General features: G+C 36.8%; 20 protein-coding genes and 3 long non-coding RNA genes across 66 annotated transcripts; 9 read left to right on the forward strand and 14 right to left on the reverse strand.

The window, feature by feature from the left end:
• Nucleotides 1-4,181: 4,181 nt before the first annotated feature.
• On the reverse strand, nucleotides 4,182-5,001 carry LOC124294088 (translation initiation factor IF-2-like). Its single transcript, XM_046737947.1, has 2 exons — nucleotides 4,576-5,001; nucleotides 4,182-4,279 (listed from the first exon to the last, which is right to left on the reverse strand). Exons 1-2 carry the CDS (start codon nucleotides 4,943-4,945, stop codon nucleotides 4,182-4,184), a joined length of 468 nt encoding a protein of 155 aa, XP_046593903.1. The 5' UTR covers nucleotides 4,946-5,001.
• Nucleotides 5,002-21,129: 16,128 nt separating this feature from the next.
• Nucleotides 21,130-127,183, reverse strand: LOC107224546 (glutamate-gated chloride channel). 11 transcript variants are annotated; one of them, XM_046738377.1, is made up of 15 exons: nucleotides 126,916-127,183; nucleotides 96,430-96,762; nucleotides 75,338-75,514; nucleotides 72,487-72,575; nucleotides 60,809-60,955; nucleotides 53,208-53,272; nucleotides 49,748-49,968; nucleotides 49,329-49,411; nucleotides 44,129-44,269; nucleotides 40,970-41,068; nucleotides 39,808-39,960; nucleotides 38,340-38,554; nucleotides 35,265-35,315; nucleotides 31,508-31,642; nucleotides 21,130-30,765 (listed from the first exon to the last, which is right to left on the reverse strand). In XM_046738377.1, the coding sequence occupies exons 3-15, from the start codon at nucleotides 75,502-75,504 to the stop codon at nucleotides 30,634-30,636; spliced, it is 1,698 nt and encodes a 565-aa protein (XP_046594333.1). In that variant the 5' UTR covers nucleotides 75,505-75,514; nucleotides 96,430-96,762; nucleotides 126,916-127,183; the 3' UTR covers nucleotides 21,130-30,633. The 11 variants fall into 11 exon arrangements, with proteins under 11 accessions (XP_046594333.1, XP_046594323.1, XP_046594334.1 ...); XM_046738367.1 differs by lacking the exons at nucleotides 60,809-60,955; nucleotides 126,916-127,183 and adding exons at nucleotides 99,194-99,339; nucleotides 99,440-99,567 and having other exon boundaries at nucleotides 21,130-30,780; nucleotides 72,316-72,575; XM_046738378.1 differs by lacking the exon at nucleotides 40,970-41,068 and having other exon boundaries at nucleotides 21,130-30,780.
• Nucleotides 127,184-138,455: 11,272 nt separating this feature from the next.
• On the reverse strand, nucleotides 138,456-259,809 carry LOC107224541 (poly(rC)-binding protein 3). 14 transcript variants are annotated; one of them, XR_006904061.1, is made up of 10 exons: nucleotides 220,628-220,917; nucleotides 190,100-190,150; nucleotides 161,631-161,877; nucleotides 160,145-160,201; nucleotides 159,624-160,022; nucleotides 157,635-157,757; nucleotides 151,271-151,367; nucleotides 150,520-150,799; nucleotides 142,336-146,407; nucleotides 138,456-140,694 (listed from the first exon to the last, which is right to left on the reverse strand). XR_006904061.1 is itself a non-coding variant. In XM_046738366.1 (9 exons), the coding sequence occupies exons 2-9, from the start codon at nucleotides 190,123-190,125 to the stop codon at nucleotides 140,610-140,612; spliced, it is 1,314 nt and encodes a 437-aa protein (XP_046594322.1). In that variant the 5' UTR covers nucleotides 190,126-190,150; nucleotides 220,628-220,917; the 3' UTR covers nucleotides 138,456-140,609. The 14 variants fall into 14 exon arrangements, 13 of the variants coding, with proteins under 13 accessions (XP_046594322.1, XP_046594311.1, XP_046594319.1 ...); XM_046738366.1 differs by lacking the exon at nucleotides 142,336-146,407; XM_046738355.1 differs by lacking the exons at nucleotides 138,456-140,694; nucleotides 142,336-146,407 and adding an exon at nucleotides 146,414-146,865 and having other exon boundaries at nucleotides 157,365-157,757; nucleotides 220,658-220,917.
• Nucleotides 163,246-169,864, forward strand: LOC124294166. Of its 2 annotated transcripts, none has more exons than XR_006904063.1 (3): nucleotides 163,246-163,469; nucleotides 168,882-168,967; nucleotides 169,321-169,864. It is a non-coding gene; the product is annotated as an uncharacterized LOC124294166 (long non-coding RNA). The 2 variants fall into 2 exon arrangements; XR_006904064.1 differs by having other exon boundaries at nucleotides 163,255-163,469; nucleotides 168,882-168,942.
• A 1,720-nt stretch (nucleotides 259,810-261,529) lies between the features above and the next one.
• LOC124293901 lies at nucleotides 261,530-278,457 on the forward strand. The gene is made up of 4 exons (XR_006903777.1): nucleotides 261,530-261,708; nucleotides 270,115-270,123; nucleotides 273,612-273,617; nucleotides 278,444-278,457. It is a non-coding gene; the product is annotated as an uncharacterized LOC124293901 (long non-coding RNA).
• An 8,023-nt stretch (nucleotides 278,458-286,480) lies between these two features.
• LOC107224545 (molybdenum cofactor sulfurase 2) lies at nucleotides 286,481-295,700 on the forward strand. 3 transcript variants are annotated; one of them, XM_046736804.1, is made up of 8 exons: nucleotides 286,481-286,499; nucleotides 288,248-288,922; nucleotides 289,816-290,071; nucleotides 291,707-292,375; nucleotides 293,256-294,250; nucleotides 294,842-295,033; nucleotides 295,110-295,327; nucleotides 295,403-295,700. In XM_046736804.1, exons 2-8 carry the CDS (start codon nucleotides 288,832-288,834, stop codon nucleotides 295,586-295,588), a joined length of 2,607 nt encoding a protein of 868 aa, XP_046592760.1. In that variant the 5' UTR covers nucleotides 286,481-286,499; nucleotides 288,248-288,831; the 3' UTR covers nucleotides 295,589-295,700. The 3 variants fall into 3 exon arrangements, with proteins under 3 accessions (XP_046592760.1, XP_046592759.1, XP_015520130.2); XM_046736803.1 differs by lacking the exon at nucleotides 286,481-286,499 and having other exon boundaries at nucleotides 287,859-288,922; XM_015664644.2 differs by lacking the exon at nucleotides 286,481-286,499 and having other exon boundaries at nucleotides 288,101-288,922; nucleotides 289,816-289,972.
• On the reverse strand, nucleotides 295,631-296,888 carry LOC107224544 (migration and invasion enhancer 1). 2 transcript variants are annotated; one of them, XM_046736807.1, is made up of 3 exons: nucleotides 296,800-296,888; nucleotides 296,026-296,123; nucleotides 295,631-295,936 (listed from the first exon to the last, which is right to left on the reverse strand). In XM_046736807.1, exons 1-3 carry the CDS (start codon nucleotides 296,823-296,825, stop codon nucleotides 295,773-295,775), a joined length of 288 nt encoding a protein of 95 aa, XP_046592763.1. In that variant the 5' UTR covers nucleotides 296,826-296,888; the 3' UTR covers nucleotides 295,631-295,772. The 2 variants fall into 2 exon arrangements, with proteins under 2 accessions (XP_046592763.1, XP_015520129.1); XM_015664643.2 differs by having other exon boundaries at nucleotides 296,725-296,886.
• Nucleotides 295,888-301,954, forward strand: LOC107224540 (golgin subfamily A member 6-like protein 22). Of its 2 annotated transcripts, XM_046736805.1 has the most exons (4): nucleotides 296,882-297,454; nucleotides 297,518-297,690; nucleotides 298,636-298,833; nucleotides 299,258-301,954. In XM_046736805.1, exons 1-4 carry the CDS (start codon nucleotides 297,281-297,283, stop codon nucleotides 301,005-301,007), a joined length of 2,295 nt encoding a protein of 764 aa, XP_046592761.1. In that variant the 5' UTR covers nucleotides 296,882-297,280; the 3' UTR covers nucleotides 301,008-301,954. The 2 variants fall into 2 exon arrangements, with proteins under 2 accessions (XP_046592762.1, XP_046592761.1); XM_046736806.1 differs by lacking the exons at nucleotides 296,882-297,454; nucleotides 297,518-297,690 and adding an exon at nucleotides 295,888-295,970.
• A 5,333-nt stretch (nucleotides 301,955-307,287) lies between these two features.
• LOC107224542 (very-long-chain 3-oxoacyl-CoA reductase) lies at nucleotides 307,288-314,918 on the forward strand. 7 transcript variants are annotated; one of them, XM_046736871.1, is made up of 5 exons: nucleotides 307,305-307,448; nucleotides 307,544-307,755; nucleotides 310,590-311,132; nucleotides 313,231-313,574; nucleotides 314,499-314,918. In XM_046736871.1, exons 3-5 carry the CDS (start codon nucleotides 310,758-310,760, stop codon nucleotides 314,770-314,772), a joined length of 993 nt encoding a protein of 330 aa, XP_046592827.1. In that variant the 5' UTR covers nucleotides 307,305-307,448; nucleotides 307,544-307,755; nucleotides 310,590-310,757; the 3' UTR covers nucleotides 314,773-314,918. The 7 variants fall into 7 exon arrangements, with proteins under 7 accessions (XP_015520124.1, XP_046592827.1, XP_046592828.1 ...); XM_046736872.1 differs by having other exon boundaries at nucleotides 307,544-307,728; XM_015664638.2 differs by lacking the exon at nucleotides 307,544-307,755 and having other exon boundaries at nucleotides 307,288-307,448.
• A 6,421-nt stretch (nucleotides 314,919-321,339) lies between these two features.
• LOC124294089 (adipokinetic hormone/corazonin-related peptide receptor variant I-like) lies at nucleotides 321,340-325,175 on the reverse strand. The gene is made up of 4 exons (XM_046737948.1): nucleotides 325,032-325,175; nucleotides 324,429-324,550; nucleotides 324,179-324,315; nucleotides 321,340-321,512 (listed from the first exon to the last, which is right to left on the reverse strand). Exons 1-4 carry the CDS (start codon nucleotides 325,173-325,175, stop codon nucleotides 321,340-321,342), a joined length of 576 nt encoding a protein of 191 aa, XP_046593904.1.
• A 16,295-nt stretch (nucleotides 325,176-341,470) lies between these two features.
• Nucleotides 341,471-345,018, reverse strand: LOC124294090 (adipokinetic hormone/corazonin-related peptide receptor variant I-like). The gene is made up of 5 exons (XM_046737949.1): nucleotides 345,014-345,018; nucleotides 344,338-344,614; nucleotides 342,515-342,636; nucleotides 341,583-341,688; nucleotides 341,471-341,539 (listed from the first exon to the last, which is right to left on the reverse strand). The coding sequence occupies exons 1-5, from the start codon at nucleotides 345,016-345,018 to the stop codon at nucleotides 341,471-341,473; spliced, it is 579 nt and encodes a 192-aa protein (XP_046593905.1).
• Nucleotides 345,019-361,517: 16,499 nt separating this feature from the next.
• On the reverse strand, nucleotides 361,518-378,538 carry LOC107224538 (adipokinetic hormone/corazonin-related peptide receptor variant I-like). The gene is made up of 6 exons (XM_046736678.1): nucleotides 378,272-378,538; nucleotides 369,053-369,174; nucleotides 368,238-368,343; nucleotides 365,057-365,264; nucleotides 364,049-364,241; nucleotides 361,518-363,499 (listed from the first exon to the last, which is right to left on the reverse strand). Exons 1-6 carry the CDS (start codon nucleotides 378,329-378,331, stop codon nucleotides 363,283-363,285), a joined length of 906 nt encoding a protein of 301 aa, XP_046592634.1. The 5' UTR covers nucleotides 378,332-378,538; the 3' UTR covers nucleotides 361,518-363,282.
• Nucleotides 378,539-386,701: 8,163 nt separating this feature from the next.
• LOC107224547 (lysosomal alpha-glucosidase) lies at nucleotides 386,702-401,375 on the reverse strand. Its single transcript, XM_015664647.2, has 11 exons — nucleotides 401,114-401,375; nucleotides 398,263-398,332; nucleotides 395,692-396,003; nucleotides 394,164-394,448; nucleotides 393,263-393,585; nucleotides 392,103-392,504; nucleotides 391,725-392,009; nucleotides 391,364-391,665; nucleotides 390,301-390,569; nucleotides 389,847-390,028; nucleotides 386,702-387,328 (listed from the first exon to the last, which is right to left on the reverse strand). Exons 2-11 carry the CDS (start codon nucleotides 398,327-398,329, stop codon nucleotides 386,999-387,001), a joined length of 2,757 nt encoding a protein of 918 aa, XP_015520133.1. The 5' UTR covers nucleotides 398,330-398,332; nucleotides 401,114-401,375; the 3' UTR covers nucleotides 386,702-386,998.
• A 617-nt stretch (nucleotides 401,376-401,992) lies between these two features.
• On the reverse strand, nucleotides 401,993-408,912 carry LOC107224548. The gene is made up of 4 exons (XM_015664648.2): nucleotides 408,771-408,912; nucleotides 406,403-406,459; nucleotides 404,343-404,537; nucleotides 401,993-402,302 (listed from the first exon to the last, which is right to left on the reverse strand). The coding sequence occupies exons 1-3, from the start codon at nucleotides 408,810-408,812 to the stop codon at nucleotides 404,343-404,345; spliced, it is 294 nt and encodes a 97-aa protein (XP_015520134.2). The 5' UTR covers nucleotides 408,813-408,912; the 3' UTR covers nucleotides 401,993-402,302.
• Nucleotides 408,913-412,464: 3,552 nt separating this feature from the next.
• Nucleotides 412,465-517,708, forward strand: LOC107224537 (elongation factor-like GTPase 1). The gene is made up of 5 exons (XM_046737656.1): nucleotides 412,465-415,615; nucleotides 416,355-416,477; nucleotides 416,854-417,002; nucleotides 508,025-508,212; nucleotides 516,453-517,708. Exons 1-5 carry the CDS (start codon nucleotides 413,127-413,129, stop codon nucleotides 516,639-516,641), a joined length of 3,138 nt encoding a protein of 1,045 aa, XP_046593612.1. The 5' UTR covers nucleotides 412,465-413,126; the 3' UTR covers nucleotides 516,642-517,708.
• On the reverse strand, nucleotides 420,695-462,124 carry LOC107224536. The gene is made up of 6 exons (XM_046737665.1): nucleotides 461,759-462,124; nucleotides 453,068-453,804; nucleotides 434,245-434,502; nucleotides 423,919-424,069; nucleotides 423,604-423,726; nucleotides 420,695-422,507 (listed from the first exon to the last, which is right to left on the reverse strand). Exons 2-6 carry the CDS (start codon nucleotides 453,518-453,520, stop codon nucleotides 422,419-422,421), a joined length of 1,074 nt encoding a protein of 357 aa, XP_046593621.1. The 5' UTR covers nucleotides 453,521-453,804; nucleotides 461,759-462,124; the 3' UTR covers nucleotides 420,695-422,418.
• Nucleotides 482,507-499,497, reverse strand: LOC107226552 (protein giant-lens). The gene is made up of 4 exons (XM_015667402.2): nucleotides 498,224-499,497; nucleotides 484,839-485,059; nucleotides 484,322-484,493; nucleotides 482,507-483,914 (listed from the first exon to the last, which is right to left on the reverse strand). Exons 1-4 carry the CDS (start codon nucleotides 498,500-498,502, stop codon nucleotides 483,672-483,674), a joined length of 915 nt encoding a protein of 304 aa, XP_015522888.1. The 5' UTR covers nucleotides 498,503-499,497; the 3' UTR covers nucleotides 482,507-483,671.
• Nucleotides 517,709-518,446: 738 nt separating the features above from the next.
• LOC107226553 (serum response factor-binding protein 1) lies at nucleotides 518,447-520,230 on the reverse strand. Its single transcript, XM_015667403.2, has 2 exons — nucleotides 520,076-520,230; nucleotides 518,447-519,806 (listed from the first exon to the last, which is right to left on the reverse strand). The coding sequence occupies exons 1-2, from the start codon at nucleotides 520,100-520,102 to the stop codon at nucleotides 518,547-518,549; spliced, it is 1,287 nt and encodes a 428-aa protein (XP_015522889.2). The 5' UTR covers nucleotides 520,103-520,230; the 3' UTR covers nucleotides 518,447-518,546.
• A 1,133-nt stretch (nucleotides 520,231-521,363) lies between these two features.
• LOC107226551 (ATP-dependent Clp protease ATP-binding subunit clpX-like, mitochondrial) lies at nucleotides 521,364-527,079 on the forward strand. Of its 8 annotated transcripts, none has more exons than XM_015667397.2 (7): nucleotides 521,364-521,484; nucleotides 522,060-522,199; nucleotides 522,414-522,641; nucleotides 522,769-522,917; nucleotides 523,229-523,418; nucleotides 523,920-524,824; nucleotides 524,968-527,079. In XM_015667397.2, the coding sequence occupies exons 2-7, from the start codon at nucleotides 522,130-522,132 to the stop codon at nucleotides 525,220-525,222; spliced, it is 1,797 nt and encodes a 598-aa protein (XP_015522883.2). In that variant the 5' UTR covers nucleotides 521,364-521,484; nucleotides 522,060-522,129; the 3' UTR covers nucleotides 525,223-527,079. The 8 variants fall into 8 exon arrangements, with proteins under 8 accessions (XP_015522883.2, XP_015522885.2, XP_015522882.2 ...); XM_015667399.2 differs by having other exon boundaries at nucleotides 521,372-521,484; nucleotides 522,063-522,199; XM_015667396.2 differs by having other exon boundaries at nucleotides 521,385-521,538.
• Nucleotides 527,080-527,693: 614 nt separating this feature from the next.
• On the reverse strand, nucleotides 527,694-536,728 carry LOC107226547 (solute carrier family 25 member 46). Its single transcript, XM_046737664.1, has 6 exons — nucleotides 536,724-536,728; nucleotides 529,452-529,629; nucleotides 529,038-529,320; nucleotides 528,903-528,959; nucleotides 528,525-528,801; nucleotides 527,694-528,439 (listed from the first exon to the last, which is right to left on the reverse strand). The coding sequence occupies exons 2-6, from the start codon at nucleotides 529,615-529,617 to the stop codon at nucleotides 528,029-528,031; spliced, it is 1,194 nt and encodes a 397-aa protein (XP_046593620.1). The 5' UTR covers nucleotides 529,618-529,629; nucleotides 536,724-536,728; the 3' UTR covers nucleotides 527,694-528,028.
• On the forward strand, nucleotides 530,251-531,670 carry LOC107226548 (39S ribosomal protein L39, mitochondrial). The gene has a single exon (XM_015667395.2). The coding sequence runs from the start codon at nucleotides 530,625-530,627 to the stop codon at nucleotides 531,609-531,611; it is 987 nt and encodes a 328-aa protein (XP_015522881.1). The 5' UTR covers nucleotides 530,251-530,624; the 3' UTR covers nucleotides 531,612-531,670.
• On the forward strand, nucleotides 534,527-542,842 carry LOC124294047 (T-complex protein 1 subunit epsilon-like). 3 transcript variants are annotated; one of them, XM_046737660.1, is made up of 10 exons: nucleotides 535,318-535,386; nucleotides 536,497-536,610; nucleotides 537,829-538,054; nucleotides 538,965-539,163; nucleotides 539,273-539,465; nucleotides 540,000-540,269; nucleotides 540,801-540,986; nucleotides 541,344-541,662; nucleotides 541,788-541,907; nucleotides 542,028-542,842. In XM_046737660.1, exons 1-10 carry the CDS (start codon nucleotides 535,321-535,323, stop codon nucleotides 542,078-542,080), a joined length of 1,746 nt encoding a protein of 581 aa, XP_046593616.1. In that variant the 5' UTR covers nucleotides 535,318-535,320; the 3' UTR covers nucleotides 542,081-542,842. The 3 variants fall into 3 exon arrangements, with proteins under 3 accessions (XP_046593619.1, XP_046593616.1, XP_046593617.1); XM_046737661.1 differs by lacking the exon at nucleotides 535,318-535,386 and adding an exon at nucleotides 535,720-535,751; XM_046737663.1 differs by lacking the exons at nucleotides 535,318-535,386; nucleotides 536,497-536,610 and adding an exon at nucleotides 534,527-534,758.
• LOC124294048 lies at nucleotides 542,477-545,233 on the reverse strand. The gene is made up of 2 exons (XR_006903939.1): nucleotides 544,666-545,233; nucleotides 542,477-544,025 (listed from the first exon to the last, which is right to left on the reverse strand). It is a non-coding gene; the product is annotated as an uncharacterized LOC124294048 (long non-coding RNA).
• Between the last annotated feature and the right edge of the window lie 12,573 nt (nucleotides 545,234-557,806).

A 557,806-nucleotide genomic window follows, 5' to 3' on the forward strand; every position in this document is an offset into this window, starting at 1 on the left:
GTTGTTCATCCAATAACAACACCAAACTAAAAGACGCGACGAAACGGGGAAGAGATAGGGTGTTGCGGTAACCACATGAGTTTCATATTTCTCTAAGCCCTACTGTCTTCGTCATCGTTTCTTGTGAGATGATGTGATGCTCGTAAGGAAAAAAGCCTCCTACTAAACAAGCAAGTGACCCTATAATTTTGAATTAAGATCTAAAATCGTTTGCTACGCAATGCCATATTCTTTGTGGACGATATTTTCGAACACCTGTACTTTATGTGAAAGATCCACTCCAAAGTATCAAAATTTCGTATGAGTGATGTTAAACTAACAACCCTTAACTTCTTCATAGAGTAACGCTTATATCACACGGACTGTTAATAACCTGTACAGGACCTACATAATGTCTGCCACAGGCTACTATAACCTGTGTGTCACACACGGAGATTTAAGTTACAGAGTAGAGATGTAACAGATATAACACACATGCGTATACCGAGAGAAGGATGTGGTAAAAATTATCCTCATCCCTTAATTTAGGGTCGAGATGAGCCGTTAAAAATTCTATCGTCACTGTGGTCACAACAATGTCAGATATGTATCACTGATTAAAATAACAGCATGTCTCAGTTATAGCCAAGAATGAGTAAGAGTTAATAAGAACGTAATTTCCACATATTTCTGCTTTTTTGGAGTAGTGTATCATTGATTACGAACAATGCAATTCGATTCATCATATCCTTTGATTTGTAAGGTACGTAAGGGGGACTTAAACACATGACCGTTACACGACCTAGCCATACACCACAGACACGTTCCAGTAATTCTCCTAAAACGTTACCAACGACCTGCAGACATAGCACTTGATTATCATTTAGTCTCACATCCTTGTTTCTCAATGCCCCTGAATAATAGATGAATTTTACTTTCTCTACTTATAGGTACATACGGATTGATATTGAGTAAACCACTTTTATATACGGTTTTAAATATTCTTAGTATAATTTGTGTGACGTTTGAAACCCTTCCCATTTGGTTACTAATCTCTGTAGACATTCAAATTATATATTTGAAACAATTATTGCTTCTTAGCCGCTTTTGTAAAATCCAATGTTTATGTCAATGTCATTTTACAGTTATATTTAATGTGCTATTGATACGGCCAGGAGTCGATGTAACTATTCTACTACCTACTATGGGTCCGAGGGCAAGAGTGTGAGGCTGAATAAGAAGACCCAAGATGATAGTCACACACATGAATTTTTGATAAATTGGTTTGGAAGCTCAATACCTAGAAGGTGCAGCAAAAGATCTGACTTTATATAAATCAGCCAATCAGTTAATCGGTCAATTACTCAATTAGTCAATCAGTTTAAATTAAAACTCATGAAATCTTATAAAGACCGCTAATTGAAGTTCGTCTTCTATTTGACTCAGAGAATTGATCTCTGATAACTAAAATTCATAGTAAGACATTCAAAGTGATAAGTGTGTGACAAAAAAAAAAAAAAAAAAAAAAACAAGCTCTGATTATGTACTCTGAGAGAACTCCAAGCTTTGACTTTTATTGAGAAATACCATTTTTATAATCACACATTAGTTGACACATAGGGCGGTCTCTGATTGTGAGTCAAAGATCTGCCTTACCCTCCAAGTGAGTTCCGAACGTTCCCGAATTTTCGTTTCATGATTGATTTTTGGTAACCTCTAAAAACTGTTCTTGGAAGTGTCAAATAAGTCATATGCTTGAGCACAGTTACGCAGTGATAAGAATTCGTTATGAAGTAAAGTGTGGATGATCGCGAGCTTATTCCAGCAATCACTTTGCTCTCTTCGTTTCATCGTCGCGAATTATTATGACTCCTGCGAGAAAAACGTGTAATACTAAACTTCCATCGAAGGTAATAGACCTCAACTAAGTGAACCTCGTCGGCAGCCTGAAAAGTCTACCTACCAAAAGAATGTCTAAATTGGTCATTGAAGACGTGTCTAACATGACGTGGCTAATACTCGTAAAAACTGAAAAATCCAGAGAGATTAGCCTTACAGACCGAAGTGGCTCGGTACTAGCGGAGTGGAATGACTTGGACTCAAATCCCCGGCTTATCAATTGGGTCCTAAACTGCAACTTGCAAAAATATCAGACGGGTAACGCAATCGAGGCGCCGGGTTTCTGGTCGGTGGTTTGGATTCAGGTCAGGCTACACCTAGACAAGGTTTTCGACAGTTTCTTCCGTAACTTCTAAACCGGTGATTCGGAAGTTAACCTGGCTATTTCTGCAATTTAATAAGACATGTTGCACACTCAGAAATGAAAAAAAGACATGTTGAAGAGCCGAGGGGCAGCTGCTGAGAAAATTTGAGACATAACCTTGATTTTCGGCTGTAACTGTCATTCTTTTGCTCGCAGCGTATTCAAATGAGGCGCAATTAATTTCTGGAGCGAAATTCTGTAGATGAAATGCATTAAGAAATTGAAAACAGCAAGGTTTAAAGTCAACAAGATTTCCGAAACATCGGAACAATTAGTCTCACGTTTTTTTTTTAACGGAAAATATTTGGTTTCAGAATAGATTTCTACGAACCATTTCTAACCAATAGAAACCCCAAAAACTCAGAAAACCCATCAAAACGAGCTTGGGATCAACAGCAGAGAAATGACGAATAAAATTCTTTGTTTTCCGGCTGAAATTCTCTACATGTTGCTCGCAGCATATTGGGACTGCGCTTAAGGTGGTTCTTCCGCTCAGAGACTTATTACGTGGGTGCTATCCATGGGCCCAATGTTAAATTAGAAATTTGCACACAATTCTCACTAAATCGATACGAATATGAACTGTGAATGTGTTATGAATAATATTGTACTCGGTATTTATGAATTAGACGAACAAAAGTTATGATAAAAAATTGGTATTGTTTTATGCGTTGATACGTTCCTCGGAAGTGAGCAATGCGGCAGCATTGTCATCTTCCTTCTCCGTTTGAACACCTGATCAAACTCTGTTCAGTTTGTATGCGTTGTTTGCGTCGTAACAATTGTAAAAGTAAAATTATATTTAACGTGGAAAAAAACATGTTATTTTATAATAGACGCCATTCAATGAGTATGTTTGCGACCCCCCCCCCCCCCCCACCCTCGGGGCGCGAAATCTCATGACACTGTCATCCTTCCCTATGCACGTCTCATGAAGCTAATACGTTGACTGTGGAATGCAAAGACAGCTGTCGAACTGGGCTTTGGTGTGACAACCGAAAATCGTCGTGCGCTTGCGCTCCCTGAGGTGTTCCGAAGGTAGAGTTGAGAACTTATTGCAGAACATCAGAGAGTTACCGATTTCGACATGATACTGGCTGCATTCACCTTCCAAGTAACACAGTCTTCGCAATGGTATGTCCAAGCCCTTAGTCTGTGTGTACTTACCGTCTTGTCAAAGATACAAGAAATTGAGAAGGGGAATAAATTTCTTCCGAAATTAGTAGCAAAACAGTGGTTTAATTAAAGTATAGGTACCCAAGAAAAGAATGTATACATAGATCATAATATAATAATGAATCAGAGGCCAAAAAGTATATATGCGGTTCATGTACGATATTGATATACATATATGATCCATTTACGATTAATACGTGATGCATACTATAAATTTTATAATTTTCCAGGAGATAAACTAGATTATCTACAATAATACGGCTACAATATGAAAATAGAAGAATTATTCATTTTGAAATAGGATTCTATTCGACACGCGCTCCATGTATTCCATAACATTAATATTCATACTTATTCCAACAACTTTTCATTTGCTCTCTCGATCTTGAATTTTCGTAGGCATAGAATCGAAACGCTGTTTTAGGTAGTCGCAAGTGAAATATCTACGTTGGGTGGAGAAGCAGAATTGTTTTCGAAAAGTGTTCGTATGGAAGAAGATTCGGAGTAACTGTAATACATCACGGATGCGCTAATTTTGATCGAGATGAAATGGATGCTCCGTGTATGAGATAGTATTTCACGCAGTGTCCTGATTTGAAGGACTAAAGAGGTAACTGTTGGCGATTTTTTAGTTGATAGGGAGAGAAATAACGAAGCTTCTTAAGACTTCGAGTTTATTTTAACATACATAATTGAAAGGTGCAAATAAAAATTTTTATCATCCAACTGTCGCACAACGGCATCGTTATTATTAGCTGACCCGTTAACTGAAGAATATATTTTGAGTCAGTGGCTGACCATCGAAGCGCCGAGCCGCTTTAGTCTGGAATCGGCAGGAAAGATAAAGTGCGTATGTCTTGTCTGAAATGTAAAAACTAAAATCATCATACATCATACATCATACATTAGACCTGTCCTTAAGAAGGCCAAAATCGAACTTTAATGGTCTTACCCCTCAAATTGGTTCGAAATAATTAAAAAAAAATGTCCAAATTTTTAAAAATTTTTCCCTCAATATTTACCCCCGCCCAGGAAGCCTTACTTTTTCCCATAAGAAAAGCATTGGTTTTTCGGGATTTTTAATCGTTTTTTTACCGCTGCCGTAATTATCAGCTAAAAAATTGCAAATGCTCAAAAAATGTTGACAGTTATGTTACCTTTGAAAATGAAAATGAGTGAATGTATGAGAATCGTGCTCGGCAGATTTCGAGTACCGGGTTCTCTACCTCCTGGATCCTGCGCTCCGGGTCCGCTTCCTGGTGCAACTCGAGTTCCAAGACAAGCGCCCCGTAGTTCTTGCTGTCCAGGTCCTTGACCTGGTGACTTTTGACCTTCAGGACTAACTTTCCGTAGTCCTGGCTGTCCAGGTCGTCTGCCTGGTGGATTTTGACATCCGGGACAAGCGCTCCGTGGTTTTGGCTGTCCAGGTTCTGGACGTGTTGACTTTGGACTTTGAGGACTAATTTTCAAGTACACAAGTTTGATTATTGAGAACGTCATGATTTGTACTATCAAATCAGTATGCATGCTTCAGATAACATTTTGAATCCGAAAAACAACGTAGGACTAGGATCAACAAATTGCAATTGGTGAGTAGTTGTCCTGGTATAAATAGAAATATATGACAATAACGTCGTTCAATTAGAGCTAAAATTGCTGTGCGTAGTGTTTCAAATCTGTATTTTTTGACGGAATTTATTGTCATAAAATTGTAATACGTTATCCTTACATGCACGTGTAAACGTAATTTGTAACATTATATAAAAAAAATCTTACGGGCAGATTGGCGGTGGTCGGAGGTGGTAAAAGGTGCTGGGAGGTGGTAGGAGGTGGTGGGGGATAGTAGGAAGTGGTCGGGGTCGTTGGAGGTGGTCGGAGGTAGACGAGGAAGAGTACGAGGACTTGTGCTCGGTGAGTTTAACATTTTTATAATATTTGATGGCAATTGTAATTATGTTTCATCTAAAATATTTCAAACTTGTCATGTTTACAATAAATTATTTCAATTCATTTTTTGTGCAAGCACATATTTAGTAGCTCATGAAATTTATTACGTATTAATAGATTATTTAATTATATTAATCCTTACATAATACTTTTGATGTGTTCTTGTACTGAAAATATTTATTACTATTCCAGTTATAACCCGAGGTGGTTAGCAGTGGTCGTCGGGGGTGGTTGGCGGTGGTTGGAGGTGGTCGAGCTGGACGAGGTGGAGGACAAGGATTCGTGCTCGGTGAGTTTAACATTTTTACAATATTTGATGAAGTAGAATCAGCATCAGGAGTAGGATCAAGGGAAGATGTAGAAATGGGAGTAGAAGTAGGAGTAGTGGTAGGAATAGGACTCGGAGTAGGAATATGAGTGGAAGTAGGAATAGTAGGAATAGTAGGAGTTGGAGTGGGATTAGGAGTAGGAGTAGGAGTAGGAGTAGGAGCAGAAGTAGGTAGGGCGGGTTGGGTCGTGTGAGGGGAGGGGAGGGGTGGGAAGGGGATATTATCATATCAAGTTATCAGTAATAAGCAATTGCGGGTAAAATATTAGCTTACTTTTGTGAGTACTTATGAATATAGCCTCTATGAATATTCATTGTTGATATATAAGGTCTGGCAACGTACCTACTTTCTGTAAGAGATGTTGAAGATTTTTAACATAATCATGTTTCAGTTCTGTGCCCCACCTAGTGATCCACTAGTACATATCCTCCGACGTGACATCGCTGTGCTACGTATAAAGAAGAAAAGATTGATTAAGATGCAAATTGCTCCTCTCTTCTTGCCATTGTGCTTTCAGCCATTGTTGTGCCGTGTGTTTAAAATTTAGGACATTATATAATATAGAATAACAGGTACGGCTACGAATATAACACTACAATAAATCTTATAGAAATGAGCTCTCATTGAGATTTCTCTGTATTTATAACTCGACGCGAGAAGGCAAAAATCAATGTAATGCCATCTGTAAGGTAATTTGACTCGTGTTTGCACAACGAGAACTCGTTGGGCATTTTGCGGTGAAATTTGAAAAATTTTTGTACAAGAAATTAAATAATTATAAAAATGGAGAAATAATATTATCTCTAATAGTGAATGTAGCTAATACAGCTTTAACCGTATATTGATTATGTTAATGATCTATTGTGACAAGATCGGAATTAGATAAGCTCTCTAAATACTCTTTCCTAGACTATTAATTTATATCATGTATATGTAAATGTATATTTCTTCAGTTTATACAATCACTGCACTAGGATTACCCTTGCCACGTTTTATGATGCGCTTGTGTAATTTGTATATTATAAACCTTACGTTTTACTCTATTTGCGACAAGTTGTGAGTGTTTCGAATTTCTTGGCAATAATTTATGTACATGTATGTGTATATATGTATATGTATACTTATGCATGTGTATATACATATGTACACATATTTAAAACTAGATTTTTACAATAAACACAGAGGTTTTAGTATATTCACATACGGATTTCTGTGTATAGGTATACTTAAATTAAAATATCCTTATCTCTAATACGGAGTTCTTTGTAATTCGCATTTGTTCTTGTAACCCAATGTCCTACATACGATGGCAAAAACCGAGATCCAACTTAACTGAGTCTCAAAGCTCTGTTGACATGAAAGCAGCTATTCGATAGAAATTATAGTTTATAGTTTACACAGCCCATTACATGATATTTCATTATAAATAAATATGTTTCAATGTATTTAGGAATAATTTATCAAATATACAGAAGTCATGTGCAAATAATAAATGAATTGATTCGACCGCAGTTTGATGTATTCATTAGAGCTTTAATAATAAATTCAAGCTTTGTTACTTCTTTTATTTTATTATGGATAATCGAAAACATTTCCGACTAATCGTGCTGTGGAAGCATGGGGATTAAACCAAATGTAGCAAAAGATTAGAAACAGTGTATGTAGAGTACGGGTATTTTTCTAATAATGCAAATAGAATAGAATACCACGCCTTGCGAATTAGCTTTCCAGTCAGAGATGAATCATGAATTTTAAGGACTGCATTATCGTTGTTGAATACTCTATGCCTCATGGGAAAAGAAAATCTGTAACGACAAACTTGATGCACCGGATCATCGTCGACTTTAACTTTTGAAATGTCCTACCGTTTCCGAACACCTCCAACCATCCTATTTACCTATATTACCAGATTAGCTATGATATGGAAAGAGAAGAATTATTCATTTCGAAATGGGATTCTATTCGACGCGCGCTCGACGTATTCCATGACATTAGTATTCATAATTATTCCAACAACTTTTCATTTGCTCTCTCGATCTTGAATTTTCATAGGCATAGAATCGAAACGTTGTTTTAGCTGGTCACAAGTGAAGTATCTGCGTTGGGTGGAGGAGCAGAATTGTTTTTCGAAAAGTATTCGGATGGAAAAAAATTCAGAGTAACTGTAATACATCACGGATGCGTTAATTTTGAACGAGATGAAACGGATGCTTCGTATATGAGACAGTATTTAACGCTGCGTAGTGATTTAAAGACCTAGAAAGGTGATAGGGAGAGAAAGAACGACGCTTCTTAACATTTCGAGTGTATTTTAACACACATTTGAAAGATACGAGCGAAATTTTTCATCATCCAACTGTCGCAGAACGGCAGCGTTATTAGCCGAGCCGTTCACTGAGGAATATATCCTCAGTCAACGGCTGACCATCGAAGGGCCTGGCCGCTTGAGTCTGGAATCGGCAGGAGAGATGAAGTGTGTATTTCTTGTATGGAACGTGAAAACTAAAAGCATTATACATCATATCATATCATCATACATCGTACACCATACATCATACACCATACATCGTACATCATACATCGTACATCATACATCGTACATCATACATCATCATACATAGTATCAAAGTTCGAAACCATAGTTTGGATGTCGGACGTTCAGAAACTGACGTCACCAATTCAAAATCAGCTAGCCGAATTCCTCAGTCTGGAATCAACCGCGCAGTAGAGCGGACGGATGAGAGTCGCGCTCCGCAAATTTCGAGTATCGGGTTCTCAACCTCCCGGATCACGCGCTTCGGCTCCGCTACGTATTTCGAGTACCGGGTTCTCAACTTCCCGGATCCCGCGCTTCGGGTCCGCTACGCGGTGAAACTCGACTTCCAGGATAAGCGCTCCGTGGTTCCTGGTTCATGTTTACAATAAATTATTTCAATTAGTTTTTCGCGCAACCCCAAATTCGGTAGCTGTCAGTCCGCTAATAAAATTTCTCGACTTCCAGGATAAGCGCTCCGTGGTTCCTGGTTCATGTTTACAATAAATTATTTCAATTCGTTTTTCGCGCAAGCCCAAATTCGGTAGCTGTCAGTCCGCTAATAAAATTTCTCGACTTCCAGGATAAGCGCTCCGTGGTTCCTCGTTCATGTTTACAATAAATTATTTCAATTCGTTTTTCGCGCAAGCCCAAATTCGGTAGCTGTCAGTCCGCTAATAAAATTTCTCGACTTCCAGGATAAGCGCTCCGTGGTTCCTCGTTCATGTTTACAATAAATTATTTCAATTCGTTTTTCGCGCAAGCCCAAATTCGGTAGCTGTCAGTCCGCTAATAAAATTTCTATAACTTTATAATCTTCTCATAATCTTTCTGGTAGATTATATCGATAAAAAAATTATATCAAATCTTACACATTATTTTTGATTTGTTCTCATGCCGAAAATATTTATTAGTATTCGAGGTATAACTCGAGGTGGTTGGCGGTGGTCGTTGGGGGTGGTTAGGGGTGGTTGCGGGTAATCTCGGTGATTCAGGAGGAGGTGGACGAGGATTTGTGCTCGGTGAGTAAAACACTTTTATAATATTTGATGCCAATTATAATTATATTTTATCTAAAATATTTCAAACTAGTCATGTTACATTAAATTATTTCAATTCATTTTTCGCGCAAGCACATATTAAGTAGCTATGAATAAGCTTATGCAATTTATTATATTATTAATTAATTAATTAATCAATTCCTCAATTATAATAATCCTTACACAATATTTTCGATGTGTTCTTATACTGAAAATATTTATTACTATTCAAGGTATAACCTGAGGTGGTTGAAGGTGGTCGGAGGTGGACGAGGAGGAGGACGAGGAGGACGAGGATTTGTGCTGGGTGAGTAAAACACTTTTATAATATTTGATGGCAATTGTAATTATATTTCATCTGAAATATTACAAACTTGTCACGTTTGCAATAAATTATTTCAATTCATTTTTCGTGCAAGCATATATTCAGTAGCTATGAATGATCTTGTACAATTTATTATATTATTAATTAATTAATTAATATTCCTATAATATTTGATGGCAATTGTAATTATATTTCATCTGAAATATTACAAACTTGTCACGTTTACAATAAATTATTTCAATTCATTTTTCGTGCAAACACATATTCAGTAGCTATGAATAATCTTGTACAATTTATTATATTATTAATTAATTAATTAATATTCTTATAATATTTGATGGCAATTGTAATTATATTTCATCTGAAATATTACAAACTTGTCACGTTTACAATAAATTATTTCAATTCATTTTTCGTGCAAACACATATTCAGTAGCTATGAATAATCTTGTACAACTCATTATATTATTAATTAATTGATTAATTACATTAATCCTTACACAATATTTTTGATGTGTTCCTATACTAAAAATATTCATTACTATTCCAGGTATTACCCGAGGTGGTCGGAGGTGGACCAGGAGGAGGACGAGCTGGACGAGGAGGAGGACCAGGTGGACGAGGAGGAGGCGGGGTGGGTCGTGGGAGAGGACCTCTCCTCTCCTCAGAGGAGGGGAGGAGGCGGGGTGGGTCGTGGGAGAGGACCTCTCCTCTCCTCAGAGGAGGGGCGGGGGAGGGGGAGGGGCAGGGAAGGGGGAGAGGTGGGCGGGGAGGGGGAAGGGAAGGGAAGGGGTGGGGAAGGGAAGGGAAGGGAAGGGGCGGGTCGGGGAAGGGCGGAAAGGGGGGGGGGGGGGGGGGGGGGAAGGCGGGGGGGGCGGGGAGGGCGGGAGGGTGGGAGGGTGGGAGGGAGGGAGGGAGGGCGGGCGGGGGGGGGCGGGGGCGGGGGCGGGGGGCGATCTGCTCTATTAACTCTAACGGGCTCGAATTGACATCCGTCCTCCACTTCCCCCCCCCCCCCCCCCCCCCCCGCCCCGCCCGCCCTCCCTCCCTCCCTCCCACCCTCCCGCCCTCCCGCCCTCCCGCCCTCCCCCCCCCCCTTTCCGCCCTTCCCCGACCCGCCCCTTCCCTTCCCTTCCCTTCCCCTTCCCCTCCCCTTCCCTTCCCCCTCCCCGCCCACCTCTCCCCCTTCCCTGCCCCTCCCCCTCCCCCACCCCTCCTCTGAGGAGAGGAGAGGTCCTCTCCCACGACCCACCCCGCCTCCTCCCCTCCTCTGAGGAGAGGAGAGGTCCTCTCCCACGACCCACCCCGCCTCCTCCTCGTCCACCTGGTCCTCCTCCTCGTCCAGCTCGTCCTCCTCCTGGTCCACCTCCGACCACCTCGGGTAATACCTGGAATAGTAATGAATATTTTTAGTATAGGAACACATCAAAAATATTGTGTAAGGATTAATGTAATTAATCAATTAATTAATAATATAATGAGTTGTACAAGATTATTCATAGCTACTGAATATGTGTTTGCACGAAAAATGAATTGAAATAATTTATTGTAAACGTGACAAGTTTGTAATATTTCAGATGAAATATAATTACAATTGCCATCAAATATTATAAGAATATTAATTAATTAATTAATAATATAATAAATTGTACAAGATTATTCATAGCTACTGAATATGTGTTTGCACGAAAAATGAATTGAAATAATTTATTGTAAACGTGACAAGTTTGTAATATTTCAGATGAAATATAATTACAATTGCCATCAAATATTATAAGAATATTAATTAATTAATTAATAATATAATAAATTGTACAAGATCATTCATAGCTACTGAATATATGCTTGCACGAAAAATGAATTGAAATAATTTATTGCAAACGTGACAAGTTTGTAATATTTCAGATGAAATATAATTACAATTGCCATCAAATATTATAAAAGTGTTTTACTCACCCAGCACAAATCCTCGTCCTCCTCGTCCTCCTCCTCGTCCACCTCCGACCACCTTCAACCACCTCAGGTTATACCTTGAATAGTAATAAATATTTTCAGTATAAGAACACATCGAAAATATTGTGTAAGGATTATTATAATTGAGGAATTGATTAATTAATTAATTAATAATATAATAAATTGCATAAGCTTATTCATAGCTACTTAATATGTGCTTGCGCGAAAAATGAATTGAAATAATTTAATGTAACATGACTAGTTTGAAATATTTTAGATAAAATATAATTATAATTGGCATCAAATATTATAAAAGTGTTTTACTCACCGAGCACAAATCCTCGTCCACCTCCTCCTGAATCACCGAGATTACCCGCAACCACCCCTAACCACCCCCAACGACCACCGCCAACCACCTCGAGTTATACCTCGAATACTAATAAATATTTTCGGCATGAGAACAAATCAAAAATAATGTGTAAGATTTGATATAATTTTTTTATCGATATAATCTACCAGAAAGATTATGAGAAGATTATAAAGTTATAGAAATTTTATTAGCGGACTGACAGCTACCGAATTTGGGCTTGCGCGAAAAACGAATTGAAATAATTTATTGTAAACATGAACGAGGAACCACGGAGCGCTTATCCTGGAAGTCGAGAAATTTTATTAGCGGACTGACAGCTACCGAATTTGGGCTTGCGCGAAAAACGAATTGAAATAATTTATTGTAAACATGAACCAGGAACCACGAAGCGCTTATCCTGGAAGTCGAGAAATTTTATTAGCGGACTGACAGCTACCGAATTTGGGCTTGCGCGAAAAACGAATTGAAATAATTTATTGTAAACATGAACCAGGAACCACGGAGCGCTTATCCTGGAAGTCGAGAAATTTTATTAGCGGACTGACAGCTACCGAATTTGGGCTTGCGCGAAAAACGAATTGAAATAATTTATTGTAAACATGAACGAGGAACCACGGAGCGCTTATCCTGGAAGTCGAGAAATTTTATTAGCGGACTGACAGCTACCGAATTTGGGCTTGCGCGAAAAACGAATTGAAATAATTTATTGTAAACATGAACGAGGAACCACGGAGCGCTTATCCTGGAAGTCGAGAAATTTTATTAGCGGACTGACAGCTACCGAATTTGGGCTTGCGCGAAAAACGAATTGAAATAATTTATTGTAAACATGAACCAGGAACCACGGAGCGCTTATCCTGGAAGTCGAGAAATTTTATTAGCGGACTGACAGCTACCGAATTTGGGGTTGCGCGAAAAACTAATTGAAATAATTTATTGTAAACATGAACCAGGAACCACGGAGCGCTTATCCTGGAAGTCGAGTTTCACCGCGTAGCGGACCCGAAGCGCGGGATCCGGGAAGTTGAGAACCCGGTACTCGAAATACGTAGCGGAGCCGAAGCGCGTGATCCGGGAGGTTGAGAACCCGATACTCGAAATTTGCGGAGCGCGACTCTCATCCGTCCGCTCTACTGCGCGGTTGATTCCAGACTGAGGAATTCGGCTAGCTGATTTTGAATTGGTGACGTCAGTTTCTGAACGTCCGACATCCAAACTATGGTTTCGAACTTTGATACTATGTATGATGATGTATGATGTACGATGTATGATGTACGATGTATGATGTACGATGTATGGTGTATGATGTATGGTGTACGATGTATGATGATATGATATGATGTATAATGCTTTTAGTTTTCACGTTTCATACAAGAAATACACACTTCATCTCTTCTGCCGATTCCAGACTCAAGCGGCCAGGCCCTTCGATGGTCAGCCGTTGACTGAGGATATATTCTTCAGTGAACGGCTCGGCTAATAACGCTGCCGTTCTGCGACAGTTGGATGATGAAAAATTTCGCTCGTATCTTTCAAATGTGTGTTAAAATACACTCGAAATGTTAAGAAGCGTCGTTCTTTCTCTCCCTATCACCTTTCTAGGTCTTTAAATCACTACGCAGCGTTAAATACTGTCTCATATACGAAGCATCCGTTTCATCTCGTTCAAAATTAACGCATCCGTGATGTATTACAGTTACTCTGAATTTTTTTCCATCCGAATACTTTTCGAAAAACAATTCTGCTCCTCCACCCAACGCAGATACTTCACTTGTGACCAGCTAAAACAACGTTTCGATTCTATGCCTATGAAAATTCAAGATCGAGAGAGCAAATGAAAAGTTGTTGGAATAATTATGAATACTAATGTCATGGAATACGTCGAGCGCGCGTCGAATAGAATCCCATTTCGAAATGAATAATTCTTCTCTTTCCATATCATAGCTAATCTGGTAATATAGGTAAATAGGATGGTTGGAGGTGTTCGGAAACGGTAGGACATTTCAAAAGTTAAAGTCGACGATGATCCGGTGCATCAAGTTTGTCGTTACAGATTTTCTTTTCCCATGAGGCATAGAGTATTCAACAACGATAATGCAGTCCTTAAAATTCATGATTCATCTCTGACTGGAAAGCTAATTCGCAAGGCGTGGTATTCTATTCTATTTGCATTATTAGAAAAATACCCGTACTCTACATACACTGTTTCTAATCTTTTGCTACATTTGGTTTAATCCCCATGCTTCCACAGCACGATTAGTCGGAAATGTTTTCGATTATCCATAATAAAATAAAAGAAGTAACAAAGCTTAAATTTATTATTAAAGCTCTAATGAATACATCAAACTGCGGTCGAATCAATTCATTTATTATTTGCACATGACTTCTGTATATTTGATAAATTATTCCTAAATACATTGAAACATATTTATTTATAATGAAATATCATGTAATGGGCTGTGTAAACTATAAACTATAATTTCTATCGAATAGCTGCTTTCATGTCAACAGGGCTTTGAGACTCAGTTCAGTTCGTCCTCCTCCTCATCCACCTCCGACCACCTCCAACAATCGCCAACCACCTCGAATAACCACCGATAACCACCTCGGGTTGTACCTGGAATAGCAATAAATATTTTCAGTATCAGAACACATCAAAAATATTACGTGAGGATTAATATTTGAAAAGTGCTGGAATAAATTTTTTCTGGCACTATTCGGACGCAATTTTGCGAGACAAATCGATTGAGCGTAGTCCTGATACGCTGCGAGCAGCGGATAAAAAGTTACAGCCAAAAAACCAGAACCTCAGATTTCGACATTTTTCAGTAGGCGCATTTTCCTTCGTAACTTTTTTCCTGTTGATCCCACGCTCTTTTCGCTGCGTTCTCTGAGTTCCTGGGGATACAATTAGTCAGGAAAGGGTCGTACAAATCGAATCTGAGACCAGAAATTTTCGGCTCCAAAAATGAAAAAAAAGTAAGGCTAACCCCTCTGCATTTTTTGCGAAAATTTTCGAGATTTTGAAAAGTGCAGAAACAAATTCTTTCATGCGCTATCCCGACGTAATTATGCGAAAGAAATCGATCGGGCGGCGAGGGGCGGGAAGGGTAGGGTTGGGTAGGGGGTAGGGTAGGGTAGGGTAGGATAGGGTAGGGTAGAGTAGGGTGTAGGTTCGGGTATGGTAGGGTAGAGTAGGGTAGGGTCGGGTAGGGTAGGGTAGGGTAGGGTAGGGTAGGGTAGGGTCCCCTACGTCGGCTGTCACCTTGTCGTGGCGTAGGGCCTTGATCGTCGCGATGAATCCAGAGGATTCAACGCCACAGGACTTCAAAATTCCAGGTCGAAAGTGATTCCAGACGAGTATCCACTAAGACCAGCTGACCCAGCCTCTTGGGGCTGGGTGTATGAATGATGGTATGAATGGTTGATGAGAGCATGTGGTCGGGGTCCCTGGGGATATCCCCCTGAGACTAACTAAGGTAAGAATAGTGTGCCGACCGACCAGGGCTGCCGAAAATGTCAGTACCTTCACCGGGCCGCTGTGGCATAAACCATATGCCCAAAGTGGGAAATCCGCTCTTCGCAGCTGGCTGGAGCCAATCAGGGGGTTGAATCATGGGGTCTCGGGTGCATGCGTGGAAGATGACCTGGTCAGTATTTCTATATACCCGAAGTCCGGTAGGGTAACTACGGACAGGTCTTACCCGAATGGCAGCCTACATTGACTCGGATTGACAGGGAAATCCCCGGACGGAAGACTCGAAAGAGGTAGCGGGGTAGAGGGGATCGCATGGATAGGGTCGAACACCCGACAAGCTGACAGCAGCTTCTATGTGAAAGGGGGGAGGGCTTTTTCCGGCAGGGATAGATGCTGCACCGAGGTGCAGCTGCCATGATGGCCGAACCGTCGTTAAAATCAAAATTATGCAATATGGATTCCATAAAACAAAAATAAAACCTGAAACATGATGAAGAGAGTAGGTGGAAGGAGCTCGAGATAACAGCGGCTGATTCCTTCGCGAGGAGGGACAGCATATCGAGATCTCCGCCAATGACCCTGATCGGGCAACTGGTCGCACTGGGCAAGGACCTTGGTCAGTAGTCACTGAGGCTAACAGCGTCAAGGGAAATAATTGGAGCCATGGAAACCATGGACCCTGATACGTGCCAGTCGACGCCGAAGGAGACACTGGCCGGGGCGGAGACACGATCGTCAGCGACCAGGGGGGCGATACCCAAGGCCAGGCCACCAGGCCGAGCAGCAGGGAAAGGATCTCTGGGCGGGGTTGCGATGACCATCAACCTCGCTTCGGTATTCAGAAATACTGGCAGCCAGCCGCTGGCCGGCGAGAGGGGGAAAGTTGACACGGCGGTCAATAAACTGGACTGCGTGATAACTGAGATGCACAGATTCACGCAAGAGCACAAGAACGCCCACGTCGAGCTCAAGGGGATGACAGCCAAGGCCGCTCTGACAATGAGGCAGGTCGGGAGAGGCTGGAAATGGGCCTCGGACAAGTTGGCCACAAAGGACGGGGAACACCCCGTTAGCATAATCAAGGCCACGAAGACGGAGGTTCCAGAGGTTCCAGCGGTTGGCGGCACTGAAGCAGGAGTACAGGGCACGGCCAAGAGGAAACAAACCTTCCCGTGCGCGGGGACAGTTGAAAAGAGGCCGTGCCAAGAGACGAGACCGAAGGATGACAGAAACCCGGAAGGGGGCCAATCCAACGCTGCCGAGAGCTGGAAGACGGCCACAAAGAGGGTTCGCTCCAGGCAGAAGAAGGGCGCCGCTGGAGCAAATGAAGAGAGACAGGAGATGCGGCGGGGCGAGGGCCAGCTGGCTACGCTCAAGACCGGTAGAAAGAAGCCGGTGAGGCCAGACGCGGTCCTCATTAAGACCGCAGGAGGAGGGGCTTTCTATACCGAGGTGCTAAGAAAGGTGAAAGGGTAGGTGGATCCCGAGAAGGCGGGGCCCAAATAGCTACCGTGAAAAGGACCAGGGGCGGTGACATCCTGGTGGAATTGAAGAGGAGTAGCACGGGGGCTCAAGCCCTCAGAGATGCCGTGGCCGGTGTGCTAGGCCAAGGAGCCAAAGTCACGGCCCTTGAGCCCGCACTTACGGTGGAAGTCCGGGACCTCGACGAGGTCGCCGAGGCACAAGAGGTGGGCAAGGCCCTAGCGGACATCCTAAATACGGAGCTGGGAAGCGAGATCAGGATGCGGAAGGGGTACAGTGGCACCCAGATAGCCCTAGTGCGTTTCCCGGATCGGTCGGCGAGAAAGATCCTCGCGGTGGGTGAGGTGAAGGTTGGCTGGATGAGCTGCAGGATCAAGGAGCGAATCAGCCTAGAACGCTGCTTCAGGTGCCAAGGTTTTGGCCACATGAGCGCGGACTGCGTTGGCATTGACAGCTTGAACAACTGCAGGAAGTGTGGTGAGGCGGGCCACAAAGAAGCCGCCTTTCAAGGAAGCCCAAAGTGTGCGCCGTGCCATCAGAGAGACTGGAGGGCCGATCACTTCGCGGGCAGCGGGAGGTGCTCAGTCATCAAAGAGAAGCTGGCCAAGGTAAAAGACAGGCACAACAGGGGAGCGGTCCTAGATGCGCCAAGGCCAGGGAAAGTGCGGTCACGAGACAGGACAGGGTACCGGTGTAGGTGTTCCTGTCGCCGACCAACCGCGAGGTCGGCTTCAGAAGGCGACTCGGGAAGGTACATTCACCGTCACCATGCCATACGTAAGAGGGAAGACCAGGCCTGGGGCTCAGCCGGCGGTGGGCATACACCAGGTAAATCTGAACAGGAGCCGGGTCGCCCAGGACCTGGTTACCCAAACTGCTGCGACCATGGAGGCCAGTATACTGCTGGTATCCGAGCCTAGCAGGGAAGTAAGGTAACTGGCTGGTGGACACGAGGGGGGACGCGGCTATCCTAGGAACGCGAAACCTGACCAGCAGCCTGATGCTGGGTGGGAGAGGCGAAGGCTTCGTGTGGGTGAGAGTAAGCAGCACGAGTGTCTTCAGCTGCTACTTCTCGCCCAACACGACAACGCAAGCCCTGGAGATGCAGCTGGACGGCCTCGAGGAGGCAGTCAGGGCGGCGGGGGGGTAGAATCCTCATAGAAGGCGACTTTATCGCGAAGTCACCGCTATGGGGATCCGATAGATGGGATGAGAGGGGCGAGACCGTGGCTGAGTTCTTGGCCAGACTCGACCTCTGGCCCATAAACACGGGAGACGCCCCAACCTGGAGCATGGAAGCCACCGGTTCGAAGTCGATCATCGACATCACAGTTAGCAGCCCCGGAGCGCTTGCCCCTGAAGTTGAGTTTTTCCAGGTAGAGGACCTGGAGCTCAGGAACGACGGAGTACTTGTCTCTGAAGTTGAGTTTCTCCAGACAAAGGACCTGGAGCACAGAAACTGCGGAGCGCTTGTCCTTGAAGTCGAGTATCTCCAGGTAGAGGACCTGGAGCGCAGGAACCACGGAGCGCTTATCCTGGAAGTCGAGTTTCTCCAGGTAAAGGACCTTGAGTGCAGAAACTACAGAGCACTTGTCTTGGAAGTCGAGTTTCACCAGGAAGCGGACCTGGAGCGTAGAAACTACGGGGCGCTTGTCCTGGAACTCGAGTTGCACCAGGAAGCGAACCCGGAGCGCAGGGTTCAGAAGATAGAGAACCCGGTACTCGAACTCTGCGGAGCGCGATTCTCATACGTCCGCTCTACTGCGCGGTTGTTTCCAGACTGAGAAATTTGACTACCTATTTTCCGTCACCGACGATTAATATAGATCGATGAGGTCAGAGAAAAAAAATTTTTGGTGACGTTACTTTCTTAACATCCGAACATCCGAACATCCAAACTTTAGTTTCGAACTTCAATACTACGAATGTATGATGTATGATGATGCTATATATGTATATGATGTATGATGTATGATGATTTTAGTTTTTACATTTCAGACAAGAAATACGCACTTTATCTTTCCTGCCGATTCCAGACTCATGAGACTAGGTCTTTCGATGTTCAGCCGTTGTCTAAAGATATATTCTTCAGTTGACGGGTCAGCTAATAACAATGCCATTCTACGACAGTTCGATGATAAAAATTTTTGCTCGTACCTTTCAAATATGAGTTAAAAGAAACTCGAAGTTTTAAGAAGGTTCATTCTGTATCTACCTATAAAAAAAAATCGCCAACAGTCACCTTTTTAGGCCTTCAATTCAGGACACTGCGTTAAATAACGTCTCGTACACGGAGCATCCATTTCATCTTGATCAAAATTATGGAGCGGAAAATTTTTGGTCTCAGATTCGATTTGTATGACCATTTCCTGACTTATTGGACCCCCAGGAACTCAGGAACTCGAAGAACGCAGCGAAAAGAGCGTAGAGCGAACAGCAGAAAAATAACGATGAAAATATTCTGTATTCTGGCTAAAACTCTTGTTTCGCTGGTCGATGTGGATTTGATTTGTGTGCTATCGATTATTTCCGGAATATTATTTCGATAACGTGCATCAACCACCTGATTTCATTACTATCTAGAATCGTCAAAATTTGCAGACCAAGTCTGATGAAGTTTCGCATTCTCTGTGAATTCGAATAACAAAGGTGCTGTACCAGCGAATATATTGACACGACATAATATTGTATAGACCCGTCGGAAGCTTCAGAAACATCTACAACAACGTCGAATCAATAGCTGATGGACGTCGAAGAAAATACGTAAATAATTTTCGTTATTCGACTGCATCCCGTTATCTGACACTGACAGCGACTTCAAACCGCGCGTAATCGATTTTCTTTCCCAAAATTCGTACGTCGATACAGTGATCCGACGAAGTCATTTTAGTATCGGTCAAAGTTAGCCAAAGTTCCACCGACAAAATTCAAAGAATTCAGCTTGTTTCATTGCGAATTTCAACGCCGAAAATATTCTTTTTTTCGTAATCGACCCAACTAGATACCTAGAACCCTATGAGAATAATTGGACCATCAGGAAATAAAAAAGGGCATCTGAAAGATTGTAGAATCAACAGCTCAGGATATACGAAATCTAGTTTTGCGTACCTCTTGTTTGCGGCTGTAACTTTTGATTCGACCCTTATAGCGACCTCAGATTGCGGCTACTTGAATCCTCCTGCAAAACACGTCGATGGAGGGTGTTTTCCAACACACCATGTGTGCAAATACCCTGCACCAAGTACATCAAAGTGGAATACATCTAGAAGAATATACTTTGCAATTCGGAAATTACCAAAATGATAATTCGCATCCAAATAAGTACCAGCAACAATACCCTCATATCCAAAAAACATTGAATTGAAAATCCTCACTGACAGGCTTATAACTTTCTTGCAAAGCCAAAAAACCTTTACAAAAGATATAGAATCAGGGACGAAATGAAAATTTCAAATTGTTCATGCGTGGCGGGCCGTTCAAGAAAATTAATAATAAACCACTGTGCACGTTGATCAGTATTATCTTATCTATGTTCCGTAGTTTAATATTTAATCATGTACATACAAACACAGCCGATAAATTAATAATGATTATTACTTACAATCAATAAATTCGCGCTCACCATTAAGAAATCCCGTGTTACCGCAAGGTTATTAAATATGTATTATAACGTATGTATGTAATATAGTGCGGATCAATCGGCTGTACATAGAGTGTTTGTGAATTTATAATAGAGCACGCGTTTCCACGCATTTCACAATAGCAATATTTTTTACATCGTATTGTAATTCATATTTCTATATAGGTCTGTATAATGTAAAGGGATTATTCAGCATCTTGACGTTATTTGCAAAAGCCGTTTATATTTCTGTGCTTCACACGCTTCCTGATTACACCGGATATTCCAACAAACCGTTGAGAGTTTGATCATAATGCTTGTTATAAAATACTCGGTGATTATAATTTTTATCAATCGTTATATGTGTCTGCGGTTTCAAGTTTCGGAACAATATTGTTTTTGTTCACACCATATTTTATATTTCGTTTTAAATCACAGGCTGCAATATATCCACACTTTAGTTTAGATCCAAACTTATTGGGTACTTAGAAGTGCAGAATAATACAATTTAATATAGTATCGTAATAGTAAAATTTGATTCAATGTATAATTTATATATACTATTAAATATTTATAATTATGCATATATCATATAATTATTAATTACGTAATAATATCCACTTGCTGACTATATCTATAAGGCTTGTCTTGACAATTGATTATTTCTATTTTCTTTTCGTATTTTTCCATATTGTTTATCTTTTCTTTTTTTTTTTTGCTCCAAATTTATCTTTCCTACACCTGCTTGGAAAGTTTGATTTTCGAAGTGTATGGGTGTGCGTAAAGTGCGCCATTTCTGAAAAGTACGGTAAAACGACGTTGGCGCATGCGCACAAGTAAAGTGTTGTATTTTACACACTAGGGCTTTCGTTGATGCATGAGCACTTTCGAATAACTCAATTTTATACACTGTGGCAATCAGCTTGAGTTACCTAACCTCAATTCTACATGCTATCAGCGGTACCTTCGCTTCTTCTCGAATCAAAATTTCCTTCACAATTTTTGGAAAAAACAACGTATGCCACACGTACGGATGGGCGATATCTCATTTGTGTAATTACAGCGCTTGCCTTTGCAGCTCACGTTGCAAATTTCACACTCATTGAAAATCATCCACTTTCCACACTTGTAACACAATATACTATTATATACATATTTATAAATGTATGGAATTTCAAAGAACTACATAATTTCACATTATATAAGAAACTTTTATTTCATTCTAGTGTTTTGTCGTTAAGCATTCCAATGTCCTTGCTTTTCGAATGTTCACTCAAAGAAATAGGAAAGCTAATATTGTTTTCCCTAAAAAGCTATCAAAGTCCGTAAGATTTCTCCGTTTTTACTTCTGAGTTTGCGAGTTCATTGTTTGACCGAAAGTATGTAGTTCGGTGCCAACGTATAAGAAATAGAAAGAGAGAAAGAGAGATAAACAGACAGAGCGAGTAGAGTATGAGAGAAAGATTAGACACATATTCGCCAGTGCAGTGAAAAAAGTACAAAAATAACAAGAATAGTATTGGAAATTGGATAAATGTAGATTATTATTACTGTTATGTATGAGGTTTTCTCCTTCCTTTAGAACTACAATATTTTTTGTTCTTGTTTTTCAATTTCTCAACGACGTCGATACATCTTTATAATAGTATAGTTACACACTCAATTATTTGACAAATTGCAATTACAATCGAGCTGTGTTTTCGTGCGATGCGTGCAAGATATGAGAAAAAATGGAAGAAAAAAAAGTTGACTATTGAACGTAGCAATATTACTAGATGACGATTTATCAAAACAAGCTTTGGTGATTTTGTCTTTTTCTTATATATTTCTTCGTTCATTAATTTTATTTCTCTCTTTTAAGCTTGTCTTTTTAATTCTTTAATTATCGTCCCTTGATTCTTGCCTTAATACGTACATATTATGTATCAACATATCAGATAATTATTACTATACATACGGAATTGTCCTTGCCATTATCATTGGCAGCATATTGCGCAGAACACAATATTAATTATCATTTATATATTAGATTATACTAAATATATAATGTATCGTAATCAAGACAAAACAAAACGAATCACATACTAATAGAATAAAAATTATATTATTTTCCTTACAATACTCTTCAAATAAATCTATGGTCGATACAAACAGAATGATGTTAACAGTGTATATAATTTACCTAAGATGTCATGTAACAATCGACTGCCCAGCAACGAATATAACAACGATGAAAATTTACAAACGATACAGAGAAAGAAAAAAACCTGATTTGATTCAACTTTCGTATTATTATTGGTATAATTTGTATGACAATACGTTACTGTCAATCATTTGCTGCAGTATACATAAAAACAATTTCACATAATAACATCAATTCATTCGCAAGATATATAATTCCACACAATAATTAGTTGTAACATGTAATAAACGAATATATGTATATATATATATGTATATATATATATATATATATATATATATATATATATATATATATATAATCAAACAACAGTATTGATAATGATAATGGTCATAATAATAATAATTCATAACGTACAATATAATATAAGTATATGTATAATATACGGCATAACAACAATATAATAATGTTAGTATAGCTTTTATTCCTATGCTTAACTTACGAGATATACAAGCATACAATTGGTTGATTTGAACCACAGCCTAGTTAATTGGTGCAGCTAATGCAAGGAGAAAAATATTATTTTCCACACCTGCTTGGAAAGTTCGATTGTAAAGTGCCCCATTTTCAGACAGTGCGGTAAAAGATGTTGGCGCATGCGCACAGCTGAAATGCTCGGTTTTAAACACTACGACATTCTTTAACGCAAGCGCACTTTCAAATAACTTGACTTTACGCATTGTATTATCAATTAATCACCCAACCCAAATTTTACACACTGTCTGTGGCACCTTTATTGCTCCTCAAATGAAACTTTCCTTCAAAGGTGTTGGAAAAAATCACATATGTCACACGTGTGAATGGGCAATATCTGAATCATGTGAACGCAGCATTTGCCTATTGCGAGTCACGTCGCAAACTTCACACTCATCGGAAATCACTCACTTTCCGCACTTGTAACACAACATACTAATTTCCTTTTTTCGTTGGATTAGTTAAATACAACATTTTGGTCCGAAGAGCATTAATTATGGATGATGTCTAATCAACTAACGCATAATTTAGCGTGTGATTTTAGAGCGTTTGGGGGTAACGTGTATAAAATTGTTTTGACAAATTTGGGTTTAAAGATTACACACAGAGTCAAATTGTAGTTTGGCTGCTACCCAGAATGATGTAATAGATGTTTGGAAATAAAAATAATATAAAAGACATTTGGAACTGAGATTTTCTTCTTGTATTCTGTCCAATAGAAAAATACTCTAGTCTAAGTATGATGCACCTTTTCAGAAAAAAAGTTTACCCATTCTCCGAAGGCGATAAATTTTTCCTTGACAAAATGTCTACTGCAAATAATTCGAATTGTATTTTCGGTAACCTCGGAAGTAATGACGAAATATCTGGCTTGAACTTTGCGAAGGCAGGATGAAAAAAAGACTTCTGATAAGCATGAAAAGGAATTATAGCCGCTGCTTTTTATATCTCAAGCATAACAATTTCAGAGGAACTTTACTACGCTTATTACTGTATGAAAAGTTGTCAAGTTTTAGTGAAATCTTTAATCGATATTTAGCTCGATTGTGGAGAAAAAATTTGTAGGAGAAAACAAGTTATAAGGGCAATTGGAAAGAAAAAAATCAATCAAACTCAGGAAACGGAAAATTTTCATCCTGGGTAAGACCTTTTTATAAATATTCACGTATTCAGAAAGTAGCTCCAACAATTTCATCACTTCCGTCAAGCGTTGTGTTAAAAAAGCCATACGATTAATCACTCAAGCTTGTTTGCTTCTATTTTATTTTCTTTACTTTTTGCTATCCGTTAATTACTCTTTTTTATATTATATATATAGCTCATGCTTCCTACGTTATAATTACAAATATACGTTTGAATATCTATATAACGTTCGTTCCTCTTACCCAACATTCATACAACTTTGAATTGGTTTTGTGTAAATTCTAAGTAATTGCTGATTAAGCCATTTCCTTTTTACGTCTTCAAGCTAACAATGTTGTGTATTTTTCTTGACAGATCGCTTCCCTTACATTCTTTCAAGCTACTACGCAATATTCGTTGTGTGATTTTCTTATCGCGACACCAGTGTTATCGTTTGTATATCTTAATTGATCGACAAGAATTAATTTACGTCTTTACACAAGTACATTACCCTACGCGTGTCTGTGTAAATATGTATAATAGGAAACGATATTTATGCATGTACCATTTTTCATAGGCTCTAGAAAAATTTTATGGATATAGAATTAAAAAAAAAAAAAAAAAAATTAACAATTTCAAACGTGCGCTTATACCGACAGCGTATAGCTGAAATTTCATTATACTTACAACGTTTAATGTGTGTACACATGTGATGCGGATACACGATAATTTTGGATTCGAATTCTTTATACACAAGTTTATGTTGTTACACTATGTAATTAAGGTATTTGTGAAAAGATTTACCGTATTGTATAATAATGTCTAAATCAATGCGGATTGCGGAATTCCTTCACCTCATCTAAATTGGGGAGGGGGATAAAAATCAAAGTGAATATGTGGAAAAGTAAAGAAAAGGACAATTTTGATGCACCGAATGTGAATCCTTTGAAATTTTATACACGATCGATTTTCAGAAATTCAATCGCTTATCGAATAAATACAAAAATATAAATAACGGACAAATAATTTCGCTATTTGATTTTTTCTGTCAACTAACAGACGGTTAGGAAACTTTTGTTTCGATGAAATTAGAAAAGAATATCTTACGTATGGGGTATTCCACGAGATATCGATCAAGATCGGAAGTTAAGATGTCTGATCTACTTACTGTACAATTTTTTACATGAATGTACGAGTCGAAAAACGGAACGCCATTTAATGTTATACAACCCCTATCTGATATACGATTTAATCCGCTATTTTCGAAGCGGCCATTGTCTGTAATCTGTAAAAAAATCTGAAAGCTCCAGTAAAATACGTTACAGTAAGAGGTACTTCATTTTTAATATTGATAATATATCTTTATGATTGGCAAATATTTGATATCACAATATACGTATACCTTCTTTTTTGATTTCCCAAAACCTTTGTTTTATCCGCATTATTTGAAAAAAATGTTCTTCATTTTAGTTTTTTAAATTTATTCCACGAATCGCTTTTCCTGACATTTATCATTTCGCAAACTAGTATATATTTGAAAGCTCCATTTTTCGAATCTACTAACAAACATTGTTGCATTTTAATAGATTTTTCTAAATTTTTTCACATTTTAGAAAACGGGTCCTCCGGAAATAATATCTTAGACAGGGAATATTGAAATTTTATTCTCTCAATTGAGCTCTATTTTTTACCAATACTTTCATATCAAACATTATAGAGCAAATCCAAAATCTCGATCTCCGATTTTGATTTATACCTCGTAGAATGCGCCGTTACGTGTAAATGATGCTAGTTATGGATATTCCTTGAAATTCTAGCGCAAAGGTATTTCTCTGGATGGATGCATTAATGTAAGAAAAGTATATGCATATTCTATTAGGCCTGTCCTTAAGAAGAGTGAAATCGAATTCCGATGGTTGCATCCCTCGAATTGGTTCAAAACAATTTTAAAAAATTGTCGCATATTATTCCCCCTTCCATGTTTACCCAACCCTAGAAAGCTTTAATTTTTCTCACAAGAAAAACATTTATTTTTCGAGGTTTTTATTCAAAAATGTCTACCGGGTTCAAGAAAAACCGTACAAAATTTTGTAAAAAAGTAAAATGAAGGTGTATTTGTTCCCTTTAAGATGCCACTGGGAAATTTGGCTATCTCTATTTTTGACTCCGCTGTCTAAATTTTAGTGCGGCAAGGAATTTCGACTAGTGAATCCAAACTTCTGAGCAATCAAGGATCTCAATTGGATTGGTCTTAAGCAAAAAAGGAATTTATCGTAAGAAATAATGAGGAGATGTTAAAAATGACGACGACTTCATCTTCCTTTTTATAAGAATAAGAATTTCGTTTTCCTCCTAAGAAGGACTTTACCTTCATTTCCTTTCTCAGAAAATTTTGTACGGTTTTTTTTTTTTTTGAACCCAGTACGCGCTTTCGATTAAAAACCTCGAAAACTTAATGCTTTTCTTTCGAGAATAAGTAAGGCTTTCTAGGGTTGGGTAAATATGAAGGGAAAAAATGCACAATTTTTCATTAATTATTTCGAACCAATTTGAGGAGTGCAGCATTGAAATTCGATATCAGATCCTTAGGGACACGTCTAATATTCAATACATGTATATATTTATCATACGTACTTTCTAATATGCACTGTACATACCTATATCGTATTATATTAATATAATTTAATATATATAGAAAGAGATCTTTTTTTGTTAAACGATGAGTATTTAAAGATATACCTATAATTATCGCAATTTATGCATAGATCGCGACATTTTGTTATGTATTTAATTATACCTGCATAATATACATTCGTATTTTCTATAGATCAAGAAGTTTCTAAATTTTTTCAGCATTTATTTAAGGTGCGGTATATTGAAAGCTAAGTGCACAGGTATTATGATATAATTCTGATTGATTTTTATATTTCGAAAACGTAAGTAATGAGTTTATCAAATAATAATGAAACAAATAAGTGATATATCATATGCTAGAAAAACGTATTTCACACAGACATTTATACGGAGTGTGCAATGTAAATTTTCAGCTTGCGATTGCTAATAAATTGCTAGAAAATTTGAAACGAACTTGAGTTTTCGAGATAAATTCACCGAAATTTACATGAAATCAATATACACCGTTTTTTGGCTATTGGGCATACCAATTGCACGTAAATGAGGACGTGATCACAAATAGTACAAAACTGTTGAATCAGCACTGATCACTGTTAATATTGATTTGTTAACAGAATTGATTATCAAAGAGTTCTGTTTGATATTACATGCAGGGGATTTTTTCGTAATGAATTAATACCCGATAATTGAATGGATTTATAATAAAAGAAAAAAGTAAAACATTCAATGGTGGCCACAAACGGTTCTTATACCCTATCGCCTGATTCGGGAAAACATTGGTTCATTTTTACAATCAACGTCAGTGACAAAAATCTGAAAAACTCGCGAACTTGGACGTTATCAAGCAACATGACATGAAAAATTGCCAAAACATCAAAACACGTGAAAAATAATGCCCCATATATAAGTATATGTGCGATTGTAATTCGACATTTCTTAAGTTCGACATTGTTTCTCTACGTAAATATCTAGCAGTTTTGATACCGTGAATATCTACTATCTTACACATTAGCGTCAGATTTCAAACGCGGTAATTACGTACATATTGAAAAATTTCTAAAAGGAATACGTACTTTCTACGCGATTATAATCAAGTGAAAAATGGATCTGTGCTCGAACCGAATATTTTCTGTTTCTTGTTTCCCGTTTGTGTCGTATTGTATGTTTCTATTGTTTTCGAACGTGGTTTTTGGCAGTCAATTTCGTGCAAGGTATTCATATGTATATACGGATATTATACAATATAATCTTGAAATGTAAAATTGTAACTTACAATTAGAGACTTATACGTGTTTTTTTTTTTCTTTCTTTCTTTCTTACTTTTCTACCATCCTTCTTCGTTCACCCTACATACTAAAATCTCTAATACTATATCAATTATCATTAAGCTATTCAATGCAAACATTGTTTTCATATGCGGATTGATTGGTCTGTGTATTAATATATATTGCTGTAACATATTGGGTACAAACAGTACGTATGGCTTTCAGTAATGACGTTCGTGATAAGTTCGAAAGTGATAATGATAGTGACAATAACCATAATCGGTAATAACTCGAGCTACAGAAATAAAATTTCATAATTTTCCTTTTATATTATAATATTTCGTTAGTAATTTTTTTTACCATATTATATAATACTCAAGCTTATTTATCATTCATTTACTATTTATATATTTTGGATGTAAAGCGTAGCGTTTAAAAAGCACCACATAATAATTGTTTCTTTGGTATTTTCTTTCTTTACTTTCATTGTATCCTTATTTATATGCACGTATTTTGTGATTAATTGATTTATGATATTTATATAGTAAATTGTTATCATCATTATTAATATTATTATTAAAATTAATTTTAGCAAATGTGATGACGAATTTTAATTTAATTTTTGAAATCTCTCCTTTCAGTTTCTGGTTCTTTTCGTCGAGTATTTGCTATGGTTTTTTTTTTTTTTTTTTTTTTTCTCACCCTTATTAACATTTATTTATAAGGCTGCAAGTAGTGCGCAAAATCAATCGTGTTGCGTCGTGTCGTGCCAATATTACTTGATCGACAGCTTGACCATCACCCGTCCCTCAATATCCCCGTACATTACAAGACTCAGAGTACAGGTTTAACCTTCATTATTTATTTTATCGATAATTATGAATTATCAAAAACTTTATTCTTTTCGATAAAATATTATAAATATTAGTATGTACAAGTTTAGAATCTGGTGAAAGTTTTCAAATTTCGCCCGCATTTGTTGTGAACCGTATCGCGATGCATTATATTGTACCAATTATTATGACGTTTTGTCGCTGCGATTGTAAATGAAAATATTCGAACCGTATAAACGCGTACGGGAAGTTTTAGGTTACGTTTCACTATTTTCACATTATACACGTACAGTGTTTGCGAAAAATGCATACATTATACAAATTTGACTATTTCCGTTATTTTTCTACTCCCCAATTTTTACTTTTCGTAGTTCCGACAGTCGACAAATTGTTATAGACTACTAAAATCGAATAATTGATCAAGCACTTTTTGCCGCAACAGTTAAGGCTATTATAACGTGTAATTAATTTTCACCGATATTTATATGGGTAATATTACAACAATTATATAATATTAATTGCGGTTCCGTATCATTTATCATATTAAATAGTACAATTTGTATTGCCGATCATCGAGTGTAATCCACGTGTAAAATATGATGCAATTATCAACAATCCGTTGAAATCTAAGTCGCGTAATATTTTTCAAAGCTCGCTACCATAAAATCATGCGATTATGCTTCCTTTATTACAAGTTATCATACATTATCCGTCAAATGAAATTCTTCTTCAGAAAAGAAGAATTTGTCACCGAATTGTTCAGAAATATAGGATTTTGAAAGTATTCAGATCAAAGTATTTTGAAAATAATTTCAGCAAAATTCTCGTTACATTTTCATAATTCTTAACGCTGCGTGGGATTATTCGTCATATATTTATGCGTGTGACGTAGTATGTCACCTATAACAATCGAATAATTCGACGTAAGATTATCAAACTTCTTCCTCTTAAGTTTATTTTTATATTATCGATAACTACCGCAACTTACGCATTATATCTGTGCATATGTAATTGTATAATATACACATGACATTATATTATACTGTGAGTGTAAAGTGTAATTGTAAAGTGGCGCTCTTATTACGATACCGTAAATTATAATGGTCCATGAAATACATTTTGCCCGATGTTCCTTTTGTTTTTGGTGTTTTCTCTTTAAATCAAGCATTTATTGCACAATGATTTCGATTCGTTCACATTTAATTTCGGTCTTTCCTTCTTCTAGTTACGTCGGTATATTTTTTCGCATTTCAATCATATACGAACTGTTCATTATCATTATTATTATATATATATATGTATAGGTATAATTTATACTAGGTATGCGTACGCACTGTATAATTCTTATTGCTATTATAATAATGTCACGTGTGTATGTGTAAGTAACGCATCAGGAACGAGTTGATTTTAATTCGCGCGGTATACTGTTTTAATCTTCTTCGCATTTCTTCGGTAAAACGTGATATTGCCAGCAATTATCGACTCGTCGATAATTAATCTTCGCAAAGCGTGCCGGCCACAAATCGGTACGTTCCGTGCATAATCCGCGTAACTCGTTCAGGGTTTGAAATTTCGTCGTTGTATTTTCAACCGTAGATTAACCAGAGTCTAGGAGAATCCCTTGTAGTGGATGAAGAAGAATATTAGGAACACGGCGTAGGCTGTCGGAAACGTGATCCTCGCTATGACGTCGATCGTTTTTGCCACTCTTATCGGATGCGGCGGCTCCTTTTTTCTCACCTGCACAAAGCAGCACTACTCAGGGTCATTACAGTGTCGTTTCACGCAACATCTACACATTGAATCACAACTCTACAGCTAAACATGTACATTGACCATTGGGTAATTATAGAGAAATTTCACGCTTATTTTTACGTTGGCAGCACTCGTCCTTAGTTCGGAACTAGATGAGCGGCCAACTTTACTCATCTAAAATCAATGCAAAGGATTTTCCGATTTCTCTATAATCTCCCGGTAAAAATTCCAGACAGTCGAATCGATCGTATATGAAATGGTTCAAATTTAGAATGTAATTCCAGTACCTGAAAATTCATTGCTAAAAATTCTTATCAAGCACGGCAAAGCAACATGGCTAGGGATTTCGCTAACTATCTAGGCCGATGTTTCGTAAAAGCAAAATTAACACAGAGTAAAGAATATGTCAAAACACTACCTTTCTTTATCAATAAATACGATATACGAACTGACCTAACCTAACCTAGAATACATTCTGTTTTTAAACTATTTTTCCAACATTTTTTATTCTGTAACTCTGACGCGAAATAAAATTTCTTCAATAAATCAGCAGAGAATTTCATTCGCAATTTCGAAGTTGACGTATGTACGATAAATAAATTAAAAATCTTCAACGCGTATAATTCGAAGATTTAACCATGCGGCTAAATGGTTGAACCGGATGTCGTAAAGACTGCGTTCAGGCAGGGGTGAGATGATTGTATGTGTGGTAAGGGTTGATGCATACCTCGGCTGCACATCCGTTCGTAGCTGTGTGCGTGCATGGATTTGGTCCGCAATTTGTGCAGGTGACGATTTCATTCGGCGCCCCTCCTCCACCACCTGGTACCGTTGCACCGCCACCCTCCCGTTTCTTGTCGCCCTGTGACAGGGTCTCCGTGGCAGAAAATTATATTTCACTCGAACTTGAGCGATCCGTGATTTTTCGCTCGAAAAAATTTTTACTATTTTTTTTGTTTTTTTGTTTTTTTTTTTTTTTCTTTTTTCTTTTCCCCTGTGTACGTTTTCTTATAATCAGTATCGTTATCGCTAGCCGAGTTTTGCTTCTTGTTATTTTTATTTTTACTTATTTATTTTTTTTTTTTTGAAAAATCGGATCGCCCATTTGATATTCTGTAATTATGTATCGTAAACGTGTTCTACTTTTTCTTCTGGTTCTGAATTTTTTCGAAAAAATTCACGCATGCGTTATATTTTACAGATCCAATTACAATTTACATGCTGCCGCAGCATAGTATCTACATTTTTTTTTTAGCACTGCTATATCGTACAGATGGAGGTTTCGGTTTTCAATTGAATCCTCGAATACATGTTTTCGAAAACTTTTTCTTCCATCCCCTAATTCAAGATAGTATGGATTTTTCAACTCAAGGCCTCATAATTCACGAACAACTACGAATAAGAATTCTTTACGGCAAACTGGTGTGAAAATTTTTCAAAATTATCATCATTGTCGTATGTATAAAAAAAAAAAAAATAAACGAATCGACAAAACGAGAGTAAGAAATGCATTATATTTGTCCCTATCTGTAGTTATTTATTTTCTGTTTAACGAATTAACTGGCTGAAGGGTAGCCAAATTTTTGTTATCATCAAACAGTATTTCATAGCTAATAGAAGAACTGAAGAAAATAATGAATTTCAAGTTTGGCCGGTGTTAAAGTTGAATATTTTAGTTCTTTCTGAGAATTGTCTATAATTTTATACCGAAGAATCCAAATAACTGGCGCGTTATTCGATCGTTAAAATGATAGTTTCAAATGTATTTGAATGTTCAATTGAACAAGCTTTTGTAATATTTCTGCACAATTCGCAATAACTGCTTCACCTAAATATCCTGGAAAATATCTGACTGCAAAATTGTTTCATGAATAGTAGATACACGTATATTTGTATGTAGACATAACAAATTTTATCGTGTATTTTATTTTATCGAAACCTACCACCTGATACATCGTTAGAGTAATTTTATAAGACATTGAGAATTCTACCTACTCTGGAGTAAGTAATTCGTTTGGAAACAATGAATCGGTTGCAAAAAAAGAAGTTATTAAGACGACGTGGCTTTATGCTTCAATTTTTTCTTGTTAATAGATTTCTTCTAGGTCCCTTCGAAAAAATTTAACTTGGTACAATTTTAATTCGAAATTTGCACTGATAACAAAAACCTGGATCGTCCGTTTTTGAAGTTTTTACGCTATATAGATAAAATTGATTCACGATGGTTGAACCGTTAATTTTATGAAAACAATTTTTAGTATCATTGAAAAGTGTTTTAGAGTATTCTATAATGTCTTATTACGATGTACTGATTCACTTAAATTTGAATCTTAAATGTGAAAGTTCGTCACTTTAAAGTTAATTTATATTAATTCTACTGTAATTTACCATTCTTTGATAAATCATTCGATATATCGGTTCGTGCATAGATAAATTAATAAATTGTGTTCTGAGTCTGTGACTTGTTGGAACGCCAAGCCGCTACGTCGCATTCAATTATACGAGAATCAACCTTCCACAATTTGATCGATTATATTTCAGTGCATTGTGACGGGTACCAGATTAACTTTGCATCGATCAGTTTTTTTTTGAACCTGAATAAAAGAACCTACTCGTCAATTTGCATATCATGCAATAGGTTGAAAAGAAAATAACCACGAACCTATGTTTTATATATGTTTTGTTTTTTGTTGTTTTTTGCTTGAAAAAATGCATATCTGATATTTTTTGTTACATCTTGATGTTCAATTATTATATTATAATTATTTTCTTAATGATTTATTTTGAATATAAATTTGATGATATTTCGTACGAAAAGTGCGGACGATGTGTCAAAGTAGTAAATAGATACAATACACGGCAAAGCGGAAGTGCAGCAATAACGAATTACGTGCGTGCTTGTCACAACTATTGGTAAAACAGATTGAAAAAAAGCAGAAATAATAGGTACAAACTAAGCTCATTGCATGGAAGAATGTTAAGAAATAACGAAATTCCGACATGCCATAGTAAATGAATAATGGTCAACACAAAATCGAGAAAGCAATAATTGACGCCCTTATTTTTCGATCAAAAATCGCAAACTTAAGTACAATGAAATGCGAGAAGCGAAAATTAATAGACAAGTCAGGAGATTTTTACGTCTTTTATAATTTGTCGTCATGATTACTGCAAAGAAAAGATGTGGTCGCGTTTTGCAATTATTTTTCAAATGATCCGACGTGTTTATGAATTTTCTACAACTCATGCGTTATATACAAATAAAAGCTGACAAATGAAATAATGATTGAAATTAGTATATAAAATATGTCATATTGTAACAACTATGATCTGCAATAGACAAGTCATTGAAAATTAATCAGAAAACTTCATGGAAAATTCAGTAGGTTTCCATTCATGCAATAAAATAATGAGCATCTGTGGCCTGCCCTAAGCCAGTCAAAACAATAACTGACTATGCGGTTAGTGTTTTTTTGGTTTCTCTAAGTCATAATTTGACACCATAACGTTGCTGCTGGGTTTATATTTCATGGCTAACATAAATATATATTATATTATATACATAAATTGAGATATTCAATACTTTTGATTAGTCTCAGATCTTCACAAACTTTGATTAAATTTCAAATATTTTATACTGTTTTCCCAGCACCAGCAATAAAAAAACTCTCGAAATTTATCCAACAAGAATATTTTCTGATATAAAACTCAATCGAATACTATTTTTTTTCATATTCTTCACTAATTCCTTCCCAAAATACATCAGTAAGATTGCGTCAACTTGTTGTCCTTTTATCAATTAATGAGAGGATCTCAAATTAAATTCAAAAATCGCGGACAAAATCAAAGATCGTGAGATTTTGAGACTGGTAAGTCTTGTACCGAATTCCCCATTTAAAATATATGATATATTATCTTCATGCGAGACGTGCGGGGTGTTCGGAATTCAAAAGGCACAATAGATAAATTACGATTTATACGTCGTAATGGTTGAAATGCCCAGCTCTAGAGATCAGCAGTCAGGTAAATGCTTTCGTGATACATGTTATGCATTAAGAAACACATACGGCAATATATAAAGTATACATATGCATGTATGTATGTATGTATGTATGTATGTATGTATGTATTGTATTGTATAAAGCACGGTTGCGCCATTTCGTATTACACCGCGATGTGAAAAAGACTGACGAGAGTAGAGAGAAGAAGAAAAAGAAAAAAAAAAAAAAAAAGGAAGAAAGAACTTAAAAAACAAGAGAAGAAAAATAATTCGATAGGTACTTTCCAACGTTCTTGCTACCGGATTTTTCTATATTCGTTACAGAAAATAATCAACTCCGCGTATTCGAGTAGAGTTTTTGTTCAAAGCTCGTTTGCTCGTTTTTGGTTTGAATTTTTTGAAAATTCTTTGAGAGTCGCGGCGTTCCGGTCAAGGATGTAATACGGAATGTCGCGACTGTGACGAGGGTGAAAGGGGATCTTACCAGGGGGCTGGCCAATATTATGCCTATCCTGCTGAGCACCGCCGGGAGCCGCTGCAACATCACAGACACCAAACAAAGAGACTTACATCTCACCAACCTTCCATCAGCCAAATCACACTTAATTATCTATCAACCTGTCTTCCCGAGATCTTTTTATCGTAGCCCTGACATTTCATTCGTATTTTAAACTCGGATCGTTTATCACGATCCATTCGTGCAGTAACGACTTTTAATACATTTTTGCACGCTCGAGATTTCATTGCGGAATTTTGAAAATCACTTTCTTTACAAGATCATCTGTATTCGAATATTATTCAAAGAATATATAGAAAACAAATGAAAACATGGAAAAATAGTGTAAATCAAATCGTATATACTCGCCGGAGAAGAAGAAATAAATTTAAAAAAAAACAAACAAACAAACAAACAAACGAAGGACATTTATTGAAAAAATCAGATTTGGTTAACAAGCAGGAAAATGAATTTCGCCTCGCATCACATTTTAGTTTCTAATACCAGAAGGTTGAATTCTATATGAATTTATACCGACTCAAAAATGGTTTTCATTTTTTTTTGTTTTTTTTTTGTTAATTCGACTTTCTTTGCAATACGAATAATATTTTTAATCTACCTGTTTAAAATTCTAAACCTTTACAGAAATTCTTCTCTTTGTTACCTTCTGTGATCAATGCTTTTTGGAGTTATTTTGAAAATTAAACTATGGCTAACTCCGTCGGAATTCTACGTCAGATGAAATCGATTCAAGATTTGAGATAAGGATAAAAACTACGCTCGTCACATTTGTGGTTTCAAGTTTTACTGGGTGACAACATTTTTCAAGAAAACAGATGAATATCTGAGAGTAATTTAAGACGTTACGTCAGTTAGTTTACTTTGAGAAACTACAAGTCTGACAATTTTTTCGTCAGTGACGGTGAAATTAGCTGAAGAAAGTATTTCATTCCCCAAAAGTGTATGAAAATATCGGAGGATTTCTAGCATTACACTCTGATAAAAAAAAAAAAAAAAAACGATGATGCTTTAGCAGTCATAGATTAAAATGTCATTACAGAATATTTCTCATTCGTGCAACATAAAAAAAAATTAGGAAACGGTATAATAATCTAAGTACCTGCACTAAACTTTATGCTTACGCACGTCGTTATATATTGCATAATGGCAGTGTTGTAGAAGATTGTAACAAATGACGAAGAAAATGATTAGGAATTATTATACTGGTTGAAAAAAAATTCTTATACATGGTATACGATAGCGTTGTGAACGCAAATTTCTGGAAGAAGTATTCAGTATTTGTATAGAAAAAAAAGAATCGAATAAATTGAATAGTTAGAAAGAAAAGTAACAGAGCATGCAAGGTCCGCAGCGCTTTGCAATCGAGATTGTGTAGTGTATTTGAACCGTGGAATTGAATGCTCAATTTTTGAATATTTCTCCTAATATCCGTGTTAATTAATGATGAAAATAGAAGTCAATTTTTCTCAATGAATTCTACGGCATGAGTGTAACGCAGCTTTCGTATACGCAAGAATAATGATTGAAAAAAAATGAAACAACACGACAGATATAATACGTAAATATGATGCTGAAACTTTGCAACAAACAGCTTCAATTACAAACACTCTATTGTAAGGTATTATATTATACATAATGTATGTTAATTATATAATATAATACGTACATTGTGCGTCACACCAATATATAATTGCAGGTGCACGAATGTGTTTGACATAACCGAAGGAAGTGTGAGGGAGTAAAGAAATTATTTAACAAACTAAGAAAACGTGATAACAAAAACAATGATCAAGACCCGACAAAAGTAATAAAACGAAACTACTGATTTCAAGTTACAGAAGTACATGAACCGGTGTGTACAAATACATAATATATATCGTGTATGATCAGAAGCGCTGACAACAATTAACGAGACAGAACAATTAAACAATGTATGAAACTTGAATGGATGTAAATAATTTTTAGAAAAAATTAATGAAAATAAGGAAGGAACCGTGAATTTCGAAAAAAATATTGAACAGCATTCAAGTAACGATCATGATCACACGAGATAAATCAGTTTTGACAAATCAACGAAATGGAATATTGACTGGTGAGAGAAATACATAATTAGTTTTTAAATCATTTTTTTTTTTAGACATTCAGTTTAACTGCGCGAATTCTTTATAAATATGTTTGTTTTTTTCTTTTGTAGGTGTTATGTTTCTCTTAGAAACGCGTTTATATTACATACAACCGATAATTTGACTAGAAGGACTACATGTAGGATAGTCAACTACAATTTTGTCTTCTCGCATGCTTTTTTGTTTCAGCGAAACGTATTGCATTTGCCCTTGTAACTACAAGATATACGAAAAAAAAATTGTTACGAGTACATAGGAACCGAAATAATTTCATAACGGTCTACCGTACGGTATATTTTTTTTTCTTCGATAAATAGTCGTAGTCTACACTTGCCTAATTTTACTCTAATGAATCGTTAATGTTTCGTACAACTCAACAGCTTATTACAGGTAATTTATTCTTTTAAGGTCGCGTTCGTAATATGGCAGTGATTTTACGCGATACAAACAATAAAGTAGGGAGAAATTATTGAGCAATAATAATTGTTGTGTGAAAAATTTTCTTTCAAAATTGTAAGAAACATATTCAACGAAATTTTGAATATTATAAATAACTTTCGCACCTCATATAATTTACACTTAGCAGGTTTATTGTTGTGCAGGTAACTCGCAAATTTACGATAAGATTCGTTGTAAAACTGTAAAATTCCTTATCAACTGGTTGGGGATCGGAATTATTGAAATATTACAATTTGACACAACATGAACCGAATGAACTACGTTTTTTTTTTTTTTATAACAGTTCAACGAGTAGCGTTTTCTACTCAGTTAAATTACTTTACGCGTAATAAATTCTGATGAGAATTTCAAACTGATTGAAAAGTGAAGTTCGAGTTTCTAATCGAGAGAGATAAGAAAAACAGTCCGAATGAATAAGTAAACTAAACACGTATCATGTATAAAAATATTCGAAAAGTACCTGGGTGACGGGATTCTCGCCTGGGCGATAGACGACATTGTGAAGAGGCCGTTTCCTGCCCACGTAATTCACGCATACGAATTCGAGGAGGCTGGCGTAAATGAAGCACATGCAGACACCATCCCATACGTTCATCGCAGTCAAATTTGACACGACCGGAAGCGTCGAGCGGAAGCCATTTGAGGTTGTGAAAAAATTGAGCATCGTAGTCACCCCTGTAATATTGAAACAAAAACGAAGGGTAATGAAAAAAACAAAAAACGAACGGTAACAACTCAAATAGAACCGAAGAATCAGATTGAATTTAATTGAATTAAATACAAATTCATCATATACTTCGATTATTGTTGTTTCAATCAACCATTTTATCGAAATTCGAGTAATCGATTCATTAAACTGTTTCTTCGACTGATCGCACAGCCTTAATGAAAACGAAAAACGGCGAGTCTGAAGAATTTTCAACAATTGTTCTTCAGCCTTTATTCGTTTTTCTTCAAAGTAAGGCTTGCTCATGTATCAGCAAAATTTTGTTTCGTGAATCAGAGATTTCATTTTTGTGGTAACGTAAGAATGTAAAAGAAAAAAAAAAAAAAAGAGAAAAATCTAGGTACGCCGTTTCGTACTAGCATGCACAATTGGCCCTGATGGTCAATTAACGGGTTACGCGTTAAGTATAACTCCGAACAATTTTCTGCCTCTGGGTTGTTAGTCCCTTTGAATCGTCGAGGTTTGTAGAACTCGGATATCGAATCAAGGTCACGACAAGGATCTTTCCCGGTAAAAACCACGGAATTCGTAATCGCGATAGGCGCTTTCGGGTCAGGGTCCTGCGTGCGTTTCGTTCCATCATCGTTGAGAACTTAGGGTCTCATGCAAGAAAGTCGCGGACAAGGTTCTCGAAGCGACGGAGTGTGTGAGTACGACGTTTCGTGTTCCATTTATATCGTTGGGCGGAATCTGGCTCCTCAAGAAAAGCGTGCCCCTTGGCACTCACTGCATGCGGATTGTTATTATTATTATTCATCCAGGTACGAGAGGGTCGATCAAGATAAGGAGCAGCTACTGGTACACGATTGAACCCCGAGGCTTGAGTCAGATCGACAATATGCGTGACGTTATCGACCGCGGTACAAAGTCGTTCTGCTTACCCCACGCCCAACGCAGTTGCGGAATTCCGGGTTGTTAGCCATTTAGAGAAAGCAAAATTTTGTACCGAAGTATTCGTGCCATCGTCTTTGTTCCAACGAATTATCAATCGATGAGCGCTGAGTGCTTGCAAAGTTTTGACAATCGAAACAAAATCTCAGGTGGAGCTCAACGGCGGCCATATTGACTTTTCGATCGCTGTCCGAATTATTATTCGCGTGTTACGCATATTCGTGATACGTTTTCAGTTGCGGGAATTAGCCTCTCACTCCTACCTGTCTCTCCTTTCTCTCTACTTTCACACAAAGACGAAAGAACTTACCAATCATGACCCGCGCTGGCACCGCGTTCCACTCGAGCCAGAACGTGATGAAAGAGCTCGTGACCAGGATGATTCCGGGTATAAAGACGGTGGTGAAGTAGAATGCTCGATCTCTCGTGAAAATGAGATCAACTTTCAAGCAACTGTAATTACCTGGATTACGAATAGACCAATCTCAATATTTTTTTCTCAAATTTATAATGATTAAGTAACAAGTTTGTGACGCAAAATACTTTCATTTTCAAGCTGCTACAACTATCTTTTCTCCCATTCTTTGAATTTTAATTCTAAGTTATTTCTAGCTAATATGAATATGTGAAGACTGAAATTAACCCAGGATTAATCATTTTGATGATTTTTGCAAATTTTTTCGGGTCACAGTCGACAATGTATACTGCACGCCAATATGTTTTGAAAGTATTTGATGGAATAGCTACGGCTGCAAGCATACAAAGCATCAACCTAAACATATAAAAACAGTTTGCAGGAAAATCGAAATAAAGTTAATAATAATAACAATAATAATAACAGTAGCAACATTAGCGACAGGAAATAAATATAACGGTCTCAATATTTTTTCTTTCTCTTTCATCTCGTATCATTTGATCGTTACAACACAACAAATGTTTGTATAATTCAGTGTGAATGAAATATTTTTGAATGCACAAAAATGACGTTTCATGTAGTGTAAGTTTTACGTATAACACAGATTTACTTTTAAAAAACTTAACGAATATGTGCTAAAGTTTATCACAGATAGTTACAGAAACGGATTAAATGAAAAAATGAATACTTGAATGAAAAAAAACGAGGAGAAATCAGAGATAAAAATCAATGGCCGATATCACATCAGAATCAAAGAGGTAAGTGTCAGAGTAATGAAATTTGGTGGAGGATTTAGTCGTTAGGCGTTGGTAAGCTTGGTCCGGTTTTTTCTGTTCAACTCTTGTTTACAAAGTAAAATTCTCCTTCTGCAAAACTGTAAAACGGTCTCTCTCTTCCTAGCTTCTACTGCATCGTTTATGCGCTGTGAAATAATTCTCATTGCGCGCAATTTACAAATTGTACAACACACGTACATCACATCTTTTAACGTGTACATGACGTGTACATATGTGCACATTGTATATACGTAGGGATCGGGGATAAGGCGGCTTTTTACCTTGTTCCTCAAACCTGCGCTGGCACAGCGAACACTTTGAGTCCCCAAATTCATCGAATTCATCATCATCCTCGTAGTCAGGTATCAGCTGTCCGTCAGCTGCAACATAACAGCTCCTATGTGCCTCCGATTCCCTAACGATCTTCACTCACCTCCATTTTTTCTTATCTTCTTCTATTTGTCTGTTTTTCTTGTTTCCCTTTTTCAATTTACTTCCAACAATTTTTTTTTTTTTCTACACTATTCTAATGTATATATTAAAATCGTTATTCCATCGTTTATAAGATATACAGATAGGTATATACAATGTGAATAGAAAGTTTCAGAGTTTGCCAAATTATTCTTCCACTATTATATTTATTGTTATTATTATCATTATTATTATTTTGTTACTTTGAATTTCGTTTTTCTACGCATTTAAATTCTTCTCTCTCACTATTTCACCACACCATCGCACTAATTTCTATCTAGACCAAGCATACCAGCGCTTCACCGTGGTTGGATCCTCGCGAATAATATCGAATCACGTACAATAAGAATGTGGCGGAATAAATAATTCCAACAACTGATCATCGATACAAAGTGAAACGAAAGAATTTTTTCTGTTTCATTCGGTAAAATGAAACATTTGCTTTCGGTATTGGTTACGTATTACAATATACATACTATGTAATACGGTTGTAATGATTGCCTATGTTTATTTTAAATTTATACAAGTTTTACATATGTTAATATGCTGTATGTGTGTATAATTGTATAGGAGTTCATTGTACGTAGTACATCAATGACGAATCGAACCACGGCGAAACAAATTAATTTGTGATGAGAAAAGAAATAAAACGATAAAACAATCGTATGATCTACAGCGAAAATCAACGTTCATATACCAACAAGCACAGCCAAAGCTCTATCTACCTATGCGCATGATGTGAAAGTATGATTGTATAATTTGTACGTGTTTACTATAATGAATGTATGTGCGTGATTACAAGGCGCTGAAATAACGCTGGAAAACGAATCAGTATCAATCAATGTAATGATTATGTGGAATATAACATTTTTTGCAGCGTGTAGTCTCTTTTCTGTTATTGAATCTTGGTGATCGGTCAATTATGTAAACGTATTTTTAGTTAACGTTTCGGCCCGGATATGGGCCCTCCTCAGAACGATTTATTTATTTAACTGTCAAGAACAACAAACATTTTTTATAATAGAAGTACAATCAGACATTAAATGTTGTAGATGTAATACTCTTAGGGCTATTATATATTATTGGTTAGTGAGTACATTTTGATTAATCGAAAAAAGATAGGCTTAAGAGTGTTATTTACCTTTTTTTTTTTTTTACTGCTAAAAAGACCTTCTTTAAAACCTTTTAAAACAATGACATATAGACTGTGAAGAAACATAGTTTTTTAATCTTTTTAATTAATGACTTCCAACTCGTAACTCCTACATGTAAAACAACCAGAAGAGTGACAATGACTACCGTTACTCAAAGAACATTGTCTCCACAAATTGTAAATTATGAATTCGACTGCATCTTAGTCCGCTTACTATATTTAAAAAAAAGGTAAATAACACTCTTAAGCCTATCTTTTTTCAATTAATCAAAATGTACTCGCTAAACAATTATATATCATAGCCCTAAGAGTATTACATCTACAACATTTAATGTCTGATTGTACTTCTATTATAAAAAAATGTTTGTTGTTCTCGACAGTTAAATAAATAAATCGTTCTGAGGAGGGCCCATATCCGGGCCGAAACGTTAACTAAAAATACGTTTACATAATTGGCCGATCACCAAGATTCAATAACAGATTATATACGAGGTCGAGAATTCCTACTCATCATAGTCTCTTTTCTCTTGTGTAGGATCTGAGAGTGTCATTTTACTTAACGTATCTCACTCAGGTGAAATTGACGATAAGTTCTGTTAACTTCCGGAAATACGAGGTTTTCACTATCGGTAAGTATACGCCCGTCACTCGAATCGCAATATTTAATTTAAATCGATGATTCAATTATTGTATTTTTCGCCGATAATCACGAGCAGCAAATTAATGTTACGACAGTTTTTAGTTCTCGGAGAGTGAGAAATGAAGACAGCATTAAAAACTTGCAAGGAATCTACAATTTGGATGAATGAGAGCATAAGAAAATGAAAACTTCAAACCAACTTAAAAAACGAACGTCTCAATCCTTTCCTTTAAAATGATTGGAAAAAATTACAGATAGACGAATTTTTATATAAGAATTACGAAAATATAATTTATTTTTCAATTTATTCGCAAGCCCAGTTCACCAAATTTTTCATACTCCGAAATAAAATTATCGTTTGTAACGATTCGATATCGAAGTTGAAAAAAGCCCTTTCCACTTCAGCCTTAATTACAGATGGAGTTTGAGATAAAAAGCTAAGAGAAGGTAGCGGCAAATGATTAGAAAAAAAAAAAACAATTCTGCAACGACGCTGGATACGCGAATTAAGTCTGGTTTCCGGAGCGGCTAGTTTAGCTTATTGATCCGCCCTCGGCATATATATATATATACATATATATATACTCAAATGTATACATATATATACAACATGCTACATAGGTACGAACGTAGCCCAGTTTTTCGTAAAAATAGCCACCTTTGCCACCGCTCAGCGCGGAATTATTCAGCATCTACGAGCGACTGACAAGCTGTGAAATTTGGCGACAACGTATCAGATTCTACAAGGTATCCAAAAAATTTCTACTTTTAAAATTTTCTAACTTTCTTAACAGTGTAATATTGAAATTTGGTAATTTTTTGAGTCGGTAACTCAGCAACAGTGAGGTTTCATTATATCGATGAAAAATTCCTGATTCTTCAAATATTTTTTATCTGCGAGCATAAAAATAAGTTGGGGAAGCAAAGAATGTTTGTTTAATTCGTGTCATGCGCGTTTGCATCTGCAAGTGTGAGTAATGAAAAAATAACATCGAAATGTTTGGAATAATTTTAGAGATAAAAAGCAGAGAGAGAGAGAGAGAGAAAGAGAAAGAGGGAGAAAGGGGAGGTTTTGGAGGAGATGGAGGGGGATTTGGAGAAACACGGACAGAGAGAAAGAGTGAGAGAGATGGAGAAGGGGAGCGTGGGGGTGAGAGAGGGCTTTTCATCACTTACCCCTCCAGCTGGCTTTGATGGGGCAGGGTATGGTTCGGTTCTGAATGAGATATGCGTTCAGGGTGGTCAGACTCGGGCTGGTGCGAAGAGTTCCTTCGTCGTTCTTCCAAACGTAGGTTATCGCCGTTTGCTCGTACGAAACTGGAATGTTAATAGCTCACTTTGAAAATCTGTCGAGGTGATCGGTTCTTTGCAGGATCAAATTTGATGTAGGTACAGATACAAGCGAGAAAAACTAAAAACAATTGAACTATTCTTTTCCCATTTGCAACTCACTAGAGATTGAAGGAAATTGAGCTCATCGTAAACTATAACAAATATGTTATGCTACCTGCATTTAATTGCTTGTAGTTTTCGTAATTACTATTATGATTCATATGCTTTTTGTGAAAAACATCTACAGGGTTATTTTGGATTTCTCTGCCTCGTAATCGTACGACAATTATTATAATTATTATTATTATTATTATTATTATATTACTTGATTTATGCGAGGAATGAATTGAATATTAGGAATAATTATAATTATAACGATTACACAAAAACTTGACGCATTGATGTGCGTTATTGATTGCGGATGTTTTTTTTTTTTTTTTTTTTTACAATATATTATTGCTCCAACTTTGAAACAGCCGCACAGAGGTTTTTTTTCATACAAGTCTTGATTTAAGTAGTGAAAGTTCGGTGCAAAATTGAGACGGTGATTGTCTTCTCGTTAAGAAAAGCCGAAATAGCATTTTTGCCTTCTCATATTTACTTGACTGATTACGATCAATTTCTGTTCGTCCATCAGAAAGAATTTTTGATGAGTTATAAAATTTTCAGCAGGAACAAACAGCGTAATTTGAATATTTGAATGTGAAAAGAATACATTCACTTATTCTTCAAGAGTATTTCAAGAATTTTTCCACAACGAAGTGAATAATATGAATTCCTCAGGTGAATCAAAGTTGAAAAAAAATATCATCGTTCTATTGGTTTTTATTCTTTCATTATTGTTATTAGTCTTTATTTCTTTCTTGGCTAAATATTCTTATTTCGAAAATATCTTAATCAACTTGATCGTGTCTTTTCAGGATATTTGTAATTCAAGACAATTGTTATCCCGCATTGTTTGAACATCTTTTATTGCTCCTACTGTTTACGGATATACCGACACCAGCTAGTCGAACTCAAAGTCGAAAAATAATCGAGCGGTTGTTCAATGTTGGGGTTCCAGCTGAAATGACCGACAAGCACGGTTGAGTCGGCAGCTATGAAAGAGAAAAAAAAAGACGAGTAATAAAAAAAATAAAAATAATCCCTCTGAAACCTAACGCCAGCGTTCAATTGGTTAGGATATTCCCGGTAGGATCCAAGCTTGTTGGCTGAAGCGTTAATCTCAGTATCGAGTTACAGAATTTCAGCCTATTTCTTTTCCGTTTCCCCCCTTTTGAAAATGTTTAATTAAAATGAACCGATCGGCGATCCCTTCATTCGCCCCGTTTTTAAACTCATTCCTACATTGTTTGCTGTACGTTGAGAAAAATTTCATTTGTTATAGCACTAGAAAAATTCGGTGAAACAAAGAACGTTAAAAAAACTATGAATATTGTTGGAATTACGAAAAACGAGGTACAGGTAACCATTTTTCGCTATCGTTGATCCTTTTTTGGTATTTGGCAACGCAAAATCGGTTTTTTCGGTTTACTGAACTTTTTTAGCTAAGCACGGCTTTAACGTCAATTTATTGTTGCACAAGCATTAAATTTTTATAACAGTTACAGGAAAATATAGTTACAGTAGGGTGGTCCTTATTTAGGGTATTTTCGAAAATTCCTGCCGACAAGACGGAAAAAGTTTGTAAAAAAATCAAAAAAAATGTACGCCAAACTTGAAGCCTGTAGGTCAACTCTAAGAACTGCCTCCAACACTGAGAGAAAAATTTGCGCATCTATTTAGAAATCTGTGTAGTTAAAATATTATAGTCGGGAAGATAATTTTTATAGTAGAATTCACTCAAATTATCGTTTGGCGCACTATAAACACAATATCAATTTTACCATACACTTATAGTTGATGCAAGGACGTCAAAGGTACTATAATAATACTACAATTAACTATATTTTTGTTTTTAATGTTCACCACACACAGATCTTCATCAGGATTATATTCGTATAGTGCGGTGAACTCTGTTCTGTAGTCTTCGATAATATAGAGTATGGTTCAGTTAACTAATTCATAATCAACTATTTACGGATAAGTATTTAGACCACCCGAGATGATTCCTGCAACTTTTGTCAGAGTTGAATGCACCGTACATAGTTTGACTCGACTTAAATATGGTTAACGCTAATACAGTAATTATTCAGACAAGATCATACGAACATAGTTTCAACAACTAAACATACACGGTTGAAGATATTTGAAAATCTACGACACATTTACAACACAAAAGTGAAGTTGAATTACAAATTTCGTGTCATAAAGTGAATTACTAAGCATTCTCAATAAATGTGTATTATAATTTTGTCATTTTGCTTAACTTAGTTGGAAATACGCAAAAGGGTATTTTGAATTTACTTCATTGTGCAGTAAATGTATCAGGTATATTTGGAAATTTCATTTACGGTACTTGGAATTTACTAAAAATTGTGCTGAATTCACTTCATAAATGGAATAATCTTATTGATCAATTTTCAGTAACTGTACCCGTCATGTCTGTATGCACCGTACATTGTATGATCAATCAAATAAAGTCACAGGTTCCCATAAGGTAGTTTGGCGTAGTAGGTAGGGTGCCCGACTTATAATCCGAAGATTGCGAGCGAAAGGGGTTGGAGCCCCGGTTAGGAAAAGATCACGCGCTAGGTTTTGATCGATCCCAAATGCGTTTTCAACGGTTGTAGCTACTGATAAGTTGTCAAAATGGTGTCTGCGCTCACGAAAAATCATTGAGATGATTTATCTACGAGTTCCTCATCAATTTTTTTTCATTCCAGTATTACTATACATTTACGATGAAGCTACTCAACTGGTATAGTAAAAGTTAACAAATTGCAATCTAAAATTTCCAAATTATAAATCGCGTAACGATAAGTTAATCACGTTTATCGCACTAATGTTTGAATATGGTCAGGTCTTCATTATTGTACCGTTAACCATACAACTTTTGTCAGATGCAACCATAAATTCATAGTTCGGAACAACATAATGCAATAAGTTCTATTAACTATAAATTCGTATTGTCCCCTGAGTACACTATTTTTTATGGTAAAGACAACCACAATTTTCTCTGAGCAAAGGCAGTGAAATTTCCCATTTAAATAACATGGGAATTCGAGCTTACTACATTATTTTTTTTTCCCGCCTTAATAGTGCTTCGAAAAATCGGAGGCAGTTCTTAGAGTTGACCTACAGGCTTCAAGTTTTGCGTACATTTTTTTTGATTATTTTGCAAACTTTTTCCGCCTTGTCCGCCGGAATTTTCGAAAACACCCTAAATAAGGACCACCCTAAGTTACAGTGATCGTAACAAGAAAGAATAGTAACGGATACTAGAATTTCTGGTAACGGCTAGAAAACTAATTTTCGTTTTGTACCTAGAACTATATTTTTCAGTTGTGGTAAAAAATGAAAATAGTTAAGGACTGAGATGTAACCGAAACTAAAAATTCCTCTCAGTGTATACATATATTAGACTGGTTCAAAAAATCGACTATTTTTTTTTTTTCAAAATACTTTTCGGAGGGGTGAAAAAAGTATTTCAGAGGTTATTTAAAAAAAAAATATTTGTTCTAATATATATATATATATATATATATATATATATATGGGTACGTCCAATACTTTTCGACCGCAGCTTGCGGGCTTAGGTCAGCGATTCGGCTGCTGATTTTTTTCAAGAAAGTAGGTTATAAAAAAAGACGATTTTCCAAATTTGAGTCTAATATAAGAAAATCTAGTGGCTATAGAAATTTTTGAAGTTTTTAATAATTCAATTTTTTAGTTACATTCACGATTTTTTCATGGGAGCTCTATGGGACTTAAAGACTCGAATCAAACGGCATTCCCTGTCTCTGACATTGTATTTTTAAGAAAAAAATAGTTCTTTACTCCAAAGCAAAATCCAGTCTAATTAGGACCCTTTTCATGAACTACTATTTTAGCAAAATTTCGCATAACTTTGAAACGCTGCCAAGTCAAGAATTTTCCAAGTAGACGGCCAACCGACGGCTCAAATATTTCGTCTAGGTATATTTTATCACTACCTACACGAATTATTATTAATTACCACGTTCCTTTTTATATACGGCCTCGCAAAACCAACCGATTTCTGAAAAATCGCTGTTTTCAGATAGCTGTAACATTTTTCTATCAACTCGAAATCGCTTGAAATTTTCAGGGATTATACTTCATTCTATCCCCAAACAACGCTGAAAATTTCCAGCTAGAAGTCGAAGTTGTTAACGAGCTGTGAATTTTCAAAATATTCAAGTTTCCCCACATAATATTTCGTATGTATATATGTGTGATTTTAATAAATAAAAGGACCACCGCTGGGATGAAGAAAAAAAGATTTAGGTGCTGCCTAGTCGAAAAACCCTGTGCTGTTTGTTCTAATTGAGTTTTCGTGGACTCGGGTAGTTTTTAATAACCGCCTTCATATTGGCAAGACTCGGGTAAACAATTTACCGTCGCTGCTTATTGCCTTCTTACGGACTCGGGTATAAATGCCGTTACCCGGTCCCTCCTGCAGAGCTTGGATAAAACACCGAGCCTTGCCGTGCCTGTTATTTTTTTGATTTTAAAATCGTTCCAGGTCAGATAAGGAAACAATCCTATGCCACACAAATTAATGCATACGATGCATTCGCTATTATATTTCAACGATGAAACAAGATTGCTGTATGAATTTACAAAGGAAAATAAGAAAAAATGGTTTTACAAAGTAAAATAAAATTTATGAATACGAAGCTACTCTTATTTTCTGAGCTATTCGTTTTCCCCAATTGCTTTTCTGCTAGTTTTTGCGTTCTGAATAATAATTGTCTGTTTATTCTCGCTATGAAAACTACGTTCTTTCGAATTCTTGTATGACTTGGAACAAACCGGTTGCGTTAACTCTAATTTTTCTCTATCTCCTGATTTTCCTGTTTACCTGCTTCTGCTTTGTTAATTTAAATTTATTAAAGTATAATATATATATATATATACTCACTGCTTTCGATGGCGAATGAACACATTGGATCGTCGAAGGGAAATATGTTGAGCCTACCCTGGCACGAAAGTATGAGGTGACGCCTGTAACAGGTTGGAATTTTTCAATCTCAATTCAAAATAAAAATCAAATAATCAGTCTTCTTAACCAAAATTGATTGCATAAATATTGTAATGCATCGGCAAAGTTAAGGTTAAACGGTAATAAAAATTTTACAAATATACATTTTTCTTTCTACAGCTTCGACTTCGAGCAAAAAAATGATGACAGTCTATTCCTTAACTTTACGAGGAGTTTGAAAAATGATCGACAACCGATTAGGGTTAACACAGACACGCACAGACTTTTTTCTAATGTCTGGGGTGTAGCAAGGATTGAAGGGATGAAGTGGAGCAAGGTAGCTTAATAAAATTGCACACCTCATCAGGTAGTTCACAGTCCCGTTCCTGTATATCCTCAGGGCGAAGTGCACCGGTATTAGGGGATCCTTAAAGTCTCCATGCATAATGAAGTAGGTATCCGGTAGCCAGATATCGTTGTGGTGGTGAATTGCATTCAGGAATTCGTAGCTCGAACGATTGCTGTAACGCAGACGCGGGTCGTACCACTGCTGCTGCAGGAGGAACTCTACCTCATATTTCTGCACCGGCGGAACAACGACGAAATAAGATTAAAACAGAAATTGCTCATTCTCATTACACTACAGATTGCAAATTTCTGCAATCATAGGTTTGTGGAATTGCGTGGAATTCGACTCTACAGCATGTTTTTATCGCCATGTTCGTCAAGGTTATTAAAATTTTTCACGAATATATTTTGTTGATATCACTTCAACGGTTTCTCTAATAGTAGTTATTTCAAAACTTACTATCACGAATAACGGAAGTGTTCAGAAATTCATGTACATGGGATTTTTTATCAATTTATATAGAATTCGGAGTTCAGTTAAATTAGACATAAAATCGACCACGTTCTATTTTTCCAACTCACAGGTTGCTCGGTATTTTTCTTCTTTTCTGCATGTATATGAGACCACAACGAAAATATATCCCCTTAATTTATCTATTGAAGAGAAGTTACGGTCTTGGGGTTTGAATTTTTTTTTTAAATAATGTACTCGGAAAATAATTTGCAAGAGTCCCTCAATCTGGCCTTAAAGTATAATTGTTTACAAGGAAAAATTCTATTCCGCTAGAATTTTAATTCTCTTCACACATTACATTAGATAGAGTCAAAAAACAAAGAGGTGATTCTCGTCAGTATTTCGAATTCCACAAGTGAACCGACTATATTTTTTTAAATAGGACAGTGAGACGAATAAGTTTTGTTTGATACTTCTTCTCAAAAGAGTCATGAAAAAAAAAGGTATGACATAAGAATCTAATTTTTCATCTTTTGTTCCGTCAAGACACCAAATTCATTACTTTCTTCAATAAACAAAATGAGAGTATTTGTCTTGGTCACATCTATCCGTATAAAATCGCTCTATCTGTGAATGGAAGAAATAGAGCTTATATTTAATTTCAGTACTTGAGAATAGGAATATCAGTACACAACCTGTTCTTGTCAATTAATATCATTTTCATATTTTCACGGCCCTAATTGACGATATTCACATGAAATTTCAATTGAAGAATATATATTTAGATTGAAAACTAGTGTTGATATTCAACATCGCGGTATTCATTTTATAAACTTTATTTTTCAAATGAACGGCATAACTTGATCGTTTATAATTGCACTAAGATAGAAAAGTAGATATCAACTTTTGATCTCCATACTACAAGGAATGGCTGTAGAATTACCTCGGATTCCTATAAAAAGCATTTCTACGCAAGGGTGCGTTTCGAAGAACCGCAATTTTTGGCAATTTTTTATTTTATTTGAACAGACAGGTAAGAAAATACGCGAAAAAACGAATCAAAACAGACAATAAAGTTACTTGTTTCGCAAAAATTCATACGTAGTAGTTAAAATTTCATAAAAATCTGTAAATCTTGAAACTTCAGTGACGTGGTTATCGCAAGTTCAATTACCCTCCCCCCCCCCCCCCCCCCAAGAACCGAAAAAACGCCAAAGCTTCCGCGAACATGAAACAAGAAAAAAAAAAAAAAACCAAACGAACACCCTTAATAACCCTTGACGCGATCATTCGACTAGCAAAAAGCAAAATGCCGCCATTCCGTTAGACTCTTACTGCGACGAGAAAAAAAAACATTAATCTTGTTCCTCCAGCCGAGGGTAAAAACCGGATCTTGATAACGTCCGAACAACGATTCATCCAATTTCGGAGAGCAGCCTTGTCCCTGGCCAACCCCACGTTCTGACACCATTTTGGCGTCGACTTTGATCGGGATTAAGTGCTCCTTCATTCCCATCGGACAAAGAGAATTTTCGGCAGGCTGCTACTGGGCTACTACTTCTACTACTACCACTTGGTGTCCCGACCTTCCCACTTCTTGTTCGGCTCAAAGGAACTCGCGAGTGGGATTTCAACCTCGAATCTTGACCCCCTCTTGATTCGCTTTTCGAAGAGTCGGTACTTTCATCCCTGTATTTTTTCCTTGTTCTCTCTTTTTATTGTACTTTTCTAAGCGAGTTGGTTGGCCAAAACGTCAATGTTCTTTATTAATCTTATTAAGAGATAGTCGTACGTTGAGTATTTATCGAATTTGTATATTTGTAAGATATGAATGCCTCTAAGTTAAAAATAAGAAAATAATGGAATTATATTATCGCCAGAAGCAACCAAAAGCGATGCTAGACTTCAAACCGCTTGGATATCGTTAAAATTTCGACAATTTCACTCTGTCTGTTTGGAATATAAAATAACTTTAGTTCTGGTGTTGGTACACTGCATTGAAGGGTGAATATAATACTTATTACGATAATAGCAAGATAAGCTTTAGTGTAAGTAATAACACGCATCGAGAGCACCGGGCTCTCAACTCCAAGGAGAGAACTGGGCTCTAAAACCAAACGAAAGTAGACAGAAATAATGTAACTAAATGAAAACAACGTAAATTATCTGGGTTGAACTCACAGTCGAAAGGGAACGACAAGCTTGTAATTGAAAACAAGGGTAACCAAAAGATAGCCGGGATTGAATAGAATGGTAAACGCGGATATCAAATCTAGTGTAGCTCCAGATCGTACAACCGCACTCGCCGACCACCGAATACAGAATGATATCTGAGCTGTGTTTCGTTGTTCAAAAGCCGGATTACCGATTGTTGTCGTGCGATAGATGTTGGTGGTCGTTAGAGCGTTGTTATGGTCGGGCGGTCAGCTCGTCTCTGATACATGGATTCGGAAGCAAAGGCCTTGACGTGGACTGAGTTTACTTCCAAATTCAAACACACTCTTCAATGGCTGATTTTTATTAGAAGACTATTTTTTACAAAGCAACTGAAACACATTTACTTTCCATGAGGTGAAATGCAAGATTGCTATTCGTCGATCAAAATCAACGCCTATGCAATGCTGCAAGATTGAATGCTTTAAGATGCCAAGAGATAACAGAAAGTTCTGATGAATATGTAGAAAATAGTTTTTTGAAAAATATTAGCCATCATAGGGTGAAATTGAACAAATCTACAACATTTTTTTTTTTAACAATTTTAAGTCAATTTGAAATGAAGCATCGATTTCTAAGTTTTTGTTTTGTGATCACAGTATCTTATATCATTGTATTTGGAAACAAAAATCGTACTACTTTACGAATATAATAACTCCATAAATACTCGGTGAAGTACAACTATCTCGTGATAAAACTAATAAAAAGTATCGATTTTGGCCAATCAACCTTCTCAATTCTGTCTTGCTCTAATTTACCATTAACTTGATAACGTTTATGTGTATACAATATTAAAAAATTACCAAGCTTGATTCGTCCGGCGAAGCCAGACTCAATAGCAGCACGCTTACATTCACGGTCAGAGTGCCTGAAACACATCAACAAATTCACTATCAACAATTTTTGCAGAATACTTTGCACGATGCTTAAATAAAAATTGCTGCACCTGTAAGTCTGCATACGTCGAAGTAAACAAATTTTTCATATCGCTCATCGTTATCGAGTATTGCATGGAATTTGAAGAGCTAAAAACGTAAAGAAAGAAAAAAAAAACAAACAAATTATTCCGTTTCCACATTTTTTTTCATATAAAAGGGGAAGAACATTTTTAGTCCCGAGTTGAGTGAAAAATTTTAAAATTTTTATGGCACTTGTAAAATTCCATCTTGCACTGGATAACAATGAACCCTCGTCTGAGGTCTCAGGTCTTGAGCACCAACGTGAAACAAAAGCATAGAAGACAGTGGCACAGAGATAGAGGGAGAAACACTGAATGGGGGAGTGAATTTTATCTTTAAAAATTGTCGTGGAAGTGGAAGATCCAGCGACTTGACTGTAAATAAAGCTTTCAGATCCGTGTCTCGATTCAAGTGGTACGTACAATATATCAACGACACTCTCGATCACTCCAGCAATGAATTATAAAAGGACTCGACGTATAACCACTCGTGAATTCTAGGCGGTTTTTTTTTTTTTTTTCTCTCATATTCTTCTTCATTACTCGCCGTTTCGTACTTACGAACGTCTCTAAAATAAGAACCATAGCCTTGAAGTTTCGGTGATCTTTCGTTGGGAGTTCGAGAAAAAGAATAGGAAATAATATCATTGCTGAAATGACGATATCGAAATCCAATTTTTCTATATCACTTGAATTCATTGCATGATTATATACATAGAACACATCAATTATTCACGTTTGTGTAACGAGACAGTTATTGGAGATTAATATTTTCCGACGAAACTATTCATTTAAAATAATTTCTGCGACAACGTTATTACCGTTACATAATATTGTGCTTTTGCGTCATTATCTTTGGTTTGAATACTGAATTTTAACTATTTTAGTTTCTTGTTTTATCACCGATTATTTATAATTCTGTCGAAAATCCGAAAAGATATAAATAGTAAATATTGGAAGAATTTTCTGATCATAATTGTAACGGAGTTTACATTATTTTAATGACTGAGAAAACGTATTAGATAATCCAAGAACGAACAAGCAAACACTTCAAAGTTCGCACAATGATTTAATACGATGGTTTAATAATTTAGTGGAATTGAACTTTTTTGCAAATGAATTTTAATCAAAGAAATTGCGAACTTTCAAAGTTGTACGAACTGCCAAATCCCGTATATGTTTAATCGGGCAGTTGATTAACAATCTCCCGATCAATGGATCGATTTGATCACGTATTCACGTGTCGCCGCTCATCCGAAGAGTAACGGCGAGGCTTGTTATTAAATTTTGATGTACCAAAGACCATTATGTATCATAAATACCTCCACCTCATGAATAATATTAAAAATAGACAATTTCTAGGTGTATAGCTGAAGCTAGAAAGCTGTAACAACGTAAAGCAATTTTTTTCATGCCACAGTGCGCATGCGCATCTCGTTGACAAAGCTTCGAAGTTCGGACTAGGTAAACTCATTATTGGAACGAAATTCAAACACTATTCATTCGGCACTAAATCATGCCTCGAATTAGCCACCTGAAATAATTCTTTCCCTCGAACCCTTGTCAACGTTTTAATAAAAACAATCATTATACAAGCCATATGTTTGCAGAACATCAATCAATGCAATCTACTATGATATAATGTAATACTTGTTCATTACAATATTCAATATATATATATTTATGTAGTTACATATGATGTAATAGGTATAAACAACGTATACGTAAGGCGCATGTGAACCAGCCAGAAATTAAAAGATTTCAACAGTCGTCAATAATAAATGACATAATTTGATTCTGATATATTTTGTTAGAAAATCGGTTTTTTCGTGGTTGATTTACAGAGCGAGAGGAAAAAAAAACACTCGATTCGATTGCTCTTCCGATAATCTTCTTTTATTAAACACCATATCGAGGAAGTTTTAGTTACGAATATAATGACGATACCACATGTGAGCTAGATTGAATCATTCTGCGGACGAAAAGTGAAGAAACAAAAAATCGATAGGTATGTAATTCCGCCGCAATTGTCATACAACAAGATGAAACAGTTTTTTGTTTTTAAATACTTTTCTGCTGGTGGATGATGATGAGAAGAAAAGAGACGAAAATATGATGAATACATGAGGAAAGTAATGTTCGATTTATATATGTTGTTTCTCTTTTTTTTTAAAAAAAAAAAGGATTGATTCACTGTATTAATTAATCGTTGTTATGTCAATCTCTAACTTGAATCGTACATAGACAGCCGATGGCTAATTGGAAACGACGGTGATTATTGGTGACTTTAATGGAATTACACTTTTTCCCATATCTAACGGTTCTTATACGTATCCACAAAGTGGATATTGGTATTTCCGTTCACTTGAGTGGCTTTGTCGACTCTTAATCGTGTCACGCCTGGCGAGAAATTAGGATAACATGTAATACGACGTAAAGTGGAACAAAGAAAATCCAAGGGAGGTGGGGAAAAGAGGAAGGGTGAACAAAGGAAATAAGCAGAAAATAGAAAAAATAGAAAAAAGAGAGAGAAAGAAGTAAAGAAACAAGGGGTCAATATGCAATTATCTCAGTTTACAAAAGTCGACGTGATGAATCGAGTTACGTGCAGCTTGTGCGTGATTATATCAGCCTAGTTGCTAAATAGAAACGTGCAAAATATCCCGATCGCGAGCCTCACGATTTTATGTGTAAGAAAGTGTCAGTAGCGTGACAAAAAAATCGATGATGTTATAATTTCATAACGGTGTTGAAAGACCGTATGTACAGTGGCTCGCGATGTTCAATGCGGAATTGAAAGAGAATTTCAACGAGCATTGTCCAGTAAAAAATTGTTTAAAATAGAAGACCGATAGGAAAAAAACTAAGTTCAAAAATTTTGACCAAAAGTCGGACAAGTGAAATTTTATTGAAAGTGAAAGAAAAGAACTAGCTTCGGACTACGTGAATGTTCCCACTTTTTTTAAACCACAAAATTGCATTACGTTCTCAATTTTACCAGAACATAGTTTCTATTTTGTTTCTAAATGGATTTTCCGGCAATTGTGCGAAAGAAATTTTGCGACTGAAATCGCTCACGAACAGAAGAAAAACTTCATATCAGGCAATACTGAATTCACGAAAAATTCATTTGCGAACAAACGAAGCTGTGATTCGTATACAAATTTGGCCGACTGTCTGTTCTTCATATTGAAATACAAAAAAATACTACGGGGTGAGATAAATGTGCCAAAATCAATGCGATTTTTCGAGGAGTTATTTCAACAATAAATCGAGATTGATTCATTTTAATCGGAGCTTTTGAAGCTTTCATCCATATTAAAGAACTTTTTTCAATTACTCACAAATTTTATGAAATTTTCTGATAAATCTGGGCGCGATTAATATGATGATCGGACATTCTTCGAAGTGTTGGAAATTCTATTTCAAAGTTACATAAAAAATTCGCTCAAAACTGCTAAGAAATATCTTGCGACATGTTTTAGATATCATTCGGGTGGTTCGAAATAGTTACGAAATCGATAAAATGGGTTTTTAAGTTACTGAGATTGATCGATCAGTTAAAATATGAGTCGGATAGTTTCATTGTCACAATATCGTTTAGTCAAAATTGGAATGCAAGAAACAATTCTGCATATGACGATTCCAAGCATTTTAGACACTGTGAAATCAACGTAAATTCTCCGTGAGGTTAACCATTCCTAAAAGCATGCACCTACGCTCAGTGAAGATGTTTTCAACACGTTTTATTAGATCTCAATTGATTTTAATTCACTTGGAGTCAGTTAAAATCGTAAGTCACGTTTCGTTGATTGGGGCCACTTAAAGTCAGACGATATCTTGTAAGTGATATTCATTTTAATTGATCTCAAGTGAACAATTCAAATTTCAAAACTCACTCGAAGTCATTCGTCAACGTCTTCAGAACTTACTTCAAGTTTTCTCTCAATACGTCACTTTGAGACTCACTGTATTACAGTCGTAGAGTTCCAAGAACCGTGCTCACCGAGGTGCAAGCTTTTATGGCAGAATAATCAGCCTTTTTGAATTCCATTAACTCACCGACACAAAGTTTCTTGATCATAAAACTAATATGAAATGAACAACAAAGTCACATTTGTCCAGATTAGAAACTTGTCTTTAGTGTACACAAATCTTTGTATGAAGCGAGTGATGATGCTGATTTGTTTGAAGGTACGGAGAAAATTGGAGAAAGACAGAGATACAGTGATAAAAAAAAAGTGCAGGGACCAAGGTAAAGAAGGTGTATTTAAATATAAAGCTAAAACACGGATGTAGGTCAGGGATTCTGAACCGATTAGAGCATAGTTTTATCGATCTAACGACTTCAAGTGGTGTAATCAAAACATTGACGGCAATGAAATGGCTAACGATTCATAAAATGGCTCTGCCGTTCCCCTCGTTATCCACTGAGACGAATTAGTCACGGTGAGAGATGATCGAATGCTGCGATAAAACTGCCAAATGCAGATGATTGATTGGTGCACATAGATAGTTCAATATTAAATAAAAAAAAAAAAAATTCACGAAAAACAATAAGAAACACCGTAAAACATTCCTTTAATATCTTCTTTTTTTTCAATAAAATCTAATCATCGTTGAGAGTATGGCTGGAGAACGAGAGAATGATGAGGTGCGGTTGGGGATCGACTGCAGGGTGAACATCTAAGACTAACACATATCGCAATAATTCGAAGGATGTCCCGCAGTCAAGATTAGAGGGTGAATTTTGTAAGCGCATGGTTCAGTGAGACCCTGGGTTTACACATCGTGACCACACACAGCAAACACCGAATTCATCACACACGGCGTGTATGTATTTGAAAGTGTAAAACACATCTGGGTATGTAGGTATAAAAATGTACAATATAGAATAGTACGACAAACGATCAACGAAAATTCTGGGGTTAAGATCAAGTGCGCAACCATTAACGCGGCACTATTTTGATAGTGCTACTCTGAACGTCTCATGCCAGAAAAGGTGGAAAGCTGTGTACCAGTGATTCAGAGTTATTGGATTGCGATTTCACACCCGACTTCGACACTTCGCTTCAACTGAATTTGACCAATTTTACGTAAATCTTCGTGAAGTGCGCACACCGGACTTCACAAATGGTAGATTCTTCTGAGCTATGAGCTGTGCTACTGAAAATCGTTTCTCTTCAGTTAAATTAGAAAAATTCTAGTAATGTAATCGTACCGATTGTGGGCAGTTATTTCATGGAAACGACTAAAGACGTTGTTACTTTGACGTTATGGAACCTCCGATTGAATTTTGACTCGTAGTATAAAACATGCCAAAGACAGTTGAGAGAAAGAGTAACGTAGGTGTCTTATTTATCCAGAACCAGAAGTGATTCTGCATGAGTTGATGATGATTGACGTACCGCTATTGACTGAAAGCTGGTAGAGAACGAACCAATTCCTTTTCTGCGATAAGACATCAGGTCTAAAATCCAAACCACCACAGCTACAGCCATTCAAAGTTAATCCATCATGCTGTAATTACCCTCAGATATCGCTATAACACCGTTTGCATGCCGTTCTTTCTTAATCATAGCACGCTTTTTAAATTCCATTCTGTCACTCTACTTTTTTTCTTTCATTTCTCATTTCATCTCGCATCTAAATTCCTAATAAACACTAAAAGGGAACCACGAAGCACTTGTCTTAACCCCAGCAATGTAAGACACGTGGCTGCGGGATTCCATTTGGAACTTGTGCGCTCTGAAACTGTACCACAATTTGTACAGAATCTAAGTAATCTTCTAATGGCGTGAAAATTGGCTCAAACAAGAAAACGAGCGCCGGTCTGCTTAGCCCTTGACCATGCTTTCCCCGCAACTCGTCTTCGCAATCTTATCGTTAATTGGATCAAGGAAAGCTGGGATAATTCGGAAAACCGAAACTCGTAGAGAACGTTTCCGGGTTCAATTTGATCAGCGAATCATCGATTCAACCGGATGTAACAATCGGCTACCGCCACCGTTCGTATTGAATTGGGTAGTGGTGTGCGATTTAGAAACCATGTTTCACATGCCTCTCTCGGATCACGATGAAATTTTTTTTTTGCCACTTCCTTCCGTCGAAGAGAAGGTCCTTGTAAAGTATTACGGTCCAATTTCGAATAAAAAGAATTACGAATTGAAGAAATTTTTATGCTAACCGATAATTTTGCATGCGGAATTCGCACCTTGTACCAGAAATTCAAGTGTCCGAATATTTTGAAGATGCTTTTCTCAATTTGAAATATCCCCTTCTCTTGTGCCGTGGACGAATAATTCAAGAAAGAATTCTGTTTACTGTTTAGCCAATATACATTTTATCTAATGACTGGGAAATGTTGTATCTCAGTTTAGCGCTTTGTTCCACAATGGACTCCACAGTCGAACATCTGTATAATCTACACGTAATTGCTAAACAGAGAGAAACCACATCTCCATAAAGTATAGGTATATAATATGTATACTGGAGTGTGAATTTGCACGACCATCACCGACATTATCGTCAAGACGAACCTATACATAAATAATATACCTGCATATCCTACATTATGATAATTATTATTCGTTTGCCCGCTTTTTTTCTCTTCTTTTCTTTTTATATACCGGGACAATCTCTTGAAACTTGAAAATCAACCGCGCATTCGCGAGTTTTGTCGGCTGTTCATGCAGGCTCGCCATCCAGAGTTTTCAGCTGTCAAACTGTTTCTGGTGGCGATGTATTTGATACGAATTTTCGAGGTGAGAATCTCAAATAATTGAGGTAGCGACTCGGAAGGGTTTGAGAAGCATTTGTTATTGGGTCGGAAAGTTGATTCTTCAACGAACGGTCGGAATTTAATGCTTATGCTCTTTGAAAACTCAAACGTACACATTTTGCGTACGTTGGCTGGCCTGCATCGCAGACAAGAATATGGCTGCGGGAAGATTTCGCCGACCAATGAGATTGAATTATTTGGCGCATGCGCGGTTGATTTTCAAGTTTCAAGAGATTGTCCCGGTATGTATACATATATATGTAATATACCGTCAGCTTTTCTGACAGCGGAACGATCTACGAGCCTGCGGCAGGCAACCGTAGTTACAACTTATGCCCAGGTCGATCACCGTGTCCCGCCACCTCATTACCGCGCTTCATAACTGAATTGGATGACAGTTCTATTCTTAACTGCCTCATTATTACCTGAGGTGATTGTCTGTGTTAAGATTTTCATCATATTCCACATTCCCTAATATTCAGGTTATTTTGACAAATAATGTTTGCTCAACCTAAATATTAGCTGTAACTCCGGCTGCCTGCCGCAGGCTCATGGCTCGTTCCGCGGTTAGAAAAACTCACGGTACGTAGTTCAACAAGCAAATCAAATGAATAATCAATCCTCGTAATCATTATTTTTATATTATATTCAACAGTGGGACGGACCGCGGAGATGAGTGCGGAGATTTTCGTGCGGCATGAAGTTGTTATTGATGTTCTTGTTCTGGTTCGGATTGCGGGGTGTTGGCGTTGATTGATTCGTCAACGATGCCACGTCGCTTGGCTGTCGCATCCCACAGCAAAAGTCCGCATCTGTAACACCAACGAACCCGTAGGGCAACCCGTAGCGCTGAGATGATCCTGATCTCAACATTTCATCATCATCATCATCATCATCATCATCATCATCATCATCATCATCATCATCATCATCATCATCATCATCATCATCATCATCATCACCATCATGATCATCATCACCATCGTCATCATCATCATCAACGTCATCATTATCATCATCATCATCATCATCACCATCAGCTCTTGGTGATCCAGGATTGAAACTTCGGCGCTCCAATTATAATCCCATACCATACATTTAATCATCATCGTTTATCGTTACTCTATGCATATAGCATATGTATATACGTATATATACATATCATTTCGAATTATGAAATGTATATATATCCACGTATCTTTCGTGGTCTGGATAACAGTATAATAATAATAATAATAATAATAACAATAATAATACTAACAGTTTACGTAATAACAGATACAAAGGTATATGTGTGCATTTGTGTGTATGTGTGTGTAAGTTTTTGATACTTTTACATACATTTTTGACGTATGACAAATTTTCTTTCGGATTTGAAAACAATGTAATCAAACAGAATCAATCAAGAGAGCAATGAAAAAAGCAGTAAAAAACTTACCTGGATTCATTTAGCTCCAATTTTAAGCGATTGCTACTTTATCATTTTAATTCCGCTGTCAGGCCATCACTTACTACGCGTTGCATAAGCAATACTCATTATGAGGGTGAATTTTCTCTTATTTTCATCATTTGAAAAGTAGTCACAGATTAAAACCGTTCTTCTAGTTTGGGTCTTTACGGAAATTTTTTCTGTGAAATATGCAAACTATCTTTACAGCGCCAGTTTGGTATGAATTTTTTCACTATTCAATGGAAATTAAACACAATTCTGTACTACGAATGAATCAAATTCGTCGAACATTTTGTTTTTCAAACAATTTTCAGCAAGTACGGTACAAACATCACCGATGAAATCGAAATAAAAATTGCCAATTGACAAAGTTATTGAAAACTAGAATTCCATTGTATTGAAAAGAGTTCGGCAATCTTTCATAAAACCTATGCTGACTAAAAAAGTGAATCAATTGTCATTCGGTTACTGTAATGAAAATTTCAAGTACTGTAAATTATTCTCATTTCGCTGTATCGACGCCTAAATCTCGCTGCTCAATGTTAGAGACGGAAATATTTGTTTTGTGTATAATCCACGAGAAATTTTACAACGAGAATCCAATAGGTCAACATAAAAATGGATTTTTCGGATACAATTTGAGCACCGTGCGAGTGTCGTACACTGATTATTTATACTTCAGATTAGTCTGAAAAATCGTACACGTATTATCTTGTACATAATTCACAGAGTAGGTACGTATCTACAATATCTAATCCGAGGAGCAGGTGACGGCTTTAAAGTGGAAATTCAATTTGCATAACAATCGCCCCAATGATACGTACAAGGTGTCCGTGAAGCGTGTTATTTCTACCTCTTTGATTTACCGCGTTCGGCGATTTACATCTCCAAGAGATAATTGCACACGTGTATCTTCGTCCATGATTGGGTTATAGAAATGGGGTATCGGACTGATTGTGATTTCGGGTTTTAATGAATGGCTGCGGTTGTGTGATCGTGGAGCAGTGTTACTGATTGAATATATTATTGTATACAAACACAATTTTCGAATTGTTCTGTTAGATTAATCAGACGAACTCATAACAAACGATAACATACTTCAGTTAACTGATTTCATTGGGGAAAGAAGTCGATTAATCATGGATAAACAGTGCAAATATAACTCATTTTCATATCAGTTTCTAATGTTTGCGTTAATAATGATTTTCTTGTTTCCAAAAACCCCTTCAATTATTTTTCTTCAATTTCATCTGTACCTGAACAATACGTACGTGAATTAAGACATTGGAGAAGAAGTGAAATGTTGGGCCAACATTTTTGATTTGCATACCGATGTGAGAAATAAACGATAATTATATTTTAATATAAAATCAACAATTCAAGTATATCGATACGATGTTTAAATTTTTGCTACAATTACTTGTGAAAAATTCCTTAACGTGAGATACGTTTGTTTCTACAAGCGCATATCTATCCTATCACAGTCATCGATTAAGTCTCGTTGTATGCAAAAACGGTGAAAGAAGAAGGAATGACAATGAAAACAACCAAAAACGTCAGGCATTATTACGCCCTTTAAATTTTCCGCTAGATCTATCCGCATCGCATGAATTCGTTCCGCGTATTTACATGAATATGTATGTATGATCCTAAGCCCTAAAGTTTCGACTCGATATCGGAGATGAATGCTGAATAATGCATCTTTGACGGTGCTCGGCTCGTCTTAACGCCCGACGAGAGGATTGAATCCGTGCCGGTTACACGAAATTATGAATTAGATCCTGACAAGTTTCCATACCGCTGTATAATCTCAAAACCTAATTGTGAGCAGAGAATCTTCCTTATTCTCTGAGGCGAATGGATCGGTATCTACCTGTTAAATAATTGCAAGGCGTTAATGACAAATTGCGCCGAAGAGGGTGAAGTAAATTGGATTTATATTGTACAGAGACGAGTGGATTTTTTTTTCTCCAATAACGTAGAGGCACAAAATGCGACGGAGATTAATGCTTAGGATCTTAAAATATTTTCGATAATTTCCATCAAAAAATGGAACAATCAGCGGAACGTCGTCAATCATTTTTTCTCTGATCCATAATACGATAATTTTATTGTATTGTTCTTACCTCCTATGATACTTTAGACTTAGTACAGAAACTTCTGATAGAATTTTATAAAAATCGATCCAGCAGTTTTTGAGGAGTGGGAGTCAAATTTCCGAAAGACCAAAAAGTCGACTGGCCGAAAACTCGACATTATTAAGATACGAATTCTAAAATAACGAAAGATCAGTGAAACTAACATTTTACCTTCGATAAATCACTCAGTCGAATAACTGTTTTCCGAAAGGTTAATGGTCCGACCGGTTTTTTATTTGAAAAAAAGTTTTTCAGAACAGTTTCAACGCCGCCAATTAATTGAAACTGGTAGCAGATACGCTTTCGTTGCTTCGGTCCCTTTGTATAAATAAGATTCAGCATTTTGAATTTCTGACTTTTTGATCTTTCGCGTTGATAAAATTTGCATTTGTGAATTTTTGTACAAATTACGACTCTGAGACTTGAACACTCGACTTTTCCAGTATTCAATATTTTTCCCAAATCGATATTTTGCTCTTCGTAATCTTGCTCATTCTTAAGAGTTCTTATCGGTACGAATTTACTTCCACATATTCGCGTTCTAAATTTTAATTTTTTTATAGTACACCTTGTCTTATTTATTGCCTTTCTACGTTTTGGACTTTCGTTAATTTGACTTTTGGCATTTCGATCCATCAACTTTTTCCATTTGGTTACCATCAGTCGCAAAATTCTCAGTGTCAGATTTGCAGGAATATTTGGAAATCTTATTGTTCAACCCTCCGTGGTCACACTGAATCGAATTGAAAAGTTTAAAGTTCCCTCTGTAAGTAGATACGAACAGGCTTTGAATAGCAGCATCGATTTACAACAGGTTTCCATGAAAAACCCGTGAAAAAACATTGATAAACACATTCATATTTTTACAATTACATGTTTGTTTTGATGAGTCATTGGTTCTGCACGAATCGTTTCTACAAGTAAAAAGCTCTATGAATTCCATCCGACATGCGGTGGTCTCACAATTTCATTTGCACGGGATCGCTTCCGCATTCGGCTATTCTACAAGATCGTTTGCACAGGTTCGTTTCTACACGCTGCAATTCTACATGAGCAGGTTCGATTCGTTCATACAATTCGTTTCTACGCTGTCGTTTCTCTAGATTTGTTTCAAAATGAGCAAGTTCAGTTCGTTTCAACGGGTTTCCTTTTGTACAATGTAGATTATAGGACAACCTTAGAGATCATAACCAAAGTATATACTTTCGTAGACTTCGTCCTGTAGGTAAATCTGGTTCTATAAAAATAAACTCGTAGAATAACAAACCTAACTGGCACACGCTAATTTGCTCAAATGTAGAAACAAACTTGTGGAACCACCGCGTGTGAAATAAATGTATCATAGAACCACCGAATGTGAGGTCGAACTTACAGAACTTTTCCCATAAAGAAGCGATTCCTGTTAAACTCGTTCTCACTCTTTTTTTCACTCGAAAATATACCCGTTTCAGATCTGAGAATAATGAGCGATTTTCATGTGCTCACTAAAGGACTAATTTTTGCTTCGACGTACGTCTCTTCAAGTGTGAAAATTTTTTACCTGTGAAAATGATCTAAAAAAAAAAAGAATTCCAATGATCACGATATTTCGATGAAAGATTGTTTTTTTTTTCGGAACTTATTTCTTCATCTCTGTTCACCATTTAGTTATTTGATTCCGTACGTAAATGCGGTTGTTCAATATACTTCTATACCCAATATGCGAATCAATTTTTTTTTTTTCAATCCGATCGGACCTAGATTGTTGCAATGACAACGATTGAAAAACGGCTCGAGTCATTTCGACCCAGTGTAACAACGAAAGCTTGGAATAGTACATCATCCTACAAATGCAGAAAATATGTGATTTTCAATGATTGTGAAGTTAGCAACGTGAGCCGCGATCGGCGAGTGCAGCATTCGCTTGGGTCAGATATTACCTATAATCTACACGTGTGACACACGTGATTTTTTCCAACACCTGTAAAGGGAAGTTTGATTTAAGAAGCCATGAAGGTGCCGCTGGCAGTGTGTAAAATATCGGTTGGATAATTACTTGATGACACAGTGCGTGAAATCAAGTTATTACTAAGTGCGCATGCGCCAAAGAAAGCCACAGTGCGGAACATCGAGCGTTTCAGATGTGCGCATGCGCCAATATCTTTCAACCGCACTTTAGGCATTCTTTTCATGCTTCTAAAATCAAACTTTCCAAGCAGGTGCTGGAAGAAATTCTTGCCTTCTTCTCGAAAAATGTCAGGGATATTTTGAAATTCTAAGACAGTTTCAAACTTACGGCTGATTTGGAAAAATCGGCTTCTATTCGTTCGCAAAAATCGGTCTATTTATAACATAATAATACGATTATATAATATAAATAACGTAATCATTTCTTTTTTCATATTTTTTCTCAATAGTTTTTTTTCTCTGTAGGTTTATTACACGTCTGGCAGTTTTGCGCACATAACATGTTTAATTATTCAGAATCTTTTCAATACGTCGCATGAAATCTTTCGATTTCTTCGAAGTTCTATCTTTTTTTTTTTTTGTTAGTTCATTTTTGTACCTTACAATTCTTGAATTTCCACGTCATAAAGTCCCATGAAATATGGAGAGGTCTTTGAAATCCCGTGATGTCCGGCGAAATTTTACTGTCTAATTCCAAGAATTTCGCCGAAATTGAAAATATGCTGATGTCTCACAGAGTCCAATTTCCATTAGATAATATATTCTAACGTCACGCGAGGGCTCGCGAGACTAATGAAATAAATTGATGAAATTTTGCGCATCCTTCGGTTGTCGTTTTGTCTACGAAATCTTGTGAAAGCCGATGAAATCAGCTTATCAAAGATATCGTGAACTGACAAATATTTTGATGTCTCATAAAGACTTTATACACACTCTATTCTCACGGAGTGTAGGATAACGCCCCGTACATACACATGATTGTATAAAGTCTTGCGAAGTCATTACGTAAAATCTTTTGAAAGCCTGCGAAGTTCCGAAAGTCTGTTCGGAACGTTTAGAAATGTATGAAAAAAAAAAAATCCACGAAATAGTTGTTAGTCTTGAAATGTGGCGTTAAAAAATATTTTGAAACCACTATAGTTCTTCACTGTTTTCTTGTTGAAAATTTGTTTTGAATAATAATGAATAAAAAGTAAGAATCGAATGCCTTGAGTTATCAGTAAATTTCGCAATTTCTCTGAAAGTCATCTCTCTGGTTTCGAACCTCGTTTAACGAACACTTTCTGTGATTTTGATCAGCCAGGGGATTTGAGGATGAGAGCGGTGCCCGGTTCGTATCACGTTTTAGTTTCTGATTGGATTTTGATGCAGATGAGCCGCCGAAATGCTGGCTTCTTGCAACCGCAGGACGTGTAATAAGAGCAGAGAGGTACGTGGAGTTGCCCCTCGGCAATATTACGCCCACATATCCATAGCGAGTACCTTGTACTCTCACACACAATCAACGCGGATTGCATGCTCGTGAATAACTTTGACTTTCCTCGCTTGATGCGCCCTTATTCAATAATTCATGGATGTATATGTACAAGGTGTGACGTTTTTGCGACACCACGTAGCATTTATTCATAACAATGTCGCGGCATATTCCACGTCGTTGTTACCTAATGTAGGGTGGTTGGTTCGAAAGCAACCTTTCTCTACATCTCTTTCACTCGACAGACTTGTTCTCCATAGCGAGAGAAAAAAATCGAGGAAAGATATTGCTTAAATGCAATCTTCCAACGATAAGCTTTACTCTCGGAAACCCAAATCTTTCCATTCAAATCAATCGTTGAAAAAGGTCATTACTTTCGATGTATCTTTTTTTTTTTTTTAATTCCATTTGTAACCATTCAACAGCATTTAATGATACGGATCCTCGATCCTCGAAGTATTTTGTAACGATTTTAACTTTCTGCTAAAAGTGTAGCACGAACTTTTGTTGTAAGATCAATAGTTCATCCGCTAAGAATATTTGAAAATACATTTTCATACAAAAAAAAAAAAAAAAAGATTCACTTTTCTCTGAAGATATTTCTATAGATAATCGATAATTGCTTCAAAACTAGTTATGTGTACTTTTTCTGTAATGTCAGTACTTCAGCCTGTTCAAAGACGGATTTCCACAAAAAATTGACTTTCTATCAGAGACTTTTAACTTTTAAACCATTTGAGCTGCAAACTTCAGTCACTGCAAACTTATAAAAAAAAAAAAAAAAAATTGATGCTGCATAAAAAATCCTTTCACGATCAAGTCCGTATCAATAACCATGTCTAGTGAGTGGGAACAATTGAAAGAGGAATACATGACATCTTATTGTTATTCAAATGGCGAGTCTTCGAGTTTCCAGAGCAAGCTTTTCAAATTGGGTAGCTACATCCTTTCATCACGATTCTTTTATTACGATCTACAACAAGTATTTTAAGCGGAAGAGTAGAAAAAAAATACCGATATATGTGATGTATTTTCATACACCTTACTGTTGTTATGATTATTATTATTATCTGTTAAGGATAGGAACGCACGCACGCCTCTACGCATTGTAATTAGTTAATTATATGAAAGTTAATATACACTCACTGATACAAATTGCGTTTGCAGACCTGAACTGCTGAGACTTGCTAAAATTGCTTCACACTGATACGAAGTGTATTTTTAGCCACTCAAGTCCATTTCACGATTCGTTTTAATTCAATTTCGTTCGTAATACGTTTTCCAGGATATTATTTTTTCATGACAATTTTCGCGAAAGTTGACGATATATTTTTTTTCCTCGTTTATGCTTTCAACTTTTTTACCGGAATGTTTCAGACCTTGTACTCGAATTAAGAAAACAAAACAATTGTAATCGTACTCGAATCGTGCCAAATATTGCAATTTTTGTACAGAGATGATCATTATTATTATTATTACTACTATTAATATTATTGTTCGTTTTCCATACGCTCTATTTCTTATTTATGCAGTCGTTGATCCGCAGTTGCAACTATGAACAAATTTCAAAAAAAAACTTGCTCGACTGATAATTAATGCCAATTGTTTTTGTTGAAATTCAGTGAATATTCTTTTTTCCGTCCCTTTCATGAACGGGCAAATTAGGTTATTTCGCACTGTTTATTTTAAAATACAAACGCTTGTTTATACACGTTTCAAAATTTCTCTAGAGAAAATTGAAGCCGCGCTGTCGTCAGTTAATCCCGCAGAGTTCTGCATTGTAACAGTTACGAGTAAACATGTATATAAGCCTGTTCTCTCGGTTCAGCGAACCACGATAAGCACATCCGGGAATATTGTAACTCCGGACCTTTTTCCACGGTATACCGAAACATCAGCCGGCTATGCTATATGCTGTACCGTTGGGAAATTGAGAAATAATTAAAATCAAACAGAAAACGAAAGGCAAGAAAAGAACGGAAAAGGATAAAAATAGAGAGAGAGAGAGAGAGAACGAAAGTACGAATAACAGGAAATTAAACGAGTAACTAGATAGCCGTCTAACTCCGTACGTAAGCCTGGATATCACCCGTGAATATTTATTATAATTTATCGTGTATTATACGCAGTAATATATTAATAAATATTCTATCATATGCGCATACAGATTATAATTATAAGCCAATTTCATCGACAAAAAGGCGATTCCGATCACTGCAAAGTAATAAAACAACGACAACAATAATAGTAATGATAACAACGCCGCGTATAACATTTATATTATTATTACTATTGTTGTTGTTATTGTTGTCGTTTTGTATTTCGCATAATATATCTACATACGTGTATATTTTCTACGTGATATTTACGTGATTAATTATGCTGCGGCAGCTGAAAAGCTTCTTGTCGTACGACATTTTAGTACGTACCTCAGGGTGTTTAAAACTGTCAGAATAAATCAAAACCCGGGGCGCCGGAGAGATCTGGAAAAGAATTTTTCTGGTTCTAGCTTCGATCGATTCGTTCGATTTCCCAACTAAACGATCTGCACAGATATTCTTTTCAAGCGTTTCACCGTGCGTGTAAACTTTCGATAAGACGAGAAAAAACCCGGGGTGAATATTATATCCCGAGGGGAATCGGTTTCGTCGCGAGACTACTGGGAGATTTTCGTTGATTCGAAAAATTTGGAAACATGCTGAGAAAAAATGATATTCGATGCAATTTTTTCTTCGCTGAAATCATATTTTTCAACCGGATTCGTGTTTCCGAGACATGAAATTTTGCGGTATTATTTCTCCAGCCCGTGAATATTATTTTCATTCTTTTATCGAAATATACGTTCCTTGTCGGAGTAAAATAAATTCTCGGTATTTTAATTTTTTTCCATTTTTTCGCAAATAGTTTCCGCAACGCAAATTTTTTGTCAACTCGACTATTTCCGAGAGTCGTTTTTTCAAACACCCCGGTACGTACGGATTGCGCAGCTCTGCTATGGGCTAGCTTTGTTTCAATCTTTTGAAAAAGCTCGGTTGTTCATTTCAAGCGTATAAAATTAACCCGACTAAATACTCGGTCCTGCATGTAAAGCGCATGAAATTCTATGTAGTGTTGAAATGGGAATTCAGCGAGTCACGCGAGCGTGTCAAGCATATTCGTCCACCATGACAATTGTCTTATCAGTTTCATTTTTTTTTTTTATCCTTATTTATAGAATGTTATGAAAATTATATAAGATTATAATAATGAAGAGAAGCGAAACGAAAAATAAAAAAAAAAAAAAAACGATAGTAAGGGAAGAAAAAGATCTGGACACATTATTTACACAATCAAACGAAAATGTTTTTTGGTATATAAATTAAAGTGTAAAACCGTACTCGAATATATTTTATTTGAAACCCGAAGATTCAATCCGTACTACAGCTTGTCAAAATGCTTAATTTCTTTGCTGAGGAATGAAAAACACTCGTCATAAAAAAATACACTATTCACGATACAAAAAAAAAAAAAAATATCAAGTACCAACTGCCGTTAATTTTTTGTCATCAATTTGGCTCATTTCGACGGCGAAAAAATAACGATATTTTCTAACGCCTGAATCTTGCCAAGAGTTTTTCGAACAAACATTGAATCAATAATATAACTCACTAGCATATTAAAAACACTTGAGAGAAAAAAAAGAACCGAAAGCTTGACACGTCGCACTCGCTGTGAATTTGAACTCATACAATAAGGAGAAAAAAAAAACAAGGACTTCATTTGATCCAAGTAGGTTAGTAATTACTTGTATGTGTTATAATTATATCAAATAAGTGATCAACTGCAATCAATTAATTCGAAGTAATTTGTAAGCTTTTCTTGCATTGATTAATTCGAGAAATACTTGACTCGGCTAGATATTTACTCGGATCAAATAACAATTTTTTTCAGTGCAGGGGTTGGAATAAATGGAAGAAAGAAATTACAGATTCAGTGAGTAAGGCCAACATTTGGCACAATAGAATAATAGTGCATACCTGTAAAATAAAATTCGACCGCAGTACACCTGGAAAAATGAAATACTAGAAAGCGACCAAATTCTAGTTGTGTATAATCAACGTACTAAAATTTTATCTACCAAAGATGAATGTTTAGTTGAACAAAAGAAGCTCTTTACAGCCACAAATTTATGTTTAGTTGAAGAAATTTTGTCACATTCGTCTGAAATGAAAACTGTTTTAAAATTGAATTGAACTGTCTAGCCAACGGAAAATAGATACATCTTGTCATACATCAAGTTATGAAGATCTCTATGAATACAAAAATATGAAATTCTGGAATTATGAACAATGATAGATACTGAGATATCGATTTTACATTTCAAAACACTTCAAAATAATCCAAAATCCAGTTGATTTCTCGCACTTCACTCCGAGATGGCTCATTTTATGCAAAAGACTATTTTTCACGGAGCCACTGGCACAGATTGTTTTTTTTCAATCGTGAAATCAATGTTGATCCTTCTCAACCATAATCAATATCGGTGCGATGTTAAGAAAATTTAATATTTATCGATGCCAACGTGACATAAAAAAAAGTTTTTGAGTGAATTTCAAAGGCGATAATCATTCAAATAAAATGAGCTTTCGTAGAGTGAAATGGAATAAATTTACTGGATCTTTAACCAACATTTTAAAGAGATTTTAAACAAATCGTCTATATCTATAAGCCTGTATTCAGAATACTAGTTTTTTCCAACTTTAATGTTTTCAAAGGGATCTTCAAATTCGACAGAAAAATCTAACGAACACTCGATGCGCGATCATATCTGAGAATAAAATTGATGAAACGTATCGATTTTTGGCCAATCATCTTCTTCAAATCTATTCACTGCGATATTAAATTTTTAGCACCATCGTACACAACTAAGCCATTGTTTGCTTCTGGGATTCCATTTCTCCACGTGTGACGGTAAAACGGATGAAACCGTTACAAACAATATGTAATAAGAAAGAATACCGGACAGGAGGTAAAAACAAAGGGTGGTTAAAAACGTGAATTTCGCAACGCGAAACGAACTATGCTTTACCTATTTCAGGTGTGATTGCGCGGCGAAGCCGATCAGCCCGGATCAGGCATGCTTGAATAAATGGCGATAAAGAGATAGGAGAACGGTATTGATACCCTTTCGTCGGGGAGTTTGTTGTGTGCTGTGATTGTGTGGTGATGTTTGATGATGGTGATGATGATGGTTGTGCCTGTGGTGGTGGAGGTGCTCGGGGTGGTCTGGGTCATGGGGTTCGAGGTCGGGGGTGTAGTCATCTTGGCGGGTGTGGGGCGGGGGCCGCAGAGTACCTTGAACCGGAGGCAGAAGCCGCTTGTCGTATCTGGTCGACAGCAGCAGGTTGTCCAGGATTTCCTTGTCCGATTTCCCCTCCTCGAAGCTGCAACACAATCAACTATAGACGTGTCGAGGATCCAGCGATTTTCCAGGCTCCTTGGAGGCCCCGAAAATCGTCGATCCTTTTCCTCTTTCCTCTATCTCTCAACTTCCGATCACTTTTTAAATTTAACCAACTCTCAATTAAACGCTTTCGCAATTATTTTGTTTTCTTTCTTTTTTACACACGCACCCAGAGCCAAGTTTATTTTAATTCAAAGACAAATTTCTTCAGATCCAACTAACATTTAGACTTATGATACACGAGTGAACAAATTCTCATTCAATTGGAAATGATATTTTGATCGATCTTTATTCTTCGACTTGAAGGATTTGTTTTTTTCTTTCAGCAATACGTGATACGTGCTCATTGACTAATATTCACATGCCTTTCGCAAAATTATTTGTTTCAGAGACGAAATCCGGTCACTTAAATACAACGAACAATATTTATTCATCACATCAACTAAATCCCTTGAAAAGAATTTTTTTTTAGAAATCAGGGCTTTTTTTTTTTTTGCAGTGTAAAATTGTATTACTTCATTTGAAAAAATATTTTTATACAATATATAACTTGTCTCTGAGTGCCGTTCAAGTTCAATCTAGCTCTAAAAATACCTCCTCCGAAGAAAGAAATATTGAACCTACTGAACACTTTAAATTCGGAAACACAGATTGATGAACTTTTTTCTCTTCTTTAGAATACTGCATACAAAACCGTTATCTACTTTGCAATTGATACACTTATGCTTACAAATGAAAACCTTTGCGGTTATCGACAACTTATTTCAGATAATTTTAGGAAAATCCTTTCAGAAATTAAATGAGAGCTAAACACATTGAAAATTGGATCAGAAGTAGAATTTTGGCTGTATCGAAAAAAAAAGAAACAAAAATTTACTCTTTGTAAAATTGGGTGACGAACAACCGATTTTTTTTTATTTAGTGAACAATTTTCATTTTCGTTTTTCTTCTGTATGAAACTGAACTTAATTGACTTTGATTGCACTTTTTAAACTCAGATTTTCCATTTTTTCTTTTCTGTGATTCATCAATTTTTTTAACTTTACTGTACGCCAGATTTATCCCATTGGATGTGTTGAAAATTATTTGAAAAATTTTGAATCACGATGCTTATATACATTTCAACGGACGATTTATTTCAACGGATATGATCGAACTATCCAATTATGATTCCCACAAATCTGAAAAATCGACTAAGAAACAAAATTCATAATTTTACGTGCCGTTTGATAAGACATAAGTAAAAACTCAAATTAGAATCGATTTAGGTTGCTAAAAGAAACAGGGTAAAATATTATATCTTCTATTAGCCTTTCAATGCTCTGCAAACAAGTTTTATTGAAATATACCTATACTATAAACTGATTCTATACCTGCTATGCACAAGTTAACTCTCTAAGCTGCGTCTAATTTCAAAGAAAGGTGATGAAAGAAAGTGAAAAAATCACGAAAACAATACCAATTGTCTGCAACAAACTATTATAACGTCTAAAAGAACTGCAGCTCATCACTTTTGGAATGATTATTGACTATACGTATAAGTATAAAAAAGTTAGAGAATATTTATGAAATTTGCATGTCGAGTATTCCATGCCAAATCAACCATTGTCTCAACTTTGCCATTTTGAATTCAATTTTCGTTTCTTTTCACCCTTGTCTTAATTTAAAAAAAAGCAATCGTATTACCTCACATTTTCTCGTGAGTCGGAAATGATTTGTAATTTTTTTTAGGCTTTAAAGACCGTTACTTCGTTTTCTTATCGATTTTCACGAATTTTATGTAATAAACTTTTTCGTAATGGATCCCAAACGATTATTGATAAACAATGATCTTTTATAAAACTGGTGAAGATGACAAAATTATACCTTAATGCGAGAAAAATAGAGTAGATGGAATATTAATGAAAAAAACTAAAAAATTAAACCTCGCAGCAAGAGAAGGGAATTGTTAACCCGTTGCCTTCGAAAGTGGGATTCGTTAGCAACATTAATTTGAAACAAACTTATCAACAATTCTTTTCCTGCAGTATTGACATTTGGCGTCTGCTCTGAGTACAGAAAAATCGAAGATAAACACCGGTCAACAAATAATATCTGAAGAGAAACAAAATAAAATCGAAAGCGCGCTTCTGTATTAGGATGACGATGTAAAGAAATGGTGGACAAAATCCGAGATTATGAGAGTCGAACTTCTACAGTAAAGTTAGCAAGGAACGCCCGACATTTTGTATCGCGTACAACGAACCCAACCGATAATTTATCGATCACAAAGATGCTGCATTAGGAGAAATAAAAGAATAAAATCACAATTATTTACCATCGATTGTCATCGAAATGAAATTGCATTGAAAAAGAATATAAATGAATCCTAAATAATAATTCGATTCAAATAACTTATCCTCTCCCAATCATTCCAATTTTCGTTACATGTCACATTTCAATACACTGAAGTGAACGGAAAAACGTAGTATGAAAAAAGGTAAAAAATTTTCCGAACCGCTGCGAAATATAACGAAAACAATTTAAACGTATAATCTAATCACTGTGAACGAAATTTTTATAACACATGTTACATCGCGTTGCATTATAATATATGTACAAATAAATGTCTGTATTATATCTATTCGTATTAGGGGGGTGTTATTTATTTATTTATTTATTTTTCTTTTTCAACAGGGGTGTCAACGTCGCAACAAACTGTATGTATCGGCGTGGTTAATAACAATTGTATAAAATACGTACATGTCATCGGCGTGAGCCAGGGTCGCCAAGGTGAGGGTGAGGGTGAGGATGCAGATAATGGCTAGGGTGAAGGAGCCAACGAGGGAGGCGATAGACAGCGACAGGAGGGGGGAGACAGGGGGGCGGCTGCCACCACCTGCACGCCGCCCGAGCGCCGCCCAACCCATCCTATGTCATCTGCAATCCGACAAAAACAACAAGTACACCATGTATTATTTTTTCATTTTAGGTTTTTCACTGTAATTTGTTTGATTTTTTTTTTTTTTTTTTTTAGCATTTTCTTAAAAATCCTACTTCGTTCAACTCCTTCGAGAATCTTATCGACAATTACCAATCGTCACTTTTGAGATGAAGTCTTTGACGTCAAAATATTATACACACGAAATCATTGCTTTGCTTCAATAACAAGAGGATTATGGCGAATAACAAAATACAAATTAAAAAGTAATGATAATTTATACTCACAAAAATTTTGTGCTTAATTTTATTACATTCTGTTTCGATTTTTTTTTTTTTTATTTTGTTCTTTGCCAGCGACGAAAGATTTTGGACGTTATCATTTTAGCTCAAAAGGATGAACGAAATCATTCGACAACAATTTTTGAGTGGATATTTATGGGTAAGAAGACTGGCCTGAACCAAAAGTTGGAAAGATTGTATTTGGAAAATATTAATATCTAGCAATGTCATTTGCACCAATTGTGGCGAAAACGAATGAACTAATGTTTCTGTTATACCTATGTGATGGAAATTAGTTTGGGCAAATTCTAAAAACACTAGCTTGGATATCAATAAGTTAAGAAGATGTTTTATAATTAGAATGTTAAAAGTAATTAATTAATTTAGTTTTTTTGATGCTTGTTCTAATATCTTCAGGCTCGTTTTGCTTGATGACCAGATCCGCGCAAATTGTCGGAAAAACATTCAATAAAGTTTACGTTACAGTATAGCTATAACGCGCAAATGTTATGACTGACAATGAAATGTGTTGTCCGGTACTTACACGAGTCTATTTTTGATGAAGATCTAAATGATATTAAGGTAAACGGAATACGCCCAAAGAAATTAGAATCGAATGAAAAATAGGAAAAAAATACCAAACGAGACGCTTTGAATGTTCTGATTATAAAATCCTGCTTCAAACTGTTGATATCTTATCTTGCGTTGTGCAAATTTGTTGTAATTTATATCAATTCCGAAATACGTTAGGAATGTTGTTCCATTCGATGATCTTTGGCAGAGAAAAAAAAAAAAAAATTTGAAATAATTTCCTCGGAATACGGTATACTGGATATGGAATCGAGTATATAATATGATCGTTCGGAGTACGAATTGTCGATAGTACAAAACGCCACACTCAGGTCGCACAATTTCAAATTCGTAATCATTTCCTCACACTCCGCACCGCGTTATATTAAACCAGCAGCCAAGCCTGAACCAAGTTTGTATCAGTTTACTGAAAATTGGTTTGACACTTTGCCACCGTCGCCGGATTTCGTCCGTGGCCCATAAATACTCTCGACAGCGATAAGGCGCGTCGGCCTGCCGAGAGCTTCGCTGTAAGCTCAAAGCTGGGGGCTTGATGCGCCTCTTTTTTATCCATTCACAACTTTCGAACGAGCGGTTTAAACTCGGGACTAAATTCATGCGTCGCGCGTATTCGGTTCGCACTTTTCCAGTTATCGGGGCACGGGGTTGAAATTCCGAATTGAAAAAGTTCCGAAAACGTAAAATTCTCAATTATTTGGCGGCGAAACTTAAAGTGAAAAAATCAAACTTTGAGGAAATATCGATACTTCGAATGGTCCGAAACCCGACGCTCAAAGTTTCGGATGGGCACAATTCCGAAAAGGCGTAACTCCAACAAGTCAAGGTTTCGAAATTGCGAAAATAAGAAAAATTTAAAACCTGAAACATCGAAATTCCCGTTGATCAAAAATTTTTAGTTCTACGAATTTCTAACTTGGTGAAATTTCACCACTTTGAACATTCTTTGTTTTGAATTTTCGGTACTTTTTACGTTCAGACTCCTGGTAATTCTGATTTTCGGTTTTGCTGATTTTTTCAGTATATTTGAATTTTCCGAATTTCACACTATCGAAACTTTATTCTTCGGAACTTTGCTCTATCGTAACTTGAATTTTCGGAATCTTGCATTTCTTGGAACATTGAGCCGTCGGGTTTCCGACCATTCGAAACTTTGTTGTTTCGTCAAAGTTCGAATTCCTTACTTCAAGTTTCGCCACCAAATAATCCGGAATTAAACCCTTTCGCAACTTTTCAAATTCGGAACTTCAATCCCGCCCCGTTATAAAACATCGCGGCGAAGTAGTTCGACAGCACGCTGCGTCCGACCCTCCAGTAGTAATTCCAGCGTTGGTCAGACACGGTTTTATCAAACCTGTGGCGCCGAATCGTGACGGTTGTTTTACTGCCGACTCGCCGGACGCAGCGGACCGTTGGACGCACTACTGCGGACAGTTCTAGAGGAGAAGATGAGAAAAATCGAGGTGTTTCGGGCTCGCGGTAGATTTTAGGATGCGGTGAGTCGGGGATAAACATTTTACGTTGATTGTAAAGCGAGATTGTCGCAGATTGAATTATTATTATTACATTAAGATACGCATAAAATATACTTCAAATCGCAATAGAAAATTGTTAAAAATCTGATAGATTTGTTCGATTTCACTTTACCAATTTATCGAAGCAGTCTTCTTATAACAGTTGGAGATCCTACACTGCTATTCTTTGATTGGAATGAATAATTTCAGTGCAACATTGAAAAGTGAATATTCAAAGACACCAACTTGATGAAAGAAAAGTTTTTGAGTGAAATTCTAAAGAATAGTCTTTTGAACAATATCAATCATCACAGAGCGAAATTCAACGACTTTAATACATATTTTAAGAGGATTACGAAGCGAAAAAAGGCCGAAAATGAGATAAAATTCGAATAGCGTTTCTGAAAAACTGAAAACTTATTGCAGCGTTTTTATTGAAATTTGAGCTATAAAACTGAGTAGTTGATGTTTGAAAAATATAAATATTTACGGTAGATATTGGCTGATAAACAAGACCACGCGTCTCATGCGCCGTTCCCTTATTACCATAATTCCGAGTAACGGTTGGAGTTTTCGGTAATTTTGAGTGCCATTCTTTTGAAGAAATGTTTCTCTACAGACCGAACCTGAAGTTTTTGAAATAACATGTAAGTTAAAAAAAAAGTGACTGTTAAAATTTGAAAAAACCGAAAAATAAATGACATTTGTTGCGAAATACCAACAATAATTTTGAAAAAACTTTACGTATAAATAGATTCACTTTGTAGAGAAAATTGATATCTTCGTTGGAAAAAAAAAAAAAAAAATTAAGGCGATATGTCAAAGCGTTTTTGACTGTAATTAACTAACAAACTAATGACAAATGTTGTTTAGAGGAAAACGCGTGAAATATTTCCCACGCCCGATTTGTATCGACGAAAATGTGACAAACGACCTAGGAATAACACAAATTTCGTATGTTTTTTCAGTAGTTTATAAAGGCGAATTGAATTTTGAACACATTTTCAACCGTCGAAGCCTTCCTAGTTCATCCTGAGCTGAATTTTGAAGAATTTTCAGTTTTTTTTTTACGCCAAAATGTTTGGAAGAGATTGTACTCATAAGATAAAAATAAAAAAATAAATAAAAGTTCCGATATTTTTGCTTCCTAATCCCCTTAATATTAAAACGCGATTTAAAATTAAGAATCGGTATCCAAGCTCTTGGCTACGATTTAAGTGTTTTGTTTTTTGTTTCCTTGGAAAATCATCACACACACACACAAAATTTAACGAATGAAATTGAAAGTATTGATAAACAAGCCAATATCATCCATCAATTAATGAAACCAAACTAAAAATTGCAATTGAGATTCGAAATGTAAAACTGGACAGATAATGGATCGAGTTCTTTTGCACGGGTAATGAAATAAGAACCTATAAATTAAAGTAACATGCTGTTTACAAACTTTTAAAAATGGAAAACACATATATCTTTGAGCAATTTTTGTTTTTGAAGATAAAATTTGCTTCGAATTTTTAGTAAACTACTGGATTAATTTCTTCCTCTGTGATTAAGATATTTAATGTTTCTATTTCGACGGAGAATTGTTTTGGTACGTCAATTTCAATCAGATCAACTTCAGTTCCATTTTGAACATCTATTCTGCATAATTTTCTTGTTACGACAATTCTTAGGTCAATAATAATGAGGTTGAATGTTGTAACGTCAATCTAACGATGCATTTTTGAGAAAAATCAAAATTCTGCAGCTTCGGGAACCTTCGAAATTCAATAAACCATACTGACTGCAAACAGATTAATATTTTGCAAATTCAACCAGTTCAGAGTAATTCTAAATTTGTGAAATAATGATTTAGTGCCCACGTTTTGTTACGACGAAGTTATCTAGAAAAAAGAAATCCAATATTTTTACCTTCTCTTTAGTAGCTCTGACTCTTTATCCGGACAAATTTTTTTGCGATAACGTTACTGTCTTTTTCCGACGCTGATATATTATATTTTTATACGAAAAATACATTCCAGGGTTTTACATTAAAACTGTTGCTAAGTTTTTTCCGTGCGAGTCAGACAAGCTGAATACCTAATATAACAAATATAAGCAAAAAAAAAAGTGAATGCCGGAGACTGTCGCAACGACTCTCGTCATATTATTATGCTACTCGATGTTTCGCAAAGCAGAATCCAGAGACGCGGGCAAAACGTCGAGAGGAATTTATCCAAGGATCTTTTTCTTCACTGACATATGAGATGCGGAAAAGCCTCATATAGAAAAGAGCTTCTACTCTTAACCCGACGTATTTACCCAAAGCCTGTATATATAATAATTTCAGAGCATAAATCGATCTCAACATCTCGCAGATGAAATTTTACCTCGCGAGAAAAAATCTCCGTATAATTCCTGAAGACCTCAAATTGACGATTTTCCGAAAATGCTAAAAGGAAAAATCGAAGAATTACACTTTTAGCAAGGAACAAGAGAAAAAAAAAATACAGATCGTAGCGTGTGAATTTTAAAAATTGTGAAAATTTTTCTAACGTAGATTACAATAAACGTAATCTGAAGAATATTTGAAAAAATTCAATTGTGCGGAGTGATCCGATATAAAGCACGGATTGGTTGGACAATCCGGATCAAAAGTTTCGAAAAAAGTTGAAAATCATTTAAAAAATATCAAGCAATGTTTTCCGACTGTTTTTTCTCCTTTTCTTTGTTCGTTGTGAAAATATCTTTTTGCTAAATAAATTTTCCGTACCGATTCTCAGCATGCCGATTCAAGGCGTTAAAATTCCCGATGCTGAACAAGGCCGAGTCGGCGTGAAGCGTTGATTATAAAATTTCGCAGATACTCATCTAGAAATTCCTAGCCCCGTCGTTTCTCGCGTACCCGCCCGGAATCTTCGCCCTCCGTATGCCACCTCTCAACTTCTCTGCTGTAATCTATTGATCCCTCGGAATTCCCGTGTCGTCGACACAAAGGGCTCTGAGTATATAAGCTCGACGTAAATTTGTCGAATTTAACGGGTTCAACAGGATAGAGGAGCGAGCAAATAAAACGCTGGGAAATAACGACAAAACCCCTGAAAACAAGAGGTTAATTTCCAGAATTTCCCGCTGAAGTGAGCCCATGAAATATTAACGCGTAGAGTGGTTTTCTTTTCATTTTACTATTCAAATACCTGAAAAACTGAACGACCAATAAAAGCCAAAAACAAGGTGGTTGCTAAGCTGAGAAAAGCTGCGTTGATTCTGAACAGAATCGTGAAAATTCGTAAATACATCTCTGAAAATATTGCGGAGTGATTTTATAGACCTTAAAACGTCGAGATCTGGTGAGAACTTAACTTTCCATTCTCGGGGTGATTATAATAACTTCACCTTGGCTATTTTTTCTTCGATCGCAGAAAAGTGGTATGTTTAAAATCCTAAAACATAAATAATATTTGTGGTAATTGTACTCGATTTTCTTACACGAAATTCTGTGTTGGAACCAAGGTTCTTATTTTTTTTTTTTTAACTTTGGGCCAATCTGTAGTATAAAGTGAAAAAAACGATGGTTAAAAATATGTTTGTACAATGAATTATGCAAAACACGTACCATGGGGAGAAAATAAAACGAGATAGAAATAAATGTCTCTGTAAACTTGAAGGATGGTTTGCATAAATTAACCTTTTTAACTTTGTTCTTGAAAAAAAAGGTTGAACAAACTTTTTCGAAGCGTTGAACGTCGTTATTATAACGAAATTTAAGAAAATGTCTATCATTTCAATAAGGAGCTGAGTTAAAGAGTAATTTAAAACTTTAGAGATTATGTCAACTTTTACGACAATTATGGGATTTCGTCAGACGTAATGATAAAAATTTCAAGTTTCAACTAAAACAAAAATCATCCTGAATAATCAACTCGTCTAAATACAGAATAAATTTTGACAGCTACTGTTTCGGTCGCAGAAAGACAAACGTGGTCTCTAAAAATTATGTTTTTAATTGCTCTTGATTAAAAAACAATGCCACTTTAATTTTTTCTGGGAATCTGTAGATCTTAGATTAGAGCATGAAACAGTGAAGGATAAAATTATCGCAATAACATGACGATAAGCATTGTGTAAAACGAATTTATTTTAAAAGTTTAGCCAAGAAATAGTAACTTTAACTCCTATATTTGATATTTTCAATGCAATAGATCGTAATAAAGAAATACGACCAGCTTAATTTTTTTTTCTAATATGTAAATGCAAAACATTTTCTTCTAGATTTTTACTAATGAAAAATCGAAACCGTTCAGATTCAAATCGATGTTTAATTTTACATAGACAATGAGTGTAAAATTATTTCAGTAGAAAAATACATTTTGATGTGGCAATCCAATTAATCTCAGGGGTAATCAAAACGCGATCGATCCGCTTTACGCCAAGTATTCCGAACACAAAGAATTAATCTGAGTTAAAAAGTCCATTTGGCACATTTATTATTCTATTTCAAGCCTCGTCGGTCAAACCCCATTATGTAAATTCCCCGTCAGGCTTACCATCTATAATTTGATCTAACAGTTTGATTTGTCGAGAAAACCAATGTATAGTAAACATTCCATTGTAACAGGATGAAGACAATTGATTTTTAAAAGGAACAAATCATTTGATACAAAATCGATCTTGAAGGGGGAACAACTAACTGATTAAGTAGATTAATTTCGATGCGAAAAAAAATTATTTGACAAAACTGACACCTGATGTAAAAAAATATTATTTTTATGTGCAGTCGATCTTAATTTGCGAAGACTTTACTCATTTACCGTTTTTAATTACAACTTCAGTCGGAAAAAAAACTATTTTTTGTAAAAAAAATACACAAGTAACTAGAATTACGCAAAGAAAACTGTTTGATAGGTGGAATCGAATTGGGAAGTGACAAAATTGAATATTGAATTGAAAATAATATTCAATTTAAGACTTTAAATTTTTAATGAAAAAGAAATTTTTGTCCTAAACCGATTTAATAAAACAAAAATAACACTATTTATCAACAGTTCTTTAGTACAAAATATCGTTGTTGTTATACGTTTGCCGGAACTAAAGCTCAGAACTGCTTGAAAATTACTTATACTTTTGAAAATGGGTAAAAATAATCATTATCCAATAAGACCGCAAAATTTCTGGGATTACTTGTTCACTGATTTTTCTTTCAAATCAAATGAACGTATAAGCTGAAGACATTCATAAAAAATAACGGTTCCGGAAACAAATAAAATAGAAAAAAGAACAATCAAAGCTGATATTCGAATTGGAAAAGTAACATGAATAACACGGATAAAATTTATCATTGTTCACGGGCTTGAATTTGAATTTATCGAATTGGAGAGTAGAGTGCACCATAAAAAACCACACAACCAACTGAGCCGAATCGATCGTTGTCTACACCAGAAAAAAATTATTGTCATCCAAATGTAAGCTTGCGAATAAATTTCACTAGATTTGAAAACCAATGGAGCTCTTTCTCGCGAATAAAAAACAACCTCGCGACAATGAAGAAATTTTACTATATAAAGAGTGCAAAAAAAAACTGCACAAAAATTTGTTCCGTAAATGCTAAAACAAAAACATGATGCCTTTATTCTAAGCGGATTTCGGTGAGAGGCGTGAGCAGCTTAATACGTGACATGGGTGAATCCGAAGTAAGCAGACGCCGCAAGCTCTGCAACGGCTTGGAAATACGACACGAAGCAAGACTCGTGTCTCGTTACTCGTAAAATATCCCCAAGCGTTTTCCTTGAGCCGGCCGGGAAACCTTAAATGGCTCTAAATAGGCTCGAGTGCTTGCAAAGGTGCAGATGCACTTTTGCATAAGAGGATTGCGATACGCGAGATGCAGCAATAAGTGGCAGCGCGGCTTATCGTCTTAAATCGGTGCAGAGACTTAACCGGAATTCATCACGAAATCGAACGAAATAAAACAAATGATAACGGCAATAATCGTTATTAATGTTTCTCGGAAACTGAAAAAGATACAAACTTACCGGAAAAATTTGATGGCCTAATTTAACGATAAGTCATCGTAAATCACGGAAACTATTGAGCGATCATCCTAATGTAACGGGTCGAAATATAGCTGATTTTTGCTACTGTTTTTTTATTTATAGATTGTTAAAATACGCTGATCAGTGTGCGTGTGTGTTTTTTTTTTTTATGTTCTTCGTGAGTGCTTCGATCTGACATTAAAAAAATCAGACAGATTAGCGTATTTTAATTCGCAGAAAAAAATTTACCAAATTAACTATTTTTTTGTTCGTTACACTAGGATTATCCATTATTTATTTGAATGTTTGAAGCAGTTTTATAATTAGTTCAAATTTATTACGATCTGTGGTTTTTTATCTTCAATATTCGAGGTAGGTTCGATTGTTATCCCCAAACCGTTGATCTTTTTTGCAAACCTAACCTGAATTAAAAAATATTAAACTAAATGGAACAAACGTAAAATCACAATGATGTAAAAGAAAGAAACTGGTCAAGTCGAAACACGTTAATTTGGCGAACTCTTCTGTGTCAGTCCATTGAAATTTACAGTAATTCTAGATTTTACCTGTTACATTTCCACGACGAAGCAGCCAAATACAGTGGCTCTGTTACGTTCAGGAAGAACGCTGGTAAGTTTACAAGCCTTTACAGAAAAAAAAGTTGATAGAGAGAATATGAAAGAAAAAATCGTACCGCAAATATGGAAAAAAGAATAGTGCATAAAATTACGTTAGAAAAATCTCACAGAAATGTGAATTAGTTACCTATTGTATTCAAACTTGTTTTAGAAAACGGTTCGTAGAAAAAAACGCAAACCACAGAAACGTTTGAGCTTTAAAATCCGCGGTAAAAAACGCCGATTGTTATCTCGACTGTTGTTCAAGAGATGCAATCTGGGCAATTTAGTTCAAAAACATTAAAAGCTTCCAGGAAAGAAGTAACTTCGGTTAATAAGTGAAGCGTCATACCTGTGTGTGTGCAATAATAATGATAATAATCATAGATATACTGCGATTGCGCAAGAATTTCTGTATCTCCAGGCTCGCACGTTCTTGTATGATTTACACTTGTGTACATATAAACCGGGTCGTTTAAAGAAAATGCTTTCCACGGATAATTCTATCCAGGGTAAATCCACGTACATTTATGAAATACAACAGTACATTTGATCGAAATCCACCTGCATTTTGGTAACTGAGAGTAAATTTCACCGAACGGCTTTTGTCCGATTGCTTACGATCATCTGTCGACTCGTCACTCTCACCGATCGTCAACTTTCACGGACAAATGTCGATCGGTAATATGTACGCTGAATTGCATAAATGCAGGCGGAGTTGTAAATTTTACAGCGAATTGCATACATGCAGGCGGATTTTTGTAAGATGCACACTGAATTGCGTATTTGCAGGCGGGTTTCTGTAAAACGTGCACTGAATTGCATACATGCAGGCGTATTTTCTTCATGTTAAATTGTAGATAAGATATATCGACAAAATAGCCATGTAAGCATGTTATATACATGCAAAATAACGCACATATGTATGCAAATTCATATGAAGTACCAAACGAAGAGTCAGAGCGACGACTACAGCTGATGGTAGCTCGATCAATACAAGGCGTTGCGGCATGGAACGCTAATATCACGTGGCTGGCTGGCCCATTCTCACTTGCTCACTGCCTCATTACGGTAGATTCGTTAAGTCTACTCAATGCGTTGCCCATCATTATTTCGCCCTTGATTGATAATCAAGTACTAAATAATCGAAGAGGTTCAATGATACACCGAACTCTGAATTACTAATATTCAATGCTAAATTACCTCTCCACTACGACATCAAGTTTTTGGTCAGGAGTTTTCTTCAAGCTAATGTCAACACTTGCAACTTCAATATGGCGGCCATTGATCGCACGCTTGCGATTTTGCTCAGGCCGTAATATTGTTTCCAAGTGCTGTTGCTCACTGAGAGCCATTCTGCGCCATTTAAATTCATGGCGAAAAACCTTCAATTATGTTCTGAAATTTTTGAGTTCAGCAGCGTTAATTTGCTCATGATTAACTCTGGAAAGAAATAATCATCAAATGAATAAAAATAAACCCTGCACTTTGTACTCAATATAACGTCATTCAAGTATGTGGCTTTAGTATGATCTTGCCTAACAATTTATTTTTCTACTTCGTACACCAAAATGGTATCGATTGGCTTGATTTTTTTCTTTCTTTTATTGCATAAAAATCAGTCGCTACTAATAATGATAGGTTAAAATAAATATTCGCGTATCGAGATGAGTGTTAAAAATAATTAAGCCTCACATTTACTTACAGTACGATTAATTGATTACTGCAACGAAAGCCGGATGATAACAATTTTCACAGCAATCACGTCATCCTCGATTTTTTTTTCAACAAGAAAAGCTCAACATTTTCTTGTTTTCTTTGCTATCGCAGCAAAGTCATTCTCTACAAATTCCATGATATGATCTTTTTCGTTACTACTTCGGTTGCCATCAACAACGTTGCATATAATCACACATTACTAAAGAAATTTATTCATAACATCGAAAGTTAATTTTTAACGACTAGTATGAGGTCATTTCAGAAATGGATCGAGCCGCTCTAATTCATCAATACCGAACAAAAAACATGATTCTGACGTCAAACAAATTGTAGAGAAAAATGTTTGACAATTGGACCCTCCTGGATTCGAATTTACACAATGACTTTCATTTCTTTTCCTTTCAATGCGGTGTTGTTAGATTCAAGAAACTGACTCTCCGAAGTGAGGAAAAATGTGTATAAGGTATACAGTCTACGGTTAGGCAAAGTCCTAGTTCAGTCGGACATGTCTTACCACAAAGTTACTAAGGAAGCTCGCGTTTAAGCACACCAAGACAATAGAGCTTGGTCGCTAATCGAGTGGCTTACAGAGTAACGCGGTAAAATTTGGCTGGAATTAGTTACCTCAGCTTTCGCGTACATACAGTCGGAATAGAGGTAGGTAAATATTGCGCAAATCGCGTTGCAAGCTGGGTAAACAGTAGCGTACCAAATTGCGCCGTATTAGATTTCCAGGTTACGGCTACCTAATTTAATAATGCTTACAAAGTTATCGAAAATATACACCGTACATAATGAGCTTAAATATGTATACGTATATCGTCGAAAAAGTAGAAAACAGCTTGAAAGAAGGAAGAGGTTCGAAAGAGAAAAATTTCCGTACGAGTCAAACGGCGTTCCCATGCAAGCCTACAACGCCCAGCAGAGAGACACGTGAAGACCGGAATCAAGACGCCAGACGTCTCGACGCCACCTAACGCGGCAACTCTTCGATCCTTGTACATTTTGCTTCCCCTTTCATCCCCTTTCTAACCCATTCAATCATGAATAAAATTCAAGTGTCCAATTTCGATTGTTTACACTAAAGAGAAAAACTTATTCATGGAGACGTGATTTCATTAAGCAATATTTAATTATAACACCGTTCACCCTAGTCAGACCGATTTGTTGAAAGAAATGCATCTATGTAATTCCATTTGGTAAGATATTATTCTCGAGTTAAACTGAATGATTACGAACAAAAGACCTTTTTAATGATTCTTGTTTTTGTTTTGCTTTGTATTTTTTTTTTTTTTTTGGAATTTACTGAAATATTTAATCACACCGTAGTTGGTATTATGGACATAACAACTAATGAAAGTATTAGCGAGTAAAATTCCCAGACTGACACGTCAATAAACGGGGTAGACTGTGATGGAAAAGTCGAGAACCTTTTCTCGGTTTTCGTTACTATTCTATGTGATATTTTGGATATCATTTTTTTGTGGCTGTTACAAGAAGTAAACTGCTTATAAAATGTGAAACTGGACTGTTGAATTTTGAAAATAAATATGCTGTAGCCTACAATCAGTTCTGCGAATCGAATAAAATTCTTTTCAGGCATGGTTTTCTGTTTTTTTTTTTTTTTTTTCTTCTTTAATTTTATTGAATTTATACTCAACAACTACTATTGCTTTATGGATTGTAAAACGAATTTTATTACAGCACTACTGAATATTACCACAATTTGCAATGAATATTCATAAATGCACACGTTTTTCGTGATTTTATCTGAATTATAAACAGTTTGAACTTACTTTTGCACAATTACTGCTAATCAACTCCATGCTAAGGTTGCAACGGTGGTCAGAATTCTTTTATCCAAAAAATTTTTCCTCCTACCTTACGTCAAATTCAATTTCCATGTGGATTTATTTTTATTTATAAAAACGAAAAAAAATAAGGATCCGTTCCATGCAGAAGTAATTGGCGCGTTTTCACCATTCCCCGACTAAAACTCGTGCTGCTCGTATTTTCCCTTAAAATATCGATGTGGTGTACGAAACCCGTGACGAGGGTCAAAAGTTGTCACGTTGTGGCCTACTTTCTGTCCTCCTAACAAAGGGCCAGGTCGGTGCTTGGTAAATAAATCTATTTATACACGTACAGCTATATACAATATGTGATGTGAAGGTATAGACTGTTTTCTTCGTAACCCAATCTTAATACTATAAGGTGCTTCGATCGTTCCTTTTATTTACGTCACCGAATCACCAACGTCCTTTCAAGTCAATACACGTGTACAATACATGCATACATACGTTGCAGTATGTATATTATATGTATTTCGTTGTTTTTCCTTCTCCTCATTTTTTCCTCGTTAAACGCAGACAGGGGTAACAATAACACGTAACTTTATCCTTGAGGCAAAAATAAAAACGAGGACACTGTAATTGTGTGTGGGAAAAAGATTTTTACTACCGTCACCTTTTCAATCAATTGCACGTGTGTACATAGTTTTTTTTTTTTTAATATTTCCTAGTCATTTCTTTAACATATTTAGAGAAATTTTATACAATACCTAAACTAAACACTGAAACGTGGGTAGTTTTTTTTCTCATGCACACATAAATTTTGCTATTGTAAGGGATTGGTATTTCACTTCAACATTCAATTACTCTGAAGAGAATTTTTGTTAATTTCGAAAATTGTTTTTCCCTTTACTTCTATCAGCAACATATTTCCTTCTTAAATAATTCATTTTGATTTGCAAAAATCGTAAAAATCCATCGGTACAGCAAAAGATACATTGAATAAAATTTGTTGAAACCGGATAGTAAATTAAAAGACCTAGAATTAAAGTGCCGTTTAAGGATTATACGTACTCAAAAAAATTCACGTGTTATTTATCAAGTTTCAATAAACCATAGAATGATGACAGGTAAAGACAAAATCCTACGAATATCTCTTGAAGCTGGAATGAAATACCGTTACTGCAGAATCTTTCGCAATGCAGAATTTCTTGATTTCCTTTATTTTTTTTTTCTCTTTCTTGCAGAGTGGCAAGCAAAATTGATTTTATCTTGTTACAAACTTGTTACAGAGAGACTGAAAAGGTTTGTTCCATGTTGCCGCTTCATATCCCCAAATCCTCGGAATCGTTTTAGGGGGAAAGAATGGATAAGGGAAATTGTTTCTTCAAGAAGTTATTTCCTCATGTCAATACAAGACGTGTCCCCGTATAAATTGCGTTACGCAAATAGCTTATACACGAATTGTCAAAAGTATACTAGTCCTGAATCTTGATTTTTATGACCACGATGACTTTTTTGATGTCTTGACCTAAAAAATGCTTGTGACCCAGGATCAGCAGATCATGAAAAATTTTTGTAAACAAAAAACAAACTTCCGAGACAAAAAATTCGAAAACTTCAAGCGATGCTCATCAAATAAAATCGGTAATTAGAAAAATACTCGCAGTCCAGAGAAAAATGACAAAACTGTGAATTTTAACTGTAAAGTTGATGAAAGATATCCAATTTGTGCGATCGTTGTAATTTAAAGATTACAAGGTTCTGATGTAGATAAAAATAGATTATCGCTATCGAATATTATACTCAGACGATTTATAAAGAATTCATTCACTATTCTGGTCGATTAAGGTCACTCGTCCTGTATTGTCTTGTAACTGTGAAAATAATTTGATTCTACTGATCGATAAATTGATGACAAGACTTTATTTAACTGAGAAAAATGTATCAAACTAAAAACAAAAAAACAGATTCAATCTTGCTATAACCAAAAAACGCAGTATGTACAACCATAATCACACGAAACAGTTACCAGTGTCACATTTTATTGGAATTTCGAAAATACTTGAATCGTTGTAAATAAAATTTCTCTTAATGCAGGATTCATATAAAATTTATTCCTGTATCACCCAAGCTTTTTTACGGTCAGATGCACCTAGATTATTTCTATGACACTATTTGATCCTTTGTTTCAACAGTTTTTCGACCGAACGTCCCATACATCCTTAAACAAACACGGGAGAAAATATAGCTGAATTTCCTACTTTGGCGACTGGTGCACTTTTGTTGCTCACTTTACTATGATTTTTCTAACCATGCAGAATCTCGCCGAGATAAATTGAACCGTTGATCTGGTAACTCAGAGCACTTCGCCCGTAACTTCAATAAAAAACTACGCCAGTTCCTCATTTTGCCGGAGAAGTATCAAATCCAGCACAATTTATTTTCTTTTTTTCACAGCATATAATTGCAACAGGGAGTAATATTTGGGAGGAGACATATCTTCCCGATTACAAAAGTGGACCAGAATTCAGACAAAAGTTTTTAGTTCCAATGGTGCTGTTCGCAGCGCTGGTATCGTTTGTTTCACTGCGCCTGGTGGCTGGCAACACCGGCAACGCTAATAGAACGTCAAGCTTCTGCGCGCGCAGATGCGCACGCATATTTCCGATTCAACAAACGAAACCAGCGCTGCGAGTGGCGTTATCGGTACTACAAACTTTGTACGCAAATCTGTACCACTTTTGCCATCCGACATAGTAGGGAGATATATCTCCTCCTAATATTAATTCATGGATTACAATTACCCTCTAGTATGGGACTCGTTCTGTGAGCGCAAGAAAAAGAAGGTGGAGACCGCGTTTTTGATATGCGAGACGCCAAATAGAGGGGTATGTATGTCTAACCGACGACGAGCCACTGCCCTTTCAGCCTCTTCCTCTTACACCTATATTAGATTTTCAAGGCACGTCTCAGCCCTCTTCAGAGGGTATAGGAATCTTCGGTCGAGCCTCGCGAGCTTGAGTCCTAGAAACTAGGCCGAGGGTAAAGAGTAAAGCCAGATGAAGGGATGGGGAGAACGAAATGAGGAATAAAAAGAATCATTGGCATATAATATGAACCGAAAGATGAAATAAATGTCCTTCAAATGGAAGAAGAGGAAGTAAAAAGAATTCTTAATATTCACAGATATACGAACAATGCTCAACCCCCTAGTTGAAAAATATGTGTACCATATTTGTTCAATTTTAAAATGTTGCTTCAAAGTTCCCGAAGTAAAAAAATCACTTGTCAGTCTGCAGGTTTTTGTCCAACATAGACCACAAACAATGAGAAAGACTTCATTTATATTAGTAACTAGGAAATTGTATCCTACTTCAAATGAGTGTCGTTATACTCAAGGATTCAAATATGGTTTCATAATTACAGAAATGATGGGATTACAGTTATCAATAATACATTTCCTGGTTACCCCCAGAGAAACATGTACTGGACGTACATGTGGAAATTATAAGTCCCAATACTACTCATGACCAAGATTAAAATGGGTTTACATGAATCTAATAAATTTACGTTTCCCAGCACATGAATTATTCATGCAACATCGTATTATTCGTAACATAGAATTGAGTGTAAAATTTACGATTAGATACTACTGCACACTGCATAGTAAATATTGTGGCTGTACAGGTAGACTATTTATCCGTGAATCAAATGGTGCCGCAGAGTATGACAGCCTTGTATGCGCGCTAACAGACGACTTAAAGGAAGGTTGAGAACGTCAGAAGCTTGCAGCTTACACCCTCGCCAATCACGTTCCGAGTCCATCTATTATAAAAGCCCATGGTATGTTCGCAGAAGTATTAATATATTTCATGCAAGTAAAGTGTTACTTCATCAACTCAATACCACGAAAACATTCTTCAAATGAAATCGTTTATTCATTATAAGTAGGATGGAATATTTAGTTTTCTTTGTGGCAAAAAGAAAAAAATATTCACTCAATTTAACAGAACAAATTTCAACCGCATCAATTTTTTCTCAGAATAGTAGAGCATTTTTGATGGGTGTATTGCAATTTTAAATCAATTCGTTCAGTTCTGTACATATTCCAGTGAAATAAGACTTATGGATTAATTCATTGTCGCATCGACGACAAATTATCACAATCGTTGAAAAAAAATGTAGTACGAGTGTTCGTAATAAGAAAAAAAAAACACTGGATTTTCTGGCTCCAGTAATAAAACTTGACCGGAATTATTTTTTAACCAGAGCTATATTTTTTGGTTAATGTAAAAAATGGAAACAGTTGAAGACTGTACAACAATCGTGACTATAAACTTACTCCGAAGGTTAGAATAATCTCTGGCAATGGTTCGGAAGGCAGGCAAACACCATAGATATGTACGGGAAAAGCTCTTAAAACTTGAAAATCAACCGCGCATGCGCGTGTTTTTTCGGCTGTCCGTGCAGGCTGGCCATCCCGAGTTTTCAGCTGTCAAACTGTTTCTGGCGGCGATGTAGTTGATACGAATTTTCGAGGTTGGAATCTCAAATAATTGAGGTAGTGACTTGGAAAAGTTTGGGAAGCATTTGTCATTGGCTCGGAAAGTTGATTGTTCAAATAACGGTCTGAATTTAATGCTTATGCTCTTTGAAAATTCAAACGTACACATCTTGCGTACGTTGGCCGGCCTGCATCACGGACAAGAATAATATCGCTGCGAGAAGATTTCACCGACCAATGAGATTCAATTATTTGGCGCATGCGCAGTTAATTTTCCAGTTTCAAGAGATTGTTCGGGTATAATACAGAGTAAGCATTCCTGTATAAGCGTAATGATTCTCTCGTCAGCTCTGTCATTTTTCCCATGGAGCAAGGGCCACGATCCCTATGGTGTACACTTACGCAACGGCTGATATTCCAGGTTTACTACGGCCAACGTAGAAATACCGGGTTTAAAAATGCGTGTAAATCCGTTATATCCGGTGTAATGCGCCATTTACACGCATTTTTAAATCTGATATTACTACGTCGGCAATAATAAAACCGGAATAACAGCGCCGTGTAAACGTACTCTATGGAATAGGTTGGCAGGCGTGGCACCCACTTGATGGGAAGGGCGACAGAGATCACGGGAGAATTATTATTTTCTGTCCTTCAGAGAACTGCTTCAAAGCCGTTCGCGGGACGCTCACTCTATTTTGTATATCTCTACGGCAAACACTCGTATGAAACTCGGGGCTGACTCAAGATCGACCGACTTTTATGTGCCATCTAAACTCGAGCGCACACCACTCAATATCCAGCTGAGTGAAAGAGCGATCTATTCTTGTGCCTGTTATATATCCACCGAATAAATTATATTATACTCCGGGATGAGCTGACTAAAAATTGAAAGTTTTACTACCGCGACTTATGACGTTACGTTGATTCAGGAGAATGCAGAAATTCCGAATATTCCTGACTCGCAGTTTAAACAAAGGATTCTTCGATTTTACGATTCGAAGATTTCATATTATGATTTTGACACCTTTGACTGCTGGGTGAAAAAGTAATTGAACTTGGGTTTCTGAAGGTTTTCAAACTGGGTGAATCCGGTTTTGAAATTCATATTTTCAAAATGCAATGCATCGAATATAATAAAGCGAACCAAAATCCAAAATTTTTTAAACATGATTTCTGCTTTTGAATCAGTAACCTCGAAAACCACGAGATGTTAATTTTTATAGAAATCTTTCCATTTTTTGAATTTCGACCCGTCATATTAATTATATGATTTTAGATTTTGAATATCTGGTATCAAATTCAAATTCAGCGTCTTTCAAAATACGAAAATTCCAGACTAATATCTTTCAAACTCTTCTTCTGACGCAAGAGTGACGCGAAAATGTCATTATCACAAATCTAAGTCAATCACCATTTTTGTCACACATTCTTTCTTAATTTTCAATTCTTTCATTTTTTTCCCTCTTCAATATAAAGATACATTTATTCAGAAGCGATTTAACGATAGAAAAAGATGTTATACTATTTTGAAATTTATCAAAAATCCTAACAACGACTTGTTACAATTTTACTGAGCATTACGGGCTTTCGCAAGAGATTCAAACCATCATCCAAGTGACCGTAAAACGAACCGCACAAGTTATACATATATCTCATTACCTATATTTCATTTGTTTATTTTACTTCGTCAAAATGTGTGGGCAAAATTGCAATTCGAACAAAATGGAATGAAGAATGTGTTTTATAATCTATGCACACCGCACATGTGCAGAATGAAATGAAATTTCAGGAAAATTACGAGTCGACGGAGGCAGATTTCCACGGTGTGCGACATTTAACGTTCCACCATGTAATATACCTATATATATATATGTATACGAAGGCACAACTTTTAATACGACTGGTAAAATACAAATTTATGATTAAAGTTTCACGCGTTCATCCGCCCTGATTTAACTGTTAACTGACTCGCGCACCAGTATATTATGGTACATATGTACGCTGTGCTCATGTACTATATACCGTATGTAAAAGTATATCCAGCGGTAGCTCGAGGGGAGCGGTGAAGAGCGAAGAAGGGAGAGGGTCTTGTACATATTTGATAAACGCGAGCACAGAGTCTCAATTATAGGCCCGAATCCACTTTCGTCTAATATTTTCCAGTTAATTCTCCACAGCGGCGAAATGCGCACGCATGCGAGGAGAACGGGAGGAAATGGCAGGATATGACAGAAGAGAAAGGTGAAAGACAAAATCGCGGTTGCGAAAACTCCTTCGCTTAACGATCGACTCTGAAATGTGGGAAAAAGTGGGTGAAAATATCCCTTGGCTGTTTACTTGCTGTGTTAAGATATAAGTAGATGATGATATTATTAAATGAGCAATTTCATTCGAACAAAAATCACAAAATTATTCAACTCGTGAATTGAAATTTGATTTTGGATAATGCTAGGCCTCCGAATATAATTTTCCCGTATTTTTAACGAGATACTTTTAATATTGGAGTATTTCCTGGTCTTGTTATACAAAATTTTAAATTTCACTGAAATTTGAACAATCAAAGATGACTTTGTGTGTAGAGAACTTCAGAGTTTTTGAAACATTAGCCAACAAACTTTGAATACCGTAAATTTTGAATCTGTAGTCAAGTTTGAGATAAATTTTGGAAAGCAATCAGAACATTTGGAATTATTGGGTCAAGATCCGCAATATTTGATGAAAATTCATAACACATTACCTTGGCAATTTTCATGACTTGGAAAACTTTTGCAAATTTAAAAAGTAGTTGGAAAACTCTGAGAAGATTTCAGCTCGCAATCTGTTTGTTTCAGAAAATGTAGGAGGTTCAAGAAAACCTCATAATGGACAGAATTGAATATTATAAAGAATTAAGAAATTTGCAACGTAAAGGAACTCGCAGGAACCCTTATGGAAACTGGCTTTCAGTGAAACTCTTTGAAACCACCTGATTCTAGTAGCCTATTGCCAGTAGATCAAAGGTGCCTGAAGGCACTATGCCCCAAAAACTCAGGTTTTCAATGTATACATCAGTGTACTCTTTTTAGTGCGCGCTCGAATGTTAATATGTACAACAGAGCCACCATGTATGATACAATACGCCACTGTAGCCACCTATCGTCGACCGAAGGAGTCATGATCCCGCGGCACATTTAAAACTACCAGCAAGCTATGTACGATTTTTGGAAAACTTTTACTGGTAAAGGAACATGTGCTTGGATCAAGGGCCTTTCGGAGGACAATGGTGTGAATTGAAAATAGTTCCAGCTGGAAAAGATATGGGGCAGTCGTGGGCACGATTATGGGAACTGGTTTAGGGAATCTGTTGAATTGCTTCTTTGCTATTCACGATCTTTGTATGGGATAAAACATTCATTACTCTGCACACCAAGGACGTGATCCTAGAAAATGGTAGGAACCTGAGTTTTTGGGGCATAGTGCCTTCAGGCACTTTTGATCTACTGGCAATAGGCTACTAGAATCAGGTGGTTTCAAAGAGTTTCACTGAAAGCCAGTTTCCATAAGGGTTCCTGCGGGGTCCTTTAGTGACGTAACCTTTAGAAAATATACAAAATTTGGGATATATCTCCACATACAGCAAAATTTGCCTTTTTAAACATTTTGGGAACAGAATTCGCTACTTTTAAAAACTACCACGTTTGAGAACGACATTTAAAACTCATAAAAAAAAAAGTAGGAATCTCTTCGGATATTATTATTTCATTCAGCGACAATTAGATAACCAATTTGTTCAGGCTTAGCTGTGATAAAACTTCGAACCAGGATTAGACATGGTTGCTGCGTTTAAGTACACGATGACGATGATAATGATAATAATAAATGTAGTACATAGGGTGGATTACCTTAGCGTTAGGGGTGTGACTGGCTGCAGCGTAGGAGGCAGGATGCCGATAATAATATCTGTAAAATTCTCTAACTTCTGGAGCAGTAGTTTGACTGCATCATCACCTCTCGGACGTTTTGCAACAGCAGCTCTTCACTGTTGCTGATTACGCAACTTGGTTTATTGTTATTATTATTAGTGTTGTTGTTGTATTGTACTTAGTTTATTATGACACTGTTGCTGTGAAAACTCTATTAATAATTTATCCCCTTGTTATAATAATCACACTTCACGATTTCACCATTCACGATCTTCACTGCGGGGAAATGTATGCATCTTACTATTCTTTAACCTGAAACAGACAATATATAGAAAGATCGTTAGACAATTGAAGTACACTGATTAATTTATTGAAGAATTGACGCAGATTTGTAGCTACATTTCAATCTTTCGATATCAAACCGTCATTTATTCATGAAGCTATGCGTTTTTGACATTTGTCATTATTTTGCAACCTTCAATACGGAAGTGAGGAAAATAGAACTATAATAGTAACTATACATATATATATATGTATTCTGTAATACTTATTTTTATGTGAAATTATTAAACATCACTTAATTTAATAATAAGTAAAATTATCCAAAACCGAAGCAATTGATACGGAAAAAAATGTTGGATTGTTTTTTAAGCCTTGCACATACTTATCACGGCCCGTTGTATTAAGTTTCCGAAATGTGACGCATTTGCTCTTTTTATTTAAAAAGAAAAAAGGGAACGTGATAATATTCATGAAAAAACATAACAGAGCAGTACAAGGATATTTAAGCATCTCCTAATCGTGGTGAACACGGTTTTAAGCTGCAGTGAGTACTGAAAATATAATGTGCGATATATAGTCAGGTGAAAAAATTGTTGAAAAGAAAATGTAACAAGACGAATGCAATGGTTGAAAAGTTTTACTGAATCTAATCAGTTACCTTTGACTATAAAAACATCTTCGTGATACATGAAAATATCTAAAAAGAAAAAACGATTTTCAACTATTCAGGGGATCAGTACAGCGACTTGTTGTAGGTGAAAAACCGGTAAAATAATGTGACATTCCTTCGTTTCTTGGTAACAAGATATCAACAGTTAAGAATCAACGTTTCAAAATATTTCTCTAAATCACGGATACATATTTTTATTTCATTTCTGAATTAGATCCAACTCGAATGCCTTTGGTTACACTTGTTAAGACCGGCTGTTGTCCTACATTTATCTTGACAAGCATTCGGCCTTGACTGTATATCCTGTAAGTCCATTAGCCGCATCAACATGATGGCGGCGCGTTGATCGAAGAATAATTCCAGCGTCCCCGAAGCGATTCAAAGCGATTCCGACCGCAGGGCAATTTGTTTTCAGTACAGGGTGTGAGAAGGAGGGGGAAGGGCGGAAGGGTGAGTTGGGGCGGAATCTCCGGTCGCTATAATTTCTGTCCCGCTACAAGAGAGGGGGTGAGGGGTCGTAGCTACGTGTGTTCAAAGAACAACATTATGCCGCGCACATGGTGGGGTTGGGTTCGATTAGGTTCCGCTGGGTTGATTCAAGTAAGGTTGGGTTGGGTCCGATTAAGGGTGGTTGCGCGTCAGGTTGAGCTCGGATAGGTTAGGTTGACTTGAGTTGGGTTAGGTTAGATTAGGCCGCACTGAGGGCGCAGGGCGAGTTGCGTAGTCGCCGGCGAGACCTTGACCCGCTGCCCTCCTTCGTATTCACCATCTACATAACCTCGCCACCCTGCGCGCGTCGGTGATAGACCTTCGTGTCCATGAGATGAGCGGCCGTTTCACGTCGGCGTACTTCGTTAATGCTTCGAATGTACCGTGCGTGCATGTTTGCCTCTGTGTAAGGTGGTACCACCTTCCCCGCAACTGACGCATCTCTCAACTCCGCAGAAAATATCACGGCTATGTATAGTTTACAGGTTAGGAAACTCTGGCGGCGGATCTCTTACAGTCTCCAGCTACGCTTCCTCAATCAACCGCTAGTCGCGCGGTGCTACGATCTTATTGGTAGTTGAGTAGTCTACTTGCAATGAAATATGTTCTAAGAATGTTACCGAAACACGTGTATTAATAGGGAAATCCTGCCTCGTAGAGAGAGGGCTTAAAGTTGGTATCGGAAAAAACTGGGGAATTTTTTTTTTCAAAATTTCTTGGAAGCGATTTGAGACGTCATATATATATACATATACATATATACATATTAGACCTGTCCTTAAGAAGGGCAAAATCGAACTTTAATGGTCTTACCCCCCAAATTGGTTCGAAATAATTCAAAAAAAAATATCCGAGTTTTTTAAAATTTTTACCGCCATATTTACCCACGCCTAGGAAGCCTTACTTTTTCCCATAAGAAAAGCATTAGTTTTTCGGGATGTTTAATCGTTTTTTTACCGCTGCCGTAATTATCAGCTACAAAATCGCAAATTCTCAGAAAATGTTTACAGTTATGTTACTTTTTTGTCCAATTTTTTGGAATTCCATACAAGCATTTTTGGGCTAGATCGATCGACTTTTTCCACGTTTTTCGCAACATACAGAGAATAAAGATGAATTTCTGAGGACTGCATGATCTGTTATCATATATATATAATAATATATATATATATATATATATGGGATTTGACAGAAAATGGCGCAACCAATTAGGAATAAGTATTAGTCTGGGCGCCACTAGTGTGACGTATACGAGGGCTGGCTTTACTTTTATCTCGCAGCAACGAAACTCGTCCGACTCACCGCTTCATTCGGGCTTCGCTTTCAGACTGACTGCGCCACGGAGACTAGAGTACAGGAGTTCAATCTCTGTATTGAAGATGTGTCCGCGAAATCATGAGAAATAAGGGTTCCGCTACAGCGGCGCTGTCGTCACTCTGGACCGATAGCTATATGTATATTAAATATAATAGTCTCCATGATGCCGCACATATTTACGTTTATTATAATTATTATAATTTTGGTCACTATATCACTGTATTACTATACTTATAGGATCAGAACGTCCGGAGCGACGCTGTTGATAAAACCATGCACTATTAAATCTCGGAGTTTCGCGGACGCCTTTTCTGCCTCTCCGCCTTAGAGATTGGACTCCTGTACTCTAGTCTCCATGGTCTGCGCGCTACTGCGCCGCCCGAGCAGCCTCGCTCGGCGCGCGAATTCGCCGCCGCGCATGCGCAGTACGGACGCTCGCGATCCGCAACTTCCAGGCGCGAGTACGGTGCAGCAGCGCCTCGCTCGTGAGGGCGCTTTTGCAGGAAGATACCGAAACTGCCTTTCCACCTCGCAGCTTATCCCTCGTAGGCTCCTACGGACGCTTGGTCCGCTTGGTGTTTCTAAGTCATTTGTCCGCATTACAGAGCCCGTGGGTCGGTGCGAGTCGAGGAAAACGCCTCGTTATACTCTCTCATCCTAGTTTCTCGACTTCCTTACGCCTGAGACTTACTTGCCAAGGCTCGAACGATCTTGCCGGGGTTCATTTGATGGTTGAGTCCCTTACCATAAGTCGACGACTCCTACGAACTCAATTCTCTCTTCTGAGACGCAATGAAAGGGAGGGTTATACTGACTTTGATAGCTTAATGATCAATGAGAGCAAGTGTATTCCATAGTAAATGAAAAATCAATTTTGTTTTGGAATAAAAATCAAATTGCTGGATCGTCGATTGGCGACAACTAGTGAGAGCAGGTTGAGAAACAATGTAACATGGCGGAGTAAAGTGTTTTACTCGATTGACTCACGCGCATGTTCACTGTCTACCAAATCCAACCGACACACGTCTAGCGGACAATTTGTAAAGCGTGACCGACAGGACATAAGGGATTCACCTATACTACCAGAGTTTCGCAGCCTGGTCGTCGAAAATATTCACCTCTTCCAAGTACCCTTTCCAAGTCTCATCTGAAAGGCTTATCGCAATGTCGTAGCATTTTCAGACCCCTCTCACCAGCCCTTTATAGCCTTTTCTCTGGTGTCGCGCGCTGTGTGTGTTTGTATGAGTGTATTCTGTACATTTCGAACTTTTTACCCGAATGAAACCCTCGAAAATAACTACCGATTGGTTCGAGTCTGCGAACGCTTCAGGATTTCATTTTGCACATACAGGTTTCTTTTACACGCCAAAACATTTTTCAACTTCTAAATGCTGTGTTTGCGAAAGTAGAAGTCAGCTGCGGAAGTGATTATACCCGGAAATCGAAAAGACAAAAGCGCGCTGCGTCGCTTGGAACGTCCCGTTTCAAAAAAGATTCACGGTTTATCTGTATCGCGTGTCTAACGACATAAGATCGTTTGCACTATTATACGACCATGTACCATTCGTATAGGTACAGCGGCTTTTTTTCGTTTATATGTACGCGAAGAACATGAAAACACGTTTAAAAACGCTGAAATTGATACATGGATCAATTAACGGTAAAAGGTCGCAAGTACTGTTGGTTATGCCCTTTCATCACGAACTTTGTAAAAAATAATCGCGTTCACTAATGGTGCAAGGTTGCATGTGCCCACATAGGACCTTATACAGTTACGTTCGATATCATGTTTTGAGAAAATATATATAATTCAGAAAGTCAGCGGTTTAAAAGAATTTTACCGAAATCGATAAATTTTGATGCTTTGAAGGATTTTGCACCAAAAAAACAAAAACGGCGAATGTGACCTTCAACCATTTATAAATATGATGAATAAAAATATATTTTGATGCTGGTAGGTCGTTTCGACCAAATATAAGGCCTTTTACCTTTGTTTAGTTTTTCGGATAATTTTAGTGTAGATATATGCGTTTTGGGTGCTTTCGTAGCGAATGTTGCGAAAAAAAAAATTACCAGCCCTTTCACCACGAAATTTGCCTTTTTGGCGGATACTTCCTAATACCATTAGATACGCAATATCACCCGTACACTAATTTTTATGAATTTGTGTCAAATAAATAGATTTTACTTCAATGTATTAATCCATCAAACGATTCACTTGACAAAAACGAATAAGCTTTATTCAATTCGATTCAAATTTATTCTAACCTGATCTATTGATGTTCCAAATAATTTAACTATCTTACATAGGTCCATATACAATTGGAATTTATTTCTGCCAAGCAAATTCGGAAAAATTCTTATTTGAGTGTATAGTTCCAAATTTCAGCACGCGATACCTTCTCGTAAAAAAAAAACTATACAATCTGCGTTGAAATTTTCCTCATGAACCACTTTACAAACATGTTTGTCCATATAGTTATGGAACAAATATTTGCATAAGAACACATTTTTCGTTTTAGGAATTTGACCTGTAAGTTATACATGTTCTCTGTCATGACGTAGCGTCAAATGGCGAATGTTCGTGATTACGTAGATGCAATACAATTAAAACTGCCTGCTTTTTTTGTTTCTGCTGTTATTTTTCGTTCACAATCTCATCGGATAATCAAATGTAGGTACGTGATAATCGAATCATTACGCTCCTACACGGGGGTGCACGAGTAATTTACGACGTAAGAGGAACTTCATGGTTTGGATATCTCCACTACAATCACCGACAAGCATCAAATACACAGACCGATTAGAAGCCTAGAATATTACGGATTACAGCGTTGAGACATTTTTCCGTTAATGACGTCGCAAGTACGTGCCGCGACACTTAAGTTTGTGATGAATGTACCTTGGCCCCTGATTCTCTCCGTGTCATAATTAGCAGGTAATTTTCCACTTCATGGTTGATATGCGATCCGAGAATTGGATTGACAAAAAAAAAATAATAAGTCGTAACGTGACAAGTATTCAAATATACGCGCGGACAGTTAATTGGGGAAGTAGATTCAAAATTATGCGATTAACGCGGTAATTGGCAAGTAAGTGAAGGATACGTGAAGAAGAATCGGAAACACCAATTCCTCGTTAACGGCGTAATAGTTTATCTTTCGAACTCTTTTTAATCTGACACGAAAGAAACTTCGAGTCTTAATTAGGAGGTAAGCATTTTACTGCAGTAAAATTTACTCTTCAACCGTATGATGAAGTCACGCCGTCGACTTTACAAAAGAAAATAAACTCTTGAAATTTGTCGAGTGATCAGTGTCGCACACGGTCAAAATCAAGAGAAAAAAATAAATACATATATACGTGTATATGAAACGATTTTTGAAATCGGGCGTGGGAAATGAATAAAGTTTCACCATTTTAGAAATGAAAGCTCAAGCAAAGCACCGTTTCACGTTTCGCAAACGTAACTATAGCCAAAAAGTGATACCGACTAGGTAGTCTAGTCCCAATCCCAGTAAACTTATTGCAGAGAACCCGTCTGCGGTTTACTCATTTTGTACCAACAGGGGGTGAAGAGGCCGGTAGTTAGCTAGTGTAAACTCTGCAGAAGCCCCATTTCATCGTTCTCATGTTTACTCATCTGTAGGCCATTTCTCAGGCCTCGGGGACAGTCCTCGGAAAATGAGTCCAGGTGCAGAGACTCCGCAAAACTTTTAAGTATATATGGCAACATTGACGAGATCATTCTGAACCGAGAGCTGTAGTTCTGATTTTAATGTGGGTATGCTCATTCGAATTTTTGAAAACTTGGCGGTGCCACGCAGTTAGTGTCTCGTTTGAATACGAAATTTCTTCATGGAACTGATTTTAGAAAACATCTCAAAAGAAAATTGATCAGAGGAAATATGAAACGAGTAAAATACTGTAGACTTCATTTAATCGTTTTTGACTAGTTTGTATCGATAAACGAGAAAATTATGTAGACAGTGAACATTATACTTGAATATCGGTGATGAATCTGAAGGTTATCGTAGCAAGGAACAGAGAGAGTTTAATTACGGTAACATGAATCGTACAAACAATGAAACGTGTCTCAAGATTAGCTTTAAAGTTTTGTTAAGATAACTCGGCAAAAAAAGAAACTAAACTCGATATTTTGAATTCAAATTGGCGATATTTCAGCCATGATAACAGCGCCATCTAAACCTGGATAAAGTTACCTATTGGTCAAGACTTGGAATGATTTCATAATTTTCAAAACGCGACGTTGCTTCGACGAAACCAGAAAAACTAACTCATATCATTTTTACTCAACTAACATTATTTAAATATGATTTGAAGTCACTGATTCAGTTTATTCCCAGTGAACGGTACGACTTTATTTATAAATTAAATTCCTGCCCATGACTTTGAATCAATTTTAAGGCTAATCATTCTAGCATTCATTCAGAAACATATCACATTTAATTTCGTTGAGAGAAAATGAAATATTATTTTGTATCGGATGTCATTTATTTTGGTGAATAGAGAATACTGAATTTGTACATTCGTTCTTTTGCGTTATTACTCGTTCCATGTAATTATTCTTGGGCTCGCTTCGTTTTCAAAAATACCAAAAATCCAACAATGATTAGATAAAATCAGACAACTCCTTCGCATGGAATTCTAAAACAATTTAGTACCCACATTAATTCCGTAAAATAACATTTCCTCAATTTCCGACAATCGTAGCGTATGGATGCAATTTTTTCCCTCTTCCCGAGAAATAACGACCCCATCTGCGTCTTTTGCCATTCGCCGCGTCTCCGGGTCAAGCTCAAATCTCAAAGTTTAGGGTCAGGCCAGTCCGTGCAGTCGCGACTAAATCGTTCGTCTGTTTAATTTAACTGTGCCAAGGGAAGTCTGGTCTACACACTGCACTTGGACATGCCATCCAAAGCCGCGAGTGTGTGCGTTTATGCGGTATTTCGCAGAGGCGTACGTACGTAACACATGTCGTGCCCAAAGACCGGGAGGTTTCACATCCGTCCGGATCCCGTCTCGCACGCAAAGGGGTCACAAACAGAGAGCCAAGATCAAGCTGCAGGTTAATTATAGCTTGTTGCTGTGTATGCGTATATTATATATATATATATATATATATATATATATATATATATATATATATATATATATATATATATATATATATACATACATATATATATATATATACATATAATGTGTATGCATCTAACTCTGTAGCCTTCGCATAATGTTCCGCTTACACGTACGACACGTTCGTATGAATGATATGACATACCTATAATATACTGAATTATTAAGCTGAACACCGAGATGAATTTCGAGTTATGGTTTACCCAAAACGTGGTCGTCGGTTCAAAGTGAAAATGAGTTTTGTTGCTGTAAATAGGGAAACTGGTGCATGTAAACATTTAAAAAAAAAAATTTTTCCTCTTTTTCAAGTGGATATCGTTATGGTCACTCGAAATATATGTTCTTTTAACTATCGTTTGATTATTATTTCAATAATGATGTAACAATGAATTGGCGTTACAAAAGGTTTGGTTTACTGAAAAAATGCAGTCAAACTAAACAAATAGAGTAAACGATTAACATACCCACAAAAATGTGGGTGAACAAAATTTTTTCGAATTCATATATATAATCACACGAAGTAAATATAATTTGAAAATTTTAAAACACAGTAAATAAGTTGAATGCTATAGATGTACAGTATAGACAAGCCGAAAATAAGAACAAATTCTACAAATAAAATTTTATTCCTTCTGTCGTATTTTTTCAGGACACGTTAATTATTATACCGTATGAGGTAAATATGATTTGGAAAAAAATTCAGGCGAAACCCATGAAATGAATATTGTTTTGAGAAACAAACATAGAATAAAATGAAAATAGAAAAATTTTAGCGCCGGCACGAACGTGAAAGTTGCGAGAAGCTCGCCTCTCTTATAAAAGCTATCATTTGTGTATTTTTCATAATTCCATTTTCGCTGCAAGCTGCACGCAATAACGAGACAAAATACATGCCGCAGTAAAGTCTCGTTTCTATGCAAACGTATTTAAGTACATCAAAACAAAATTGAAAGAAAAAGAAATAAGAATAAATCAAATTAAAAAACGCTCATTAACGTAGAGTAAAACATTTCGCGTGGCAGTGATTTACCACCTCCGTACGAATAAGGAATATTTACACAGTTCAGTCCCGAAACTTGGCATATACGATTATGATTCATGATCGAAGAAAGCGTGGAGAATTAGTGTCGGATACATAGAAGCCAAAGAAGAGCTGTGAAGCGAATAACAATGAAAAAGGAACAGAAATTTAGCTTCTGGAAACCGGCATTGTAAATGGCTGCACGGGTGTACGAGATGAGGGGGGTGAAGAGTGGGGAAATAAGGGTGAACAGAGGGAGAAAAGAATAACTTGTGACAGGGGGACGTATTGAAGAGGTATTATAACAATACTTATACACGTATAGAAACTAGTCGCGCGGAGTGCAAAAATAGCCCGAAGGATCAATATCGGTCGCTTGCGGCAGACCGGCGCAACCCCCGCACAACACCTTGCATTCTATCTGCACGGCAGGAGAGAGGGGTGGAGGGACACACAGAGAGAGAGAGAGAGAGAGCGAGAGAGGGGGGGGGGGAGGAGGCTTTAGTTGTCGGACGTACGTCGCGGACACCGACAAGGCCACATGGACAAACAACCCCCGACACCGCGACAAAAAGCTCGTCGTTCTGTCTAAAAAGTTCGGCCGTTGAAGATCGAAGGTGAGCCAACACGTCTGGGATGCACGTATGTGATGCAAAAAAAAAAAAAAAGATTTCAAAAACAGTCTAAGAAATTGAGAATATGTCGGAATGAAAGCTGGAAATGTACCGATCGAGTCAATCGTATTTAAGTCAGGCTGTATGTTTCTTGAACGTTGTATTGCTGTTATATGTAGAAAACTAAGATATAAACAACACAAATGTTTATGTAAGAATTCGTTACTCTAAAACTTTGAGGACGTTGCTTAGCTGGAAATCTATAATTTTTATTGGTTTTATTGAGAGATAGTTTTATATTGATATTTATCAGATTACTATGTTTTTAAATCATGAAGAGTTCTTTGAAAAATAGAATAATATGAAAATACTGGAAACTTGAAGGAAACTCCAGTATTAATGGTTAATGTAATATTGTCTGCAAAGTTACTAAAACGCTTTTGTTCACCATGTTTAGGTATCGTTATACGTGTCAATTTAATTGAACAACATTACACTATTTATTGACTATGAACAACAAATGATAACGATGAATAAATTAACTAGTGAAAAAAAAAAACCTGTCTGATTATTAGTGACTTTGATGAAAATATGCTTGTGGATAAAATTACTCCCAGAGGGTAAAACTGAACGAATATACAGAATTTTTAACTCGCATTTTCAAGAAATTGAAATAAAACATCGATATCTGAGCTTCGTCTTCATAATTTCAATATTTTTGTATTTTTATAGAGATTTTCACAGCTTGCAGATATGGGTTCCATTTTCTTTGACATAGATATTATGGCTAATTTTATTTGCTATTAGATTTCCTGAAATTTATTTTCCTTGGAGGTATTTTTTTTTTTTTTTTTCTTATGACTATTTACACATTTTTCAACAAAGCAACAACAGTTTGCTAATGATAATCTGTACTGATTCTGCGAACGATCATTTTGATCTCAGACGACTTGTAAGTACAGTATTCGTCAATAGAATTCAGTATTATCAACAAAACGTTGTATAATCGATTGACTTCTTTGACTGTGAGATAAATAATGAGATTTTCATTACTCACTTCTATTTACAGGCAATATTTTACGTACGCCGAAAATTGGAATCAAGAACTTTTTTTCTTTCTTCAAGAATAACCAAAGAAATACCTTAAATAAAGTTTCTCAAATTCTTGTTTCACCTTTTAACCCTTGGCATAAGTCATAATAATACACAACCCAAGGACTCCTTAGCTCGTTTCGTGCTTGCGGCTGTACTTCTCAGAGAGCACGTCAGCGGCACTCTCAGTTTACATCTATAAAACCACACGCTGCATATACATACTCACATATAATATACAACTTTGAAAGTTGACTCAAGCTCCGCGTTGTGGGTAAAGTGCTTTTCCCGTATCCCCGCGCTCTGTCAGCGAGTAAATATGCGGTTCAACACGAGCGTTGCATGCAATTTTTTTATTTTACAATAAATTCCCATTGAATATATAAAGCGGAGATGGTATACCATGTATATAAGCCAATGTAACGTGTACGGTATAATAATATGTTGCCAACGGTTATTTATCAACGTCAATTTCACGAAGGTCCCTCTTTCATCGGTTGAAGCCATGGAGCGTAAAGTTTAGGGCCAAATTTTGTGCGAGGGGAAATCTTTGTGGGATATAAACTGAAGCCATTCGATGAAAAATACAATATGCAAAGTTATACAAAGCGATGTAGGTCGACCCATCAACTTTTGGCCAGTTTTTTAGATTAGAAATTTCTACTCGGTTGAAATTTGGACGCGTTATAGTGTATATAAATTCGGAAAAACATGAAAAAAAAAATAAAAAGTAAAAAATTAAATGAGGACGATCTTCCACATAACGCTTAACGCTTAGGTATCTATTCCCGGAATGTTTCTTTTAACCTAAGCAAACTTTTTAGGGGTTGCCCCTGTGAAAAATTGCAAATTATTTTTTTCTCAAATCCCCCATAATACTTATATATTTTCAATCTGTTTCTGATTCTTTTTCTCGCACAACTTAGTTTTCATACGCTTTTTTAAGGAAAGCATGAAAACTTTGTATATAGTGACATAAATTTTTTATTAAAACACCAGAACGTCAGCGAAAACAATTCGAAATTACCAGAACTGAACCTGATTCTTCGAACTTGATAATTTAGCGAAGTGGCTATCAGCATCTCGTGTGCCTCCTAGTTTTGGTATAAGAAGTTCTAATATGTTTCTCTATAAGTGAGCCTGGGTGAAACGTAAATCACCGTTTGCATTATTGCAAAACATAATATTCTTGACGTTTCGCGAATTTTCTGGCAAAAGCTGCAATTCCATGTAATCAGCCAACCCGGAAATTATGAAACGTTTGTATGAATGAATTAATTAACTAACTAAATAGGGTAAGAAATTTCATCAGACGCCTTCAAGTTAAAATTAAACCCTTGCGAGCTTTTTCAAGCTTCCCTTCGTCCAAAAGCAAACAAACTTTTCACTTCCTAATGCACTCAAATTCGGATACACATAGGTATGTACGATACTACATATACTCGTATGTGAATTCGTTCAAGGAAATGATTGATTTTCTTCTCGGCCGTATAGGATGTTTATCTTCAGCTAACTTCAAAACGTTTGTAGTGATTTAAAAAAAAAACTCTAATATATAGATGAAAACTTTCGTCAGTTTTTAAGATTCAGGCGATGTTTTCACGCAGATATATTCATCCGCTGAAAATGAGGCTACAATAATGTTCTAGAATCAGGATTAGAACTGCTTAAAGTCTGAATGGAGAACCGGAACTTTCCAGAAACTTTTACCGAAAAACACAAAAAGCTGAAACAACATTTTAACTTTAATTAAGCAAAATTTATTAAGCTTTTCCAAGATGTCAAATAACCAGAGAAGGTGTTTCAGACGAGAATTAAGAAATTGTTGAAATATTGTAAAATATGGATCTGACATTGTTTTAAACAAACGGCTTTAGGCGGTCAGCCTAAAGCACGGTCAGTGAGGTGCACCAGCCTTCGAACTTCCCAATTTCACACAGTAGGTTCCAGATTCACGGAACAAAAAAATGTTTATACCCAATTCGAATTTCGAACTACAAATTCAGATTCCGGATTGACGATTCAAAGGCCCTTGAATACCATATTACGTGAAAACATTACGATTTTATTATTCTTAGCCACTGGAATGGATCCACTATGAAAAATTTTGGAATTCTCACCTTGGATCGGTGACGCAAAAAACTTCAGCCTACTAATTTCTACCAAAATCCAAATATTTTCAAATTTTTATTCTACCATATTAGATTGGCCATTTTGGATTTTGCAAATCTGACCTCAGATCGGTGATCAGCGACCCTAAATCTTGACGGTACCAATTTTCATTCGAATCCGTTCATCCAATCTCATAATATCATAATTATTATTGTTATTGTTGTTGTCATTGTTCTTTTATTTATATATTAATGTGTCAATTTTTAGCCAAAATCTAATCAGTTCTAAGTTTGGGAAAGTCGCGTTGATTGAGATAAAAATCATTGAAATCCCGTAACTCGTTTTCGCGATATCGTCGGAAAAATAAATTGATCACATTCATTCACACACATCCGAAAATGGTCGAAAGTGATTTGCTAGATTTCAAAAAGTTGAGTTTTCATTTTCGGGGTGATTACAATAACTCCATTTTTTCTCTGAAAACAGAGAAACGACAGATTAAAAATCTCCAAAGTTGACAAATTAAGAAATTTGTCCGGATCAGTACCAACGACGAATTATTCACAAGCCCATAATTTTTCTTCATTGCAACCCGTCAAAATCTGTTTTTGCACTTTCAGCTAACCTTCGATAAACATTTTTCAGAATATATACATAATTTTGATTGGATGAAAAGAAATTATAAATTCTTACGAAAAGTAAACTGAATCATGAGATAACAGAAAAACTTATTTTATTCTAATATTCGTGAATCTCGATTCATGTTTTGCGAATTAAAGAAATGTATAGATAATATAATCTATGTGAACAATATAACGAACGTTAAATCATAATTTTGATGTAATTATTTGATGAACGCTTTACAGGTGAATAAAATCCAAAAAAATTTTAATAATTCATTAATTTTAATCATCAACAAGGGGATTAAAATTTCTTCAAATAAAAAGATTGTAAAAATAATATACAAATGAATGATCGAATGTTGGCTATATAAAACAGTGAATTTTAATACAGTCAAGCTGGTGATGAAGAAAGTAAACGGATGCAATAAAAAAAAAAGTTGAACTGTCATTGTTACGAATTTTAATGCGCATGATAAATGAAAATAAAGAAAACAAGCAAGTGGCTAAAGAAATCAAAAAACGCTGAATTTTTTTTTTTCTTTTTTTTTTTAATAAATTCAATTTTTCCAAAGTTCATTCGCTTAAGTGGCATCGACGTCACTAAGCGATCCTCCTTCACCTCTTTTCACTCTCGATAACACCTCTCTTGCCAAGAGTCGCTATCTCGACACTTGGCAGCCGCCCCCCTCCGCATATACGAGACAATCGAGAGATAGGATTGGCTTTGCCACAACGGCTTCATTCTCAAGAGGTGTTTAGTTTATCAACAGGGATCTGCCGCGCAAAGGCGTTGCACAAAGTGAATTGACGATAAAAGCACAACGGCTGGTATATCGGAGAATTTATACCTATATACAGGTAAAGTTGAAAGTGAAGTCGGGGAGAAACGTTATCCGTTCATTCGGGAAGCGGTGTACATATATTTCTGCATGAGTCTAATCACTCGAGGGACGTGTTCTGATGTATGGGGCATTCCGTGCCAACTCGACCAAAATTTTACCACAGCATTTATTAAATTCTGTCTACTCTGTGGCTGATTGTTTAGTTTAACAGATTATTTTTACAACCTTACTGAAACGTTATTTTTGTCGTATTAGCATCGTTAAATGTTCAATTTTACGACACTCCACAGATATTGATTGTGATCATCAAATGGCGATATTCAATGAACTGCTAGAAAAAAAAGAAAATATTTCGATTCAGCGACTTTGTAGAGAATGGTCTGAACAAAATAAACTGTCGTAAAGTGAAATCGAATCAATCTTTTGATTTTTAACAATTGTAAAGTGATTTGAATTCAAGCAGCGCAGTCTAGACTTTTTTTTATAATTCTAGTATTTTCTATTTTTTTTTACTCAACGTACTATCAAAGTATCGATATTTCGTCAATGAACCTCCTCAACTAGTTTCAACAATAAGTAGTTACCGTTGAATTTTGATCGATTTTTCAAAACAATACTCAAAATTTCGTATAGCAATCGAAATGGCAAATAAAGTCTTTTCAGTTATTCTGCAGAGGCAACAATTCTCTGGGAATGAAAACTGCAGTGAAATATCCACGAAGCACTGATTCGTATCGCTTTAATCCGCATCTGCAGCATCCCGGCTTATCTTTGTTTATGGCTTTGTATTAATGTAACACTGGCATTTCAAAGATCTTCGTTTTTTATACTTTTCTTTTACTTCCTAATTTTCGGAAATTGATACCGATATTCAGAATGGTTTTGGAAATCATTCGGAGAGGATTTGGAGCAGTAACTTAAGCTTTCGGTTTGATTACGTTACTTAAAATTATCTGCTGGAAATGTCGAAAATGGGTAAAGTTGGTAGATTGGTCGATTTGGTTTAGTATGAAATAATCTACCTAGAATTTTGAGTTATCCACAATTTTAAGAATCAAAATTCAATCCGTACAAAATATTATACTTATTTTTCTTTAAATTTTGTCATTCGATCTGTCATTCGACTCGTTGTGTCTCATGAGTAAAGTAATTACCAAAATAATTTTAAAACCAAGTTATCGCTTCAAAGTAAAATGGTAATTCGCAATTCTGTTATTTTATTTTCACAAAACAGACGGCGAATTGTCCAATTTTTGGTAAATTCTGTTAAATTATGCCTCGTCCTGCAAAAATAGAGATTTCAACTGTCCTCATTCAGCCCCAACTCATTGGTTCAAAATTCAAAACAGCGTTACACTAAAATACATGGTAGAAAATATATGTATTTAAATTCTCGGAAAAACGAGGGTTGAACAAAAGTTTTGCACGTTTTTGAGGGTCTGTATTCAGCTTCGCTTCTTACAAAGTGACCGAGTAAATGAGTAAATTAAGCAAATTACACGGCTGGTGAGGAGGCTATAGGTATACGCATGTACATATATGATCGGTAACGAAAGATTAACCGCTAATCGTAAGCTTGCGGCAACTAATCAGACCTGAGGACACGCGCACTCGAGATAATTACGGCCTGTTTGCCTCGCGAGTAAAGTGGCGGCTGGTAAAATCTGTCCGTAAATAAATTGGGGTGTACATAGGTGGGTACGTACATATGTATTGGGTGTTTCGTTTGAAAGCAACATATTTTTCTATGCCGTCTCACCTGAAAGACACCTGAGTCCAATTTTAAAGGGTCGCTTCCGGAAGTCGATGCTTCCTTATTTAAATAACACGGGGAATATGTGTTTTTTCTATTGCTACTGTTCATCGTACATATCAATGTACGGACTTGATCTTGGAAGTATTTTATAGTGTCCATTGAGCTGAATCCGTAGTTAAAACAATTGAAAAGTTATAAAACTCCGATCGATATTTCAATTTTATTTAAAAACTCATGCTTAAACGACTTTAGTTACCGAACTATTGACTTTGCAATAAAAATTGAAGTGACACTTTTGTGCAGAATTTAGTTTTGTACAAAATACTTCCAAAATTGAATCCATATTCTTGTATTCGTCTAAGCGTTGATAATTCTGAAACAATTACATCTTCGTTTTGTTATTCAAATTGCTAGACAAATCTGAGGTGTTGAATATTAGATGAAAAAAATCATTCGTGTTGCGTTTGTAATTGTATAGAAAATGGTAACTTTCACGATAAATACCGAAGGATCGAAATATTGGATGATCGAAGTTGAGAATGATATTTTATTATAAATATAATGTGAGTTTCTCAGCGCTATAATTATACATATGTCAAACGAAAATCATGCGTGAAATCAATCAAATGTAATTATATCCACGCCAATTGAAAACGAATGCTTCAATAGAATTTAATCAATAAATTGTTTTTTGAACTCGATAATTGAGTAAATTATTCAACCGTACACCGATGTTTCAAATCAAAATCAATTAAGCTGGACTGAAAAAAATTTTAAAAAATAAAAATCCATGCAAACTCATTTCGCAACATTTGATTATCGAATTAAATATTCCTCTTCCCAAAAAATCTTTTCTCTTTTTGTTTTTCTTCAACAGTGGACTTTACATTTCATTGATTAGAGTCGCATTTGAAATCGGAATATCGATCAACCAAAAGTTTTTACGACTTTCGAAAGTCATTGCTTGTAAGAGATTTTTCAAAAAAATGTTAAGACATTAATTAAGGTGTTTCTGCGGTCTTGCTACACTCAAAAAAAATGTCGGAAAAAATGAAAAATACGAAGGCTGAACTTGGTCAAAACGACGTGGAAAGACGTGAAGATAATCAAAAAAAAAAATAGTAATACATACCAGATTTTGCGGTTCAAGCTTCTGGTACAAACCTAATTCTCACACATCCCCCAGAATTACTTATTTCAGTTCTAGTTGAAAATAAAAATAGTTGAAGACTGTATGGAAACCGCAAAAGGATATTCCTCTCGGTATAACATACTCTCCAAACCATTAAACCTGAATAAAATCTAATCACAAGCATCGTCGGTGGTCAATTTTCAGACAATACGACCCTTCGCGTTCTAACTTTTTCCTTCCTTCCTTCCTTCCTTCCTTCCTTTACTTGTTATTCCGCTTTGAGGTGAATTTCTTTTGAAATTTGGTCCATAAAGCAACGTCGCCGAGCGAAACGATCGAACGATCGGAGCAGATCCGGTTCGTCTCGAAACGGGGAGAAGGGAAACACTCAACTTGAAACTCTCCGATTCGTCCTCTCCCTCCCTCTGATTCCTTCTCTACACTCTTTTCCTCCCCTCGAACGAGGAACACGGACAACCGAATCAACGCTAATGGGCTATCCTTCTCCTGTTTTCCAACCTCCCGCTTCCTCTTCCGTTTTTCATCCACCCCCAACGACCCACCGGCGCTCGAAGCTCTGACGTCATTCAGGGAACAACCCCCCGCCCTTTTCCTCTTTCTGCACCCGCACTACCTGCATCGGGTCAACTGAGGTCGCCATGCACATCCTGCTGTATACCGAGTGGTTCAAAGCCAGCCGCTGCGGAAACTCCACGTCTCGATACCTAAGCGAAATATTCGTGTGCAGAAACCCTCCGGCCTCCGGAAGAGAGCTAAGTCTATTCGTTTGTTAAATCTTTCGGCGCAGAAGTTCCTGCAGATTTCCAGTTTGAAGAAAGTACTCGTTTATTCAGAGTCGTAACCCCATGATTATAAAGTATTTTATACCTGTACTGCGGGTGAATTAAGATCATTACGCTACGGGTGTGAGTATTGTATTAAAAGCTTTTTGGAAACTTTGGCAAAGTATATTACGTGATAGAGTAATCAGGTAAAAGTTCAATATTTTTATAGAATTTTCCGAAATTCACTAAACCGGCAGGCAGCATTTGACGTAATTAAATTTTGCTGATACAGATAGTTCAAATTGTTATTCTAGATTTGCTAATTAGTAATTTTCCCTGCACCTAATGTGTACTTATACTGCTGTAATAAAATTGAGCGAAATATTTAATCTGAAGAATTGTGTTCTTTTTCTCAGCTTCTGTTCGTTTAAAATTAGAACAATTTATAAGCAAATATTAATGCTTATATTTTTTTATGCACAATTTCAGAATAATCTTACAATTTACAAAAAAAAACCTTAAACAATGATTATCACTCCGTCATCAAGGAAAACAATAATTCATCGTAAAATTGTCCAAAAAGCATTCCAATTTCCGTATACACTCATACAAATTTCGGTATTTTGCGAGAAATTTGACCATGCGAGGATAAATTTTAAAATTAACACAGATTCATTCTTCCATGCAATGATCAGATTGATTATTTCTCTACAAAAATCCATCTAACGGTAAGCTTCTGTACAAAGAATGTCAAAAAGTGTTTCAATTTCGCGAATTTGTTCAGACAGAATGACGAGATTGATTTGGTAAAGTACCCTTCATGACTTTGTACAAACAGTTGTTGCTAATGCATACATCTCGATTGGCAGCGGAATAATTCGCGCGTGCAAATATCCCAAGAATATACCGAGTATTTCATCTCTCTGGCAAGTGCCGGAGTTGGTACGTTATATACATAATATACAATACGCACAACGGCACGTATAAAATACGCAATGTAGTTGAACAAAGAGTGAATTCTGACTCGAAGGAAATTGAGAGAAACAGACAAAGGATGAATAAGGGGAAAATCGCGAAACGCGTTTACAATCCGCGGACGAGTTGTACGTGTGTCGTTTTCTCCGTGTTCTCGAGAATTTCCGCATGCCCCGTGATAGATCAGCTTGAGCAATTTGACACAGCCACCGATATGAAACGAGTTCGCGACGCGCGTCGAGCTTCCGGATTACCCAAGGGGCTTGAAGCCAAGCTTTATGAAATTCCAGGCATTTAACTCGAGGTGACGAATGATGGAGTATTTAGGCGGAATAAGATATGACCGAATCATTCATTTGCCCGTGACAGAAAAATGGAAAATAACTTTAAAACGATATATTGAGAAAAACTGCAGCCTCGTGATTATCGTTAAGCTCGATTAATTGATCGGGTTGATGATTAAAACAGCTGGATGAATTTTAAGAATTTACATCTCGACGATCGGTTAGTTAATTCTAATGTGGTTAAATCAATCGATAGGAGACAGTGTTATGAAAAATAACGTCGACCATTTTGTTCGGTGGCATGTTTCTCAAATTTCGTTCAACCCATTTATGAGGGATTCTCCGTCAACTCGGCCACTTTTTTTCCACCATCTCAGATCTGCCCCATACTTGGTTATATCAAAGTACTAGTAAAAGGTACTCTATGTGAATTTTTTCAGATTTTTTCATTCATTATTTAAGAAATTGCCGTTTTTTTCAAACGAATATATCTCGGAAACTTGAAGTAACTGAAAAAAATGACTCTACATAAAAGTTGTAGTTTTTTGTTAGCTTTCGAAAGGAATTTTTGAAAAAATTTTTACGTTCAGGTAACGCTGATTTTTTACCAAAAAAGGAAGAAATTATTTTTTTTATTCAAAAAGGACCCTATTTTCGTTGCTGAAAAAATTACAGAGTCTTCGAATATGTGTGACAATATCGCCAAAAAATCGCCAGAGTGGCACGGATCGAGGTTCTAGGGTAAAAAAAATGAAGCCACACAAATTCGGTCGAGGTTCCGGTATAAAAAAATTCAATTTGTGTGGCTCCATTTTTTTTACGCTAGAACCTCGATCCGTGCCACTCTGGCGATTTTCTGGCGATATTGTTACACATATTGAAAGACTCTGTAATTTTTTCAGCAAAAAACAAGGGTCCTTTTTGAATAAAGAAAATAATTTCTTCCTTTTTTGGGAAAAAAATCAGCGTTACCGGAATGTAAAAATTTTTTCAAAAATTCCTCTCGAAAGCTAACAAAAAACTACAACTTTTATGTAGAGTCATTTTTTTCAGTTACTTCAAGTTTCAGAGATATATTCATATGAAAAAAAACGGTAATTTCTCAAATAATGAATTAAAAAATCTGAAAAAAATTCACATAGAGTACCTTTTAGTAGTACTTTGATATAACCAATTATGGGGTAGATCTGAGATGGTTGAAAAAAAAGTGGCCGAGTTAACGGAGAATCCCTGTTATGTGCTTCGAGCACGGAGAAAGTATTGTTCGATAGTTTATCTTCTTCATTGTGGTCCCACTTAATTGTATGCAACTATCAAATTTTTTTCAATCGAATAAAAAGTCATAAATTTCTTACAATAAATCAAATTTCAATTTCAATCATCATTCTGTTAAAAAAAAGAAAACCCGCATCATGACAAAGAGGATAAACTGTTCAAGAAACCTGTTTTAAAGTGTGAAGTAAATGGGCGAGAGCAGTTTTTTCAATATGGTTGACATGATTGTCAATAACAATGCTTCTGTTTGATTCGTTCCAATAAAAATATATGTAAATGAAACTCGATATATTTACTTTTAAATATAACAAACCCCAATTGAATTGAATAATAATTGAGCCAAAGCCTGTTTTTCTTTTTTCTTTCTCAATGAAATCAAATAATCCACGAAAAAGTAATCAAGTCACTTTTTCTCTTTTTCCAATTGCCAAAAAATTGTAGCCAATACGACGGGTTGGTAACAACAGACTTACTACGTCACCCATTCCGAGATATAACCATGATATATAATTTAACAAAAAAGTTAAATTACGCCAAAATTATTCCAAGTTATTCAAGCAAGTGAACTTATAAAAGTGGAAAATAAGAATTTAGGGTGGTGTTCAATTATATCCCCTTAATCAAAAAGAATTTTTCACCGATTTGCAAATTGCGGATTCCTTCGTAGATTAGAGGCATAATAATAATAATCAGAATAATAATAGTGTTGATAACGACGAGAGGAAAACAACGAGAAATTTAATACAAGAATGCAGCTGCGGCGCAGTAGTGACGCCGCGTATGAGTCAGACAGACGGAACCGTGCCGTGTGTGGCTTAAGAGGTTGTTCCCTGTCACAGGTCAGCCAGAAAAGAGTCGGCAGACGGTGCGCAGTAGTTACGGTAGCCGTGAGGTCAGACGAGGCCAAGAGGATGAGCCGGCGAGAGAATTTCACTGCTCGCAATCAGACAAAAGGAATCGGTTGATTTAATCGCTTCTTTTTTCTGCCGTTTTTCGTATCTACGAAATATATGTGATTGCTTTGCATACCGAGAGTCACATTGTAAGGATTTATTGGGTGTATCATCCGGTCGAAAGATTGTCTAAACGAAAGAATTTAGCGGCTAAGCATGAACAAGTGCAAGTAGTGAGATTAATCAAATTGAATTAGGACGATTAATCGTTCGATCGGCACAGTTCAGCTAATTCTCTACTACTTGATCAATCAAGTAATCAAGCCTTTCAATTGTTTTTCGATTAATCGTTTCTCGGTAAGTCGCTCAATTGGGACGCTCAATTACTGATTTTTCGATTAATCGATTGATCGTAGAGCCCTTATTTATTGGATAAAACATTGGCTTGCGGTTGTAAACAATTGTTTGAATGTCGTACTTTTCTGCCGTTCTTCGTTATTAAAAAAGCATACCGTATATTGAATTGCAACAAATTGTAGCTTGTTTCATTTGTAAATAGATTATCGACAGATCGACTAGATTTAAATTTTCATTTCGCCCTTCAGTTCACTGAAGACACAACTTGTGTAACATTAATACAGATCGCAAGTGATGAATTAATCCTTTTATTTAAAATATATTCACTCAATTAAAAATTCACGTCAAGCGATTCATGTATAATTATGTAAGAACAAAACAAGCTAATATTTATTAAGATCGTATCAATTTTTCGCATCACGAACTAACAACAAATGCACGATAATGCAATACGTCTCAGGTTATCAATCGCTAAACTATTTTTGTAAAAATTTACGGTTTTTAACTTTCTTACAACATACCGAGATTTATAACGAAATTCATAACTTAATTCAGTAGGATATTGATTTTGAGTCTTTAGTTTTTATTTTTTTCGCTTTGACACTTTTTCAATAAGATTGTAGGTGTTTAAATGATGTACAAAATAATCTTTGAATTTATGATAATTTTACAACGAAATATCTAAACATGGAACCGTATATTGTGAATTATTTTATTATGGACCCCGCAATGTATTGTAAGAAATTCGTTTTCGCATCGAAATTATATAGCACGTGAGCTGCTACGTCTTTAGACCGGATACATCGAATTTATTATCTATGAGTAGGAATCGACCGATCTAAATAACAGAGGGTTTACTATGTAGTATAATACCGTATGTACGTATAAATGGCGATGGAATAATTTAGTGGAAGTCGTTGCTATATCTCTGGGGTTGAATCAATTTTACTGCAAGACGAATAGAATTGCGGTTTTATTTTATACAACGCGGTTCATGAAATTTTCGGTTTACAGACAGAAGCCAAATTGAAGAATTACAATATGCAGGTACGTAGCACCAAAAATTAGAATTTGTCTTATAAGCAAAATTGTTTCAGCCGGTAGAAATATTAAAAATAAAAAACCGATTTTGATTATTAATAACGATATATCGGAGAAAGATAGAAGAGCAGTTAGATTGAATCAGTCAGTAAAAATTCGTAAAAGAATTTGAAGAAATGCGAAAAAAAAATTTCCATTTGTTGCAGAATAAAAAGTTAAAAGCTCTGAAATTTTAAAGACACAGTCCTTTGATTCAAGATGATTTACATTAACGTGCTCTTTTGTTAAGGCCAAATTCGTACATTTGAATGAGGGAGATTCTTTGAAGCTGTGAAACTAAAATTCTTGACTCTTGTGTAACGTGTAAAACACGGTTTGTTGAAAGAAAAGAAACCCAGACTTTAAAACGTTAAGATGCAGTGAAAACTCAATTTTCCGCTTTCGAGGTGATTATAATAACATTCCTAAGTTTTAAATCTGGAAAACAGTTCAAGTGATCGTAAAGGAAAATCTAGTTTCCACGTTGCAGACGGAATTTCCTTCAACTGTTAAAAAGTATTTCAACCTTAGCCTGCAGTAGTTACGTGCATGTATTGTAAATTCAAAATTTTCAGCGGACTTTTTAGAGCTGAAAACATTCTTCACGTTCCTGTCAATATAAAAACTTCCATTTTCTGCGAGTGAAGAAAATCTCGTGATTGTAGTTGAACAGATTACATTTTGTACAAAGTATCGCTCACGGGTAGTGAATAGCGTTAAACGAGCGTCGCATTCAGAGTCCGCGCTTTTCAAGTGAGATTATTCCGTCTTTCACGTATTTCTACAAGATCATACAACTTTCCTTCTTCAACAAGTCCTGTGTAAGGTATTCGCTATGTACTACCAACTATCTGCTCCAGTCTGCACGATATTTTACATACCCACGTACAACTTGGCAACAGTTTGACCACGTTGAAATCGTTACAATATAGAAATCGCGGGAGTTATTATATCTCTTACACGATTTATTACACAAGATGAATTGCCAAGACTAAACGGTCCGTCGTCTGCTACAATTTAATGCGCATGCTCCACAATTCGAGAGCAGTTGCTTGCCAGGGTGACCAACCATCACGAACGTAACCTCAAAAATTTTGAAAGTTGTTGTTTGCACTTGTGTTCAACACCGACGGCTGTCGAAATTTTCGAGGTTACTTACATTGCAGCGAATTTTCGCCATGTCGTCTCAATTTGGAACGGTTGGTCGCCCCGGCGAACAACTGCTCGCGAATTGTAGTGCATGCGCATTAAATTTTAGCAGACGACGAACCATTCAGCCGTTAAAAATTCACCCCGTAGACGTAGAACGCAGGCGATTCCTGAGGCACAATTTAAAGGTGTAGATACAGGATAAAGGTTGACCGAGGTATAAATGGAATCAAAGAAACCGAACCGATCGACAAAAGTTATAAAACTTGCAAAAGTTCAAGGCAATCGATCGTTTTTAGTTCTTTCGTAAAATGGTTTCGCAATCTGTTAAATTTTCCAAATTCGCAATGAAATTCGGGAAGGCAAATTGACAATTTCTTTAAAAGAAACCCAAGCGTAGAAAAATTTGCTTCAACTCCTCAACATAAATTAATTCGAGATCTTAATTACGTGTAGCGGTCGTTACATTTCCGGTACTCCAAGATAAAAGAGTTCAGCGAAGCGTCGCCACGGCCGTTCGCAATTATCTATCGAAGAATGAACGGTGGACGGTATATATAATATAACTGAAGTTGCTGCTAGTGGAAGCTTAAAAGGTTAGCATATTTAATAAGGTCTCCCGGTGTTTTTAGCCAGCCGAAAGGCTCACTTGATCGATATTATACGCGCAGCCTTTCATTCCTTGCTATCCACCCGTTTAACGTGTATGAAAATTGCTACAATACGTGCTGTACCTCCCGCTTTCGTTCTGCAGATCGATTCGTCAATTGGCGATGACCTAAAGTTGCCTATAAGGCCGAAGGCTTGCAAGGGTTCGGGTTATTCGCATTATCTGTCATCGAGAAGAAACAGCGAAACTCGGCACATTGAGCATCCAGCCACGCATGCGCGAACCTTGTCCGATCTTCGCGCAGGCTGGCCACCTCAAGATTCAGCTGTCAAACACGACTTATGGAGGTTATGCAGCCGATTCGAATTCTTTTTAAATTAAACACATCTCACTTGGTGTACTTTTGTTAATGCCCGACTTATGATTGATGGCTGCTACGGTCATCGTAACAATCCAATTTCCATTCGCCACTTGACTCAAGAGATCAATTTGATATCTCATCGTTTGTTTTGAATAAGTTGGCTTCCGTGCTTTGCAGGCGAAAATATTACCGGGGTACGATATCGCTGACCAATGAAGTTCGATTATTTTGCACATGAGCAGTCGGTCGCTCACGATTAGCTCGCAAAGCTCTGCCGTTTTCTCTTCGTATCTGCTACATCTTAATTTTGACAGTCAATATTTGAATTTCAGCATTATGTTATGACAATTTCAGCAAATGAATAAATATTCTACAATAATATCAATTACTTCAAATCTCCGTCGTTGGTGTAAATCATAATTTTTAATGCCTTTGAGCTAAAAAATGAAGATCACCGCGGGTGTATTAGCCATGAACTTGGTTAGAGGAAGCAATTTTTAACCCCCGTTACACGGATAGAACTAAAACAGCAATATGTATATTGAAGGAAGTCCTGAAGTGCACCCGTCAAGGACATTGCTGTTCTTATATTGATATCCATACACGTATACATAGAATTTATACTGCAGGGTCTCGAGTAGGCATGGTGACGCCGTCACGCAATTCCCAAGAATCTCAATCGATTCCTTGTGAAATATATCTGTATTCCCCCTCGCTGCTACGTATTTGCGACTCAACGCTACTACACGTAGACAAGCCTATTCTATTTCCTTTTTGTGTTTTCGTTCCGTTCCGTTTTCCTTTTTTCTCTTCTCTTATTCGAATGGGTTTCAAGCCATCGACTCAGATAGACAAGCGTTCCTACAACACACCGTTTCTTCCTTATCACATCGATAGCAAAGTTTTTCTTCCTGGGAATTTCATATTCATAGTAGAGTACTTCTTCACTCGTTCTAACCATACTGGTTAACGCTAGACTACCGAGGTAAAATGTAATACGAAGCAGAAATTTTAAAACGAAATTGTGAATCCAGTCTAACAAAACCAAAATAAAAGTTATTATGTCATGGCGGGGAAAAAATTTAACATGAAGTAGGATTTTTTAAATGAAATTGTAAAACCAGTCACTTTGAATTGTCTGTAGTTCTAGTGTTAAAACGAAACCTTTACTCCACTCTGAAGCGCAGCCGAGCTTTACGAACCTTTACTCGTTTAAACGTCGAACGAAAAGTGATGTTTACAACTTATTATGTTATATTCGGATAATACACGTAGGAAACCGTCAAGTTTATGAAAAATATGAAAAAGCACAAAAACGTTTACTTCAACTCAATAACGTCTAACGAATTTGTCTAGACTTTTGTTTCGACAGATTCTTACCGTTGTTGTAATACCACCCATGCAGCTTCGTACTTGGGATTATAACGAGCTATTGTGCCGCTCATTTTTGAATGGGAAACTGTATGTGGAAAGGAAATACTGTACGAATCAAAATTTGCCTATTCGGTTTAGTTCCAACCTTTTTAAAGATTCTTGAGTAATTTGGAATTATCGATATTTTACTGAAATCATTGAGCTTGACTTTTGATAGTCTTGAATAATTAGTAGTAAATTCGACGTTCCTTTGTATGCGAATTGATTTTCTATAAGATGTCATTTTCTACCAACTGAATTACAGACAAAATATTGTAAGATGAGTCTGTGGCTTTGAGACTTTTGACCGGAGAAATCGGGTTATCAGGTACTCGTTTGTCAGTTCGTTCAACTCGCAGAATGTATTTTATATATGTGTGTATAATATACATAACCATGTGTCTATTTACCCAGGCATTACAAGCAATATTCGTTTTGGCAAGCGTGGATCATTCGAATTGGGCACCATATAATAGGTTTATAATGGCCCGATCCACTTAAAGTAAGCCAATTTAAGGTAAATCCTCAAGAAATGCTAAAAAACACATTTTTTGACTTTCTCAGCCCTGTTAATGAAAACGGGATAGAATCCACTTTTTTTTTTTATCACATGTGAAAATGTTAATGATAATTTGTCGCTTTCGAGTCAAAGTAAATGTGCGAATTTCGAAATACATCAACGGGAAAAAAAAATCTTTTACTATCCAAGTATTCTGAATATTCATTAAATGTGTGGATCAATCTTGAAATATCATGACAAGTAAATAAAAATTCTTGAAAAAAAAAAAAAAAAACTGTTAGAAAAAGTTTCCTAATTTATAATTTATAATTATTCATCTATGTAATATACCGATTATATTACTTACTTTCTGTAATTTTTATTTCGAAGCGAAATTGAAGATTTGAGCGAGACGTGAAAAAAGAAACCTTTTCCTTACTTGTACCGTACTTTTGTTTTTTACATTATACCTTCCTTTCCGTATCCCTATTTCGGATAATACTTCAACATTACACTTTCATTATTCAGATTTTATTACAAGTGCTATAGCATCACATATTCTGAAAAACGACCGCCGGAGTGCATCTCGAGTGTTATGTATCCTTTGTTTCTTCCCCCTTCTCTGTCGCTTTCTTGTGCCTTCAACAGCTTCTTAAGAGTCTTTCAACCGACGAATTTAAAGACGAAGTCAACTTCAGCGCGGCTTATCACGAATAGCCGCGCAATTACAATAACCATTAGTAACAATTTGAGCCACATTGAAGAGCAAAGATGTTTTCCTCAAATTCTCACGGTAGTCGAAACACGTATTGTTCGATACGCTTGCAAATCTTGGGAACTATTGTTTGCCTGCTTCGCATTTTTAATACAGATAAATAATAAATTTAACAAGATTGGAAATTTTCATTGAATATCAATAGACAATTTCACAGATTGTCAATTATATATATATATATATATACAAACGATATAGAGTTCAAGCGTCGATTTGACCAATTTAGTTGCTTGATCGGCTAGGAAGTTTCGGCCAAAATACACGTCCGTGAATCAGCTGATTCTTGGACGGCATTTATAACATATAATACAAGTATTTAAAACGGTGGCTATTGTATACATGCAGCCTTCGAAATTCTCGAACCATTTGGCAGCCGTATTTAACCAACGACGGATGCACACCAGATATACGTGCGTATAATTTACACTATTTGGCACCCGCGTGGCGGTGCATTCGATAAATTGCGCAACTGTTTTCGCGGTCTTCGGAGAGAGCAAGAAAAAAAAGAAACGAAACGAAGGAAGAAAAAGCATATCAGCTTTACATAAATCGAGATGTCTAGAATTTCAAAGTTGCGTACAGACTTTATCCGAAAATTTTCTCGGATATTCTATGGAATTTTAGCGACTCGCAAACGCACAGGATTTTCCCAAAATTTATGAAAGTTCAACAGAAACTTTTACTCTATTATCTAAACTGATCGGCAGAATTTTGATTTCCGTTTAGTCGTCGCGTATTCGTCAAAGAGGCTAATTCTCTTCGAGCGGCTGAAGGCTTTGCCGTTTTATAGAACAGTGCCAAAAGAAGAGTTTGCATTCGAGTCTCACGCATGTAATTAGCGGTTGTGTTTTGTCCGTCTGGCTATTTACCCACCGCGAGTCAGCCGAGGAGGAGATTGCGAAAGGTGCAAAGTGTCGAGGGTGACTGTTAATGACCTGTGTTGTGTACTTGCATATACCTAATTCTAGGAAAGAAACTAACTCGGAACTACGGGCTCTGTCGTTATGCGACAGATAAGAAAGTAAATTTGCGAAATATGGTAGAAAGAGCGGAGAGAATGAAGAAAAATCAGCGAAAATTACACACATTTGCAGCTTACAAAATATGTTATTATTTACATTGCACGAGTACGATCCATTCCCTGCAATTTCATGCTGAGTATGGATTTTGGTGTCAATTACCTCATGAGTATGATTATCATGTTTCTATTTCAAATAATAACTTTTGTGAATTGCGAATTCGGTAATAAAAAATTCAATGAATCTATATTTTGAACGCTCTTCCCTTTAATCCATTTGATTGCAAATTACTCGTCTTTCTGAAGAATATCAAAATTCAAGAACTGACGTACGAAGAAAGAAAAAATTGGGGAGCCATAAGAATCCTCAGTCCATTTATTTCCTTAACATCGGAAAGTTTTGCTCATTATTTGTGGGCAGGAGGTGAAGAAACAAAAGAACAATTCAAAGATGAGCGTGTAAAAACAGTGAAACAAGAAGGAAGCAAGACTGCAGCAGAAACTGGCAAAATATTGACAACGCCTGGTTCGCATGGCGTCCCATATAATAATAGTGTAGCTCTACTCGATAAGAGAGATCAGATGTTCGAGTTACGATTTACGATGTATTTACTATAACCATTATCGTATAATGCGTATAACGCGAGAATATTGACCGGATAATCTCGATACATTTTGCTTTATCTTTGACGGTTATTTTTTCCCGACGTAAAAACCACATATATCAGATATATAGAACACAGTGAGACTATGTTATGTTATTAATCAACCCTATGGTGTGCGAAATTGGTTATGGTAGAGTTTATGTAGCAAAGCGTTATTGTATACAGACGCACAGTAAATCATAGCAAACTGTTACAAAGTCGTTCGAACGATCAATTACTAAACAATTCAGTCACTTACGTATAATAAGTCCACTCAAACGTCAATTAATTCTCAATTTTAAGAAAAAAAATTGTCCCTCGTCAAGAATTATAAATCAACCAAAAGAATCGAGTTAAATTAGTTTTCAGCAGGTATAATATGTATTACAAAATAAAATAAAAAAATTTTCAAGTAATATTGTACAACGTTGACAGATTACCAAATTTAAATAAAAAGTCAGAATACTTTTCCTACTAAAGTGACCAGCGTATGAATATATGAAACAACTTGTGAATAGTTATCAGTTGAAATGATTGAAATTGAAATTGATAATAACAGAAAGCGAGCGGAAACAAATCTAAAGTGATAATGACAATGTAACACCGTCAATACCTTTGCCTTTATTTCATACTTGGATTCTACGCAGTAGACGTAATTTGCCAAGCGTGAACTATTCGCGACGTAATTAGACATGTGAGTAGAATGGCAGGAAGGAACGAAAGGGAGTCAATTTATACAACGGTAGATTGAAAAGCACAGTTTCTATCATTTTCGATTTTTAACATCGGCGAACTTGGAAAAAAATGGATTCGCAATGACCAGTGAATGAGGAAAAAATTCGTATCAACGAAACAAGAGCGAAGTGGTAAGATTTCAAAGATATATGTAAGTATTTTTAGACTAATTACTAGGTGAATAGTTGATCGGTCAATAATCGATAAAAGAAATCGTTGATAAGAGCGTCCAAGTACATAACGAGATTGTCCATCGCCGAACGTTTGAAATTGCAACTAAATCAATGAAGAACATAAAACTAAATTTGATATGTTTAATTTGGTGCAGTGTTACAAAATAAAAATGGCGAGATGAAGTTAAATTTGCGAATTCAGGATTTCAGCTTCAACATTTCTCCGTAAAATCTTTCGTTGTAGAACGTTAAAAACTTGAAGCTTCGAGGTGGCGCCAGAATTACATAGATGTCAAAATAACAAGATGATAAAAAGAAAAAAAACTTACGTTTTAGCGATGTGGGCGACTGTCGACTATGGCACAAATTGGCACTATATACATACCTACATATAAATTTACAGTAAATTTAACACACCGTGTCGTTGTGCAACCCGTAATTATGCGAGTAATATTAGTTGTATTGATATTGATGTATGATAACTAGGATGAGTACAGTGTTGTGGAAAAGCGGATAAGCAAACAACGGATCGCCCCGAATTGGTTGGTGCAGGTTTATTCTTATCAGAGAAATTCAAGAACGACGCGATATCACTCGCGGTGCGCACCGCACTGAGGGTGGATCGAGGACGCCTAGGGGCGTCGCGACGCCAGCGTCCCGCCGCGGCGTAAATTCGCACTAGAATTGCCGTACGCTAAGAAAAATATCATTTGGTATAGTAACTAGAAAAATTCAGTAAAACAGGTATCGATGAAAAGACTGTTTGAATATTGTTGGAATTACGAAAAACGAGGTACGCGTAACCATTTTGCGATATCGTCGATCCATTTTTGGTAATTGCAATGCAAAATCAGTTTCTTCGGTTTATTCCACCTTTTTAGTTAAAAACGCTTTAACGTCAATTTATTCTTGCAAAAGCATTAAAGCTTCGCAACAGTTACAAGAAAATATAGTAACAGTGATAGTAATGAGAAAAAATAGTAACGGATACCAGACTTTCTGGTAACAGCTACGAAACTAATTTACGTTTTGTACCTTGAACTATATTTTTCGATTTTGGTAAAAAATGAAAATAGTCAAGGTCTGAGCGCTGACCGGAACTAAAAATTTCTCTCAGTGTAACGTTTCAATTTCAAAAAAAAAATCTCAACAATTGAAGAAACTTTTATGTGTGTCTATTTCCAATTTTCACCGTAATCGGAAGTATGTGGTTATTGATGCAAAATAAAAAAATAGTTTTGTAACTGTAATTGAAAAACGATGTATGCATTACTATCATTTTTCATCATAGTCACTCGCAATGTATTTCTTTGTAACTGAGGCGATAATTTGATTTTGGTATACGAATATAACTTATTCGACTGAAAAACTGTAGCAATCCGAATAAACAGTTTTTAATATGGCAATAATGAGAAAATCTATAAGTATCGAAAACTATTATAATTACGGTAAATAGCTTAACTTGTATCACATTTTCTCATGATCTCAACAATATTTAAACGATTATTATAACGATATGTATCTATTTTATTAGAATGTTTAGTGACAGTGATAAATCACAAAAAAAAGCAATCCATACAAATACGAAACGAGCGAATTATTACTCTTTATGTAACAACTTTTCACTGTTTTGTATACCTACAACAAACAAGAATACAAAGTAGACAATAAACTCTTCAAACCACTGATGCTCGTCATGAGTTTTGAGGTTATGGCAGCAACAATCAGGGAGAAAATTGGATACTTTCAGCAACAAAAAAAAAATAAAGTGTTTATACAGCTGTTTTCTATTCATTCGAACTCGCATGTTGATAAAAAAAAAAAAATTAACTAAATACGGAAATACTAACCGTATAATGAAAAAATTCGAAAATTTTGTAAATACTTCATAAATGATTTTTGAGATTGTACCTACTCCTGGATTTTTCATGATCCTAATTCGGTGGCTGCACGCTGAAACGATCGTTCCTGAGTAGTTTTTTGTTTACATTTTCTGTACTGTGAGTGAAAAAAATCGATTATAAGCCAGCTTTTTCATCGGTAGGCGTAATATGGACTGCCCGACTTGAATTATATCCAGTTCATAAATTTCTGCAGATCGTAATTCTCATTAAACTTGTATGTGAGAACTGTTTAACTAATAACGTTTCTTCCGTGTATTTCACAGACCTTTCGGAAGAATCTGCGGAAACTGCGATTGAAAAGTTTGTAACGTTAATTTGAAGACTTTAAGAAGTTAAATATATGCATTTACTTCGAAACTGTTATGATTACCAAACTACAGGTTTTTATCCCTACAAAATTAGTTAAATCAAGTTCACCATGAATAAAAAATCTACGTGGTAACGACTATTCAAGAAAAATTAATATCTATAATTGATTACTTGAAACAAAATAGCAGTTAAAATTGAAAGGGAGCTGAAACGCGTATTTTTTTTTTTTTTTTTTTTTTTTAAGACTGACTCATTTCGAAGCTCAGAAATAATGATACAATAATAATCGATCTAACGTTCATTTATTTTCTTCAATTTATTTATTTTTTCCTCAATATTATAGTCATTATTACATATGTATAGTGCATTATCTAAAAAAATCTGTCTTTTTTATGCAACTTATATAGATATAGTATATTGATACATACATATATATATATATATATATATATATGTATATATGTGTATTCAAATACATACGTCATGTGTACTTGCAAAAAATTTACATTATTATTATTGCCCTTATGTGATAATTATATTATTACATTACTATCTGAAAATGATGATGGTAACGGTAATGATTTATTATTCTTTTTTTCACCTGCATAAGTAAGGTAATGTTGAGAGAGAGAATATGAGAGCGAGACGAGACAAGGAGCGACGGAGATAGAGAGAGAAAGAGATACATATAAATAATAATAATAATATTCACTGTCTTTTCCATTAATAGACCGTCAATTTGAGATTAAATCGCTGTCTAGCACGTAGTTAGGATCAAAAACTAATATGACTCCTGTATATTGTACATAAATGAGATTTAATATACACATACGTATATATATATTTTTTATTTCATTTTTTTTTTGTTAAATTCGGCTGGATTCTGTGTTTCGAACTTTCGACGCATGGTTAAATACGTTGTAACACGTACTGTTTGAAATTGAAGAAGGCAAGAAATGTGATATGAAATTGAAATAATTTTTAAATAAATTACCTTGATCAAAATGAATTTTCGAGACGAATAACGATAACAACAACGGTAATAATAATAAAAATATCGATTCTTACCAAGTTATAATTTAAAATATTACCGTAGTATAAAATATAAATTAAATAACTTTAACGATGTGTATCTTATATTATAATTCATGATATGAAGTATCGGTAAGAGAAAAAAATCAAAGTCTTTTGTTGATACAAAAAAGAAATTGTTACAACTAAATTGATTTCATGTCTGCAATGTAACCAAACGATACATTGGAAGATCAGCAATGTGGAGAAACGAGTATTTTTTGCTAGGTGAAGAAATGGGAAGAAAAAAAATTCGATCTTGATAAGATTTAACTCTATAATCTACTTATAATTAAATACATCTTTATAGGGGCATGAAATCACGACAGTGTAAAAATAAATTCATTGATTCGACATGCGCGTAATCAATTGAAGCCAATCACAGCGAAGATCGTTGAGGTGTGAAAAAAATTTCTCAATTAGTAAACAATTTACAAATAATGATTATGCGAAATAAAAGTTGCTGAGTTGTAATTCCACAGCAAAATTATTGAGCCATTCCAATGATTTTCTTATGGCATATTAATTCAACAATTTTTTTTATATATATAACTATGTATGACACATAGATTTTGAGCAAACTACCGATTTAAACGTAGACTGTAGACACAGACAAAAAAATAATAATAACAATAGTAACAATTGTTAAACAAATAAATAAACTTGAAATAAGTTAAGAAAACTAACACGAGAGTTTGGTCACGCAGAAAATTTGAACAGATTCAAGATACGGAAGTGTAAAGTATAAGGTTGTTAAAACTTTACCTAATTTACTTGTTAAACAAGTGATAAAAAGTAAGAAATGAATAAATAAAATTCCATCGAACAGTGAGAGAAGAGAATGAAGGAGAAGAATAGTATATTGTGTAACAAGGAGGCAAACTCGGTCTTTTCGGACCGAGCGTAAATTTGCAATATGAGTCGTAGGCGAGCCGAAAACGTGTATTGAAAATACGCGAGACGAAAAAACCGCTGTCTCCTGGTTGCACACGATTCTTGATATAACAAGAATATGTCACGCATTTCTTTACGATGCACGAAATTGAGGTTAGGGTCGCGTAATGTCAGACTTGTTCGCGACAGCGCGTGCGCAAAGTTCTGAGAAGTCCTAGGACTTGAAAGTTGTTTTTCAGTACAGCGCGCATGCGCATTCGCAGGAACACTCGAACTTCATAGAAACGAGTACTTTGCGTAGGGAAAACGCGCATGAAAAAACGCGTAAAACATGCTCGCGTTGTATGTAAGAATAATCTGGGGATGACGTGAAAGAATGGTCTTGCCTTTTCAGCTTTCATTTCGTTTATCTTTTTTGTTCAACTTCCATACTGACATGGATTGCCCTCATTTTAAAACCAGCTTCTCAATTACATAGTCAAATCATAACAACTAATCAACAACGTACATACAATACAATTATACTCTACGCATGTTAAAATATCATAATAATTATCATATAAATACATAACAATATAATTGTTTATAAAACGAAGGAACAAAAGTAAAACAATGATGCAGAAAATAAATAGTTTGTCCAAGGGGGACAGAAATGTATAACTAGATCATAGGTAGGTATATGTATAGTCCATTATATTATATATTATATAATGTATTATTGCACGTCCCTTTTTCTAAGTATTATCACAATATAATGAATTTTTAAAAATAAACTAGGAGGAAAAAAAAATCATCAACAATTTTTAATCTAAACTAAACAAAAAACAACTAATAAATAATTTTTATTACAAATGTGTACGACTTTAAATGACGTTGATACAATTTTCGTGGTTACATGGCACGTGTTGTATTGAAGATTTTGACGATGTTTCGACAAGGGGATGTACAATAATTGATCAATCAATTGATTATTTATAACTACAAACCAGAGTTACTATTACAATAGGGCCTAGGTTTTACAATAATATGTAATATTCAGATATGTGTAAATTGCATTATAGCGAGAAGAAAAAACAACAATTTTAAGTATAATGCGACCACATACGATGCGTATCGAATAAAACTCACGCAGACTAGACATCAGTGATATTTTTAATACACCGAGAGTCCAGGCAGCTGTCGCATGCAGGATTAAAAAGTATCACACACATAAAATCGTCCGGGCAATTAGATCGTGGATCAACGGTGTAGTCAGCAAACTTTTGCGCAATAACTCGCAGAATTTTTTAAACACATAAGAATCGAAGATCTATCCTTGCCGAAAACCGAACGTCACTTCGCCTTTCGGCGAAGTTTGCAAACTATCCGCACATCAATTCACCCAGAAGCAAAGCGAAACGCATTCAACAAAAAGTGGGAAAACTTTGACGCCCAAGGCGACGAGATTTGAGCGAATATCAGAGGCGTAAGATCAGTTTTACCGTTTGTACAAGTCCCCGTATTTCGGCAATAAAAATCCAAGATGGCCGACCGAGTTACGTACCAGACACCGTCGGGGTGAATTGGTTTAGGTTAGAAATTTGCGCGTCAAGACCTTCCTCCGATTTTGTATTTATGTATATTTTACTACGTTCAAGATATTAAGTAAAACTCGAAATCGCCGCAATGACAAATTAACAGGTATATACGGGTATATAAATAGGCAAATATAACACGATGTTAAAATAAGCGGCAGAGCGAAGAGGATTATTATGGATTTATGGCGCTAGCTAGAGTCTGATATGTAGACTGATTTTGGGTGAGGGGCACTATGTGTTAATTGGGTCTATACACACGGCTCCTTCGTGACAATTTTATAATAGATCGGAAAAGAAAAAAAAAAAAAAAACAAAGAAATTTCGCTCTTCCTATCTTGGCTTTGATTGTTTTGTTTTTCTTTTTCTTTTTATACATATATTTCAATTTTCACGTCGATTTTTCTCTCGTTTCAAACAGGTAGGTCGCTCAAAAATATTATACATCAACACACGACAATCGGATATATTGTATGATATACAATTTGAATAAAAATTATTTATTATCACACGGTCCGAGGGTATTTTTGAACAAGTCGTTTTTTCTTTTGTCTCTCACACTTACTCAATTTCAAATTTTGCTCGTCGAATTGTTGCATGAATAATTTCTTATCGCCGATAGAAATTTTTTTTTTTTTTTTTTCTGAAACAGCTGTACATAATATAGTACATAAGAAGAGGTGCAATATTACACGAAGGGCTTGTGACTTATCGCCAAGGTACATAAATGATGTATTATATTATATTTTCGCAACCTACCTGCGTGGGCGACGCATGCGATTTAACGACCATATGCATATATATCACATACACGTAACTTTGTATCAGATATGTGTTAGTTAGCTACAGATCCTACCGTAATCGTGTCATTTCCTTTCGCTTTGACTCTGATTTTTGAACCGATACATACAGTAACATCATTTACATTCACATATCTGTTTTACACGCATGATAATGACGATACTCTTCGTATTTAAATTTTCTGAATCATTATCATTATCATTATTGTTAAATTGAATTATTACATATATGTATTATATGTATAATTCGATTTATATCGCTAAACGTAGGTATACATGAATTTCTTATTTTAGTCCTATTACAATTGCGTCGTGATTATGTATAAATATACATATATATATATATATATATATCGTAATTTTTTACATATATGTATACATACATAATATTATATTGTATGTATATAAATATTGCGTAGCAGACAATTTTACAAAAAACATTACCCTGAAATAATGTACTTTTCTGAAAATTCTTATTTCTATTTCACTTCGCTTCGTTTTTTTGTTATTTTTTTTTTTTTTTGTTTTTTTTTTTTGTTATTTTTTGTTTGTTTCAAACGTGCAGTATTATCGTAATAATAATTATAATAATAATGACGGTAATATATGTCGCGGTAGCCGAGTGTTTGGTAACAGAATGCGGATGCGTATCTCACTGCAACATCACATGTTACAATTTCTAGGTGCTCAATTATAACGAATTGATGAATTTGAATAAAATATTGACTACGTATTTTTTATTCAAATATTTTTCCCCGTGATCTGGTAACATTCATCCCTCCAGCTCTGTGTTATTCGTAATTTTTATTTTTTCCTAACCGAGTGACAAGGAACGCTTCTGCACGTGTTAAATTCAACGCCAGTCAACTTCACCGCATGCGTAATAAAAACGGAACTTTGTAACAACTCCATTTTATCCCGTTTATTAAAATTTGTCTTTTTTATTCTTCTTCACAATCGTGTCTAATAAGTTAACGATATACATTGTAAATTGATTTACATCCTTCCAGTACTAAAGCTTAGTTTAACTTTTTATTCTTTTTCATATGTTTTCGTACTTTTTTTTTCCTTTTCGCAATTTTTTCGACACTGCTTTACACCGTTCTTACAAGTTTTTAAAGATATCATCACTATTGTACTCTCGACATGACACACACAGCTATACAATTTATCCGTCTCCTTTTTACCCTTTTTCCACTTCTTTTTCAACCTAAATACTTCGTATGTATTACGTGTTAAATATATTTTATACATGACCCTGTTTCATATAAAGGCTTCGTAACGCAAGTAATTCGTTTGGCCAAAAGAAAAAACGAAGATACAGGGAGAGGGGTGGGGGGGAAGGGGGGGGGGGGGCGAGTGAATTTAAACAAAACGAAAATGAAACAAGAGCTACATTTTCACAATTACCGCACTCTTTTTTTCTTCTATATTTGGATCAGGGATTCAATTCGCGATATGTCCGATCGACAGCGGTTTAATACGTACGTACGTACCTGTCTCAACTTTGCATAACAGTGGCCTTTGAAATTGATCTTACATCAAGTATTACTATTTTAAATACAAACAGGAAATACTATTGATCGCGAGTTTTAGTTTTTACAACTCGAACGAGGAACAAGAGAGAAGAAAAAAAAAAAAAAAGAAAGAAAATAATAATTATCACGCGAAAATTTCTCACTTTACGATACTAATAACGATATAAGATCGTATTGCGGTTATAATACATCGTACGTACGGATAACATATATATATATATATATCGTACTGAGAAGCCTCCCGATAATATAATTACCCTACACATATATATTTTTATATATCAGGTATCTTTTTTAAAAACCCATAATTAAAATTGCTCCTAAACATGTACAAGTTTATAATGCACACAGCAGCGTTAGCTGTTCGGTTATAAATAACCTGCTGTTTGAATCAATATTTACGACTGCGATAGTATTACGTATGGTTTAAAAAAAAAAAAAAAGTGAAAAACAAAAAAGAAAATTCTTCATTACATCATATCCTTCTTATTTGTTCGTGCATTTAAAGCTAATCGATAAGACAATTAATAATAATTATATTGGTGTCCATACCTCTTGCGACGTAATACTCTCTTATTTGCGTCAAAAATGTTGTAAAAACGATATTACTTCGATTATTAAAAAATTTACAGCGAACGAAGCGGAATAATTTACATCGTCGGTTAAGAAGTAACAAGGAGCCAAAAATTAATAGGAGAAAAGTAAAAAATTCACCCGGTTTGTTGTAAGAATTTCAGTGCTTAATTGTAACAATTGAAATCACCTCAACGATTTTTATTATTGGCACTAGTTCACACATCTATTAGCTTGGCACGCGGTTGAGCTGATATTACCTCTACTACATACTTTGACGGGATAATTCTTTCCGACTTGGCACAAAATCTGTCTCGAAGTGACGTTTCTCTTTCTTCTTCTCTTTTCACCTACTTGTTTCAATAATTTTTTAAAAGTATTATTATTATTATTATTATTATTATTATTATATTTAAAAAAATTTTCATCACTATTTATCCACCATACAAAAAATATGCCTCCAAAAAACTACCAAGTCCGCCGTTTGAAGTCGATTTTGTTAAATTTATTTATTACTTCAATATTTTTTTTCTTCTTTTTATTTGTTTCAAATTGTCGACAGGTTATAATGATTAGTTTTAGAGACGAACACGTTTATAACATCCTATAAAAACTAAGTTATTATTACTTTATTATTATTTTCTTTCTTTTTATTATTATTATTCTTAGCTGATTGCCTTGCGTTACGTTTTAAAGGTTGGGAACTGATTCACGCTTTTCACAATTTTGTCTCCTTGGATTTCTTAATTATTTTTCCATCTTTCTTTATTTTGTGTTCCCTTCTGCTTTTGGAACTCCTATTATTCTCGATGAAGGTGGTTTTAGTTCTCAGTACAATGTGCAGTTAGAATTAAGGCCCCTGCTCTAACAGATTGCTCTATGCCTCGACAAGAATTCTTGCTTCAATTCGACAAGATTTTTTTAAAAATGTTTCTGTTTCATATTATCCAAAAACCTAAACGATACATTCGAAAAACGATTTTGTTTTTTCTTTTCTTTTATTTAGACCAATTGGGAAGAATACTTACGATTGAAATGACCATTCTACGTAAAACCTCGTGAGAGAAAAGCTTAAAAGAAAACTTTACGAATATAAAAATAAATCAACGATCGTTTCTAAATTCAAAATCAAGCTCGAGCAATACTGCGGAAGTTTCGAGTATTTACAATTTTTTTCCTTTATACATAGAGCAGATGCTTTCAGATTCGATCATGAGAAGCAGTCAGTGATTAGAAAGGGATATATAAACGGTTGTGTCTAATGTCTCAATGATTGGTGCACAATAAAATTCAATTCAACTGTCGAAAGAAAAATACGTCATTTGATAATAGTAATAATAATAAAAGTATTTCGCAATAAAACAACTGTAAGAGAATCTTGTTACTATCCGATAGCTGGCTATATAAATTAGACATAATTATACTTAGCGCGTAACTGTACATTTGCGTATGTACGATACAATAAGTATGCGAATCCCTAAAAGATTTGATTGAATCGAAATTGTTATGCCTCTTAGATATAATAATACGTATGATAATGATAGTAACAATAATTATCATAATGATAATGATAGTTGGTACAGTGAATAAATAGATGAGCGGTATTGGAGCAAGAGATATACGTAATTTATACTATGTATAATCTATATATTAACTTTTTAATCTATTTAATAATAAAGTTATTTAGTATTTGTTCTCAGATATGTATCTGAAATTTATTTTATACAATATATATGTATATCATATACCATTGTTTCTGTGCAATTGCATCAACTGTAAAATTTTGGTTTGAAACAAACGAAACAGAAAAAAAAAAAAAAATTATTTTTCTCAATCAAAAAGACGTCGAAATATTTTCTAATATTCAAAAATTTTTACAGTCAAGTAAATATACAAAGACTTTTCACTGATCGTGAATTGGTCGCCCTTTTGCCACTTCACAATAGTCGTATCTGTTTTTGTTTTTCTTTTCCCCTCTTCTTTTATAATCCCCGGTGAATCGTACCTTGTAATAATATTAATTGCCTAGGTGAAATGTTGGAATCATTTTTGTTTTTTTTTTGTTTTTTTTACCATCAGTATCTTACTGATATTGATACGAACTCGTATCGCTTGGGTTCCTTCTTCTTTCTCATTTTCTATCTTCAATTATGTTTAAATTCAATCTTTACATTAATATACACTCAACGTCGTAGCCGCACTGGTATTTTTTATCAGTCTATTCATTTTGTTCGGTACATATAATGCCACTCGCCGCCAATGCGTCTACGTTCGCAAATATCGGTAATATAGTGTATGTTGTTGAAAAAACAAGAAAAATGAAAATAGAAAAAGCAACAATACAACAAAAAACCAAAAAAAAAAAAACAATTTGATTACCTTACATTTCCTGTTCAAATATTGTTGAAGTATTTTTCTTTTTCTTTTCTTCTGATTATTTTACAATTTACTTTATTATTAATTACTTAAATTTTTTACTTTTTTTTTTTTTTATTTCTTATTCGTCGTTCTAAAAAAATTGCCCTTAACTACTATTACTATATATTTCAAAATCTAATCACAGCAATATTTATTGTTGATACACAATCATACCGCGTCTTCTCTCACTAATTTTTCATCTAAGTATACTATAATTAATCAATAATTTAATTATTCAATGAGTCAATCAATATTGATAACGTCAAGTCGTCGAGGGGCCGAAGCAAGACAGTTTGGATGTTTTTAAATTGAATGTAAGACCGACAAAGTATTCTAGGGATAATTACGCCGCGTGAAATTTACTAGAACACCTTGAAGATTGACGATATTTTTATAATCGATCGACGAATTAATTCTCCTCCCAGGCAGCAAGATATGACGAAAAGTTTTAAAAATACAGGAGACAGATGGAGAAAATTCTACTGTCACGAATAGAAATTAAATATCAACAAGGAAGCATCGGAGTGGTGGAGGAATTTTGGCACGCGTTGGAAGTGTTCGTAACTCGAAGATACAATGGATTTACAATTTGGATTCAGATAATAACGCGAGATGATTTAGTTGTAGCATTCGCAGATATCCAAAGATTTTCCATACGGGAACATTTATTGCTCTTCTTTTCATTTTTCAAGAGTCAGAATGATAAGTATTCTCGATCGTTGGCACAGAATAACTTTCCTCCTTCTGTGCAATAGCTCGCATAAAAGGCAGATACAATTGTTCTTCTCAACAATGAATTACAATGTGATTGAAATTATTGTTTTTTTTTTTTTTTGGTTTTCTCTCTCCACACGTTAACGTTAAAATCAGACTATGCCACAATCGCAATCAATCTGCCTGAGATGCTGCGTTAAAGTGTATCTCGCAAAATACTGATATTGGATAGAGAGAGAGAGAGAGAGAGAGCGGGAAAATAACGCCTCGTATTTCGAACTTAGGCTTTAAATTCGCACTTTTATCTCGCTACTATATTTCTTTTTTTTTTCTTTTTTTTTTTTGTTTTCATTTATCCTAATTTTTAATTGTATAATAAATATATATTACTATTCATACTTCACATAATAATAGAATAATGATAATAATAATTTTTTGTTTGGTTTTTCCCTTCATTTTGTCGTCACTTTTTTTTTTTTTTTTTTTTTATTCACGTCTTATTCTTCTTCTTCTTCTCGTCTTCTTCGTATTCACAACTGAATTTTGCCTCGAAAATGACTTAACGTTTCAATAAGAAAGTAATTTGAAAAAATTGAATCATTTAATGATTCTTTTTTCTTTCACGTATAACATATATTATATGTACGTATAATTGTAGTCGTTAACATCATATGCATATACGAGTAAATATTTGGTTCACAAGTCTATTATAGTTTTTTGTTTTGTTTGTTTGTTTGTTTGTTTTTTTTTCTTTCTTTTTTTTTTTTTTTTTCTCTTTTGCTAAAGTCAATCGTATAATTAACGCCGGCTCATTGAATTCGCATCATCATTCGCAAGGTAAAACACGTATTGCAGCAGTAAAATGATATCATTTTATCCAAGTCAGACAGTCGTATATACATAAGGTCTTCATCATCGAGTGTCCTTGAACACTGCATAACAAGTATAAAATAACACCGTATAATAATAATATTAATTAATAATAGTAACTAATAACTATCAACAATAATAATTTCGAATTGAGTTTGCATGCAAAAGCTACGCAACTACAATTTTTATATAAATATGACGTATTTTGAGTACTTTGTACTCGTTGTCAGTTCCACAATTCGCAGGCTCGACGGCTCGTCGTAATTGAATTGTAAAAAATATTGCCAAGGTAAACTGTTTATTGTTGTGAATTTACGAGTGTTGCTAGAAGATTGAAATTCGATCGTAAACTTCTAATCAATCCGCGAAAGTTCTTCGGCGTGTCTAGCGCTTTTTTACAAGTTTCAGACAAGCTACGCAAGAAGAAAACTGATTTCAAATGTACTTAGTGCTCAAAATTTAACTCAAGTCATACTTTGATGCTTTTGTTTGCACAATTTTCAGTACATTTGACTTGTCACTTACAATCTGTCCTAAGTTCGAAGAACTCTATCTTCCTTGCCTTGGAACTCGATTCACAAGGGGAAAAAAAAAAAAAGACACGCCAGACTTGCTTGAACCCAGAGTAGGATCCTCGATTCTTATAAATTGATTGCAAGTCGGTCAGAAACAGATCCAATTACCGCGAGCAACGTTGAGCGTGTCCGTAGAATTTCGACTGTGCCACATTTGTCGATTAAAAAAAAAAAAAAAAAAAAAAAAAAAAGAAAAGAAAACAGTCTAACATCAACCAGTCTAGAAATACTCGCACGAATATCTTACTACTATCATTCTTCTCCTAATTATTATTTTCCTTCCTCCTCTTCGGCCTCTTCTAATTCACCTTTCCTTAGTCCTCTTTTTACTTTAAAATTTTTTTTTCATTATCTTTGTTTAAATATATAAAAATGAAAACTAACATATCTTTGGCTTGTTCCCTTTACCAATCGTCAGCAGCAGCTCGTGGGGCTGCAGCATCATGTCGCAATGCGTACTTTATACAAGTTATTACACTTCAACAAAGTGCTCCAACATGTTTCATGTTTGTTTGCGCGTATTTAACCACGTAATAACGTCTCACGTTACGCGTAATAATTACTGCAAAAAGTTGGTTGGATGAACACAATTTTGGCTCAGCCCCAAACGCTTTGACAGCATTGTGTATATATGTGTCTCGCTATATATATATATATTTATGTATGTGTATATATATATATATATATATGTGTGTGTATGTATATCCTTTTTACTCTTTACTGTTTCTTTGTTTCATCTCCAACATTTGCTTCTTCTTCAAACTCTTTCCGTAGAGCCCGTCTTTAGTGAATCGAAGATTTAACGATGTGGTTCGGTGTTATGTAATGATACGCTGGGATCGCCATTCCTGCTGTCTCCATCGATATCCTGTAACACCATGGAAACAAACGGTTGATCAATTCGCCCTGTTCTCATTTTCCTCTACAATATATACATATATATATATATGTATATATTACATAAGCACTCTTATCGCTAATAATACGGACCCTTTCCGGCTCCCGAGAGACTTTCACGAAAAACATTTTTCTTGCAACATATGAAGATCATTCAACGATTCCTTCGCTTAAACTTTTTGTAACAAACGTCAAGCGTAGAGTTTTACGGAAAATCTCTCAAGTTCGGGCTTGATCCACTTAATGCGTGCACCCGCGATAACATCTTTTTTTCCTCGCAAGTTATAAAACTCATGCGACATAAACATCGAAAGTTTATTCCGAAGCTTTCAAGCGTTTCCTAATTAAATATGCGAGAGCTTCTTTCGTTAATCTCAAAGGGAATATAATAGACTTTTGATTGTTCACTGTTTTCGTGATTAAAATCGTATCAACAAGATCTTTTGTTTTTGCTTTTTGACAAAAATCGAAACTGGTAAAACACATCAGAATAGGTACAAGGAACCTGACGTTTGTACAGTCAAGTACAGTACAATCTGAACGAGAATCACCAATTTTTTATATCGATTATATCAATGAATTTCAAGTAATTAATAACTATATTTAACGGAATTCTCTTTGTTCTTTACACTGAGAAAAATTTCATTTGTTATTATAGTAACGAGAAAAATTCAGTAAAACAGGTATCGTTAAAAAAACTGTTTGAACATTGTTGAGTTCACGAAAAACGAGGTACGCGTAAACATTTTGCGCTATTGTCGATCCTATTTGTCGAAACTTTCTGGTAACAGCTACAAAACTAATTTTCATTTTATACATAGAACTATATTTTTCGATCGTGGTAAAAAATGAACATAATTAAGGACTGAGCGGTAACCGGAACTAAAAGTTCTCTCAGTGTAGTTTTTCTTTTCCATTATTCAAAACAGTTCGTCTCTACTGTCTTACTGAAGGGGTGACGATGTAACCATTAATTCTAGCATTCTTCAGTGAGGTAAAATAAAAAAAAAAAAATATATATATATATATAGACGAATGACTCGACAGTATGTATGAAAATGTCAAGAAAATTTGTCTTTGCATCGTACATTGTACAGAAGAAACAAAGAACCGTAAAATTTGCAAACACATTGTTACATCAATGTTCGCCCGACGGAAAACGTGGTTTGAACAGTTCGATAATCGTATTTTACAAGATAAGGAATAAAAAATATTACTATAGATAAATTTAAGTAACGTTTAAAAACAAAAATTAAAATTCAATATACATTAGGTGTATAACAATATTAAAAATTTGGTAATAAAAACGTCGTTGAAATAAAAAAAAAATAAAAAAAAATAAAAAAAAAAATTTGAAACTGATAAATTTAAATTGAAAGATGTACAAAGTTATGTTATACAAAAATATACAGGTAGGTACGTATGTAGATACATATGTAATGTATATAATATAAGTAATGTCTGTGTTGTCGCGTTACCAGCATAAAGATAACAATTTTCAATACAAATTCGATCAAAGACTGGTTTTTTTTTTTTTTCGTTCGTTTTCTTTTCAAGTGGTTAAACAGGGGAAGTAGAATAAGAGGACTACAAAGGAGCGGATGGTGCTTACCGGTAGCGGGCAGGAGCCTGGGTCAAGTTGGTTGGATGGATACATCTTCGCTCTCTCTCGCTCTCTTTTTCTCTTTAGATCTCTCTGAACGAGTCTCCCCGCTCTTCGGCATGTACGTTTTACAATATATATATATATAAATATATGTACAGATATATTTATACATTCGTATATGTATGTATATACCTATATATATATACATACAGTCTTATCATCGAAATTATTAGCATCATTTTCGTCGAAGAAGAACCATCAAAGGAACAACAATTATATCAGAGTTAAAATTTTTCTGCGTACAACATTTTCACCTTTTTCTTTCTTTGATCTTCGAAGATCGCACACCCTCGCACAACTATCACAAAATAGAAAAAAAAAAAGAGAAATATCAATCGATTATTTAAATTATCATTACTATTGTTGTAGAAATTCAAAACGTTCTGTCGAACAATCATATTTAATAACGTGTAAGTAGCGAATAGAAGATCATCGATTCGAAATTGCAAGTTTTTCCATCAGATATGCAAATTTTTTTTTTTCACCATGTCGTAATTAAGCAAAGTAACAATACGTATTTACAAATTATTAGATTTTTTCATTAATATTTTTTTTTCTGTTTTCTTTTTGGGCGGATGGGGGTTTATCACAACTCGATGGAGTTATCGTCGGGAGATACATACAATGGACCTGTATGAACGTGGAAGGGGATACACAAATTATGAAATTGCAAAAGAACGGACGTCAAATATAATGTATTTCCATCAAATGAATTTTTGGAAAGAAAAGGAAAAGTATAACGATTACACGCATAGAGGGAAAGTAAACTAAATTCACTAAAGCGTTTCTAAGAACAATTTCAATCCTTAGGAATGAAAAACAGAGTCTATGTTATAATTTTCTCTTCTTCTTTTTTAGTAATTGCAAAATATATACCCTGGATCCGCGTATACAATACACGCATTTGCAAAGTCCATTCTTTTGCAATTTCAGATTTGAAAGGAAGACAAAGGAATATGTTTGTATTAAATATGCCTAGCTTTATTCAACAAGGTGATACAGAATAGCCATGTTTTTTTTTTTCCTTCAATTTTTCGTCATTTCTTTTTTCTTCTTCTTTCTTTCGCTAAGCACACAATGTATAATAATAGCTTCAGCAATATGTGCGTGAAGAAATTCAACCACACATGCTTATATCTTCCTATGGTCCTGGCCTACAATAATGCGACGTATGAATACTCCCATATTTATTTTTCATTTATTTTCATTTTTTTTTTCTTTCTTCTAAATTGATTATTACGTTACTAAGAAATGAAGTCAATGTTTTCATATAGTATCTGTTTATATAAAAAAAAAAAAATAATAATAATAATAGATATTAATATATATATAAAGAACACACAATCATATTTCGTCGGTAACGTTGCCGGACCAATTGTATGGTACATATTTGAAAGATTTTGAATTTTCTCGTGTTACGCCAGTATGAAAGATGAATTACTTTCAGAATAACGCCCGCAAATCAATTATATTATACATAATTAACTGGTCTAGCAATTTGCAACTTCAGATTTGATTGGGATTTTTATTCAATTTACAATAATTATGATTATAATCGCGATTTGAAAAAATCAACTATCTTGATTATTAAAGGTATATCGATTCTCTCTCTCTCTCTCTCTCTCTCTCTCTCTCTCTCTCTCTCTCTTTCTCTCTCTCTCTCTCTCCTCTCTCTCTCTATATATATATCTCCCTCTCTAACTTTCCACTCTCTCTCTTTCTTCCTTTTACTCTTATTAACACTACAGAATTGAGCACACGAATATTCATATAGAAAGAAGACAGAAAGCTTCAATTGTTAACAGTAGGTATTTTTTTTTTTTTTTGTGTGTTCTATTTTTGCGTTTACTATTTCACTTTCAGATTTAGATTCAGCAGAAACAGAATAACAACAAAAGAGAAGAAATAACAAAAGAAGCAGTTCTTTTCGGGCTAGGAATTGATACGTTGAATGATCGAAAATATTACAAAATGTCAATCTACGTTTATTCAATCGAGACGATTTTCAATATGATATGAATTCGAATTTTCTTGTTTTTTCAAGAATTACAAAAATATTAGAAATATTGATATTAGATACATGAACGCTGATATATTGTACAGAGGAAGAGACCGCTGATAAAAAAAAAAAGACCATTTACTTCATACGTTGCTTGACATGACATGATTGTTGTTTTGAGTGATTAATTTATTGTATCAATGATGCAGTGCGTATCTCTCTTTCTCTCTCTCTCTCTCTCCCTCTCAATCTCTCTCTGTGTGTGTGGTTGCATGTGTGAGTGTGAAGATAGGTAGATACGATGCTTTACGAAACACAGTACAGTTGAATAGAGTATATGAGTAAATATAAAAATGATGATAATAATAATAATAATAATAATAATAATAATAATAGGAATAATAATACGCTATTTATGTGTATATATATATATATACACACATAATATATATATATACATATACATTATACATATATATATCAAGGATAATCTAAACTGTATCGCATCAAGAGGCAACCAAGAAGAGTTTAGTGAATAATAAACTCTCAAAATTTATCACTACCATACTATATTCCCCATATTCCATATCGATTTTTCGATTCCACGCAAATCAACTCATTTGCTTTTCGAATTGGTTTCTTTATTCTTTTTCTTCTTCTTTCTAGTTATTTTTCAAAATCAAAACACAATCTGTGTGTACATATATATAGTGATGTAAGTTACATGATAGCCGACACGGATACGTGTACAGAATTAACATTATTTTCTTTCTGGTATTTTTTTCAATCACACTTTCCTTCTCGTCATATACATATACATGAGTATAGTAAGAGACCAATGCTAATACCCAGAACCAAGCATTTTTGTTTTTACTTCGCTTTCATAGTATCACGGATTCGTGCGTAAAAAAAAAACAATTGACAACAGGTATGCAATGCCTTTTTATGCCATATATACATATATAAATATTGTATGATTAGTATGATTAATTATGATCAATATTTATATGATTGGTTTTTTTTTTTTTTTCATCCTTCAAAGGCGTTGCAGAGATAAGTGATTACAACTTGATGATTGACAAATTGTGGAATGACACTTGCGATTGCAAAGTATCAGAACAATCTTGTGTTACGCTTGCGTGAAATTTTCGCGACTTTCAATTTTTTCTTCTTCTTCCTTATTTAAAATTCTTTAGCAGCAAGATTCATGATTCGCGATAATATCGCAGTGTATGGTGCTGACAAAATAGTCGTCTATGATTTGTATGTACGATAAACATGTACATGTACATGTACACATGTATATTTGTATATATACATACATACATACATACATATATATATATATATATATATATATATATAAAAATATTTATGTACGCTCAATTAACGAGGTTTATGTAAGTATCTTAAAAATGTAACATGTTTCAATTGTGCAGAAAAAAAGAATGAATTTTTGGAAAAAAAATCCGATTGTCCGAAAAATAAATTCAAATCAGAATATAATCATCATCATCAAAAAGAAAAGCAATGCACGAAACGATATTACTAGCAATAATGATGGGGGGAGAAAAAAAAGAAGTACGCACACACAGTGTCTCGCAATACAAGTATAATGGTACTCGGATGAATAAAAACGCAAGGTTATATGAAAAATAATATTATGCTGCGAAACAAACGAAAAAAAGTCAGTAATAAAAAAGCAAACACAAAAATAGCATATATAAATACATAGGTTGTAAATTGAATAGAAAACGTTACACTCTCGACTGATTGGATTGAGAAAAAAAACTGATTATAGAAAAATTGAGAAATACATATTAGGGATATTGTTTAGATGAAATTTAGCGACAAGTGATTGTCAAAGAATGTGCGGTGATGTTATTGTTTTTCAATAACTCCGAGTCCATGATACGCTTCCTCTCTCTCTCGCTTCTTGTCTCTTTCGCTTTTCCTCTCTCGCTTTCTCTCTCTCTAGCTCTATCTCTCCGCCTCTTACATTCGCACAGAAATTGTAGACTGAGAAAAAGAAAAAAAAAAGGAAAAAAAAAAAGATCAGAAGAAAAATGGGAAAAGAAAGAACGGTAGAATTAATTCAGTACGGATTGTACTTGGTGCGCTCTGATTTAAATTTCCCGCTGTCGGTGGGCCCGGGTGCACTGGGACTACGAAGTCTGGGTGTAAATGGCTTGTGTGAACGGTGCACACCGGTCGTTTGTACCGGAAGTGCGGTAGCGGCTGCACCTGCAGCTCCACCTAGCAATTCCGTTAGCCCGCCAAGAGCAGTGAGGCTAGATAGGGCGTTGAGAGCACCTGGCTTGCTAAGCAGCTGAGCCAGAGGAATGGCGCTGGCCAAAGGAGAGGCAGTGGTGGTAGTGGTAGAGGGGGAAGCACTGGCCCCGGATGCCCCGGGAGTGGTACCGCTGCCAGGGGTTTGGGTATTTTGGGCCTCTAAGTTAGCTTTCTGCAGTTCGACACTGGGAAAAGACACAAATGTAAGGTAGGAATGTAGTAATTGGTGAAAACTGGTATTCATGACGGGACGGTAAAGGTGTCAACTATTACTTGAGAGATGCGGCGACGTGATCGTTCGGACAACGCTCAAAAAACTACTTGAATGACAACGATCTTTCATCATCGATGGATGCACCGATCGTGGAGAAAAAATATTATTACAAACAATATCAAATATGAAAAAATACTTGCAGGTAGATGCTTCGATTTGACTTCTTATAATTGTATTTACTTTCGACTTTACTGAACTTTATCATCGTTTCTGCGATTCGGTGTTTTTATTTCGTTTTTCGTTTTTAATTGTCATTAATTGTTCGAATCGACAGTAAATATAACGTCGCCATATCTCTCTGTACATAAATAGAAGGTCGAAACTATAAAGTATAAAAGACAAGAACAACAACAAAGCATGATGTGCACTCTGCCTGAAATATTATCTGAACAAAGAAGAGAAATTGATAGTGAATTATTATCGGTTGTGTACTGGCAGATGATGACGACAATGACAAAGACAACAAAGATACGAGGTATTGAAACATTTATATATACAACTAGGACATAAAGTGTGTTAGAATGAAATTTATGTAGTACACAAATGGCAATCGGGAAGATTGAAAGTTAACAGTCAAAAAAATAAAAATAAAACAAACTCGAGAAAATTCAATTCGTTGTACCGACAGAGTGCAGGCCATGCAATGGGAGTGCTAGGATATGATTATGTAATAATAATATATAAGTTATAACAATAGAAATACGCTAATGTTTTTTCCCTTTTTTTTCTTTGTTTTTTTTTTTTTTTTTTTGTTTTGGGTGGGGGAAAAAGAAGTATTAACATAGTTAAATGCAGTAAATGTATGTAGGTGGCAATCTGGAATAAAATATAATGGATTATAATATATAAATGGAAGACGGAGATGAGCCTAACAGTCCTAATTTGTTCACAACTATGTGGCGTCAAAATGCTACACGAAACTTCATTCTGAAACTGTGTCAAATTGTTCTTACTTTTTGTATTAATTTACGTGCATCTTGTCAACTTTCCATTACTTCACCCCCCCCCCCCCCCTCCACCTCCCCCTTCTTTAAGAAAAAAAATTAACAAAGGCAGTAAATCAAATATTGACACTGTTCGTAAATCCTTTCCATAAAAATAACAGCACGACTATGATAATAATAACGAGAATGGTAATAGGAATAGTAATGTGCCATAAATACAATAGAAAGTTATCTTTGATCACACGATATTGATTCTGCAGAGTGAAAGTTATAAATGAATGTGAGTTAATGAATGCGACATGGAAAATAAGTTGGTTAAAGTGAATCTGTGTCATTAAATTCTTGCTATAATCGGTAACAAAAACACTATATTGTATATTTCAATTGGGTAAATATAAATCGAGGTGAGTTTTCCCGTATACAGATAATTGACAAAAAGATATTGAAAGCAACAGTCGAATTAGGAGAAACATGAAATGGCTGAATAGCTAAGTGATTCTCAAAGTCGAACATGCATGGAAAGTTGTGATAGAAAATATTAGAACCTCTACCAAATGACTAGATTCCCACAAAATTCATACCTTACCATTTCTATTACGTGTAAAAATTGATTATACAAGTAGAATAAATTTGTATATTATATGTACCAAAAGCCAAAGCATTAGAATGTACAGCCAGTAAGATAGAGTAAAATGTGATTTGAAATGTTAAAAAAGCATAAGTAAACGACGTTGTCAAGTTACAGGGAATCTCGTATTTTAAAATATCCATAGATAATCTAAGTGATGCAGGATTCGAATTTGTCTACCTATTGATTTTTTTTTTTTTTGTTTTTTAACGCATCTATCAGTTTCTTTTGACGTTTGTGAAAGACGGAAAGTAACGATCCCTCATTTTTCAAAACAATTTGTAGAAGAATAAAAATATGATAAAATAAATAAATAGAAACAAAAGAAAGTGGAATAAGACATATCAAAACCTATAAAAGGTAGGAGTATCTAACATTCGTCATAGGATGTTAAGTAGGATATATGATGAATTGATAGAATAGAAGACGATTGTGTTTTTTTTTCCTTCCCAGACTTATTTTAAGGGACAGCCAGCAGCTATAGGGAACAGATATTATCGGAGTTAATTCTGGATTCTGCAGTTGAGTTAGGTTCAGTAGGTTTTCTCTAGGTTCTGGACCTGGAAGGCAGGACCTGGAAACAAAGGAATTAAACTATTCCTCTTCTTCCCTTGCGATGATAATGCGGTTTCCTGTCTTCTTTTGATAGCGTTGGTTCCTTCCCAAGTTGAAGATAAATTTATTTTCTTCTTCTCCTCCTCCTCCTCTTACCTAGTCTTAATAACTACACCTCCACCTCTTGTATTATTCTATTTTTCGATTACTCGAAAATAAAAGAAAGGAGAAATATGAACACAAAGGAAAACAAAAGAAAGAGACAAAAACATATATCGCAACACACAATATTTTCCCCAAATATTGAATAATATATTTCCATACTACTAATTGCTGTTGTATGATGACATGTGTTTTTCATTTTCAAATAATCCAAACATCAGAAGAATATCACTTTCTTACCGATTTTCGTCTTTTGTATGAAAATGAATTTAATAAAAAAAAATAAAAATTGCAAGAAACAGAAACAAAAACAGAAAAATGCAAATAACTCGGTTGTTAACTATGAGCAAAAGTTTCAATTTTTGTCTAGCTGACTTGTGGTATGAGTCTAATATACTCGAGTGAGAATTGAACCGTTAAATTGTTTTGTTTTTTTCTCACATGTCATCATGAGTGAATATTATTGAGGAACAGATCTAATAGGCAGCCCCCAGACAAACGAGGAGGAATGATGAGAGTGTGTGTAGTAAAAATAACTAATCACATAATTTATCTTTCTTTTAAATTTTGCACGTGTATGCATGCATGAATCGGCATATTTATTGCCGCAAGATCCTTAAAACCACTACACACATACATACATGAACAATAAATACAGTTGTTTGAATTATGAAATTTTCATTCGCCTGAAAACATGACGAGTCTAGAAGTGGAGCGTAAATCGGTTGCTTTGAGGGTAAAATTACTCATGACAGATAACTATGAATATCGTTTATATAACAGATTTACGAGTGTTCTACAGAAAATCTATCATAAATTGAGATCGCAAACAGTACTGGATAGCGCCAAGAATAAAAACAGAACGCACATGCTGTGACGGTCAAATTTCTATAAGTAAATCATTTCATTTTATTCAGCAAATATCCTTTCAAATGTCTGCAAATTAAAATCCCAAATCGCTAAAATTTACACAGAAGCGTGGGAAAACCAATTCGTCGGATCAAAAGAAAAAGTAGTAAAGATTTTTTGTAAAGAAATGTAAAAAAACGCTGATCCACTAGCAGAATTTGAAGAGAAATTACAAGATTTATGACGATTAAATTTTTAACCTAAACTTGCGTCACTAATCCCACAATGATTTTGTCATTATTGGATATACGTGAGAAGTTTCTATAAATTTACGAATATGGAGCGCTATCCAGTGCTGCGAGGCTCAAAACTCAGTGTTTGTATTTGAATTTTGACTAATGTGAAGAATCGAAGATGCTGTACTTACCTCATATTGATGAGATATTGTGCAAGAGCGACCGCGTCTGGATTTCCAGTGATAGTTATGGTGCGGTCAGTCGCTCCTCCTTCCCTCTCTTCACAATTGCTAATGCGAATCATGGCCCCTGATATTTGACGAATTTCAGCTATCTTCGTGCCACCCTTGCCAATGATGCATCCGATCAGCTCGTTGGGAACGGTCATCTCATGCGTCTGGTTGTTAGCCGCTGGCTGCTGTCTATTGGTGTTGCTAGTTCGCAACTGACTTCCAGCGAGTGCTGCTAAAGCTATAATATATTAGTGAACAAGAATTAGAATAGATGTCTTGATTGCAGAGTACAGTCAAGGTCTATTTAATTTCAGTTCGAAATAATTCTGACAACAAGAACAACTTTTGGCTGACTGATAAATACCTCAAATAATATATCATTTGCAAGGTGGTTCTTCAGATCCACGCTCTTTTTTGCTGGTTCTTTGGCAGCGACCCTAATATCTATTATATATACATATACTTAGAAATTTTCGAATGCACAGAAAAGTCACAAAGTACTCATTGATTAGATTCTGTATGTATAAAAATCCGTATGAAGATAATTTAACTGCCTTTTTCTTTCTTATTCGTTTGCCAACAAACATTGAAATTTTATTTGTATAAGATTGGTCGGTTCAAGTTTCACATATTTGAAGATCAAACATTTCTCTGACAGTTGAGTTTCGTGAAGAACCACCTTAATCGAAATTGTCTAAACTTTACTTACCAGCTGGATTTAGTCCGCCTGTGTTGGCAGGCGTGGCGAGACCTCCAAGACCTAGAGCTGCGAGACCAGCGAGAGGATTGCTCCCCAATTTGCCCATCTGTAACAACGATGAATACCAACTGCTCAACGCCTGCCATTTGATGCGGTAAAAAGTGTGTGGCGTATTTTTTTTTCTTTCCAATTTTCTTTTTTTTAACGCCATGATTCTTTCGAGCGTCATTATTACGAGCGCAGGATACAAAACTCTTCTGCATTATTTGCTTAAATAATTTGGATGATTCAATTTTCCTTAAGTAAAACTAAATTAACGCGTCGAATGAATGATGAAACAATTTTATACTATGAAACCTGAATCTTTAATATCACCGTTGTTAATATACATATACATTGATACACCGATACTAGAAAATAACAACGTGTATTGTTTGTTCTTTTCGTTTTTCAATTGTGAAATCATTTCAAATATATGCATATATATGTAATTCTGCATTATACGTATATATATGTATATATCACTTCGTAACAACTCCTTATAGGTATATATGGCAATGTACAGCAATCAAACAAGTTTTGGTCTTCTGGCAATTAGTTGGATTGAAGGGACGTGGACGCAGGAAATCTGTGAACCTTTATGAACTAAAAGAAAAATGAAAACAATAAAAAGAATTCTATTCGGAGCAGCGTCTGATGTAAACTTAATAGAAAGTAGGCTTTCTTCTAATAGGTTTATCGGTTAAAATTCAATAATTTTTTGGTAATTTTATTACCAGATGGTTGCACGTCAAGTGTTCATTACCAATTTAATACATTCGTAAGGTACGGTGATTTATCCGCGAAGGTAGATAAAAGAAAAAAAAAAAAAATTAAACAGAACAAAAATCAAGAACGAGGGCTGAAATAACGATATTTCATCTCGAAACAAACAGCAATATTGAATTGACTATTGAAACAGTGAAAGAAATCTGATTCGGTGGATTTGAAAGAAGTAGTTATCCAAACAAACTAATTGTAAGCCATCATCACGGAGTGAAATTGAATGAGTCTACTCAATTATCTACCACTTTAAGGCGGTTTGAAATGAAAAATCGATATCGAAACTCTTGTTTGTAACTTTGGTGTTTTTTTTTTTCTTGCATTACGAGGAGAATCACAGTAGCTTAAGAATGCGATAATTGGATAAACTTACAAAAAAATGACCAAACAATTATGAATTAACGATTGTCTAGTTTCAAATATGCGCTACAGTATCGTGTCCAGCTGTCGAGAATAAACTTGGCAGATTTGCCAATCATTCATCAATTTTGACGATGCGAAGTAAAAATCTACAAGAAATGTTCAATAATGTTTTACTTTGATCACGATGAACAATCGATTGAAAATAACGAATAGCTAATAAGAACATGCAACTATTGAACGAAGAAAAACGTCGAATTTAAGATAATAAAGAATAACAATTATGTGCCGTTTACAACAGTATTAAATTTAATAGCACATTGTATTTGATAAACGCATTGAGACACGTTTCAACGATATATGATCAACTCAACTCAACAAGAAACGTAGATCTAATCGTATGACTGGATAGGAAAAACGAATTCTTAATTGCGGGTAAAAGTGAGGAAGAATAAAAAAAATGTAATTAAACTCCAGTCTGATAAATGGTGATTTTTGAACTATTTCTATATTCTGTTTAATCCTTATCTCAAATTAAGGAAAGGGCAGGTTTAAACTATACTAGATAGGCCTGCAATAGGGTAATTTGCATCTGCGCTTAGCTGCAGATGACGATCAATCATCGACTATTCATACATAATGATTAATCGTAATTTGGTAAACTGTTGTAAGGCAGCCCACCCTCGCGCAAATTCTTCACCAAGTGCAAAGCCATGCTCTATTTATAAATCGGATATGTACTATGAAATGAAAAGAAATGATAAGGAATTTGCCCAAAGGTAAATAGAATTCGAAAATATTGAAAACAAAGAAATGAGAAAAACAAAAATTATATACACACGTCACAAGGTTTTTACCGATGGGAAGTGCTACATAGTTTTTACAATCAATAAGCTTTAGGAATGTTTTGATTGCACCGAATCGGAATGTAAGCATAAAGAGGGAAAAACAAATGTTCGACAAAATTTGATGCTACTTTAAACAGTAATTGAGATTATTTATATTTCTATCTTAATAAAAAATATTGGATCATGGAAATTAGTTTACGTTGTCTAACAAAACTCACAGTTTATTTCAACAATTAACTGTTTCTCCATTCCTTCCGTTTCTAATAATTCCAGTTTATCCCTGATAATCATCTTACTGCAACAATGTGCAAAAATAAAAAGATTTATTTCACCGTAAGTAAAAATTATTTCACACCTGCGAGGGTAACTTGAAATTAAAAGGAAAATGAGAAGAAACACAACAAAAAAAGACTATGAAAAACCAGAAATTATGAAAACAGAAGAATGATAATAATTCAAGGCATTTTGAGTCGTCGCTTGAATAACTTATCGTAATATTGGAAAAGGGATATTCGCAAAAATGTCGTGAAAGAATTATTTAAGAATCGCAGAAGAGACGGAACAGAAACGACGATACATAAAGCCAAAAATGAACGTCAACTGATTTTGAACTTGAGAAGAACAGTATAATTTTACCGTTCCGTGCCCATACATGCATTCCTTGTATCAATGAGTATCAACGAGTGTAAGAAAAGGCCTTTCCTCTATCCTGTTGAAACCAAGATTAAAGAAATCGACAACGATAATAATCGAAGCAAGCGTTCTTATAGTTAATGACCGGACAATGAAATCAATGTGCATGATTATGATACAATAATTTTACTAATGTATGCAAGCATTCGTGTGGAATGAAAATTTCGAGTCCACGATAGGAAGAGCTCGAGTATTTTCCTACTTATTGTAGCTAACTATTGTACTGTTATAACTGTAAATTTATATCGCAAAACAGTTGTGAGAAATATTGCTAATGAAAATTGGAACAGAATAATATAATATTGTGAGTGTTATTCAACATATTCAACATTTTGTGTGGATGTAAAAAAAAACAGGATATGAAATAAATCATCCGATTAACAGTATCAAAGCTGCAGGAAAAAAAAAAAAAAAAAAATAACGACAAACCATAACGATTTTATTTTAAATTTGACGAACTTTCGGTCCACAAATTGTTCTCACATTTTTTCAAACGAACCAAAAACCAATATTTTTTTTTTAACTCACAAGTATAACTAATATTTGTACTTGACACCTTTTCGAACACAAGTCATATTAGACTCTGGAACAACTTACAAATAGAAAAAAGATGAAAAAAAAAAACATATCAATAACGATGCGCACAAAATTCTCTCTCAATACTTAATTATTCAACTTTAACTAGCGGTCTTGGATTCGTTTGTTAACGTCACACCACGGCTGACTTGTCGAGACGCTTCATATTCATACTATCAGTTCTTTTTTCTTATTTTCTTTCACGTTTCTGTATACCGCATGCGTAACGAAATCTTCGACTATCACAAGCACAAGATATAGAGACATGCATACACACGATATAATCGGCATTGCACATTCAAGTAACTGCAGATAGATAAGGTTTGGTAACAGAGTGGTTTTTCTTTTCTACTACACAGATACACAACAGATAGATAGAGATGGACAAGGTGAACCCATTTACAATAATATGGGAAAACACAAGTTTTGTCTGAAAAGTTAATTCAAAATATACTATTGGTTAAGAAAAGAAGGTTTTACTGTTGTCCGAAATTCATATTGTAAAAACAGAGTTTAAAGATTTTGAGGATTATAAAAAAGCAACTTCATCCAAAATTCAATGTCGTTTTCCCATTTCGTTATGTTTGTTTTTCTTCTCCATGTTCGCTATCTCAATGTCGATGAAAAGAAGATAACAAGCTGATTGAAAGTATTCACTCTAGGGTGCAGCAAAATAATAAGAAAAAAATATATCGTCGCTGCAATTATGACGAAATTTTAAGTTTTATACTAATTTTATGAAGTAGATCGTTGATCAAATTCAATGAACCTCTCTCCTCGCTTGAAAAAAAGCTCTTACTACATCACATGCTCCATAATACGAACAACAATCATTCTCTTTTTTTATTCAAGTAACTCAGTTTTATATTTATTCCTGTTATTCTTGTTAAGTGTAAGAAACAAAAGAGAAAAAGATATCTAAAACAAATGACCTCTGGCAAAAAGTATTTTTCGTTACAGTTTAAGCAATAGAATTTTGTTTGCTCACGTAAATTCACTTTTATAATTCCAATGATGAGGTTTCAGTAAGCCGAAAAGTGTACAAAAAAAATTTTGCTGCAAACTAGACATTGTGCTCGAAAATAAGGAAATGTGTTATTGGCGGAAAGCTAGATTCAAAGGGTGACATTTAAGGGTGTGAGGAAGTAAATCAGATATAGCGGAAGGTGATGGTAACCAGGGGGACATTCCGATGCACGTGGATACGTACTACGTGAAGCCACGGTGCACAGCGTATTCAGAATATAGCAGTATCGAATATCCGTAACAGGGGAATAATGAATTGACTTGGGGAGAAAGAAAAAAAAAAAAAAAAAAAAAAAACACATCAACACGTGCCCGTATATTTGAATAGATAGTTCTGAGTGTGTGCTGCCAAATGAAATTAATCATTGCAAAAGAATAGAATGAAAAAAAAATTAAAAACAAGGTAAATATTTTCACCTTATCATTTTCATGTCGGTCGAAGTATGTTTGATATTCAAAGAGTCAATATTCGGCGTACCGTTTCGAGTAATGCAAGTTCAAAGAAAATTGCTTTTGGCATAAAAATGGGAGATTGAACGTTTAATAATGATCATCTGCTGAAGAGTTTGAACAAGGGTGAGGCCTTCCACTGATTTATGAAGAACTTTAAAATTGACTATCTAAATATTCACAAGCTGAATACTGTCCGGTACAGGAATCGAATTGTTATTCATTACTTTTTTCATCAATATAGACAAATATTCAGGTTCATCCTAATGAAAGAAATTTTTATACTTACTAACTTTTCAAGATTTTACAAAACTAAACATTCAGTTTTTTACCTTCACTCTTCTAATAGCAATGAAAATAAAATTCTCCACGAATTGCAAAGTATAAACCCAAAGATTTTACAACAGTAACATGCATTATAAATTTTCTAAATCGGTGTTTAGTTTGCTTCGCTCATCATATTGTACTCTACAGAAATGAAGATACAATGTTGATTTTGTTTCTACTTTTACTCCACAAAAAATTCTCTCGATAGTTGGTTCCCCAATTATTCTAAACTCTAAAAACTCTTCCTAACAATTCCAGAATTCCCAAAAATTCAGTACATTTTTGTTTTGAAATTATATTTGTATTAACGACGGACTCTGATGAAATTTTAATAAAAATGCTTATTTCATTTTTGAAATGACTAAAAAATGTATGATTGAAATTTTTTTTCTACAAGATTTAGATCATAGTGGTATGTGAATTGAAAAAAGTTCAATGTTCTGTAGTGAAAGTCTTGACGCAAGAAAATTCTGGTAGTAATACGCAGGGAGTATTCTGCGAAAGGTTTTTCGCAATCAACATCAACGCTTTCATTTCAGAAGACTGCAATTTTTTCTCAGTACAGACACTACCACAAAATCCAGATCTTGTAGAAACAAATTTTCTATCACACCTTTTTTAGTAACATTAAATATAGAGAAAACAAAAAACAAAAAAAATATATTTCATCAAGATTCGCCCCCGTAGAAGAAAAACTGATCCAAATGATTTAAAGTAATTTCTGTGGAAGGCCCGATCGGTTCCGAAGAGTAGAAATTAATTCGAGTAGGTATTTCTACTGACTTCATTCCATTCCGACAGAACCGATAAGAGGTAAAATTTAGAAAGAAAGAATTTCAATGGACGAACGGCATGGCGGCGATAAATTTTAGATAAGATTGTGTTTTACCAAAGGCAAATTCGAATACGTAGGAAGACGGAACGCGCAAGTAAAATTCTATTCACCGTGGCATTGGGGTCAGGCTGGGAGGACGTTGGACCACGAAAAACAAAAGACTTACGGCATCTGCCACGAGGTGTACGGGCGGGAGGGCTGCCTGCAAGTGTCCACTCTTCAGCAGGGGGTCGGCGAGGCCTGCCACGCTGGCGTGAAGGGGGCTTGGATGAAGTGGATGATGGGCGGTGAGATGGGGGGGCAGGAGTGGGTGGGCATGTGAAGCGTAGTGTGAGGGGTGGTGGGCTGCGAAGTGGGAGCTGGTCAACGTGGTGGTATTCAGCGAGGGTGGGTTCGGCCCGGTATGGGGGGCGGGCAATGGCAATACTGTACTTACGTCCGAGTGGGCGGGCACCGCGTAATTACCCTGGATGGTGTAGGCTTGCCCACCAGCCAGGATCACTGGCCCACCAACTTGGGGTTTAGGGCGATAAGGGATCGTGGCACCTTTGGGAGGGGACTGAAAAATATCAAAAAATAACGAGAAAAACATTAACCGTTACATTTATACAAGCACATTATAGTATTTTATTAATTTTTCTTTTATAAAGATTTGAGGGTGCTTCGGACCTCCGTCAAATACGGCAAATTGTATTCAACGATTCTTCATTTTCCTAATTGTAAGTCAAATTTTGGGAAATTATAGGGTTTGTAATCGTGTTTGTAGGTTGACCAAGGAAAGTTTACAAAATTGACGGAAACGCTAAGATATTTGCAGCTGGTTTCTATTTGATTTGAAGTTATGGTATGCTAATGGAATTGAATCAGATATTTTATATATTCTATCACCAATTTTCCAAATCTTTGTTTGTCAGCTCACGAGCAAAAGCATTTTACAAAGTTTTAAAAGATTTCACTGCTCAGAAAGAGTAAAAATCGTAATACAATTTGCCTTACTTGACAAAATTCAAAATGCCCCCAAGAGGGTGCTCTGGTAGATTTTGACATTGACGTATATATCTCGATATGTAGTATTCCACGTATCTCATATGTGAAAACGGACTCAATAGCCCCCATTCTATACGCAATTCTCAGCAAAACCACAACACATTTTTATTTAACTGAGAAATGAAAGAGTCGCACAGATTCTAGGAAATCGCAATAGTAAATTCGTAGAATTCATGCCATTTCTTTGATTCTGCGTCAAATGAAAATGTATTGGAGTGTTTTTGTTCAAAATTGTGCCAATATTTTATACAACTCATCTTCACCAATATTACAGAATGTTTGGTCATGTCTCACCAAAATTTTCGACTGCAAAACTAAATTTATTTCTTATCGTACTATCTGTTTCGTAAGTCGAATTAACCTATGAAGTTTAATAAATGAAAAAGCAAATGTAATCAAATTTGCATCAAACTTTGACATTGCAATTCACAATACAAAATGTTATAAGTTCGGGTTCAAATTCCAAGTAAATTCTCATTGAATGTGAAAATCTGTGATGTTTCTAACTGCAATAATTCGTATTCTATATTGTTTCCACTATGACCAGACACTGTGTGCAATTTTATGACGCTTAGAAAGTTCGTTTGCAATCAAGTAAGGTCAATTAATGTTATTCACTTTTCTGATAATATTACAATTTACTTAAGGTACTTTCATTTTCTTTTCTATATATCAGTTGTTATCGCTTAACAAATTAAGTGTGTCGTATGATTGAATAAGATATGTTCATCTTTTTGTAAATGAGACATATTTTAGTACGTGACTCGATTACACGATTCTATTACACGAGTGCAAAAATCATTCTAAAGAGGTAAATCTGAATATCCATTCCTTGGATTTTATAAATATAATCGCCCAAACCTTTGCGACGTACCCAAGAATATTACAACACGCTGTGTTGCTGTATTTACACATTTTCAATTTACGCATAGTGCATAGTCTTCTTTGTATGAAATACTCGGATGCAAGCAAAGAATTGATAAATTTTCATCTACTTATATTCCCAGTAGTTGACTATTGTATCCAAGATAAACCCATTGAATCGGAATTCTATTTATGAATTGGCACTCTTTTCAGTGCAACACAGCGCATCTATATAACTTATGTATTCTGAGTATAATATTAAAGGTTTCAAGAATGAATAGTTTCTATGATACAAGGTGATTTAGATGTGACGAAAAATTCAAGGTAGTTGAATTGAAGATTTGTTGTAATCATCGTGAATTGTAAATTATCTGAACCGAGAGATGAAGAAAAAAGAAGTTTGTTCGTCTAGAAAACGACAGTGATAGCATCAACACTGTGAAAATTTTTATCATATCTGAGTCACCGCATTCAGAGAAAAGCAAAATTTCGATAAGAAGTATAAATGGCATACCTCTAGCATGACACAGCAGATATGATAGATGCACTGCGTGACAGCCTCGCTGGTGCCCGAGATAGTCACTGTACGTTCCGTTGAGTTTGGTAGCATTTCGGATGCGACTTGAATAGAGGCGCCGGTAACTTCGCGAATTTCCTTTATCTTTGATCCTCCCTTTCCAATGAGAGATCCGCATTGCGAGGCAGGAACTATCAGCCGAAGAGTGATCGGCGGCCTTGGAACGCCGCCGCCACCACCTGCGCCGCTTCCTTGAATATCGTGGAACTGGGAACACCATTCTTCAAACTTCTTGCAAATCAATGTAAACGCTTTGAATATCGAGTTTGTAGGACCGGTTACAGTGACTATACGTTCTGGGCAGGAGCCATCTGAGATATTTATCTTGGCACCGGACTGTTTGCAAAAATAAAATGACTCATTAGACACAGACACACGCATAAACATCAAACGCATTTGTACAAATGTACTATATATAAATAATAATTTATTGGTGAATCAACGAGATACAGACATACCTCTTCACGGAACCTATTTACAATTTCTCCTTTCTTTCCAATTATGCTGCCAACTTCCTACAACAATAGAAAAGACATGGTCAATTTTAAAATAAAATCCTTATTCAAAATATATCAACATTCAATTGGTTTGAGAAATCTTCTGATTACGCTTTTTTTAAATTAATTGAGTTACGGTCATCCGATCAGTTGGACGATATGACTCTTATGTGACAATGGTGATATCTTTCTATGTCGATTTCTAAGAACTGTGCTAAAAGACAAATCAAATTCTTGACACAACATAATGTGGGTTGATAGTTTCTACGTCTCTAACTAGTCTAACTATAAATAGGTCTCTCCAACATTTCTCTCTGCTGTCCAGCTAGATCTCAGACTTTGGTCTGACCTCCGATAATGTCAGCTAGCTACACTTAGACTACGAGGTACATGCGTGGCGTTTCTTCCCTCTAAACTTAGAAGATTGGTGGTCCAATCGAGCAGGCTAATTAAATACCAGCCTGTTAGGAGCAGCTCTCCATCAGATTTACCAAAATTCACAGGCGAGACAAGGTCGTTATTTATCTCCTGATCACGCAAACTATTTGCAGAATCGTCTTTTTTTTTCTTTCGAATTGTACGTCAACGAATTTTTCAACGAACCGTTGTACGCATAACGAAAAAATGAACAAATAGAACGTCTGTCTGTCTGTGGAATTGAAATAATCGAAGCCATGTATCGGCTGAATGTGAAAACCAGGCCTTAATAAGATTTATTCGACACGGAAGCACCTCAGTCAATGTAGAACAAAGGGACAGGTGAGAGGCCCTTGGAAACCTTCCAACGCTGGGAGGATAGATCGTGTACCGTGCAGTAGTTGTGGAATGAAGCAAAAAGCGAACACGGAACGGTGTGCAAAAATTCAAGGAATGAAAATAAGGTTGAGGATACTTCAGGAAGTAGCGTTCCTCATTTGCTTTAAGCTTCCTACTCAGATTCGGTTAAATATAGAGAGATCACGTGACGTAATCACATACTAAAAAGCCTTACTATGGTAGTTAACGGATAATCAGTACATCCACTACAATTACACCTACTTATATTCAATTAATTTTCTTTGATGTGTGAAAGTGCAAATACATTTTTTTTCCATTTCAATATAAATTGATAAGCAAATTAACATACTTTATTTTTAATTGACCAAGTTTCACCAAAGTTTAGACTTGTTTATAACCGAAGAACTGTTTACAGGTTGCTTCAGAATCGTTCGTACTTTGTTATAAAGAAACGCAGGTTCAAAACCACGCGGATCAATTTCGATTGGAGCCAATTTCACAAATAAAATCAAATGCGTCTTAATGCGTTGAAAGATTAGTTTTGCAAGTAAAAAAATTCATGACACATATCGCTGAGCAAAATTAGTAAACATTAGACAACTTTCAGAGATTTTAGGATAATCAAAAACTCTGAAGAGTTTTGGTGGTTTCCAATCGATATGAGTCTTACCTTTCCCTGCATAATGAGACGAATAGTTAACGTGACCGACGGATCGTCGTTGAGCATTGGTTTGGGGTCCATATTGTCCATGGTTGCTGCGTTGACAAGATTCCGAATGTTATTAAGGGATGTTTTGACGATCGGGAAGGAGGTGGAAGAGGACAAGGAGCGGGGAGAGGTGAGGCGAGTTATTTTCGCCGGGGAGGATTCGGGGGAGGTGCTTCTTAAGCGGTCCCACGTATGCTCAGACTTCACACTGAAATCAAAGAAAACAGGTGTGAACGGTGATCATCGACACTTTCAAATTGATTTGTCGAATCAGACGGAAAGATGATCACATCTTTTTGTGCTCAAACTACAATAATAATTTGTCATTTTCAAGAATTAGCTAATCTCGAGCGAACTTTGCTGATCGATGATGCAGCTGATTTGTTTTCATTATTGTAAGTTCTAGACTGTCTCGTTCTGCATCGAACACGTTCAAATGTTTCTCAAGTAATAATGTAAGAATGCCTCTTTTGGGTATATTTGATTTATTTACTAACTCCGTATCAGGTGTACTTTCCTATTCGTCTGATCATACGAAAACAATTGTTATACTTGATCAAATATCTCGCATATCACAGCGACGCAATGCGGCTCGAACGCTGATCAATTGAAATAATGATAAATCTCATTTTGGTCTACTGTAGTATATTTTTGAGATGCTGTTTGAATTATCCTTCTTCAGTATGCTGAAGCGTTTGTGAAAATTGTGGTTGTGGCAAGTTTAAACACAAACTAAAATGTAGGAAAAAATTATATCTTAGGAAACAGTGCACTTGTCTTATTTATGAGCTATATTTCTACTATTATTGAAGTTGACATGAATTGACCATTATTTATTGCAGAAATCCAAACGTTTTGTAATTTTGCTTACAAGGCAAATTACAATAGAATTAATTTTACTGTAATTCAGGGAAGAAATTAACAATCTATTCAAAGACTATACGATATAACATTCCTCAACGAGCATAAAGCATCGCCTCGCAAGCTAGTGGCGAAAAATTTCTCATCGTTTCGATGTTATGCCACGATGTTGAAGTTGGTAAAGTGGAAGCAATAAACATTAAGCAGAAGAAACACTCAATTTTAGAATAAATTCAAGAGTGTTGAATTCTAATATACATGTTTTGCATTATTACAGTTCACCGAATATCAGAGAACTTTAAAGTTGTAAAATGAAGATATTTCCTCAACATGCATCGTCAAAGTAACATTATTAACTTCAATTTTGCTCATCTTTGCCCAACCTCTGAAGAAAACAAAGTAAGCTGTTCGCCAACACCAGTTGAATCGACTGATGGAGTAATTATACAGTAGAGCAGCTTGGATGCAAAAATACAAGTACAACAAATGATATGCACAATATAGTGAAGTATGAAAAAGTGAACAATTAATTATTAATGCTACCTGGGTCTGATACATTGCAATAATAAGATAACGCTATTGGTAATTAAACCAGTTTTTCTCGGTCATACCTAATCAATGGCCGAAGAGAGAAATTTATGTGTGTATGTAATGTCTGAACAGGAATTGCTAGCAGTACCCCCCCCCCCCCCCCCCCCTTCGCAGTAAGCTGGATTCTTGGTGCTTGTACCCTTTGTGAGGACCCCCCGAAGGCTGCCGTGCCCGGCAGAGTCTCGTTTAGCTGTGAATTCAGCAACGGTAAATGGCGAGAATTTGAAATGGGATAGAAGTAGTATGTATTAATACGTTCGCCATTGGCGAATTTCGCGAAGTTGACTGACGGCTGGGCGGCGCAAAAATATCCAACAGCAATCTCGGAGAACCGAGCGACGCCGCCAGGTGGGTTTTGTTAATTATTGTTGAGTTTTAGCCGGCGTAGTAGGCATTCATTTCTTTTCTTTTCTTTCTCTCTCTCTCTCTCTTTCTCTATCTCCTCTCTTTCTCTGTCGCAAATGGGAGAAAATCGACTCGCGCTCCTGCCCGGAAGCGTAGTTTGAGCACGCATCCCGTGTGATTATGAATCGTGAATGCAGGGACCGAATCGCGACTATCTTCTCGCTCCTCCCGCCCGACGCGACGCGAGACGAAGGCAAGGCATCGTCGCGTCGCCGGTCGGCGTGCTCCACGAATTCATCCACATAAACGTAATTCCGACCAGACTTGACCCACATCGTTATTACGGCGGGGAGTCTCGGTGCGGATAATATATATTGCTGAAAGTGAATTACCGATATATCACCTGCTCTCACAAGTCGCCCCTGGTCACGGCGGTCGGGGCTCGATTGTTCATTGGCACTGCACGGCGGCTACGACGCACGACGATCACTGCTACTCGACGATGTATTAAACGCGACCCACGACGACCGGCGGACGAGCACAGAAACGCACTTACAAGCTTTACAACTTCGGTTCTTCCTTCGCTCACGGCGGCGGTACCTCGATGGAACGCAAATCAGTCTCTCGTTTCTTCTCTCCCCTCTTCACTTCTTCTCTCGCCTAGACTCGAGTCAGTCTCTCGATAACTCCAACTCGCCGGCCAGCCGCTACGATCCGCCTCGTTTCGTACGCTACCGCAGGCGGCGCCACCGGTCGACGCCCCGCTTTCCCCCCTTGGCTCGACTAACGCTTCGACCGCGCTCACTGCTCGAGTCAAAAACTACCGCAGCGCCTCTCGCGCACGAGGTTTTCAACATTGTTGCGCTTCCGGCCCGCCAATTGTCGGCGGTATTGAACGATGATAGCAATGAAGTTGTCCGCAGGAAAATTAAATTTTCACTCTATCGTCGATGTTGATGGATAATATGCAACTTTCATTGTGAATTTTTTATTTTTTTAGGAAACACTCAAAAATACAAAGGTTACAGACTTTCAAGTTTCGTTTTGACTTCATTATTAGGTTGTTTAAAACTGGGAATAATTCTCCGAGTTTGAGAAATTTTCGATATCTAAAAGCAGTTTGCTATTAAATTGGGATCCTTCATTTCGAAATAAACAATAAAAAGAGTGGAAAACAAGCCCGTGGGGTTGTTTATACCAATGAATATTAGGGTTTCAATAAGAAAAGTTGTCTATTCGGTTTAGTCGCGCCCTTCGCAGAGATTCTTGGGTAATTTGGAAGTCGTGCAATATCACACTTAAAATATTAGATTCGATTTTTGGTACACTACAATGATTAGTAGCAAATGATATATTTTTATAGAGACATTCATTTGCTATATGATGTCATATTTTATGACGTAGGGTTTGACTAAATCAAACAGACAGACTGTACGTGGAAGAACGTTTGTATCGTTGCGCTTCATTCCAACAGTTTGGGGTGAATTAACGTTCAAGAGCTTATTACGAAGCCTGTCGGAATTTACCTCTCCGAAATTTCATATCCTGTAATAGTTCTACACTAGAGCCACTTATCCAGCCGTATAAAATTTAGAGCAAATAAAAAAAATTGGCTTTAAAGTAGGCTGTTGATCATTCCAAACTTTCAGCATCGGCCGAAAGAATACGACCGTTCTGCTGAGTTATCTTACATTTTTCAAACAATCAAACAATATCGATAGCTGGTATCTAGAAGAACGTTGCCATTCTTGCAGTGGATCCCTCGAGATCAAACCCACATTTAAGAATATTACAAAGCCTATCTATTAAAGTTTATTCGTCATGATTTTGAACGTAGTAATACTCGTGTAATACAGCTATAATTAAAGTATACAAAATGATGAACAATTAAATTTCGAAAGGATTGTGTAGTATGCTTAAATGTGGATTACCTCAGGAAGAATTTGGCTTTACTACCAACGATGGTATTGTTCTTCTAGGTTCCTTCATATTTTTTGATTACACTTTGTTAGTGGAATAGTTTGTGCTTTGTGTTTGTATTGAACATTCTCGTCGTGACTTGGATGATTTTTGTCTATTTTAATCTATCGGCTTTGGAATTAGTTCAACTAATTCAAGTCAATGGCAGTTCTGATATTCTCCTCCTTAATCTGTACAGAAAAATCACGCAATGATATACGGAGAGCTACAGTTTTTTACTTTTTGTGCTATACAGATTCTGGATCATTGAGACGAACTTTTTTTTTTTTTTATGCCCTTGCATTAAGTATTTCAGCATATTGCAATGAATCTCTAAACAGTGATCAAACAATTGATCTGAGTGAATAGAATTTTGTAAGGTATACGAAAAAGTTCCCTATAAATCGATAATCATTTTAGGGAAAGTAATGCAAGAACAGAAAGAAAGTAGAAAAAATAAAGATTCGGAGAAAAAAGGAATTCAGTCATAAAATTTGTACGAATGACCGTGCAGAATAATTATATTGCATACAATAATAATAATTCTTATTGTTATAACATATTCTAGACGATTGAGTATCTCCGGAACACGTTTCGCATGCTTGTTTGTGAAAAAACGTACCGAGATCACCGTACACAATACGAAAAAGAAACAAACATGTAGATGGGAAAAAAAAAAAACATCTCACCACAGGGAAAGTCGCAAGGAATTTCAAATCTCACTTTTTATGGTCACCTCGACAAACGTGCGAGTTATAATCGTCGCCCGCGGTGGAAACGAGAATTAATGAGGTGCGAATCACAGGCAACTGCCGATACACAAACACGATTCTTGTGAATGTGTTGATACACACACGCGTCTACCGCTCGGCCCCTGTAAAGTAGTGAAGAATTACGACAGAGGGAAGAGAGAGAGGGAGAGAGAAAGAGAGAGAGAGAGAGAGAGAGAAAGAAGCCGGCTGGGTAGTCGCCGTGGTGTCGAAAAACCTGACGCACCTGCCGTGCTACGGTTCTTGGAAAATCCCATGTACATATATGACATAATCCATACGCGGTATCGTATGAGACGTAGAAGCGAAACTTCAATATTTTCACACGCTGATACTCGATCGATTAGAAATAATCATCAATTCAAAGGCGTGCAACTGGAAAATGCCGCCTAAGGATATGAAATCCAACTTTCCTACGTAGACGGTAGCATCTAACGTATGGATGAAAGTTGGGTTGCCCGTCCGTAGGCGGCATTTTCCCTCGACGATAATCTTCCCAGGTAGTAAATCACAAAACCTTTCGTAGAACCTTAAGCTATTTGGGTTGGAGAGGGGCCTTGGAAAAGGGTCGTCCCAAAGGAAAACACACTGCCGGATAAAACCATAGACTTATCGTTAGACACGGATGTCGAACCGTATGGTCGAAGCCTAATACGCGAATTAATATTTCCAGAAGAGAATTTGTTGCATAAATAAATATTTGACAGGCGAATTTTATCGCTGTCAGCGTAAATGCACTCCGAAATCTGTGTGTAGATGTCGGTTTATAGCTCGAGTGAAACCGTAATTCAAACGGCTTGTTTATTGGACGGGGACGAACGGTAATGGTATACTTTCGAAATGAGGAAACTCGATGAAGAAACTGGAAACGGATTGCGGAACGTATAATATACCTGCAATGTACATACATAGGTATACATTTACATGACACATAAGCAGACGGAAGCGGACGTGGGTATTGGTTATCCCCAATCCGCTTATTGATTCATCGTCGAAGTGTCTATAGTACATAGTACATAGGAACATACAGTGACCTGGAAAAGTTCTTGGAGGGTCTGATTTGGGGTTTAAGGCTTTCTGCCTTCACGCCTGCGTCACGTGCTTTATTTCTCGCTCGGCTTCGTCGTCTAACTTATTCTCTACTCTACCATGATGCCAAAGCCTCGTCAGATAAATCTTCGCTGTCAATCCGTTTAGTATTTACAGCGCATTTTGGTCTCATTTCGAAACGGGCCACGGTAGAGAAAGAGAAGCGATAACGTTTCATGTTCTGGGACACTTTCTTGTACGGGAAAATTGATCACATATTCACGTCCAAAGTCACAGCGATGGTCGTGCTTGATAATCGATTATGCCTACGGAATTACAAACACTGCTGACACAAAATTTAATCACCTTTATCGGCCGAGCATCCGAACTTAAATCTTCGCCTATTAATAGGCAACTTATCTTTCACGGTTTACCTCTCGCAGCCTGAAAAAGATGTTGCTTACAGACAGGCGATGGTCAGATTTCCAATTGATTTCTAGAAATTCGGAGCCCTTTTTGAAAGGCACACAATTATGTAAATACTTCAGACTAAGCGGGCAACACGCATCTGCTAAAAAGTGAATAACCTAATTCAGCAAGGAAAACTTCTAGCAAAAATAAAGAAATAAATAAAAACAAGAGTACCACGATTCGTTTTCAATTGATCCTGCAAATCGGATCAAGTTTATTTATGCGTAGTTATGTAGAAAGGTTAAAAACAAAATTAAATATCACGTCTTCTGCAATAATGTAACACATCAAAGGAAGAAAACACGCAATATTTTTTTATTACACAACACTATTTCACATGGTCAAAGTTTGGGTAAAATGATTTGGAATTTAATTTTTACTTGTGCTCTGAGTTCTTCCCTTTAATTTCTGGTTTATTTCAGATCTTCTGCATTTTTGAATTCCTGCCATTGCGTGTTCTGCAAAACCTCATGGCGAAGGCATTACTTCTTCCGATATTCTATACGCATGTCGACGAACCCTTTTGAAAATACAAATAAATTATACGCCTTACATATAACTTGAAACACTATTGTTAAAATAAATATTTTGCAACCAATCGCATAATAGTACAACACGTAGAACAAAAGATAGACTGCAGATCGTGAAAAAGCATAAAGACTCTAATTTCCAATAACATTGAATTTTGCAGCAACTTCTAGTTTCTATTATTCAACTGTGAAATCTATAAATTCTGAAGTACTGTCACGAATGTCACGATCACACATGACCTGAATCTATTCTATTTCAATGGTAATGTGTACAGTAGAAAACAAATATTTCACATCCCGACTCATTATAAAACCGTGAAAACGGTAAAACTGAAAATGGGAAATTGATTTTTTGGCAAAAACATGGTTATATGTAATAAATAATTATGAGAAAAAGCAATTCGCAGCTACTGGAAAAATTTTGCTCGAGAATCTAAAAAACAGACTAAAATTAAAACTGATTAAATTACATATAAATGTATGAAGATTAGCAGCTTTTGTTTAATCGTACAATTATGCGATAAATTTGTTTTAAAAACTGATAAAATGTAATATAAACTTGTAAATGACTAAATTTACTATTGAACTAAACATGTAACGTAGCTCTGTAATAATTTGTTCGGGTAATAGTTACCAGAATTTTGTTATTCTTGCAGATAAAATACGTTGACTGAAAAACACTCGCACTCGACGGAAATCCGCCTACCTTCGGCACATGTAATACAATATACTATTTCCTATGGTAAAGAAAAAAGGTATCACTTATCAGAATTTATGAACGAAACGACGTTTTCATTTCACTTGTTAGTTTGAGATAAATTTTGGGTTTTCATGTATCTAATGGATGCTCCTCTCTTCGATGCAAAACAAGCATAACTGGTCACAATTTTGGAATAAAAATATCAATTCTAGATTACTCGCAAAATGAAAAAAAAAAAAGAATATCCAGTGTTGCCCCATTTTGCCTCGTGAAGAACAAATCTTTGCTCGTAGTTTAGAAAGTGGAATAATTTAGTTAATCATGATCAAACTGCAGGAATAAAAGAATGTCAGTCAAATTTTCATAATAAACTGTATGTTTTTTTCCTCAAACAGCCGACCTTGCTCCGATTTCCTCCATCGAGCCCGAAAACAGGTCATCGGTTTACCTCAAAGTACGGAAAGTTGGAGTAGCGTGATTCCTAAATTCAGCCTGTCACAGAATTTATATAATATAATCAGGCGCCAAGGAATATTGGCAGCTGGCGATTGACGCAACAACGCATTGACGCACTGAATTTCCGATAATTGCTTCCCGTTCCACCTAAAATGATAATTGAATCTGATGCTCCGGAGCGACCAGGCACAGCCCACTATCAACCGAGTTGAGAGTATCAATTTGTTTATGGAGAAGCCGCGAGTGCAGTGTAGGAGGAGGAAGTTAAGGACGAACAGAAGGATGTCTCGGATTCTGCGAAAATAGATTACATTTCACAAATAGTTCAAAGGTCGATCCGATCTTCCAGCGGTTTGTCAGATTCCGCGTCGAATCTATAAAATATATATTGTTAGAATTTTCCAACGACTTCAATTCGATCATGTGGATTTTTTATTCGTTTCTTAACGGATTTTTGTTTCACGTGAGAAATTTCTTTTTGATTCTGAGTAGCAAAGGGCATTATCTGATAAAAATTCGTTATTAATCGCGTCTTGATTTCAAGGTAAGAAAAAACCGTAAAATTACGTGTATATTTTATGAATAAAAAAAAGAAATTAAATGTACACAAATTATATTTGTTTTTGGTAATTGACTTTCGTTTATTTCCAAATTTTTTCAACCAATATAGGTATCATTTTTCATCTTAATTGCAAAACATAAATGTAATTTGTATTTCACGTACACTTCAACATGCAAATTATATTAAATTACAAGACTTGCAAACTGTATCCGACTGATTATCATTTTTCGCCCGTCACTAATTCGGAGTCCTGGTTTCTTAGCTATTTTTTTTTCCTCAATATACGACATGAAAAGTCAGTTCTAAAATGACAAGCAAAAATCCAAAAAGAAGGAAAGACAAGGCAGCGGAAATAACGTTGCCGTTTCGACACCTTGCGGCTCGAGGTGATTGAAGACACGAGATTGAAGATAAACAGCGACGAACTTCACCTACATCTCTTCTATCGGGTTATTCCCGTGATTTACGACTTCCAAGAGTCAATTTTTTAAGTCTAGTTTCACGGCGAGAATTTTGAACAGTGAGGCACTTAAGGATGTGTCAAACGTATAATACGGTCCAATCACAAAGTGATATAAAATAAAAAAATATGTCATCACAAAGCTTTCAATAAAAAAAAAAAAAAAACAAAAAAGAACCGACAACCAATAGTTCCACATGTATAACAAAGTTCGATTATTCGTAACTTTATAAATATTTCATCAAATTGAATCCAGCAGCAACAAGCCGATTAAATATAATAAAACATTTGTACCAAAATGCCTTGTCGCTATAATAATTTTAATAATTCATTCGCCAAAGGTGGTAGAAATGCATGATAAACTAGACGACTGACAAGGTCTGCATCGAGTCGTGTTATAACTAGTAAATAACCGTACATACCTGTACGCAAACTTTACTCACCGAACACGATTATGTATCCCCTGAGATAATTGCCCCGAGTGCAGAAACTCGACGTTCCCGGTAACAACATCAACTTCTCACAAGCTAAAGCGTATATTACCGTAACTGCAACCGCATCCTAATTTATACGGTTTATTCCTCGTCCTGTCCGTGTTACTTACAATTAGCCTATCAATATTGCCCGCTAAGTTATGATTCCGGAGACTTTTTGTCTCCATCTCATTTTCGGAATGATCCTAGAATACAATTATTTGAAAGCAATATTTTCTTGTTTTTTTTTGTTTTAATCTGAAAAAAATTGTCGCAAAAATAGCAGCGAAAGATTCCTCGTGGAAAAGCATCTCTTAAATTCAAGTTCAGAAGGTTTGGGTCAGATTTGGTAGAATTTCTCTACTTTATGGATACGGAAAGATACATTTTTTTTTTTTTTATTTACTTGTTACTTTTCCTCTCATTTTCATTGTCATTTGAACATCATATTGGAAACGTTTTACGGTTTCGTAACGAATAAAATTCTCTCCAAGAGCATGATTAGAATTTATTTTTAAGGTCAACGGTTTTCTAACCGAGGTAATTGAATTCTAACTTCAGGGCGGTTTACATGTGAGATGAGATGTATGATTGAAAAAAGGCAGAATGGTATGATACCTTGAAATTTGTTTTCTTTTCTTGCAGATCCGTTTTTTTCTTTTTCTTTTTTAAGCCTCTTAGAATTGACGGGTGACAATTGTTGAACGTCATCAAACTTGATCAACCTCAGTTCCGCTTGTTCAATCTTTATTCCTCAATACTTTCGTACCGAAAAAATTTAGAGCAGATTCTAGTAACGAACCTTACGTATAAAATCTCTGGCGTGAATTTTCAAACAATGTTCTACCGAGCTTTCTTATCGTGACCGAAATTGGCACAGAGTGTTTTCTACGCGGAGCCAAGAACGAAATGACGATAAGAAATATTCGAATCTGGCGTAATTCGAGCCACCCGCCCTCTTTGACGTCCTCGTAATAAAGAACGGACAATGGCAATTTATATACGTATATATTTGAGAAGATGCGAGGCTTTGCGAATGGTTAAGGGAGTCGGCTGGGACGCAATCAAACCCTTCCCCACAAACCGAGATTCATCTTCTTTTCATCTTCTCGTCTTGTCAGTTCCAGCTTGACGCGTCGCCGGTCGAGTTCGTCTTGGATGGACGTGGAGGATGGTATAAGTGGAGGCTGGAGGGTTGAGAAATTGCTCGGTGAGACAGATGGGGCTAACTGTAATGGAGCAGGAATTACATGATTTATGACTAGGACTGCTGCTCGGCACCGAGGAAGAACGGAACGGGCAGAGTTGTCAGAGTTGCAGGATCAGGTACCGAGTTAACTTGAGAAACGAACCTCCTCGCACCTCGTCAAAAAAGGTTTGACAAACCTCGCGCGCGGCTACACTGAGAGAAATTTTTAGCTTCGGTTACCGCTCGGTCCTTAACTATTTTCATTTGTGACCAAAATAGAAAAATATAGTTCTAGGTAGAAAATGAAAATTAGTTTTCCAGCTGTTACCGGAAAGTCTAGTATCCGTTGCTATTCTTTCTCATTGCGATCACTGTTACTATATTTTCTTGCAACTGTCGCGAAAATTTAATGCTTGTGCAACGATAAATTGACGTTGAAGCCTTGTTTAACTAAAAAAGTAGAGTAAACCGAACAAACTTATTTTGCATTGCAATTACCAAAAAAGGATCGACGATAGCGCAAAATGGTTACGCGTACCTCGTTTATTGTAATTCCAACAATATTGAAACAGTTTTTTTTAACGATACCTGTTTTACTCAATTTTTCTAGTTTCTGTAACAAATAAAATTTTTCTCAGTTCACTTAACAGCTATCTTAAATAGAGTTCTGAATGGAGTGCAACCCAAGTTCTGAATTGGTGCGAATCGCGTCACCGATTTCTTTGGAATTTCAAATAAATTTTCCATACGGGCTTTTTAGGGTAAAAATTTCGATTTAGATGTAATTCGGAAAATTCATAGTCTAAACTAAGAGGTATGATTATCTTTCAACTTCTGTGCCTTTGAGCCTTATCGGGTACCAGAAACACGTTGATTAACTTCATCACGATTTAGGCATATTTTTTTTTTTTTTTATCTCTAATTTTCAGTACTTCCTGTTTTACAAAAAAATATGACAACTGCACTTTTTGTGGACAAGGATTCCGATATTTTTGAATATGAAATTCATTATCTGGTATATTCTGAGGAACTGATATTTTGAATTCTGTAGATGAGAAGGGAATGGAAATAAATTGTTTTTATTTACGTATGTGAAAAAGTAAACATTTTGGAGTGTATCCTGAGATTTTAAGAGTGGGATGAAAATAAGATCACTGCAATTGAATCGGTATAAATTTTGAATATTGGGTATTATAAGAATTCATTTCTAAGCAAAACGGATTTTTGTTTCAAATCTTGTTTTTGGAGAAGATGAATTTATACGCTTTTCTGTATTTGCTCTACTTCTGTTACAATCTGCGATTTTATTTTTAGATTAGTCGTTTGCGATGTAAATTTTTGAGAAAAGAACCCAACACCAATTCGAATGAAATGTGGAGGATAAATCAATGACTCGATGGAGATATGTCACATTTTTGCAAAGTACTATACGAGGTCCGTTTACAAAATATCAGTAACTTCAATTTTGAAACAGTGACAATAATCCGAACGCTGCAGGATGAAAATTCGAACAAATTGTATATAAATATCATAAAACTATAAATTGTTTAATATATGACAAATTCTGTGTAAAAAAATTATAAGAAAATCGAATATTGAACCTGCCTATGTTTCAAAGATTTAGACGATAAAATTTCAAATTTGAATCACGTATCGTGTAATATCCATGATCTGCCTGCCTTGACCGCATCCCGAAATTAATTTTGACCTCTCCGCCTGTCTCCGGCTCACGTAAAAGCGAAAACGTGATCGTGTCTACAAATCTAACTACACATGAGAAAAATCTGTTAAGGATTTTGGCGGAATATAATAATTTGATGCCCATCTGATACTATATTAGATGTTCAATTTCCGAATTGACTATAAAAATAAATTGTTCTCTAATAGTTAATTAATACGGATGGAAAAAGAATTACTTTTTCACTGTTTTCACGATTCCTTTTCACTTGGTCAATAATTTGTTTGGTGCGTATATCAAAAATTTTTTCAATCTAGCAGCAAGTAAATATTGGATAAGGACTATTTAACAATCGACACATTTTGAACACCCAAAATATTGACTTGATACAATTTCCATTTGGGTAAATTTTTTAAAATCGAGTGTTTATTTCGGATATTTGGAACGTTTCCAATTACTCGAACAGTCGTTATTTAATATCCACTTGTTCTTGAGATATAAAAATGTATCCAACACCCATCGCATTGATTGTGGTAAATTTATTGGGTTATCTAGTACCGCCTAGCTATTATTTGAATCAAACAAATCAGTATTCGAGTAAAAACAAGTCAGCGAGAACGAGTAAAAACACTAACTGGTATAAAATCTATTATTTTGTTCAGTGAACCAGCCAATTTCTTCAATGTCTCCAATCTCGAAATCACCTTTTTTTTTTTTTTTATTCTACAGTGTTGAAAAGAGCGATGTTTTCCCGTCCATTTTGCTGGGTCATACCGATGTATATTATACATCATCGTCGCGATCTCTGTCATTTTTTTGGGTACGTGTGTTGCAGAGCGCAACGTGTCGCCTACAATTAACAAGGCCTGATTAAACAAGCAGTAGCAGCCCGGCTCGTTTCGTCTCTCGGTGTCCGGGGAGGAGGGATCGCGGGGATTAGATGGGGTAAAAATAAAAGGAGAGAATAAAGAAGAAAGGAGCGGAGAGGAGAGGAGAGAAGAGGAGATAGGAGAACAATGCCTACGGATCATGAAAGAGGGTCTCCACCCTCCGGGTACTCGGCTTGTCCGGCTTGGGTTCGAGGCACGAAAGCTCGGCACGAAAGCTCGGCACAAGGTGTGTATGCACAATTAGTAGCCTTGGATCCGGAACACCGGGCTGCACCCTGCAAACCCAGCCTTTGAGAACCGAGGGTGCTGAGATCGAGAGTTTTGAGGATCGCTTTATGACTCCCAAAAAAGCCCCCTCCCCCCGCCGGAACCCCGTACGCGTAGGAAGTTACGGAGAGTCCACTTTATATGGCTTTTAGACGCGAACGTGTTGCAATTTGAAATAAAATAAAAAAAAAAATTTTAAATTTACAGCGGTTCGCGTTTACAAATGATACCTGGAGAGAGAAATTTTTAGTTCCGGTTAACGCTCAGTCCTCAACTATTTTCACTTTTTACCACAATCGAAAAATAATCTTACTATTCTTTCTCGTTACTGTTGCTATATTTTCTTGCAACTGTTGCGAAAATTTAATGCTTGTGGAACAATAAATTGACGTTAAAGCCTTGTTTGACTAAAAAAGTATAGTAAACCGAAGAAACTGATTTTGCGTTGCGATTGACAAAAAATGATCGACGATAGCGCAAAATGGTTACGCGTACTTCGTTTTTCGTAATTCCGACAATGTTCAAACAGTTTTTTTTAACGATGCCTGTCTTACTGAGTTATTCTAGTTACCGTAACGAATGAAATTTTTCTCAGTGTACATGTAATGCGTAATTAATTACCCTGTGACCCATTTTCCAGTCGTGACGTCAGCACCTTACGACAAATATAGCCAATCGTTAGCGCGTGATCGGCTAGCCGCTGAATGAGTCTTTCAAAATTCAATAACTCACGTTCAATTGAAAGAAAGAAGAAACAAACAAAAAAAAATATATCGGTAGATTCAACGTTGGAATAATTGAAATATGCAGTATCAACAACGTTAATTTACTGAACAGTTACTCGTAGCTGTTCAATTTCTTGTGATTTCAGCGATATTCAAATCGCTGTGGTAACGATACTCATTTTATTGAATTTTTTTAGCGAATATATTATTATGAAATTTTCCCTACGCTGTGTGCATTGATCAGAATTTCTTATTTTCATCATTCAACGGATGATAAAGCTGCTGTAACTTGAGCTTAATATCTGCTCATTATAAATCGCGATCGATAGCGTAACATATTTACAGCGTGTATTTTCTTCTGTTTCTTCAAGTTGAAAGTCATATAATTATGTTACGTAGTGTTTGCATAATGAATTCAAAATGAATAAATCACAAATTATTTAATATTCAGGAAGCAAATTCGTTTGCAGGTAAATTGATACAGGTACAGATGCGATGTACCTTTAAATTTGAATTCCCGATTTCAATCGGTCGAAAGTGTAGATATTGGATTTGAAAAAAATTATCCGATGTATTTTTTGGTTTGAAACTTTCATCGTTCGAATTACTTGTTAATCATATTTTTAGCGTCTGTGAAAAAACATGACACAACATAAATACTGTCTACCTACGCATAGTGAAATGTAAATTATAAATTGTTTTGCTCGGAATAAATTTAAATTAAGAACATTTGGATAACAATTTGAGGTGTATAACTGGTGCGTATATAATTGCTATTCGCCGTTCGTTTCGCTCGTCGTCGTCGGGTTAACAAGTGCTTGAGGAAAACGAACCACGCGATCCTTTGCAGAGTTGGCAATTTGCGTGATTTGTGGTTAATTCCATCGTGTAGTCGCCGGGTTCCCGACCTGCGGTGAATAAGTCGCGCTAAATATTCGACTGGAAAATCTGCAGCCTGTTATATTGAGCTGGTGCTGTTGCTCTTGCTGCTACTCTTGCAAGGCGTTTAAAATCTCAATTTCGCGCCCCGTTTGTTCGCTGATACCTTATTAAGCCCTCGAGAATGTTGAGGGTTCGATAAAAATGAAAACAAACAACGAATAAACAAGCGAAATTGGTAACAGGGTGCTTCCAAGACTCATCAAGCAGCGCTGAAAAGTTTGAGTGCGTAAACATGCTCAAACTTGAAAAAAAATGTCATGTGTTATGGATAATTAATAGAAAATAACGTGCATAACACCTACTTTCAAATACTTATACACATTTTCCAGTTATCGCGACATTCAATCTGTTTGTTTAATTTACTACTTTATTTCAGTTAAGTAAAGCCTTGACGTCAATTTATTGTTGCACCAATATCTAACTATCTTAATAATTTAAAGAATATAAAGTACGAATAAGGATAGTCAAAAAGAATAATAACACGTACTGGATTTTTTATTTACTCAGAAAGGGGAGTTTTCCCGACAATCTTCCATTTTTTCTTACCCTTCCCCCTCGTTGGAACGCCTTATACTTCTTCGGCCCTTTACATTTTCTCCCTTTATCCCTTTATAAAGTTTCACTACAGGAAGTAATTACCCTCGAGAGAGTTTACTTCCATAAATGCATATTAGATGTATTTCTATGTGTACACATTGTATACATTAATGTACGTGTACTGGACGTAATAATATATTTTCAGACGGTGTAATCTGCTCCAGCTGAAATGCAGAGAGAAAAATTTCACGTCTCTGAGAATTACTATTTTAATCAGTTTCACAGATGTAGCAAAAATTCGTCAGAGTTAATCAGCTTACATACACTTTCTACAGTTTCATGATTTTACAATCTGAACAAGCAGTGGCCAAGTTAATCATTTCAGGTACTTTTGCGTTACGTCAATGCCGATGACTTGAGATACTTGAGATATTTGAAGAGAGTAGAATAGAAAATTTCCACAACTATAAATCGACGAGATTCCTGAGATAATTATTCTATCAAATAATATCAGTACCCCGAATAGCAAAATTCCTGTAAGAATGATTATACAGAAAAAATTATAATATAATAAAAAAATTTATAATACGTAGTATATAAGAATTCAGGATAGAAATTTATACGCCAAAGAATAATTGATTTATTTCGTATAACTTGCATGGTTGCATGTGTGTGTGTGTATTTTTTTAATCAATCTTTCCATTCCTCCAGTCAAAAAGCACAGCAATTCTGATCATGATAACAGATTTTTTCTTCGTCGTAGTCGATGAATCTTCATCTACGAATTTTGAGGCCTGTATCTGACCACGATCCGGGGTGAAAAAAACTTTTTAAAAAAAAAACTAACAACGATGACCAAAAAAAAAGAAAAAATCCTTGCGAATTTTATTCGATATCCTTTGATCAGAGTTGAAAAGAAAAAAAAAAACTCATACTTCGTCGTCGTGAAGACAGACTTTGAGATGGCGTAAATGATGCCTCCACTTCAGTCACAAGCTCGTTGTGCAATGAATACGTTTCAGAATTGCAAGATTTTCAACTCTACGCGACGGCGTCGACGGTAAGTTGATGAACGCGGTTGAGAACTGCAGCGAAATGGGAATTCCGTTTTAAAAATCTATGAACAATGTGTGCATGCGAATACTCAGCTAAAATCAAAGTAACTTTGCGAAATGAGAATTGAAGGGAGGAAACTGAGATGCAGAATTGGTGGCTCGAGATGAATCGTTTTTGCTGAGAGTATAACGTCTTATGAAACTACCTATGACCGTTCTTAAATATATCTTGTAGGAGGAGAGAAAATTATTTTGAATAAAAAAGGCATTTTTCTTTTTTTTTTTGAAATTGCGTAAAATATGCAACGTTTTTTTTCCGTTGTTACACGCGGAAAAATTTTCACCAGTTTTCGAATTTTTTGAGCTACGCTGTTATAGAGCGAAAGAAATATCTAGTTTTGATTATCGTACATAGTCCTTGGCTATTTTGTTTTTTTAAAATTCTAGTTTTAAACTGAAGATCAGTTTTTAACCCTTTTTTCATATTTCTAACATATATATTTGCACTTTTTATATGCACATAAATACTTTGTGGTCTGTTGGGTGCCTGAGTCATTGAAATTTCATGCAAAATTGCAATAATTTATTCACTCGTATATTTGTTATAAGCTTTTGAAGTGAAAAAACTCGTTTTTTTAACACAAAAAACATCTTATCATTTTCGTCAATTAGACAGTTGGGGCTCTGAAATTTTTTTTACGCATTCCTCATACACAATTTTACAATATCTATTTGTTTCACAATTTTCGGTGCGCTAGTTTTTTCAAAAAAAAAAAAAAATTGTTAGTTTCGGAGAGTGAATTTTTTTACGCCATTTTCAATTTCGTAATTCTTACTTTAGAATCGTAATCTGTAATCGTGAAAACCCATAGATCACCCATGATTTTCTAAATTTGTTCAGCAGAAAAACGTTCCCCTCAAGGGTTTAACTGTTCTTTTTACCATCATCATTCGTGGTATATTTTGTCGTAAGTGAAGCCATAATTTTACGTTGATGCAGCAGTGAATTGATGGCAAGCCATTTTTTGGCTGGAAAAATACAGCTACAAAGTAACAAACAGATTTAATTTTGTAATAACTGAAAAATGTGATAACGACAATTATAATCACACTGAATAGTTACTTGTAAAAAATTTTCTTGTAATTTCGACAATATCGAACACATTACGGCAGCTGTATCAATTTCTCTAGAATTTTTTGTCAACTCAAACTCGACGAAGTAGACGCATTTGAAACTTTTTACACGAATATCAGCGTAAATCGCGATCCCGCAATCTTTTGATCCTCCCAGTCTCATTGCTCCGAGGATCTCGTCGCAAAAATCCGCCTTCTGTCTCCTTCTCCGGGGATAATAAAAGTTGAATTATTAAATTCCAAGTGGATACAGTTTGAAGATACATGCCTACCTCGGAAAATCACTTCTTACAACCTCGACAACTTCGGCTTGTTTAACGAAGTCATTTTCATTCCTCGATGATATAATATTTTATACGCGGTTACTGATTGTCACGACATTGTTGAAATTTGGCATCTCTCTAAATAAGAAAATGTTCAATTTTGTAGTTTGCAATTTTTTAATGTGACATCATATACCGAAGAAGAAACGATAAACGGATTATATAATCGTATATATTCAAATCAATGTCATATTTTTCCAACTATCGCGACACTTTCTTCGACTCCACACACTCTAGTATTTCAAAGCATAATATTTGCTTCGAAAATACTTAAAACAAAAATGACTGTCTAACTATAATTACACAATGTCGGTATATTACAATGCCCCGTATATTATAAAAAATATATTTCTTAAGCCGTCGTTCTTTGACGAAAAAAAAAAGAATAATTCGGTTTTATCACACTCAAAGAAATCGTTCGTTAATACTTCCACGAAGTACGAAGCAACATCGTGAAATTGAATAAGGTTTTGGTTTGAGAAAAGAAAAAAAAGAAGGAAAAAAATAAATAAATAAAAGCGATATAACTTTACTTCAATTCAAGTAAAACTGAATTAATTCGTAGAATCAAAGAACCTCGATCAACGTTTTCTATTCATACGATTAGATTGAACCGTGATAAGATAAATCCGCAAGCTCGAAGCAACGGTAATAATTGATTCAGCCGACAAAAAAAAAAACGGATCCCATAGAACGCCGAATCTTTGACCGAAAGCAGAGAAGATCCGGGTAAGAAATTCCTTCCAAAGACATTCATCACTCGGCAATAGATTATATCGACAATGAGTGGAATACGAGCGGAATGAATGACCGCTTTGGGAAATGAAATGGTCCAGAATTCGAGAGTAATAAGCGAGAAAGAGGACATTGGATTGAAATGGTCCCGATCGTAGTTTCGAGGTAAGAAAAAGACGAGGCGAAATCGAAGGAGCGGCAAGATAGCGGCGATGAAAGAGAGAGAGGAGGAGGAGCAAGGATAATAAGAAAAAGTAAAAGCCGGAACGAAGTTCGTATTGATTTGCGGGTTGAATTTCAACCGATTACTTTTCAACTCTGTGCACTAGACTGCCATGAAAAATTCACGGCGCAGGAGCTCCTCTTTCCACGCGCGATGTCGAATGGCTCGATATCAAAACGACAGCTCGGATTCGCGTAAGGTTCGCAATTATCGCAAGCCTTCTTCCCAACTTCTAGTCGAATTAAATCTCGTTACCATGACGCTTATTGTACAATTATATAATATTATACGTACAGACGGGGTTCTACATTGATAATAAACTTTCAATTACTAAAGATTTTAATATCCCGGCTGGCGGGAATCTTCCCTGAATAAGTTCAACGAGCCAGGTGGACGACCTCAGCTTTCTTCCTTCGGGACTCGCCTCCTTAATCAGGGATAACGACGTCCCGAGTTTAAATCACGCGATGTATTTTCGGGGTACAGCTAATGTACTCTTATTACTGAACCAAGCCTGCAGCTTGCGTTAAGTGGGTCAGAAAGGTTATTAGTTCATGGTAATTGAGACTGACTCTTATGGTGAGAATTTTCCTCAGGTTTAATTAAACGGCGAGATGGAGCATTGAAAATGTTCAAAGTTCCATACTTTTGGTTAGTCGAATAACGAACCAAGGTTCAAGACTTTTACAACCGTATGAATAAACGTGTTTTTCTTTTGCTGCAAGCCTGTATCCAAAATCCTTGAGAATACCCCTCATTGGCTTACGTGAAATAAATTCCGATGATTCGATATAGCGACTTATCCGCTCCGTTGCAGTTCTGTACGAATAATGTTAACAAATGTTAAATTCTGACGATGTTCGATTCGTGTGGAATGACGTGAAGTTACGCGAAACTGCTAGTCGACAGTCACGTCGAGTCGCTGAAAGTTGTTTGGAGACACTTGAAATGTGAATTCTTTTTTGCAATCATGGAGTCGCTAAAACTCGACATTATATCACGTGATGTGAGATGATTTGAATTCACTTCGAATCACGAGAAGCTATCAATATTCGCTTCAAATAAAATAAGATAGAGTCCAGCAATAAATAAACGTTTCGTTCTGATTCTTTTGGAAAGTTGCGTTGACTGACTGTTAAGTGTTCACGTATTGACATATTAAATCTACTCACTCGAGCGTAGGAGTTAGAAACATTTGTACTCATTCATTGGGTATAAAGTAGAGCTTGAAAAGGTGGAAGGTAAGCAATGGATCGAAGATGTGATGGAAGTAGATAGGTATGAGGGTGAAACTGGAAGCGAAAGGTCGGAAAAGGATAATTAACATGCGAGTGGCAAGTTCCGAAGTAAATATTAAAGTCTTTGAAGACGCTGTGAGGATTATTATCCAAGAACGTTTCAAATCGGTCTAAATTCCGTTGGCAAAGCGAAGGGCATCCAGAAGCTTGAGTAAAGCCTACTTTACACGCAGTTTATTGGCTGCTAGAACACCGCAAGAAGATTCCTTGCCGCTGCAGGTATTCGACTATTCGGTTTGAAATTCCTGCCTCACCCTCTCGGATCTGTTGTACTACTGCAAGGAATTTCAAGTTGGAATACAACTTGGATTAGCGCCGCTGAAATTTTGTTCCTAATTTATGCATGGGAACGGAAGTTAAACGGGGATTTCCAAATTTGAAAGACTCAATTTAAGGACGGATTCACCGGATTGCCCGAAATAAAAGTTGGCGGAAGAGAAAAGAAAACGTTTGGAAAATCTCCAGCAGTCCTATTTGTGCCAATGACAGTGCACCGAGAGAAATTTTTAGTTCCGGTTACCGCTCGGTCCTTGACTATTTTCATTTTTTACCACGATCGAAAAATACAGTTCTAGGTAGAAAATGAAAATTAGTTTTCTAGCTGTTACCACAAAGTCTAGTATCCGTTGCTATTCTTTCTCATTGTGAACACTGTTACTATATTTTCTTGCAACTGTTGCGAAAATTTAATACTTGTGCAACAATAAACTGATGTTAAAGCCTTATTTAACTAAAAAAGTAGAGTAAACCGAAGAAACTGATTTTGCGTTGCAATCACCAAAAAAGGATCGACAATAGCGCAAAATGGTTAAGTGTACCTCATTTTTCGTAATTTCAAGAATTTTCACAGTTTTTTTACGCGATATCTGTTTTACTGAATTTTTCCAGTTACTATAATAAATGAAATTTTTCTCAGTGTGAGCACGTTTGAAATAACGTATCTGCTATTCGATAGAAATGAATCTTGACAATAATTTCAAAGTGACTATCAACTTTGGTGTTTTAGATCCGACTTTGATGACGTTGAAGTCGTTTTGATCACCACATTAACAATCTTCAGAGATCATATGAGAAAAATTTTACAAATCATGATACACAGAGAGAATAAAAAATAGATTAATGTAGTCTTATAATTCAACTGTACTGTCTTGTAAGATTTCTTCACTTTCATTTCGTCAATTTGTATGGATCTGGTGTGTGAGTAAAATAAGCCCAAAAATATCAGAGTTTAATATTTCCGAACGTTCTGATTGCAACAAAAATTTTCTCAAATTATTGATACCTTGGCTTGTGTCACTTCAACGTGTTCAAATTAATTTTTATCACACCACACAGACGGTGTTTTATTCGTGCTTACTAACCTTTGGCGCAAATACCATTGCTGGACATTATTGCCGATAATTCTTAAACCTCAAGGGCAAATCGCACAGCTCAAAACGATCCTTGCCGTATTTCCAACGATCAATATCAACTGTATGGAATCAATCCTATCCAACGAGCAATCACGTTGCTGCACGTACGAATTATAGTTTAACCAAGTTCTTCAAATTGGCACTCTGACGGTTGGTGAAGGAAGTGTGAAAAATACCCATGAGACGAAAGACACTCGTCAGGATAAAAGCAAGACGGTCAGTTTGTGCAGTGAACCCGTAAAGCTCCACGTCTGATCCGTTATTTCTCCGGTTCCAGGCTTACGACTCGGACCTTCGAAACGAGGGTGTTGTGCAGGCCTCTCGCAGTGGCATGGATTCGCACAAGGTTCGAGATGAGTTATAACGGTTCAACTTTCTGACGGTATATAATAGCGTTTTAGCGGTCAGATAGACGGACGTTATACAGCTGACGTTGGGCGCATTAGTCACTGTCCGAAAGGTAGGAGGAATTATCCGTTTTGGCAACAAACTTCCCCTTTGTGAACGACTCTCTAGTCGAAATCAAGAAATGGCTAGCCTCCCGATACCCCGAAAACTCATTGGTTCCATTAATCTCTCTTTCGGTTTCGAAACAGTTTTTCACCTGCTCGAGGTGTGGAAATGCAGCGGCGCGAAGCACCAGGCCAACCCTATAAATAGCTCCTTCAGGGGTCAGTAATCATTGGTATGTACCTGTAGATAGATTGGTTTCTCGCTCTCTCAACGCAACTCTTTTGGATTCTAAATTTGCATTGAATCACTTGACCGTGTGTCACGGTAAACTAGCGATCTGATGAATTTTGCGAAAATAGAGCTGCATGAGAAACAAACGAATTTATTCGACTTAAGTTAATGTCAGACCTCCAAAATTGCTGTTAAAACGAAGCAGATAATTGTTTGTCACACTCCTTGACACTCTTCTGCGATAGAATCGCTTCAAGCTTTGGAAAATAGTTGAGATGACGATCACGTGTATCTGGTTATTGGGAAAAGTTTGGAAAATTGTTGAGAAAAACCAAATGTATCAAATTCCACCGTACAGGGAATCAGTTTTAAGTACATTCGTGGTGTTCGCATCAATCTTTTGAACTTTTTCCAATGCGAAACAAACTCGATTTCAAATTTCGTCATATTCCAAAGTTTTAAACGACTTCATTACTCAACGTGTATTTCAAACATGCTTTCAATTTAAGACTAGAAAACTATCCCAGTGATGACTTCGCGAACTGCGATAACTTCGAGTGAATTATATAATCACTTAACGTCACAGCGGATTATAACCAAGACTGTTGATTTGAAATGGCGTAAAAAATATAACTCGAAACGAATCGAAATGCACCCCGTTCGAGTGTTCGAAAGTTCAAGCGCTTTGACATGACTTAAAGTGCCGTTAAACGACTTCGCATGACTTCAAGTACAGATAAAAATGTCAAATTCAAAACGAAAGTTGGTGAACGTCGAATAAAATTACGTGTTTTTTTCACGGCTCCTGAGCATCCAGTCTAAACCGAACTTCGTAGTGGGAATAATTGGACATTTATACACGGAAAGCAGTTCGTACTTTCCTTTCTACGACAAGGATGCATCGTAAATTTGAACGTTGAAATCCATCTATTCAAAGTTAAAAATTGATCAACGTATTTCTCCTAAACCAGAAGCTTTCAGGATTTTCGCATTTCAGCACGTACCTTAAAGTACCAAAATTGCGGATGTAAAATTTGAAACGATTAATTCGTACGTGATAAAAGACCCGTGTTGCAGATTTGGGACAATCGAGAATCGGGAACTTCCGTCCGAACGTAGCGCCGACAACCTTGGATACAGTCAAGCCCTAGCCGGTATAAAATTGACGGAGGTTGAGATCCCCGCAAAAGTACGATATATATGGAAGGGTGAAGGCGGGAGAAGGACGAAGCAGAAGCACACCACGAGTGTCCTGCAGCAAAAGCTCCGCAGGATCATATCGAGAAGCGAAGAAAGACGGCCGACCGATATTCGCTCTTAACGGCGTCGTTCGTGTTTAAGACGTGAATTCTTCAATCTTCCTTTCCTCTCGGCAGATCTCAATGTCAGCTAGTTCCCTTCCACCCCGTCCCTCTCTCTCTCTCTCTCTCTCTCCAGGTCGTCGTATAATATCTGTCCTCTTCGCTCCCCTCGACTTCCGCCTCCGTCTCAGTCTCCTCCTCCGCATCCTCGAGTACGTACTACATACCTAGACACTGTGTTACTTGAGCCTACATTGCGAGCCCGGTGTGCAGACCTCGCACACACATCCGTATCAACTCTGCTGCCGATGTAGTCTGGACGGTGTAAACTACCACACACGTATTTCCGGAATACGCGTTCAGCCCTCTGGAGTAACGATTTTTTACCGACGAGTCTTGGAGGCTCGACTGTGGTGCACGGCGAGAGCAAGCGGAATGGAAAGAGGAAGAGGAAGAGGAAGAGGGCAGACCCTCGGCACCCTGCACCAGATCAATACTGCACTCGTTCATTTAATATTCTTCTTTGTCCACCGGTCGTCCGGCTAGTTTAGCCTACTTTCGGACCGTTCGGTCCGTCCGTCTTGTCCGTTTATATCGTTACATCAATCCGTTTGTCTCGGAGGAAGTCGATACGCCGAGTTTCTTCGGGCTTCGTGATGCGGTAATTGCGAGGCAAATATTGCTCGTGGTTCCGCCTGACGGAACACAGTGTCGACCTTATCGCGACGCACTGCGGCAGAGACAGTCTTCGGGTATCTGGACCCTGACTCATACCCCCCAAAGGGTACCGAAATCATCCGACCTTTTGTCGACATGGCTTAGGAGGAACCGTTTAAAATAGTATCCGTGAGAAGATATCTTTTCGGCTCGTTTTGATTCACCTTTACGGTACGGTTTACGAAATAAGAACGAGTTCGTGTTGAATAATACCCGCGTATAAAATTAATATACCAGTTTAAGTGAAACAAATGTCGTACAGAATATGGGAATTGATGTCTGTGACGTACTATCGATCGATATATCAAAAATGGACTGTTCCTCACTTTTTATTCAGCCACTCAGGCCACCCATTCATTGTTAATCAACTCCGTACGAAGCCTGGCGGGCACGATGAAATTCCAATAAGCTAACTAACACCCATAATTCGTAAGAAAAACGTTTCAAATATAAAACTTATATTTCGTTTTGGCGCTTCGGAGTAAATTATAAATATTTTGGACAGCTGTTTTCGATCAGTTCGTTTTCTAATTGGCAAAACAAATCGGAATCATAATTTTATGTCAAGTACAGTGATTATTTCTTGCGTTTCATTTTCCACTTTTGACATGCAATTCGAATTTGGCCATTGTTGCGTCGGATACGATACGGAAAAGTTGAAAATCATTTGTCAACAAGCTGTAATAAAATCTGTATAACCCTGAATTACCTTTATTCGCTACAGATTGGACCCACCATTTAAAATTAGAAATTTTCTATTCCTTATCGAAATATTCAGTGTCAATAAAAGTCCAGTAAACGAACAATAATAGGATCATTCTGTTTGAATACAGTGAAGCGATTTGGAAATATCCGAGGTGGAAATATTTCGTTTAATCCTATACACTTCGATACCACGCAACTTTGGTGTAAAATACCAAATATTTTTCTCCAACTCGATTAACTGCTTTCGGATTGTAACGAAATTGGACCGCAGCCTCCATAATCTACACAGATATGTGCGTATAACGTGAACCTGACTCTCATCTCCCCTGGCCTTCAACCTTCCCCGTCATGTTGTTCCAGGACCAGATTCGATGGGGCAATCAGACTCGAGTATCCCTTGAAGCAAAGGGTGCAGGGTCAAGGCCAGTCAAATCAGGAATTGCCTTTCCGAAATTGCCCTTCAATGAGGAACAATCGTGGTTGAGTCGTGGTCTCTTCTGGTATCACTCAACATTTTATTTGACTTTCATTTTTCTTTTTTTTTTTTGAGAAATGATGTATACCGATAATGATCAGCGACATGTAACCGAGTTTCATTCGCCCCAACTTTGTTCCAGTTGGCGGTTGGGAAATGGGACGAGTTCTGGGCTTTCAGACGCGATAACCTTTGTTCACGATCCAATGAACCTCCGCCTCGTTTATCCCGAAAAAAGGTAAGTATCGATCGATCCGTGTCTATAGTGTACACATATGTATGTTATATATTCGCAAAGTATATAACTGGCGCTGAGAGGCTATGTGATAGTCTTCGCAGAATTCAAGGATACATTTCGGTGAAAAATGCGTAATAAAATTGAAAGAGCACGCGTAGCACGTAGATGAAATCGATACGAAAATCGAAAAATTTTAAATACGTAATAAAACTAATTTCGAACTCAAGTAAATGATATTCAATTGACGAATTTATTTATAAAGATCAAATTCTAGATTCTAGAACTGTGTAAATTATCAATAATACTGTATAAATTTTCCTCTGATTTCAGATTTCAAATTTTCAATCGATGCCAGGAGAAGACAATTTCCGTTAATCGTACTTGATCTCGATGAAATATATGCAGGATAATTCCTAACGGCCGAATAGTCCGTCGTCTGCTAGAATTTAACGCGCATGCGCTAAAATTCGAGAAGAGTTGTTTACCAGGGTGAACAACCGTCCTGAACCTAACCTCGAAAATTTCGACAGTTGTCGCCGGCAGTTGTACTAAACACGAGGCTGAAATTAGCAGCCAGACGTTCTAATGTTCGTTCGAATAAGGTAATGAAGTCCGAAAATCAAAATTTTGTGAAATACCTCGAACCCCTGGTATTTTAAAAGAATCATGAGGATAAAACCAAACTGCATCTGAATTTGCAACGGTTGGTCGCCCTGACAATCAACTGCTATTGAATTTCGGCGCATGCGCATTGCGTTATAGTAGACAACGGATCATTCGGCCGTTAGATAATCACTCCGTACATCATCGCGTACTAAGCCTCAGTTGTAAGTATACACAGTTTAATTTTTGGTATCGATAAGTTTTTTATCAGGTAAAACGTTGTTTTTGATTACTTATTTTCCACGCGACGTTCGTTTAACCAACTTTCCGCAGTTATGCGAGATTGTGCAGGAATGAAATAAATCACAAAATTGACGAAGTGTGAATTTTCTTTAATACGAGGACCCTTGACTTGCAGACACCCCTGAACCATCTTCGACCTTGAGCGTCAGGGTGGGTAATTACAAGGCCGCTACATACATAATGCATAAGGCTTAAAGGTGCGTTAAGTAAATTAGGCAGTTAATATTCAGCGTACAAGTCCGCGGGTTACCCAGTCGCCTCTAGTCGTCCACTTTATGGAAATACCCGAAAGGATAACACGTTCGTAATTGCTTCAGGTCGTCGGCGAGTCCGCCTTATCTTGTACGCTGCACCTACTCACCGGGATTTAACCCCATCCCTTAAACGATTTATCCGCCATGCCCAAGGCATCCTGTTATCACGAATGGCGATCATGAAGAAACCACAAACAAACGGAATACATTGCCGAAGGCATTTGAGGATGTATGAAAACCCCAATCCGAATGAAAAGTTTCGAGGAGAGACAAAAAACTGCTTGAAAAATATCTTGCAACGTCATTCGCGTCGATAATAACTTGTGATTTGACGTCTAATTTAAAGACGTATCATTTATGGTGTGCAAGAAGTAAACAACGTCCCTTATATTTGATAGAAATGAATCTGAAGAAATCTGAAGTAAAAAAAGGTATCGACAGTTTGACAGAGGGTTGAAAATGATTAAAATTTCCTGTGTTTCGTCTAATTTTAATGTTCTTGGCCCTTTCTTGCTGGCTAACCAATTCCCCAGAAATCGACTGAAAACATTCGAAAAATCCTGCGTTCTAGTGTAAGTATAACTCTTAAATCTAACTGTTGACAAAAACTACTTCCTCAAATCTGTTTTTTTTTTTTTTTGTGTTTTATATCAAGCTGAAAAAGATGATTTTCAAAAACATTTTCGGTTGATCTTTAGAAATCTTGAAGGTAAACCTAATAAGCCTAAGAGCATTATGATTCTGATGAAAAAATCGATCATTTTAAACGTTCTGTTTCTAATTAAAGACTTTCTTCGTACATTGTTAATATTTTAGCTTGTACTGTTTGAATTTTACTCAGAATTATTTTTATGACACAGTAGGAAACGTGGTTTTGATCGTGTTCTCTATGATTGGCGAAAAAGACATTGCTGGAGGTTATTTAAAAGGTACTGTTCTCTTTTTTCAACTTTCGATTCAGATTTTAGATCCCTTTCGTTCTCAAAATCCTGACAACGAGAGCGTCTGGAGGGTCGGTGAATTACGAATCAAGAACTTTCTGGTACCTAATTTTAGGAGTACTTGTCTATAATAAAAACATTCATAAACCACAACCAATTTTCCTAGTATTGTATGGAAAAAAAAAAATACTTGTAAAATTGTAAACAAGAGTTGACAAGTCAACTTTTCGATTCAAATCGTTTTTTAACGGTAAAAATTTAACTATGTTCGTTATATTTCACTTTGCGACGGCTCATTTTATTCCAAAGACTTTACCAATGAAAATTGTATATTAATTGACCTAAAATAATCAGATACCGAGTACGAAAATGTTCAAACACCTTACGCGGCGATAATTCTCACAATTAGATTCACGATATAATTCCGGTGGTTATTTAACACCGCGTATGCCTTCACGGGTGAGTCGTAAATACATCCCTAATAAGGCTTGCTCGGGTTTCTTTCGTTTTTCGTTCTTTCTTTCCTTTTTTTTTTTTTTTTTTCATTTTAATAAAATTACAGTAGGTATTATGTACATATGGCTTCGGACTTACGTCATGGCGTCACCCTTGTGCTTCATTCGTTGCAACGCGTCGCGTACTCACCTGAAATCATAAAATAAAAACCAGTTAATTGTCAGCTATTTCGAAAACCCAGAGTGAAAACGTTTGGGAAAATCATAAAGAAAAAACGAACGATCAAGTCGATGAACATAAATATTTACGTTTTTCATTCTCGAAATTTTTTTTACTTCGAGTTCCAATCGAACAATATCCGGAACTTATTTCAATTCAAGTTACGCGAGTCTTTTAAGATTCGACGATATGTTTGTGTCTTGTTTCAATTTTTGTGAATTCGTTCTGACACATATTTCGTGAAATTTTCTCGAGTTTAATCAAAGCCACGTGAAATCTCGTACGAAATTGATTGTTTGTGCAAAAGTTTGTTCGAAATATGAATAAAAATAATAACACACACACAACTTTTTTTTTTTTTTTTATCCAGAGTAAAATCTCCGAATTATACCATGGAAAATATGAAAACATTTCGTAGTGGTTTATTGTGTGTTACAAAACGTTTCGATGCGGACCTCCGAAAGTAATTCGACAAACGAGGAAAAAATAGTGAAAATCTTCGTCACAGCGATTAAATGATCCAAAAATTCCGAACTAAACCGACACTGGTTGGAACAATTTCACCAGCTTTTCCCAAATCAGGGAATGAACTGAGCGCCGATCGATCTTCGACGGTTTCCGATACGTCATGATTTGTGGGTCACTTCATTTCCTCCGCTCCACGAATTTCGAATCGCTGGCACGTCGCGCGTCGCGATTTCGACGGGATTTACTGTTCAGGTTCCCAGAGGTGGAAATATAGCTGAAACACGATCCCATTTTCTTTCTCTTCAATTTACAGACTCGTTACGAAAATATATAATTATCTTTTATTGGAAATTTTCGATTCAAATTCTTGCACGAAACGAAGGTGATTTTTTTTTTTTTTTTAAATCAAAAATTATAAATTATCATACTAACTTCTTAATCTGAATACTTCGCTGACATAAACAAGATCACGAATCTATGCAAGTCTGACACAATGGGATATACTTCCAGTTATGAGAATACGGATAATCGAGTCAAGTTCCAATTAGCCAACGGATGTTGGAACAGATACGCAAGTTTTCCAATTAATAGAATCCCTCCTGCTTTTGTAACATCTTAGATATCTATGCGGAACAGATTCAAATTTCGAACTGCAGTAATTTCTACAGAATAACGGGCTGGCTTCGAACTTCAATTTTCCGACTGTTTCATTGATTATATTTTCAGCGATTGAACGATAGTTGATGAATTTTTTTCTCTTAAAGTTATTTTACCATCCAGGGAACTTAATTTTACAAGCAAATCGTTTAAGTTCAGGAATTTATTCGAATCAATCAATTTTTATTTCATTTTTTTTTTCCCCTCTTTTTATGGACTAATTTCTGTACCGGTGAACTTTCGAATTCTTTCGACAACCGATGCAATAAATTGATTTTATTTATTGATCAAACATGTGAAAGTAGTTTCGATACAGTTTGTCGAATAGTACAACTGTACAAAGTATTGCCACGCTTTGCGAATTGATGTATCAATTAACTTTAAATCAGACACATTGCAGATAAATAAAATTTTAAAAACGATACTTAACATTCCTCGCAGAATATTTTGCCTGCAACTAATTCACGACAACTTCTGGTAACTAATCGATTGCTCCAATAATTAATGAAGAAAAAAATGAGTGGTAAATTAAAAACCGACATATTGAAAATATTCCGATTAACTGATTGATGTTCGTGCAGTATATCTAATTCGTAACCGGTAGTCAAATTTTCATTTATACGAAAGTTTCGACGGAGTTCAATAATGAAGAATTCATTTCTTTCGACCACAATTCCATCCCAATCATATTACTTTCATCCCGTTATATATCCTTCAATTGTTAATTTTATCCTATAGTTTTGCATTGCTAAAAAATTTAAATTGGCTTCAATCCATTCAATTATTTCAATGATTTAACAGTTGGTTCACCTTCATATGTCAGATTGACTTGTAAGTAATTATTTATCTATCAATCATTCATCCGTAAAATCAAATAAACGTTGTAGACGCGACAAAATTATCGTAGCTACCTAAAAACTGAATTCCTATGTAACCAGAATATGCAGAAACTATTATCGCAGAACATAAGTAAAAAAAATAAAATATATATATATATATATATATCTCGTTGCAGTTTCCGCAAAAAGTCGAACAGCCAGCTACAAGCTTGTGGCTATCGGAAATATAGGAGCGGAAGTTTCCGCAGCGAATATACGAGCATATTTTTCAATATGCGACGGTGTCGTATCCTGCAGTTTTCACGTTCGAAATTCCAACTCGACTTCTATAATTTATAATGCACAATGTCATTTCATACATTTTTCGGGCTACGAAGTGAATTTATATGGACGACCCATGTCATTCTATAATATAATTCATGAATGCCGATTATACGGCGTCGAAATTAAGATTGGCTTTACGTGTTTCATTCAATGCAGGTGAACCCCGAACTTAGAATTACCGAAGGATTTCAAGTCTCTGGATGATTTTGAATAAAATGGTAAAAAATTTTTGCCGATGCTTCTTCGGATACTAGAATTCAATTTCAAAACATTCGAAATTTTGAACGGTACTTTTACCTGATATCAAGTTTTTCTTATCAATCTGTCGCAAATATATTAATACAACGTACAACTTCAATCAATTGAAATTAAATTCTTATTTTCACAACATTTTGAAAAAAAATGCTTATTTAATTCAAATATACATATACAGTCTCACTTGATAGTAAAAATTCTTATGATTCGGTTCACATATTTAAGTAGAACTTGTTTACTTGCCGTTAAATAAATTCATGACGTTGTAAAAGTGCAAAAAATCAACAAATAAAGAGAAAAATTCAAACGAGAATGAGAAAGATATTTGTTTCTCTTTTCTCCATCTTTTTCGTTTTATTTCTTGAAAAAGTACACACACGCACACATATACAATACCGCCTGGGATTTCAAACTCGTTTCAAAGTTTACATATATATATATATATATGTATATATATGTATATATAAAGAAGAATCACGAACCCATTACACTATATATATATGGGTACGTCCAATACTTTTCGACCGCAGCCTGCGAGCTTGGGTCAGCGATTCGGCTGCTGATTTTTTCCAAGAAGGTAGGTTATAAAAAAAAGACGATTCTCCAAATTTGAGCTTAATATAAGAAAATCTGGTGGCTATAGAAATTTTTGAAGTTTTTAATAATTCAATCTTTTATTTACATTCACGATTTTTTCGTGGGAACTCTATGGGACTTTAAAGACTCGAATCAAACGGCATTCCCTTTCTCTGACCTTGTGTTTTTAAGAAAAAAATAGTTCTTTACTCCAAAGCAAAGTCCAGTCTAATTAGGACCCTTTTCATGAACTACTATTTTAGCAAAATTTCGCATAACTTTGAAACGCTGCCAAGTCAAGAATTTTCCAAGTAGACGGCCAACCGACGGCTCAAATATTTCGTCTAGGTATATTTTATCACTACCTACACGAATTATTATTAATTACCACGTTCCTTTTTATATACGGCCTCGCAAAACCAACTGATTTTTGAAAAATCGCTGTTTTCAGATAGCTGTAACTTTTTTCTATCAACTCGAAATCGCTTGAAATTATCAGGAAAAATACTTCATTCTATCCCCAAACAACGCTGAAAATTTCCAGCTAGGAGTCGAAGTTGTTAACGAGCTGTGAATTTTCAAAATGTTCAAGTTTCCCATACAATATTTCGTATTTAATAATACTAATAATAATACGTGGTAATTAATAATAATTCGTATAGCTAGTGATAAAGTATACCTAGACGAACAATTTGAGCTATCGATTGGCCGTCTACTTGGAAAATTGTTAACTTGGCAGCGTTTCAAAGTTATGCGAAATTTTGCTAAAATAGTAGTTCATGAAAAGGGTCCTAATTAAACTGGATTTTGCTTTTGAGTGAAAAACTATTTTTTTCTTAAAAATACAAGGTCAGAGAAGGGGAATGCCGTTTGATTCGAGTCTTTAAGTCCCATAGAGCTCCCATGAAAAAATCGTGAATGTAACTAAAAAATTGATTTATTAAAAACTTCAAAAATTTCTATAGCCACCAGATTTTCTTAAATTAAGCTCAAATTTGGAGAATCGTCTTTTTTTATAACCTACTTTCTTGAAAAAAATCAGCAGCCGAATCGCTGACCCAAGCTCGCAAGCTGCGGTCGAAAAGTATTGGTCGTATTGTGGGTGTGTGTGTGTGTGTGTGTATGTATAGTGTAATGGGTTCGTGATTCTTCCCCAGTCACTGCAGCCGTGGCAGAAATAACAAGCCTGTTGAAATAACGAAACAGAAAAAGAGAGAAAAAAAAAAGAAGAAAACTGTACAAGTAGGTATTATAATACGCCATGCCTGCTTGAGAATTCACGGATTCTTCGCTCAACGAGATCGCGCCGATTCGACTCGACCTTTCCTTTGATTTGCCTGCAATTTGATTTGAAAGAGAAACGAAATTACGAAAATTTAACGAACAGTATTCTTTTGAATATTTTATACATCATGATAGTCACTCATTTTCTGTTATATATTCGACTTTGTATTATCAATAGCGCAATTATTATTTCTGTTATATAAATGTCATTCATGCAAATTTTCATTCGCCGTCAAAGCGAACTCTTGACTTTCTCTGCAGAGAAGAATTTTTCTTTCTGTTTCTTTAAAAGCGTCGATTTATAATACCTTTCTTCATTTCGTCTAATTAATACGCGATGCTACCGATCAAGGAATCACTTGGAGAAATGGAGAGACGAAAATTACGAGATGGTGGAACAAAATGGGAAAAATTTGTGACCGTGATGGAACTCTATATTTTTTATTCGTATATAAAAAGAGCGGAAAAAGCACGTCTGTAAAGCTAAATTTGAGGGTAAAAATATTGAAATAAAACTAAAGCGTTGATGAAAGAATTAAAGCTGCGAAAGTCGAACTGAAATTAAAAGATGTTGAATTTTATTGAAAGAATCTCTCTTGCAACGGAAAAAGCGGACTATAATAATCATCAATTTTGAATAAACAAATTTATTCAATATACTGCATTAATTTATTATCCACTCGCTCCAAAAGCGAGGAACAAATCTTTCCCTCGATTTTTAGTCGCACCCTCGCTGGTAATAAAACATCTTTCGAGTAACGTACGTTTAGTAATTATACGTAAGTATGAATAAGTACCTTATATAGTAAAATGCTTTGATACGACGTCATTAGGCGAGCTTTCATAATACCAAATGGATCTGAGTGTGATTCGAAAACACGAATAATTCGACACGAATCGAATAACTCGAGTCTTTGACTAAATCCATTTTTTCGAATAGCTCAATTCTTATTATATCCACTCGTGACAAAAGGTCCGAATAATTCGATTGCGATCTCAAACATGTAGCTTTCTAATCATTGTTTCTTGAGTCGATTCTCATTCTACAGTTGCTATTATTTATGAAACTTTGGCACGCGTTCGATCTGATCTTTTAACCAAAAATTGACTCTCAGGAAATTATATTGAATTACTTTCATTAGATTAGACGTTCTTCAAAAACGCGTAAATAAAAATGAAAAATTCTATCTTTCAACCGAATGATGTGAATACTTGGAAATGCTTAAATTGCTGAAATAATTGCAACTATTCGAATTACTAAAATAGTTGGATCTATTCGAATTCCAGAAGGCAATTCGATTCGATTCAACTATTCTCCACACGCTGTGACACGCACAGAAATTCCTAGTTGTGGTTTCTGTGCAATCTTTGACAACTAACAAAACTATGATAAAATAAAATTTCAAATTAGATTAAATCTAGACAATAAACGGTATCCAGGGATTTGTGAGGTCGCTGATTATGAATCTGAAGCAAGATTTAAAAAATTCAAAATGGCGGATTCAATATCGGGGAGAAAAATTTTAGAAATTCATTAAATTTGAACGAAATTCATTATTTATTTTGTTGAAAAATAGGCAACGATAATCGAACTGAATAGCAAGTTGCCAAATTTTCTTGCAATTTTAACGATATTCAAACTTTTATTACAATGATACCCATTTTATTAGACTTTCCTATTAACGACACAAAAATTGAACATTTCAATTGCTACGGTAACTAGAAAAATTGAGTAAAACAGGTATCGTTAAAAAAAACTGTTTGAATATTGTTGAAATACGATAAACGAGGTACGCGTAACCATTTTGCGCTATCGTCGATCCTTTTTTGGTAATTGCAACGCAAAATCAGTTTGTTCGATTGACTCTACTTTTTTATTCAAAAACGCTTTAACGTCAACTTATTCTTCCACAAGCATTAAATTTTTCCAAAAGCTACAAGAAAATATAGTAAGAGTGATCGTAATGAGAAAGAATAGTAACGGATAAAACTGATTTTCATTTCGTACCTGGAACTATATTTTTCGATTATGGCCAAAAATGAAAATAGTTAAGAACCGAGCGGTAACCGGAACTAAAAATTACTTTCAGTGTCTATACCATAAATCCACCGATTTCGCACATTAGATACAAGTATGCGTACGAGAACTTGATGGTATTTGATTCCGAGCAACCCTAATGGCTTTGGAATTGGATCTATGGCCAAAAATCACCGAAGCTCTCTTTCCTCGTCCTCCCTCTCTCTCTCTCTCTCTGTCTTTTTCTTTTACCGAAAAAAGAGAAAGATCGAGAAACGTTGGGGGGGGGGGGGATGGAAGTGAGTGTCAAGCATTAAAACTCCACTAAGTATCCGTCCGACATGCTTTTAATGTTATAACGAACATACCTTTTATCGCAGGCACTTTCACCCTCTCAACCCCCCGTGCATTTTCACGGCGAATTTCACCTTCGAATTTCAGCGTCTTATTTTTTTCCCTTTGATTTCGGGCCTGGTTTTTACTTTTTCTTAATTTTTTTCTTCTCACTTGAAGGGCGAAGCAAAGGTGACTTCTAATTATTTTATCCGAGGCGAGTATTTTGTAAGTGGATTATAATTCCCTTGAAATCTTCTTGGCGAGAGATCGAAATGATCATCCGGACATTTTTGTTCTTCATCTTATAATTGTGTATTGTCGGCACGATGGAAGGTAAATTTCGATAAAATTTTTCTTTCCCCCATTCATGAGATAACAAAAAAAACTTATTTTTCTTGATGTGTGGAAATAATATGTAAATGTTACAAACCAAAGGAGAGAGGCTAATTTGTTCAGTTTTGAATGTCGAACTGCATAAATGGTTCACTAGCGGCTCGTAATGAATTAATTTTGCTGAATTGATTGGAATTTTTTAAATTTAAATAAATAGGTTTCCGTTTTATAGTAACAGATGAAAATTTCTTCGGTTGAAATGAAATTTTCTGCTCAAAATAAGCCGTTGCCTTGAATCGAACAGAGGTATTAAGCGAATAAAAATTTTTCTTTCAATTTTGGGATAAGTCTACGTAAAAAGGATTATTACTGAACCTTGATTGCGATAAATCCTGAAAAATCCGTGAGCAAAGAAATGTGACCAGAAATAAAACTTCCAATACGTTTGCGGAATTATTTTGCGAAAACTGAGGAAGGGTAGAATAATTACTGTTGAATTTCGTAAGCCAAGGGGGCTAAACTGCAGGCGAAGCAATTACTCAACGCACAGCAGGATCTACGCAACGAATATATGGGCGATTCCCCCGAAACGATTATTTTGCATCGAGATAAACGCGCCGAATTGAGTTTCTTTCATATTCATTCAAATAAACCTATCTGTATTAATTAAAACTGAGATTTTGATTCAAAAGTATTTATCATAATTCACAAAAGTGTCACGTTTGGAATGGGACAAGATTTGAAGGTCCAATTTTTTATGCCTGAAAATCTTTCAATTTTCATGCTGCCCACAAAACGCGTCATTGACAAATATTCGAAAAATTCTCCCCTTCAATTTTTCAAATGTAAATGTAACTCGCAAACTAAAACAGATATTGCAACAAAATACAGAAGATATTTTTTCATCTCGATTAATAAATAATTGGTGATGAGATGAAAGAAGGAAATTATAATTTTCGAATTCGTCAATGTAGGTCAAATTATAGATCTCGCAAAAATCACCAACTTCTTCGAACTCTGACAAAAACAAAAAAAAAAAAAATTGTATTTCATCACAATGAACTAGTTTTATTTATTTATCTATTTTTTTCGTGCACGACGAGTCCATTATTCGTGAAATTTCTTCAAACCTTGTTTAAAAAAAAAAAAATGAATAAGAAGAAACAAACTCACAGCAAATATCAGAGGAAAACCTGATCACAGGCAATTATTAATGATAATTTTTCACAACTCAGCCGGTGGCTGCGCCGACTGAACGTGGTTTACATATTGTCCATATATAACGGTGTTAAATCTGTTTGTATATAATTTCCATCAACTGGGGCGTAAACTAATTGACCAGGCAGGTACCTGCAGTTACGAATACAGCCGGCCTGGCGGACAACTCGAATAGTTCATCCGGGCTGCCACACTCGAAGGGATCACCGGCAAGGGGCGAGGGGACAACGAGGGTGAAAATCAATCACGGTGAAAAATTTTCCCTCTGCTGCCCTCTCCCCTTTTTTCTTTTTCCCCTCGCGAAACGGACAACTGGATGCAGGAATATGGAAAGATGAATACTCCCGACGAAATACTGCGATTTTCACCATCGCACTGAATAAACGAGGGTTAAATTTGTAGGAAAAAAAAAAAAAATACTGAAATCGGATCAATTTTGTTTTTCGACTGTGTAACGCATTTACATTTAATAAGAATTTTGAAGGCTTTGTTTTTTTTTTTTCATCAAATTTATTCTCGAGAAAGATTGTCAAATTTTTTAAATATAATCAATAATCGCATTCACCCCAATACCTGTGAAAATTCGTTGATTCAAGGTTTTTGGATCTCTTCAAACTTGAGAAATTATTTTACAACGCGGAAAGTTAAGTAACGGATAAGAAATTTTTTGAAATATACACTTTTGAATATCAGACGATAGAACCAAGCCATGGGTTGATGTTTTCTTCAGAATATTGCTTTTATCGTATATCGTCCAGTTTATAAATCAGAAATCGTTAATTAACTCAAAGAATTTATAAACTAACGGGAAAAACCTATAATCTAATATCTACACGATGATGGAATGAAAATTGCAGTCGATACTATTTAAACAGTATTTGTCGTAACGTAAATTAATTTAATCAACTGTATAACACTCGCAGTTGTTTAAATTATTACTACATTTAAATAATCTCCAATTTGGCTACTTGAATTCAGGATTGAAAGTCACTCGTCAAACTCGCTATGAAAATAGTCATTTTTATTTAAATGAGATAGCAAAGAAACTGCAAAAAAATGTAGGTTACAATATTAGGGCAGTGTGTTTTTTCCCTACTGTTAGATTTGAATAGACGGAATGAGTGAGTGAGAAAACAGTTGCGAGCCCGACTCGAATATCTTCTTTTTTTTTTTAGTAATTGTATCTATTATAGGTATTGTGAAAAAATATAAAGCCAGGCGAACTAACAACTGTAACAAGATGAGGCTTTTTTTACAATAAAAAAGATTTGTCTCAAAAATTGCGAAAATTGAACGGACGGCTGTGGAATATAATAGTTTTTGAATAACCCTCAATACGTGATTCGGGAAATCGAAATTGAAAGCGGAAGGTCCGGGTCGAATGGGCGACTTAATGCCAATTTCCGACATTTCGAACCCTATTTCGACTTTGGCCCTCGGCATTCAAGAAAGTTGGCAATTTCCTGAAAATCGATACTTTTTACTAAGTATTTACACCACATTATCATTTTCGTAGTCTGCGAAGATCTCAATGAGACTTGTATGATAAGAAATGTGAATAAGAGATTGGCTATCGATTCTTCGTTTCAATCCATTTAAAATTGTTAAAAATCTAGCAAATTCGTTCAATTACGCTCGATAATGGTGCATTTTATTGAGCATTTTATTTTCTCATCAGATTCACTGAAACATTTCTCTATTTTTACATTTGACTGAAATCTAAGGAATCCAACATAAATTATTGCACAATTATTATGATATTTATTTACAAATTATAAAAGTTTGTACCATCTTTTCACTTTCTTATAGTTGTACAATGCTGATAATAAGTGGATTTTTTCAGTATTAGCGTCTTGAGAAAATTTCTTGATTCACTTAAAACTTCATCAGATTTTCGTACCGATTTTTTCACAGGATAAGAAATTCGCTGAGAATTCAAAACTTTCAGATTCTGCCACATGATATAAAATAATACGCAGGTATTCTATGATAAAGCAAACAAATAAAGCTAACACCTGCTAAATTATTTGAGAATCGCTTAGAATTTCGCTAAATCGTCGAATGTTCAATTCAGACAATAATATCCATATTCACGGTGAATAAATCGACGATTGTTGCAGGCATATACATAAATTCGCTCGATTCGTTATTCTATTCTGATGATTGCCGCAACGATTCTCGTTATAAACGTACAAAACGTTGTTGAAAATCAATCAATTTCAATCTGAATAGCTCACTTAAATAGTAAAATTGCGGACAGCTTGCACGGATCGGGATACGATTGATTGTCGAAACGCGATGCGTTATCGCTATTTTTTGTTCAAAGGAAAATAGAAGCAACAAAATCAGTGAAGAGATCAATCTATAAAACTATGAAAAAATTTTCAACCCAATTATCATCAATTTTAGAGATCCCGAATTATAATTTATCGCAAAAGGCTAATCACGTATCGTTTGTCCAATACTCGTGAATAATATTCAAGCTCGTTACGTTACTTGGCAAGTAAGTTCTAAAATAATTATTTCAAACGATTATCAACGACGATTTCATTCTGGATTCATATTTTCTAACTGTTCCATCGTTTTGATAATCCTCGCCGATATGTTTATCAATCCGATTTAATCCGTCAAAGGGCTTTACAGAAATCCCGGCACTGATCGGGCTTTTTTATTTTCATGTCCCCCGACAAAATTCATGATCCTCGTTAACGTCGATCGGCCCCAACCGCAGATAGCATTGAGGCATCGCGTTGTGGATTATAATCGGTATAATTGTGGTCCGCTTAGTGGTCAAATTCCATTTGTAACGATCGGACAACACATTTCAGATCAAATGTGTGCGTCCTCATATGCAGGAAATATACATAAAATGCGTGAAAAATATCTCAGACAGTTCAATAGTTGCAGCATTTTTAGTGAAAAAAATTTTTTTTGCGTGTTATTTGAATGGAAAAAATGGCCGTTGACACCTTTTAAAATTGAGCTAACAATTTTTCTCAACGGGAAAATGTTTTTCTTAGTAAATAGGTCTTTTTAAAACCACAAATTCGATAGGTTAGTTTTTTTGGCTCACCCTAATATTATATATATATATATATATATATATATATATATATACATACACTTGTTTAACGCCAATTCGTGCATGCTGGTGGAAATATATATATAATTATATATTACATATATTTTTTTAGTTCATTTGAGTTTTGATCGAATTTGGTAGTTCGGAACAGGAAAAATCGAAAACGCGACAAAGCGTGTGGGTTGAATTTCTATGAGAGGATTTTTTGTGAAAAAATTGTGTGAATGTCAATTCTCAAGCAATGGTAATTACTTGCAATTTACATACGAGTGAAAAAGGGTTTGAGACATGTGATGGAGTTCTTTTTTGCTTGTTATTTTACCGGGTTCTTTATCTGTAATTTTTTATAAAACCTTATACATTTTCCAGAGTCACAAAATATTTTCAGGTATAAGAATATATATGTAATGTATATGTTCTGAAAGAGACATATAATGATAATTTAAGAAATTTGGTCTGAAAATCGATTTCGATCCCGAACTGGATCCAGTTCCTTCGATTTCACATAAAAAAAAATAGGAAACTTTGTCTCAAACTATTTCCCAGGCGACATGAATTTTTCTATTCTGCTGTATCAACTTAAATGGGACACCCTGTATAACAAATATCTAATCACGTCCAATTATAACGTTCGCATCCTCTTGAATATATTTGCTTAGTAATAATCTTTAGTCAATTATACACGGTGCTAAATTGTACTCGATCCATGTATAATACGTATAAATATATGCTATTCGCCCATAAAATGTCTAATTTCAACCCCAAATTTTGTGACTCTTTGATATAATTACAGCTGTGAAATTTGACAATTCCGATAACGGAGATCCAAGATTTTTGCGCGAATAATCTTTGTTTTATCATTATATGTTACAAAAAATTACAGTAAAACATGCTTCTTTGTAAATATGCGCGTATATAATATGGAAGTGTCAAAATTTACCGTCGCAATGCGGTCGACAAATGAAATGTAAACAGTGTTATGTACATAATAGGACATGTACAATTATTAAACACACGTCTCGAAACCTCTGTAAGGTGGGTGTAGCAGGAATGAAGAGAGACGGGTGATTAAAATTAACGAGCTAATTACGCAGAGGTCGGTGCACAAATGGTGAACGCAACAAACGTATAATTATGCAGTACATGTGTCACATATGGACCTGGATATGCAAGGGCTCCTGCTCAAGAATTCAATTCATCTTATTAATATTCTACCAATCCAGTTAACTCGAGTAATTACCCAATGTAATTAAGCGCGGATGATGCACTCCCAAATATGTTGAAGCAGCTGTTTTTTTTTTTTTTTTTTTGTAACATAAAAAAATAAATAACATACAAATTTTAACTATGGACCACATTTTGGAGAATTTTTACATTTTTAACGACTATGCGTATGCAATTACCTACAACTCAGTTTTCATGCAATGTTATGAATTGGAATTTTTGTTAAAATCTTTTGTACATTTGCCGTCCGGAATTTTTTAATTTTTAAATAGCTTCGTTATCGGTTAGGTCCTAATTAAATTGCCACGCTGTCGTTTTGAAAACACGCCAATTTGGTTTCTGATTTAGTACAAGTACTGATATCGTGAATTTCGCGTTTGACGAAATCATCATTTTCATATCATCACCGAGAGCGAAATCACTACTGAACCATTCTTGCCATCGTTTCCCTTGAACTAAATCAGCGCTGATCGAACAGCGATTGCTACGAGCGATTTCGCAATCGAAATAAAATTCGAAGTGACGAATTCACGAGCGGCCATCTTTATTTTCATCCGTGGCGTCCATATTGTCCATCCGTCTAATATCATACTTTAGCTCAACATTCAAATCGTTTCAAGTGATCGAATCACGTTCTTCTTGTGCTTCTGTTTTAACCGACGTAGATACAAAGAAATTTTAATACTTTGCTGTTCGATCAACAGGCCGCTAATTAAAACTCATATTAGGTTATGTTACGTACCTGGGTAAATTTTTTCCCAATAATTTCCTGATTTGTTTATCACACTTTGTGCAGCGATTGTAATATTATTCCACCTGTATTCTTACCGAGCTTTCACAGTTTCTAAGACTCGTCGCGACACGCGGTCAGCGTAGCGCGTTGCATAGCATTGGATTGCAGCGCAGTGCGTACGTAATTGCGTTCCTTGCAGCGAGGTTATTAAAATAGATTAGGTGGCTCAAATAAACGACGCGGTGACCCTCAGGAACAGCCGCGAGTAAAGCGCTCTCCGAGCTCTTTCTCATAGGATACGTTCGCATAATGTGAGAACCGATCGAATAAATGTCAAGGAGAACGATAAGAAGCGGAAGAATAATTTTACAAAAAATCTATAATTTGAAGAATTATTTTTTTCATTTCCTCGATTCTTATTCATCCCAATTTTTTTTCCCTTTTTAAAGAAGTGCCTTGCATTCTGTCTTATGAAAGAGTTTTTGTATTTTTGGATTTTGAATTGCCAAAAATTTCTCCTGCGCTTTGCGTACTTTCGTCTCGAATAATAATCATAATAATAATGACGATAATAAGTATGTCAAGGGTACTTGTGAGTTGTATATTCCTGAATGCGATATCGTTATTTCACATCAGCAAATTAAGCTCCCTCGCTTAATACGGTTATAGAAAAACTTGTACGGTTTCCAAATATGGCTTCTATCCCAGGCTGCAGATGAAACTCTTAAGGAATTATCGAGTGTACACGTTCAAGTTTCTCAACCGAAAATGTTAAATCACAAGTATACCTTGAGCACAATTTTGATGAATTTTTTGTGTGACTTTGTTCCTCAGGTTGAATTCTTGACAAATCATCTGAGATCATTTGTTATTCTCGACTCGTCCTTTTGCATTGTAAAAATATCAGTGTGCTTCATTCGTATTGAGACTAGATTCTTTGTACAATAGAATGAAGTTCGATAATTTTTATCACTAAAAAAAATCGATGAATCAAGATTGTGGAATATGAGTTGAACTTTTGAATATCGTCCGATTCTTGGAGTATTAAAGGAAACTGAAACAATTGAAAAAGTTTCTGAATCGATCCAAACACGTGCTTTGTACCCGACGAGTGAATTGCAGCTGTTATCGCAGTTGAATCACTGTGCGGAATAAAAACTAGCGTATATTTCATGATATTGAATGAAAAGTCTTATTTTCAACAATAATACTTAAAGTAAAAGGTATCGATTTCACGTAAAAAAAAAAAACGCCGTTACGTTAAAATGTCTCTCGTCCCTTTCCGCGTTGCATTTTCTTTTTCTTTACTTTTTTTTTTTTTTATCACACATCTCGCAACGTTAACTCAGTGTGGCGTTTTTTTTTTTTCCACGGAATGTAGCAAAACGTGGAAATATACGTTCAGAAGAACGGTGATTTTTTGCGCACATTAAGAGCTCGTTACCGATCTGAGTTCATGGATAAAACACTTTATACACCGTGGACACGCGCATTATACACGTTGTATTACACGTGTAAGAGGGACCGGCGGGTATTTATTTGTACATTAACGTCTCAAGTGAGAAAAGTAGGGGGGAGAAATTTCACGCTGGTTATACAGTTGTCCGAATTAATGTAAAGTTGTTAATGGCCTCGCGGCTCCTCGCGCGACCCTCTCGTTTTGCCTATACATCTATATCGTGCATATATATATATATACGAGTATACACATTCAACGCGAATACTTTGACGACAATTTTCCTTCGTATTAAACGCCTTGCAAAAATTTACGTGGCGTGACCCCCGCTTAGAGGCACCTTTAACATTCTACCGCTGAACAATAAACTTTACCCTCTCTTCGAACGAATTAATTACCTTCAAACATTGTCGAGCACGCACTTTTTCCTCGTAAACATCTCTGTGTGTGTGTGTGTGTGTGTGTGTGTGTGTGCGTGTCTGCCTGCCTGTTATTATTGTACGAATAGGGATTGAAAAAGGAACGGGGAAAAAATATTATACCTTATATACGTATATATAATATGTTACGGTGTTAACGACGATTACGTTTAAGGATAACGCAGAATTATTGTTGTCATTATTATTATTATTATTAGACATTTTTAACGGACTTTAAATTGATGTGATTCTGCCGGAGGTTTTTTTTTCATACCAGTTATTATTTCCCAATTTATTGCCTCACAACAATTGTTTGCGATATATTTCAAATCGAAGAAATAAATTATCTCGGTATAACCATATGGTGATTTTATTCGTTCCATCACACAGAATCTACAAAGCAGTTGATTATTCGAACGAAGAGAGGCAGAAAAAATCTCTATGTGCTCCAGCTAGAGCAAGAGGTTAAAATGATTCGTTTAGAACCTGATAATTTTTTGACCAGCGAAATGAACGAAATTTACTGTTTCATCGAATATTTCTAAACTGGTAATAAATCGCAAAGAAGAATAATGATATTATCCTTTTTTCGTTGTGAGGAAATAGTTTGAAAATTAGTGGGATATTTGGATATTTGCTGTTTGTACGAGCGCTTGCGTCAGCTTTTGACATAAATTCACAGGAGTGAACGTAGAATGAAGGGATCGCGAATCCGCGCGCTTGAAAGCTTTTGCCAATCGCGGCGAGCTTCTGAAATTCTCTCGCCGCATAAAACATTTTAATACCTATAACCTATACACAGGTATGTTATAGATGCATGTCTATATTTATAGTGCACTTTTCATTTTTCACTCTCATTAGTAATTTCCGACTCCTCGTTATTCATCATTTCAATTTTCCTTTTATATTCCGACGTTCGTGGTATTACAAATATTCGTACGCTTCGTTTTCAATTATTTTAATCATTTCGTTCGCAGTCGGATGCTCGGCGTCCCATCGTAAAAATCTTCATTTCCTAGCCTTATCACAGTTTGTTTACACCTCGGATTTAGAAATTATGAAATTCAGACACCAGGTTCGTGATCAGCGACCCCAAAAACCTCGTGAAACAATTTTCGCTCAGTATCGTCGAATTTTCATAGTTTTGTCGATTTTACAATCGTAATATTGGATCCGCCATCTTGGATCTATAAATTATCGGATTCGTGATCAGCGACCCGGAAAAATCCCCGAGTAACAAAGTTCGGGCCAAAATATAGGGTTCAAAAATATGTGATTGAAAAATGGTGAAATATCGTGAAATCCTTTGGTCTTGAGTGTAAAAAAAAAAAAAAAAAAACAAACCCTTACTCTCCGTCAAAAAAGTAAATAATCTCACCTTACGCAATACGTACACGTTGATATTGTAAATTTGAAATCTGATAATGTTGAATCTCGCCGTATCTACTGTACAGGAAAGAAGTGTCATAACTGTACAAAGTACTTGGATAAAAATTTGCTCGAGGCTGCGACACGGGGGCGTTTCACCCTGTAGAATAAGTTGTGTTTGTTATATGTGGATGGTGTAATACGTGCATGTATATGCATAGGGAGTATGGCTTAAGGGCGCGGAAAGTGGAAATTGGACACTCGACAGGTGGCTCGTTTTCCCGATTCGAGGAGTTGAATACCTCGGCTTAACTCCCTCAACGATCCCTCGTATATATCCTTTCACCACTCGTGTGTATTTGTTATTCACAATACATACGCGGTAGATATCCAGGTAATCTTTTCAACTCCTCCTTTATATTTCACGAGTGAAAAATGATACGGAAGATATTTTTTCATTGGTATTTTTTTTCAGCAGCATATTAAGTGCAATATTTGATATAATATGTGCGAAATTGATTTTTATTTATAGAAAATTTTTCGTCGCAAGTGAACGTCCTAAATTCGAAATCGTAGTTTTTAGTTCCATTTATAGGTTCTTACAAGGTTCGCGAGTCGAAATTAATCAATATCGATCGGTAAACTTATTACGAGATTGGCGCCGAAAATGCGAGAAGAAAAAACTACCGAAAGAATATTCAAAAGTTTTATTATCGATTTTTACAGGTTTCAAATTTTGTCGGAATGCTAAAAAATCTGATACACTTGTTCGATTTCACCTCACGATAGCTTATTTCTTTTATCGATTCGCAGAATTATCTTCTCTTTCCAACAGTCAATTCGATGTCGTTGTTAATTTTGTTAAAAAAAATCAGAATCAATCTAATCTTGAAAGATCGATCATACCAGCGTGCCAAATAAAAAAAAATAATTCAATTGTAATGTAATTTTAGAGAATAATATTCCCAATAAAATCAGTAACCTCAGATTGAAATCGAGCAGAATCTTACGAGTCTACTATTTTACATAAAATTTAAATGAAAAATTGACATCTGTCATCTCTTATTTCTAATTTCATCATTGTAAACCATTTACAGTTTTCTGAAAATCATTGCGACCCATCCACGAATATCTCGTAATAAAATTAAAGACCTCGATAAAAAATAACCACAATAATTCATTTGCAACAAAGTTCAACAGCTTCTGCATTTATAGACTCGCTATATTTTAACACAATTCCATGAATCTTCCAACCAGTTTATTCCTGGATCAAAACATGGCTTTAGACTTATCCTTGAAAAGGGTTCGTATCACGTCGTTGCGGGATTAGATTTGTTCAATTAACGACTCACTAAATATACTTGCACATACGCGTATCACAGTTACGCATATAATACACGTTACGTATCTCGTACTCACATACACACCAATATTATTCCCGAGCACCTTGCGTTTCGCTTTAATATTCTCCATCGTCTCCATTTCCTCTCACCCTTTTGTATGCATCGCATTTATACACCTATCGCACTGTTCTATAACCTTCACTTTTTTTTTTGCTGAAAAAATTACAGAGTCTTCGAATATGTGTGACAATATCGCCAAAAAATCGCCAAAGTGGCACGGATCGAGGTTCTAGGGTAAAAAAAATTAAGCCACACAAATTAATTTTTTTATACCGGAACCTCGACCGAATTTGTGTGGCTTCATTTTTTTTACCCTAGAACCTCGATCCGTGCCACTCTGGCGATTTTTTGGCGATATTGTCACACATATTCGAAGACTCTGTAATTTTTTCAGCAAAAAAAAGGGTCCTTTTTGTATAAAAAAAATAATTTCTTCCTTTTTTGGTAAAAAGTCAGCGTTAACGGAACGTAAAAATTTTTTCAAAAATTCCTCTCGAAAGCTAACAAAAAACTACAACTTTTATGTTGAGTCATTTTTTTTTCAGTTACTTCAAGTTTCCGAGATATATTCGTTTGAAAAAAAACGGCAATTTCTCAAATAACGAATTAAAAAATCTGAAAAAATTCACATAGAGTAACTTTGAGTAGTACTTTGATATAACCAATTATGGGGCAGATCTGAGATGGTCGAAAAAAAAGTAGCTGAGTTGACGGACAATCCGTCATTTATATTTTATATGCATATACATGTATGTGTGTATATTGCTTATGTACATGCATACGTGTAATGTAAATGCAGCATATAAATAGGAATTTTACGAGTATATAAGGGCGAGGATTTATCGACGAGGAGAATTGCTCCCCCATGGAGGAATAAGACGCATTGCCGAATCATTCGGTTAGCTCAGTGTCGCACGGATCGTTAAATTATACAGTTTTATGACCCTGAGATATAAGCTCGTGGCCCTTTTAACTATCGGTATTCGAGCTTAGGTAGGTAAATGTTATCAACTCGTTTCAATCGCACGGATCGTATATGGGGCATTCCATGCCAACTCGATTAACGTCGCTCCCAATGCTCGCCATTTCTGGTTTTGTTGAAAACTTTTTGTGCAATTGTTCCGATTTCGAAACAGTACCCTGAATATTTTTCAACCTTTTTTTTGGTAAATTTGCTTTACTTATGATTTTTTAAAAACCAACGTGCCATCTTAGATATCTGATTATTCCAAACTGTTTCATTGTTCGCAATTTTTTTATCATAAAAAAAAAAAAGAAATCTTTTTTTTGGGAAAATCTGAAAAAAAAAATTTCGAAATCCTGGGTTATGTATAAAAATGTTTGACCAGCAGCCCACAAGCAACTGTCAATTGCTTGCGTTTTTTTTTTTTTTTTCTTTAATTTTTGTATCTTCAAAAAATTCAAACAAGATTTAGGAGCGAAAGCTTTTTTACGGTAAAGCTAAAGATATGCCGGTTTTCAAAAATCATACATAACACTAATTTATTGAAACAAATGTGAAAAAATTTAGGGTACTGATCGAAATGCTCAACAGCCATGACGAATATAACAGTTATTGCTTTCGATATTTCGCCGATCAATTTTTGAACTTAGTAGATCAAAGGCTTGAAAAATTCTTTCCGTAATTCAGATGCTTATTCATAATCGGATCGAAAGAAAATGTTTGCCAATTTTGTCGAGGACTTTGAATTCATTGATGGTAAAAACACGGCAGAAAAGTTAAAACGGGGCGTCGGTCTGCCTTTTAAAATTCGTCTGGTTTCTGAAAAGTAAAAGAAATGTGAAAAAAGAATCGTAAAAAAAAAATATTGTTCCACGATTAAGCAGCGATATTTAGATAGATTAGTTTTTCTTCTGCATATTATTTATACAGATTGTTAATTTTCGTTTGATAAAATAGAATATTTAATCGATGCGACACCGGATCATTTCAAATATTCTTCCAACCGTGAACGATCCTGGTATTATATAAAAAAAAAAAAAAAAACCAATCAACCTCGTAACTCTTATCATTGGAAAACGAATCGTTGAAATTTTGAGTTGAACAATGATCGGTTTTAAATCGCTATTGAAATATAACATATACCTAGCTATTACATATTACGTATTATCAGTACCCGTAAAACGATGAAAGACCTGAAGTAAAATAATTAAAAAAATGAATAAAAACTCAAACTAGACCGAATTTTCGATGAAACTCTCACCCTATTTGGAACGTTTCGTGCTATTATGTGACATTTACATCCGGCAGACGTGCGTCAATATTCGTTCAGCAAGCGCTGCAGCGTATATATAAATAAACATATATATAGGTATATATACGAGATATGTATACGTCGGCATCACACACATTCAGACGCATGGATACAGTCCGCGCATATATCAGAGAAACTGGGTCAGCATGCCCGGCACTAAGGTGAAAATTACGCTCCAAATTTTCACAGAATTAAATTAAACTTCGAGATCATCAATCTTGTTGAAACAATCGCGGGCTAAGAATCAGACGATACAAGCGTTAATTAACGCTTTCGGCGCGATGGGTGAAAAGTTGATTCGATTTTTACCGAGACATTGAATTTCGAAAGAATATATGGGGAAACGATTTAAAGTTGTATTTAAAAAAGTAACGACACGTTTTGACTTTTCCTGGTTTTTTTTTTTTTTTTTTTTTTACCCCAGTAGTTTGTTCTATTTTTACCGAGGCATTGAATTTCGAAAGGATATATGGAGAAACGATTCAATATTGTATTTAAAATGGTAAAAAAAAAAATTTTCGAATTTTTCCAGGTTTTTTCTCCAATTTCAAAACTCCGCGGATCGTCGTTTAATTGTTTACGGGAATTATCTTTTCGGAAAACAATGCTATGGAAACTTCGTTCGATTATCGTGGAAGCTCAAAGCTCTGATTCTCCCATTCTCACCGTTCGATCCTGACTCTCCCTAAAAAGCTGCGAAGCGGCGCCGCCGAATGGAATTAATTATCACACCTCGTTCGCGCTCCCCTTGGTAATATTAGATCGGCTCTGCCGGCTTCTGCCAAAACCTCGATTCAACACTCGAAAATTCACGATTCTACTCGCCCGTCGCAGATTCGTGCAACGTTCGTTTCCTCGAGACTTGGAAATAATATGTGCGAAGTAGATTTGCGCGATTTCTCAAGGAAGACTGTGAAAAGCAAAAGTGGCTCTGCTATGTTTCGAAGTTTCGATATCTTTTGCAACGTTTTTATTTCCTGCCGAATTCTTACGTCAAATTTCACCGTCTCAAATTAGGAACGCAAAAATTCCGAACATACCTTTCATTGCAATTACGTATTTGATCAAAATAAAGCTCAATCGAATGTATTTGCTAATCAGATGGAACAGATTCAACCGAACGCTTCGCTGTTTGACGAACGAAATAATCGCTGGATTTCCACCATTCTGTATAGCAAATGATCCGCTTTTTTTTTTCAATTCAATGCTCTGCAAATCTCGAATAAATATCTAGCTAATCAGTACCTCGATTAATTAGCATTGTTTGAGATAACTATTAAATCGAAATGTTGCGAAAAAAAAGTCCAATTTTCGGTGATTGATAAGCTGAAAATGATCCAATCAATCGTCACACTTTTGTGTAATGACTAATTCCTGTTTACTGTGTGAATTTTTTTTTTTTCTTCTTTTTTTTGTTTTCTTTTTCTGCGCATAGAATCAGATTCGTGCAATCGAATCTCTAGTTATAGAAAAATAACCGCTCATCCGATTTTAAATTTAATGCCAACGCAACGAAAATTCCAGAGCAGAGGCGTATAAATATAGCTTATACTGTATGCAAATAATCAAAAGCACGTTGTATAATAATAACTTTCTCTCTGTCTCCCTCTCTCTCTCTCTCTCCAAATTGCGGAGCTGCAAGTTATCTCGTTGCATTGCGTTGTTGTCCGGCATAGATATATGCGCGGAGTTGTACTTACAGATATTCCTACAAATCATACACGTGTCTCTGTTCTTCTGCAAATGAAGAGGTAAATGAAGAAAAAGGAAGGAGAATGAAGAAAAAAGCACGACAGACCTCGACCTCCAGCTGCGCCAGACTGAAGCTCCTCTCATTCTCGTCTCTTTGCTCCTTGTGACGCACGTTATACGCGTAACGTAAATTCGCAGCCTCTTAGCAAGCCTATTTTCGTGCAATTAGCTCTACGATAACAATATCAGTCATTGGGTACAACAGATGTATATGAAAATTTCGATATAAAGAGAGAAACAGTTTTGCAGAAGAATAACGTTTTTATCCATCTAATCGGTAGGGTGTAAAAATTTTTTTCACTTTCATTCAGACATTTAAAGACAAGAAATTTGACGTTTGTAAACCACGAATTCTCAAGGATTGTAACAAGTCTGAAAATATCTGGATTATATAGTCTTATTAACTCCGACGTTATTTCTGATTTTTCATGTTATTCTAAGGTATTTAATAGAGATTTTATAAAAAGTTTTCAGACGTACGAATTGAGTTTTATAAAAATTCTGTTATAAGTATGAAAAAAATTTCTGAAATATTTTTAACACGTATGATCGACGTCGTAGATAAATTTTCAAGATATTTTTGCGAGAAATTTTAGAATCAATTTTTTGATTACATCATGTCGGAACTTTATGTAAAATCTCTGTCGAATATCGACTGTAGGTGTTCAAATTACCAAAATACAATCAGATGCAATCTAAATTCAACAAATACTCGTTTAAAAATTGTGAGGAATATTTTTTCAGTTATGTCATTCTATATTACAGGAAAAATTTTGCAAACGCTACAGTAATAGACACAATAGTCAGAGAAATCACATTAATCTGCTATTATTTACTAGAAAAGTATATAATTTGTCAGATTTTCAAGAACAATAGATTATTTTATTCGTTTCTGAATTCCCGACGATTTGTCTGAAACAGATTTTTTCTTGAGCTCGTCAATCGATATAGAAAAAATCTGGTATGTAGAATCATTTTAATTTACAGACAAGAATCTTGTGATTTAGCACTAAATTCATTATATTGTTACCGAGAATGCTTCTGTGAAGTTAACAACTTGTTTTGCATGAGTCAATTATGTCTAAAATTCAGCGTTACAAAATCTTATCTTGAATGTATTTATATTTAAGGTGAGTATTTGTATTAATATTTACAATAATATATATTTAAGGATGATACGGGGTGTACAGTCAGGTGAAAAAAGTGTTGAATCGTAAACTGGTTGAAACAGAGCGTTAAATAGTATCGGTGAGGTTAAGCTAGGATCATTCGACTATAAAAGTTTCAGTGATCAGGGAGAAAATGTTAAAACACTGAAATTGAAGCACAAATTTATTGTTATTTCAACTACATCATAGAACTCTCACTGTTATACTATTTTTTTTTTTTTTTTTTTTTTTTTTTTATCAAAAAAATCATATCACAATTTTAATTCAGTTTTGCAACGTTTTTATCTGGATCACGCAGTTTTCTCCAATCAGATTCACCTCGATCATCTTCGCTCGTTCTCTTTAGCGTTTGGTTCGTAGTATTTTTTATTTGACCAATACTCGTTAAATCTCTGTATCGTCACGTTTTTGTTTCGACTAATATTTTCATCCGACTGTACGTCCGATGCGGAAAGTTTGATGGTCAGATCGTCGGATTGGCGAGAGGCGTTGACCGGGGAGTCAAACCCGGGGGGCGTAAATCCGTTATCACCGTCACTCGGTCGTGTAAATCGCTGTAACTAGTTACGCGTGTGTGTGCCTTCGTTTTCACACATCCGTAGGCGTGTGTTCGGATCACGTAATGCAGGTAGAAGCGTCAGAAACACGAACGCGGAAATGCGTTTGCCTGCAGAAGGGCTGATATGACCGCAAGTTCAACCGCTGCCGTCAAAGCTTTCGTGTCACGTCCGAATGGCGAAATTTTTTTGCTTTCGACCAGCTGAGTTAGTATTTAAACCGTCATTTTAGTGCTTGGAAAAAATATGTACACACTGAGATTAGTTTCATTTTTGTACAGTTACTAGAAAATTCTATCGGTAAAAGAATAGGTTTCGTAGGAGTGACGGTTCGAATATTTTTTAAATTAGTGTGATTATAGGTGTCACGCTGAGAGAAATTTGTAGTTCCGATTGCCGCTCAGTCCTTAAATATTTTCATTTTTTACCACAATCGGAAAATATAGTTCTAGGTACGAAATGAAAATTAGTTTTATCCGTTACTATTCTGTCTCATTACCATCGTTGTTACTAGATTTTCTTGTATCTGTTGCGAAAATTTAATGATGTGCAGCTATAAATTGACGTTAAAGTCTTATTTAATTAAAAAAGTAGAGTAAACCGAAGAAACTGATTTTGCGTTGCGATTACCAAAAAAGGATCGACGATAGCGCAAAATGGTTACGCGTACCTCGTTTTTCGTAATTCCAATAATATTCGAACAGTTTTTTTAACGATACCTGTTTCACTAAATTTTTCTAGTTACTATAACGGATAAAATGTTTTTCAGTGCAATATCGCGTTTTCTGATTACTGTTACGGTGAGTCTGTTTTTTTAAGTTAACTGCATATTTTCGATTAAATGACGAGGTCTCAGCATCGATTGTTTAATCATCCGCCAACATCGAATTGTCGCGTTAGTTACAAAAAGATATTGCACGATTTTATACAATAAGGCTGTCATTTCGCTTTTATCCTGTGCGTAATCTTGTGTAATTTCGACTCAATTAGTTCAATAAATTGTGGTCGTTATTAGTATTTTCACGATAATCAAACGTGATATATTGTTTTATAACAAACTGAAATCATCTGTCGATTCCTATTCTCAATTACGCCAATTTTTCTTCGAATAAAGAAAACAAACTGTGATAGTTGCACCGATTAATAGAAGAAATCGAATTACAAATTCGTGATACGAAATGATGTATCTTCGACGTGAGACAGATTGACGAAAGATCGAGAATTGTAAACCGTGGTGAAAGAAGATTGATTGTGTAGTAAGTTTTTAATTCAAAATATATGGTCCTTTGTTCAAACAAAAATTCTTGCAGCTACAGAATAAATTGTCGGACCCTTGATCTTTGACAGTTTAATGAAGTGCGTATCTGCATACATATCGGGGTGTTTCAGAAAAAAGTAATCTGCGATTTTTGACAATGGCACACCGTAAGAAGTTTGTTTAGGTTAAGAGAAAGATTCTGTCAAAAAAATAAGCGCTCATATGATTTTTCACTTTTCTACATTTTTTTTATATTTACGAATAATTTTTTATATCATTGCTTACATCAATCATAACATCAATTCACGTCACAAAGAAGACCCACACTTGTAATATCAAGTCTTCGGTTGATGTTTGAGAATTGTATCCGACGAATTTTCCATCATTAATTCAATCCCTTAAAATGGTTATAATTTAATGTATACATTTAGTTTAGTAGAACAAGATTCCCGGTTGATATGTTGTTGTGTTATGGATCGTGATCCTTGGTCTGAATATAAATATCAGGAAGGAAATAATAACTCAAGTGCTACAACGCGTTTGTTCACAAATTCAGAAAATTTTGAAAAATAGTGGAAAATCAAAGGAGCGCGATCTTCCGCATAACGTACAATGCTCATTTTTTCACAGAATCTTTCTTTAAACTCAAACAAGCTTCTTAGAGAGAAAATCGTAATTTATTTTTTTCTCAAATGCCCTCATACACATACACACATATACCATCTACACTACACAATACACTGACATACTCACTGCATTGCAATGTCCGTCACATGGATATCGGATGCCAATACGGCATGCTAACGAAGCCGTTGACATATTTCCCGTTCCGCAGACCTCGAATAAATATTGAGTTTTTTTTATTTTTTTTATTGGCTCCCTATTCTCGTCGTTTTTACTTGATACGAATAAATCGATAAAATATATTTTTATGCATATTATTTCCTTGTATTTCCGTTTCTGTTTATCCCTCTGAATGAACCAATGAATAAATGAAACCATAAAAAAAAGACAAGGAAAGTTTAGGCAAACTTCGACGCAAATAAGAAGGTGTCAGAAAAACGGAGGGAAAATTATGTAGGCAGGTGGACGTAGGAGTCAGTTTCACCTTTGCCGGGGTCTGTTTAATTATTCACCTGAGCTTCTCTTCGAAACGTTTCAAACACATTCGCAGATAACCCTTGGCGAGTCGACGAATCCGCTGGAGCGGATAAAAGGAAAGAAGAAGTAGGTGTAAATACGAAGAGAAGGAAAAGAAAGAAAAAAAAAAACTTATCGCAAAAAGTAAAAGGAAGAAATAAAAGAAACGAAAACGCGGAACGAAATGGGAATAAAAGAGGGAAATAAAACGAGGAAATTTCTTATCAGAGACTGGGAAACACCCCGTTTCACCTTATCTGCTATACCTGTATCTACGAATGTATACAAACCTGGATACACGTATATTCTACATCCAGTCACGCATCTCCGAGCAAAGCGAATATTTGCCGCACGACTGCTGTCTGCGCGTTTTATCTGTATACACGTATACTTGAAAAATCATTGAATGATCGCAATAGCAAGATGAGAGAAACTGAGAGAGCAGAAATTCCAAGAGAAACGGAAAGCGCAAATTATTGCCGAACGATACAGCCGCGGTTAAAAGAATAATATCGGACCATGCGATCGAAGCAGAAACATTGTCATTGCGAAATAAAAAATGTAAGCACTGTTGAATCGTATTTTGAAATATTTTCGAGTGGTTAAAGATTGTCTTTAATTTATACAATTTTTCGCAGATGTCATTTTAATGTTAGAAAATTACGAACAAATTTATACAGATATACGTAAAGATGCACAGTTCGTTTATTAATTTTACGTCGATCGAGAAATATTTTTTGTTTCAAACCGGACATGTAAGCAGTAAAATTTTCCCAAACTCTGTACGGAACGAAATTTTTTCTGTACGAGATTTATATGAAGGAAGTAAAACTTGCACGAGTTTGACTAAAAATAGGTTGGATTTGTTGCAAAACTTCAAATAAAACAAGTTCAATTTGTTCGAGCTTGATAATAAGTAGACAAAATTTGCACGACCCTGAAATAAAACAAGCAAACTTCGCGGTAACTTGACTCGAAGTAAATTAAATTCCGATGAACTTTACGCGAAACGAGTTAAATTTGCATTGTGATCGTTACAGCTGAGAACGAGCAAACTTTTCTCGAAACAAGAAAATCTTGCGCAAACCTTACCGGAGTCGAGGAGTCAATTTTACACAAAACTTGAAAAACTCGGATTTCATGGCAAAAAAATTAATTAACTGAATAATTTGTCGTACTGTTTTATCAACGATAAATTTTTTCACGCGCCATTATACTTTCGGCGATACAAGAACGGTTCGTTCAGCGTCAATATAATTAACACCATAGCGATAATGGAAATTAATTTATCGCGAATCGTTAAAAAAAAGAAAAAAATCGAATATCTTGCAAGACCGTTTCATACAAATACCGAATTTGCGAATGCAATCGGTTATTAAATCCGAGCCACACCTCGACTAAATTTTGACTTGTACAATTCGAACCAATATCAAAAATTTGATTCAATTCGAAGAGAGGTCGAATAACTTTTCTAAAAAAAAAAAAAGCACCGACACCAATTTATTTAACTACAAATTTATGTGTAGTGGATAAATTTTCCAGTGAGTTTATGTACGACTGAATTTCAGTTGCTTACCAGCAATTCTTTTTTCTCGGTTGTCAAAACCTTGACACGGTACTTTTCGTCTGCATAATTCAATACGCGTCAAAAAAGCAAGAGAGAGATAGAGAGAGAGAGAGAGAGATAGAGAATGCTTTTCTCTTTATCCTTGTAAAGTGTCCGCGGAAATAATTTACATATTGAATAATAATCCGAGCAGTGGTCCATGCAGCTACCCTCTTCACTGTGCGTTTAAAATGCTGGAATGTTTACTAGAGACAGGGATTCCAATCCCACGTATGGAATAAGGATGAACAACAGAGAAGAATAAAAACAATCTCACTGGTACGAAATTCAAGTGAATTTAAATAAAAATTTGAAATACGGTAAGAATTGGAAAAAAAAAAAAAAAAAAAATGAGCTGGCAACGAAAAATGGGATGCAAAGTTTTTTTTTTTTTTTTGGTTGATGTACTGACTTTTACTCTCATATTTTTCCCTTCCTTTTTGCCATCTCTTCGATTTTTGATAACTGAATTTTTTATCTTCACTTTTCGTCGCGTATATAATAATGTTACCCACTTCCGCTAATTAATAAGATATGTAAAACCAATTTCGACATGATGAAGGAAGGTATCAATTAATTATTGTCATAGAGTAACTCATGTCCAGTAAATTTTTTGAACACTTGTTATTGCGAACACTTTTATCACGTTTGATCGGCAGTAACTGATTTGATGTAATTGTTAACGATGATTAATTAACTCATAGTAGCCTTTTTTTCCTGGATTTTCCCTGAAATTTAATGTAGTTTAATAAAATATATAAGGCGAACAAAATATCTGTAAAATATTCATTCTTATGCGAAGAATTTTCAGTTCTCAAAAGTATTGTACTGCAAAAATATTTCCCAGCGCGAAGAAAATAAACAGTACGCAAGTTTGAAGCTGGTAAACAACATGTAGGATTGAAGTTAGTAACGTTATTGCAACGATGCATTTCTATGAAAATAATCGTTATTTCACAACTTGGAATTAATCTGGAATTCAGATTGAGTGAAAATTGTTTCTTCGAGCCGTTAAGAGATCAGAAATGTATCAGAAGTGAATTTGAGATGCGTGCGAAATAACGAGAATCAACGACATGTTGAAGTTAGTAACGTTAACAGTAACGAATAATCTTGAGGAAGAACCGTAAAATTTCGCGAGTTTAGAATTGTTCGAAATTGCGCAAATCATAATAAAACAAGACGCACTTATATTTTGAAATCCAAGTTTCTGCAATGGAATTGAAAATTGCGAACAACTTCAACCTTGTGAATCAACGCTTACGGATGACTGTTCGAAGAAAACCGTTCCGACAACGAGAAATTATGATTCTTTTTATTTGACTTGAAGAGGTATCCAGTTTTTGGACAAATTTAGAGTAATACTCTACAACTATTGGCTGTATAACATATGTGTTGTAAATTGCGAAATGAAATGCGAATCATGAATAAATCATTTCATAAAATGTTATCCACGAAGAAAAATTATTAATAACGATATGCCCGATCAGTTTTCAATCGATGCGATTTGCATTATATGTTAGAAAATTAATCAAATTCAAGATTGGTTTTTTATGGCAGAGTTCGCAATCAGAAGAGAGTTTTTCTGCTGTTTTTAGCTGAGTATTGTGGCGGGAAAATTTCGTCAAAGAACGCCACTGTACAATTCGTGCTAGAACAACATCCTGCTTTCAAAATCTTTTCACTTTCGTAATCACATCTAATTACAAATGATTTCTACATATGCAGTGCGATTATCAGGATTAAATTCAATAATCGAAAAAATTAAAACAAGTTTTGAAAATCAGATGAAATGATTGTTTTTTCAAATTTAATAAATTCACTGAAAATTGTATTATATTCACAGAGTTTTGAAACTGTTTTTCTTTTCCCATAAACGTGAGCGGATTCTTTTTTTTTTCAAAATCGGTAATAAAATATCTCCCAATCCATACGCTGATTGAGAAAAGGAAGCAAATACACCAAACTATACTATAATGTAACAATTACGTCTGAGATTATCACTAATTTGTTATTCTTTATTCAGTTTAATCAAAACACTCAGGGAAAAAGATTGTAAAACTTGAATCGAATCAAAGCGAAATTTTTTCTTGAATCGATCAAACTTCTTCGGATTAACTTTGTTTTTCTGTTTAAAAAAGATATTCCGTCAGAAATCGATAGATCAATGATCGATCCACGCAATATATCCGAAGTGCTGCTTCTTTCGTGCCAAAATCGTGAATTGTTGAAACGAGTGGTCGGTAAAAAATGGCTACGAATTTGAATGATCGAAAGAAAGTTAGATAAAAAATTCGAAACGCGTGACCTTTCGAATCGAGATTAACATCGAGAAAACTTTGTCAAACAAGATTTATCTCCGCAGTGAGGACGCGACGGTCCAAAGCATAAATCGTGAGTGTATAAATCGCGGTTCCCGCGATATCACAACGATCCCAACACCCAGAGCCCGAAAGGTTTGGGAGACTTGGAAATCCAGTCGTGTCACAATTACTCGCGTGAAGCGTTAGGCGAAAGCTCGTCCGGTGAGAAAGCTTTGGCGTCACTCGCTGCTTTACGTTATCCGAAAGTTTATTAACATCGAATTGCGTGTGATAAAATGTCGCCAGGCGAACTCCGGGTGTATGATGGATAAACAAGATTCGTGTATGATGGATCTGCAGATGCACGCACTGCACGTATGACTTAACAACTCACGAGGGAATCGAATGTAGCAGTAAGACTTGCCGTCGGTCAGGATGATCCAGAGAGGACGGGTTCTTCGCCGGCACTGATCGTGAGTCTGTAGTCGGTTCGTCGCGTGCAGGTGGATCGGGTGACGGATGCGGATGCGGATGCGGATGCGGGGAAACCGGACCGTTTTTCGCTCGGCTAATGCGGCGGCGGCGGCGGCTACGGCGGCAAAAGCTCGGCTGCAGGGCGGACAGAGAACAGGTAGAGAGGCAGGTCTGGACCTGGATTATGGTACGTGGTGCAGCGGGGCCGGGGGCTGGCGCGACACTGTCCTCGGCGTGCTTGCGACGCCCGCCCCGCGCACCCCCGACGCGCAACGACACCCCCACCCCACCCCCGAAAGCTCCTGACGGAGGACGGAGGACGGAGTCGCGTTGCGTTCCTAAACCGACCTACACTGGGCGAACGAGTCGAACATTTACAGAGATTTTATAGTTCCGGTTACCGCTCGGTCCTTGACTATTTTCATTTTTTACCACAATCGAAAAGTACATGTCTTAGGTACAAAATGAAAATTGATTTTCTAGCCTTTACCGGAAAGTCTAGTATCCGTTGCTATTCCTTCTCGTTGCGATCACTGTTGCTATATTTTCTTGCAACTGTTGCGAAAATTCAATGCGCGTGCAACTATGAATTGACGTTAAAGCCTTGTTCAACTAAAAAGGTGGAATAAACCGAAGAAACTGATTTTGCGTTGCGATTATCAAAAAAGGATCGACGATAGCGCAAAATGGTTACGCGTAGCTCGTTTTTCCCGATTCCAGCAATATTCAAGCAGTTTTTTTTTTAACGATAACTTTTTTACTGAATTTTTCTAGTTAGTATAACAAATGAACTTTTTCTCAGTGCCGCTTCTCTGCTTTCAGAGGAAGGAGGAACCTGCTGCAATCGCCCCGAAAATGAAAAGTCGAGTTTCCAGCGGATTTCGACGTTTCGGATGGACGTCTGTACGCGTCAGATCAATTTTTTTGTCCCGCGATATCTCGAGAACGAGTTATTGGATTTTTATTACTCTGACGGCGATAGACGCGATATTTTCAAACTTGGGACTGATTTGATTTTGGATCAGGTCGGTTCGGTACTTTTCAAATTATTTGAATAAATTATGGTGTCTTGAGAAGGGATGAAAGGATTCGAATGAAAATTGATACCGTAAGGGTCGCTGATCACGAATCTGAAGTAGGATTACCAAAATCTTAAATTCAAACATTTCTATTCTAATGAGAATTGGTATTTCAAGGTTTTCCGGATCGCCGATCACGAATTTCACTTTTGGATTCCAAAGTTCGAACGAGATAACGATTTTGCTGTTCTTGTTGTCCATGTTACCATTATTTCAGCTCGAAACGAGTTTAAAGACGGGAAGCTTACAGGTTGGCTATGGTCAGCTGAAGCCCACTTGTTCTAATACAGATGTATATATGAAATAAATTTTTTCTTCTACAGGATGTGGAGAGCTGCATAAAGTAGACGGAGGAAAAACCTTACTGTATATAATAAAGAATATTTAACTTGCAATCGATCCCTTCGTATTATTTTACGAATGCTAGGTGAATCAGGTTGAAAAACAATTTTCACTGAGATAGGTGGTCTGGTAAAAATATCTGAATTCTAAGCAGAAGCTATATCGACGATAAGTACATCTGTGCGCTTGTAAATCATACAAAATCCAGCGTAGAAAATAATCTAATGAACCATATAAAATACTCAATCAATTATACGAATAGTCAAAACTACTCCTATATAACTCGTCGAAACGGATTGATTCGAAACAAATATTTGATTGCATTTCGTACTTTATTTTTATGCTCATTCAAATCAGCACGTAATCGGTGTTACGTTACTTTTTTTTTAAACTCGGGTTTTTCCTGGTGAAAATGAGAACACGTATCGAAGAAATATTCCTAATTGCGAAGAAGCCTGGAAGAATTTATTAAAACAAGACGGATTAAGATCAAGAAAAAAGATATTAATTCATTTGCATCCTGGATTTATTTCTTTCCACCTCTTGGCCAATTTGAAATACGTAATCAGCAAGGCGATCAATTTATCTCAGGTATTTGAATATTTATTCGACTACTTTACATTCATACACATTCAGTCGCTCCGGAATTCTCATTTACCAGACAATATTGTGCCAGAGTAAAATAAACAGTGCAATGAAGCGAGTCAATGTGCTAATCGTATGAGGGAAGAAGACCGTGTCCTGCAGTCTCCTGTGGATTGCAACAGGTCCTGCCGCGCAAGCTCCGAATCCTGGAAACGCGGTTTGTTCGAGTTTTTTTTTCCCCCGCCGACAGATTCATGCCTGAATCCGTGAAGGCCGTTTTAAAAATTCTGAAATTTTTATTGCCATTCAAGTTTTTTGAAAGAATTATAGAGGAGATGCTTTCGCGAAGGTGAGGAAAAGCTGCAAGTGACATTGCGTAGATGACATACTTGCGGGACGACTTTGCGTAAGTAAATTGGATATCGATCGTAGGTTTTGTAATTTCGGGCACCGCGACTTCTCTTCCCGTCCCTCAAACCCACTTTCAGGGTAATAAAGCTCCCCGAAAAGTTCAATTTTCACGGATAAACCGGATAACTGTTTCGCTTCAATTTCAATCTCGTTTCTTGATTTTCGACGAAAATTTACCACGCGTACAATGTGCGACTGAAAAAGTGTGCTGAGGAGTTGACTTTAACAAGGCAAGAACGTTTTTTTCCTGAAAAAGTGTGAATATTTTTTTTCATCAGAAATTCTAAGAGCTTGACATTTTATCGTCATGCGAAAACATATTTGAAGAACATACATTTTCAGATTTTTGGTTTTTTAAATACGTGCATACCACTAGAAATTTGGCAGTATTATGAAATCGTTAATACGACTTATTATCTTCTCCAAATTGAAATATACCATGGATGTTGAGTAATCGTTTCGAAAGGAGTTTACGAAAGAAAGTGAAAATGCTGGTTCGCGTTTTGCATTGACGTTTTAAATTAGACGATTTCATTTATATCTATCATTAATATCGTCAATAATTTCACTTTATTTTCATAAAGTAGACAAATCCGCAGATCGATTGAACAGGTTAACTGTAAATTGTACAGTAGAATCTACACATCACAAAAGATCTGTTTCCATTCCATTATACAACAATATTCTATTATGCAGTAACGAATCTAATACGACGATACGATTCATGAAATTTTAAATCGTTTTTTTTTTTTTTTTTGTTAAAATAATTAGAGCGTAGATCAATATAAAATAGTAAAATCCATTTCTTTGCCAAATTGGTGATAAAAATGTACGTACAGACTTTGATTCTTTCAAAATCGATGCGGTAATTTTTTAAAAACATCGTGCAAAAAAATAAAATGTACGAAAAATGATAAAAATCGTATAAATAAAAGGCTTGAAAAGCCTATCATCGTGACTGAAGAAAAGTCGCAAATAACAGAAAGTAACAAAAATTATAGAAGTGCTTCGACGTCGAGTTCGAAAATTCGAAAAAAACATAAATTTAGCTTCCAAACGAAACACCCTGTTATATACGTTGATTTTCCCTCATCATCTTTGATTCGCTTCACGATTTTTCAATTACTCAGGCCCACCTCAAAATCAACCTTTTTTAAAAAATCTGAAATATCTAATTTTCCACTACGATCATTTTGATAAACGTCTCGTGGCGGAAAGAATTTTCTTCTATTTCTTTCAGCACTTTTAACATATTGAACAAACAAAATATCACGTTTCAACGTTCCGGAAATTTTCAAAAAAATGACAAAAAATTCTGTAGTTTTGAGTCAAAAGATTCAGAACCAAGCACAGAATTGTTGGTTGTTTTTTCAGAATTTTCTGAAATTTGAAACGTGATGTTTTATTTGTTTAAAATGTTCGAAATGCAAAAAAAAAAAAAAAAAAAATTACTCCACCATGAAACGGCTCTCGGATCTATCGGGATAAAAAATAAGATATTTGAGAATTTTTCACGGTTTTTAAAAAGGGGGTATTTTGAGACGAGATTAAATAATCACAGAAAAATTGACGCTTCGAGGCGGAAAATCTGAAAAAAAAATTCAGTAGTACTTTTTTCAGATCGGGGACACTTGCGAAAAAGGTTTGAAGCTAATCAAAATTGATGAGGGGAAAATCATGGGTCGAGTTGACATGGAAAGAGCCCGATGCACATCCGTGAGCGTAACGAATGAAAGGTTAATTAGGTGAAAAAGTGAAAGCGAGTTCCTTCTCGGCAGGCAGGCAGGCACTTTGTTCGTGTACCTTCTACGAGACCTCGGAGACAATGGATCGACGCTTCGCGAAGCTCGGTAAGAAGAAACAAGCCTGCTGCTGCAAGTCTTAAGATCCCGTAATTAGTGACTCGCGAATCTGCTCGGCGACGAGGCAACCTAAACCACCGAGCTTTTTCTAGTGAAACAATGTTTAATTATCGCGAAAAGTTAGCCGCGATCCTTGAATATTGGCAATTCCTTCTAGCAGCTACTCGTAATTTTGCTTTTTCTTTTTCCATTCAATAATTTCATTCTACCTTCATTATTTTCAATTAAACCTGCTTCATCAATCTGGTATTTAACAATACTTACTTCGATCAAAGCGTGTTTTGTCATTCTTCTGTCGTAGAGAACAGAAAAAAAAAGAAAAAGAATAATTAATAATTTAAATTGAATGAAAATCATTTGCTGGGATTTAATTTTTTTTATTAGATTTGGGTGTATGTATATTCGTGACTAAGGATTCGAGTTCTACTTAAGTATTTTATTTTCCAGTGTTATTGAGTCAGTATTTTTAATTAGTTTAATGGAAGCTGCATTTTAATTTTGAAAACTAACACGTCCAGATCCACATTTAAATATGGAAGCCGTACATGATTTAGGAAAATTTCTATTGAACTACGAGTATTGATTATTTTCTTTTTTAATGTCAAAAAAAGTATTAAAAAATTCTGATGTTATACAAAATTTCGTCCGAATCAAACTTGTCTTACAGCACACTCATGAGAATCAACGAAAGATCTCATGCCCACTAACAACGAGAAATTTCACTCCAGAAGAATTTATTATTAATAAAAAAATATTTTTCACAGTATAAGATTTATGTTCGTATTAAAAAAAACTCTTCTGGCCTTATCAAACTCTTGGAATATTAATCACATTCTTGCTATATAATTCTAGGATCGATTTTAATTAACATACACCGGAAGTACCGGAGGAAAGGATGAACCTTTATAAGTTGTTCGGATTATGCATGCCGATGTTTTGCGACGGTGTTCTCATGTCATAACAACAGGGATTTCAAACACGATGAATTCATCGGCACAAAAGCGTAATACACGAAACAATCACTGCGCTGCATTTTATATGAAAATAATTTGTAAAAGAGAGAAAAAAATAATCTGCCAACTCTGATATCTGATATCTTATAACGCGTCAAGACACACGATCAATTTGCGACGATGAGAAACGATCGTGTAAAATGGTAAAATCGCTACTACACTTAAACTAGTTCGCGGAACACGGTAATTGGATTCGCAAAAGCTGTAGTTTAAAGTTTACGAGACTGCCGTTGTGGCTGCATGCACTAATTAGAGATTCCGTTTTCCTGTTTGTCATTTGAAAATGCACTCGCAGATTGACTTCAATTTCCATTTAATTTTAGTGTGGCGGCTGTTCGTAAATCGTTTTCATGCGAGAAAATATTTGACACCTTTAGTTTGATTGCAAATATTGTTGTTGCTGTTATTTGAAATATAATTTAAAAAAAAAAAAAAAACAACATTCTTTAAAAGATGACGACGAGATGACCTGTTCATACATCGATTGTGAATGAAATTTTACCTTGTGAAGGTATTATCACCACCGTTGCTTTGAATTTATGGTTTTGTATCTTCATATCGTGAAATATATAAGTATCAAAATTCACTTCCATTCACACTTCAAGATTCGAATATTTAAAATATATGCCACTGTTTCGACTTTGAAATTCAACCGTTTTTGTTTATCCGTATATAAAAAAGTAGATGATCCAAATTAAATTTAGAAAGTGAATATGAATTGAACTTTTGTATCCTGCGTTTCTTGCAAGGCACTAATTACCAACAATTTAGCCATTTTTATGTCAAAGAAAGACAAGAAAAAGTGGAGGCCAATAATCACAAGTTTGCTAAATTAAATAAGACTTTGTATAATCGGCGGAAATGAATATTAAATAATGATTTCAATATTATTATTCAATGTTTTGAAAATGAGTGAACATTATTTTTTTTAACAGTCGTATTCATCAAGTTTTCATAGTTTTCCACACTGATAAATAGAAAATATGTATTTTTGAAACTGTTGCGAGAACCTCTTCGGAATAAAATTACCTAACACCCACAATGTCACAGTAATAGGGTCCATGAATTGAAATCACGAAACGTTCTTTCGCTAATGATTTCAAAGCATGTTTTGAGATTTTTCCGACTCTAAGGTTCGATGGGATCTAAAGACGAATATTTAAAAAATGTGAAAAAAAATAAAACGATTTTTTATTCTGGTAATCCACTTCCAGGATCTAGATATTAGATAAAATTTATATGAAATTACAGCTCGAACTTGACCTGGTAAGATCATATAAAATTGTAAGCACACAATTTTACACGATTTTCTATAATTTTAAATAAGCTGAAATAAATTTAAATAATTTAACGCAAATTCATAAAATATTTCAGAATCTTAAAAAACTTTGAAGAATCGTAAGTTTCATATAATCTTACATGATCTTATAAATTTGGATAAAATATTAGAATATTATACAAGAATATATAGAATCATACAAAATTGTGTCAAATTTTTGAGTATAATTTTACGTAATTACGTCAGGTAAAATTTAGGATATAATTTCACAAAAATTTATCTGATCGTACGAAAAGATTTTTGCCCGCGTTTATCTTCACTTTTGTGTTTTATCTTCACTAATATGTAGTCGCTAACTTAACTGAGAAGAAAAATGTGAATACGTTGCAGATATTTGTATAAAGTTTGAAGTGAACAAAGCAGCCCGGAACAGCACTTTTTTCGTCTGCTGAAGTAAAAGTGAGTCGAAGAAAGTCTCGGCATTCGGAAGCTGGCCTATGATTCGGGGAATCGCCTATACGCGCAATGCACTTTGGCGCCCGGATCGGTATATTCCTAAATAATGGCCGACGCGGGTTTCAGGCAGCTCGCGGCGAATGGCGATGCAGGGATCGAGTAGCAGGGCCGAAGATTCTGGCTGGTAAATGGCATGTGGGAAGCACGGAAGCGTCGGGAGTGTAATGTAAACTAATTAATACTGGGGTCAGAGCCAATTAAGGGTTGCGAAGTGGTTCCCAGACTGGCGCCTATATATTTCGCACGTAACTCGATGGATCGCGTCAATTTTCCCCTCCGCGTGCAGAAATCGATCGAAACACACGCGGTTGTGAAACAACGAAAAAACACAGATTCACTGAAAAAAGGATCGCCAATAGCGCAAAATGGTTACGCGTACCTCGTTTTTGGTAATTCCAACAATATTTGAACTGTTTTTTCAACGATACCTGTTTTGCTGAATTTTTGCCAGTTACTACAATAAATGACCATTTTCTCAGTGTAGCTCGTGTATAATTATTGCGAAACCTTGTTGTTACTGCAAAAAATTAAACATAATGTTGTCGGTGAATTTATAAGATTTACTTATTTGAATCTAACCAATTACTTCATCGATTGAAAGAAAAACAATACAGCAAGCAAATTCTGATCTCGGTGTGTTGACAGGAAAATTCGTATATTTTCATTTTGACAAGGTTTTCGACTAGGTTGTAGGGTAAGGGGGGGGGGGGGGGGGGGGGGGGGTACTTGAGGAAATACTAAAATTTTGTGAAGGTAAATATATTACATTTTCTTTTCTTTAGTTGAAAACAACGTAAATAATGTCAATTTTCAATTTCCAGTAAGACAAAAAAATTTTGTTTTTGCGGGCAAAATGGGGTACCCCTAAAAAAAGGTTTTTTTTTTTTTTCAAGTAAATAAAATACGTGTAATAATTACTTTTTAAATTAACGTTGGTAATACAATTTACTCTCAACATAATTTAAAAAAAGTTTTTCTTGTCATTTCCATTTCTTTTATTTGTATTTTTTCGCAAAAGGTATAAGAATGATTTTTTAAAGCTTTTAATAGTGTAAAATGATGCTAGATGACATTTTTGACATTTTGAAAAAAAAATGTTTACGCAATTTTTGGGGTACTCCGTTGTGCCCCCCCTCCCCTCCCCCCCCTTCTCCTATAAATTTGATTTCCTTTTCTCTAATTGCATATTGTGAATAAGCTAATGAAACGTCGAAAAAGTAATACACATTGTTGAACCTATACTTATAGGTATATAAATTGGTGGTTGTCGGTACGTTCAAATTAAGTTGACTGAATTTTCATTTTTTCAGCCGCAACCGATTTCACAGTTATATATCAGAATAAATGTGATGAGAACGGAGGCGAAAAGTTACGACTAATTTTGTTGTTTCGTTATATCGAAGATATAAATATACTAAAAAGCTCGTACACAGCGTTGACAATATCTGAAGGGAATAAATGTGCAGATTCCCTTTAACAAAAAATTAACTTTGGGTGTACTGAATTGCGATTTCATGATGTCTTGCTTGTTTTTGGCGCGCTGTTTGTACGATGGAATAAAATTAATATAGCTCAAAGAGGAAGTGAAGTTACGTTTCATTCCGCGCACTCAGAAGCTTAGTTATTGTCACCGTTTTATAAATTCAGGTAGATATTAATAACAGGCAGGTAATTTGTGTCCGTCGGAGTTTCAAACTCACAATCAAACTATTCTATACGCTGTAAAATTAATGCAATGGACTGCCTGCGATTTTCCTGCAGGAGTTCAGAATTTCCACAGCGAAAATATAAGAGAACCAGATGCAGAATTTCTCGCCAACAGTAATTGAATCGGTTTTGTTTTTATATTTTTACCTCGATGTTGCGTGGAATGCCTAATTGACTTTCTGTCATAAATCCATGCATGATTTATAATGTTCGGTATCGCGTGAACAGTGTTAAGAATCATATAAAAATCCATAAAATCATAAGCCATATTTTTTCTAAAAGTGAAAAAAAAACTCGAGAATCAAGTTGAAATATCAAGTTTTCAACCATCAAGTATTTTGTACCACGATATTTTTAGCGATTTTTTCTACATTTTGTGGATGCATAAAGTTATTTTATTTTAATTTTATTTGTTTTAGAGGAAATTGTTTTCATCTATACATCAAATGTTTTATGTAACCTTGTATTAGTCTTTCAATATTAATATTGTTAATTACTGCACTACAAGCAATTTAATATTCGTACTAAACCAGCGCAAGGTTTCTATGAATCCCCTTCTGATTTATAGGAGCTTAAGTACGGTAACTAAATAACATTTTCAATTTACCACGTATAATCTGGAAAATTCATAATTTATAAGATTAATTTTCTTCGAGTGTTAAAAGCTTGGATAGTCGTTTTTTCTTTTTTATGTAAATCAATTTTGCATGAAAACCGGGACCGCAAGAGTTTCTTTTTTTTTTCTCTTTATGGTCCCCTCGTATTTTCACATGGACACGCCCATACATAATTCTGTGGGTGAGACACCCGATTGAATTACACAGCAGGAAAAGGTCTACGCATCCTCGGTTAAACTTTGGCGGAGAGTCTCACGCCATTTATCATTTAAAAAAAACAAGCAAAATAGAAGCAAAGTCAAAAGGATCCGATTCTTGTCGTTATGGCGAAACGAAAATGCCATTTTAAGTTTCTGTAACGAAAAGTGACGTGAGATTTAATACCTGAATGGAATCTGTGTGAAATTTTTATCGGTACGCTCTGAAATATACACGATTCACGAACAAACTAAGAAGGAAAGATAAAGACGAAGTAGGACAAGATGAAGATAAATGAAGTATGACGTATGAGGTACTCAAGCATTCTCGCTTATAGTAACTCAAATATATTACACACACACACACACACACACACACACATTTGTACGAAATAGTTATTAACGCATTGCCTGTTACCACGAGATCGACGTGCTTAGCAGCAAGAAACTGTGTAGAATAAATAAGCTGTCTAGTTAAAGTTTCGAATCAATACTCATTACATATAAACATATTATTACGTGTGTTTTATCCAACTACTGATATTGTAAATCTTATCGATTCATTAAAAATTTTCCGACAAAATGTATTTTTTTTCCACTAGGAGCACTCTGCCAGGTAAAAGTAAAAGACTGTCCTTCTTTCTAACTTTCTCTCGATCTCTCTTCCCTCCCAAATAACGTATACCGATTAATTGCATGATGTCTGAATAAAAATTATTCAACATTGTAAAACAAATGAGAAACCGTACAATAAAAACATAATTAAAAGAGGGCAGAGGTAAAGAATTCTCCTTTGAGGATTTCACTCGAGTACATTAGCGGGTTTTCGGCGTGTTTTGATCTTCTTAACTTGCAAACGACGAGAACCTTGCCTCTCGTTGTATACAGTAAATGTATAGATGTAGGTGATACTGCTTTTCCGTTTTTCCTGTCATTTCTCGTAAACGTCCCGTTACACCGTAAAGACGGAGCTTTCTTAGCGGATTACTTTATTTTTCTCCCCCCCCCCCCCTCCCCCCCAAAGTCGTGGGCCGAGATTAATTCAGGATTAGGGTCCCCACCCCTCACACCCTCCTCCCCAATCACCATCCTTCTCCCTCCCCCCCCCCCCCCCCCCAACTCTCATCTCATTCTTATACCACCGTGATCCTCCTTGATTTAACGACGTACCTAATCTCCGAGGTCCTTCTCCTCGACGCTTATGTAAGTATGTACTTTACCCGTGTATACACACCGGACTATGTAATTCAATTCCTCGTTTTTGCATTATTTTTATTAAAAGCCTGAAAAATCGCGCCACGTCGTAAATGTATATATGTTGGAAAACATGATTACACATGCCTGCGATAATTAATATAACTTTCAATTTCCCGATCAAGTGATAATGCTTTATTTTTTTTTTAGGTAATTAGGTATTTTGAATTAACGTATAGCGCTGATTTTTTTTACAGCACATCAAGATTTATTTTTATGCATTTTGGAACAATTTTTATGGAGAAAAGTAAAATTAATATAATACCGAATGTTTACGTATAAAATGAACAGCATTAGGTTTAATCAAGACTTAATGAGACTAGGTAAGTCTAATAGACTTGTAGTATCCTTTTATGTATTTTTCAAAACTCCTGTCAAAGCTCTCGAGCTGAGAAAATATCGAGGAATTATAGAATCTTCGATTTCTGATATCATGTTTTTCATTAAAAAAAAAATAGGCAACTGAAATCGGCAATACCGATCAGATCTGAAATCTAATTTGTTCCAAATGGAGATAAGCTGCGTCGGTTTAGATCGGAATCGTAAGAAATGATTTTTATTTCCTTTTATCGCTTCTCGAGATATTGTCGGGCAAAATATTGATTACACGTTCAGATGATCATCTCAAAATGATTGGAGGTGATTCTCTAGACTTACAATCGAGGAGATAAGGGCTAGTGAAAACTCATCTTTCCGAAACAGTTACAATGATTTTTTTTTCTATACTTTTTTCGTTGAAAACACCGAAGAGCGGAATATTGAAAAATGACTCAATCCCAAAGTAGACAAAAAAAATATAGCAAAGGCACGTGCAAAAGCAATTTATAATAAAACTTAATCCGACGTGAAATAATTCAAGTCTTAGATTTGCTTTGACGGTAAAACATGTGATCCATTTGGAAAAACCTTCGCATTATAGTTCACGGTACGTAGATCATTGAGATTGACTAGCGTTTTCTGAAGAAAAATTCGCTAAATTTACCATGAGTAAGTCAAGCATGTTTGTAATTGACGAATTATTATATAATTAAGATGATGTGAAAAATTTTTAATTGAAATCGGTGTAACATGTTACTTTATAATTATGACAATAGTATTTTTTTTTAATGTAAAATAAAACTTTCCCAAAAATGGCAAATTTCTTTGCGCTCGGCAAGTTCAAATCAGTCGAATTTTGTGTGATTGTAATTTGAACTGTTGAAGCATTAAATTTCAGTCACAATTTCCGTTGATGAAAACAATACATATTATCGCTCAACGAGTTCTCATAATTATTTCACTCAATCAGATTTGTAAGAAGATACCTAGATGATTTCCTGTTCTGTTCGATGAACAAAGAAGAGATCCATCAAATGGATACCACCTAATAACAGAAATCGTATTATGCCCAATTTTTGAGTCAGTAAGTATCAACGAAGTGAAACAAATGGAAAGTCTGAAAGCTTGGACGAGATAATTATCCGTGCTTTGATATTTGTATAATTTGGCTGAAACGATCAGCTGATGCCCAGATGCGCCGCCATCTTGTCCCAGCAACGCTCGCGCCTCGGGCTCTTTTCATCCGTATAATTTGTTTTCACCTTTTAAATTTTCGCCACGCGTATCGCTACGTGTATAGTCGGGGAAACAGGCGGAAGTTATTCAAGTCGGCTGTTAAGTATTCTACGAGTGTACGTGTTATACATATTTATACGTGTTCAGCGATCCTATTTCGAGATGCCGGGCTAGAAGCGGCGTCGCGGGGCTTCGGGTCGTTGACCCAAAACACCGTCGATCGTAACATCCATCCAGCCGTTTTTCAAGGTCACCGCATCTCGATCGACGGACGTCAAATTTGACCCGATTGTTGTTCATCCAGGTGAGTTTTTTTTTTCTGTTTTTCTGAGACGATAATTCATAATGAAAATATATATAAATTGGAATTGCAACGAGACGACGATACGCGTATAATTGAGGGTAAGCTTTTTATTTTTGCGACTATAGCATGTTTTTTACAAATGCGTTTTTTATGATCCAAGCGGCAAAATTTTGGAAATGCGTACCGGTACAGGTTCACAAATTATCCGTTAACGACCCTGAGCGAAGAATTCGATTTTCAAATGTTTTCATATTTTCATCGTGTACTATGATTCAAAAATCCTACAATTTTCAGAAATCTAGCTCGAGAAAAGCCAGTTGATGAACTTCGTAACTTTGAAGAGATCGATTTCGTTATGTTATTCATATATGTTGAACTATATTTCGCGGAAAATATTATGAGACGAAAATATTTTATTTTGATAAAAAAAAAAATGTCGTCCCTAATGAAATGAATTCTAGGTTCTGCCATGATCCAATATGGAGTACTTTCAAAAAAAAATTGAGGCCTTTGTGTGAAACACTGCAACCTTTTGCACAAGGACATAAAATATGAAAGAAAATCTGGGGCACGCCGAACGAAAAGTTTTTTTGTGATAAAACGTGTTTTTTTTCTACACAGTTTTCCAAGATTTAACATCTGAAACGAATTCCACGATCGGAGATATCAGACTTTTCCTTATTGAAAACACCTTGGATCATATTTTTTCCGCGATGAGAAAACGATAAATATTCAAATGTGAGTAGGAATCTGTTAAAAGTTATAAAATTAGTCAAGGTGTTTCTGTTAAACCGTAAAACGAACATTTTTGAAACTTGCGGTATATTCGCATTGTACGTGGAAATTGTAGAAGAATCAAAATGGCCCCAGTTCGTTTGCCGATAACCAGTGAAACGGGCCACACGCGTAGGAAAATGTTAGAAAAGGGTTGTGTGATCTATGAAACGGCTTTGAGGTTGAGGTAATTTTTTTTTTTTTTTCCTCATTTCAAAGCGACGTTTCTCGCTGTGACAAACCTACAAGGAACTCCGCTCTGCGCTAATCGTGCCTAAAAACGAGAAGCAAAGTAAGCGCACGCGGCGCAGCCCGAAGCTTGGAACTTGAAGCTTGAAGCTTGAAGCTTGAAGCCACGCTGTCTGCTGACATCGAGAGGCCTCGCGGGGGCGGTAAAGGAGGGGAGAGAACGGCGGTGGAGGCGGCAAGAGCTGGAGAGTGACGAGCGAGGGGGGAGCAGAAGTGGAGGAGTGTCACAATAGCCTGCAGATTAGAGAGGCAGACGTACAGTCCGGCGTTCTCCACGAGGTACAGTCGGTGCGAACCTCGAACCTCGAACATTCCGAAGGCGAGAAAGGTTTTTCAAAATTTTCACAATCCGTGATCGTTGAAAAATTTTGCTAAATTTATCGAAAAACAAATGAACAAAAAGCGAACGACTTGGTCGATCGGAAGGTTTCGTTCGAGTACAATGAATAAACTTTCCTGCAAACGTCACAAATTTTCAGGGAACGTTCGGATTTTGTTTAAGTACTTCATTTTTGACACCCGTTGTGCCATCGTAATTTTTTAATCTGTCCCGCAATCAGACGCGCATAATTATTTTTGTGCAAATGATGAGTGAGTATGATTAATTCATAATCAAAACTGTGGAAATTTTGCTAATGAAAGCTTGAACTTTTTTTATTTTTTTTTTTTTGAACTTACGTAACTCGATGTTTCGATTTGATTGTTTCTCCGTGACGATTTTTCGAAACTCGTCTCAAGCCGTAAATGATTTTAAAACAACAAATAATATGAGGAAAAATTTGCCAAAACACTTGTTTCAATAAATTCCCTGATTTGCAAAACGATTTTGACCATTACAATTCACTTCAAATTAGGTATTCGATAATCCGATGCAAGTCCAATTAGTTCAAATTCCAATTTCTAGCTGACAATGAGCTTGTTAGCAATACTTGTATGAAGTTTATAATTGAGAAAGCGCAATAAAAGTTCTGAAACGAATATCAATTAGTGAAACAAAGCTTCGCTAAGCGAGTGGAACCGAAGCTAATCAAGTAATTGAATTAATTAAATCAGTGTCACCAGTTTTTGCGGGAAAATGTTGAAAATGTGAATTTTATTCGTGAGTACTTAGCAATTATCGAAACATTCTAATATGATCACAAAGTCTACAATTATTTCAATTTCAAAGAGAACATTAATCGATTGATTCTAGAAGAAGCTCTACAAATCTCCTCCAAATTATAAATTGTCTTGTTTTTTTTCGGATCTATCAATTACATAGAAACAGAAATCTGATATTGAGAATCGATGTCTAAAGCTATAATTGATGAAATTATTATGAAGAACAAACTATGTTACAGTTCTCCAAAATTGGTTTTAGAAAATTTCAACCCTGAGAATTCATTTGCTAACAAAACGATGTCCCAAAATTCTACGTACTCCAAATTTTCCAGTTGAATAATAGGATGAAACAATTTCTCCAGGAGCCTTACTATAAATTCCTCCAAGAAATTAATCCTGTTCTTTCGTTTTTTTTTTTTTTTTTTTTTTTTTTTTAGTATTCGTGTTTGCAAGACCTTGCAAAGATTTTGTATCAACTTCACATAAGCTTCAGGATTTCGTGGCCGATTTCTTGCCAGCATTTCATTTATTACCAATTCAGTTTTGCTCATCAACATGCTTTAAAACTTGTTTATTTTTGTAATTACTTGTTATTAACCTTCAAATACACTTGTACATCTCCAATATTCCTATAATAATTATTTCTGTTTCAAATTCAGTAAGAAATTGAGAATCATCGATTTCCGCACCAAAAGGACTGATCGCGAATTAAATATTTCGTCGGCATAGATTTCTAGGATTTTTTTTTCAATCGCGAACGCTTCAATATCATTGTAAAAAATTGATTTATGTTTCCATACCTCGAAGTGTTTCACACTTTATACCTACGTTACTGCAATGAAAAAAATCAACTTCGTGCCTATTTCAACCAATTTGATCAGAGTAGCTTGTAAATAGTTCGAAAAGTTGAAAAATATAAAGGGTTTCACAAAATCGTATCGATTTTCACAAAGTCAAAAGGTTACCTAACTGAGAAAAATCAGTGAAACAGGTATCGTTAAAAAAACTGTTTTAACATAGTCGGAATTATGAAAAACGAGGTACGCGTAACCATTTTGCGCTATTGTCGATCCTTTTTTGGTAATTGCAACGCGAAATCAGTTTGTTCGTTATACTCTACTTTTTACTTAAATTAGGCTTTAACATCAATTTATTGTTTCACGCGCATCAAATTTTCGCAACAGTTACAAGAAAATCTAGTAACAGTGATCGTAACGAGAAAGAATAGTAACGGATACTAGACTTTCCGGTAACGGCTAGAAAACTAATTTTCATTTTCTACCTAGAACTATATTTTTCGATTGTGGTAAAAATGAAAGTGGGTTAAGGACCGAGCGGTAACCGGAACTAAAAATTTCTCTCAGTGCACGTCCGTGTCCAATTCACGTACGAATGTAAATCTCGCACACGGTTTCAGTTCGTATAACATAAATGTTACATAACTAAAACCGTAGCACATAGTACATGTATACATTATGTACGTACGTACGATGAGAAGGAGCAGAGAGCGGGAAGGAGCTGTGCGGTCTGACTGGAGCCCGATATTACTACTTGTACAAATACAAACAGCACTCTGAGAACAGCCGAAATGGTTCCTGCCGCTTCGCCGGGTTTCGCCGGTTCAGTTTCCCGGCTGATTCGGAGGGTGAGTGTTCCAAATCTTCCGATCCTAAGCGCCTCCTAGGGCCGCACTAATCGCCAAAGAGGAGGCAAATCCTCCCCCGTCATTTCGTGACGTCAACCTTCGTCGTTGCTTCCTTTATTTGACTCTCTTATCTTTGGATCGGGGTTTTTTTTTTTTTTTATTTTTTTTTGGGGTATTCTTCATCGAAATCCTTCGACGAAATTACGAGATATTTGTATTAAAGAGGGACAAAAAGTTTGCAGCAATGGTCGAATAAAAACTTTTTTCCCATTCTGACTGAGTTATTTTAAATACGCTACTAGTTGTTTATTATTCCATCGACACGTGGAAGACGGTGTTTGACGTACCGCATTGAAAACGGTTTGAAACTGAAACTGTTCGATCGATTGATCGATTAAACTAGAGATCGGACGTCTCTTTGAAAACAATTAAGAAAAATGACGATGTTTGGAAGAAAATTGATTTCTTTCGATTTTAATCGTAAGTGATCGTAATATTTGTTTTCTCCGATTTAAGCCTTTCCGAATATTCCGGGTTGACGAAGTAATTGAAGTAAAAATTCTTCGAACGGCATCAAAATTAAGATCCAATTACGTTCGGGAAAAATATAAAAATACCAAATTAGCCGGACGACGGGAATATTTCATACTTACAAAATATGAATTTTTATTCACAATTTGACCAGTCTTGTTGACGCGTTCGAGAAAAAGAGACATATTTTCTACCACTTTCCAAGAAAATCCGTACAACCGATTCTCATTCTCCGTTATTACTTTCACATGACTCCCGAAATTTTCCCGTCTCAAAAATCTGTAATCTGACTATTGCCAATCGGATAATAAAATAAAAAATTAAGAACATGAAGATGAGGCTTGACTTTTCACCAAGGACTGTTATACTGAGAAAAAAGTGACACAATGATTGTGGTATTTCATAATTACATACATTTTACAGAGCGATTATAGTAGATTAATTTACAAATAAATTTCACTTTGACTTGTAAGCGATTTCTCATGATTTCTATAAGATTTCGCACATCTTCATGAGATTACAAATTGATCTCTGTATAATCCTAAATGATTCTTCACGACTACCAGCGATTACTGACGAAGAATTTCGTTTTAATATCACTGATTTCGGTATGTTTTCGGAGATTACAAAATCGTTTCGAATCATATTGGCACCGTGATTACTTGATTGGAAGACCCCTCGCTTTCCACTGAATCGTCCATTCTCCCCCGCTGCGTACAATAACGCGCATTATTATGCGGCGTAATAGGGATTATGGACGGAACGTATTATACATACGTACATACATATATATATATATATATATATGTGTGTGTGTATATATGTGTATGACATAGGCGCGTGTTTGTACATGACTTGGAATTTGGCCTGACCGCGAATACCTTGGCGCTCGCCTCTGGCCTCCTATAGCTTGCTTGCAGGCTGCCAGGGGCGTAATATTGATCACGAAATGGGCGGGGGTGTCTGCGCCCCTGATACTCACCCCCGAAACTGAAGAGAGAGAGAGAGACAGAGAGAGACGAGTAAAGGATGCAACGTCTACACCTGGATAGGTTACAAAAAATCGATTTTTTAAAAAAGATGCTCCTTGGAAAGGACAGATCCTTTGAGTGTTTACCCTGAACATTTCATAAAGTAATTTGCAGCGATGACGAAGTAATAGCGTTTTGTAACCGACTGGGCGAGCAACGAAAAGGGCATCAAAATACGGATGAATTAGGTTGACACGGCAAAAAAAAAAAAAGATCTAATGGAAGAGTCGACATCTCGGGAAGATTCGTCATGTGGCTTAGGAATCAACGATTTCATGTTGTAAGTTTTGAAACAAACCAGTTATTTCGTTGACAGTGTGAAACGTATTCAAAAATTGAAACGCGTTTTTCTTGAAACAGTGTTTTCAAAATCGCTACCAGAAATATCTCCGCGAGTACTGGAACGATCGGGATATAGTTTTCCACAGTTATATAATCTAGTACTTGCCCAGCCGTTTTTTCGATACCTGGTCTAGTTGTTTTTTTTTCCATCGTGAGCAGTGAACAATTTGAGATGAAAAATCGTCTTTTTTATTCCAGACACTGCCACAATACGACAAAAATTGATTTCTGAATTCGGCCTCGACAAGTAATAGTTTTACCTATCTATTTCAAGATTTTTTTTTCCCCGATAAAAAATGGCGGATGCACGTCCGGTATCGCAATCGTTAGCAGCAAGAACACGTCCCAGTTTCAAAATATGTGTTATTGTTGTGGCATCGAATTCAGTTTTATACGCAAAAAAAATTCTTAAATAGAACCCTAGTTTTAGCCGTCCCAGGTGGATGTAACTCCTTAAAGGAGGTTGGCTGGCCGAAACTGAATACGTTTTTTATCAATATTATCACGAGACAGTTGAACATTGAATATGTATCGAGAATATTTTTCAACACACACAAAATTGAAAACTACCGGATGTATTAACGAAAGTTTATTGTCACATATCGATGCTTAATTTCGAATCGCTACAAGATTGTTAAAAATCTGGCAGACTTGTTTGATTTCAATTTTATACGATGGCGCATTTTATTCAGATGACTATTCTATCAAAAATTGATTATTATTATTAGATAAAAATGTTGATTATCAAAAATAACGGCAGTATTGAAACGACTATTTAAAAACAAATAATAAAGAATTCTTAACGGATTTCCAAACGACTAGTTTGTCCGATTTCATAGTTCTTTACGCAATTTATCAGAATCCGTCCGGGTTTGATAAGATTTCATCGAATTGAACAAATTTCTTAAGGTGACGCAGAACTTCAAGAAATTCGTAGGATGTTACAAGGTTCCGTAAAACACCCGAAAATTTCGTAAAGCGTTTCGTGTGGGAAGCGACAAATTTCAAAACATATCGCTAAATAATTTAGATTCAACCAGATTTCACGCACAATTTTACAACATCAGACGATTTGTGACAGATTCTGACAAACCCGACGATCTTCCATGACGGTGAACTTTTTTATACTCTACAGTTCAAGTTTCGGAGACATTTTGGGAAAAATTTTTGAATCACCTACAAAAATCTGCGTGCTGTATTTTTGTCCTCCTATAATTATTACCGCAGACTCGTATCGCATGGGGGATAAGAAGGAGCGAGTTAAAAATGGAAGTACAGAGAAATGGGGAGAAAATGCAGAGGGAGAGGGAAAAATAAAAGCCTTTTATGAAAGGCGACGTGTGGGGAGGATTCCGATGGAGGGGAACGACGTCGTAATGTAAGCAACGCCGGCTCGTGGAGACCATAGAAAAGCCGTCTGGCTTAAAGGGCTGCATCCACTAGATCTTAAATTTATACACGTGAAATTTGGGATCACTGATCGTGCAACTGCAATGATCCGTGTATCACGTTACAAGCGATCTCGCGGCGGAGTTTTCAAGGAATTCGAGATTCGTCCTTCGTCAATCATCGCTGGGAATCGACAAATTTATGGATGAATAATGTATCAGGTGTACAGTCTGGTCAAAAAACATCTGTGAATAAAATTGTTGAGGTAATTTTGAGAATCTTGCGATCGATAAATCGATGTATGAAATAATATATCTGAAATGAAAAATTACTCTGTTATTGATCGTATTTTGGTTAAGTTGATAAAAATTTGTAATTCGTCAATGCATTATTATCTAAAAATAGCCAAAATCATATTGTTTTTATGACAATCAATTACTATTGCGTACCTTTCTCTCTTATTATTACACTAATCGGATTCGTTTGACTGATTCGAGAAGCTGAATGCAAAATCTGATCGGACAATTTTTTTACGAAAAAAGTCAGCTTATAATTTTCTGATCAAAATTAGTCGAGCGATTTTTTTTCCTTTCATCTATCGAATCGTTTATAATTTAGCGAAATATAGTTGAAGTTTTCAATACTTAATTTGTTTAATTTTAGCGAGAACTATTCAAATTTTCAATAAGTCGATGGTACATATAATATTTTATTTACTAATTTCAAATGAAAACTAATTTATTCTACCACATCCGTTATTTTGAGGTAAGAATTCACACGATAATAATAACAACAACAACAACAACAACAACAACAACAATAATAATAATAATTTCTAGACAATTTCTATTACCTGAAGACATTTTCCGCGTTCTCGTTAATCGAATGGAAAACGATGAAAATAAAATTCTGCAATCGTCCGTCAAAGTAATTCTCTCGGCGAAGAAGCAATTCTGGAATTCGGGAGGTTAATCAAGACACGTTTGTCGGCTGCTTCGACGTTGAGGGTGGGTAAATGTAAACAAAGTTTAGGGGAAGATGAAAAAAGGTGATTCTCCGTCTTTTAATACATATTTCTTTTTTTTTTTTCTTCTCTTTTTATAAAGTACCGAACGTAATTTGTGACTTTTTTCTTCTGGATGTGGCGGAAACTCTAATTGGTTGGCAAGCGCACACACGTATGCCTCTATAAAGTGGAGGAGGGACGTGATTCGGTTTGCCTTCGTTGGAGAATTTAAATTTCGAGGACTCCGGGCGGTCCGCGATTTTCTCCGTGTCTCTACTTCTGTATGATGAACACTAGAGACGATTTTATACGTGCATCTGTACGGGGAATTCTGTGCCAACTTGAACAACGTTCACAGTTACCGTGCCTGATTTGAAATTTCTGGCATTTTTCAATTTTTCTTTTTCTTTTTTGTTTCTTTCATTTTGCGAATCCATTATTTTATCAATTTCAAAGCGAGCAAAATTTTTTTCTTGAATCATTATTTACCAGGTAGAATCGTTATTAATTAACGATTTTTTACGGTCTGAAGGAAAGTATGAAACGGAGGGAATAAGTGTAGTCTTACAATTTTGAGAAAAATTTAAAAATATCGTAGTTTTTCAAATCAACTTTTGCTTCTATACGTATTTATACGGTTTCATAAATTTTTATTACGTACCTACGTGGTACGTAGACGCATGATACGTAGAAATTGTAAGCGAGGTAAATATCGTCTGAGAGTGAAATAATTGTGAATGATCAATAGTGTAATTGGGAAAGAAATCTCTTTTTTCAGAATTAAAATTCTTAAAGAAAAAAAATACTTTCACGTTCTCTTACAATTACCGTTTATTAACGCGAATTAAGTAAAAGTTTACAAGTTGTAAAATGTTGAAAAGATAAACTGACGTGGGATATAAAGTAAACGGAAGTCGAAAAACGCGAAATTCAATTCGAAATAAAAACCTGAGAATATTTTCAGGTCAATTGAATTCACGCGGAATGATCCATAGGACATATATCTTTGCTTATAATACACGATACGAACGGTGAGCAAACGCAATCAGACGACGATGCGGACGAGCTAAAAGTTTTCGATTTATTTACCAACTTGTAAGTGTATTTTTCAACTTGTGTACATAATGCAGTATGCACAGAAATAAATTTATGTCATTCAAATACAAGTCACAACACTTTCCATTTCTGCGATTAATTAATGAATCATAAGGATTATGGTGTCCCATATTTAGGGTGTTGATAAGTTTTTCGTTAAAGAATTTATCAACACCCCAAGTGGCAAGACTACACGCAATTTTATCAAATGATGGAAATTTTCTTTGCGAAAATCTTTATTGCACCTGGATTGCGTGACACGAATGGGCATATTTTATTCGCACGTTCTGCCGAACGTTGCCGCGTCTTTTCTCTCGAAATTTGGGGGACGTGAAAGCGACTTGTACTATACTTGCATCGTTTATTGAGTCAACTCGGGGATACGTGCGTGTATACTGTATGTGCACATGTATATGCTTAGGTATATGTATATATTAGTGACATTGCGGCCAGCAGCACGTAAAATAGAAATTTAGTGGTCGTGAACCGAGTTTGATCCCTGTAATAAAATTTACCCAGCGTAAAACACGCCGTCGTAACTTATATATTATGTATGTATCATATTATTGTCTTTTCATGATGTAGCATAACGATAAAATTTTTGTCATACGATGGGGAAAACATAATTGGATACTTATCGCAACGTTTCGACACTCGCGACCTTTCTTGGCATGTTTTAGAAAAAACGTCACAAATAAACGTCGATATGAATAGTAATTGTACAATTTAGTATAAATGTGTCAAAATCCAAGCAAACCTCCAAAGAATTTTCACGTCTGTTCGTTCTTGACATTGTTTCTTAAATTTTTTTTGTAAACTGCACTGAAATCTACTGAAAATTTCATGAGAATCCTTGCAAAAGTGTTTTAATACTGAGTTCAGAATTATAAAACTCTATCCCCCGTAGTGAAAAAAAAAATGGTGTGCTTGAAAATACATTTGACGTATGTGAAATGACGAATAGAACGAAAATTCGAAAAACACATCCCACATAATTTCAATATCTAGATGTGCAGGTATGTTAATTTCATACTCAATCCTATTTCATTGAATATGGTACGTTTCTTCAGAGTGGTTTCGTTTCACACTATTACCAATCTTATGAAATTGATTTTAAATTTATAATGACGAAAAACATTTTTTTTTTTCTTCAAAAAACACGAAATTTCCCAAACGATTGTATCTAAAAATTTTTATCAAATTGCAGTAACTTTTTCAAGTGACTTCGCGGTAGTGTAAAAAAATTCTACGTGTTCAAAGATAGAAAGCGTCCAAGTTAAGGGCGAATATTTAAAATTCTCTCCTCATTTTACACAATTTTTCAAATCAGCATTATTCATCTGAGACAGGGAGATTTTTCTGTAGTTTCACACAGTTCTTCCATCGAGTTATCCCACCGTGAAAATATTGCGGACGGCATTTATAAGCCATATTTAGTCGGGGAAAAACGCTGCTTGGGGTTGACGGTGGTTACTTTTCAAAATTTAGCGCGCGCGGAAGAGAAACGTGCGGTATTATGGGGTATAAAAGTGTTAACGGCGGCACAGCGGCTACGGCGTCGTATAACTCTCCAATTACTGCGGCCACGGCGTTCAGCCTTCACTATAATATACGTTACTCAGTTCCCACTCTCCCTCGAAGCCAGTATTTCATTAATTTTAATTAAAACCAAGCCAACTTTTTCCCTGTACGCACCCTGAAACAACCGTCCAAGTCTGACCCGACGACCGAGTTTCTCCTTCCCTGCACCCTCGAGGTGCAAAGGTGTCACGCATTTTCCTGCCGGATGCGGGAAGGACAATCGCTGTGCCTGGTCAAGGATGAAAAGCCCGCAGAGAGAGAATAAAAGGGGGGATTTCACTGGAGAACCGCAGAAAAAAAAGGGACTTTGGTAAAAAAAATTTACAATTGATGTAACAGATTTTAGTCCGCACAGAGCAGTTTTGACTATTTTTGAAACAAAGGGGCAGATTTCACTAAAAACCTTTTCGAGTATGATCTGCTCTTCTATTCTCTCCGTGAGGAAATAGGGAAAAACTATTCGGAATATTTACAGAAATTTTATTTGCGAACAACGATGGTAAATAAGTAAGGTCAATTCGAACAGGCAGGGAAATGCTTGTTTTATGGAATTTCATTAACAGTTGAGATTTTTTTTATCATCTGAACAGTTTGACTCATTCCTAGGTGAGCCCATTTAAGCAGCAATTCCTTTTCAAAGTTAACGAAAATAAAATCATTAAATCTTGTTAAACGTCCCAAATTTACGTGAACTCACTGAAACTGATTTTTTATCGTATCAATTCTGTAGACCAGATTTGAAATCCAATCTAAAGCCAGTCGAAATTGTGAGAACGGAATTTAAACTACCCAAGACCGATTGAAATCTGTAGAAAATATCTCAAATGTCGCATTTGCTGTATTTTTAAATAAAAAAAATCGAATTCCGGAGTCGCATTTGTAAGAAGGATCCGAAGGCTTACTCAAAAAAGTTTGAAGAAATCCATCGGGTTCAATTATGGCTTGAACAGAAATTTGTGTGCAAAGTAAATTTCAAAGATTTCTGGATTATTTAGATTTCGTATTATTTGATTGATTTCAAATTATTACACAGAATTTTGAATAAGATCGCATTACAACGAAGTTTCGCGTACTTTGCACTAAAAAGATTCGAGTCGATTTTGGTTGACTTCGAGAAGTTACACAAAATGTCACAAAATTTCTATGATTCCAAATGATTTCGAAAGTTGATCAAAGATGTGAATTCAGAAGATTGCAAAGGATGTTGTCATATTTTGCCAATTCTCAGAATTTTGATTAAATTTTCGAAAACTTCAACGGAATTTGAAGACTAGCAAGGATCTTCATAATTTCATTGAAGTGAAGGCTAAGGATCTTAGATATAATACAATTCAATTGAATATTTTTATTGTTACAAATTTGATGAAATAGCAAAGGATTTCGAATATTTCACATACGATCGATTATTGATTTCTCGGAATTTCAACAAACTAACTTCGTGGCATCGGTTCTCGCAAATTCTAGTAAATTTAAAATAATTTCAAATGGTTTCGTAGATTCCATGAAATTTGAATGACAATTTAATAAGCTTTCACAGTTTACGTTAAAAAAAAAACTTCTAAATGATTTTGCTTGATTTCAACATTGGTATTATATATGTAGAACATAGTACCTCGGATTTGTAGTGTTGAATAATATCACAACAGATCGCAGTGGATTCTAAAAGAAATTTTGACGTGATTCGCGCATATCCCATCGATATTATAATATATCGAATGATTTTAGAAATTTCGAGTGATATCGCTGACCGGTTTACACATAATTTCACCAAGAAGCAACTGCCAAAAAAATCCAATATCACATCGACAATCGGACAGATTTCCGCTGAATTCTTATTTCACACGCGACACACTCTATCGGAAATAAATTAACAATCCTTCACGAGTAAGAATCCTAACTCACACGTTTTTCAAGTAAGATAAATTTAAGCACATACGTGTAAATATTCTTCAATTTCAGCCTTCCAAAATAATTCGTTTAATATATTTCCGCGCTCGAATAAATTCTAATAAACTGCAGCGGCGTTCGTTGGCGATTTTAGAGGCTGATTCCGATGCCTCGTAATCCGGTCGAGCTGCCGCTGGTCAAGTAAAGTCGGTTAAGGGATTGAAGTTGGGTGACGCAATGGATTAGAGCTCGGCTTGGGACGAGGGTGGCGGTCAAGCGGGGGGAATTATCGCCGATTTTCCAAACCACCTGTAGAGCAGCGTGAGAGTAATTGGACTTGCCGCATGCGTGTCACGTCGCCAAATGTTCCAACGGTCCGCAGATTTCCCCTGATAAATAATCCTGGCATGAAATACTTGGGCATCCAGATTTCATCGCGTGTACTTTACCCATCGTTTTGGAAAAAAAATAATATACGGTATTCCACTGTGGCACCCTCTGAAAAGGGTCTTCGTTTAAGAGAAGACAAAAATTCTGTCAAAAGACGAGCGTTCGATGTCACGCGGAAGATCGCGTCCGTTTCATTTTTCACTATCTTTCACATGTCTTTGAATTTGTGAAGAAACGCGTCGTGGCGCTTCAATTATTATTTTTTTTCCCTGACATTTACATTCAACCGAAAGATCACGATCCGTAACACAACAATGTGTCGACCGGGAATTTTCTTCTCCTAGATCAAAAGTTCACATTAAATTACAACTGTTTTACGAGATTGAATTAATAATGAAAAATTCGTCCGATAAATACTTGCTATTACAAGGGTCTTCTTTGTGACGTGAATTGATACTGTGATTGATATGGGCGATAAAAAAAAAAAAAATGTCATTTGCGATTGCTTATAAATTCACAATGGTGTGAAAATGTGAAAAATCAGCCGAGCAACCGAACGTAGAACGCTCATCTTTGACGAAAACTTTCTCTTAAGCTGAATAAACTTTTCAGGGAATGCCACGGTAAAAAGTTGCAAACTATTTTTTTCCGAAACATCGCAACGTCACAACCTCTCCGCAGTCGATAAGACGGTGGTTCGAAAGCGTCCAGGAGCACAAGACGGGAAAATAAATACGTGCCGGAAAATTCGGCTCGCCTGCAGAAAAACCTCACATTTCCTCGAGCCATTAACTTGATTGGGTGCCAAGTCGGGTATGAATCGCTTTACCTAGTAGCCCGGGATCAAACTAAGAGTTTTTCCGGCCAGCTAGCTCCGAGATTTGGCCCGAGGGTGGTGCACGATTACTGAACGAGATTTTGACGATAGTCTCAAGGGATGTGCGAAGTAGGAGCGGAAAAGGAACAATATAAAAGTCGCCACGTACGATGCTACATGCGAGATTATCATCTATTTTATTACCTTCAGGTACAGCGGTTATTCCAACAAGATGTCACAATATCGATCGAATGTTAGTTTTCCACACGCGTAGGCGCATCGCCAAACACTGCGTCACTTGACTCCGAGATTCGACCAAATCTGTCACGTTGCGTGAGCGTGTTGTGATCTGACTGATGAGCGTCGCCGGTTAGAGGTGGTGGTAGGTCGTCCCGAAGGAGAGGATCGATAGGATCGAAGATACACTAAATACGCACCTTCGCGATACAATGTGGATGTATATTAGACCTGTCCTTAAGAAGGGCAAAATCGAATTTTAATGGTGTTTCGCCTCCAAGTCGGTTCGAAATATTTTAAAAAAATGTTCGAATTTTGAAAAATTTTTCCCTCAATATTTACCCACATCTAGGAAGCCTTGCTTTTTCCCATAAGAAAAGCATTGGTTTTTCGTGATTCTTAATCGTTTTTTTACCGCTGCCGTAATTATCAGCTTAAAAATCGCAAATTCTCAGAAAATGTTGACATTTATGTTACCTTTTTGTCCAATCTTTTGGAATTCCATACAAGCATTTTTGGGCTAGATCAATCACATCTTTATTCTCTGTATGTTGCGAAAAACGTGAAAAAAAGTCGATCGAAGTTCACTTTATTCATCAGAATGTTCAAAAAATAATGCAAAATCAAATTCATTTCATTTTCACATTTCGCACATGACTAGAGAAAATCAAATCGTTCAATTTGTGATTACAAAATTAACGTAAGCATTAATTTTTCCAGGAGAAATTTGATTTTCCTTAGAAATTTTTTATATATTCGTTATATCATTCGATTGAAATCTTAAAAAAAAAATAATAAAAAAAATAAAAAACATGCCATTCTTTTACGCGTTACCTAAGTTTACCCGTTAAGAAGTTGCCGGCTACAAATGTGAATCCATGATTGGGATCGTAAAGAAGCTGCACTCACGTCGGTGAAAAACATTAAGAGTATATTATACACTATACGATTCTTGCAGGTTGAAGGAAGGGTATAAAAAGCGCAGAAGGAGGAGGAAGAAAACGGGCACGGGAAATTTGGTAAGTGACCGGACCAACTTTAATGCTGCGGTAAAAGTTGGCTCTTTTAACTACGACTCGCTCGTAAAACTCGAGTTCTATACACGCGGTGGTCACGAAAATATTAGCTAACTACACCCACTCGCGTTATTGATGTAAAAATAAGGGCGTGAAACATGCCAGCTAATTGGGGCTTTCATTGAAGGTTAACTTTAACAAATGAGAGATTTATACGCACCCAAAGATTGTCAGCGATCACGTGGAGAATTTATTTTGATAAGAAAAAAATATTTTCTTTCTCATGGTGACGAACATTTTATCTCGTGATTATTAAGGGGCGCACCTAGTGTGACAGCCTAAGAAAAAGCGATTTTTGGGAATTTAAAAAAAGAAACTACTGTATCAATTATTTAAAAATTTTGAGGGCATATTTATACATATTTCAAGAATACGCGGTAAAATTTTTGAAGAAAAAAATTAAATGTTTTTCGAATTACACGCGATCTCCGACGGCGCTGAAAAAAAAAGGTCCTCCACTACTGCAGTGATTCCGGCCTTCTCTAAATTTAACGAATTGTAGTTTAGGTTCGACAATGAATTCTCTAAAACTTATCTCAGACGATTTTTTCTCTCTTTCTATTTCATCGAAGAAGATTCGCCAGAGAATTTGTAAATTTTAACGAATAAGTTTACGCTTTTAAATTCATGAATGTCAAATTTATTCTTCACTACACGGTGAGAGTATTTAAATAAAAATTTAGAAACTCAAGTTTCAGTCTAACTGTTCAATCATTAATGTTAATTTGACGTTTCTGCCCGGCTTATAAATTCGGCGGATCGCTGAATTCGGAGCAAGAGCTTAATTCTGATCTCTTGAGCGTCGCCACAGAGAATTATGCATCGGATTCACCGATGAATGAGCTTGCGTGAGCTTGGACCGGACGTAAAAATATTCCAGTTGTTCTGATCCACTCAAGCGTGCCGATAATCCACCCGAAGGACCGGCCAGCTGTCATCAAACATATATCGAGCAGGATCAATTATTCCAGCTAGATATCCGTTCGGCTCAACGATCAAATGAATTTGCGGTTTAATTGCGGCCGAACAAGAGGAGCGTTTGAGAAGAAAAAAGGGGAAGATAAAAGACGAGAGGATTAAGTAATAAGCGGCTGGGGAAAAAGAGATTTGGTAAATTGAGAGAGGATTTTTCATGCTGACGTAATACGTCGTATACAATTGTTAACATTATTTTTTTATAATAGTCGTTTTTTCCACAAGATAGAGGCATTTTTTAATAAATATTTATACGTTGTGCAGCTGTAATTATTTTGCTGATATATTTTTTTGAAGCGAATTTAACGGTTGTGAAGATCTTGCGTGCATGATCATTGACTGTGAAATTTTTTTTAGAACACTTGAATTCATGAAATGTGCAAAATCGGATTACGTGAATTAATTTTCAATGTTTCGAAACCGCATTAAATATTTTAGAGTTTTCTGACAGCTTGTAAGAATTTTTGGAACCTTATGAAACTTTCAAGGCGTAAAAGATAACTAAAGGTACGCGAAAATTTTATAAAATCGATGAAATCAAGTGAAATTTTAAGGTGAAGAATATCGTGAAATTAGAAGTAACGCCATTTTTTTTTTTTTTTTTGGAATAAGCTAAAGTGACTTAAAATTTCTTGCATTTCTTCGATAATTTTGACAGTCTTATAAATCTCATAAATTCAGGAAATCGTTAGTTGATTCGCGTACATGTTTTTGAATTTTCGAAACGATTACACTTGCAAAATGTTTTAATATTTCCAAAATCTTGAATGATGCGTGAAATTCTGCGGAAATGTTCTTTCGAGGTATTTGTTTATAAAAGGAGGATTTAACCTTTTGAAATTTTGTGAATTCAATTCAAAGCTGAGGTAATCTTGAAATCTGCTGCCTAAATCCCTGCCGTTTCTTTCGTCTCGCTGGATCAAAATGCTAGTGAAATAATTACGTGAACAGAATTTACAAATTTAACGATTAGTTTTTTTGCGTCTGAAAAATAATTTACTTTTTATGTACTGTAATTAAACATCTTTACCGGATCAATGGATCTAGACATATTGATATGATAGTTCGATTTCTACTACTTCTGGATAAAATGGAATAAAATAATTGATTTGGCAACAAAAATAGCGATGCGAATGAAATGTAATGTATTTGGATATTCTTAAGGATTACTCAGGTCTGTTTTTTCACAAGTATCCGACGCCTTTTCACTTTTCAAGTATGCGAATATTTTTCCTGCGGATATGTGAACTGCGGTTGAATTTGGTGCAGAGATATAGAAAGAGAGTTTGAAAGAGGAGTAAGAGAGACTGTGGAGATAGCGAATCTTCGCCGAGATGCGGAGGGTCGACGAAGGGTGAAAGGAAAGCGCGGCATCTCGCATTCTCAAATACCATCTTGATTCTTGACTTTAATGATTCATATCTCGGGAATCTTGCCGCGGATATTCCGGAAAATCCGTCCGAATGAAAACCAGACTCCATTCCAACACTCGAAAAAACACGCACGAATACTCTCTCTCTCTCTTTCTCTGTCTATCTTCCTCTTTTTCTTTCTCTCTCTCCATCCGTCCAACTGAAAACCGTGCTTATGAAAAAAAAGAAGGAAAAAATAAACACAAGAAAAAATCTAACGAAAAAAAAAGGAGAAGGGAGATATTTTGTTGTGAATATTTCAAGTGAGCTCTTCAACAGCTTGATATTCAAGGAACAGATGCACACATTGTGAACGGTAGATCGATTTAGAAATTTGAGTCATGCATAGTGGATGACATCTTTTAACATTCTGCGGTTTCATTCGAAACCTTAATATCGCGTTTATGAAATCTTTGTAAATATGCATGTGAGAACTATACATTCAATGTTTTTAAATGGTTTAAAGTCACTCGGGTTCATTGAATATTTGAAATCTCGCATGAATCTTTCCGAATTTCATGGAATCTTTTGGAATCCATGGAAATCGTCAAAAATCAATCGATAGATTTTTCGGGAATCATTTTAATTCTTGTAAAACTGACGAAATCCGACGATTTATTCAATTCCTAGAAAAAAATTAATCGCAGACAAAATATTTCTAAATCTGATAGAATCTGCTGAAACACTTTGAAACCTAATACAAAATCAGATTGTGAATTTTTCTGAAAACGTTTGAAATCCTGCAAACATCATTGAATCTTGGGCATCACTGAAATCACGTGTAATTTTTTTTCCAATTCCCAGAAATTAATTACACAAATCACTTTGAATCATTTCATTCTTCGAATGATGTAAAATTTTCAAAAATTGCAGCTATTTCAATAAATCTTCGAAATTACAGAAACACATTCAAATGATTTGTAGTCTTTTGAAATCTTCCGAAATCTTCTACAACCCTGCAATAATAACTTACTCGCCAAATGGAAAGAAATTGAATTGTCTGCATAAGGTAGAATATTTCCAACTCCACTAAAATTTTCTGTATCAATCTTCTTTTACCGCAAAAAAATCGATCAAACGACGCAAACGTAAAATATTTTGAAACGCGGTTACCATGTTGCAAGATCTTAAAAAGCCAGCAATGAAGTATTTTCAAATGTATAATTGAGATCATAATTTCAGAAATTCACGAGACGAGGCGAAACCGGTAAACCTTTTACAGACCCAAAAATAAATCGCTGCTTTCAATTTTCAAGTTTGAGTCAAATTCTGGCCGAAATAGGAAGAGGGAAAATTATTGGAAAATGTCCTCATGACGTCAGAAGCTGGTTCTCGTCACCATTTTATCATCACGTAACCTGAGTTTTTAATTTTAGTGGAGGCAAATCGTAATTCTTCGATTCCCAAATTACTCAAGCCACATAAATTAATTAAGCATAACGCTGGTCAACAGTGGTTTTTGTATTTGAAAGTTTAGGTTTTCGAAATTGACTCCAGGACTTTATTTTATCGACATTATCACACATATATTCATATATATATGACTCAAATAGCATTATTTATATGAAAAATTCGATAATTTCTTTAATATCTAAAGGTTAACAAAAAAAAAAAATAAAAATACTACACAGCTTGACATGAGATTATTTTTTTCTTTTTGTTGCCCTATTTTTTTCCGGGAATTTTGTTGTTTGAGAACGAAAAATTGAGAATAAAATCACGATTACATTAGGAAGCATCCTCCCTCTTACAAAACTGCAGTAAAATAAAAACTAGAGCCAATCCAATACAATCATGATTTTATTCGTCAATTCTATATTCTCGGAAAAAATCGAAGCGTCGAAAAAAAAAAATCTCTTTTCCGTTCAGCTGTGACAATCAATAATATACCTGTTCCACTATCCACACGTGAAAAAACACGGTCAACGGTCTGCTGCAAGCCTGGTTGCATTAATTTTATTTCTTTCCGCCAGTTGACGCATCGCCAAGCGACAATCCGAATACGACGAAAAAACGTTTCGAATTTCGCACCTTGCCTTCCACCCTCCTCGCTGCGTCCCGAAGCTCGATAAATGCGGTGCAGACGATCAGCCGACACTCTTGTGCACCCCGCGATATCGCACGTGAGTGTAATACAAGTTGGAAAATGACGCGGACCGCGTGGCGCAGGAAGTTATACGGTTGTATTCCGGTACTCTATCCAATTACACCAGAGACCGGGTGAACTGAACTCCTGTTTTACCCGGGTCGTGGCGTACACGTGTAGGTATTACGCTCAACGGGCACGCCGAAATGCCCCGCGATAATGTACACACGACACCCTTCAACCCCCCACGCGCCGAGGTGGATGATATATTTTCGGTACGCGTGGAACTTTCTTGCTGCGAACTGGGTCAATGTTGCTTTCAAGATTTCGATATTTTTCATTCTCAAATTGACTGTCACTTGGAGAAATTTTTAACTACGATTATCATTTTTTACCACAATCCAAAAATATAGTACTGGGTACGAAATGAAAATTAGTTTTCTAGCCCTTACCGGAAAGTCTGGTATCCGTTACTATTCTTTCTCGTTACGATCACTGTTGCTATATTTTCTTGTAACTTTTGGGAAAATTTAATGCTTGCGCGGCAATAAATTGACGTTAAAGCCTTATTAAACTAAAAAAGTAGAGTAAACCTCACAAACTGATTTTGCGTTGCAATTACCAAAAAAGGGTCGACGATAGCGCAAAATAGTTAGGTGTACCTCGTTTTTTGTAATTCCAAGATTATTCACAGTTTTTTTAACGATACCTGTTTTACTGAATTTTTCTAGTTACTGTAACAAATGAAATATTTCTCAGTGTAGGTTATGTTTTGAGGTAATTTTTTTTTTTTCAAGTCAGACAAGATTTCATGGTCAAATTTGTATTGCTTGGCATTTATTGAAATTAATTTGTAGTACTATTTTTATTTTTCAATTCTGTAGAATGAATATTGTAAACTTTATCGGTTGCACGGCCACTTCACTCTGTGACCCCAACACAACGTATAATTTATTCTAGATTCTTAAACCTCAGTATATCGGAGAGACGTAATTTTCGTTCCTTTATCTCTCTCTTGAATTTTGAAAATAAGAAATGTCAACACAAATAACTTTCAAGTAGGTACCTCAAAAACTCGCAATTTCATTCATTCTACCCTGATTCTACTATCCATTTAAGTTTTTGAATTAAGGTATCATATCCTACATTGTATAAACTTTTACATTTTACTAAGCTTGATAATATGTCTGGAAGTGTTTCGGCAATTCACCGGGATCGCAAGTGTTTTCGGGGAAGATTAGATTGACGTGTATTTTGGGACAGCCGTCGATTTCGTGGAGTAATTTGATTTCATCAGCATTACCTTCAACATTATACGTCTAACTGCCATGCGGGGGTTTCGAATGGAAATCAATATTGACTTGAATTCGACTTACGCACCGTAGCGCGAAGGCTGTTCTCAAAACCGATGTAACAAAAAAGAGCGCCGGCAAATAAATTGCCTTTTCTTTCAGAAAAGAAAAATTTCGTTTCGGTCTCAAGTGTTTGTGAAAAAAAAAAAGAAAAGAAAAGTGATATGAGATAATGTGAGAAAAAAAAGTTACAGCACCATGTTTTGCGTTTAAAATAAAAACTTCAACACTCCTTACCTCCATGTGTTGAAATTCTTCTGGGTTTTCACAATCTTTTTTTTATGGAACATCGTTCACAAAATTATAAATCGATTTTTTTCAACTCAGAAGATAACGAAATCTTTGTGGCAAAGTTCATTGATCATATTGTATTGTAGAATATATTTAGGCTAGAGTATAGTAGCAATTATAACAACGAGCAAATTAGCGGAAGAATCGGGAGAACAAAAAATAATCTGAAACTTCGAATACGATAGATAAAAATCGGTTGACGATAAAACAGAATTCAAATGATGTGAACGATTTTCGGAATCCGCAATTTTCGAGAAATATAGTAGATAACAATGAATAAAAAATGACATGAATATTGTGCAATCGTTTCTCTAAAAATGAATAAGTGTTAGATAATAGAGATTATCTGAGAAAACAAATTGAAATAGAATTTTATCACCGTGAAAATCTGCAGTGCCGGATGGAGATTGCTGATGGATTGCTCTTACATATATTAAATATTATTCATCAGATTGCTCTTACATGCTGGCGGAAAATTTTTTCGCCCGTATTCGCGGTGTGTAGGTGATGAAATTTCTAGCCTGCGACGACGTTGACAGTATAATGACGTGTATATCACTCTATATCTTCTTGGCACGCTGGGACGTGTTATACCGGTGCCTTTTTGCCCACGTAAAAAGTGATCTGCTGGTGATTTTTATTATCGTCATATTGTGACGCGTAAATTATATTGTGTGAGGGAAATTTATCCCCCATTTCAAAGGATATTTGATGTATTACGTAAGATGCGATGAAAAGGAGTTTACGAAATGGAGCTTTCAATTGTTGTTGGAATAAATCTTAAAGTACCAGAAAACACGAGCATAAAGTGAAACTAAAAGAAATAACAAATACTGTAGGTGATCTGCTTCGTTTGCAGAAGACACGATTGCCTTGAAATTTATTAAAGTTTAAGTCGTTTATAATCGAGGAGTCAAGGATCTCAAAAGTTGCGTGCTACTTCTGATTTATTCAAAGACAGGACTAATTTTTGCCAGACATTTCCTAATGTTACCAATGAAATTGTTTTAAATAATTAATTTGTGGTATATTGAGTCTAGATTGACGAGAAAAGGTTGCGTGTTACTGAATTCTGTGAAAACTAATCCAAAATATGACGAATCATTATTGTTTGAAGATGTTCGTGAGCCCGTTATTCGAATTTGCTCGATTCGAAGCAATTATATGGTCAGAGTATTGTAGCAGTGTACCAAACGAGTATGTTCGTGACACAATACAGTTTTTCTAAATTCCAATAAAACTGAATCATTTTATAGAATAAATAGGAATCATACTCAAAGAATTTTCCCCCCCAATCCGTATGGTGACAAACATATTTCAACTATGATTACCAGATTCTTGTTCATATTGTTGTATCTACGTCGAACACATATATCTAGACCCAGCAAATAGATTGTTCGAATCAAACGTCTGTATAAGTACTCGTGCACGTATATGATGAAAGAATGGGCTGAAAGTCAGCAGATTCAACGCTTAACTGCGCATGCGCGAGCTTCGTCGAATTTTTCTGCAGGTTGGCCACCTTAATTAGCTTCGGCTGTCAAACGTGGTTCACGGAGTTAACGTAAGTGATGCGCATTCTTAAGGCCAAGCAGATCTGAGTAATAGTCAATGTCACGATTTCGGCAAGGCTCGACAAACTTTTGAGTCACCGTAACAACATAATTTCAATCCACCACTCGTCGCGTGAGAGTTTAACCTCTAAACTGAAACGTGATTTTCGCGTCTTGGTTTTATTTGACCATTTAAGGCACTCGAAGAATTTTGAAAAAACCCTGGCCAGTTCTTCGAGGATTCTAATTGAAGATCCTATAGTATTGTTTTTTTTTTTCATTTTTTATCCATGCAGTGGGGAGAAGCCGTGTGCCTTTTTTTCATAAAATATACACGCAAAAAGAAATCATGCGAGCACAAAACACCACACGTTTCACTTTAAAGGTTAACGCCCCGCTCCGAGTCAAGTTGGCACCACTGCCTTACATACGATCCCGCCGGCCAATAGAGTTTCAATATCTCGCGCATGCGCAGTCGGCCGCTCAGCCTTCCGCGAGTCACGCCGCTTACTTTCGGAGCATATTTTGCTATATGGAGCGAGCCGTATGGAGTCGGTGAAACGGAGGGCATGCCAACGTCACGTTGGTGAGACTGACGTGTGACACCACGTGGTGTATTGATCGTCTGCGCAGCTTCCGTGAGAGCCGTTCTCCACCTGCCTTTCAGTATCCTTCGTTCCGCACACTTGCAAACTTGGAGGCTTTCACTTATAACACACCGTGAAACGCGTGCATCCACCAACCCCAAACCCTGCAGCGTTGAACTCTTGCGCCTATTTCTACCGCCCTCTTTTCCATCCCCCGTCATACGCCTGCATTATATCCACATCTGAATATCCACTGAATTGTAAGTAAGTGCCGTGGATGTATGCGTATTGCAATTAGTCAAATTATTAGAGAATGTAGTAAAAGAGAAACAGAATACCATTAAAGGGATGAAAAAAATAGTCCGCGAGTGGTCGCGATTTCATTAACTAATTGATTCGCTCAACTACGCTGTGGAGCTTCTTTCTCGTTTCTTTATTAGAATCAGTGCAGTTTTGCTTTGATGTGATGAATTTCTTTTTATCATCGCATTTTGGCAATTTCATTTAATATCCCATTTTGTATCCTAAACTGAATGACTACCAAATACTTCGTACTCAAACTATTTTCAATTTTTTGAGTATAAAATGAATTTTTACCCAGTCAATGGAAAATTCTACGGATTGATCATTCATTAGTTAAAAAATTCGTTAGATTTCACTTTCTAAACCCCGTATTCACCATTTGTTTTTATTGGACCGGCCGTTATCGTTTCTAAAATGTAATATCGGACGGTAAATTTGGATTGCGGAAATAAAATATTGCTTCCACCTACATCGCTTATTTATTCTCGACTTCAGGTTTAATCGTCGATGAAATTTATTCTCAGTGGAGAAACGAAAAGTAAAATGAAATTGAAATAAACCAATTTAGCTTTCAAACGAAATGGCTGGTTAATTTTGTTAAATTTTAATTAGTAAGGTTAAAATAAAATACTACGGTGCAGATTAATACCGTTGAAATTTAATCACGTGGAAAAGTTTGAAAATTAGTATAGTTGAACTGGAAAACAATTAGCTTTACATTACAAATTTTTTTTCTGCCTTCACGCGTTGTGAAATTTTTAAAAACGACCGCATAATTTCGTAAAAATTTCACGAACTCTCCGAATCAACCGAACAAGATAAAATAAAAGTCTGTAACAGCGTGCATCTACCTGGAGTCAAGGATGCAGAATCTTTGTCAAAGAATAAAAATAAATGAAAATTCTTGGATATAATTTAAGATTCATCCAATAAATACTGTAGTGATATAATGAAAAAAAAGTGATCTGGACCGATCCAAACTATATTATTCCTGATAAAAAATATTCGAAAGTTAGGTTTTTACGAATGCAGTGGAGAATTTTCATGCACAACTAGGCGACTGGTTGAAATTAGTGAATAATTCCTTTCATGCTTTATGTAGTTTGTCGTGTATCTATATGGCAGATGGAACCGTAGACACGATGCGGGGCATGGCCAGATTGAGTTACGTGTTTACCGAGTCCCGGAGCATCGTGTGTGCGGACAGGTGAATAAATCAAACACAGCCTCCGTTGATGATAATTGCTGCGAGGTCGCAGTTCCATTGTCCCAGCTTGATTGAATCTTATGGATTTTGAGAGCTCGCGGGCTAATTCACCGGCAATTTGAATGAATCCCTGCTTTCCCCAGTCGGCCAGATAATCTGACATTTCTCGAGGTAAACAGCAGCGCGTGGCGCGCTTTTTGAAAAAATTGGCTAATGTCTTGGATTTTTCACTTATTTGAATTTATGAATGAGAAACGAATCGGAAAGAATTTATGTTCTTTCGTAAATATCAAGAATAACACTGATCCGAGAAAAATAATTTAAGGGTATGTTATGCAAGGCGTCGACTGAAAAAGTGACTGGAATCTGGGACATTATGTCTCGACAACCAATTATGAAATTCGATTAGGGTTAGATTCATTTCGAAATGTGTAGAATAGTTTTATTTGAATAAATTTCTCGTCGAAATAAATAATTGGGAAGCATTCTTACTGACAATAACGTTTTGACTTTTGCTTACCGACATATTTTGCATTGCTCACGATAAGAACCTATTTACTTCAAATTTGGAGATAGTATTCACGGATATTTTATCTTCTTTCCCATTATCTGACATTCTTTTCCAACGAAATGGCGACCGTTTGAAGTGGAATTCGGTTTTCCGTCCAAGGTTTACTGCTTCTTCATCTAACTGACAAAAGTTGTTATGACAGAGGAAACGTGAAATCGTGAAAAAACTCGATAAACCGTTTCATATTACTATCACGAAATTTCAATTTTTGTTTAAACGTTTTTGAAATATCGTGCTCACTGCAAAACCTGTCACTGAACGAGATTGTTGACGTTATTATCAATAACAATGCTTCCTATTGATTGATGCTGATTAAAAATATATATATATATATAAATGAAGCTCGATCCACGTACTTTTGAATAAAATCAACTCCAATCGAATTGGATCATTGGTTAACGAGATATAAGACCTGAAATTCACCATCTTTTTCTGCCAACTACTCGTAGAAATTCTTTCCATCAGATGAAATGTATACAATAGTAAAGGAAAATTCGACTTTACTTGTATTGTTTCATTGAAATAACAATTTAAACCAAAATCCAAGTACTGAAAACAGTGCTCCAATTTTTTCGCGATGAGTTTAGAAGACGAAATGAATAAAATTAATCATAATCATATCCTTACCTTCGCAAGTGAAAATTCCTCTTTCCCAGCTCCAGCTTGAATTGACCTTGAAGACCGGGGTTGGTCTGCACTGATAATATTTATTTCACACAATATAATCTCACGGCGTTTGACAACCGGGGCGTGTTTTTAACTAGGGTTAATTACAGACTTCACGATTTGGCCAAATCTACGAGTTTTCGAAACAGACGAATTACTGTCGTCGCGATTAGCGCTGGAAATAGGTTAGCTTTGAAATATTTACTCCCGGTACGACGAAGAAGTTGAGATGAAACAGTGGACAATGAGTCATTAGGAAAGGCCAACTTTAAAGATGAGATGAAAGAAGGGAAAAATCAAAGCGAGAGAAAAGAAACACAGAGATAGAGAGCGTGAGCGAGAAAGAGGTAGAGAGAGGGGGGGAAGGGGAAAAGAGTGGGACGGATGAGAAATAGCGAGACACAATAGCTCGTGGAGAAAGAGAGACAGAGAGACAGATAGATAGATAGATAGCAAGAGAGAGAGAGAGAGAGAGAGCAAATTTCCGAGGGCGAGGTGCGCAGGGGACTATTTTGGACACTGTGCCAAATAATCCTCCAATCAGCGGAGATCCGACCGCAAGCCGTGACCAGCCAACTGAGCTATATTTTGATACACCGTTTGTTGGCCGGCACTCTTAAAGTCCATTTAAATAACTATTTATAGCGAGCAAGCCTTATACCAAGGGTAGAACCCGTAGATGGGATTTCGACGTGATGCTGCACCGAGAGTAACTTCTAGTTCTGGCTGCTACACAGCCCGTGATTATATTTTCGTTTCTTACCATTAACAAAAAATATTGTTCCGGGTAGAAGATGAAAATTACTTGGCTCTAACTAGGAAATCAAAAATCCTTTACCGTTCTTTTAAATTTTTTTTCATTTTTCTTATCTCATGCTATATCTTCTTGATACGAGTGAAAAATTTAACCAGAATAATAAAGTAAATTGAAGAAATTGATTTAATGTTGCAATAATCGGAAAATTTATAGTATTGATAATTATCCGCAAACTAGTTTCTTGCGCCTTGAACCTTCAATGGTTAAAGCTTAGAACGTAAGTTTTATTAGAATTATCTAGTTAAGTACAATGAAAAGGAAATCTCAATCGTGAAGATGCAAGTGTGGAAATCGAAATGAAATGGACAGCAGGACGGAAAATTTTGTCGTGCTTAAAAACGAATTTTTCCACAAGCTTATGACGGTCGTTAGACGAGTTAAGTGCGCTAATCGATCTACCGCGCATGCGAAAAGGCGGGCAATTTGAAAGGCTGCACATCAAAGCGGTGCGTCATCATTCTCGGTAAGTCAAGGGGGATGATCACTGACTGTCAAATCACGTCCCTTATTTGCATAGGAATTTAAGTTTATAAAATAAAATAAAATTAATTCAGTGTTGAAATTGTGTTTTTGAAAGGAATCTAATTGCCGTTTCGAATTCGCGGGATTGGGAATGATAGCAGATAATAATCTGCCAACGCTGTTTATACTGTTGAATATTTCTGCTGGATTTCCGAATCTTTCCTGAGATATGAATAAGAAATTTTGATTAACAGTGATTACAGCTCGACTGAAAGAATAATTTGTTCATGCGCTAATGGCGCTTGCTAGAGTTATCTTAGCCTCTAACAAGGGGAGTGTCAAACTTGGGAATCACAGATTTCCATCACTTTTATATATATTGTAGGGCAGGGTCCCCTCAATAAATATATAAAGCGGCAAGACGCCATTCGTTTTTATTATTGAGAAATTTCAACTCAAAGTTCTGTATGTAACTTAAGTAGAAGGAACCTTTTTACCGGTTGCAGCAATAGTTCCGTGGCGTAGCGGTAACGCTCTTGCTTACTGAGCGACTTTATTTTTGATAATATTGATTACTTTGTTATTATAATTATTACAAATCCTATTTTTACCATTTTTTGTATTTTTTCCTAACTTAAAAATAAAAAAACAATTTATAGAAATATTAATTATTAATTATTTATTTTTGTATTAAATAATTTATAAAAAAAAAAAAAAAAAGTAACTCTAACGGAACTTGAACAGCCGTTCGGTCTCTCAGTAAGCAAGAGCGTTACCGCTACGCCACGGAACTATTGCTGCAACCGGTAAAAAGGTTCCTTCTACTTAAGTTACATACAGAACTTTGAGTTGAAATTTCTCAATAATAAAAACGAATGGCGTCTTGCCGCTTTATATATTTATTGAGGGGACCCTGCCCTACAATATATATAAAAGTGACGGAAATCTGTGATTCCCAAGTTTGACACTCCCCTTGTAAGTAACGGCGCACAGTGGGCTAAAATAGAAAATTTGCGAACATTTAGCGTAAAAATTTTATCGTGAACTTGAATATATTTTCAACCTGAATCATCGCATACTTAGCCAGACGTTCTGACAATGAGAAATTTAACTTTCAATTTGTTTCACGAATTACGTACAAGAATTAAGCATAATATTTTTTTTCATTTTGACCTAAATTTTTAACAAATATAAATCGAATCAACGAAATAAGGATCCATTAGTGTTTTAAACAAAGATTCAAGTCGAGTTAAAAAATTTCATGTACGATTGCGATCTACCTGGAATGAAGTACCTTCTTATCACCAAAGTTTCACGTAAAAATACGTGCAATCTTCTGGGTATTTAGCGCAAGTGAATTATTAACTAATCTATAATCCTAAAGGTTAATCAGATGAGATAGAGATATTCGAATAGATCTTCAGAAGGTGTTTCAAACAGTAAATTGTAGTCAGTGGACTCAACAAGCTGATGAAGGATAGTGACTGTAATCAAGTATATGATACGAATATCATCATCGTACACACGAGGTGTGCAGCATAAGAGTTAATTTTGGGACCTAACTGTTTGCCTATAATTTGTAGAAAAGACAAGTTGTAAGAAAAAACAAATTACGTCAGACTTGTTTCACCCTCATTCCCTGTGCAAAATTTTCGAGGAGTTGGAAATCCTCCAATTGGAGTATACACGAGATGAGAAAGTCGCGCGAATTCAGATGACATAATTTACAGGCTCCTGATGTCGTTTTAAACCATCCCTAAACCTTCTTCACAATAGACTTTATTTAATTTAAATACGGACTACATAGGTCTACGAAAATTTTTGAAATTCTTTCTCGACACAGCTGTTATTCAGTCATTTAAATCGCACGAGAATTAATCACGCAGCAACATTGTACAGTATATGCCGCGACATTTTACGATTCCGGTGAAAAAACAACGAAGCGTTATCGGCCTGGATATATCGTAGAATATTAATACGTGTACGTTAAATTGTTCACCCATGTGACGCACACACCGTGATGACGCCTGTTTGCCTGGCTCTAGATTGTGGAGCAAGGGGCTGAGGATGAGGGTTTGATATGCAAACCGCTTATGGATGTAGCCGGGTGTTATACACGAGTGTTCGAAAAGCCGGGGAAACAGTGCAATGGAAACTGGAAGCCGATAATGTCAGCGATGCATTTCCCACAGTCGCTCCTTTGGTGGAAACCGAGTATCGAGCCGGACGTGTCTCCGCTATACCGGGCATATTCACAGCGTTGTGGTTATTTTATCCATTTTGTAACCACGCGAGCGACAAGACGTCGGAAGAGCTGATAACTTCCCGGTAAAACTAAAGGGAGAAGGAGGAGGAGACCAGCGAAATACGACGTGAAACGCCGGCGACGACCGAGATTAACTGGATAACTGCATCCTAATCTCCAGTCCAAGAGTCCACGGGGAAATATCCATCCATGGTTCAATCTTCGGACTAAAAGAAATTCCACCCTCGAGTAACCAGCGAGGGTATCATACGTGGAGTGCCACCAAACTTTTTCCGTGATGACAGGGTGTGCAGCTCGAAATGAAGACACCCTAAACTGGAAGCCAAACTTGAACGCAAGTCCATCACTGTGTTTACTTCATTTTGTCTTCGTGGGAAATTGTGATGGTGGTCTCAGAGAACATCGATTTGCAGATCGTGTAAAGTGGAGTTAATCGAAAGGTGAGATGTGGACATGACTTGGTACACAAAAAGACATTATTTTATTTTTTCTGACTAGAAATTGAAACCATGTTCGAAAATATGCGAGATTGGGGCGTTTACCTGACATCCGAACGTCGGAACTTCCAAGGGCTTCGTGACTTGAACTGACTTCGTATGACGACACGTGACTCCAAGTGACATCGTGACTTGAAAGTGATTTCGCGTGACTTTGCGACTCTGAATAACTTCAAGTGATATCAAGTGATTTCATGACTTTAAGTAACCTTGGGTGACACGAGAGAACATTTTTCGACGGTGTATGCACTTGACTTCAGTTGTGATCACCGGTCCTTTCCGCTTTCTCCGAATAAATGTCAACTAATCAATAAAAATAGAACTTCAGGTGATAGCTGAATGCATTCGGAACTCATCAAAGAAAGAAGTTTTTTCACTGATCAAAGAACAAAGAATTTGACAACCTACAGCTGCAAATTGGCAGTATCCCAATAAGGTAAGGTACGATTAAAATTATCCGAATAAATTCAAGAGGTGCGTCCAGTTCTTCTTGTTCTCCCTTGCATGGAAAACTGCGAAGATTCGGATCACGGGGATCCGGATCAAAGATGGGAGATTGGAACAGTGAACAGAGATCGATGAGTGACTAGGTAGGCTCAAAGGGCTTGGAAGTGTTGAGTGGTAAGCGCCGAGCGTCCGGGAAGTAGGTCCTCCAAATTCTTAGAGTAAAAAATCTCGAATCAAGTGAAAATGAGACGGGGGCCGGAGCAGAAGGGCTCGTCGCACCCTTTTCCCACTTGACTTTCCTCACAGTCAGTCGGAGTTCATGAGAGAAGGTAAATCTGCCCTCCGCGCCAGTCTCATACCATGTGTCACACAACTCAGCCTCGCATTCCCGAATAATCATCCCCAAGACTTGTGAGATCTGCCTTAGTGAAGGAGCTGCGACATGATGATAGGAGTTAAGTAGCTCCCAGGAATTTTCAACGAGGTGTGAAAAACTAGAGAAACTCGAGGTTCCAACACTTTCGGACCAGTCCAGTTTCTCTAATGGCCGGTTATGTGACCAAAATTCTTTAACTTCTCGTTTTGAGAAAAGAACTTTGGAAAAAGCTTTTACTCAAACACGTGCCCAATGTTTTCCAATGTACTAGAACATGTTGTAGAATAATGAAAATCGTAAGGGATGTATTTTGTGCGAGCTTTTAAGGTATCCAAAATATCCGCTCCTGAGTTTCTTTGCCCTGACACAATCGTGGAACAATTGGACCTCTGGCGACGATAATTTAACCCTTGAAACAGCAGCAAACGTACGTAATATAAATACATACTTGGTTCTTCAATTAGACAATGTTTTTTGTTACCAAGCTGATCTTTTGTTTATTCAGGACGTGAAATAATCAACATCTTAAAGGCCTCGAGGAAATAAGGAACCGATAAATCAAGGAAGTAAGCAGCTTATTATTTTAGTTCATGTATTATTAATTTTCAGGTTTTATTTTCTTCCCTCGTATTTTGATTAACGAAATTTTGAGCCAGATAAATTACCATTCGCGTACCGAAACTCGTTATATCCGGATGAATCAATGTTAGATTAAGTTGAAGCACATCCAATTTTGTAGGTGCCTTAGGCGGAGTTGAAAGCTCTCCTAAACTGCTTAATTAGGTATAGAAACGGATGAGTAAACGTGTCGGGAATATTTTTCGACAAGAAAAAACAAGAAGATACACCCATATATTGTATTTTCAAAAGCAACATTGATCATTCTTCCATTGTTCCTACTCTCTATCACCCTCATTTAACCCTCGGAGCTAGTGTCACAAGAAATTTAATCAAAGGTCAACTCTCTAAGTATAATCTATTACTAAATATATTTATATAATTTGAAAAAAAATACCTAATCTATTATTTTCGATACGTGAAGTTGAAATGATTCAATTTTCCCTCATTTTTGGAACGTGTGATTAAAGAAAACAATAATAACGGATAAATAATTCAATTACAATCACTGACAAAATTGAGTGTAGAATTGTTAACTAAACCGTGTCGATTATAATATTGATGAATAGATTAAACAAAAATCAGTTACCCGTTAATTCTGAAAAGTGTAAAGCAGCGCATTTTTGCACCAAATTATATTAAAAAGGTGATGATCGATTAAGCTAACCTTGATTATGAGGTGAAATTCAGTTGGAAGGTAAAAAATTAATGAACAATTACTAAGTAAGGGATAAATTAACGAATTAAATCAAACGGTATTCAATTGCATCAATCTACGAGTAAAATTTATTGAAAATATTGTAATTGTCGAAGATCTTGATCCTCCGTGCAAGCGTGAAAAGTGAATACAGCGAGGTAACAATCAAATTCCATTTAAACAAACCAATATTTCATTAAGGATTAATTGAACGGGATTTCATTGGTACTTGTAAAACTTTGTAAAAATATGCTATAAAACTTCACTTTAATGTACCCGTCGAAGTGAAAGAACATGTGATTAAAACATTTCAATGAGTAGATACATAAATTTAAAAGAGTTCAAGTACCAATCTCATGAATATTCGCAATTTTTTTCATCGAGATGTTCCATGGGATATTAAACACAGGGTGGATCAGTCTGCGTGTATAAAATTTAAGGTACATTTTTCGAAAGTCTACCTGAATTTCGGCAACTGTGCATTTTACAGATCGACGACCGTTCGTTTTTTAGGGTTGGCCAAATTCTCACTCTCTCGAATCATTTATCATGAAAAAATTAATGTCCGTGGATGAATGCAGGTGGATTTACCCCATGTTGAATTGAATTTCCCACAAATTATCTCCACGAAATAACCCGGTACATACTTACGGTAAATAGACTGAAGTTTTCATTCCGCATTCCTTAACATATGTATAATAAAGATTGGTTCTATTTCCAAAACGAGCGGCCGTGGAATTTCAGGTTTCAATCAGAAAGTACCTACTTGAAAAAATACAAATAACACCCGGCAACTCGGCATCAAACTAAATATCCAATTATGAAGTCGGTTGCTGACTAGCCAGACTCTCTTAGAGAGCTGTAAGCGGCAGGCAGAAAGCATCCTGGTTGGTTCGCCTGGCCATGTTTAGTGCTGAAGTTAGCTAAACAGAATTACGGCTGTTGCAGGACGTGCGTATAGTCCTAATGGCCACCCGCCATGGCTCGAAGTTTGAATATCTCCGGCGGAACTTTTGCATCAACTGCAACTAGCCGGCAGATTCACCGACGCGGGTTTTCAACTTATGACAAATCGAAATTCTGTAAGACCATCCTCGTCGCTAGGAGATCTACGGCGTGAATGGTATACCCGAAACTATAATAACACGGCTCTGCGAAGTGAAAAACAAAAAAAAAAAAAAAAAACTATTTTCAGCTGCACAAGCTGAATCCAAAAATGATTTCCATTTCCCTCCATCACGTACAATATTCTTGCAAAATATAAGGTGCTTGCATAAAAAAAAATGCATAACAATAATGAAAAAAACCATCATTTTTTACAGTGACGTAAACAATATTTCGTAGAAAATTAACCAAACGATTTTTTTATGAAATGTATTTAACATTACGTGTTCATTCTTTTGACATGTGAAACCTTTTCTTATTCTCTTTGATACACCTCCGAAGACACTTCGGCTTTCCATTTACGGTTTCTCTGTTTGTACTTATTCTCGAGTCTCATTCTAACAAACATTTAATGGAAGCAAGAAATCTCTTTTGCATAGGATTTTTAGAATCAAATATAGGATACCAGATTTCGAATTACCGGGAGTTTCACTCTAAATGAACCTACACATATGAGTTCAAGAAAAAAACCTGACGTGATGGAACTTTTTGAGTATTTTTCACAGTTTTCGTAGGTAAAAATCTACAAGAAAAGTGTAAAAAAAAGACCTGTGCAGTATTTTTGTTGCAGACCTATGTAATTATCAAGAAGGATTTTTCATTGCACAAGGAATCATTTTTTTAACTTTCAAGTCGGAGAAACTGAATGCATCTCATTTTCTAAAAAACAAAAAAAAAAAGTTTACTACTGTTCAAATATTCTGGAACTGCTGTAAAGACTCTATAAAAATTTCGATTCAATCTGAATAGGTACTTCAACGTATATCGTTTATTCGTTATTCTTCAACTGATCGACATGTTTGAAAATTCGATACATGGCTTTAGAATTCTTTTCGTTTTACGTCTTAAGTGAGCACGTACACAGCAAATTTGGGATTTCCTGCTGTTGCTTGGTGAGAAGAATGCAAACAGCGAATGTGAGGTAATGGTACCGTTGAGTAAATATACGAGGATTCCACACAAAGTTTGTATATTAATTCACCGCGACACCATTACGGCATTACTTGGATAATTGGATTTTGGCTCAGCGAGAAGACAGATTCGATCCTGCCTTGATTTAAATTGTTTGTACGGAGACTGGGATTTCATAGGTACAACATCTCGAGATTCCGAACCCTCGACGATTTTTTTTTTCGCTTCGTTTTCGTTCTTCTCTCAGCAACGTGCGAGAGAAAGTTGTAAGGTTGTTAAAAGCCCGTGTCACTTACGGCTCAGTTTGCGAAAGCCTCAGATAATCGTCTAAGCCATTCAGCATATTCATCGCGGCTTGCGAGCTTGCAAATGAGGAGAGAGAACCTGGAGGTCTACGTTTTCGCGCGAGTACCTAATCCAATTTTGCAAAACTCGATGTGTTTTCTCCGGCTTCCTTTTTCACCCCTGAGGGCAAACAACACGATCGAAGCAAAAGGAAAATACCCGCGTACAGATTGAAAACAAGGCAATAAATTCAATTCGCCGATTCGTTTTTTATGCAGTTTTGTCTTTTATGCGGGGTTCATATTATACACGCGCATCGAATCGAAGGGATGGGGTTTTCATTTTCCAAATATTACAGCTGCGGATGAATTTGTTCGAGGATTGCGAAGCTGTCGGTCGTCGAGTGTGTGCAGATGCTTTTCAATCCGAATTGCGGTTCACCGCGTATAAAGTTATTGATTGATGTATGCGCATGTATCCGAGGCGCTCCGATCCCGATTTCAAATCACCTCTGCAGGTTCATTGTTTAGATTTAATACCCAGGCACGAAAATTTATTTCAAATTTAATAATCGGCACTGCAGTTTCTCCGTGAAACAAAGGACACGGTTGTAATCAACAAAGGAATTTCGGAAATTTAACTCTCGATCAATTAGCTGCGACTGAATAATTTCTCTCCGAGTACGATGCAACCAGCATCTGATTATCTCGGCACAATTAAGCCTGGCCATGGCTTCGAAAGAGTGTAAAAAAAACATCTTCGAGTGATCTCTCAACATCGTTTTACAAAACGCGGAGGGTCGACTTCAGATCGCAAACCTATACCTTGTACTCATCGTGAGGTCAAAGCACTTGACATCATTTTCCGCCTATAGAACTACCGCCTGACGATCGGCTTCCGGACCTGTCGCTAAATTGCTCACGTCAGCAATGATTCTGCATCATGCCGCATCATGATTCTCGCTAAGTGAAGTGACTTGAGATCGTCAGAAATTCAGTCTCGGTCGCTAAATGACTAAGAAGGCTCTTACGGAGATGGATTAACGTGGAAGCTGGAATAACAGTTTTTTTGCGATACTTTCATCACCGTGAAAAGGAAAGAGTCTGCTGATCTGTCCGACGAACTTTCGCGATCATCTCGAAAACGGCGGAGTGAAAAATCTAAAACTGACAGGACTTGGCAGCCGAATGAAAAAGTTTTGAAAGACAGGTTAGAAAAAGAAAAAAATTCTGAATAACAAATAATTGACAAATTTAAAACAAAATACATATATAAGCTAGGAAAAACATAATCTTGTATTTAGAAAAAGTATGTGCTTGTCGGTAAAATATTGAGTATCGATTTATTTACAGTAGAACCAGAAGTTCAAATTAAACGAGACATGTTAATTTTTCAGTCCCATCATTTCGTTGTAAACTTCTGTTAGTTTTAGATTGTTACAATGAGCCTATTCGAGAGGTTGAAAAACGTAGAGATTCGTTGAAATTATAAAAAGTGATTTTCGACCGAAACCAAAAGGGTCTCTTATATCACCAAAGGTGATTAAAATTGCCAATTTCTATGTTCAACAAGCTGATGGATGGTCTGGAAAGTTAGTCCGCAAATCACCGATCACCAGATAACTAATTGCATGAATTTCGTGTGGATCATTCGAACGCGCAAGTTTTAGCAACAAGGTGCATAAAATGCTTCTGCATTTCCGATTAACGACAGCGAAGCGAGAACGTGAAACATGTAACAAAACGATTCGCGTTGCAGGTTGCGACGAAGAGTAGGTAAAAGCATTTCAAACGGTCTCAAGCCACGAGCTTTGCCCGCTTTGAAGCTCGGTCGCCGGCAGCGTTCGCAGCACACTTTTTGAAATCCAAAAACACAGGATCCTGCTTCTCTCGTCTCGTTCTTCACGCCTCTAAAAATAACAAAGTCACGCGCCGTGCATTCGCGGTTCGATTTCGCACGACAGCTATTTTCGCACGTCCGCACGCACGGCAGGATCGCAAGGTGCATATTGTGGATCCAGGCATGCAGCTGAGCGCTGTAACGGAGTTACGCGAATGCATATACCGCGTAATTGGAGAGGACTACACCGGCATATAATTAATCGTAGCTCGCTACCATCAACTCGTGGGGAAATTAGATTGCCGAGATGTGTGCAGAGGAAAACTGTCGTCGACATTGACGCTATCCGCGCGCGATTCACATCCACGTCGTATGCGGATTTACTTCTCGCGGCAGCTATTATGACGTGGAAGAGTCGAAACGCGATAAAACGAGCATTCGTTCGACTCCCACAGCTTCCGTGTGCATCGAATTTTGCCTATCCTGTCGCTCTGAGCTGTAGTTGCGAGGGGAAAACCGTTGAACTGTTTCTGCATACTCCTGCGGTGAATTTGTGCTCTCAATGAGAGAGGAATTGCATTATTAAAATTCCACAAATATCTGCTGAGGATCCTCGTCTGCGTGGTTTAAAAACATTCAAGGATCGAGATGATGAGACTAACTTCCATTTACCGTGCAGTTCGACATTCGCGGCTTTCAGATAATTAACATAGTCTCAAGGTCACAAAATGTGTCATTTGCGAACAGAATCTACCATATGTAAATAATGCTGGTCAGTATAATCGACCACTTCACATAAATTGTTGCAGAATAGAGGATGAAGTAAGTTTTGGTCGGATACCAAACGTCAGTGAAATGACGTTGAACGATGTTGAAATATGATAGTCATAAACGTCGGTGGATTGTAAAATCTCATTGATTGATTTTCGGAGAAGTATAATCGCTTATCGAAATCGATTTTCAATCACCGTAATCGGTAATCCGATTTTTCTTTTGGGCGTGAGGGAACGCTGTCTTTTGATGTGAAGAATCTCACATTTTTTCTCTATACAATTTTTTTTTTTTTTTACTGAGATCGTAATTTTGTCGCAAGGATGCGAGTGTGTGTGAAAGTTTAAAAAAAAAGTAACTTTTGAATACGACAAACTATCGACCAGAAAAATTCAACAAGCTTTTGTTACGAGTTTAGAGTGCCATACCGGTGTTTTTGATCCGTGAAAAAAACATCGATAAAAATAAATGAGAATGAAAAAACCGGCAGGATATTTCAGAACTGAAATAAAGCGATCCATCTCTGTACAAAGAATCCGGCAATTAGGTCGGGAATTGCTGTATACGGGGAAAAATAAATTTGAAAAAGGCGAGAAATTCTCACAGCGTATAGAAGAATGAAAACGCCCTAACCACGAAGACGAAGCGAAAGGAGATGGAAAAAAAAAAGGAAAAAGAATAATAAATAAAACGCAAAGAAAGGTGATTTCCTTAAGATGACGCAGCACTCCGACCTCTCCTTAGGACCTATACAAGTTCTTACCGGCGTAACGGAAGCTCGGACAATGAGGCTTTTGTCAGGGTTGTTTCGTGACTCGTTGACACGGTACAGGGTATAAGGTATACGCGTACTTTGCGAAAAAAGGCGGCATAAAATAAAGCGAAATCCTGGTGGAGCTCAAAAATCAATCCCGCCTCCTCTCGCCTCTGCGTGCTCGATGATACCCCCAGATACGCCTACAGCCACCGGCTCGAGGGCTCGGAATCGAGAACTTTCCGGTGCAGGGTTGCTCTCTCTCTCTCCCTCTTGACGGCTCGTTTAAAGTAGCTGACAGCACTCGAAGCATTGATTATTGCAGTGGTTTGTGGGTATAATGTATACCTTGCGCCCTCGCTCAGCAGCGTTGTTCGAACTAATTTCTGTTGGTGTTGAGGTTTTATCGCGCTGGTTTTGCCGTCGATGAAATTATCCCACCGCGTCTCTCGAGTGGGTAAATCAAACATTTTCTATTAGATTCATGTCAATCCTCAGGGATCGCGTCGGTATGAACTTGTGTGTGTGTGTCAAGTGCTGACGGACCTGTCGACAGCTTCTTGGAGGATTTGTTGTTTCATCGATACGACATCGACTTTTATAATACGCTCGTACCGATGCTGCGAACAGCCGCCGGATGTTGGCGAGCACCAAGAATTCGGAATTTTGACAACCTCTGGCGAATCAGATGTGAAGAATCACTGCGGGTTAACCCTGCACCATCAATTTTTCACCACATTTTTAAAACTTGAGCAAAAAGTTATTTTGCACAAGTGATCCTTTATTAAAAATCGAAGAAAATGAAACGCTGTAGGACCCTTCACGATATGATCTATCCGAGAGATGGAATTTAGAAGATTGGGACGTTTTTCACTCTCCGTTATCGGGATAGGTAAAAAAAAAACAAAGTAACGTTACCGTTCCAGGGTTACCTATTCGGTATGAGGCATCTGAATGACATCGAGCATTTTGACGTATTCTGAGTGCTGAATCAATGTCGAACAAGTTTTGCCTTGCAAGCGTCGAGTTTCGTTATCAAAGGAAGGAAGCATGTTCTTAACCGAGTGTATCATTCGTATTCATCGACCTTGGAATTGTTTATCCTTGACTTTAAAATTTAAAATGACATTTGAAAATTGCTCACCACCTCAAAGTGTAAATTAGAAATGCGAATTCAAGACTAATTGAAACAAAATTTCCTCGACAATCAGGAGGAGTTCAAATCAAGTATGAAGCCTGTAAAATATAAGCATGAAAAAAATAAGAAACTCGTGAATTTTTATCTATTGTTATAAAGCCTGATTGTCTATAAATTTAGCGTAAGTACAGTATAGTGTCAACCTGTTCGTTCCAAAAACGTAATGTTCGTTCAGTTCTCATGAATTGAAGCTTATTTTACAGTGGATGAGTTCCTTGTAACAAATTTCATCACAAGACAATTTTTTTCGCAGAGTTTTTAGAAAATTGCAAAACTCTTTTACGCAAAACCATTATAGAGTGTAACGAATAGACATGTGATTTCAGAAAACTTATTACCGGTAATGTGTTATTATAAGTCCTTTCGCAAACAAAATGAGACACCGATCCCTGAACAATAAACATTAAAATTTTAGCAGTTAAAAAACTGAACGACAACGTAACTTTTCTCAATCAGTGATCAGAAGATCTACCTTTTCTATTTGAATGTCCAATTTTCAACCGTTGGCTGGAAATTTCATGTTAAAAGATCCTACAAGTATAAAGTTCAGCTCATTGTCGGTTAACTTCAGCGACACTTTTTGAACCTTGATCTTATCATTTCAATATTTTATTGAATGTTCTGTTGAATTGGAAGAATGAAGGAGACGTGTTTTTCAATGCCTAGGCCAGCTAGACGTCGACTGTCGTCCGATATCGAAGATCAAGTTCCAGTTTCCCGGTTTTCGTGATCTGACTTCTTTCTATGCGCAGCATTTCGTTGGTGCTGCATAAGACCAAGAACGAAATGAAAGAAGAATAAAATAAAAAGTGGGAGAAAGACGGCAGAAAAACACAGTCAGCGAGAGAGAGAGAGAGAGAGAGAGAGTCATGACAGGAGAACAAGAACAACAAGAATAACAAGAAGAGTCGGAGACTGAGAAGGAAGAGGACAGTTCGGAGAGCGGTATATAGCAGTATTTATAGTATGGATTGTGTCTGGCTGGCAGAGGGCCATCGGCGTACGGCCTGTCCATTGAAAGCGAATTAAAAGACGGACAGATCGAAGCGGGTAGTAATAACCCGTTTCCGGATTGGCCCAGAGTCGTCCCGAGCTTTCCTCGAATGGAGAATACAACAAGAGACCGATACAGAAAATAAAAAAAAAAAGCAAACTAGATAAATCGAGGCATCGCTTTCGGCTCCAGTCGTCCGTTTCCATGTGAACATCGTCGACTGCTTATTATTATCACTATTATTGCCCGGCTGTCGTTATTTGAAGTAAAATATTCACGTTATAAATAAAATTCCCCTACCGGCTTCTACTGAGACGCCACTGTACCTTGAATTCTAACACGCGCTTCAAATCGATGGGAAAACAGGTATCCTCTATATATATCCGAAGCCTGTTCGTAATTGGTGTTTGGATTATTTATAGAACCGGCGGAAATACAACGGTTCGCTAAATGGTCAAAAGGGAAGATTAGTTCTTGACATCCACGGGTCACAGACTGGAAGGAATTTGGGATTTAATGGTTTGAAAATTTGGCATTTCAATTAAAATAATTAAGCGATCCACACCTTTATAGTTCCCCCCCCCCCCCCTTTTTTTTTACTTTTATGAACTGGAAATTGTTCGAGAAAATAAAGGTGAACAATACCTGATCCAACGTTCGTGAACCCCGTCATGATATGACAGCTATACTGTGCACAAATGTGTTAGCATTGACTTGAAAAATCATTTATCACTATTGAGAAAACAAAAAGTGAACTGCAGTCTTGATCAAATTTTTAAACATCGTTGTCGATATGCTGTTGGAATTTGCAAACAGTTTGCGACCGAAATGTCATGCTGAATTATTGTGTCCGTCACTGGAATACCACCAGTATTCACTGGTAGTTCATCACTGGGATGCCAGGATCCAGATATGTGCGGCAAGGGCGAGTCCATTATCGGTAGACCATTGGCAAACTGTTTTGTGGCGAGGTTCTGGTCACTTTTGCTGGATTAAATATACCAGGATGTGGTATTTTGCTGTGGGATCTTGGGAGCAGCCGTTCCTCCGTTGAGTGAGATTTATTTCTTTTGAAAAATCGGGTCATCCAAGCGGGATTGACCGAGCGAACGTCAAACGTCGGATTTAGGATAATGCGCCGTTTCTCCAATAATGGATTTCGACCTGCAATTAGACACCTGGAGTTGCTTGTTGACGTCAGGATGCAACAGTTCAATGTGATATCTGGTGCCAACTTCCATTATCAATCGCATACCTCACTCCTCGGACTCAATTATCTAGCGGAATCCACCGAATACTCAATAATTACTGTTCAACAGCAATGGCCAAGTCCTTCTAGTAGTGCAACTCGATTACATCCCGATGAGAGCTAATAATTCATCTTGCGTTAATACCAAAAGAAAAATAAATAAACAAAAAAATACCTGCATTGAAAATAAAACACGACAACGATGGTACGAAACCGTAGGTTAAGGTAAGCCATTAAAATATTATCAATACCTTAAAAATGCTGAGACCCAACCAACTCCTAAGTAGGTCAAGCCATAAATTAAGTTTCAAGATTTGCAAAGGACGTCGCACGCGCCATATTCTTCTGGTTATCAGAGCAAATTACTGGTGAAGATTAGTTATCATTTTCATACTGAATTTTTACCGATTACCCGTATACTCGTTATTCGTCAGGTAATTTGAACAGCGTGACAGCGCAAGAGCATCTGTCGCGCATTGAGAAAAACGCAGGTTGTCGACCTTTTTTCTGCAGTCTGAATCCCAGAGGCCATGAAGAGGATAGCTAAAAGATATACACGAAGGGGTTACATTGCGCGTATAATGCGAGCGCTTGAACCGGTCTCATTGAACACGTTCTCAGTGTACCGCGTCCTCGGCGTCGTCGTCGGCGTCGTTGACGGGAAAACAAGGGAGTCGCGTATATTCCCGTCTCCTTTGTGATGCTGCACTGCGTCAAGAGCGAGGGGAGAGACGTATCCGGAACAACCAAGCAGACAGGATATGGGTGGTGACTGTGCGACGCGTGTGTTCGATAGCAGCACGCATAAGGGTGGTGTGCGTACGTCTGGCAAAAGCAAACAGTGATCCTGCACGCCGTCGAAACCAGGTGAGCCGACGTAAATTAGCTCCAAAAGCATGAACCAGCTTACCGAGATCGGGAGAGAGAACCGGAAGATCCCGCCTAATGAACCAATCCGACTTCGGGTTGCGTAATCACTCCATTCTGCTATTACTGTGCAATCCTACTCACCGATAGGCGGTGGCGAAGGAGAAAACAATGAGGTCGAATAGTGGAAGGGTAAGCCTTTAGTCCTTGCGTTCGGGAGGTGAATTATCCTCCTGCCATTTGATTCGGTGTTACCGATTTGAAGTCGGTACTTTCATTGCTTTCCTGGATCATCGCGATAGCTGGAGGAAAGATTGTTGTTCAGACTGACGATGCTGACCTGCGTGAATTTGATTTCGTACACCAAGTCAACGAAATCCTGTGGAGTCGGTTGATATTGATTAAAATTTTTCGAGATCATTTGCGGTCTTTTGAAACTTTGTGAATTTCTTTGGACAGTAAATCAAATCATGGAGATCATAGCAGAGTTGGTGGAATCGTTCGGCAAAGAGAAGATGGACGTGGTAAAAATTTCGATAAACAGTACATGACCATGTATTATAATGCGTAATGAACTTGGACTAATGAAAGAGACAGAAGAAGCGAAAGAACGAATTGATGTTTACTCAAATACAACTTGGAGTGAAAAAAAAAAATTGAAAACCAGAAATCAAGTTTATCTAGTATACGGGACCTGTTCGTTGAACAACCGAGAATGCTTTGAAATGGGCGAAAAGGAAAAGCAAGGAAGAGTATATAGAGATGACGGAAATGGAAACTAAATTATCGACGGAGGGGTTTCAGGTCGTCTTGCGAAGAGTTGACGGGTCGATTTACGAGTTCTGAGCCCGTCACCGACGCGGAGAAGAGAATCAGATAATAATTCCTTCGTGGTGGGAAACGAATTCCCCTGCTGGTTGGTTGCTTATATCCTCGGAAGGGAAAAGATGAAAAAAGTGAAATGAAATGAAACTCATCTGGTGAAGCATCGGAGGAACCTGACCTATGTCACACTTGTACATGTGCTCCGTTTTGTGGATTTGCTTCGACACAGTTTAAACATTGCTTAGCATGAAGTTCTATTCGTGAAACACCTCAGAAAAACACAAATTTTTTAATTTTATGACACCGTTACTTCAGGATATTAAAAAGTCTGTAGAAATAAAAATGTAAAATAAATCTCCAAAGAACGCAACCGAAGCTAATCGACTGAAATTCAATTGAAACAATTTCTTTGATTGGAAAAAAATTTTAAATACGATATTTCAACTGAAAACACCTTATTAATAACGTTAGATAAATTTTCTTTATTTACTATCCGTTTTACCGAGAAATTTATGTAGTTCGTCTGGTTTTGTTAAAGAATAACTGACTTTATTCTTTAACAAAATTCTTTCTCCAGTTAATAAAAAAAAAAAAGTTCGATACATACAACTGTTGTAATTCGTAGATAACAAAGTTTTCAGTGATTATTAGTAAAAATACATAATTGTTTACCAAAATCTAAATAACAGACGATTTTTGGAGAGTTAGCTTACTGATAAAATCAACAGACCAAACGTTAAACTATTCATCATAATCGGACAAGTAATGTGAATCTTTCGGCAGAAGAATAGTTAAATAATGTAATCAGGCACCGAGATCCAATTAAAGTTGACGAGGACTTTTTCAGTTACTTGTAATTAGAATATAGCTTCAATGGGACGTGTTAAATCTTTGTTTTGTCAGGGTTTTCCAAAAAAATTTTACCCAACTGGACGACCCTTACATCCCTAATCATTCATCGATTCGTATGTTTGTACATCGAATCTTCAACATTATCGAAAAAATTGATTGCATGAAGCAACAAACTACAACGTCATGTCGCTTTTATTATTTGGTACAAAATCGATTACTCGTCGTTCCATTTTTCCATGATGTGTGCGATCACACCCAGAAGTGTTCTTAAATTTCTATTCAATACAGACGAACTTAGAACTTGAAATAATTTCACATTGCTGCAAGGACGACTAAAACCAGAATAAAACCCGTCATGCAGTTTGAACCGGTCAATTCAAGACATTAACGTCCATCGCTGGCGGTTGCCACATCGTAGTTTTTCACAAACTGATCACGAACCAGTTCTTACAAGATAAGCAGCTGAAGAGAAAGATGAAGATTTCGAGTTTAGCCCGTTCGCCCATTGAGCATTACCCGTTTGCTGGGCCTCGAGCTCCACTCAAAGGTGTGGCTCTCTCGAGGTGCAACCTTGTCAACCGTTCCTCAAAGAGGCCTCGACTCAATCGCACTTCCGGCCACCGGCTCTCGACGCTGAGGGTATCCTGCATACCGAGAGGAAACTTTGAAAGTTAGCAGATATTCCATATTCAAATCTGCAACGGCAGGGGAGTCGATTACTTACTCAAAACGAGATATGGCCTGTCAAGTAACCTCCCCTGTGAAGAACCGATTCGAAATCACGTTGTTGCGATGACTCATATCAGAAATCAATCGTCAGTCCGTTGACAAAAACAATTTACCAAGTATTCGCGAATAGCTACATTCAATTATTTGAAATCTGTTTACTGTAAGCTAAAAAAAATTGGTGACATGCAAAAATGCCGAGGATGGAACACCAAACTATAAAATATCAAGGACAAAACACATAAGCGTCTGAACACCAGATGACAAAATTCTGGTACGTTGTTGTTCGTGTGTTTCGACATCTGGTATCTGGTGGTCGTAGACATGTCGTTGGCATTCCGTAGCTTGGCTACTTGACTTGATACCAAAAAAATTCGCGCACCTGCATAACCTCCCAGAGCCAAGTTGATAGCTGAAACTTACGACGGCTAGCCTGCACGAATATCCCACAAAAATCACCCATGTGCCGTTGTTACGCTCATTCTGTTCAGTTTCGCAGCTTCCTCTCGGTACAACCATGGAGAGAAGTTACCGTGCGATCAGGGAATGGATCGGTGCCTGGAAATTGATAGACGTTTAAAAATTACCCCGTGTAGTCGCAGGTTTTATGATACAATAGGCAACACGTCGACAGGATGGATCTCGAATCATCCTGCGGCCATGGCCTGAGTTTCGAACGTCGCGTCTGACGTACGGCCACAATTCAATTTGCCAGCCTGATCCTCGCTGCCGCGTTTATCCGACGGGTTCCTTCCTCTCCTGCCGTCGGGCTCGTGTGGCTGTATGTTCACCCACACTTGATCACTCCGGGATCATGTCGAAACGCATTCTGATCACGTAGATATACGTGACATCGATACGTCACGCGTCCGGAACGCTACAAAATGTTCCGACGAAAACAAAATTTTAGCCGTATTGAATGGAACTACGTCGACGGTTCGCCAAACTTTTTTTACTCGATTGTTTCATTGCTACAGTAAAAGTTTTTGTTTACTACTTCAATTATATTCTGCTCTTTGAATTTGTCTTTTACAGAAGGTCAAATCCGGGTATTACAGGCTTTGGAAAACGAGCGGAATTCAATGTAATCGGAATGATGGCAATCGACACATTTTTATTAATTTGTGAAAATCGTCTGAAGTGATTTGATGCTAAGTAGACGAGATTTGAAGTCCTGTACACTTGATTCCAAATCACTGAGCACTCGGTCTTGATACGAAATTAGGAAGACCAAAAATCACCGAGGAATTAGTCGAAATCTATCGATTCTTGCGATCACTCCGATATCAGGATTGGATTAACGTGACTCCAGAGCAAAACACTACGTGGCTCGATGTGTACAGATACTAACGAGTGTGCGAAAGAGCTCGTAACGGAGGGAAGCGGCCCGATACGTAGTCACTTGGCAATTTCATTGCGGCTGAGAGAATCCGGGTCTTTGATGCTCGTCGATCGGCATCCAGGCCAATGAACGTATTAATACCTTACCTTTTTGGATTCAAGTCCACGTGTCTATAATATTCCTGTGGTTCGAAGGTGTGAGTAACCGATGATGGCGCATTGCGTCTGTGCTTGTGCATCTCTCGTGTAATAACGACAAAGAGATATTTACGGGACGGACGGATGACCACCAAGAGCAATATCCCAACGCCAACCCCAACTCCAGTCTTCTCCTCGACTCCTTTGTACCTTGTTCCGTACTGGATGTGTTTGAGTGCTTGCCTTTTTCCATCCTCTGCATCTACTGTTCCGTCACATTTGTCACCTTTCCAAATTTCGGTACTGTGTCTTTGGGTGAATGGTTCATGAAAAGATTATCCCAGTGACCGAAAATTCCGACGTGGATTAAGGCCGGGGTTCAACTAGTCTCAACGTTGCTCTTCATGTTTACTAACTCCGTTAGTTATTGAGGTTTCCAGTGAAATTCGAGACACTATTTGAAGATTGAAAGGGACCGAATGTCTGGATCAAAACTTAGGAACCGAGAAAAAATCGTTTCAATAATCATCAGGAATGTTATTTGCTCCGACGATGGTGAACGTGATTGGAACACCGCTTCAACCAAGTAATAAAAATGAAATAGGTAATGTTGGAAGAGTTTTCGTGATAAAGACATTTAAAAATATCAAACTCTGGTGAATCTGATACGATTCTATTCTAATGTTTTACACACGTTCTGCTTACTGAACCTTTCTTTTAAGATGGCCTACATTACAACGTAGTTACAATGCGTAAATGTAATTGTTGACGAAGATTCGTTGTACCCTACCTGAAAAACTTTTCTTTTATCCACGCTGGGGATAACTATTTCTGAAATTATCTTCGAGTGATCTCTATGGTGATCAAAATAAGCGCAGGAACATTAAAATCGGATAACAACACCAGAGTTTAATCATTCTGAACCTCGTCATTATAAAACCACTTTTTAAATTGTGATTTATTCTTAACTAGAACTACTTGAATTTTTCCAGATTCATTTCTATCACAAAGTAGGGATCATTTTTCACTCGTGTTTGCTATAATTGACGGAAATAATGCTGCCGGAGCTTATTTCAAATTTTCTTATTTTTTTTTTTTTATAACTACCTTTCACCCAGTCATTGGGGATTAATAATCCTTAACAAACTTTATTCCATCGGCCCGTATTTTTAAAAATGAAAAATGCATTGTAATTAACTTTTGCACTGATTGTGAAACTGATAATTTATATGCAATGGGGATCGTAACTAAAATGAAATAATTTCTCACTCATAATAAACGGACGAGATACGACACGCTGTGAGAAACAGCTAATGGAGGATACGAAGAGCGGGTACAAGGGAACATTTATTGGACGTTATTGAATACAACGCTGCAGGGTTGGAGGTCGGAAGACGTCGTCGTCTTCGGCGCAGTAAGCTTTACCGATAACTTCGTAATTCTCTAAAAGGATCCTGCTGCGAGTACGTCGCGGGAGACTCACCATCACTTTGCCTCGTGGTTGCAACATTTATGCTTCATTTTTTTCTAAATCATTCCATTTCCGCCATCAATTCTTGAACAGAAAACTCACTGCAACCACATTTCGTTATATTTGTAAATCTGTTTGCTGGTCGATTGAAAGAATGGTCAAGAATGAGTCACTCAACTATAGCAAAACGATAAAAAAAAATACGACAACCAGAATCGTCTTATTTTCCAAAATGATATGCGAACTGTTGTGGCTCATATATCGGCAACAGGACAGATTTCAAGAATCGAAGTTTCCAATCGTCTTAAAAATCCATTGGAAACCCTACCGATGAACAAGTCTCGAATAGTTTAAAAACTAACAAACGTGTTGGGTAAGAGAATTGGTACATTTTTAGCAACAACCTTTCATTGTCCAGGAAAATATGGGTCAAGGAAAAAAGCCGAGATCAGAGCGGCAAAAAAAGTTTTCAACGATTCTGAAAAAATAAAATAAAATTGTTGGTCCGCGTAAATGGGGCGATAAAGAGCGAAAGCTGTCCTAATGTACGGACCGAAAATGTGAGAGCGAGACGTTGAAAGTCGCGGTATCGATTCCGCGTAGGTTAAAGTGCATCGCAACGTTGAGACTGATCTTGTGCCTCCGGATGCGCCGATCATTGCCAAAATAGGAGAGGCCAGCCTAACAATGCCTCGTACTCGAGATACCGAAAATAATCCTCGTTACTAGCGGCCGCAGAGCTGGCACTTCGGTACCCGCTGCAAGCACATTGCCGACGAGTCGATGCATCGTCTCTCCGACAGATGAAACATCAAGGTATGCTTCACACTCGCCGTGGACTGGTCCGGGCTTCCAGTGATTTCCACGGGACTTCCAAGAGCTTGCTCATTTTTTATTTATTTATTTTTTCCTACCCCTACCCGTCACCTCTTAGTACCGATTATATGTCGTTTTAGATCGGTGTGTATTTGAGGGGTAGTGAGAGGTGGCAGAAAATGGAACTGAACCTGCAGAACCATGAAAATGTAAAGGAATTCTGAAGGTCTCGAAGGATTTTTTGAAACAGATTTTCAAAACGAAACGTCCTCGGTCAATATAGTTTACCTTCAGAGATATTAATTGTCACTTTGTAGGAGTTTTTGTCAGCTATCCAGCGTTACGGAATTACTCCGAAAATACGAATTAGTTTTGTTATTTGCATTTTCTTTTACTCGTCAAAAATCGTACATCAGTTCTAAAAAAGTTATGAAAGAGTATTGTTACGTGTTTGATTACGAATTCATGTGAATTTGTTAAAATAACTTATCTCATCTTTTTCGTATAGTTGTTCTCAAAAGTATGTGGTTGGAACTACTAGACATTTTATCCATGATCGTTCATACATCTCAACTTCTAGAAGAATGTCTTTCGGAAATTTCGAGATTTAAACTGTACTTGCTATCATTCCTCATCGAATTGTTACTCGAGATTTTCCATATGATAAAACGAAACACAAATACATAAAAGCCTCTGAAAAATTACTTGGAACATCGGTTCACAAAGGGTGATAAACTAAACAACTTTCGAAATTGGCGAAGAGTTGTAAGAATTGGTGAATGGCGAAACCGGTTTCCAACCATTATAACAGCTTTTAAGCTGTTGAGCTTCAATAACGCTTTTATATTACACATTTTTCCAAGGTCAATAGAATCTGAAAAAGCGTATACGGTTTGAAGTTCGTAATATTCATTCCAATCGCGTTGTGAAATCTAACGATACAAGATTTACAAATTTTAAAATTACGTATCGCTACAAAGGCATTATAGTAATTGTATAAGTCAAGAAACGAAATTGGCCGTCGATAAATTTTTCACTAAATTCGTATCCCAATTAAATCACACTCCTTTCGGATGCTCGGAACATTTTCACAAGAGAAGGAATTTAGTCGGACACTTCGTGCAGTTACCTCGGAGAAGTCGAGGGTAGAGCTTTGCACACGTGGAGTGTAAGAGCTGACAGGTGAACATGCTAGCAAGCAAAGAAGGGGGTCCGGGCCCTCGAATTCTCCACATCGCTGCTCCCTCAACATCCGACAAGCTTTCGTCGTTTGCTGTTTACAAGACCGAAGCTAACACGCCGGGTACCTGGCAACTATTCGCAAAGGTCGGTTAGACCCCGGAGCAGGGATGCAGGTGGCGAAATTTCGCAATCTGATAAAAGATGTACCAGGTGTACAATCCGTACGAAAAAGTCTCAAGTCTCAAGGACGTTCCGAATGAATAACGGAATTGAGTTCTACAGATGGAGTTCAACGAAAAAATTAGTTAAATTTAATGAATATCACGGTTAAATAGGTATAACAAAGTAAATGTTTTGTTGATACATCGTCAGATAAATGTCGGTTCATTCAACAACGTAAATTATTGTTTACGTCGTTGTTAAATCAAGTGATATTTTTTTGAATCAAAGAAACATTCGGTTAGCTACGTTTGATAAAATCCACAGATTGTTTCTTCGTATATAGTTAATAATCTGAGATGAGTGTTATTATGGAGTAACTTTTTTTAACGACAAATTCGTATAGTTGGTCGATTTTCACTAAAGAATGGCTCGTTTTTTCTTTCGTTAAAAATCTGTACAAATCACGTGACATCAATTTCTAGCAAGATAAACATATTTTGAAACAAAGCAACAGTATGTGAGAATTTTCGCTTGTATTTATTTTACACGATTTGTTTTCTCTGTTAATTCAAAAGATCAGCAAAAATTTAAGTTCCAGAGTTTGTTGAATCCAGTTGAAAAAAAGGTATAATGATTGAAATTGGATATGTATTGCAATATATTCATAAAAAAGGTATAATAGTGTGATGTAGAAAAATCTGTTGAAATACTGTTTCTACCTCATTCAACTCAATTAACGTCAGTTTCACTCTTTCAGTTTTCATTTAATCAATTTTTCGTTTCTATACGGTTTTTTAGAACCCCGTGCATAAAAGAAATCGGCAATGTAGACCACTTAAAAACGAAAATTGCCATGAACCATGAAATTAAAAAAAAAGGTATGATAGGATTTAGACAAAATCTGAGAAGTAGATTTTTGAAACACGTGAAGAACATTTTGTAGTAATTTATAACTAAGAAAAAATCCAAACAAAAAAATCGTTCCTTTTCGACTTATAAAATTTTGTAGTTTATCGATAATTCAAGAAATCTGGATTGGAACACGTGTAACAATGACAAGAAGGTCTCGATCTGTAATAAATTTGTCATCACAATCCGTGATATTTGCATTTTACACTGTATCCATTCTTTCAAATTAATTTTACGGTTGCGTTACCAATTTTTAATTAAAAAAAATCCAGAATACTTCAGCTTGCACCGCATTTTTATATACCTTACACGGGCTTTTAGTTTGCCTCGTCATCGCGTCGATGAACAGAGACCCCTGCACACGTTTTTCGCTGCCTCGTTACCCGACGTGCACACAAACATGCACGCATGAATGCTCGCCGGCTACCGCGGCGCAACGAGTTGTACATTATACCGACATGGTTAGTCGTGAGTTTTATTTTTCGCCTTTTTCTATTTATCATATACCAACCACGACTCGAAACTAGCCAAGGATGCTAAAAAAGATACAAGTTTAATCGATATACGTGTTCATATATGCATACCCTGCGCATTTCTAACTGCGGAAGGCTCCGTGCGCCTGAGGCAGGCAACCAGAGTTACAGCTCATGTCAAGGTTGAGCACCGCATCCCGCCACGGCCATCCTAAACGTCAAACGTTGTTTCTGAAAGTAGGTAAGTAAATACCTGAATATTAGGAATTGTTGAAAATGGTGAAAAATTCAATTCGGACTTTCACCTAAGACAATAATGTGGCAGTTCAAAGTAGGACTGTCATCGAATACAGTTATTTGTCGCGATAATGAGGTGGCAGGATACGGTGCTCAACCTGACCATGCGCTGAATCTCCGGTTGCCTATCGCAGGCACAAAGATCGTTCCACTGTTAGAAAAACTCACGGTATAATACACGCGCATCTTTAATGAGCTTTTTTTTAAAACAATAATCATCGTACCACGAACAAAAAAGGGGACGACACGGTCATAAAGTTTTAGCGGCCTTCACTTATAATTAGTCCGTTAGTAGTAGTGGCTTATAGATAGAAGGAATTTTTTTTTTTTTTATACAGTATTTGTATGTAACGTTTAAAGGTGAATTTTTGGTCTGAATCTCTTGTTTCCTCAGTGAAAAGTTTACACGTTTTTTTTTCGAAGTTGTTGATCGATAATTTACGGATAAAAAATACTTTGAGCAAATTTGTTCTTCGTGTATATTCTATACGGAAAAGTAAATATGAAATCGTGTACTAGTGATAATCTTAGTAGTGATTAATTGGTTTCGTACATTCATCCACGTCGTGAGGAAAATTAATTTGAAATGAAACTTATACTTCAATTGCAAATAAGAAGCAAACGTTTACTTGAATCAATCAATTATTTATATAGAATGAAACGAGCTCCTGTATTTACCCACTTTTTCTTGGTGTGCCTAGTTGGAAGGATTGACAAAATCTAATGTCCCAAAATTGCAGGAACGTTAAAGCGAATTTAAAAAATCGTTGGGGGGAAAAAGATTTTTTATATACCTCCACATTTCAAAACTGATTTCGTATATACTGCACTTTTGTTTAAAATCAGAGTTTATAATTTCAGATAATCGCGATGATAGTATTTGTTTCCAATCTCCAAAAAAAAAAAAGAAAATATGAATGAATAACAATGATCATTGAACAAATCCGTTAGAAAACCCATTAAACATAAAATTCTGATTGAGAATGTGAAGTTTTACAACCGATCGACTGAACTAAATTTCTCGGTGATAATTTCGTGAATTTATGCAAATCACCCGCAGTTTTCAAAATCATACACATTGTGCTGAATGTGTCATGGATCAGTGCCAAGAATCGTGCAACTCAATACGATAAATTCATGAAAATCTCTAAAATTTTATTCGTTTCAAACGCAATATTACCTTCAGGTAGGATAAAAAAATTTCGAAGACTAAACACGATTGTGGGAACTGATATTTTGATAATGTTTCTACTCCGTATTGACTTGTTACACGGTTTACTGCACGCTCAGATACAGCGATAACCTTTGAACGGTTATCTATCCAACAGAGTTCGTGAACATGTTTCACAAGAAAAAATTTCCCCCTAACGGCATTCATATTTAATTCAACGCATGGTGGTTCACTTCTTCGGACGAACTGCAGCCACAGTCGTTAACACGTCTCCGTAATCGACACTTCGGTAGAGATCGTTTTATGTTTATATCGATAATTTTTCCAACTGATTGATTACCGGTATTTAATACAGTAACTGACCTCCATCACTAACGATAACATATTTCGGTATAGAATCAACTGGGCGTCTTATAATATTCCGATTATAAATGATACGTAGAAAAATAGTCACTCGCTGATCGTCAGTTGAAAATTTGAATCAAAAGCTTGAATTAATTTATTCATTTCCATTATGGCTATCGCAACGTTCTTATAATAGTGATGTGAAGTTTGGTGAATTTTTATATAAATGTGCATACGAGGTCATTTTAAGCTTTATCACTAGAGAACGCCACCTCACGGTTTGCACAACAAATCGATACTGCACAGTTGATAAATGCGGCAATTTTAAATTCCCTCACTCACAGACTTGTAACATTTCGCGGATTGTTTCGTGACCTTAGTTTTCAAAATTCATCCTTATTCGATGTTACGGGACGGAGGGATTCATTTTGACGAGCGATTGTGTTGTTTTGGGTTTCTTTGGATGCGTTCTCGTCTCTTATAAGGAGAAAGTGGCAATAAATGAGATGGGACAAGCTCAATTTAATGTTTAGGCGATTTATTGATCTAGTGAGGAGCGTAAATGTGTGAACGAAGTGTATTTTAAAACAGAAGAAATTGGGATTTGAAATTAGAAGTTGAGTTGGCTGGACGTACGAACGGAAGTTGATTAGACGACCGTTGGAATTGAAGTGTACTTGAAAGTTGGAATATACCTGTGCCTGATACAACGAGCGCAATGCAAGAAAGGTGCGAGAATTCAGAATAGTGGGGAATAGAATTAGCCGAGTAAGGGCGATAGCGATTAGCGTGAGGCTGGATGGGAATAGAAGGGCGGGAAATAGACTATAAGATTACTATCAGGAATGTGGTGGAGTTAGCAAGCAGTAAAAAAATAGGGAAGAAATGTGGCGGTACGACGGACGTAAGGTCGTTTCTTTTTTTGAAGAATATGAATTTTATACAAAGGAATTTGTTTGTTAAAATGAATTGGCTTGTTATTTGCTTTTTAATACAAATACAATTAATAACGCCTGATTATAGGTACTTAATCTTGTGAGAACTGAGTTACAGTATCATTGTTTTAATGCGACAGCGTATGATTCATATTATTTTACAAAATTATCACAATTAATCTTGTTTTTGAACGAATTCGTTGCAGGTCACTCTGTGTAACATGAATCTGTTTCCAAATGCTTGAATTAATCACGAAACCTCATGTTTCGAAATATCATCTCCTTCGACTAAAAATAACAAAATCCATTTCGAAAAGGAATGAGGAAAATAATTAAAAAGAGCTGTGAGTGTAATTTCAAAATGAAATTAAAAATTAAAATTCTCACTGCAAAAAATGGGCCTCAGCCTATGATGCTTTCTAAAAAAAATATTTTTGCGAAAAAATGGTACTTGCAGCCTCTTTCAAATCTCTTCTTCGAATTATCTCTACGATTCATTATATATTGAACAATCACTTCAATTTTGTACATGAAAAATGAGCAGAATAATAACATTGTCTTTGAACAACTTTCCTCATTCAAATTTACATTTTTTATCCTTTTTTCCCTTCATCGAGAAGGGGTGCCATCGTTATTTATACGCCATTATTTCGTCAAACTCGTATCAACGGTTTAGATATTATTTAACGGACAGCACGGCTAATACATAATTCTTAAAGTTTATTCCGCCCTGGCATTTGAGTGATTGGTAAGATACATTGAATCGAGATATATTAAGACGTTCAATAATGACTCCAACAACGATAATAGCTTGAGCCTGTATCGGATGGGTTAAAAATGACAAAGAAACAAAAACATGAACCTGAATTAGATAAGTGAAAAATCGCTATCAAAGCGCGATGGATTTGTGCATAAGTTGTTTGTCTCCGATACTGCGCGCATTCGTTGCAGCATTTGTACGGGGAACTAAAACAATGTTCAGTGCAGCAGTAGCAGCAGCAACGGCCGAAAGCAGTGCCAAACCGTATTTCAGGTATAATAAAAAGTGAAACTCGTTACACGTGGGGTGCAGATGAAGAATCTCACTCAAGAAGCATAGACGTGCAGTGAGTGCAAGCAGTTCTTCGACTTAAGGTTTAGATTTCTCGTCACAGACGTACGCAACGAAAATGCTACGAAGAAAACCGTGTAACTCAAAAGCAAACACTGATTCGTGATCGTAATTACCGTTATCATCGATCATTACTTCGTCCGGCGAAAGATCGCTCAACCGTCAAAACAACTGGTAACAAGGTTTGCCTTATATAACCTGGGAAAAAACGACCAAGTGTCAAAACGACATTAGCAAACAACGAAGAGCCTGCTGTCCAACAATTTGCACCGATCCGAGAGGCATGGCTGAAGAAAATCGTGAAAAATGTTACGCCCAAGTTTACGATCGGGAGACGGTAGAATATTTGAAGACCGAATTCGACCGGCTCAAAGGTAGGCAGCTGTTCCCAATTAGGTTTAATATCTTGAGGAGGTTGATTGGCCAGAACTCGATAATTTTTGGTAATCTTATTAGAAGATATTTTTACATCGAGTAGTAGTGAAATTATCACATTCGTGAGTTACGAAGATCTCTGTCAAATTATAGAGATAGAAAAATCCCAGAATTACAAATGAAAGCTGAGGTATCGATGCTTCGTTTCAAATCACTTTGACATGGTTGAAAATCTAATAGAATCGTTCGATTTCACTCTATGACAACTTTCTATAAGCTCGCGAAAACAGATTTAATTTGGTTTTCAGGGCCAATTTGATATTATAGTTTGTTGAAATAACAAATTTCGGTGAAATATCATGAAATTATGTATTTTTTAATTTTTTATCAATTTGAAACGAAGCATCGATGTCTCAGTTTTTGTTTATAATTCAAGTATTTTCAAAGAGAATCGCCATGGCATACGAATATAATAATTCGATAACGCTCAAAGAAACATCTCGTAATAAAATTGAAAAATGAAAAAATTCATACAGTTTACTTTGTCCGGAATATCAATTAAGTACCTACGATATCGACTCAGCTGGTGGTCAAATAATCTCTGAAATAATCATGTGTTTGTAAGATATTTGATAAGTGATCAGTTTATTTACACGAGTATCGGTCTTCCGCAATCGAAAGCAGAATGGATTGATCAGAGGTTATCCAACTTAATCGCGGGGACATTTGTCAATACGCAGTATAAATTCCAAACAACGCAATCTAATCAAACACGATGATATGTGCGATAATCATCCGTTGTAGTGACGATCTGTTTACATTGTTCTTCAAATCATTTCTACTTATTTGCTTTGCGCGCAGAGCAAATTAATCGAGCCTTTTTAATTTTCAGATAACTGCTACCTCGATCATGCCGGCGCTACTCTTTACTCCAAAACCCAAATCAAAAACGTCGCCGACGATCTCTCCTCCAACCTTTATGGAAATCCACACTCACTTGGATCCGCCAGCAAACTGACCCTGGACATTATTGACCAGATCAGATTCAGGTACGCGCTGAATACGGGGGATTCCACGTCAAATCGAACGAAAAAACGAGATTTTTTCCCCGACTACTTTAGACGTTTTCGCCTTATTACTTACTTGAAGTTCGTATTAAAAGCATCAAATATGAATTTTTTCAGATTTTACTGACCAAGTATTTTGTTACCACAGCCAGTCGAATAATCAGCTTTTGACGATTTCTCAAGTTTTCAAGTCAAGATAGCTTGAGATTCAGATGACATATGGAGAAAGTTCTTATGCAAAAACTTCGCATCTTTGTATGAGATTTCTAAAAATAACTTTGTGCGATTTTTCGCGCCCCGTTAAAGTATAGTTTTTGTGAAAAATCTTCGAAAATCTTCCGTAACGAAATAGTGCTCTGATCGAATTGGCTGACATTTTTACGCAGCATGTCTTTTTCAATACTAAAGATTGTATGTAAGTTTCGTAGCAGGCGAAAAAGTCGTTCAAAAGTTGCAAGTAATAGTTTGCATGGAACTGTGAAATTTCTCATGCATACGTAGGTACTGTAGTATGGCGTTATGAATAATGAAAGTTACACAGTCGGTATTACGATACGCGACACATGCTTGAATTCTTACCTTGGATGAATATGCTAAGGAACTCACGGATCATGTCAGGAATCGTGATAAATGATAGACCGAACTATACCCCTCGAGAAAAAGTCGTCAATTCAGGTTATAAACAACAAGCGCAACAATTGAAGATCGCGCTCAAGTGCGCAGCAGCGCCACGCGCAGGGTAAGCAAATTAATTGCCGCGCCGCGAAGTTCGAACCGAATTCTCGCCACTGTGTGAATATTTGTTTCGCATCGAAGAAGGCACGCTGTGTATAAATTGTAGCCCATTTGATTGGAGCACTTTTCAGTTACGAGTAATTTCCGCGCATTTTGTGTCAAAACTACAGTGAAACGGGGTATGAAAAATTCGAAAAAATACTCCTGATAAGTTCACTAGAGAACCTAAATTTTATGTGAAGGAACTTTTTTCACATGTCGTCCAGGTTTTAAGCTACGTAGGAGCGAAAAATCAAAAAATTGTTGAAATCAATTTATTGAATGAGTTGTCGTAAAGAAACCCTATGTCGAAAAAATCTGAAAACATTCAAAGTTCATCCCTTCAATATGTACTTTGATTATGTGAAAGGGCAATCGGATAAAAATGGGTCAGAGAAACTGACCGTTCAATTTGACGCGGAGTACCCCACACATATTTCGTGTCACTGTGGAAATATGATGGACATGCGGATCGCATAATAAACTATCACCTGAACTCGGCTCTAGCCTTGTGAAAATGTTTACCATACGTGAACTCCTTACAGGTTATTTTGTAAAACGTTCACGGACATTATTCACAACGTCATTTTGTTATAATTTTTAGAGAAATATTTCTGAAAAACAGACCAGAGTGATGAGAAAATTTTTTCGCCCATGATCTATGCGTTTTTTTTTTTTTTGCGATTTTCTTTTTTCTTTTATCCGAAATATATTTAACATTCAGTGTTACAATTCTTCTTATTAGAACTTGTCATAAATAGCTTCTATCCAATTTACCCCCTTGAGAATATTAACACTGTTTAACTATGATGGTCAGACATTACAGAGAGAGAAGAAAAGTAAAAATGTTTATATAATCTAAATTCTTAAATCCTGTATATAATTATAATAATAACCCTTTTCATTATTTACTTTTTCTGATAGTTTCGTTATCCATTTCAGGATCCTGGATCACTTTCACACGAGCTGTGACGAGTACAGCGTGATATTCACATCGAGCGCAACAGCGTCGTTGAAGCTCGTGTCCGAGAGTTTCGCGTTTTCTAAATACGACGAGATCCAAGGCGGAGGATGCGGAAAGTTCGTGTACCTGCAGGATAATCACACTTCCGTTTTGGGAATGAGGGAAGTGGTGGCGGAGAGAGGAGCGGAGGTTTTCTGCCTAGGGCACGAGGAGGCCTTTAAAATATTTCACGGTGAAAGGAGTCGGAGGACAGAGCCGGAGGTGGAGACCCGGAAGTTAAACTCCCTCTTCGTTTACCCGGCTCAATGTAATTTCTCCGGGTTGAAATACCCTCTGGAATGGGTGAAGATTACCACCGAGGAAAACGCGCTCGATTATCTCGTCGATGATCGACGATCTGAGTGGTTCACCATGCTCGACGCTGCTTCCTACGTTGCCACGAACGATCTCGACCTCGCCAAATTCAAACCAGATTTTGTTTGCCTGTCGTTTTACAAAATTTTCGGATACCCGACCGGAATTGGAGCTCTTTTAGTCAGGAACTCGTCGGCTGGTGTTCTTAGGAAGGTTTATTACGGCGGTGGAACCGTAGAGATCAGCCTCAGCTCCGACATGTTTCACTCCAAGAGACCCGTTCTCCATGAAAGGTGATTGCCATTTTTCGTTAAGGGGGGTAAAACCGAGTACGAGGCAGCTGAAAAATTACTTAAATTTTGGGAATTCGTAACTCAACAATCAATTATTCTCAGCCGCCCCCAGTGACATAACTCGTTGTAAATTTCCGGTGAAAATCGATGAGAATGAAATCAATAAGTGTTCAAAAATGATTGAATCTTGACGTTACGGTTATAAAAACTCAAACGAAACGCGGACTTATTTGTATAACTTTCGCAAACTAGCTGTACATGTCGATTTTCGTATAATATCTGAGCATTCTAGTCCATTTTTAATGTTCAGCATGCCAGTAAAAGTAATTATTCAAACGTATTGATGATACTTGAAGGATCGGCAAATTTTCTTAAAATTTCGTCGTGGTTTGAAAAATATCTTTGATATCTTTTTGGGACAAAAACTGTACGATGTTAAGAAAATTCGATGAGAGAAGAGAGATTCCCCGATTAACAAAATTCGGAAGCTACTACCAACCGATGAATTTTTTGTTCCATGGCTAACACCGTGACCTGCAATAGAAAATCTATAAATAATTAGCCGGAACTCCATTGGTTAGAGAGGAAGCTCACTGAAAGGAAACTATTCCGTGTAACGTTTATATCTGTGATATAAGGTAATAAACTAAATGACACCGTTGCAGTTATATAAAACTATTGTGAAAATTACTGAAACTACGTGATACGAACAACGATTTTCCGTAAGCCGCAGGTGATGCGAATTTTGAAAAAATTCTAATAGCTAATAACTTAAAATGCTGGACGCCAAATAAAAAGATAAACCTGTATCATAAGTATACTTATATTCTTCTAAGAGTAAGAAAGTAAACTGACGATACGTTTTTCTTTGTGTTTCCAGGTTTGAAGACGGAACGCTGCCGTTCCTCTCGATAGCGTCACTGCGACACGGTTTCGAAGTCCTCGAAAAAATTCCTATGCAGAAAATATCCCAGCACGTATTCGGCCTAGCCAAGTGCCTGCACGATTCTCTGCTTGTGATGCACCACTCGAACGGATCGCCGATAGCGAAATTGTACTCAGACACAGCTTACGAGGACGCGAGGGCTCAAGGTGGTGTCGTGACCTTCAACCTGCTTCGACCGAACGGTGAGACCGTGGGTTTCGTCGAGTTCCTGAACATGTCTAATCTTCACAAGATCCACGTGAGAACCGGATGCTTCTGTAACCCAGGTGCCTGCCAGAGGCACCTGAAACTCTCGAACGAGGAGCTGAAGGAACACTTCAGCGCCGGACACGTCTGCGGGGATGAGAGAGACCTGGTGAAGGGTAAACCGACAGGTGGAATCAGGGTTTCCTTCGGCTACATGTCGACCATGTCGGAAGTCACATCGTTAATCGAGTTGGTAAAGAAGTGCTTCCTACATGGACCGGAAGTTGAGAAAGTCCCCGACTGGTGGGGGGCGCACAGGATGAAAGTCAGGATTAGACACGGCGATGGTTCTTCGACTAGCGATCTTGCGACGATTCGTCCAAGCTCTGATCAGCACGACTTGGATGAAGGGTATTTTGAGAACGTGGTCAGAAACGGCGACGGAATTTCGACGGATGCTCGAATTGTTCTGGAGGAAGATGGGGAAGAGGAAGAGGATGGCAGGGATGAAAAGGGGGCGAAGTGCAAGCTGAGGAGACTATATATATACCCAGTCAAGTCTTGTGCGGCGTATGAAATTCCGGAATCGTGGGTCATTGGGAACAGGGGATTGAATTACGACAGAGAATGGATGATCACGACAGCTTCGGGCGTCTGTTTGACACAGAAACAGGAGGTCAAACTCTGCTTGATAAGGCCCGTTATAAGGCGGGCTGACAATGTTTTGGAACTCAACTATCCTGGTAAGCTGTTGAAACAAAAAAAGAACCCAAGATTCAAGGGAACTAGTGAAGCAATTGACCTCATAGTTTAGGATAGCTTGGTTACTGAAAAATGATACTCATTCGCGTTGGATTTTTTAATTTCTCAACAGTCATGCAAACGTCCATATTCTGTAATCCTGTATATTCACAGAGAGTATCAAACAAATTTCAGCATTTTATCATTAACTTTTTTTCGAAAATTGTTATCTTCACGTTAATAAATGTTTTCTGATGTCTCTATAACAGGATGGGCAGTCGAGTTGAGTAAAATTTTACACTCGTCAGAAATTCGGTCGTTTTGGATTATGCTTGTTCTAATTAGATATTATTTACTGCATTTTAGTGACGTTTCATAGAAAAAAATAAATCCATAAAAACGTGGGTAGTCTTGAATCTTGTGTATTGTATAAAAATTGATAAAACTTTCGCAATTACCCTTAACTGATTATAAATTAGGACATTTACTTCGATTTATTGACAATTTAAAATCGGTTTGTATATTTCCGAATCGTTATTATATACGATCGAATATCCCAGCGTTTCATTATTAATGGAATTTCTATGTTTTAGGCATGCCTTCGATAAAAGTCCCTTTGAAGATCGCAGTGAACGACCCAAGGCCTGCAGGGGCTGTTTGTCGGAGTAAAATATGCGGTCATAGAGTGGAAGGGACAGATTGTGGATCTGACGTTTCGGAGTGGCTAAGTTTAAGTTTAGGTCGTCCCGGGCTTAGACTAGTCAAACAAAACAGCGAGGCAAAAGGTACAAAGATGAACGGAAAAGAAGAAAAATAATATGGAAGTTATATCCGTAAGCCTTAAATTACGCAAATTTTCAGTGAAAAATGGACCGGACATATCCTTCTCGAGTCAAGCTCAGTACTTGTTGATAAACCAAGCGAGCATTCGGTGGCTGGCGGAGAAAATTACCCCGGATTCCGAGTGCGATAAGGACACAATTTTGGACAGATTCAGGGGCAACATAGTCGTGGATGGCTGCGAACCATTCGATGAGATGAAATGGACGAGCATAAAAATCGGGAAGACGATGTTCCGGGTGAGGATGAATTCAGATTCCTGGTAAATCAAATAATGATTTCTTGCGCTTGAGTAACCAATAATTGCTGAACAGGTCGACGGCCAGTGTACGAGGTGCCAGATGATCTGCGTCGATCAAAACACCGGGAAAAAAACTGTGGAACCGTTGAGAACGTTGGCGGAAGAATTTCATGGTAAAATGAGATTCGGTATTTACTTGAGCAGAGAGTGTGGCGGAAACGAAGTGATAAGAATCGGTGACCAGATTGCTTATCAATGAAACACGCGCGATTGATGTTGGATTAATTTGAAATCGGTCAGAAACTTTATACAGTAATAATATTCTAAGGTTTTTATATAAATAAATAACAATAAGGACTTGTAAGTAATAAGACTCTCGGTCTCTCTCTCTCTCTCTCTCTCATTCTCTCTCTATCTCTCTCGCTTTCGCTTATGTTGCTATTTTAAGATATGACACAGTCTATGGGCTGCTCCTTTTTGATTTTCCGCGCTGGTTGACCCTGGGAAACTTCTTTCGCGAGATCAGCGACGGCCTCATAGTCGGGAAAAGCCATGGTCTGAAGTTTGGAGTATACCAGCTCACCGTTCACCTGGACTTCGAACGAAGCTGAAGAAAGGGAAAGGACGTAAAATTAAATGAAGTAATTCTCATTTAAAACGAATGAGACGCATAAAAATATTCCAAAACTATCAAACCTTGTCTTCCTTCGCTCCCGGACACTTCCGCGGTGGGAACATCCTTGCGAATTGCGTCTGCCATCTCCAAGAATTGCTTTCTATGCCCGCAAGAACCGCTGTGGATTTTTCAAGATTTCTTATCAGTGACTTAATCACAATTATAATCAAACTGTGCTTAGATGAAAATAATCTTTCCAATTCTCGTGAACGTTTCTAAATTAATTCTAACTGAAAAATCTTCAAGCCATTTCCTAACTTTTTAATTACTTTCGATTTTGCAGCGAGCTCAATTCGAACTTCTGAACCGAAAACAAATACAAAAAACTCAACTAACATATACGTATTTGATTTCGCATACTTTTTAAGATTAACGCTAAAAGGACGCGAGCTGAAAGTACCCCGCTTCTCAAAAAGTAACTGGTATTTGTCTCAATCCGCTGGATCTGATCACAGAAATGATTTTGTTTCTATGCATGATTCCGTGCAAAAAAGCAGACAAATCTTGTCCCACATAAGGTTCAACCGATACGGAACGGCATAATACTAAAAAAGCTAACAAAATTTAGCGCAAGTTGGTACAAAAAATTTGTTGCATCGTCGCTTGAATTAAGACAAACGCGAAGTACCTAGGAATCTTAGGTTACGTTACCGAGACAGGTTATGTTTTTTTTACCTACATCAATCAACATTGCGACTGATTTCACACAGTCAACTTACCAATACTCAACATTTATCTTTACGTCAGACATGTTTCAACAAGAAATCGCAGTCCTTTAGCGGATAGTTTATTACCTCTTCCGAGGCCAACTTTTATACATTAATGTGAAGGAACTATTTTTTGGTGCTGTAAGCGCCTCACGAGACTCACGACGCGCGACACCCGATACGCAGCGCGTCGGTAACAGTAGGGGTCGCACTTACCGAGTACAAGTTGTCAAATAATCCGCTAGATGTTACTAGTGATTAGTTTATTTTCACCATGATTTTACCGAATGCTAATGAATATGGGATGAATTAATCTGTTGGGCACGCATTTGAAGAAAACCAAATACCAGTAAACAAATGACTATCTTCTTTTTAATACAAACCTCGACAACATCAGAGCAGTGGAAAAAAAAATAGTTTTGGACGAGCTTAACTGACGTAAAATTATCAGTGTAATAATCTTCAATATGACGTATTTTTAATTATTTTTCGAACAAATTTTACCGATTAAAACCCTCGTTCTGGCAACTAAATTCAAACCAAATCACATTCAAATAATAACGAAGAAATGGAGGAGAACGAAGATGAACCCGACGATGTGAAAAAGGCGACTCCGGTTGCAGGTGACATCGAGTCTGGAAGGAAAGACGAAACGGCGGGAAGACCAAAGGCCACGGGAAAAAGTAAAAATTCTAACAGCGGCAAGTCACCCCGTTGTGAAAAACATGCTCGCAAACCAACTGTAAGTTAATCCGAAACGAAAATGATGCTTGCAAAGCAAAAGAATTCTTGCAATTCCCAACAGATTGTCAAGTCCGAAGCTGACTGTTGTCGTAATAAAATGGCGAGAACCTCGAAGAGCCAAAAAACTATGGCTGTCATGATTTATTCTCCACCCTGCAATCTTCCCAAACTTGAAATCGTCCCGCGGCATTGCCTGTCAAAGAAGGAATACGTAGACATGTTGGCCACCCCCAGGTAAAATCGTGATTTACGAATATCGTATATCAAGCTATGTATAAACATTAGGTCTCGAAATATTTTGGTCAGTTGGGCCAAACAATGTTTGAATCAAAGTTTGAGCAGTGAGGATGAAATTAACCGAGCTGAATTTCTAAAAAAACATATCATCCGTAACATGGAAAAACCATCTGAGACGTAACATTGAAATGGCCATTTTAGTTGTTATCACAACTTGAAAGACATCGCATCGTTATTCCGTTTAAACTAATTTTTTTTGAAAATCTATCCCCCACAAATTCGTTGGGATGAAATTCTAAAAGGGTTAAAATATTTCTCTAATCAAGGTCAAAAGTTTATTGATTGAGATTTAGAATGGTTATGCATGTATTTTTTTATAACGCGATTGATAGGGAAACTAAGATCAATATCACCCACGATTCAATACTACAGTTAGACGAAACTCTCCAAATTTGAATCAGTGAATACTCCCAGTTACAAGTATACCTACTACTGGAAAGTATCAATTTACATAGGTACGCTGGAAGTCAGTTAAACATTAGTGAATCGTCATTGTATATGCACTGGTTTTTTCCACAATTTCCTCATAATTAGAAATCAGTAAGTTTTCACTGATTGAAATTTAGAGTCAACGTAATACTATTTTACACGAGACAAGTGATGTATTATACATATAATAATTCATAGTCATGCACAAATTACCAACTATTCAAGTTTTCGCAATGAATTGTTTCATAATTGTCTATAAAATTTAGTATTGTTTCAATTGATTTCAATTTTAGTGATTTCAGTAATAGCTTTCGAATATTTTTTCTCTCAACCTTTTTTTCTTTGTATTCTCGTAAGGTCTATAAATTTATGCAGTTAAGAATAAATCAGAACCCGCCTAACTTACAATTATAGACGCGATTTTAATCAAAGAAGCTGACGGTTGTTTTTTAGCCGGAAGTGCCCGATGGAGTGTTTGGGGAAGACCGTTATGCGAAGAGTACGCCCAATTTCGGATCGGATCAACGAATTGGCTCAACCGGCCAGGCGATTGGTTGTTGGCACCCTAATGGAACGAGGGGAGAGCCTGCCACCTGAGATGATCAGCAATCTCATCAAGTCGGTCGAAGGGAGTTCCTGCCTCACACCCGAGTAATCTTTATTGAAATTTCTCTTCATACATATAATGAACTCTTCGTTAAATACTATTGCGTGAATCTGGCAATTATTGGAATTATTTTACAGAAACAAAATCATTTGACAATTAAATATTTATCGTTTGTTTTCATGTAAAAATGTTTCAGGATAGCATTTTTTCGTATATTTTAATGTTATGACTCTTTTTCAATCGTTACGAAAGAGTCGAAAGTTGTAGAACGAAATATAAGCATTCACAACAAATAGCGTGCAAATAAAGTCAGGACAATTTACAGAAAAAACAACTACGAGTAAGAGACATAGAAAAACTAGCTAATGGTCGTGAAATGATTCAAAAGAACGTAAACGCTTTCACATGTAAATAGAAAATTCTGACTTGAATCCGCTTATAAAACTTTTCCTTTAAATTTTCTCACAGACAAGCCGAGCACTATTTCCGTGAAAAAGAGCGTCACAAAGATCAAAAGAACGCGGGTAAAATTTTGCGAAAAAAATGCCGGGAAAAGCCGAAAAATTTCAAGTGTCAGTCGCCGTTGGACAGAGAGGCTGTGATGCACCAGTATTTGATGGCCGAGCGGTTCGTGAGGAGTATTTTGAAATGGAAATGCCCAATTCCAGTCGAGGAGTTCGAGGATATAGCGAGCGTAATTCTCCGCCGACTGAGTTTTGTCCTGGAATACACGCCGCAGGGCCAACAGGAGGACCTAAAGTCCCAGCAGATGAGGTTTTTAGCTGATATAATCGCCTGCTGGATATCCGGCGTGCTCTTCGAGGTCGCCGAAGAGCATAGAAAGGAACTTGAGGAGGAAAAAGCTCGGGCTGAAGAAGAGAAAGCTGCAGCTGCGGAGGATATGGACGATGAGAAGGAGGAGGAAAAGCCAATGACGGGGGAGGCAGAGAAAGAAGAGGAAGAATCAGAAGCGGAAGACAAGGCGGAGGATGAGGACCAGAAAAAGGGGAAAGATGGCACGGAAGACATAACCGATAAGGGTCCAAGCGAGGACACCGGTACGCAGACCGTCAAGGGGGAAGAGGAAGGCAAGAAGGACAAAATGACAGATGAAGCCGTGGACACAAAAGACAACAGCGCGCAGGTGGCAGCAGAAAAAGAAGCAGCCGAAGAAAAGGCGAGACTGGAAGCAGAGGCCAAGATAAAGCAGGAACAGAAGGAGAAAGAGCAGGAAGAGGAGGAGAGGAAGAAAAAAGAAGAGGAGGAGAAGGCTAGAGTGGCGGCTGAGGAGGAAGAGGACAGAAGGAAGAAGAAGGAGCTGGAAGAAGCAGCCGAGAAGGCAAGGAAGGAACAAGAGGAAGAAGATGAAAAGTTGAAAAAGAAGAAGCAGCAGGAGGAAGAAGAAGCGGAGGAGGAACGTAAGCGGAAGGAAGCTGCCGAGGAGGAGGAGAAAAAGCGGAAGGAAGCCGCCGAGGAGGAGGAGAAGAAGCGGAAGGAAGCCGCCGAGGAGGAGGCGAAGAAGAAGCAGAAGGAGGCGGAGGAAGAGCAAAAGCTGAAAGAAGTCGGGCTGCTGCAGGCCATCGAGGGCATTGGCGACGGCAAGTTGTTCGAGACGGAACTGCCCTTCGTGACCTTCGGCCGACTGATCCAGGCGGTCTTCGACATGGTAACCGAGGCACCGGAGGGTGACGAGACAGACATGGTTCAAAATCGCATACAGAGGGCGCTGTACGAGAAACTGTCACGACTTGTGACGCTCGAGAGCCCGGACGCGCTCACGGAGAACCTGAAGGACGTGATCGACGTCTTTTCCGGTAAGGCAGCCGCCTGGCTGAAGAGCGCGCTGCACGGCTCAGAGGCTGAGTTCCTCCGCGATCATCCCCCCGAAGTTGAGTCGACCGAGATCAGGGACTGGGGAAAATGGCTGGATCGCGTAGCCGACAGAGCTGGTGATTGGGCGAACTGGATCCACCGAGTGGTCAACGAAGCCGAGGCGAAATCCGCCGGCTCCATTAGTCGTGGCGACTGGCAGAGCTGGACCAGCGATACTGAGACCAAGGCAATGCTGTGGAGGCGATACTACCTGGAGACCGTTCATCAGGCTCACCACAACAGGATGATGACAGCTGACCGACCCGTCGTCAAGGCTGGTAAAAAGCGAGGCATTCCCGGTAACGCCGACGAAGTGGAGGTGGAGAACACTGATTTGAGTATCTAGATGCGTGGTTGGTTCATTTGTCTGGGTGAGAGGTCAGAGTTCCGAATAGTTAAAGTTCAGAGATACCATTACACAGAATTTTGATGCTCCGAATAGTTAAAAGCCTGAATGGTCGAAACCCCGAACGGTTAATCCTAAGTGGGTAAAAGTCAAAACGTTACTAATCTTCAAACATATAAACGCTCACGGCATATATTGAGCTTGTTCAGGTTCAGAGTTTTGACCATTCGAAATTTTTGGACATTCGGAGCTTTGACTTCTGGGAATTTCGATATCCCATGTAATGGTCTGTTCGCACTTTGTCAATTTGGGAGTTGGGCCCTCACTCTATTTCGTGTATTCCGGGTGATTTTCTTGAGGATCCCCGACGCTTTACCAACACATAGGCAACTGAAGTCACATTATATCGCATTACAGTCACATTTTAAGTCTTTACTGCCATTTCTGAAAAGATAACTTGTCTAATTTTGCAGAGTACGCATCAGATGCTATAATTCATATAGAAACCTTGTTTTCGGAAATTAAAGTCCAGACCTAAAATGTGACTTTGCGTGCCTATCTGCTGATAAAGCGACAGAAAACTTCAAAGAAATCGCTCAGTATAACGAATGTTTGATACTGTAACTTCGTTGTAATTAGATTTTGTAACTATAATGACAATATTGATGATGTTAAGCTGTCAGGTATATAAAAAATATTAATAAACATTTGTGAAGACAAATAATTGGTTGGAGAAGTATCGTGGTTAACAATGGTATCGGGACATTTTTTTATGAGCTTCTTTGATATGTCTCTCTACAGAATTTGGTGGAAAACAAAACCAAAACGACGCATTCAGTAGAACGGCTCGATAATAAGAGAAGTTCTATAACATGGGTGTTCGAAAACGAGAAAGATATACTTGGTGTATTTCTTGTGAAAGGAAATCACTTTGTGTCGAAAAATTTCCACAGTTTTTCAAAATACCTCAATTCGTAATATTATTTTTTTTTCAAACTATGCTTTGTAAATTTTTCAGTGTTTTAAAATGAGTTGTTTCAAACTCCCATTTTTTCATTACACCAATTTCACGCAGAAATCGTTTGTGAGTGGTATCAAGAAAGTAGTCCAGTTTATGGAGAATATTCCATTTACATAATTTTAATAACTTTTGTACATGAATATATGTCATTTAGTGATGGCTACATGAATCAGACAAGCCGTTATATCTTCAGGCTGCGTTTTAGAAGACTAATTTGTTCAAAGTATTTATACGCACTTTGGTTTTGACAGAATGTGAAAAATCGATACTTTAAAAAGCAAATACTCAAGGTAGCACACTGTTAACTATCCGTTGACTTAATACGAATAAAAATTCTCAGTCAACTATTGGAAATTAACTGGGAATAGGCATATTATGAGCCTGTGTTGACTGTATATTTGGATTGCCTTATACTTGGCATTTCAGAGAACATTCGTAAACATGAAGTATACTACATGTCAACTTTAAATCGAGGTTTTTGATGATCTATAGCCATTAAAAAATGGCCGAAATTTTCTCTACTTTTTGGTAATAATGAATCGACATTTTTTTAATTGGACAACACTTTGACTTTTTGTAGTCGAATGATATTCAGCCTCTGGATAAGTGTGCTACCGTCTAGACAAATTCAGTCCTTGGAAATGTAAGGCAAACAGGATCGAACTCATAGCAAAAGTCAAATGTCATAGTTTCAGGTATACATTAAATTAGGTGCCGGGTCGTTGATTAAATGTTTTATAACCTAACGGCCCATGAGTGAGAAGCAGTCGGACATCAATTTTAATGTGAACCCAGCTTAATTGGTTACTTTCACGTTGTTGTAAGCCCACCACATTGAACGCACCATTTTGAAAGTCACTTTTTGGACTTTGAATTCGAATCAGGGGACTCGAAAAGCTCTTGGAGATTAAGATACGTGAAAAACTGTTGATAAATTTAAAAAAAAAAACAAATAAACGATTTGGTGGAACAAGTTCGTACGTTACTTTTCGTACAGGCGATGCTTCCTTCTTCGGAACCGCTGGAACGTGAAAGAGTAATGATTGAGGGTTGACACTATACAAGTTTTTCCACGGTGTTCCGTGAATTTTCGTTTAAAAATATGTCGTTTAATTCTAACGTGGGTCAAATTCAGCAGATTTTAAAAGCTACTTCTTCACCTTCCAAATTCCTCGCTTCGATCAAGTTCGACGATTCATCCTTATAGCCGCAGGGTTAACGTTACGACATTTACAGTCGAGACAGCAATTAACTTGGAAATCTTACGATTTGACGTGTATAAGCGGCGTATAGAAAGGTGGAAGTAGAAAGTTGCCGCAACTCTCACTGCGCAGCGAGCGATACGTTTCCGTTAGCTGCGCAGGCTACCTATATGGAAGAAAAAAATCGCGGATGTAAAATAGAAACATCGCACTGGACACCTACCGTACACAGCACTTTGAATTTGTGTTAAATTCGTAAAGAAATAAGGCTCACATTACATTTTGTGCGACAGTTCATTAACACACTCTGCGCGAGAAAATTAATACCCCACAAAGTGAGTCGACCGATTTCATATTAGAACGGTTTTCTTTCACACTTGCTTGAATTTGGAATCTGCAGCAGGTTCCACAGTCGGCCACCAGGCGCGCACTAACGTTTGACCTTCTCACAATCAAAACGGAGCACTGTCGTAGAAAAGTATTCAGCATCAGCTGAGGTTCAAAATCCTGCGAAACGAATAAGCTGCAATTTTGTGGCAACATCAAACGTGCCTCTCAAATCTTCGTCTAATTAGCTAAGGCGTCTGCAATCCGTGTTCCTTCGACACAATTGTTATCGGCCTCATAACGATGTCATTATAAGCTCATCGTCAGTTCAATGTCCGCAAGTCATTGTGATTGGACACCTATCGCTCTTTCGTGACGTTTCTACCGCACAACGCATCGCCGAATAATGTACATAGGTGTACTCGGAAATTCGAGTTTTCTTGACGGGGAAAAAAAATTCGCTGACACTTGACGAAGTGCTGTCATAGTGCAATACGACTACAATTGCGATCAGCTTTACGAGAATGCAACGACTAAGCTGTTAGCTCAAGAGGCCGACTCGATGTAGGCCATTATTTCATCACCACTGTCCCAGTGAAGAGTTATTCAGAAATGATTGTATTGATTTCCAAAAATAGATGAGGGACAAAATGGTAAAATAAGAAACAGAGGCTAGAGGGAGTCGTAATAATCGTTATTTATATTACACCATTTCTGACGAGATGAAAATAAATGTTTTATGAAGATCATGTTCACATATTCATGCTGTTCTAAGTTTAGTGGCTATTTTACAATTTTACACATTTCGGCGATTCCTTATTTTGACGTAATACATTTTTTCCATCTTCTGTCAATTATCAATATTCATGAAACAACGGTCTTAATTGCGATTTCCTATATTTAGAATTCATTTCTCGGAGACGTGCATACGAATAACCACGATAAAAAAAAAAATAAAGTAAAGTATAATGAATTTTCTCGTTACAACTACAAAACCGGTTATGGTGAAAAATAAAAATATTTAAGCTCTGCGTATATGTACAGTAACTATAGCTAAAAATTTCTCTATGCGTTAAACACAAGCGATGGATTCGGCGAAAGTGAACCGATCCTTCGAGTTCGATGACCCCAATTTTTGGGTCGAGTCTCAGATGATGTTTCCCGCTTTGCAGTCCAATGTTTAGACCGAATTAAAATTCTAACGGAGGCCAAGCGCGGAGTTATTGGTAAGCAAATAGGCGGAGCCACTTAAATGAGTATTTCAATAATCCCGGTTTCTAATTGCGGCGATTTTGACACAATTCAAATAAAACACAAGAGTACGTCTAATGCGCTAAACGCGGTGCAAATCATCCCGAATATTTATCCGCTTCCGCATGTGGATGAGAGTTTACGATTCTACTTATAACTTATCCAGCCCGCAAATATGAAGGAAGAGAAACTCGTGGCTTTGCCGCTTAATTTCCGCTGCGTAACTTGCCTCTTGCATTTCCGTGTTCCTCAAAATAACTACCAAGCAATCACGTAGATATGTTCAATTTTTTTTTGTTTTGAACTTGTCGAAGGAAAGACGTATGACATTATTTGAACGTAAATCCGTATTAAAAATAATTTATCCATCACAAGTTAGCAACAAGTTTCATTAAATGGTTATACCCAGCGATTTTTCAAGGATTTTTCGTAAAGAGACGTTACAATTTATTAATACAAAAATTTATATACATATTGGAATAACATTGCACTTCATTTTGATATTTTTTATTTGTAAAAAAATAATATAATATTCAAAGCTGCTATACCCGCGTCATGGCGGTCAGCGAGATATTTCTATACTGGATTATGTAAAATGAAAAAACAAAAAAGATTTAGCTAATCTAAGGTATTATCGGAACTTGAATCGAAGGAATGAGCAAAATATTAATTTTTAACAAAACTGCGGCTTCGCGAAAAAAAAATTCTATTTACCATAAAAAAATTTGAATTGATTTATTTATCAATTGGAAAATATTTACCGGCGAGACAAGAACCTTTGATGAAGGACTGAAAAATGTATTCATAAAGCTCGTGTAAAAATTTGAGACCAATGAGTTCAGCCGTTTCTGATAAATCTTGTTCACCGACTTTGAAAACATGGTTTTGAGAAAACCGCGTTTAAAGTTTCCAAAGCGCCTTATACATTTATACTATATATTAATATATATTTTTTCAATCGACACGAAATTATCTGTCTATATACTCGAACACATGTACATTACGAGAATGAAATAAAAAAAAAATCGGTTTTTGTAAAATCCTGACTAGGTACAACCCCTTAATTTATTAGATAAAAGTCTATTCGCTCTGATATCACGGGTTAATATCGTCATTCAATAAGATCATTCTTTTTTTTCCTGTTTCCATAACAACATGGTAATCTCTTACGCCTGTGTTCAATAAACGAACAGTTTATCCGGGCCGGAACAAAATAACGCTAACATTTCCCAGGCTTGGCCTCATACCTGAAATTAGATCAGAACGAATATGAACCCGGTGTCTGAGGCCGATGAGAATTAGGTGCGGCGTTTCCAGCGCGTTGACCTACTGCCGCCAATTCGTACGGACAATCTCGTCGAACACGAGACTTCTTCTTCAGTCGGTCGAGTGCCGTGCAACGGGACTTGTTTTCACGCACTAGACCAGACCCGTTTCTACGTCCGTGTGTCCGCTTGTGTGAAGTATTTTAACGCTGGTGTACCGGAGTGAGGATCATTATTGACGAATACTAATCAAGCATAATTCCGTTTTCGTTTTTTCACTCTTCTTTCTTTTTTTTTTTTTTCTTGTTTTTTTCTCATCTTATTCTTCTGTTCAGCACGTGCAAACGTTTTACGACACGGGGAAAGTCGACGCCTCCAGCGAATTTTAGCGATCTTCCTCGACCATAATGTGGGATAATTTCTAGTGTGTTTAATGCTTTGTTAGACCGTTCTCTTATTTAGTTGGTCAACTTTTTCCCCTCAAAATTCTTCTGCATTTTTTAACACACTTTACTTAAAAATCTCCGAAGTTGAAGATTTTATATGAAAATAATCGTGGTTCGGCTAACTTCGGAAGCGGTGTTTGTCGAGGATTGATTTTAACGTTTGAATAAGTAAAAAAAAAAAAGTAAAATAAAATCTCCAAGGGTTATATTATATCGTACGGTTAGTTGAAATATATATTATTGTCGAAAATATGAAATTTCTGATTTCCAATGTCCTGTATTGAACTTCAATTCGAGGAATCAATAAAAAATAACTCACGTGCTCGAGGAAGGTCTTTAAAATATGTAATTGTTACTGTGTACGTATTCTGCGTGCATGAATTTCAGATAATTCTTATAGATAGCATTAAATTCATCCGTACTAATGTTGGACAAATTCACAGCCAGACAAGAAAATAATACAAAATACCAGTGGGGAGAAAGTGCTGAACGAAATTCCTCCATGTTTTCGTGAGTTTGGGTCAAGAGAAAAATTGAGTAGAAAAGTCAATATGAACCAAAGAGATTTTCGAAAAAAAATCATCGTCGCGTGGATTTGCGAGATCAAGTTCTCTAGTGCTGCAGCGAAAATGGACCCTGACCTAGAATAATTGTGGGCCAAAGAAATAAGGAAGGACGGACGGAGCTCCGCGAGGCGTCGCGACGCCGAGTCAGTTGAAGTAAAAGGTAAAAGCGCAGCCGTGACATTGCTGGCGCAAGCGCTTCGGCAGTGCGCTTCTGCGGGCAACTCGCTGCGCATCGTCGACGGGTCGATACCGTTTTCATCCTCACGGTGTCGGAGCTTTATGGCATTACCGCTGTCGTTTCACTCGGTACAGTTTCTCGCCTTTTCGGAAGCCTCGAGATACGGGCAAAAAATATACCATAAGGTGAGAAATCCTTCATCACGTTGTGGTTAATTGGTGAAAAAATCTATGACGAAGTTGGTGCATTTTAATAGAATTTCTGTGTTTTTATTGTTCAGTGAAAATTTTTTCATCGGTCATCACTCAATCTTCCCGAAAAACTTATATCTATTCCGATATTAAAAATCTATCAGAAGAATCGTTCCAACTGCACTGATTAATTTTCTTTCTCGTCACCTGGATGAAAAATTTCCGTATAACAGTGATGCCGAAAAATTTGCTCGATAGTAACAAAGTGGGTTTTGTGAGTACGCATAAAAGTTGAATGCAGGTTTGATTTCAACATTTGTATTTCTATTCTAAACAATTTAAATATTGTTTTTTTTCCACCCCTGCAACGAATGTAAATTTATCCTGTCATGCAGAATTTTTTTTTATCAGATTGCATAAAACTAAACACTTTTTCCATTTGGATTGAAACTCGATTTACTTTCCGAATATTTTCAACCATTATCAGTATCACCTATTTCGGTTTTCTTTACTCTACGATTTCAGGAACTTATTTCGACGTTTCGATCGTGTAAAATCGTGGCGCTTTACTCAAGTTACTAGGTAACAGTGCACCGGTGACGCCTTTCTGTTCACGCAAAAATGGATCGATACGGTGACAATTAATCACTTTCAAAAAAGTTCTATAAAAATAAGTCGGGTCGAGAAAAAAGTGATTTTTATCATAAATTGAGAAATATAATAAAAAAAAACATACTCTTATTTTGAAAAACTAACTACTTGAAAGTCATTCTAAAATTGTGCAATAATGAATTTTTCCCTGACGTTTCGTTACGTTAACGTCACCAACTTCAGTCTCATACATTATTCCCATATGAATAATTGTACAAAGTGTCTCACGATGCAGTTTTAATGCGGTAGCTTCGTCGAAGTGAGTCTTAAGTTAAGAGTTTTGAGTTTCCAGGCATTTTAATTTATGTCTGATAGTCACTTAAGTAGTTCATACTTACCATTATGAACTATTACATTTCTCTCTTTTTATTATTCACCATTGTTTACTGCTTTACTCATAATGGACGCGTCAATTAAAATTTCATGAGATTGCAAAGCACCGAATCGTCAGTCAACATTTACCTACCTTGGTCCAACTTCACTTTGATTAACTGAGTATTTTCTGAAAAAAATAAAACTCTTCAGATGCTTGACCTTAGTGATTCACAATGGCAAAATCCTTTATTAGATTTCTGTCGAACTATCTCCAAGACCCTTCTCAGATATTCGCTAAGTTATTCGATTAATTTCTACAGACTTTCATCAATTTATGGACAGTCATTTGCAAATACGCTTCGTTGAGGCGGGTAGAAAAATTTAAAAAATAAACTTTCACCAAGTCAATTACACCTGTCACCAATATTCCCCAGCTATGCATGACACACTGAAAATAACGAAAAGAAATTAATGCGTATTAACAAGCACCTGATTCCTTATTCATTAGATTCACCTCGCTATGCTTATGCACTCCATTCCGCCTAACAAAATTGAACACTCATTCGGTTAGAAGCACTCAGAGAAAAATGTGGTTGACCTAAGCAGTAGTAGTCTTATAAAAAATAGTGTGCTCAGGGGACAATACGAATTTATAGTTAATAGAACTTATTGCATTATGTTGTTCCGAACTATGAACTTATCGTTACATCTGACAAAAGTTTTATGGTTAACGGTACAATAATGAAGACCTGGCCATATTTAAACATTAGTGCGATAAACATGAGGTAAATTCAAAATACCCTTTTGCGTATTTCCAACTAAGTTAAGCAAAATGACAAAATCTTAATGCACATTTATTGAGAAAACTTTGTAATTCAATTTATAACACGAAATTTGTGATTCAACTACACTTTTGTGTTGCAAATGTGTCGTAGATTTTCAAATATTTTCAACAATGTATGTATAGTTGTTGAAACTATGTTCGTATGATCTTGTCTGAATAATTATTGTATTAGCGTTAACCATATTTAACTCGAGTCAAACTATGTACGGTGCATTCAACTCTGACAAAAGTTGCAGGAATCATCTCGGGTGGTCTAAATACTTATCCGTAAATAGTTGATTAGAAATTAGTTAATTGAATCATACTCTATACTATCGAAGACTACAGAACAGAGTTCACCGCACGATACCAAAATAATTCTGATGAACATCTACACACGGTGAACATTAAAAAAAAAACATAGTTAATTGTAGTGTTATGGTAGTATAATGGTAGTATGGTAAGATTGATATTGTGTTTGTAGTGCGCCAAACGATAATTTGAGTATATTTTACCGTAAAAATTGTCGGCACGACTATAATATTTCAACTATACAGATTTTCAACTATACGTGCAAATTTTTCTCTCAGTGAGGATCTCACTGCAATCCAATGAATTCGCTTCAATCGACGAGTTTGTGGTTTGATTTAGCTGAAAATTCTAGTGCGACAAATCAAATGACTACCAAAAACTCCTAATCGTGAAGGAAATTGAATTTCTTGAACCAAATTAACTTTTTTCAACGGTGAGTGAAACATCAAGATAAAATGAACCGATGCTCGTATTATCTAATCAAAAAAAGTATTCCGTTCGGTACAAATGACACGAATTTATTTCACAAGCACTTAGTGAATACTCTTCGATCACATCGAATTACAAATGACTGATTTTAATGAACTTCCGCGGTTCAAGTAAACTTCATGACTTGGTTGAATCAGGCAAATAGTATTAGGTATTTTTTTATTTTCATAATATCCGTGTTTAGATTGCAATGACCCAGTTTAACCAAAGTGTGGGTAACTTTTTCAGTTTTTTATTTTTTTTTTTTTCCAAAGCAATCATTAAGAGAGTATCATTCATAATTCAAAATCTAAATATTGAAAATCTGTAAAAATACATTGCACGACCATGTTCTGAATTATAAAGGAATAGTTAACCAGCCCGAAACGGTGCATTCAATTTATATTCAATCAAGTCTAGTTTTGTAGAGCATATAATGGAGAAAAAGAAAAATGAAAAACACAAAAATCGAGTTCGTCGAACAATTTTCGGTGTGTAGAAGATCCGGCTGGCTATCAATGTGTAATTGCATCGTTACGAAAATTATAGCTATAATTTTTGCCCAGTTCTGCGACGGCGCATCGTTCGACTAATCGGGTGATCACCTGCCTGATAGCGGCTTATCAGTATAAAAGCGAGTTCTGGCCGAGGCAGTTGAAGTCTTACGATCACGAGCAACGGGTCGAGGCCTGGATAGAGCGAAACGTAATTAAAAGCCCGTAACAAGTCAAAAAATGGTGCTGTCCTGCTGGGAGAAAATCACGATCGTTGTGGTGGCAGCGGTAGGACTGAGGATCCTGATTCGGGCGAGTGGCCTCGCCTGGAAAAAGCTCATCGCCCCGCAGCTTGGCCTTGGACTTGACGTCGCTTCCCAAGGTCGTTGGGCGGTCGTCACGGGCGCGACGGACGGAATCGGGAAGGCCTTCGCCGAGGCGCTGGCTGCCAAAGGTTTGGACATACTTTTGGTCTCCAGGTCACTGCCGAAGCTAGAGCAGGTCGCCACCGACATAAAACAGCGGTTTGGAATCGAGACTCGAGTCCTTGAGGCCGATCTGACGCAAGGGCAGCCCGTGTATGCGAAAATCGCAACGTGCGTCGAGGAGCTCGAGGTACGATATTCTTATCGCAAGGTAGAAGTTAGCGACGTTAAGGGGCACACCTAGTGTGACAGCCTAAAAAAAAGGCGATTCTTGGGAATTTAAAAAAAAAAAAAACTACTGTATCAATTATTTTAAAATTTTAAGGGTATATTTATACATACTTTAAGAATACACAGTTAAGTTTTTGAAGAAAAAAATTGAATATTTTTCGAGTTACACGCGATCTCCGACGGCGCTGAAAAAAAAAGGTCCCCGCACTGCTGCAGTGATTCCGGCCTTCTCCGTGGATGAAACCTAAAAAAAAAAATTCTTGTTAAACTAGAAGATATTGTCCGTACAATGACCTACGGTCGAAAAAAAAAATCAAAAATTGACAAAATGGCGGTGTTTTTAAAAAAAAACGTTGAATTTTACCCAAAATTTTGGTTGTTTTTGGCCTGCCAAAATTCGATTTTTGATCAGATCAAAAAACTGGTAGGTCATTGTACGGAAAACATCTTCCAACTTAACAAGAATTTTTTTTTTAGGTTTCATCCACGGAGAAGGCCGGAATCACTGCAGCAGTGGAGGACCTTTTTTTTCAGCGCCGTCGGAGATCGCGTGTAACTCGAAAAATGTTCAATTTTTTTCTTCAAAAACTTAACTGTGTATTCTTAAAATATGTACAAATATACCCTTAAAGTTTTAAAATAATTGATACAGTAGTTTTTTTTTTTTTTTTTAAATTCCCAAAAATCGCCTTTTTCTCAGGCTATCACACTAGGTGTGCCCCTTAACCCGTTCACTTTCAAATGAAAACATTTACTCAAAAAGCCTTTATTTGAGCGAAGAAACACATTTTCGACGATTTTGAGATGTTTTGAACATTTTTCAGAAATTGAGTTTTTTCTTCAAAATTTACTGTACTCCGACTTGCTGCATTTTGAAAGACTTTGCGAAACAGATTTTTGCATATTTGAGTAGTTGAATTTTATTTTCTAATGTTTCTAAATTTTTATCCCCATACGCTCTTATTCTTAAAGGTTGATTCCGGACTTTGAAGTTTTTCCATTTCAACCTAACACGAAGACAGTGTTATTTTCCTTGAATTTTTACCACTTTACCACGTTTAATAATATTTACTTGATACTGAAAGCTACCAACTAAAAATCTAGTTCGCAGATGTATTTTTGTATAAAAAGATATCACTTGCAAACCATTAAAGCTAGAGACTTTGCTTGTATCGCTTATATTCTCTGAATATTCAATGCAAGATCAACAGTTTCACCATTGAAGACGTTTAGGGATGAATTTTTACATAAAATTAAACTTGACGTTAAGGCTTATAAATTTCGAAGCGTGGAAGCTACGAATTTCGTTTGGCCGGTGATTCTGTCAAGAACTTAATACAATTCTCTACGGAATGCTTTCAGAATTAATGACGTATCATTAAATTTAGCCAAGTGGTCACAATTTGAAAGAAAAAAATGACCTCTTGTCCGTATTGTCTGGATAGGAAAATTTCGAGGTCGAAGATAGCACCCTTTAAAATTTCATTAGAAAGAATATACTTTTACAAAAATTTTCAGCTTGTTATAATATTTGCAAGTTTCTCAAATGAGAGTGAAAAGAATATTGCCACCCAACGGCACACCGTGTATTATTGAATGTATTCCCCGTCTATTCGCTTCAAAAGTAAAATGCTATCACGAAAAAATTAGTTCTGCATCCTAAAACCCACACGGGACCTTTTCGAGTTCCCTGAAATACATTACATTTCATTGTACTACCTAGGAAAATAGACTGACTGTACGTACGATATTTGCAGTAACGTTCGAATAACATTGCAAATTATAACAAAGTGTGACACTGTTGTTACTATTCTGTGTGATTTTAGTTGTCCGCACTAAATTTCTTGGTTCACCAAGGAACAGATTTAACGTTACATCCACCAGAAAATGTATTTCGACAACTATAAATACACTCAGTGGTTACTGCTTCTACTGAAATTTGTCTTTCAATTAAAACAAAATTCAAACTGTCATTCTAACGATACCCAGGCTGCTGGAACTTTCTATCGTAGCTATAAGAAATGAAATTTTTCTCAGTCCATGAATCGGATTCGCAGGTTGGCGTCTTGGTGAACAACGCGGGCACGAGCTACGAGCATCCGGAAGTGTTCACAAATCTCTCAGAGGAGACGATCGCTCGTATACTGCAGCTCAATGTTGCCGGAGTGACGGGGGTGGCCCGGGCAATACTTCCAGGAATGATGGAGCGCCGGAAGGGGGTGATAATAAACATCAGTTCGACGTCAGCGGCCATTCCTAGTCCCTATTTGTCCGTCTATTCGGCGAGCAAATCGTACGTTGACAAATTGAGTGCCGATCTTGCGGTCGAAGCTGCGCCACGTGGTGTCACGGTGCAATGCGTTCTTCCGGGTCCGGTTGCCACTAAAATGTCGAAAATCAGGTAAGCTCGTAAGCTCGTAGAAATTTAAAGAAGCCTGACCGGAACCGAAGGCTTACCGATATCTGAAATGGCTTCGTTTGAATTTTTGTACAGAGTCCAGAGAGGACTTCTTAGTCTTTGTTCTGGGTACCGTCAAGACAGTCATTTTGCAAATATTTATCTCAAAAATGTATGAAATACCTGCGCTATGTTTGTTCATTAAATCTCAATTGGAACTGCAACAGTTTAGAAGATTGTTATCCGCAATTTTCAAACATTTTCAGAACGACGGTAGAAATGCGTTGCGAAACGATTGATTCTCGCATTATAAGTTGAACAAATTCATTGCAAAATATTCTAAAACATGATAAAAATTGTTATGAATATGGACTGTTCTGGAAAACTTGGTACACACCGATTTACAGAGAATTTTAAAGAATTTCAAGTCTAGAAAACAAAGTTACTTGAACGATAAATAATAAAGATCACTGTTTCTCGGAAGTTTTAGTAAAGTCAAACACATCTAGAAAGTTTAGCAAAACTTTAGAAAAGCTGAAAGTATGTGGAACCTAGAATTTAAAAAAAATACCGTACGAAATATCATCACACTGACAAGAATAATCACAAACGCACCGAAACTGCAGCTTTATGAAATAACTTCGGAATCCTTTTTAAAAAAAACTCTGAATCTGTAAAAAGTGTTTACACCAGTTAGGGTATAACGGAAAAATGTCATAGAAATTTTGAGAATCGATACGTTTCTAGTGAATAATTCGATTGAATACATTGTAATCGATTTGAAAGGATTATTTCGCATTCAGAATTATATACAGAACGACAAAAGCCATTTTCGTTCTTCCGCTCCGAATGCATATTCTATAACATGCATTGTTAGAGCTTCTAAGGTCGAGCCGGTCGTTTTAATTTGACTTTATTCCCTTCTAGGAGGTCAACTTGGATGGCACCGTCGGCGGAAAAGTTCGTCGAGTCGTTATTGAAGACGGTGGGCATCGAATCTCGAACAACGGGCTATTTCCCGCACTCTCTGCTACTCGGTACAATCAACGCGATTCGGTGCGTGTGCGACAAAGCGGCAATTTGGCTGATCGCGAGAACGATGTTGAACCTCAGGAACCGCGCTCTGAGGAAAAAGGACAAGGACGAGCAGAAGACCGTCGAATCGATTCCGAATCGACTGACTCAAGCCACGACTGATTGATCGAGGAAGGGGAAAAAAGTCTTGGAGATTTTTCCTCACCTCGATGCAAAGAAATCCTGACTTTTTATAATCGCTTGTTTTGTTTCTGTTTCATACTTTCTCACGCCAATCGTTGGCTGGAATAAATTGTTATCGTTGATCATAAACCTTTTCAATCACCTCTTACGCTATTTCTATCCAGTCATGACTTATTCTAGGATCAAGAGTCGCGGTCGGTGCACAGGTAACTTCCGGTTGGAATCTGATCTGCATTAATTAATATGCGATAAGCTCCGAACGTCACAATTTTTGCAAGTGTACAAGCATAGCTTCGGAGTGGCTGAATATATGTGAGACATTCCGTCAAACGGTCGGTCCCTGATTTTCACTGGCCTGCAATTACCGACCGACCGTTGGTACTCAATCTCATCGACAAATTAAACATCTCTGAAATGCTAGTCCACATCACATCAGTTGAGAGGATATGTTTAAAGTAGCGGCCGGTCTACAGCGGCACTGCAGGTTGAATCTGCTTTACAAGCGTGTTCCACTCTACCGAAAAATTAGTCGTCTCCGAATTAATGTCCATATGTGTACATTGAAGAATAATACACCCGTCGTCTGTGGATATCTAACGTGTCATGGCTCTAGTCGGAGATACACATCAGTAAAGACGCTGTCTGGGTCCGATAAACGTCGATCAAATCACTTGCTGCTTTTCCATATGATCCAGGTAAATGGTAAATTTTTGCGTGTATTTGTTGTGCTTGAGTGTGAGACATAAACACAGGCGCTCATGGAAGGATCTTGCAACTTGCGTGTCCTTCCACAATCGAACTAGAGATCGTTATGTGATACCTACAAATGATATGTAGTTTATGTTTTTCGTTTCACGCTAAAGTGTGGCGATCCTTCATCCAACCCTCTCTTCTCGCTTAATCACGGCTACCATTTCCTGGCGCAACAACTTACACGAAACGAGCATCAAGATGACATTTTGTCTCACGTTGGAATCACGTTCTTACGGTGACTTGTGGCAGTGATCATTGCAGTCGCTTTCCAATCACCAATAAAAATTTTCCAAGTTCTTCCGAATCAGTTGCAACATCTAATTGAAATCTGGTTAACACAGAAAAATTCGCAACATCTACATAACTTCATAAGTCGCGTTTCACGGCTGTAGCTTAAGGTGGCTAGCTTGCGTAAAAATCTGACGAGGCTCACGCATGCGTCGTTCGAGGCTCCCATCTCATTCGTCAACCAATCCTCGAATACGTTTGAATCTTTTCAAAACCACATGCCGGGGAATTGTTTAGAATTACGTAAAATGTTTTTAATTTCTCTCCAATCTGTTGGAATTGATACAATCGTATTACAGTGTGGAATAAAAATCTCTAAAAATCTCTTTAAATCCTAGAAAATCTTTTCAAACCGTCCATACTCCCATAAAGTTGTAGTACAACAAGTAGGGCTCGATTCAAAGTTAGAGATTACGGGAGAAAAAGGATCGAATTTGCTAATTTCTCCACGACTGATGGGAAGCTAATTGTTGAGCGCCAGGTACAGAGTATTGCGATACTGCAGAATAATAATAAAAGTAGGAATACAAGGCTGATTCGGCGTCAAGGTTCGACCTACCGTGCATGCGCAACCACGGGAAACTTGAAATCCACGACGCCGTCACAGCGATCAACCAAAAGGTCTAAAAAGTGTTCGGTAATGTTCTGGTTAACCTTGAGCGGCGTTTGGTGCGATATCTACCACCCCATATTTTTTTCCCACCGTTATGTTATCAACTACGTGACATTCTTTATCCGAGTTGTGAGTCCAAAGTCCGGTCTGTAATCAACCACGTGACATTCCACAATTAATAGTTCCGAGAGTTGTTTTGGCCAACCCGAATGCCGGTGTTTTATCAATCACGTGACATTTTTTCACCTATCAAATTTCGAATGCATGTGATGAGGACATTATAAAAGTCGGAGCCAAAAATTTTATCGTCAGTCTGAAGCTGTTCTTCCTGCAAATTAAAAGTGATCCCCAATAACGTGAATTTCAGCCGATCCTAGAACTGTTTATCAAAAATATTATAGAAATAAAACATCTGCTGCGGATCAAATATGACCTGAATCGTCTTACAAGAGAATTTGACCAAATACGTATTAATCATAAGAATCATGGATTACTCGAAACTGAACGATATAGTGACAGTGATCGTAATGAGAAAGAAAAGTAACGGATACTAGACTTTCTGGTAACAGCTACGAAACTAATTTTCATTTTGTACCTAGAAGTATATTTTTCGATTGTGGTGAAGTATGAAAATAGTTAAGGACTGAGCGGTAACCGGAGCTGAAAAGTTTTCTCAGTGTATAATTAATTTACCGTTAGATTTATAGCTTACCTTTCTATTTTATTACTTTTCAACACCTTTGAGATGTAAGAAAAGTATAGATTTCTGTGGAAAATCACTTTTTCTAATTTCCCTGAAACTTTACGTTTTTGAACTTCTAGAATCCGAAAACCAGGTTATTAGAATGATATCGGTCTGTCCAAAAAACTCGTGCGATGATCTCGGAAATGGCTGGATGAAAAAATTCAAACCTCGCAAGATTTTACAATCAAATGATAGGTATGAAAAATTGCCACATATCGTTCAATCTGAAGTTCCTGTTCTACTGGAAATAAATCGATTTTCAATGTTCTACCGACAAGGATATACTCTTTCTAAACAAACGATTATGTTCTCCTCAAGTTATATATTTATTTTTAAAAAAATGTGTAAAGTTTTTGTCTTACACAATTTTTTTTTCCTTTTTTTCGTTCGAAACTTTTTCATTCAGCTGCCGAGTTCTATCAGATTCAGATTTTCCACTCGGCCGCTTTCGAGATCATCGCGGAAGTTTGTAGAACAGATCGAGAGACTCTTCCCTTTTCATGGTGACGAAAACTATTGTGAAAAAACTGTTTTTCCGTCTTGTTTTAATGTAGAACCGTACGGTAATGGACATTTTTATTGCCCATCATTTCGCTGTGAAATCCTTTAAGCTTTAAATTTTTCAACATCAATCCGTTTCTGATAGAGTTCATCGCGGGAGTCTAACGGGACAGACCGACAGGCAGAACGAGATCTCTTTGAAACCATTTTTTTTGGACACGAGAGGTCCAAAAACATAAAGATTAATTGAAATTGGATAAAGTTATTTTCGACCTAAACGAAAACCTTTCTTATAAGCTTGTCAGCGATGAGAAATAAAAATGTGGAGGGAAACTATTTCTTTCTGCATTTTAAAACTAATATGTTTTTTTGAAGTTATACTTCTTTAGGCGCGTTATGAAAAACTGATGAGAGTGAAATTTCAAGATGCGCGCGCATCACTGTAACACAAAATTAACAGGATGAAGTTGCCCACTCAACCGAATTCATTAAGTCTCGAAAAAAAGCTAATGTTGGTACGCTTATCGCCTCTGATCACTGTTTTCATATTTATTTATAATATTTATCCACATGGTTTTAGTTTTTACAGTCACAACACGTGTTTTATTTTCATACAAGTGCGAATTATATATGTGGCAATAAAATATATTCAGTACTGATTTAAATTGAATATTTGGATTAATATTATTTACTATTTGTGAATATTAGTGAAAAAATTGTGCTAAAATACTTTTTCAAGTGCTCCAATATAATTGAGGTTAGTTATCCGTATGTATTATTTATTGATATAAATTAAAATATCATTATTTAATACAATTAATACTAAATATTATTAAATTATCAACGTTGAATATTTATTATTGGTTTTTTAATATTTACAAAATAAAGAAATAAATTTAATAGAACATTTAATAAAAAGTTCGTGACAAAAATTTAATAGATTATTTAAATATAATGTAAGACATCCGTTATTTGTTTTATTGTTTTTCAATGATGCCAAAGAAGAATAACTTCTCACGCGCGTACATAAGTATACGCACCCATTTTTTTTTTTTCTTTTTTCACGCGAAACGCACTTTTTTTGTCTCAGAGCGTCGCCGCAACAGCTCTTCGTACGGTGTGTCTTCCATCTCTTCTAACCTCACGTCATGATTTTCTTCGGGAGCACGCGAGAGACAGCAAGAACACCGCGTTCGTTCCCTTCGACAATCTATGACGTAGCTTCCACATATTACAGGATTCACGCACGAATTTCCTACCGCCAGGATAAATGAATATTCTAGGAGCCACGTATCGTCTCGCGGCGAACTCTCTCTGTCAAACGTGTACCTGCGAACAAGGAATAGTTATTTATGCTACTTGTGGGATAAGTAGCAAATAATCGGACAGTCGTGTTGTTGCGACATGAGCGTAAGGTTTATGAGACATTCGTATGAAGACTCCTCTTTACAGCGAATGTCGCAATCACGACTGTCTGTTTTTTACAAAAACTGATCTGGAAGTCGAATTTGAGAGGAATATAATAATTTTAAAACTAAAATTACTATAGCGGCATCAGATGGCGTTTGAGTAGTTTCTAGTAAAGTGAAAAAGATGGAGTGAGTTTAATACAGACTGTGCTCGTGTGGTTATATTTCTATAGTAGTATAGTTTAGTTGGAATCTGTCCAGTTATCTGATACTTAACCGAACATGTGCGTTTATGAAACACATACAGTCAAGTATGCGATTATTGTGTATTTCGGAGATGACATACAGCGCTCGAAAAGTCAACTTCCAGAGCAGGTGTTGTAAAAACAGTATTAGCTGAATTCGATCCGTGATATTTATCGGATCAACGCCGGATTATCCACTAGGATACCGAGGCTATAGCCTAGGGTACCACGGTTCAGGGGGCGCCGTTGCATCGTTTTTTTCCACGACGCTGAAGTTAGCCGCAGGTTTCGGTCCCAAGTTGCGTTGTTTCTCGGGAGTTCGGAACTGTCTTCCACATATTATCACGTTTATCCGAGTAATGACACTTCTTGACGTATGCTATAACGTGAGAATCATCGAAATTTATAGTTCGGGGACTTCAGGCCCCTGTTCATCCCTGGATTTTGGCAACATGCGACCGAAACCTGGGGCTAACTTCAGCGTCTTTTTTCTCCCGAACCATAAAGTTTGAAAATTCAAATTTTTCGTAGACAATAAAATTTTCATTGAGAATGATGGAAGCAGAATGATAAAAAAAAACACACGTGATATACTCTTTTTATTACAAAGTATTGTAACGCCCATTCTCCCACAATTATAATTTTATTTTTATTGTGCCGCCAGAGGTGCGCTCATAGACTTATAGATGTAGACTGTGCAGTCCGTGTACCGAGCTGAAGCCCTAATTGAATAGAAAAAGCAACAGCAGGAGTCCGGATCTCTCTGCTGCACGGTCGAAAGAGTGGAGAACAGCCGCCAGCTGGGAAAGCAATAAGACAAGCTAGGAGGTATACTTGTATATACGCTACATGTTTCCCCCGCCAACTCACCGATTAGAGTGAGAAAATTCTAAACCGTTCTTGAAACTGTGAATAATCAAATTTCTCCAAGCATTGTCCTTTTCTTTAAAAAAAACTTCTGGAAGTAGGTATGATGTTGGAAGTAAGCGATGTATATGAACGGAACAGGTCGGTCGTTGCCCAACATGTTTATATATTTTGTATGTATGTGTGACGTATATCGAATCTGTTTTGTACGACGGCAGGTAGTATGGTTTCTGTTCTAATAAAGCATTGTATTAAATTAGTTGTCACTTAAAAACAACATTAATCCCTAAAATATGATTTTAGACTGTCTAAGCTGTACCCCCCGGCCCCTCAATCAAGTTGGACCGATACTGTTAGAAAATTCCATGAAACTTTGTCTTCTGTCGAGTTGATCGAGAAACGTGAAACAAGTATAGAAATACCTCATACGGAAACGTTCTCCATTATTTGAAATGAATTGATGTTTTTCTACTTGTAAAACGGATCATTTATTACTTTGATTTTCTGAAACTTTTGCATTTCTATCTGGCCTTTTTTTCGGTCCATCCATAACTATTACCGTCTCAATGCATCAACCCAAGAGGTTTGAAACAGAAGTGGTGTCAGTAAAACAAATGGCAGAGCTCGCAATAAGATCATCAAAATATCGATGTTAGTTCGAAGGTTTGTCGCAAGTAATATTTTACCCCGCACGAATTGAGCTATTGCTTCTGACATCATTCATCATAATATCGACTAGATGAGGCAAAAATGTTCGAGATACAGTATTCCATTGTGTGTGGGATTATGTACCTCTGTACAATCGCAATTCTATACTTGGACATGAAATGCGTCCTTTTAAGATTCTGCGGGACTGAAGCGCAGCCGTGAATCTGGCCACGGTATAGTTATTTAAAAAAACTAGAGCGTTCGTGCACCGGTGATAAATGAAAATCGAAAAAAAAAAAAATTCCAAGGAACAATATGCGTAATAGCCGCATTCAAAGTAGAATAATTCATACATTTAAATGAAAATAATAGTGGACCGTGATAGTGAAGTGGGTCGTAAACTACACGAACGATACCAGCACAAATGACTCGTAATAATTTCTTGAACGAAAAAACAGCATGAAACACACAAATCGAACGCTCACCATAACGTCAAGACGACATAGGGAGTCCAACAAATTACGAACGCCGTGACAACGGCGATGGTCACGCGGAGCGTTGTATCCTTGGTGCGTTTTATGGTGCTTATCTTTGGCATACGTGAAGTTTCCATTCCGACCGTGCTGATGTCATCGCTTCCTGATATCCCGACCTCTGAGGAATTTCACACAAAAATAATTCCGATTGAACGCATGTCTGGTTTCGGGGGTTTCGGAATTTTTTCATTTTTAACCTTTAGAGGACGGGAAAATCTGTATACGGGGGCGACGCATAATCGACACTTTACCGATGATAGTTGAACTATATTTTCCAGCCTTCAGCATAATTGACATAAAGTTTCTTCGAGATAAATAGAGGTACACAAAATCAGAAAGAAATGTGCGAAAATTAATTTCTTCCGGAATAAGTGCGGTAACTTCCACCGTTAGGTGGAAATTGCTAGTTGATGCCATTCGACCCGATACAAAGCAGCTTCCCAAATTTCTTTCATCAGGATTCAATTTCATGCACCCACTGTCTGGATAAATTCATCCAATGTCGAACACACACACACAAATACAGGAATAACTAAGATAGCGAAGGATCCACCAACCTTGCTTGGGTCCGCGAATATTGCTGCTTCCCCCGGACAATATCCTAGTGCATGTATAACAGATGATTGTCACGGGTACGAAGTATACGATAACAACACAAAATACGTTGTTAGCGATTTCCGCAGCGTGATTGACGGAAGTTCGGAATGTTACGCACTGTCGAAACTTGGTATAGGCGGGATGACTTACATGAATCGCGAAAATCTGCAATAACGTAAAAAAGAACCGCAATGACTAAAAGCATGGTTCAATTCTATACATGTAGGCCCAGAGAAACCCTTTGACTACTGAAAAGCGACGAACTGATAAGCTTTCATCAAAATATCATCAAAATATACTCCCGCCAGTCCGTTACATTCGATGATATCCTTGACATGTACGCTTATTTAAATCAGCCAGTCTATCAGGATGTTGCCACAATTGAACAAAAGATGAAGGATAACAAAACCCAGTGACGAAGGAACTTGAGTTAAAGGGCGTTTCGTTCATACTTTGGTAAGGTACGTTAAGTAAACAAATAGTGACTAGAGCCTGAGCTGCTTCAGTGATAGGTAGAAAATGATAATTAAACGTAGCGGGAATGTGGAAGCAATTGGCAGTAGAAATACGAAATGAAAATAAGCCTGACAAAAATTTAATAGTTCGTTAAAATTGTTGGATATGAAGGTCTGTGAAAAACGTAGAAGAAACGAAGATTTTCTCCAACGTTTCGGCCCTTTCTGTGGGCCTTCCTCAGGGTAACATTTATTATATGTAATGAACAAAGCTTATACATATAGGAACACATACAGTTGGCGCATATTTAACAAGATTAAATTTTTAAACATTAACCATAAAAATTTGCGTGAGTAAAGCATTGTAGTAGGTACTACGGAAATCGTCTCCATATAGACTTTATAACAATCCATCTTGTGTAAAAAGATCGAATGCCATCAACAACGTGGTAGACAAAAGAAAACCGAAGATAAAATAAAAGAATATAAAAAAAGAGAGCAAGGACTTGGGAATTTTTATTACGGAAATTAAAAAAAATATAAAAGGATCTTTACGCCAAGGTTGGTGAACCCTTTGTTCTACGTAACATAATCTCTATTGATTTCTATTTTTCAATATTGGATCATTTTTCATTTTTCTGTTTCACAGAATTTAAAACTATTATGCCGAAATAGGCTACACGGTTTACGAACTTCCGTAATAAAAATTCCCAAGTCTTTGCTCTCTTTTTTTATATTCTTTTATTTTATCTTCGGCTTTATTTTGTCTACCTCGTTGTTGATGGCATTTGATTTTTATACACAAGATGGATTGTTATAAAGTCTATATGGAGACGATTTCCGCAGTACCTGCTACAATGCTTTACTCACGCAAATTTTTATGGTTAATGTTTAAAATTTAATCTTGTTAAATATGCGCCAACTATATGTGTTCCTATATGTCTAAGCTTTGTTCATTACATATAATAAATGTTACCCTGAGGAAGGCCCACAGTAAGGGCCGAAACGTTGGGGAAAGTCTCCGTTTGTTCTACGTTTTTCACAGACCTTCATATCGAAGCATTTTAACGAACTATAACATTGAGGTCAAGATATTCATTTAACAAAAATTTAATACATAAAGGAGATTTCACAAACTTTCGTGTTGTCTCTGCGCAGAGTGAGCCGGTGATATCCGGAATTGTTTGTTGTACCTGAAATCAGCGCACCCTAATTAAAACTGATACCTTAGTGAACAAGGTATATATGTCAGATGTGTACGTAGTGTAAGATTACAATAGTCAGCATCGCTGACGAATCGTATTCGGATCCTTAGCCAGTTTTCCAGAAGCGTAATTCCGACTAGCCGACACTGTCTCAGTGTTGTTAAAATCTTCCAATTCCGCTCAACTCTTCACGTTGCGAATTATTTCATTCAGAGCAGAGCTTGCGACCTTTGGTTGATGTTGGCGAGGTAAAAATCAGTATACTCTGTGACCATTGTATTACAAGATGAAAAAAAAAATTGCAAATGTGAGACAATGTGTCTCTCTATTTCAAATGAACAGAAACTCTACTGTGTACTAAAAAACTTGGGTAGAACGTTTAAAAATAATTGCTTGAGATTCACAAACGAATAATTACGTTGCCAAGTAATTCGTCCCCTGTTATTGTACGCACAGTCTCGCTTGAGTAGCCGAATAGATAGCACGATTTTTTATGGGGAGCCACATTTGAAGACCAAGAAATTTACGATATAATAATTCCAATAGTAAGGAACGCACCGGCGGCAACGCGTAGATAAGGCTGCAGATCCAAGCAACAGTCAGCATTATCTTGCCGCGACGAAGGGCGTCGCTCACATTTTGAGGGTGAAAAATCGCCAAATACCTGCGGTGAAATGAATCGATCGTTGGTACGGAGAATTCTTGATACGAAGTCCACAGACTTCAAAAATCGAACCTCCCAAGCAAGTGCTGAAAAAACAGCATTCATTTACTGACCTGTCCAACGAAACGCAGATCAAGACGTTCCTCGATAAATAGAGACCGAACGCCTGCAGGGCCAGGAAAAAGTGGCATGCCGAGTTTTCGGCCATCCACCGAGCCGCCAGAAGCCACGAGACCTGGATTACAAAGGTTTGTTAAGTGTGGCATAATTGTTCGAAATCAAAGACCTTGGTAGAAAAATTCATGAAAAAAGCATTTACACAACCGCTGTACGAGTAGACCTTGAATACAATGCAAAGATACTTTAGACAATAAGTCAAGTTCTTTTTCAAACTTGTAACGGAGGTATTCACCGATAATCAGACTGTGTATTTCGAACAAGTTACATTTTCTATTTATACGAAAATTCCGCCAAGACTTCCCTTTCGATTACAGTAGAACCTCGATTATCCGAACTAGTCTCGGTCCCAATTGGTACGGCTAATCGAGGTTCTACTGTAAATGTAAAATCGTTTGGTTAACCTAGCGAATAATTCTTATGATTCATGTACTTTATGTACTGCTGCCGACTAGTGTTTCCCAGATTTAAGGTCTGTTCGTACAACTTTCTTTTCGGAAAATTGTATTGAAATGCGTAAATGGAATTCAGTAACTTGCTTCAAGCGGTATCGTGAGAAAGGTAACGACAAGGTCAGCGGCTGCCAGATGCCGCATCATCAGAGACATTCGAGACTTTTGGTGCCTTCGTCGTGACAAAGTGACGAAGACGGTCAAATTTCCCATTGCAGCTATGCCGAACATCAGGCAGTAGATAAAAGTGAATCTCAACCGTAGAGGAAGTGTTTCGTTATCCGACGTCAAGTCGCAGTTCTCGTCGTTGGTCAAATTCGAATCGCAACCGGAGATGCTGAAATATTTACAAATGACGGGATTGTTTAATACTCTCAAAACTACGCGCTACAGTTGGGTGAAAATTGGCAATCAGAGACGTTTAAAAGATTTCATGCGATCGGTATAAAATACTTCGTTTTATCAACAATACACGATCTTGGTTTTATCTGCATTTATCTTTCTCCTTGTAAGCCCGTTTGAGAATAACGCGACGCAACGATGATGACTTTTCAGAGAGGATGAAATAACTCCGTCCAGCACAAAACTTTCTTTCAGCCTCAAGTTACAAGAACGGAAAGTGAGTGATTTCTGACAAGCATGAAAGGCGAGTTCCGCGCTTACGCGTTTTTTCCAACTGGCTGTATGACAAAATTGGAAGCGATTGTCTAAACCATGTAAAATACCTCCGATATGGTTCGGACGAACGCTTTCAAATTTTACAAAATGTTTAAAATAAAAGTGAGAACAATTTGTAGAATTTTCATTAACCTAGCACAATTTCGACCTACGCGCCTTTACATCCTTAACACACAGGCTAATTTTTTACATTTTCATCGAAAGATTATTTATACGCTAGGCGGCAGTGGGTGCACTTTTAAGTTTTTGCTGTGCATTTCAGTGCTCGTTACAAAAACGATATGAAATTGTTTTGCCATATGTTTTCGAAGTACAAGAAACCATGGAACCATGGCCGCAGCAACCGGAATTATAGAAAAAGGATATTCAGGCTATCAACTATTATTATTCTTATAAATAATATTGTCTTCTTATCATTTTTAATTACGTACACGAATTAGGTTGGATATAATTCAACATTTCTTCTGCAGTAGCTAAATCGTATAAATTTTGTCACATTCCTAAATTTACAAACAATTGTAATGCTGCGTATATATTTGATCTGTAAAAGTTTTCCGGCACAGGAAAAGGGATGATTGAATACGATAGTTATTCAATTGCTTTTATAATGCCCGAAACGCTAGATCAATAGGCTGAATCAACTATTTGGTTTGACACTGCCTCGGAACAATGAAAAATAAAAAAAAAAACTAAACCTAGCAATTTCGAGATTCACACGCTTCGCAGCAAATAAAATAGTTTGCACAAGAATTCTATTTTTTTCTCTTTTTCGGGAATGCAATATTCGTAAATTATATATACAGACTCGTAAGATTAACTTATTGTTAGACGCACCGTTGTTCTTCCATTGAAGCGTTGACAACAGATTTCACGTTCACCTTGAAAATCACACGAGCGTAACCGCGCCGCGGGGGATGAAAAGTTTTCTCAACTACCGAATGTCGATGGATAGAGAAATAAGCACAGTGCAACTGCAGCTGTAACCGCGATCAGGAAAAACCCGCAAAAACTTTGAAAACTTTTCCGCCACTCAAATCGCGTAGATCAAGGGGAGCTTCTTTGCTTGACAGTGTTGTGCCACAGAGACGCACGCAACGAATAACAAATGATACTCCAATTTCCCTGGTTTTCATCCCCTCACGTCCTTATCGTCTACGCAAACTCACCGATACGTGGAACATGATCTCGACCCGGTGGTGATGCTTGCAACAGGTGGGGGTAAAAAACTGGAATAAACGCGCAATAGGCGGGGTTTTTGCGGGGTTGCAAGATCTCATTCGTAGCATTTCACAATACAGGAATGCAACGTATTACACGAAACTCATCGTCTGTATAAATGTCAACGTGTAAAAAGTGAAAATATTTAACGGTCAGAAGGACTTTGAATATATCAAGCCGAAACGTAGAATCGTAAGAATGCTAATAATTCTCTACTTGGGCAATCTATATTTCGCGTTGCGACCTTTTGAGTTTTCTATATTTCAACCTTCCAAATTTGCAAATTTTGCAATAATTATAGTATTTATATAGTTGTGACCCTTCTATCGTACGGCCATTCTACCATTTCACGCCCACCCGTTACAGTGCAGTTTGTTAGTTTTTCAGATTTTATCGTAATTAATAACGCAGCTTTCGATATGAAACGTAAATTGGGTTAGCAGTTGTGGTCAGAAAAACTCGTTCATTTTACCATTTTTCCTCAATGTACGAGTTATTCGTAAATTATTTCCACTGATTAAACTGGTCATAATTTGACGTTGGTGCAACAACGATACGCGTACTTAATCGTCTAAATGCTGTGCAACGAAATTTTAGATTTTAATCGAGATTAATACAACAGATTTTCCCTCCTGCAGTTTATAATTACTATTGAAATGACGGTTTAATTGCTTCGGAAATAACAATTGGAAAAAACATGCTGCCGCTTTTGAAAAATGTTTAATAAAGGAATTGTTTACAGAGTCTGATCTTCATACGTTGCAAGCGCTATTCTACGAAATTCAACTTGTTCAGTGGTGAAAAATCGTGAATTGAATCCACAGGTGGGCGTGCTGCTGCAGGATGCAGGAATGAGTTCGGAGAATTCTTAAGTATTTACAGACATTTCGGAAGAAACAATTCAGTCGGGATATTATACGACAGCTTGATTGGATTCCAATCGGTAAGAATTATATGAGCAATTTAGAATACGAAGCAAGAATGAAAGTGTATCCTGAATTTTCTCAGTTTCAAATGTGACTCAGGTTACATCTTCTGTATTTGAATTCGCGACACGATGAACATACGAAGATGTTTCGTCGATTCAAGACTTTTCAAAGTACTGATAAAATTTTTTAAATAAGTTGCTTCGTTTAACAGGACCTGAAAATTTTTAGTGTTCAGAGTTAAAAAAACTAATGACAATTTTTTGTAGTAAAGGTGAGATTTTGACAAGGTTTGAATATTTGTAACCTGAAAGCGATACCGTGCGAAAATTTATTCTTTTATTCAAGGTAGCGTTATTATTCGAGATCAAGGAACGCGTGGAGGAAATGAAAACGAAGTGCATAAAGCAACGTCGTAACCGCCTGACGTTGATAGTGACACGCCTCGCTTTTCATACTGTTTCCTTACAACGGATTCATTTTCCTCTCCGTGTCTTTTCCCCCCCTGAAATGCAGTCCACTACTGCGCCAGGTTTTCTTTCAGTAGGCAATACCTATCTTTCTTGTCCCTGTTTCCTTGAGATAGCCCGAATTTAACAAATAAACTCACTTTTAACATCTTTCTGCAAAGAACCAACAACCAGCAGCTCCCGAGAAACCCGACAAACTTTACAGTGTATAATAGGGCTAACAAATAAAGCGCAATCTAGGATTGACCATAAAGATATAAAAGGGTCCTCTGTTCGTAATGAGCAAACGTCGTTCCAAATAAATCTCACAGGAAAGTATAAAGGATGGAAAAACGGATACATTTTGAATAGGATTTCTCGTTTTCAAGTGTCAAGATTTACCATTTACACAATAATACTAGTTGACACAGCAGCCGTATAGACACGGACAAAAAATTAAACACTTGACGATGACTAAGTATCATGATGGCACGGGCGTGCCAGGATGTGAAAGTGGTGTGAACACAACTTCGTTACATTACACCTATATCTGAAATTAGGGCGAATTTATAGATTTTGTTTCAGACTATTTTCTCGCAGGGTAAATAAATTGTGCGTGGTGACGTCTTAATGACCGAGCTGGTTACGTGGAACCAGAACTTCTGGCATCATTCACGTGCATTCCTTGATGTTTTTCTCAACAATTTCCGTCATAATTTATTCAATTCTTCCGTGGATCTAGGTATATTGTAGATCAATAACATACGGGGAGCGTGGCTGCGGGCTGTGGAGTTCACTAGCCCAAGACTGTACACCACGAAACTTGTGAAAATTCAAAAACGTCAAGAATTGTTACTGACAGTGGAGCAACGCGATCGATGAGCTCTTAACGGAATTAAATAACGTCAACTCTTTCGCAAGTTTTAGCGTTTAATATTACTGCTTCGTTCAGCTTTATTCGTATTCAAGATCGCATATTTGCACTTTTAATTTCGGAGGGTTGGGTTCATCGTGCTTTTTGAAGATCTCTAATCAAATTAGTTACTGTGACTTTCAGGGTAGGTCGTGAATTTTTTTGAATTCTTTCTTATCGTTGTCGAACGCATGGCGAAGAATCAAACTTTATAAGACATGGCGGCAGACTGCGAAAAGACACTGTTTTCAAACTTTCAGCCGTGATAACAGACGTCGCTATCAGCTTATCAGCTCATTTTAACCGGCTATACATAAAAATGTGCAAAAATCGTTAAGCAAATGAAATTTTCACCATTCAGATTCGAACGTGCAATTGGAATAAGTTTCGTTATATTCACTTTACGGAATCGTTGTCAACGAATCGTCCAAAGTGCCTGAAAAGTTGATTAATCAATAATAATCAGCTAATTGGAAGCTAAGAATCAAAATTAACGTCCGTCAAATCGTGATATTTGTTTAGGTTAACTTCTCAAAGTCACTCACGAAGCTCCGCATATTTTCAAACAATTCAATACCCGTTATTTCCCAATATATACTCCTTTCCTACCGACGTTTTAGAAATCAGAGACGGTTAAATCGGCTGTATTGCAATTCCTTCAATCCCCCGGACGTTTTTACATCGATCGTCATGGCGACGTCGTCTCGAGATCCTATTTTCATCTATGCTCTCTGATATCCGCACCTTCGACCGAGTGGGTGTCGCCAGCTTCCAGTGCGGAATTTATTTTTCGAATTCATCCAGACCGTTCAATCGTAAAGCGGACAAAACTCCTGTGCACAATCCTTCGAATTGAATAAAAGAAATAGGTCATTGTACGCATCAAGATCCGCAGCCCGCGATCCTCGGAAAAATATCTCTACGCATAATCTGAATTCACTTCATTATCATAGAGTACAGTTTATTCTTCTGCATCTTACATGTACGAGGGATATTTGCAAAGATAAAGAACTGTCGTGTAACAGATTTCGTTTATTTCTACTCACGATTGAAGTTTAAGGAAAATCGTACGGTGAATTAATCATTTGTTCATTCAGAATGAGTTAAATCCCCTAAATACTAAACAATCTACGAACTAAAACGTCTTATATTATTTCACATTTATGGTTACGTTTCAAAGTATTTCCTCACACTCGACCGTTGAGCGGTCCAACTACCTTTCCATTGTCAAATCATTCAGTAAATAATTATGATTACGATGACAAGCCGAGTGAGATGATCAAAAAATTAGGACAATGAATGAGTAAAAATAAATAATCACATTCACGATGCGACGAAATTCAAGGTGGATTTTAAATGATGGCCGTTGATCATCTCCGGACAAAAAGTTTCAATTCGAAGTGAATTTCAAATCTGTAATACACAAAACAGTATGGCCACTCCTAAAAATTGATAAAAAATCAGAATTATCAAAGTTTTCCAAATTTTTAGGAAACCACATTTTTTTGCTGTAAATTTCAGAACATTTCTTTGTCAGTGTGAAAAACGTAAATAAATTTCATTATTAGGCCAAATTTAGTTTGGAAGCCACGAATTGTTTGCTGACTTCGTTTCTAAGAAAAAAGTCATCAGTTCTTCAGAACGTAAAGCGGACTCAGCCAATTTAGAGGAGCCAAAGTACACGATCCAAAGTTTTGTTCATTCTATAGTTTCTGATGATTTTATGGGTCGATCCAAATTCTGAATTTGAAATGGCGCTATCAGTTTAAAACTGTATTCTTCGGATACAAACATTATATTGATCGATCTTTAGGAAGTAGGAACCATCAAACAAACGGAGCTTTAAACTGTGTAGGTACTTTGGTTCCTTTAGTTCAGCGGAGTGCTCTTACGTACTGAAAAATTCGAATTGGTTGGGGTTTTTTCATTCTTCGGATTCAATTAAGCAAAAAAATTCACACTTTTCGCACGAAATTCAGTCCCATATTCAAATTTAAACAAGTTTTTTTTTACACGGGAGGAGATGTATTCTGCAGAATTTTCAACAGCAATTCAGGTGCGACCTTCGGGAAATCCGAAGATGACGTTGTCCATTTTCAAATATATTTTTCGGTCTCCAACGACCGAACGACTTGGGAGTAAAAGTATAAGTAAATTCCAACATCCTCGTATCGACTGACAAAACCATGTCGCAAAGTTTATTTTTATATGATATGGACTTTGGTTCAGATAAATCACACGAAAAATGCCCCACATATTTCATCTATACACACGCTGGCACTATCAATTCAACGTGTGATTCTTGTAATTAAAATTTTCGAGAGAGAGTTCGAAAGTTTCGTTTTCTGTGGTTTTCATACATCGGCATTCATAATTTTATTTCATGGTTTTCGGGAGACAAGTTGGATCGCATTTTATTTTTCTCCTCTTGACATGACAATGGTTATACGTCCTTCTGGCTGCGGCCTGCTTGAGTTTCGACTTCCGGAAGTTCCGTGTTGTAGTTGGGGAAACGCCCCAATTATGGCTCATCCCCCAGTTTTCGTGAGTTGTGCCCTATTGGTTCTTAGCCTTCGAAAATATATATATATATAATATGTGTGGGAAGGTGGAGCGGAATGAGCCGCGCCCAAAGAAATGGCCACCTACTGATTTTTGTCACATTGCTACTGGGAAAGCGAAACCCACATGAATTGAAAAAGAAACTTGACCCTAAATTTGTTTAAATATATAGAAATCCTCCCGAATCCCGTGAACTCCTTACAATTTTATGACGTATTTCAAGATCTCGTGAAATCCTTTGAAACTTTTCGATTATCCCGTGTCGTGGAATCTACAAAATCACGTTACAGTCATTAAAATCACTTGAGATCCCCTGAAATCTTGCAAAGTCTTTGCAAACCTATGATAATCCGGCAGTAAAGTCTTCAATGTCCCTTGAATTTATCGAAATCTCTTAGAAATCATGTTGACGCTTTCAGTCACACGAGCCACTATAGTAGCACCCTTTTTCATATATACATTTTTTTCCTCTTTTTCTTTTATATTGCATGCGAAATCTGGAATTGTTCGTGCCAAAAAAAAAACCTACTTCGTGACTGGAAGGGTTAAAACTTTTAGAACCGAATGAATTTCATCGACATGCTCTTTCGTGAAGCGACGTGAAATTTTGGCGATCTGCAAATCTCGAAATTTGGCGTAGGCCTAAATTGATGAGTGATCAAGCCGTCGTCGACTACATTGGCAAATCAAATCGCCGTTGGAAGATAAAGGGTGGAGTCCATGATATACATTGACATTACATTTATTCATCGGATACACCTGATTTATAACATATTTTCGATTATTTAATCCATCTATTTAACTGTCATTAAAGTTTATAATTTAGCTTCTGAGAGAAGTGTTGTCAGTACTTTGAACATAGTGCGGCATTTGTTATTTTCATTAGTTTTTTTTTTTTGGCAGTACTTGTAGGCAGTACTTGTAGACCTATCATCGCAAAACATTACAGGGGGTAGTTGGTAGTTTCGTACGGGCCGTACGAGATATCGGATGTGGAAGAGGGGACGAGAAGCAAAGTGTCGCCTCAAAACCTTACAACTAAATTACAAAGAGTAGATCCCTCGTGGCGACCGGCCACGCTCCGGTCGGTAGCGTTAAACTAAATCTAATTAACATAGGTTCAAGTGCTTGATAACGTAAGATGTCTTCCTTTTGCCTTGTGTCTTTCGATGGTAAATTTGATCCTGAGTGCGGTTGCTGTATTGAATGTCTGCCATATTCCGAGGTGTCTTTTTCCTGTCTCTCCGTTGGTGTGCCATTCCGCCAATCTGTGAAGGGGAGAAAGACAGTTAGTAGTCAGCTATTCGATGCGTGTGCGCATGCGTTTTGAATCTATCTACGTTTCATCTTATTTTTAATTTTTGTGTGTTCGTGTACTTGAATCTATTAAACTAATTGCTGTTTGCTCAAACCTATTTTCTGAATTGTTCAATCTCGTCTGTGTGTTTTTATTGTCCCCTTCCTGTTCTTTGTAAATTATGTGTCAAAATGATGTGTTTTCCGTTCGTGTAAATTCAGCTTATCGAGCTGGTCTCCGTAAATTCTATATCTCGAAATTACTTCCCTATCACAGATCGTGTTGCTTTTTGTACTTTTTGTTTCTCTACTCTAGATTAATCTTACCTCGGAACTTTCTCAAACTAATTTCTTGCGCCCTGAGTGTGTTATATTACTTTCTTGCCCGCAGTTTTCCGGATCTGCGCTGTGTCTCGTCGTGTTCGTCAGGCGGTGATTCCGCATATCGTCGTCTCTGTGCTCCTTTTCTGCGCGCAGCGTTGTGTCGTTTCACAGCGTTGTTGCGTTTAGTGTCGTGTGTGTGTCTGTGTGTTGTGTTTTCTTGGCTGCAGTGTGGTGTCGTTTGTGATCGCGGGGTATGCCAGCTGCTGCATGTCTTGACCACGGTCTTACATACAGGTCTGGCAACGAAGGTAGTGGGGGTGGTTCATTTTACGGCTGGTTATTTATCTCACTTTGTGGCCGCCAGGTCGGCGTTGTGATCGAAGGATGGAGAATCAACGCGTGCGCAATGCAGCGCCAACCTAATAATAATATTATTATTGGCACATTTGCATCCCTACCATCCCTACCCCACGTACATCCCTAGATAGCAGCGCCGCGACATGGCTATTTCAAACACTAAAAACCACGGACAGCAAGAGAACCACGCCGCTCCGCAGAAAATTGGCTTCGTTTCCAGACCTGTATGTAAGACCGTGGTCTTGACTTACTGTCAGCTGATTGTGCGGTGTGTTGTTTTGTGCTTGTGCCACGGGTACTGCTACTTGCGGTTGCGTTCGTGTGTTTCGCAGTTGCTGTTTGCCGGTATGCTGTGTGTATGTGTAGTTTTGAGATCCCATTTTTTTGCTGTCTTTCTTCCTGCCGTTCAATCACATTTCAGCCGCATCTTCCAGCGGATCGAAATTTGTGAAATCGTATGGTAGGTATTACGTACAGTTTGAATTCCGAGCTCATGTTTCTGTACACTATTTCCAGTCGTTTGTGTAGTTACTATTGCGGTATATGCTCTGCAAATAATGTTCCGAGTGTAATAAGGTATGGTGTGATTTTTCGAAATTCTCCCTACACGTGATTTCGTATTTTGTGTTCTAGTCTGTCTCTGTATTGCGAATCTTTGAATTTGTATAACAAGTTTGCTTCGAATTCTGCGCAGTTTGCCACATACCGCGGATTAAGCGGCAACAACTTGTTGCGTCCCCTTTTAAAATCGGGCTTAAATTGCCTGTTAGTTGTTCGTCCGTTAGCTCGTCACCTATCCCTAATTTTCGTAGGTTTCCGACAAATTCACGTGTGTTCTAGTTCGGTTGACCCGCGTACCAATTTTACATGTTTGTATAGTTCACATGGCCAATGTTGGTGGTTGTGTATTAGTAGTAATCGCGTGATATGTGTTCATTGGTAGTTAGTCGTGTGTGGGATCTACTGCCAGAATGTCGTATATGCGCGGTTCTTGAGCGTGTGTATTACTTTATATCGATTTCCCGAAATCTGTCGTATTCCATATTCGTTCGCAATTTCGTTTATTCGTGCCAATGTCTGTGAGTGCTCCGATTGTAGGCGGAGCCGGTCTGTTTTGCATCAGTGTTCGCCGACGTCTTTGTCGTGTATCAGTGTAATGTCCAGCGTGTGCGTGATACCTACTGATCCGATTTGCCTCAGTTGCATGCGTTTTCTGTGCATTACTCCGCGATTTTGTTCTGTAATAGGTGCATCCAATAAGCTCGGTTCACGGTTCACTACATTTCTGTCGTCTATGAACGGTTCGTGTACCTGCGTGCGACGGTTGTATGGATGCTGTATGTCTGGATGTTCGTGGAAATTCTGTGTTGTTCGGGTTCTTCCCTCGTGCGTGTATGTTTGTGTGATCGATCTTCGGTTTGACACTGTTTCGGGTCACGTGTCAGTGCGTTCGTGTGATTTTGACCGACATCTACTCCGAACTTCCTGGAATATTCTTTGTCTCTGATGGTACCGTGATTCGAATCTTGTGTAATGCTTCTACTTTCCGTATGAAAATCTCTCTCGTCTGATTTTGTGGAACCGAATGTGGATTATGTGCGATTTTGTTGCGGGTAGTTGGTTCGTGAGAAGTATGGGACGTGGAAGAGGAAACGAAAGTTGGGCCGGAAAGAGAACAAAACGCCAAGTGTAGCGATAACCTGAATCCAATTAATCTAGGATTCAGTGCGTGCGCGCGTGTGTGTGTGTTTTGCTGGCAGTTTTGTGTAAAATCGTTAATGATGCATCAATTTCTGTAATTTCTGACGTCTTGGTAGGCAGTATTGAGAACATTGAGTGACATATATTTTTCCAACTCCAGCGTTTTTCTTGGCAATATTGGAATATCGTAAGATATATATTTCTCTAATTTATTTCCCTTCGTGCATTCAAGGAAGGATTCAGGCACGGTGGCAGTGCTGCTGCGAAAAATAACACGTTCCAATGCCAGTCCTGCATCCATGCGAAAATTTCTTCGTTAAATATGGACCTGCGAACAGGATAATAATGTGAGCCAAATTTGACTTGTAGGAAAACTGATACATCGATCATAAATGGGGTCGGGTGGGCAGCGTTCAATCGTTGCTTCATAATATCGTGAGAGAAAATCTCGTCATAGATATCAATTCGTTGAACCGAACCGTTCTCCCGTATTCAAAGCGGAATAATGTTATTTGAGGAGGTCCTGAAAGGAATCTAAGGACGCGGTTGCCCCTACTTGTTGGATTTCAAATGGTGAGTTTTCATTTCAATCTTATGAACGCGTAAAGCAGAACGTAGGAAAGGTTGTGCTGAAGAAAGAATTGAGGAAGATCAGATCGCGAAAAGATCTATGTTTGTTCCAACATTCGTTATAAGCGGTATCGTGTCTTAAAGATAGAACTGGATGAGTGAAAATCGATGTAAAGCTAGTTTTCCAGTATCAGTGAGACTGCCAATCTGTCCGAGCAAACGCAATGTGATCGCACTCGTATTTCGGGCATTCGTTTGAAACCACGCGGGACTGATAGATGTTCAAAATCGAACCATGCCGTTTTTCGGGTCACAAAATTTATACCCATTTACATACGAGCGAAGGTGATTTCCTATAAAACTAGCATTCGGGATGAGAGTAAGTAAACACGAGGGACAAGCTTCGTAAAGAATTCATACATCGATCGTAAGAAAGATGTTCTTGGCCACGGTTAACTTCATGTTGCAATCGATTAAACGAAAATCCAATATCCTAATGCGCTACGCAAACCACACGAGCATGAACAACTGAAAGGTATTGCTTCGTAATAGAAACTGCGTAGAAAATGGAAATCGTGTCGCTCACCAAAATATCGTCACGACGTACGGTCCCCAACAGATGGTGAATATGAGTACCGTGGTGGCGGTCATACGCAAAGTTTTGCGCTTCGCCTGCTCTATAGAGCAAGTGTTGGATCTGCGGAGAGTGATCTTCTTGCCGTCCCCCATCTCTGGTCCCTCAGTATCTGAGAAATTTCACACTAAAGTAGCTCCGTCTTGACGGGTGGTGAAAAAAAGCGTCGTGATCATTCCGATTGCTTTGAAGAGATTTTCCAGTTACGCTCAATTGGAGGATGGTAGTGTAGAGAAGATTTTGCAGGCTACAGATTCAATTTGTTGACTAACTTAAGAACGATCACAAACTCTCCTCTTTCTTTGTATTCCAGAACGGTAATGATCGGTTGATTTCGAGAAATCATCAAGGAAACTGAAAAATGTGAACTCGCGGGTATGGGAGAGTGTTGTACCTTAAACCGGGTCTTTCAAATCCCTAACTTTTTTTCAATGGACCGAATTTCTAGGAAACAGTGATGATATGTACCGTATAGCCTTAGTTATTAGACCTATATGGGTTTTGAATAATAAAAGCCATGTGTGTTTCACGATTTGAACAAACAAAAAAATGATTCGAGGTATATGACGGTCTTGTACGTACCTTACATCACTTCCATTTCAACGGTTATTTTGCGATGTTTATCTTCTTTCAAATTCAAAACACAATTTAACGGTAATTCAGACGTATTTGAGGATTAAACTTGAACAATATTGAGTCCAGAGTATAGTGAACCATTCGTGGGTATGCACAGTGTGGCAATTTTTTGTAAATCAAATTTAAGTTAGTCAACGCTAGGCGTGTGTCAATATAACATTTCCGAATTGGCATGAAATCATACGGGATAACTTTTAAATTTGTTCGTTCAAACGTTTCAAGGATCCGATTCAGGAGTCAATAACGTTAATTTTCACGACACTTTCCCATGTTCAAACATAACAAGCGCTAAAATCAACGGAAAATTCTCTCACTCATGCTCGCGAGATAAAATCGCACAAATTTCACATCAATGGTAAATCTTTTCAATAATTTGAGGTGATAATTCAGACTATCTGTGTAGTTGAATGTAGTCTTGTCTTTGATCCGAACCACCAGATCCATAGAAGTTCTGTCGCTTGGAACGTAGAAAAATGTGTTACATCGACCGATAGAATAATTACGTACACATTCACGCAATTGAAATTAGGTGGAATTACGACCACGACCTTCAATTCGTCAATGCGCTTGAAATGCGATTATTCATAAGGATTTGACTGTTTTCTTCGTCTATAACAAAGTGACGGAGTCGAATTGCACGCATCGAAAACATTCCAAACAGTGACGCGAACAAGGATCCGCGTAAAGTTGCGCGTTACAATATGCCAATTGAACTTTCGAGATGATGTCTTTGAATGATGACGGTGGCGATCGGTGTCGACCATAAGCACGTCGATGTGGCATAATCGAATATTGATCTTGTGCTCCTCAAATGCGCCATTACACAAGCGAGCAAAGAACATCCAACACATATGAAATACACATAGCAGTGTAAAAAGAGCTGTCAAGTACAAAAATAATCTTTTGACGAAAAGAAAAACAAAACTCTTTCACCAGTTCTCTTTCAGCCTTTCTATTCAGCCTCTGTAATTTGCCTTTGTTATACGAGGACTTTTCAACCACCGTATCAAACATCTTTCAGTTCGTCATTTTTACACCATCTAATCGGATTCCTTGTATTGAAATGTATTTCGTCGCAAAATTGCATAACTCATACACACGAAAACGAACAGTTAATCTAACACCCAGGTATTGACTATTTTGACTTCCATTATTTCTTCTAACAACGACTACGCCATGCCCAAAACATTAACTGGAATTAATGCGGATGATTTGCTCTGTCCTAATTATGTATTGCCATTGGAGAAACTTTTGTTCTACTATACAAGACGAATGAATGAGAATGTCATATTTCCATAAGCCTACATCATGCAGCGTACCAACCGCTTGACGAATCACGAATCACGATCATGATTTGATCACAATGATAACAGTTTCTATAGTGCATACTGGCATCAGTAGGAACGAACGCTGATGTCAGTCTGGTAATAACTGAACGCAAAAAGAGACAGATTCCTCTCCAATATCGTGCGTAAATTTTAGCAATAGTTTTTTTCTGGCATTCAGATTGGAATCATCAGGCGGCGCTTAACCCTTCGTTGGCCATCTAGGAACAATTCGTTCACGGATTTTTTTTATCCACTTGAGGATAAGCACAAATTTACAAAAAAATTTAGATATCTAGTTCGAGGTTTCTTTTTTGATATTCTGGCAGTCGGGATAATAAAATATTTAAGTACTGAAATTATTATACATTACAGGCGAAAATAGTTGACGAGTGCGCTACGTAGAACATTTTTTCTGGAAAAGTATGACAAGTCACTTTGACGTCAGTTGAGGTCCTCACCTTGAACCACGCGTAACAAAAGTCACTACTGCCCACGGTCTTACATACAGGTCTGGTAACTAGTAGGGTGGGGAATGACTCAGATAATGAGGCAAAACCGTGGTTCTCGTTTTCGCCGTCTGCAGCGCTGCCCCCTCGGGGTGAGCCAATCATAAATCAGATCCGAACAGCTGATTTTTCGGAATCAACAATCCTGAATAACACTCAAAAATGAAGAGAGATGCGAATAAAAAATGATTGAGATGTTTACTAGCATTCCATGGCGGGCGTGATGATTGTTTTATTTTAACGGAATCCTCAAATGTTTAAGTCAATAAAATCCATAAGCATCAAGCGAGGGCTCACAACTTTTGAGACAGTTTGAGATCCTGTGTAGATGATCCACCGTTTACACACTTTACACTGAGTTATGAACTGTCAAAAACTTCGATGAGCAGGTTATCTTATCGGTATATATCTATATCTATCATACCCCGGGCCAATGGCGCCCCTAGCGGATAGATAGGAAACAACACCGTGTGCCTCACTAACGGTGACACCCCCTACCACTCAAAAGTGCCGGAGTTACCAGACCTGTATGTAAGACCGTGCTACTGCCGTATAAGATCCGTTTCTGCACCATGTTTCGGTACAAACTGTATTTTTAAAATCTATATGAAATAAACATGAAAACTTTGTTTAGACGAGGTCAAAGAAAAATGTGCCAAAATGAATTTTCCTTCCGAAGAACTTCAGTTCCAAGTGTTTCGCGTATCGTGTCTGTTTGGTTCACGTGTAGGACTGGGTTACACAAAGTGACGTAACATCGTAAATAAATTCACAGGATACTTCAACCGAACAGAAAAACTACGTAAAACCAGTTGTCAGCAGTGTTTACTTAGACTAATTTATATGTTGTTTAAAGCAGCCCTCCAAGCTTAAGCCTAAAATAATTAAATTTCGTGCACCACTGCATGCAGGAACACCAATGTCGTAAACGGCTTACCAACCTTGTTCGTTCGCGCAAATTTGGCCGTCTATCTCGTAGAATATCGTTATCTGAGCGAAAACAATGACTACCAGCGGTATTACGAACGTCGCGGACAGGCATGCCGAATTGTAGATGATCGCCCCCGCCTGATTGGTGAACGTTTCTAACGTACGACACATGGGAAACCCCATGACCTCCGGATGAGATGAAATGTGGAAGATGAAAAGCTGCGGCTCAGCAGAAAATAACAGTAAGTACACTTACTGTTCACTTTCCAGGGTACACACAGGAAAAGTTTTTGATCAGTAAGAAACGACATATTGTTCTACTTTTCTAAAAATAAGTGCAAGCATCCTAAAATTGGAGGCGTTGCCGAAGTACGTCAAAATCGAAGAAGAAAATATAAATCGGAAAAATCGTCAAATTAATAACATTGAACCGGTGTTTCGTTCGTATTTCAGTTGGATTGGTAACATTAACAAATAAGGAGTACAGAATCTACATAAGTGCGAAGTGAATAATGACACAGACGAAAAAATAGAGTTTCCTAGTGAGTCAATAAGCACTTGTATATGTAGGCAACACCTGGGTAAGGTTTTGTGCAGTTTCCCTTGTCCCTTGCGCGAATGCGTTTCTATTGAACATCCTAGTACTGCCGCAGTTGCATAACGAGATGTCTAATTTATTCTATCCTTCAAGGTGTCACAGCTTGCTTGAGTGAAGTTTTTCTATTAAAATGAACTCCGAAGAAACGATCATCCCCCACCAGAATTCATTTCTGTAATTCTGGATTCTTTAGAATCAACACTGAAACCCACTTTATTCGGTAAGACGGGATTCTGCAGAACGATATTCTTGTAGAAAAGGACCTGCAGGATATTGTCTCTAAACATTCACTCTGTCGATCTATGATATCACTGACAGTATTTTACCGCTTGCCAACAAAACATTCTGTGGACATGTCACTTGATTACGGTATTCAACTGGTAACTCTCAAGATTTGGTAAATTCAACCAATCTTTATCCATCGAACGGATTTAGTAAACCGTGTGAAGTGGTCCAGTTGAATGTACCAGAAGCTGTTTCATTGTTTTGAGAATAACACGCGAAGAAACATAATTTCATTAAATTTAGGTAATCAAAGTCGAGATTTTATATTTATAAGTATTCTTTATTCAATGAAATTATTTATAAATCTCAAGATAATTATTTAACACGTTGACTGCGACGGAATCTATCACGATTCCGGTCCAGAGAGCCAATTTCATTTGATCTAGTTATATTATTAAAAACTTTTACTAATGTTTTTAAAAAAACATGTTACGAATTATCTCGTAGTTGGTTTATGTAGCAGTAACTACGAGATAACTCGTAGTTGGCAGTCAACGTGTTGAATAATTTTAGTATTCGCAACGAATATTATCTTGTTTTGAAAAATTTTTCAACAAAAAGAGTCCATTCATTGATTTTGTTAAAAAAGAAACAGTTCTCGCCCAGCGTAGATAATCATATCCGGAATGAAAGTTTCATCAGAGGAGCGCTATAAATTTCGCGGATTAATCGCGTGACAAAGACCTGAATAAATAAAAAAAATAGTATGAAAACGTGAAAAACGCACCTGCGGCAGTGCGTAGAAAAAGCTGCAGATCCACGCACCACACAGCATCATCTTGCCGCGACGACGGGCGTCGTAATTCTTCAGAGGGTGTAAAATCGCGGAGTACCTGTAGTGAAAAGTAAGCTGATCGTTACTGCAAAGAGTTTTTCAGTTCGATGGTAGTTCAAAAATCTCTTTGCGAAACTTGACCTTTGCCAAAAAGATCAAGACGAAGGATAACGGTTATCCGTTGTTTTAAAAATTGGAGAAATTTGAATGATAACGAAAACGAACCGTCACCGCTTCGGCCGTATTACTATTAAATCACTTCAAGTCAGTCAGATCGCGTTGGTTTCTCTTTAATAAAACGTGAAGCAGGCACGACGAACGAGGAAAGTACCGGAGGTGTACTTCAAGGATTTTTTTTCATTCTACGATATGTTGCACATCGAGAAGCATTGGAGACGTATTTTTCTGTTTTCGTTTTTGCAGCCGATTTGGCCGATTAAGGGGTAAAACCCACCGCTAAGATTCATCCCCAAAAACGAAATTTTTCGGATTTTGTAATACTAACGTGAAATTTCTATACGAAACCAATTGAACAATATCCACTTTAAATAAACGATAATATGCTCGATATTGTTACCCTCAGGAGACGTATACCCTTATTTTTCAGGGATGAACAGTTTTTCAAGTGATTTTCACCCCTGAAACGGTCAAATCAGCTCATGAAAACAAAATTGTGCATTATTTATTGATATACTAATGCCAAGCTATTCCTTTGGTGAATTTATCGCTAAATGTAACCACTTGAAAAGTTCTTGCATTGTTCTCAATTTTGAGATTGGTATTTCGCAAACCGGCCTCCGTTATTCGTTCCGACAGAGATATCTGGCAATGGGACAGCAAAAATCAGGAAAAAATAATTCTGGTGACAATATCGATCCACTGACCTGTCCAACGAGACGCAGACCAGGACGTTACTCGATAAATAGAGAGCGAAAGCACGAAGGAAAAGGAAAAACTTGCAGGCCAAGTTACCGTCCAACCACTGAACGATCAGATGAAATCCGCCCTGGAATTTAGAGATTCGTTCACGATGGTGTAATTGTTAGAAATCAAGGAGCTCCGTAAGTAAATCCGAACGAAGCGCATGAGCAACGTTCAGCATCCCAGCTGCCTGAAACCCGGCATTGACATACGAGTATTTCGCATACGCATTCCTTCTCGACTTCGTCTCCCTTCTTTCTATCCTGCGCGAAACACTGATCACTTTTGTCCGATCTCGAAAAATTTTGGTGTCAAACTCTCTGTGTTAATTCAAAGCTCGCATGCATTGTGAAATCCATTCGTGCGCTGATTGGCTAGGTGTTAATTTTTGTGTCTGCTCGTTCATTGGCTGATTGAAAGAAGGATGGACGCCGATAGTTGCAGTTGAGGCCGATATCACTCGTCGAGAACGTGTCAATTTAGAAACTGTGATCCAATGGAATTTGGGTAACGTCACGAGTTAAGTATGTATCGTTCGGAAATCCGGGGTTATTTGCCTTCCTTACCCGCCCTCCGTAGATGCGTTCGCTGCACGAAGTAAGTCTGGAAAAGAACCAAATGATCTAACGGTCCAATGAATTAAAAATTGTATTCTGACGTAAGTTATTTTGCGAATTAGAATTACGGGTGTAATATTCTGGAATCAATCAGTTACGGAAGGAATGTTTTCGTTTATTGTGTTATTTCGAAAGCTCAGGGTAAGCGACAAACCAATTATAAATGTAACTCGGCTGTAGAACTTCGTGCTCGAGTGTAGTTGACGTTTCACACTTCGGGTACGTATTTAGAGGTAAAGTTAAATCGATTATGTTGCTTCGGGCGTACGTCGGAGCGATCAAAGCTCAAACCACGCTGTGCGTTATTTCATGTCAAAAACTGTATCCGTCAATTTCTGAACATCTCTGGGACCGTGTGAAACACGATGCTGCTCTGACCGCATAAACTGCGATGCTGTTAATTATCACACCTGCGACATACGAGTGCTGTCAAAATATTAAATCGGGCGACAGGTTGATTCAAGGTTGGTCGGACCCCACTTCTTTGCCTTCCGTTTCTTTCCTTCCAGACACTTGTTCGTCCTAGACACTTTGTAGTCCGGTCTAGTAACAGCGCTTACAACAGTGACTTACAACAATTATCGGAGGCCAAAATGTTAGAACAAGTTAAGCCCCTGTCTGGACGAATCTAAGTGTCTATAGGAGGAGTGACAAGATTGCGGAAAATCTCGGCTTTCCGTGCGATACCTGCAACCGAAGTTCGAATCTTGCCCGGAAAATCGCCGAGCCAAAAAATGTTCATTTATTTTATAAATGGGGCATTTCTTACCAAATCGACCCGGGTCTGAACCTTGACCTCTCTGATTTGATTAGCGATTTATTATATGATTGTTTTGACTTTCGACGTTGACCAACTTTTTTTTAGAAATTTTTCGAATCGATTCGAGTCATATACGATTTTCAAAACCGAACATATTGACCGACTAAATTCAAAAATCTGAAAAATTCTGTATTATGCATAAAAATTTTCAAGCTTCGAGCTGGAGTGAACTGACTCTTCCTCCTAATTGTAAAAAAAAAATATATATCTTTTCCCACCCATTTTTGCTGCTCCTCGCGAAGCATTCTTGACCGAATTGTTTTACATTAACATTTTCCACCACCGGCGGCAACGTGGATCAGCCTCTTTTCCGAGTAAAGGGCTAAACGGAATTCAGACATGTACTGACCTCAAGCGGTATCATGAAGAAGGTAACGAGAAGGTCAGCAGCTGCCAGATGTCCCATCATCAGAGATACCACAGACCTTTGGTGCTTTCTGCGCGACAGATTGACTAAGGCGGTAAAATTTCCCATTACAGCCACCAGAAACAGCACGAGGCAGCAGAAGATCTTCACGTATGATGATTGTTGGGTAAACCTCATTTGCGGAGGTAAAATCACGATCTCTGCCGCAAAGTTGCTGTACTCCTCGTCACTGGTAGCGTTGGGTTCACAACCGAAAACGCTAAAATTTTATAGTACAGCAAGATTTTTCGATCCTGAAAATTACGTGCTAGTTGGTGTAAATTTTCGGTTACGGATGTGCAAACACTTCGTTGTCAATCGAATGCCTAATATTAATCGTTCTGAAAATCATTCTTTTATTTAATATTTCTAATATTCATTGTCTCCGATGGAACAAAACTGTGAAAGAATAAGTGCGAGAGGAAAGATTTTGTACTGTCAAAAATCGTTGATGGTCAATAACAACTGCTAATAATAATGAATAATGAATTCCGGATTCGCGATATGGTAAGAAAATATCAAATTTTTCAAATCGTGAACGCGGTCGAACGATCATACCTCGGTCCAAATAGAAATTCGTGAATTTTTGTGACAAATTCCGACAATACTTCGGTCTAACCGCATCGTTGGACTTCGAATCTGTCCTGTAATATCAACTAACCGTTAGTCGGAGCTCTGACGGCGATAAAAACCGGCTTAATTACGGAACGAAAATTGCCACGTAATTAATTTGCGTAAACGTTATTGTTAATTGATTCGGAATTCTGGCTTCTCGACGTTTCGTTCGTCGAAGCCGGCACGACACAGCCGTAAAGAGGTTTAATAAATCAATCAACAAATGCGATTTCGATGTTGTAGTAGGTATCGGTGTTCTTAATTTTATAATAATATTGAGAGACCCTTTGGTTGGTGGAAAAGTGGCGCCGGACGTCGTTAAAGGTGCGCAAAATATTACCGGAGTCGTCTCATAGGTGTAGGGCTTGGTCAAAAATTATTCGATCGATCTAATCCTCAGGATCATGTGTGTAAAAAACACACAAAAAATGTCGATCCGAATAACCCGCCGGACTCCGACAGAGAGCAAGAAATGCACGCAGGATAGTCACTCTTAGAGTACAGGAGCCAGCTACTGTTTTCCGGCGATCTTCTACAGAAGTGATATTTTTTTCGGAAAATGTTCGGGGGTGTCCCCTGACTATAAATTCAAGTTGGCAAAGTGGAAGATGTCGAACTTCAGCCTCCATCTTGGAAAACCCGTATTATTAAATATCTCGTGGATTGTGCATTTCACGACAAGAACAGCAGGGAGCTTTCTTGTAGATAATCAAATGCTGTACATCTTTTATCCGAAACTTTTTTATGTTCAATGCAAACTTTTTGTTTCATAGCCCGTCAAACTTCTCCAAACATGGTTATTGCGAAATGTATAGTTTACGGATGATGAAAGAGCAAAAATGATCATCACCAACTTGTCGAGTGCGAAATTTTCCAATAACTTTTTTTGTGGGCACGCTTCCGTGGAATTTATACTTTCAAAGCTGTAGCCCGGTGAACGTTGCGTCACGTGAATGCGAATCAGTGGAAATGTAGCTCGCAGTACCCGGAGAAAATTTTATAATTCCCGAAACGGCAAAAAGGGTTACGAAAAATTACAATAATGCACGGTGAATTTTTGAAAATTGTAAATAGCGTGAAGGCTGAGTGATAATATTATTATAAATAATAATAAATAACAATATTTTTCTAACCACGAACGAGAACAAAGCGAAGCGGATGTTCAAAATTTTATTTCGGCTGTATTATCGAAACTGAACTTTAAACGTTTAAGAATCAAAGCGTTCTTTGGTTATTAATGATTTTAATTATTGTTCACCGATTTTTACGGGGAAATAATTTCTTCCAGATTTTTTTCGCAGTTCACTATCATCCGAATCTGCGAAAATTGGATAAAATTTTTACAACAGAAAAAATTGCAACTTCGGTTTGAAGTGTTTTAAACTTCAACCACCTGAAGTACAAGAGTAGACGAAAAAGTATTGCACACATGCTTGTAGAACGCGAACTAAAAGAAATAACAAGTTCGATTAAAGTGAATCAAAGTACAATACTCAATTCTGAAAATCATTTATTTATTTTTCAACATAGTCACCGTTAAGACTAACACGTTTCTCCCAACGTGTAACAAGTTTTTTCATTCTGTCGCTGAAAAATTCTTCCGACTTTTCCCGAATCCAGGACTTTATATTTCCTTCCACCTCATCGTCCGAGGTGTAATCAGTACCCTCAAGATCTCTCTTGAGTAGAGGAAAAAAATAAAAATCGTGAGGCGCAAGATCGACGGAATAAGGAGGGTGTGGAATCGGTTTCAGGCTTCAACTTTCTCATTGCCTCTTCAGTTGCGCGCGAGGTGTGTGGAAGAGCGTTGTCATGTTGCAAGATTATTGATTGCAAGGTTTAGAGTCTCTAAAACACCTCCGATGTCGAGTTTGTCGACTTAGAGGCAGCCTGGAGTTAATAATCTTGCAACATAACAACGCTCGTCTACACGCCTTGCGCGCAACTGAAGAGGCAATGAGAAAGCTGAAGTCTGAACCGATTCCACGCCCTCCTTATTCCCCCGATCTTGCGCCACGCGATTTTTATTTTTTTCCTCTACTAATTACATCGTAATCGGTTTAGAGTGGCGGGTCGTCTCGTACGGGGATCACGTTCAAAATTGGTCCGGAATACTCTCATACCGAAACACTTGTTCATGCCAAGTATTAGGTGTCGCCAGCAATTATAACACGAGTAATAAAAAAAAAGTTGTTTTTCAATATTTGCATTTTATCTATTTTCTGAGTGAACGAATTCGACAGAAAGATTGAATTACATTAAGAATTCGAAACTATGCAGGACTAATATTTTTTCGATATTTCCATGTCACAGTTTAGGAGAAATTTTCGTTCAGTTTTTCATATGCTAGTTTCCTCAAGCGTTCCATAGAGGTACGTTAGGGTGTTTCAAAAAAAGACAGATTTTCTTTTTTCTTATGGTGTCCAAAAATTGATAGTATACCTAAAAACAAAAAATTTTGCGCCAATATGAGCTCTTAATATCAATAGTAAGGTTTGCCTCTATCCATTTCTTTATTTTCCATTTAAATAACACGGGAAAATTTTTCTTTTATTTTTGAATTTTTATTACTTTGGAACAGTTCAGCGTAACGACAATCTGCAAGAAGAGATTTGTAGGAAATTTCACGCTTCACAAAAAACGTCTGAAGATCAAAGTTCCTCAGATCTACCGTTTCAAAGATATCAGCGATCAAAAATAACACTAATCAAGAATTTCAAATATTTTCCAATAAAACTACAAAAAAATATCATATGCCATATTTATATTATTTTTTAAGTAAAATTACTTTAATTGTGTTAACCGAGACTGTAAAATTTTTTTTTTTACTAATTATTTCAATACTTAATTCATGAAAAGCACAAAAATCATTTATGTGATATTTTTAACCTTTATATTTATGTATTTGTGCTTTTTGTGAGTTAAGTATTGAATTAATTAGCAAAAAAAAAAACGTTCACAGTCTCAGGTTGACAGAATTAAAGTAATTTTACATAAAAAATAATATAAATATGGCATATGATATTTTTTTGTAGTTTTATTGGAAAATATTTGAAATTTTTGATTAGTGTTATTTTTGATCGCTGATATCTTTGAAACGGTTGATCTGAGGAAATTTGATCTTCAGACGTTTCTTGTAGAGCGTGAAATTTCCTACAAATCTCTTTTTTCAGATTGTTATTATGGTGAACCGTTTCAAAGTAATAAAAATTCAAAAATGAAAAAAAAAAATTTCCCGTGTTATTTAAATGGAAAATAAAGAAATGGATAGAGGCAAACCTTACTATTGATATTAAGAGCTCATATTGGCGCTAAAATTTTTGTTTTTAGGTATACTATCAACTTTTGGACACCATAAGAAAAAAAAAAATTTGTTTTTTTTGAAACACCCTACGGTACATTCACCTATTTTCATTCAGAAAACGTCCAGGACGGATAAATTACCTTCAATTATCTGCAACCGATTCTTCGAGGTGTTATGCCTATAGTGCACCAATTTTGCAGTAATTTTTTTTTTTGATAATATTTTATCGTTCACGTACACTCCAAGCTAACTCTCGCGTTTGATCATTTTCTTAGAGATAATCGATGGCAAAATGTTCGGTCTGGAGTTAAGCGATATTCCTTTCTAATGAAAGTAGAAATTTTTATTAGTAATTGCATATCAATCAACAACAATAATCGAAACAATATAATCTGGTGCAACTTTCGTGGCATCTAGTCTCGTTGACGCTTCAAAAATTAAGAGTCTTGAAAAAGTTTTTAAGAGTTTCGATATACCGAAAATTGATTAATATTACAAGAAACAGAATATTATACGAAGTACGGTTACTCGCAAACGAAGATGTGTAAGTTGGTATTCTTTGTACGCGGTATTTCGTCGACAAATGGATGTGCGTTTAGAATAAATGAAGTAGATTGTGCAATGCGTCGATTGATTTTGACCAAAAAACACCGCGAAAATCCATAAGAGACGCGTAAAAAACGCGTAAAAATCGGTGAATGCAAAATTTTCTGATATCTCCTAGACGCCAAGTAAAACAACATCTTACAATTAACGAGATCCGTACGTCACGAAACGAAAAATGAGAATATGTTTCCTGTAAAGCTCGAACCTGACATTTTGGTATCGATTATCTTGAAAAAAAAATGCTTCAATTTGAAACTTTGGTGTAATTATAAGTTGACGATGAAACATCAAGATATTGTATTTTAAATGTGTCTAGTATCTTGCATAAACGGAAACTGCTTGCAAGAAATTAAAGTCAATTTTTCCGTATTAGATATTTCCTGAAAACAATTTAACGAGTGTACCTCGATGATATTCCACCGAAACTAGAATTTGAGAAGTTATAAAAATAAATCGCGTGAACCTTAACATCAAAAAATTCGAAAAACATATTTTGCGTTAAAGGGTATAGCCGGGTTAATATGGGAAATCTGCCCCTGCGGCTTTTTTGACTCGCACTTGGAGGATCGATTTGGTGTCGAATAAAAATAATTCACCTAAATTTTTAGCTCTTTAACCCAAACGGTTTTCGAGATTTTCAAAAAAATCTGTTTTTTAGATTTTATTTTTATTTTTATAATACAATTCAAAATTAATCAATGATGATTTTTTTCCTAATTCTTAGGAGTCTAAGACATGAAAAAAAAATGTGATCATGATTTTGAAACAAAAAACCAATTTTTAGCGAAAAAAAGAAAGTTAAATTTTTTTTTTCTTTACCCTTTTTGAAAGGTGTACTCACTGAATTTTGACAGAAAATGTCTTTTATACTCCTCCATATTCAGAAATTTTTTCGAATTTTTTGAAGTGGCGCAACAATATCAAAAAAAATTAAAAACCTGCAACATCGATTAACCCTGAACCAAAGTCCATTCGTTTATCCAATTCCAACGTAACTTGTTCCATGTGAGTTTTTCAATACAGAAACAGGAAAAGTCGATCAATTACCGAAGCACGTCTCCGTCGCTTGACATATTCGACGGGTAGACACTAACCACCGTTTGCTTAACTACCAGTTACGAGGAACGAAAAATAGTTGGATCTAGCGATTTGAAAATTCGGACGTTGGGTAACAAATGAAATAGTTGGCAATCAAGCACAACGAATCGCCCCAATTCTAAGTCGAAAGTGACAACTGCAAACGCAACATTCCAAAATTACGTACACACACATGAGATTATTTAATACAAACCGTTGTTCCTCCATCGTAATTTTCTTGCGGACGTTTAACTCGTTCTCGATTGCAACGATATCAACAGGTCTCGTGTTCGAACGAAAATGCACCGACGGTTAGTCGCTTGGTACGGTTTGTATGATTATTTTCGTATCAAGTGTGCGTTAAATCGGCAAGGTAGTCGATTTATTGGCGCAGTTCGCGCAGAAAAATCTCCTCAAGCAGAGCTGACTTATGGCTCTACAATTAAGCAAACCGCGAACGCAGCTGGATCCACGTTTAAACGAACCGCGCCGAAACTTTAGAAACTTTCCCGCCACTTGATTCGCGCCGTTCGAACGCGTTCCAACAAGTGTCTCTACGTCCACCAGCGCTGCTCGGCAGAGATGTTCGGGGTCATTGAAGGAAATTGGTTCAATTTTCCCCGTTTTATGCACCCGCGTACCGACGCGGTACGCAAACGCAGCGATTTTCAGAACATGTGCTCGATGCGTCGCGCGTCGGTGACTCGAACGGGGGTTCGATAGCAATGCACCCTCGACTCCGTTCCGGTGAGAATGTCTATTTTATTTTTAGTAGTCATGGTTACCGAGCAGCCTTTGTACTTGTCGTTTTTAACGGTAACCGAGTGAAACAGCACCCGATACACTACCGAGAAAAAGTAGTTCAAGTTTCCACATTTTGCGAAATCGAGTAGCTGGAAGTAACTGCTGTATTTTATCCTCAATAGTAACTATAATATTATAGTATCGATTGCCATGATGGTACTGTTGGAAGTTATTATGTGCGTGTAACAGAAGGAACTATGTACCAAAGAATTGAACGTAATGAGACGATTTATATTTGAAATAGGATAAGAGACGGAGATGGAGAGAGAGACGAGCTTGCAATCGGATCAAGAAGAGCGAAGGCTCAGTAGATACTACGTACTTCAGTATAATAACATGCGCTTGAAGTCGGTGAGATGAAGCGTGAATCTTGATAAGGTAACAATTCTGAACCAAACATAGTACAGAGAGAAAAAAATTTCACTCGCGACCTTTTATTCGTTTTTAAACATCTTCACCGTCTCGTATTATATGTATATATATGTATACATCACCTAAATACCTATATCGTACAAATCTGATTTCACTGACAAGTTTCTCCTCACAATCTACGTCATTTTTAATACCCTTATCGCTCGTCGTTTGATATTTTTATTTATACATGTGTGTGTTCGAACTAACAAGCTAGGTTTGTTAGCCCTGCGACGCGTAGACCACCTTTTACACTGCAAAAGAAAATAATGAATTCAATTGAGAGTGGATAAATAAAAGGATTAAAAAATACAAGTTCAAAAATTGTATCAAGTACTCAATATCTATTCGTGTTTGATTTCCCGTCTTTACGAATTCATGTGATTTCATCTCGCGGATTTTAGAAGAACCTAAAATCGTCGCGGTAAAAAGTAGCAGAACGTTAAGTGTATCATCGTCGTCGTGTGTGATATTATAAATCTAGGTAACTTCACTGATCGTATCTTTACACTTGCACTACAACTTCGGCGCAAGCACTCACGATTGTTCGTTTATGAATTTTTGTATAAATAATTCCATTAATCTCAAACGTCGCACCGCAGTGTAGTGGTTGGAGCGTAGGACTTACAGTGATCCGAATTTCCCCGTTTCAAATCGCCTCCGAATTAGACGATTTTCATATTTTCGTTGCGAATGAGTCATTGAGATCTCAAATGTATGTGCGGTATGTAATGCATCAGGAGTACTGATTCAACGTAAATCGATTCCTTCTGACCACGGTAATACGATCGCCTTACTTTGCACGTATGGTTACTACCACGTTCCCATGTCGTTACGACAATCAATTTAGTCTTCAACGGACCGTGCATGGTCGCTGTACCTCTACTATACGTTTATAGTAAATTCCAACAATAATATTATGATAATACGTATTGTGATGCAAATTTTCGAAAACCTTGAACGAAAACCAATGGATGAAACTACAGATTTTCAGCTTCATATTTTGGGATACAAAAACATCCCTGAGAGAATTACAGCTGAATCCCCAATCCGGATTTCGGATAATCTTCGTCTAAATGTAGAAGGCAAATTTCAAACATTTTAAACAATAGTGTAAACCATTTATTACACCATAATTAAACTAGAAAATTCAGCTATAAATTGATATTCCTTTATCTTGACAAATATATTTGGTTCATTGTACCGTGAGGTATTTTAATTCGAACGAATGAATGTTTAACGAAAAAATCTCTATGTTCTGTAAATCTACGAAGATACCTTGAAAATAAACGAACAATTATTCCAGGCGAGCAGAAAATTGTAAAATTTGACATCGGTGATCGGAAACAAACTTAAAGGTTGTTTTGTAATTACGGCAATTGTGATTTACCAAATACGCTCTTAATTACACACGGATCACTGGGCGGTAGTTGTGCTCCAAAGAAATCACGTTTTCAGATTTTTAAAGAATGCCCCACTCCAAACGGACTTGCAATCGGGGACGCTGACATCCTACTTGCTCATCCTAGTCACCGATCTAGAACCACTACGCTAAATTACAGGTTTTGTGCAAATATGCGAGTTTGTGATCGATACTTCAATTTCTCCAAACTAATCATACTCACGCAGATAATGATTAACGAAATTAAATTACTTGACGGAATGCATAGCGCGTGGATATAGCAATAAATTACTCGTAATATGATGTTACATGCAGAATGAAATAGTTCAAATACCGCTTTCAATAAATTTTTCATCAAATTAACAAGCCAGGTATAGCTGACTCGATTTATTCGCCACTGACCCAATTATACAAAAAATTGTTTCCCTCGGTGCAGAATTTATATCCATCATGCAAAATTCTATCTCTCATTGCGAGAAACTTTCTTATATAATAATTATGAGATTTGCTATTGGCAAAGAAATATATATTCTCACCAATATTTTATGGTAAGTCCGTAAATCAAATTAAGTAATTGACGGAAACGAAGTGAAGCCAATGCTTTTCCCGAACAAATCATCATTTAACGTGATCATTTTACGAATAACGGCACGCATCTGAATATGAAGGGAGCCAATAGTTTTGACATTTTTATCGAAATATATATTTCGATAAAAATTTGTAAGCTTGCGTTGTTCTTCCAAACATCTTGTTTGTTCTAAATCATAATGATAGTATTTTAATTCGGACCGTCGCAGAAAAACTAGAATAGTTCGTAAAATATATTATATACAGTTCATGTCAAATATAGAGTAATTGTTAATTCGAATTCGCTGATCACGTCAAGTTGACGACCTGCAAAATTTTTCACTTGTTCTCCATCCTCTTTTACGTTAATAAATCACGACCGCGAAAAACCTCGAATTTATCGAATACCTCGCACTTCCGTCATCACTTTTCCATGATGCCGATTGATCTTCGAGCCTGTTGCACGTGACGTCACGTTCACCTCTTGAACTGCTTTGTTTTTCGCAATTTCTCGATGAACGATTTGACAGGTTGACAGGTCGAGAAGAAATGTTTTTTATCAAAAACAAACATCGTACGTTGGTTTTCAATTATTACAGAAAAAGTTATCTGTGTTCTGCATTCCATAGATGAGTATTTGTTAGATTTTAACTGAAAATTCATATCAATTAGGGGAAGCATGCCAATCAAGTTTAATATAAATCATTGGAAGCAAAAAAATTGAATCATCATACTAGACTTGAATCAACAATGGGGCATTCTATGCCACACAAAACAAATATCTCGACCATCGGTATTTTCGATATTGTATTAAAAAAATGCTGTCTAGGTTGTCGAAGCATCTTCAAGACCCCAAACATTTTTCAATCCCTTCAACAGAATCACCCGTAAATTAGAAGTATTGCAAACTTTGGAAAACTTCACCATTTTACGAATTTTTGAAAGTCTAATTATTTGTATCGATCGTTCAAGAGTTGATCATATCGTCGACGGGACATGGTTTCACAGGTGTTCAGTGCTCGCCGGAGCGACGCTGGATGAATCATAGAGAATGTAACCACGTTCTAATAAAAGGCGAAAACTGGATGGAGTGGACAAGAAAATAGGAAAATACGTTGTCGTCGTGAGACGAATCTCAAAACGGTCAGAGCGAAAAATTAAACTTTTTAACATTACTCGAGCATTTTGAAAGAGGTTTCATCGTTACGGGGTTTGTATTTTCGTGACCTAAAACAAAATAAAAAAACGTGGCGAATTTTCCATATCCGCATCTTCGCATTGCACTCTCCGTGTGTTTTACAATAAATAAATTTCACACTGATACGTTCGAATCCTCGATACAAGTTCCTCTGATTTTCTCTCATCCTTCGTACGTGCGTACGCGTAGTCGACGGGTTACGAACCCGAAATAGGCCGTAATATATCACGGCTGGGTGAGGACGCCGTCATCGATAACACCTCGCCGTGATTGCGATCATCATCAACCACACGATTAACACGATACGAAATTTATAAAACTGATAAGTAACAAATTTTCAATCTTATCTGCATTACACGAGTTAATCGTAAGGAAACAATTGTTAAATTAAAATGAAACATCTTCACTAATACTGACACAGTTTGAATTGGAAATTTCTGTCGGTGTTTTAGCTGCAGCAGGAACTGGCACTGCCCTTAATTCATAGTATCGTCAGAGCGTCTGCGTTTCGGCGTGGAAACTCCTAGTTCAACTATTTTCACCAGAAATTGAGGAGATAGATCGTATGCAATTGTTCAACACTGCGATCGGCTGTTATTCCAGATTTAAACGGCTGCATTGAGAGAGAGAGAGAGAGCTTATTATTTATAATCCTATTAATGGGGTGCTCTGGTCTATCTTGACCAGAGACGTATATATGTCTACAAATATATAATTGTAGATAATAACAATTTTTTCTTATTTTGCTTATTTACCTCTCGAAGTTATGAAATCGCTGTATTCTAACAGGCGTCGATGATTTAATTATATTTGATCTGATTTTACTGAAGTTTTTCAAATTTCCAAACGTCGTTTTTTTTCTCTCGTGTTTAGATCATGCTTTAGATACGCTGGGTCGAAAAATTCTAAAATAATTTCGATCACGATTTTCGTATGTACTTTCACAAAAAAAAAAAAAAAGTATAAAACCAATCTGAAACATCGAAGTAGAATCTTGATCCAGGTGCCACGGAATGTCCCATAGGCATAGAGGCCGTAAAGAACCAGAATGCATAATTCCCGTGACAATAGCGATCCACTGACCTGTTTAGCAAGACGCAGACGATGACATTTAACTGGATAAATAGAGAGCGAATCTTCCGATGATCGACCGAACCTTTGAACGCCATCGGAACCAGACAATAGAGACTCGCTCATGATGGTCACGTTGTTTATAAGGATCAAAGAAGTTGGCGGAGGAAATGAAAACGGAGCGCACAAGCAACGTCGCAGCCGCCTGACGTGACTCTCTTCATTCTTTTCCTTTACACCGTACAGATTCGATCTTTTCTTCAATGTTTCTCTCTTACTAGAATCGCTGATCATTTTCATGTAAAAACGACTGTCAACAGGCGGGAGGGTAACAAACGAAGGTGACAAAAATCCAGGGTGCTTGGTTTTTCGTCCGAGACCTGCAATCAAGGTTTAAACATTTCCCAGCAATTCGTTGCTACGGTGAACCTTGCGGATAAACTTTTTCCGGGTAAATGTACAAGGTACATAAATTTATATGGTTCCACATCCGTCGATCTCATACTTGCAGGTAAATTTAGCTGTGAGTAGAATGATCGATTGCGTTGTGTATTTTTACTTCATTTCAAAACTTTGACGTCCATCTCAACGCTTCGACGACAATTCTATACGTATAAGAATATCTATCATATTACTTGAGAAATTGCCGTTTTTTTTTCAAATGAACATATCTCGGAAACTTGAAGTAACTGAAAAAAATGACTGTGCATAAAAGTTGTAGTTTTTTGTTAGCTTTCGAGAGGAATTTTTGAAAAAATTTTTACGTTCCGGTAACGCTGATTTTTTACCAAAAAAGGAAGAAATTATTTTTTTTATTGAAAAAGGTCCCTTTTTTCGCTGCTGAAAAAATTACAGAGTCTTCCAATATGTGTGACAATATCGCCAAAAAATCGCCAGAGTGGCACGGATCGAGGTTCTAGGGTAAAAAAAAATGAAGCCACACAAATTCGGTCGAGGTTCCGGTATAAAAAAATTAATTCAGATCAATCAGATTAAATAGACGTGCAAAGCTCTTCCGAATGGTGAGACTTTTTGCAAGAAAGGGAAAACTTGTAACTGGGAACTCGAGACTGTAAACTGAAAACTGGAAACTCGAAACTCGACAACGTGCGATAATAAACCACAGTTGCCGGTGGGCTGGTGTATTATAAAACATTATAGAGAGAGGCTCTGCTGGCTGGGTGATATTATTCGAGATTTCCTCCGTCAACCTATTCTGCGACCTATTAACGAGGTTTCCATTACAGAACTCAATTAACAATTCTAATTACCTGAACTCAGTTTCGTTTCCTCGAACGCGACCTGCCAGACTTTGGTCACTGGGAAAAATTTCACATACTAAGTACGCATATGCATAAAGAGTGTGGCAATACAGTCTCGCGAAAAAATATCATTGACAAGAGAGAGAAAGAGACAGATAGAGAAATAAAAATTACGTTAATGTAAAGAAACATCGGGGCAATATTCATTGTTGTGCAATTTTAGAGCAAGTTCAATGAGTTTGTTTGTTTTTTTTTTTTTGTTTCTCTCTTTAATGGTTAAATTTCAGATGATCCTAAAAATGCGGGATAACGATTTTTCATAAATCACTTTGACCAACTAATTTACTAAATAGAAATGAACAGCTTGCTAATGATGTGCATGTATATATTGGAAACAAAATAACAATAATTAAGGACGGGTCGGACATTGTAAGCCTCGAATAATGTTTAAATTACAGGTATCACAATCCAAGATGAGTTGAAACTAATCGATAAACTCTTGTGGAAAATATCAAGCAACTACAATTTAAAACGTGCAGATGATTCTTCGTTAAAAACAACGAAACAATAAAGATATAAGAGTAAAAAATATGATGAGCATTAAACAATGATTTTGTTTGAATTCATGCAGAAGAACTGCTTTGCGTACATAAGAATGTGTGTTTTTTTCGAATTAATTGAATAATTTTGAAAGGTGTTGAGTTGCTGACAGTGAGTTTTATATGATAGAGGAAAGAAACTCCAATTCGAACTGCTGTATTTCTCTGAAAGTTTGCTTGAATAAGTGATCGTAATTTGTGATGTTTATCAATATTCAGTCACTTTCGTGGCATCAGCGCGATGTGGTTAATTACCGGTGAAATAGCGGGCAAGCCAGGCGAGGTGGTGACATTCGATTATTTTTGGGCTTATCGGACCATTGAGCATCACGGTGAGAAATTACCGTCGCTCGGAATTTACAAAATCGTTTCGTATCCAAAATCCAGACTCTCGACGTAAATTCCATGAATCCGATTTGTCAACCATCGTAGGAAACGTATTTTCGAAATAAAATTATCACCGAGTTGGAAACAAGTTGCATCGTTCACTGGACCATTTCCTGGTGTTACGTCCAGCATACCACTTCTCTCTATTTTTCCTACTCGCTAACTCTCCCACAGTTCTTACATTAATCTCATGGTCTCTGTCCTGTCCTCTTATCTCTACGTAGTCTCACGCTATTCACTATCACGCGTACTCATCAAATTCCATTCCCTACTTCTAGCATTGTCACACCTTTTCTGCACCCGTACGTTTCACGTCTCGAGGGACACTCCTATTCTGACTCTCGACAACTCCACATCTAGACTTCTTATATATCTTTTCGTACCACACCATTCATTCCTACCGGTATCTCAAGTTCTACGCGATAAACATATAATCGACATATCAACATACTCAAGTTTATTCAATCCTCATCCTGATTTCCGGTTGACCTGAAACGTAAAAGCGAAGCCAACCAGGTTACTCCTTCCGCTCAGGAGTAAACTCTACTCACGGACATAACACTGGCATTCTTTAGAAATGCGGAAAATGTTGTATCTATCAATATATTTCCGGGTAACGACTTCATGCACTTGAATGCAAGTTGGGTGAATAAAAAGCCATTTAATGTGAATGATCCAGAAATTGTTCCAACTTTTACCTCTTCGAGACATGTCACGAGACTTTCGAAACTTCTTTTAGCGTCGGTTACGTGAATGCCGAATAAGGAAAAAACTGCTAAATCGATTGGAATTTCATTTGCAATTAGATAAAAACGCAATTATTCGATGGAGACGCGACACAATTTTTTTCCATCTCTTGACTTCCGATTATAAGATATTGGTAGCCAAATTGGTAGCCATTGGAGCCAAATTTTCCCAGAATTTGGTAACATTTTTTTTGCCTTTGATTTATGGCAATTCACTGTTACTTGTTTGAATATAATTCATTATAAAACGTTTTACTGAGTTCGTTTATTTTTTTATTTTTTTTTTTTTATTAAATTCCTTATTTGTATTTTTGTTATTCGTATTTGTCTTAGTATCGTTTTCCACTTCGAATTTTTTCTCGCACGTTAATTTGTACCAGTATTCTATGCTCGAACAAGTAACAACTAAGGGACCAGAATAACAATGCGCCATCGATGACTACGGATTCGACCATCCGATCTTGCATATTGTTAGAACGCTGAGTTCTTTTTTATTTTCTTGTTCATCCGCAGAGTTCTTTCTTGGTGCTGCTCGTTTTGTAATCTGATCGAAAAAGATAAACTCCGGTTAACAGATATTATTTGCGATATTGAAGATTTTATAACAGGGAGAGATGACAATTTCAAGGACAATGTTCGCACAATCGTTACTCACAATATTCAGACGTATAAGTTATTTATCATTTACTTTACTTATAACATAATCTTTGATAAACAAATAAAGGGAAGTGCAACGGATTCATCCGTCGTTTCAGCAATCGCTGATATTACTATGGGATTTCTTGGAAACAAAGGTAGTAAAAAGAATAAGTCACCCCATCGTGAAGTACAAAAAATACGTAGAAATTTGACGAACGAAAACTGAAGCTTCATGGTGGAACTTGAAAATTATGGCAAATTTAATTTTCTCAACATATTGATAAACTTGCGATTGATCGGTATGTTAATCCGACGCGGTTGGGAATATATTTACAATTGAATTGGAACTCGCACCAGTCTAAAAAATCAAACCATCAGTTATTAAAGGTTTAATTGTTAAACGTCTAGATTCATAGGAACGTCAAGATATTGACAAAAATGCTTGAGAATAATAGTTATAATGCAGAGCGTGTCGGAAAAATAACAAATAACAGAGTCAACAAAACTCATAAAACAAGGAATAAAATTGATGAAAACCATTATGACGATAACAATACATATATGCATAGTTTTTCGTGTCAAATTGTTAATTTCCGTAAAAAATTATAGCAGCTTGTAGATTTATCACTGAAAGAATGCTAATTTTAGCAGTTATAAGCACACCATGCACTGTAAAAAATCGGTAGCGCAAAGTATGTAATTGGTGACAATAGATATTCAGTCAAGCGTTCATATCACGCGTTGGAGGTGGTCCTATTTTGATCACAGAAACTCAGTTCGGTGTCAATGTACATCAGTTGGTGTTAATAGATTCGGTGTTAAGGGGTGACACCGCTGTAAAAACCTACAAAATGCACAACTTTATTTCGGAGGGACGGAAAGGTAACGAGATAATAACATTCGGAGAAGTTATTAGGCATATATTCAAGTTTGATACACAATATTAAAAAATGGCTACACTGGAACCATTCTCGCGAAACACGTTGAATTCTGCGGCACGCAGTGTAACTGGTGCAAACTTGAAGCTGAAGAGGAAAAAAAAACTGCTTTGTGGTGAAACTTTCCGGTTTTTCGACTTCTGAGATGGAACGTTGTTTGCTTATGATAAGTAATGAATTTCAAATGAGCAACTCGTAAATCCATATTGTCAGACGCATAAACAATCACAATTTCCACTATAAAACAAATATTCCAGACGACTGGAATTGTAGCAACGAAATGGGTTCTCCAAAGACCCCACGCGCTAAAACTAACGCGTCTAGTGAAGCGTTAATAATAATCAGTGTCAGAAGTTTGGTGTTGAATGGGTATTTGATGTCAAAACCGAATCAACACCATGCTTGTAACACAGATTATTAACGCCATAAACGGAGTGGTCTTTTTAGGACTACGCGCGGTGTTAAAACAGTGTCGAATGAACAGCACTTTTTTACATCGCTTGTTCTTTTCATCAGGTTCGCTACCGGCAATTCTTCAATTACCATTAGTAAGGTACCGATTCAATTCTATTCAAGCGAGCCAGCTTTATGGAAGTCGACGTGAGAAGAAAAAATTGAATGACACATTACCGACGCTTCGAAGAATAGCCGGTAAGTATGATTTCTGCAATAACGGCTTGGTCAACTGGTCAACTGAGTGACGTCAATGTCGGCCATTATCTCGTGCCGTTATGCGAACATAAAAAACGTGAAATTACCGACGAAACAACTATCTGTGTCTTTTTTTACTCGCAAATAATATCCAATTGTCAAGATTACCAACCAGCACTCCTCCCACTCTGACTTTGGTCTGTCACGAAAGATGTTGTACATACGTACCGAGAGCTGGCTCGGCTTCAATTACTTGCACCGACGGTATCTGAAAATTTTTAGACTTCTTGACCGACCGATGGTCACTTGTTGACTGCCCAGAAACTAAAAACCAGTCAAACGTTGATGCAAATTATCAAGGAGGGCCTTTTCAAAGCACTTGAGATACCTGAAATTTTGAAAAGATCCCTCAAATAGTTGGAATATTGTAGAAATTACTTTGAATTCCGTGGGCTATTTGTATTTCGATAAAGTATTAAGAAATCAGTTTGAATTCTGAAATTTTTCGAAATCCGATGTTGGGGAATCTTTTGAATTTACGGAAAACAGTTTTCATCCGCTTCGAATTTTTTTTAACATCTATGAATTCGTGTAACGGTTTTTAAAATCACTTGAAATCACTAATTGAATCCCTTAGAAGCTTCTGAAACCTTTCGGAACCTGCGGTGAAATCTAATCAAGATTCAATTTCTTATAACCATGGTGTATCAATCAATGTTTCGATATACCTGGTTTTAAATTCCATTTGAAGATTAGAAGATTTGTCTTCCTTAAAACGCATGATGTACTTCAAATTTATTCATCATACATAATCAACATCATATGTACAGAAAATTCTTATTATAACGAAATACAAAACGTTGTGAAATCGTTAAGACATTCACAATCAGCTTACAGAAGATATTATTGACACAAAAACTCTCAGGTCTGTGATGCCTTAGTGAATGATATGACATAAATATTAGATATGTTAAAATCTTCCAACATGAATAAGACAATCGAGTTGAGGGAGAAATCTGTCAGAATGACTTAATAGGCTTTGAAAATGGTTGCGCCCATCGCTTTTATATTAGCTGCTTCCATTTTTCAAAACACAGGTAAGCTGCGATAAAACCACAGTACAAAGGTCACGATCCATCTTCAAGACAATAAATTTTATTCCACTCTTATCATCAGAATACCGGAGAGTTCGTTAATTCAACTAACAGAGATCAACAACGTATATGTGTACATCGGAATTAGGTACCTACGTAGGTAAAATGCGTAACAAGTGCCCCGCACCTCAAAAACAACTGCGTTGTTAAAATATCGAAAACATTATTCAAAAGATTTCATCATCGAACTGCAGCAACGAATCCGGGAAATTAGCCTGTTGATTTTTTAGCTCACAGAGTTAATCCAATGCTTGAATTTGACGGCTATAACCACTTTCTGAAAAAATTCGACTAACATTGGATCTTTTGAATATCAACTGTTTTTGGTGCATCGTAAAGAAGTAAATTTGCTTTTCTGATATTTCGTCGGTTTGATCGTAAATCTCAAATTCAATCACACCGGGAGATGTTCCCAAGTATTAAGTGAACGTTTCTGATTCTCTAAAATTATTTCAACAAGTAGGCTATTTATCGTAAGCAATCAACCACTCATGATTTTCGGCACGATATTCATAAAAGACGCCAAATATTATACACCGATTAAAGACTAATAGTTTCTTACAGTGAGCACCATGTCTGTAGAATAATAGTGACCACCAATGTTATAATACAGTAACGAATTTGCATTCTCTACGAATTTTCCTCGCGTAAAAATATATGACTTCTTCATATCTCTCTGATGATCGGCCCGGTCCGGTCAAAAATGGCTTAATACAGGAGTGTAATGAGTTACACTCGCTAACAAGCCAAGATTACACACTGTCTTAAACTGTGCCTCTTGCGACGACTCCTTCAACTTCTACAAATGCACGGCACACGAACCAAAACAAATTTCGAATACAGGTGATAAGAGAAATTAATGACATTGTAGTCAAGCGGCTAGGTGGTCTAGTGGAGTAAGTCTCCGGTAAAGCATCTCTAGACACCAGGTTCGATTCCTGGCTCCGTCGTTAATTTTTCAAGTCACCTAAATTTTCGAATTTGCATTCTCTATAATACAGTAACAGGATCTGTCGTTAGTCACGTAACCTTATTAGGTAATCGTGATTTTTACCATGTAGACACTATATATATATACAAGATGTAACGGTGAACAGGTTTTCCATTAATCGTCAGCACACAAGGAAATTGCGCAGCTAACATCCCAAATTTGAATTCATTATCCATTGAGTTTTAGCGTCACTGAAAAGTCAACTTTGAACTCTCTGTGGAGAAATCCTTGAATCCATATCACACTGATCAGTCACAAATTCACTTGGGACGGGTTGAGAAGTTCAAAAATCAACGCAAATCGAAAGAGGATTCCTGATAACTTTCCGAATGTCCGTTTTGCAATTTATCACTGGGTTGGAGGACTTGATAGCCTTGCTATGCTCCCCTGTTTCTTCCAATCAGAAGTGCAGGTCTCTTTCTTTAGAGAGCGTCAGTGCAACCGCTCTCTACACAGCGGTGTCGTTTCATTTTCCCCTGCTTCGACAGGTCAATCTGACGTCAAGATTTGCTTCCGAGGTGTTTGAACAGAGGCACAAACACCTCGAACATTCATGCCGGAAGTTGACGACGTAACTTCCATAGACCAGGGGATTGGCACAGGAATTTCCCACGGCCATGATAAAGAGGGCGTCCTGGAGCCAAGTGTCGACTCTCATCGCGCTCTCCCTATCGAACATGTACCTGCGAACAGGATGACAATCTCAGGTAAATTTGACAGGTCGGGAAAACGAATTTATCGAATTTATTGATTACTCGAGCGGCTAACGAGGTCACTAATTGGGATACAGATCTTGGCATGTGGGATTAAACGCACAATATTCAACCATGCCGCGATTATAATCTAATCACATGTTCAAACGGTTGCTCACGCGCAACAACGATATCCGTTTCTCAAATTGAATCCTTTTTAGAAATTCAAAACAATATCATCTTTTCAACTAATCAAATCATTGGTACTCGTGTTGTGGTGTCTGTTGGATGTTGAATGAACGATTTTCCTTGTTTAAAAAACATGTGGAGAGAATATTTTTAAATTCTTCATCGATACTTATAGTGCTTTCATTCCAATGGATAAAAAAAAAAGGAAAGCCAATTCAAGTGAATGAAATGTCGTCATTTTAGGTCGTAAAAATCGACGTTACTTTTGGGGTAATACTTTGTCATAATTTAACTTGAGTAATTCGATTCATTGTGAGAAACTGCTTTGAACTCGTGAATCTTATCGCTCACCATAAAGTCATCGCGACGTACGGAGTCCAACAAAGAATGAACACCGATACGATCGTGATAGTCATACGCAGTGTCTTGCCCCTGGCCCTTTCTATGGTACTTGTGTCCGATCTACGCAAAGTCAGTCGCCCTCCAGCGGCACTGTTTGTGCATCTTTTGGTTTTGGTTCGTCCGCCTTCCGATCGCCCAGTGTCTGAAAAATGACAAACCGACGATGAAATAATCCCGTCCAGGCACGTGGCGAACAAATATCTAACATAAGGGATATTCGAGCTTTACTAGCTTTTGGTGGGACGGGCGTTATCGGTTGGAACAATATATTCGTCAAAATTTGAGTTTGTAATTGCCATTCATTTCACTTTTGATCAAATTTAACCACGTTGGGATAATTTCTAATCTACAAACCCCGATGTTACCAGTTTTTCTTTGGTGATATCTTTTGTATATCTCAGTTTCGTTGTAAAGAAATCGAAGAATCCGTAAAATTGATAATTTTGACAGTGAAACTAAAGGTTGACCGAGTTAACTTTGGTTGAAAAGATATCTGTGTCATATAAAAAAAAAAATTTGAAATTGCAAATTTAATATTTCAGTTGCGAACAACTATTTATAAGACTCAGTAATATATTGTTTCCACTTTCTGCACGCTGAGAGCAAATTCCTTGTTTACTTTCGATTAATCGGACTTGTGAAACACGGATGAGTTTCGTTGTTTTTTTTTTTTTTTGCTTTTTTTTACGTATATTACCTCCAAGTTACAAATGAAATACGATATAAACTCGTTCAATCTAAAACGAGGCGTACATAGCGAGAGATTAATATGCGAAAATCAATTTCTGCCAGAACTCTAGTTCACCAGTGTCGAGTATCAAGCTGTTTTCTACGTCTGTTTACCTTGGTTCCAAGCGACTCTCCACGTTACGTCTAATCGTAATATAATTCACGTACCACTGCATGCGTTATAATCCACTCTAATGCCACACATAGTATGGCGAAAGGTGTACCAACCTTCTCTGCTCTCGCGACTCTTGGTACTTATCTCGCACAATATCTTGGTGTAAGTACAACAGATTACCAAGAGGGGTACGAAATACATGGCAACAACGCAGAACAGGTTGTAGGCTATCTCCTCCGCTTGGTTCATGAAAAATCCGAATGTGACGCACTGGTGGAACTTCGGATACTCGGGGTGGGATGACACGTGGAAGACGAAACTCTGCAATCGGATAGGAATTAACAACCACGAGTATACTTAAGGTACACTCTCCACGTACGTAAGATGAAAAAAGTTGAAAATCAGTGAAATAGTATATCATTATGCTTAGCTTGAAATAGAAACGAAATATTTTTTAATTTCAACTTCTTCGTTCAGTCACACAAGTTGAAACATTTGAATCTAATTCACCAGTCGAGAATAAATACTGTTACTAATTTCATTGTGGGGTTGTTGCACATCGAAGATTCTTCAAATTCACGTATCCGTAAACTAGATGGTGAATTGATTGAAAATGGAATTATTATGTTTAGAAAAATATGCTTCGCGGATTTACAGAAACAGATTTTTTCCCTCAAAATTGCAATTTGATATTTTCATATGTTGATCTAAATCAACATGGATGTAAGCTTGGAAAATTAAATATTGGACAACGTCGACATAATACAAGAAAAGTGTCATGACGTTTATTCCTTGTGCCGAACGGATAACCGTGGAATTATTCCAAATTTTGATAAAATAAATTGTGACGCTAGGAGCTTATTTAAGAACGTTTACCTCTACGACGTTAAATTTAACCCAAAATGTTCACAGAAATCTACTTGCCTGCTATTCTCAAATCTTATTTTACGCGATAAAAAGCGATGATTCGTAGAATATTAAACCTTCAACCATATTGGCCTTGGAGAAATAAGGTTGTGCGATATACTTTATTCCGAACGCAGATCAATACGGCTGATTGTCAGCTGTTTCCGTTAGGTATGGTCCATTAGGGTGGTCCTTATTTAGGGTGTTTTCGAAAATTCTTGCGGACAAGGCGGAAAAAGTTTGCAAAAAAATCAAAAAAAAATGTACGCAAAACTTGAAGCCTGTAGGTCAACTCTAAGAACTGCCTCCAAGGCAGTGAAATTTCCCATTCAAATAACATGGGAATTCGAGCATACTACATTCTTTTTTTCCCCCGCCTTAATAGTTTTTCGAAAAATCTGAAATTTGGTTTACGTCTTCCCTGTAGTCATAGGTATTTAAAAAAAAATTGGCCGATTTCCAGCGATAAAAGTTTCGAAATCCTACAACCTCAAAGTTGTGTTTCGAAATCCCACAACCTCAAAGTTGTGTTTCGTGGGATTTCGAAACTTTTATCGCTGGAAATCGGCCAATTTTTTTTTAAATACCTATGACTACAGGGAAGACGTAAACCAAATTTCAGATTTTTCGAAACACTATTAAGGCGGGGAAAAAAAAAGAATGTAGTGAGCTCGAATTCCCATGTTATTTAAATGGGAAATTTCACTGCCTTGGAGGCAGTTCTTAGAGTTGACCAACAGGCTTCAAATTTTGCGTACATTTTTTTTTTGATTTTTTTGCAAACTTTTTCCGCCTTGTCCGCAGGAATTTTCGAAAACACCCTAAATAAGGACCACCCCAATGATCCATACTACCTTCTCATTATCGTACCGAGTATTTCTCTTCCCACTCGTCCAGCAGGGCTTTGCAGAACTAGTCGTTTATACCTCGTGCAAAATTACATCAATAAATGGAGCTAATGCCATAATATCGCAACCCACCTTCGAAACACGAGGGTACATATCTTGTTACAATTTACAATTCTCCTCTTGTTCCTTGTTAATTGGCGGAACTCAATTTTACGTAATTTTATTGCTGCAAATTTATTTGGCGAGTGGGTAGTCAATCCGCCCTCAAACAGCCATACATCGACCATTTGTAACCGACACCTGCTGCAAACTTGCTTGTGACTCAGGATTACGAATTTACCTCTTATTAAACCTACGTATATTGTTACATCCTCTAATTTAATTTCTAATTTACTTCCCTGTTTCGTTTCGTATCAAATACAAACAAAAACATTGCGAGGTATTCCTTATTTGTGTATATACGTCGAGTAATTTGAGCCGAAATATTTGGTTTTTCTGACATACAGGTGACTCGTAATAGGTAAAATGGAGAAAACGTTTTAGATGGCAAAAAGTACAAATTTTCGCGGCAAAAATGTCAGTTTTTTTATTATTGGATTTTTTACCATTAAATAATCCACTTTTTGCTGTAAGAACCGTGCATTTCTTGACCGATAAAACAAAAATGGATTTGTTTTTTGCTTAAAAGTTCGTACTTTTCTTTTAGTAAAATTGAACCTTGTAGAACAGGGTTTAAAATTTATAACAAAAATAGATTTGACTCATTATTTTCTTAGTTTTCTAAACTACGTTCAATTCAACGTGAAAAAATCCCCTCGGTCATATCTACGGCAGTATGTTTCCAGGCAATAAAATTAATCCATTAATTGGATGAAAAACAAATGCATAGAAAATTACATCTCAGAAACTATGAAAAGTAACAATTTTTACTATAGAATCAATCCTGCTTTGGCATAAATGATTTTTCCAAAACAAGAACTGGTTTAAAAAGCTGATGGAAAAGAAATTATCAATTTCATCTGATGGTCATCTCTTTCGAATCCTCTTCTATAAAATTCAGTTTTATTAAAAGAAAAAAATGACTTGCAAGAGTAAAAAAAAAAAAGAATTTTCTTCCTGTAAAACCTAAAAATATCCGATTTTTCCAGCAAAAAATTAATTTTTTACGGGTAAAAATTGCTCCTGCATACGAATACTAAAATTTTTATAGAAAATTCAGACATTCTATCCACAGGTCTAAAAATAATACCAAACAATAATCTTGTCGATCGCGTACAAATGAAATATTCATTCTCTCGAAAGCGTTTAGACTTTAATGCCAAAATTTTGCTCACCATGGCCTTTCATCACTTGCATTGGCATGCGAAAAAGGCAGACCAGCCTGAAATCTTATCCCGGATTGCTTACAGTTGAAGAATCCTAGATTAGGTGGTATACTGACCAACAATAACAATAATAATTATAACGCAAAGCGCAGACTAGAAGTAATGAAGATGCTTAGAATTTTTCGAGATGTTAAATAAAGACCGGAGAGACGCACCTGCGGCACTGCGTAGATAAGGCTGCAGATCCACGCAATAATCAGCATTATCTTTCCGCGACGCCGGGCGTCGTTCAACTTTAGAGGGTGCAAGATCGCGAAATACCTGCGATGAGTTAAAATAATCGTTAGTGCAGATCCAGTTCCAGAGTTCGGTAGATCGATGAGAAGAAAGTAAAGAAATAACAGCTTGATACCAATAATTGTAGTGTGTAGATGTGTATTTAATCCTTTAAACGAAGTCTTTGAAAGAACTGAAAGACATGTTTTTACCAATTCTTTCGCTTTCAGAATTGCTATTGATGCTAAAATATAAGTAGTTGTTTTGTTGTTAAAGCAATCGTCTCGATGTTCACTCGTATAGTATATTATGTCAATTTTTTCCCTTTAATACGTATTTCTCATCATTCACTACCAATATTACGTTACATTTGGACCCCTTTTGATTTTTTAAAATGCAAATATTTGAAACTTGAGAGATACCTCCTAATTATTCCCAATTCGAAGTGCGAGCTCACCCTCCAAGCACATTTCCCCGGTGATAGGAAAATCCGCGTACCACTCAAATTTTCATATAAAATACCATGTTATAAAATGAACTAGAAGTGCAAAAGTGTTCACAACCGGATGTGAGCTTTCGGAAACATTGCAGGCATATATGACGAGCGGTTTTGTATAAATATGCAATATTCCAGCAGTGTTTCCGAATTTCACATTGAAAATTGCAGACCCTCTATAATTACGATGTCTGCCAGTGCCAATGCTGGGCAAGGACCGAGAGTAAATAGTTTCGGTGAGAACTATGACCCACTGACCTGTCCAACGAGACGCAGACCAGGACGTTGCTCGACAAATAAAGACCAAACGCTCGAAGGAAGAGGAAAACCTTGCAAGCCAAATTTCCAGCGAGCCATTGAACCGTCAGACGCCATCCAACCTGTAATACAAAGATATGAAATATTTTCAAGGTGGCGTAAGTGTTCGAGATCAAAGGTCTCGGTGGAGAAGATTGAAGCAAAGTATACAAGCAACGTTGCGATGCAGCAGTTTTGAGCCTGGTATTGATGCGCAGCTTTCTCAAGTATATTTTCTTATACCTTGCAAAAATTTTTTCGTCGTTTATCATTTTTCGCCAGAATTGCTGATCCACGCTATTGTGAAATATACGCTAGGTAAATGCAGCTTGTCTAATCGGTTTAATCGTGGTCTAAATCACAGAACGTAACGTCATATCGAGAATATTAAGTAAAAACAATAGGAAATAAACACGACGGATATTTTTTGACTGAGATGTGGCGGCGATTGTCATTAAACCAAAAGTCGAAGCTGTCCCAATCGTACGAGGGCTAACAACAAAAAAAACAAAAAAAAAAAAATGCAGAAAAGCAGATTTAGTTCGCAAATCGGAAAGAACAGCGGCTGACCTGCGCTCTTCTGATTCTCAGCCGTAGATATGGTGAGCAATAATTTCTGTCACTCATTATATAATTCATAAGCCCGGTATTCACCCGGAGTGTAAGCACGTCTGTAATCGTATATCGTCGATTTATATTCCAATGTATATATTTACCATTCATTCGTGGTGTGTGCTTTTATGCTTTCATGCTTTTTGCTCCCAGGCTTTTCGCCCTCGCGCTATTTACTTTTATGCCTTTGTGAGAAAGCACTGGTAAAAACGAGGTGTCGAGAAAATGCGAGGATATGGAAATTGACTCATGATACAAGGTGTGCGGATTTAAATTTTTTCTTTTTATCACGCTTTCTGAAAATAACTTTTGCACGCTCCATTCGAAACTGCAGAGAGAAAGACACGACGAGAAGATTTCGTCACACAAAAAACAAATCGTACAAAACGAAGCTAAAGTGATTGAAGAGAAAGGGGCGAGAGCCAGTTCAACGCCATTAACTTCAACCTCTGTTTAATCCAATTGAGCAGATGAGATTTACTCGGGATTTTACTTATTCCGTATCGCTGCTGCTTGGCTGCTTTAGAAGTAACAATACAAATAACCCCTTCGTCACGTGTTCGACCAACAAGTCTGAACAAGTTTGCATCGCATAGCGAGAAATACCGTGACTCGATAGAAACTCGGTGATCCTGAATTCTTTCGCGAAAACGTCACATGGGTATTTTAACACAGGCTAAATCCACATGAATCGATGTGGAATCGATACGGAAATTCGTCCGCATGATTAATTAAAAATAATTTTACCGATGTCCGCTTCCAATCATGCAATTCCGAATACTTTGGAACGCGAAGGCGCTTATTTAGAGTATATTCGAGACCGCGTACCCCCGAAAGAGGGGGACGGCTTGCGAGCCATTTCTGACAGCAGACGCTCGTCAGTCAGATCGTAACACTCGACGTTTACCGACGTGTCATTGTCGAGTATCGTTCGGAACAAGTGAGTTCATGTAAGTGCCTGAGAGCAGTAAGCGAAACTTGGAATATTTGGATTACCACTGAAAGCAAAGGTAAGAAACGTTGCATTGATGTCTGCATCTTTCCTCGGTCAAGAGTTTCTTATAAATCCTCCCCTGCACATCCCCCACGAGATTATCGCAAGAACCTCGATTGTTTTGCCACAATTTCTTGCGGATATCTATCTACATTTCTGAAATTCAAGGTAGATTTTACCGAATTATACGACTGCAGATTGGGGAAAGGCCCGTTTGGATACTACCTGCAATCCGAATTGAATTACCTCCAAAAATGAACACGATATTATCACGATAGAATTTTTTATGCATTTATGTGAAGTTACATGAGCGCTTTTTCGGAATAACACTGTTGGAAAAAAAATTCCATGTTGATTTAAACACGTGCTAACATATGTCGTCGACCCGCGTCTCCTAACTTCAACGGTTATCCGAAGAATTCCAATGAACTAAAATTTGATCAGTCCAGCTCTTGAGATATTGGAAAAAAAAATTGTGCTAGGTTGTGCAAAACTTGTGCCGAATGTGCCCGTGTTCTTTCTTGTGTCCAACTTTGACCTCGGATTTTCTCAGATATCCTGATACGTCCTTCTAAGATTGAGCCAATTTGTAAATATTTACAATATTTCCAAAAGCAAAAAAAAAAAAAAAACGAAGCTGGAATTCTGCCACGTACAAGTCGATCGTTAAAATTCTAGACCACGCTAAGAGCGGATGCAAAAACTCTAATGATAGAGTCATGCTGCTGTGTAAATTCGTATAAATTCAACTTAGCATGCGCCGTAAGAATATTTTTCGAACATCAGTATTGTTACGGAGTAATCGAAATAAACATTTAGTTAAAACGAAAAAAAAAAATTTTTTATTCAAGTTAACGCTAGTAAAAAGAAATCAATGTCAAGTTAAGAAAAAGAAAGAAAGATATTTCTGCTGTTGTATCTATGTATAGAGATTTGAGCTGATTTACGTAGAAAGTATTGAGACAGAAGCAACTCACTCCCTTCTATTTGTTTAATAATTTATCAATATTATTGACAATTTATACTGAACTATGTTTTATTTTGAATTGCTTCTACTCGACGCGGCCTGGTTCAAGTGCTGTCGAGGCTCAGACAATTTTATTATATTATGTTGGGCGCCAGTTAATCATCAAAATTAACGAAAAATGACAAATAACAATAAATAGTTTCATTTATAGGATTATCCTATATTCCTGTTACAGTATTTAAGAATAACGGATCAATTGTTGTCGGTCAAAAGTTTCCTGAATCGGCCACTGAAGTTTGGCGCTGCAATCGCATGGAAATTATACGAGCGGTGTTAGCGTGCCGATTTTGAGAATCGTCAGTCGAGATTCAGACATCGCAGATAGACGAGAAGTGCTCGGGACAGTCAAGTTGATATTAGTTTCCAAGCAAAATCGGTAGGAGAGGAAGTCTATTGATTTGAAGTTGAATACGAGTAGCCGTACATCCATATTAGAGACGCCCGGTTCTCTGCGGCGTGGACAATGAGGTGTGTGAGCAGATTGCGCGTATCGAATTGATCATTATCCCGGATTGTTAGCGTTGCAAGGAATAGGCGTAGGTACGTGTTAGAGAATCCTGGATCCCTGCGGCGTGGGCATCGAGGTGATAATGTGACCACGTATGGATCCCGGTGTTGACTATGAGAATTTGCCCGTACCGAATCCATCATTGTTCTGGATTGTTCGTTGCAACAAATCGAAACTTAATATTAAACATAGCGCTACTCGCCAAAAGACAAAACATAATAAGATTTTATAAATAATTAAGACGCTAATCGCGAAGAAATACAAAATCCAGAAATAATAACTAACTAAAGCGCCGATCGCGAAGAAATCAAAATCCAAATTTATCGATAAGACCGTTGCGCTAATCGCAACAGCAAAAAGAAAAAAATTAAAAAAATTAATGTTTAACGCGCTAATTGTGTGGTAATCAAGAACAACTGCAATAAAAACAAAGAAGAAAAGAAATGTTAACCAGCTAGCTGAGTCGAAATGTAAGTACAAATGTTAACTTAATTCTCTTAACTTGACGTAACTAAACGCAACGTGTCCGAAATCTCTATCTTTATCAGGAACACCACTAACTTGTAGCTTAACGTCATGCTCGCACACAACGAATATGCGACGTAACTCGAGAGATGACACTTTCGAAACAAGCTAACGCGATTAGACCTCGCGCCGCAGAATTCGGCTGCACGCAATTAACGAAATAAATGACTCGACTCAAAACAGTGACTCTACTCGAAACTTGCAAGAAAACGAAATTGACTCTCCGCGTTATTGCAAGACTCAGGCTGCGACTACCAAGCAGGAAGATCGGGAAACGAATTTCGAGCACTTTTGTAACGCAAATTCGAAATGTCCGACCGTTAGTAAGTGTGGCAATCCTTGATCGATTTCGAAGTTAATTCGCAAGAAATTCAACGCGAGTGCCTACCACGCCAATAACTCGCCGACTCGGTTGTCCGATATGAATTAGGTTCGATTTCTCTCGGAACACTGCCAACTGTAACAACGACAAGCTCTCGAAAAACTTAAAAATTGCAAAAACAATTCTTATCCATAGATTCGCCAAGACTCAATTTATTAAGAGTTCCGCTAAACGAGGCTGAAACTTAAAAACATCCGCCCTTATTATTCGCGAACTGACTCGCTTCGTATTGGCTCTCGGGTTGCGAAATTCTTAACTCTAGATTATCGCTGCGCCGATTTTCGATGCCGCGGAACGCTGATTGGCTGTCGGACTCGTCGCTGCTCCATGATTCGTCCGTGGTGCGGTGACGAGTCGCGATGCGGCGAGGCGCTTTCGTGCGAGAAGAGGTTAAGGTAAGTGTACCAGTTATTGATCCTATCCCAGTTATTGACCTTTTTTGGTTATATCTGTTTGATCCTTGGATCTAAAATTACTGAAAAGTAAATTTTTGGCGTCTAACCTTCTAGCAATTGGTTTTAATAATCGAAAAAATCAGAATTTGTAACGCTAATTTATTAGCTGGAAAATAAACGGGTCAATAACAGTAGGGTCTAAACGCGTCAATAACTGGTATATTTACCTCACGACTCGCTGGCCAACAACGGTAATCTTGTCTATCGCTCTGCCTTGGCGTTTCCTCCGTAACCTCGTTGATGCTGCTCCCCATTCGCGATGGTAACCTCACGAAATCAAAATCAATGCAATTTTAAAAAACTAAACGTTCAACGATAACATGACGATGAAAAAAATATCTAGGCGGGATCTTAGGAAATAGTTATTTAACGAAAGGGTTATCGTAGAACGACGTGAGGAACGTGATAGTATAGATTTTACGGTTTCAAAACAATTTGATATGAAGAAAATCAGCATTTATTAGTAGTTTTTGATGATTTTGGTACTTGCTTTCTTTTTCTATTCATTCTCAGGAAAAACATTAGAGCTTACTCAATACGAGGCTGTCGATTGATTTTCAGTTCACTAACCCCCTTTAAAACAGTCTAAAAGTGCATTGATTTAAATTTAGGATCTATTCGATTCTCCGAAGTATTTTGTTTATAAATTTTACTTCGTATCCAATAACATGCATCTCACTTTGCAGACAGGTGAATCCAGATATAATGAAATGAAAAAATTACATTTTCCCCTGCATCGTTCTTTTTGTTTTTTATTCCTTGCTTGCCTTTGCTGCACCCAGCTGGCGTACTTTGGCATCGATCACGCAAGGCATTCGTGCCACCCTCGGTTTTCTCGCGAGCTTTCGCACCAGCCGTGACGTCAAATCGTAAAGGGGTGTCAAGTCTATTACTGAACAATTAAATCCGCACTCCTACCCGCAAATGAAGTGGAAACATTTTTTACAACGATCATAAGCCAACGACGCAACGTGAGCTTATACATAATTGTAAGCTTCATAAATATGCACGAGCACGAAACCATCCAGCTGCAAAAATTTCCCGCTGCATGATCGCGGTAAGCATTATTTCATCCTTTCCCAAGTTCTCGGAAACTGCCTTTATCAAATCGGCACTTCTGCAACTCTTGCAATCCCCCCAAGCTTCAAACTTAACTTGATCGTGTTGCTCGTTGCCCTGGCGACGACATCTTGAAATGCAATTTAAACATTCGCTCAACTCCTGCAAGCTTAACTCACCGGCGCATAACGCGGGCTTGCAGGTGCAATATGCGTCTAAAATTTTAACACGACCATCGTACCGTGAACTGGATAGTCAGTCGTATAAGATCATAACACATATATGTACCTCAATCTCTAAGGCCTCCTACATCCTTGACACGATGCCTCGAGTTGGAATTATCCTGAACTGTTTTTTTATAGGATCAAGGACTACGCAGCTTTTCTATTTGCTTTTCACACTATAAGAGTGAGGAAACTTTTAACAGTAAAAAAAAATATCATTGTGCTGTTCAATGGAAGAGTGGCGAATCGGATCAGGAGTCTTTTTTCATTCAGTTCTTTCACTTTTTTTCTTCTTTCATTAGACGTTTTTCGTCAGATGAACTTTGTGATTCATGTTTGCTGTCACTTTTTACTGTTCACCGTTTCAAAGTTTGAAAAGAACGAAGTGTGAAACCGAGTTTCTAAACCTACTCGGGTTTGATTTCTTCCATTTTTTTTTTTTTTTGTTGAATCCAAAGAATTTCTATACGTCACGTCGCACCAACCCCGTACACATCGTAAAAAATTTGGGGGACACAAAATAAATCCGCACCGGTCGCTTCATATAGCACTCAATGCCAGTAATAGTGTTTCTCGAATAGGGTCGTATGTTGTGCGGTTCGCACCTTCAATGTTCAATTGACTTCATTTATATATATATATATGTATATATATGCGGTGTTGGATTTCGTACCGATCGAGGTGTGAATTTCTATGATGGCTGAAGGATTAACCGAGTAATCGGAGACTTCGATTACGTGCGGAGATTCTCAACATTTTAACAATATTTTCAAACTAACGTTTTTTTGAATAATGGCTCAGTGAGCCCTTTAAATAATTGACCCTCTCGAATAATCTGCTATCATTGACTATTCCATTAATCGCACAGCACCTTGTTCTGATAAATTATAGAATCAGAGTTGAATCGGTATTTGTTTGAATAAAACGTTTTTTGTAATTAAATTACTCAAGTTGTCTAGTTTTATTTCATATGTCTCGTTGGAGAAAGAAAAGTTTGTTATTCACTTATACGTCGTTCGTTCAGAGATTAATAGAAATCAAGGTATCGTGACACTTCGTCTTTAGTACACTTGCAGTTTGCTTATTTGAATATTGGGTGCCAATTTTTTTTAATTATTTATATTTAAAGGACGAAGCGAAAATACGAATGCGGCGCGAATTAGAGTTCTTCTAAGGGATCTGGGCATAAATCGTGATTTTTCAAAAATATATTATACTAAGTAAATGAGCAGAGACAATTAATTGGCGAGACAAGTAAGACAATTGCAATAATGTCTTAAATATGTTTCATAATAAAATAATACTGGTTTGTTCAGGAAATGAACGGGGCAGTATAACGGGACACATGTATAATTATTGAAATGATTGTGTACGGGTGTTATAATAATTAAGGGAGTGCCTTGGTCGATTTTGACGTTGACGTATATATCTCTAAATACCGAAGTCCACGTATCTCAAAGCGGTAATGGGCTTAACAAGTCCCATTCCATATGCGATTGTGAACAAAAACACTCGAATACATTTTCATTTCAGGTAGAAATAAAGAAATGGTAAGGATTATACGAAATTGCAACAGTAAATTCCTAAAATTGATGCTGTTTTTTTATTTCTGCCTCAAATAAAAATTTGTCGGAGTGTTTTTATTCAGAATTGCATGTAGAATAAGGCTTGTTAAGCCCATTTTCGCGCTTGAGATACATGGACTTGGATATATGGAGATACATACGTCAACGTCAAAATCGAGCAGAGCACCTTCTTAATAAGCATCCACCGGTACCCATTAACCTCGACAAATACATCACGTCTTAATTAATCACATGCAGTCTCCATAGAACCCGGTATTTTTTTTTTTTCAGTTAAATAACTCATCTAATAAACCCCAACGATACGCAATGTATTTTTCGAGATTAACGAATACCGGTCGATGCTTATTAATTATCATTCATCGAGTTTTGCGGATGGTATAATCAACAGTTTTAATTTCATGACGTTGCCGGATCCCGGCTAGAGCTTTCCCACGATTGCCAATCAAAATGGACCTAGGTCAAATTATCTGACAGATATTTTTACAGCGGGTGTACGATCCGCGATACGCAATGCCAATATATTACGAACAGCTCTGATTCGACGGTTCGACTGAATAATCAAGCCCTAGATATTTGTAATAAAAGGCTAATTTGTTTACGGGACAGCAGTGAGTGCGTTGATGCCATTCGATAAGCCGAGTGAAGCTAGGCGTAGACTGCAGAATATAGTAATATAATTAATTGAATTGTCCGAATTGAGTTAACAATTTCCGTCATGTTACAGTATGGGGTTTAGAATATCCCAAAGCAAGAACGGATACCGTAAAAAGCACTAAAAAAACGCAGTAGGTACCGAAAAGAAAAAACTCTACGTACAAACGTGATACGATTTGCAGTCCACTTCACAAACGAACCGGATTGAATGATTAGTATTGGAGACCTAAACCTTTGATCCTGATTATTTGTTAAAACGACTCGCCATCTATACAAAAATCGTAATAAGTATTCGCGTACTTCTGATCCCCTTTGATCATGTAAAGACTCGACTCGGCCAGAAACCGTCGGTATTGCCGGTATTGTCGGTACTATTCGCGTAATATTATTCACGGCCTTAATTTGGAAAAACATTTTTCATCTCCAAGCTTATTGACATGGAATGTTGAGCAACGGGGGTTTTGACACGACTCGATACTTTTATCTCTCGTATTGTGAAATTATAGTCGAAAATCGAGTACTTATTAAATTATTACGAAGATATTTTGAAAAAATACATAAATTGAAAATTATTAATTTATGAACTTCCAAATGATGGGAAATCTATTATATTTGTTCGATTTTACTCTACAATTAATCATGTCACTCACGATATAACATTTTTAACAAATTTATTTGAACAAATTTCTTCGTCTGTCGTCAATTCGATATCGCCACTTGTTAACGATGAGCCTGATCGTTGCGATGATGTGGTAAATTTGAATATTCGAGGATTCCATCAGGATAAACGAAAATTGTTTCGGTGATTTTGTAGAAACCAGTGTTCCGAATAAAATGAGCTGTCGTACAATAAAATCGAACCAACCTGCTAGATTTTTGACCCGTGTTTTGTTTCGGTTGAAGATGAAGCACCGATATTGAAGCTTTCGTTTTTAATTTCAGTAGATTTTGTTTTTACATTTGTAAAGAGATCTTCGTAGCTTACAGATTTAAATATACATACCCATATATATAGTAAATACCAAGTAAAATAGTGATATAAAATGAATAAAAAGGATCGACTCTTGGCCAATTAGCCTCCTCAATACCGTGCGACACAAATTTATTCATGAAAGAAAATTACAGCATTGTGAGTACAGAATTGAGCCACTTACCTCAAGCGGAATCATTAGAAAGGTAACGAGAAGGTCGGCGACTGCCAGGTGCGTTATCATTAGAGATATCCTGGACTTCCGGTGCCTTCCACGTGACAGAGTGATGAATACTGTCAAATTTCCCACCGCAGCTATCACGAATAATAGACAGTATACGATAACCACGCTAAGTGATTGTTCCGTGAATCTCAACTGTGGCGGAAAAGTAACGTCCTCTGACTCCAAGTCACGATTCTCGATCTCACTCGTTACGTTGAGTACACAACCAGAACCGCTGAAACATTGTTTATATATTGTTTATAATATAATTAAGAGCGTGCTGATAATTCGATGCGAATCGAAGACTTGGATTTTTTCGATTTATTTGTTTATCGAACCTAATTGCTTAGCAGCAGAGTGCCATAACTACGTCGCTATGGAAGAGCTTTTTTGCGGTCATTTTCGGCAGTCGGATTGCAAAAAAAAAAAAACAAAACAAAAATAAAAGAAACAGTTTCTCGTCGTGTGAAAAGTTATTTTTTCTTGATGCTTTCTTCGAAGCCACAGAAACGAAATCACTCTAAGAAATTAAAAATTGATTCCGTATTGTAAATTTGAGTTTAAGAATCTTTGACATGAGGAGGTAAGGTTTTTTTTTCTAGTGTTTTGCAAGCTGTTTGAAAAATTTAAACTTGGCTTGACTTCACTTGAAAAAATTTAACCCATTATAAACACATCGCATTCCAGTTAAACGAGATGAAACAAAGTGAAACGAGAAAATCGTAACGAAAACAATTATTCGATAAATGGAATGTCCGATTTAATTTGATTCAGTTACTAATAGCACACCCCTACTGGTATTTATTTATAACTCGGCAATGACTGTGGCTGCTTTTGTAACAGGAATAAAAAGACTTCTAAAAGTTTCAGGGCCCCTTATAATTTATCCGATGAACGTAAATTTTAAAAGTGTCCAAAGTTTGAAAAGTTTTGACCAACATCTCCATTAATGATTCGGCTCTCGCAATTCATCCGATCGAGATGAAAGTCCTTTTTTCAGACATCGTATAAGCTGCAGACAATTTTCGTCTCTGTATACAGAGAACTCACGTATATTAATTTCAAATCTTCAGCAATGCTTTTAAGCTAAATATTTCTTATTTACGTAAGCTCTGATATTTGTTGGGTCTAAATTCATTTCCTAAAGGTTTTTCACTAATTAGGGTGTAACAGAAATTTCATTAACATGGTTCTTGTGACCATTATACTTTATTTGCCCTGAACAGCGCTTCCGGCAGTGCTAGACATCATATTACGCTAATTTCAAGGACTCCTCTATTTTTTACTTTGTTAGTCATATTTTATTCTCTTCCGTTTTTCTCTCATATGAGTTTTCTTCGTCTTCATTTACGAATTAATATCAACTTTTTTCCAACAAATCTGAGAAATGTCAGCGCCATATTTTAACGGAATACGTACGTGTACGTGTGATTCTGATGTATGATCCAATACGAGATTTATGAAATCCCTCGATCGAAATGTACTAGAAAATAGCGTCTTCATAAGGCTGACTGAAAAATATATTTTTCCTTACAATTTCTTTACGAGCGGTGAGAAACTCGTCAGTGATGGTAGAATAAATCTGCTGAACAACAAAACCTGTACCTAGTTTTTCTTGTGAATCTTTCCTTTCTCAATACCAAGTTGCAAGCGCAATCCGCTTGCCGTAAACTTTTCCCAGTACAATGAAATATCTGACGATACGTGCGTGCACTATAAATGTTGCGGAATAAATATTTTCAATAGACTGTTAATACGTGTTCGATAACCACAGCGTAATTTATCGTTGAGGATGAAAAGAATTCGATGCGATTTGGCGAGATGTTTGATTGCTGGGTACATGAAGGGAAAGGAATTCTTACAAAGTAGACTTTGCTTGTGACCATTCGCTTCAATTTTGAGTCAAGAAAATTATAAATGATATCGTTCAATAAATACGTTTTGCGCGCTTGTATAACTGTAATGTTCAGCAATGAAAAATATTTTTGTAACAACAAATTTTATTACTTGCTTCAATCACCGAACTCTTGACTCAGCAAAACATGAATTAGAACAGATTAATTTGTTTTGAAACAACGATTTCATATTTTTTAAATAAAACGATTGAGCTGAATTAAATTTTTAGTAATTTCAATCACACTAGGAACTCGCGCCGTGTTATCTTACATAAATTGATATTCAGCACGATCGGATCGTTCAAAGACTTGAATCAATTTCATATTAAGTTGTCACAAGTATTTCGTCGGACAAAGTATTTTGTTGGAATAAGTGAGAATTGTGTTCGCCGCATTTGATTATAGCATTTTTAGTTGAATCAAACGGGTATTACTTGACTCAAATAATCCTTTTTCTCCGTGAACTATGTAGTTTTCATTTTTTTCGAAACTGTTTCAAGAGTCTGAAGCTTAAATCGCGTTACTCGAATCCTTCGTTCATCTTTGATGGAAATAATTTCGTCCAAAATCGTCGAATCTAACGATTTAAAAGGAAAAAACGGAAAATAAGAATCTATAAGGGTTTCGCAATTGAAGAAAACATGTGAAAAAAAATGTCGGTAGAATCATTTTCAAAATATGTCATATTCTGCAGAGTTATTCGAACTGTCTTTCGAACAACAGACTATTTGAAAACCCGATTTATCCGATCCGAGAGAGATAAATAATAAATAAATAAATAAAATAAAAACCGTAATTGTCCCTATCGGTTGAAGGAATGAAAAAAATTTAATTTCTTCAGTATATATGCCACTTGATCCTAATTTATTATGTGCTATATTGCTATTTACTGAAGCGCTAACTAACAGCTCAATACTGAATGTATTTTTCTTTTCTCTGCCGCAATAAAAGCGATGAAAATTTCAGCCAGACAAACATAGATATTTCCTATCTCCTACTTATTACAGATTGTACTCTGACGTTGAAGAGTTTTTTCCCGTCTCACATGTCGCTGCTTACACTTGTAATTGAAAGTGTTTGTCTGTCATCTGGAGTGCATATTAAACCTCTGGAAATACTCTTTTTTAGCGTTTGTCAGATTCTAGTTGTATATGTGAGCTAAGAAAATTCTCCGGATGATTTGTTCGAAATTTTAGGATTGGGATGAAAACATAGAAAAATCGGAAATCATACAGAAGAGTGCCAATTCAGAATTTTGTAACGTGGAATATCTAAACAAAGTAGAGTAAAAATGTAGAAATTCAACGTAAAGAAAAACAAATTATAGAGTCGTCAGAATTCTGAGATCGGAAACTGATGTCACCTCATTCTTGGTGGAATTTCAACAACGTATTTCCCCAATTTACCACTAATATGTGCTTTCCTCCATTGTTGCTTTGAATTTCCATCGGAATTTCAATCGTGATGAAATTCCGGAAGCTAGTTATTCGCTCTAATACTCGCACATCACTTTTCGTACAGATTAACAATCCAAATTCTAATCTGTGAACGGTACGAAGGATTATTTTCATAAATCCTATGTACTGATAGCAGATCTATTTCTCTAATCAGGAGCTTTTTGATTCTGTGACTTAACTCACGTCCACTGATAGACGTAATTAAACAAAAAATTAGGGGACAAGTGCGACTTGAATTTATAATTTCATGCTGGAATATTATTGTTCGTGAGAAAAGTCGTTATTTTTCATAACTAATTAAGTAAGTTATGAGGAAAGCAGGGATGTAAAAAAATTTGAGGTTCAGATTTCTGGAATTCTTTACGGTTTATTGATCCTCAGCAAAGTGTAATTTTTATTTGTCACAAAAGACTTCAGACTTGTCTTTTGTTCGATTTTAAACGACAGACTATCTGACTATTCGGAAAAAGTAAGCCTATCATTTGAATAGAGATAATTGGAAGTTGTTTCCTCTTTTTTGAGATAGTTAATCCCAGAAACCCGCGATATTGTTGTAAAAGCGGTGTATTCGTGCCAAAGTTATTGAAACGAAACAAACGATAAACTTGAAGTTATTTAATCGATGCTGAAAAATTACAACCAATCGTCTATTTCACTATTAGCTATAAAGTGTAAATTGTCGATCATCATTGATGTACAACCAAATGATCTGTGAAATTAAACCGCGGAGGAAAAGTTTTATATAGGCCAAGTGATATTCGTTTGGTTCAACTCAATGCGACGAATACATATACTTACTTAATCCAACAAAATACTTTTGTTGGTTTAACAATTTTTAGTTGAATAAACTAAACATTTTTCTAGACTGAGGGATCTTGAATTGAGATAAATAAATATTTACTTAATTTAGATTCAATGACTTTTTTTTCGCAGTGAACCCGCCTTATACTGAGAAATTTTTTGGACATTGAAAAAATCAAACTCAATTCTTCGATTTGGCCTCTACTATTTCATACTAGGCTAGTTTTAAGAAAAGAAAATATTAGAAGAAAAGCAAAGAATTGCAAAACACAGGCGCAAACGTGTAACAAATTAAAATATCGATACTAGTAGATACGAATTCTTTCCCTCCTTTCGCGAACAGGTCAAAGCAACAACAGCGAATGCAAATTTCTTGAATTACACACAGAGAGAGACAATCGTAAAATAAAATGAGACAAACCACTGTTCCTCCATTGAAAATTTGTTTACTCGTACTCGGTAACAATATGTGACAATATTTCACAATACTCCGGTATTTAACCACTAATATTTACACCGCGGTAGCTGCTCGGCAGAGCTTCCAAAGCTTCCTCAAATACCAAAGGTTTTTGTTACCGCAATTCCACAAACCGTTCGTTCAAACAAAACCCGCCAAAACTTTGAGAAGCTTCCTCGGCAGGCGACAAAGAGCGGCTCTTTAGCTGCCTACGTTATGCGTCAGAGACGCGCGAGATGACTGAACAGAGAAGGGTTGAACTCCCTGGATTTCATCCACTCGTGTAATCGTCATGTACGCAAGCTCAGCGAGTCGCGAGATGTGAGCTTGACTAGTAGTTGAATCCGGTGGGCGCGCTCGACGTCGCCGAGTTGCGCAAGTCCAAACCAAGAAAAGTTTCTAGTTCAACAATTCACGTCACGAGGCACATGATCGATTACAAAAAAAAAAAGAAAAAAAAGAATCGACATCAATAAAACGATAGTCGCGCTAATACTAAATGGTTAAACTTGCAAAAAACTTTACACCATATGGGGGAGCAGCTATTGATATGAATATGTATATTTATTAATTTTTATCGAAATGTTGTCGGAAAATTTTATAAGATTTCGGGAATTTATCGAAAGGTTTGTTTGTACAACTTTGAGAATTTCATATGCGGTGTTTATGGACTGCCTGTTTCACTAAACTGTGGCTGTTCGAAAGCTGAAAAGTTACTACAGAAGTTAATACGATTTCATTGGATATGTTTCGTAGTTCTGGACAAGATCGATGAAAACTGAAAACATGTGTAATACCTATAGACTTTTTTTTACCGCGAAGTAACGTCATTTATTGAAACAGAATAATCTGAACTAAATCGTCGTTCATGTGGATCTATGGATCATTTGGATAGTTTCCAGTAGAAATCGAGAGATGAATGTTGCGGTGAGTAAAAAATGAAAAAGAATGAATAAGTGTTCGTAAATACGAGAGTGACCTAATTTAATTTTCTCTTCTGGCCTGAAATGACAAGTCTGGTTATTAGTATATCTATTATTTGGTCAGCAGCACACTGATTCATGAATAAAGCAAACAGTACTTGAATATTTGAACCGTTGAGACTGCAGAGGTGACGCGACGCCTGTCAAATAGTTATATTGAAACGAAACTTTGCTGTAATGTGAGCGTGAAACCTTCTTGGTAAAATTAGCTTCGTTAACAGAAAGTCAGCATTGTGGTAGAAAGTTTTTCTCGATTTTCATCCTTACTCGGATTTTAATTTTAGAAGTATTTTGTTCGTTAAAAGTGTGTTTTCGCGTCACAATAGTTTAAATCTTCAACCTTTCAAGTTTGTGTTCTCACGTTTGACAAGCGTGAATATTTCTTATCTCAATCGTATATTATCGAATACTTACACACGCAGGATATGAAATTATACTGCGTTAACAATATTTTGTTTTAGAAAAAAATTGTGTGTAAGGAATAATCAATTTGTTTCCAAAATTTGAAAGTGGCTGACAATGGGTTAAATTTTTTCGCCATAATGGGTCGGTGTAAAATCCATTCAATTTACCGCAACTATTTTATCAGTGCTATTCCTTATGATGTTCGAAATAATTTTTCGAAAACAGCTTATTTATTTTTTTATTTTAATCGCTAATCTTTGAACTCCTAGATTACATTTTTATAAAAGAATTTCACAAACCTCGTTCACAATCACTGTTATGCATATCATTTCGTGTCACTGAATCTGCTGACGCAAAGCTGGTCACACAAGTCAGCCGACATTACACTAATCGTGAGAGTTTTCTACGGAACTTACAACTCAGCACCAGCAGATAGGCAACCAGAAGCACATCTCAAATCTGTACTATCATTTTTGAAAATATCCGAATAGTTGGCAGCTGACGCGGACTCCTTCGGTCAGGTAGAAATATCTTTTGGTAAACGGGAATACAAAGCTGAAAAATATAAGCTTGGGTTGTCCATCTATTGGCGCTGACTGGGATCTTAAACGGAACGCTTTCGATGAACGTGCGCAGGTGTATAAATCGCGTACGATTGTTCATTTCCCAGTATACCATTTATAACAAATGAACTGAAATTATTTTGCTTCACCAGAAAACCAATTTGTAAAAAAATAGAAATCTCCTGGCTGACATGCTTCACCGGCTGTTTTTACGTGATGTCTGCTTCTTTTCCAGGGAAAAGGGAAGGATTCAATTAACATCGCCAAAGCAATTTTCGCTCGATATTTTATCAAGCTTTCTCTTCCTGATCAGTCTTCGGGATTGTTCTATGGAACTGATTTCATTTAGGTGTTCGACGTGCTCCGAACATAAAATAACGTCATGTATCATCCTCGGCAGGTATATGCATAAGTATATAGGTATGCGATTACCTGCGGACACGCAGGCATTCAGGACACGTGATCGGTGAATATATTTACTTATCGTGGCCTCGTATGTTATCTCTGCGGCTGGATAATTGAGAGGGAACGAGAATTCCTTCGTACTCTTTGCCGCAATTTGCGATACAGTAATAATATTGTCGCAACAGCAGTCCGATGATAATTACTCCTTGAACAATCATTCGTACGATTTAATTGGGGAGTAATCGTACATATGGGATATTCCACGTCAAATCTACGATTCATTGTACGGCAGTACATTTTCAGAAACACGCTTTCGACTTTTTTTTTTTTAAATATCTTTCTTAACCGTTTGTGAGTTTTGATTATTCTTCAAGTTCAAAATTACGCCGTTACAGATTATCTTTAAGGAATTCGCAAAAATACTGTAACCCAAAACAATAACTCTCCAACAAAATTGCGAGTGGTGAACGGTTCGTTTCTATTTTTTTCGATCGTTTTAAGTTCTTTCAGTTTTTCAATACGTGAAAATGAATCAATATCTCAACGAATAGAATTATATTAGGCAAGAATAAACTATAACAGTTACACGTTTTTTAAGTTGTTTAATTTCATTTTCATATAATCACGTATTACGTATATCGTTATATTATTTAAAATCTGTCACAAAAAAAAAAAAAACAAGAAAAAAAGAAAATAATCAACATGAAAAATGTTTGATTGTAGAAAATGAGAGAAAACGTCAAAATCACTCTAATTTTTCTACATATTTATTTCCTACTCAATTAAGGCCTATTATTATTGAGTAAATATTCCTCGGCCTTTGAAGTTAGTTTAGCTTAACTTTGGGTTTGAATTAGTGAGAAAGATGTGTTGGCATGTTACATATCTTAGGCAGCTAGTTTACTAGAGAGAGAGAGAGAGAGAGAGAGAGAGAGAGAGAGAGAGAGAGAGAGAGGGTCGAGTTTGAAACTCACTCTATCGTAGTCGATGAAATCTCTTCGTCATGAAAATACGTGCGGTAGATTAAAAGGTGCATAACGTGAAATCAAGCTTGCCAAATCTGACCAGACCTCTTGAAATGAGTCTGTAATACTGATATAGCGTAATGTAAACATTCTGGGAATTTACTTGCGATATTTTAGCTATCACTTTTCAACGATAGTTGTTTACCATTATCCCTTTAGCTGTATTTACGTTGTTGACTGTTTAATGTATTCACCCCGGTTAGAGTACTCCTCTCAATGTAATTAGATTAAAGTTCTTTACGGAATGAACTAAATTGTACACGAGCAGCCGTATATCACAGGGACCGAATCCGCTTCAGGATACGTGAAGATGCCAATAGAGTGAAGACGAAGTTAATTGAGTCGGATTACGAAACAAGTGTCTCTAATTACCGTGAAAGCAATAAAAAAAAACTGTACATTCAAGTAGAAAAAGTTTATTTTTAAACAGTTTCCTAGGGCTAGATTGACCATATTATATAATATTTCAATTCGAAAAAGGCATTAAAAAATTGTTTGTTCAATTTTCACGTATGAGAGATTATCTCGGACGTGAATGTTGAATTGCCTGACAAATCCCCTGAAATTAATTTCCAACAACCATGTTGTTATACATTTCAACACTTATAAACGTCATGGATTAGACGATGCGGCAGCTCATTAACACAAACGCTTTATAAAGTTAGACACGTACATTAATAAGAAGCTGACGCGCTAATTATACAAGACTAATTGAGAACTCGTTGTCCTGAAGGTCGCATAATTCCGTCTGAACTTGGTAGGACGAGTTTCCAAGTAGCTGCACAGTTTCTATGAACGTAGACTGTACCGTTGTCGAATTATCGTCTGCATTACAGGCGTAGTTTTGAACACCGTTGACGTTCCCAAGCACGAGATGAGTGCTATTCACTCCAAGACTCAAGTACTCGCCGTCGTCCACTCCGTACCAAATCTCACCGCTGGCTGAACAATCCTCGTTTGCACATTCCAAATTCACCGCAAGTGTGACGTTGCTCGCCATGGTAACCAACGTCGTGTTGCTCACGTCCTGACAAATTTCATTACTCAAATTACAATCGGACCATCAATGGTTTACTATTAACATTATTCGCTTTCGGTGCCACAGTCACCGCCCGCACAGCAGACTTAGAAGCCATCGCAGAATCCAATATCGATAATTGCTTGTTTACACCCGATTAAGCAACGGTAAATATCATCCGTCGAAGCAGTTATCTGTATTACTAATGTATTGGAGAATTCTATGCGAATCTGACCAACGTCCTACCGTCACCGTTTCAGATTTCGTTTAAAAATATATCTGCAATTCTCTCAACTCTGAAACGGTACCCTAAATTTTTTCAGATTTTTCATTCAACTGCCCGATTATTTATAAATATTCAAAGCGATTTTGAAAAGGAACCTTTTTTTAAAATGCCAAACACATACACGGAAAGTGGATTTTCAATTCCTAGCATTTCAAGAACAGCCCCATGATGTACTGATTTTTCTTCCAATTTTTTTCAGCACTTTTAATATTTCTGTTTAGTTTAAACATTTTCAAACGGTCTGAAGATTCCCAACAAATTCTCAAAACTTCTGTTCTTTACTTGGAACATTTCTAGACCGAATCCATCATGGAGCGATTTTTGTCTATTTTTTTTGGCACGTTCTACTTTTTTTTTATCAACTTCATGATGAAACCGGTTCAAAAATGTTCTAAGTGAAGAATAGAAGTTTTGAGAATTTTTTGAAAGCTGTCAAACCGTTCAAACAATGTTTTGGTTAATCAAAAAAATCAAAAGTGCTGAAAAAAATTGAAAACAATCGGGTCCGGTTTTTAATTGCTTGTAAAAAAGAATACAGTTTGTGAGAATTTTTTGAGAATTTTAGAAATGGTCTTGTTCAAAATCACTCTCAATATTCATTAATAAATGACCAGTGGAATAAAAAATCTGAAAAAATTCCGGGTAATGTTTCAGAGTTGGGACAATTGTAGAAAAAATTTGGAACAAAATCAAAAATGGTGACGATCAGACGTTGGTTGGATTTGCATGGAATTCCCCATTATATACTTATAAAGCAAGTCAGGCATCCGGGGTGACTGATTTTGATGATATTTGCTCTGGTAAAAATACATCGAATTTCATTAGACCAATTAATCAATCGTCTGCTCCGGTTTTCCAAGACATACTGCAACGCGCCTGGTTCGGAACAAAATTAATTGAATCTAAAAACGTGTTCACGAATGTCAACGTAGTACACGAAAAATTAGATACGTATGATAACAATAATACCCGCATTATATAGCCTTTTTAATGGCAAGTTCGTCGAATATATTCTATTGGAAGAAAATAATTTCATTAAAATGTAGTTGATAGTAATAAAAACACGAATAAGGAGGTTTTCATGGAACAAACTCTTTGTGATTTCTCAGGAATCGTTGCCCATGGAACGAAAAAAAGTATGGATCTATTGAAATTCGATCTAGTATCTAGTGTCACCAGTTGAAACCAGTATTAGTAGTAATGTTTGTTGCCCAAATTAGAAATGGAATTACTATCGAGCCCACGCTTGGCGAAGGTGACAAAATTAGATTCAACTGGTCGACGTATACCTAACTCAAAAACTGAAAAATATTGTAAAAAAATCCGCTGAGAGAAATTTCGCTAGCTTTATGATAATGGATCGTAACTGGTAATTCCATTTAACTGACTATATAACTTTTTATGCTCAGTCTCACTGTTCAGTATGGTTACAGCTGTCAATAGTTCGTTTAGCTGATCAAATTTTTCACACTAAACAAGGCCTTATCAATGATTTTTTGCTGCGCCAACAACAAGTTATGTATGTGTCCAACAGTCATAATTAGCAAGTATCGTATGAGTGACTATATTTAACAAGAGTACTAACAAGGAGAGTATCAGACCTCTGAAACTTTTCGGAGTGTTTTGTTAACCCAAAGTATCGAGCTTCTGTTGTGTACCTTCATTCGTTGGGCCGTTCTTCACTCCGATTAAAATTGATTACAGTAGCAGTTTAACGAATGGAATGCCATAATAAACGAAACGTGTTACATCGATTTTCGACAGAATAATTTATTTTAATTGTCCTCTTTTGAAAGTTTGATGACAGTTTCTCACAGATTCAAGTGTATATGAATAAATCGTTATTTCAGAGCCATAGTAAAGTATGAATCTGAGGTGTTGCAAACCTAGCGAAGGAAGGCCCATTGGATGGAACCACACATCAGAAGCCCCGTGTTTTGGGTCAAAGAAATAGCCCTAGAAGTTTCAGTCGAATCTGCGATCCGGAACTTCAATAATCTCTTTGTTAGACGTACTAGCTTTTCTGGTCACACCCCCGAGACTTATTGCCATTTTCCAGTTATAACGAAAATTGAAAATAGTCAAGAACTTTACAGGTAACCACAGCTGGAAATCTGTTTTTCAACGTGACTTCGGATGGATTGAAAATCCTCGCAAATCTCGGACTTGAATTATCAAGTACGGTCAACTTTTCAAGAGTCGGTAACTAAAATCTGACCAATCTCTGTAAAGATCTTTCACCTCGTGGATGGCGACTATGTATCCAGGTCGAACGAGGATGATCAGGTCTCCCATGGTGGCGGTAATGGGTACGGTACCATTGGTGACCGACGCGGCTTCGGCGCCGCCAAGCAAATGCCTCCAAGAAACATCGCCTGGTAGCCTCATTGAGACTTGTGAGACACCTGGAAGGGTGACCAGACCTGAAAAAGAGGAAACTTCAAATTAGTGTATCTGATTGACATTATTACAAGCTCTACTGACATCTTAAGAGTCACAGGTATGTGAAAAACATGCACATTTTGATATCATACTGGGAATGCGTGTATAAAAGCTTCATACTATGCACTATATGTAACGCGATATACATTCATTACCACCTCGTTGAATAAATTTCAGATTTCCAACAACGACTTGCAATTGAGTAGCAACGATTGACTGGACTGAAAATTCTAGGAACTCTAGTCCCACCTACCGACAAGTAACGCCTCGCCCCACATGAACTGGTCCCACTTGTGCGTGGTACTCGTGTCCTCCGGAAAGTAAAACGATGTTGGTACAAGGACGGGAGAACTGCGCTGGAAGTGACTGGCCACCACAGTGTGCTGATAGGTCGCCAACGACGCCCTAATCCTAAGTGCCTTGACCACGTTCAGAGAAGCGCTGGCAGAGAGGTAGGAGCCCCCTGGCAATCTGTCGGGAACGACAAGGACGTGGGGCCAAGCAATGGCCGCCTGGTACCACCTGGACGTAAGGTCGAGAAAGTTAGGTAAGATATTAGGCGGCGCCGAATCGCACGGTCTGCCTGGTTTCGATGATATTACGGCTCATCCAAGAGACTCGGCATAAGTACTACATGGCAAAGTTTATTTGCAGAGGCAACCTATGCTCACAGCCGTTATAGATTTGAGATGATAAGGTCAGACGGAAAGATATATATCGTCGAGAGGGTGCGGATTACTCGGAAATTATTCGGCTTTATTAACTGTATAAGGATTCAGTCTGCCAAAATATTCTCGCCGACTCCCACAATTTTAATTTCAACAGTCTTTTAATATTATACCTCACGCAATTGTTTCACACCTTGTTTTTCTTTCCGGCGCGTGTTTTTCAACCTTTTCAGATTTTCCGACGTGAGTGAATTTCGGGAAAACTTTAACTCGATCTTGTATTAAGAACAAAAAAAGAAAAGGCTACATCGTTATAATAACAGCTCACTATTTACATAACGGAGAATTGTATTTCAGATCAGTGAACATGGAGTTTGTGGCTGAAAGAAAGTTGACGCTTCACAGAGGTAGAAACTGCTTTGTCAGGCTAGTCGAAAGCGGGTTCCGCTTTAATGAAAATGATACGAAAACATCCCAATTGAGGGCTATTTTTGATTAAAGATCGTTCACTCGTTTGGTTGGGAATATCTTCTCACATAGATTAAATTAAAATTTACTTTCGTTACCGGCCAAGTTTCAACTATCCAATCGAAAGTCCTAAATACAAAGCGTGGCTCCTATATTATCCTCCTAATTATTGCGGCTCACCTGATGCACAACTGATCGTGAAGGGTAGCATTAAAGGGTTCGGTACCACAGACATACACGGGAGGTGGCAAATGCCCTCCTAACCCGGCTCCAATGGCGGATCTAACGGCCCTCCTGAGGCCAGACCAAGAGGTGTTTGCAGCCTCGCCCGGGGGTCCGAGAAACTCTATGGTGGGTACCGATGACTTGACGAAGGTACGAAAGCCTTCGGAGTAGCCGTTGTGAGTGGCGTAGTGTGAAAAACCGTCAACAGTTTCAAGGTCGAATGGGACGGTGACATTATTCATGGAATATTCAATTGCCTGAAACATTTGTCAAATGAGTTCCAGGTGCGGAGAGATACGCGAAGCGCAAAACCCACTTCCGGCATGTAATCGAAGGACGTGAATTCCGCTTCCGTTCTTGAGCTCGTGTTCGTCTCGTCCTTTGGCCAGGTGTCCCGCAGCCAAAGTGTTCCCGGTGATCCGGTATTGTTCAAGTAGTCCACAAAGTAGGCGGCCGTTATGGTTGCCACTTCGTCGCTCGTCCAGTCCGGGTACACCACACTCGCGTCGTGGTACTGACCCAGGTAACTAGTGGTTCCGTTCGTCAAGAGCAGAGCTGCGTCCTCCAGCGCTGAGTGGAGCGTCCCTTCGTCAGCCAGGACCTTGAAGTGCAAGTCAAGATTTCAAAGGCGGCCACTTCGACCATCAAACTATCGATGAACCACGTAAAGTTGACAGATTTCAGGGAAACCTACCATCGGACTCAAGTGTGGATTGAAGTTGCGTCCTTCGGCTTCCAGAAGACTTGTTGCCTCGCTGATGGCGTCGAGGTCGCTCGAGGCTAGGAGACTGTTCATGGTTGATACCAGCTGCTCGTGAATGCAGTGAGAGTCCCAAGGGGCTCCAGCCGACGCCAGGACCTCGATGGTCTCGTTCAAGTTCGAAACAGCGTCCACAACTGAGCTCAACGTCTCGGTTGGACAGACGTGGAGACCGTAGTTGTACAACGGTGGCATACTCCATGACGAATTCGAGGACATGCTTGAAGTCAGCTGCTGCACCGCCTCCAGCGGCGTCGGCCCAGCGAAGACGTGGACTCCCAAACTCTCCGGGAGGGCCAGACCGCGCAGGATCACCAGGTTTGTTTTGTTCAAGACCTAGTTGCGTGCAACCAAAGAATAGGTTCAACGAATATTCAGGTTTCACAATCGCACTGGCTATTCTTTGGAGCCAGTATAATACAGGTAACGATACCTTTAAGGGGAATAGTATGATGACTTTGAAAAATTTAACAGATTTCAAAATTGTTTGTTTTTTTAACTTAGAGTTTATCTTTCCGATGTCTCATATTCTAGGGTGAACTATTGCTGTTTTTTTTTATTGTAGAGTTTTAAAAACAGAAAACCATATGAGTAGCTGTGATCAATTATTGAAATCGGAAAAACAATTTCACCAATTCGAGATTGAATTTGTCGAGATTTTCTTCTAAAATTCTTCGCATATTCGCATAATATTCTTCGATATGGAAAAATCCTTACGACTTCAAGTAGTTATTGGAAATCTTTTGAAGTCATGTTTTGATTTTTTCAAGTGATCGTGAAAAACTCGCTGACATTTTCTTATGCCAAATGAAATTGCTTTATCTGAATTCACTGAAGTTCTCTGCATGCATATATACCGTAAAATCTCTATGAACCTATTGGAAGCTTTGAAATCCGAGAAAATGACTGACATCACACATCATCTTTTTTGAAGTATTTTCTACTTCCCCGGAACAATTGGAAATCCTTTAATATCCCGATATTCAAATTCATTGAAAACGAGTAATTGAGAACAGTCCCATATCCGAAAACAATTTCGGACAAACCAAGAAGAAGCTGTTACAGGAATTAAAAGAGCGTTTTTGTGACAGTACCTGGATTTCCATGGGTCCTTTATAATCAACGTAATAGGCAGCGGCTTCCCCCGTGGGGTTGATGGCTAGAAAGGCGGGAGTAATTGATCCATTTTCGTTATTATAGATCGAATTAGTGGTCCCATTCAGTTCTAGGTCATCAAGGCCATAAAGAGCGCCATTGCTCAGGTAGAGAGTCCACTCCCAGTAAGTTTCTGTCAGAATAAGGGGGCCCAAGGCAGTGGAGAAAATAGAGCTGGTTTCGTTAAGGGTGAAATCACCCCTGGCAACGGTGACGGAGAACTCGGGGTAATGAACGTAGGCAGTAAGATTTGACGATTCGTCTGCAAAGTCAAAACAGAATCACCTGACTGTCCCAAGTGCCGTCATTCCTTGCCATACAAGCTTAACAGTAACTGGATTTTCATGCCCCAGCAAAAAGCAAACTCGATGAGTTCGACTACTCGGATTGTGTTTTGACCGTCGTTTGATCGAGGGGTAGAACCGTGATCAATATAATACTGAGTTTCCGATACAAGCGTGTTTGCCAACTCGTTTATCACTCATTGGCCATCGGGACTTTCCACGATTCTACATCATGGTCGTGTCAATATTCAATAGTATAATTATCTGTACGTTAGTATCATTTATTTCAAGATCTTAACGGTCCTGCCATGTACAATATTCAATTCCACAATCTGATATTCAGATTTCTATTCCATTCATGATAAACACATTGGCTTGAACAAAATTCTAATCTTTTCCCCTCGCAGGAAGAGAAAAAACCCTTCATGTTCCAACTGTGATAAACTTGAGGTCAGTACATGCTTGTATAATTATACTGATCTCGTTACATCGGTCCTTCTGTTTTGTTATCCTTCGATACTTTCCTCACCACGCAGGTAACTGTTCTTATACCTACCCAATTGGACCTCGACGGTTCTTCGCCTCCCATCTCTGGGTAAAAAGCTCAGCAGGTTTCTCGAGAGTTCGTCCTCCTCGCCATTGACCTCGTCCCCGCTTCCTGACCACCGATGAAGGAGAGGTTCGACGCCCCTACGTCTTCTACTGTTGCTCGAACTCTGCGAGCTCGTTGATAAGGTTATCTCGACGTGATTGCTGTCGACTGCACTTATGTCCACGAAGACTTCTTCAGCGTTCGCGCTTCCCAGTGGGCTGTTGGTTTCCCTGGGGACCAAGGTCACTCCTGTTTAACAGGAACGATTACCTTACCTGTTTTCAAACAACGCAGAGAAAAGCTCAGCTGGTAAAACAGCGGACCAATTTTCTTCACCACCATTGCAAGACCATAAAAGATTGAGAAAATGTTTTTTGATAGTCGTAGAACGTGAAATTGACTGTAATGTGCCCAGCCAATCCCGTACGGATTATTTTCACATCACAACCGCGAAATTACTGAATTTGAAAGACAGATCCAATACAGTTGTCTATGGGTTACAATTAGGTTCTGAAAAAATATTGCGAATCACTTTCTCCTCCTACCAACTATGGCAATCCATTTTTGACGTAGCGCTTATTCAACAATTTTTGGCAATAGCATCGTATCAGATATCGCTAATTGCAATTATTAAACGAAAAGATATTCAGGCATTACGAAACAGATTCGTTTTCAATTCTCAAGAAATTGGGTTGCGTGTTACAAAAATCAAACTTGGTTTTTTTTTTCTTCTTTTTAATACAGAGCTGTATTTTCATTGCGTTTATTTGCATTTGCTAAAAATTTTCTATTTCGCGCTAATTTGATGAAAACTGAATAAGTTGTCAAACGCTACCACACACTCTTCCATTCATTGTATAGAAAAATTATCATCTCCACTCAAACGTCAGAGTTGGATTTCTATCGCGTGCATCAAATGGCGAATATAAAATCTCGATAAGGCAACGCTTCAAAAAATCGCACAGTGTTTTACCTTCACGAGGTTGAATATTACGTTATTAAATACGGTTTCATGACGTGGGAGATTGAAAAAAAAATGAAGTTCCATTTTGAGGCACCCTAATATATCACGTGCTTACAGTTGAAGTCTACTATTTCAAGCATCGTTTTTGTAAAACGGGAACATTTTCAGTTTGATGTAACTTGATCAGCTTCACCGACACTTAGCAAGCTTTTAGTTTATGGTCAGCACGTTTCCGCCTTGATACTTTTTTGACTGTACCTACGTCCGATCGTACATCCTCAAGACGAGCACCATTCTATCCTAAGTACCCTGGAATTGAATCATCCGATTTTCAAAAATCTTCAACTATTCGTGTAATCCAATGAGTCTAAAACGGGCCAACGTTTCATCCAATCACTAAAAACAAATGCTCTGGGGCGAAAAAAATTCACATCCTAGCTCAATCTTTCGCACGGTTTTTTGCAACTTCGGTGAATAAATTGACCGTCTTCGGTTCCGTCGGTTGTATTTTATTCTTGAAAAAGTTACCCTGATAGTAAACACCACCGGAGGGAGTGTAGCCGTGTTGTGCGGGTACGTAATGGTAGCAGAAGCCCAGAGTGTCGTTCCAGCAGCACAATACTTCCATGCAATCCGATTCCGTCGGGCTCGATTTTCCCGGTAGACAATCAACGTAATACTCCGTTCTTATATTGCACGTGGCTAGGCTGAACGAAGAATCCACCACATATCCGCTCACCATTATTGCGTATACGGTGACGGGGAGGACAAACGCTATAACCAGCGAAGGCAGGAGGAATTTCGTGTAAGGCGACAGGAGGATTCGGTCCCGGAGTTTCACTGGAAGGCATTACGTGTATACTCGGTATATTGGCCAGGGTTTATTGTTACTCACTGTGCTCAGCATGATAAGGAGCAAGCGCATTTAGCAATTCTTACACTTTACGGCCAATGAAACCGTCTCAAACTTTGGGAAGTGATAGGAATTGTGATTGTGCGTGTTGATTGATAAAGGGAACTTTGAACAATTGACGGAAACATTAAAATATTTGCAAGTAATTTTCACTCGATTTGAGATTAGATATCGTATCCGATATTTTTTTTTTTACATCAAGGGAATGTCCATAAAGTGCGTAGCTCTGTTTTGAACACCTTTGAACCCCCCCTCCCAGAAAGGTACGCAGTTTGAAAAAAAATTTATATATAATTAAAAATGAATAAGCAAGTAGTTTTTTTTTTTTATTATTTTTGTTGTTCTAAAAATAAGATATCCGGAGGAACAAATGACGAGACTAGCCACGCGTGCAAATCATTATTAGCAGGAAAGGACTTGTTCTCAGTTTTTTCGTGATAATCAAGATGAGTTTCGAGTGTACTTTTTACGAAGGCACGTCATTGGGACCCGTGACTGCAGAAGACGTTATATTGCGTGTGGAAAAATGAATCGGAATGCATTAATTACCCCCAAACTAGCTACATGGTACATGGACAGTCCATTATCATCAATTTTTTGAATTTCTCTTACAGTTGTTAGTCAACCTACAAGCACAAACACACGCCCAGTCATTTTCGAAAGTTTAAGAAGATTTCGTTACTCAAAAAAAGTAAAAATTATAGAATACGATTTTCCGTCTATTCAGTGTGATAGAGATGAATCTTAGTAACGTCGAATAACACAAGTTAAGATATCAACAATTTGGGAAGAGGTTTTATAATCGTAATATTCGAGAGGATCAAATTCTGGTATTTTTCATCCGATTTTAATGTTTTTGGGTTTATTTTGTTCACCATAGAAATTTGGAGAGACCGTTTGAACACATTTTGACAGATAGCTGTATCCGGTAAGGAAAAAATCATGTTGAATATTTAAATTACATTTCTCAGTTTACGTGTTATTCGAATTTTCTGAGATTTATTTTTATTACATAATAGTATGATGTCTCATTCATCTTCACTATCATTTGTACCATTGTTGGAGATTTTCCAAACGCGGTTTTCTCTTTTTTCAACTTTCTATTCAGACGAGACGGCTGATTCCTTTTTTAAACCGAGCTTTTAATTTTCATTCGGGCTCTTGTTAATGTGTTTCCTCTAGCGGTGTTAAACATTATATATTCGCTCGTATAACGATAATTTACAAAAGTTGGAATAAAGTTCCTGAAAAAACAGTGAATATCTGAGACAATTTAGATTGCTTGAATGAACAATTCCTTGAAGAAAAAAAACTTGCTGTAAAAAATTGAATAAATTTCAACAGTTCTTTTATAATAACTCTTCGGTTTCTACAACTACAATCAAGAGCCACTACCTAAATAATCCCATAATAAAAATAAGAAGTTGAGTAAAAACAAAAGTTTAAGAAAAATATGTAATCGGAGAATTCATTGCAGTCAATTACGATTTTAAAAAAATGGTCGATTCAAAGTTTTTAATTATCAATAAAAACATAGTACATACTACAGTTCAGAGTATTGACAAACGGCAACTATTACGATTGGGTGTAAACAAGAAGCTGTGTAGGAAACATAAATAGCATCGACGAATAATTAGGTGGCAAACATTCAAAGTATGTATGATTAATAGGTTGGGGTTGGAATTTGGAAAGTACAATTTTAGAAAGTTTCTCCCGCGATTTTGTCTAAATTTGGTAATTCTTAGTCTTCTTTCACTCGCAGTCTACGAAATACGGATCATTGCAATAACAGATTGTGAAACAATTATTCTTGTTTAAATTACAGCTCCTTTATTCGTACTGTTACAGATTAATATTCCGATATTTCAGATTACAGTCGGTTCCAAACATGTGTCAATTGTGCCTATAACGGTGTGACTAAGTGATTCGTAAAAGCTCGCAGCCAATTCTCATCACACAGATACATACCTATATATACCTATGCCACAATTGAAAGAGAAAATTAACGACAATGAGACGAATTAATTTGAAATGATCAACACGCGATGCTTTTCTCAATAATAACTTATACAATGTAAATGATGCCTGGAAGTGCCAAATGCAGGAAAATCGAATATAACAATCGTCCGAAGAATAATGCAGAACAAAGCAATATTATTCGCTTGTAGAAATTAGCAAGTAATTACCATTCGGATTGCCCAGGAGAAGTTCGTTCAGCTCCTTGACGGATTCACTCTCCAGAATTCGATCCATATTCTGCGAACACAGCAATCGAGGCATAAATAATATTCTTCATTCATCGGGGACGCAAATTTCCCAATTTCCCATCCCCACGTATAAAAATACAATCGCATGCTGGATTTTATTGTTACAGCGGCAAAACTCATTTGCATTTTGTACCGAGAACTTATCTTTTCGGATATCGTAAGAAGTGAAGATAGTCAAGGACTCTTCAGTAAACCAGAATCGAAAAATATCGCCGAGTGTACAAACTGATCGTCTAATATCCCTAGGGATCAATTTACCGATGAAACTAGAGGAGATGCCGCTCGGTTTGCTCCTTTGGAATTAATTTCCGGGAACACTGTGCAGGGCTGATTCCGGATATCTGTTCACCGTCCATCGTCCATTAAGGATGTCATGACGACGAAATATCGGCTATCGCTTGACGAATTGAAGCCGGCGTAATGTCGACGTAAAGTGATAAATTTGATTTAAAGTTGGCGGAAAGTCGGCAAATCGGTGAATATTCCCATGAGATGCGCTAACGATTAACAATAAGCCCAAAGTTTAAACTGTGCACTCTACTCCACGATTTCGAACAATCGGATTTAAAAATATGGTAATTATCGGATTTTCAAAGTTCCGTTCGACGGGTTTTTGACGACGACAAGTCAATTTACAGTCGACTTGTATAATATTAACTACGTGAACTAAAAACCTGATGGACATTCGTGGATTTATGGTTGATATGTAGGCAACTATTGGCTTCAAACACGCCTACTTCATCACTCTCCGATTAGTTGACTTTATTTTCTACCAGCAATAATTCAACCGTGAGTCGTTTATGTCACGTTTTTGAATTGAATCTTTGTCTTTCAAATCTTACCAGCTCCTACCGTCAGAATAAGAAAAAAAAAAAAAAAAAAACGATCTGTTATGTTTTTCTTCTTTCCGAATATAAAATCCAATTCAAGGCTGGTTCCCAGAACCTGGGGAAAAAGCACGTTATCTCAGCACCTACATTTTGAAGTAAATACTCACTGATGTTTTTAAAGCGCAGGGATGAAAACGAGTTGATGATTAAATTGAAATGAAAATTACAGAATTGTACAACATAATCATAAAAATGATTCGTTTCGAAATAAAAATTAAGAGTCAACTCTCGACGTAACGAGTAATTATCGCGCGACAAAGTCTCAATGAAAATTATTCGTAAATCGTGAGAATCATAAACATCTGTTTTTGCAAAGTTTATAACGCGGTCGTCATTTCATTGTAGGAAAAAAAAATTGGTGTATAAGGCAAGCCTTCAATGAACAAGGAATAAAAAAAATTGCGGCAATTGAAATCTCTCCAATTAGCAAGACTATTGAAAAAAATACCAAAGCTGTTTTTCACGCTTGTCTAAGCTTGCAAAACGCTAATGATCGAGCCATTTATATGCTTGCTGAATCGAAGCGTGTGACTGCCAGGTGGTGTAATTAAGTTGGAACTCGTCGACTGTCGTGAACGATGATATGAATTACAAGTTTTTAGAAGTTTCAGTAAAGTTTAGTTTGATTCCAGTCAAACATAAAGAATAATACAAATATATATGAAATAGATTTTACTCGATTAAATATCCGTGTTTAGCAAAAACCCCGGTATAATAACTTATAGAACAGTAATTTTTTTGAAATTTTCAAATAAGTGAAGTAAATTCAACATTCGTAGAAATCTACTTTGCATGAGTTCTATGAATCTATACATTGGGCGGAGTGGGTCAGATAAAGTGATTTAACAATTAAATCAGAATTGGCTTCAGTGGATGCTCGCGAATGAAAAAAGCTTAAAAAAAAAAAAAACTCAATTTACACCGTTGAGCTGGAATTCAATTTTTTCATTTGGATTTTTTCGTGCAGTAAAGAGAAATATTTGCAGTTTTAAAAAAACCTTACCTTTGATACAAAACACTTGACAAATTACACGAAACTGTTGGAAATTTTTTATGTAAATAACAGAGAACGTGAATGACTCACTTCAATTACTACAAGTAACAAAAAATAACTACAAGCGAACAAAAAAAAATAAATAAATAAATAAAATCACGTTTATACTAATGACGTTATTTTCAATGTCGAAATCGCACGTTTTCTCCAATTTTGCCTAAATCTCTCTTACAATCAATGCCATAGCATGGAAGATAATTAATTCGATTCATCCCTTGAATAATTTTAAAAGTTTTGGAAAAATCAGGTCAAGGTAATTCTTCGTTTACAGATCGTAATTGCATAAAAAAATCGGCTGAACGCGATGATAAGAGTGATAATAATTTATGCGTACGTTTCCACCTTCACCTGCAATTAGTCATGAGTGAATTGAAGCAGATAAAAAGAGAAAGTGGTATTAAAAACACACCGCGCAACGCGGATTTTATGAAATATGCATGAACTTGACAGCACGCGTATCTGCTAATGAATTTATTTCAACTCTCGAGTGTAAATTGCAAGGGCAAAGAACCACATCGTAATACCGAGATAAAATAGCTCAACAACAAAGGACACGAGCTGCAATAGAAGTCTCTCATTTTATTCAGCCTGAGGCTACAAACGCGGGAAAACTCATATTATCTATCCTCAAAGCGCCAGCAAAAAATTCTGCAAACAACCTCAAGTACTTCGACTCCATTTTCATTCCCTGTCTACCTACTTGAGGTAAAAAGAAGTGCAAGCGCATTATCATACCGCCATATTGCGATGACTTGGGTCGAATTTTTTCACTCCCAGACAGTGATTATTTAGAGAAAAAAAATTTCATACCGATCTCAACACTCACCTTAGTTGCTCACATACACTTTATCGAAACCGAATAACTTTAAAACTTTCCAGGTTCGAATTCACGAAAAATTGTACAAATTGAAACACTTGTTGCTCACTTTTGTCTTACGTATATTCATTTATTTATTGTTATTTCTCCGTCAGCGGATGTCAGGCGAATATTTGTGATTCGCGAGCAGCGTGAGCAGCGCTTTGATTCTCTCCTCGTCAGAATTCAGATCGATTCGGATAAGCAATCTTTATCGTCCACTAGATAAAACCGCGGATATCGAGTCCGATCTGACCTCACTGATAAATCAGAACGATAAAATTACATCCGTAGAGAACAGTTTAATACTCGCTACAGCCCTCAATGGTCAATTAATTATTGCTATAATAATAAGCTACTAAGGTGTTTGCGGCAGTTTTTTTTTTTGTTTGTTTTTACAGTCGTGTAGACAGATTTTCACGCCAACTGCACGGATAAAGAGAAAGTGGGTAAATTAGAAACCCCACGGCATATTTTTTGTCCTTTTTTTTTTGCAAACCAAAGTAAGACTGGTTACTGTAAGAAATTAAAAAAAATTAAACGTCTGGGACTTGATTGGCTCTCTATTTTTGCTTCAATCTTGCTATTGTTATTACAGTTGCTGTTGGTGTTATTATTAACCGTTTGTTTTTTACGTCTCGTTTATAAATTAGCTTGGTTTGCCGCCGGATTTTTTCAACTAGACAGATTTGAAATAAAGGTATCTGTTTTGGTGTATAATCATTTAATTTAATTCAAGCGTGGTCAGAATTACGTACACTTCACCTATTAAGGTACTGTTGTTATTAATAGCCTATTTTATATAATTAATCAATAAATGTTAAATTTTCGTGCAAAAAAAAAAATTGGTAAATTTCACTAGTTTATTCAACGAGGAAGCTCAGAAATAATTAACAATAAGCCAATGTGAGTACACATTCACATTTCATATCGTATTTATTCCCACAGAGATACTATATAAATGTAATTATCGATGCGTAGATGCGAGAAGTTGTAATTAAGTAATGTTTCTTTTGTACTTCATTTTTCTTTACAGTTTCATCATCCTCAAGTACGACGCGTATCTGTTGAGGAAATCCAGGAGAGAAATTGTTCGTCGCATTAACGTTAAGTCTCGCGCATCAATTACAATACTACGATGAGGATTGTTCCCAACTTTCTGTGAACACAATAATTAATTTCATTCTATATCAGTTCTCATAATATCAAATTAACAATATCAATATTTCCACTGTTACATTGCGTCTTGGTCGAATCAAACGTAATCGTATTTATATTTATCAAGGAAAGCTAACCTGTCGTGTTTTAGGATATTTCGGAAGTAAATGCAATGATTGACAAGCGTATGTGTAATTATGTAAAAGTGATGCAGTGACGCTTTAATTAGGCGGAATGCTCGCGGAGAAATTCATCTGGAGTAATAATCTCACACAGAGTCAAGAAGGTTCCTAATTACCGTCGAAAGGATAATTTTGAGAAATTTTTTTAATCTGCGTGAAACATTTTTCTGGTCGCGAATTATTTGTTCGTACAGTTTTTTCTTATCTGTTTCAAAACTCTCGAGTCCCCCTGTCTTATTACTTTTCTTTCCTTTTCACGATTTGTAAATTAAATTTTAATTACGCAACACTACTCGATCATAAGAATTATCTTTTTTTGAAAGTAAAGTGAAGTGAAAATATAGGAGAATTTTCACGAACCAAATTCTCTTTTGAATTGAGACTCTGATATTTTTCTGAAAAAAGCATTGCTATATTTAACGTTTTTTTTTTTTTCAAATATTCGACGGGCTTGTATATACATTTTTACATACGTACGTAACATGTGGAATTTCTTATTTTTGCACTTAGCAATTTTTCAAAATATCCAATTTAATCTATCAAGACTAGTTTTCCCTTGAGTTTTCTTGGTATCTTATCTTTGTTCTTTTAATCTTACGATCAATTTAGTGACTTGAACCAAACCTTGAGTGAATCAAGTGCAATGATTTTGGATTGAATGAATAGAACCAGACATAATTGACTTATTAGATAGAAAATGATCACGGAATCGGTTTCAATTAAAACATGAATTCTCAATTTCAGTTGAAATACAGACATATTTCGTGGTTACGATACGTGTATCTGTTTAATCGTACGAATTATTTTGGGAGGCGAATCAAACTTGTTTATTTATGAAATATTTGTATATATTCGAAAGTATCCAGGATTCAAGGAATTTTTACCAGCTGAATTCTTGGAAATGAAAAGGTATACATCAAATATTTCATGCAAGATATATTTACTCGGTGAAAATATTTGCCAATGTTTTACAAAACGTTTCGTAAAATTCGAACTCTGGTACAGAATCAAGCCAGTCGCTATTAGACTGACTTGTAATTTTATTTTTGCCGCAAACAGATTTTCAGATGGGCGGAAGCATAATTTCTGCGCCTTGAACTAAATTCTGATATTGTTGGTTGGCTCTTGGACCAAACATTGATACTTTTTACCAAGTTACGAGATATTCGAGCATTGAGTATGTATCAAAGTGTTATATTCGTAAGCTACGAATAATAATTTGAAAATGCGAAGGTAATGAATAGTGAAATTGTAATTAAGAGCTTAAATATCTACGTTTCGTTTCAAATCACTTCATAATGGTCGTAAGTCTAATAAATTCATCCGATTTCACTCTGCGATAATTCATTTCAATCAAAAGACCATTTTCTACCAGGTCGCTGAATCAGATATTGTTTTATCTCCAGCAATGAATTCGCTATTGCCATTCGATGGACTATTGTCCGTATTGATCGTAATCACTATCGGTGGATTCTTGTAAAATTAAATATTCAACGATACCGTAGCGTATGATAAAAGAGAAATCTCTTTCCAGAGATTTTGCAGAAAATACTGCTATGAAAGAAACGATCAATTGTAGAATCAAATCGTACAGATATTTTAGATTTTCGATTAATCTGAAGCGATAAACCGAACAATCGGTCTCCAAGCTTGTGTTTTTTTTTTTTTGTATTCCTAAACAATTCTTCGTAGCTTTCGAACATGATGATGTTATAAACACTGAATAGACGACTACGATCTCGTAAAGTAATTGATAAAGAGTATCGATTTTTCGTCAAAGAATCTCCTCGATCCTTCTAGATCGTGATCCAATTTTACCACTCGCCACAATCAAAGGCCTGTGATCTGCGGCCACCTACCTAAACGTTCCTGCGACGTCTTCCGTTGCCTATCTGGGACATCATGTCTTTTCCCTTATTTATCCAGGTCGACGGGTCAGCCATTTTCGTCATATCAGGGTTCCCGGAATTTGGTAGAACTGGACCACCTGGCATTGGAGGCATTGGAGGCATTGGAGGCATTGGAGGCATTGGGGCCCCTGCTTGACGAGCAGCCTGATAAATGAGAGCCAATTGGATGTGATCGAAATGAGAAACGTCGAAGTGGGGACTTGGCATGAGAAGGCAATCCAATTTTTGCAAGTGTATTTTTAAAGTGAGAGAAACAACGAATAATCGGACGTCGTAGTTGTTTTTTATCGTCAAGAAATTACTCAATTTCGAATGTCAGAAGCAATTGAAATTCTTTGATTTTGTAACGGATTATACCTGTGCACATGGGTGATGTTTTATTTTCGTAGTTTCCCGTTCGGTCCGTTTGCTTCGATTTTTGTTAAACCGAAGAACGGAAAAATATTAACTAGATATTTAGGGTTTCTCTGCGCTATGCGAGCTTGGTCTAAAAAAATTTTCATGCAAAGATACAATTTCGAGTGATCGAATTTCGGAAGGGTAAAACCTCGAAAACGTTTTCGAATTATACAAGGGTCGAAATTTTCCGTGATGTGACTTTAAAAAATCTCAGGGTTCTCAGGGGTGAATTTTCTTGCCATCAGACGCACGATTATTGCAGATGTACGAGAATTATTCAAAGTGATAGTACGATACCAAGTTTGAACCGTTCTGAATTTTTTACACCTGAAAGTAAGGTGATTCGAAGTTTTGGGATTAGAAGATTTAATTATTCCAATTTTTAACGATTTTTAACTATCTCCGGTCGTAAATAGGATCATCAATTAGAATTTCAACCCTTCGACCTTTCGAATACCGAGAATTGTGTCCTTTTGAACTAAGAGCCATATCGATGAAAGTGAGAACCCGTATTTGGAAATCCTAGGGCTAATGGAAACCCGATTAGAATTCTGGGAATTTGGCAGGCACCATTGTTTGCATGGATAAGTGAATAAGTCCAACCACTCAAGTAATATATATATCGTATTCTAAGAAATGAATCAACCCTCAGTTCCAGTACTGGATATACCGTAATTACTTGCGGGCAAGAATCTCATAGCAGCGTTATGTTTATAATGCAAGTAGTTAATTTGGCTGACCTTGTTGGGGCCAGCCTGAGAAATCCCCGATGGGATACGTTTCCAGGCCATAAGATATTGAGAAATAACATATCTTCTTTTTTATTTCTTTTATTTTGATATCCGAGTAACTCAAAAACTGCTCAGCTGATAAAATTCAAAATTTAGTTGATTCTTATTGAAATCAAAATCATGTAAATCCGTTGATCCATTCACGAGATATCATCACTCTTATCTCCTTTTCCGATGTTGTTATTCGAACAATTTGAAGAGTCTTAGCAGATCATATTCAAAATCAAAATACTTCTAAGTTGAGAAAAGTCCCGTCAAATGAGAGCCGAATCATCCACATCCGAAAACTCAACTTAAATTTCCTGGGTGATTAGAATAATTTCTTTGTCGTTTTTTCTTAGAAATGAAGGAGTTGGAAGTTAAAATGAGGGCAACAAAGTATAAAAAATGAAATCTCTCTATCGTACATATTGACGAAGCCGTAATTCTACGCAATAGGGAAATACAGTATTCTCTCCACTTTCCATTGACTTGAAATTTGAAAATTAGGGGGTTGCGAGGTCGCTGATTGTAAACCGGTACTAAAAATTTGGGAATTTAAAAAGGCAGATCCAATATGGCTGCAAAAATCAATCAGAATTCTCTTCGAATTGTCCAACGATTTATCGAGATCGAATGTAACGCATTTCACTGGTCTTGATATCAATCTTTGCAGTTTTATCGACTCAAAAACTGGTCAAATTTTTTTTACGAAATCAATCAAAGCATCAGTGAATTATAACGGAAATCGAGTTTTTTGTTTCACCCTTATATTTCCAAATAAGGGATGTATCCGAAAGTTCCGGGCGTTTTTATTTCGAATCGGGTTGTTCTACTTGCCCTTCTTGCCAACTGCTGTGGTGGCATTTTCCGGTGCTCCGGAGGACCTTGTGCCATCTGAAACATAGCGCTTATCATAAAAATGTTTTCGAACATCATGATCAATTGTCCAAAAAAATATGTGGCTGATACAATCTTGAACCCAACGACTGCGTGATTTGAAAACAATTGGTTTGAAATTTACTCATTTTTAAATCACCTGTATCCTATTTTACACGTTATTCAAATCGAACAGAGTCACATAATGTGAGGCACCTCCTCGACTAATATTCTATGATTCGGGAAAAATGAATGTTTCAATCTTATGCAGCAAAACAAATATTCAGAGTCCGTAGTTAACAGTCGAATAATCTAACGCGCATGCGCTAAAATTCCAGAGCAAAACCAGTCGATTTGTCAGGTTGACCAACTGTCACAAGTTCAGAAGACAGATCGCCGCGATGCGTGTAACCTCTAAGAATGTTGGTCGTCCTGCTTTTGCTGTAGAATTCTAGCGCATGCGCGTTAGATCATTCGACCGTCAGCCACACACTCTGTATATTACGTATACAAATTTGATACACTGTAACGAATGCACAGTCATTGTTTGCATTATACATTTTGGTGTTCATAAATTATTAGCGGTTTCACCTTTCCGTCGAAGAATTTGAAATTACTTGAGTTATAAGTCAGCAGAAATGTTCTGGAAACGGCTCGGGTCGTGTTAACCGTCATAATAATTCATATTTACATACGCTCAGGAATGAAATTAAGGTCGTGGTCTTACCCTGAACCTTCCACATCGTATTCATCTACTAAATTCTTTCCTTTGTACGTATTGTTTCCAATCGTTATAGCCCAATTGATCACTACTGTAAATATATTCGTTGAACCATCGAACGAGTGTCAGATAATTATAAAATTTCAAGGAAATATATAGCAAAATAATGAGGAACAAAATGCGACGTTGATACACGTGAATCTTTTTGATTTTTTCTTCGTTCTCGAGTCACCGTCAATATCAAATTTAATCCTGATTATTGTTATTTGTGCATGGTGTTATGCCAATAGATGCAAAAGAACGATTCTGTTTGTATCGAAGAATTCTCCAGCTTTCATTATTTCCGTTAGATTCCGCCCTTTCGACGTGAAATTGTAAAGCAATATTGAATATGAACGGAGATCCGTTGTTACGAGAATAAAGAAGTTCCCGTGAAGCACCCTCTTCTTCACTTCCATCGCAATAGTTTTTTCTAGGTAAATAGCCAGCAAATAATTCTCGTGAAAGAATTTATTATGAAACCAATTTTAAAAGGTCGGTTTTAGAAATCAAAGTTTTTGACAATAGGTGGAAAAAAATTGTATTCAAACATATGTTGTTGGAATGGAAAAATTTTGATTCCGAATACCAACCCTTAAAAAATGAATTCAAAATACGTATCTTTTTGGAAGTATATGTTTTTTTGCTGTGTACGAGTTTCTTAGGAATTGGGGGAGTGAATATAATAATGCTGATTCGAAACGAAATACCCAATCATGCATGAACACCACGTTTGTGCGTGGGCGAAAAACAGTAGGACGTACGAGCCATATTGATGTTGAAACATCACGTACTTTCTTGTGGCAACAGAAACGAATATGCGAGGGGAAATCCGAGGGCGGATATCCAGAACGGCTAGAGAATATAACATTGGCTATCGATTTTGAGAAGACATCGCGAAATGATCGCTGCGACTAACGAGAAATCAGGATGAATTTCAAAGAATTTTCTTTGTTGCGTCAGAACTCGGATTACGGCGGAAAAAATTTGACTGAGAAAAAAAAACAAAGAATATACACTGAGAACAATTTCATTTGTTACAGTTTTTCGAAAAATTGAGTAAAACAGGTATCGTTAAAAAAACTGTTTGAATATTGTTGGAATTACGAAAAACGAGGTGCGCCTAACCATTTTGCGCTATTGTCGATCCTTTTTTGGTAATCGCAACGCAAAATCAGTTTGTTCGGTTTACTCAACTTTTTTAGTTAAATAAGGCTTCAACGTAAATTTATTGTTGCACAAGTATTAAATTATCGTAACAGTTACAAGAAAATATAGTGACAGTGATAGTAATGAGACAGATAGTAACGGATACTAGACTTTCTGGTAATAACTACAAAACTAATTTTCATTTTATACCAAGCACTATATTTTTCGATTGTGGTAAAAAATGAAAATATTTAAAGACCGAGCGGTAACCGGAACTCAAAATTTCTCTCAGTGTACGTACATTAATTCGTTAGAATCTCGTACTGAAAAATATCAGCGAGAACGTAATAAACTGATTTCTTAAATTTTTTTCAACCTCTTATTACGTAAGTATCGTTATTTGTGTTTTCTTTTGCTCACCACAACAACCAGGAATGCGAAGAGAACTATCAGCTTGAACATGTCGACGGGGTTCGGATGCCGTAGAGCTGTGCAGTTGACTGGTCGTTTCTCTTTTTATATCTAAACCCCATACGGAGGTATATGGATTTAATTAATCCAGACATATCCCGGCGAATCGGATATTATGATTGTCGGATTATGTAATCGTAATATACTTGCATGTCACGTAACGCCTTGATGGAGTGGAACTTTGAGGATCTGTAGGGAGTACAGTCCAGGAAAAAATTTTGAGAAGCGAAAATTCGTGATGCAATCGAAACGTTGAATTAAAGTCGGTTAAATCGAGTTAAATTTGATATAACTAATTTTCTCAATGTGTCTAGAAATTTCACAAGAAAAATGCAAACAAGGAAAGTCCGCTTGGTGTAATTATTTCGAAGTAGCACATTTTGTCTCTGATACTCTGTTTTATCGATGCCATTATTCTTATTAAAACCTGTGACGGTGATTTTTTTTTTGTAATTAACCGAAATTCTTTAAAAAAAATAGACAGTTGAACTCGGATAATTTAAAGGCAACTTTATTTTCGGACCAAGTGAATGAACTTAAACTCACTGCAGGTCGACAAACATCACGATTCACACATTACATTAGAATTTATGGAAAGTTACGAAAATACAATTTTCCAAATATTTCTATTATTAATTTAATATTAATTCACTCTTTCAGTTGAAATTTATGACGATAAAGCTTCACTCTACTGCAGCAATAGGAATTTCGTTTCACTTTTCTGATTCGACTGTATCGTACTTGGGATACATCCTGAAATAAGTGAATAATTGTCTGGTGTGTTGATGATGTTTTTCATCACACCTTGAATCACGTGTCTGTATTTATTTAACACGTTTTTCGCAAAAGACCGTGGTGATGATGTCCGGATATTTGATTGTTACGTCGTCCTGTCGCACGGAATAATTATTCGGTACGATCGGATTAATCCGATAAAAGCGTGATAAATCTGAAACGCGGTTGCACAACTTGATGAGGCAGTTATTCATCCTCAATTGTGCTTCGAAGAGAATTCGCTGAAATATCTTGGTATTGATTTCGAATACAAAGAGAAATTCCAGGGGAAAAAAAAAACAAAAAAGCGTGACGAAATGTGATCGAGGATATTTCGCCATGCAATACTTTGTGTGCAGGAATTGATGCAAAATTGTTACTATGTGGTGTTGATTGTATTCTCATTTTCAAAATAAAATTACAACATTCGGAATGAAATTCCCCGGCAATTTTGTTTCTATAATCATTTGGAAACGGACGATCTATAGCAATTGAAATTATAATAACTGCAGCTAGAAACGTTTCAACAATATGCAAAAAAATTTCGACCTGTAAAAAACCAAAACGTGTAGTCAGTATAATGAATCTACATTAAATTTCTAATTACAAAGTTCGAATGTTCAAATAAGAAAAGAGATCTTCCGGATTCGCCTATCTAATAAATTATTTTAATAATATTATATTATATTAATAATATTCTAATTAATCTAATAAACTCAGTATGATCCATGAAACGATTCGTTTCATTGAAATGTTTTTTTAAAGTACCGATAGAAAGTAACGTAAGAAGTATTGGAATAATTAGATCTGGTGCAAATAAAATTTTTATTGATGAAATATGAAGCAAACCAGAAAAAAATACCAATATGTACTTGTAAACAAGCAAGTTTTTATCCGCCCTTGGTTTTTTTTTTATTATCTTTGCTGAAACTTGGTTCAATAGTTAAAAAACTTTTGAACATACGTCATGCTTATGAAAACTGGTGAGACAATTTGAGTGATCGATGTGATATGAATTACCTGCATGGGGTTGAAATTTATGTCAGAAATATAATAAAAAGTCTGATCCTTCGTTGACTTCTTCACGACATGGAAAAACCGCTTTGAACGCTTCCAAAAGAATGTTGAAAAATATTTAATTTCGTCTGCAATGTACGAAACATTGATCCGAATCCATTCTGGAATTTAGTGAAAACATCTGTAATCTTATGTATCTCAGGATACCCGAGATTCGTCGTGAGTTTCTATCGAAGCTGGAATTTTTGAAGGAATTCTCAAAGTTGTTTTCCCCGGGAAATTTGGAATTGACATATGTCACTCACTCATCTTTCAACATTCCTTCGGAAATTATTGTGAAACTCTTAGCTAATTACCTTTGAAAGTCGTTTGCTTAATAAAATAATTAATAATACAACTATACTATTCAAAACACGATAAAAAATTTTACTGCATTTTTAGGTACTGTTCGAAAATTTGCAATAATCTCAAAAACTTTCCGAGAGCACAGTTAATTCCACATTCTTAAAATTTTTATCAATAAAGTGAATAAAGTCTTGACGCAACGTAATTGTAGTAACGTTGCGAAGAAGGAACTTGTTGCCTTATATAAGGGGGTCGTCTAGTGCGAAGACTATTTTTTATAGGTTTTTGGGTATTTTTCTGAAACAAACCATTGAAATAAAATTTATCATAATTTTCATATCATATTTATTGACATTTCTACGAACTTTGTGATTTTTTTGGAGACGAAATATTGAATACAACCTGTTGTTGAACTAGGATAATTATGATTGCTTTGGTAATTTTTGTTTTACGAGCTAAACAAATGGAAAAAAAATTTAAGTTACAAATTTTTAAATATTTTAATTATTTCACAGAGATTTTCAAAGAATCGCAGAATTTTTTTCGCACTAATAGAACAATTATAGTTTATCTACATGAATCTAAGAGTTTGTATCAACTCCTCTGAAATTTTCTATTTCTTGAAGCAGATCTATTTGCTCATATGATATAAAAGATTACATGAATAAAACTTGATATATTTCTGGATTGTAATATTTTTGCTTTGAATATCGTAACAAGGAGAATTCTAACCGGATTTATGAAAGACACAAATGACAGAACCGACGTGTCTAATATTTAGACGTAATAGTTGTTCAGTCAATTCCACGATTTGCTCTTACGTTTTTCTAGAATTTCAAAACATATTCCTGTAAGCGGTTTTGCCTGCACTGTTTCTAAGATAAAGTTTTCATCCAGGGGTATTTTCAAGTCTTATGTAAGAAAGAATGCAAAGCTTTTTCACAACTGCGTGTTATTTTTCGTACACTGCTTATTTAATGTTAATTGGAAATCGTGAACAAATAACACAGGTCAACAAAATGTAAATTTTTGTTTTGGATTCATATTCAAATGAATAAATTTTGATTCTATAGATCGAATAATAACTAAAATCTTTATTTATTACTTATAAAGTTTGTTTTTATCTTTTTTACGTTGATAAATAACTTAATGTTTTCGATTGACAATATATGCAGCAGGTAGTAGCGCGTTGAAATAAAAAACAAAATTTATCTCGTAAAACTATATTGTGATAATAGTTTCCAGTTACGTGGAAAAAATCAAAATTTGACATCTAGAACCTGGACTAAAAAATTGGTGTTGATCGGTGTAATCAGTCAGATTCCACATTTCGGATACAATTTGAACGGCGTTGGTTACCGCTAAAATTCGGACAAACGAAAGTCGGGCGAGAGTCAAGTATCGGTCGAGACAATCCCGACGTCTCGATTCGCCAAGACTCAGCGACTGTCAGCTGTTGTCAAGCGTTCGAAATTGCCATTCAAGTGTTCAAGTTATTCAAGGTTTATCTGCAGACGGAGTATGATGGCCGGCGTCGCACGGTGAAATTCGAGGTGAAGTTAAATTACGTCGCGATTCGGTTTAACCAGCGAGTGATTTTCCGGGTTTTCGGTGTTATCATATCCGCGAAATCTGAGCCGTCGATCTCTCACAAGCCCGAGTCTATTTTCGATGCAAAAAAGGTGAATAATATAGGTTGATCGAACCTAACCTCGACAGATTTGAACCTTCGTACAAGTGTCAGTCCCGTTTTCGTGTGCTCCTAAATCGGATATTCGATATTTCGGCAAGAAAACAAGTGTCAGAGTGAGGAAAAAGTGTTTTGGAATGAACGAAGCGTGAATCGGCCAACATCTTCGCGTCAAAGTTGCCGCTTCTAACCTCACAGTTCGCGATGATTTTCTCGCAACGTGCTCGCGCCCCGAGTGACGATTTTTATTATTTTAGCTATACAACGGTAGCTACGAATAACAACAGGAACTCTACTTTGATATTTTGATCGAACAGTAGCCGGGTAATTCACCGCTTGTGTTCCGTAGCTTTCTAACCTAAGCCTGATCTAATTTTAAATCTCCCAATCCTTTACCCAATTAAATTAATTCCAGACCCAACCTAACCTTAGTTGGCCTACGTTAATCAAAACCTAGGGTCACAAATTATAGTATAAAAATGAGGCTCGTCAGTTCTGAGAAGCTTTCCATGCTGCAGCGCGACCCTGACAATGTCCGCAACATCTGCATCCTGGCACATGTCGACCACGGCAAAACAACGCTGGCTGACTCTCTTGTAGCAAGTAATGGAATAATATCTGGTAAGCTTGCCGGCAAACTGCGATACCTTGACAGCAGAACGGACGAGCAGCAACGCGGCATAACTATGAAGTCGAGCTCTATCGCTCTCTACCACACTCAAAACGGACGTGAGTTCATTGTTAATTTAATAGACTCCCCCGGTCATGTAGATTTCGCCTCTGAAGTATCGACTGCGGTGAGGCTCTGCGACGGGGCGATAGTGGTGGTCGACGTGATCGAGGGCGTCTGTCCGCAGACCCGCAGTGCCCTTTCGATAGCCTACATCGAAGGGTTGAAGCCCATTCTAGTCTTTAACAAGATAGACAGGTTGATAACGGAAGTGAAATTGACACCTCTAGATGCCTACGTTCACTTGATGCAGGTATTGGAGCAGGTGAACGCGGTCATGGGTGAACTGTTTGCAAGCGATGTGATGGAGCGAGAGGAAAAGGAGGAGGCTGCCAGCAGTGAGAGCCGTAACCTGAACGAGAGAGACCTGGCTGATTGGCAGTCAGCATTAGAGGAGGCGGACGATTCTAATTTGTACTTTTCACCGGAACGTGGAAATGTTTTATTTGCCAGTGCCGTTGACCGCTGGGGATTTGGTCTAAAGGAGTTTGCCAAAATGTTTTCTGAGAAGCTGGGATTCAGTAAGAACGTACTGCTCAAGACACTGTGGGGGGATTTTTACATAAACAGTAAGACCAAGCGGATAATGAAGGGTGCTCAAGAGAAAGCTAAGAAGCCGCTTTTCGTTCAACTCATCCTAGAGAATATTTGGGCACTGTATGACACCGTCGTCGTCCGCAAAGACAAGGACAAAATAACATCCATGGTCGATAAGCTCCAAATAAAACTCACCACTCGGGACCTTAGGCACACCGACTCCAAGGCTCAGCTACAGGCGATTTGTTCGCAGTGGCTACCACTGGCGGAAGCCTGCCTCGATATCACCTGCGCTAATGTTCCCTCACCCAAGAATCTCACTAACGAAAAGATTGAACGGCTCATGAGTGGGAATACCGATTTCTCTGCGCTTCCGCAGGAGACGCAGTTGCTGAAGGATGCTTTCCTGGCTTGCGACAGCTCGCCGAACGCGCCTGTAATAGTGTTTATATCGAAAATGTTTCCAGTGGACAGAAAAACCCTGCCTGAAAACAAGTCCAAGCCTCTGACGCAGGAGGAGCTCGCTCAGAGGCGGGAAATCGCCAGACAGCGACACGCCGCTCAACTGGAGCAGCAAAAGTCAGGAATCACTGCGGTAACGGAAAAGACAGAGGCTTTGGACTTGGACAACATTCAAAAGCCAGTGGAGGAAATATCTGAAGATGCTTTGGTTGCTTTTGCCAGAGTTTATTCAGGAACGCTGAGTGAAGGTAGCGAGGTTTTCGTCCTTGGGCCGAAACACAACCCTGCATTGGCTCTGGAGCGCCTCAAGAGTGGAGAGGAAGTCGACGAGAGCGCGGTGTTGAAAGACCTCAAGCCTGGCCGGCATGCGACCAAGGCAAAGATTGAGCGGCTGTACCTCTTGATGGGACGAGAATTGGAGCCATTGGAGAGCGTGACAGCCGGTAACGTGGTGGGAATCGGAAATTTGGAGGACCATGTCCTGAAAACGGCAACTCTGTCCTCCACGATAGCTTGTCCCTCTTTTGCTGAGCTGACGTCATTGACGGATCCGATTCTGAGGGTGGCACTGGAGCCGAAGCACCCGAATGACCTCCAGAAGCTGATGAAGGGCCTGAAGCTGCTAAACCAAGCAGATGCCTGCGCTATTGTCCACATTCAGGAGACCGGTGAGATAGTTTTAAACACAGCGGGCGAAGTCCACCTTGAAAGATGTCTCGAGGATCTTAAACTGCGCTATGCCAAGGTCGAGGTGAACGTTTCGGAGCCGATAGTTCCGCTTAGGGAGACCGTTGTCCCTCCGCCCAAGGTCGACATGACCAACGAGGTGATAGAAAAGAAAGAGCAGGAGTGCAGTCTCGAGTCTTGGACCGCTAACAGGCAATGCAGCTTCGAAATTGACGCGAGGCCACTTCCGGATGAGGTGACTAAGACGTTGGAGAAATACGTCGATCTCATCAAACTGCTGGATCGGCATGTCGAGAGGCTTGGCAAGGAGGTCGAGGATGTTAACACGTCTACCGAATCCTTGGTTCTTCCAGAACGAACCCAGAAAGCCGTCGATTCTTTCAAGGCTGAGCTGAAACTCGCATTTCAAGAGGGTGAAGAGGAACTGGACCTCAGAAAGATTTGGTGCTTTGGACCGAAGAAATGTGGGCCAAATATGCTTGTCAATGAAACCAGTTATGAGAGGAAGCCATTCTGGGAACGACAGGCTAAATCTAATGATCCTAGAGCTGCGTGAGTAGGCAGTGATTTTTTTAATTACATTATTTATAAATATTGTGGTTGGCGAGTAATGTTATTAAGCTCAACTTCATGCATATTCAGGAAAAATTGCTGCATGTCACAACTCTGAGATTGTATGAAATTCAGCAAACTGTTAAAAAGCAAATCATATTCGTATTTTGGGAATCTAAAATCTTGAAAGTAGTTGTAGAATTACTAAATAATAATTTTTCTCTCTCTTCATGTTCCATTATGTTAACGTTACTAATTTTAATATGGTGATGATTTTTCACTTTTAAATCAACAGTAATGCAGAATAATGACGCAATACTTACCCTGATTCTGATTTTACCATTTCAATCAAGTTCTCGATCAAACAAATTTTTGAATCAATTACACATTCAATCAGCAATTACTTTGGTTAAGTGTAATTAAAAATAATTCAATTGCATATTACTTTTTATGTTTCCATTTGAATATGAATTTAGATACGTACAATTTTCAACTTCGATTATGATTTCGTTTGCGACTAGATTTCAAAGGAGACAGATATTTGGTAACTCTTTTCATGCAGATTGATATTCGATTATCAAGTCAATGGAACACCTTAGCTTGCTTGTTATTTTAAGTCAGTTTTTCTTACTATTGTACCTCGTTGGTATTTCGCTGGCTCGCTCATGAATATATTACTTCAAAATACTTCTCTGTTTCAAATCCTCAAGCAGTAATTTGAACTACTGTCGGTAAACAGGTACGACAGCAGCATCGTAAACGGCTTTCAACTTGCCACGCTGGCTGGACCGCTTTGCGAAGAACCAATGATGGGCGTATGCTTTGTGCTTAAAAAATGGGAGCTCCACGACAACGCGTCTGGGTAAGTTTTTAGTTATTTGGTACAAAAGAATAGATCGAAAGTTCAAGAACATGAAAAAATGAAACTACAATCAGTGTGCAGAAGAAATTAAGCGATTTCAACCTTCCGATGAAACTATATAGAATTTCACACAGATCTTTAAACTCTTGAGTTTTCTGATTAAAAAGACATCCAGGGAAAATAACTGGATATGAACTGCTCATCTCTTTGAATCTGAAGTTCGATCGATCAAACTTGATAAAAAACTCGACTCAGCATTAGTTCTGGATTTCAACAATAAATGAATTTGTTCTGACCAAACTGTTGATACGATTCTTATTTCTTTTACAAAACGTATTCTCATCTACAAACTTTCAATATCTGATATTATTTATAGCGACGGAGGAAGTCAAAGTCAGGGTCACTTGGGAGGTCAGCTTATGTCAGCCTGTAAGGAAGCCTGTAGACGAGCACTCAGCCTGCGCAGACCTCGACTAGTTACCCCGATGTATTCTTGCAGTGTCCTGGTCAACTCGGACGTTCTCGGTGAGTTGAGAAACAAAATTTTGGTCTATTAGTAGAAGCAGGCCATTCACTCAAGTCTTCAAAAGTAATCGGGGCCAAAAAATTTAGGACATAGACAATGGGTGAATTATTAAAAAAATTTTGTCCAAGGGAAAATACACGGTTCGGGTAGAAAAAGGATAAAAATAACTAAGAATATAGTATACGTGATATAGAATAGTTCCGAAGGATAAAAAAGTTTATTATAATTTCGTCGAAAGCAGTTTTTACCGAAGCTAGCATATCGGTGAACGTGAATCTCAATTCTCACAGTATATTATGTACGACATACAATACTTTAACATTGAAATCTTTTATTACTTTATTCAGAATTAGTGAATAATTTTCAATGTGATAAAATAATCGAGGGGCCAGAAAAGTTCGTGAATTTCTTGGTTCTGAAATATTTAGGTAATATTTAAGGGATTTTCACTTCTTATGATTGAACTCTTGATCTGAAAATTTGTGGAAGTTGATTGTTTTGAATTGACTCACAAAATTACTGTACTTGTGAACTAACACCGAGGGTGTCGGGCCTCCGGATTTCAGATTTTCCTGAGACTTCTAGAAGTATTTCTTTGACATTTCGTCTTCACAGCATTCCTTTACTCGATGGACAGTTTCATTATGTTATTTCACAATTATATTTGACACTTTCCAATTGGATTGAGATTACCTGTTTAATCCTGAAAATACAAGATTTAATCATTGAAGTTTTGTTGTTCGATAATAAGAATAAATAAATTCATTTTATTCGACATTAATAGCCTCACTAAGTCCGATGTGCGCGATTTAAGAGCAAACAGAAGCCAAGTATAATGTTGCACACTGTTTTTTGAAAGTGCATGCATAACTTCAAGATGAAACAAATTAAAAACCGCCACAAGATGACGTGTTACAATATTTTGCCTTCGGTTGCTTCCATTGTTTGTTAATTATTGCTCGTCGAACTTCACACTCATCAAGTAGCTCAAAGAATTTCGTCATAATTCCTTTTTGTTGCTAATTCTTCAATTCCACACAAGCTCCAGCCAACGCCTGTAAGGCAACATGTACAACGACGTATTCGCTATGAATTTCAATACTCTTATTCCTACAGCATCCGATAACCTACAAGTAATTACAAAGCATCAATTTCGCTATAAAATCATATCGATACTCACAGTACAATCAATTCCATCTCAACTACATGGATCATTGTGATGAATTATTTCAAAAAGTTCTACTTATCGATTGTCATGGTGCTCGTCCGGTTGGGTTACGTAAGGTTATGTGATGTTATGGTGAACCATCTTCCTTTACAAAACGATGGTCTTCCACACCTCAACTTCTTAACCAGATGCCTGGTAATTATTACAACTATTGTAAACAGTTTTCTCTATTTACTATCGATTTGCAATACGCCGATGTGACACTGCTGTGTAACACAAGCTTGAAACATGTTATGCTTTCCTACATCAATGTCAACGAATCGAAAATATTGGCATAGAAATCGAATATATCGACTAAGCAGCATCCGTTTGAAAGATATCGACAGATCGATATCGAGCAGCGCATGCGCATTCTGATGCGCATGAGCAGAACTCATTCCGTCACAGCAACCCATTTCGAACTGATCGAAAACAGCGAAAACTATTCTTTCAACAGTCATAAAATCATTAGGCATCTGATTAACAAGTTGAGCTATGGCAGACCATCGTTTAAGGGCCATGATTCGTCAGAAACGTACGTAACCTCACATAATCTAGCCCGACAAGCAACGTAGAAATACGAGTAGATGTTTTTGTAAATAATTCAATAGAAAGTAGTTGAGATGGAATTGATTGTACTGCTAGTATTTGATAGTGAAACTGATGGTTTGTGTTCACTTGTAGATTTTGGGATGCTGCGCGAGTAGGAATATCGGAATTCATAGCATATGCGTTGTTAAATATTTCATATTGCCTTGCAAGCGTTTATCGGGACTCGTGTGGAATTGGAAATTTGTAAGCATCTGCGAATGGGACAAAATATTTCAATGACCGCCTGCTTTTCGTACGACTAATTGATAACGAAAAGGAATTTGACGAAATTCTTTGAGCCATTTGATGAGTGTGAAATTCGACAATCAATAACTAAAAAAGAGTCAAATTAGCTGAACGTAAAATATTGTAACGCGTTGGCTTGTGATAGTTTTTGATTCGCTTCGCCTTGAAATTATGCATACACTTTTACAAAACAATTCAATCATAAAATCTTGTATATTCAGGTTTGAACAGATTTTTTCGAATCAAATGGAAAGTATCAAAAATAATTGTTGAAAGACATATAAAATTGTCTATCGAGTGAAGGAATGCTCGTGAGATGGAATTATACATCAGAAGCTTCATATTTTAGGGCAAAGAAGCACTCCTAGAAGTTGCAATAAATTCCGTGATTCGTAGGCCCGACACTTTTCTTGTGACTTAAATATGGCTGGGTTAACCCTTTCAGTCATAGTGGGACCGCTACGGTCCCACCTTTTAAAAAATCACCTCAGAGCTCTAGTATTGAACCAAGGCCTCTGAAAATACGTATCTAGGGGTTTTTTGAGTCGCTGATCACGAATATGAGGTCAGATTTTGAAAATTCAAAATGGTGGATCCGCTATAGTCGATCCAATTGGGCAATGTGATAATAAAAATTTCAATCACGTAAAATCTTAATTTATCAGGAATATTCCTTTAAATATACATTAGAAATAAATATTTCAGTTAATTTGTGATGAAATTTGAGATAATTAAAATCCGTGGTTCCTTATCATTATCATTAATATATATATATATATATGTGCGTGCGTGCGTCATAATAGGAATATTGAAAAAAAAAACAAGTAGAAGAAAAAAACAATAAAAAAACACAAAAAACGAAAGAAAAAACACACAAAAAACAAAGAAGTGGAACTAGACGCTCTCCACGTCCTCGTCGTGAGTTCCGGGTAGGGCTAAGAGAGAGACACGAATATAGACAAAGAAAGATAAGATGGCATTTGCCATCTTGGACTTAGAAATTATGAAGTTATGACTTCAGATTCGTGATCAGCTATTCCAAAATCCCCCAAATGACTAAATTCAGGCCAAAATATTGAGCAGAAAGATATAAGATATAAAACTTGACGTCCGCCATATCGGATCCGCCATTTTCAATTTTGAAAATCTAATGCCAGATTCATAATCAGCGACCCCCAAAACCTCTGAGTACAAAGTTTTAGAAGAGTTAATAAGTATTTGGAATTTCACGTCCGTCATATTGGATCCGCCATTTTGAATTTCGAAAATCTAATGCCAGATTCGTAATCAGCGACCCCGAAAACCCCTGAACACAAAGTTTTAGAAGAATTAATAAGTATTTGGAATTTCTCGTCCGCCATATTCGATCCGCCATTTTGAATTTTGAAAATCTAATGCCAGATTCATAATCAGCAACCCCCAAAACCTCTGAGTACAAAGTTTTAGAAGAATTAATAAGTATTTGAAATTTCACGTTCGCCGTATTGGATCCGCCATTTTGAATTTTGAAAATCTAATGCCGGATTCGTAATCAGCGACCCCAAAAACCCCCGAGTACCCAATTTTCATCGAAATCGGTGCAGATGAAAAATGCATGCCTGAAAGGGTTAAAGAACGAGAAAACATTATTGAATTATTGTCGTTTTATTTACAAATATGACAATTATACTCTTGAATTAATGTTTTTTTCTTTCTTGTTCCACAAATGTGATATCAGAGCTACAAGTTACAGCTATCAGGATACATAATTTCATATACGTTAAAGTACAATAATTAATAGTAGTAGGGAATAGTGAAAATATTTGTTTAAACATCGTCATGGCTATAATTATGCTTGACAGATGAGTGAGTATACGATGATAATAAATATTATGCGTTTAATGAACATTCGCAATAGGAATAGGACATAGATTGAGGATGAATCGGCCGGGTCGACTGAAATATCAAATAATCAAAAGTTGGGAAAAGACAGAAAAAAGAACTTTGAAATTTACTGGAGTCTGGCGCTTTTGAACCAATTATAACGGTTTTACGCTAATTTTTTTTATCATAAGGATCTTCCGAGATCAATTGAACAAAATTTTGGAAACATCTGTAAAGTGAGATCGATCTGGTTAGGAAGAAAAATAAGTTCAAAACGTTAAAATCTGATGAAAACAATCAGAGAACGTCCACTCTCAACTTTCCAATTATAGAATATTTTCTCAAATCGTTGATGCATTAGCTTGCGTGTTGTCGAATTTTCTCTGAATCATTTCTTCCACACAGTGAAAATATTATTTTATTCACGTTCGTCATCATTGGCGCAAGTATATATAACATTGCTGCAGTTTTTTTTTTTAACGGTTTTTCTTCTTTTCCTAACCTTCGATTTGAACTGTACAGCCTTGAATAAAAAAGCTCGCTCGAGTCTCGCGCCAAGTATTCAATCACGTGATCAAGTCTCAATTCCTTTCGGCGCAGATGATCGTGCGCATTGTAATGATCGAATGCAATCCTTCAGGCAAAATCTTAAAGAGATAACATTTCCTTACCTACGCCATAATGCCTAGATGCATCGGAAGCATGACCGATCAGAATATCGAGGCGCTTTGTTCGAGGGATCGTTAAGGCTCTGCAGTTATGCCGCAGCACCTATGCAGGCATCTGCGATCAGTGACCCTATACGTATCTCGAAGCTTCGCGATGCCTTCTTGCAGCCGTAAATTATTTCCATTCTGCCAGCCACGACGACCCCGCGTTAATCTTAAAGATCGCCGTCCATAATACATAACGCGTTAAAATATTATCCCCGGTCAATTACGCGGCTAATGATTAATTAGCGTGACTAAGGGAACGGAGGGGAAAACGGAAATATGGTAAAGGAGAGGAGGAGAAAGGGTCGTTGTTCCGTGTCGAGTTTTTTTTTCTTTTTCTTTTCTTTTTCTCTTTTTTTTTCTTTCCTATAATTGTGGATGCGCCGAGACGTCGCCTTTCCGCCGCATGTCACGCCTATAACTAATACTTGTACTAAAAACTACCTTCTTGATAATTATATATAATTATATGGTATTACATACGAGACGTAAATAAATAACGTGAATTATTATATCTATACGTGTATAAATATTTGCGTGAATGATGAAAGGGAAAGAGAGAAAAAATAAATTATATAGGTATCGCCTTATAACCTGCTCTTTCTTGTATCGCCACAAGTTTTTCTTATTCCGAACACGCGGTTTCCGTGTAGTATAAAAAACAGAAAAAAAAAAAAATATTGAACGTGGTAATTTAAACAGTTATTTAATTTCGAACGAGGAAAGGGCATCGTATTACTATTATATAATATATGGCTGTATGCGATGTAGATATGTTCTTTGCATCGGCCATCATCAACCTTCCAAGGCAGCTTTCATTAGCTCGGAAACCTTGTGCCACGGAAATACTGGCTTTGAGACAGTAACGTCCTCTGTCATGAGGTCTGTAACAGAAATAAACGGGTTTTGGACGTTGGATAATGTGTTTTTTGAAAATTTTTACTGTACAGTGGATTACAGGCCATTCCATGATAAATCGCCCATTTTTCAACTTTACACTTTTTAATTTATGTATTTGAAATTTTTCAGACGGTATCAAAACCTCCAAAACACCCCCGTTGTTCTCTTTTCCTTTTCTGTTCTTCGTGCGAAAATATTCGGTAACGAATAAGTATGCAATAATATGAAAAAGTACGAAATTTTTCTGTTCGTTCCTTTTTAAAACTCGAAGACTTTTCAAAAATTGCATTCTTCACCTCGATCACTTTAAAATCAGTTCTCTAATGAAATCATACTTTTCTTCTATTTTTTTATATCAGTTTAAAATTTTCAATCTTCTACCAATTTAAAAAGAATTCTGAACAATATGATATCTTGTAGTTCTATAAGGCCAATTTCATAACGGTGTTATTTTTTATTCACTTTCCAGGGCATTTCGGAAATTTTTAATATTTCAGAAATCTCCAAGTGATTCGAAGAATAAAATACAAAAAAAAAAAATTGGAACAATCGGGGTATGAAAGAAAATCCTTGAGGATTATTTTTAAATTCTTGATACGTTTTAAATTCGAAATCGTATTACGATATGAAACAATATACGATCCCATTATAAAAATGATGTTTCAAATGGTGATCGTAATTTTTTTCGAGAGTTTGAAAACAACGTAATAAACTGTAAAAAGACTTGCGTGATAAAAATGAAACGAAAAGCAGTTCTAGTGGTGCTTGAGAGGTGCTATGAAAAATCAAACAACCTTGGCCTTTAGAGACCCTATATGCCGTCTCACTTAAAAAACTTTCAACCAAATTAAAAATGGTGAAATTTTATTAATAACCGATGACTTGGCATGGTCTGCCACCTTACGTTTACTGAATAATTAAACCCAAAGACTTTCTGTAAGTTTTTCTTTTTACACGTTAAACGATACCTGCATCCTGATCATATTACGGTTGCATTCCCTTATTCATTTATTCATTTGTTTAATTTTCACTCAATCCTCTCACGTCTAATAATAACGAGTTCAATTAAAAGTTACATACCCAGTAAACTGCGAGTGTAGCGCAATGGGCGACCTCTGCGATTTCCCTGGACGCACATCATGCCGTATACTCGGATGCCGGGAACACTCGCGTACATCGGCTGATCGTGGCTCATAGGGCCTTCTTCTCGAGGTAAAAGAAAAAAAAAAAACAACGTTGTCAAAAAAGTCGGTAAAAGGATACCAACAAAAATTATTAGAAAGGAACGTAACCACAAATTTACATGTGGTTACAGACGTTGGTCGTGGATACATCGCGTGCCATGCTTCGAGGTTTTTAAGAAAGCGATCGTAGATATTAAATGACGAAACTTACCCAGGATATTGGTGTCTGGGCACCGACATATCACGAGGTAATGGGATTTTCCTGTTCTCACGTTTTGCAACGCGAGGAGAGACCAGTCTTTCGGTGCTCTGCATTCCCTCATATCAGCCACCGGCTCACACGTCTTTACAAGCGTTAATGCCTGGAACAAAAAACGGTAACGACAATAATCGAAGATGTTCTTTGCTCTTAATTGAACTCGAATTTTAAAAAAAAAACATGTCGTTTATTGTCACCGCGACTTGTTTCACATTTTACGGAAATTTGTCTCGTTTTGAGATCAAATAATGCGAAACTCTTGGTGTTTACGAACTCTAAGCTAGCGATGTCGCCTTTCGAAACGCGTAATTTTTACGTCGCTAAATGACTGCAACCATCGTTCGGAATCTGTTGAAGTGTTTTCAGAAATTTCGCGAAATATTTCGTGCATTGAAAAATTTTATTTGTTACAGTAACTAGGAAAATTCAGTAAAAATAGGCATCGGTAAAAAAACTGTTTGAATATTGTTGGAATTACGAAAAACTAGGTACGCGTAACCATTTTGCGATATTGTCGATCCGTTTTTGGTAATTGCAACACAAAATCAGTTTGTGAGGTTTACTCTACTTTTTTAATTTATTAAGGCTTTAACGTCAATTTATTGTTGCACAAACATTAAATTTTCGCAACAGTTACAAGAAAATATAGCAACAGTGATCGTAATGAGAAAGAATAGTAACGGATAAAACTAATTTTCATTTCGTACCTAGAACTATATTTTTCGATTGTGGTGAAAAATGAAAATAGTTAAGGACTGAGCGGTAACCGGAACTGAAAATTTCTCTCAGTGTGCTGAAATCTTGCAAAGTCTGTTAAATTCTGGTGAAATCTTGAGAAACAATCTCAAATCCCTGAAATCTTCGAAGTCACATGAAATCCCTGAAGGCATAAATAAAATTGCTGTGATATAACTGAAATGTCTGAAATCTAAGATCACATATAATCCCTCAAATTTTACGACATCTTTCGAAATCCTTTGAAAACTTGTAAAATCTTGAAATTTTTGAAATTCTTTAAAATCCACAGCAATTCTTTGCAATCTTACGACATTGCGCGATCTTGAAATCTGTCATACAAACAAACCGATGAGCGGTCAACCCCTTTTCATAGTTACGTTTTACATCTCGATCTGTTTTTTCAGTGTCGCGATGAAACGGTACAGGAAGAGAAGTTATACTGGTATAATAAATCCACATGTACATGGTGGTCAGCTTGGCAAGCTAGTACAGCAGGGTATGGGAATGTTCGACCTGGTTTCCGGTATTTTAGCCATTGAAAATACGGTTCTTGGTTACAGTATAGCAGGCGTGTATATGAAACGCCGCAACCGGTTCTCGACTGCAAAGCTACGGCAACAACGAATAATAATATAGGCATATCCGATTTGCGAGAGAACCTAGGAGAAAGAGGAGGCACGGCCTTCGTGGCTGCACATGCCCATCGGTCTCTTTGGATATGAGATACCTCGGCATCCCAGCATCTCTAATCCAGATCTGCGAATTTTCTCTTTATGAACGAGCCGTGTCCTGAGTCGATGATTTTTCAAATTTTCAAACGTCTTGGAATGTTTCGTTAAGAATTTGGCTTTTTTTGAAGAGGTTAGGTGCACTGAGAGAAATTTTCATTTTTTACCGCAATCGAAAAATATAGTTCTAAGTAAAAGATGAAAATTAGTTTTCCAGCTGTTACCGGAAATTCTAGTATCCGTTACTATTCTTTCTCATTACGATCACTGTTGCTATATTTTCTCGCAACTGTTGCGAAAATTTAATGCTTGTGCAAGAATAAATTGACGTTAAAGCCTTGTTTCACTAAAAAAGTAGAGTAAACCTCAGAAACTGATTTTGCGTTGCAATTACTAAAAAAGGATCGACGATAGCGCGAAATGGTTTGGCGTACTTCGTTTTTCGTAATCCCAACGATATTCAAACAGTTTTTTTAACGACACATGTTTTACCGAATTTTTCTAGTTACTATGAAAAATGAAATTTTTCTCAGTGTGGTCAAATATACGCATTATTCTCGTTTATTTAATCATGAGATAGTCTTAGATCGAGTATTTATAAAATTATTGTAATCGTAAGCTACAAAGATCTATTTTAAAACGTGATAGTAGAAAATTCTGGAATTATTTTAAACTGCTTCAAAGTTGTTCAAAATCTAGTAGACTGGTTCGATTTCACTACCACGGATAGAAGACTGTTTTCTGCAAACTGATTGACAAAGAGTTTCTCTTTCTTCTTCAGTAGCCAAATCAATATTGCACATTTGTTGATCGTAATCGATATCGGTTCAACGTTACAAAATAAAATATTCAATCATGCCAATGTAATGAAAGAAAAATTGTTTCGCAATCAGTGAATTTTCAGAATACCGTCTTGTGAATAAAATGAATCATCCTGCAGTAAAAACCAACGATCCAAAATCAATAAACGATATCTAAACTCTGGATAGAGAAATAATTCAAGCTTACTAGGACAGAGTATCAATAAATACTTTATAAACGAATATCTCATAATCAAATTAACAAGAAATATTGACTTTCATTTCACCAGCTTTTTCATAAAGATCGATAGACTTTTATTGAAGATTTTCACGTCTCCTTAAAATATTTGGAAATTCTCATGTATCTCATAATTTTTTTTCATCGCCGAGTAACGTATCGCTTGTCCAATTTTAATTAATAGGATTTCATTTTCCACTCGCAATTGCAGGATTCTCTTCAAATCGGTAAAGGCGAATTTCTTTTTCATTATTTCTCAGTTAATTAAAGATAAAAGAAACAAAAACGTACAAAAATCCGATCATTAAAATTGACACACATGCAATGATTTGTTCCATAAAGTAGAACTTTATTGAAAATTCGATTCAGGCGTTTTGTAGAGAATCTTTGCTAAAATGAAACGAGTTCTAATCAATAAAAATTAGCCAATATTATTTAACTCACTATTTTTCATAATCTTTTGTATTAACCATTACGAAAAAAGAGAAACGTATATTCTTCTAAATTTCGATCGAATCATCGACATTAACTTGAATGTTTCTTAAAAATTTGTAACAATTCATCTTTCGTTAGGTTATTTTCGCGTGTCTGAAATTTCGATACATCGGCCATTCGAAATATTGACCCTTCTAAATTTTGGCCCCCACCCATAACTGAGAGTTCTCTTAGCACAAGAAATAATATTGTGTTTTTAATTTCTGTGTCGAGTTTCCTTGGTTAAGAAATAACCAAAAAAAAAAAAAATAGCAAATATAAAAAAAACAATCCGTACGAGGCCAATTTCTAAACTTTCTGTAATTTCGAAGAGATAATGTATGAAAGTGAATTTAAAAAAAAAAAATAAAAATCGCAGAATGTACAGTTTGATGCATATTTCCATTACATCCCAGGAGGAAAGATGAGGAGTCAAAATTATTTTTCATCGAAAACAATTCGTCCGCAAGTTCATTTTTTGCCTGCATCTAGATACCTAGGAAATGTGGCGTCAGGAAATGACAAGCGTTAATGACATCGTGTCGTCGAACGGTTTGCATAATAATGCCAAATGGACAAGGATTAATTTAAAACGATATTCCATCCCTCCCCTCCTCCCGTTGGCTCAGGGGACTCAAGAGTTTTACCGTTAACTTGACCGTAAACCTTCCAACTTTCTGGTTTTACGCCCGTTGACAACAATCACTCGAGACTGTAATTCCACCGACTAACAATATATATATATATATATACACACAGACAGTCAACAACCGAAATTAATCAACCGACTAATTCCAGACTTTGAATCGTTCGGATTGTTCTTGCTGGTCGTGTTATTATCATTATTTTTAGCTCTTCGTCATCCGTTATCAGGTCGTTGAACAAAAAGTTGCTGGGTTTTTTTATTGGCAGTAAAGGAAAAGATGCAAGAAATTCTGTATTAGACAACTTGACACTTGGAATTGAAGAGAAACAAAATCTTCTTCTTTTTTTTTTTTATTGATGTAGTAAACACCGACGCTATTATGGCAATTCTCGTTTTGTCAATTGGAATCTTATACGTTTGTATCATCTTCAGACTTTAGATGATCGGTTAATTTGCACTTGACTGCGATGCACTGCAGATGTGAATATTTGAATAATATTATTCACTCGTAGTGTATTCTCAAAATTATGCGTGAAAAAACTTGGATTTTAATATCGGTGAAATCCTGGAATATTCAAGGAATTTGAAATATCAAAGGCGAAGTAGTTCTCAGGAAATATTGTTGACTTGAAGTATTAATATTAGAGTATATAATGTTATAGTGTTCCTTTAATCGAAAAAAAGATCTTTTCTTTTTATTTGAAAAGAGCAATGGAATGTTTACATGAAAGGTAAAAAAAAATAACGTTTCGCGTAACAAAATGAGTTTCGTTTTGTATTTTTCTTATTCGACCTACGTTTTTCCAGCTGCACTGAGAGAAATTTCTAATTCCTCTTACCGCTCAGTCCTTAACTATTTTCATTTTTTACCACAAAATATAGTTCCAGGTAGAAAATGAAAATTAGTTTTCTAGCCGTTACTGGAAAGTCTAGTATCCGTTATAGCGCAAAATAGTAAATTGTACCTCGTTTATCGTAATCCCAACAATATTCAAACAGTTTTGTTTAACGATACCTGTTTGAATGAATTTTTCTAGTTACTAAAACAAACGAAATTTTTCTCAGTATGGAAAGTAAAAACAGAAAGAAAAAAGTTATCCAAAGAGTACTTTAAACAAGATATTTGATTGATTAAAATGACTCTCAATGCTTACAAATATTCCGCAAAATCAATGCATTATTATCTGGTAAAGATTGATGGAGAGAAAAAAATCTTTTCTCGAGAATTTTATTTCTTATCTTCAGATCGATACAATAGTTTCCTTTTCTCAATTCTGCGGTATTGAAACTCATCTAGCGATATCGATGAAGTATTTTTACTGCTACTGCAGTTAAGAGTCACGGAAGTGCAACTATCTCGGTAATTCTTTGAATCGATGTTGTCACACCGGATGAAAGTGAATGCACGCACGCGAGTTTCTTGCTTGTATACTTACTTACTTACTTATATACTTGTTTCCGCTTCTTTAACCTGTATCGCATTTTTAATGCCAATTTATAGTACGGGATAAAGATTTTGATATATGTGTGTCGTATTAAACGTGTATATAATATATATATATACAAGTGCATCTGTGTATCTTGCTAAATTATCGCGGATGAAAGAGCTTGAGAAATTCTCTGCCGTGTTACGGTAATTTTTTTTTTTTTATTCCGACTCGCTCTTTGAAAGATTTTGTTTTTTTTTCTAATACATATTTTTGCCGATTTCTGTGAGAGTCGAATTACACAAACTGTGCAATTACGTTGTTACGTATTTATATACCCAATCAGCTTATTTAATGTGATAGAAATTTTCCTAAATCTGGATCTGAAATCTTCTGCTTTGGTAATGTAAAAATGAAGAAGAATTTTAGAACGCTTTTCGTAACCATTATACTCGACCATTTCACGGTTCTTCGCATAGCGTATCCGTAAAAAAATCTGATGAAATTACAGATCTTAAATCTCAAAGGACTTTTCGTGGGCAGTCTTGTGTAATGAAGTTTTTTTTCTTCTTCTGTTCCGATTCCTCCAGAATGGAAATTTACAAACGATTTTAATTACTTGTCGTACGGATATTGAAGTGATTCTTAATTAACCCCGCGATTGGAATATTTTAATATAACGGCGTTCGGAAACTTGGCCTATATTTTTTTAATACGAATTATAATTTAATCAACGGTATAGTACAGTAATGTTGGTATAATTGGGTGAACTATGAATGACAAAAAAAAAGTGTGCTCTACATCAATGCCAATTATGTACTACTTTAATTCTCTAACAAGTACTGCTAGATTATTATTTCCATGATGCTCGAAAAAAATATGAAGAATCTTCTGACACACGCGTGTTGAAGAGCCCCGAATGAAATTTGATTCTCGCATTTTTTCTTGACCAGACATTTTTCTCATACCATTTCATATTTTGTGTTTCTTATTCACTTTCCGACCAGCTAGATTTGGAAATTCAATATTTAATCAAGTTTTCACATCTTTTTGTTCCCTTAGACCTTAGAAAGTCGTTCCTAAGCCAGGTTACCACTTTGGGGGAGCACAGGGGGTTAAAAAAAAAGTTCAAAACTGGTAACTAAGTACATGAACGAGCCTTCAAAAGGTCGACTTCGGTCCGCAATTTTAAACAAAAGGCACAGAAAATTCTGATTTGGATTTTGATCCCAGTTTCTGGCTAATCCAATGTAAAAAAATGCCTACATCATTTTTGAACGACAATTTCGTTATTTGCACTGTTATATCCATTATAAGTACCCGCTCAGGATTACTTTGAAAAATTTCGCAGATAAGCTGGAAAAGTGCGTTTTTCTGTTGTTTTTTTTTCTCCATGTTATTCAAACGAAAAATGTCACATACTTCGAGGCAGACTTGAGCTAAAAATTTAATATTCCGATAGGATATCTTGTACGGTAAATAATAATGTTCTTTCTTCGTTCAGTGTGGCAAAAAAAAAAAAAAAACATATGAGGGCTTCTAGGGTAAAAAAATGAAGCCACACAAATTAATTTTTTTATACCGGAACCTCGACCGAATTTGTTGGCTTCATTTTTTTTACCCTATAACCTCGATCCGTGCCACTCTGGGGATTTTTTGGCGTTATTGTCACACATATTGGAAGACTCTGTAATTTTTTCAGCAAAAGAAAGGGTCCTTTTTGAATAAAAAAAATAATTTCTTCCTTTTTTGGTAAAGAATCAGCGTTACCGGAACGTAAAAATTTTTTCAAAAGTTCCTCTCGAAAGCTAACAAAAAACTACAACTTTCATGTAGAGTCATTTTTTTTTCACTTACTTCCAAGTTTCCGAGATATATTCATTTGAAAAAAAACGGCAATTTCTCAAATAATGAATTAAGAAATCTGAAAAAATTCACATAGAGTACCTTTTAGTAGTACTTTGATGTAACTAATTATGGGACGGATCTGAGATGGTCGAAAAAAAAGTGGCCGAGTTGACGGAGAATCCCTCATATGTCCCTAATTTAAAATAGCCCGGTGACAAGTGGGCGGTATTCCACATTTTGATCAAATGGCCATATACACGCGATGTAAAATTTTCTCGAACGGCGTGTCTACGATAGATACGCACGCGTTTCCGCTATTTGTTTGTAGTTGCCTTTCATCCGTAAGCTCGCGGTCTCTGCGGAAAAACCGGTTCCTAGATACTCATCTCACATTTTACCCCACAAATCGCAGGCGTTCAACTATACGGTGAACGCGTTGCGGCCCGCAGCAGGGGGAGGTCCTGAATACATCCTATCCAGGAATCGTCTAGGCATGCTATACCTATATCTGTGCGGGTAGTTAGTGGAGTGAAGGTAATCAGGAGGCGGAGGTAATTGCAGGAGAGAGAGAGAGAGAGAGAGAGAGCGGGGTGAAAAAATCGTTCACCAATGACAAAAGAAAAAAACCGACCAACACCGCCTATAATGTTCGTGATAATCCCGCGTCCGGTAATTTTCTATTTGCCTCTGAAGCAGCCCCGATGATATGCACCAGATATTGTCCTAATGCTCTGGCTCTCTGGCTCGTGACCGGCAAAGTTCTTTTTTGGTTGCAGAGATTTTTAGAAACAGGCTCATGGCCCGTATCCGCTTGCTCCACATCCCTAGATATCTGATTTACGATCCTGCCGGGATATGTTATAGCGGAATTTAGAAATCTTTCAACGTTTTATCTTATCTCGATTTACTTGGCTGATTTTGCGCTATTTCCAATGGTTTTGTCAACCTATTTTTGGTTTTTCTTTCTCGGTTTATATCGTTTTCATTTTATGGACGGACGGAATTTCTTCCGCGTTTTATTACAGGGTATAAATTTTTGGACAAAAATTATTGTAAATAGCCAAATGAATTGCGTGAACTGAATCAAGCAATCGAAAAAATGTAAACCAGTGTTAACGATTTATATCTGTGGTTCGTTTTACAAATATTTAATTATTTTTCATACTAAACGATCTATGTTCTACTTCAATTTTTCTCGATTATACATTAGAATTATATTATAAAGTATTTTCTTGAAGTCAATTAGCTGAGAGTATGGTTGATACTTGAGCGTTTATTTACAGGATGTCTAGAGTGCGAAAATATTTCTGATAGCTGAAGTGCGATTGAATTTTTGTATAACTGGAATTGAAGAATGCATAGAAACGGTCACAGAATTGAATTTCGTGGACGGTTATCGGATTTATCCCACTTTCTATGTTGAATAACAAATTTTTTTATGGTATTGACAGAGAAGTTGAATAAAGAAATTTGCGAAAAATCATCCGCAATGAGGAAAGAAAAACGTTAGTTTTTTAATATCATTTAGTAACTTTGAAAAATATTTACCGCTGTAAACTGATATTTACCGCAAACAATGCAACGCCAATAACTACGTGGACAAAATTTTCACAGAAGTGAAGATTATTTCGAATAATTTTTGGTTTATTTTTTCAAACTGAAAGTTTTCTACTTAAAATCAATGTAGGTAAAAACTCGTCGTCAGTCGCTCTCGTTGGTTGTAGTTCAGAATATTTTCTACCAAGTTGCGGCGTTACAAACTTTCGTAACAGCCAGAGAAATTTACGTCGTGCTTTGCAATGAAAATCAGCTTTTCTGCTTTTCACCGAAAAAGATCCTCAAAAGTAAAAACTTATTCACGGCTGAGAAGGCTTGGGTTGAAAAAAATTCAATTTAGTTTCGAATACATGTAACTTGCGTGAAAATTATTTAATTAAATCTACGGCAGAAGTTTGAAACGTTACAACTTTGTCTCGAAAAACAGTCCGAACAACAAAGTTGGGATCACAACAAAAAACAAACGGAGTGACAATATAGTGCAAGAGATCAAGTACAACTGAAAATTACGTAGCCAGGTGAAAGATCGATTTTCATCTAAAAACCGACTGTCACTTGAAACATTTTTCAGAGATTGAAATAAAAGTGATCCGATTGACTTGATAAAGCATACGCTGTGAGGTACGCTAATATGAAATAGCGAAATCTGTGACAAGCAATTTTGACTTTGAGAGAAAAGCAATCAAAGCAACGCCATGCACCGAGAGAAATTTCTGGCTACAGTTTTACTGTGTACAGTCAATTATTTGCAAAAATAAAAATCAAAATAAATAAATAAATAGAGGTTTGGTTTAATATTAATACTGGAACGAGTTGACGTTAAGGTCTTACTGAAGTGAAACTCCGTATTAAAGGAGTCATCTAGTGTCAAGACTGTTTTTAAAAAATTTTTTTAATTTTTTTTTTAATGACAGCCGATTAAAATAAAAATTTTCATAATTTTCACATCATATTACATTTTTTGGAGACGAAATAGTGAATATAAGTATACTGTCCGATAGGAACGTATGTAAAAAAAAAAGTGTAGACATGATATCTCATAAAGCAGTCGATCGATTCTGTTCAAAGTTTTACAGCATCTTTATTACACTTTTACCTATCGGTTGAACTAGGATAATCATAATTCCTTGGTAGTTTTTGTTTTACGAGCTAAACAAATGGAAACAAATGCAAAGTTCAATTTTTTTTTTTTTGGCATATTATCCTAGTTCACGCGATAAGTAAAGGTGTAATAAAGATGCTGTACAAATTTGAGCAGAATCGATCTACTGCTTTTTGAGATATCATATCTACACATTTTTACTTACGTCCCTATCGCACAGTATGGATTAGGTTATATCCAACATTTGGTCTTTAAAAATTGTACAAAGTTTGTTTAAATATCAATAAATGTAATGTAAAAATTATAAGAAATTTTATTTCAATGGTTTGTCTTAAAAATGTAACCAAAGAACCTTTAAAAAAATAGCCCTCAAACTAAACGTCCACCCTTAAACTAAACCTGAAAACTATAATCAGACTAAATAATTACTCGTACGACAGTTTTCTTTCAAATCCAACGATAAAACGAATGAAAATTAACTCAATTCGTCGTCTCGTTACCGATCGAAAGCCAAAGCTCTAATAAGCCTTCCAAGTCTCTGGGTAATAGTTGTTTGTTTCTCGTTGTTGTGTTTTTTTTTTTTTTTTTTTTCCAAAAATATACATCGCACAAACGTTTCATCCGACACGGAGCGATACGACTCGCGGTAGAAAACCATAGGTGAGGTTCGTCGTAAGGCTACATACTGCCGATCCGATATGAAGTTGAATAAGCACTGACCTTGGTGCGAGGGTCGGTGACCAGTTCCGTGGTGTGGTGGTCGTCGCTGTCGAGCGAAGCGCTGCAAGGATCTCTGTAGCGTCCAGGGCAGGCGCAGAGAGGCTGAGTAAAGTTTAGCCGCACGTATACCGCGTTGCAAACTTGCTGCACAGCGCACTCGGGCAACAGATATATGTGCTGATTGTGGGGATAGTAGTGATACTTCGTAGGCTTTGCCAGTGCCGCCGCACTAGCTCCTTCCGGGAGTCTCACGCCGGTCTGAAATCAAACCAATTAATTCTATCTCGTGCAAACAGCGCGATTTTATCGGGTGGAAACTGAGAATAATTTTATTTCCTACGGTAACTAGAAAAATTCATTCAAACAAAAAAAACTGTTTGAACATTGTTGGGATTGCGAAAAACGAGGTTACGCGCAACCATTTTGCGCTATTGTCGATCATTTTTTGATAATCGCAAGGCAAAATCAGTTTGTGAGGTTTACTCTGCTTCTTTTAGTTAAATGAGGCTTTAACGTCAATTTATTGTTGCGCAAGCATTAAATTTTCGCAAGAGTTACTGGAAAATATGGCAACGGTGATCGTAATGAGAAAGAATAGTAAGGGATACTGGACTTTCCGATAACAGCTACCTAGAAGTATATTTTCCGATTGTGGTGAAAAATGAAAATAGTTTAGGACTGAGCGGTAACCGGAACTGAAAATTTCTCTCATTGTATGAGACTCCGAAAGTATAATATGCGCGTTAAAATCGACCTCGAGCTTCACTTGAGGTGAAGATGATAAGACGCTAAAAATCTCATCAGCACAGGAATCTAATATGTTCTGAGGAAGTCGAATCATTAGTCAAGATTGAAATCCTGCACGAACGTTCATCCACCGCATTTATTCTATCCGTGCAGTTTATGGAAAAAAAGACCCGAGAACCGAGGAATTGTTGAAGAATTTGTTCAACAAGTGTAATTCACTTTTGTTTCAATACATGGAATAACCAAAGCTAAACAATAAATTTTATTTTTTTCCAGTAACGGTTAAAGTCCAACACGAAGTACCGATGAAATTGAGTTCGTAGGGCAATTCTTAAGAGTAGCTAACACTGTCAAAACTTTAACTGTCAGCAGTTCGTTGACAAAAGAGAAAAAAAAATTTGATTTCTAAATTATTTGGAAATAATTATTGGAATTGGCAACTTAAATTTCATATTTTAATACAGACATCTAATTAGTTTCCACACTATACGTGTTAACTGACTTTGAAGTCATTTTAAATCTATAGTTGAATACTTTTAAATCCGGGGACGTGAACCGTGCGAAATTTTCTTTAGCCTCGGGAAATCATTAAAAATAATTGAAACCTTCTGAAAAAATCACACGAGATCATTTGGAGTCTATTGAATCGACCCGCATGAAATATTGACAACTCTTGCGTTGTGATGTGAAATTTTTTAAATACTTCCACATGACGATCGTCGATCAACTTTGATCCAACGCACGTAGCGTGAAGTCGCATGAATTCTCCAAAAGGCAGATCGATCATTTTGAAAGTCAAAAATTCTGAAATGGCATCCTCGAAAATGCCATTCGCATTGTTACGTTACACATATAGCAAAGTCCCGAAATTTAGCGTACCGCGCGAAAATTCCCACCCTGATGATTTTCCAGAGGTTCACACGGAATGCGTTGGAAAGGATTCGCTCGGTTGAATTCGTGTCAAATTGTGCCGGTCCAATGACGCGTGTCCGAGGAATTTCATCGGGCATGATTGAGGCGTGCAAAAATGTGCAGAATGCAGCCCGTTCAACTTGCTCGATCTACGGTGGTGACGGCCAAGCTGCTGCTTTGTGCGTCAATTTTTGTACCGCGCTTTGAGAGTATGGCTCTTTCATATCACGCATCATCATCATCATCATCATCATCATCATCATCATCATCATCATCATCATCATCATAAACATCACGCAACCGCGGGCTGCTTCTCATTGTCCACGACACGACACGCAGGGCACTGTCGTACAAGGTACATTGCTTACCGGTCCCTCTCCTTCTTCTTCTCCTTCTTCTTCTTCTTCTTCTTCTTCTTCTTCTTCTTCTTCTTCCTCTTCTTCTTCTTCTGCTTCGTCTTCGTCTTGTTTCTCTTCCTCTCCTCCTTCGGGTCCGACTCTCCTATTCTCCGGCCCGTCTGTCCTCCATCTCCCATTTTTCCTGCGGTTCGTTTTTGTCCTCGAGGTTTTTCACCCACCTTTTTGCATACCGCGATGCGACTGCTTGGGCGTAATAAGAAGTGGAGCATGTCGAAAGGCCACACGCGCGCTTGACCGCCGCACGTTCATTTCGGTGTGTGAGTATGCATTGTGTATCTACCCGCTCTGTGTTAACAAGTTTCACAAATCTATTAACCGGCATTTCGTGGCTTGAACCTCAATTTATCGCCTCTTAGCCTCTCCGCTGTATTAACACTCGTCCTTTTTTTCTTCTTTTTCTTTCCTACCGCATCGACTTTGCCCGTCGCGCTGTTTTCTTTCGCAACACCTGATGCGTAGGAGATACACACACTCGGTAGGTATCATCCCCGTACGTTCTCCAAAACCGTGGCAATCGCCGGAACTTGACGCTCCAACAGACTCCCTTTTCCACCTGAGAATCGCAGTCGCGAAATGTGTTTTTGCTCCAACCACGTTTACGGCTAATCGGAAATGGTTGCTCGACGTTTGGTCTGTAATTTCGCTATCATAAAGTCGCCTTAACAACACGATTCTTCTCCAGTCGTTACGACAATTCCTTGGTGTTGCAGCTGCCCCGCCGTCAGTCCGTGACGAGATAAAACTTTATTGGTAAGTTTCTATAAGAAAAAACGGAATCCGCAGATCATTCAGAGGTTCCTTATACACAGCATTCACTACTCGATGATCATCCGATAAGGAAACTGGAATTTTAGCAGTGTTTTTTTGTTGTTTCTTTATCCCCCCTTGCTATTCACTCCAGTGAATGCGCATTAGACGGTGCATAATTGCTTTCGCTTGGTTCGGGTTCATTACAATATTCCGTATGCATCGAGGAAGCACCGCGGCGATTGACCCATATGAGGAATCGACCCAGATATGAGAAGAAGCGGTGTTCGGCATTCTCTTGTTGTAGTTTCACTATTTACCTCGATTAAAAGCATATGCGGATATATGATCGTGAAGTGATAGGAAAGGATGCTCGATGGAGAATGAAAAAAAAGCTTTCAAGAAGAAAGAGAAAAGAGAACATTATTAATAAAAGTTATACACCTTATATCCTATCGCGAGAGTAATGCGGTTCTTATGTTCATGTAAGTAAGGAATATAGGCAGCAGTGACCGGATGACCGTGATTCTTAATCGATCTTACATCCTACCGTAGGCGCAATTGAGCGAGCATGAATCAATTATATCGCTTGTATAGCTTGTGCATAAATGTGGAGAAAATGTCTAAATTATGATTTTAAAGTAGGTACCCACGTTTATCGAAAGGTGCGGAGAAACGACGATCAAAGAGCACTAAAAATTTTATCCTTTCCACATTACCGACCATCACGAACCACCTTCTGTCCCGCTGAACTTTAACCATCCTCGATAAAAATTTGACGGCGTTGACTAGAGGCTATTATATCGTCCTACGTACATTCTTAAAAGAAATTCTAACCGAGTAAAGCCAACCGACTTCCTGATGCGATAAATTTACATCCGTCGATGACAATCGAACTCATTAAATTGTGTCAATGAGAGGAATACGTTCGGTTATACGGACGTCTGCTAACTGAAAAAATGGCATACTAAACTTGACATGTGACGTAGTGACAAAGGGTATGAGAATCAGATATGTCGTACAGTATATCACAGTAAAGGTAGTGAGTATTGTGTTACAGAATCGGAACAACGGTCATATTGCCACCTATCATCCATTAATTACTATATTATATAGCGTTTGGAAATTTTTATTGCTCTTTCGACACCATTTTCCTCCGTCTTCCTCAATGTCTCGATATCCGAATGTTTGTCTCGCGTTTCAATTTTCGTTCTCCAAAAATACTTTTCTTACCGTTTTCTATCATCGGGTACAGTCAATAGTCACGGTTAGTGGACAGTGTTGCACTTGACAGTTCGCCATTTTACGGAACTTAGGTTTTACTTCGGGAAAAGGGAAGTCAACGAACGCATTAAATAGCATAAGCGTAGCATGATTTACGCTAGAAGAATCAGATCAAACCGAAACTGTGCAGTTTCGTTAATCTTGACGATTGCTGTGATTCAGAATCCTTGACGGAATTCCTTCGCTTTTTGAACGACGCTTCTTTACGCTTCGTGCTAATTCAATGAGTCCGCAACGGTCAGGCAAAGCGATCCTTTTATTGAAAAATCCGCATTTCGCGTGATGTAAAAACCTGAAGGAGATGTTCAGTTCCTGGTTCGTGATGGAAGACCCGTTCGTAAGGACACAGTACAACGATCGACACTGGCTGTCGTTGTATTTAATTTCGGTACGACGGTAAAGCCTGCAGGCTGTGGCATTGCACGCGGAAACCGATGCAGAACCGCACGTTGAAGTCGCGAGCCTCGAAGCAACGTCTCGATAAATGAACCGTGACTCTTCACTCGAGTGCCTTGCTCGGTCATTTTTATCATGAGTCCGTAAACGACGACGAGGATGAAGAAAGACGAAGATGAGGGGCAACGAGTAAAAGAGCTTCCTGTTGAAAAACCCCGGCCGCGGATCCCGACGATAATAACATTTCCAGTCTCTGGGATTGTGGAGGAGTGCGAGGGAATGAAAAGGGGGCAATTTCGCTGTCCGGAAAATTATATCTTCCTTAGTAATCCCGAATGCAACATCGAAGTAACACAGAAACGGCTCTTGTCTCGTCGTTTCGCTCACCTTGCTCGAACAAAACGGCGGACCGTTTTCGATCTACGAAAACTTGCCGTCGAACCATTCGCGAGAAAAATCGACCACAAACCGACGGTTCCTTTTCCTCTTTCTCTCGCCTTCGTGGGCAGATCGCGTCCTCTGAGCTCCATCGATTGCTCTCGTGACATTCGCACGGCGGCTCATATCCGGAGTGACGTGATAATTGGCATCGCGTTACGGCGTCGTCTGATACGTGTTGTTACACCGTTCGGTATGTGAGATCAGTCCAAGTGGCTCGTTTGTATTAATCAACTGCTATCGCTGCAGGGCTTGTATTACGACGAAATTAGCTGGGCGCAAATTACAAGATATAATAGAACCTTGACACCGCCAATTGCTGTTGGGATTGAAAGGGTGGCAAAAGGTGCTTGGACGTCTGAATTTTCAAAATTCAGACCGACACGTTACACAGAATGACAACGAAGATCGAAATTTTTTTCCCCTCTTTTTTTTCTAATGAATGGAATCGAACTTCAACCGTGCGGAATTTCGACTAATATGTTACAAAATCTGTACAAGTCACCTCGAGTCACAAAAAAAATTCAAACGAATTCAAAAGCTGATAGTGAAATGTATCTACTTACATCGATATGGTTTTTTTTCTTATTTTTTTTTTTTTTTTTTTAACCATAAACTCTGGTACATTTGATTAAAAATTTTGAAACTCTTGCGTCCGAATTATTTTATACAGATTCTACCTTATTGTCATAAATTGGTATTGAACAAATCCTTGACTCTCATGCGTGGACATTGGATTCGATCACCTCTTTATTGGAACCACTTTCCACTAACATGTGACTAGACGTTCTTTATGAACTAAGTTACAAAACATACTTTCCACCGTGAAGTATGAGAGACCGAGTCACGATGGACCCCTTGAGCCGTTAATAATTTTTTGTGACTTACGAGCACCGGTCGCAAGTTATTGTTATCCATCATGAACAAATCCATCATTGTTTGTCATACTTAAAAAAAAAGTTTCAAGCCCCCCCCCCCCAATCTTACAACATTTTTGATTTTGTTTTTTAAATAACTCTGCATCCTTTAATTCTATCTGTAATGAATGAATCACTGATTATATATCAATATTTATGGCAAAAAAAAAAAAAAATTATATTCTGGAGCAAATGGCCTTTATCTAAAATATAATTTTTTAAAACCTTCCAACAAATTATTTTTTATCCTACAAGAATTTTACATACTTTAATTGGACTCTTATTAAGCAAACTTCTGATAATATCTCAATATTAGAATTTTTTTTTTTCAACGTTTCTTTATGGCATTCATCGTGCCCCGGTCCCCTCTACATACACGGCTTACGGTTCGCTTTAAATGGAGAATGTCGAACGAATTATGTTGTTTGCTTTCAAAATGTACGTAACGGACTCACTGATGATGAAATTACTAAATCAGAGTAACGACGAGCGGTGATAAAATCGTCTTGACAATAATGATAATATTGAGAATGTTCATTTAGCGAAGCCAAAATACGGAATCTGAAATCGTAAATACCGTATTTCCTGTCTACCTTAACTGATTCAAATGAGGCGTGAGTTAAATCCAATTCATTTATGTCAACCGGTGAATTTTTTGTAGGTAAATCGATTCACTTCAATCTTCTCTGAATGGGTCAAAGCGCTAATTGGGTTAGTTGAGTACTCGATCGAGTTGGATAATTGTTACATTGAATCTATAAACAGCCTCGGTTAGAAATTTGTAGAACGTACAATCACGTCAAGAAAGATTATAACGAAACGATAACGATAATAGTAATAATGCATTTCTTGCCAAATTATAAGTTAATCATCTTTAAATAATGGATTTCGTTTAAAAATAAAATTCCGTTCTTCGTTGGATTTGAACCAACGGTATGTATTTTTGAAAACGAATAAATGTTTGAATAATTTACCTCTCTGAATTACAGAGACTATTTTAATGATTTTCAACTTGATTAGCTTTAGTCATGATTTTGAAGCAATGTTTTGATACATTTCTGACCTGACGTATCCCTTAAAAAAAACTTTGATAAAAACTCGCTTCGATTCGCAGATCTCACGATGAAATGCTAATTGTACACAGTCTGCAAATAAATTAGAGCAGACAATGACTCATGCGTATGATTATTTACACTTCTATAAATCTTCAATTCGGTTGAACAAATTAAATAAGGTAACTTAGGGTACGATAAACGGTTTCTGTATCTTTATCGAGAGAGCGAAAGTACGAAATTTTCCATAACTGAACAGGCAAACTAAACTCTTAAAGATTCCTGAACCGCAGAAGTCCTCGTGAGAAATTCACAGAATGAATCGATATAAACCTTATCGCACGTACAATATACATGCAAATGTCTGTAATATGGATCACAATGCAGGTAATAGAAAAAAAAAGGTATGCAAAAGGCAGTCGAAAATCCGTTATTTCTCTCGTCCAGAAGCAGCAGTAGCAGCAACAGCATCGTCATCATCAGCTATCTGCGGTTGATCGTGGTTATATATACGAAGCCGATTTACCGCTAACAAAAGCTGCGCAAGCTCTATGCCTAGGAGGTGATCCTCTTCTCTCGAGCTGGATTTGTTGCCGGTTGGTTACGCGGCTTGTGCATTATTATATGCTGCCGCTGTTCCAACTTCACGGTATTCCGTTAATGATATTAGACCAATTCATGCCATCGTAAGCCTGCAAACGAGAAGCTTAGCAGAATATAACCTTGAGGTCGAATTTTCCTAAACACCAGACAGATTCTCTCGTGTAGCAAATAGTACAGAGACTAAAGTAGAGACGATAATCGGCAGGTACTAATTAAACCGCGTTTGCCAACCAGGATCTGACCCGTAGGTACTCTGAAATATTTCACCGTTTTGCCATCTGCCATCGTTACTCGTTTTTTTTTAATTTTTTCTCCATTTCCTTATTTTTTCAAGAGTGTAATTATCATTTAACAGACAGTTTTTTTATTAAGTCATCAAGATTCAATTTTGCCTTTTTTTTTAGTCAAAATTGTTCAGTCACACTGAGAAAAGTTTCATTTGTAACTAGAAATATTCGGTAAAACAGGTATCATTAAAAAAAACAACTGTTTGAATATTGTTGGAAGTGGGAAAAACGAGGTACGCGTAACCATTTTGCGCTATTGTCAAACTTTTTTTGGTAATCGAAATGCAAAATCACTTTGTTTGGTTTACTCTACTTTTTTACTTAAATTAGGCTTTAACATCAGTTTATTGTTGCACAAGCATTAAATTTTCGCAACAGTCACAAGAAAATATAGTAACAGTGATCGTAATGAGAAAGATTAGTAACTGATGCTAGACTTTCTGTTAACAGCTACGAAACTAATTTTCATTTCGCACCTAGAACTATATTTTTCGATTGTGGTAAAAAATGAAAATACTTAAGGACTGAGCGGCAATCGGAACTATAAATTTCTCTCAGTGCAAGAAGGGATTGTCTGGTTGTCTACTTTGAACACGTCGAGACGTGAAACGTATTCCGACGAGCTTTCTCGGTTGTGATTTTTAACGCGCAAGTTTTCGACAAATTGAAAAATGACACAAACAAAAAAAAAAAAAAAAAAAAGACGACACGAAACATGGTTTATCTCAACTTTTAATCGCGGATTATTATAACCGAGTGATTTTATATTTTTCTCGTCTAAGCCGCAGCATTAAATTTGCCACTGGCAATTGAATGTACCCCGTAAAATACGATTTCTCGCGGTCAGTCGTCTAATTGATTGAGTTATTTCTACGTCGCTTGCGGGCTCGGTAGAAAAAAAAGTATAACAAAATAAAAATATTAATCTTTAGCCCCTTGATATTGGATTATCGGAAAGCACGCTTCTCAGCGAGGCAAACAAAGTCGTAATTCGAACGGATCTTTTTTATCTGCCGATGAGGAATAACGCTATGCAGGCTAGAAAAAGAGATGCAGAATCCAATGCGCTGTGGGTAATGAAACCAAGCCTGCATGCTATCGATGAACGTGACGATAATAGGCACCTTGTTAGCCTCGGTATATACAGCGATTCAGTGTGAATTGCTAACGACGGAATAGTCCGTCGTCTGCTAGAATTTAATGCGCATGCGCCACAATCCGATAGCAGTTGTTTGCCAGGGCTACCAACCCTCGTGAACGTAACCTCAAAAACTTTAACCAGTTATCAGTGACAGCTGTGGTCAACACCAACAGTTGTCAAAATTTTTCATCTTATCTTGATGCATCGCGGCGAATTGTCGTCTAAAATTTATGTATTAAATAATTAGCGTATTTAAACCGCTTTTTGCTTGTGGTTATTATGAAGTGCTTGAATATTTTCAATTTTTATTGTAATCGACAAATATAGTTCTGGGTAAAAAAGGAAAATTACAATTTTCTAGATGTAACGAAAATGCAGCATTAGCGACTATAAATCACATTAACCAATTGCTTGCACGATATTTCTTTTTTTTTTTTGTAATTACAACGGTATTTAACCTGTTAAATTTCAATGGTAATTTGTAGATGATGAAATTTTTACAGTGGATCGAATTTTAATTGCATAAAGCTATTGTGGGAATTTTATAAATTTACTCGTTATAGTTTAAAACTGTTTCATAATTTCGTGAAAATTGCGGAAACTCCGAAAATAGTGAGTATAAAGGATTGATGATCACATACATTTGGCTAATTGAGAATAATAATAAAATATGAATGTATGTGAGGAATTCCGTCTCAAGTTACTCAGCCTGTGATTCTGATAGTTTTATATTTCTTTTAAACATTCTTTGTAACGACAGTTCTTACTTGTGACTAAAAATTTTGAAATTATTTTTTTCAAACGAAATTATTCAAGCTGGTTTAATACTGCCATTTTTTCACTCGAAAAAATTTACACATTTATTTTCTGACGAAAAACGATGATTTTGAAACGAAAATGGGTGTGGAATTCCGGTTCGTTGTTTTTACTTTTGCAGGTAATATGAGTTTAAATAACGAAAGTCCTACGAAAAAAGTACAAGAAACAGAAATTCTAATCTCATTTTATTTTTTAAAATCATCGTTTTCTATCTGAAAATATGTATGAATTTTATTGAATGTGTAAAAACTAAGTTTCTGAGACTTTTCAAATCAAGTTTCGCAGAATGCGGACTTCGTACAATTTATTATCCAATAATTCGACGGTGTTTCGAATGAAAACTGTCATATAAAAAAAATAAAATGGTCATAGTATCAGACTGAGTTATTTGGCACGGAATGCCCCGTATGTACACACGAATGAAATTTACTACAAATGGAATGATACGGCTTTTGTCAATTATTCCTTCCTTATTATGCGCACCTAGCATTTCAGCAGGCTATTCAATTTCGCGCGAAATTTTGCAGTAACGGTAAAAAATTGAATAAGCTTCACACAAATATATATATATGTATACGTCTATTTGAACGTCGACAGGTCTATAACCCTTTAATTTTATCGCATATTATCGTTTATCGTTACTAAACGTAGAATCAATATTTGTCTGTTTGTAGCTATCATTTATCTCCACCTCACCTATTTACTTTTTCATTTTTTGATGTGCAGGTAGTGGAAATAATATGAAATATAGTGAGATAAGCTTAATACCATCGGACTGTTTCAAGTACCTACTCTAGAATCTGCGATTCGTATTTTTCCAAACTTCTGTTCTTGTTGAAAAAAACGAGAGAGATAAATAACAGTAATACGTTCTCCGGTCCTGAAGCTTTGTGTCTCTTCACAATTTTATCGCTCTAATCCGGCTTGATGACTTACATTTGCGTCACAGATACGACATTTTTTACACTTTTGCTCGACGAAGCGAAATAACGTACGAAATTTTTTGCAATGAATAAAAGACATGCCTGCACATTGCAAATAGAAATCTTTGTAGCCAAACACTTTTAGCTGGCAAATATTTTTTCTCACGTCTTGTTGTGGTTTAATAACTATAAATTAAGTTCTCAAATTTCTGCGCTGAGTATAATAAATGCGATGCGTAAACGCGGCTTGCAGATTGCAAATTGCAATTATTTTCAATCGAAGTCATTTTTAATTTCAATCAGGAAGAGAGCGAATTATCCATCAATATACGTATGAAACCGAAGACTTGGACGCCACTTATTATTACGTGCAACATTTGAATATGGATTTTAAGTGATTTTAGAGAATTTAAAGAGCAAGTTTTGAAAAATAGTGAAAGACGATTCAACAAAATTTGACCAATTTTAAACGATTTAATGAAATTTCAAATCATATCAACAGATTTCAAAAGATTTCAAATAAATTTCAAAAAAAAATATTATTATAACACAGATATGTCATGGATTTTGCAGATTTTGATTTTGTAAAACTTTAAAATAGAGCAAAATATTTTGGACTGTTTTTAAATGATTTTACTAAATTCCTATAGTTTGATTTTTTATGTATTAATCTTCCGACATTAAGGAAAAACTGATCATTAAGGGTTCCAATTGAGAATCTCAAAATGTCTGTCAATAATGTAGAAGATTTGACAAAAACGTGACAGAAATAAAAGTTACTGTCGAAGATTACAGAAGTTTTCAGTAATTTTTAAGGATTTTAGAAATTGCACTGAACGAGAGCTTAGAACAGTTCTAAAACTGTCAAATAATTAATGATTCCAAATAATTTCAGCGATTGCCGTCGTTTTTCTTTTCTCCTTATTGTCAAAGCTAGAAGTTTCAAAAAAAAAAAAAATCATTCCACACGAATACGAAACCAAAAAAATGCACAAAATTCGCCAAATTGTTAAAGGATTACAAAAAATCTTATACTTAAATCCAATTCAAACCCGTACACCAGACAATTTGAAAAGAATTTATATCGTTAGCAATCTTGAGCAATATTGACTGAGAATTTACAAAAAAAATATTTGTTGTTTGTGTTGAAGAACGCATACAAAAGAAAAAAAAAGAAAAAGAAGAATCGACAAACGTAAAAAATTCAAGACGATCTGAATAAACAAATATTTATTTGAAACAGACAAATTCTCTCCAACTTTCTTCCCATTGTTAAACTGGAAAGGTTCCAAATGGCTACTTGTCTGCTCCTTTTCCGTTTTTTTTTTCTTTTTTCTTTCTTCTCTCGACAATACCGTGTACCGAGTCCACATAATAATGTTCCTACGACCGTAATTCCCAGGCCTCCGCTCGACATTTAACCTTGCGCTCCTACTGTACACTTTATACTTAAAAGCCTCATAATGTCTGATATAAACCTTCTACGAATTTCCCATTCAGTTTCTCTCCGCATAAAATACCCCTGAAGGGTTTCGTTACAATCAAATTTTGATAATGCTACAAATTACGGTTATTATGATTCAGTAAAAATAGACGCGGTAAAATAATTACGTTGGTAAAGAATTCTTTTGTTTTTTTCTTTTAATCACCACGAAACTGTTTATTCATCATTTGTACCATCAAATTATCTCCGCTGGCCTTCTTTGCACTAAACTTTTACTTTACTCGAAAAATGCGAAAAGTTATGGATTTATTTAAGAGTTGATGATGATATTTTTTTTTTTTTTTTTTATGATCAATTGACTCGACAAAATTGTGTTAAAGAATTAAACAATTTTTAGAGCACATTTGTGAATAACTGAAGTTTCGTGGAAAAATTTCGCACGATAATAAAAATTGTAAGTTTTTGCTTTTTCCTATTCGAACTGAATTCAAAATATCTTTAATTAGTTTTAAATCAATCAAAGTAATGGAGAGAAAAAAAAATCGGGGTTAATACGTACATTTTATAGCTTCTTACCATCATCTGAGGAATTTATGACGAAATTCTCCGACTGCATGTGAGCGAGTAAAGAATCTCGACATTGTCACGTACGTTATATATATAATTGGGTTATTTTGTGAACGGGTTTTGTGAAAGGCGAGCAGATGAATCGACTTTTCACCGAGTTTTGAGCGCTGTAGGTAGGTAAACGTATATTGTAATACACTCGCGACAATCTCGTTTTGCGCTTTAATACCGTTTCCTCGCTGTCATTTTTTCCTCTCTCTCTCTCGCAACTCACGTATAAGTACATATTTATGGGGCATTCCGCGCCAAATATTGACCACGGTCTGACCCTCGACCTTTTTGATTTGGTTGAAGATTTTTTACATTGTTGTTCCATCTCTAACAGGCGCTCAAATTTTCTGCAGTTTTTTTTTTTTTTTCAGCAAATTTCTTTTACTTGTGATTTTTGAAACCCAACGCGTTTTTGAACCTAATTTAAAAATCTGCAAAAAATCACTAAAATCTTGTGTCAGATATGAATTTTTCCATCGCTTGAAATTATATTCCTATTCTCTCATTCGTTTATTTACTATTGTTTTTTCCTCGTGCGAAATGGTAATTTTTTTTACTTAATTTTTTCCTTGCTTCTTATTCCTCTCGAAATCGTCACGAGGTGATTAAAAATCAGGCGAGCCGTTCAATGGGAAACAAAGTACCTCGGCTAAACGTAGACTTCCTTGTACTCTGTCGTAAATATGGTGGATGTATATTCACGTAGAGGAATAAATTGCGATTGTGGGTAACTGATAAAAGCCGAGTAAGAAACCATCAATGGAGAGAAGGGGATAAAGAAAAGAATTAAAAAATAACATGAAAGAAGAGAGAAAGGAATTGCGAGTGTTGATCTCATTGTAGCCACGTTTTCTTTTCTTACCGGGTCACATATATACGCTTCTCTGATCTTGACAATGCTTCTGCAAGTTCACAGGTGAGAATTTTTATCGTTCAAGATCATCTGCTAATTGCCTAAAATCACTCCGTGACGTATAATAATAACAATATATATAATTTACACTTGCAGCGGGTATATTTAGCAAAGTACCGTTTCTTCGTTAGTATTATACATGTACGTATGCATATATTTTCGCATTGTACTAAACGTGATTTTTAAACGCGAAACGATGCGAAAGTGATATAATCAGCACGAACAAAGACCCGAATGAATGACAGGATAATGCCAAAGAAATCTGACTGTTATAACGTTTAACCCACATGCTTGCCGTTCGAGGTTAAGAGCTGGGTTAGATTTGGTGGGCTGCACACTTCCGTTAAAACATTATTTGTAACTTCATTTTACATACTTATACACGCCTGTATTTATACAAGTCTCGCTGAAATTCGCACCGGTACAAATATCGTACATATTGTATTCCGAATTATACGTATAATTTCCTTAAGTTTTTCACAAATTTTTGGAAAATATTAAGCGCATTATACGTATTTACTGGTTAATTAATTTTCCACGTTTTTTTACCCATTTATTTTCTTGTGGATTTTCTTTTTACATATTATTCAGAAAGGTTTTGATTTTTCGGACTGATGTAACGAATAAATTCTCACAAAATGTCGACGGAATTGAAAACGACTATGATCGGGAAATTTTTTTTATAATTTTAGTAAAAAAATTTTTTTCCATAGTAAAAAATTGTATTTTACATTGATAAATTGCTTCGCTCTATAACCGAATTTATATATAAAAAAAAAAAAAAATCCGATTTAGAAAAGTAGATTCATCTCGATTTTTGGTCCATCAAATATGTTGCGAATAGAAGATTATACAATTCCACATTTAGTAATTAATTCGTACATATTGCTGCTGTTTTTTTTTATTACGCGCTTACACGGCACAAAGTTTTCAGGGTAATTTGTAATACCGTCTTTTCTCTCGCTCCACTTTGCCTCATTATACTCATTGTTCTAGGGTAAACGTATATTACACAAAAGATACTTTACAAAAGGTCTGCACTGCCAATCCTTTGTCATTATACCCGGTGTAAGCAGATTGAAAAGAAAATGATATAAAATGAAATAAAAAGTGTAGAACGTAGTGATACGGAAAAATTTTAACTAATATCAAATACTACGATGTTTTATATTAAAAAGAAAACTAGAAAAAGAAAAACCGATACATCAAAAATTCTCTCATAAGGTTTTCAGTGAGGATAAAATTACAACGCTATCAAATATCTGCACCGTAAATCTGAACAGCGGGCAGTGTTTCCTTTCTTTTTCTTTTTTTTACCTTTTTTTTTCCCAATATTTTCTTTCATTAATTTGATCGATCGAGTGCTGAAGAACAATTTTTTTTTATTTATTTCAATTACATACTAAGATTTATGTACAAATAACTGAACTTCACGATTCTTCTTCAAAATTGCGCGCAGAAGAACAAAGCCTGCGTACAAAATGCGTAAACTAATTCAGCAGCAGCAGAAGCAACAAAAACAACAACAATAATAATGACGATAACGATGACGGTGACCGTGCGAAATTTTGTTACATTTTTTCTCCGTTTTGCCGCTCTTTGTGGTTATAAATATTGTGATATATATATATTTTTTTTTTATTTGTTTTTTTTTTTTTTTGTTTTCAGGACGACGATTTCTTTAGAAATTATACATCCTGTGAATATTCGTGCTCTTTTGCACTGACTAATGCATGAAATTGTCGTTCGTTCCAGTTCATGTGCAGTACGGTTTTTACCCACATGAATTGCACGGTGCGCAAATGTGAGTACGGAAAGCGTGATGACAGGATACGTATGGATGTACGTGCTCCTTTACGTGTTCAGTTGATATTTATCCAGATCCTCGTCGCTTAACTTTCCGACCGCTCTGAAATGGAGGGAGCTCTACCTGACATTAACCTTGATTATAGAGCTCCACTTATACTCGCGCAACTTTATTGTAGGTACGTATTTACGCATGTACGTGTTTTACGAATTGCCTTGAGAATAGTTCACGTGCAACGTTTCCTGGGAATTTAGTAGATTCGTTTGGATTTCACTCTGCGATGGACGATTTTATCGAAAAGGCGATTTTTTACAAAGTCACTGGAAATAGTTTTACTTTTTTTTTTTCAGTCGTCAATTTAGTTTCACCATTTGTTGATTATAGTATAACATCGATGCAATTTTGTAAAATTTAATATTCAACGGTATCGACGTGTTAATAAAGATTGTTTCGGTGGATTTTTTTGAACAGAATTAAGCAGTGTTAAATGTATTCTTTGTAGTCATTAATTCTTTGCTTTTCTTCTCCATCATCAAACAATGCTTAAACGCCGGACACGTGTCGTTGGGTTGATTTTAATAAATTCCAAAATTTTACAATCATTTGTTCCCCTCGACTAATTATTTGTTAAATTCAAGTATTTCTTTGTAGATCTTTCGCGTCATCTATTTTTTCAATCAAGGTGAAACGCCATACGGTAAAATCGATGATATATACCGATCAATTCAATCAAGTATTCAGTCAGTGCAATAACAGCGATCAATCGAGCTGAAGAAATAGTCGTTCGAAATGACCGAGTCGTGAATTGATGTAATTAAATATTCACTGAAATACATAAATAATAAAACGGGTCACACGTAATTTCCGTATGAAGATTGATGCTTCTGAAACTAATTTTTGTTCGTTATCGTTAAACATATGGATGTTCGAAAAATTTTAAAATTATTATCTCTTGAGAGAAGAATAATTGCTCTGAAAATATATGTTCAGATCTTTGAAAATAGAATGAATATTCTTGAATTTTTAAATTTTCTAGTGGTTTAAATCAACCACCGTAGTATTTCTCATTACTGTGTATGTAAATAAATTTTCGTATTTCACGGATATAACAATTCGGTAATAGTCAATGCAGGATTATCTCGTAATAAAATTAATAAAAATTGTGAATTTCTGGTCAACCAACCTCCGAAACAATCATTCTCTGAATATAAACGAAGAAACTGAAAAATTGCTATTTTCAGACGACAAAAACTCACAAATCATCAACAATCGATTCGGCTGTGTCATTGCTTTGTATCCGCCAATTGTTTTCTTTTTTCTATATAATCAAAAAAGTACCGATTTTAAAATTTTTCCTTATCCATTTTTATTTCTCATTCGCTGTTTTCTTCTGTTCGTTCTTTTCGAATCTTTACTCACGGTCAGTTCAGTTTATTTCATTTCTGGCCTCTTTTCGATGCGCTGAGATTCCGCACAATTTCGTATCGCATTTCTTTCACGTTCCACAGGTTCAATATCGCATTGCTCCTGTTACGTCTCCGTATTACGTCTGCAAAGCTTTAATATAAACACGCGATGCAACTGCCGCCGTTTCACACGTATCTGAGAAATTCAAGAGACACGTGAAACGAAGTTCAAGATCGCGAGAAAAACAAGCGTAAAAGCGTAACAGTGAGTTTATTGCAAATTTCATTAGATTATATGAAAAATGAAAAAAGTAATACATTTAACGCGTTATTCTTTCATTCTACGAAACAATTCGCGTTTTATTTGACGCGGAAAAAATTCATTAACAATCGAAGAAGTTTATCTCGTTCACATTTCCGCAGATCATCATTTCTTTCAGTAGCGAAGAGTCTTTTTCGTTTTTCCTCTCTTATGTAATCTCATTTCGTTGCAAAAGTTCTCACCACTCAATCTCACAAAATTAATAAGACCTTGTTTTCAATTTTATGAAGTTGTTTACCACCCAACTTCTTGAAAGTAATAAAAAATTTCTTTGCGTACCTTAAAGTGTTTTCAACTCATTGTCAGTAGGTACAGACTTATTCAGATCCCTAGCCCACTTTTCTTTTTACCTGAACTTTTATTAACTGTCGACTTATCGGTCGAGACTTGCGTTTCAATGTTTCTCATGGAAAAAAAAAGTGTACTCGGTGTAACTTATCGCAAAAAGTACTCTTGAAATCTGGTACTCTAAGAACACAGCGGAATAACAGCCGAATCTACCATACAAATTATATTAGCGACGCCAATAAAATTTTTACTTGATTTATAATTCGCTTTAAATCCGTCTTAATTTTCTATTGTAACCCCTAAAAAACTTTTAATGTATAGTTACGCTAATATGATTCAAACTTCCATATTTCCGCTGAAAAAATTCACTCCAACGTTGTTCTTGGCTAAATACGTCATAATTGTCATACTCCTTGGTAAACGTATGAAATTTAATAAACCACGGCAATGAAGTAAAATATATATTATTATATTGATATTTCACAAATTCAACTCTTTTATTTAAAGTCGAGCTGAAAAGTTGGAAAATAGTGATTTTTTTTTCTTGTCGCAATTTTCATTCAAGACATCGTTAAGAAAATCTAGGCCGATTCCAACTTGTCCTCTCAAACGAAATCTTTCAGGACCCGCCTAAGATTTTTATTTCTCTTCGCTTCGTTAGAGGTGGCTTGAATCATTTACAAATTATTTGAATAGAGCAGATTGCATTCAATTTTTGTCCAGATCTCGAATCACGCTTCGGAACGGAGAAACAAATTGTTCGCATCAAGATTTTATTCCTTTTCGCTCACGAAAATAATTTTTTTATCCTGAATTTGAAACGTATATAGATAAAAAAAAAAAAAACTTTTCAATCAAACGGCGCACCTGAATTTGAAACAACGCAATGAACCGTGACTTTTGCGAAGTTTTGAAATTAAATTCTTCTTAAAAATACCGTATCCGCGAAAAATCGTTTTGGAAAAACATGCAGAGCAATCCCTTTTCCATACTTCATTTTCATTTACATTTCTTCTCTGTCAAAACATGCACAATATTACATTACGTAACAAGGGAATAAAGTCGACTTTTATACCTGTGTTAACATGTATGACTTTATTTCCGACTAAACTCTGGCTGAAATATTTATTTGAAAATTGGTACTCTTAAATTGGGCTGATATTTCCCGCAAATGCGTTTTAGGAAAAAATATACCATTTTCGTCCCGCTTTTGAGGTAAAAAGAAAAAAAAAAAAAGTAAACTTTACAATTGAGTCGGGAATAAAGAACTTTTCGCTTCATTTCCGCACTCGATACCTCGAAAAAAGGAAAAAAAAAAGAAGAAGAAGAAATTCTCTCACCTCACTGGCGCTGCTGTAATTAGTCGTGAGTTTTATTTGCGGTCTGATTTTCCCAATCAGCGATCCGCGAGTCTCTTTAACTCCGGTAGAAGCCGTCGTAACGCCGATCTGATCAATTGCCACCGGAATCGGATGCTCGGTGCTCTTTGGGACGAGAACCTTCTTCTTGGTTTCCGGCAGGGATGTCGTCGACGACGAAGACTTCATTTTTCCCGATGACGACGACGACGCGGACGCCGTCGAGGATGTCGCGATGACGCTCTTCGTCGAGTTAAACTTCCCCGAGTTGTTGTTGTTGGGCGACGGCGAGGAGGAGGTTATCATTCCCTGCAGTTTTAACTCGACCCCATTTCCGGCAGCATCCCGAGGCTCTTGGCTCTGCTGTTGATTCGGAAATCCGATCACTCCGTAAACCATCAGAAGTGAGGACAACAATTTCATCGATTTCATCATTTCACTTCCAGTCAATTTCTTTCTGTCTCTACGTCGATGGTTTTTTATTCGATCCGTAGGTTTCTTTTTCTGCTTTTTCTCTTTCTCTTCCTTAGTTTTTCTCCACTTTACTTGACTTTCGATCTTCCTTAACTCGTTTCTGCTTATTTGATCTTATATCACTCTCCGCACGTGAATATTCTTAATTTTATCCACTTCTCGATCATGCGATTACTATTTTCATTCTATTCGCGGACTCTTTTTAAGAGAGACTTTTCTTCCTCGATTGTTTAAGTTCTGCAATTCTGAAATCATAATACGAATATCATCAATCTATTTATTTATTTATTTTTTTTTTTATTTCACAATTATTCACTATAAGTATTTCACGCTTAGATACGATTCAGTAAAAAAAAAAAAAAATCCGCTTCAAATAGTATTTTTCACAACATTGTTTTCTATTTCGTTGTTTTATTCGTTCTGTAATAATTTGTGTGAATCTTTTTAACGTCGTTTAAACTATGCCGAAGTGATTAACACTTTTCGAATTTCGATTTTATCGATAAAAAACACGTTCAAAAATATGAAACGTGGCATCTTTTCATGCCCGTCGTTTGAATGTAAAGTCCTGTAATTTCAGATTTTTTCATGAAGTTATTTCCGCGATCATCGCGGTAGTTTGCCGGGACATACAGACGGAAAAACTTAATTTTTTCTAAAAACTCATATTCAGATACTCGTACTTGTAGAGATCCGCAAACGTAAAGATTCGTCGAAATTATAAAACTTCATTTTCAACCGAAACTAATACGTTTCTTGATATTTGATTTGAAAACCAAAATTTCGTGCTTGTAATGTATTTTCTAAAACAAAGATTATACTTGAAAAGCAAAAACAGCCTTGCATTTGATTTTCATTTGAACGACTGGAAAGGAAAAAAGGAAATATGTTTTCAGAATTCGAGATTTAAGAAAAAAAAACCGAAGCTTTCAAAGTTTCTCTAATTCATTTATTTATTTTCTCATTTTTACCTCCTTCTCGTCAAAATACTTTCAAAATTGTTAATATATAACGTATTTTCCTAATTCGTTTCAACAGAAATTATCGACTTTCATTTCCTTTGCACTGTTTTTCCTTCTCTGATATTCTATCATAATCAGAAATCGGATTATGTACAGTTGAAAGAGATATTCTTAAAATACCATTGTCAGAGAATAATTCAAACCTTTGAGAAACAGTTTTAGAAAAAATGTATGAAAGAAGCAAACTAATTCTACGTGTCTAAGTGAATGTGTTCAACAAATTTATAAACATCGATAGAGATTGGGAAGAATTTTATAATTTCGTTTCAGAAATTTAACAATGATTTGAATAAAAATTTTACACCAGATAAATTTTATTCACACTTTAGGCGTAATTACCACCTAACTGTATCTTTTTCTTTCACTGTTTCTCTTCAGAAAATCTTTCGAACTTTCGAAAAGTATCTGCTACAAATAAACGTTCAGAATTCATTTGTCACAAATCAAATTTACATCCAACATTGCATCATCCACAATTTTACTCTTTTCATGTTTTCTTCATTTTTGTATCTTTATCTTTAACGTTAGAAAAATATATTTTTTTTATGAATACGAGTTTTAGATCCAATTCGCTAATACTGTTCGTTTTGCATCGGTAAATAGTAGTAATTTGTCGCATTTCGTGCTTGAAAGAAAAAGAAAAAAAAAAAATAAATAACCACTCCCTCATCTTGTTCTTACCAGCTTGTCTAATTCTTCTCTTTTTCTTTATCTGTTTTCTTTGCCTCAATTTTTTTCTCATCTATTTTCTTGTACCGGCGTGTATATGTATATATATATATACATGCATACACACGCACACACACACACATCACAGTTTATCGATTTACTCGCCGTGTTCCCGTTGCCTTGCTCCGTTATTTCCTAATTCCGTTGTTATATTTTCGCACCATATTGCTGCTGTTGCTGCAGCATAATGTCTACCGTGTTTTGCACTCCGTTTTATCGCAGCGCATCGGTTGTGAAATATATACATATACATGTATACATATACTTATACGCATACAAATATATACACGTTCCTGTATACCTATACATATAGGTATACAAACGTTGAACGGAATTATTTTTACTTTCAACGGGCTATATAATATCTATTATGTGCGAGGAAACAAGCCGTTGCGGCATTTTCTCACGAGGATGGTAAACCACTCGTTGCAAATAAAACCTATTTTTACTTTAATAAACTGCAACAACAGAGAGAGAGAGAGGGAGAAACAGACAATACAAGACGAGGAAAGATGAGAGATTGAATAGAAAGACGTTATTCTCAATGCACTTCATCATTTGATTATTATTTATACGATTATTATTGTTGTTATTATTATTATTATTATTATTATTATTATTATTATTATTATACCTCAGTCGATGAAATTGTACTTTTTCTCTTTCTTTTTTTTTTTTTTATCTACCTCCAGATATTATTCTGCACGGACATCGCGTATAAATTTCATTAAAAATTTAAAACACCGCGATTTGCTGCAAATAGGAAATTTTCATTTCTACTTTACTCGAAATTCCGGATCGATTATTTAATTATAATGAAAGTATATGAGATAAAAAAATAAAAAATTTGTAGTAAATTTTATTCAAACATTTTATTTCTTAAATATTGTGTAAAAAATTGAAACATCGTTATTCCATTATTTACGAGAGCTTAAAACGTTCGTAATTTGGCAAAGGTTAATTTAAGATTTGATTTGTTCAAATAAAAGATAGCGTATTTTCAGGAGGCGAAAAAATATTGATTATGTTCGTTTCTGCTGGTTTTTATGATACCGCATATGTTTTCCTTGAAATCACGTGAAAAAACAATACCCTTTTGTTCGTGATGTTTTTTTGAAATATCCATTCTCTTCTATCAGAAGCTTAGCCTTGAATATGAAATTTTTCAATTGACGCTTCAATAGTTACAGCATTTTTAATGAAAAAAAAAATAAATTTTCGGGTGTTATTTAAATGGGAAATTTCAAATAGCCAGCGACATTGAGCTTTCAAAATTGAGCTAAAAAGTTTTCGAAACGTGAGAATTTTTTTCTCAGTAAGTAGGTCCTCTTAAGAGCATAGAGATTCGATAGGTTACTTTTTTTGGCTCACCCTAATATATATATATAAATTAGGGTGAGCCAAAATATATATATATATATATAATCAAATAGCATCGTTTTTATCGAGTATTATCAAGTATAAGAAAACGATGATCACAAAAAAATTGAAGTTCTGAAGGTTTCTTCTCATCAACATAAACAACAACTCTGCCAAGTTTCAAATCGTTCCTTAAATTTTTACCAAAGTTAAAAAAAAAAAAAAAAAAAAAAAACCACACGCATTCTTCATTTTAAACTTTCGCAGCTTTCGGCAACGTATTCATCTAGAAATTAAAGGGTAAAATTGTGCATAAATTTTTTCCCATCTTCATATATTCAATATACCCATTTTATAAACTAGTCAAATAAAGAGCACCCCACCCTAACGCTTATCGTAATATGCCAGAGTTACTCTTTGTCTCTCTTGTCTTTATGCTGATTCTGCATCGTCGCCACGCACCTGCGAACACTGCACAGCTTAACGTTAAACCCTGTTCGACTGCAGGATTAAATTCACAGCATCCATACCGTTAGACCCGCGCCTCTTAGATCGAACGGACGATCTACATATGATAATACAGAAACGGTGCAGTGAATCGCGTCCTCGATATTCGATCCTCTCGTCGATGTCTATACTGATAAAGGTTTTCTACATCGTAACAGGTTTTATCTCTCTGCGATATTTTACATACGGAAATTCGTTGAGTGTGATACAAGGTGATGCTGAGAGTAACCGTCGAGATATCGGAAATTCCTGGTCATACTCTAAGATCGCTTATTATGCCACTGAGACAAATTTCATTTTTTTATTATTGCCTGGGACACTTTTCTTGCGAAACTATAGTTGTAAACTATGTTATTATACAAGGTTGTACGAGAAAATATGGTAAAGTTACCGTTTCGTGTGATTATACCTGTCACGTTACTACGTTTTTGTACTTTATTACTGCACCGGGGCGTTGAATTGTCGCAAAGGTGTTAAACAAATGTAGTGCGAGTTTCTATACATCAGAAAATAATATATAGATGAGTAAAAAAAACAACTTGTTTTCATTTTTTATCCGAAATCACGTTTTTCATTTTAGACAGAAAAATGATAACTATTAGAAATTTTCTCCGGTGTATCCCGATAATATCGTAAAAGGTCATAGATTTGGATAATTATTTTTTTATAACACGATCATTTCAGAATCCATTATTCGTCTCAGAAATTAAGTTTGAATCACCGAATTTATATTGCTGTTCAGAGTTTCGGTCTGCGTGAAAATTTGTTGAAAATCACATAGAAGAGTAGAAAATTCTTTCGACAAAAAACGAAAGATTCTGAGAACAATCTTTGTACCATAAATTTATGAATATTGAAATGCGGTATGATCGAATTTGTATAGTTTCCCTGTTCATGGTTTTCTGATTTCCTTATTTCCTTGAACTTGAAGAACATTGAAAAATTACACATGCAAAAAAATATATTCATAGGTTGATTTGTCAAAAATGACGTGTCGACAGACGGCACTGAGAAAAATTTCAATTACGGTACCTAGAAAAATTGAGTAAAACAGGTATCGTTAAAAAAACTGTTTGAATATTGTTGGAATTAGGAAAAACGAGGTACGCCTAACCATTTTGCGCTATCGTCGATCCTTTTTTGGCAATCGCAACGCAAAATCAGTTTGCGACGTTTACTCCACTTTTTTAGTTAAACAAGGCTTTAATATCAATTTATCGTCGCACAAGCATTAAATTATCGCAACAGTTGCAAGAAAATATAGCAACAGTGATCGTAACGAGAAAGAATAGTAACGGATACTCGACTTTCCGTTAAAAGCTACCTAGAACAATATTTATCGATTGTGGTAAAAATAAAAATAGTTAAGGACTGAGCGGTAACCGGAATTAAATGTTTCTCCGAGTGGGGAAAACAAAAATCATGTGACGAGACAAATCTTCCAAAGCTATTGAACCGTAGTAAATCAGGTTGAATTTCCGATGTGTGAGAACAATCGCGTCTGCTAATTAAACGTGTACTTATAGAAAAACTTGTATAACCCACGAATTTCTTCGTAATAAAAAGGAGGGAAATGTAAGCGAATAAACAAATAAAAAAGGATGCTGTATGTAATCGGGTATAAAGCCGCGACGAAGTGACGGCACCTATCTCTGTATACCTATAATAACGTACGTGCTGCAATCCATGCGGGAGCAGCTTCACGCATGCATGGATCCTCAAACCGTTATCTATTATTACGTTTACCAACCTCAACCGATGTATAACAGAATACACACGGGGAGGGAAAAAGTTGACGGTTAGCATCGCGTGAAATATTTCGTATATTGAATATATATATTTACAGAAGAGAAAAAAAAAAGAATGAAACCGGTAAAATACAAGCATTCCAGCAATATCGCTACTCGCCACTGTGGCGGTATTTTTACCCTTTATGTATCACAGTTTTTGTCGCCGAATATTAAATCTAGAAAAATGTACTGCCGGAGCGAGAACTTTTCTGTGGAAACTAAAAAAAAAATCTATTTTCCAAAAATTGCAAAAAATATTAGGTTTCTCGTAAATATGAAACTTTTTACTAAGGTTATTTAAACCTCGATGACATTGTTAGTTTTTCTTCTTCTTTCTGTGATAATTCGCGATTTCGAATGTCGATTATTATTAAACTTGCTTTGATACGAAGATTTGCGTGAAAATAAACAGACGTATATTTAATATTCAAAATTTAAAATTCAATATTCTACATTAACCTTTAACCTGCACGTGGGGTATTTAGTACTCGCGTGATTTCTTGCTATTTGTATATTTCGTAAACTAGAAGGCGTGCAGCTTTCTCCCAAACGAATAATCAAGTGAACCAACTGTTGGATCTTCAACTAGATTTGGAGTAATTAAAATAGCAAAAATAAGGGTACGAACCGAAATACCCAATAAGGGTAAAGGTTACGTTTATTTTTATAAGAATCAAATTTATAAAAGTGAAAAAACGTCGTCTACTTCATAGGTGAGAGAATCATTAAACATTGACTTTGATAAGTCATTTCTTTAATTACAATTTTTCTTTTCTTTTTTTTTTTTTTTTTTGTGACAACAAATCTGTAACAAACGAAACTTTACTGCAGAGCTTAATTATCTTTGTTATTATTCGTTTTTGTATTGTACGTTGTTTAATTTGCCAAATTCTTGAACGGTTTTCATCCGCATAAATTGACCCCGTTTTACGTATAAGTAGCGATTACGACGTAAGTAGGTAAAAGGACTGGCCGCGCCTGCGGAGATTCTATAAATTCAGGCAGAATCGATTAAGTTCCACCTAGAATTCAGATTTTCATGAAACTGTAAATCGCCCACACTTCTACCCACAGTTGCAGAGCATCGGAGGAACGGAATCGATGCCCGCAAAATGAACTAAAAACTTATTTCCATCGTGCGTTTTCTCTTTTTCTGTGTTTTTTTTTTTTCTTCTTTTTTATTGATTCTTTTTTTAATCCCAAATTATTCAGTCCGTCAAATTTTTATCTATAAATGTATCGAGTAGAGAACAATTCGAAGAATTATTAAATATATGAAGGAACTTGAAATACTTGAGAATATAATGACAGCTTGAAAAAAAATAGTTGTAATGGGTAATATAATATATGGGGCATTCCACGACAACTCAGCAAACGGTTGACCATAACATTTTTAAGTTTCACCAAGGATTTTTTCAATGTCTGGTCTTTACTCTAATATTTTTTAAACCCATCTCAAAAACACTCGAACTAATTCTTATGAAGCATAAAGAAAAAAAAAATCCAGTTTCCGAAACGAAACATTTTCACGCAAAATTCAGAGTGGGACCGTGTTTTTTTCTATTTATTTTAAATAATTTTTTCTATTTTTTCAATCGTTCTTTGTTTTTTTGTATTTTCATACCTGTTCAAAATCTGTAATAAAATTTTTTTTAAATCGTGAGTCTGTTTTAACACTGAAAAATCAATTTGAAAAAATTGGTAATCAAATCGGAGATGCGGTATGTATTACGATAAATTTTGAACAGGTATTATAATGGAAAAAACCATTTAAGAAAAGTATAAAAAAATTAGGTCTCACTCCTAATCTTGCGTAAAAATGTTTCGTTCCGGAAACCAAGTGTTTTTTTTTTTCTGATTTCATAAAAATCAATTTCGGTACGTTCGAGGTGAGTTTAAGAAATCATACGTTAAAGATAAGTGATTTAAAAAAATTGAAAATTCTTATAAAAGCTTGTTCAGGGGTCTTACTAGCATGGGAAAAATCCTTGGTGAAATTAAAGAATATCGTGGCCAACCGTTTACTGAGTTGGCGTGGAATGCCCCATACATATGTTTATAAACGAGTTTAAGAGACGAAATTCAATTTTACGGGAAAACAAATACTACGAAATCTAATTGCATGGTACAAAGTTTGATTTTATTTTTTCAAACGATGAAATATGTGATAAGAAATAGTATGAAAATAGAAACAATTTGTTTTATCCAACGTTTGATACATCAAACTTGTTTCGTTCACTGCTATTTGATACGCAGTTATTATCACGTGATATGCAAATTATTGGAACATATAAAGCATCGAAGGATTCAACTTTTATTTAGAAAGGTACAGAAATAATTAAACACGAATCAAGTGAAATAAAAAAAAAAAAAAAAAGAAATGCAGTATTGGTATCGACTCCATATCCAAGCGAAATGAGCTTTTCACTTCAAAGGTTCGCGGGAGAAAAACAAACCGTAGGAAAATGTAATCTAACTGAAATTGTCAATCAAACTGCGGATTATCAATTTTTCGTTTTTGTTTCTTTCCTTTTCTGCTCTTTCTCTCCCCGTCTCTCTTTGATTTCCTATTCGCGATACTCTATAATAATAATATATATTCGCATGCAAAATATTCATGAACGAAACTTTGAAGAAAAACATTCTCATCGCAAGCGAATAATAATTACAACAACAATAATAATAAGTTGCAACGACAGAAAAAAAAACTCTAATCCTTGTCAACTGGTGTTGATGGTTTTTTTTTTCCCCCATTTATTTCCCATTTTTATTTTAAGATATGAAAAGCTCACCTGTGTTACGTCAATTAGCTGTAAAAAAGAAACGAAAAAAAAAAAAAAAAAACGGACAACTGCGAGTAAATTATACGTTGATCCAACACCTCACACTGTGCAATGAATTATTTTTTTATTATCCAGTTTTACTTTATTTTTTTTTTTATCTTTCGCTCTCCGCTTTTCAAATTCCCGGTTCAAATCGTCGTCCCGCGATCAACGGTTTCGGTTTCGGAAATAAATCTACGCGATATAATCGATGGTCAATTATTATTAACATGGACGATTTATCGACTTTCATGCAAGTGTCATTCGTCTCGTATTACGATGATCGTGAGAAAATTTATACTCGATACGAACGAGCGAGATGACGGGTCCGGGTTTTCGACTCCGACTGCGGCCTCTCGTAGGACGTACCCTGCCTATGAGTCCCCGCTGGGCCCACTTACCGACCAACCAGAAACCGCGGATCCCGCTCACGTTTACCACCTCGCAGCGCTGCTCCTCCCGGCTTTGCATCCTAGACCTAGAATCGATGCAATTCAGCATACGCGAAGCTGAAAATCATCCGGCTATAAATGCACACTAGCCGTAGCAGCGGTAGTTTATTCTTGCTAAATTACCACACGAATTAAACAAGAGGAGTTTTCCGCATTTCGTACCAAACTTTGATGAAAACATTTTAAAATCTTGAAATAATCTTGTGTGATTTTTATTGACTTATAATATATGTGACGTATATTAATATCTTGAACAGAAAACAATGGTATCATGATCTTATGCAAAAATATATTGAAATTAGTAAAAAATTAATTCCAGCCGTCTTATGTGTAAAGAAATAACAATACTGTAGATGATATTTTGCAAACTATGTGATACACAATGAATTTCGATCGATATCCTACACGGGAAGTTAAAAAAAATTTTTTCTAAATTTTCAGACAATTTTTGGGGAGAAAATTGATATTAACTACACCGAAAAATCTTTGTGTTGATGATTCTAAAATCATTGAATTGAATTGTTTCGTGACATCTTGTCTGAAACAATATTAATTCGACAGAAATTTTCTAGAAGCTTATTATTTTTAATTGTGAATATTGAAAATTGAAAATTATGTTCAAGTTGAATGTTTATTGAAAAAAAACGTGCTTCTTCCAAGTAAAGTATTACCAAGTCAACGTACCATTCTGTACATACCTATGTTATGTAATACACGACATACGTTTTGAATTGATGACAATTTGTTACATCTCGACGACTCATTTTCAATCTTTGAATATGAAAGTTATAATCGTTTACTTCGACCAAATGAACATTGCATTTTTTCTCAGTACGATATCCTCTAAATTTCAAGGCAATCGCCTATTTTTCATCATTTTTTAAACGACCGAACAAACTTTGTAAATTCATGTACGACGAAAACAAGACGAAATCAAATTTCTCCTCTCTTTACTTCACTTTGTACGTTTCAAAAAATTCTGGACTTTTTGCATTATTTCAATGCACGTGTTTTTGTGATTATCTCGAAGGATATTGTTGTTAAGGAAACATTCGTGTTAAACGGTTTTTAAAACATTCATTTATCAACGAAAAAAATTAACGATACGATCGTGGAATTGAAAAAATTATCCGTACAAAAATTACAATTGACTTGCCCCAAGAATATTTATAATCGAGCCTTTCTTAGCTCAATAAACAACATGTTTTTTGTTTTCAAATTTAATTGAACCACAGTTTTTTTTTTTTTTTTTTTTGTTTTTTACATTTTTTTCAACACTGTTTTCATTCGTTTAGAATATAAATAAAATAAAATACATTATGTAACATAAACGTTAGACTTTTCATACAAGTAAAGTCTTACCTTTTTTTTTTTTTTTTGCATGCCAAAGACTTTCGTAGATATTTTCATACATTCTCCTTCCCTGTCCGACCAGGTGAGAAAAATATTTTTCTTTTCTTTTCTTAATTTGCGCGAAGGTGAATCCGCGGGACAATTATACAGAGATAAAGAGAAAGAGAGCGGAATAGCTATAATACTCGTGTACTGTAACACTCCTATGACGAATTCATTCCTTCGGCCATGATGATCGTCGTCGCGATTTTGTCAGGTTGTTTCAACCGTGACACCTATCTTGTACCGTTTCTCATAGTGGCAACAGCGATGTTGGTACAGTTCGCTTTGTACGTTTACAGTAGCGTTTCGTTGTTTGGCAGTTACCTGTTAAGAGAATTTTTACTCGCTGGTTCGTTGGCTGCGAACGACCGCCGGAGTTGATCGCGTTTCGTTCCTTATTCCTACTCACCGTGCAGAGCTGTATTTTATTTACTATATTCAATTGCCTTTTCAGCGATTATAAATCAGCCTCGATGCGGGAAATTTGCCGATATGCAAATCATGAGAAACTAACGGCCTGATTCAGGGTTAAGTTTAATAATGAGAAAAGAACGAGCAAAACAGAATCGATGCAATTTCATTTACAGTAACATTTTCTAATTGGGTCAGATAAATCGAGACAATTTGTTTCAGGCAGAATATCGTCATTGTCGCTGAATTTTTAATCGGCTTACGGGATTATGGTATTTTTTTCTTTTCATCTTTCTTTGTTGCAATTCCTTCTTTCTTACGGAGCTTTACTTCAATATACATATTCTGATCTTTGTGTGACAGAAAAAGATTTTATATTATTTATATTCACAGATTGTTTGCTGATATTATATGTTACAGGTACAAATTTATAGGAGATATTGAGTTTGTTGTTTACAAGGTATCGTCAGCTTAAAAAGACTCGGGAACGTTTTTTAGTCAGTTGAAAAATTCGGTGATTCTTTTCAAAATCTGCCCCGAAGAAAGCGGAGAGATATTTCAATATTTTCAGTAAATTATCGGAGAAGTTGGAACGGTTTGGCATATGCACAATTTAACTGATAAAATCGTAAGAAAATTGGAATTTTTTAAAAATTTTTTTGTTTATTTGAAAACTGAAGTATATTTCTTGTCGATAGTGTAAATTTTTGGAAATCTTTGACTGTTTTCATTTCTCCTCCCGAAAAATTGGAATGGTAAAAACATAATATATATCTTAGGGAATTTTCAGATTATCGCGAGAGTGAAACATAGAGAATATTTTATTGTAATAAAACAATCGAGAGACGCGTAATATGGAATTTTTCAGTTTATTGTTATGACAAAAATTCCGAGAATTATCAATTCACTTGAAAGCAGTTGGCGGAAACGTTGGAAAATTTTCAACTTCAAAGAATTCAGAGAACGTAGACTACGTTGGCATTGAAGCGAAAATGTTTCCCGGTGCAAAATTAATTAACTAAATAGCATAATGAAAAAAAGTTCGAGAAGAGAATTAATTATTAAGAAGCTTGTGATAGTAATTCTGCGAGCTACGGAGTAAGGAGAATGTTGTTTACCAGTTTTCAGGAAATTCCACTTTTCCACCCGCAGGTGAAAATGAAAGAACAAAAAGTAAGTCGTTAAACCTACTGCGTACAGTTGCAAAAGTTTGATCAGCTGTGCTGCCGGCTTTTGCTTCGCCGACTTCTGGATGAAACGGTGATAGTTTTTTAATTTAATATTTTTTTTTTTAATCAAGATTTTTTTTTTAATCGGATAAGATCAAGTTCGAGAAATCGATTTAGGCAGCGACAGTTTCTCGTCCGATTTCCGCGTAACGTTAAATCACGAAGAGAATTAGAATCAGCTTGCTCACTCGACCAGGATTTAAAATGTATTAAGCATGAAAATTGCCCCAGTTCCCAAACTCCCGAATTACTCACTCCTTTCTGTGTAAGTAAATCCAATTATATATATGTATATATATATGCACATTGTCGAGGATTAATCTCAACTATCTCTGTTTCTCCTTTCTTTATTTTCAAACTGGGTCAAATCTTCTCCCGGTGTCTTTGATCTAAGTTCTCTACTGCGACCGCAGACCAAATGACAAAACGGTCTTTTGTTTTTAGGCTACGGAAAAGTCATGCGGTTTTTCCATTTCGATGAAAGAAACTTTCATCGCTTGGATAAGTAACGCGTTGTGGTGAAAGATAATGTTTTTTTTTTTTTTTTCATTTAATTTTTATTTTTGTCGAGTTATTATTTTGCAAATTGTTTATTCACGGTGATGATATTTTTTCCGATTAATCTAACAGCACTGTTGTTATTTTTTATTCAATTGAAACAACAATGAATCGACTATTCTATACATAAAATTTCAGTTTTCGGTAGTTCAATTGTAATAAAAAATAAAAAATAAAAATTATGCCAGTCACGAAGATCTCCTTTCATCAGTGCACAACTTCGTGTGACAAGTTTATCTGAATTGCTAGTGGTTCTCGTGAAAATGGCGAGGATTTTTGAGTATCAAAAAATTATTCGACTGATTTGAAATCAAACGATGTATGAAAGCGAATAATTTATTGCAAAAACATTTCATATTGAGGTACAATTTTATATGAATTAAAAAGTATCGTAGATACGCAAAATTGTTATTCCAATTTTTTAATCAGAAAGTGAAATTTACAAAAGATATTATTATCGATAGTTACAAAATAATCAAACATGTCGGTTTTATTTATTTACTTTTTGTATTATTATCAATTTTGTATTCCAAAACCCTGATTCGCAAAATCGTCAAGGAAGGATATCTTCTGTACGAAACTAGGGAGGTAGAAAATAGGGTTAAACAAGGACAAAAGAAAAGAAAGAAAGCGAGGTAAAAAAAATTTTCCATCAGGCGAGTGAATTTTCCAGTTCCATAATACAATATTATCAAGCGTATGTTTCACGGGTAAAGGCAAGGAATTAATTAACTCATCTTCTTCTGGAAATTATGGAACTAATTTTCTTCTGCACTCCAGTGCCCTTTGTTCTGCGAGAGCTGGCGAGAGAGCCTCGTTATTATCTTTCGATTTATCTTATAATTGGTATAAGAGATTTATAATTGTTCCACTTAAAATATTCTGTAACGCTCGTCTTTTACACGAATTAGTTGCAATATGTTAGTTCAGATTTCACTTGTAATAATGTAATCGAGATAGATACTTTCTTCGAGCCGGCGAACGTTTTTAATAAATATGTAAAATATCAGCTATTTTCCGAACTATTTTAATTGCTTGGAATTACTCTTATTATCATCATTATAATACGTTTTATTATTCCTCTTGATAAAAGATCGTAAGATAAATGTTAGCAAGATCTTGACTCTTGTTGAAAATATCGAGTACTGAAATTCATAAACATTCGTCGGAAATATTTTTCATTCAATTGAAACCGCTGCATAGAATTTTGCGAATGAAACTTTGGACCTAATTTTCGCGAAAAAAAAAATTATAAAATTTGACAATTATGCTTACTATTCTATGTCGCGAACTTCTGGTTTCGGTATGTTCTGCAAACGATGTATACACGTCGCCCTCCGGATCACATTACCCCATTAAATTGCTACTTTCTAAACAAACAGAATTCTCTGTACCAAAGTCATTTGGACAGTAAGGAAATGAGAGAAAGAAAGCAAACGGAATACAAAAAAACAACAAAAAATAAAAAATCATCGGGCGAAATTGCAGCTGTTTGCGAAACTCGCGCATCGCTCGTTATACCCGGGGAATATTAAACATGTCGGCCGAATATTAACAGGGCATTGCATCGCACATGACGAGTACGTCCGCACACGACTGCTCATCGATACACACCGATTGTGAGAATCTAGGAAGCTAGTTAAATTCCACCGTTGACAGAGGTATCCGAAGTGAGTTACGACGATGCGAGCGGCAAATGAACAGCGAAAGCCGTTCGCGATTCTCCGTTCCGGTGAAACTCGATTGCAGTACACGATACGTTGTGCACTTCTTTGGACTGCTCGTGGTTCTTCGCCTCTCATACATCTGTCGCGGCACAGATTTCATACCGACATTATCATATCTCGCCTCGACGCCACTTCGTTCTCCGCGGTTGACGTGGGCGTTATGCACTTGACTACGCACCTTGCCGCGAGGAATTACATCCTCCGCTGACCGTTCCAAGCATCCTCGAGTCATCTCACTCTTCGAACAAACTCCGTTGCCCAGCATCGGTCTACGCAACTTGACGTTATATGCTCGGTTGATTTCCCTCGAGGTCGTAAGATACATCTGTAAACTAAATGGAAATGGGCGGATTGCCTGACATCAATTAGCCCTCTTGATACGCACCGTCAAATACTATCGTTTCCCGTATTGACCTTGTACGCACGTTCCATTCCACCGAGTAACCTTTGGATTCGTTATTTATACGTAGTGATTGGTTTTTATTCGAAATGTCAGTATGGCGTCTGCATCGTATGAGATAGTGCGAAATTCTGTCCATAGTAGTAGTTTTACCTCAACTTTGGACGGAACATTGATGACCGGAGTTTCACTTCTCTGGATCAGGAATTCAATACATAATCCTGATTTTGAATTCTAGAGACAAAGTCACTTACGGACCAAGTGAAAAATCATTACGAACAGAGTTACAGTGATTTTAAACGGTTTGAATATTATTACAAACGGTTTCTAACCAATTTCAACGAGTTTCAAATGATTTTATAACAGTTTAATGTAATCTTAAGCGGTTTTAAAATGATAACCAACGATTCCAAACTATTCTTAACGATTGTTATACGATTTAAAAGTAGTTGAACGTAATTTCAAGTGGTTTTAATATGCTTACAAACGGTCTCGGACTAACTTGAACTAGCTTAAAACGATTTCATAGTGACTTCAAATAATTTCAAGCAGTTTTAAAACAGTCACAAACGATTTCAAACTATTTTCGACTAGTGACAAACGTTTTTAAAGTGATTTTAAATTATTTCAAATGATTTCAGACCGGTTAAAACTAATTTCAACATGTTTCGAACGATTTAAAAGTCTTCTAAATTGTTTGAAAACCTTTAGAAACGGTTTTAAACTAATTTCAATTAGTTCCGAAAGATTTTTGAATTATTCTTAACAGTTTCAGGTGGTTCCCAACTGATTTCAAGCAATTTCTCAGTGATTTCAGACAAATCTAAGCGGATCTATGCGATTTTGGAGCGATTTCAATCGAAAACGGTTTGCGATTTTAACGAGTAAATAACACCTTGATAAACTCTGCCCAATTCACCCCAGAGACCATAAATGATGAACTTGTCTTTCTCCAACCTTAAGGGGTTATATACAGTTAGAAGGCCGAAAAAAGGTGAATTTTCCAGAATTTTTTCTGAGAAAACTTTTAAATTTATTGATCTAAAAATTTGTACACATATTATGGTATCTTTTAACTGTATTTTAAGACTTAGTATTAGTAAAAATATTTATTTGGAAAGAAGCTACAACTGATCTCCGGGAGCTCCTCTCAAAAAAGACGTTTTGCGGTGACCACTATATCTTTGAACTGGATCCTCAAGTAATGTTAAATCTAGTAATTAATCGAAGGAATAAGCAAAACAAATTTTTTTGACAAAATGGGGGTTTTTCAAAAAAAAAAAAAAATTGATTTTTGACCAAAATTTCGGCCTTAAATTGTTTATAAAAAAAAAACATTTATCGGTGAGAAAAAATCTTCGTGTATTTAACAAGCTCGTGTTGAAATTTCAGACTAATCGGTTTAGCCGTTTTCGAGTAATGTTGGTCACCGACTTTCTAAACACCATTTTGAGAAAAACGCGTTTAAAGTTTGGGGTGAGAAAAATAAAAATTTACCTTTCAAGTATAAAAAAGACAATAACACACTGCTGCTTTACGCATCTAAATATATTAGAAGGATACATTTACAATAGGCAGGTGCATAAAAGAGACAGCGTTTCAGGTAAGCGCTTCCGCTCCGGCCTTGTACTTTCAAGCACTCTGAAACGGCTTTTCAAATTTGCGTGTAACTTTGAAAATATTCACCGGAACGATATGAAATTTTCTGTGCGTATTCTTAAATATACGTACATTAAGAAAATGAAATAAAAAAAAAAAAAAAAAACGATTTTTTGAAAATTCCAACCGTATACAACCCCTTAAGACCTTCCAGCTTCTCCTCAAATATCTTCCTAAATACGATGCTGTTGTACCTATATAATATTTCTCTGATTCTACAACAGTCGCGTTTGGCCCAACGGTGCGCTTCTCCGTGCGTCTTCCTTGGTCGTTCATCCTCCGGCCATCACGGTCCCGTTTTTTACCTTTTTTTATCTCAGTCTTCTACACAGTCCGAGTACCTACTCGCAAAGTCCCTCTCGCTCGCCTCGGAGGAGAGTGAAGTCGACGTAACGCGGATGGTGGCGACGAGTGATCGGTGAAGGTGACTGACAGTGTGGCTGTTCCCTGCGGGAACGCGAATGATCGGGGACAGTTGACTCTATGTCTTCTTCAATTTCAATCCGGCTATCCATCACTCACGCGGCATTCTCTACTCAACGTGGCTGAGCTATTTTCCATCGTTCTGTTACCAGGCAATCATCCAAACTCTAGTTTTAATATATTCGCGATACATGCGTTATCGAGTAGGGAGTCGAGGGCGCATTGCGTGAATTCACCTTGAATTATAATAATCAGGGGCACGGGAATCGGGATTTATTAAATGTTCGGAAAAATACACGTAAGAGTTTAACCATCATTAAACAGTACTCTACCACGTACGAGGAATATACTAAAACCCATCGAACCTCTTTGATCCTTCGACATTTTTGTGCAATCTGCAATAACGCTTCGAGGACGGTTTCTTTTACTCCAAATCAAATTTGTATCTTTTTTTTTTTATTATTATTGCTGTTCACACGAGGCGAGAATTAAATTTGGTTTGGTCGGGAGAGCGGATACAGATTCTCCAAATATCAAGACCCGGAAAGAAATACCTTTAAAATGCAATCCATCGAATTATGGACCGATTATACCGAGATATGTACTTGAGGCGCTCCACAAGGATGCCTAATTATAGGCAATACACGGTACACTCACACTTTGAGCAAAGCTCCGAGTTTCGCCCGGGTAACGTCGGCGACTTGGACGGTCTAAAATCATCCCTATTCTTAGGATGTTTTAATAAAAAAAGAAAAAGAACACACTTGTAAAAATTTGAGCTTGATGGCTTTGTTATTTATAGTTTCAAGAAAATTTTAGAATTTTGTCGTCGAACTTGTGGGTTTTGGGGTGGCGCATCTCCTGACATCACTGTCCAACTTGTAACAGTTTGGAAAAATATTTCTTTTTTTTTTTTGTAAAAAACACCTTTTCGGATTCAAGGTCGTAGTCCGAGTGTGAAAAAAAATTATCGTATCCGAATATACACGAGTATGAACAACAAATTTCATCCTTCGATCATGATATTGCTAATAGGAAATTTATAAAAAAGTTTTGTGATCGAAATACAAAAATCTAGCCAAAAAATCGAATCGGTAAACAAGTTTTCAAGATTTTATAAAGATTTCATTTCGATCGGATGAAAAATGACCGAAGAATCTGCGTCATCGGATTGAAAACGTGGTCGTTCGCTACTTATACGCTCCATGCCGCCATCTTGTTATTAATTTAAGTGAAAAAATTCTAAAATATTCTTGAAACTATAAATAATAAGGCCCTCAAACTGAAATTGCTCCAAGTGTATTAATTTTCTTAGAAAAAAAAGGTACGAATTTAGATCTTCCAAGCCCTGAAAACCCTGAATTGCCTATAATTAGACAGTCCTATGGGGGCGTATGAATGAAACAACCCGGTATACCTGCAGTAGTTGTGCGAACTTGAACGATTGAAACAAACAATGAATGGTTCGAATTTCAATTGAAACTGTCTAGACCATAATACCGACGGGTCTTTGGTTTTCAACTAGTTATTGAATCATGGCCTGAATAAAAAACTAAATGCATAGAGAAGGTATTATATCTTCGCCAGCGTGGGTACATCAAACAGATTTGCAATACCGCACTTTCATATAATTTCGTAACTCCAGCCGAAAGGGTGGCGTGAAATTGAAACGTACCCGATTTTCAATCACGAATAAGTCTCTATCAAATGGTGTTTTTATCCTCCTACTTTTTTTTTTCTTTTTTTTCCCCCGCCCTCCGTGCTCACAAATTTTTAATTCGCCTCTGTGATGGTTGAATCGATCGCTTTCAATTGTTCCCATTCTAGTGTCGTTCAAAGTCAACAAAATAGACGCTCGCATAATTTACTGAGTTGTTTGATATTTTGAACCATGTGTTTGATTTTTACTGCTCCCAAAAACTCAAAAAAAAAAACAATTTTTGAATGAATATTTCTGATCGATTGGCTATTAGTAAGTTTTCCTGATGAAATGTTTGTTAAAAAACTAAAATTTTGAGACCAAGATGGAAGTGGGCACGCTTTTCGTTTAGAAGCTACAGACGAAACAACTAATTAAAATGTGAGAAAAATCAGATTGTATATAAATTTGAAAAATATTAATTTATATTTTATCCGGTTTTTCTCAATTTTCAATTATTTTTACCGCCTGTGCTTCTAAACCAAAAGCTTGTCCACTTCCATTTTGCTATCACAATTTTCATTCTCCAGCAAAGAATTCATTAAAAAACTTTGAAGCCAATCGATCAGAGCTATCCGTTCGAAAAATTGTGGTCTCATGATTTTGGGAGCAGTAAAAATCAAACCCGTGGTCCAAAAATCTAAAACTCAGTAAAAGAGGATGTTTCTGTATGTTACACCATATTCAAAAATAAATAAAATTGCCGATGGCGACGGTCCGACGTATGTCAGTTTGGGGTGGAATGCATCATACATATATTTTTTATACAACTGTATTTAATGCATTACAAATGTAAGCCGCGCACAGAAGTGAAATTCAGGTACATGTGGGTCATTCCATTTTTTATTTTTATCCAATATATTATATATTATATATTATATATATATATATATATATATAATCGCATGTCTAATGGCAAAAAGTTTTAAGCGCCATTTTATGACTTTTTGCTGTTAAAAAAGGCAAAAGGGCTTAATTTTTTTTTGTCGTAGATAGACTTAAAATATGAAAATATGGTCAGAAACGTTGAAATTGAATAACGGTATATAATTAAGAGCAAACAGTTTTACGTACTGGTAGATAACAACCTTCTGCTACTGATTCAACCATAAAAACCTACGTCGATTAATTCCATAAGGTCGTATCTACCATAAAGAATTTCCTACACTTTTCTTGAGCTCAAGTATAAATTCATCAACTAAAAGCAAAAGGTCGTATGTGCCGATAGATACGAGCTTTTGGTCCTGATGAAATTTCAAAAAAATTATACGCCTTTTTGCCAATAAAATCACACTTCTGATGGCTCCGACGTTACGCCACTAGACATGCGATATATATTATATATTATTTTATGATCGTAAAATTGAGGCTCAACGCTTAAAAAAAGTCATTCACAAGGAATTAGATTTTCTCGAAATTGGATAAGAAGGGTAACTTTTTACTTTGGCCGATGGATGTGCTAGTAACAACCTTCATGTGATATAATTCTTTCATAAAAATCGGTCTCCGCGCTGATCGAATATATCCTGATCAGCTCTCATCGCAATCCTTAATTTTTCGATAAGATTTTATGTGAAGTTGTATGAAACAGAGAACAATTGTACGCGAAATGAATGTTGTTCAGGCGAAACGTTGAGCAGAACATTATATAATCACGCCATAAGGCAGAACGGAAGCGAGCATCTGTTGCTTTTGCAGCCAGAGAGCTTTTGCCTGAAATCTCGCGGCTTAGGTCAACAGTGAAATCCACAACCGCCTGTCTCTCTGGGAATGGGAAACGTTTCACTCGATTCCATGTGTATACAAAGATTCTCCGATAACTGTGAACGTTTTTGCTCGTCAGTCTCATCTTCAACCTGTCGACGTTTATCATTCTGCTTAGACTTTCCTCGCAGCCTCGCTTTTGCTACTCGCGCCTTGTTGCTTTAACTTCCTAATAAATCGCTTGTAGAGTCATTATAATCATTAACAGAACTCACGGTGCGAATAGAAATTTAGAAAAAAGGTGAAAAACTAAGAATCTCCGGGAGTGTTCCTTGTACCAATGATAGTGAAGACGAATGAAGAAACGTACCATTTCTATTATGTAATATAAATGAAGCTGACGTAATTCCGATAACATTAGCTAAGATATAAACAATTTGAAACAAGGTTTTTTAATTGGAACGTTCGAAATGATCGAACTATGGTGTTTTTTCTACGATTCCAATGTTTTTGAAAAAATACAGATTCCAAAAATTTGTTGCAAAAACACTCAACAAATTTAGCGTTATAGCAAATATATCCATAACGTGAAAATGTATGTCACGAGCTTAGATTGTAAATCTACAATCAAAAATTTTATTTTTGGTGAATCGGATCGTAAGTTTTTACAACTTGTCCATCGACGCCACTTTTGACTTCAGATTAGCGTCGAGCAGGTCGAAATACATACAAAATGATGGGTCGATACACCAGCACAAGACTTTCTTTTTTTGCGGGCGTGTGTATTAAACCCATTGAAACACTTTAATTATACGATACACGAAATATTTAACCCACAATTTTAATCATAAAAAACGTATACGGAGCAGTCTTGAATTCGAAATTCTTCAGAATTTCAATAACCATAAACCATATCGATAGTAACATCAAAAACAGGTTGTAAATAAATGTTTCGAACGAAAAAATTCAGGGTTTACAGAGGGTCAAACAATGATGTTGTTAATAACTTGCTGGGTGAGTAAAGTTGAACGATATTCAGGTTGTCTCGTATTTATTGATGTAAAACGCATAGTTTTTATTGAGACAAAATCGTAACTGGTTCTCACACGAATCCAACAATGAAAAATACGTATGCATAGAGCTTCAGAGACTCCGCATTATGACACTTTTAAACAATTTTCAAAATAACCGTTTTATACAACATAAAAAAATGAAAGCGAAGACAGATGAACCTGAATTGAGTGCAAAAGTGGCATAAATTGAACTTGCGAAATTTCTATGCACGTACACTGTTGGATAAAGTTTTGTGTTTGGGATTAATTATTCGTTGAAACTTCATGATGATAACAACAACAATAATAATAATAATAATAATACTGCGTGGTCATATTTTCTAGATTAGAATAATAGCCTCGAATCTCTGCGGAACTACGTGGTATGCAGTATGATAACCTACTTATTTTTAGACATTTATCGTTAGATATTCCACCGGAGCCTCGATTATTCACGGATTATGAAATTTTGATGCCTTGGCACACAGACATGTGGATAATTAATATGAGCTAAGTAAATGCGGTTGTTTGATTTCGTGTTTATATAGCTAAAATTACTTGAATTCGTTTCTAATCATGAAAAATAAAAATTCCTCTAATAATTCGCCATTTTATACAAAATTTATAGCTTAAACAATTCTTTTTCATTCGATATTGAATATATTCAAATTGTCGAGATCTCCGAAACAGCAAAGCTAGTATAACCCCTTCATACAGCGTCTATATTTGTTTGAATCTTGTCTTTTTTTTTTTTGTTTTTTTTTGTTTCTCATATACAATACTCACAATTTTGCAAATTTATAAATCGCTAGAATTTAAGAAAAAATTCACCACCGCATGCCAGTAGAAATTTGGATTCATCCAGCAAAAATCAATGATACTTTATTGTCTCCATCGTTGGACAAGTGTATTTATTAAAATAACAGTTTAATTAACTTCAGTCCGTTTCGGACAGAGATAAACTAGTCGATCAATAAAATCTCCGTGCGCTAGGCAACCCGGCATATAGATACGCATTGCCATTTGCCCGATACTCCTTGCATATCTGTGGAGTATTACCGATCGAGTAAACAAGTTGAAATCGTATTTTGCACTTTTCCTCTACTGAGTAATACCTAAAACAATATCAACCCTTGTAAAATATGTAGGGCATTCCGTGTCAACTCAACCCGGTAAATTCATATTTTTTGTTTTTCACGAAATTTTTCTAAAGCAAAATTCGCTACAAGCAATGACTGTCAAAAGTTGTAAAAAATACCCTTATTGTAAAATCTGGAAAAGAAAAATATCAAAAATACTGTATTGTAATCCGATTATTTTGGCACAAGAACAATGACGGTAAATAATATCTTTTCTTTTCTATTGTCTTCTTCATAATCGATATTAAAAAGCAACATTTTTTCGCGTTTCGGTTAAATAAAGAATGTTGTATTAGACGCTCAAACAGAGATCGTTTATCGTGGGTTTTACACCTAAAAAATCGGAATAAAATACAGTACTTTTTCGTAATTTTCTTCAGAATTTACAATAAGAGCGTTTTCCGTGACTTTTGAGCGTCATTAGAATTAGGAGATATTTCGGGGAAAAAAATCTTGCTACACCCGCAAAAAGTTTTGGGAAAAACAGAAAAATGAGTGTCAGAACCTGATTGAATTGAAATGGAATACCCCATGGATGTTTTTTTTTTTCAATCAATTCGTCCCACTCACTTTGAGGTTATGGCACGCTAATTTATTGTCAAATTCCGTGTATTCTTGATAATCCTTCATAAGTTTTCTATAATCGCAAATCTGTTACATCCGAAAGTTCGAAAAGCAATTTTATCACTTACCAGGAGAAAAAAGTTGAAAATACAATTTTTTCAATACATTTTTCAACACTTGTAATTTTGTACGCTCGACCATCAGATACTTAGAACTTATTACATATACATTGCAATTGTAATGTATATCAAAATGAAGAAAAATGTACATCGACGCTCCTGTTTGAAATCGAATCTAATTCCGGGCTGAATATATTTAAAACATTCGTCCAACGTATTGTAATTTTTTAGAGACACATCAAAGACCTGATCAAGAAACCATCTCATTATACAGCATTCGATATTCAGTCTGTAGAAAATGAGGGAGAAAAAAATGAAAGAAAACAAAAATCGTCTGAGATTCATTTTGCGAAACTCGTCGAATTTTCAAGCAAAATGTGGCCAGTCAATTTTATACAGATATATATTGCGTATGCAACATATAATATTCCCATATATGTATATGTATAAGCAGAAGTATATCATGTACCAATGAGCAGGATTCATATTCTCCAGATTAGTTAGCACTGCAGTTTACGAGATATTTGATTTTAACCAATTTGAATACATCGACTTATCGGTTTTCCATTTCCTCTCGCGACGGTAATAAAGATTCCCAATATTATCGACGTCTTCAAAGAATTCGTAATTTCATCTTCTCGCCTCTTCTTCTCTAATTCTCCTTCTCCGTTGTATGTATTCCTTACTGTGGAAGATCCGCGTTCCCCGGCTAATACCGCGACTTTAATATCCGTGTAACATAATAACCGTGAGCTATAACGCATGCGTGTGGTTTCATAGATTATACACGCATACTGTATGCCACCTTTCCTCGTACGGCTTTTATTAGAAGAAGGATACGTTATTGTACAAACACAACGTCCTTTACATTGATATAATTGAATCCTCTACAACAAGGTCCAAGTTCATTTTACGATAAATCCATACTTTCGAAAGTTGGTTAAGCTCAAAAGTCAAGTAGTAAGTTACCTTTTTTGCGGAGCGTTCGATTCCCTGAAAAAATACGTTCTGGTCTCATCGGTACACTAATGCGTTGACAAGTTATAAAATTCGAAAGTTGAAGAAAAAAAACTTGCCACGTTTTTTAAATGGGAAATAGAAAATCGCGATGAGGTATCTCTAAATACATCATACATCATACATCATACATCGGATAATATCATACATAGTATTAAAGTCCGAAACCAAATTTTGGATGTTCGGATGTTCAGAAAGTGACGTCACCCAAAATTTCTCTTTCTCTTGACGTCATCGATCTAAAATCCGCTAGCCGAATTCCTCAGTCTAGAAACAACCGTGGAGTAAAGCGGACGTATGAAAATCGCGCTCCGCAGATTTCGAATACCGGATTCTCTACCTCCTGGATCTTGCGCTCCGGGTCCGCTTCCTGGTGAAACTCGACTTCCAGGACAAGCACTCCGTCGTTTCTGCGCTCCAGGAAATAAACAAATTGTGTATAAAATCGAGTTGTTAAGGGGGAATATCAGTGTGAAAAAAAAAATCGATTTTTTTTTTTTGGTTAAATAGATAGTTTTGACCTTTAAGAATATGCCTAGAAATTTTAAAAGCAATATTCGGCTTAGAAGTATTCGAAATTGGCACCAAGCGTCGACGCTTGTTTTATATTAACATTTAAGTTACATCATTCAATTTTATCCTCTCGAAACTTTAGACGCGTTTTTCTCGAAACCATGTTTTTTGACCTGGTTGACAGCATAACTCTGTCAAATTTTGTCCAATCGACTTCGTTCAAAAAGGATTCTCTTCAGAAAACTTATCGCTATCGTCGCATCGTAGAGTTTTTTTTTTTTTTTAATTGTTTACTTTTTTTTAATTCATAATTTACTGCAAATTTTTTGTGTACAATTCGATTTTATTTTTTTTTTTAAATGGCCGCCATTCTTTTTCCAATCAAAATTTTCAAATTTCCTACGATGCTGCGATATCTATACTATTATAATTTCACAATCTTTTTGAATTTTTGAGTTCAGATGCTTGCTGTGGCACTTATGTAGTCATATATTATTGAATCTTGGTGAGCGGTCAATTATATGTATAACGTATTTTTTGTTAACGTTTCGGCCCGGATATGGGCCCTCCTCAGAACGATTAATTTATTTATTTAACTGTCAAGAACAAAATAAATTTTTTATAAGAAAAGTACAATCAGACATTAAATACTATAGATGTAATACTATTAAGGCTATTGTATATTATAGGTTAGTGAGTACAAATTGATTAATTGTTATGATTGAAAAAAGATAGGCTTAGAGAGTAATTTACCTTTTTATAGGAAGGGGATTAAGATACAAGTCGAATTCATAAAATACAATTTGTCGAGCCAAAGTTCTTCGAGTAACAGTAGTCATTGTCGGCTCCTCCGGTTGTTTAAAGTGTAGGAGTTACAAATTGGAGGTAATTAATTAAAAAAACTATGTATCATCACTGTCTATATGTCAATCTATTAAAAAAGTTTTAAAGAAAAGTTTTTATAGCAGTTAAATTAGTTTACGCAATGTCCAAGAAAGTGGTACTGGGATCATTACGACCCTGTTCTCCATGTCTAACAAAAATTTTGTTGAACCGATTGGGTCAACTGGTGAATAACGACTGATGGGAGAAACAAATATGACCCAGAGTGAAGGTGAACCAGATATAAACATACCTATATAAAAAAACCAAAAAAATTATATAAATAAACCTGTGCCATGGGGACAATAATTTTATGTGTATAGTTAAGGTTAAACAGTGTGTGATATGTGGGCGGAGATTAGCGGCTTGTAAATATTGCTAAGATGTTCAACATCTTGTCTGAGGATAACGGAATTAGTGTGTCCTACAATATTGCACATTTCTAGTAATAACCTTTTATAATAATTAGGTTCTTCACAGAGGATGTTTGTATTGTCATAGCTAAAAGTATGTTGTTTATTAGTCACATGTTTTGTTAGAGCAGTGTGACGTTCTTCATTCTCTTGTACATTGCGTTGATGTTCTTTGATTCTGGTGTTTAGATGGCGGCCAGTTTGTCCGATCGGACACTGCTCTAACAAAACATGTGACTAATAAACAACATACTTTTAGCTATGACAATACAAACATCCTCTGTGAAGAACCTAATTATTATAAAAGGTTATTACTAGAAATGTGCAATATTGTAGGACACACTAATTCCGTTAACCTCAGACAAGATGTTGAACATCTTAGCAATATTTACAAACCGCTAATCTCCGCCCACATATCACACACTGTTTAACCTTAACTATACACATAAAATTATTGTCCCCATGGCACAGGTTTATTTATATAATTTTTTTGGTTTTTTTATATAGGTATGTTTATATCTGGTTCACCTTCACTCTGGGTCATATTTGTTTCTCCCATCAGTCGTTATTCACCAGTTGACCCAATCGGTTCAACAAAATTTTTGTTAGACATGGAGAACAGGGTCGTAATGATCCCAGTACCACTTTCTTGGACATTGCGTAAACTAATTTAACTGCTATAAAAACTTTTCTTTAAAACTTTTTTAATAGATTGACATATAGACAGTGATGATACATAGTTTTTTTAATTAATTACCTCCAATTTGTAACTCCTACACTTTAAACAACCGGAGGAGCCGACAATGACTACTGTTACTCGAAGAACTTTGGCTCGACAAATTGTATTTTATGAATTCGACTTGTATCTTAATCCCCTTCCTATAAAAAGGTAAATTACTCTCTAAGCCTATCTTTTTTCAATCATAACAATTAATCAATTTGTACTCACTAACCTATAATATACAATAGCCTTAATAGTATTACATCTATAGTATTTAATGTCTGATTGTACTTTTCTTATAAAAAATTTATTTTGTTCTTGACAGTTAAATAAATAAATTAATCGTTCTGAGGAGGGCCGATATCCGGGCCGAAACGTTAATAAAAAATACGTTATACATATAATTGACCGCTCACCAAGATTCAATAATATATTATCCACGAGGTCGAGAATTCTAACCCTTCACTTATGTAGTCAACCGTCGGAAAGTTTTTTGTTTTTTTTTGAGATGCCATTTTGCGACCGCTCCTCTGCTTTATAAAATGTACTACAAATAAAAAAACAAATTTCCTCGTATACTTCAATGCTTCAATAATAAATACACAAAATCCCAAATAATTCGATCGAGCCGTTTTTCAAAAAAAAAATTCCCAAAAAATACCTCATTTTTCAGCCTGTCACACTGAAATTCCCCCTTAAGACCTTCTCCGTGTTTGAAATACGTGGAGTTCAATATTTGGAGACGTTATACGACAACGTCAAAATTAACCAGGGCACTCATTAAACTGTCTATGATACTATCCCATTTGTGTACATAGTATGTAATTCCCAATCTCAGAATCATTACAAGACTTGGCTGGTTTGTGGAATGTCATGTAATTATTTTCCGCATCACTTTGAACGTCTGTAACCTTGAATTTTACTGTCTGATGGGTTAGATATAAATTTTCTTTGATATGTAACACGTTTCAAGCCGTCGACGTCGTCTGATACGTGTATGCTTAAAAATCGCGATAGCATACGACATCGATCAATCCAAAGACGTTGCACGTCTACCGGAATTTATTTTTAGTTTAAATTTAAACGATTTTAATTGCAATTCTGTTATCTGCGAGATGTTGAGCAAAAATTTCCATTCAAAAATTTGCGACGAAAAGCTTCCGGGGTTTTTAATAACTCGCGCTTTTCTGAATATGCATGAAAAAATCATACCATTCATGTTCGATTTTTTCATCGCCGTATAGGTAAATATTCTGTTTTAATTACGGTAACTAAGTACGTGTAATTAATGAAAACTAATTTAGTAGATTCTTGTTTTTTTTTTTTCTTTTTATTTTTGTATCTTCTTCCGTCAACTTTCAACAAAATTCTATCTAATACTATTTATTTCATATCCTTCTTATTTATATTTCTCTCGCTTCTCGTTCAGAATTATTTCGCGATTTGTTTAGCCTAACATTTCCACCGTTGATCGTAGCTAACCCGTTTCATTACAAACGGATATATTATATGTGCGTATATTAAAACCTATGCAAACGCGTAAAATACAATTTCTGAATAGGGTATATGTAGATTGAAGGTACAGGTGGAAGGTGTATACAATTATACATGTATATTTTATTACGTTATATATTATAATAGTGAATCGTGTCGTATAATAATAATGACAATATTAATAAAATAACTGCAGTGATAGCAGTAATAATAGCAATAATAATTATAATCATGGTGATAATAATAACTACAACGATACTGATATCGATAATAGCAATAATAATAATAATAATAATAATAACAACAACATCATTATCAACAACAACGGGAATAATCAATATTGATATTACCTAATAACTTTAATAATAACGATCATCGCTATTAACCGTGACAACTATGATTTATATTACATAACATCTAAATCTATACCGTAATAATAGTAATAGTAATAATAATAATAATAATAATAATAATAATAATGATGATGATGATGATGATGATGATGATGATGATGATGATGATGATGATGATGATGATGATGATGATGATGATGATGATGATGATGATGATGATGATGATGATGATGATGATGATGATGATGATGATGATAATAATCGACAGTATTTTTAATATGTATGCTTATAATGTATCGATATAACAATAATAATGATAATAATAATAATAATAACGTATGATATAACAATAAATGGTAAAAAGAAAATAATAATTATCATTACAGGACATGATTTTAATAACGCTAATAATATGTGTTGTTATTATACAATAATGGCAATATAATATAGATATTTGCAATAATTATTATAAAATAGATGAAAAATAATCAATCGGTAAACGGTCTGTCTATACATTCTATGTACAAGTAAGAAGCTTTTATTTTTAATTTTTTTTTTTTTTATTCAATTAAATGTTTTGTTCTCTTTTGTTGTATTTTTTTCCGTCCTTTTCTCATTTCCTTTTTCAAACTTTCTTCTCGCGAATTTTGAAGATAAGAGAGGCGCACTGCAGCTCCGTGTTTTATACATCATATACCTTATACATATATTATAGGTATACTATAGATATTTATATATATTATACATGCAATTTATATATTACGTATAACAAATGCTATTATGTCAAAGCTTGGAATCGATTCGAACTGTACAGATTGAACTTATTTCAACGTTTTTTTTTTTTTCTCTTTTTCTCTTCTTTCTCTTATTCGACAATTTTAAATCCCGTACTTTTCATCCCCGTAACGTATCTTCGGTCACATATCCTGATATATACAGTACTAGGGGGCAGAAAAAAAAAAAAAAAAAACCAACAACAACAACAAATTAAATAACACCGAAACGATATTTTTCCGAGAGGGAAAACTTGTCCGCACCTCGTATGAGATGAAATGCGCAATTCAAATAAAATGCGCCTTTCCCACATGTATGTAGGTACATATATTGTTTGTCATTTTTTTTTTTCTCTCTACCTTATTATTTATACAACATGCGTCTATATATCTTATCGCGACCTTTACAAGGCTCTGTTACACATTTTGTATTATAACTATGTACAGGGTGAACCAGGACTATCACTCCATAGACAACCAATGCGTTTCTTGTGATAATCTGCAGCCGTAAGTTTTTTAATTTTTTTATAGAAACTTTATCGTTTGCGAGGAATTACAGCCGTTTTCCCGAGCTACAGATGCTATCGGATTGGCCAATTACGAACGGCCGTAACTCGCAATCGACAAGCTTCCTATCCGAAGCGAGAAACGTTTCAGCCACAAATTTTCACGAGTAAGACATTTCTAGCCTGTGGCGCGATAGTTCCCAATCACCCTGTAGGTGTGCGCTTATGTCTCTACGTAATATACTACACATTACTAAACCGACACTACGATTAACACACTATATCCGATTTTCAGGTAATTTCAGCAGGTCAGAATGGAATGTAAGAGTAAGAAAGAAAAAAGGGAGATAAATAAAGATTTAGAAAAGAATGATGATATGAAAAAATGAAACAAAAAGAAAAAAAAAATCTGTTCTCTCACTCACTCACACTCTCTCTCTCTCTCTCTCTCTCTTGCTGCTCTTTCACACAACATACATATTCATATTCATTTTACGCTACATAATATACATATAATTCGCGTACGAACAACGACTGAGGATATTTTCGAGAAGTTTTATAAACAAAAATAATATATATATATATATATATAAAAAAAGAAATGAAAAAAAAAAATAGATAATGAGAAAATAACAATAGGAATGAAAGGAAAGGAGAGAATATGGATGAAATTTCGATGTTTAGAGGGTGTAAACGGGCTCGGAGTGATGGGAGGGAACGCAGTAGCCGCTGTACGTCTTTATTTCTAAAACACCGGAGTACGAGCGTGCCGGCAATGATCCCGGGTCGGTGTGACGTCTCGGACACCGGTGACCCTTCGGACATTGGCACAATGGCGATGCGTTGACTTCCTCGAGCTGAGGACTCCGTCTTTTCCGCACGGTGAAAAGGCGGCAGGGCTCTTTGTGCTGGCAACGTAATCTCTGTATGTAAATAGATTATACGGATTATTTATACGTCGGTGTACCGTGTTCTTATTACACAACGCATTCGTGCGTTTTTCTATCCGGACGTCTCTTCGGGCGAATATTTACAGTCGCGAAATGTATGTTTGAACGTAATTTGAGTTTTAATAATCTCACTGACGATGATTGTTTCTAAAAAAAATAAAAACAAAACACCGTCTAATGAACGAGTAAAATCATTGGCATATTAATGCTCGGGGAGATTGATTTATTTTCAATCAAAAGTACACGATGCGAGATCCGCAAATCCGTTCCCTGTTTCGTTCGGCTTTTTTCACAGCTTTTTTTCTCTCTTTCCGTTTTGTTCTTTGATAAAATTTTGCGAGAAGCGTGAAAAAAAAAAAAATATGCAAAAAATTACTCACGCTTTGCGGAGAGCACGCGAAGGCGTATATGAATCCTGGATTTCCTTCGGGCGAAACGTGCTGCTGCCTCCTCACGAGGTAGGGAACGCTGCCTGGCCGACATCGGCAATGCACACGTTGAACCGTCGCGTTTCCTGGACCTCCACCCGGTGCCAAAGTCCACGTAACGTCCCTGAGCAAGCAAAAATTATGACAATGAGTTTCACTCTTTTTTTCCATTTTCTATTTATTTATTTATTTGAATTTCTTCGATGATTCCCGAAATTTACGGTATGTATACGCAAAGTTTACCTTGGTATACATTTTTTTTTTTTCTTTTTTTTTTACTTCCCCAATTTTTCCAACATACCGATAAAATTCATGTGAAAAAATCGTACAACGACAAATTTCTGTTACGTATCGAAGGTACGATAAAGCAAACAAAGTATTATTTCATTTGAACGTTTAGAGGAGGAAACAATATTGCGGATTATTGAGAGAAGGTAAAGGAAAGAAAAAAAAAAACAGAAACCCTTACTTGAAGTAACGACAAATCGGCAGTCGCTTCACCGGTTCGCAAAGTTTGTACTGTCGCGTTTTGTCGACTATCGTGTGTCCGTCGTCGGCGTGAAGACTGCTGGGACAGGATCTTCCGCCGGGGCACCGACACTGCCTTTCCACCCATGGTGCCCCGTATAAATCCACCTTGCTGCAGACTTCGCTCCTGTCCGAACACTCGGGTAGTTCCTGTTCGCTTTCCTGTATTTGAAAAAAAAAACGATAGGGGAAATTAGTAAGTTGAACGAAAAGAGATAAAACGCAGGGGAAACTCTCGGAGAATCGTGAAAATTTCGGGATTATTTTCTTTATGAAAATAATGCTGAGAACATGTTTCGCACACGAAAGCAAAAGTGTTTGATAATTTTTAAATTTAGTGTAAGGTACACTCGTCGGTGTAAACTGTTGACTAAATTTTCAAAATTCAGTATTACACGATTTACTCCAATATTTATTTCAACTTTCGCACTTTGAAATGATCGGGAACGTGAAATAGTACTTTATGCAACGAGTGACGAAAAGCTGTGAACGATCGGTCTGCGCGCGAGTACGAAAAGCAGGCAAGTCGGATACAACTGCGCAGATCGCACGTGAATCACCATTTCCGAGTTTCGTCACTAATTGCATGTAATATTTTTGATCGCGAATGCATTTTTTCCCTTTTATTTATTTTTTTTTTTTTTTTTTTTTTTCGAGATCAAGTATAAATTTATCAACTAAAAGCAAACGGTCGTATGTGCTGATAGATAGGACCTTTTGATCCTGATGAAAATTGAAAAATGATCTACTGTGGTAATTGCATAAGGGCCTAACGGCCAAAAATTATTATCACTAGTCTTGTAATTCCGATAATTGACGATTTGGACAATCGACGTTCAGAAAATAGACATTCTCATTGCATAACTTTGTTCGTTTCAATTGTTTATGCGTTTCATTAGTCTTTAAATCATGTGCAAAAAAAAAATCGGCTGTTACATCCTTCTGTGTTTATCTTCGAGGATTTTTTTTTTTATAACATATCTGAATTTGTGCAGATTTCGACTTATTTACGTAAAAAGGTCGCATCTACCTGACATTCGAGCTTTTGCCATTGCGCCTTTATATTTGCAAACGCTTGATTTCCACTCAACTATACCTTTCGATCATTTTCAGAGATTTAATGATGATAAAAAGTAAAAAAAAAATAAAACCCCACGCCCTTTTGCCACTAAAATCGCATTTTTGACGCTTACGACCTTATGCCGTTAGGCAAGCGATATGTTTCAAACGTCACAACAGCGCTGCAAATGGCCATTTTAGGCACGTGTTACAGACACCAAAAATCAAATTTTCCACGCATTTATCATAAAAAAAAAAGAAAACTAAATACTGATTTAATTTTAACGCACATTTCATTTTACAAGAAACAAATTTTTACGACGTCTCATATTCTTCGACGAACCATTCCTCACGTTTTAACCCTAGGTTTTGAAAACAAAAAGAACTACGTTAACAGGTATAATCAAATATTCAAATTAAGGATTTAAAAAAAAAAGAAAAAAAAAAAACACCGATCTGCGAATAAATTTGTCAGATTGTCTTTCCATTTTTACCGCCGTCACGCAATGAAGATCTGTTCAAATCATACCGGATCAACGGAATGGATAACATTCTTACATGTTTTTCGATGCGACACAAACTTTGGTTGTGCAAGTGAATCGATTTCGAACTGCATCGATTTTTTTGAAAATCGCCGTACACGTTTCCGTAAGAGGATAGACATCGGTGAAATTTAAAAGATTCGCATCTTTGAACGAATATTTTCCGAAACTTTCAATTATAATCCGTCCGGAACTCTTAAGAGTTTTCAATCTGTTCCAAATTCTATCTCAACAAGTCAAAGTTGCGAATACTTGTCTAAAACAAAATTTTCGCAACGTTACTCGCCCGTTAAACTTGCATTATTTCATAAAAGGTTTAAAAATAGTTGCCAGGAGTTTGATTTTTCATCACAATTGTCCAAGTAATTCGGTTTATCGTATCCAGACCTACCAAACGCTGTTAATATTACTTTTTTCTTTCTTTCTTTTTTTTTTTTTTCTTTTTCTTTCCGTCACATCCGAGGAAAGTTTCATCGAAACCTCTCCTCGAGATCAATCCGATTTTCCCCCGCTTGTTAAACAACGACGACGTTTTATGTCCGGGATCGTCGATGACTGGGACTGCACGGTCAGTTCCGCTTTTCCGTCATATCGGGTGGTTCTGGGAAAGGGTCAAAGGGTGGACACCTATCGCACACCTACGTTTCAGCCGCAATGCCCCCGGCACTGTAACCTGTGACGTCCGTGCGAGGAGCGGGAGGCTGAAGGAAAAAAAGAGAGAGGGAGCAGCGGAGATTGGAGCGGAAGACCTGAAGCGAGGCGGGGAAGGAGGCGGCTCGTCGGAGTGGTCCAGTGAGGTGTTTTTGCTCGGCGTGCCTCCCGGGCGCCCAGCTTCCGGTCCAATAACCACCTCTTTGCCGTAGCCCAACGGCTCCTTGCAGCCTCCTCCGCGTTATAGAACCTCGGTTTATTCTCTGCCCGTACCCTGCGTACCTTTATCTGTCTATCCGTGTATCTATGCGTCTATGTATGTAGGTGCCTCATTATACCGTCTGTGCGCAGGCCATTCCCAGCCAACGTTCGACTGACCAACACTGATATTTAACCGCTGCACGTGTACAGGATGGAGGATGTATTTTTCGACTCGTTTTAACAGCGCCAAAAAGCGCGCACAGCTGCGTGTTTCTTATTGTTGGTCAATTTTCTTAGGCTTTTCTCCGCCTTCTCTTGCATCGCAACTGTTGTTCGATTTGAAATTTTTTTTTTTCGTTTTTTTTTTCTTTCAAGCGAAACTCACCGCCAGAATCAATCGATACTTTTTACGAATGTTGTTGCGAGACGGTAACGCATTTGGTATTTGACGTATTGTTGTATTATATATATCTTTGAAAATGCAAACACATGGAATATACTGGTATTATAAACGAAAATTTAGAATTACGCAGCGATGTCTACGATATGGATAATTTTTTTTTTTTTTTCTTTTTCTTCCGGAAGACTATATTCTTTAGTCAAATTCGGCGAAACAATTTTAAAAACTTTTATCGTTATACCAGCATCGTTTGAATATTAATGTGAACATTGACAATATGGAAAATCCGTTCAAGTCGCTTTGTAGAAGAATATTGAAATCGAACGATCCTACTAAATTTTTAACTATTTCAAAGCGATTTTCGATGAGGCATTGATATCTCTCCTCTTTTTCACGATTCCGATATTTTTTAATCCTTGCCTTTTTCAAAATATCGTGGCTTATGAATATCATGATGTAATAATTTATCGACACGCTATTATCTCGTTCCAATATTAATACAAAGTACCGATGTTGGACCGACTAACCTCCTCGAGTCACAAATTTCACCCAATGTTTTTTTTTTTTTTTTTTCCTTTTCCTTATTTCGTAAACAAAATCTTGCAAACAAAATTATATGGAATAAACGTCAAGATCAAATATAAAAGCAAAACGTTGGTAGATAGATTTGGCACGGAACGCCTTATAGTACGCGCCGATATTAATTGCTTGGTTATTCGAAAAATAAGATGAAACAAGGTTGAAAAAACAAAAAAAAAAAAAAAGGAAAATAAAAGAATCGGCTCACCGCTAACACACGTAACAGCTGCAAGGTACTTATCTACCCACTTATCTACCTATTTATCTGTCCACCTATTCATCTATTCATCTATTCGTCTGTATATCTCCGTATATTCGTCTACCTGCCTACCTGCCTGCCTACCTGACCGTATTACGCATTTAAATCCGGCATATAGCGCGCGTTTAAAGAAACGCGTGTATGTGTCGACAACGCAAAACACGTCGAATGCCGCTTACGAGGCCAACGTGTTGGACCGATCAGATCGAGTAAGGTGTTTCCGCCCTCTCTCATCGTGTAATTCGACCCACGTGCTTCCATCCACGCGGCTTCAATCTTATCGACGTCATAATATCAAACTTGCATTAATTTATCGCTCGCAAGTTTTTCGCAATTTACATAGTTGAGCAATTTCAACAACGGGGGAAACACATTTTACTACAACTTTTGTGCAAATTCTAGTCTCAAACGTCTTTATCGTTGGTTTTTATTTTTTTTTTTTTTTTTTTTCTATTTGTTTTGTTGTGCTTGTTTTTTAGTTAGTCATTTTTAATATTGATCAGTATGCGTCAACTTGGAACATTCCTTATCTTGTCAAATTCAAGCATAAAGGGTAAATTATTAGATTCAACTTGACCGCTGGGTTTAGTACAATTAATTTTTGCAACGATTTTGTTCAGTGTTTGTGTTTTTCTTTTTTTTTTTTTTTTTTTTTTTATTTCTTCTGTTTTCTCTTCGCGCGTTTATTTATCTATTACGTCAATTCAAAATCATCCTCGAATATCAAACTTTTCACGCACTGCTTCATAGAAAACTGATAATAATTCGGTACTCGTACTAAAACTAGATAAATTATTATTCTCCGATTGAGGAAAAAAAAAGTTTCTGCACACTCTTAATCAGATAGCAAACATATTATAAAACAATGTCTTAATTGTTAAAAGTTATAAATGAAACTCCATGATTCATATATCTACTAAGGAGTCAAAGTTCGCCGTTCATTAAACGAAAGAATAGCAAAAAGTTGCGAAAAAAAATATTTCCAAAGAGCATAAACAAATAATTTTTTTTCTTTTTCTCCTGCGTAATCTCGGTAAAAAATAAAAAAAAAAAAGCGGGCTAAACGCGAATCATAGTCTTATTCGCTAAGGTACATTATACAGGTTACTGTAATTAACCCTGCAGTTTTGTTACTTAAACATACAAAAACATTACAATTTTTCTCGCGACCAACTCAAACAGCCACCTGTCCTGTATAATACTGCAAAGTCTTCGCAACGTAAATTATACACGTACCAGCTACTATATCTTGTTTCGCAATCTGGGCAAGTGCACAAGTCACAATCAGCTCCTCGAAGTCGCGGCATGCGGAAGAGGAATTACATAGGAGGAAGAAATAAGAGGGAACAAGAAAAGCGACAGAGAGAGAGAGAGAGAGAGAAAGAACGAACGAATGAATGAAGTGAACTCTGAGAGGGAAATCACGTAACCGGAAACGCTGAAAAAATCGTGTGCGAGGTTAAACGACGGGGTTGGCAAAGGGGGTGCCACCCCGTCTCCTTTTCCTTCCCTCGACGTTTATATCTGTCTATTATAACTTTTACATACGCATACGTGTTGTATTAGATTTTAAGGTGCGTGCGCAAGCGGTTAGCCACACCTGCAACAGCATCAGCATCAACGATAAAGGACAAAAACAAACAAGACGCGGGATATTCGTTTCCGCGTCTGTGTGTGTGTGTATGTGCGTGGGGAGGGGGCTGAAACTTGGCTACCGGATTTACTCGGAAACGTATAAGACGGATGCAGGATGGTGGAGGAGAAGGGAGGCGAAGAGCAGGTAGCCGAAATAACACCCCTCTCGACCCTAAATCTCGCTCCTTTTTATTTCCTGTTTTTTTTTTTCGTTTTTTTTTTTCTTCCTTCATTCCCTCCTTCCTTCTTTCTTTCCTTTTTTTTCCTCCCTTCCCCGTCTCCCGTTTCGTCTTTCGCTTTATACCGTAAAAGGCCACGTGGCGTGTTTTTTTTTCTTTTTTTTTTTTTCTCCTCACCTATTTCGAGATGTATTTTTCTCATTTCTTTTTTCTCCCGTTTCCCTTTCAATCTTATTTTTTAACCAATTTCGTATTATAATAGATACACACATCTGTGCGTGTATTAAGAACGTGTCTTCTTCTTTTTCTTCTTTCCGTGTTCCGGGTGTCAGTGAAATGTTTATAATCGTTTAACGCTGTTTGAGAAATTGATTATTCATCAAAATCGGACGAGGAAAGATACGAAGGGCGGCCGATTTTAAGGGGAAAAAGAGAAAAAGGAACAGGATAAATGAACTGAACACTGATAAGAAAATGATTAAATATTTATATACGTAATGCAAAAGAGATGGGAACAACGGAGAAAAAATTGAAACGATCGATATACCGGCTAATCGATGCTTCTCACCACGCAGCGTGCTTTTGACCCAGTCGAGTTAATCGGCAGAGAATTGAGCGGAAAATCCTCGTTATAACGAGCTGACGCACAATGGTTTTGGAAACGCGTGATACGCTGTTATATGTGAAATCAAATGCATCCTCTTGAACGGCTCAATTGTCCAGAATCGACTATTGCATGCCAATCGATACTATTGAAAAAGCGTGCGATATCCGTCAACCGCGAGATTAATCACGCGTACGAAACATCAACTATATTTATTAAGTAATTTCACACGCTATTCGTATTATTTGTCAAATTACATTTCGTTCTTTCAATTTCAAATTGATATACATTTTTTACGGAAATCTCATCTTATGTTGTGTATCGTTGCGTAAAAAAAAAAAAAAAAACATTTCGTTCATTCGCATCTCATCGTTTATCTGAAATACAATTTTTTATTCATTTTTACGCATCCGATGCATAATAGGGAATAATTTGGTGTGTGAGAACGCTTGTTGATTTCGCATATCATGCGGGATTACACGGTTGAATAATAATGACCTAAACGCTCGCTCTCAAACTCCTAATAACACTAAATACGACGCATCTGCATGTTCGGATACATATGTAGATAGGTAATGGTACAATTTAGAATTACGGACCAGTGGCGTTAACTCAATTACTCCCATTATTCATATATTCGCATATGCGCTACAATTACGTTGGGTATCGTATATAACGTACTTGAAAACCCGTGTGCATGATAATGTGCAATATAATTTGTGCAGCGGTGAGAATTTCGGGAAAATTAATATTGAAGTCATTTTCTTCCAACAATGTATTTTCCATTTAAGAATCGTTATTGGACGTTTAATCTGTACAATCGAGCTAAAAAATTGTGCACAAAAAAGTTTAAAAAATTTTATCAGAATAACGTATCAGCGTAAGTTGCTTTTTTCAAAGAATTGCGTCATTTTTTGCGTATGAATATGTTGGAGTAAGAAAAAAAAAGTTTTAAAAAAATTGCTCAAATAACGAATAAGAAAATTTCTAAACATCTTGTATGTATTAAGTATTTTTCTTTTGGATTAGACAAGGTACAATCCTAGTATAATAAACAGAGAAATAAATGATCAGAATGTAAAGCCACACGACGAAAATCATTTAATGAAAAAAAAAAAGAAGATCTTTATTCAGTTAATCCCAATGAAATAATAAAGTGTACCACATTGAATGGCGAATGAATTTGTAAAAAAAAAAATGAACAACATATCAAACAACATTAATTATAACAGAACTTTCTCGATCAAGATAACTTTGTTCGAAACAAACTCGATTATCAAACACATCTCAGGCAATCTCATCCAATGATTCTGTTTTCAAAGTTTGAGGATGCTGCGTATGCGCACGCATATGTATGCGTGACGTATGTACGCGACGTGTATGTTGGATGCATCGGTATACGAGGCATGTGAATGACTGCGAAAGGAACAGCGGTGATTTCCAGTTGGTAATGGCTCTATTCAGAGCTAATCAATCCGGCGAATGAGGCAATCGCCGACGTCCTGTCTCATGTATACATTCACGTATAACCATATGCGTACGCAGCGATGCCTATACGAGTCTTCAGCTCATGTCAAACGAAGCTCGCCTCCTCTGTCAATCAATTATTAAACGGCTCTACGCGCACGCTTTATAATATTTGACCGATGTGATAACAGTTTACTCACCGTTGCAATTAATACACGCTACATTGGACAGAATCTCACGTGAAATGTTACGCCAGTTTCCGCATGTTGTTTGGTTCGATGTATCATCGATAAAAATTCACAAGCTTTATTAAATTTGTCATTTGCGGGTGAATTTTTTTTTATATATATATATATATATATATATGTAATTATCCTAATTAACGTGATACTCGTGGAAAATTGTGAAATAAATGTATACTACATGTTATCAACCTCGTGGATGAAATCAATACCTGCGAGGAGAAACTTAATGATGATAATAATAATAATAATTCGGCTTTTCGTCAAAGTAACGCAAATTTGATATTATTTTTCCACCTGCAAAAAGTTTACGGACAATGTGAAATTATAATCATCATTATAAATTTTAATGAAATGTCTATTGAATTAATAAACAAATAAGCGAATGGTTTGATTTTCAAACAGACAAAATCTGGCTGCGGAATGTAAAAACGAATTGAAAGACGTACACTGGGTATTATATCTGCGTGGGTACTGCACATATTATTATAATGCTCGGTACGTATTCATGCATAGAAAAGAGCTGCGCAAGGTAAACCTCTCTTACTCTTTTTCTCTCCCTCTCCCTTTCTGTTTCTCTCTTTCTCGCGCTTGTATGAGAGAACCGTATACCACAGAATTCTTACAACAGCACTTTGTTTGATATTTTTCTTTTTTTTTTCTTTTCTTTTATTTTACCATTGAGTACAAAATCAATGTTCAACTCAACTGCAATACATACATTTATTTTTTACCGCGTTACATGAAAAATTCGAAATACTTTCACGACTGTAATACTGCAGACAATTTGGCACATGTGTGGCTATTTTTCTTAGAACGATGTAAGAAGATTTTTCAATCAATATTAAAAGGCAACCATTCTATTTCACGGTGATCACTTTCTATTTCAAAGATGTAAACTTGATGAAGCGAAAAAAGTATTAAATTAAACCACAATATTTGACAAAAGAGGTAATTATTTACAAGTTATGATCGAATACACGTACACGGAGAAAAATTTTTACGTCAGGTTACCGCTCAGTCCTCAACTATTCTCATTTTTTACCACAATCGAAAAATATAGTTCTAGGTAGAAAATGAAAATTAGTTTTCTAGCTGTTACCGGAAAGTCTAGTATCCGTTACTATTCTTTCTCATTACGATCACTGTTACTATATTTTCTTGTAACTGTGGCGAAGATTTAATGCTTGTGCAACGATAAATTGACGTTAAAGCCTTATTTAACTAAAAGAGTAGAGTAAACCTCACGAACTGAATTTGCGTTGCAATTACCAAAAAAGGATCGACAATAGCTCAAAATGGTTGCGCGTACCTCGTTTTTCGTAATTCCAACAATATTCAAACAGTTTTTTCAACGATACCTGTTTTACTGAATTTCTCTAGCTAATGTAACAAATGAAATTTTTCTCAATGTACCTACATTCACTCTAAACAATTTTGTTTGAACTCAAATTTTCTCTGAATTACTCGACAAGATTGACATCGATAAATCGTACAAACGATATTTATTTCATCTATCATCAAGATAGGGCGTAATTTTTCACCCATCTGAAGAGAAAGACTGTAAAAAGAAAATCAGAAAAGTATTTTCAATCAAAGACGGAAAGTAAAAAAAAAAAAAATAAATAAAAAAAAATTAAAAAATCACCGTTCTCGGGTGCGCCGCGCGCGCGAGATTCTAAACAGCCCACGCAACGACGTACGCGGCGTATAAACGCATGACCGACTATCTCCGTGTGCGTAACAGCAAGTATACGTTCACAAGGACTAGGCTTTGATCGGCGGCAAGAGCCGAAGGAACGCGGCCGTTCGGTAGCTGCGGCGTGGAAGCGGGAACGACGTTGTTCGGTGTTTACGGATTGACCCAGATTTCGTCTCATGAATGACTTTTACGATAGAATAAGGCGGCTGCGCAGGCAGGCAGCAGCCCGGTGAATGAATGCCCGAGGATCGGGGATGCGGCGAAGACTGGGAAGAGGGATGAGACGTGGGGTAGGAGGAGGAGGACGAGGGGCATGCCGAATGGGGTCGTTTTCCCGCGGTACGCCTCTCTAACCTGCACTGTGCGGAGGCAGGGGTTGAAACTAAAAGGGAATAATGGGGGACCGGAAGTGGCCTCCATGAGCCATCCGGAAGTTCCCACGCGTCTCCCGGTTCCCCGACTCTTCTCTCCTCCTGTTCTTCCTCCTCCTTCTCCTCTTCTTCTTCTTCTTCTTCTTCTTCTTCTTCTTCTTCTTCTTCTTTTTCTTTTTCTCTCGACCGCAGCCAAACCGAGAAGAACATGACACCTGGCAGTCGTGCGTATGTCTCGTGTCTCCCTCTTTCTCTCTCGCTCTCTCTTTGTATAAACGTGCAGGCGTAATGCTTCTGTGTTCGTTGCGCAGTTCGCCCCTCCTGCACACTTCGTTCGTTCATCCCAACAGATGACTGACAGAGGAGGGTTGACGGCTTTGCGTCTTGTCTCTTTACTAAGGATGTCCACCTCCTCTTTATCCCTACTCGACGACCTCATTTTTCCAACGCGGTATAATTCCGGGTCTCGGACTGTCTATTTTTCCTTTCAATTGTTTTTTTTTTCTTTTTTTTTTTTTGTACATTTTACCTACGATTAATTGGACGGTTTGAATGATAGTTTGAGAAATTTTGTCTTCTTGTTACCGATCAAATTGACGTTTTTATTGAACGATTCTCCAATTAATCGGTTCTTAAATACCGACCTTTCGATTCGTCGTTTTAACGATCAATCGGTATGACTAGAAAAATAATCAGTATTTTGAAAAAAATCGGTGCTTCAGTTGAACAATATTTCTAGTCAATAAATTAACCGTCACTTAAGAATAGTAAGCATTTTCACTTATATGTTAATCGGTATTCACGACCAATCTGTCTTAAGATGAATCCCTTAATCGGTATGGTCATTAAAAAATCGGCATTCTCAATTAATGAATATTTCTAGTCACTAAAATATTTAGTTACGCTAATCGGTATCTTTCTCGAATCAGTAATCAGTAATTTCCATCAATAGTTTAAGCGACGAAAAGAAATTGGACGAAGCGGCTAACCAATGAAAATAAAAGTGCCGAATGAAGTCCAGGGATCGCTGTTATTTTGACCGGTTCTTCTTTTTTTCGAGAGCGGTCCGAGCGCTTAGCGAAAACTGTTGACGAAATGTCGCCCCGCTTACGGTAGGTATCTCATATTGAAAATCTTTTCAAATCACTAGATGGAGATTATAAATAACCTGACACCGAACGATCGGTCAGTTTGTTTTTATTTTATTTATTTATTTTTTTTTTACTTTTATTAAAAAAACTTAGCCAATTCACGCGGGAGAAATTCATACCGACTGATAATTGAACGCAATTATTTCGGCGTACGCGAAGTCTATCGGAATCGATTTGAAGAAGAATCCAAATAATACAAAGAAGAAACGTGTTCGTAAAAACTTATAAACCGACGCGACGATCATGGAATCGTAAAACTGCACCCATGCGACATCGCCGCGATGATGCTTCATTGCACACAAAGAAAAATGACACGCATCATCGCTCGCTGATCGGTTGAAACTGCGCACGTATGTAAAAGTGTGCGTGTGTGCGTGTGTGTAGAAAAAACGGACGTGATCGCAACACCAAGACTCGCTGGCCTTATGAATGAAATGCCGAGACCTGGACCGTACGTCCGAACGACGTCAACTCCGCAACAGGTTCCACCGTCTCGTGGGCGCCACTCGAGTTGCCTGCACAGCCACTCGGTGTGTTATTTTCATTTTATTCCTCCGTCAAACTATCTCCTTTTTTCTTCCACTCATTTTTCTCTTTTTCTACCTTTTATCCCCATTTTATACACGACCATACGTCGAGCGTCCCTTCGGCCTCGATCATTCCAGTCCATCACGCGCGCTTTGCACCACGTGCATGAAGATTATACCTACTCTATAACGCGCACACGACTGCACGCGTCTATCCGTTTTTCGATTTCAATTCCGTCACCGTTTCACAGCTCTGTCAACCCTTTTTCCATCCCAATGCGTGCTCATTGTCAGTCTGCACGGGGTCCGGCCGTGTGCCACAACTATTGTGTATGGAAATTATACTCATAATCTGTAACATCGATCGTGATAAATGCCTGCCCGTTCTCCGTGCGTGGAATCGATCTAAGATTACTCCAATTACAAGAATTGTACCGATTACGCCAAACGACAATTCGCAGAAAATCTGTTTACAGTATTATTTTGCCTTTTTCATCTGATGTGAAACGGTTCCACGAAGTTCGAAACTATCATCAATCGCGATGATTCTGTTTGTCAACTTTGTTGGCGGGATTAAAGTACAAGCTTTTATGTAACATGGTACAATATAGCAGCCGAGAACGTGTTATATTGTGGAATGAGATCTGCTTCGTGTCTGACGATAAGTGAAATAAATAGTCTATTGAAAATCGTTTGCACCTTAATCAGACGGATGGTAAAGAAATGGTCTCTCAGCACCTGCCAAACATCACAACGATTCAGTTTCAATGGCTGTAAAAGTTGTCTCCCGGGTTCTTTAGCTGCGGGGCAAACACTCGGGACCTTGCCCAGGTCGTAAGACTAAAACCCAACGAAGAGATAGTTTCACGCGAGTTACACATTCGTCATTAGCGATTAGCTCAACAGCTTGTGTTCGCGTATGTATAACTACACACGCGTGCAGAACGCATTAGACTCACTTCCGTGAGGTCGAGCGTTACGCAACTGAAGGTATATTATATCAATGGGTAAACATAAACGATATTACAGTCGCATAGTAGGTATTACGGGCTAATACGTGTGTGACTTGTACCACGGACAAGTATTAGTGTATACAAAGTTCGTATCTGGTTTCAACTTCCTGTTGACTGAATCACTGCCCAAGTGTCTCTCTCGTCGCAAGATAGGTACGGTGTGGTATGGTATGGTACATAGGTACGTACAGCATTTACTTGGGTAGTAGGTATATATACGGTCCACCGTCAGGAGGAAGAACTCCTTGGACTGACGGTTAAAGAGTTTGCTTTCAGATAAGCTCGCTGATGTTTGACTTTGAACACTGTGTAAATATACCTGCAGACTTCTGGGTGCACAGGAGGGTAGGTTATAGGGTACCTATGTAACCGTACACATGTGCGCATACCTCAGGCTGCCACTCTACGCCATTTCATTTCCCTCGATTTTTTACTCTTCCACCAAGTTCGTGTCAACACTTTTTCTGGAAAATATTAAGGACCCTCACCGATGATCTCATCATGTATGCGACACTTACATTGCAATTAACAAATGACGCGATATTTCCCGGTAAAATTATTAGTCTCTGTTATACTAGTTTGCGAGATGGTCTCATTACAGTTTTGTTTCGTCGCCTGACAAACTGTCGTTAACTGTCCCATGAACTGTTGATGTGCTTAATAGATTGGCGGAGAGTTTCACAGTTTCAGCAAGACCGACTTCAGCCACCCGACTAAAGTCTATTTCCAACGTTACCTACTCACCCCAATTTGATACAGGACCCTGGGCTGATCTTGGTGAGGATGCCGATGCCTCTTTCCGTCTATGAGGTCAATCTCGATCGCAGTGTCCCGGAACTCTTGGACTTCGGCCAAGTACCTGCTCTCGTCGAGGGACAGATATTCGTTCAAGAATTCTTCCCCGGTCGTCTCGTTCATTTGTACACCGAGCAGACTGCTATTCGTCAATCCAACTATCAGCGCGGTGGCTACGATCGAGTGAATTCTGATGCCATAGGATGCCATCGCGAAATTTAACGACATGCTCGCCAATGAACCAGGAACAACGGTGTCGCGCTTCTGTTTACGCTCTCAGTGAAATTTTTGTAGTACACTCGGAACTACGGCTACGATACCGACGATTAAACGCGTCTCACGTACACTGCAGGGGGTGCCGACTGATGATCCCATTCATTATTATTAATTAACAACACACGTGCGTCAGTTGGCAATGCGCATGCCTGTCACTCCTTTCTACGTATGTGATGATATGTCCGTGTATCACATAACACCCAGAGTCTGGAAAACAAGCGCCGAGGGAGCCGCGGGATACGCCCTCGTTGTTAAACGATCACGATCGAGAAATGAAGCGCGCCCTCGTTATCCTCGACAAGAAAAAGATGATGGGTACTTTTCCAGATTTATCTCAAACGGTTCTTATCGTTCTTACAAAACGAATACACTCTACGAAACGAATATCGGCGAATTTGTAAGAATCTCCGTTACCGGTTCAATGGTTCATGACAGTTTGACGAATTGAAAATTCACCGCGTTTTCTTCGGTTCCAGATTTGTTCGGAACTGTATGAACACACTGTACATGTATTACGACAAGTTATACGTTCTACCGTTCAACATACGCTCAATGCGCCGATTGTGCAACAGTGCCAAAGTACAGAGTCGAGATTGATCGACATTGGTATCGGACTCGTCTATGCTCTCAATGTCTTCGACTACATCCAAAACCGTGTTTCTTTCTTTATCGCACTGTATTTAAGCACTTTCACAGGTTCTCCTTGACAGGTGACAAGTCCTGGGTTATATTCACAGCTTGCCAAGCGTGTGATGTTGTTGCGGGAACTTTGTGCTCGGCTCGTACCGTTCGGAGTCGGCATGCGAGACCTGTGGATTCTCGAGTACTACGCGATCGCAAGAATAAGGAATTACTACTCGTGGGTGAGCGCGCGAGCGGCAGAAGAGAGTGTCGGGAGAGGAATGGCGCCCACTGGGCCCGCGAAGGTATGCTTTAGGTATGCCGTCGTGAACTGGACTCTTAGGCTGGAGGCAAGAGGCGAAGCATGAATGGGTGCCCCCCTCCTCGACCTCCTCGACCTCCTCCCTACCTTCTCCTCGTCGTCTTTCTGTCCTCCTCTCTCTTTCTCTCTATTCCTCTCCATAGATCTCTCTAGATCTCTCCGAGGCTGCTCAACCGCCATACCGTGCACCCCTGTCATCCCTCTGTACGTCTGTACATCCGAGCTACCCCCTCGACGTAATCCAGTGTCGCGGATCCGCCGGAACTCGGTTGGTGGACATTCGTTCTTCGCTCTCGCCGATTTGCATCATGCTCCGTCGAATTTCAGGCCTAACTTCACTCCAAGAACGTCAATGAATTCAGAATCTCGTGCCGGTCACAGTTCCCAATGGTCAAAAGTCTGACGGACCGTTACACCGGATGGTCATATTTCGAACGGTTGCAATTCCGAAACGTTGAAACTTCTAACGTTACCAAGTGTCACATTTAAACACACGGCATGTGCGTTAAACGCTTTACGATACATGTGAAGGCTGGTGACTGAGGTTTGAGTTTTGACAATTTGGAAGTTAAAACGTTCAGAGTTTCGATTTTTCGGAACCTTGACACGCACCTTTGGAATCGTTCTCAGTCATTGGTACTCTCCGAATGAGTTAGACTAATATTTGATCATTTTCAACGTACACTGTAAAACACGGTGATGTGAAACTTGATAAAAATTAGCCGGCGTGAACGACTGTACGGTAGAACCTCGTTTATTCGAGGTAATATGGGAAGAACGTGCCTCGGATAATACGGAAAATATACGTAACTCAAGCCATCACGATATTCTCTCGTTGATTTCGGAAACAGAACTGTCGCGTTTATAGCTCGCAATGTAAAAAATAGCAACAAACCTTCACAAGTTTACGCCTGTTCAAACAAAGTAGCGATACAAGACTATTCGATACACGGGCATAGCCGATTATCCCGTTTCATCCGAGCTCGGATGATGCGGAACCTTGGTCAACCGAAGGTCGGATAAGTGAGGATCTACTGTAGAACAATTTTTGCGGTGTATACAGGAATTCAATATCAGATGGTGTTCGGTTGAGAACAAATTATAGTCTAAAGAAGTTCGCACAGCATTACTCTTCCAATGTATAAGCTTGGAATTATCATCATGAAATTTTGTGGAATTTGTCAGGATAGTTTCGTAATAACTTATTTAGTGGGCTTGAAAAACGGGTGTACCTGAAATTTTGATATACCAAGATCGATCGGAAGCTCTAAATCCTAAGATCTTGTAGAGTAAACGAAAGTTGGTTAACCAACAAAAAACGCTATAAATGGTAAACTTGGGATCAAATATTCCACTGATGTATATATTCGTTTATATTATCAGAACTCGGAATAAATAAAAACTTGAATCCACGATCAAGCTTGATCGATGAAAATTTCGAATTAGTAAAAATGTTTGGTTAAAAATTGAAAAGTGCGTGTCTATACATTTTTACACCACGTAAATCACGACAGTTCCACTTTTCAAACTCAAAACTGTTCCACGTTTGTTGATGCAAAATAACACCGGAAAACGTGTTGTTCTGCTCGAACTTTCACCTTGGCATAAATATACATGTACATCATCGACGATCTTATCCTTCTCTGTTGATTTTCAATACCAAACAATGTCAAATTCGGCACCGAGCAGCTGATTGCGCGGAAGATAAGCCGAAGTTGGCATATTTAAGGTATTTACTCTGCCTATCCAGAATTTCAAACGAAGAAAAACATTCCAACGAAAGGCGGCATTGTGAAACTTAATTATATCATTGTTTCTAAAAAATCGAATAATTCATATGAATCATATAAAAAAATTGATCCCGGAACGTTACATACGCAATGCGCATTGAAAATGATGAAATTTGGAAAACTCGCTACAGCGTCTAATTTGAACTTATTCACGAATCTAGACCGAGAATACGTAGCAGCATGAGTTTCATCGTCATATGGTGAGAGCGATTCGTCGCGATCAGGCGCTCTTGCTGATTGGTCCAGTTGCAAGAGAGACCTTGCAAATTCCGCCCGCGGGCTCCAGCGTTCCCTTAGCTCCTTGATCTAGGTATATCGATTGCAAAAACTGATCTTTACGTAGGCTGTTTCTTTTGCGGATTTGCCGCTCGTGCCTGCAGTGCAAGCACACTCAATACGCCGCGTGTAGGTTTGACATACCTTGCTTATTACAGGGATTTATATTGAGACTGAATTCTGGCTTTGCAACTTAATTCTAAGACTCACTAGAAAAACTAAAATTCATACATCAGCGTGAATATAATGACTGAAATTTCATCAATTCTGGGGAAAAAAATGTTGCGCGTGAGGTAAATGTTGTAAAGAAATACAACCAGCAACGCCGTTCCGAATTTGCGTTCAGTGTACACGCGAATAGTGAATATTTCGAAACTTCCGATGACTACTCGACAAAGCCAACGATGATGTTGAGAATAATACACACGAATATCTCTGGAATCCGGAAACGTCTGAAGTCGTTGACACGTTTCAGAATTCAAGCCTTATAATTCTTGCTGGTTTAGTAAGTATATAATCAAAAATAAAACTTGAATTTCGTCTTTGAATAAATTTTTGCTAATATCGGGGAATTTCAAATTCCACTTATAATGGTTACCCTTACATGCTGCAGTGAAAAATTGCTTTCAAAATTAATTAAACTTGCGGTGTTTCAAACAAGTCCGTATAACAACATCGCGCATGGTTAAACGAGTCTACAAAAAATCAATTTTTCAAAAGATATACATCAGTGTCAAGTCTTCTATTATATACTCGTGTCACATCTTCTATTATATACTCGCTGCCCAGCATCAGCATCAGCAGAGCTATGTCAGTTCTGAAAACTCGTTAGCCGGTGCAATTAGCCGAGAAGATGTTGTCGCCTGTGGAAACATCGCGTGGTACTCTCAGCCTGTAGTGGGAGAGACTATGGTGTTTGCGGTATGTTTTCAAATGTGGTTTCGCGGTGATCGCACAGGGAGAGAACGAGAGAGAGCGAGAGAGAGCGAGAGAGAGAGAGCGAGGGGGGGGGGGAGGAGAGAGGATATCGCGTGGGTTTCAACCGCACACGGTATAAGTTGCGCGGCCTTCTCCTGACTTCAACTGGTCACCGACCAGCTTGTTCTTATTTGAATTTTTCTCTTTATGGCGTGGCTTGTCTGGAGAGTAAGAGAAAAAAAAAAAAAAAGAAGCTTTGCCAGAAGCGTCTATGGGGGAATTTGGATGTGAAGAAGAGTAGAGGATTTCAAAATTTTTATTCTCATGATCTATGGGACAGTGATGTGAAAAAAATCATGGGAAGAAACACGTGATAAATTCAAAATTAAACAAATCTCAACAAAGCCATCTGACTGTAAATATCTTCTTAATACAGGAAATCCATATTACTGGTCCGATTTCATTGGATGATGAACTCATTTTTTCTTTAGAAATGAATTCACCACAAAACCAACTGAATTCAATTTTGGACAACAATAACGTAGTTCTTACCGAATACTTACGTGTTTTTATTTCGATACGTTTTCGATCTGACTGTACGTCCCATACATTCTTAATATAAAATCGAGTATGCCGGATGTAGTGAGTTTCAAGTTTGGCTTGTGAAATGACATGAAGTTTTACGAAATCCCTATTGAAATATCTCATGGTGTACATTGAAATATTACGAAATCTCTTATTATTAAGATCTCCCGAAGCAGCGTGCGAAGGGCCTTCTAAATTCTTGTGAAATTTCTCGAAGTTGTACAAAGTTCCGTGAAATCTTATCAAACATTCCCTAACATTCTTTGAATCCTCTAAAATTCCGTGAAACCTTGATTGAAATCTCCGAGCTATTCGGAAAGTTTCACGTGGAAACCCCATAATGCTCCCATAATATATAAAATCCACGTGAAGTCTTTCAAGTCTTGCGGTGCAATAAAGTCCAACATACATTGACGTATAAGTATATCACGAAGTGCCGTGTAAAGTTTTTTTGTAAATCCGTCAAGATCTTTAAAACATTTCGAAACCAAATTTCAAATAGTCCGAGCAGAGTCCCGAAAAATCTCTATAAAATATATTATGCACCGGTGTCGATCGGACCCCATGATAAAACCGTTTCTATATTCGTTTAGAAACTTTAACCCAGTAGACTGGCAAATGGTATTCGATAAATTCAGGCAATCTATAAGCGAATAAAGTATCCGCAGAGTTGAAAATCTTGAGAAAATGTGAAAATTGAGAACGAAAAATTGCATCCGCTGCTAATCGAAGCGATCGGAGCCCGCTCGCTCACCCGTACTTTCCGCATCCTATAATAATTCATTTGAGCGAACGGCGAACGCGTTTCCAGCTGTAATAACCGGCGGCGGATGATGGCGGGGGCGAACCGCGTGCCGGAGAGAAGGCGGTGAATGGAGTAGAGTCTCCATCAATGAACCAGGGGCTGTCAACCGAGTGCTCACCGCTTTCGATGAGGTACGAACTGACACCTTTTCCCCCTCGGGTCGCCCCCGCCTTTTGATCGTGTAGTTAGCGACCTGGTCCTCGTCCTCGCCTTCCGCTCGCGGTACAGAAATACGCTTCGCATCTGCACGAAACTGCAGTCTGTACACTGAGGAAAATTTCATTTGTTACGGTAACCAGAAAAATTCAGTAAAACAGGTATCGTTGAAAAAACTGTTTGAATATCGTTGGAATTACGAAAAACGAGGTACGCACAACCATTTTGCGATATTGTCGATTCTTTTTTGGTAATTGCGACGCGAAATCAGTTTCTGAGGTTTACTCTACTTTCTTAGCTAAACAAGGCTTTAACGTCAATTTATCGTTGCACGAGCGTTAAATTTTCGCAACAGTTGCAAGAAAATATAGCAACAGTGATCGTAATGAGAAAGAATAGCAACGGATACTAGACTTTCCGGTAACGGCTAGAAAACTAATTTTCATTTTGTACCTGGAACTATATTTTTCTATTGTGGTAAAAAATGAAAATAGTTAAGGACTGAGCGGTAACCGGAACTAAAAATTTCTCTCAGTGTGACAACTTAATTTTGATTAATGATAAAAATCACCGAATTGGTTATGATCGTTCGGATCATTCTTTTTACGATTGAACGAATGGTCAATGAAATATATTCTGGAAAAAAATAGATATTTTTTCAAATCAAGTACCAAAGGCAATCGCATTTATAATGTCTGAAGAAGTGGCTTGTAGTTTACGTAAATTGGGTTCAGAATGTTGTTCCGATAACTATTTTGGTTGCTAAATAAAGTTACACTCATCTGACTCAATATGAAAAATTATACCTACTCAACATTTATTCTGTCACGTGTGACGATCCGTTTTAAAATACATTAAAGCAAAACAGAAAGATCGAATTGAAATCAAACAAGAATATGACAGGTTTCCTAAAAATTTTCAAACTACATTTGTCTGAATTCATGTATACATATTATTCGAAATTATTTTCCCTTACGCCTGCATGATTAATCGTTGATTTCGACTTCCCACATGATTAGAATACACTCGCAAATTCCCTCGAAAATTTTAATCCTTCCATTCTTTACAAGTCACGTGAACATTTCTATTCAACGTTACTCAATCGTGTTTCATTTAACGTTTTTTGTTCATCCGAATTACTTTATACCGAGAGGAAACGGTGAAATCTGTGATTTTCACGCGAGCTGGCCACCTAAAGAATTTATTCAGTTTGATGGACTTTTTTTTAGATTAAGCAGATCTCTAATAGCGGACGTAATGATTTGGAAAGCTTGTCAAACTCTTATTGTTAACCGACCGCTGACTACTACGAGTAATCGTAAAAATGTAATTTCAATCCACCTTCCGAGTCAAGTTGGCTCCACTGTCTTGCAGACGGAAATATTGCCGCGATACAATCACACCGACCAATGGAATTCAATCGCATATTTCGCGCATGCGCAGTCGGTCACTCAGTCCTCCAAATTTCACTATTTTCACTCTAGTAAAAAAAAAACGAAAAAACATACCGTGGCCAACCGTATCAAGAAAGTTAAAAATTCATCATCAAAAACATCGATAGCCCAAATTTGCACGTTACCGAGTAGGGAAGATAAGTAAAAAACAAAAAAAAAAAAAATAGTCTCCCGCTTGTTCCAATCATGCTGACTCTTGGAAATATTGAGAAAAAAAAAATGAAAAAAAAAAATAAATAAATAAATAAACAAAAGAAACAAAAATTTGTAATACACACAAGATTAAATTCTCGTTTTCCCATCGCCCACATCGGTATACAACTACATCCTAAAAACTGGTGTCATCTCGCTGCCTGCTTCGGCAACAATCGCCGGTTCTCCCATCGCTGGACCATATCTACGCCGTACGAAGCAAGGCAATGGGTGGGGGGTGGGGAGGCAGGGGGGGCCTCAACGGGGCCTCCGTATCCTCGGCAGCAGGGGGACGCAGGTGCGCGCAGGTGCCCCAGGGGCGCGACCGGAAACCCGAACGCGCGGCCTGTCTCTCTACCTCTCGTACTTACTATAGCCGTTCTCGCTCTCTGCAACGCCGTCTGCTGATCTCCAGCGGCCCCCCCCCCCCTCCCTTCCTATAACGATACGATGCTCTTTCCGTTGTATTTATACGGTATAGGACACATTATATACCTGCTTATACGTATATCGATGTTACGTTAGGTTTGGTCCCAATATTTTTGGGACTCACGGTACGATTTTTTCAGTCTCCGACTTTTGCGGATTTGGTATATATGTATATGGAATTCAGGGATCAGTATACGGGCCGAATATTTTTATCACGAATTTTTTTGTCTATTGTTTTGTTCAGAGTATAATAGCAATGGTAAAGGCGTTTGTTTGATTATTTTTTTCTGTTTATTTTATTTTATTTATTTTTTTCTTGTTAATCTAACGGTGATTAATTGTCACGAAAGTTTGAAAAAATGACAACGTTAAATTAAACGTCATTCGTTCGAAAAATGTTGAATGAATGACAGGCAGGTTTTCTTGATCGCGCAGAATTTTTAATTACATCGACGACAATTGTGTTATTTTTATCTGAGTTTCTGCTTGTCAGGCAACCGTGTAGAACCGAGAATTTTAATGTGTCAGTGAATTTTTATTCGTAACCTTGCAAGTAAATTTGTCGGATTAGTTCGAAGACATTTATTTGATGTCGTAGAATTTTTTTTTCTCAACGATCACTGCGATATTTACTTGATGAGTTTATTATACGACCGAGAAAACTATGTGTGTAAGAAAATACTAATGCATTTTATATTTTATTTGCGAAACAGAACTGATGCGAAAGTTTCATTTATACCGCAGGATTCTTTCTAAACTACGATTACGATAATAGGTTATTATGGGGGAAATTTTAAATGGCGGGCGAAAACAGTGAATTATGTATATGAAATTTCACAAGTTAAAAAAAAAAAAAGGCGGTTCTGGTTGATGCCACATAATTTTGTTTAGACGATGTGAGGTGGTTGTTGTAACCGAGAATTTTATAATCTATCAAGGAAATTATTGCTGAAGCAAATCAGTGGATTTCGGTTGAAATCATAGAATTATTTATAAACGGTGTTATGGTTATCAAGGAAATTTTGAAAACAAAAATTTATTTCCTGGATCTAAATTAAAAAATTATTCGCAAGATTAGAAAAATCAATTTTACATTCCGTCGAAAACGAGAATAAAAAATCATGTTATCTTGCGATCGAATCAGACTTTCGTAAAAAAAATAGATAGGCTAGAAAATTTTATTTATAGGCAAGATGAGTCTACATAATTTTAAACTCAGTGACTGTATAGTAAAAAAAATCTGTCCGTGTCGCAATTGGAGTATCGTTTCAATCAGTTTTGTGAAGAGAGCTCGACCGTTCGGGTCCCTCAGCTATTAGCCTTAATCTCGATACTTCCATAGATGGCTTCCATTACTCCCGCACCGCAGCAAAAATACCCGAACGGAACTCACTGACAATGAGTTTGCCCTTTGTCTCTTCATCGGACCGTGAAATCTTACCGGTTTACGCATATACAATAACCTATAAAGAGAAGAAATGTTTTCTGCTCCTTTCGGGAGATTTGCTGCTTCCGGCTTCCCAACTTTTCCTCTTCATTTCCCTTGCCCTCGGTTTATAATACCGGAACTAGAAAGTCCGTGTCCAGCTAGTTTAGTTCGAAAATATTTCCTTGCTGAGACAAATTACTGTTTTGCGAATTTATTCACTTGTCGAAACACTAAAATATTGTAGAAAGTTCAACTACAGTTACTGCAGGTAAATACAACCTCAATCATGGTATCTCAAGGTGCACGGTAAAAGCTTGTTTACTACCCATAATTTAATCATGGTTGCACGAGCGGCTAATTGTCGAGCCTTTACTGTGTCCGAACGAAATTATTATTTCTACAAACTTTTTAATATCTGTCTAAAATCGAACTCGATGATTCTTTTGCCATTTTATGTAGGTTTTCCAGTAATATTTTGATTTCTCTGTGTTATTCAGGCAAGCTGTACGCAGTTTTTGGACGAAGGCAGGGACGAGTTGTGGCTGCGGATAGTGTCTCAGGTTTTGGTGGTCAGTTTCGCGTTCTAGCCACGTTACCCGTACCCGAGAGCTTTCATCTAGCTCGAGAGCTCCGAACACAGACTTCCGGCCTCGCCAGTCCGCAGCTGGTTTTCAGTCATTGGGAGGTATGTAGTAACAAGTATACCAAGCAAAAATAGAAAGGGAAAAATATGATTCTGGATGCAATGAAAATAACTTCTGTAGCTGTAACAAAAGAATCTAAAATCCGACACTATTTGTTTTGAATATAGCCATTCGTACTATATTTACATTTGCCTGTTGAGATAATTTGATGCTGGTGAAAAAATTGCAAAGTTATTTTGCGAATGCCTCACAGAACTGAAATGGTTTAGTAATATTAGCAAATAGGTTAACGTTGCAACAATTACTAGAAATTGTAGTATTTTTAACTGTAATCACACTAAATAGTAACTTGTACTATATTTTCTTGTAACTTTTGCAACATTTACACGTCGTTCTAACGGTACCCACAATTACTAAAACTAACGTCTCAGTGTAAGCTACATGTAACCTAATAACGGAATGAAATTTCTCGATCTGTACGCGAAATGTTACAAATCGCACGCAATTGCAAGGCAATTTATAACAATAAGCCAAGGACTGGAAATGGTTCCGGTGAAATTCTGCGGGCCCCGAATGTTTTCGGAGATCGCTGCGGGGGTCGTGACTGAGGCATGACGGGGTTTGAATGAGTCCTGGTACTCGGTAGGTGCCATGGCTACTGACCGAAAACGGATCCTTCTCGGGTCGACTTCTCCCGGAGCTGGAATGTAGGTAAATGAAATCAGGGCCCGGCCCTCTCGAGCCAAATCGAAGTGTAAGTTTCAGGCCCCCGCGGGCCCATTGTCCCGGCAACAATGGAGACAATCAACCTGTGACGGGTCAACAATACCGCAAGCCTCTTCCAGCCTCGCTCAATGGAGCCCTGAATGGCCTGTGTCTATTCGGCTGTACTTGGCCGGAGGGGCCCAACTTACACGTCCGGGGCCCGGTCGACACTTCGCCACAGGCTAATCGCACCCGGCAATCTTTCCGTGCTCAGCTCTTCTGCCTCTTCCTCTCCCGAGTCGTGGAATAATGCCGCAGAAACGGAGGGACCCAGCGAGAAGTGAGAAATCGCAAAAGAGACGCCTCCGGGTGACCGTGAGGCCCTGATAACTCCTCCGAGAACAGGGAGAATCGACGGCCACTGCAGAACTCCAGGTATTCCGACCGGGATGGAAATTGGGGAAGGCCCTGAAGTGCAGGGTACAGTAGGTGCATTATACGCCTTATACCTGCCGACCGGAGCCTCCCACTTAATTCTCATCTGTAGGTACCCAAAAATTAATTGTCTGTTATTCTACGAACGCCCATGTGCGAGGTAAATGCCCATGTATAACCTGCTCCCTATGTATTTATACCCACCTCGAATCTTCCACGGAGAGACTGGGAGAGATTAGACCCAGCGACAGCCTTACTTATTAATTTCTCAGGAGGCAGATCTTCGCTCGGTTCTATACGTGTGTGCCTGTTTACCCTAGATGATTGTGTTATCTAACATTCTTCTTCTTCCATTTAAATGGTTAACGGATTCCGTCTGGATTCCATGTACCACGCCAGATAAACTAAATAATTTGACATTCTTACTCCGACAAATGAGCATTCCTATGAATAAGAAAGAAGGAGAGGAACCGGAAACCGACGATCCAGTCGTCATAGAAATTCTGGAATGATGACATCATCGTAGAATCTGACGGTACCTTAACTTTGTATCGGCTTTGAAATTCAAGAATTCATCGAACTCGATTCAGAATAAAAAGAAAGCTATGCCTTGGGGCATTAAGGATCAAAAGATGCGACTGACGGTCACTGTTAATACACTGTCTAAATGTCGCTGTTAAAATTTATCAGCGTGAATTATATTATAGAATAATTGTTGTGGTCAATTCGGAAAATGAACATCAGACAGTATTAGATTGACACCTTATAGTCCGTCGAAAAACAGAATTTTTCTCACTGCGAGATAAGCTTTTATAATCCATAAAGTGGAACCCAAAAAAGTCCATTCTACGGGCTCTGCCCATTAAAAAATCATTCATTTTTTCACTGCGCCGCATTCCAGATGCCTTGAATATTTTCAAGCCCGATATATCAAAGCTCGCTCTTACAATTACACGCAAACTTCAAGTTCCATGATAGTTTCGACAATGTAAGATCTCGATCGAAAAAGTGACTTGAAACTTGAACGCCACGCATTGTCAAGCTGGATAACGGAAACTCCTGAACCACAAAATCATCACACCTGTAATGTTGAAGAATCGTAGAGAAGTCCGCGATACTGGGATATACAGACATAAAGATGGATGAGAATCGTTGAGAATTGAGAAGAATCGCGGTAGTTAGCAGTGCGGAGGGCTTCTTGTAAATAACAATGGATTAATGAATGAAGCCAAGCGGAGACGGAAATAAGAAAACCTGTGTAGAGGCACCAAAGCGAGAAGAGGAGTCTCGAGCCTCGGCACGGGCACGACGCAACGCACGGCCATCAGCAACGTCCATCGGTGTTTTGTCTACGAGTTTCCTGCAGCTCCTCCACGGCTTTTTTACTCCCTCTCCCTTCTTCCTCTCCCTGTCCCCCTCACTCCGTATACTTCTCTCTTTTCCTCTTAATGTGTTTACCGCTTTCTGTGTACCCTATAGCGCTGTTGCGAATGTCATCCTCTTACCTCGTATTTCACGTCGATTGATGATTATTTTCAAATCAATCAGTTCTATCAATTTACCTTCCGACGCTGTATCATCTCATCGATAAAAAGTAATCATCGATATCTTATTATGTACGGATTTATTATCTTACACTTTAAATACCGCGTAGTAAACGTGTCGAAAAGTTTTCAAATAATCGAACCAGCCTTTCGCCGCGATTCAGCCGTAATTTTGGTCCTGAAATCCGTACGTGATTTCAGAATCTGGCATCGAACCTAAAACCCATTATAATATTGTAATCTTATTTTATTCAGAACTGTTTATTCTTCCATTCGTTGTTCACTGTTGTTTCACTTTTATTCAGAGACGCCATCTAGCAGCGGATAATTTGGAATTTAAACTCATAATCAGGCATATTTGATTTGATTGTAAAAACCGTTTTTGATGGTATTTTTTTTCTTATTCTACATCACCTCAACGAAACGAAATAAAAGCCCAACTGCTTGCACAGTGTATTCTATGCTCTGACATTCGTTTAACTGAACGCAAAGTATCAGTTTATAACCTCCTCACGGGCGAAATTTATTATCTCCGTTCACACAAGCTGGATATTATAACATTGCCGCAGGCCGAATCTTCGTCAAATATTTTTAAACACCAGTTTCCTATCCAGGTTGGAACTGAAATTTTTTTTATTCCAAAATGAGTTTTCGAGTTCAACAAATTGACAATATTAAGCTAAAAAATGCACAAACCGCGTCAAATAGATTTAAATATCCATGAACATGTTCAAGGTGAATTCTACAACAATTTTTGTCAAATAAACTGTATTAAACGTTGCAAATGGGTGGAGTGAAAATTGTAAAAAAAAAAAATTAGAAAATGACGATTCACTTGTTCGATTTCGACTGAAAAGCACTGTATTTATATATACTATATACATGTATAGTATACAGACGTGTTTTATACGGAACGTGCGCTTCCTAGAGCGATTTTCTGTAATTCTTTACATCGTTCATCACGCGCCACTGTTCCCAGCATCCGTATCGAACACCCATCCCCCAGTATTAATCACAGAGGACAGGTTAAGCTTGTATTCTACAACGGCTATATCTATCACACAACGATCTTCGTCGTTTTCCACATTCATTTTTCGTTCTACGTTTTAGAGTAGATCAAATTAATGTGACAATCGAAAAACCTATCAAATTTCACGAAATTTTTCGTGCCTAAATACTCAGGTAATTTGCTCGAAACGGTCAACTGATTCAACTACTACCTTTCAACGCCATGTTCGAATCTAATAATGTAGTTAAATATTGGGCGACGAGTGAAAGCTAGGAAATTTAATAAAATATACGAATAGATGTATAAATAAAATATCAGGTGGCTGAGGATAGAAGAAGAAAAAGAAGAATAAATAACATGAAGAAATTTCGTGTAAAAAGAAACTAACGAACGAATAAGTAATTGACGATGGATGAAATCGGGAAATTTGGTCTGCATGAGAAACTCTTAATACATCTACCTGTATTACATATATATATATATATATATATATACAATGGAGGATAGTTCTTCTCTGGATTGGCCTTAATAGCCACATGGTTGCAGAATAAGTATATAGGTATAATGGTATAAAAATTAAAAGAAAACAACATTATATCTGTCCAGGTGTGTGCCGTGCACCAGTATAGATACATGGTATAGGCGAGAAAAAGACCATGCCTATATACCTATTATATACCTAGTAAAGAAGAACGACGCTGCTATGACGACCGGAAGATTACCACGCGATCCATGGAAAAACCACCGACCGCTTTGATTTTATAAACCCCCGTTCCAGCCAGATTCACCGGAGACCCTCTTCTATTGTCTGATTTTCTACAAGCGCGTGGCTTTCCCCTTCTCCGTCTCCTCGACCTGCACCTTATACCCTTTGCTCAATTAACCATATATTAACAGTATCATTGTCTCCGCGTACCATTCTCCTTATAATTACACTTTGCGTGAAGTTATATAAGCTCATTGTAGTAACTGGATCCACAGAGACGGATTACCGTTTTGATCTAGGTGAAATGCTTATGACTATAACGAATAACTGAGGTTAGCTCTTAGGTTAGAAATACAATCGAGCAGGTGAGTTCCAAAGTATTCACCTACGGTCATGCAAGTAGATTTTACTCTAAATGCAGAATTCTCAACACTGAAATGATATTTTCCCAATCTGTCGTACCGAAGTGACAATTAAAATTCAGAAAAATCATTAAAAACTCGGGAATGAAATATGCTATGAAACTTTGACACAAAATTAACATGGCCGCCGTTGATACGCTTGCAATTTTATTACAGCTGTATAAACATTCCCCTTGCTCGCAAGTATCTAACTAAATTTTTTTTCCAAATTACATGGCGGCAAGGATAGTTTACTTATCGTTTCACTCATTAACGAGCGTAAAGAAACGTATAGGTATGGTTTACAGGTGGCGAAAGGTAAACAAAGGATATTGTGAACATAGTAGTATAGCTGATCTCGAATAATGCTGTTGAATCGTTCATCCGCTTCGCCTGTTAACCCCGGATACCTGTAATCACATGTGTGTATACGTGTACCACCTCGCATACCTGCGTACCGTCCGAATTCCGTAAAGAAAAAAGTATACCCGTAAGAAGGAGGGCGAGACGTGGAAGATACAGAAGTAAATAGATAGATCTATGTATATAAGATAGTTGGAAAGAGGTCCGGCTATCGAGACGTGTATCTTATATCATTTAACAGTGGCATTTTAGAATACAGATCTAGGGTGGCGGTAGAGGGGCGTGGAAGCAGTACAAAGAGGTTATGTCTGGACGGAGGATATATAAGAACGACGAAGAAAAGCGATCGAAAGCGGCGAAGGGGGCGAACTTACAGCGTTGAACCCAGTATACGCAACAGGTTACGACGGTGTTAAGATGCCTCCTCAAGCGAACAAGGAGGGTATGAGGGATATCTCGGCGAGAAGATCCCTCCGAAGCCACAACAACAACGACGCGGCCAACGAGCACCTCGCTAAGAAGCACGAAAACAAATCTGGCTGAAACAAAAACCGCTTGGCTACCATCTGCTCCCGCGTTATATGCATATATGTGTGTGTGTGTGTATAGTCCGATTGTAAAAATATTGTCGGAAGTTAGATCAACACCGAGGCCTACGCTCGGGTCAATATCAAATCGTCCCTGCAGGGTCCGTCCTACTCGACGAAGCCCGTGCAGGCCAGGTGTCCACATCTTATAAATTTCAATACGACCGAGCGCAGAGAAAAGGTTGAGAATAAGAAGAAGAACGCGAAAAAGAGGCAGAGAAGAAGAAGAGGAAGAAGAAGAAAAAGGAGATGACGGAGAAGAAAAACATTTCGAGGGTAAATGCGGCGGGGTGGAGAGAGACAGAAATAAAGAGGAAAAAAAAAAGCAGAGAACCTGGAGGAAGGATCGGGAGCGGATAGAGGAAGCGATGTGTATTCGTACATATACATGTACGCATATATACATCTTATACGGGGGCAACAAGGTGCGGGAAGGTGAGAGAAGAGGAAAAAAAAAGAGAAGAGAAGAGAAGAGGAGCTGGATGAGGCGCCGGATTTTCTACTGGAGGGGCGACGCACAACGGAACACACACGCGAACGAGGAACGAAAAATTAACCGTCGCGATTGGTCGAGGATGCGCTATACCTATATATGTATACACAAACTTCGCGTTTTATATCTGTGCGTATGTACGTGACGAAGGAAAGTTTGGGCTGTAAACGGCCGGAGGGTGGCTGAGGTTTCGGCGGCGGAGGTGGAGGGGTGAGAAGTGGAAGGCCCCTGGTGGGGGCCTCACTAATTCAGAGTGCTACCGACTTACGCAAGAGCTTACCGCGCGCGGGAAAGTTTTGTCCATGCAGACGAATATGTAGGCATGCGAGAGGCGGATGGAGAGGATTCTGGTAGCCCTGGCCATGTGTATAATGTATATGTATATCTATAATGCCCACGTATAAACCTCGTGCATTTGGTAGGCAAGGTATGTAATATATAATAGATGTAATAAAATGTCCATTTCACCATCGTTGAAGAAAATTTTACTTTGTTACTACTGTATGGGTTACATAATATGGTGTTGTAGGAAATTTTTGTCGAAATATGCTATACCGTTACGATAACTATTTCAATATTTTTACAATTTCAAGAGAATTTCGTACGGTTTTAGTTATCGTTTAGTCTTGTTACCATACGCTCGATACTATATTTATTGCTTATCGTTTATTTGAGTACAATTTTTTTCAGTTGAAGACTTTGTTGTTGCACGAACATCAAATTATCGCAAAAGTTGCAAAGAATATGCACTACTAGTCACTTTATTCAAAAAGAATAGTAATCACAGGTCATAAAAATGCTTCATACATACTTTTCATACTATCATGTGGTACGGTATAAAAACGTTTAGTTAGCTCATCGTAACACAACCGTGCGGAATATTTTCATCTCGGGATCATTGTAAACATTTGTTTTTACCGTAATTATATTAACGAAACTTGCGTAATTACAGATAACAGATCTTCAATCTCATCATGCAGTCGACATTATCACTCCTCGGTACATTAGTCAATTTTCCAATAAGCGAAACTACATTTTATACTTTTCAGAACTCATATATGCAATTGATCTATGACTTTGTTCGTTGAAATCTGAAAAAAAAACTCTCCTGAGAATTATTTTATCTCTTCAAACAATTTCAACAACATTTTTCGAACTGTATGTAGAGTAACCTGGGGCACGACGGATCGCCTAAACCGCTAATTATTTTTTGTGGCTTTTGAGCACCGGATACAAGTTGTTTCGATCTATCTCGAACAAATTCATCATTGCATTGCCACATGTTCGAATAAAAATACAAATAAAACCGGAACACTATGAAAAAATGATTTAAAAAAATGTTCTACATTTTTTGTCTTTTCAATAATTGTGCATCCTTTAATTCCACCTGTATGGAATAAATCATTGATTATCTATGGATATTTATGACCAAAAAAATTTACATTCCGAAGCACTTACAGCTTATCTCTAAAATATCATTTTTTTTAATCTTGTTTGGCACATTTTTCAGGGGGAACGTCGTGCCTCACGTTACCTTACCTATATCAGAATCGTACCGTTTTATTCGTAAGAAGTTTGAAATTCGCGACCGATGTGGTTATGTATGTATTAAAAACGATTCGTCGAAGTTGGTCATGGTAGAATATCCTTTTATTAGTCGCTTAAATGGTTGCGACGTTTCGATCGGCCGCGGCCAATCATCTTCAGGCAATAATTATTGACAATCCTACGAGCATAACGTGTCGTTGTCTCGCCATGCCAAGAGGAAGTTTTAGAATATTGACAGCGGCAACCGAATGAGTATGCAAAGTAATCCTTTGTACATGTGATCTCCATTTATCCCTGAAATTAATCAAGACCGCGTTCGATGGCTCGAATTTCCGGCTATTATCCTTCCGAGATAAATGTTTGCCCTTCTCGATTGTTTGTTTTTTGTGAACGAGGAGTGATCAAGCAAACATCCAGATATCTGGTTACCCCGTTTTAGGATAATGGGCCGTAGGCAGGTAGAGGATAACCAGGCAAGTTCTTGTCGCAGGTGATCGAGCAAGATCCGTACTGGGTGCCGTCGACGGAAGAGGAGTACCTCCACTTTGGCGAGAAACCAGACAGCGGTAACCGAGCGAAGCGGTACATGGACCTCGTCCGACGTAGGAAAGGACTTCCGGTCGACTCCCAGCTAGTTACACACGGCGAGAAGCAGCGGACTCTTTCGAAGAATAAATAATATACCCTTTCTTGAACGTACCGTTCTTCGCCAGGATTTCCTACTCCCTTATTTATGTATATGTGTTATATACAGAAATACACAAGCTGCTCACTTCTCGACGGTGGCGTCGACCGATGGCTTCTTCACTTTGTATAAAACACACTGATCCCAGCTCCCATCAATATGTATACAAACCATTTTCCATTATTCAGATCCTTTTGAGGATCTTCAGCGCGTAATAGGTACACCCGAAACCTCAGCTTCGGTCGTAAAAGCTGCGCTCGACCCCTGATCTTTCCGTTCGGTTCCGCCCCCAGCAAGAATTATTCATTTCTTTCGAAATTCGTTAAATTTATGTTGCACATGTATACCAATCCCGATGATTTATCATTTGGGTAAACTCGTATAGACTGCTACGTATAACTGCAGCAGACCTGAAAGAAGGTTTTATTTGATTTTCGTGGAGTAAATTTTCCGGTGAATTTTTACTTCTAATTTTATTTAACGGTCCTCGGTTGGGTAACCATACAGCCACGTTTTACTTCTTACATTTTATTACATTTTTCGTTCCCTGCTTTTCTATCACGGACAATCGCCGTTATTTAGTCTTGTTTCATTTTTGGTTTTCATTTACAATTTATTTTTCCTTGATTTTATAGCGTCAATATGTTAATGTTTATGTATATATCACTTGAATACACATATATGTACATTATTTATCTATGTACATAATCACGTTATCTATTACGCGTATCTGACGCAGGTTGTTGCTGGAGTATACAAATTTGATACGTGAAAACACACAAAACAAAAATTGACAAAATTTCTTATGAGGTTTATATAGGTAGGTGTTATTATTCATAATCGGTATTATAATGTTATATAGTAACATGTCGTATTTTCGCATAAATTTTTACAATAAATGATAATGTTGAAATGTTTTTTACGTTTTCACTCTATCCATGTAATCAACATATTTTGCAATCTGTACTTATATGGATATACATAATACAGGAGTTTGTTAGCTCCTAAACCTGCAATAATGTATAGGTATTACGTTCAAATCAATCGAATAACGTATCGTTGAAATTATCGAAAAATACAGTGTAGAGCAAGTAAGATACTCGTATTCGAAGACTAAACGTTACTTTAATAATAATATAGTAACGCAAAAAAAATATTTGGAAAATATCAAAACGCTGACACAATATCAATATGGTCGACAGTAACACGCTTGCAATTTCATTTCAACTCCGCGATCATTTCAAGCACTCGACAGTCGTCGGGTATTATTTCTCACCAAGCAAAATAATATAGCGAGAATAGTTTAGTCATCATTTTAACCTGGTTGGAAGACACGAAACCTGAGAATTTAGCGAGGTAAATTCCCTTGCACATGCATTATGCTTCACTCACGCAAAACTACACAATTTATTGTTGCAGCTCAACCTCAAGGAATCGCATTTATTGAAAGAATTAAGTGGTCAATTTTTGATATGAGCAAAATTGAGGAGTGATTGGTTGCAGTGTTACAGCTAATTTTATTGTTATGCTAACCAAGTAAGTCTAGACCGTGGATTTATCATCACAACTATATAAAAATTCGCATACTAAGTTTAAACTTCACTGGAACGTTCGCCCGCTACGTAATACAAATGTACGCTAAAAAATTGCCTGCTCTTAAAATTGACTAGCTACACAAGTTTCAGCATGTCTGACCTCGGGGACTTCGTAGCTTTCAAGATATTCGTGGATGGCATCAGGCAATGTTATTTTTGGGCATAGTAGGGTGCGAGTAAAAAAAAAGCGAGAAAAAATGCGAGTACATGTGCTTACGCGATAAACTGTATTTTGCTGCTTCTGTACAAGATCCATGACCAATTCACGCGGCGTAAATAAATACTAATTTTGGATTCGGGCGCATCAAGCATCATCGAAGACGATTTTCTTCCCTTGGAAACCGAGCTTTAATATCTCCTGCTGCTTTTTCTTTGCCGCCCAAGACGGATGCATATCTTCGGCGGTCGCCTTATTATCACCACCGTGAAAATCGACTCTTGACCTTTTCCTCGCATCGCCGTTATCTGGTCGATTTTCGCGTGCCTTGAACCCGCTACTTCTATCCGGTTTTCTCCTCTCGCTTCCGTCAATCTTGTCGAAGAATCTGCCGTTTCTAGCTGCGTTCGACTCTCTCGCGTTTCCGCCGAAATTCTTCCACTTACGACCTCCGGCAGCGGTCGCGTTGTCATCTTCATTTTCACCCTCCATTACCTTCGACTTGGGGACCACAACGCTCAGGTACCCATCTTCCCCGTTTTCGCTCACAAAAAATGAATCCACCTCTTTCTCAAGGACAATTTTATCCGCCGTTAATTCCGGTTCTCCAACTTCAATGATGGGAGAAATTTTTTCCGCGTCATTTCCCTCCAAAAATTCGGTGAAACTTTTTACCGTAGCTTCTCTACTCGTTACAGATATTCCCCGCAATTTATCCTCCTTGGACGATTTGACTTTTCGTTCATTTCTGTTCGGTTTAACTGGCCTCGATTGCTTTTCATCCTTGTTTACAATTTTGTCCATAAAATCAGAATCCGCAGTTTCGTTTGGTTCCTGTTGAGCCTCGTTACACTCAGTCTTCTCTGGCAAAGGATCGACTATTTCTAATCCAGTTTGCACAGACTCGGCTTCATCATCCGCACTGTCGTTTGAATTGCGACTTATCGTGTCTCTTTGCTCAAAATTTGGCACAGCGGTTCTGTCAGCTTGCCTATCAGCATGCTTCTGAACCGTTTTACCTGCCTTTCGTTGCATTTTATACAGCTTTCGTTTTCCTGGTCCCAACTGGTCCTCATAATTTGGAAACTTCTCTTTGAATTTTACCACTCTGTCGGCGATAACTTTGTTGTTCGCTAATCTGACCATTACGCAAATTTCTGGCCCAGATTTTTCGTCTGACAGTATCTCTCCCATGCTTCGACTATTCGTAATGGCAAATTTAGTCACCTCATCCTCAGCTAATTTTTTAAGCGCAGCAACTTCGCTGCACAGTTTGTCTGCCTTCTTTTTATACTTCTCCAGCCGTTTGTCGTCTCCCTTCTTCGAACGCAACATCCCCGCTTGTCTGATCAATTTCCGTATGATATGCAGCCGGGCTCGTCGCACGCAGTGCCTCATTAGCACGATCTATAAAATTAGAATTGGAATGGTTAATCTAACCTCACCTAAGCATGAGAAAGAAAAGTTTTTTATTGAACAAATTTCATCGAGTCTACTTGATGCAACTTTAAAAAACGCCGTGGACAATCTAGAATCATACACAGATTTTCTGTATGCCCAGAAGCAGATTTTACACTTTTTTTTTGCACGGTTTCCGTAGTTTGCGAATGTTAACTTAAAAGCTTTTAACGCGATGAGTTAGAAACGCAATGTATTCTGACATGGGCGTAACTTACCTCGTTATTTATTTCAATCTTCGACATAGCAAAGATATTGGTTAGCAAAAGGAGTCTCGATGATATTAGAGCCTGAACATAGAATCTGACACTTGACCACGTGTTTATTAAATTTACGACGCAAAGATCCCTAAATCGAATCTCGATTTACATTTTTCGTTGACATGTGGTACGAGAATCGATGGCACAGCGTTACCAACACTGAAATATAATAATACTGGAATGCTCACTGCGGTGGTGGGGGTTCCGAAAAAGAGATAGCTCGGGGTGAAGTTCGGTCTCTTTCTACTAGTTACTTCCGCAGTGCGCATGCGTGAGAAAGTCTAAGTAAAAAATACAACGTCAATGATGTGCGACAGAAAACGCGTGTGAATGGGGCACTGATTTTTGGTGTACAAGTTTTTTGAAAGATCGTATCGGAGCAAGACACAGTACTTCGCCTCTGAGCTATCTCTATCTCCGAAAAGCCAGCAACATAACGAGCCATGCAGTGAGCGCTCCATTATTATTTATGCCAATAGTTACCAACGACTGATCTCTATTACAATTCAGAATGAATGAGACACCCGCGATATAAACAAATGGAAAGATGCCTCATTATCGTACCCAGCAATTTACTCACTACTTAGTACTTACCGTTAGGTGACTCACGGACACAAGGCTCAAGAAATCGGAATAGGATAGTTTCAAACAATAAAGGTGGGTTTTGAGAACGTTGTCAATTATATTTTGCAATTTAATTAAATGGAGCAGTAGCAGATAAATGCACGTAGAATTGTGAATATATTTCAATGCTCGATAACGCAATCACTGCGAATCTATCGCGCCTTAAATCAGGTACTTATATCATTAATTAACCATATCCCATTAAAGAGATCCAGATCATTGAGCCAAGTGAGCAAAATAATCGTCAGTAATTTACATAACTTGCATTGTTTGTCGGTAAGCAAAAACGTTGCTGTGGTATCCGGTCGATAACAACAGATTCACCGTCTCTTTCTAGAGCATGAAATAGAAAATGGCAGATCATCATTGTCGGTATGCTAGTGAGCCGCCACTCAGATCGCGTATTGGTTTCTTCTGATCGTTGGTGTCGGTGAGTCGAAACTCAATTTGTGTGGTAGATGATTTTCTCAAATAAAATATTGTTATTTCACGGTTTAAATGAATCCGTTTAAAAAAATATTGGGAATAGTGAGGATTTCCAGAATAAGCTCTCTGATGACGATCTACATGCGTTTGGTACTTTGTGATTTGGCGGGAGTTGAATGGTGATAGTGGTAAGAAGAAGTCGTTTGAGTCGGTATGCCAATTTTTCCGAAAGATGTCGCGGTAGTTTCTCTATGTGTCACGTAGTTAGAGGCCTTTTGAGATTTCCACATCTTGCATTGCATGTTACGATCCGCAAGGTGAATTGTATTTCTATTTACTCCGTCCTGAAAGTGACGCGTTGTTGACAGTTAGTAAGTTTTAGTAAATAAATTTCAACCAATAATTTACCCGTCGATAATATTTTACCACCTGGCGACACGCTGACCTTGACTAATTTTTTTCCGTTATTGCAAAATCGCAATTGTTTTTATTATGTCGCTACTTGCTGCGGCGCATACATACGTATGTTTCCCTCTGTCAGTGGCAGTACCTTGGGTTATAAATTTACATTTTTGCTTCACCCTTATCTTATGCCAAATGTTGCAATGCTCGCGTCAGAAACTCTGTGAACCTATCGTCTTGTTTTTGTTTTCTTGCGTATCGCTTCCCTTTTTTTCTTACATTGCAATTCCGTTATCAGTCATAATCTTCGCTTAATCAAACCTCCCGAAAAAAAATTAACAACACAAATTAAAATACAGATGAAAGAATGCAAATAAGAGTCAAACATGCAATTCATCCTTGAACTCGCGTTTCTCAATTACTAACTCACAACGTCAATCCGTCCCCAAAATTCATCAATTCTTGAAATTCTAAGAAATCTGTTTTACAGCAGCTGTAATTTTAGCAAGAATTCATCTCTGTGTTAAAACGCCTCCCTCCAAGAAGAGGTTACCAGCAGGATGAGCTGCGTTCGATGTTGTTTGGTCAGTGCGGGTCGCTTAGCTTCTTCCAACCATATGACTAATCATCGTAAGTTATTGCCTCCTCAATTTAATTACCTTAAAATATCTATTGTACCATTTTCATTGATATCCTTTTTGTTATGACATATCAATGCTTGCCCCTTCGACATTTATCAACCCCATAAGTAAAAGCAGTGACCAACATCCCATAATATATTGACCATGTCTTAAACTGTCGTGAGTATATACATCATTGATTCTTTGGTTGATACTTTCCACAGTACACAAAATTGTCAGAGTCGTAGCTACCCGATCGATAGTCACGACCAGTCCTCTCGCCAAATCACCCAGTGATAGTCCACCGCCACCAAATAAAGATGCGGGAAGTAGCAATCCTCCCTCGGGAACATCGGCAAATAACGGAAGTAGCGGTACTGGTGGAGGGAAAAAGAATACCCTCACTTGTCCAAAGTGTGGAGATCCTTGCACTCATGTTGAAACATTTGTCTGTAAGTACGGACATTCATTTGTGTATTATCTGTTTATTCAGGGCTTGGCAGAGCAGCTGCATAGCATAATATTTTTAAACGGAATGACGTATTATGTTATGAGTAATGAGGTAATTGCTCTTTTCAGCATCAACGAGGTTTGTCAAATGCGAAAAGTGTCATCATTTCTTTGTTGTTCTGTCCGAAATTGACTCCAAAAGAACCTTGAAAGAGGCATTAAGGCCTGAAGAGCCAAAGCAAGGATTTTATAGGAAACCACCACCGCCACCCAAGAAGGTTGGATTTGTTTCATATCTTTGGATATTTCATTTAATTTAATTATTAACCAGTTTTTATATGCAGCTATTTATAAACCTCCGTTTGTTTCGGAATGTTTATGTTGTTATTGAGAAGTGATTATATTAGCTCTGCGTACAGTCTAGGAATAACTTATTGAACCTTAGCCAAGTGGCAAGCTACCTTGATGTATAAACTTATAATAATGCTTTATAGGGATGGCGACATAAAATTAGCTAGTTTGTCAAGTAGATTTAATTAGATCTTTATTAAACATTCATGATCTGTAATAAGCGTTTTATTTATTCCAGATCTTTGAGTACTTGAACAAGCATGTCATTGGTCAAGAATATGCAAAAAAGGTCCTCAGTGTCGCTGTGTACAACCACTATAAACGGATACACAACAATCTGCCAATGCAAAATGCAACCCCAGTCAATGCTACCCAGGTAGCAACGCAGGAATCCAATCACCCATTCACACATAGAGGTCTCAAACCACGTAATTAACAATTGCCAAAATAAACCTATAAGTAGGTGTATTTTAATTTCAGTTCTGTGTTTTTTTTCGTTTACGAAAATAGTAAAAACGTGCCAGTAACACATCTGTGCATACTTCAAGATTCGCGTTTTACTCTTACAGTGGTATTCTTTAGTCTAATTTGAGGTGGAATTTTGATTCAGCAAGTAAGAATATTAAAATACACTGAGCTGTAAGTTTTAAGTTAACGTCAAGTCCCCTGGATCATATTATTAAAATATAATTTTTCAGTGCTGATCAAGTCATTTTTCTAAGTTTTAGTTCATTTTTTCACAATGTGATCAATCAAGTCACTTTGATATTTGCTATTCTAAATGGGCTGAGCATTTGTAACAGTGTACATATTGTGAAATCACCAAAGAACTCTTCTCGCTGATCTCAGAGAAATGTCCTGCCACCAGCACCGCTTGCATATGAGAAATGGACATGAACTTAATGAAGTTGCACCCTTTTCTTTTGTAGACCTTCTTCACATATCGAGTATAGGAAACTCGCTCGGGGTTGGATTTCAGCACGTTGCTCCAGGTGCCGATCAGCAAAAATCATCCGGCAGTCAGTCGAACACCGGGTCCGACATCTTAGACAGCAAACAGCATCAATTAAAATTGGAGAAAAGTAATATACTCCTGCTGGGACCAACAGGTTCAGGGAAGACCCTATTAGCCCAGACAATTGCTCAATGCCTTGACGTTCCTTTCGCCATCTGTGACTGCACCACGCTGACCCAAGCTGGTTACGTTGGAGAAGACATAGAAAGTGTCATAGCGAAGCTTCTTCAGGATGCAAACTATGTTGTTGATCGAGCACAAATGGGTATTGTTTTCCTCGACGAAGTTGACAAGATCGGAGCAGTTCCTGGTATTCATCAACTCAGAGATGTTGGGGGGGAAGGCGTGCAGCAGGGCATGTTGAAGATGTTGGAAGGAACCATTGTCAATGTTCCGGAGAAAAACAGTTCTAGAAAACTAAGAGGAGATACTCTTCAAGTGGATACCACGAATATATTGTTCGTCGCATCGGGGGCGTACAACGGACTTGACAGGCTTGTGTCGCGTCGAAAGAACGAAAAATACTTGGGCTTTGGGGCAACACCGTCGTCTGAAAGTCCAGGACGTAGAGCAGCGAGTCTTGCCGACGTTGCAAATATGTCTCCTTCGACGGAAGACGACAATAAAGAGAAAGACATTCTGCTGAGACAAGTGGAAGCCAGAGATCTTATCGACTTTGGTATGATACCGGAGTTCGTTGGACGATTTCCAGTTCTCGTTCCTTTCCATACTCTCAACAGAGATATGCTTGTAAGAATCCTCACCGAACCAAAGAACGCGATGGTACCTCAATATCAAATGCTGTTCTCTATGGACAAGGTAAAGGCATATTATTTACCTATTTAATATAAAGTCAATCGATATAACATTGCATAACATGGATCGTTACCGGAACGAGAAGAAATTGGTACGTTAAATAGAAATAATAACGTATTATGGTATGTAACGTTGTATTTTATCAGGTGGATCTCAGTTTTTCGCCTGATGCATTGGCCTCTATCGCGGATCTTGCTATGGAACGGAAAACGGGGGCTCGCGGTTTGAGGGCGATAATGGAATCCTTGTTGTTGGAACCAATGTTCGAAGTTCCGGGAAGCGACGTACTGTCTGTACACGTTACAGATGCCTGTGTTCGTGGTGATGATAAACCGCAATACATGCGTCGTGGCGAAACTAATGACGATGAACTACCACAAGCACAGCATGTTCAGAATTAACCCAGGAAAACACTGTTTACCTAGGATCCTCACGTTCGAGTTTCTGTAACACGGATACAAACACAATCAGAAAGTATTGCACGTGAATTTTTGATTAGTGCGTACATATGTTTTATCCATGTTAAGGATACTGGTGCAAAAACCTAATTATAAACCGTGAATAATTTATAATTTTGTTTTATATTAATTCCGTTGGAATTGAAAAACGCGGCGGGTAGATTGATGAATTGTCAAAAGTACAATACTTTTTTCTTTTGTTTCGAAAAAGGTGTCAAAATTTTAAAATAATAGGTAAACAAATTAAAAAATTTTAGTTAATTAAATTTATGCAGGAATGCGTATGATATTATCGGAAATAAAGCGATACTATTGTTAAACGTATTTTTTTTTTTCACATACACATTCAATATTATCTACATAATGTATAATATACAGGGCAACTCAAGACTATCACTCTATAGGTTACTGATGTATTTCTCATGAAAATGTATGAGTGAAACGTTTTTGAATTCTCATAGAAAATTTATTGTTCTCGAATTACAGTCGTTTCAAAGTGGCCAATCCAGTAGCATCCGTTCGGCAGCTGTTCCGAGCCATCAGATGCTACTGGATTAGCCACGGCTGTAATTTGCAAATCACAAATTTTCTTTAAAGAGTACGTTCATAAGAAAAACGTTTCAGTCGGAGATTTTGCGAGAAAAATATTGGTGCTTATGGGACGGTAGTCCTGGGTCACCTTGTATAACTGTCGACCATTGTGAGCACATTCAAAATTCGCCGTGATATTAGCATACGCATCGTATTCTTATGGCGGAGGTTCTCGGAGATGGGGGACGGTAGAAATAATTAAATTGAATTAAAAGTTAGGACGAGTAAAACCTCCGTTTATTTACGAAGTAAAGTTCTCATTTCTGTTTTAAAACATTATTTTTCTTTTTTTTACACAACTAAATACTGCGTATCAGGAGCGATTGATCTTCATACTACATATTCGTTTACGTGATCAAATTAGAAATGAACTAATACCGCAATTGTAATGCTCGTATAAAGTTCAATGTTTTTCATAGATTAATAAAATATAAGTTACTTACGGTAAAAAAAAAAAAAAAGAAAGGATTTCCTCTAAACAGTAACACAACTTTAGATCCCGAACATCTGTGTACCTTTGCGGCTAGAAACTCAATTTCAAGCTACGAGTTCAACTACTGTCATAATGACCGTTCATAGAGATGCGATGATAAAGATTTTTTGTAATATATTGTACATAGAGATAGCTTATCCTTAGTTCAAACGAAAGAGAAAGAGAGAAAAACAAAGAAGGAAAGAAAGAGTAGTGATAGAAACCCTGTGTAAAGTTTAGATGGAATTCAAATTTATTGGCTACACATCGATTCAAATTAATCAAATGGTTTTGCGTTATAAATAAAAGTTTACGCACTGTTCGTGTAAATAAATGAAATATATTCATGTAGCATAAACTGAGACGATGCACCGCATGTCCCGTATTGAAAGCCATAAGATTCAGAGATTGAGAATCAGGTAACACTCGACAAACAATGTATGGGTAAAAGCTCATCGACCACCAAAACCTTGCTCTGCGTTGAAGTTGTTAACAAAGAAGAATCGCGTAGCTTAAACTGAATATTCAACCATCGCAATTTACTTCACTTGTGATGATAAATGATAAATGTTACATAATAATTTATGTAGATTTCGAATTCTCTCAGTCTAATGAAGACCATGGTCAGGACCGTATGGCACTCAGAATAAACGTGTTAGAAGAGATAGCATATTATATTAAAGCTAATTTACACTGTACAAGGGTATATTTATAATAAACCAAGAATTAAATAAGTATTTATCATCAACGTTTTATTCTTTTGCGATAGATTTTAAATTATGCTACAATTATTCCGCGTATGCACTTTCTACCTTATAATCACCACGACTAATTGTTGCTCTACGCGTAAATCACGAACTAGCTAAAGTAAAATTCTATCCACGTTATTTCGAAATATTTACAGAACAGTTCTAAAATTTTCAAGTCCCTACAACCAGCAACTCTATCGATTCATGAACGATTTAACTATTAACAGAATATTTCGGCGGTTTGGATATATTACTAGCATAAACATTTTCTTATCTCAAAGAACCTTCATAATCTATTAACGTCGGAGAAGAGAGTATTTTAATAGATATGTCAGTGGAAAAGTTGCCAGTATAATTTACTTGTGTGTCCACTACAAACATTAAAATACATTTGAGTTAGTTCAATATTTGGATTGGTGTTTCTTGGGCAAACGTCCTACAGAAAACGGCGAAAGAATTATATCCTCCCAGCCGATTACCCAATGATAAAAAAAACGAAGCTCTGATTAAATTTCAAAATAAATGTCGTATATTCGATGAGAAATTGAAATTTGTTTATCAAATCGATCATTTTATACAATTATATGTCTTAGGGTTTTTTAAATAAATAGGATTCATGAATAACTGATAACCACGGGCTACACTCGCATGTCAATGTAACTACACGCACATAGTACGTTCACGTCATTATCGCTCGACTTGAAGGAACTAACGCACTTGTTAGTAAGTGGTATAGTCGTTAGTAATCGTCGATAATTAATTCGACCGAAAACTTATGAGAGATCACAAACGTAATATGATTCTTGCTAACAATTTTAATGTTTACAAGAAAAAAAAAAAAATAAATAACAATCGGAGAAAAATTGTTAATAGTAAAATATTTCATACAAAGTTATATTACTATAAACTTGTTAAAAATCAAAGAAAAATATCCGGCTCAAATATCGTTGTAGTAATTGAGCGGTGGTGGTTTTATGGTTTTTGCTTTTGGCCTCATTACCCCAGTCAATTCGGTAAGTATCCATTTAGTTGCTCGTATAACTAATACATGAGCTGCGAATTGCAGTATCAGTGAACCGAACCCTTTGTACAATCCGAAAGGACCCTCTGTAGATATAATCGTTCGATAACAGTCGATAGCCCCACTGTATCCTGTCAGTAACGGCGTAACGCTTCGTCCCGTGTCAAGATTATCTATTATAGTTCTTGTGCCCTGCAAGTGTAGCCGGTGAATCACCGTCTCCAAGGGATAAAAAATGATGTCAGCTGCACACATGGATACGAGTATAGAGTGCAGTTCTATGTCTTGAACCACTGATTCAGAGACCAAATCTCTGCTATAAGCTCCCTGAAAATTAATTTTGAATATTTTTAATTTATTCACAAATTTTTGTCAAACCTGTTTCAGTAAAAGAAGTGTACAAAATGCAAACCCTCAGTTGTTGAGAATGCTTGTGTCTAACGTGCATTATTCGGCTGGTAACTCCTCTCACAATTAGAGTGAAAAGGTACTTTGTCACTCCATAGGCAATCGTTGGCGGTAACAGAGCATAAATTGGAATCAATCTCCCTTTATTTCCTACTTCAAGTAGCCTGATGGCTCCATCTCTGAATACATCCAAGATCCCTGGACGTTCAGAAGCAATTTCTGACTGAACTGTTTCTACTAATGAAGCAGAGTAGAATGGTGTTACTATCCCAATCGACACGCTGCAAGGGTGATCAATCAATGAATCGAAGAAGGTACGATGACACTGGTGACTTTCATCACAGAATCACACAACAAAAACAATTTATAATTGTGTAATTACCACTTGAGAAGCAAATGCTGTCCAAAAGACCTCAACGAACTGTTGCAAGTAATCTCCCTGTAATCAGAAAAGTATAACGTTACAATTTAGAAAGATCCAACATCCAACAAAAGAAATTGTTTACAGTAACCTTACTTGGGCCAGGGTGTGATTTTTGACACGAGGTCTTCGACAGCGAGAGTCAAACCCCTGACGAGAAGTGTGGAGCCAATTCCTTTCCAGAGAGTGTTCAAGCCCTGGGTTTGATGTAGCCGTATGATGATGGGCACTAAAGTTATCGGAACTAAATGATACTTGACGGCGCTAGGGTTCACTTGGCACTGTCTTCGAAGTACAATGAAGGGGTGTATCAGTAGATTTTCCGTAATCAGACTTGCAAGACCGCAGCCTAATCCGACGTATCTTTTTACGGTCAGATCTGAAATGACATTTGTGTGAACGAGCCGATACTTCCGCTCGACTCAAAAACGACTGAGGAGTGCAAGTGCGTGATATCGTACGATATAAGCATTCGTGCAAAAAGTGCGATATGAGCGAGAGATGTCTCACCGTCTTCTGGGGGTGGACTGTCTTCTGCGAGGGGGTGAACCACGGGGACATCTAGGGGACGTATAACCTCTCGGCCGTGGTATTTGCTCGGGAACGCAGCACCGACCTCCCACGGCTCGATCGGACGAGTTCCGTAATGTCTATCGTACCCCTCGAGTCCCGCCATTCTGTCCACCAGCTATCACCCTCAGCCCCGAAATCGACAGCTATCTCCGAAATACGATACAGCCCTTCTTCTGCCCCGGTGACGAGCATCCGAAGTTTCACCTTTCTATCTCACACTACATACGTACAAATGGTGAAATCATCTCTTCGCCTTCTCATGCCCTTGCATTGCGTTTACCAATCGTAGAACCTCCCTCGATCTCGATCAGCTGTAGTCGTCAGTTTTGCCAACTGGGTAAATCGACATCACGAAAGAATTACCCCCTTGTCGAGGACATATTACTCGCGACATTACCAATCGCTGCTAATTGCAGATATTACAATTTTTCAAGAGAATCGAAAATGGAGAATTGGTTTTCATTCGGGTGATTAATGAATTACTAAATATCCCGTAATCTGAGATGAATATAGTTGTTATAAACGCCAAAAAGTCGTCAGTCTAATACCGACTATTTTGAATTTTTCGAATACCGTACAGTTGGTCTCTTCGATTAAGGCAGTCGGTGAGAGTTGAAAGTAATGTAAAATGATCTGTTGAACATTGTTGGCGCATTGTATTTCGCGATATGAAGGTAGCACCGTAAGTGCTAAAGCCGTAGAGACACACTGTGCATTGCTATTTTTGGTGGCACTTGGCAGCACTGCTTCAGAATCGAATAGATCATGCGCGTGATGAGCGTTAAGTTGCGTGAGTGTGCTCTATCCGTGATCCAAGGTACATGCGTGCACGAAGAATTGCGATACGAATTATTGAAACGAGTTAACGAACGAAAAGCTTGCAGTGAAGAGAAAGAACTAATATTGAAAGAAAACAAGTGTCTGAGAGCCGAGCATCAGAGAGCGTCGCTCGCCGAGAAAGGATTCCACACTGTGCCGTTAATATGCGGTTTTGTTGTTAAAAAACGGTAGCTTTGTAAACGAAGCACCGGTGGCCAGCGGTTGTAAGCTGTTAGCAAGTTGTCTGGCTCGTGCTAACCTCAAAATCAAAAATCTACAACAAGCCACAAAATGATAAATTGGACGAGTTTACGACTGCAGGTACCAATGCTGAGGCGGTGCCTGAGCACACTGACCAAATCAGAGGCCAGAAAAAAGCGAAACGAGTTATTCGACAGCGAGGCGAAACGTCAGAGAGCAGCGGTGGGTCGTATCGAGAAAATAGAGGTTAAGTACTCGGGACCGTCGGACGAAATTACGCTCGTAATGAACAAGCATTTATCTACGCCCTTTGACTGTGCTAAGCACATTTCGGAGGGCGTAACGAAGGTCGCCGCCCTCGCCGAAGTCAACGGGACCCCCTGGGACATGCACAGACCGTTCAACTCCGAGTGCGAGATAAAGTTCGTTACAATGGCATCACCAGAATCGCAGGTTGTGAACAAAGCCTTCTGGCGGTCCTGTTCGCTGATGATGGGTGCCGTAGCTGAAACCGCATTCAAAGACAGCATCAGCATCCACCTTCATAGTTTTCCGATACCAAACGTCAGGTCGGGTAGTTTTCTGCACGACATTTCCCTTGGCTTCGAAGATTGGAAACCAACAGTCGCAGAGCTGCAATCCTTGTCTGCTCTGTACATCAAACTCAGTCAGAAAAACCTACCAATTGAGCGTCTGGTCGTCGGAGAAAGCATAGCGCTCGAAATGTTCCAGGATAATCCCTACAAGAGTGAACAGATACCAAATATCGCAAGGCACAGTGAGGACAGCGTCACTCTCTATCGTATTGGGGATCACATCGATGTTAGCAAAGGACCTATGATTGGCAACACTGGGATCATCGGCAGGTGCACCGTCGCTTCTGTGCACAAATTGTCCACCGACGAGTACGGAACCTTGTACAGATTCCAGGGAGTTGCACTTCCCGCTGGAATTCTTTTGAATCATTTTGCATATGGAATTTTGGAGGAACGTGCCAGAAAGTTGAACAATTCCGTTTGGGTTCCTAGCAAAATTGTCGAAGATTCGGAGGACCAAATTGCTGCGGTGGCTAATTAGTACTGTATATGTCATGTAATTTAAAGAATGTAAATAAAGTAAAAACCGATTTATCAAAATGTTATTTTTACCATCAATTCTTTCAGACTCGAAGTTATTGACTGCCCATTCTCTTGCTGAAATTACCCACTTAAGGGGGGAGCCTGCTTTAGAGGCTTCAAAATATCTTTTTTTTTGCATAAATGTCTTCCCAAACTATCCAAGAATGTGTCCCTAAAATTTCAGACGCAAATTCGAAATATTTTCGGAGTTACAGAAGAAATAGTGAGCAAGCGTCGAGCAGGTATACGAGCGGTTTTTTGAAGTTTTTTGAAGTTTTGAACCAGTTTTTTGAAGAGTCTGAACCAGTTTTTTGAAAAGTCTGAAGGGCAACTCTATGGACCAGGAGTCGCTGATTAGCATATTAATGCGGTAAGTTCAAGAAAATTACGATTTTTTATATACGAAAACTTTGACACACGATTTCTCGGTTTTTCATTTTTACGATTTTTCCTAATTGGCGGGAAATATAGGGAAAAAACTAAACGTCCTATCGAAACGAGACAAATTGCATTGTACTCGGGATTAAATTCTCTTCTAGTTGAACCTAAAAAACCTTAAGAAAGTTAATATTAACCCACTTTTTAAACAATCTAAAGTGAATTTTTTTTTTAATTTGCAAACATTGTTGAATTTTTCACTTTTTGTTGAATTTTCTTGGTTTAACTAGAAGCTATACTATTGAGAAGTAAAAATTTTTTTGGGTTCTTTGTTTCAGATGGAAATTGCGACCTGCACCTTTCCCGCCGCACGACAAATGCACACTCGAGACGCCTCGGTGAAATGCTTGTACCAGGCATAATATGACATATATCTTAATGAAAAAATTTAAGAAGACTGCTGAAACATATAACAATAAAACCTGAAAGTTTCGTTTCAATCGGATATTTCTTTCCGTCCCAAAAAATCCTTGAAAAAATCGATTTTGTGAAGACTCTAAAGCAGGCTCCCCCCTTAATTGAGTTAGTATATACTAATTATTCTATGTTTCATCACCAATACTAATATGCTTGAACCTCGATGATGTGGTCATAGAATCATAAATTTGCAAAGAAACGCAAGATAAAAATTGAGAGGAAATTCTGAGATTTTCAAATATGCTGAAGTATAAAGGAACCAATTTCAGAGATGCATGTAGAAAATTCTGGAAACAGTTCAATAGAGAATGCATAAGTAATGCGAAATAATTGTGAAACTGAGCATGTTGGCGATGCATGTATACAACACACAGGCAGAAGACACAGCTGAAACTAGAGCTTTATGAACTATAATTTCGTAATCGGCCGTTGTCACAGACCCATTATTGCCCCATGTGATTATTAAGTTATAATCCGATGTTTAACGCGATCTCAACCTCAGAATGTGATAAAAAATTAAGAAGTGTACTGCACTAGCACTGCAGTTTGGACGAGCATTACTTGAAACCATGTATAATAACAGAAAGGTAAGGTAAGGCGAGGGGGAAAGGGACAGAACGTATTATAATACTACGATGTGTGTGGGAATGAAACCAAGTACACTAATCTCGCGCTCACTACAGCGAGTGGTCAACAAGACAGTACAGTCCAAAGTTCTCAAAATTCCCGCGAGAGCGAGCGAGACGAAAATTTGACGAAGAATTCAAAACCAGATCAGTATTAGTCGGAACTCGGAAGAGATAACACGTGAGTTTTGTTGGCAATAGCTCGTTATGTGTGCGAAAGTGATTCAGTGAACTGTGTGAACGTGGGACTATCAACTCGATGCATCGAGGCTCCTAACGATCCATTTTATTATTAAATGACGTTGGATCGTATTTCTAATGTACTTGTGATCGAGTAATTAGATGCGAGAGCGAAACTGGGTAAAGCCGATTGAGGATTCTTGCGCTGGCCTTCCCGGGACCTCATGATTGAGTTTTGTACCCAGGGTGGTTGACGCGTTGGGAAACCAACGTGGTTACTACACCCGCAGATCTAGAATACATGAAAATAAATAACAAATGACACAAAATTGGTGTAGCCGCGTGGGCTGTCCTTGCCGCGGTAGCTAAGCTAAACCACCCCGGGATCATCGAAATCACGTTTCTTCTTTGTAATTCGAATTGGTGTTCATTTCTTATTCGTATTCCTTGCGTTCATTTCATCCTTTTACCTTAGTTTTTTCTTCATTTGTGGAGCTAAAAATTTTTCGTCTCAGATTCTATTTGTATGGTCCTTTCCTGACTAATTGGACCCCCAGGAAATCAGAAAACGCAGCGAAAAGAGCGTGGCATCAACAGCAGCGATATGACGAAGGAAATCTTTTGTTTTTCAGCTGTAACTTTTGATCCGTTGTTTGCAGCCTATTCGAACTGCACTCATTCGATTTCGCTCGAAAAATCACGTCGAAATAGTGCATTACAAAATTCATTGCAGGATTTTTGAAATTCCGGAACGCTGTTTCAGCTAGCCGTAAGTGAAGTATCTACGTTAAGTAGAGAAGCTGAAAAACTGGTGTCTACTACGTGATCAAGTGCAACAACCTTGTAAAACCAACTAGTGACCGATTTATTTTTTGGAATATCAACGCAGCTACTGAAACGAGAAGATAAATGCCATTTATCTGGAGTATAAACTTTCCGATTGAAGTCAAAGATCTTTATTCCTACCTCTGACGGGTATGCGCGTTGAAGTAGTTTATACGAAATAACATACGAAACAATTTGTCTAGGAGTATTTATAGCTGCAATGTGGCAAAAGTTGATTACACTCTACTCTAGTACAGAGAGAAACCTACCCGAGCACCTGTAGGTTGGTGTGCTTGTTGAAGTGTTCGAAAAAACATCTGCGTTCAATGTGGCCAGCCCTTGAGGTCACTCTGTTCTACTTTATGAGCACACCGTGGAACACTCTGGAAGGAAGAAGACGCTTGAAGACGCTCGGCAGTGAGTGATAAAACGGCCGCACGTCTGCAGTGAGGTTCGATCGCCAGAGTTTACTTTTTTTCATACATCACGGAATTTGAACTACTTTCATTCGAAACATGTCTTTTCCTGGTTCTATCGCGTTCGATGAGTACGGAAGACCTTTCATTATCTTGCGTGATCAAGACAAGCAGAGTCGCTTGACCGGCAATGATGCGATTAAGGTGAGGCATGCACATGTTTTATAATTTCCATTGATTACATTTTCTGTTATAAGTTCCTGATCACACTGATTATAACTATTCCATTTATTAATTCAGATAAATTGCATTATTTCGTGCACACTAATTTACTTAATTTCACCAAAGTGCTGATCGCGTGGTGGCTTTGCAATTTTGTTCGCGTCACGTGTTCGTAAACCGGTAGAGCCTCGCGCATTCGTGATATTTTATTTTACTTCGAACTTTGGGATTATGTTGTTCATTTAACACCCTCATGTGAGCTGCAAACCGTCAATTTCACAGCGATTATGAATTTATCGCTAAATATGATTGGCATTTTAACAATGAATCCAATCACAGCTTCTGTCTTATAACCATATAAGGAATTTCTATGCCTGTTCCCCCCTCATTCGTTCAGTCGACTATAGACATTGCTGCATAATACGTACGTCGCACAGTGGTCCAAAAGCCCGAATTCCTGGTCAAAACTAATAACTCAAATATTTCTCAGTGAAAATTGCTAGTATTACTATACCTATAGTTTTTTGGCTTGCTGGTTTCGAAAATGAATGCAAAAATGCGAAATTCAAAGTGGCGGCCCCAAAATGGCGGATATTTTTTACAAAAAATGGTACGAATTTTTAGAAATTCATAGTACGAATGTTTTTCGGGTCGCTGATTCCGAAAAAAAAACAAAAATGCAAAATTCAAAATGGCGCACGTTAAATGGCGGATGTTTTTCGCGAAAAATGATACCAATTCGCTGAAATTCATACTACTAATGTTTTTGGGGTCGCCGATTCCGAAAACGAATGCAAAAATGCGAAATTCAAAATGGCGGCCCCGAAATGGCGGATATTTTTTACAAAAAATGGTACGAATTTTTAGAAATTCATACTAGTAATGTTTTTGGGGTCGCCGATTCCGAAAACGAATGCAAAAATGCGAAATTCAAAATGGTGAACCGAAAATGGCGGGAATATTTCGTGAAAAATGGTACAAGTTTGTTAAAAGTGATATTTTGTAAATTAATTTCTTTAATTCATACAGATTTTTTTCTTATAAAACAAAATAACATAATTTTTAAAGATACATACTAATCGCAATCTGAATTTTCATCATCGACGTCGTTTTGATGAATGACGTTGTCTGCGTCGCCCCGCTACACTAATCCTACGAGGCAGGCCACGAGGCTCCGACCGAGTCGACAAAACACTGCTTCAAAGAATGCGTATTTTTGACCAATGGAGCAAAAACGAGCAGCCGATGCCAACGGTTTCACATTCTCTATACTTTTTCACACTAGGAATCGTTAAGATCTCCGCAGGATCTCCGGGGATCATAACTAATTCTCTACAGATAGTAATGCAATTCAATGAAATAGGTTATTTTGCAGCACTCGTATTGCATCATTCATATCGTCGCCATAAATTCCGAAACTTGGTTCATTCATAAAATTTAGGTAATTCACTTACCTTGAGGAATAATATCCATTTTGGTTGACTCGATTTTGATGAAAATTGAAAAAACTACAGCCTTTTTTTTCGCGCGCTCGAAAGCGTGCACACACCACAGTCCCGCGCGAGTCTCGACAATGGTCACTTTCGAGGGCTTACCACAGGCCATGGAATGAATCTGAACATCTGCCCTTTTGGATTTCAAAGGTCTAATGCTATCTATTGACAAATATGTGAAGCTTTACCTCGGATGATAACTTTCGGTTTTCGGGGTTTTGGCCAAGAATTCGGGCTTTCGGACCACTGTGCGTCGGTATTACAGTTGCATCTTATGCTTACTTTTTATTTCCTGTCAGAATTCAATTATAGACAACCCTTTTCACATTTTTGCAACTTCAGTAAGTACCTTATTGGAAAAAAACTTTCTTGTCATCTCCATGGGTGAAGTAACGGTAATGCTTGAAAATACTTTCTTTTTACCACGTCCGACTTGAGATTCAACTCAAAGGACAGCGGAAGAGCCAGTCCATCTGTATGTTTTGACTTTGTTTTTCTTGAAACATGTTACTTGAATCCAAATTTTATCTTTCAGTTACGCACCTTGAGACACAGGAAAATTTTTATTTGAAATTTGCCTGTGATTTTTAATAAAGTGTGCAAGATAAAATAAAATATGAGAAACTGAATCATTGAGTGATTCGATTAATGGACCACGCTTACTGATGTGTTTCTTACAAGCTAGTTCACTTACAATCTGTATTAATATTCTAACAGATTCACATGATTTAAAAATTGTGTTATTGTACTTCATCACAATGCATTATTATTGGTAGTATTTTTTCGATGACTATGTATTCATTGTATGTTTTGTAACTCATTGTTACTCAAGCATAACAGATAGAACAAGGTTGTGAAAATTTCAAAAGTTTTAGATGCGAACACAAGTAATATTGTTTTACATAACAATTTAAACATCATTGAAGAAATGTTTTCTGCCATCTTGAAACATATTTTGAGTGGTTGGTAGTAAACTTGATTAATTATATTAAACGAGAGAAAGATGGGAAATAGTATTTTCGCAGTATTCGTTAAACTACTGCGGTCTGAGCTTGTAAGATTAATGCAACATTTATGCATTTCCAGGAATCAATGTTATATTGCGATTTTAAGATTGTCCGGAGTTGAATAGATCATAGTAAATTCCACTAAAGTAAGACATATATCGGTATTCTTGGAATTCTACATTTGTAAATTCCACCTAGAATTTCAAAACAGTGATTTCTGTTTCAATATTTTATTGTGTTGATATCATAAACCCGAAGTGCTGTAAAAACTTTCATTCTACAATAAAATCTTGTTGCAAACCGTGAATAGTTAAGTTAATAATAAGTTATAAGAGAACCTGTAATACATTTTTGAGGGTGAAAACTTGATACAATTCTACAGAAGATTTGTAATCTAACATAAGTACAGGGATCAAGCTTATACATTGGTATATTTACATTGGAGTTGTAGTTTAAAATTAAATGTACGTTGCTAGTACTTGTGTGTAATTATGCAGTTGACTGATTCTCATGATATATCAAAATAACTGAATTTCGTTCTCTCTTCTCTAGTCGCATATCTTGGCAGCTCGGAGTATTGCCAATACTTTGAAAACATCTTTGGGTCCCAAAGGTTTGGACAAGATGTTAGTTAGTTCCGATGGTGATGTAACAGTAACCAATGATGGAGCTACGATCTTGAAAAACATGGACGTAGATCATGAAATCGCCAAGTTGATGGTGCAGCTTTCTCAATCGCAGGATGATGAGATAGGCGATGGCACAACTGGTGTTGTTGGTAAGAACATCAAATCTACATTTAAATCATAAAACATTAAAAATGACATATAGGATGCAAAAGTGAGGAATAATAAGAAAAAAAAAATTGGTATGATGATATTAGTTGAAAATTACAAACAAAAGGAATACAAGGCAATTTCAGTAACAATGAATTGGAATCAAGGATTGTAAATTAACAAAGTATATACGACTAAATGGTTGAATAGCGGGTGAATTTCAAACATCTATTCTTCAATTCGATTGGGTTTGTTTTATTCAAAAGTATATTGATCGAGTTTCTTTTATACATATTATATTTGCTTTGAATCAAATTATTGTCAGAAAAAAATATGTAATCAAACGTCAAACTACATACCGTGGAATAAAACAAACTCCAACAGAATTCAGTAATTTTTTATCAAGATCCGATGCAAATTTCTATAATTCACCCACTTCTCTAGCTGTTAGGTATGAATATATACGCATCTACAGAACTTTCTACACTGCGATGAAGCATGTTGAGACGTGTGAATCTCGATTGTCTCGAGAAACTCATATGTAAACAATACAAAAACCATGCAACATTAAGTTTCATCGATCTGAGATTCTGAACCATTGGGCAGCTATTCTTAATTGGCTGCACGCACTGATATGTGTCTCACATCTGTATTCATGCCATTATGTAAATTTGTCTGTTTTGGGCAATTTAACTAAAGCAAACTCGCTATTTTCAAACTTTGGAATAATTTGAGCATTTCAATTTTCACAATATGATGCACGAGTACATATATACTTTATTATTGTGCTTTATTGAATTTAAAACGATTCCCAAGTCACAAAGACGATTTTTCTTACAAATACAATGTCACAAACTTCAGCTTCACTGTATCGTAATATTGTCGCAAATTTTGTCACTTCTCTTACCTCAGTATTGGCTGGCGCGCTAATGGAGCAAGCTGAACAGCTCTTAGACAAAGGAATTCACCCAATCCGAATAGCTGATGGTTTCGAGCTTGCAGCCCAATGTGCGAACAAACATTTAGACACTATTGCGGAGGCTTTCCCAGTCAACCTCAAAGACTTGGAACCTCTAATCAAGACTGCCATGACTACTCTTGGATCCAAAATGTGAGTGCAAGTTGAGATAATATTGCGTCAACTTGTCAATATTACACGTCAAATTCTTCCAAACATCCAGTGTTGTATTTCGTTAATTTTTTATTCATTATTATTATAGCATCAACAAGTGTCACCGACAAATGGCGGAGATTGCTGTGAATGCAGTGATGGCTGTCGCTGATTTGGAGACACGAGACGTCAATTTTGAATTGATCAAACTAGAGGGTAAAGTTGGAGGACGCCTTGAAGACACAATGTTAGTTCGTGGCGTTGTTGTAGACAAAGACTTCAGTCATCCTCAAATGCCTAAGGTAATTACTATCACCTTTTATTGATCGATTTTTTTGTCGATTTTTTCTTTTTCTTCCCCATTCAAGATCCTGCGAGTAATCGCATTTACAGAGTTCGTGATTATGAAATTCATATGTTAATTTAAGGAACAAGTTACACTAATTCTAATCATTCGAAATTGACTTACAAAAGCGTCTGCTTTTGCATCGTAAAAATTTGACCTTCTAAACTTTTGCACTATTAGTTTGAATTGTTGTATTGATATATCTGCAAGGAGAATTTCAGCAGTTTCTTCAATGCACTGCCTGACCAGACACCTTGCCGTATTATCAGCATGTTTGATTCTCGTGTATTTGAGTAATTGAAAAACTCAAATGCTGTATCGATTTTGCAATAAGCATTTTAAAAGTACAGTTTATACAGTTAAAATTTCAATTGAGATCAACATCCTATGTGATGTTATTGAACAATCTGGTTGCAGAATAGTGTAAATTTTTATTAAAATCGTTAGAAACGGTGAGTATAACACTGTTTCCATACTCGATGTGTTACAGAGGTTGGAGAATGTGAAATTGGCAATTCTCACTTGTCCATTTGAGCCGCCAAAACCGAAAACTAAACATAAGCTTGACGTGACTTCTGTAGAGGACTACAGAGCATTACGAGAATATGAACGTGAAAAATTCACTCAAATGGTATCTCAAGTCAAACAAGCCGGGGCAACGCTCGCTATTTGCCAGTGGGGATTTGACGACGAAGCCAATCACCTTCTCCTCCAGGAACACCTGCCCGCTGTTCGGTGGGTCGGTGGTCCCGAAATCGAGGTGCTTATAAGTTTATTTTATTCTGCGGCATCTAGAAATTCGATAAAAGTGTCGGTGAAATTTATTCAATTTTGAAGTATTGAATCTACTCGGTCAATTTAATCCAAAAAGTGTGACATACGTATCGTTAATTTATTCACATGACTTTTCTCACAAAGGTAAGTGAAGACTGTCATGCATCATCCATCATGTTACCAAAATTCGAAATTCTGAGCATTCAGTTCCATTTATAAACAACCCAATGATGTGAAAGCGCAATAGAAGGGGGTAGCATTACGAAACCAAGCGTCTGGTTCTCTTAATTATGAGTCCTCTAATTCATTCGAAAATGTATATACTTAATTTTTCGAACCTATTGTGGGCTTCTTTATTTGAGCACAAAGTCGACTTGGGACGTATCTGTTGCAGTGGCCCTAATGATCAATGATTATGAGAGCTGAGGGTTTTTTCACTTTCTTCATTAATTAACTGTAATCATAGATATTGTCAAAAAAGAAAGAATTTTTATAATGCTGATTATTCAATCCTCAGTTGATTGCCATCGCTACTGGCGGTCGTATCGTTCCTCGATTCGAAGAATTGACTCCTGATAAATTGGGATACGCGGGTGTGGTCAGAGAGTTGACTTTTGGAACCACAAAGGACCGCATGCTCGTCATTGAGGAATGCAAAAACTCACGAGCAGTAACCATTTTCATTCGTGGAGGCAATAAAATGGTAAGTATGCATTTTTTTTTTTTCACATTACGATCAGACGCCTAATTTATAAAAATAGTCTTGTTAAAAAATATGGCAAGGAGAATTTCAGCGATGTCATTCAATGCCTCTAACTTGCCAGACACCTTGCAGAAGAAAATAGCACAGTTTGCATATACGCATTTGATTGATAATAAAAAAAAATTAATTGCATATCAAATTGTGTTACAAAATTTTATTTATAAAATATTGATTAAGTTTAGTTGCAGCATTCATTGTAGTCCGAAAGAAATCGTCGACGCTTAATATAGTTTTTGATCATTGTCCCTTTCATTAAAGCACACTGTACTCTGTAAGCACATTTATTACTGTCAACAGATTATTGAGGAAGCGAAACGTTCGATCCACGATGCACTTTGTGCTGTGCGCAATCTCGTAACTGATGGAAGAATAGTCTATGGAGGTGGAGCAGCCGAAGTTTCCTGTGCATTGGCATGCGCCGCTCATGCCGACAAGATCAGCACCCTTGAGCAGTATGCATTCCGTGCATTTGCTGATGCGCTCGAAGCCATCCCCATGGCATTGGCAGAAAACGCAGGACTTTCTCCTGTCGATGCTCTTGCTGAAGCCAAGGCGCGCCAGTTGACAGAATCAAACTCTAGTCTTGGAATCGATTGCATGAACGTTGGCACAACCGGTAGGTGTATTTTGTTGAAAATGTACCTTCTGTGTTTGCTTGGTCGCTTTTTTTTTCTATATAAACAAATCCGTTTTTAACAAACTGAAATCTTTAAAATTCATGTTCTTTCTTTTATTTTTCAGACATGAAAGTCCAGAACGTCATCGAATCTTTGAAGAGCAAGCAGCAGCAAATTTTACTTGCCACGCAATTAGTGAAGATGATATTGAAGATCGATGATATCAGATCTCCCAGTGACAACGGTATGGGAGGCTGAATCTGCCGAACATTCACAATAAAGATTGTTCAAATTTTCATGACACGTTAACGCGACTTGATTATTGTATTATATTAATACGCTTCATTTGAATTGTTTCTGATAGTTATTAAACATCACCCAGACCGCTTACTATGCTCTGATCAAACAATTGATTGACTTCATGCTGAAATTAATTTATAATAAAATAAAGCTATAATTGACATAAAAAAAAAAATGGAACCTATGTAATTAATCTCATCATTCGGATTGTTATTCATCCCAGGCAGTGTTCCGACGATAAAAGTTATCCCGCGATGGTGGTTACATTTTATTATATGCACATAGTACCTATAGTGATTAGGTAAGGATTTCACAAGGATACAATCTGGTTATTCGGCTCAGACTCCCGCACAATTTAGTCACAATAAAAATAGATTCCGCAAACTGAAAACTCTGATAAATATTTAGAGCTGCAAAGTATTGTCGAAAACCGAATGTGGTCTGAACTGAATATACAACTTGTACTCGTGCGTTTGTATTCGATTACGTATGTCGTAATTTTTCTTATAGTACGTATGTAACATGCATAATGACTCGCTTCAACATTTTTTAAGTATCTACGAGTAACGGTTATCTTACGTTTGAAATTTGGCATGAGATACGCAACTATTCAAGCCAAATGATGATATCGAGACACGGAAAAGAACGCAGTATTGTAATTTTTTAATTTCATATTGTTCATAATTATTACTAAACTCAAATTTTGGCATTGATGTAATAATGACAAGATGTCAACAGACTCTAGAAACCGGTAATAGCCTGACAACCGATAGAAAAATGTCTGGAACTCCCGGTTATTATCCTTAACTTCGCGTGCCTTCATTTGTAATTACAATACGTGTGTAATGTTACTTTTTTATGAATAAATCAAAAATCAGATACTGCGATTTCAGTTAATATCCGGAAACATCGTTCACTTCGCGCATTACAAATAATATTTTTATCATTTTTTTTACTCATGGTAAATTCTAGCTGAATAAATTAATATCTGACGAATATTTTATCCGATCATTGCTAATACTCGTGCGTTTATATCTATCAATTGTAATTATCTATTCGATCAGATTGATTGAGATATCCCGATGTTACTCGGGGGCATTACATATCTATTTGTACTTGCAAACGTCCAACGATAAGAGTACGATTCGTTTCAGAATAACGTAGCGTTAACTTATTGTATATATCGATCGATCATTCAATTAGTTCTTAATCGTAATAAGCTATAACTCAACTTAAGCTTTGGCAACATTTTCAACGTAAAAGTAAATCTTGACATTCCTAGGTATTTCTATCGATAAACTTGCACAAACTGTAGCGCTACGAAATAAGCTATTGAATTTCCCCACAGGATTTGAATTTCACGCAACGTTTCTACTACTGGGGAAAAATAAACTACAATTAAGGAAAATTGTACCGATCTAACTACCAAGAAAAGTTAAAAACTATTAAATTTCGTCAACTTCTTACGGATAAATTTAAGCGTATTAATAGTGTGAGGTCGATCTTAAATTGTAATCTGAAAGGAAGGAAACTAAGATGCTTATTTTCTTTCTGTTTTCTCAATACGTTTGAATTTTGATTATCTTTTTTTTTTCTTTTTTTGGGAAAGAATAAAATACGATGCGTTAGTCCCAAATATTTCGAGATCAATTTCGTAACGCATATTTTATACCGCATGATGGTTTTGGCTCGGTTTGCGCACGTTTTATACGAAATAGTTAGTGTATTCATGGGGCATGACTCCTCTCCTCGGGTAAAAGGTGTGAGTGGTCGAATAGTTTAAGAGGTTGGTAATGTTGCTCATGTAGATGTCCGCGAAACGAAAGAGACGCCTAGAAAAGTAGGTCGGATTATGGTACGTCCTAAAGACTGAACCAAACTGTTGGTTGAATACGCGTTTGATATCGTTGCGTAGATTATCCCTTTCTCGCATCCATTCGTTCAACTGAACCTTCGCTTCCTTGCCCTCGTAATCCTGGTGATCCTCGATCAACGCCGTCAGCATTTGCAGCCAATTCGCGTTTTTCTTAAACTCTGGATCGTTGAGATTGTCGATTTCGTGCTGAAATTAAATTTATATTTAAGTCCCTCTGAACGAAATAGAAAGAACTGGAATCTCGATTCACCTTACATTTTAAGAAGATTCGTTTTCAAAAATTTGTTCATAATTCCAGTATTTTCTATTCTTACATGATCTCAGAAATTTTCGTATCTGATGAATACAATAAATTGATCGATATTCGATGTACGACTGTCTCGTAATGAAATTGATACACAGTACTGATTTCCGCCAACCAACCATCTTAACATTATCGGCTTTGATCATTTATGTGAACTTTTTCAGATGCAAAAAGCTATGGTTTTCTCAACATAACTTGAATAATTTATTTTAAGAAATGGTTGAAAGTAAAAGTTTGGCATGGTCTATTTTTGATTATATATTGTAGAGTCTTGGTGATCGGTCAATTAAGAAAACGTATTTTTAGTTAACGTTTCGACCCGGATATGGGCCCTCCTCAGAACAATTTATTTTTTTAAAAACTGTCAAAAATAACAAAAAGAATTTTATAATATAAATAATGGTACTAGAAGTAATCAGACATAAATATTGTAGATGTAATACTCTTAGAGCTATTGAATATTGTTGATAGTAAGAACCTTATGATTAATTGAGATAAGGATGTTTTTTTAGTGTTATTTACCTTTTGAATGTGGACTAAGATGTAGTCGAATTCACAATTACAATTGGTGGAAACAGTGTTCTTTTGAGTGACGGTAGACTATGTCAATCTTCAAGTTATTTTATATGTGGGAGTTAAAAGTTGGTAGTCATTAATTAAAAAGATTAAAGAACTATGTTTCTTCACAGTCAGTATGTCATTGTGTTAAAAGGCTATTGAAGAAGGTAGTTTTAGCAATGAAATTAATTCACAGGTGTCAATGAAGTGGAGGTAGGCTCTTTATAATTAAGTTCTACATGTCTAACGAAATATTGTTGGTTGAACCAATTGAGTCAACAGGTGAATAACGACTGATGGGAGAAAACAATGTAATCCAGAGTGAAGGTGAACCTATTATAAACAATTATACAGAAAAACAATAAATATTTTGTAAGAAAAGTTATGTAGAAAGGACTGTAAATGGGGACAAAATAATTTTTTGTATGTAGTTAAGGTTAAACAAAATTTGTTGTGTGGGCGGAGATTAGAGGTTTGTAAATATTGCTTAAATGTTCAACATCTTGTCTAAGATTAACAGAATTGGTATGACCTACAATGTTGCACATTTCTAATAACAGTCTTCTATAATAATTGTGTTCTTCGCAAAGGATGTTTGTGTTGTCGTAATTAAAAGTGTGTTGTTTATCGATAATATGTTTCGTTAGAGCTGTGTGCCGTTCTTCAATCTCATGTATGTTGCGTTGGTGTTCCCTAATTCTAGTGTTGAGATGTCGACCCGTTTGACCTATGTAGACTTGATTGCAGTCATTGCATGGTATTTTATACACGACATTAGATCGTTTGCCTATGGGGATCTTGTCTTTGCCTGTATCAAAAACTAGTTGTAGATCTTTTGAATTTTTTCCAACAAACTTTACATTATATTTGGCGAGTAAACGATTAAGTGACTCAAAGAGGCCGGCTACATATGGAATGGGGATATATGTAGTAGCAGGTCTATTGCTATCTTCAGCGGGAGCAGAGTCAATATTATGGTCAAGTATGTTGTTGATGTAGGTACGTCTCTTATTAATTTGTTGTTGTAATAGTACACGAACACATCAAAAATATTGTGTAAGCATTACTATAATTAATTCATTAAATAATAGTGTGATAAATTTTATGAGCGCATTTATAATTACTGAATTTGTGCTTGACGAAAAGTGGATTGAAATAATTTATTGTAAACAAGAGGTGTTCGAAAACTTTGAGATGAAATGAATCCGATCTGAATGACCCTTTCCTGACTAATCGGTCCCCCAGGATCTCAGAAAACGCAGCGAAAACAGCGTGGGATCAACAGGAGAGAAATTACGGAGGAAAAAGCACCCGCTGAAAAATGTCGAAATCACAGGTTTTCGTTTTTTGGCTGTAACTTTAGATGCGTTGATAGCAGCGTATTGGGACTGCGCCCAATCGATTTCTCTGGCAAGATTACGTCGGAATAGTGCATGAAAGAATTTATTACAGCACTTTTTCAAATCGCAAAAATTTTCGCCAAAAATACAAAGGGGTTAGCCTTACTTTTTCTTCATTTTTGGAGCCGCATTTTTGGTCTCAAATCCGATCTGAATGACCCTTTCCTGACTAATCGGTCCCCCAGGATCTCAGAAAACGCAGCGAAAACAGCGTGGGATCAACAGGAGAGAAATTACGGAGGAAAAAGCGCCCGCTGAAAAATGTCGAAATCACAGGATTTTTTTTTTTGGCTGTAACTTTAGTATGCGTTGATCGCAGCGTATCGGGACTGCGCCCAATCGATTTCTCTCGCAAAATTACGTCGGAATAGTGCACGAAAGAATTTATTGCAGCACTTTTCAAAACCGCGAAAATTTTTGCCAAAAATACAAAGGGGTAAGACTTGCTGTTTTTTTGGGCCAAAAACTTTTAGTCTCCGATTCGATTCGTATGACCCTTTTCTGACCAATTGGACCCCCAGGAACTCAGCAAACGCAGCGAAAACAGCGTGGGATCAACAGGAAAGAAGTTACGAAGGAAAAAGCACCCGCTGAAAAATGTCGAAATCACAGGTTTTCGTTTTTTGGCTGTAACTGTAGATGCGTCGATCGCAGCGTATTGGGACTGCGCCCAATCGATTTCTCTGGCAAGATTACGTCGGAATAGTGCATGAAAGAATTTATTACAGCACTTTTCAAATATTAATCCTCACGTAATATTTTTGATGTGTTCTGATACTGAAAATATTTATTGCTATTCCAGGTACAACCCGAGGTGGTTATCGGTGGTTGTTCGAGGTGGTTGGAGATTGTTGGAGGTGGTCGGAGGTGGACGAGGAGGAGGACGAACTGAACTGAGTCTCAAATCCCTGTTGACATAAAAGCAGCTATTCGATAGAAATTGCAGTTTATAGTTTACACAGCCCATTGCATGATATTTCATTATAAATACATATGTTTCAATGTATTTAGGAATAATTTATCAAATATACAGAAGTCATGTGCAAATAATAAATGAATTGTTTCGACCGCAGTTTGATGTATTCATTAGAGCTTTAACAATAAATTTAAGCTTTGTTACTTCTTTCATTTTATTATGGATAATCAAAAACATTTCCGACTAATCGTGCTGTGGAAGCATGGGGATTAAACCAAATGTAGCAAAAGATTAGAAACAGTGTATGTGGAGTACGGGTATTTTTCTAATAATGCAAATAGAATAGAATACCACGCCTTGCGAATTAGCTTTCCAGTCAGAGATGAATGATGAATTTTAAGGACTGCATTATCGTTGTTGAATACTCTATGCCTCATGGGAAAAGAAAATCTGTAATGACAAACTTGATGCACCGGATCATCGTCGACTTTAACTTTTGAAATGTCCTACCATTTTCGAACGCCTCCTACCTCCCTCTGCCACCTCCGACCATCAATGGCCAGTTTCGAGCACCCCCTATCACCTTCTGCCAGCGCCGACCACCTCCTACCATTTCCGAACACCTCCAACCATCCTATTTACCTACATTACCAGATTAGCTATGATATGAAAAGAGAAGAATTATTCATTTCGAAATGGGATTCTATTCGACGCGCGCTCGACGCATTCCATGACATTAGTATTCATAATTATTCCAACAACTTTTCATTTGCTCTCTCGATCTTGAATTTTCATAGGCATAGAATCGAAACGTTGTTTTAGCTGGTCGCAAGTGAAGTATCCGCGTTGGGTGGAGGAGCAGAATTGTTTTTCGAAAAGTATTCGGATGGAAAAAAATTCAGAGTAACTGTAATACATCACGGATGCGGTAATTTTGAACGAGATGAAACGGATGCTTCGTATATGAGACAGTATTTAACGCTGCGTAGTGATTTAAAGACCTAGAAAGGTGATAGGGAGAGAAAGAACGACGCTTCTTAACATTTCGAGTGTATTTTAGCACACATTTGAAAGATGGGAGCGAAATTTTTCATCATCCAACTGTCGCAGAACGGCAGCGTTATTAGCCGAGCCGTTCACTGAAGAATATATCTTCAGTCAACGGCTGACCATCGAAGGGCCTGGCCGCTTGAGTCTGGAATCGGTAGGAGAAATGAAGTGTGTATCTCTTGTATGAAACGTGAAAACTAAAAGCATTATACATCATATCATATCATCATACATCGTACATCATACATCATACATCATACATCATCATACCTAGTATTACAGTTCGAAACCAAAGTTTGAATTTTCGGATGTTCGGAAAGTGACGTCACCAATCTAAAATCGGCTAGCCGAGCTCCTCAGTCCGGTAACAACCGCGCAGTAGAGCGGACGGATGAGAGTCGCGCTCCGCAAATTTCGAGTACGGGTTCTCAACCTCCCGGATCCCGCGCTTCGGGTCCGCTACGTATTTCGAGTACCGGGTTCTCAACCTCCCGGATCCCGCGCTTCGGGTCCGCTACGCGGTGAAACTCGACTTCCAGGATAAGCGCTCCGTGGTTCCTGGTTCATGTTTACAATAAATTATTTCAATTCGTTTTTCGCGCAAGCCCAAATTCGGTAGCTGTCAGTCCGCTAATAAAATTTCTCGACTTCCAGGATAAGCGCTCCGTGGTTCCTGGTTCATGTTTACAATAAATTATTTCAATTCGTTTTTCGCGCAAGCCCAAATTCGGTAGCTGTCAGTCCGCTAATAAAATTTCTCGACTTCCAGGATAAGCGCTCCGTGGTTCCTGGTTCATGTTTACAATAAATTATTTCAATTCGTTTTTCGCGCAAACCCAAATTCGGTAGCTGTCAGTCCGCTAATAAAATTTCTCGACTTCCAGGATAAGCGCTCCGTGGTTCCTGGTTCATGTTTACAATAAATTATTTCAATTCGTTTTTCGCGCAAGCCCAAATTCGGTAGCTGTCAGTCCGCTAATAAAATTTCTCGACTTCCAGGATAAGCGCTCCGTGATTCCTGGTTCATGTTTACAATAAATTATTTCAATTCGTTTTTCGCGCAAGCCCAAATTCGGTAGCTGTCAGTCCGCTAATAAAATTTCTCGACTTCCAGGATAAGCGCTCCGTGGTTCCTGGTTCATGTTTACAATAAATTATTTCAATTCGTTTTTCGCGCAAGCCCAAATTCGGTAGCTGTCAGTCCGCTAATAAAATTTCTCGACTTCCAGGATAAGCGCTCCGTGGTTCCTGGTTCATGTTTACAATAAATTATTTCAATTCGTTTTTCGCGCAAGCCCAAATTCGGTAGCTGTCAGTCCGCTAATAAAATTTCTCGACTTCCAGGATAAGCGCTCCGTGGTTCCTGGTTCATGTTTACAATAAATTATTTCAATTCGTTTTTCGCGCAAGCCCAAATTCGGTAGCTGTCAGTCCGCTAATAAAATTTCTCGACTTCCAGGATAAGCGCTCCGTGGTTCCTGGTTCATGTTTACAATAAATTATTTCAATTCGTTTTTCGCGCAAGCCCAAATTCGGTAGCTGTCAGTCCGCTAATAAAATTTCTCGACTTCCAGGATAAGCGCTCCGTGGTTCCTGGTTCATGTTTACAATAAATTATTTCAATTCGTTTTTCGCGCAAGCCCAAATTCGGTAGCTGTCAGTCCGCTAATAAAATTTCTCGACTTCCAGGATAAGCGCTCCGTGGTTCCTGGTTCATGTTTACAATAAATTATTTCAATTCGTTTTTCGCGCAAACCCAAATTCGGTAGCTGTCAGTCCGCTAATAAAATTTCTCGACTTCCAGGATAAGCGCTCCGTGGTTCCTGGTTCATGTTTACAATAAATTATTTCAATTCGTTTTTCGCGCAAGCCCAAATTCGGTAGCTGTCAGTCCGCTAATAAAATTTCTCGACTTCCAGGATAAGCGCTCCGTGATTCCTGGTTCATGTTTACAATAAATTATTTCAATTCGTTTTTCGCGCAAGCCCAAATTCGGTAGCTGTCAGTCCGCTAATAAAATTTCTCGACTTCCAGGATAAGCGCTCCGTGGTTCCTGGTTCATGTTTACAATAAATTATTTCAATTCGTTTTTCGCGCAAGCCCAAATTCGGTAGCTGTCAGTCCGCTAATAAAATTTCTCGACTTCCAGGATAAGCGCTCCGTGGTTCCTGGTTCATGTTTACAATAAATTATTTCAATTCGTTTTTCGCGCAAACCCAAATTCGGTAGCTGTCAGTCCGCTAATAAAATTTCTCGACTTCCAGGATAAGCGCTCCGTGGTTCCTGGTTCATGTTTACAATAAATTATTTCAATTCGTTTTTCGCGCAAGCCCAAATTCGGTAGCTGTCAGTCCGCTAATAAAATTTCTCGACTTCCAGGATAAGCGCTCCGTGGTTCCTGGTTCATGTTTACAATAAATTATTTCAATTCGTTTTTCGCGCAAGCCCAAATTCGGTAGCTGTCAGTCCGCTAATAAAATTTCTCGACTTCCAGGATAAGCGCTCCGTGGTTCCTGGTTCATGTTTACAATAAATTATTTCAATTCGTTTTTCGCGCAAGCCCAAATTCGGTAGCTGTCAGTCCGCTAATAAAATTTCTCGACTTCCAGGATAAGCGCTCCGTGGTTCCTCGTTCATGTTTACAATAAATTATTTCAATTCGTTTTTCGCGCAAGCCCAAATTCGGTAGCTGTCAGTCCGCTAATAAAATTTCTCGACTTCCAGGATAAGCGCTCCGTGGTTCCTCGTTCATGTTTACAATAAATTATTTCAATTCGTTTTTCGCGCAAGCCCAAATTCGGTAGCTGTCAGTACGCTAATAAAATTTCTATAACTTTATAATCTTCTCATAATCTTTCTGGTAGATTATATCGATAAAAAAATTATATCAAACCTTACACATTATTTTTGATTTGTTCTCATGCTGAAAATATTTATTAGTATTCGAGGTATAACTCGAGGTGGTTGGCGGTGGTCGTTGGGGGTGGTTGAAGATGGTCGGCGGTGGACGAGGACGAGGACAAGGAGGACGAGGATTTGTGCTCGGTGAGTAAAACACTTTTATAATATTTCATGGCAATTGTAATTATATTTTATTTGAAATATTTCAAACTAGTCATGTTTACAATAAATTATTTCAATTCATTTGTCGTGCAATCACATATTCAGTAGCTATGAATAATCTTATACAATTTATTATATTATTAATTAATTAATTAATATTCTTATAATATTTCATGGCAATTGTAATTATATTTCATCTGAAATATTACAAACTTGTCACGTTTACAATAAATTATTTCAATTCATTTTTCGTGCAAGCACATATTCAGTAGCTATGAATAATCTTGTACAATTTGTTATGTTGATAATTAATTGAATAATATTCTTATAATATTTAATGGCAATTGTCATTATATTTCATCTGAAATATTACAAACTTGTCACGCTTACAATAAATTATCTCAATTCGTTTTTCGTGCAAGCGCATATTTAGTAGCTATGAATAATCTTGTACAATTCATTATATTATTAATCAATTGATTAATTACATTAATCCTTACACAATATTTTTGATGTGTTCCTATACTAAAAATATTCATTACTATTCCAGGTATTACCCGAGGTGCTCGGAGGTGGACGAGGAGGAGGACGAGCTGGACGAGGAGGAGGACGAGGTGGACGAGGAGCAGGCGGGGTGGGTCGTGGGAGAGGACCTCTCCTCTCCTCAGAGGAGGGGAAGGGGCAGGGAAGGGGGAGTGGTGGGCGGGGAGGGGGAAGGGAAGGGCGGGGAGGGGGAAGGGAGGGGAGGGGAGGGGGAAGGGGGGAGGGGGAAGGGGGGAGGGGGGTGGGGAGGGGGGAAGGGGAGGGGGTGGGGGAGGGCGGGAGGGAGGGAGGGCGGGGCGGGCGGGAGGGCGGGAGGGCGGGAGGGAGAGAGTGGGGGACGGATGTCGATGCGAGCCTGTTAGAGTTAATAGAACAGTATACCCCCTTCCCTCTCGCGCCCGCCCTCCCGCCCTCCCTCCCTCCCTCCCGCCCTCCCGCCCTCCCGCCCTCCCGCCCGCCCCGCCCTCCCTCCCTCCCGCCCTCCCGCCCGCCCCCCTCCGCCCTCCCCCTCCCCCACCCCCCTCCCCTTCCCCCCTCCCCGCCCCTCCCCTTCCCCCTCCCCGCCCCCCCTCCCCATCCCCCTCCCCTCCCTTCCCTTCCCCCTCCCCGCCCACCACTCCCCCTTCCCTGCCCCTTCCCCTCCCCCTCCCCTCCTCTGAGGAGAGGAGAGGTCCTCTCCCACGACCCACCCCGCCTGCTCCTCGTCCACCTCGTCCTCCTCCTCGTCCAGCTCGTCCTCCTCCTCGTCCACCTCCGAGCACCTCGGGTAATACCTGGAATAGTAATGAATATTTTTAGTATAGGAACACATCAAAAATATTGTGTAAGGATTAATGTAATTAATCAATTGATTAATAATATAATGAATTGTACAAGATTATTCATAGCTACTAAATATGCGCTTGCACGAAAAACGAATTGAGATAATTTATTGTAAGCGTGACAAGTTTGTAATATTTCAGATGAAATATAATGACAATTGCCATTAAATATTATAAGAATATTATTTAATTAATTATCAACATAACAAATTGTACAAGATTATTCATAGCTACTGAATATGTGCTTGCACGAAAAATAAATTGAAATAATTTATTGTAAACGTGACAAGTTTGTAATATTTCAGATGAAATATAATTACAATTGTCATGAAATATTATAAGAATATTAATTAATTAATTAATAATATAATAAATTGTATAAGATTATTCATAGCTACTGAATATGTGATTGCACGACAAATGAATTGAAATAATTTATTGTAAACATGACTAGTTTGAAATATTTCAAATAAAATATAATTACAATTGCCATGAAATATTATAAAAGTGTTTTACTCACCGAGCACAAATCCTCGTCCTCCTTGTCCTCGTCGTCGTCCACCGCCGACCATCTTCAACCACCCCCAACGACCACCGCCAACCACCTCGAGTTATACCTCGAATACTAATAAATATTTTCAGCATGAGAACAAATCAAAAATAATGTGTAAGGTTTGATATAATTTTTTTATCGATATAATCTACCAGAAAGATTATGAGAAGATTATAAAGTTATAGAAATTTTATTAGCGTACTGACAGCTACCGAATTTGGGCTTGCGCGAAAAACGAATTGAAATAATTTATTGTAAACATGAACGAGGAACCACGGAGCGCTTATCCTGGAAGTCGAGAAATTTTATTAGCGGACTGACAGCTACCGAATTTGGGCTTGCGCGAAAAACGAATTGAAATAATTTATTGTAAACATGAACCAGGAACCACGGAGCGCTTATCCTGGAAGTCGAGAAATTTTATTAGCGGACTGACAGCTACCGAATTTGGGCTTGCGCGAAAAACGAATTGAAATAATTTATTGTAAACATGAACCAGGAATCACGGAGCGCTTATCCTGGAAGTCGAGAAATTTTATTAGCGGACTGACAGCTACCGAATTTGGGCTTGCGCGAAAAACGAATTGAAATAATTTATTGTAAACATGAACCAGGAACCACGGAGCGCTTATCCTGGAAGTCGAGAAATTTTATTAGCGGACTGACAGCTACCGAATTTGGGCTTGCGCGAAAAACGAATTGAAATAATTTATTGTAAACATGAACCAGGAACCACGGAGCGCTTATCCTGGAAGTCGAGAAATTTTATTAGCGGACTGACAGCTACCGAATTTGGGCTTGCGCGAAAAACGAATTGAAATAATTTATTGTAAACATGAACCAGGAATCACGGAGCGCTTATCCTGGAAGTCGAGAAATTTTATTAGCGGACTGACAGCTACCGAATTTGGGCTTGCGCGAAAAACGAATTGAAATAATTTATTGTAAACATGAACCAGGAACCACGGAGCGCTTATCCTGGAAGTCGAGAAATTTTATTAGCGGACTGACAGCTACCGAATTTGGGCTTGCGCGAAAAACGAATTGAAATAATTTATTGTAAACATGAACCAGGAACCACGGAGCGCTTATCCTGGAAGTCGAGAAATTTTATTAGCGGACTGACAGCTACCGAATTTGGGTTTGCGCGAAAAACGAATTGAAATAATTTATTGTAAACATGAACCAGGAACCACGGAGCGCTTATCCTGGAAGTCGAGAAATTTTATTAGCGGACTGACAGCTACCGAATTTGGGCTTGCGCGAAAAACGAATTGAAATAATTTATTGTAAACATGAACCAGGAACCACGGAGCGCTTATCCTGGAAGTCGAGAAATTTTATTAGCGGACTGACAGCTACCGAATTTGGGCTTGCGCGAAAAACGAATTGAAATAATTTATTGTAAACATGAACCAGGAACCACGGAGCGCTTATCCTGGAAGTCGAGAAATTTTATTAGCGGACTGACAGCTACCGAATTTGGGCTTGCGCGAAAAACGAATTGAAATAATTTATTGTAAACATGAACCAGGAACCACGGAGCGCTTATCCTGGAAGTCGAGAAATTTTATTAGCGGACTGACAGCTACCGAATTTGGGTTTGCGCGAAAAACGAATTGAAATAATTTATTGTAAACATGAACCAGGAACCACGGAGCGCTTATCCTGGAAGTCGAGAAATTTTATTAGCGGACTGACAGCTACCGAATTTGGGCTTGCGCGAAAAACGAATTGAAATAATTTATTGTAAACATGAACCAGGAACCACGGAGCGCTTATCCTGGAAGTCGAGAAATTTTATTAGCGGACTGACAGCTACCGAATTTGGGCTTGCGCGAAAAACGAATTGAAATAATTTATTGTAAACATGAACCAGGAATCACGGAGCGCTTATCCTGGAAGTCGAGAAATTTTATTAGCGGACTGACAGCTACCGAATTTGGGCTTGCGCGAAAAACGAATTGAAATAATTTATTGTAAACATGAACCAGGAACCACGGAGCGCTTATCCTGGAAGTCGAGAAATTTTATTAGCGGACTGACAGCTACCGAATTTGGGTTTGCGCGAAAAACGAATTGAAATAATTTATTGTAAACATGAACCAGGAACCACGGAGCGCTTATCCTGGAAGTCGAGAAATTTTATTAGCGGACTGACAGCTACCGAATTTGGGCTTGCGCGAAAAACGAATTGAAATAATTTATTGTAAACATGAACCAGGAACCACGGAGCGCTTATCCTGGAAGTCGAGAAATTTTATTAGCGGACTGACAGCTACCGAATTTGGGCTTGCGCGAAAAACGAATTGAAATAATTTATTGTAAACATGAACCAGGAATCACGGAGCGCTTATCCTGGAAGTCGAGAAATTTTATTAGCGGACTGACAGCTACCGAATTTGGGCTTGCGCGAAAAACGAATTGAAATAATTTATTGTAAACATGAACCAGGAACCACGGAGCGCTTATCCTGGAAGTCGAGAAATTTTATTAGCGGACTGACAGCTACCGAATTTGGGTTTGCGCGAAAAACGAATTGAAATAATTTATTGTAAACATGAACCAGGAACCACGGAGCGCTTATCCTGGAAGTCGAGAAATTTTATTAGCGGACTGACAGCTACCGAATTTGGGCTTGCGCGAAAAACGAATTGAAATAATTTATTGTAAACATGAACCAGGAACCACGGAGCGCTTATCCTGGAAGTCGAGAAATTTTATTAGCGGACTGACAGCTACCGAATTTGGGCTTGCGCGAAAAACGAATTGAAATAATTTATTGTAAACATGAACCAGGAACCACGGAGCGCTTATCCTGGAAGTCGAGAAATTTTATTAGCGGACTGACAGCTACCGAATTTGGGCTTGCGCGAAAAACGAATTGAAATAATTTATTGTAAACATGAACCAGGAACCACGGAGCGCTTATCCTGGAAGTCGAGTTTCACCGCGTAGCGGACCCGAAGCGCGGGATCCGGGAGGTTGAGAACCCGGTACTCGAAATACGTAGCGGACCCGAAGCGCGGGATCCGGGAGGTTGAGAACCCGTACTCGAAATTTGCGGAGCGCGACTCTCATCCGTCCGCTCTACTGCGCGGTTGTTACCGGACTGAGGAGCTCGGCTAGCCGATTTTAGATTGGTGACGTCACTTTCCGAACATCCGAAAATTCAAACTTTGGTTTCGAACTGTAATACTAGGTATGATGATGTATGATGTATGATGTATGATGTACGATGTATGATGATATGATATGATGTATAATGCTTTTAGTTTTCACGTTTCATACAAGAGATACACACTTCATTTCTCCTACCGATTCCAGACTCAAGCGGCCAGGCCCTTCGATGGTCAGCCGTTGACTGAAGATATATTCTTCAGTGAACGGCTCGGCTAATAACGCTGCCGTTCTGCGACAGTTGGATGATGAAAAATTTCGCTCCCATCTTTCAAATGTGTGCTAAAATACACTCGAAATGTTAAGAAGCGTCGTTCTTTCTCTCCCTATCACCTTTCTAGGTCTTTAAATCACTACGCAGCGTTAAATACTGTCTCATATACGAAGCATCCGTTTCATCTCGTTCAAAATTACCGCATCCGTGATGTATTACAGTTACTCTGAATTTTTTTCCATCCGAATACTTTTCGAAAAACAATTCTGCTCCTCCACCCAACGCGGATACTTCACTTGCGACCAGCTAAAACAACGTTTCGATTCTATGCCTATGAAAATTCAAGATCGAGAGAGCAAATGAAAAGTTGTTGGAATAATTATGAATACTAATGTCATGGAATGCGTCGAGCGCGCGTCGAATAGAATCCCATTTCGAAATGAATAATTCTTCTCTTTTCATATCATAGCTAATCTGGTAATGTAGGTAAATAGGATGGTTGGAGGTGTTCGGAAATGGTAGGAGGTGGTCGGCGCTGGCAGAAGGTGATAGGGGGTGCTCGAAACTGGCCATTGATGGTCGGAGGTGGCAGAGGGAGGTAGGAGGCGTTCGAAAATGGTAGGACATTTCAAAAGTTAAAGTCGACGATGATCCGGTGCATCAAGTTTGTCATTACAGATTTTCTTTTCCCATGAGGCATAGAGTATTCAACAACGATAATGCAGTCCTTAAAATTCATCATTCATCTCTGACTGGAAAGCTAATTCGCAAGGCGTGGTATTCTATTCTATTTGCATTATTAGAAAAATACCCGTACTCCACATACACTGTTTCTAATCTTTTGCTACATTTGGTTTAATCCCCATGCTTCCACAGCACGATTAGTCGGAAATGTTTTTGATTATCCATAATAAAATGAAAGAAGTAACAAAGCTTAAATTTATTGTTAAAGCTCTAATGAATACATCAAACTGCGGTCGAAACAATTCATTTATTATTTGCACATGACTTCTGTATATTTGATAAATTATTCCTAAATACATTGAAACATATGTATTTATAATGAAATATCATGCAATGGGCTGTGTAAACTATAAACTGCAATTTCTATCGAATAGCTGCTTTTATGTCAACAGGGATTTGAGACTCAGTTCAGTTCGTCCTCCTCCTCGTCCACCTCCGACCACCTCCAACAATCTCCAACCACCTCGAACAACCACCGATAACCACCTCGGGTTGTACCTGGAATAGCAATAAATATTTTCAGTATCAGAACACATCAAAAATATTACGTGAGGATTAATATTTGAAAAGTGCTGTAATAAATTCTTTCATGCACTATTCCGACGTAATCTTGCCAGAGAA

The sequence above is a fragment of the Neodiprion lecontei genome, chromosome 4, assembly GCF_021901455.1.
Source record: "Neodiprion lecontei isolate iyNeoLeco1 chromosome 4, iyNeoLeco1.1, whole genome shotgun sequence".
Classification (NCBI taxonomy): domain Eukaryota; kingdom Metazoa; phylum Arthropoda; class Insecta; order Hymenoptera; family Diprionidae; genus Neodiprion; species Neodiprion lecontei.

Excerpts from the sequence above, each read along its gene's own strand:
- LOC107224538 (XM_046736678.1), bottom strand. The coding sequence starts at position 378,331 with ATGATAACGCACCTGGCAGTCGCCGACCTTCTCGTTACCTTTCTAATG. Across the intron at positions 369,175-378,271 it reads TTCTAATGATTCCGCTTGAG|GTTGGATGGCGTCTGACGGT; the intron begins GTAAGTGGCTCA and ends TTTGTATTACAG. Across the intron at positions 368,344-369,052 it reads GTCTGCGTCTCGTTGGACAG|GTATTTCGCGATCTTGCACC; the intron begins GTCAGTGGGTCA and ends AACTCATCGCAG.
- LOC107226547 (XM_046737664.1), bottom strand. The coding sequence starts at position 529,617 with ATGGCGGGACTCGAGGGGTACGATAGACATTACGGAACTCGTCCGATC. Across the intron at positions 528,960-529,037 it reads AAAATCACACCCTGGCCCAA|GGAGATTACTTGCAACAGTT; the intron begins GTAAGGTTACTG and ends TTCTGATTACAG. Across the intron at positions 528,802-528,902 it reads CAGCATTTGCTTCTCAAGTG|CGTGTCGATTGGGATAGTAA; the intron begins GTAATTACACAA and ends TCACCCTTGCAG.
- LOC107224542 (XM_015664638.2), top strand. The coding sequence starts at position 310,758 with ATGGTGCTGTCCTGCTGGGAGAAAATCACGATCGTTGTGGTGGCAGCG. Across the intron at positions 311,133-313,230 it reads CGTGCGTCGAGGAGCTCGAG|GTTGGCGTCTTGGTGAACAA; the intron begins GTACGATATTCT and ends TCGGATTCGCAG. Across the intron at positions 313,575-314,498 it reads ACTAAAATGTCGAAAATCAG|GAGGTCAACTTGGATGGCAC; the intron begins GTAAGCTCGTAA and ends ATTCCCTTCTAG.
- LOC124294089 (XM_046737948.1), bottom strand. The coding sequence starts at position 325,175 with ATGTTCGGCATAGCTGCAATGGGAAATTTGACCGTCTTCGTCACTTTG. Across the intron at positions 324,316-324,428 it reads ATCTGCGTTTCGTTGGACAG|GTATTTGGCGATTTTTCACC; the intron begins GTCAGTAAATGA and ends ATTTCACCGCAG. Across the intron at positions 321,513-324,178 it reads ACTATTGGAATTATTATATC|AGGTCGGGATATCAGGAAGC; the intron begins GTAAATTTCTTG and ends GAAATTCCTCAG.
- LOC107224546 (XM_046738367.1), bottom strand. The coding sequence starts at position 75,504 with ATGGGTTGGGCGGCGCTCGGGCGGCGTGCAGGTGGTGGCAGCCGCCCC. Across the intron at positions 49,969-53,207 it reads CGCCGGACGAATCAAGCTTG|AAATATGAGGTAGAGTTCCT; the intron begins GTAATTTTTTAA and ends CCGCCGGTGCAG. Across the intron at positions 41,069-44,128 it reads CATCAAAGCCAGCTGGAGGG|CTGACGGACAGCTGATACCT; the intron begins GTAAGTGATGAA and ends GTTATGTTGCAG.
- LOC107226548 (XM_015667395.2), top strand. The coding sequence starts at position 530,625 with ATGATAAATTGGACGAGTTTACGACTGCAGGTACCAATGCTGAGGCGG.
- LOC124294088 (XM_046737947.1), bottom strand. The coding sequence starts at position 4,945 with ATGCATACTGATTTGATAGTACAAATCATGACGTTCTCAATAATCAAA. Across the intron at positions 4,280-4,575 it reads ACTCATTTTCATTTTCAAAG|ACAAGACATACGCACTTTAT; the intron begins GTAACATAACTG and ends TTTACATTTCAG.
- LOC107226551 (XM_015667397.2), top strand. The coding sequence starts at position 522,130 with ATGAGCTGCGTTCGATGTTGTTTGGTCAGTGCGGGTCGCTTAGCTTCT. Across the intron at positions 522,200-522,413 it reads CAACCATATGACTAATCATC|TACACAAAATTGTCAGAGTC; the intron begins GTAAGTTATTGC and ends TACTTTCCACAG. Across the intron at positions 524,825-524,967 it reads TGCTGTTCTCTATGGACAAG|GTGGATCTCAGTTTTTCGCC; the intron begins GTAAAGGCATAT and ends GTATTTTATCAG.
- LOC107224544 (XM_015664643.2), bottom strand. The coding sequence starts at position 296,756 with ATGTCTGACGTAAAGATAAATGTTGAGTATTG. Across the intron at positions 296,124-296,724 it reads AAGATAAATGTTGAGTATTG|CGGTTCTTGCGGGCATAGAA; the intron begins GTAAGTTGACTG and ends AAAAATCCACAG. Across the intron at positions 295,937-296,025 it reads CGGGAGCGAAGGAAGACAAG|CTTCGTTCGAAGTCCAGGTG; the intron begins GTTTGATAGTTT and ends CCCTTTCTTCAG.
- LOC107224536 (XM_046737665.1), bottom strand. The coding sequence starts at position 453,520 with ATGATGAAATCGATGAAATTGTTGTCCTCACTTCTGATGGTTTACGGA. Across the intron at positions 424,070-434,244 it reads TCACCGACCCTCGCACCAAG|GCATTAACGCTTGTAAAGAC; the intron begins GTCAGTGCTTAT and ends TTTTTGTTCCAG. Across the intron at positions 423,727-423,918 it reads CCCAGACACCAATATCCTGG|AAGGCCCTATGAGCCACGAT; the intron begins GTAAGTTTCGTC and ends TACCTCGAGAAG.
- LOC124294047 (XM_046737660.1), top strand. The coding sequence starts at position 535,321 with ATGAATGCAAAAATGCGAAATTCAAAGTGGCGGCCCCAAAATGGCGGA. Across the intron at positions 539,164-539,272 it reads ACTACTCTTGGATCCAAAAT|CATCAACAAGTGTCACCGAC; the intron begins GTGAGTGCAAGT and ends TTATTATTATAG. Across the intron at positions 541,908-542,027 it reads CAGATCTCCCAGTGACAACG|TTATTAAACATCACCCAGAC; the intron begins GTATGGGAGGCT and ends TGTTTCTGATAG.
- LOC107224540 (XM_046736805.1), top strand. The coding sequence starts at position 297,281 with ATGGAGGAGAACGAAGATGAACCCGACGATGTGAAAAAGGCGACTCCG. Across the intron at positions 297,691-298,635 it reads GACATGTTGGCCACCCCCAG|CCGGAAGTGCCCGATGGAGT; the intron begins GTAAAATCGTGA and ends GTTGTTTTTTAG. Across the intron at positions 298,834-299,257 it reads AGTTCCTGCCTCACACCCGA|ACAAGCCGAGCACTATTTCC; the intron begins GTAATCTTTATT and ends ATTTTCTCACAG.
- LOC107224548 (XM_015664648.2), bottom strand. The coding sequence starts at position 408,812 with ATGTTCAAGCTGATAGTTCTCTTCGCATTCCTGGTTGTTGTG. Across the intron at positions 406,460-408,770 it reads TCGCATTCCTGGTTGTTGTG|ATGGCACAAGGTCCTCCGGA; the intron begins GTGAGCAAAAGA and ends GCTATGTTTCAG. Across the intron at positions 404,538-406,402 it reads CACAGCAGTTGGCAAGAAGG|GCTGCTCGTCAAGCAGGGGC; the intron begins GCAAGTAGAACA and ends CTCATTTATCAG.
- LOC107226553 (XM_015667403.2), bottom strand. The coding sequence starts at position 520,102 with ATGTCGAAGATTGAAATAAATAACGAG. Across the intron at positions 519,807-520,075 it reads AGATTGAAATAAATAACGAG|ATCGTGCTAATGAGGCACTG; the intron begins GTAAGTTACGCC and ends CTAATTTTATAG.
- LOC124294090 (XM_046737949.1), bottom strand. Across the intron at positions 341,689-342,514 it reads GTCTGCGTCTCGTTGGACAG|GTACTCCGCGATTTTACACC; the intron begins GTCAGTGGATCG and ends TTTTCACTACAG. Across the intron at positions 341,540-341,582 it reads TTTTCTACGCACTGCCGCAG|GTCTTTGTCACGCGATTAAT; the intron begins GTGCGTTTTTCA and ends TTATTTATTCAG.
- LOC107224537 (XM_046737656.1), top strand. The coding sequence starts at position 413,127 with ATGAGGCTCGTCAGTTCTGAGAAGCTTTCCATGCTGCAGCGCGACCCT. Across the intron at positions 415,616-416,354 it reads TCTAATGATCCTAGAGCTGC|GTACGACAGCAGCATCGTAA; the intron begins GTGAGTAGGCAG and ends GTCGGTAAACAG. Across the intron at positions 416,478-416,853 it reads CTCCACGACAACGCGTCTGG|CGACGGAGGAAGTCAAAGTC; the intron begins GTAAGTTTTTAG and ends TATTATTTATAG.
- LOC107224541 (XM_046738355.1), bottom strand. The coding sequence starts at position 190,125 with ATGAAGCACAAGGGTGACGCCATGAC. Across the intron at positions 161,878-190,099 it reads CACAAGGGTGACGCCATGAC|TGTGAAGTCTGAGCATACGT; the intron begins GTAAGTCCGAAG and ends CTTTGATTTCAG. Across the intron at positions 160,202-161,630 it reads GTCTCATTATGCAGGGAAAG|GAAGTTGGCAGCATAATTGG; the intron begins GTAAGACTCATA and ends CTATTGTTGTAG.
- LOC107224547 (XM_015664647.2), bottom strand. The coding sequence starts at position 398,329 with ATGGATCGAATTCTGGAGAGTGAATCCGTCAAGGAGCTGAACGAACTT. Across the intron at positions 393,586-394,163 it reads AACCGTCGAGGTCCAATTGG|ACGAATCGTCAAATCTTACT; the intron begins GTAGGTATAAGA and ends TTGACTTTGCAG. Across the intron at positions 390,570-391,363 it reads CACGATCAGTTGTGCATCAG|GTGGTACCAGGCGGCCATTG; the intron begins GTGAGCCGCAAT and ends CCTTACGTCCAG.
- LOC107224545 (XM_046736804.1), top strand. The coding sequence starts at position 288,832 with ATGGCTGAAGAAAATCGTGAAAAATGTTACGCCCAAGTTTACGATCGG. Across the intron at positions 288,923-289,815 it reads CGAATTCGACCGGCTCAAAG|ATAACTGCTACCTCGATCAT; the intron begins GTAGGCAGCTGT and ends TTTAATTTTCAG. Across the intron at positions 290,072-291,706 it reads CGCCTTATTACTTACTTGAA|GATCCTGGATCACTTTCACA; the intron begins GTTCGTATTAAA and ends TATCCATTTCAG.
- LOC107226552 (XM_015667402.2), bottom strand. The coding sequence starts at position 498,502 with ATGTCGTTAAATTTCGCGATGGCATCCTATGGCATCAGAATTCACTCG. Across the intron at positions 484,494-484,838 it reads CCGATTTGTCGTTACTTCAA|GGACGTTACGTGGACTTTGG; the intron begins GTAAGGGTTTCT and ends TTGCTTGCTCAG. Across the intron at positions 483,915-484,321 it reads TCGCGTGCTCTCCGCAAAGC|AGATTACGTTGCCAGCACAA; the intron begins GTGAGTAATTTT and ends ATTTACATACAG.